This window comes from Lissotriton helveticus, chromosome 1_1 (assembly GCF_964261635.1).
Source record: "Lissotriton helveticus chromosome 1_1, aLisHel1.1, whole genome shotgun sequence".
In the NCBI taxonomy this organism is placed as follows: domain Eukaryota; kingdom Metazoa; phylum Chordata; class Amphibia; order Caudata; family Salamandridae; genus Lissotriton; species Lissotriton helveticus.
In genome coordinates, this window is record NC_136057.1 from 1,109,997,354 (window position 1) to 1,110,574,069 (window position 576,716).

The following is a 576,716-nucleotide window of genomic DNA, read 5'->3' on the forward strand; positions in this document are numbered from 1 at the left end:
GCCTCTTTGACAGCAGCACAGCTGTATGGTTAGGGTGGCTTTGTAGATTGCATACGGAATTCTGAATGAGCTTGATTTTTGATAGAGATTCTTAAGTGCGGTGTAAGAAACTCTTCATTTCAAGAATAGCGCTTTGGATGCTCTGAGATAAGTTGTCGGTTTGAAGACTCAGTACTTTAAGCTCCGTTTGGTTTGCAGATGATGTATGAATGGCGACCTCGGGTCCTGAGCTCTTTGTGATAGACAGCTCACCGTCCTCGTGAGTGGGACTAGCTTTAAACATCCCGCAGTTGTTACTCTTTTCACAGGAGTGACCGAAGGAACAACTCTACCAGGGAGGAGGGGAGTAGGGGGGAGGGGAGTAGGGGGGAGGGGAGTGGGGGGGGGGGGCGGCCATAGTGCCATCAGTGGGGTTCAGTGATACACTCTTGGTTATCTGGGAAACTGGTGCTGAGGGGGTGGTAGGTGTAGCTCTTTTAGTTGTTGCGGTTAGAAGCACAGGTTTGCTATGTTGTTTAGACGATGGGTTGACCATAGACCTGTTAGCTTTTTGGTGGTTGTAACCCTGAGTTATGTCGGCTGGGCAACACAATTGGAGGTATAGGGACAGACTTATCTTTAAGCATAAGTGTTAAGCATCTATTTTTGAGACATGGTTGATTGACCTCTAAGTGCTGTTGTTCGCTGTCCTGAGGCTCTAAATTCGTTGAAATGATCTTAGATAGCTGGGTTTCTTGTGCCGTCTTTGTGTCTGTTCTGGTGGGAAGAATGCTTGGCAGTGAAATGGAGTGCAGGCAGGTTTGAAGGATATATGGACTCCCTTCCCCTTTGCCACATACTCCAAGACAGATATAAATGACAAAGGATGATAGTAATGGCCGGTCACTGAGGGGCTTACTGCTGATCATTTGTTTTGAAAACAAAGCACTGCTATCAGGATGATGCTTTTTTTTAACCAGAGCATGAAGGATCAGTTACCCCCCCCCCCCAGTTTGAAAGCCCGTCCCCTAAAAGAAAGCAGAGAGCAGTGTCAGACTGGGACAGAAAATAGGCCAGGGCACCAAAATAAAAGGGCCCACATTAGAAAATAGATCACACAAAGAGACCCATGTTTGTAAACTGGGGCATTTTTCAATTTCTAAAGACTAGCTGGATAACTGTTTTGCAAGGTACGGGAGACTGCATTGACTTGAGCTTGCTTCAGGCAATGTTTATTTTCATTGTGAAAGCAACAGTAAACACCCCCCGGACCCCCACCTAAAACAAAACAGCCCACACACTGACCTGTCAGACTAGCCCATCGGGCACTGCCTTAATGCCTTGTAGGCCAGTCTAACCCTGAAAGGAAAGGGAGTAACGGCAGGGAAGAGAAAGGAGGAGCAAATCATTTCTATTTTGACTAAAAATGGAGGGATCCTCAAAAAGTTCTCTGTTAACGGGAGGGATGTTGGCTTTACCACTCAGCAGGGCCAGACTGCCCGTAGCGGGCATCAGGTGTTTTCCCGAGAGGCTGGAAGAGTGGCACTCCGGCTTACCAGGTTAGTCAGCTATTTAACACTTTCTTTCATGTAGTTGGTAGAGTTGCAGATGTGCATAGAAGAGGCCTTCCTAATGATGGCTTTATACACATTGCAGAGTTTCACACAGACAGCCTTCTGTTCTGGTGAATGTTGCCTGTTTGCTGAATGACTTCGGGCTGGTGAGCTCGTTGTTGTACCACAAGGTATTAGATCGCATTCTGCTAGAGTCATTGAGTGGAGCAAGAAGATCCAGAGCCAAAGAGTTCCAATTCGGAAAGAAATAGTGGAGTGCAGGTGACCCTCGTCCACGATCTAGAATGCACTGGAGGAGGTGCAGATTGATCAGCTCTTTTAACCATAAATGGTGACTGAGAAGTTACGTAAGAGAAGAGGGGCAGGCAACATCAGGGCTAGAGAACCTGGCCAAATCCTTCATTGTTCTGGGAGTAAGGCTTGAGAATGTAATGTTTGCTGATTGCGTGTGGGCTGTCCCTCTTACCCACAGACATTTCCCTAACCGGAACCTGCCTGGAGAAAACTGTTTATTCCAAGTTACCTCTGGCGGAGTTTGCCTGCACCCTGGCTTGAAGTTGGCCTTTGCAGGTTGTAGCAGTAGGTGATATATGTTGTGATTCATCTGACAGTATTGTTTAAGAATTTCCAAATAAAAGATGTGAAAACCAAACATTTCAATATAATAAAAGTTAAACAAAAACAAACGCTAGAAAACCACAAGTTAGAAAAAGTCTGAAAAAATGGAAAAAACATTTTAAATGGTTAAGTGAGAGGACTAGGGTAAGATTTGAGGTAAGAGTGTTGTAGGGACGAAAAGGTCCTGTGCGTTGTAAAAATGTGTACCCCCTACCCAGAGTGCCCGGTCTGTACTGTTGTAGGATCCCTGATGCTGACTTTGTCGTAGGCGAACATGGATCATGTGTGTACGCTGTGACATAGGCCTGTCTCACTGATCACGATCGACATCCATGATGCACTTTATGGTCATGACCTGGAAGGTTAGCAGCCTTTTCGACTGTGTCAAAAGGAATACAGTTCTCAGATATGCCAAGTGCTTGCCTTATGTTGCAGGAGGCGCACCTTAATCGAGCCCACTCTAATTTTGATATTTCCATCGGACCATTGTTGCCTCTGAAATTCACAAGTAGGTTTTAGCAGAGGAAAAAATCAAGTTATGCTGAACATCCAGTTTGTTTAATGTCTTTTCTGCCAAGGTGGCATGTGGATGAGGAAAATATTTATAGAGAAGGATGTCCTCGTTCAAATGGAAGTCAGATACTAATTTTGTAACAGGGTAAGTCTTCAAAACTAGCTTGTACTTATGAAATATCAAGAGTTGTTAGAAGGCACCAAGGGATTTCTCCTTCTGCAGGAAAGGGTTTGCATTTCACGTCTGTTCCTGGCTGATGTTATGGCCACCAAGAAAGACTTCTTCCATGTAAGAAGCATAAGGCCGACCTGACCAAGACTAGGTTCAGATCCAAAAATGCACAAAAGTGCCTGAGTGGTGGCAATATATGCATTCAAATTGGCAAAATGCATTGTTGGCTGTAGCTAAAGACTGATTCGGTATCTTCCACTGGCCACAAGTTTGCCAGGTGAAGCAAGAAAGACACAACATCGCTAAACAGGTTGACAATTTCCATTAGTACCCAGTTGGAGAAACCCAGCTATGAGTGCTTTTGTATGATTTCATGGAAGTTCCCAGGGCCTTCAAGTTATGAGAGGAGAGTTTTAGGGGTGCAACGTTTAGCTCTCTATGAACTCCAAATACTCAAGCAGCAAGATGGTAGTGTTTTGTGTAGCATGTTCCAATCCTCTTTAGAAAGGTTACCTTTTGTCCATGAGGAGCAGACATAGTCACTCTGATGCAAATGGGGCACACTCAATACATGTTTCGCAAGGCCAAGCCAGGGATCCTAGAATGAACACGTCTCCTGGGCGGTCTTCAATCTTCAGCAGGACCCAGAGTCAGGGCATTGAGCACAAGTAGAATCTTTAGACATCGCAGAACCCAAATCCGTAATTGGTGACAATTTTGTATAAGTTGTGGCTATTCCTCACTAAAAGTAGTCAAGAACAGTGGACATAGCACTGTTGGAAGAAGAAGAAAAACTAAAATACTTGTGGACGTCTGCCAACAGGCAGTTATACAAAACTGCTCAGAAGTGGATACGTCAAAACAATGAGCAGGCAACTGTGTGTTTGAAAGCAATTCTTCTAACTTTACCTTCTATAATAGTTATTACATTTATGTTTTACCGAATTTGTAGATTATTGGTCTGGGGGTGTTAAAAATAATTTTCGGTATGGCATCAGATCAGAAATATTCATTAGAAAAAATGGGTTGAAGTGAATAGCTGTATTCATGTAGACGTTAATCAATATCCTGATAATGGACAATACTTTGAATGAGAAAACACAGCTACATGGACACAAAAAACAGTATTGAAATCTCCCATTAAACACAATGTTGTGATACCAGCATTCTACAGCATAGGAACATTTATAGATTCACATACAAGTATCATTCTTCGTCGTTGACCTGACCGTTCTCTCTACTTTAAAATAGCAGTGAACAGTATTAAGGTGCCTGACAGGCCAGAGACTAATGCTTCTTTAGTTGTGCTTTCACCTCTTTGAAAAATATTTAAACTATATGCCAATAAGGGATGAAGGACAGAGCTGAATTTGTGTATATTCGTCGTTTTGTAGTTCCAATGTATTGAAGGAGTCTGTAATCCTGGATTAGTGCAACATGTTTTTTTATTATTGCAATTCTATGGGGTTTTAAGGTCTGGATCACAGTGTATACAGGAGACAACTTATACTTGCTTCGCCCCCTCTTGGCGTGCATGCCTGGGGCTTTCTCAAAGCTGACAGTATAGACCAAGTGTGAGATAAGTGTTAAAATAAATGTTTTCTAATTTTACAGTGAGAACATAAACAACATTAGATCACCACGAAAGGGTAGTAGTCATCTAAAACCAATTAGAAAGAAAAAAGGAGAGGCGGGGGAGTAAATCGGGAAGAGAAAGGGGGGCGGGGGGGGTGGAGACCATAATGAATGGCACACCTAAATGGCGATTGAAAATGATTATTTGTTGTACGTGCAGTGACCCAACCGAACAATTATATATACAGAAAACAAGAAAGATTGTTTAGACATTGTAAAGCATAATTATGATACAAGTAAATGCAGAGCAGATGAAAATTTGTTGATATTGAGATAGTGTTGTTGTATTCTGATATGTAGGGGTCTGGTAGTACTGCCAATGTATGGTTGATTGCAGGGACAGAGAATGAGACATATGGCAAATTTGCGATTGCAGTCAACCCATTCCGGGATTTTGATAACGCGGGCCAGAATTCAATGTAAGTTCCTGTACTTTATTTAGTCCCAATTTACAGATGAAAATTGGGACTAAATAAAGTACAAGAACTTAAGTTGAATTCTCTCCTCCTCCTGAAAATCGCAAATGGAGAATAATTTCAAGGGTGCAGGGGTGTCCAAAGGACACCCTGTTGCACCCCTGAAATATGCATGGGTGCACATGTGGCGCACATACATGCCCTAAGGGCATGTATGTGTGTCACATGGCACTGTGAAAAATGCACATTTCAGCATTTTTCAAAGAAATCGCAACTTACCACCAACTAGAAGTTGGTGGTAATTTGAGATTCCTTAAGGGCATTTTGCTAATTTTTTTGGCTTCATACATTGCATTTAAGGAATCGCAAAATTTGCAATTCCTTAAATGCAATTGCAAAATAAGGAATCGCAAATTTTGCGATTCCTTATTTTGCACCAGATTTTACTTCATACATATCATTTTGCTAATTCGCATTCGCAAAGGCCGAAATTCTGCGAATTTTGGCCTTTGCAAATGCGAATTTGCTTCATACATATGGCCCTAAATCAGCTCTGTCATTAATCTCTTCTTGAACTACGTTCTAATGAGTTTGGGGTATTCCATTTTCAAGGACAGCTGAAACTCTAATTCTACCCATTGATCATGGACAGGCACCCTCTTCGATATCTACTTCTGTTCTCCTTGATGCCAATAAGATGAATGCCTTGATTATTTTCCAATTACTGTTCATCTAAGTCTTTCTCGTCACACTCCTGAGAAGAGGCAGTCAACCTCCCAGAGACATGGTTTTCTAGCCCCAAAAATTGGAAGAAAATCTAAACATTTTCAAGAACAGCGGTAACATTATCGCCGCTTTAAGGGGCAGGAAACTGCCGCTAAAGCGGCGATAAGGGGCTTGATAATATGCCCATGTGAATTCCCATAGAAGCCCAGGTTTGCACACCAGAACCCAGGCTTCTATGGGATTTCACAAGGGCATTTTAGCAGACGTTTCCTGCTGCTAAAGCTGCAAAACTGTTATCGCCATTCTTGATAATATGGCCCTTAGTCTTTCTTCCTCTCCTCTTAAAGTCCTACATTTCTCCTTATATACATCTTTTACCTAAGCTTGGACCAATCATCCATCTTTAGGGATGGAGGGAGGGAAGTGGGCTGAGACGAGGAAGATTTGAATGAGGAGAAATTAAGATTACCAGTAAGTAATCCAGGCATTACCTCCACTACTGTCTTCCTCATTCCAGTCCACACAAATATGATTATGTTCCTAAGCTGATTAGAAGTGCACTTACAACATTGGCTGCTTACACAGAATTAGCTAATTATTTTTTTCAAGAAGGATTTAAACAGAACTAGTTTCTAATACTGTAGAACAAAAATATCTCGGAAATGAGATACATTTAGATGATAATGTTCTACAAGAGTATTTGAAATATCCTATATTGCAGCTCTAGAAATTTCTTGCAAAGGAACCCCCTGCCCGGGATGAATCTACATTTCTTTTAGATTATGCCTGGATTACATTTGGAATTTCATTTCCCAGTTTTCCATATATCTTGTATAAGCTTGGGAGATTAATAGATTTACCTAGCTACTAATCCCTTTCATAGGACCTCTAAATGAGACAAACACAATTCCGATGAACCAAAGTCTTTCATTTGCAGAAAATACATTGCGATAGCTCTGTTAACATTTAAGGTAAGTATGATCTACAATTTCTCCTTCTGGAAGAATCCATGCCGGATCTACTTGGAACCGGGAACACACCCCGGCCTGGTCTAAGAATTATCTTGACTTGGAGAATCTTTCAATAGATGATAATGGTTATAAAGGAATGCATCTTTCCCAGTTACCGTATATGCTATTCTGCTGCAAGAAAGACAGCCTGTCTTTTCCCAAAAATGTCTAAGAAGCCTAGAAACTAAGGAACTTATCTCACTGAAATTCCTCCATGGCTCCATAAACTACTTAAAGTGGCCCATTAAGTGTGTAGCGCCTACGTGGTAATCCTAATTAAATTACATCTCTAAGAAATCCAAAAATAAAAAAAGAATTCCAAGATTTTGTATATTTTTTTTGCACACCATGATTCAAAATGGTCCTGTGTTTAACTAAGAATAGTCTATTGCCACCTCTCTTGAATAACCTTGTTGTTGACAACCTACTGTGAGAAATTAGGTAACTGGTTGAACGAGTGAAACCCTACTCAAGCAGCAACCACATTTTTTGTCAGGGTGGTCATAAGCAATCCCAAATTAACCTATGCTTAACTCTGTGGTAGTTTGGTACACAAGCAGTCAGGCTTAACTTGGAGGCAATTTGTAAAGTAGTTCTGCAGCACTTCAAACAGTCCCACACCAATTAAGAACCATAGAGTAAAATGTAATAACTAATTGAAGATAATAAAAAAAACTCCAACCAGTAGAACCAGAGATATGCAACTTTTAAAACTTGAGAAAAGTTCAAAGCACCAATCCTGTTGTGCTTGACTGGGACAAAGTCACAAGTTGAGGCAAACCGCGATGGTGCACGGGCTAGATACAGGGACCTAGTAAGGCCTGCTGAAAAAAGTACTTTAAATCCTAGTTACGGAGTGATGTGGAGTTGTGCTTCAAGGGTGCTTTGCGCAGAGGCGGTACCTAGGAGCTGCAATGCAAGGTCCTGCTGAGGATTCTGTCTATGAGGGACATTCAATGCAAAGTTCTTTGTCGAAGAAGTGTTGCGCGCTGGCTGGTTCAGAATAACCTTCAGGGCTTGCGATGCAGAGTCAGATGCTGCGGTGGTTCCAGAAGGCTCGCTGTGGCGATGCAAGGTCCTGCGGCGGGATGCATTATTCCACAGTCCCGGTGCGGAGTTAGGTGAGGCGATGCAATGCGCAGCGTCTCAGGAAAGCGAAGCTTCGGATCTGCTGGCACCACAGGTGAATTGGCAGAGCACTTTCAGGCCTACTTTCAAGGGTCTAGGACTAGAGCAGCATCACATGGAGGGTCGGACTCACAGCAGGCAGAGTACGACCCTCCAGGTCTGGGTTCAAGATGCAGGTCCAATCCTCATTGAGGCAGGAGGGCAGCAGAGTGGAAGTCCTTCTTCAGAGTGTTCCACAGATCCAGATGTGTACACAAGAGTTAAGGTCTGAGATCCAATATTCATAACTGGTGACCCAGCTCCACCCCCTCATTAAGTCAGAGTGGCCCATCCTACCAACACCTAGCTTCCCTTTGTCTCATTGTCTGGGAGCAATACACAAAGATCAACTGCCAGCAACACCTAGTCATGTGACCTAGAAGCAGCCAGCAGGCACCAAATGGTTAGGATAAAAAAAAATGCCAACTTTCTAAAAGTAATAGTAACAAGGGGTTTGGTCCTAGGTGGCTGGACGGGGCCGTATTACACTAACGGCAAGAAGTGCCTAGCCATCACCTTTCAAATGCTGCTACATTAATTTAACAGACTATAAACCAACAATTCAATTGATATTGGCTTGAGGCATTTATTTGCTGCTCATTTCTATGTACTTTACTCCACATTTGAATCATGGGTCAGAGAAATTACATACGTTTCAGTCTATAACAAATTACACTTATTTATGCCACAGATCAAATAAAAACATACAAACTTTGTGGTGAAGTAGTGTGAATTAAAAAACAATATATGAACAAGTGACACAAAACAACAAATTATACAATCGTTATGTCGCAAGTTGACGCGTTTCGATTCCCGGGGTGGCTTATGGGATTCTCTTCAGGGCGTGGACTGGTTTATCTAAAAAACAGAGAGGGCATATGTTGAACCTGTGAAGGGGCTCTTCACTTCCAATTTACTCCAACTCCAAAATGTTTTATAAGTACCTGATCGATTTGAGTAAGCAATTCGCGTGTTGCAAGCAAAAAGATGCAGGTTAAAATGTAAGCATCACAACCTAAAATAAGAAGGGACCTACCATCAGTCACATGTTGGGTTTTAGTAGTTTTCATTAATTTATGGCTGGATGGAAAAAAGAAGGGGCACTTGCGCTAATCGGGTGAAACTTCTACCAATGCAGTAGTTATGCTTGTTGGCGGTAAATGGAAGCTTAGTTGAGCTTTCATAAGCTGATCTATGAATGCCCATGAGCGCCACGTCATTGAATTGCATATACGGTAATATGTGCTATGTTACTGTATATGCAATTCAATGAGGTGGCACGCAAAACCTGGTTTATTCAATAACTGTAGATGTGACTTCTAGATGTGGAGAAGAAAATCTAGTTCCTGTAGTCTGGAGCACACCTTCTGGTTATCTAATTCTGCCTTTGAAAAAGAGGAACTGGATATTAATGAATCATCTAGATATGAATACCTTCTAGATGTAAAGCTGCTTCAACAGGTGCTATTACCTTTGTGAAGATCCTTAGGGCAGATGACAGTCTGAGCAGTAACACCAGGAACTGGTTCTGATCGATCCTCTTCTACCACTAATCTCAGGAATTATGGATGTATTTATGTGTGTGGATATATGATTTAAAAGCACACATCCAGGAGCTCAATGGTTTTCATGATATATTCTGGGTATACATCCTGGATCATGGTTTGAAGTGAAAGGAGTTTGTATGGTATCAGTTTTAGATCTCTGTGCTGTCACTTTAGATCCAGAATTGGACAAAAGGAGCCATCTGATCCAGCGAAGAGAACCAGGATCGATCCGTCTGGTCATGGGTGTGAAAAACTGGCTTGTTATATGATGTTCACTAATGTAAGTGGGCAACTTGCACCAGTCCAGACAACCCTTATGGTGATTTAAGAGGTCTCAGACTACCTTAGAAAACTATCCAAGTCTTAACTGTGGAGAGCAGACTTCAGGCTTGGTCTTGAAGAAGAGTAAAGCAGCTTGTTGTACCAGAATGCAATCTTATAGTATAGATTAAATGAAAAGAGAGCCACACAGCAGCTATAAAAATATGTATTTATTATATAACACTACCTAGCACGTTATTCAATATCTCCCACAGGGAGATAGACACAAAGCACACAATACTTTTGCAAAGAAATCACAGTAAATAGCACTAACACACAGCGGGGACCAAGCCATATAATAAGAAAGTGGAATAACAATCATGACTCGAGTCAGGACAATTTGTTGAGAGGACGTAGAATTACTGGGACCCAAAGGAACCACCCAAGGTGAGTAGACAGGGACCCAACAGAGCACGTGTGCAGTGTATGAACACAACCGTGTGCTCCGTACAAGTCTATGTGCAAGTCGCAGTTGGAATTTTAAAGATTAAGGACCCTTCCCAATTGACCCTGAACAAACTTCGTGGAAGACAGAAGGTTGGAAAGCCACCCTACCTGTGGATATTGTGGTACCCAAGTTACCTATGCCAGAGAAGCTGGGTGCATAGGTGTGAAGTGGCGTCAGGCACCGCTGTCAGACCCAATGTAGGACTTCAGGAAAGTGCCGCTGCTGGAAGAAGAGAAAGTGTCAGGAGTAATCCAAATGAGGATTCTTGATGGAAAGTACATGAAAGTAGAGGGGACAGAGTCTGTGTCACTGGGAAGTGACCAGGAGCTCTTTAGACGAATGCCCACCGATGTTGGGTGCTTCAGGATGGATGTCGATGACCTTGATTCTGCAGCTGTAGGGACCAGGCGACGCTGAGGATGACCATGAGCTGATATGTGCTGTCCCACCAAAGATGTTGAGAGCTGAGGGAGTCAGTGTCCGGCAGGAGCACAAACAAACCTTGGCAAAAGCAACCCGCCCAGGAAGTCAAGAAAGTGTTTGGTTCGGACCAGCAAGATCCAGGAGACTCACCACTATCAGGGGAGCTCAAGGAAATCAAAAAGGGGACCCTCAAATAGAATATTATAACCTACAAATGGCAGTGGAGAGCCCTCCACTGTCGAAGAGAAGGGATAAGAGAGGTGAGGGTGTGGATACCTCCACCCGACTTAAACTATACTCACAATATTGTATCCAGACCCATAGAGGCCCTTAAAACTTCTAAAATCCTTACGTGGCGTATACAGCTCAATGCGGAAAGGAAGTAATTCCTTTTTGTTATTTAACCCTCACACACCCTGTTGGTGTCATGCTTCATCATCAGGTTCACCTAGACCCCTAAAAGTCAGGGTGGGCTTGACCGTATTTCATGGAGCTCTTAAGAGATGTAGGCCAGGGGGACTTAAAGATAAAAATTCTACTACAATCCCCAGGTATCCCTTTTATTCACGGGGATATAGTGGATGTTAAAAAAGATTTTTAAAAAGGGTCTTTTCTTCTTTAAGGAGGAGCTTCGCGGTCATCCAAGATGGTCACGTGAGCACAGAGCTCCCGGGACCCTCGCCACCCTTAGCAACTATCCTGAATTATATCCTGATTTCGAAGATGGGCTTTTGAAAACGCGCTTTGGCTAATCTCAAAACTTCTTCGAGAATTTTATTTGGACGTCGGGAACCACTGCTACATCGACTTCAATTTTTGCGGCCTGCCCCAGGACGTGGCCGGGGGCTCTCTTAGCCAGAAAGCCGTGGAGTAGTTGAATAACATCGGCCGAAGGGGTTTTCCCCCGGGCGGCCTCATCTCAACTTTCAGTTTCGTTTTCCTACTCCGGGCCTCGTTCGATTGGAGACCGGCTCAGATCTACCCCTGCTCCGGCTTGGCTTCGCCCCTCCGCAACTTGTTTCATTTGTGAGCATTTTGCCTTCAACTTATCTGGCACTTATTCCACTGTGGCTCACTTTTTCTGACTTTTGGCCTCGCCATAAACGGCCATTTTCACCAGGTCTCGGGGCCCCTTCGGGGCACCCTTTTCAATATGGCCACCAGACCTGACACAGAGAAGCGCAAGACTAAGACGCCTCTCCGAGGGGGACAGATTCAAACCAATGTTATGGATCGTTACACCCATCCTAAAAGATCCCCCGGTGGTACCGGCCGTACTCCTGAAGATCCGGGAGCTGAATCTGCCGCTTCTCCTGAACTCTCCCTACAGGGAGAACTTCAAACCTGGCTATTCGATAAATAATGAACCCCCTCCCCAAGCGCCTTGAGACCCTCTGGGTGAGTAGTGCGCTATATAAATTCTTGAACTTGAACTAGGATGTTATGAGTGCCATCGCCGGCATGAAGGCTTCGATGGGTCAGGAATACGAGGCCCTTGCCTCGAAGATCGACACGGTGGCCGTCGACGTCACTTTGATTAGAGCGGACCTGGCGAAAACTAATGAGAGGGTCAAGTCCTTGGATTTGAAGACCTCCAGCCTAACTACCGACGTCTCCGACATACAGACTGAAGTCGGCAACCTACGTTCCTCGAACGACTTGATGGCACACCGGCTTGAGGATTTTGAAAATAGGGCACGGCGTAATAATGTACGCATTATTGGAGTCCCTGAGAACCATGAACGTTCTTCGATTGATCTCCTGGTGGAAGATCTTGTTTTGAATCATCTCGCCCCCTCTGGGCTAAGCAAATTCTTCGCCGTTGAGCGAGCCCATCGAGTTCCGGGTGGAAAACCGAAACTGGGTGCCCCACCGAGACCTATCATTGCAAAACTTTTTCACTTTCGTGATAGAGACGCTATCCTGCAGGCCTCTCGGGTGGGCGGCCCGGTAAAGTTTGAGAATACGTCAGTTCACTTCTACCCGGATTTTACTCAGTTGGGTCAAAGGCAGAGAATGGGTTTTTAGGGTGTGAAACGGCGACTACGTGACTTGGGTCTTAAGTACGCCATGCTGTTTCTAACTAGACTTCGGATCGAATATGAGGATCGGACATTTTTCTTTGATCGCCCGGAGAGTGTCAGTGACTGGCTTGACTCTTTGCCTAAAAAGGATGATCGATCCGAGCACCCTGGCGGTGCCAAGGTGGTTTGCCGGTGCAGGAGTGACACTGTGGTTCCCGATGTCTGAACTTTTAATTCGTATTTCGGCTGAGTTTCATATTTGGGTCTTCTTATGTCCTGTCCTATATTGGTCCGGGTGGCGGGGGGGGGGGGGGTAAATTGGGACTCTTTCCTCCTCCTAGGTTTCTTTGTTTAGATTAGTTTAATGACTGGGCGACAGGCACACTGCAAGTTGGGGTGGCTATTGAGTCTCATGCAGGGGTGCAGGGTGGGGGGGTGTTGTAACGGGTTCAAGTTGGGGGTGGTTCGTTTTTTTTTTTTGCAAGGCATCGTATTGTATTCCTTATTGCTTCGATGGATGTGTTCTTTGTGGGGTGTGCTCTGCATTCTCTTCGGGAATGGGGGGTAGTGAGTTGAGTCTGCCGTCTTGGAATGTCAACGGGTTGGGGGACAGGATAAAACGAGGGGTTGTGCTGCAGTTTTTGAGACACCATTCTCCTGATTTTGTCCTTCTGCAAGAGACACACTTAATTGGTAACGCTTGTCAAGCCATGAATAGACAAGGCTATCGCTTGGTTGCTCATTCCGGATTTACTTCTGGCTCTAGGGGGGTGGGTATTCTGGTTCGGTCTTCCCTCCCCTTTGAGATTGATGACGTAATACTTGATGATAGGGGGCGCTACGCCGCACTCACTGGTAGATGGGAGGGGAAGACGCTCTCCATACTTACGATCTATGTCCCCCCTGGCCAGCAGACTCCCACCTTTGCTGATATTGAACGGGTTGTTCTAGGGCTTCCTGAAGGTCTTTTAATCCTGGGTGGGGACTTTAACTCTGTCGTCTCTGGTTCCTCGGATCGCTACCCTCCCAGAGATTTGGCTAGATCTCAGTTATGGACGAGTGGGTTTTTGGAAACTTTCGGGCTGGTGGATAGTTGGAGGTTGATGCAATTACAGAACACACATTAAATCCTGAGCTAAACAATACGACAAAGTTAAAGTCCAAGTATTAGATTCCAAGGTTTCAGATTCTTTTCAAATTTCTTGATTTATTTTCAATAGTGATGGAGTCCAATCTTCACCCATACAAAGAAAAGACAAACGCTGCCAACACGTGTTTCGTCTAGGTCGACAAGACCCAAGACTTCATCAGGGCATGTAAATCACAAAAGGAGCAATTCCGTAGTATTGATAACAGAAAAGTGTTGTTCCAAAGTCAGAAACACCTCGTATAGCGATTAATCAGGTCCTCCAAATGCGCAAGTATATCGAAAATGTCCAGTCCTTAAAAAATTGTTGTATCCAAATCGTCCAGGTACAAAGTTAGCATATATTCATATTACTCATCTTTATTCTTCAGGTGAAGGGATCCTGTCCTCCGAGTGCAGAGAAACGTTCCTATGTCAAGCGGCGTGCTGCTTGATGCATCCTGTGCAGTTACAATATACCTTCCATTCAGGAGCCCACGGGAGCCTCTCCAGGCTTGATTATCTCCTGATGCCAGCGGCCCAATCCTCCTCTATCGGTGAAATCCGACACCTTCCCAGGGGCATTTCAGATCATTCCCCCTTGTGGCTCTGTGTGGAAGCTGGGGTGTGCAGTGAGGGCAGGGTTGCTCCCATCAACCCCTGGTATCTCCGGAATCCTAAGATCCGCTCGGAGCTGATAAAATCTATTGATCATTACTTCCTTGATAATGTGGGATCTGTTTCATCATCTGTGTCATTGTGGGAGGCTTTCAAGACTGTTATCCGTGGACATTCTTTGTCGTTAATTACTGGTGCCAAGAAGGCCAAATGTGAGGAACTGGTACGCATTGAAGCTGATATAACTGTCATTGAGAGTGACCTCAAGGCGGGTGTCACCCGTGCTAAACTCCACTCCCTCAGCTTAAAACAATCTGATTATAAAGCCCTGGTGACCTATGCTGCTAAAGTAATCGACAGAGAGCAACAGGGTAGGCTGTATGATGTGGGTGACAAGGCTGGTAAATTGCTTGCGTGGCTTGATAAGAAGGAAAGAGCGAATCGTGTAGTTCCTGTGATTGAAAGGTCGGATGGAGTGTGTGTGACTAACCCGGCTGGGATCATTGACTGTTTTGTGGATCATTTCCATACTGTGTATTCTTCAGTTTGCGATAGGGACGAGGAGGATTCCCAGTTGTTATTGCGGGACATTGCATTGCCCTGTCTCTCTGATGTTGATAGGGATTTTATGGACGCACCCCTTATGACAGATGAAATAGCGATTGCCATCCGCTCCCTTCGCTCTGGTAAGGCTATGGGCCCCAATGGCTTGCCTATTGAATTGTACAAACTGCGGCCCGACAAAATGGCGCCCTATCTGAGAGATATGTTCCTTGAGGCGCTGAAATCTGGTTCCCTCCCCGCGGATCAGCGGCTGGCCTCTATCGTGGTAATACACAAGGAGGGTAAGCCGCGCGACCGTTGTGCCTCTTATAGGCCCATCTCCCGTTTAAACGCCGAACCCAACATTTTAGCCAAATTGTTAGCTAACCGCTTGGTTAAGGTGATCTGTGATTTGATCCATCCGGATCAATCCGGTTTTATCCCGCATCGCAATACTGCCCTTAATCTTCGGCGGCTTCATGGAGTTCTCACGAGAGCCGGGACCCTCTCTGAGCCGGCCATTTTGGCTTCCTTGGATGCCACTATGGCCTTTGATACTATCGAATGGCCTTATCTCTGGGCGGCTCTCACCAAATTTGGTTTTGGCCCTATATTCATTGCATGGGTGAAACTTCTTTATGAGAAGCCTCTGGCTCAGGTGGTGGTTAATGGGAAGGTAACTGGCATTTTTACTCTTGGACGGGGCACTCGGCAGGGCTGCCCGTTGTCTCCCTTGCTTTTTGCCCTTGCGCTCGAACCGCTGGCGGCGTCGATAAAGGGCATTAGGTGGACTCCTGACTTCGAGGATCGTATTTCACTTTATGCGGATGACATCCTTTTGTACCTCACATCCCCCCAGAAATCCCTGAATGTGCTTTTTGAAGGTTTAACTTCATTTGGGAAGAACTCAGGTCTTGTTATTAATTGGACGAAATCCTGTGTCTATGTGTTAGCAGGAGGGCTTCCTGTGCTGCCTCGCAGATTCCCGATCCAAGTCACCGAGTCAGGGTTCAAGTATTTGGGGATCTATATCTCCCTGGATCCTGTGGTTCGCTACGAGCGCAACCTGCTTCCCCCGCTCCAGCGACTGAAACTTGATGTCTCACGCTGGCGTCGGTTACTGCTGTCGCCGCTCGAGCGTGCTGCTCTTTTTAAGATGATGTCGCTGCCAAGATTTTTGTACGCACTCCAAAACTCCTTTGACCCTATTCCCTCCGGGTTTTTTCAGGAGGTGGAGAGCCTACAACGTCGTTTGTTTTGGGACGGACGCACGCGTATTGCTCTCCCCAAGCTTACGCTCCCTTGGTACGATGGGGGCATCGCTCTCCCAGACATCAAGCGTTACTATTGGGCCTCTCAATTGAGTTCGATTAACCATGCAACCTATGCACCGGGTCCTTCACCTGCTTTCGAGATGGATAAACACCTTTTACCGGGCGGGACTTATAGTAGGGTGCTTTACTCCATAGGGATTCGCAGGACGTTAACTGGGCCCACTAAGATTGCTGTGCGAGTTTGGCAAGATGCGAATGCGGCTTTGGGGTGGAGTGATAGATTGACTCGTGCGGCTCCGTTGTATGAGTCTGAACGATTGGGTTGCTTATGGAGAACGAAAGGTTTTGAGAAATGGGACTATGATTGGTATCAGCAGAGTGGGTGACCTTTGGACCAAGGGAAATGTTAAAACCTTCGAGGCGCTGAGGACAGAATATGAGCTCGGAGACAAGGAATTTTTCAGATATGTGCAGGTGCGCCATGCCCTGCTATCGGTTTTCACTGCTGGCACTGACGTCCCCGAGTCCTCTCCTCTCGAGGACCGTATATTGGACGGTTATGTCCCTGACAGCACGATTTCATTGATTTATAAAAAATTTATCAATAATCGGACTGATCTACTTGTGCGTCTCAGAGCGGTATGGACTGAAGATGGATTGGAATTAGATGACGAAGACTTGCAATCCGCGTTGTCGTCGCCCAAGGAGGTTGCTATTCCTGCCCGTCTTCGCTTTGTCCAACTGAAGATCCTTCACCGTATATATGTTACTGGTCCGAGTCTGGTGCGAATGGGCTATTCTCTGGATGGGTTGTGTAAACGTGGTTGCGGCATGCCTGGAACCTTCCTTCACATTCTTTGGGAGTGTTCGGCGGTGGCAGGGTTTTGGGCCCGAGTGCATGCGGTGATGGAAAGTGTTACCGGAGTGTCGTTGTTACCCGAAGCTGCTGAACGTGTGGGAGCCGAATGATTACACTGTTGCTCAAATCCGTTGGGCGACCCTTGGAACATGATAGCTAAGAGAGACATCACACAGTTGTGGGGTTCCCAGAGGTCGCCCACGATATTGGCATGGAATGAGGGCATGGATTGGTGCATGTTTAGGGAGAAAACGGTGTATCTGGCATGGGGTAAACCTAGGAAATGGAACAGGGTCTGTCTCAGTGTAATGCCTATCGTGGGAATATATGTACTCCCCCGCAGGACTTACTACTTGATGTTCCCTTGTCCCCTAAATGACGTTCCATGTACTGTTTAATGCTATGAGTGCTGCACTGTTTCCCCACCCCCCCCCCCCCCTCTCGACAGAATATAAGTGTATGATTTTTCCTGAATATTTGGAGTGACACTCTATGCGGACACAAGATCGCCAGTACTGTATCTAATGCCTTGATTTTTGTTGTTGTATTTTATTTATCAAAATAATTTTTTTTTTTTTAAAAAGGGTCTATTGGAGGTTAAGGTCCTATGATCCTAATAAACTGCCAACATGTTTCAGCCTGAAGTTCTGTGGCCAAAAATGGTCCTGGACTTTTGTCAGGGCACCGTAATTATTCCCTCCCTGGTGTTGACCAAAATTGGACCTATATATTAGTGTTGAAGGTACAGAAAGCTGTAACCTTCGTGACAATAATGACAATAAATGAATAACAATGGGGGAAATACTTATCTCCCTTCCTTCGAAAATGAGAAAATTCCGCCTGTATGGAGAACAAAAGAGTAGAAGACAAACAATTATGCATTACAATAATCCCAGTCCTGATGTACGATTGCACCCATCATGCATAGATGCTCACATTCCTTTGTTTCCACGATCAGTGACTTAGTGATCGAAAGGCAGAGCCAAGGTGGCTACATTGATCCCCATCTGCCCTTTTGGCAATGTGCGTAATCTAATAGCTAAAATAGTGCTTTCAAGTGTAGCTTACCTATTACAAGTACAGCATACACACTCAAACAACCCGTGAAAGAAGTACACATACAGATCAGCAGTGGTCATACGTCTAAATATTACGACATGCACCGTGTCGCTCTGTGTATCGATTGTGCCAACATTAATGTTCAAGTACTTTGTCAAGCCCTTACGCAATTAGAGTGAAAAATTATATCACTTGGATCACTGTAGGGGAGCCTTGTAGTCAAACGCTGTTGTGCGAAGTAAAAAATTAAAACACTCTGTGTTAGGACTCCCAATCTCAACATAAACTCAGAACATTACCTCTGCTTGTAGCTGTCTCAGTGTGATCGACTTACTACTCCAAAGGTCCTGCCCCGTGAAAAACCTATTCGGTATCTGTGTATCCCGGCATTTGCCCCGGACTGTCTTGTGTGCCCGTATAAGTAAGCCAGTCATTTCGTGTAGCCGCTGATAATGGGCGGCACGGGAGGAGAGTTCGTAGGAGGCATAATTTTCGGTGCGCGACCGGGAAACAAGTGCCGGTAACCCATGCAATCATGGGAAATGTAGTCACAAGTCTCATGCGTGTAGTTTATACACGCTGCTGAGACTGACTGCCTAGGAGTTGTGTGGAACTCTGGTCTGATCGGTTATAAACCCAATGTATCCGGTGATTGGAAATGGGGGGGCCCGCCAGTGGGTAAAAAATGGGCCAAATAAACTACCTTTAATGTTTGCAGTATAGAAAAAACCTTGTAATAAATCGTTGAAAATCACAATGACAGCGTTGGGAGTGCATACTCAAACCTATTTGTTACAGACTGAGTTCAACGTCACCCTATTTCTCAACAAGATTGTCAATTTAAAAAAAGATTGTTAATTTAAAAAAAGGAGAGAATCTCAATTTTAACTGCGGTTTCTCATTAAGGTAGTTGTATGTGTTGTACCCTGCAGAATTTATGTTCAGTGGGTATATAAAGTGCAGACAGTGATGGCTGTTGTCAACATATTCAGTTTCTGTTTAGGGCATTCCATGGAATTGAGTCATTTAATACCTGGCTGTCAGTACCCAATCTATAGACCCAACGTTGTTCTCTCTCAAGGAGTCTCTTAGTGATTTTGGGGCCCTCTTTCACCTTTTCAATTATTGTCCAGATTAGGTCTTTATCATTGTGTTTTCTCTCCAAGTAATGGGCTGTTCGTTTTGTAGCAGTGATTCCTCTTCTGATAGTGCTTCTATGCTCACCTATGCGGAGCTTCACTTTTCGCGTTGTCATTCTGACATATTTTGATCCACACGGACACGTGATCATTTAGACCACATTTGAAGTGTTGCAATTTGTGTGGTCTATTTGTTCCCAGTCGGATCGCATTCCCAAGTCAATACTCTTAGTGTGTTTGGTGAAAGGGCACACCACACAATTGCAGCAAGGAAAATGGTCCCTCATGGGCGGTTGGCTCCATAAAGTAAGCTGAGTATCCTGTGTGGGTTCCCAACTATCTTTATGGAACAACATGTGCCTTCTGCTTCTATTTCTCCTGAACGAGAACATGTTAATTTATTTGATGTCAGGATGCACCAGTTGTTCTTTATGATTTTTTTGATGTTATTCGAGGACGAATTGTGAGTGGTGACACAGATGAGTGCCGTTGTTTTTTTCCTTCACGCTAATTTCTAGCAATGCCTCCCGTGGTGTATTTTGTGATTTTTTTCTGGCTTGGTCAATCACCTTGCTTGGGTAGCCTTTCTCTTCCAGTTTTGGAGAATTTTTGCCTCTTCATTATAATCCTGCAAATTTGAGCATTTCCTCCGTATTCTTATATATTGTCGTATAGGGAGGTTCTCTCTCAAGGAACGGTGATGAGCACTATTAAAGTGCAGTAACCTGTTGTGGTCTGTAGGATTTTTGGATAACAAGCTTTCCAATCTTCCGTCCTTGGCCATGATATTGATGTCCAGGAATGAGATCATCCTGTTATTAAAGGAACTGGTGAGTTTAAGGAAGGGGTTGATGTTTTTAATCCAGGTCATGAAGTCTGTGGTGCTCTCCTGATCTCCATGCCAGATGACAAAAATATCATCTTATATACCTAAACCATTTCCTTATCTTGTTAGAGAAAGGATTGTTGGACCAGATGTGTACCTCCTCTACATACCCCATGTAGAGACAGGCAATACTCGGGGCAAAAGTACTGCCCATCGAAGTTCTGTGCACTTGCAGATACAGTTGATCCTCAAATCTGAAAAAGTTTTCCGTGAGGGTGATCCGCAAAAGGTCAATAATGAATTTCACCGGGGCCTCCCAGGGCCATTCTTCTCTTCTCAGTATAGTCTGTATGACTTGGATCCTTTCTTCTTGCAGTATGCTCGTATATAGAGCTTCAACGTCCAAGCACAGCATTGTTTTTTTTTGATGGATCGTATTCAACATCTACAAGTATGTTCAGAAGATGTTTAGTATCTGTTGTCAGAATTTCGTCAGTGAGGTTGACCATCAAATCTACTTTGAGCTCGGACCCGCCACTTGGTCCTTTGTTTGGCTTCTTGTGTTCATCCGTGTGTCCTCTTCCCATTGGACCCTTCTGGTTGTACGTTTTCCTCGTCTGCCTCTCCTCCCACCCCATCCTAAAATTGTTGGGTTTGGTTGGGCTGGTAGAAGGGCATTCCGTAGAACTGTGGTGGGCCTTGGAATGGCTGTTGGTTGTATGGATTTGGCCAAAGGAATGCTTGTGGAGGATACCACTGGTTGTGTCCTCCTCTTCTCGATCGTTGTGGTCTTTCTCTCCAGCTTTTATTGGAATTATCACTGGACCACTCGTCTTGGTCTGAATAAGCAGATCCTAAGTCGCTTCTGTTTGAAGACCCAGTATCACTGTCGGGTTGTGTGTTGTAATCATTCCGGATATACGGGTAATCTTTCTCATGCGAGAATTTCTTTAAATCCTTTTGGAGCTTGTTGAGTTTGCTCTGCATCAAAAAGTATTTATGTTCTCCAATCTCCTTATTCACCTCATCCAGTTTCTTTTTGAAGACTGTGATTTTTATTTGGGTGTTCAGTGCATCTTCACTTGTTTTTATGTTTATCAGAAGTGCTTCAGACAGGCGTTTCGCTGTATTGATTATTAGAATCAACCAGCCAGATACGAGCTGTCCCGCAGAGGATGCCGAGAGCCATGGGGTCGGTGTCAGGCGGAAGCACCAACAAGCCTTGGCCAAAACAACCCACACAGGAAGCCAAGAAAGTGTACGGTTCAGACCAGCAAGGTCCAGGAGACTCGTCACAATCAGGGGAGCCCAAGGAAATCAAAGGTGACCCTCAAATGGACCAACAGGCCAACAGCACAGGCGTCGCGAGAAGACCTCGAGCAGCTCACCAAAAGAGGCAGGCCACGATGCGGTGTGGCCAAAGATTCTGGTCACAGGAGGAGGTCGGTTTTGGGGCAACTTGGAGCTCTTCTTGCAAAGGTGTCAACAAACCTTTGCAACTGCAAAGGTGACGCGGTACCCAGGAGTTCAGTTGGCCTCAAACTTGGTCAGAGGGGAGAGCAGGCCTCGGGAGCTGAGGAAAACCACCAACTGAGTTGCAGAGCCCACGAAGTAGCTTGGGAACTGCAGACCAGCCATCTTTGTTGCAGTGCCTGTAAATGCAGGGGACTGACTCCTTCACTCCAAGAGAGATTACTTCGGTTGTCCTTAATGCTACACAGGCCATCAAAGGTTCCTGGAGGATGCACAGGCACAGACGATGCAGCAGACTGGAAGGGAGACGAAGTCAGGCCCAAACGAAGTCCAGAGTGCCCAGTCGGTCGAAGTGCAGTGGTTTCAATTCTGAATCTTGTCTATGACGTATCTAATGTCCTACAACCAGGTAAGCCCTTAAGTACCCACGGAAGACCGTTGGAAAGATTCAGGGAACCCTCCCAGGGGAGACTCTAGACAAGAGGGAGGTTACTCCCATGTCCTTTGTTAAGTTTCACACTAGAGCGGGAGTCAACAGCTCCCAGGACTGGTGTGAACTGGACTATGCACAGGGACACCAAATGTGCCCCTCCAGCAGGTTTTAGGCGCTAGGAAGTGCATCCACCCAGCCCTAACACACTAAATCCTGTCTGGTAGGTGATCACACCTCCCTTTGACAGGATGCCTATTGTTCTGCCTTCCCCTGCTCGAGCTTGGCTCAGCAGCAGGAGGGCAGAAATGTGTCTCTGGTTGGCAGCTATCATTTTGTGCTGTCCAGGACTAGAGGGCTGTACCGAGAACACCGAGAGCCCCACGAAGGGTGCTCCTGGTGGGTTACCGGTGTGGGGGTATGAATCAAACATGTTTGACACCAAACACTATAAGGTTTGTTGCAGCAGTTTTCGAGATGGTCATCACGTGGTCGCGTAATGCTCCTCTAAATTAGTATATGGCTGCTTCACAGACAACCCGGGAGAATGGATTGTAGGGGTGCCCTGCTCGTGCAAGGGCAGCCTCTCACTTAGAACCAAGCACCCTGCCATCAGAATTGTAAAGGCCTGCTATAGAGGTGACTTATAGCTTTTAAGTGCAGTGACCCCTAGATATAGTAAACCTTTATCTTTAGTAAGTGGTGCATGCACCGACTTACACAAGCTGCAATGACAGGCCCGTAGATCCATTCTGAATGGCCTCTCATGGGTGGTGTAACCCATGCTGCAGACCATGGGAGACCTCTGGGGTACCTATGCCCAAGGGTACCATATACTAGGGACTGATAGAGTACATAGCATAACAGTTTAGGGAGAAAGCAGATAGACTGGGTTCTGATTTGCAGGATCCCCCATCAGACTAATCAAAAAACAGCTTAGCACCAGGCCAAAAGTGGTGGTACACATGCAGAAGGATCCTACCTCCTACAGTGGGGTACTGGGACTATCGCCTCCTTTGTCAGAAAAGCCTAATACCTTTTAATATGGCCGGTGACTCTGCCTGATAATTCGGAATAAGGGTATTCCTGTAAAGTTTCTCCTGAAAGGTTTTGAAACTCTGTGTAATATCCATCTTTGCACAAAAATAGAACCCATACGTCCATTATGGTCTAAGTTGTGTGAAAGAGAAGAATCCTTCCACTGACTATTTTAGGACTTCAACTGTCAGGCCTTTTGATTCCATTGGTTTGGCTGGGATCTTCCTGGTTGCCCACCTCCCTGGGCCTCTGGCTCAGCCACAAAAGGGACGCTTGAATTCCTGCCCCATCTCCTGTAATTTTCGATCAATAATTATCCGTTTCCTTTTTTACTTTCTTACAGAAAGGAGCTGGTCAATATGGTGCTCCCTTCAGGTGTAACCACTGAAGGAAGGAACGTGGAGGCACCAAACAGGAGTGAAACTCTGGATCTTCCCCCACACAACTGGAAAAACATGGAGCATAGATACACAGTTCCCTGAGGACGCAACCTCGTCCTCCACTTGATAAAAAAATATTGTGTTTGTGTCCTGCAAACAGAACACATTTTTGCCAGAGAGAGTTAAAATACAGTCTTGATCAGGCATAAAGCTTACACATTTTGGAAGTAACTTAGTTACACATTTTTTTTATAGTATCTCTCAAGGAAGTATGTCTCTGCTTAAGACAGCCACAAAGGTGTATTGAAGGTGAAGGGTAGAGCTTAGTTTGGAGAGCAGTAAAGACGAAAAGCTTTGTTTTTCTTCCACTATTATGGATTTGGAGAGGATGTTTCTGGGAGGGTAACTGTCTCATTGTTATCAGGACTGCACAGAGGAAGACGGATGGGAAGGTAATGTTCTCTGAACTCACTCTCCCTAAAGGCCATTGTAGCTCATATTTCTACTGCACTATGGGGCCGATTCCGATTTGGGTCGAAAATCACTCCAACCGAGCCGGAGCCGGATCTGGAATGTTTTCCGACCAATCCGGACTCCTGCAGTCCGACCGAGCGAGTACGATGCGGCTGTATGCTGTCGGACTCGGTTCGGTCAGACTCCCATAGAAGTCATTGGGAGCCGGTCGTATGGCGCGTACATGGGCTCCTATTGACTGAATGTGTACGTTGCAGACAAGTGCGCCCCCTACAGTGGGTACGTGTCAGTGCCATCCGCACCGTACATGCCTGTGTTGGGGAGATCCATGGGGCTCCCCCTGTGTCCAAGCCGTAAGGCTGCGGGTAACAGGGGGTCCCTTGCGGACCCTCAAAGTCCAGCTCCGGGAGCTATTGTGAGCCGGAAGCTCCAACTCGATCTGGCTGTCCGAATCGCCCATCGTACTGGCTCAGTCAGAATTCGCCTCCATTCTCAGCTCTGTGATAGTGCTTTTATTACTGCTAAATTACTTCAACTTAACATGGCTTTGGCTGATCAAACCCTCTAGAACAGTGGTTCTTAACCCGTAATCCGAGGTCCCGGGGGTCCGCGAGACCTTCTCAGGGGGTGCGTGACTGTTTTCCAAATTTAAATAATATTACAATTAATAATGTATAAATAATAAAGTATACAAATACAGAATCCAAATTGAAAATGTGAAAACTTTTTCTATATCCGATTTTAAACTAAACACAATATTTAATTGTTTGAGCATTTGTTTGGTGTATACTTGTTTTTACATTTTTGTGAATTGTTTTTAGGTCCAAATCACTGAAATTGTTTAGGTGAGGGTTCCCAGCTTCTAGTAAAGACTCATTGTGGGTCCCTGGATTCCTGTAATAAGTCAGTGGGGGTCCAAAGAAGTCAGACAGTTAAGAACTATGAAGGATTTGAATCAACACCTTGGGCCCCTTAAGGCCAGAGTCCTTTCCATTTTGCTAAACTGGGGTTTGGCCCCCATCCCCAGATCACAGTAAAACTAGGGATACAGCTTGGGTTTTTCCAATCTCGATTAAAAAAAAATCAGGACAATGACCCATCAACCTGGATTTGTGCTAATTGAAAAAGCAAAATATAATTTTGTATAGTAACTCGTTAAGAGGGTTTTTCCAGTTATTTGAAGGAGAATTCATTACAACACTAGCTTACAAGATATCTATTTTCATATCACCGTACAGCAGGTGCCTACATGTCACTGCTGATGAGGATGTTCTCCCCCAGCCCCCTCATGTGATTTTGCAGCTTACAATGAGGCCAATATATGAACAACTGGACACAGTGGCTCCAGCCCACAGGCATCTCCACAGAATGCATGAGTGGAAAGATAGGCACGTACTTCAAGAGTTGCTGAAAAAAGACTTGTGGACTCTGCAGGAGGCAGTCCCATATATAATGTCTGAGAAGGGTGAGGACCATTCCATGGGATCTGCAAGCGTTCCTCCCAAGGATACAAGGCTCGTCAGTACCGCTCAGGACCAGAGGTTTCATCTACTCGAGAGCTTTTTTCCTCCCCCAAATCCTTCCACTGAGACAAAAAGTTCAGTGTCTTCACTGGACAGATGCTGATGCCTGAAGTTGTATATGGTAAAGACAAATGACTTAAGGCCCACAGATCAATTACTTGTGAATTGTAGTCAGCTAAGAAAGTCCATACCTTTACAAGCAGAACATGACCGCAATCGCCTTAGTTCACATCAGAGCCTACCAGCTTCCTTGAGCAGGTGACAGTTCATTCAATGTGAGTACTGGAAAGGACATTTTATGCAGGGGTACCACTTTAGTACATTTGCAGAGTGGCTAGATGGAAAAGCTGAGTCAATCACAAAATATTTCTGATTAGCAGCATAAGATGCAAGAGAATCAGCAATGAGGCAAGGAGTCCTTCACAATCTGTTTGAGTAAGGTGAGCCTGCTTTCACACATTCTGCTAAAGACTTTGCTGAACATTTTAATCTACTGTATTCTCTTTCGTTTCAAATGTGAATTTATGAACGAGTCAGTTCTGGAGAATAAAAAAGGGCCAGATGTAGGAAGGCTATTGCCGGTCGGTAACGGCCCGACCGGTAATAGCCTTTTCAGATGTAGGTGGTATATTTACCGATTCTGTAAATAACAAATCGGTATTTACCGATTCGGCAAATCATCATTTACCAATTCGGTTTTTACCGAAACGGTAAATGAGATGTAGGAAGCACTTTAAAGAGTGCTTTTGTGCTTTAGGGATTCGTTATTTACCACCAACTATTAGTTGGTGGTAAAAAAGGAATTCCTCTGTAAATGCAAATCTGTGCATTTACACCTGTGCCATGTGACAGACATACATGCCCTTAGGGCATGTATTTATGCCACATGTGCACACCAGCACTATTCAGGGGTGCAACAGGGTGTCAAAGTGACACCCTGCCACCCTTGACTCTTTTCCTTTTTTACCGAATTGGTATTTACTATTATTCCTATGGGCCTCCAGGCCCATAGGAATGAATGGCAATTACCAAATCGGTAAATACAGATTCAGTAAATACCAAATCTTAACGATTCGGTTTTTTTTACCGGCTTTTTATCTACATTGCATTTACAGATTCAAAAATACCAAATCGGTAAAATTCGGTATTTTCGAATCGGTAAATTACAATTACCTACATCTAGCCCTAAGTTCCTTATCAGTAACTACAGTTCTCCAGTTCAGAGGCTCGGCTTTTTTTTATCCCTTCGTACTTATGCTTCAAAATCGACGTGATTATGGTTCTATGTGTGCAGGTCAGAGAACATTCACGGCGTTGGCTTAAGTGCAGGTGAATTTTAATGAAGTGAAAGTGCTACTAAACGAACACTATTCAGTGGCCTTTCATGCACATTATACTGCTTGTACTGCTATTATCAAGCTTCCAATTCAATGACTTTATTAACACTAGAACAGTAGATGCAGGTAAGGAACCTGTTCATACTTTGTGCTACACGTCAGCTTTCTAGTATTAGGCACAAACCAGGGGAGAAATGGAACAATGTTGTGTAGCCCTATTTACATGCATGAGTTTTACTCTGCTCAGATACTGCGAAAATGCTACTGTTCTTAGACTATAGAGAGACTGCCCAATAGCAACCCTGAACATAAAACCATGTGGTAAAAAAGGCAAGAAAGGAATTCTAAATAAGATGGCCTTTGCTATAACAAATGGTTTCCTTAAAATGAGACACATATTTGGGTATTCTTAATTGATTGCTGTAGGTGGGTAAAAACATCAGTTGTAGTTATATAAAACATAGGCTTGGTGAGTTCACATTTCTTGTTATAACTAGGCACATCTGACAATCTAGTTCCACCATGCAACAAAATTCATGTAAAACAAAATATTACCAAAAACTTGTAAAGCATTAAACATTCTTGTCTAATGATGTACCAAACGTGAGAGTCCCGAAACATTTCACTTCCACATCTCGAAAAACACATTGTTTCATACCTTAAGAAATATATTTTTATTTAATATTATTTATATTGCACAGCTGATAAGTGAGATACAGAAACAGAGACGTACAACAGAATACCACAACAGTCTAAGCAGGTGCCGAAAACACAGATTCCTGAAGACCTCATAAGAAAGGCAATACAATTCAAAAGGTCATTCGATACAGTAAAAAATGACAAATGTTTCTTCCTAAACTTAATACTGACCATTTTTTGTATACATCTTATTTATCCTAAGAACCATCAGTAGTTAATACAAATAGTATAATCCCTTTACAATTACACTCTATTGGCATCAAAGCTTCCTGATCGGCCAGCTGAATGTCCTCCACTTTTCAACATTCTTTTATTATAAACCATCTACTAACTATGAGGCCCAAACCTTTTGAACCCACTGCCCACTCATTCATAAAACATCGCTAATGAAACATGGTCACCTAATGCGGCACGTTCCTAAAATTAAAATACAACTAAAAAGAGCTTTTCAGGTTGGCAGCATACAGTAGTAACAAAGCAATCGTCAAGTCAATAGGTCTAAAATAAAATTCCTCCCACAGCATACATGTAGTAAAAACAGTTAATTAACTTAACAAAAAAAATGCATGGCTACATTGATAAGGCATAAACGAACGTTTTTGTGTTACCACTTTCAACTTTCTGCAGAATCTGTCTGTTGCCTTTGAATAAGCCCCACAGTTCAGCCCTCATTGCCCCCTTTCTTCCCAAGATATCAGTCACTATCCCTACTCCAATATCTTGCTCTGTATGCTAGACTCTGACACTTTTTCTTCTTATTCACTCTTTTGTCTAGTTACAAAACTTCTACAAAGAGGAGTCTAAGAAGACGTAAGTGAAGTGATGTTAACAGCCTCTTAAGAATATATTAATATATATTGGGCCTTCCTGTTGCCCTCACCAACAGTAGCTAAATCAAAATTAATGAGACAAATAACATATGCAAAGTTCACCTCATAATTTATTAAATAAACCAGCTAACATTCAGAACCCTTGTGTGGAAAAAGTAGGTGCACCTTTATTGCCTCCATATCAGTCAAGAAGGTGGTGTTCTTAAACAAGTGTGCAGGATTACTTAAAATCTGGAAAAGCTACCACCTGTACGTTCATCTGAAGCATTGTCAGTTTGGTCTGAAGCATTCAGAACTGTGGTAGCACATCATTCCAGGTCAAAACAGAACTGTCAGAAACAAATCATTGCTATGAAGCCTTTCCTAAACAATGCAAAATGCACCATCCCACAGTGACAACAATTATTTACAAATGCAGAAATCTCAAGATATGTTATCCATGAGTGGCTGTCTCAGCAAATTCACCCCAAGATTAGACAGTATGATCCTTGTAGAGATCCCAGGGGCTCCAAAGGTACATCCAGGGATCTACATACCTTCGTCAATGCTATATTTCCTGATTCTACAATTAGGAAAAAACAAACAAGAATAGTTTTCATGGAAGAATAGCCACGAGAAAGCCCTACTCTCCTAATACAACTGCTGCATGGCTCAGGTTTACAAAACAGCATCTGAATGAACCACAAGAATTTTGGACACATTTTGTTAGGCCGTAAGTAACGCACGAGGACATGTTGGGGGAAAAACCAAAACATTTCTATCACCACAAGAACTTCATAGCAACTGCCAAGCATAGTGTTGGACAGGTGATTTGGGATTATTGTGCAGCCATAAGACCTGGATCCCTCACGGTCATTTAGTCCACCATGATTTCCTCTGTTTACCGGGGGATTCTAAAGGAAAAATGTGAACTTAGCTACCCAAGAGCTAAATCTTAGCCAAAAATGTGTGGTGGAACAAAACACTGATCCAAACCACACCAGTCAGTCTGCATATGAAGGGCTAAAAAAGAAAAGGTCAATCAAGGCAGTCTAGAACTCAACTCTTAGTTGCTGTGGAGGAACTTAAAGAGAGCTGCGCACAAGCATATGTTCTGAAACACCATTGAGCCCAAGCAGTTTTGTAAAGAAAGGGCAAGAATTCTTACCTCCTAATGGAAGAGAGCTGCTAAGGAGAACTATGTTACTTATTCACCAGGCTATACTTTCACAAAAGGCTACCAAATGTTTTTAATTTATTTAATAAATAATGATAAAGCAAAATCTGTGTGTTATTTGTCACATGATATTAGATTTGTCTACCCTTAGAACTAGATAAAGGTCAAGTATGACTTAGTATGTAAACCCAAAGAATCTTCAGGGGATATACTCTTTTTTTCACATTAGTGTACATCATAGCACAACAAAGTTGTTTTTTCAGCAATAACCCTTAATCCCAACCTTCACTTATGATAGTATAAGACATGCTAGGGAGTAGAGTGGCATTGACATATAGAGTTGGATGAGCTAGTCTTACATCAGAGTGATCAGTGCTGAGGAGCAACAATTGGAGATGACTTTGTTCCACTTTCTTGAATGCACAGGAGGACCACAGTGGTACCGGTATGTTCTATACTGTAGGGGTTCGTCATTGTGGGGTTGTTGTTGAATTACAAGGAATCCCATCACACACTGGGTAACTAAACACATCAGCGTTTGGAACCAGGTTCCTAGAGTTATTTCTCAGGTCTGGGCTATTTTCCCCAACTGCACATTTTGCGTTGTTTTTGACAGAGAAATGCTCGGTGGGGGCGGAAACTGAGAATGTGATTTTACAGTGTTACACTCAATTACTACTAGGGCAAAATAGGTGTTAATACTAAATCAAAATAAGGGCTGGTGCATAGTGGGGCCACTGTATGAAGGCAAAATACAGATATTGAAAATAAAAACGACTGCCACACAACTGTTTTTTTTTTTTGCTGCCACTCAATTCAAATGATCTTTTCTTATCTTCAAAACTTGATCTTTCCGAAAAGTAAGTATTCTGCTTATTGCTGGTTTCTAGGCAAATCCATTTTCTTGTTTAGATGCTGGAAATTTACCATTGTTTTCTCCCTTCCTTAATGAAGATTGACTTGTCTTAAACTGTGCAGTTTTAGCTGATGTTTGAGATTTGCTCACAGATTGTGGTAATCGCACCACAGCCAGCGGGGTGCGTACTGAAGCTGGTTTGTATTTTCCCGTCTCAGCAGCTCCCTTTCTACCAAAGGAATGCCTACTTTTATTGCTTTTCGGTTCCAGGTGATGTTTTTTAATCACTGGCTGTGTTTTTGTTGCTGAAGTCTGAACACCTAAAACACGTCCTTTAATTTTTCCAGGTGCATTTAAGGATTCCATGCCCAATTGCCTGATGGCTTGAGTTGTCTTTGGAATATGATCAGCTTTTAAGGCGGGTTTTGTAGACTGGAGGGTTTTCGCTGAAGGCTTAAGCTTCCTATTGCTACTCAAGGTCTCTGGTTTTGGAGGTATATGACGATGGGTTTTGATCTGTTTTTGAGTAGAGGAAAGATCTGATGGAGCTGAAGTTGGGTCTTTAGAGGTAGGTTCAGTCTTTTTAAGCACAGCATGACACCGTGGGATTGGATTTGATGGAGCGTCTTGGTGTACACAGTTAGATCGGATTGACTTTCCTCCGGTGATATGTTTGGAAGGTGTAAGTTTATGTTTCAAATCCGCTGTTGGAGTAGTAGTCTGTGAACCACTTGTCTTTGAACTGCTGTAATGAACAGTGTGCAGTAATGCAGGAGTAGAACTCTGTGAAGATTGTTTGATGTTATTATTTTGTTTAGGTGTATGAGGTGATGGCGCATGTTTTGTGGTCGGTTCTGAACGAGTGTGAACCTTATCAAGTGAGAAATGGTTTTTCCCAGCCTTCATATGCAAGGGAGAGTTTTGTGCAGGAGTTCCTAGTTTTTTTGATACCTTCCAGTGTGGTTCAAAATTCACAGGGGACCCTGCAGAAGAGAACCCCTCCATTTTATTTGGTACAAATCCTGGAGGTGTTGGATTGGATTTCGCAGGATTATCTCTTGCTTCTCTTTTTGATGCAACCGCAGGCGACTGATTCATACCTCGGGTACCATTCTGAACTGAAACAGGATTGGCCAGTTTTAAACCTTGTTTTTCTGAGAAATGAACAGCTGACAAAGGATCCATTACAGGGGTTTTTGGTGTTTTAACTGATGGAAGCAGGGTGTTATAATGTGAACCTCCTTTCTGGTACTGCATGATTTTCTGTTCCAAAGCTGTGAACTGCATTACTCGACAAGGATCATATTTAAAGAGGAAGCCTTGGAGGGTGTCCCAGCCTCCACCGACACGCACCATCACATGTTTGCCATGTAACATCTGTAAAAGAAACATATATTTATTTGTGTTGAAATGTATACTTATAGAAGCATTTTTTAGATAGCACATAATGGCCTCGGCTTCAAACATTGATCATTTTAGTAATATCTCAAATTTGGAGTTAATGACAATGAAATCCTTTTCAGAGACAGAACAGGAAGAAGATCCTTCTCCTACATCGCGGCCAAGACCTGCAACACAATCCCCCTCTGCATCAGACGATCCCCCACACTGGAAGCATTCAGGAAAGGCCTCAAGCCCTGGCTCTTCGGCTGAACCACCCCTACCCCCAGCGCCTTGGGACTCTCATGGGTGAGTAGTGCGATTTATAAATCTCTGATTATTGATTGATGAACCACTTACATATAATGAAAAAAAGAAATATCCAGAGGTTGTTAAAATACACCAGTTACTGGCCGAGTGTGCAAGTGCTAGGTACATAATGATGAAACCGCTTTGCCTCTGTGACAATGAGAAGTAGTAGGAAACAGTGACTCATGTTCGCCTAACTTCCTCCATTTAAAAATTTACTTGACTAGGGTTTCTTAGAATGGCAGTGTTTTTAAATATACAGTATATCTTGGCTGTCTTATTCATGCAATATTTTTGATAGAGACTTCTAACCACAGATTCCTCACCTCCAAATATTCAGCAGGTATCAGACTGGATCCAGAGAATCTCAAACAGTACCTCTGTGTGCTGGTAGGTGGCATCAAACAGCTCTGCTTCTGGAGTGATGTTGTGGTTCACATATAAGCGATTACATCAGTTCCTTTCTTTCTGCGCCAACAGTTTGGATCCGGAGAGCTACCTTGGTCATTTTTGTTTACCACTTTTTGTAAACTCTACTTATTTATTTATTTGAGCTTTGCTCATAGGGTGCTAGGTACATGTCCCCCAACACAGCCATGGGGTTTAAACCGTGCGAAAGAGGTCGCAGACACACACTTGGTTTGTCTATGGTACCTGGGGTTGGGCCATGACCCAAGGCCTGTCCCGGCTGCAAGTCTATAAATCTGAAAGCGATTTGTGAATGGGTGTTGAAGCTCCTTGCAGCGTGGTAGAAGGTGGCTTTGCGCCAATCCCAGACCCGCAGGAGATCACAATGCTATTCCTGGAGCCTTTACCACAGACGATAGTCTTCGTGGTCCAAGTCTTACTCCTTCAACTTGGGTAAGTGCAAGAAGCACAAGTAGAAGTCGAGGCATTCTTCAGCTTCCCTGTCCAAACACCATGCTTCTAGGCCCTACTCTTGAACATCACTGGCAGAGCCAACTTCCGGGCTCGCTCCATGCTACCTTGAGTTTCCTGGAGCCGGAGCAACACTCACTCCAACTTAAAGAATTTCATGACATCATGCACACCATCTTTGGGCCACTGACTCCCTCTGGTGCATCATTGGGCCCCATGGAGCAGAAAGGTGAACCTGCTGGGTACACCACCAGTAGGTCCACCCACAAAGCTAGCTAGGCTCTATGGACCTGTTGCTGGATCCAGACCGACCCCATCACAGGTGCCTCCTTCCATTCCAGTACCTTCCATTCTGTTGCCATCTCTGACAACGCGCCCATCATTATCCCCGACTTTGAACTGCAACTGTCCGTTGTCGTAACCAACGCAGTCCAGACACTACCTACCCCTGGACTTACTGCCCCTAGATCAACCCTACCTTCTTGAAGGGGGTGATGAGGAGAAAAGGTTTGGTGTTCTATAATAGAACCCTGAACCAGCAGAAAAATGGCATGAGGAGCAGGGTGATACCAGTTACTGGACACCTCACTGGACTCTGGCATGCTTTCCTCTTCAGGCCCTGTGTCAGAGAAAGGTGCATTCTTTGTCACTGATGTGCAGGACGGTAGAGGTTCTTGGCCTGCAATATTGATCAAGACCAACATCTTGAGGGAGGTGCTTCACCCAGGAGCAAAGCTATAACAAACACACCAGATATATCCTCTGGTGTTTCTATTTCTATGTAATGCTATTGGCTGTCGTTTGATTTATACCAATATGCTGTTTTATTTACACATTGTCACTTAACTGTGTTCGTTTATGGTCCTTCTGACTTGGGGTTCTGTTGATAAACTCTCTCTCCATATTCACTCGACCGTGTGTGACGTGTCTGTTGTATATATTTCTAATTGACTTTTGAAAATAAACTCAATTCGGATGAATCGAATAGAATACTGGTTGACTCTTAGCAATTTCCTGCCAAGGTTCAGTCATGGCAGAATATTTTTGTCAAGCTAAGTACTCTCCAATTTTTATTAACTTATACTGGATTACCCAGTTGTATTATATTGTTCTTCTAAACCATTTCCACGTGAACGTCTGTTACAAGTCTAAACTTGATGCCCATGGACATTTGGGTCGCTCTTGTTTCTCCAAACCATCCCAAACATGACTACGGAGGACAATCTCTCCTTGCTCCGTAAGGAAGTACAAGCTCTTCTGGCTGAAGGAGCCATCGAGAGGGTGCCTGCACCAGAAGTAGTGCATGGTTGTTATTCCCTCTACTTTCTGATGCTCTAAGAGGACGGAGGCCTCTTTCCTATATTAGATTTACGCCCTCTCAACTACTTTCTGAAAAAAGACAAATTTAAGATGTTCACATTGGCTCAGGTTCTGTCTGTGTTGGGCCCTGGAGACTGGATGGTAGCGCTGGACCTGCAGGCATCACTTGTGGTTTGCGATCGGCCACGAGTTTTTTCAGTTTACTGTACTCCCTTTCGACCTTACCAGTGCTACTTGGGTGTTCACGAAAGTGATAGCGGTGGCTGAAGCCCATCTGCAAAGGTCGGGGTTCCAGACCTCTCCTACCTCAACAACTGGCTGTGGAAGGTGACTTCGACCCAGGCAGTTGTCACCCATTTCCAGACTACGGCTCAACTCCTGCATTCACTGGTGTTCACTATCAATGTGCCGGAGTCACACCTAACCTCGTCTCAAACGCTCGCTTTTATCTGAGCCATTCTGGGAACAGTGCGATTCCTTGCCTATCCTCCGGAGCAGCCACTCCGGGATATTCAGGCAATCATTCAGACTTTTAAGCCTTTATCTTGGGGAGACAAACTCTGAGGCTGCTGGGTCTTATGGCCTACTACATGCTACTAGTTACGCCTGCCTAATGGCACATGTGGGCTCTTTAGTGGAACCTGAAGTCCCAGTAAATCTCTCCACCCTGTACCGGATATTGGCGGGGACTGCACAAGATCTGCAGTGGTGGCTGACGCACTACAGCTTGCCCAGCAGAAGACACCGCTCCCTTTCACACCTGTTGCTGACAGTGGTGACTAATGCATTACTTTTGGGTTGGAGCAGCCAACTGGGAAATGGTGAGATCAGAGATCTACGGTGGAGTCCCAGCTCCACATTAACCTTCTGGAGCTAATGGCGATTTGTTTGGCATTGTAAGCCTTCCTTACATCCACCCATCAAATGAGGGCTGGTTCAGGTGTTCACAGACACCACCACCACAATGTGGTATTGAAACAAACAGCGCAGGGTGGAATGGGGTCATGGACCTTGTACTCATTGAACACCAGGGTGGAAGAACTCAGCTATCGGTGCTATGTGGACCACGAGATCTCAAACGCGACTACAATCGGAGGTGGCACAAAACCTCTTCTAAACCTGGGAAAAACCTTGGCTCAGTCTGTTCACCCAAGAATGTGCAATGTCAGCAGTACTTTGCATAGGAGTTTCCAAAGTGGTTCTCGCTCTGAGACACATTTTGTCTCTAGTGCAATTCAGGACTCCTTTACGCCTTTCCACCAATACCGCTCCTGCCCTGAGTTCTCAAGACAAACAGGATAGACTGGGCCCAAATCACTCTTGTGGTTCCAGATTGAGCAAGGCTCGTTTAATATCCTGACCTCCTTAGGATAGGCATTGGTTCTCTGGTCAGGTTGCTCCTTCAGGAGGCTCTGCTGTTGCAGCAGAAGGGCAGGGTCTAGCACCCAAACCTGTGCACTCTCCACCTTCATGCATGGAGATTGCATGGCAGCAGCTGAATGTTTTCGATCTTCCTCCCAAGGTCTGTGACTTCATCTTGGCAGCCAGGCGTCTCTCCACTAAGTATGCCATTGGGATGGTCGTGACTTGGTGTTCTCACGCCAGGTGGACTCCCTTTCTGCACCTTTGTCAGAGCTGTTGTTGTCTCCTTTGTTTCTAGCCCAGTAAGGCCTTGCCCGTGGCATTGTTAAGGGTTACTTGTCGACCATTTCGGCTCTCCTGCTGCTGCCAGATCAACCCCCCCCTGTACAAGTCACCTGTTGTGACTCATTCTCTAAAAGGTTTGCAAAATGTTTTCCCTCCTATCTCTATTGTGAGGCCCCAATGGGGCCTAAATCTGGTCCTCATTTACTCCCCCTTTCAGCCCCTACACCGGTGTTTTTTGAAGCTCTTGACTATCAAACTGGTCTTTTTGGTGGGCATTCCATCGGCCAGAAGAATCAGCGAGTTCCAAGTTCTCTCAGTTCACCCTCAATACTACTAGCATTTCTCCGGACAAACTGGTTCTTTGGAGGTGTGCCTCTTTTCGGACTAAAGATGTCACCTATTTAATGTCGGCCTGAGCATTACCTACCTTTTTTCCCCTCTTCTCCACCCTACAAGGAGAAGGCGAGACTCCATTGCCTGGACCCAAAGAGAGTTCTTTTGTTCAACATTAATCATACTAAGGACCTTCAGATGGATGATCAGGTTTACTGGAGTGAAAAAGGGCAAAGCGCTGCCGAAGCAGACCATCTCTCAATGGCTTGTACTCTGCATTAGGATCTGCTGCGCATTAGCTGATAAGCAGCCTCCTGAAGGCTTGAGGGCCCATTTCACAAGGGCCTAGGCTGCCACTACTGCTTTGGCACACAAGGTACCTGTTCTGGAAATCTGCCATGCAGCTATGCAGGTATCGCTCCACACATTCAAGAAGCACTGCTGCTTGGACACTCCTGTCCGTCGAGACTGGGCATTTTGCAAGTTTCGTACTTTAGCATCCAAGATGTTGTTCACAGCAGAAGCATGACTGACTGGGTACCACTTGACATTGCCTCTTACACCCCATTATGTAGATCGGACTCAGAAATTACAATTCTGAGCAAAATATTGGCCACAAGATAGCTCTCAGGCCTGCTGAACAAGTGCATACACGCCAAATTTGGCTTTATTTTGGGCCGTAGCACCTCTCCTATCTTAAGAGGGTTGTTCTTTGATCATCAAGGAGGCCCCCACTCGCTGGCTAAACCTCACCCTTTAGACTTGTGATCTGGAGAAATCTTTTGGCATGCTGTTTAAGGCCCTAGAAAGAGTTGGAAGAAGGATGGGCAATCGTATCTCACTCCTTTTATGAAAAGTACACGACAAGAGTTAGACTGGCCAACTATAATTGGACACTTATAGAGCGGGCAAGGTCAAGAGACAAGTTTTGGCCTCTCCCTTTTTGGTATTGGCAATCTGCAATTAAATGACGTAGACCGGGACAAACACAGGTGATCCCATTGAAAGATGGAACACACTGATTTCAAAATATACCCATACCCTGGCCCAATAGTTTTTTCCGCACACATCGTATCAGGTTTATTTGGGGAGGGAAGAGAGCCAGAGTTAGTTGGGACACTTTGACACTCCCCTTTGACAGTGATGGACTCTGAGTACCAAATTTTCAGATTTATTACTTGGTTGTACAATGCAACTATGCACACTCTTGGTATCATCTAGATGCCCAAATTCCATATTTAAAGTTAGAGGTAGATCTGGTGTTCTCTGCTTCATTAACGACAATCCTACCCAAGGGACACATTACGCAGATTTTGTCCACATGACCTGGAACTGTGAGAAAATCAAGGGATTCAGGAGATCAGTATACGTAATCCTCTCTAACATGACACATTTGGACTTTCTCCCAAAACCTGAAGAAGCCCTAATGGGCTATGTCCGGATATATTCCTAAGACTCTACGCTGTTATACCTTAATTGCTCTGCTACTGGCTAAGCAAGAGATTGCATTGCATTGGGGAGATAAATTTACACCCACCACCACAGCATGGTTGAATAGTCTTGTTTACTGTAAAACTAATGGGGAATTGTTTGCATCTACGCTTCCAGCAACGTCAAGGCCCAAAGACATCTGGAACCCCTTGAAGGTTTACCTACAGGAACTTGGGTCCGCTGTTTCAACCCAGCCTCCGCCAGGGGTTGTTCCAACCGGGGTGAGCTGATTATGTCCTCCTATACAGTGTCTCACCCGGAAGGAAGTTAGGTAATTGAACATTAGAAGACTTCGCTATTACGCTTGTATATCCTTTGTCTTGTAAAATGATACCGGATCATAATGTCTCTTATTGCACAGTATATCCTATTGATTACTTGTTCTGTTCATTGTATGATGCCAATGTTGACACAATTCACAATGTGGTAAACTGTAGATGAAAAATGTTAGAGTAAAAAAAAAGAAAGATGGAACACACTGAGGTATACACGCACGTTAGGATCCTTCGACTTTGTTTTTTCAGGCTTATCAAGACCACTCATTGATCGTATGCTGTGATACTTCACGAGCTGACTGTTATTGTGATTACCCCTTTACGTTCATTCCAGGACCATGATGTATTATTCTTATGCCGGGTGAAACGAGCATGCAGTACTCACTATCTTTATATACGGAGGGACCCTCCGTTGAGCGTGCACAGACATACTAGGGCTATTACTTCGACCGCACGTGCAGGTTACAATTTCGATCAACCTTTGCGGTCTCATACGATCTTCGAGCACACTGTGCTGTAGTGCTTTTATATTAGTTCTGTTACATAGATGCACCGGCAGGGTATACGGTGAAAAGTCCTGCTTCCAGTAGGGGTTATACAGATTTATTGTTAGCTTTTCCCATACAGAGACAAGTATCCGTTTAAACAGCTCGCTTATTATATCCAGACCTGCGCAATTGCACCGATCTAAGAGATTATGATTTACAATCAGAAAATATGAAGATTAAATTCATTCAAAGAGGGTACCCTCGTCGCCTGGTTAGAGAGGCGTACAAGAGAGCGAGGTTTTATGACAGAGATGCCCTCCTAAATTCGAAACGAACGAAGACAGCCCCGAACTTGGTTTGTATAACCAAACATTCTACCTTAGATGGGACAATCAGGCAAATCATCAATTCTAATTGGCACCTATTGAACCTGAACAACACTCAACAAAAAATGTCCAAGCCTATGTATGCGCACAGGCGCAATAAAAACCTGAAGGATCAGATTGTCCGCTCTAGATTTTGTAAAAGTCCTGAAAATCCACCTTTTGTGCAAAGGTCCTTTGCAAAGAATAACCCGATAAAAGGCACATCGAGTTGTGGCTCATGTAAGTCATGCAAGAATATCCATCTTGGAGAAACAATGACCCTGAATAATGTCGAAATAAGAGCAAAAGACTTATGGACATGCAATACACAAAATGTGGTGTATCTCATTACATGTCCTTGTCACTTAGGGTATGTTGGCGAGACAGGAAGAGCAATAAAAACAAGGCTGACTGAACACAGGTCAGCAATAAAGACTAAAAAAGTAACAGCACCTTTAGTTAGTCATTTCTTGGATTTCGGACATTCTCCTGAAGAAATAAAATGGCGAATCCTAGAAAAAATACATTTACCAAATGACAGGGGAGGTGAAAAAATTAGGAAAAAACGAGAACTGTACTGGATTTTCACCCTTGACACATATGAACGTGGTCTGAACTTAAAATGGCCCTGGGCAAATGCTATTACATGATAAAATTGTCAAATAAAATAGAAGACCCCTACAGAACCGTGTGGTTTAATATACTAAAATACAAACTAAATCTCATTTTAGCAAAATGAATAATTGATCATCGAACCCCTAAACCTCTCTCACACAAAAGAATTTATGTTGTTAAGCAAGTGGGATGAGGCACTAACCTATGTATAAGGTGAAAAGTAAATCTGTAGCAGAATACTAAAAGACTTTTCATTCATTTTCGTTTTTCAAAAAAAACAGAACAGGTAAAGGGGATAATATAGCTTTAAATTGGGGTGGAGCTTTAGGGACGTGATGTCACGAAGGCACAGCATAAATACCAATTGAATTGCGGGTTGTTAATCCCTTCGTTTTTGTCAAGACAAGCCGCCCGCTGATTTGACCATTGCGTGAGAGAAAAAGAGCGCCAAAGAGGTAAGCACAAAAGAAACCCCCCCCTTGGCCCCTGTTTGCTAAGCGTAATAGCTTTATAATAGTTCATAGACTAATAAAACTATCGCTTAAATTCCCCAGAGACTCTGCCAAAGATTAGAGCCCTGGTAGAAGCACGCGCCGAGCAAAGCAAACTGCTGGTCTCCGCGGTTACAAAGGGGGAAACGAAGAGACCCGCCCGACGGCAGCCTCGCCTGCAAGAGCTAGATTCTGAACGGCGTTTCTTCTTAGTAAATAATCACAAAGGTATGAATGCACGTTGCTTTCCAAATTTACGAGGCATTTACAGGAGTTTGTTATAAAAGGAAAGTCAGAATAATCAAACGTGCTATTTATCTTCTTTTAATAGCCACATGGTAACGGTGTATTTGCTCGCGGGGAGCTGTAAACTTCCATCGGCACTACGCGTGTTAGTCCGTAAATCTGCACCGGCACCAGTCACTGCCCTTTAGCGTGTCGCCTTGAATATTTGGAAAACCTTTTTATACATGGTGAGACAGATATCATTTACAAAGCCTGATTAAACTTATCCCAGCAAAAACTTTATGCCACAACATAACGTTTAGTTCGTGCTGATTTATTTACAGCCTAGAAGAAATCTTCCGCTCAAAGAAAACCCATGAAAGAGTGAATACAGGCTAAGTGAGATGGGAGCAGTGAATCCCTAACGTTGAGGTATGTAATATAACACAAAGAGAAAATCAGGATAATTAGATGCCGACCTCTATCATGATAAGAGAACAAACTGGTTATTACTAAGGAATACAAATTATGTCCTTTCCAGGTTTTCACATGCCATTTTAAGAAAAATAGGTGCCTCACTTATCCTGTCCTAAACTGAAGAATTGACAGACGATCCGTTTAAATAGAAGTCTAACCAGGTAAAAGCATGGGAAATTTAATATTCTGGGAGTATAGGAATAGGTATACACAGACTGAAATTGAACATAATGTTGGCTAGAATAGGAGCGCAGAAATAGCAACATATAATGATATAGGTCACCAATTTATAGGCGTGTTCGGATTGAACTCCTTAATTTCATTGAAAAATATGATTGAACCTTTGTATCTCTGTAACCTTCAACTCTCTCTCTTATCTTGCTTCTTTATCTTAAATCTGGATCTCTTAAGATAGAAGGATGAAGAACTGACGTTCTATAATAAAATTAGAACAGGAATTTGAAAGAATGTTAACACTGAAACAATTGTATGTTATAGACAAAACAGAATATGATATAATCAAAATTGTCTAGGCCTGTTCACCTTAAGGTACCTCCATGAATAATACACCTTTCTTACACTATGCTATGTATAAAGCAATGTTATAAATATAATAATGAATTACACTAAATATCTCAATGTTAACTGAAGTGAATCAAAAAGCTGAAATGAAATGAATAATTGTTCTGGGATTTGCTATCGTTACCATGAATAGACAGAATGAGACTATAAACCATGACACTGTTTTGAGAAAAAATGAGAACTAATATTGTTCTGTTCTTCATAGATAAATTGGCTGAAATTATATTTGTCCTGAGGAAGACACCACGACGTGTCGAAACGCGTTGACTGACATACAACAGCCACAGCAACAATAGATAGGACATGTATCACTGTCCTCCTAATGTTTTTAATTTATGTTTTTTAATATAAAAGTATATCATTTTTTATCATCAATTCATCATGTTTAAATAATTACACTGTAAAAATGTATCCCTGTTTTATTAAAACATACTGTTTTTGATATCAATTTGATTGTTTGTGTTATGGTTTAAGTTCTCTACATTTGGTAACGGTGTTTTCAAGTACATAGCTAGTGTTTGGTCATACAGATAGCCTGGGTGTTTACCTTCACATTGTAAACTGTAGATGAAAAATGTTAGAGTAAAAAAAAAAGAGAGATGGAACACACTGAGGTATACACGCACGTTGGGATCCTTCGACTTTGTTTTTTCAGGCTTATCAAGACCACTCATTGATCGTATGCTGTGATACTTCACGAGCTGACTGTTATTGTGATTACCCCTTTTCGTTCATTCCAGGACCATGATGTATTATTCTTATGCCGGGTGAAACGAGCATGCAGTACTCACTATCTTTATATACGGAGGGACCCTCCGTTGAGCGTGCACAGACATACTAGGGCTATTACTTTGACCGCACGTGCAGGTTACAATTTCGATCAACCTTTGCGGTCTCATACGATCTTCGAGCACACTGTGCTGTAGTGCTCTTATATTAGTTCTGTTACATAGATGCACCGGCAGGGTATACGGTGAAAAGTCCTGCTTCCAGTAGGGGTTATACAGATTTATTGTTAGCTTTTCCCATACAGAGACAAGTATCCGTTTAAACAGCTGGCTTATTATATCCAGACCTGCTGATTTTTCTTCTACAGCTTTTCGGCCTTGAAAAAGTCCATAGGACGAAACACATGTTGGCTGCCAGTTTTTTTGGACTACATTGAGAAGCAGGAAATCAGAAAATAAAAAAAACAGAACATTTGGAAATACTTCTTGTGATTACTAATATGGTCATTGCCCTATAAACAGTATGGACTGATCTTTGTGTGCCTCTGCATCTGTGTACCTATTTGTATCTCTAGAGAGAAGCCTCTCACTAGAGTGTGTCTCCTCCTAGGTGGCAGGAGGATTATTCCCTGGAGAGCACCATACTACACTGTTCAACTTACTATACCATTATCCAGATGACCTTGTAGGTAGATGTGCATTCGCAAATAGGCATTGCCATCGTGTGTGCTTTTACATTTGTGAACCCACACTGAGAATTTGCCAACATGATGGATTCTGACTGTTTGTGAAAAATACTGAGATTTTCCCTATCAGCCACAATTACGGGTTTTGAGGACCACTCATTTCGGTGCATGGGCCAGGCTGCAGATATGTGAATTGCATGGTGGGGTGGAAGGCACATCCTAGAGAGGTAGACATTACCCTTAATTTACCCAAAAATATCCTCCAGAAATGTACATTGCCCATTGATTTATTAAACCAGCACAATGATAACGAATGAAAAGACGGCTGCAATTATTACCTGCCCATGAACCATCAATTCCCTTTTTCACGGACCTGTCCTATTCGGTGGTATTAATCAGCTGTGCTCTACAAACAGCAAATCCCCAAAAAAACATAATGCACCCCCAGTTAAACTCGGACATTAACACATGAGATCAATTAGCATTAGACTGGAGGTTGGGGCATAACCTTAACTGGTCAATGTTTATTCAATGCCATTCCATGGCTAATGAGATTCTGATAGCTGGCCTGTATCACAGCCATTGCTTGCAAACCCTTTTTCCTGCCACACTCCCTCCCTCAGCCTGAAGCAGGCTTCTAAGCCAATAAATGACAGGCCTAAATCTTATGAGGGAGTGTTTACTTTGCAGGGGTAGAGCGACTACTCATCCTGACCACCAGCCTCCTCGGGGATTTCCCTGAGTAGCCTAGTGATGGACTAGACCACTTAAAAAAACAAAAAAAATGTATATCTTTATATTTGTACAAGTTGTTTATGCTTACCCGTATGAAAATAATTTTATCCCCCAAACGGTAGCGTCCTTCAGATAAATACTCTATAGAAAACTGACTGGAGCAACTGCAAGGCAAATCATCTGCTATATGTTTAACCTTAGGAAAAAAGAAAAAATATGGTCAGAGTTATTTATTCACATTTTGTCAAACATTCCACTGAGTAGGAATTGTATGCATTCGTTGAAGTTAGGTTACATGGTTTCAGTACAGTAACCTTGCATTCACCTTTATCCTCTTACAGCAAAATAGCTAGTATTCCTCACAGTCCTTTCACTGCCCCATATCTTCACAATGCAGGCCATAATTAAAGAAGGATGGTTCCATTTGTGTAGAGAGCTTGGAAACATCCCACACACACTTCTACAAACACAGATACTTGTGTAATATCACCATTATGAAAGCGCTCTAGTGGCTTCATGTTGACCCCGCACGGATAGAAATGTAAATCTGCAAAATCTCAAACAGAAAAATGGCAGTTTGCACAGCAAGGATTAATTATGTGAATTGAAAGCACAATAATTTTAAATTAAAAAAGCTGTGATCTCGTACACCGACAATACAAGTACATAGTAATAAATAAGTAAAGGTAATTTTGCATTAACTTCCTCCTCAAAAAACCTTGCCTGCACCATTTAACTAAGACCAGGTACAATCTAATCTCCTTTCTCCCATTCTTTACTAGAGTCTTGAAAAAACGCTCAACATTTTCAGTACTGAATCTTTCATAGATTCACATGCTTGTATATTACCTGTCGTTGAGGTGGGAGTCCAACGGTAATTATAACTAGTAGTGTAAAACTATTTCATCAAGGTCTTTTATAATTGCATTTTCCTATAGGTTTGAGTGGCAATCCACATCGTTTTGTAAATGACCAAAGTCTGACCAATCAGAGCAGAGCCTCACACTCCCCTCCTTCACACCTCAGATTACTAACTGCACATTGAAAAAAAGGAGTCTCCCGGAGTTCTGCTCAGTTTTTCCCTCACAGACACTATCTTTGGTTAGTGAACTCTTCATTTTATTTTACCTTCCTTCCTCTCATCTGACATATTCTGGCAACATGTCAGATTGTTCAAAGAAGGGGTTATTTCGATCATGTAAGGAATGTGGGAAGATGAGGCTGGTCTCTGTTGAAACTCATAAAGGGTGCTTATACAGCCTGCACCCCCACCAAAAGCCCAAAGTCTGCAAATATTGCAGAACATTTTCAGCCAAGACCATAAATGATCAGGAGGCAAGGCTTTTACTATGGCTCCAAAAGAAAAATGTAAAAAGAATAATTGATGGACAGAATGCAGAACAATGTCATACATTCATTGATCTGGGACCAAATCCATAGTTTTTTTGCTCACCATTCCATTCCAGTTTGGACCCAGCCATATGCAAATCAGTCTTGACCCTGCGCCCAATGGGAACAGTGCAGCCCGAACTGCCATGGCAGGTCCTCCCTGGACTGCAAACAAGCATCCTAGGACCGGCTTAAAAAACTCTAGACTATCGAGATGACAAACCCTGCCCAAAGGATATCATAAAATAGATGAATCAAAAAAGATACCAATGAACCACCAAGAAATATCCAAAAAAAGGTGGAAAACAGAAGCCAGTCACGGAAAAGAATATTTCTCCAACACCTCAGGAGAAAAAGGGTCAAAAGTTGTCAGCTTCCGAGTACTCAACACCTTTTGAAAAAGCATTAGCCTTTGCAAATGTCAGAGAAACTGTCTCACTAAAATGGGGCAAATCATCCACGCAATTAACGACTCTGATAAAGGCAAAGATGTCTATGGCGATGAAACCCATGATAACAGTGTCTTCCACCTCATCTACGGTTTCATCGGTGAGACCATCGTCGACTAAGAGTCTGCCTCTACCTCCATCTACACACTGACGTCAACGCCACTTAATCTGACAGCGAAGACGACGTATATTCACCCCAAGTCTGTCTCGTTGTTCATCACATCGTCGACAGCCGTTGATGAACCAGTACTAAGGCCAGAATTGACGTCACCTAGCAAGGTGTCACCATAACCACCAGTGCACCTGCTTGAAATGGCGAATGCAGGTGATGAAGAGGATGATGATGGTTTGTTTGGGGACGCCATTAGTCCATCTCAACTTCATGTGAAATGCCAAGAATCAGATGACAATGATGAGCAAGAATCACAATATATGTATGGTAATTTCTCATTTAGAGACAGACTACAGCAAAGCAAAAACGTTGACGATTACGAGGATACCTTTGAGGTTCAACACTCACAGGAACCCACAATGCAAATACCAGGGGCACTAGTAAAGGACATTAGCATAATGCTGCAGGACTATCATAAAAGGTTTTCCTCTAAGGTGGACACACCTTCTAAACTAGAGGGGCCAGAGGTGACAAAAAAAACCCTATCTCACCAGCCCACTCCAAGGGCGCTACCTGCCAAGATACTCCACACACGATAATTAGAACAAATCGTTATCCGCGACGACTATGTGGATCAAGGGAAAATGACAATGAACCCTAAGAAGAGGAAATGCCGCAGGACTAAACAACTATTGCGGATGATGAATGGGACGACTTTGTTACCCCCATATCTGCTCCACCAACACCTTCAGGTGGTAGTTTGCCACCTGACGACTTTGAAGGGTACCATGCGCTATTAGAAAGAGCTGCAAAGCATTTTGACCTCCCAAATGATAGTGCAACAAATAGTGTGCTTCTTATATGACTTTAAAGAGTCCAACAAAAAGACAATACACTCGATTCCAATTGTGGACTACATTTAGAATGGGGGGGGGCTCAGGGCCATGAAAAGTCCTACCACAGTGATACCACAGATGGACAAAAAATATAAAGCCCCAGAAAACTTACCTGCCTGCTTGGTGAGTCACCCTAAACTGGTCTCCGCAGTATTACAGGCGGCACAGAGAAGATCAATAAATCCGGCTGCACCATGTTCAGCCCCCCTTGGCAAGGAGGACAGACGGCTGGACAATATTGGGAAAAGATTTTCAGCCATGGCAGCAATTACAATAAGTCTCCAGTGCCCTAGCCATCCTGAACAGGTATCATCAGCAAATGTAGTCAGATCTGGCTCAATTACTTAAGCCTCTGACAGAGGACAAAAAGCAGGAGGCAATAACAATTTTGCAAGAAGGCGAATGGATGTCATCGGAAATTATCGATACATCAATGGATGTGGCCCTCACATGTTTTAGACAGATGACAGGGGCAGCAGCCCTGAGGAGACAAGGGTGGATAAAGGCAACCTCCTTCCGACCAGAGGTGCAATCTAAAATATTGGACATGCCTTACAGTGGTTAAGCTTTATTTGGTACAAATGTTGATGAAGCGCTACAATGCATAAAAGCCGACACAGACACTGCCCGTACACTGGGAATACCTCAACAAAAGAGCTCATCATATCGAGGTTGTAGAGGACGAGGTCAATACTCCATTTGTGGTAGACACCAATCCTAAAGATACCAATCATACCATTAGCAAGCGCAGGGTTATCACCAACAGTACTCAAAGCAGTACAGACCTTCCCAGGCTTCAGCTGATGCCAGGCAAACAGAAAAAAGATGGGCTGCAGCCGCTACAAAAAGCCAAGATTCCAATAGAAAACAGTGGCAAAGTACCGCCGGTCACCTCAATGCCTCCACCTCCCTCGCATTTCAGAAACATTCTTCTCAACCGCTTCACAAATTGGACAGGTGGGTTCTGGATATCATAAAGTATGGTCACATCCTGGAGTTTATCCAGAACCCCTGTACCATCCACCTGTCAAAAGATCCCATCAATATCTTTGAATATTGAGAGAGGAAATTAGGTCCCTACTTACCAAGGGAGCAATATAAGTCCCACAACACTGTAGACACACAGGTTTCTACCGCAACTTTTTTCTCCTAAGGAAAATTAATGGAAAATGGAGATAGGTGTTACATCTCAGAATGCTCAACAAATATCTCAAGAATCCATCCTTTCAAATGATCATGATGCAGGACATCACTCACTTCTTGAACAAGGGAGATCACATGATATTAGATCACCTGGACACATTTCCATATCCCTATTCATGTGAGGCATAGAAGATATTTGAGGTTTGAGGTGGCAGGGAGACCTTATAAATTCAGGGTACTACCGTTAGAGCTAAAATCTCACCTAAGAATGTTTACCAAATGCATGTAGCCAGTAGCAGCCTATCTCAAATGGACTGAACATAAAATATTTTCATACTTAGATGATTGGCTGATAAAAGCACACTCATCAAAGGCTGCAAGAGATTCCTAAAGAACGTGCATGCAACTGTTCCAAGACCTGTGCCTTCACATAAACAAAGACAAATCCTGTATCATCCCACGGAAGAAGATAACATTTCTAGGAGCCATCATGGATACCACCTTCTGCAAGGTATACCCAACAGAATATAGAGTGGCAAAGATGATCACTAGGCTTCGCCTTGTCACAAAAAGGCCCATTTCAGTAATAACCTACAAATCTTTCCTGGGACTGATGTTGTCATGCATCCCTCTCATACCGAACTGCAGGTTGTCCATGAGACCGCTGTAGGAACAACTGGACAGACAATGAACGCAGAACATGGGCACTTTCAACATCGTTTGGATAACGCCGGAAATGGTGTGCGCAATGCGAAGGTGGACGAAAAAAGGAAACATCCCAATAGTGTCTACATTCATGATCAAGATCCCGAGTCTCATAATAATGACAATGGATGCCTCCATGGAGTGTTGGGGAGCACATCTCCAAGAACTGGAGGTCAGCGGAAAAAGGTCAACAAAAGAAAGACAGAGTCATATCAACCGTCTCAAACTGGAAGCAGCGGAGTTGAGACTCAAAGCTTTCCTACCAAGGTTACAGGGGTCTTAAGTCTTAATCTGCACCGGCAATATCACCACAATGTTTAACCTAAATAAGCAGGCTGATATGAGATCACACCCTCCATCCAAGGAGGAAGCACAACAAATATGGACCTGGAGCCTACAAAAGAAGATTTCCCTGAAGGCGGGACATGTTCAGGGCTCAGAAAACCAATGGCGGACAAACTAAGCAGGTCTATAAAGGAATGCTACAAGTGGGAGTTGTCAACAAACCAACTCAACAAGATCTTCTGCAGACCTGGTCGCAACTCCAAAAAACATGCTCAACTCAAATCAGTCCCAGGGTACTACTTCAGGACGATGGGCAGGTAATACCTGTAATCTCTAAATTTAGCAGCTTGGATCCTGAATACTATGAATTCCATCAGTTAGATATCCCTCAGCAATGCATAAAAATGTTAATGCAAAAGCTAAAGCAGAATATACAAACAAGTCATACAGAGCAAAATGGCAACGATTTTGTAACTGGTGCACAGCCAACAATTATCTTTCCACTTCAGAACCTACACTGCCCGACTTGTTAGTAAAATACAAGCATTTACAGTGCAGGAGCCTTATAAATACTTTAAAAAAGACAGTCATCCTGTGTATCAACCCCAGGAACCAATTGACTAAGACTTTTTTCCAGAATCCATTAAGTGCTGCGGAAAAAAAATATCACTCCACACCTTTCAAATCAGACCAACTTCTGTTTGCTTTTGCACCCCCAACAAAAGGCCAACCAGTTTCAAAAGCAACTATAGCGTGATTAGTATCCACAGCTATCACTTTCTGTCACGAAAAAGCGGAAAGACCGCTGGCATTCAAAGTGCAGGCGCACTCTACCAGAACTGTGGCAACAGCAGTTGCTTTGTTCACAGGAGTACCGCTGTTGCGACATATTCAGAGTGGCTACATGGTCTAACACACATTTGGTTCCCAAACATTATTGTCTAGATGCTGTTAACAATGATGCTGCAGTGGGCCAAGCAGTGCTTTGAAACCTTTTATCGCTAATATTTATTTAACACTATGTATTCAAAAACACCTACGTATATTACCCGCCTCCGTACCAGCTTCATTGAGCCAGTAATGTTCCTTTTTTACTGGTATACTGCTTGTTATTCTGATTCAAGCATGTGAATCTATAAAAGATTCAATACTGGAGAAAATACAAGTTACTTACCGGTACACTGTGGTTCTCCTGTATTGATATCTTTCTTAGATTCGGATGTGACTCATCTGCCTCCACTTCAGTTGTTCACCTCATTGGCATTTCTTACCTTGTAGCATGGGTGACTTTTCCACTCGTGCTTAGAAATCTAAAGTGTGAAGCCACTGCACAGGAGGGAAGGGTGAAATCTCTGTTCTGATTAGTCAGATTTTGGTCATGTACAAAACGATATGGATTACTAATCAATTCTATAGGAAAATGCAAGTATAATTGACCTAGATGAAAGACTTTTACACTACTAGTTATAGTTACTGTGAGACTCCCAGCTCGATGATGGGGAAGATGCATGTTTGTAATTCTATGAAAGATAAAAATACTGGAGAACCACAGTGTACAAGTAAGTAACTTGTTTTTTCTCATTCTATTTCTATTCACACTCTTTATTCTTCCAATTTTAATCTGGATTCCGTTCTTATCATTCAATGGAGAGAATTTCTCAAATTGCTTGTAGGTTTTATATGAATGACAAGTCTTAATATCTACCTGTACACTCCCAACCACCGTAGAAGCACATGGACAAAGTAGTCACACCAAACAGTCTAGGATTGTCTTTAGCAAGATTCAAGAGGAAAATATTCCTGAACATTGGAAGTCAAAATTTTGTTCAGCCTCATAAGTCTATATATGCTAGAGTTACCTCAAGCCAATGGGCTATGGAAACGAGCATTGGCAAAGCCAATAGGTTCTGCCTAAGCAAGATCTATTGGCTTTGTAAATGTTTTATGGGCATGTTGCACAGAAACATGTGCTGCTGTGCAACATGGCTTAACATAAGGAAAAAAAGGTGTTATGACGTAGCAAGTAATTTTTCTATTTACTTCAAGCTATGTTGTACACAGCACACGCTACTGTCCAACTCCACCACTCTGTTTATCTCTCACATAGAGATGGTTCTGAAAATGGAAAGCCTCCCAGTTGAATCAGTTGACTTCCCAGCAACCACCACTGTAAGCATGTTCACTTGCTTCACTTGTTTATTATAATCCTGAGGTGATTAACGCACTTTATGCTTTCACCGGTATACACTGAATAAAGGTAAAGAGAGAAAGAAGTGGCAGAAGAACACATTATAAACAAACAGAAGGGAGGGTACAGGAGGATGTTAACCAAGAAAGGAAAGAAGAGTGACAAAAGTATTGTTAAGTGGGAGAGATTGAGGAGCACTGAGAAAGAGGTTAGTAGAAAGAATAAGGAAATGAAAAGGCAGAAACTGTGAAGAAATCCATTTCAGACATCTTGCAGACCACAGGTTCAGTACAAGGTCGTGTAGCATAGTGGTTTAAAGTAAGTACTGCAGAGACTTGTGTGTGCCCTGCTGGCAGCAGAATATAATTCTGGTAAAAATGTTTTGAGCGTGCATGTAAGATGCAGGGCACTAGATTGAATTCTGTGCCTGCTGTAGAGATCACTGTAATTTGCATTTCAGAAACATACTTTGTTAACGGGGTTTGCATATAACAGAAGTCAAAGTGTCTAATCCCGGTTAGTGTTAGCCAGGTTAGTGTGTTCATATACTTTATACAGAGATAATTGTGCAAACTCCTTGCCACATGCTTGTTTTTTGGTACGAAAGGGACGTTGTTTAATGGATTTTGTCCCAGGCACAGCACAGAATCAGCCCCTTTGGCGGTCACTGACCAGCTGTCGGCCACGCAACGCTAGACGAGGGCAATACCTCGGCACTATTCTTACTTGATCTTAGTGTAGCCTTTGACACGGTCTCCCACAAGATTCTTCTTCAACACCTTAAGGAGATCGGGGTCAGAGGCGGGGCTTTGGCCTGGTTTTCTATCAGAACGCTCCTTTCAGGTACATGCCCCCCCCCCCCTACCAGTCTAGTAATTACCCTCTTAGCTGTAGTGTCCCGCAGGGCTCTGCTGTGAGCCCCACGTTGTTCAATGTGTATGTTCGCCCTCTGGTCCTCCTGGCTAAAGACCGTAACATCAAAATGGTATCTTACGCGGACAATACCCAGCTGGTATTCACCTTCTCCAGCAACCCTGCTCTGGACCAACTGAAATTCCATGCCAATGTTCTGGTCTTTGCAGACTGGATGGCAAACAACTATACAACTTAATTTGGCAAAGACGGAGATGCTCGTGGTTGGCCGGGACACTCACAAGTGGGACTACAAATGGTGGCCCACAAACTTGGGCACTCCTCCCACACCGAAAAACGCAGTTAAAGATCTAGGGGTTCTGATTGACACTGCCCTCTCATTCGAGCCTCATTAAAAAAAGGGGCCAGTACCTGCTTCAGTCTTCTGCGCGACTGAAACACCATTTTAGGATTCTTTGACACTGCCACCCGCCAACTGATAGTCCAATCAGTTGTCCAGTCGCGCCTGGATTACTGTAATGGTCTTCTGCTTGGCGTAAATAAAACAGTTATTGCAAGACTCCAACGGGTACAGAATGCAGCAGCACGCACGCGGTTTGCCCTTCCTAGGAAATGTCATACCTCCAATCTTCTTCATCGGCTACACTGTCTGTTAATCAAACAGAGTCCAGTTTAGCACCTTCTGCATCACACATAAGATTGTACATGACCAGGGCCCCCAAAGCCTGCAGGGACTTTGCACCCCTTATGTTCCTCTGCGTACATTGCGTTCCACTGATCTTCATCTCCTGTGCATCCCACGGGTCCGCCGGTGTAGAGCAGGGGGTCGCTTCTTTAAATCTCAGGCCCCCGTACTATGGAATTCCATCCCACTGGCTGCCCGCAGAACCCATGATCACTGGGCTTTCAGGAAACTGATCAAAACTTGGCTTTTCACTCCCAGCTAGTCACTTCTCCCCTGGTCACCTGTCCGCTAGCACTGGGACGCCATGTTGCTGGGGCAGCCATGCGCTCTATTAATTTCCCTAACATAACCTAACATAATAATCCTACAGCTGAAATTACTGTGTTACACTCTGAGACACAATAGCATTTCAACATCCAGCGGCTGGTAAAATAAATACCAGTGTGGACATATTAATTTTAAATAAATTGCATATGTTGAGTTGTGGGGCTTTAACAATGAATGCAATTAAAACAGCAGGCGAAAAAACAAATGGCGAAAGCTCAGAAAATAAAGATAGACACGGATTATAAAATACAGACATGCTTTAAGTAAACAGATCTCCTTAGCCGAGGCCTGCAGCTGCAGAGCTTGTACATCAGAGTCAAGAAGCAGCAAATTAAGCGGACTGATAAATACCTACACTCCGAAGCTGTGCATCACAACTGGGCAATTCCATAGACAGAGCTGTGGAAGTTGCAGTTTGGTGTCTTTATCGGTCTTCTACTCTTATCAATGCAATGAAAAACAAGCATTGGCATAGCCAATAGGTCTCGCCTTTAGGATCTTTTAAGCATTTAGCTAGAGCTATTGTCTTTCTTTTGCATTGTCACTTGGATGTGCACAACACATGCTTTAGGATTTCAAGGTCTATGTCAAGTACTACTCATGATTCATTTCCTATTACAACCAGGGACACGTGTAAGGCAGCAGTCTTTCCGTTGTTATCTATATTTTTGATTAAATGTGGCGCTTCGTGAAGAAAACTAGAGGGCGGTGTGGAAAAGAGCAGAAAGGAGAAAGGAGAGTGGTAAGGAACAAAAAGTATGTATAAAATAAAAAGATTGAGATAAATCTATGGAAGCCAATCGAGAGACAGGCTGGGTGAGGAAAGAGGATGGAGGAATACAAGAGGAGAGAGGGCAAGAGTACAGAGAGAGGAGGGGAAGTGACATGTTCAGCGCTTCCTGGGGCCGTCCTGGACATAGCAAAGCTCACAAGTTGCAGGCCGGATTCGTTTTAACTCTTTTCCAAGACGCTGTGTTCAGGCCGCTTCCATGGACTGTGTCCAGGCTCCGCCTCTGCCTGCCCTCGCAGGCGACAGCTGTGTCCCCCTCCTCCTTGTGGTTGGAGGGTAGGAGGAGTGGGCGAAAGGGTTTTGATCACGCTCACCAACTGACCAGGGGGGAAGGGAGGGCCCTCGGGGCAAGGAATGCCCTGTAGGAATGAGGGATCTGACTCCGAGACCTGCCCAGGGACAGTGTCTAGCCGGTGGCATAGTTCAGTCGGTTGACGTGTCAGCAGCAGAGATATGCATGTAACCTGCACGTCGTAGGTTTTTAATCGGACCAACACTACTCAGCGGGTTATCGTCCCGATCCGGAGCTCTGTGTGAACCTCAAGAGCTTCCGCCTCACTAGGGAGGACTGGCAGCTGCTGCAGAGCGGTGTATTTGGAAGTCACACCTTCCACACTCCCCTGGGGTACAGGCCCACAGAGCCGTCCATGCTCACCGCCACCAGTCACCCTCCCAGCCCCTCTCTGGACAGTCCATCTGCCACACGCCTACACCTGTTTCGCCTGTGCCCTGCTGGTGACCGGGCCATAAATTGTGTTCACAACTCTGCACCCGGTGGTGTTAATGTGCTCACACTGAGGGCCATATCAGAGAAGCCAGCACCAGGGGGGCCTGATGTTATCCCCATTCCCCAGCTGAACTTCAAACCACCCGAGAACGAAGAGTAGACAAACAAGCATCTGCAATGCAATAGTTCCGATTGCATTGCAAATACTTAAGTTTAAAACTGAGCACGGCGCCGCTTCATGGACACCACGCTTAGTTTCTTTATATATTTCTTAACTTTAACACTGAGCACGGTGTCCTTGAAGCAGGCGCTGCGCTCAGTGTTAAAGGAAAAAGAAATATAAATAAACTGAGCGCGCTGTCCGTGAAGCAGCGCTGCGCTCAGTTTCAAAGTTAAACAAGAATTACAGCCGTATTAGTGAGCTAACCTCCGCTGCTAACCTGTGTGCAATCTGAAAACTTATGGCTTTAGGAGTGGATATAAAGTCAATTTTACCTGCAATGTAATTTGCATTTATAAAAGCGCTGTCCACCTAGCCAGATGTTTTGGAAGACAAATGTCCTAAGCAAATTAAACAATTTTACAAAACCAAATATTATATAGAACGCAATGGAAACTATATAATTCTCCTGTCCAGCCGGACCAGGGATTTATTGTCAATGAATAACACAATAAACAAGAATGCAACAATTAGCCATAAAAGAAAGGGCACAATCCTGTGCCGTACTGAAAGGATAGAGATAGATAAAAAGAGAGAAAAAGATTCCACAGGCAAAAAGAAAACACAGAGCAACCTGGACACTAGTAATATCAGTGCGAAAAAGTGTTCTCCAGAATAGAACATACACAATATATACACAGTGGTTTGCATGTATGTCTACTAGTACAAGTCGACGACGTTTCGATCCATTTGCTCTAATGTAAAAGGATCACCCTCAGGACTAAGAATTCAATTTAATTTGCCTGAATTAAATCATACGCCTGTTTGGAAGAAAACAGGAGGGAAACAAAGAAAAGAAGTTTCTTTTTAGAGAATTAAATTGTTAAAAGTCAGCATTTCGGTCGCTTTTTAATTACATTTACAAAGTTCGGAAACGCAGTGAACATGCCGGTTATAGTGTGGATAGGTAATCATGAGGGTCGAAATTTCGATAGAGTCACATTATTCGAAAACATAGTGAACTGTCGAATATCATGCCGGTATTGTGCCATCGCGCCCACCATGTGTAAAGGTGCGGACTTAGTGTCTCATGATTCGCTATCAGATTCCGAATTGTGAGGGCAGTGTTTGTGAAACGTGCAGCAGAAAGATCGAGCTAGGTGACGAACTTATTAAAACAGCTTGCATGGAAGTGATAGTGGAGCGTGTATCTTAACGTCACTAGAGAGCGGTTGTGCTGTGATATTCTGGTGATTCACGTGGACGCGGGAAAAAGCTTACCTCGCTATGGAGGTTGGCAGTCAAGAGGCAATGCAGGCTAAGAAACGCGGATTGTTCGTAGTCACAATTCCGCTGTAAGTACGAGAAGGGTTTTAGCCACGGGGTGGGAGATCAATTATATTCTCAGCTGATGGTAAGGCTTCATTTTCACACTGAGTAAATTTCAGGCTGCATTAGATAGGTATGGGATTAACCTTCCATTGGAGCGGTTTCTGGATGCGAATTCCGCTAGCAAACTGAGAGGTAAAATAATACAATCAAAAAGGGGCTCTGAACGAGCGGAAGTGAACCTTACTCAAAATACACGGGTGAGAATTAATAGCGGGAGGTTCCTTACCAAGTTAGTTGATGATTGGAAACCTGTCAGTGGGTTTCAAGGCAAGGTCCGTGGCAATCCGACGGGGTGCACTCGCCGAGTGGTGAGCTTGTGAAGTTGCTCGTCGGCCATGTTAAAGGTCTAGGGTTAGTGGTCAGGTGATCCTGAATCTGAGTGACAGGCTGAGAGTGGAAGGGTATAACCACGGCGGACATCTTGGAATGGTTAGGGTTCTCATGCATTGTGTTAAAATGGGGACGTTTTTTAGAGAAACGGCGCAAGTGAGTGAAAAGTGTCCGTGACAAAGATTATTTTAAAACCATTTAGGAATTAACATTTACATATTCAGAGTCTGGCCGCTTATTAGGCGGTTATTCAAGTTCAGCGCCAGTTACATTCATGGTTTCTAGGCTACAGTAAGGTAGTCCAGTCCTCACTCCTGTTGAGACCTGTACGAATAGTGTCAAATTGAATTATACTTTTAAGTTCCTCCCGATTCAGAAGTTGTGCCAGGTTTCCACCTCTTTGTGGTAATTTGACGACCTTCAAGATTGTCCATCTGATATCGTCCTCAGTGTGGTTCATTTCCACAAAATGTTCAACCAATGGAGCGTTGGGAGTCCTGCATCTGATCCGACTTCTATGTTGACAGATGCGGGTCTTTGCTTTCTGCGTAGTCTGCCCCACATACATTTTTGGGCAAGGGCACAGTATCGTATAAATGACATTGTGAGTGTTACAGTTGGAAAAAGATTTCAGCTCCACATTGACACCATTATAGTCAAAATTTCGTGTCTCAATTGTATAGCCACAAACATTGCAACCACCACATTTAACGTGACCAAGCAGAGGGGGAAGATTCCAACTTGCTTCAAGCGTTGTTTTTGGGGCAGGAGCGGGAAGTGCTGCTCTGACCAGATGGTCCTTAAGGTTCTTGCTCTTCCTAAAGGCAAAAATGGGTCTCTCTAAATGGACGGGGCCTGCATTAATCGTCGGCCAGTGTTTCAGGATAGATTTTCTGATTTTGTTTGACACAGGCGAAAAGGTAGTGACACAGGCTATTCTTTCTGTTTGGTCACGAGGTGTTAATAAGGCCTCCCTAGGGCAATACCAAGCCCTTTTGGATGCATTCTTAACCAATCTCCTGGGGTACCCACGATTTTTTAGTTTGTTAGATAGAATGGTGGCCTCCCTGAAGTAGTCAGATTTGCATGAACAATTGCGTCTTATTCGCAAAAATTGCGAATAAGGCAAAGAATCTCTCAAAGCCCTGGGGTGATTGCTTCCGTAGCTCAAGAGCGTGTTACGCTCTGTAGGCTTTCTAAAGAGACGTGTGAGTAGTTCACCTTCTTTGTGGTAGATTGTGAGATCCAAGAATGCAATCTGTGCTTTATCATGTGAGAGTGTAAAGTGAAGGTCAGCACAGTTGTTATCCAGCCAGTGCAGGAACTGCTGCAATGTATCGATGTCCAAGTTCCAAATGAGGAAAATGTCATCGATATATCGCCGCCACAGCCCAATGCCCGAATAGAAAGGGTTAGAGTCTGATAGAATTGCATTAGTCTCAAGTGCGTCCATGAAAAGAATAGCCAGGTTGGGGGCAAAAATAGCCCCCATGGATGTCCCCTTTATCTGTTGGTAAAAGACATTGTTGAAGGTGAAGAAATTTTTTGTCAAGCATAACTCCAAGAGTTGGAGGATAAAGAGGGTTGGAATTTTTTGTGGTCGTGGGTCAAGTTTTTTCTGGATGACTAGTAGAGCAGCTATTTGAGGGATGTTAGTGTATAACGACTCTACATCTAGAGTACACAGTGTACTAATTGATGGGTCGAATGGGTAATGTTCAACTAGGTTCACCATAGCCATGGTGTCCCGGACATAGCAGGCAGTGCCTGGCACGAAGTCTTTTATAAAGAAATCAACAAAGGCACCTAATGGCTCAAGAACTGAGCCGCAGGCAGAGACAATAGGTCTACCTGGGGGGTTGCTGGTGCTCTTATGTACTTTAGGGAGAGTATATATGACAGGTAAGCGTGGAGATTTAACATTAAGGAAATTAAACTCCTTTTTGCTCAAGAACCCTTCAGCAACCGCCTCAGAAGTGATTCTGAGTATAGTATCCTGAAGGTCCTTGGTGGGGTTGCCTGCCAATCTTTGATAATGGTCGGTGTTCGCCAGTTGTCGTAAAATTTCGCCCTTGTAGGAGTCAATGTTTTGAAGGACAATTCAATCCGCGCTTGTCTGCACTTTTTATTACTAGCAAGGGGTTGTTTTTTAGTGTGCTTATGGCATCCTTTTCTTGGCGAGGAATATTATAAGGAATGAACAGTTTTTTCTTTTCCAATATTCGAAGATCATTTTTAACTAGTTTTTCAAAGGTCATTATCTCAGATGGGACCATACTGGAGGAGGGCAAAAATGTAGAAGGTGGACGAAAAGGTGTGCTTGGATGGCTAGATGGAGAGGGGTGGAGTTGGAAAAAGGCCTTAAGACGGACTAACCTAAAAAACCTTAAGAGTTCCGTCTGAAGGTCCATATAGTTAGGACGAATTGTAGGGACAAATGACAGCCCTTTCTTTAGCAGTTCAAGTTCAGAGTTTAGCAGGTTGTGAGATGAGCACGGTGCCGCTTCATGGACACCACGCTTAGTTTCTTTATATATTTCTTAACTTTAACACTGAGCACGGTGTCCTTGAAGCAGGCGCTGCACTCAGTGTTAAAGTAAAAAGAAATATAAATAAACTGAGCGCGCTGTCCGTGATGCAGCGCTGCGCTCAGTTTCAAAGTTAAACAAGGATTACAGCCGTATTAGTGAGCTAACCTCCGCTGCTAACCTGTGTGCAATCTGAAAACTTATGGCTTTAGGAGTGGATATAAAGTCAATTTTACCTGCAATGTAATTTGCATTTATAAAAGCGCTATCCACCTAGCCAGAGCACACCCCCTAACAGCACACTTTTGTGTATACAGGGAACGCTCGTCCCATGCGCTCAGGGAAACCAAGGAAGGAACAGGGTTAAGTATGGGTGCATGGTGGGAGGGTGACCAGCACAACCCCTTTGAAAAAAGCCCAAGCATCGTCAGGGGCTACTAAGAGAAACCCAAGCCCGACAATCTGGAAAAAGGTTTAAAAGAAGCATGTGCCATTTATAGCATAAACAATTAAACAAAATACACATTTAGTTATAGGCAGCGCATCGTCCTCTACTCTGGGGAATCAGGCAGGTTCATACAGGCGTGAAGGAGGGGCCGTGATGTCCACGAGTAGCCTCGCACTCAGAAAGAGGTGCTGTGTGCGATTAAATCAAAACATTTTTAAAATTGTGTGTAAGCCTGTTAGGTATCAGCATGTAGAACAAATCCTGTCGTTTATGCGTAAACACAATCACATTCTATGGAAGACCAATAAGGTGTACATATCCCAGGATTACTGCAAAGAGACTGTTGCTCTGAGGAGAAATTTCCTGGCCCTTCGCCCAAGGCTTCGACAGCTTGACTACCAATACGGCTTCGTGGGCCCTGCACGCTTTCGTGTAACAGTACAAGGAGTTCCCCAAGTATTTTCGGACCCTTTACATCTACAGAGATTTCTCGATGGCCCAGAGGAATCGAAAATGGACACTGCGGCAGCGCCAATCACACAGGGAAAGGACGATTAACTCTTGTTCCAAGCTTTGACCGTACTGTACGTACATGTTCATCCAAGTTCTCCGACGCCCAGCTTTTCAGCCTCTTGCAAGCCCGATCAGCTTGAAGGTTATGGTCCCTTGTCGTGACTAATTCTGTCTTGGAGAACGGTGGTCAACACCACAATCCATTTATACCCCTAGAAGCGTCATAACTGCTATTGTTTTCTTCATCTCAGGGTGGAGTTTTTATCTGGAGGAATGGTAGGACGATTTATTTCTTATTCACATGTTCCAGCATTCATATACTTACAGGGGCCCTTGTCATACGGTGTGCGCTGAATGGCTATAGTCTGGCCTTGAACTTCTTTTGGTAGGATGAAGAACTGCTGGCGCTACAGAATGCCTGCCACTGACATATGTTATGCATATGTTATGCTCAGGTGTTTAATTGTATGGTACTGTTAGGAACAACTGGTGTACCAATGTGATGCTTAACACAGTCATCTAACCGACACCTGAGTTCCGCAATAATGTGCGATCCCTATTATTGTCGTGAAAGAGCTTTACTGTTATAGTCTTCATCTTTGAAGGCTTACGATTTGTTCGAGACAGTTGGATCAGTGGATTATACATGTCACTCCAAATACGACTGGAACCTGGTCATCTGTTATATTCAGGTGGAGGCTATAAGACCTCGTTTCTGTATATAACGGGGTAGCTAGATAATGTTATTAGTAATGTGTTCCAACTTGAGATTCTATGTCTCAGACGAACTACTGACTGGTTTCGGTTGTTTACATAGTTTGATTCCGTAACACTGTTTTGCCTACACTAATGAGCAGGTTCCTAGTTTGTGCTACTGAGGAGGGCAACCAATGTGGTTGCTTCTCCCTGGTCGCCATGCTCCTAGTGCACTATTTGGGTGGGAGGGGTGGGTCGGGAATGGGGGGGGGGGTAGGGCTGGGTTTTTGTCCTTTTTGTTCTTTTAAGCGTGTTTCCCTTTGTGTCGTCTTCTCTCTTGTGTCTTTCCCCTCTCCTTCTGTCTTCTTGCAGCAACACACTACATGCCGGCACTGACGAGACTGTTTCGTGTATACAGCATACCCGTTCACACGATCCAGGGAGCCGAGGTCGCACCATTGAAAGAGTGTTAATGTTAGACAGATCTCACCATACACATATCATGTGGACTAATAGATCATTAACCTTCTCTTCTGATGGCTAAGGATAAGCAGACTATAAAAATAATATCGCTCAATGTCAAGGGTCTTAATCACCCAATTAAAAAGAGGAAAATCTTGGATTACTTATACAAACAGAAAGGTGATATTATAATGCTCCAAGAAACTAAAATAGACTCCTCGCAATTCAACTCCATTAAAAACAAGCTCTATAGCGAAGCGTTTGGGTCCGACGCCATGGGCAAAAAGAATGGGGTACTCACACTCATTGCGAAGCGAGCCAACATAGATGTTTTACAGAGTAGTGCAGACACTAAAGGTAGATGGGTTTCGACTAAATTATCTAAGGGTGGAAAGGAGTTCTATATAACAAATGTATATGCACCCAATAAGGATGATCAAGATTTTTGGAAAGAACTTAGCTCACACTTAGAATCGATCCCAGACAATGCAACACACATTCTGGGTGGTGACTTAAACCTACCTATGGACCCTCTCCTAGATAGAGACTCAAAATGTCAGTTCAGATCAACCAACTCACATAAAGCACTTCTCAATCTCTGTACCTGCTTTAACCTAGTCGATTCTTGGAGGCTGATGAACCAGACAGGTAGAGACTACACCTTCTTCTCCCCACCACATGGCTCATACTCACGTATAGATTACCTGCTCACATCGGCGCACTCAAAGGGGGATATTGAACACACATCTATAGAAGCTCAAGTGATCTCCGACCACTCATGCGTTACAATGACTCTGGCAATGCGCAAGACAGGTATGAAAACGACCTTGTGGAGATTCAATGATGTGGTATTAAAAAAAGAAGCACACAGAACTGCCATAGAAGCAGCAATCACTGACTACCTTAGCCACAACAAAAAAGGAGACACCACGGACCTCACAAGGTGGGAAGCGCTTAAAACAACGGTTAGAGGGGTAATAATTAAAATTCGTGCAGCCATGAACAAAGACGCGAACTCTACCCTGTCACGACTAGAAGACGAGATAAGTGCCCTAGATAAAAAACATATTATCCAAAGTTCCTTCGGTCCTCAATGAATAAAAAATACGAACATAATAAAATCATTAGTGAAAGAGCAGATGTCTGGCTTCAACATCATAAAAATGTTAGGTTGTGCCAAACTAACAAAGCGGGTAAAAGTCTTGCCGCCTATCTGAAATTTAAATTACAGCAATCAACTATCAAATGCATAGTAGACAAATTAGGCAAATCTCACTCAGATCCCAACAAAATAGCCGATTTATTTAAAGAATTCTACAACGAATTATACAGCAAAAACAAAGATATTGACAGCTCCAAGGTAAGGACATACCTCGATAAATGTGAACTCCCGGCTCTCTCAGCTCAAGATCAAGTCGCACTCAACCGCCTCATATCTGAATCAGAAATATTACAGGCCGTTAAGTCACTCAAAACAGGGAAAGCCCCGGGCCCGGACGGGTTCAGTGCTTCGTTGTACAAGAATTTCTCGAATGTTCTGACGGAACCACTCAAGGACCTATATGAACACTTCAGCACCAGTGGTCAGGTCCTTGGCACGCCGGCAGAAGCCATTATCGCGGTCCTGCAAAAGACGGGAAAGACCCGTCTGCTCCCAAGAATTATAGGCCTAGATCATTGATCAATCTTGACTGCAAGATCTACGCAGCGGTCTTGGCAAAAGGATCCAACTAGTCTTACCCCAGTTGATACACCCTTCACAAGTGGGATTCCTCAAAAATAGACTTTCGAGTGATAACACTAGAACCCTTGCGCACATTTTAGAGAGAGCTACAACGTCAGACTCCCCCACCGTGGCCGTGACCCTAGACGCCGAGAAGGCCTTTGATAAGGTTGACTGGGCCTACTTGGAAGACGCTCTACATAAATTTAATCTGGGCGCGAATTTCATACGCATGGCAATGGCCTTATACTCCAACCCCTCCGCGCGTGTTAGAGCCAGTGGATGCCTGTCGGACTCCTTTTCCTTGCAACAAGGTACGAGGCAAGGCTGTCCCCTTCCTCCGTCACTCTTTCTTCTGGCAATTGAGCCCTTCCTTTTCTCTCTAAGGAACAACGACCTAATTAAAGGTATAAACTTCAAAGGAACCGTAATCAAAATTTCGGCTTACGCTGATGATCTTCTGGTAGTGTCCGAAAAGGCGGACGAGGCCATACCGGCTTTGTTGTCCACTATTGCCGAATTCTCTGCAGTGTCCGGATATAAATTCAACAAGGATAAAACTGAAGTAAAACTGCTTAGTAACATCGGTGATAGGAGTGTCCTAGGTGATACAGGCCTTTGCTGGCAACAGAAGAGTTTTAAATACCTAGGGATTGATTTTGAGAAGGACTTAATTAGTACGCTTAAAATTAATGAAACCTCATTGTTTAAGAAAATATCCACACTTCTAGAAGGCTGGTCCCCGAAGTTTTTATCATGGTGGGGAAGGGTGGAGATCCTCAAAATGATGATTACGCCCCTTGTAAATTATTTAATCAGCATGTTGCCCATGTTGCTTTCGGATGATTTCCTTTCTAGGGTACATAAACTCTTCAATAATTTTATTTGGCAGGATAAGAAACCGAGAATTTCCCTGAAAAAACTTCAACTGCCAAAGGACAAAGGAGGGGTAGGTCTACCTAACTTTATAATATATATTTTCAACACTAAGCGGGCTCTACTGAGGCACTGCAAGGCTAAAACAAAATTCTCCAAATCAATCCTATCATCGTTTTGGTTTAACCCAGCTCTAAAGGATGATTGCGGACTTCTCTTTTGGGAGGACTGGGCTAAAAAGGGTTTGAATTTGGTGCAGGACATTTACGATGGTACTTCCCCGCTCCCTTTTGCCACCGTACAATCGCGATTTGATCTCCGACCGCTTGACTTTTACAAGTTCCTACACCTTAAAGCACTTGTCTCTGCCAGAGTCATTGTTCCGCAGCAACCCACTCTATGCACCAGGCTAGCTCACATTATGTCACAAGGCCACATGGTATAAAAAATTTATAAACTCATATCATCGTTACCACAGAAATCACATAGAAAGTGTGAGAGGGACTGGGAAAACGATAAATTCCTCCAACCTGACTTTTGATTGGGACAAGATTTATCTCACTCCTTTCTACAATAAAATATCACCGATACTATCGCAGACCAAACTTATGCTGATAAACAGATCCTACTGGACACCCGAGAAACTCTTTAAGCTCAAACTTCTGGACAGCCCCCTTTGCTGGAACTGCAAAACACACGTGGGTAACATGGCACATATGTTTTTTCACTGTCCGTTGATCCAAACATTCTGGGACAAGATCTTTGTCTACATCCATCACACCTTCCACTACCGTCCGCCCAGGGACTTCACATATATCCTGCTAGGTGTGATTGACCCGAATATCCCTAGGGAACATGACAGACACCTCCTGGACCTCATGCTCACACTGGCTTGCAAAATTATCCTGAGCAAGTGGAAGAGCGCTTCTGACGTCTTCTTTGCGCACTGGCAGGAATGGCTATCTTCCCTGAGGGGTGCGGACAATGACGTATTACGCTCATCCCCCTGGCAAAAGCCTCACTCCAAGCTCTGGAGTCTGCTCGACTCATTGGAACTCTGTTATGACCCACCTTAGGTGCACTGCCAAAGGACTCACTATGCCCCTATTGGGTCGCTGCTACTACACCGGGCAGTACTTCTGGTATGTATGACGTATGTTCGGACTCAAACAGTTTCTTCAAACCTTGTTGCTGCTACTCGATCTCTCCCCCTCTCTTCATCTAACCTCCTTCCCTCTTCTTTCCTTTTTGTCTTCTTTGTCTTCTTATTTATTTTCTCTCCATGACACTGAGATTGTATGCACGGATATCTGATACACTGCTTTCCCTGCTTTACAACTATATAGATCGATTGTGTATTTCCCACGGGTGTACTTTGTTATTAGCTTCTTATTACTTCCTACTGATTGCATTAACTGTATTTGTCCATGCATTACTCATCGTATATCTCATGCGAGCTATCTTTTGTATGATTGCCTTCTTTTTCTGTGTAATCTTATGTTCTTGAACCTTAATAAAAAAGATTTAAAATAAAATAAAAAAATAAACATTTTAAAAAGAAGCCGTTTGCATGCCGAGACGGTGTTAGTGCATCTCACTCATGTGCAAAGTAAGCAGCGATGAGGGAGGGGGCTGGGGGGTGATGGGTCAAGCTGCGATTCAGAGGGGGGGGAGAGACAGCATGTAACACCATAAAGCACAGAAATGTTATTATCTAACAATATTAGACATGCTGACTGCGGTGCAGTGCAGGGGTCAGATGAAGCGCGGCGCTCGCTGGAAGAAAAAGAAGGCTTGCTTTTGCAGAGTGCTAATGAAAAGAAACAAGGCTGCCATTTAAGTATGTAAATTATGAGACCAGATTTTTTTTTAATTAAGACAGCGCCCGCCTTCCAGGCGCTCGTGCAGCGTGGGAGGGAATGGGGAACGGAGCGTATTTAAAATTTAAAGCGCAATGCTCCGTTAAAAAAGCACGTTGGGCCTGCAGTGAGAGTAGCTCAGTAAGAGAAGAAAAAAGTGCTTAGCGGCTAATTAAGAGACACTGTCTCCCGCCGCAAGTAAAAGATCGCCCGGTGGGCGGGGCCAAAGGCAGACAGGGTGGCAACCAGGAGGGACTAAAAACTCTCCGGTACAATCAAAGAAGTATGTTTAGCATAAGTTATGAAGAGAAACGACGCACGCCAATGGAACTTTCAGGCGGAGCGGACACAGCACTTCTGGAACCGTATTGTTTCCAAGAAGCCCTCGCATGGCGAGAACTAAAAATGTGAGTAAATGTAGCAGCAAAGAACAGAAGAGTGAGGTTTTTTTCAGAAGACATCCTGAGAAGTGGAATCTGGTTTTTTTATGTGAATGGTGCCAGACACCAATTCATGCTACTTCAGACGTGTTTATTCAGTGATGTAATGTGTACGAAAAGACCCACAGTCGTCGAGGAGCTGCTTTTCCAAGCCAACAGTGTCTTAAATACACACAGTGAGGGCACTGAACATACACCAACCAATGATGCACTATTGGGGAATTGCAATTTGCACAAAAATATGCTCACAATGTGCTGTCCTTCTATAGTATTGGTATTTAGATAGTGCCTTATGAAAACATGCTAACAGAATTGGCTCCAGTCTTATCCTTTGAAAGGGAACCACGACCGACACAATTCCTAAAATATGAATTGCTCGGATATTGCATTTAGCACTGCATATAGAAAGAAATGTGAGAAGAGATGGCCGCGTTTGTTCACAAAGTTAACTTCAAGTAAGAACTATCTAACAAACCCGCCGCACACAAAACCAGCAATTTAGTGAATTTTTAAAACCCTTCCCACAAACTAAGAGACGGGAAGAAAAAATTGCTTGTTCAGGATCACACAACGTCTCTCAGTGGTGAAAGTGAATTACATTGCCAGGCTATTCTTGGTGCCATTAATTTCAATAGGAAACTAAATTAAATAAAAGGAATTATTTACATCCTTAGACGTAAACAATGAATACTGAGACCAGCCCAGATTGGCGGAAAGTTTACAGTTAGGAAATCGCAGCTGTAGGGCAACGTAACCAGCCATCAGTCTCCCCTAATCGTGCAGCGGAGCTTCTGTTAGTTCAACTCTGGAATGGAAGTTGCACTGCATCACCCTCCCCTTCCGTGTGCAACTGTGACCTCTTCGGGTTTGCACTTTGCACTCGCTCTGAGCACCGGGTGATCACTTACAAATGACCAGCACAAGATCTCGATGTGGGCACTCAGCCACCATAATCTTCTCTGACACAAGACAAGTCCGTTTTCCTGCTGCAGTGACAAATGTTACTAGTGAGGTCTATCACGTTAGACAATATTCATCAGAGATCTTGTGTTCAAATATATACCTTCTGAAATGTGTATACTCTGGTTTTTGTGTAGTTTTCAAAGAATGCAGGTTTCTGAATGAGGGCCGGGCGAATGAAACGAGAGCAAGTAACAAGGGAGAGAGGGAAGGGGAAGAGTATAGACCTCTGCAAATAAAACGTGCACTCTTATGGAGTGCTAGAGTAACGTTAAAAAAAGTACCTCTGCAAGCCAGAGGCCAGTGGAAGGACACTGACCGTGGACAGGAAACCCTACTTCATCCCTTCTCCAAAGAAGACAGGAAGGAACCAAGTGAAGGCAGAAGCAGGTGGTAGCAGGAGTGGCTGAACAATGAGAAGCATGGAAAGCTTTTTTTTTTAATTTACAAGAGATTTTGCAAGCGCTGTGCAGGCAAAACCTAAGAAGGGCAACACCTAATCAGTCACCCCCAGGGCTTAGAAGCTACGCAAATAGGTGACATCACATGACCATATCACAGCAACTTGAAAGGTCAGACCTGGTGTATTCTTACTCTTGAATGAAGAGTTTTGGCTGCAGGTGGCAGATTGTACATGAGGTTCAGAAAAGCTGCATGAGGCTCCAGATCGTCAGGACATATCTGTGAATGGCCTTCCACATAAATGAAGCGTAACAGCTTAAGTGCCTCAAAATCTTACCACTCTCTTTATCTCTTGTGTAGATATGGCTCTGAAAATGAAAACCCTTCCAGTAGAATCAGTTTACTTCTCAGCAAGCACCATCTATATAGTGAAATGGTAGGAGGGCATTGTGTATTATGTAAGCTTCTTCTGATGAGTACTTTGAACCATAGCTTCCTCACCCGAATCCTCCAAAATGCCAGGCTGGATCCAGAAATTCTCTACAGTGGCTCCTGGGCGTCCAAAGGCAGCACCACTGGCTTCCGTTGTAACTCTGTCCCACCGTCAGACATGACAACATGGAGCCACATAAGTGACTTCTCTGCAGGGATGTCATGCTTCAAAATAACAGGTTTTCAGCTGACAGATGTCAGTCATGGATCCGCACGACTACTTTTTTTGGTGCCTTGGCACCCGGCTTGATTTGAAGTCCCGAGACATATGCTCCCTGAAACACCCAAAGCCCATCAAGGAGCAAGATGCTAAATTATACATAGCTGAGCACAATAAACTGGATCAGTCCCACTTCAAGCATAGGCCTATTCACATTCCCATTAGCCATCTTTGGGTAAGTTCAAATTAAAGTCTAAAGACATATCAAAGAGAAAACATAAGAAGTTAAAGTGAGGCTCCTCACCTTCCTGATGTTGCTGCTGCAGGAATAGATCTCATAGTCAACACATTAAGGGCCCGACTCCGGTTTCAACACTTGACTCTGATCCATTTTTGGTTCTGGAGGAGATGTGCTTGAGTTCCCCAGGCTATTTTCGACTGACCTTCAGAGAGACCATGCTGTAGGTCTTCAGATTCCTCTAGTGTATCCTGACCTCATGTACCCGTCCGGCCTCCACCAGAGGGTCCAACAAGACAGACCCTGAACAAAGTAAAAAGCCCCCACATTTAGCACCAGGTCATGTTGTGACTTAATTTGTCGTAGGCTGTCAGTTGTTCCTTTGTTGTCACTCTTGGACCTTCTCTTTATCCCCCTCAGCTGAAGTGGGGCCTGAACTAGATTCCACCCAGACAACCAGGGCACACCCCTTGTCGCTATACAAAATCAACAAGGCCCAACTTCAGTTTGAGGTGGACTCCCTTTCCTCATAGCCAATACTTCAGGACAATGAAGACTCCTATTGGATCAGATTTTGTTGCTCTTTAAAGCCTTGAACATGTACCCCATAATGAAGACAATGATGAGGAGGAGGACCGCTTACTCATCACTTACTTCATCTCAACTCCAATGATGCAAATGCCAGTGGCCCGAACACTTTTTGAAGACAGACGTTAACTTGTCCCTAGCACTCCCACTGACAAAATAGCTTCTTTTGTGCTGGTGATTTGCAAGGATACAGATATGCCGGATCTGGAAATCCTCCTGGGGAAAACCAAAATGATTCTCCCACCACAGAGATATTGCAGCCTGGACCTTCAACACTAGAACCCACGGAGTAACTTAAGAAGGCTCTGATATAATGTCCAACTCTTGCTGACCGCACCAGTGAGACACCCTGTTGCGGGAGAAAGCAGGACTTCACCAGGGATCAGGTTTTCTTAATACAACATTTGACTCCTGAGAACTTTATAGTTCAGACTTCCATGTGCCAGGTTAAATTCGAAATCTTTCCTTACTGCTCCACCGGGCCTGGAATCAAAAATGAGAGATGCTAAGCTCAAGAGTTTTCCCATTAGGCAGTTTGCTGTTTCACTCTTTAAATGCTGTCTGTCTCCTGGGTTGCTATACCCACGACCTTTGGGACATGGCAAGTGAGATCCTAACTGCTTTGCCTGATGATCTTCGAGCACCCTTCACCCAGACACTGTAGGGTGACCAGAATGCAATGAAATATGTTTTGCACTATAGCTTGGATACCTCAGATGCAATTGCCTGGGCTTTGGACACCAGTGTTGGCATCACATGCCATGCTTGGATACACTCCACTGTGTTTCCTGGGATGTTTAAGCTTCTATGAGGAATATGCTCTTTGATGTGGCCAGGCTATCTGGGAAAAAAGTGGATTCTACACTTTAAGGATTACAGAGCTACAGCGCATTCTCTTGGGCTGCTTCCACCTGCTCACCAATTCTACTAGCGCTGTTGCTAGATTTGTGGATACATAAAGGGTCTTGCTATTGACAGAGGCAACAGTGCAACCAGTCCACAAGTCAAGTCAGCCTTTTCATGGCTTGAGGGGCTGGTAGGAAGTTAGAGGATAGGATTAACAGCAGCTACCACAGTCCTTATCAATGACTGGCACCTCCACCATGAAACCTTTTGAATTTCCCACCCAACAGTCATTTAGGAACGGGAGCGGTCGGGGTTCAATATCGCTGAACTCCAGCTGGAGTTCAATTACTCCACTACAATGAGTCCTTCAGATTGTTCATTTTGGTTGTGCCCTCCTTTTCTCCTCCCCATGATCCTACAATCTTTACTCAGCCGCTGGTGCATCATGCAACTGTGCCTTGTCAAGAAGTCCTAAAATTGCTAGTCATGGGCACAATCAAAGAAGTGCCTGATGCAAATAAAGACATGGGGTGCTTTTTCCAGGGCAGCAAAGGCCCCAAGAAGGGGATTGAGACCAGTTTTAGAGCTCAGACTCTTGAAGTTCAAATGTTAACGCTTATCCAAGTCCTGTTGGTCTTGGACACTGAGGACTTGATGGTGTCCTTGGACTTGGACATGTATTCCCATGTGACAGTCCTTCCGTCCCACAAGCGGCCTCTTTACTTTGTCATCCTGTCAGAACATTTTCAGTTCACCACCCTGCCCTTCGGCCTTACATTGACCCCTTGGATATTTACAAAGGTCGTGTAGTGGTTGTAGCCCATTCCCACAGGTTGAGGTTACAGCTGTTACTGTCTTTTGATGACTGGCTGGTCTAGGAGGAGTTGTCTCGGTTAGACTCGGAGCACCTACAGATGATGATGATGTCTTCCCTGGGATTCTCGATCGGTGAACCGAAATTCCACCTTCAGCCTGTGCAGAGAATTCCTTTTGTAGAAGCCATCCTGGTCATGATACCTTTGAAGATGTTTCTACCCCTGCATCGAGTCAGGGACCTTCAGGCTATGGTTCGGATGTTTCAGAGAAGAGCTTTTGCTTCAGTCCCAATGACTATGAGGCTTCTTCAGCTCCTGGCTTCATTCATCCTGCTGGTGCCTCAAGCCCACTGGCCTATGTAGGCCTTCCAGTGGAACCTTTGACTCTAACGGGCCCAGCACTAGGGGTGCCTTTCAGACAACATCCGCATAGTGGAGGCTCAGGTCCATGATGATTGATGGATACCAATCTGTCATGGGGCAGACCCCATGTATTACCCCATCCAGAGATCATAGTGTTGAGAGACGGATTATCTTTGGACAGGAAGGTCAACTAGACAATGAGTTGATCATGGGCCTCTGGTCAAGTTGCTCCATCAATCAACCTTCTGAAGCTGCAAGGCATTCAGCTAACCCTGGAAGCCTTCTTATCTTCCATCAGGGGTGAGGTAATCCAGGTACTGAATGACATCATGACTGCCATGTGGTATTGTAACAAGCAGGGTGACGTGGGGTCCTGACCTCTGTTTGGAGGCTCTGAGACTTTGGGAATGGCTTGAACTTTACTTTCTCTTAAGGCCAAGCCCCTAGCTGGATCACTCAACATAACGGCAGACAAACACAGCAGGTTCCTTCTGGCAAACCACGAGATTCAGGAGGGGAGTTGGTTCAGAACATCTTCAACCTAGTAGAACATACCTAGTAGAACATAAAGCTATATTCAGCTACTGCTGAATATAATCAGGGGATCCTTTTCAGGGGTCTCTATGAGAGGCATTCCACCTTCATTGGGTCTTCGGCATACTACACAAGTTTCTGTCTCTGGGATTGATCTCATGAGGCCTGAAAAACAGTCAAGAGAGACTGAGCACAGCTCTGAGGACTTGGAACTCCCAACGGGGGAGAAGGGGGCAGGCATTTAGATGGTATCCTACTTGATGTCTACAAACGGAAAGTTTCTGCTCTCATTTGTCACGTTGAGCTTGGGAATGTGGTGGAGGGAGTCGCCTGACTGCAGTGGCTCAAGACATATCAAGCCAACACTTCCTGCCCAGTTCAAGACAAAGTGATGAAGGCAAGGATGAGGAATTGTAACACCAAATATCCCTTTCATTCAAAGTACAATAATGTGGCAATGATGAAAGACAACTGTAGAGCAATTCAAGACGTTTTAAATAGGGCAGTTGGGTTATAAGTTTCCAGCTTTGTATGTTTATGCCTCCAGATAGCTGGCACAGCTTGTTTTCCAGGAACTACTTAATTGGTACAGTCTTGAAAAAGCTCCATGGCAGTATAACGTGTACTGGATGTTGCAGACAAAGAAGAGCTGTCTTCAAAATCAAAATTATCAATAGCAGCAATTGCAAATTCTTTTGTGGTCAAGTGTCCAGGAAGTGGTGTGCTGTTGTATTCACAAGATTTTACAGCATGAGCTGCTAACAAGTTCCTGCTGCGTATTATGTCATCATAACTTGTAGATACAACAAACCTATTCATTGAAGTGATTGGCTCTCTACTTGTGCACCTGTCATAGATTGCATGTGCAGTCGTCATGTCTAGCAGATTTTTCTTTTTGCCGTGATGTAATTCACAAAACATGATTTGGGAAAGACAGTACATTTGCACAGCATAAGCCTGTCAGTTCATGGGATTGTCTTCCACTTCTTCATTTATATCTTCAAAGCCATCATCAATGTTGTCGTCTTCTGTCCCGAACTCAAGAACTTTAGTTTGTAAGAGTTTTGCTTTGCCGATATTAAACAATGTTGTAATAAATGTTAAGACAACATCAGGCATGCTTGTTGACTACCATCAGGAGCTCTGGGCATCACAAATTTTGGCATTAAATCCAAAATGTAAATCTTTCAGGACATTTCCTAAAATGGTTCCTGCTGATTTTACTGCATCCTTTGATCTTATTTTGGCAGCAAGAACTTGAGGAGTCAAAACAGATGAGAACACTATAAGTGGCTCATTTTTTGTTGTTGAATGACACAAACAAATTCTATAGTTGATGCTGGGAGCTCGTTGTACATTCATATTTTCAAATGTATGCATCCATGCAATTCAGGTGGACATGCAAAGCTGCTGCAAATACATTCACCTCGCTGTTTAGATTAGCTACTCAGCTGAAACCTAAATCTTGGAAGAAATTAGCTGCAGATAAAAACATGTTTGCCTTTTGACACTCACATAGACATTGAAGATACTCTGCTTTCTGAATAGTTGTTGGAGGTCAACGAGGGGTAGCCATTGGTCTTCTAAGTGGATGGGTATTGGGTTTGATTGTCGTTGCTTTCTCAGAAGACTCAGATTCTTGTTGTGATTCACTGATTTCTGCTATTATTTTTACAATTTATTTCTGAGCTTTTTTTCATTGTTTACGTCCTACAGCTCTTGTTACAAAGATAAAATATTTGATCCTATTCACCCATCAGTTTCCAGCTGTTGTAAACTTCGTCTTCAAGAAATCTGAAGAAATCTGAAAGAGCTTCTATCACCACCACAGAACATCAAACAATTTAATTACAGAGGTACTCTCCCATGTAAAAATTGCGGGCACTGCAATAACATTATCAAAGGTACAAGCATTTCCCACTCCACTAAAGGAACACCTATTCGACTATACACCACTGCCACCTGTGACTCAAACAATTTGGTATATCTACTAAAATGTCCTTGTGGACTAACTTACGTTAGAAAAACTGAACGAAAACTTAAAGTGCGACTAACAGAACACAAGAGTAATATCAGGACCAAATCTGATAAATCACCCATTGCGGTACACTTTAATAATGAGAGACATAACATCAGTCAATTAAGATTTCTGGTATTGGAAGTGGTGAACATGAAGTAGCGGACAACAAAAAAAGACTGCTACAGAAAGAACTATTTTGGATAAAAAAAACTTGACTGTTGCCAACCCAAAGGTCTTAATGACCGCTTAGAATATAGTTGTTTTTGTAATCTATGTATCTGGGTACTGTTACTGTTTTTTGACCCATGCTTAACATTTTCTTAATATTTGCTTCTATGCATTGTATTTCTTATGTATGTTTTTTGTGGACACACACACACACCACGTCATTAATCAGATAAATTTCAGGGTATTCCCTGCCATCTATCATCTCGAGCACGTCCTTGCACCCGACGGACACACCACCGCTTTTCCTTCAGGTTCCTTTACTGTTTAGCACTGAGTTCACCGTTATAATATGGCGGGTTATTTTTTACGTTAAAACATTCTGTTTCCTCTGAAATTATGGCGCTCTCCACAGCCTTCTCTCTATGTCTTCGTAAACAAACGGCGCTTTCTTTAGTCCGTTCGCGCTGTTCACCGACTCCCGACGGATTGATATTCCTGGTGTTCGGCGCCGCAGTTCAACTTCGTTACCTGCTGGTCATTTCACTCTTGAGGTCACGCGACTAGAGTACAGGTAGGCGCTTTTTCAGTGCTCCATGTTAATTTCGGTTTACGCGTTCTTTTAAATTGCAGCATCTGTTTACACGCGTACTCCATTTTCTATTCTAGAAATGCCACCGTGTTGATCTTCCCTGACCGCGTTTTCGCAATGTTGTTTACTTGAGTTAAGATTTACGGAAGTTCATTTATCCCAGGCACTTTTTCACTGCCACAGTCCGTTGAACGCTCACATATCCACCTGAAATTAGCTGGCTTACTCGTTTCATCCGCCCATACCGTTTAACACTGAGGGTACTGTTCACTAAATCCGTAGTTTCACTTTTTAAAGTGGCACGCTCTGACCTTTATTTTCACAGCCATTCTAAACACGCTGTATCAACTCGCACCGGTTCGTATATCTTAACATGATTTACACTTTCAGTCACCAGTCTTATGTACATGAAAACTCTTATTTTTGTCATATTTCGTAAACATGTTAAATGTTCAAATACTTTTCTAGCTTGAAGGCTCCTTGCCTCGATCTTGATTATGCTCATTGCATTTGTAGGTAAATTATCCCCTGACGAAGAGTCTCACGACTCGAAATGCATTGGGACTATTGAAGGGATTAATCAACAGAATGCTGAAATTGGATATGCTTGGCTAATTTGAACATGTTCATTCATCAATGAGATGTATCATGAGGATGAATTATAATGACTAATAAATCCGGATGATCTTTGGAAGATTAAAGAGAAATTTATTTGTTGAATTTGTTTAAGGCCCGCCTGGACCGTCTAAGGGAGTGCAGCAGGGGGACACTAAGTACTTCTACTCAGTGCTATACACGTTGTAAACTTCGTCTTGCCATATTTCTGAAGCATTTCGAACTCTCCTCACTCCAGCCGCAGTTGATGTTAGCTTTTCTTTCGGATTAGTTTTGCATAGGACACATTTTTCTTTGTTGTAGAAGTCCTCGGATTTTGTAGTTAGTAACACTGTCAGGAAGTAAAGATCATCTGGTACCACCTGCTGCGCTCATGTTTGCTAATTTGAATCAACGGAAAACCTGAAACAAAAACAATATCAAAACAAATTACCAATATGATGGCTAAAACACATAATTATAGGGCTGCCGTTTCGGAAACTGGCGGAAGGGTTGCTCTGAGGAGTTCTTTTCTGTCTCTACAAGACTAGTTGACACCCAAACTATGTTTTGACAACAAAATGAAGTATATACGTCTCATGGTTTACGAAATATTACATCATCACTTCAACACATCCGCCATTTTTAAAAATGATGTCCAGAAAAATTAGTCCTGATCAGCAATGTCTAAACAAGCTAAATTACTTCTGTAATGATTCAAAAACACAAATAAAAAATGAAAATCTCTGGAGAACTATTTTTTTACGGAGGTATGTCATGGGAGAAGGACTACTACGGTAAAAAGCATAGCTGACAGTCTGAGGAAACCATATCTGGTATTACCTGCTTTCTGGCCAGGCCGTAATGACAAACAATTCTTGCAAAAGGTATTTGTTTCTTGAGAAAAGTCTGCTCTGAGAGTAATTTTGGATCCTTTGTAATTAAATATCCCATGATTCACATATATTATAGTGTGTTGATGTCTGATCAGACACGTTATAACCCATCTGGGGGTTGGTTGTAGGTTTCACTATCTTGATCTTATGTGATATGCTCTTTGAAACTCAAGAATCGGGTAAATCTATATTGTGGAGCTTCGGAATGAAATTCTCACAAAACTCTAGCATCTTCAAGACCTCTTCTTCTACAGTGAGTCCGAGGATACATACAATGTCTCTACAGCTTCATGGTTGCACACCTGACCTTTCATGAGGTGCAGCAATCCAATCCAAGATGGTGGCTACCAGACGATAATGCTACTACCCCAGTTCAAAAGCGGCAGGGCACAGGTACGTTTCTTAAGGAAGGGTCCCTTTCTTACTGCCGATGGCGGGATGCTTCGGGCTGTTTTGTGCACAGGCAGCAGCTTGCTGAGATATAAGCAATGAGCAGCACAAGCACTTCCCGCAGTGTGTTCCTATAGGTGGTTTCTGTAACCTCTGTGCTTTCCTACCTCGCCTATCTCTGTACTTACTGGGGGAGATTTCTTTAAGCCACAGGCCTCTCTCTTTACCTGACTGGTTGTCACATCAATCGAGGCCTGGAATCGCCACACCATTTTGAGCAATGAGTTTGACACATCGGACATGCATCTCCAGCTTCTCTTTTTTTCCAAATTTCGGAAACTTTACAAGATAAGGGGGAGCTATCCATTGGCAAGCTTAATTTGACACACCCAGAACTGCAGAGATTAGCGAAGGAGGTGTGGTGCACTTAAATCTCTCTCAGGCATCAGCCATGTGCATTGTGGTGTATCCCCGCCAGCTGCCCACACCTCTCTTTTTTGTCTCTATACATCTCATTAACTCACTGTTATCAACTAGCACTACATTCTTATCAATCAATCAGTAGATCTGTAGACCTATAGAGCGCTGCGCCACCTATGAGGGTTTCCAGGCATCTTTCTACAGAAGACTGACAAATTCTTTCCTTCCTCTTCTGATTACAGGACCTATTCTCTTCTCTCTGCTTAATGTTCTGCTCTTCAATCTTGGATGTACACCTGCTTTCTTCTGATAAGTTCCTGTACGATTGCAGTTCTCCTGTTTTTACTCTAAATCCCTTCTCTACATTCCCCTGATTAATTGCCGAACTTCAACTTTACTTTGCATTCACCTCATTCATTACATTACTGACAAACTATCACCACATTTCAAATCCTTCATTTTGTTAGCATGGTCAAAATCTGGAACAACCATAATGCATTCACAGACTGGCAGGTTTGTGAGGAATAAACAAAACATAAAACTCTTAATGAAAGAAGTTGCATCCACTTCTTTTCTCACTTCGTACAGAGACTTTTTGGGGAGAGATTACAGTAGAACAGGTCCCTGAACGAGGCTAATTCTGGTATAACCCGGCAAGTGACTGCTAGCCAGTGTTCTTGCAAATGCTCTAGTTCTCTCACAGCTACTCTTCTGGATTTTTTTTAAATGGCAATTTTTTAAAGATTTAAAATATGACTCAACTCTTTTCCCGGACAACGACACAAGCAACAGGATAAAGTAGTAACGACAATCACTACAGATTGACTGGTAGCCAGGGACAGAAGGGCAAATCGGCCAAAGCACTGGGAGTCCCAAAATGTTCAGAGTTCTTTTCCATCATCTTTTGAGTACTCCGCATTTTTATAGTTAAATGAGGGTAGGCTTCCCCTGCGTTAACACCTGTAGGCATCACAATTGAGCTATTGTACCTAGAAAAAGAACTCTGAAAACTCCTGTGAGAAGGCTGAAAATCCCAGTCAGTTTTTCCCAACTTAAACTTCCTCCACTGTACTAAAAGAAAGCACCTTGGAAGGAATGGAGAATTTCTGACTCTAGTGGCCCTGCAGGCACATACAAACCTAATCGATTTTGGTTTCCCAACACAAAAAGAGGGGAGAAGCAGAAGGATGGAGGAGGGCAAAGTCTACATCACCTGTGCCCATTACCTAAATAACACACTAAGGAACGTTAATAATGTAACTTAACACTACATATAGTGCCATTGAAGACATGGTTAAAAAGCTAATACAGGATTTGACATTAAATGTTTGCTAATGAACACCACATCAGATGGATACATGTAACCCTGAGAACTCAGCACAAAAAGTCTAATTCAGGTCAAGAACTGTGCGGAAAAGAAAAGTAAAAATCAAGGAGAGTTACAATGCACACACGCTTCCTATAAGAATTCTAGATAAGCAAATGAGGTTAACCACACTTAAAAACACACCAATACACACAACAGGACAACTGCATGCAGGTCCCTCAAACAATAGCTTCAAAGGACGAAGGATTTGTTTATGGGGTATTTGGACAGTAAACAATGCTGCACGGACACTGTAGAACATTACTCACTTCAGGGGTTTAGGACGCGGTGAGACAGCACTCGGAAGCTCACAACTTTGTGAGGTTACGAAATGGTAGAGGACAATGGCACTATGGATGAACACAAAGCTTCTCAGCTCTGCCACTAGAATGATGCCCATCAAGATCAGCTCGTGTAACTTTTTAGGTCTACACAATGCTAAAGAAAAATCAAATTTAGATATATGTCTGCAATAATCCTTAGGGAAAGTACGAGGCAGCTTCAAAGGGCAGTACAATATGAACTATACAGGAGCAAAGCGAAGGTCAAACAAGCAAAGACTGAAAAGTGGAGTTATGCACCAGGAATCCACCTTTAACACCTTAACTAATATATTTTGTACAATGCTAAATACAGGAAGATGTTTTTAATGGGAACAGAAGTGTGCACTGGTTAAGAGACGCTGCTGGGGGAGATAGGTATAATTTAAAAATAAAGAATTCTATATAATTAAACATGTTTGTACAAATGATGGCAATAAATATGAATGAGTAACCAGCTTATTTTAATCTGGTAAAACACAGACTTACCGCTTCATGCAATTCTCCATGATGACAAGGTGACTTACAGGCGCTGGATGGAACTACAGATCCTGACGAAATGAGTATTGATTCTTCAAATTCAATTTCATTCTCCAGTTTGACTAGAACAGGAGGTTCAACTCCATATCTTGAAAACAATCAAAGAGACAGATGCATATTTATATAAATAATGTTCAATTTAAATAAAAGATATGTAAGTGGTAGCCCGCTACCTACAACCTCTTATGTCAACTTTTATCCAGAAAATTAAGCAAGACTTTGTTAGACAGGCTCTTGGGTGCAGTTCAATTTCATCCCCATGTTTAAATCTAATAAAAAATTAACACATACACTCTAGTCCTCTAAGTTACCATAACTCTCCTATTAAATCATGTTCAATATTGTGTTGGATAACAGACTACCAAAGATACCGAGCATGAAAAATCTTGCATAATTTACATTTAAAAGACTACTCTAAACTCAATACAGAAGTACAACTTTGCTCTCAGTATAACATCAGAACTGTGTAAACGACTGTTTGTAAAAATCAATGTATTTATTATAAGAAAACCTACCAAACCTTGTAATTAAATACATTCTAAATATGGTTAACACGAGCAGGGGTAATATTCATGTTCATCATTAAATTCTGGGGAGGCTTGCACATACTCTAAATAGCAGCTCATTTATATTTATATTTGAGATAGAAAGAGTTACTATACTAAAAATACACACCTTGACACAATGCGACCAAGTTCCAGAAGACAAAGACAGACCTGCCTTGGGTCTTTGTGCAAAACTGAAAGCAAAAAATATACAAATCAGATCCAACACATTGTTGAAACAAAGTTACCTAGTCTTAACTATTCCTTTTATAAATTATAGGAAAATATACTGTTTCCGCTTAAAGCACCTGACAATAAATAAAAAGGAAGAAAACTATATACCTTCTTCCCAAATGTCAAAAAACACAACTCTGAATTTACTATAATACTATTACTATTATACCAACTCAGACCATTAATGTGTCACTTGCAACATAAAATGCATATTAATGCCACAGAGTTGTGTTTGGGACTCTACATTACAAAATAGGTCTACAGGTTAAGATGCACTTGATCTAGAATTCCCTTTTAAAAAAAAAAAAATTAATTAGGAGAAAATATAGGAATTTTGAAAACATAACGCACCACGATTAAGAAAAAAAAAATCTTTATTAGAAAATAGTTTAATTCCAGAGACGGCTTTCTAAGATCATTGTGGGGCTAGCATGTGGCAGAAAGATGCTTCTCTCTACAAATTGCTGGATTCAATATCACAAGTACAAGTTATGTTGCTCTAAAAGATGCTTCACATTTTCACTTCCACTAGAGACCTCAAGACAACTCTGAATGAAAAGTGTCAACTCTAAAATTATTACTACATTTGGTAAAATGTATGGGAGAAAAACACAATTAAACATTGGTGGTCTCTATCACTCACAAGCATCCTTCTCTAGTAATGATTTTCAGGTTGAAAGTCCCCCACTGACATTAGCCAGATTACAAATCATTCCCATTGAGTTATGCAGTATAACATTTAGAAATCACAGTTTGGTATGACCTAGATTCAGCATTTTTAGAATCCCTGCTGGTGCCTTGATTCTTTGCAAACCTTCTTTGCCGCACAGCAGTAGGCTGCGAAAATAATGCACAGGCACAGCAAACAAAGTGTGAACTGGACAACTGCGGTGGTCAGCTCCTTGCAATGCATCCCACTATCATAGCACACCTTGACTAAGAAATGTTGCTCATTCTGGACATCACATGGATGCAACAATAAAAAAATAAATATATGGGGCGGTGTCGACCAGAACCCAAGATGGCTGTGCTATTTTGGAATTCTTGACGATGACCCAAGTTCTCCAGCTGTATGCAACTGGTGGGTGCTCTGATGCCGCCAAGGTCAAGAAGAGGGTAGAGGAAACGGTGCATTTAGTTAAGGATGTGCCTCAGTGATGGAGAAGGTGGGTGTGCCTGTCATCACGCTAGCCAGCGACAGACTACTGTTGATGCAGCTGATTGCCGATATGTGGATGACAGGCCCGCAGGGCGCCGGGAGGAGATAGAGACTGTTCGACTGGGTCTATTGAGGGCATGGGTGGATGCGCCAGACCTGCTTAGCACTGTGGTGCAGCCAGGACCACAATGGCTCTCTGGAGGGTGTCCAGGGACTGCCTCAGCCAGTGAGGATAGCCAGGAGGATTGGCCTAACAATCGCTCAAACCAAGGCAGAATGGCGGGTGACCTCATTAGAGCCTGCTTTTCTGCCCGGGACGCTATAACTGGGAGATGTGATGCAGATCGTTTTGGCTGATGTTCTGGCCTTGAGCTACCTGGTACTAACTAGGGACTTGAAGAGAGCATGATGGAGAAGCAATGAAAGAAATAGGACTTTGATCCACAAGTTAAGGCAAAAAGTAAGGACAAGGGAGAGAACTTAGTGAAGGCAAGCAGGGAGAAAGAACTCATGCCTAAGTAACAAATTCTGCTGCACTCCATCAATGCAATGAAGGCTGGAATGATGGAAACATAAAATAATATTGAGAGAGCTGTGAGAATTTGTGAGGAGAAACTGTTGTGAATAAAAAATAGTGTGATCGGAGTAGAAAAAAAGAGTAAGAAGTGATAAGGATCATCTTGAAAGAAACGGAAAATGAAAGAGGTAGCAGCTGCTATAGAGAGCTTTCGAGCATTCAAAACTACTGTGATTGACACCTTTGTATTAATGCACTCTAAAAATGAACATCTGTAATACCTATGCGGGGACCCAGATTAGGTTTTTTGGAGATCCGGCACAGACACTGTTTGAACCCCTACAAGGAGTAATGTGTACAGTTATAGGAGACCTGCTAAATCTTGAGAATGACTTGAATGGTGGCCAGTACTATCAGACTACCATACGTAAAAGGGTAGAAACAATGTGAAAGCTGAGAGCACTGTGAAGACGTTCTACATAATGCGGAGAGGCAGAGTACAATTCGTAGACTGCTGTCAGGAGAGAGTAAAGCTTTTTCTCTCCAGACTTCAGCCTAAAGCCGCTCTCTAGTTTATGTTCTCACAAGGAGACTTCACAAAGGCGTTTGTGGACAACATAATAAATAAAAACCTAGAATATGAGACGGTGGCATATACCATGTAGTGTTTTGCACACTGTTTTGGAGGGCAAACCTAGCCCTAACTAGACCAGTGTGTCCTCCTCTGGGAGGGACGAAGGAGGAGGACAGGTTTTTGTCTACTTGACACTATTCATAATGCCACCTCCCTTTCCCCCAGGGCCGCTTGGACCTTTGTGACAGACGTGTTCTATTTTACTAAGAATGGTTTATACTATGTTCTCCCAAGCAGAACATTTTCTTTCTCTTGCAGTGGGGGGCATGTGGGACCGTGGATGATGCATGAATTGAGGATCTAATACTGTGATTTATATATGATGTTTGTAGGAGAGGCTATTCTATTTGTGCAATTGTGATTTTAATAAAATGATTGAAATCTAAAATAAAAAAAAATAGCCCATTTGTTCACCTCTTCTGCTGTACTCTATATACTGACTGCAGTCCATGGAAGATTGAGCTGACCTTTCAAGAATTGAAAATTGTGACACTGACCAGCAGCAGCAGATGTTTATGTCCATGATCATCTTAATAGGACTGCCAATTATACATCTGCAACACCATTTAGGATGGTTGTACATTCTTCTGCCATCCAGTGGCTGGGCTTGGCATAGTTCATTTATGCAAAAAGTAAAAATCGTGTGTTGACTAGAGACCTACTGCATGACTCATAATGACAATGTCAATGACCTGAAACCGACAGTGCACTACACAGGTGACACCATCTAGGCCAACACTACCAATAGGCCACAAATTACATTTAAAGAATTTTTGATGGTATCTCGGGGATTGCTGGCCAGCTTGTTGAAGGGCTTTAACTTTTGGATCTTGTGAAAGACAAGACAAACCCTAGCTAGTCGGCAGTGCTTAAAGGAGATAAGATCTCAAGACAGTGGAAACGAACAGGAACTGCAACGTAGCCCTTCACCAAAGGTGTTCTGCCAAAGCCAGAAATGGGCAGAAGAAACCGGTTCACACAAAAGGAAAACATGTCACTTTTGCTGTCTACATTTAAAGGGTAGGGCTCCCGCAAGGATTCACGCAAAGGTTAGACCCTTCGATAGGCAACACACATTCCACTCCTCTTCAGTATGCAGAAAAAATAGGGAGTGGGAAATATAAATAAAAGACATTGTCATTTACAATGCCAATAGCTTAAACTCTCACAAAAGCGAGAGCTATTGCATTGCAAATGCTTGTTGTGTAGTGCTACCAGTAGTGAGCCCTACCATGACTCTGGGACAGCTGACCCCAGATATCCTATCCTGCTCAGCTGGGCAGACGCTTGCAGTAACTACTCCAGTGTGTCTCGGCCCCAGGGCTAACCAAAAAATTGGCACAACAACCTTCCCACTTGCCAAATTGGAAAGCTTCTGTATGTATGACACAGAAGCCAAGCAACAAGTTATCTCCTTTTTAAAGATCTACAACTACGGGTGTAGGATCCAAAGCTCATCCCATGGAGCACGTCAGCGCCCCCCTCGCCGCCTCAAGATTGGTCTCCGTCCTGCCAGGCCAGGCACCGAGGGTGGCGACCCTGCTGCCGCCCAGGTAGACGGAGAATCTGTGGTCTTTGGTAAGTACACGTGCTCATTGTTTTATTTGTAAAACATTCCCAGATTGAGGGCCCACTGCCCCAACAGCGCTGAACATTTGGGAAAGCAGCTTCTATGAGCTGGGTAAGTAAGGCACTGTCTTGGTAAACACTAGAGTGATGTGGGCGTTCTTGGATTGTGCAGTGGGTGGTTATCAGAAAGGCTCTTCGAGACAAAGGACGACAAATATATGTTACAAGGTAGGGGGGGTTAGAGTAAATACAACGGCAATGTCAGCGCAAAAAACAGAAAAAATGCAAAGAAAATAGCAGAGTAAATACATAATCCTTTATTTCACGAAACTGATTTGTGATTTAAGCCCTTGGGGTGTGTTATCTGCAGGGAGCTGCGTAATTAAACTTAAGGGAAAGTTTTTGAAACATTACATGAAAGGAAATTCAAAATGATCAAATGCAGACTGTAGCAAAGTGCCTGCCCTCAAAGAATGAAATCAAGCGCTAAACTGTTGGTCTGTGGGTAACCGCATTGCACCACAAAACTAGGGCAAAAGGTGCGTGTTAGAAATGGGTTTTCTGGTTGACCAAGGCTTGCGCCAAAGCCAGTCAGAAACTACCTCTAGTCAGGGCAAGGGAGTAACACACTGATGGTAACCCCTGCTCACCCCCTTGGTAGCTTTGCACGAGCAGTTAGGCTCATCTCAGAGGCAATGTGTAAAGCATTTGCGCAAAACACACACACACAGCAGCAACACACTAGGCACACCACAAAAGAAACTCCACACAAGGTTATATAAAAAAATAGCCTTTTTATTGTTCATAGACACATTAGAAACATAATAACAGATTTACACTGCGCCCACGGGCAATATTCACAGAGGATTATATACATGTCCGGGCCAATCGAGCCATGGTCAGAACCATCACACAGATAGTAAAACACAAGTAATGAAACAACCAGTAACTACTGGTATAATAATGACCTCGGCATTATCACTAGCACAAACACATTATGCACTCTCATTGGGCCTAAATATCATAGCATGGCATTTACATTAGGCATCACATTAGTATAACCACATTATGCATAAATCACATTAGGCCCAAACACATTAGCCACCTCTGTAGGTATAAACATATTATACCTAAATCTCATTAATAGGGCACCTTATGAACTACTAGCAGGGTGCACACTGTACAGTGGAATTATGAAACATAGCCAGCAATACACCATAATACCACATTTCAACCAGGGCAAAAGCTGTAACCATCCTATCTAATTACAGCCCAGAAAGACACTGTAATCACCATATGGCACTGAGGTATAACATGGCATTTGCATTAGGCATAAAACACCATTATGCGTCAACCAGGAGTGCACCACAGTACACTCACCAGGTATCCAACCCCGACTTCTGGCCCACTGCCCTTACTCGGGCTCCAATGCCTCTTGCCCCAAAAATGTCAGGGTCCTCTTGGGGACCTTTCACAGTGCCCCCTGGCTGTTTCAGCCACGACCACAAAGTGTGCAAATGCGCTGGGGCATGGGGGGTATTCACCCCTCTTTTACTTAAAAAGAACTGGCCCCCACGTTGCAGCTACCCATCGCTCTCGCAGGGCAGCTGTGAACCAGCACAGGGCACTACGGGGCCCTCAGTAGGACCATAAGGGGCGGGCACCGACAATGTGCCCCGACACCACCCCCACCAAGTTAGAACTGGGCCCCACTCACCGGGCTCTCTGAGGAGAGCTCCGCTCCTTTGGCTGGCAGTCACTGTCCTTCACCCGGTGGGGCCGTCTCGTAGGCACCTCCGGTCTCCGTCTCTCGCAGGGCCGGTGCACGGGGCCTCCCCTCCTCCCCACGGGGAAGTCCCAGTTGTCCTCAGCACGCGGGGATCTTTCCGGTCACGGGAGCCCTGCCTCACGTAGACAACCTTTCTCCTGCCGGCTGCTTCTCTACAAAATAAAGCCCCACTCACCGGGGCTGCTCAGGGCTCCTCTCGCTGCTCACCAGGACATGCAGGCGGGGTAGGCTCCCGCCTCGGACTCCACCTGGTCGGCTCTCAGCTGCTGTCTCCTCTCGGGGCTTCTGATGGCATGCCGGGGTCCCGCCTCATTCCCCCAGCACGCTCTACGTCTTCTTTGTGGGTGGCTGGCCAAGACCCCAACCAGGTACAGTCGTCTGGCTTACGGGCCACGGCAGTGATTTCCCTTCTTGGCGAAGTGCAGGGTGGGCACCCGCCGTGAATAAGGCTCAAAGTGCGGGGTGGGCACCCACTCTCCACTAGAAACGCGGCAAGGTTTGGTAAAAATGCAGGGTGGGCTCCCGCCTCATCGGCACGATAGGGGAATCCCTTTGCTGGGGATTCCCTCAGCAGCAACGTGCAGCCGAGTGCTGCGACGTTCCAGCGCTCCTCTCTCAAGGGGAAATTAAGAAATAAAGCCCAGCGCCTATGATGCAGCCCAGCGCTGCATATGCCAGCTATTCCTCTCTGCTGGCAGGTTAGGCATGAAGCGCCGCTCCCCTGGCCTTGGGGAATCCAAATATAGCATTCTGGGGTGCGCAGAAAGTCCTTAAGGGTCATGGGGCATAGCTGGGCCCAGGGAGACCAGCACCCAGGGCCCTCCAGCAGGGAGGCAAGCTCCCATGGTGGTTCCTCCTGGGCCCCAGCAGCAGCAAGCCCCCTCCGTCAAGAACAATACACCAGAACAGGAACTCAAATTTCATGGGGTCACAGCCCCTATATTTATACACCATTTCCCTTTGTCTGCAGTGCATAGGACTTGGGGGAACCAGTTCCAACTGGTTCTGGAGCACTCTGTTTACCAGGCTCCTCTTCCCTATTGTTAGGTGGGGGCTCATCATCAGACACACCACAGGGGGCGGAGCTAGCATTCACTAGGGCAGGTACAATCCGATTCAGGGACTTCTCCTCCCACCTACTCCAAATGCAAATGTCCCATTCAGCCTAGAGCTGACTCACTCTGCCCCTGGAGCCACACACACCTCACAGCCCCTGTCACTCAAAAGCTAGACATGCAATTCACATTTGGCAGGCAGACACATATCACACAGAAATGCCAATTTCTAAAAGTGGCATTTCTAAAATAGTTATAATAAATCTGCGCCCACCATTGTGCAGCATTTATTCTCACCATTTTATACATACTAAACTCGACCACTCTGCTCCTCCCATACCATGAATTACCACTGACACCCACTGATCAGGAAATCCCTTATGCATTCCTATGTGAGGGCAGGCCAATCTCACCACACGTACCCAGAGAGTGCACGCACTTTACACTGGACCACAGTGCTAAAGTGCCCAGAGACCTAAAACCACCAACACCAGGTTACAGACCAGGCAAAAAGTTTAGGGCTGAACCTGCCAAAAAGGGCCAAGTCCAACAGTGCGGGAGGACCTAACCCATCCTTCCCCAGTGAAGAGTGGTTTGCGCCTGCTCGGGGTCACGGCCGACGAACTGTGTGAGCTACGTTTGCATTGCTCTTTTACCTACAATGTCTAGAAGCACACCGAAGCCATCAAAGCAGCAGGCTAGCGCTACCTGAAAACACCCAAATGGACAAGCACTGTACAGAAGCTATACAGAAGCCGCTAGCTACCGTGGTCGGACACGACGGAAGCCTCTGAGAGAAGGGGGTCTCAAGTGTGAGGCAAGGACACACAACACACGACGAGCAATAGATGACGGGTGAGTGGGGCCTAGGGGAGACAGCCTCTCAGAGAAGGGGGCTCGAGCGTGAGGCAAGGAAACAATGCAAGCATGAGAGCAACAGACGATGGGTGGGAGGGGCCTAAGGGAGACAGGGCGTGCACCAACCCACTTCCAAAGAGGCCCGACAGAAAACCAACAACAATAGATATCGCAAGCGAGCAGCGCATGCGCTGCAACGCAGGTGAGACCTAAAAAGGAGTATTTCGAAAAGAGTTTGACTTTGCCATTGGACAGCAACATTTTAAAGAGTATTAAACAGCTTCTCTTACTCATACCTAAGCTTAAAGTACAAGTTACTTATCTTCGGTAACGATGTATCTGGTAGAGACGTTGTCTAGCTGCAGATTCCTTAACTTAACTGAGTATCCCCAGGTGTCAGACTGGATCCGTAAAAATTTTTGCAGCAGCACCTATGTGCGCCGTGGGATGGCGCCACACCACCTCGCCCTGACATCGGCCACGGACGCAACGTCAGCGAGGTCATATAACTCCCTCCCGGCGCACTGACATCAGTTTTCCTCGGAGAAACTTTTCAGCGGCACAACGCAGAGCCACCAACAAAACTGTGAAAGTATGGGAACAGTGTGCGAAGGATGACAATCTGTAAAATAAATAAGTCGGATGGTGCAAAACATCATAATAAAAGACAGTATCAGACACGGTCTACACATAAGTGAAGAAGTAAAGGCAGAGCAAAGCTCTGAGAAAGAACCCCACAAAGCGATACGTGGACCCTTCCCAAAGGCTGAGTAAAAGGGAAGAATATCTCAACAGACAAAGGTAGACTGTTATTACCACATACAACTGTGCCGACCAAGAAGGACGAAGCACAGTAAGAACAGCAATCTACAGCGAGAAGGTATGAAAAGAATGGCACTTCCCCTACAGTAATGGAAGGCCGAAGCACACCCCAGCAGCTCCCCAAAGAAGATGACTATAGAGGAGACAAAAGCTCTGAGTCAATGGATAAGGTGGGAGGGAGGGAAGGCAACAGGAGAAGATGAAGAATCTCCTGATGAAGGTGAATCAAAAAGCACAATTTTACAGGAAAGAAGCCACTTGGAGGGAAGCAGGGGGCGCAACAATGTGAGCACCCTGGAAGAAAACCAATGGCAACTGAAAGGAGGCAAAGTGGAGTAGCCCACATGGCAAGGTCCTCGAAGAACGGGGAGGATGGGTGGCCATTAAGGAATCTGTGGCTAGACAACTTCTCTACCAGATACATCGTTACCGAAGGTAAGTAACTCGTACATCTGAGAGACATCTAGCCGCAGATTCCTTAATTTAGAATAGATACCACAGCCACACCCCAAGGGGGAGGTGGGTCTGCGACAAAATAACAGAAAGTGCCCGATGCACTGAGCTGGCAATAGAGTGACAGACTATGGGGAAGGCTGTGGCGGAACAACCAGACAGCAACCCAAGTAGCTCGGAAGAGCAAAAGACAGCGGTAGACACGGTATCACAAAACTGCCAGAATGGCACAACACCATACCTGTGTGAGTATGAGGTGTAGAAACTGCACTAGCCATATCCCATAACAGAAGAGAGAGCCACAATGAAGGGAGGAAGAAGGACTACACCCAGAGCTCAATGGCGCACTAAGTTAACACTAACCAAAGCTAGAAGACAACATGCAGAGATGTAACTAGAGCCTACCAGGATAGCCCACGCATGAGAGGCGGGAGAGGCAGCATCCAGAAAGCGAAGGGCAAGAGACAGGAACTGAGCAACGTTTCAGAACTACAGGCGGAAACAAAAGACACTCCAAGTGCACACCTAGTCATAATCACACTGAAGCGCGCTGATGCGGACCACCACTAAAACATGCAGAGAGCCAATAGCCACGGAAACAACAAGGTGGCATAGCCAAAATGAGCATGGGCCGCCCAACAAGGCAGCTCGAAGGACAAGGTGAGAACTCACCCACGAGAAACAGAGACACAGGCATAGAGTAGGGTGACACCCAAAGAAAAAGACAAATCCGAAGGGAGTGGCAGCAGAGGCACCGAAAGTGCCAATAGGAGCTGTGAAGAGGAACCCACATAACTGTTGAGAAGAACCTCAGATCTCCAGCCCACCTCCTCCGATTGGGAGGGGAAATGCACCCCCATGGAAGAGTGGGACTGAGTAGTACATGAGCTTCAAGAAAAGAATATCCTGAAGCGGGGAACCACCCCAGGAAGTGGAAAGCAAAGAACCCTTATTGCCGAAGATGCAGGAAAAGACACAGAAGTGCACTATAAACGCCGCTGTGCAGAACGAGGGCAAACTCAAGCACAAGCACTGAATTGCCCCTTGAAACAGAGATATAGGACCAGACCTCGCACAGCGAAGAGAGGCGGAGGTGTACAAAAAGTGATATATATTATCTACTGGCGGTCGCCAGTAGATAGTTATAGTTAGGACCTAGTTTCCATAGGAAAATCACAACATTTTATTCCCAATAACTTTGGCGCCAATTGACGAATCTTCGTGAAATTTTCAAAACTCGTGGCCTTCTACGGTCCGCTCCTATCTTGACAGTTTAGGGGTGATTCACCAAGCGGGGGCCGAGAAAAAAGGGGGGTCCCAAAACGTGTTTTCCCCATACAATTTCCCATAGGAAACTTTAGACATGGCTACAGCCCGAATTGCTGAATGGAATTACACCAAATTTGACAAAAAGGTAGCCCTTGGTTCAGAAAGATCCCTTTTGGTTAAATGATGTAAATCCGTTCAGTAGTTGCTGAGAAAAACAAAATTAAAAAAGTTTCGAGATCTATGGCTGCGGAGGATCCGCGCACCCTCCCGATCACGTGCTGTATGCTAATTGGCTGTCAACACTCCAAACCAGGAAGTGTTGGCAGCCATCTTGTGCCTCGGTTTTCAGTCAAACAACCGAGAAAAGGGGGCAGGGTAGAAACACCCTGACCCCCTAGGCCTGCTTAGGGGGTCCCACAAGGACCCCCGGGGCCCAAAATTAAAAAAAAAAATTTTAAATCAGCAAAATCTGCAGAGGATCCTCCCAAAACTTTTAAAAAACGAAGCGCGGGCTCCCGCATTTCGTTACTATTTAGCCCCCGGGTGGGCCAAATCCCGGGGGCAATATTTGTATTGTAATGGGGGCCCAACTAACTATAACGCCCCTGAAACCTATGGTTTTTTCAGGGAATATATATCTATCTCCAGCGAAGCAGAACGAAGGGGCCACACGGGGTTTTCACAAGAGAAGGTCTTTAATTGGAAAAGCGGATTTGGGCATAACGCATTTCGACAGAATTGTCTTCCTCAGATGCCGCCGCCACACTGAAAACAGCCCCACGTCTCAGTTTTTAAATCTGTCTGCAGTCCTCCCTTAATTAGAAGGTCACACCTCCCCTGTCATGTGCTCGTTCACCTGCTGCATTACGGTAAGTCCTACAGCTCCCTGAATGCATCTTCTCAGGCCGATTGTACGAGGGGAAGCATGATAAAATAAAATCCAAGTGGAAATAGTGTGCTAAAGATCAGGGCGTGCTTTCTTTTGTAAATAATTTCCTCTGGCCTCCGAGTCCCCGCAAACATTCCAACCTCAGTGGCACAGCTCAGCCGGGTCATGGGCTGACTTCAATGAACCCAGCCACCTTGTGAAGTCACGAGCTACCTACTGGCAGTGTCCCTTGCTTGGCCAGTGCTTAAAGAGGTGGGCTGGAGCAATCCGATACCTCGGGCGAAAAAACTAACTGCTTGCTCGCCCGTAGGTAGTTATAGTTAGGACCTAGTTTCCAAAGGAAGAACATTTTTTGTTTTGCTTATAACTTTGGCGTCGTTTGATGAATCTTCATGACATTTTCAAAACGAATTCTTTGTTGATATCAGCTCCTATGTTGAAAGTGGGGGCGATTCGTCAAGGGGGGCAGAGAAAAAAGGGGGGTCCCAAAACGTGTTTTCTCTATGTTAATTTCCATAGGAAACTTTAAACAAGGCTACAGGTCGAACGGGTGAACCGAATTACCCCAAATCTGGCAAGGAGAAGGGTCTTTGTCTAGAAAGCATGCTTTTGTTTATTTGGTGTAAATCCGTTCAGTAGTTTTTGAGAAATATTGAAATTTACAGATATCGATATTTGGGAATTCTGCCATCTGATTGGCTGCGAGCGGTTGCAACTAGGAAGTGTTGGCCGCCATTTTGTGATTCCGTTGAAGCGAGTAAAGGGAAAAAAGGGCGAAAAAAGTGGGAAACAGGAGGGGAGGAGCAGTGTAACCTCTGTTGCGCGTTGAGGGTGTTGTATAGAGGGGGTGCAAAGCAAAGTATTCACCCCTACCGGTGTGAAAGAGCTGGGCTACGGAAATTTAGTGAGGTATTGCGTACAGTCTGATGGGGTAAGGTGAGGTGGTGGGGACTCGGGAATTAAAGCGTGAGCCCAAACTGTGTGTCTTATGCTGTGAAGTCATGTGCCATGGCCTCTGCACTACAGCTGTGGAAGTAGTGTCAGCATGTGTTTATACCTACTAGGATGAACTACTGACCTGTACTGTACTGGTCTGAAAGTCCTGGGGTACAGAAAATATGTGAGGTACTGTCTAGAGTCTCATGCTGCTAAACTGAGCTGCTGCCAGACTCGGGGATGAAAGCGTGAGCACAAACTGTGTGTCATATGCTGTGAAGTCATGTGCTCTGGCTGCTGTGCCACATCGGTCCAAGTAGTGTCAGCATGTAGTTATACCTACTCGAAAGAACTTTTGTTTCGAACAGTGTAACTTGTGTATGGTGCATAGGGGGTGTTATATAGGGAGTGTGAAGGTAAATTTGCGAGTATCAAATGAATTTGGTATTTGTAAAGTGGAAAGCACTGAGTCCTATGGGTCTGATGGCGCCGGGGGCGTAAGTTGAGGTGCTGCTGGAGTTGGGGATAAAGCTGATGAACTACTGACCCTTTTTATGAACTTTTATATGCATGTGCCGTTAAATGTTCGAAAAAATGGTGCAAAATTATATTGTTAGGTTAAAAAAACATTTGGATGAACTTTTAACCTGCAGGTGTCGTAGAATGTTCCAGAAAGTGGGGTGATAAAATAGGTTGAACTAGTGACCTGTATGTGGCGCGGAATATTAAGTAGCTTTTCGCATGGAAAATTCGAAATTAACCAATGGAGATAAGTTTTGGAATGTCGATGAAGGAATTAAGTATTCTGATTTGTTCTTCACATGTATTTATGTGTGGAGCGACAGAGAAATTGTGCCATTACTGGTTCCATTCTTGATGAAATCAGGGCTTTAGATGTACTATGTGACAAAGAAAGAATTGTATGCGTGTGTGGCATTTGAAATCTGCATACCAACTACAAAGGTGAGTTAGAAATGAAGGTGTGTTATGTGTTCTGTAGTAGTGATTTAGTTTTTGAGGTGATGTTTGAAAGTATTTTTTATTTCAAAATAATAGTGTTAGTAAAGTGTGGTGTTTGATATTGGTTATAAAATATGCATAAAGTTTGACCTGTTGTTAAATAAGTACTTTATATATGTTTAGGAATTTATCACAAAGAAGAAGTGTAGTTTGTCATCTTTAAAGGACTGTATGGTTTTGAAAATGAGGTACAGCGTTAATTTGGGTTTGTAATGTATTCGGGCGAGATAAACAAAATGTCCCACGTTTGCAAATTATACTTTTTGTGGAAATAGTGAGGTGGGGGTGTGGTGGTAGGAGATGTATGTGTTATTAAAATTAAAAGCGATAAAACGAAACCCAGAAATGTTTCTGGGTTGCAGAGGTCTGGCCCGGGACCAGGGCTCAATGTCCGCGGACTCGACAATTCTCGCATTGGTGCCTACTCAAATCATGGGTCCCACTCTGCAACTCTGGGCAATAGCTTGCTTAATCTCCACAACGGCCCGGTGGCGCTGGGATGCCTGGTTCCACCTTTGGGGTGCCCAGTAGGGGGCATCTCACAGGGAAAACCAGGAAGGGTTCCACAGCGGTATACAGCGCCAGGATGCCCTGAGTAGGGCGGCAGTGCGCTTTACAAGTAATCCCACATTTACATTTACAGAAATGTTATGTGGGCAGGTTGTGCTCTTATTTTTGACACTGAGAGGTAGATTTGAATGTAAGTCGAGGTAGGTTGTTGTACTGTGAGGCCTTCTAGAGTGTTTGGAGATTACACGGAGAGGAGATGGAGATAGTGAAAGTGATACGTTCCTTTTATATGTACGCATAGTTTGAATCATTTGATGATAGGTTGAGATATAATATGAACATGGTTTCTAGTTTGCATTGGGGTAAAGTTAATAGTTTTCGTAGTTTCTGACTAGTGAATAATAAAAAGGTAGATATACTAAAATATATGGTAGTAAACGTATTAATAATTGACTGTTCTTATGGAATAGAAGTGGTTGGGGAGTGCTTCTTTAGAAGAGATGTTTTATAAATGTGTGGGAGATAGAAAAGAATTTAAAATGTGCGGTATATTTTCTGTATGACTTTGTTGACATTAGAGAACTACGTGTCATTATAAGTGATACTATTTGTTAGGCTGTGTGCCTGTGGTGGATATACGTAGATGTTGAAGTGGTCCGGGTTTACTGGTGCTCAGCTTCAATATCCCTTTTGAGACACTCGTCAATTTTTTCATTCCATTTAATGTCTTTAATATAGATACAGTAAAGGAACGGTATATCAAAAGTTAGGGAATTAGAACTTTGTTGACTCTCCCCATCCCCTGCTATACACTCTATAGAGTGTTTAAACGACTTTAGTAACATATAGATGTCTAGCTAGTAAAGGTGGTGTAGTTCGACTGGGCCAATTTATAAACCGTGCTATGGGATGGTTTATGTTTTACCCTCAAATTTGCATGTTTGAATACTTTTTGCTGATAAGTGTTCCGGCAGACACCTGTTAAAATTAATCCTGTGTATGGGTATAGTGGCGCTACTGGGAATGGTGGGGGTTTCTGTTTGATTTCGTACGGTTAAGCAAGGGCGGGGTGGGTGTGGGGGTGGTGGGTAGGTAGGTCATTAAAAAACAGAATTTGGTAACGTGCAGATCTCGAGCTACTAAAGGTGATGTAGTACCACTGAGAGCACTTATAAAGCGTACTCTGGTATGGTATATGTTTTACCAGAAAATTTGCATGTTTTAATACGTTTTGCTGATGAGCGTTTCGGGAGACATCTGTTGAAATTAAGCCTCTGTCTGGCTATAGTGGCACTTCTACGTTTGTTGGGGCTCTTTCTTTTATTGCGTAAAGTTAAGCAAGGGCCGGTGTGGAGGTGGTGTAGTGGTACTGCGACTATTTATAAACCGTGTTAAGGTATGGTGTATGTTTTAGTTGCAAAATTGCAGGTTTTAATAGCTTTTGCTGATGAGCGTTCCGGCAGACACCTGTTGACATTAAGTCTATGTATGGCTATAGTGGCGCTAACGGGAGTGCTGGGTTCGTTGTTTGATTTCGTAAGGTTAAGCAAGGGCAGCGGTGAGGGGTATGTTGCTTACTATAACACCCATATTTGTAACATGGACATGTGTAGGTAGTAAAGGTAATCTAGTGCCACTGGGCCCATTTAAAAAACGTGCTATGGGATGGTTTATGTTTTACCCGCCAATTTGCATGTTTGAATACTTTTTGTTGATAAGTGTTCTGGTACACACCGGTTACAATTAACCCTGTGTATGGGTATAGTGTCCCTACTTGGAATTGTGGGGGTTTGTGTTTGTATGGTTAAGCAAGGCAGGGGTGGGTGTGGGGGAGGTGGGTATGTTGGTCATTAAAACACGGAATTTAGTAACATGCAGATGTTGAGCTACTAAAGGTAATGTAGTACCACTGGGAGCACTTATAAAGCGCCCTATGGCATGGTATATGTTTTACCCGCAAACGTGCATGTTTTAATACGCTTTGCTGATGAGCGTCCCGGCAGATAGTTGTTGAAATTAAGTTCCTGTATTGCTATAGTGGCTCTAGTAGGTTTGCTGGGGCTCTTTCTTTGATTTTGTAAGGTGAAGGAAGGATGGGGAAGAGGGTGGTGTAGTGGCAGTGTGCCCATCTATAATTCGCTTTATGGTACGGTATATGTTTTACTGGCAAATTTCCATGTTTTAATACCTTTTGGTGATGAGTGTTCAAGCACACAGCTACACAAATTACACATTTCTGTGAATAACAAATCTTCATGCTGATAGACACTTTTGGACTGTGGTAGAAGGCTGCCAGCGTTGATGGCAAATTATGAAACTTGGTACCATTGTGGATTTCAACAGAAGCTTAGACTATTTCTTTGTTACTATGGTGTAGTCAGGGTTTTAAGTGGGGAAAAACTGGGGGGGGGCTCCAAAAGGGGGGGTGCAAACGTCTTAAAGGGGTGTGGGCTATGCAAGTAGGGGCTTGGTCTAAATCTAGATAAGTAGCATTGTGTGCTTTAGAAAATCCCCTCCAATTATGCTACTTTTGGAAAAAACATTCTTTAAAGGATTTCCCTTCCTTCTACAACATAGCTCTTCTAGCATGATGTGTCCAGTTCTCAGTAGTGAGCAAAATGATTATTCGTATATCGATGTGCATGCTGTCACTGCAGTGCAAAAAAAAATTGACTATGTTTGCGAGGGCCGAAAATAGAGCCCGATAGAGACCCGTTTGGAGGCTCCCTGAAAATAAGTGCCGGTCCTCAGACCCGGCCCAATTAAAGCCCAGCATCCATCCATCCTAAGCACTGCGCCATCCAAACATATTTTAATTGATGCATACATTCCTACTGTTATATATACATACATACATCTGTTCCTGCACTTATCTTAAGCATCTATGAGCCCACTCGTCTATGGTAAGCACTGTGCCAATCATGTGGCCATACGCCTATATATCCATAGATACATCTGTCCCAGACCAATCCTAATCATCTATCAGACCACCCGTCTATCCTAAGTACTGGTCCATTCATTCATTTATCCTTCCATACATACATTGATACATCCACCCATTTACCTATGCATTCATCCATCTGGCCATGCATCCACTCGTTCTTTATTCAACTATACGTTCTGATTTCCGTGCACCCTCCTGCCCCGATCCTAAATACGACATATTATACTCATCCACCCAGCCTCTTAAAGGGTCGAAAAGGTGGCGATAAGCATTGACATGCAGATGTTTCTTATAAATAACAACAAAGCTTTGAGTTGCTCTTTGTGGAGCATACTTCAGCACCCTTCTCTGGTGGTGTTTCAAACAAAGGTACAACTAGCGACAGAAATGTAAAGGAGCTTCTCAGTGTAAGACGTTCATTTTGAAACATAACATTTTGTGAAGTTGTATATAGGAACACTGCTTTAAAGTGGCAGTGGCTGACAGATACTGAATACCTGTACTTCTTACATTTGAGAAAGTATACCAGAGAGCTAATTTGGGGTGGTGAGAACCTGCAGTTCTATATTTCCATGTGAAGTACAGTATAGGAATATAAAAGTAATTGCAAAGCTTTTATCTTCATATTAAAGAGGGGGTGTGAGAACCAAGTGAGTCAGGCAAAGCGTGTGTTTTTGTCACACTAAAACAAGACAGTGTGTAAGGTCAGAGCAGGGTCGTGCTGGAGTTGCCTGCTTGTGGTTTTTTCCAGAGGCGTTTCCAGAAGTGCAACCAGAGCGAAATTTCAGGAGCCCAATTCTTTCAGCAATAGGCAGAGTGGGGATGTAGGGGCTGTAAAAAAGGGGTGAAAAAGAACAGTCTCATTTGCAAAAAAATGGTCTTTTGAAGACCTGTGAAGTACTCTGGTGCGGGTCTGTGTGTGCGCCCGCGAAGCTGTCTCAGAGAGTCCAGGGCAATGGGCGTTGCACGCCTGGTGGTCTGTCTGCTAATCACCCCACGATTATGTTGCTCCTGCGTTGTAAAGAGAGAAGGGAAATCCTGAGAGAAAATGGGTCTCTTTATAGGATTTCCCTTGTCCTACAATGCGAGTTATCTGGCATGATGTCTGCACTTCTCAGTAGTGAGCAATGTGCATGCTCTCAGTCTCACTATAGTGCAATAATTTTTTTTGTTGTAAACGGATCATCTTTGCGAGGCCCGAATATAAAGCCCCATAAAGACCCATTTCGAGGCCCCCAAAAATAAAGTGCTGGTGCTCAGACTCCCACAGACACCCCCCCCCCTCCCCCACACACTTAAAGTAGGGTGGTGGGGTGCGGCGGAGAGGTGAAAAGTACGAGATAGTGCAGTTACATATAAATTGTAAAGGTTATGTAAATAATTAAATAAATACTTGCTGTATGTTCTATGGCACTACTTGTCATCCTAGTGCTCCTCTGTTGTGCTCCATCACGTTGCAGCACTGGGTCTGAAAGTCGTTAGTAGAAGTTTTGGAATTGTATATTATTTTAATATAGTGAACAAATGTGAAAAATTATTGAATTTGTTTTTCAGGGAATTATTTCGTTTGGATTAAAATTTGGAAATGCCTAGAATAAGTGAAAAAAAAACAGAAGAAAAATATACATTTGACGAAAAGGAAAGATCTTGAATTTAAAAAAAAAATGTGAGTACTACAGAAACAGTTTGTTCTGCTAAAAGCAGAAGACAATTTTTGAAAAAAATATTGCGAACATTTATTGAGAAAAACCTCACACAAAGCAAAAAGAAGAATTTTTCAAGTAAGGTGAAGCAGACTTCAATTCCAAATACCAGGAAAAAGAAACATGATAAAGAAATAGTATCTGTTACTCGGAGACAAAAGCAATTTAAAGAAATTTGCCCCAGACTTTTTCGATCTAGAGTGATTCAGAATTTAATGAAGACATGCTGCAAATATAAAAGGAAAGTATTGCAATTCAAAGAGAAGCAGCGTATTGAAAGTATAGTGGATACTGCTTTCAATTTAAAACAGAAGGTATTCATTTTGATTTTGAACAGAATAAAACAATTGGATAAAATAGTCAAAGTGTTGAAAGACATAAGTAGAAAAAGACTTGTGAACAGAACCAACTTTTGCAATATGTTTAGTGGACATTGGAGACATACTTCTACTAGTGAGACTTTTTTTAAAGAGGAAAGTTACTTCCAGAAAAATAGGTTACAATTTGCTGTGGATACTGGAGGTCGTTCCTACGAAGTTCAGGATGGTTGTCCTCATCCAAAAGAGGAAATGGTTGGTAAAAGTGCAGAAGAGTTAATAGCTGAAGAAGTGCAAGGGAAACGTCCACAAGCTCCTGAGTATCAGTGGGGTTGTAGTAGAATTTGTAGTATTCAACAGGAATCCTTTGATATAATGTGAAATTTGCTACGAGAATATACACAGAAAAGTATTAAACAGAAGATTAAGTTGTTACGAGGACTAGAACCATGTAATGTAAGAAAATATACTGAGAAGTATGGGCATTCTCTGGCTTGTCTTTTAAGAAAAGTTCGCAAAAGTGTTTTTCATCACTTGAGGATGTTAGCAGTACACCATTCAGAAATGCGGATGTTTGTAAGGAAACTGTACTATGTAAAAAGTTATGCATTATGTTTAAGTGAACTGAACACATGTCTTTTATATGGTTCTTTATCAGATGTTCAAAAAAAGTGTGATATTGAAATGGGATATTTTGGATTCAGAAGAGCAGTCCATAAAAAGTAAAAGTTTGACAATTACAGATGTTGGAGGAGATGGAAACGTGATTAGCACTGATCAGTTTGAAGAAGAAATTCGAAAGTTTAATGTAGTGTGTTCTGAAATACCAAACTATGTTTGTGTTTGTTGTCAATGTACTCATTATAAAAGTCAAAGTAGGAATGTTGATTTGTATTTGAAAAGTGAAAAGGAGAACAATTGTAAGTGGGTAGAATTTGTAACGTACTTGTTTGTGGAAGGTCGTTTTGAGGTAGGTAGTTGGTCAACGTATATGTAAATATTGTTACAACAAATTAGAAGAGAACAAAAGGCCTTCTAGAGCAGTACATAATACGTTAGAATTAGTAGCTACTCCGGAGGAACTGTCAGAATTGAATACATATGAGTTTGTTGTAATTTAATCTGTTCTTCCTTTTCAAACTAATTCGGATGGCGCCTAAAACAGGTAAACTGCCACCAACAGTCTTGCAAAGAGGGCTGAAAGGAAGAGTGGTGCACTTACCTTTGGATTTTAAGAAAAATATTGAAACTATCGCAGGAGAGAAAGAAGAAAATGTGGCAGTAGTTATTATAGTAAATGATGAACCAACAAAGAGTCGGAAAATATGGCAAGAATTTGTGGACGTTAATAAAGTTGAAAAGGCTACCTTATATCTTATAGAGAACAACATGTATTACAAAAAATGTAAATGTGGATGAACAGGTAATAAGTTTAGAAGATGAATCTCAAATTTCAAGTGGTCAAATAGAGAAAGTGGATAAGTGTAGGACTGAAGAGATTTATGAACATTACACAATATGTCCTCTGCATTCAAAAGAATTAGTTGGAAGTAGTATGGAGTTATTTCAAATGAAAAAAGCACAGGGAACTCCAATGAGTGTATGGGAGAAAAGCTTGGAAGCTCGTTGTTTTCCACAGCTATTTCCTACTGGAGAAGGCAGACGATATGATGACCGACCTGTACGGATTCCAGCTTTAGAATATTGGTCAACAAGATTATATTCTGAAGATCCTAGATTTCGACAGTGCATTCCATACATATTTCACCTTTTGTTTGACAGTGATCTGTCTTCTCTGTCGTATGCAGTGAACCACATACCTAAAACTAGAGTTCATCAATCACTTCTTTCTGCCAATGAATTTGTGGAGAAAGTTCAAGAAACAGATGAAAATTTAGAAGCACAGTTAATCAATTTGATGTCATGTCAACGTGGAACAAATGAGTATTGGTATCGTCGTCATGGAGAACTCAAGTGTATGTTACGGAACTTAGGTAGACCAACATGGTTTGTCACACTTAGCTGTGCAGAGTATGCATGGGAAGATTTGCTTCAGTTTCTAAGAGAAGCGAATTCCAATACAAAAAACGTTGAAATAAAGACTCCTGGTGAACTGTGTTAATTGGGTCCTGTAAATGTGCGCAGATATTTTAATCATAGGTTTCAAGCTATGTTGTCTTTTATCTCAATAAAAAGAATCCACCTCTTGGAGAAGATACCGATTTCTTTTGGAGAAAGGAGTATCAAGCAAGAGGTGCACCTCATATACATATGCTACTATGGATCAAGGATGCACCTAAATTTGGAAATGATTCTGATGATATAGTATTGTCTTTCATCGAACAGTATGTGACATGTGAGATTCCAAGAGAAGGAGGAGATAGAAGCTTGAGATAGCAAGTTTTAAGTTTCCAAAGTCATCTTTGTGGAAAGTATTGCAGAAGAAAATGCAAGTCTAAAGGAAAGTTTTACACCAAATGTCGGTTTGGTTTTCCCCGTTCAGTCATTTCTAAAGGAAGAGTAAATTCTTTTTTTTCTTCTGTAAGATAAACAATAACTCGGAAATCTCCAAAGAATACCTACAACTTAAAAATAACAGAAGTGTCAAAGTATATCAATGACTACAATCCAGTCATTTAAAAAATGTGTATAGTGAACATGGACATCCAGTATGTTGCAGATAACTCAATTGCTGTTGCTAGTTATGTTACATCGTACATAACAAAATCAGAAAAAACAAAGATGAAACATATGTGGGAAGAACTTGCACAAGAGAAAAGCCTTAGCAAAACATTGTACTGCTTTACTTTGAAAATGCTTTCCCACCAAGAAATTGGATCCTATGAATGTTCAGACCGCTTGTGCTCTTCAAGTTTATATTCAAAATCACAAGGAATTATTTGGGTAAGTTTAGGGCTTGCCTGCAAACGAAATAGAGTGTTGAAAACATTGGAAGAAATTGAACAATTAGCAGCAAATGGGCCAGACAGTACAGACATTCTTAATACTAATATGTTGAACACATACTATCCGAAATGGAGTTGACATCTGGAACAGCTATGTCTGTATGAAGTACTTCAACATTACAGCTTCAAATGAATTGCTAAAAAGAATTTAAAAGAAGGAAAGTTTGCAGTAGTTGGATGTCATGGTTGTTTAGTAAAACATGCAAAGGGTAATCTTATAAACCACAAGAAACTTAGCTGTGAAACTCCAGATAAGCGAGGATTTTACTATTTAGCATTTCTGCAACTGTTTAAACCATGGTGTAGCAAAAGTGAATTACTTGGAGAGTTTGACTGCTACGAAGATTCTTTTAATGCATGTAAAGATAGCATTTGGTGTAATATTTTCCCTACATATTTAAAATATGTTGAATGATGAAGTTGAACAGGAAAAGACTATTACAGCTGAAATAGTCCATGAAAGTTCTCAAGATAGTCAAAGTAGTGGTCCATGTAGTCAAGATCCTCTTGGACAACCAATGCTGGAAAATGAAGCAGCGATTGCTATGCTTGAAGTCGAAATTGCAATGCAACAAGCACACAAATATTACATTGGGAAAGTTAGAAGAACAAGTAAATGTTGACCAGAAAGAAATATATGTGCAAGTGAGAGAACGGATAGAACATGGTTTGTTGCATGAAAAAAAAGAATGGTTGTTTTCATCTTTTAAACCTCTTCTGATGTACATCAGTGGTCAAGCTGGGAAAGGTAAAAGTTTTTTAATTAAAGTTTTGACCAGTTACCTTAAAAAAACTACTGGTTCACATTTATGTTGTGTGGTAACAGCTCCAACTGAATTAGCTGCACACAATGTTAAAGGAGTTACTTTGCATAGATTATTGATGTTACCAGTTGAGCATGATAATAAATTAGAATATCAGAAGTTGTCCGGTGAAGCTTCTTATGAAGTGTCAAGAGTGCTGAAGAAAATGAAACTTTTAATTATTGATGAGGTGAGCATGGTCTCAAACTTAATGCTTGCTTTTGTACACTTAAGAATACAACAGGTATTAAAACAGATTACGACGTTCTCTTTGGGGGAAAACATTTAATTGTATTTGGAGATCTGCTACAACTAACCCCTGTAAAAGGAGAACCAGTGTTTAAAACTATTCGACATGAAGACACTAAGAAATCTTTGGGAAGTATTGGAAATGTGAATCTGTGGTTACAGTTTGAATATAAAGAACTGACTCAGAATATGCGACAAGCAAGAGATGAAGATTATGCAAATATTCTAAAAGATGTAAGAATTGGTGTTCTAAGCAAACATGGTAAACAAGCTTTTCAAAGTCGTCTACTAAATAACTTGTTTACAAATGAAAACACACCAGCAGATGTACAAGAAAATTAAAGAAAAAAAGTCTATAGTTTACTTAATGCCTGCAGTGGAAGAGTGTTATACATTTAATAGAGAGCTTATGAAATTGGAAAATCAAGAAATAGTTCGTATTGAAGCTATTGATAAAATCGAGCATCAAGGAATAACAATTGTTCTTTCAGAAAAACTACAGACTAAATTGGATTCTTTGGAAAAGTCTGTATCAAAAACTGCTGGCTTAGAATTTTTTTTAGATGTATGTTTAAACTGTCGGGTCATTTTGAATCGTAATCTGAATGTAGAAGAAGGTTTAGTGAATGGAGCAATAGAAAAAGTTATTGATTTTGTGAAATATCAAAATAGAAATAGAATTGAATTCTTGAAAGTTAAATTTGATCAGATTACAGAGGTAAGACAGATTGCGCGTTCTGCTGCCCGTTTTATGCTTGTAAAAGACTTGTATGTTCGTAGAAAACAGTTCCCTTCTGTTTAGCATATGCAATAACTATTCATAAATCTCAAGGTTTAAGTGTCGATAATGCTTTGATAAATGTAGGAAGAAGTGTGTTTAAAGAGGGAATGGTATATGTTGCATTATCTCGTGTTAGAACGTTGTCTGTATTTAATTGATTTTGATGAGAACAAGGTTAGTGCTGATTCTAATTGTGTAAGAGAATATAATTGTTTGAGAAGGCTTTATGTTTCAAGTTTAGGTGAATACCCTATTTATGAGAAACGTGTTGTGTGTTCAAAAAGCAAACATGTTGAAGAATCAACTATGGTTGAAAAGCAGAGAAAAATCAAGAGAAAAAGAAAAAATGTAAAGAAGCAGAAAATACAAACAAGTGAGGATGTTGTTGGATACCAATTAGAAAATGCTTCTGGTGTCAACTGCTATGGTAATGTTATTCTAAACATTATATTTTATCTTGAAGATGTTTATGGTGAAATTATGGAAAGTCAAGAAAAAAGATTATGTTCGGCACTTTATAGTTTATTTCAAGAATTGAGAACTGATAGAAGTAAGATTCATTCTGCTTCTGGTATTCGCCAACTGTTAGATACATGTACTGGAACTTTAACGTTTAGTGCTAATACACAACAAGATGCACACGAATTTGATTTTTTTTTTTTAAACAATTTTTATTGCAGAGTTACAGACTTAACACTTTAACATTATGCACAGAGTATTTCCAATCTCATTCCCCACCATAATATTGTACACAGCCATTTAGCCCTCAACCCGGAGGTCGGGCGGCGGTACTCGTGGTCTTGTTGTACACCTAGGTGTGCTGGTTCGTGTAGGAAAAGGATGGTTCAGCCGCCCCCTGCCTTTTGTGTTTGTTCTCTCCTTCTCCCTCCACTCCTAGTATTGGTCGATGATTTATGTCAGTACTCTTGCTGTTCTGTGCTTACACCCCCCCCCCCCCTCGGTGTGTCTACGCCTATGTCTGGTGCTTGTGCATGTCGTGATAGTATAGGTCAACGGAGTGTTACGTACTTCCCTGTGTGTGCGTGTCTGGTACCAGCACTGGGTGAACCGTGAGTGTCAATGGAGTGGATGGGCCCTCAGTCTCCTCCCCCTCCTGTTCCTCTATTGTGTTGTCTCTCAGAGCCTGTATTAATGCTTCCCATGCCCTTGCCGCATCCAGCGCCTTCTCGTTTGAGCTTCGGCGGGCTAGTTGGTATTTGATCGTGCTCTCGGCTGTTGCCCACTTCAAGAATTCGTTCAGCCATCTCTTGCGTGTTGGCCTTGACTTCGATTTCCATCCCTTGGTCAGCTCCCGTTTAGCCAGGAGCAGGCCCATGTCTATGAATTTGCTGGTTAGTTTGTTTTTGCTTGTGTGTGGGAACCAATGTAGAAGAGTGACTTCATTGTCGTAATGCAGTTCCCTGTCTGTCACTGTGTTCAGTGTGTCACCTATCTCACTCCAATACTCCTGTATGTGAGGGCAACCCCGGAGCATATGGAGTAGATCCGCCTCCATTAGGCGGCATCTGGGGCAAGCTGCGTCAGTCACTCCAAAATATGTTGCTATTTTGCTCGGGGTTAAGTAGGCTCTGTGGAGGATGTACAGGTGGATGAGTTGGAAGCGCGCATTCCTGGTGCTTTTCCTAGCTCTGCGCACCAGTTGGGACCACGTTGTGTCGGGGATTTCCTTCTGCAGGTCTGCTTCCCACTTCGTTTTAAGTGATGTGAGGGGTTGAATATTTTCGGACGACAGTCGGGAGTAGAGGCACGTGACTGCCTTGAATGTCCCTGCCGCCATCATCGTGTATTGGCACGCCAGAGTTGTCTTTGGCTCGACCAGCCCCTCACCCCAGTGCGCTTGTATGGCTCGTACTACTGCTGCGTGTATTAAATAATCGCCCCTCGGAAGGTCGTACCGCTCCTGAAGAGTCTGAAATGGTACCAGTACTCCATCGTCGTAGAGATCTCCTATCATTTGTAAGCCTGCCTCTTCCCAGTCCCGCAATCCCGACCAGTCCCCCCCCATGCGGCAGCGCCGTCACCATACCCAGTGGGATTTCGGGCGCATACGGGTGCGCCGGCCCAGCTCGCTTCTGCGATCTGTTCCAGCACAATCGAAGCGTTCGTTCCTCTAGAGATAGTTCCCTGAGCACTAATTTCTGTTGTAGAGCAATGAATGCCAGAACATGGCGAGGTATCCCAATTTCCCTATCTTGTTCTGGACCTCGGTAGGCTCTCGCAACCTCTTGTGTAAAGTATTGTAGTTGGGCCACCAGGTAGTATAATTCAAAGTCCGGGACCGCCAGACCCCCCTCGTCTTTCGAGCGGGTCAGCGTCGCCAGTGCAATTCTACGCCTGCACGTTCCCCACAAGAAGGAGATCACTAATGACTTTAGCCGTTTAAAGGTTGCTCCGGGTATCCATATCGGGAGTGTCCGGAAAAAATATAACAGCCTTGGCAGGGCTATCATTTTCAGTAGTGATACTCGACCCGTCATGGACAGGGGCAGGGTGGCCCAAAAGGCCATACTGCTCTGCAAGGCTTCGATGCAGCGTCCGATATTGCCGTCTAGTAGGTCAGCAGGGTCACGGTATATGTGCACCCCTAGGTAGCTTAGGCAGTCAGGCTCCCATCTCAACATCGAGTGGGTTGGGGGACGTGCCTCCTCTCTCCTCAGGGGAAAGAGGCAAGTTTTCGTCCAGTTCACCCGTAATCCAGAGATGTCGCCAAAGCACGCTAACAGTCTCTCGGCTCCTTCTACTGCCTCCTCAGCATCCTCTAGGAAGAGGAGCAGGACGTCCGCGTACAAGGAGATAAAATGGCGGGTTCCCCCGGAGTCCAATCCGCTGTAGTGGTCGCCCCGTCTGGCCGTTGCCGCCAGGGGTTCCACCGAAAGCGCAAATAGTAGGGGGGAAAGTACGGACCCCTGTCTGGTGCCCCAGTTCACATCGTATCTGTCTGAGACCAAGGCTCCGACCCTCACTCTGGCTTTTGCCGACGCGTACAATACTTTTGTCCACTAAATGTATCCCTCTCCTAATCCAAAGATCCTCATTACTCTATAGAGGTAGTCCCATTCTAGGCTGTCGAATGCTTTTTCTATGTCGACCGCTAGCACCAGGGGGGTCCGTGCCTCGGGAGGAGGATTATCTATTAGATTGAGAAGTCTGCGTATGTTGTGTGTCGTGTTTCTCGTGGGTATGAATCCCGATTGATCTTTATGGACCAATCTGTTCATATGGGTCAACAACCTAGTGGCCAATATTGTACTTAGGATTTTATAATCCGTCGTCAGCATAGACAGTGGCCGGTAGGACGCTGGGTCTGCGCTGTCTCTCCGTGGCTTTAGGAGGGGTATCATTATGGCTTTGCGCATTGAGCAAGGAAGTCCGCCCGTTTCCTTGGCTTCATTATATATTATTCGAAGGCGTGGGGCCAGTTGATCAAGGTATTTGGCATAGAATTCAATGGGCAGCCCGTCCAGTCCCGGCGTTTTGTTACGCGCCATGCGTTTTACAGCTCCCTTTATTTCCGTCAAGTCTATCGGGCTACCCAAGGATTCAGCGTCTTCTCGAGTCAGTTGGGGCAAATGCAGGTCGGACAGGAAGGCGTCTGTTGCCGCGCCCTGATCCACCAACCTGCTCTGATATAGCCTTTCGTAATAGGAGCGGAAACAGTTCAGTTTATCCGGCTGCGTTTGGTGAGTGACGGCTCCACTCCCCTTGAGGGACATAATTGGCTTACTGTGTCGGCTGGGGTTCGCTAGCCAGGCCAGGAGTGTGCCGGTTTTATCCCCCTCCGCGAGGGTTCTCGTCAGGTATGCTTTGTAATCAAAGCTGCGGAGGCGCTCCACTTCTACTGCCACAGCCTCCCGCGCCTCACTGACTGTACCTTGTAGTTCAGGGTGATTGGGGCGCTCTCGCTCTGCGTTCCTCAGTTTCTGTTCAGCTTTGTCCAAATCATCTATCAGCGTCCTGCGCGCCCCCGCAAATTTGCCTATACAGTGTCCCCTCACCACTATCTTAAATGCATCCCATTCCATAGCCCTAGATGAGGCAGTATCTTCGTTCTCCACGAAGTACTGTGTGATCCTCTCTCCCAACGCCTCGCGGAAAGGTGGGTCATCTAGCGTGTCCGGCCTTAGCCGCCACGTCGGGATAAGTGTGGTTTCGTTCATCCAGTCTAGTGTTAGGAGGAGGGGGTTGTGATCGGAGATCGTTCGCGCTAGATATTCTGTTCGGGCCACCGTCGGGAGCACTGTTTGCGAGCACAGGAAGGCGTCTAGGCGGACATGGAGGTCATGAATGCTGGAGTAAAATGAGTAGTCTTGTTCCCCCGGGTGTTGTACCCGCCAAGCGTCCGATAAATCCCATTTTCCCTGCCAGTCTGCTCGGTGCTTCGCTAGCCTGTGCACTGGGGATGCCTGCAGTGGTGGGTGTGATCTGTCCAAAAGGGTGTCCACGATTGAGTTGAAGTCCCCCCCTATCAGCAATGGTCCAGTGAAGTAGCTGGCCAGTGTTTTTGAGAGTTTTGTAAAGTACGTCGCTTGATCTACATTCGGAGCATATACGCTAGTAAGTGCTATGTGTTGGCCCTTGAGCAGGCCCTCAACCGCTACATACCTCCCGTCTGGGTCCACAGTGTGCCTAGTGACCTGGAAGGGGACGCCCGCCCTTATCCAGATTAAAACCCCTCTAGCGAAGGCAGAGTGTGTTGTATAATAAAGGTGACCCCTCCATCTACGCTGTAGTGCCACTCCCTCCTTCCGTGTCAAGTGAGTTTCTTGTAGGAATGCTATGTGCACTCCCCTGCGGACTAAATAGGAGTGGATTTTGTGCCTCCTTGTCATCGTGTTCAACCCCAGCACATTCCAGGACACACATTTCAATGATCCCATATTAGCCATAGCCCCATTGCGTACGAATCAGTTCAAGCATGGTTGGCAACCAGACAATAGGTTTGACAACATTTCCATCCCCCCCAACAAATCCCACAAACCCCCCCCTTGAGACGTGCCCTGAGTTCCCCCAACTACTCCAGGCTCCCCCCCCCCCCAGAACAGGACCTAACTGCAACAAAGTAGTTCCCATCCAAACAGGTGAGCAATCGTGCTCTGAACTTCTACGTATCCGTGATTAGTATCACGGAAGCCTTATGGGCTCTGGGGAGCGTGAGCTAGTTACTGGTAGTTTTCGATGCCGTCTCCACAGACCCCTCCCGCCATATACAGCGCAACTTACGATACTTCAGTCTAACAGCGTCCTGCTCAGGTGTTCGTAGAGGCCAGCCATCGCCAGAAGACAAGTAGTTATGTTCGAAAAGTCAGCTCCCGATTATCACTTCCGACGTCTGTGGCGTGTTTCTCGGGCCTCCAGTTTTTCCCATTTCCGATAATTCAGTCTCCGAGCTCGATCTCCGTTCTTCCGAGCCCGAGTCTTTCTCCGATCGGAGCAGAGCTGATCCCGAAGCTTCTTTAACCGCTTGGAGTGCCGCCTTTCGTTCGTCTTCCGTTTGAGAGTGCGTCGGTTTCCTGGATCTCTGTCTCAGCCTCCGGAGTCTCCTCGATTTCCTCACCGGTTGAGTTTGACGCTCCTCCTCAGCCCTAAATCGTGCTCCATCTGTGCCTGCCTTGTAGGAGTCCCACCAGGTCCAGGCCTCCTCCGCTGTTGTAAAGAACTGAGCTTTTCCATCCATCACTATTCGGAGCCTGGCTGGGAACAGCAGAGAGTATTGGATGCCTTCCGTGCGTAGTTCTTTTTTGATGGAGAGGAAAGAGGCGTGCATTTTTTGCGTCTCAAACGTATAGTCCGGAAATAAGGTTACTTTGCTGTTGTCTACTTGGAATGGACCAGCTTCCCTGGCCCGTTGCAATAGCCAGTCTCTGTCTTTGTAGTGCAACAGCTTGATGACCACTGGGCGAGGAGGCAGCCCCGGTTTCGGGGGTCTGGATGGGACACGGTGTGCTCTTTCCAGAGTGAAGAAGGGGGAGAGGCCCTCCGGGGCCACCACCATTCTTAGCCAGTCATCTAGATAGCCCACCATGTCCGTACCTTCTTTTTTCTCTGGAAGGCCCACTAGGCGCACGTTGTTTCTGCGGCTGCGGTTTTCAGCATCCTCTGCCCGCCTCTCTAGAGCCTGAATGCGATCCAGTGCGTCGGTGAGTCGTCCCTCCATTGATTTCTATGCCTGCGCCAACACCGTTATGGCGTCCTCCGTCTCCTTGACTCTATCCGCCAGTTTTGCATGGTCTGCTCGAAGGAGTCCAAGACCCATTGAAACTTGAGCAATATCGTGGTGCAGGGCATCCTTCGTGGCTGCGATCGCTTGAAGAATTTTATCCTGCATTTGCTGCAGGTCTGTTGCTGGTGGAGGAGCTTCTTCCGTAGTTTCCGTAGTGGGGCTGGCATCTCCTCTCGCTCCTTTCGGTTTCCCCATTGCGGCGTGACAACGGGGGACCAGGGTAGCGGTGAGAGAAAGGTGCGTCTGGCGGTCTTGATGTGGTGCGTCAGTGGGGGTCCCCTGTGAGATTACCCGTAGGTATGGATCGAGTCTTCTGCCGCCTCAGGGTCAGCTGGTTTGCAGTGTTCGTTGCTGGGACCGGGCCTGCTCCGGTCTGTCTCACGGCTGTGCCGCTGTGCCGGGCCACCCACCGTTCTCCGCAGGGTCTCCCCCCCACCCCTCTGCCAGAAGTCCGATGCTCGAGGAGGCTCCTGGCACCAATCGGAGGTGTCTCCCAGTTCGTTTGTTTGGCCTCAGGGGTATCGTGATCGTCGGCTCTGTTGGGGCATTCGCGGGGGTCCTCCCGTCGGGTTGGGGGCCTCCGCGTGGGCCCCACTCAGTCGGGTTTCGCGTGGGCCGGCAACTCCGTGGATAATGCTCCCTTTAGGAAGACCGAGGGTGCAGGGCCCAGCACAGGCCTCCAGGTCCTCCGGTGATTTTGTTCACCCGCTCCTCAAGGTGCTCAACAGGCGTGGGCCTCAGTGAGGCCAGGGTGTCCAGGGCTCCAGCCGTGGGTCTCCTGCCCGCGGGGCGAGGGTCTGCTGGGTCGGCGCGTGCTCTCTCAAGGCCTGGGGGGCGGTCGCAAGGTCACCCTCGGTCGCCCCGTTTTACTAGCCCAGCGAAGGTGAAGTAGGTCTTCCTCGCTGTCTAGGCCGCAGTTGGAGGCCACAGTGGAGTCGGGGCTCCGATTCTTGTCCCCCGGGCAGCTCGGGGCCAACCCTCGATGACAGGGCCTGGCGCGCTCCCCCCGGCGGTATGGTCACCGGTCACACTCGGGTCGGATGAGCGTCTCCTGGGCTCCCCGTCACCAAGCACCCCCAGTGCCCTCCCGCGTTGGACAGAGCGCCTTAGTTCAGTCCCAGAGACGGGGTGAGAGCCGTTCTTTTAATTCGGGCAGCCAGAATATCCCCGGTTCGTTTCTCTTGCCTCCAGGGCTCCACTCGTCGGCTCCACCCCGCGGCCGTTGTCTGTTAGGCTCTGGGGGTCAGGTACTCACTCGGAAGTCCGGGCTCATCAGGGGCACCCGGTGGGACGGAGCAGCAGCTGGGGTCCTCCGGGCCCGTTTGGGCGTTCTCGTCTACTTCAGGGGTAGTAGGCCCCGTTGGCGCCGGGGCCTCGATTTCAGTCTCCCGGGCAGGGAGGAGTCGCGTCTGGGTCGGCGGGGCGCCGAGTTCCGTCCTCCGGCGGCGCCTCGCAGTTGAAGGAGGTTCGCAGGATTCCACCGTCTGGCAGCCGCTCCCGATCACACCCGGGCCACACTCCAGCCCCCGCAGTCGGGCTCCAGGATTCGCGCTATGGGTCCCGGTGTCCCATCAGTTACGGGGACACCGCCATCTTGCGCTTCGGTCCGCAGTGTCGTTTCGGACTCTCGCGCCTCTCTCGGTGCAGGAAACAGCACTCCCGCGGCACCGGAGCAGGCAGCAGTGTGTTGCTTGGGTTCATCCGGTTTTTCACGGGGTTCCGAGCTGTAAGAAGGATGATTTGGCGGATTACGGGCGGTGGGTGTGGGAGCCTCGTTAGGCTGCTACCATCTTCGTTGGCTGCTAGCCACGCCCCCCCCATGCACACGAATTTGATGGTTATGCTTGGAGTATTAGAAGATGAAGGAATTCAGATTGAGAATTTATTTGGACTTAGTTACAAATGAGAAAATAAATGTAAAGAGTGTTCATTAACTTCAAGCACAATAGTTGACAGAGAACGATTTCTATATTTAACAATACCGGAATGCAAATCTGTACCATTTTCCAAATTAGTAAAAGAAGCTGATCACAAGATGATGTGTTTTCGTTGTAAATCAACAATGCTATCTACATTATGCCTACAAAGATATGGAAAATATTTGATTATAATGCTGCAACGCTGTAGACCAAATGGAAGCAAAGTGGAAACCAAAATTAAAAATGTTGTTGATAGTCAAGTTCCTATTTCAGGAAGAACTTTTGCAACAGTTTCTATTGTTTACCATGCTGGAAGTACTACTATGAGTGGACATTATACCTATGATGGATGGAGTCACTGCAAGGATACACACTTGGAAATGAAACCGAGATTGCCTTATGAGTTACCCAACTCATACTTGATATTTTGGAAACAAAGATTTTAGATACACCATTCGGACTTGTGGGAAGGTGTAAAGATACTTTAAGGAATTTATACTGGATGGTTTCAAAGCGAAATTTGTGATACATTATTTGCCGTATTCGGAATATGTGCACAGAAACTACGAAGTAAAGGTAAGATTTGAAGATTGAAAATAGTATTGGATGTGTTATTCGTGTTGATTTTTTATTATATTTGTGAGAATTAGGGATTTTTTTTTTTAACTATCTAGTTGATTGTTTTTTATCCTCTGCTGTTTATGAAGAAACTATTCCGACATCACTGTGAATAGTGAAGTTAAGTAGTAGCTGATGACCGCAAAGGGAGAAAAATTGTTATCTGAGTGTTAAATTATTTTGTATTATTTAAAAAGTCATTGTTATTTGTGAAATGTATTACATTACATAGCACTTTTGCAGTTCATTTTATGTAGTTGAAAAGTTACAAAAAACAGTACTAATGACCAATACACAGTAGTAGTTTGATATTTAAAAAACTTTGAAATTCCCAGAAAAAAACATAGGTTTCAGGGACGTTATAGTTAGTTGGACATTTCACTCATACAAAACGATAGAAATTCGCCTGTTATAGTTTGTTGAGCTAACTATAACTTGCGCCCCCGCAATGCACTGCTGATGACTTTACATATTACATCATTTATGACATGGTCAGTGACATCACTGATGACAGCTCAAATGACATCACTAATGACATCATCCACGTGAAAATCTGATGCACCTCATCAGGCTCTAATATAACACTTGATACACCCACTCTAAAATACAGACTATAGTTTTCGAAACCATGAACACACCAATACCAGTTATTACATATCCACTCACTAATTCCGAGGTCTACACACACATCCATTCAATCACTCATACAGTCACTCATACATATAGTCAGCCATCAATACAGCATTAACATATCCAGTCACATATCTATACAGACACTCAGACACCGCCTCTCATTCATAGAGTTATTCACACACCTAGTCAGTAATGGAAATAATAAATCACACTTTCATTTACTCAATTGTACAGTTATACACATACCACCTCACTTATTTAAACATATACTAACACATACTTTCACTCTAATACAATAAGTAATACAAGCACACACTGATCCATACAGGCACTCTCACAATCACTCACTTTCACATAGTCATTTATACAGTACAACACTCACATATACTGCCTTTCACATATGCAGTTACTCACACATGCACCACTGAGGCATCCATCCACTCACCAACACACCCATACACACACTCACCCAGCCATACAGCCCTTCACAGATACAGACTTGAACACATATACCCAGTGAATTATCCAGTCACACATCTATGCACAGAGTCACACCCCCCACACAGACACTCAGGCACCCATACAGATACTCAGACAACCAATCAATAGCCAATATAGATCCTCATTTAGCTGCTAACCAAACCATGCAACCGCTTACACAGCAAACGACAACATAAACTGTGTGAATGTATGTATCAGTCGCTAACACATGCACTAAGTAAGACGCAATTAATCACTCAGTTATACAGTGTCACACACCTATTTAATTATCCATCCTGACTCTTATAAACCCATTTATGCTTCAATACACCTTGGCATATATATATAAAACATATTTATATTTTATAGAAACACATAGTCACTGGATGATGTCATCAGTGATGTCACTGACCATGTCATGAATGATGTAATATGTGACGACATCAGCAGTGCATTGCGGGGGCGAGTTCTAGCTAGCTCAACTAACTATAAACGGCGAATTTCTATAGTTTTGTATGAGTGAAATGTCCAACTAACGATAACGTCCCTGAAACATATGTTTTTTTCAGTGGATATATATATCTATATATATCTATATATATATATATATATATATGTATGTTTATGTATGTATATGTATATATATAGCAAAAGGGGCAAGCCAGGACCACCCAGCCACGGGTGCCGTAGGAGGATCCGACCTAGTGCACCCGTGGCAGGAGGTAGCTGCATTTTAAAGCGTATTGAAATACATTGAAAACCTCCAAAATAGGAAAATGAGGCATATATGCAAGGCTCAAGTAAGGCGAGACCCATGGCGTATAGGAGATAGCACCAAAAGACACAACATTAAACACCGTGCAACAGTGAGATAATGGTGTCAGTGGACGTAGAGAGCCCACAGGGACCTCCATGCCCGCCTGGCGCATAGCAGAGCTATTCAATAGCATATAGGTACCCCACTTGGAGTATAGCACACCCTCAAGAAAAACAGGGGAAACCTCTTAGGGTAAACCACAGGCAGAGGACAGAACACAAACAACCTGTGGAACACCACCACAGTAGGCTTACTGCCAGCCCAAAAACACATAGTGCAACTGGTGGATGCTAAATGAAAGGGTAACCACCCCAGAATATGACAAACTGAGACCTGCGAAGTACAGACCTATGGGTGAGGGCGAAAGCCCACAAGGAGGCGCTGAACATCAAACAAAAGGACCAAATCAAAGGTTAGGTCAACAAGGTGCTCCCGGATATTCTCCGGAAGACGCCATCCCGCAACCAAGCATGGCGCCGTAGGGCAACCGAACCAGCAATAGCTCGGCCTAAGGAATCTGCAGTATCCAGGGCCGAGCGGATTGTAAATTCCGCCAGATCACGGCCATCACAGAGAAGATGGAGGAGGTCAACACGAGCGCCCTCAGAAGTGGAAGATAGAAGAGACTCGGCAAAGGGCAGAAGTAGCCCGAGCCAAGACACACACTGTATTGAGTGAGTCAAGAGCTGCACTAGTGGAGGCGAAAATATTACGACCCCACGACTCTAGACATCTGGACTCCCGGGAGGGAGGAAGCAGCAGCTGAGGCAAGGAAGGGAAAGCAGCTCGCAGAACAAACCCCTGAACGTCTGGGTAAACAAATAAGCAAACTGGATCGTGTGGAGCAGGACGGTGGCGGTGCAAGATAGAGTGAGCCACCGCATCACCGGAAGCTGGCCGAGCCCAGGTGCCCAAAAGGGCATCATCAAGAGAAGCTTCGAAGGGCAGAAGCGGCTCTACATACCCTGACGTGTGGCGGAGGACATCCAGCAGAGGGTCAATAGGCAGGGGGAACTGAAGGTGGTTGCACACATAAAACACGGGCGGCCAAGGAGTCTACTCGTATGAAAGCTGCACCGGCCTCGGTAGCCCTCCAGGGAGGGGACAGCAACTCATCCGTGGGTGAGGGCAGGAAACTAAGCCTCCCACCCCAATGGGGTTGTCCAATGAACTGAGGATGAGACCAATGTCCAAAAGAAGGAAGTCCCATTGACGAATGAGGGTCCTGAGGAGGTGGGGAGTCCGCCAGTGCTACAAATTCCATAGGGGGGAGAGGCAAGGACAGATTTGGAGTCACCGGACGTTGAGGCGACGTTGAACTTCCCCCGGAAGCCTCGGGAGAGGAGTCAATAATCCGGCATCAAGGCGGCGCCAGTGCGACCTCTGTTGGCGCCAACCCTGCCCCGTCTGGCACCCACTTGGCCTCGTCCGGCGCAGACTCGACCTCAACCACAACAGGCTCTAGTTCCGAAGAAGGGAAAGAAGGGAACGGTGCCGGAGCTGGGGAGGCAAGCCTACAGCGTCGGACCGGCGCCGACTCAGCCTCAACAACAACAGGCTCGGACTCCGAAGTAAGGACTGGAGTCGGAGCCGGGAAGGCAAGTCTATGACGCCGAACCAGCGCCGACTCAGCCTCCCAACAGGTAGCCGCTTGTCCGGAAGGCCAAGGTGGGCTCGAAGCAAAGCTGCAAGCACCAGCAACCACCTGCGACGTCACAGTGAGCCCCACTGGAATATGCGGCGCGTTAGGGGTGTTATGGAACAAAGGGGGGACCCAGCCGGGCCGCACCCTGATGCCGCCATATTTCCATCATCCCTAGAGGCAAGGGGCTCAGTCGGCGCCGAGGGCGAACTCGCCGGAGAGTCTGCCGGATACCCGCACGTAGCACAGGCTCTGGGGACGCCCGAGGGAGAGGAGGGGACCCAAGGGAGGCCTGCAAGCCCACAGCATAGGCCTCCATTTGGGTCGGAGTCGCCCCCGCGACAGGATAAGGCGGATAGGGGAGGGACGACTCCCAGGGGCGCACGTCCAGAGATATCGGGAAACTTGTGCCCCCCACAACAGAAGGAAGGTAGGTCAAGGACCTCGGCAACATGCGCCGTGACTTACCCGGAAGGGGCAAACGACGCACCCGGGAACCGGACGGCGACTGACGCCGCAAATGGAACCCACTGCCGCTGGGACCTGCCGCCGAGGAGGCCGGAAGCCGTAACGACTCCGACCGGGACAGGCGAGCTGAAAGCAGCTTCATCCGGCGCTCCCACAGGGACTTCGGCTTCAGGTGGTGACAGGCGTCGCAATCAGTCGAGTCGTCGTGTTCACCCAGACACCACTTGCAGATAAGGTGTGGGTCAGTCGCAGACATTTGCAGCGAATATGAGGTACACGTTTTAAAGCCCGAAGGCATTGCACACTGTTCCTGATGTGAAGCGTCAAAAGGGGACTGAAAACAGGCCAGAGGAACGGCTTTCTCCGGATCCGCGTTGCACGCGGAAAAGTAGGAAACTGACGTCAGCGCGCCGGGAGGGACTTATATGACCTCACTGACGTCACGTCCGTGAACGACGTCAGGGCGGGGTCGTGTGCCGCCGTCCCCCGGCACGCAGAGGTGCTGCTACAAAAAAAATCCCGGATCCAGTCTGAGGTCTGGGGATATTCTAAGTTAAGGAATCTACGGCTAGATGTCTCTATTAGATATGTCCAATACCGACACAATGGTAGTCCGGTAGTCCTGATGAAATCATACAAACAAGGGGAGCAATTGTAGCGTGACATCGCAAGGGTCCTACATAGCATGTCTCAGAGGGAATCTGCATATAAAGTCATGACACAATGGTATTACACCCCTCACAGGTTGCATAAAATGTTCTAACAATAAGGAGCTATAGAGGGAAAGAAAGAAACAGGTTGCCCTCCTCTCAATGTACAACACAAACGCAAAGACCTGTCCATCCAAGGCTCCTCTTCTTGAGGGTATTCATATAAGTGGAGGCGGGGGTTCCATCACTCTTTTTCCCTACCACTCCTCACTTTTATCAGACGTAGTGTCCTTCCACTTTGCTGCCTAAATTTTATAAAACAAAATTTTTGAAAATGACAGTCAGTACCCACATACCCCCCTATACTGTCTACGACCGGTTTTAAAATGGCCCCTCCGAGGAATGCTTTTAAAAGATCAAGCAACCTGAAAGATAAACTGGTGCATTCCCGCTCTAAACCACTCCAGAAAGAAACCACCATCCCTCTCTGACATTACCCTTGTGGTACATGTTCAGTGTGTAATCTGACAAGAAAGGCTTTGGATGTGGTCTTGAATTCTGGAAAATATGGCATTTGACCCACTTTAGCAACTGTAACACAATGAATGTTGTTTACAGACTGATGTGCGAGTGTGGACTGCAATATATAGGGCTCACTACACGTAAAATCAAAGTGAGAGTACAGGAACATTTGAGTACCATTAAAGCAGGCAAACTTTCAACCAAACTGGTACAACACTGCAAAGAATATAAGCACTCCTTTACATGGGTAGTGTTAGAAAAAGTGGTTGGGGACCCTTACACTATAAGATAAGGTTTTGGCTACTAAAGAGTCACGTTGGATTTTCCAAGAAAAATGTGACCAAATTGGATTAAACAATTCTATTAAATGGAATAAAGTCAGAAGTTAACACACCATGTATGATCCATTTTTGAAAGGTCGAGTTTTGTTGGTGTCCGTGAGGTTGAAACCTTTTTATCAGTACGTATTGAGTAGTCCTTGTTAGTGCTTAAGGCTGTGATGTGAAGGGAAGCCCTAGCACACTACAGGAGAACGCATGATGAACGTATTGGAACAATAAAGTTTGTTGAGAGAACATCCCTTATCTAAAATGGGCACTGTGAGAGTTAATGATGTAAAGGGAGTCCTCAACATAATACAAGAGTTGGTTGTCGTGTGTTGAAGGTAAACCCCTATTTGAAAAGGGCAAACAGTAGGTGTACTCTATATAGGTGTTTTTAGTCTTCAAGATATTTATGTGGGTTCTGTAAAGAAACTATCAGATTTTTTACTAGAGCAGATTGCATAAGTCGTGAATTCCGGAAATGAGGGGTAAAAGAATTCGGACCATATTGGAAAAGGGGTTAAAGCTGCCGCAATGTTTTGAGCGCAAATAAGAGAGAAAACTCACAGCTTAGTAACCCTGGGGCATGTGTTTGAATGACACTCGGGTTGGGCTATGTGAATTCTAAGATGGCCACCACGGGTGAGATAACAGTCAAATGACATAATAATCGTGACGCGAGACGCAGCCGGTTGTGTGTTTTTAAACTGCAGCGTTTCTCCACCGGGAGCGAGGGATGATGGAACGTGCTCCTTGTTAATGAAGGCAGTAAGGCTGCTAGTGGTGCGTTTGAGGTTCAGAGTGAATTCTAGACATGACAAGGTTTGTTGGAAACGTTGAGGATCGCCTATTTAAAGGCAATGCCAAGATGTGATACTTATTGTTAAGGCGGTTAAGTTAAGACGTGCGGGCAGTTACTGCGATGATTAGGAAACGAAAAGATAGGGGTGTGAATAATCACCCGATTTTACTTTGTGTTTAGAATTTGTACTACAGTAGAGAACACGCCTAAAAGAGGAACTCACGTCTGGAGTTTATTTTAGTGCAGTCGAGTGGAGAGCTGGTACGAGTGACTCGGGCTCCTACATGGTAAAGATAATTACTGTCATTACCAACAGTGATATGTGTTGAATTCTGGGGAGTGAGAATTTTGTTTGAGTAACCAGGCCATGTTTGTTTTTGCATTTGACAGCCATTTTATAGAACGACACCAGTGTTCAAGATTGGTGAATGATGACCCTGCCCTGACGAAATTGTCTTGAAAGAATGTTGGCAATGAAACATGTTTGCTGAGTAATAAAGTGGTTTGCGCAAATGCAGCCGGTTTTAAATTTTGAATAAGTTCACAAGTGAAGATTAAAGTTGGTAATTGTGCTACTTACTTCAGTTTTATTTTCACAGGGTCTCGTCCTCGTGGTAGTCGTGAGGTACACATCTCAGTGGAATTATAATTTTTTGCACTCATTTTTGGGACACATCTTTATTTCAAGGCAAGGTGGGTACCAATGATGAGAAAAGTGAGCATAGCTGGTGAGTGCCAATCAGCAAGCTCAACTGGTGGTGCGCATGTGAGGTGCCATCTTGTCCTTTCAATTTTTTTTGTAACGGTAACACATAGATTGGGTAACCTGTGTTAGATACACTATTAAAGCTACAGCCCTATATATACATATAGGGGGTATGTGGGTACTGACTGTCTTTTGCAAAAATGTTGTTTATAAAATTCAGGCAGCAAAGTGGAAGGACACTACCTCTGATAAAAGTGAGAAGTAGTAGGGAAAAAGAGTGATGGAACCCCTGCCTCCACTTCTATGAATACCCTCAAGAAGAGGAGCCTTGGATGAACAGGTCTTTGCGTTTGTGTTGCATAATATGTTCCCCAATTCCTCCCCTGTTAACTGGCGTTGAACGAGAGCTACTGGGGAGTTCCTCCACATCTGGTGGCATTGCCAGTTACTGGCCACTTATTGGAAAGAGGTTCTTAGTCACATTAAACAGGTGATTGGCTACCCCCTACCTGAAACCCCGACTTAACTTATCCTAGGACTTAAACCTGCAAACCTTCTCGCCATGACATATAGAGACTGGCGCTTAATTTTACATATGCTTGGCGCAGCTAAACAAACAATAGCGTTATATTGGAAGAAGGCTGAAACACCCTCGGCGACTGTTTGGTTTACTCGTCTGTGGCATACTATGGCTATGGAGCTACTTACGGCGCGGCTCCAGTCCAGCAAGACTAAATTTACAAACACTTGGCAACCATTGATAGATTATTTCTGCAAACTTGATCACGCACACCTTCAGCCCTCGAGGCTTTGGGCCTTATACCTTTTTGAGGACAATATACTCCCCTCAGGATAGACACTAACAGGGATACTACGTAATCCCTCCTCTGCATGGGATTGGTCACATGTGTCACCATGACCTCCCTCGTGTTCCTCTCCCTACTTGGTTCTTCCATCCACAAGGGCTTTGTTACTTATTGTGAAACGTTGTACCCTCCCCGCTCTCTGTAATGTCTCTCTCCCCCCTTGGTTCGACAAAGCTTGCCCCATCTCATGTGTTAAATGGCTCTTCATCCAGAACACTGTCCCTCACTATGTCAAAGATTAGTGATGTGCATCTGTTTTGTACCCTTGCATTAACCTGTCGACATTTTTGAGACTCCAATGCTGTGTTTTTAACGTCTCCTCCCTTGCCCTCTCCGCCCTTCTCTTTCTCCCCCCTCTTCTTTTCTTTTTCTTCTTCCTTTTCTTGTTTCTTTTTCCCTGCCTCCCCACCCCCCATTTTGATGGTTGTATTGTATTGCTTTGTTCTACATTTTCAATAAAATAGATTTGAAAGACAATGTCCAATATCATGGGACTCCAAAGGGATCCAGACACTCTGCGTAATGCTTCTCTATTCAGAAAGTCAAAGAAAAAACGAAGATGGAAACTTCTACAAGACCTGAAGAAAAGCCATTGAGGACAGATTTGTTTTAGGAATGGATTAATTGTCATACAAAATGCACGTGCGCACTGGTGTCTCTATGTGGGGCGCAGCAAACACACTCAGAGTAGAGAACGAGCATCCCTAATATAAACAACAGGAATAATTTGACTTTCTGATTCCCAACACATTGGGCATCTCAAGATAGTAGGTAAGAAGGTATACATATAATGGTCCAAGTTCCAGTTTTAACAACGTTTACCAGTAATAGTCATTACCTGTTAATCAGCAATCCAAATGTTGTCACTGAAAAGAAAGCTGAACTGCATGGGCGTCATCTCCTCTTGCAAGTATTCAAAGCAGGCAGTGAAGCAAACTAAAAGCACTCCTAGATGTATGCGAAGCAGGCAAATCTTCTTAATGAGCTGTCAATTAACCCAGACTCACAGCACAATGGGACAGCTGCTAGTCCCAAGGCTCAGGCTGAACATATGGATGCATCAGCAACTCTGCCTCACTTGCTTTTTAACAATCCCGTTGAGCAGTGCAAAGGACATCAAACAAAGATAAACACGATGTGCTTTTCCAAATAGCTAGTGTCACCACCCCCACATGAGTGAATGGACCATCACCCTATGGTATTATCGCTATCTATCGGTGACTCTGAATGGTGTTCCTTGATTAACAAAACATCTAGTGTATGCCAAGATGAAAATCTTAATTGTGTGTATATATATATATATATACATCGAGAGGGAGAAAAATAAAAGACAATTAGGACTCCTTGACAACAAAAGATTAGATTATGGGAAAATACCTAAACCTTCAGATTCAAAAAGATAGGTCTCGTCAATGCCGACGTATCTGCACCAGCGAAGAAAGTTGGCGGTGTTGTCGCGAGCAAAGAATGATCCAGACGGGGCATTTTCCTTACATCGAACTTTTCTTGAAGGAAACAGCTAGCAGAAAAAAATAAACAAATAAGAACTTCAAAACAAAGTTAGGTTTTGGTTATTCTCTTGTATTACTGCTAAATTACTGTAAACAAAACTATTATGTGCATGCAGTACCTGTAAAAATTACATAGGGCCACTAGTTGGTGTGCTATACACATGCAAGGACAGATGTGCTCAATAGAGTTGAACGAGAGGCACTAAAATGCTCCTCTTCATCATGGCAGGTTAGCCGTGGGTAGGACAACCCACCAATCCGGTGCCTTTTACCAGAAAACTCTGAAGTGTTTACGTATATGTGACCAAAAAATATTCAGAATTAACACAAAGCGTAGGCCTATTGATGGCTGTCTTTGATTAGTCCTTCTGGAATACCAAACCCTAGTAACATGGAAGAAGCAAGTGACCTAATGTTCCACGTCAGAAACACCGCTCACTTGCACGGTCGGAGAGAGATTACAACTAATAATTCCCTTTTGCCCTGCTAGGTGGGAGAAATGGTAGATGGGACCGAATTTCTGCCCCACAGACCTTTCCGCTGGCTGGTCGAATGGATCAAAATATCTGGGCAGAAAGGGGGCAAAAGGACTCCTTCACAGACATAGGTTGCACGGCCCCTGTGAAGCCCTGGGAGCAGTGACTTTTCTCTGGACTTCATCTGCATATACTGAAGGCCAGTGATCTTCAAACATTTTAATGCCGCCCCCCACCCCCTGTGGAATAAAATCATCGGGCACCTCTCAGAACTTTTAATCTTTATTCTACTAAATTGTATGTATTAAAAGTATCCACAGTCTGTGGCTGGGGGTTTGGAAGAAAATTCTGAGTTCCTTCCGCTTTTGACACATACTCCCAGGTAGGATATAAATGACAAAAGATGCGAGTGATGGCCCATTGCAGAGCATAATGCTTCTTTTGGCCAGTGCCTGGAGCCCCCTGGAATCACCTGAGGCCACTCTAGGGGGGCTGCACACCAGTTTGAAGAACCTTGCTGTAGGCTCTCCAGGAGAAGCATAGAGGTGGCCCATTCACAGCCCAAGAGTAGACCAGTAAGAGGCCATACACCCTCCCAGTATATTCTGTCAAAGCCCATGAGTAAGGCTGGATTTTCATTCCCTGTTGCAGTGCCGGAGCAAGGTCTGATTTTTAATGGAATGTTCCACGCTGATAAGGCCTCATTCCCTTGTTCACTCCCTAGCCGGTGGATATAGGTGAACTTTCACCACCTGAGGGTTCCCATCAGAGGGAGGCACTACTCTTCACAGATGGCCTTCTCTGGGGTGGAAGCTCAAACCCCCTTCTACCCCTCTGGTGTTTAGGAGCGACAAGACCAGACATCTGCATAGGATTGACAGGTCTGCGATTCAGCGGCCATCTTTTTAAATGGATCAATCTCAGGTGAGTGTTATGTACAAATGTGCTTTGCAGAAAGGAGCGCTGGATACCTGGCTCCAAATGTAAAAGCGAAGTGGCGCTAGATGTGCGCACAGTGGTTCTCTTGGACAATGTATGCATATTTAATAGTATGTAAGCACAATGGCAAAATAAAACTGAGGTAGGATGCTGAAGGAGAGACGTGTCCCCATTTATTCAGGAGTATCCAGTCTTCAGCACGACCCATCATAACACACTGCGGCATTCTGCCACTTGCCAGATTGGGGCCCTCTCCCCTCACTATGCGCCAAGCTGGGTTCTACTGAGTAACCCCGTCCTTATTACTAATTTGGTTTGCAGGTCACCAAATCTGGAACAATACTGCTATGTGTCATCAGGTGTCCCCATTCCAAGGTTCTGAGGAGACCCCCCCCCCCCCATTGTTTAAGGGGTCGAAACGTCGTCGACTCATACTATAACAAACCTTTCCGGACTTTGCTAAATTGGAAGGAGGTTGTTGTAGGACATTGATAGCAGGATGAGTGCAGGCAGATGGACAATATTGAGGCTGCTGCGCGACAAGAGCAGCGAGGAGCCAGAGCAGAAAGGAACAGGGAGTTTAAAAGGCAAAAAAGTTGGGAAAGGCAGCAACACAATGGAATAGCTTTGAGGGGAGGGGAAAGAACCATTTAAGAACGGGAAGAGGATTTGAGAAGCATGTGGGATGTTTCAGGAACAGGACAACTTGATCATCTGCTTTTCTACTGGTCCCTTTCTGATGTTCGTGAGAGATGGGTCTGTGATTGACACACTGGCTGGGCAGTATCATTTAAATATTATACAAGGATGCTGGTGTCTTTTTTGGCATTGGACACCCACCCACCCTGCTGCTCTGACACATCTAAGGAGCAATAACCTGTTGCAATCTCGGATAGGGTAATGGAGAATTGATTGTAAAAGGTTCAAAATATTTTCTTTATTCCATGAGAATGGTATCAGATGGTTACATTTTATAAGAATTCCAGTAAAAAAGCTTGATTACAAGTGTTTTGCTCGGAGACCGGCTCTGATCCGGTACAATTCCTAGTGTACACTGAACTTACATACATAAACATATGTTATACTGTGAGTTTAGCACGTGGTCCGAAGCCATGCCTCTGATCTTCTGTAAAAACAACTAGTAGGTGAAGGAAGGAATGCTTGTGTTAATAATCTCAGCCACAGGCGATCGCTTGGGCCGCTCTACAGACCATTGTTTTTTATCCAATGTGTCATTCTGGACAGAGACTCCCCATATGCAAATCACTCTTGGTCCTGCCTAATTAGGAGCAGTCTAGTCCGAACTGCCAGGCCACGCCCCCTACAGGTGGGAACACAAGCAACCCAGACTGGGTTTGGTCTGATTAGGTCTCACCCGTGAGGTTCAGCTAAAGTCCTATGGCACAGTGTGCATGGGACCCATGTCTGGGCATACCCCTCACACTTAGACCATCTGCTGTAAAAAACAAGGTGATGGGCTGAATGCTTAAATTAATCTTGGCCACTAGCAATCATTCGGCGTCGCATTCCAGGACACCTTTTTCCACCCTTTGTGCCACTTTAGACAGAGACCCGCCTTATCCAAATCAGTCTTGACTCGGAAGGAGGACCAGTAGCATGTGGAACAGTTGCGTGTCTTCCAGTTCAGACAGGACCTGGCTTGGCACTAAGGGCCCGATGTAGGTAATCCCAGATTACCGATTCTTAAATACCGAATCATACCGATTCGGTATTTAAGAACAGGCAAATGGGATGTAGGTAATTTTTCTTAAATAATTACCGAATCGGTAAGTTTCGGTAATTACCGAATCTGGATTTACCGATTCGTTAATTGCCATTCATTCCTATGGGCCTGGTGGCCCATAGGAATGAGTGTCAATTACCGAATCGGTAAATACCGATTCGGTAAATGGGGGTAACATTGAAGGGTGGCAGGGTGGCACTTTGACACCCTGTTGCACCCCTCAAATGTGTATGGGTGCACATGTTGCAGACATATATGCCCTAAGGGCATATATGTCTGCAACATGGCACTGTTGGAAAAGCAAAAAAAATGCTTTTTCTAAGGTTTTCATTATTTATGCTTTTCTAAGGTTTCCATTATTTACCACCAACTTCTAGTTGGTGGTAAATAACGAATCCTAAGATAAGAAAATCACTTATTTGAGTGCTCCCTACATTTCAGATTCTGTAATTTACCGATTTGGTATTTTTAAGAATCGGTAATTTATCGAATTCTTAAATACCGATTCGGTAAATTACCGAATCTGAAATGAAGCTACCTACATATGAAAAGCCTAATTCCGGTCGGTAACGGCCGAAATTCGGTAATTTCGGCCGTTACCGACTGGAATTACGCTTCCTACATCTGGCCCCTAGTGTGCTGGACTGTTCTAATTGGAGCAGGATCAAGGCTGATAGCACATGACTGGGTCTAATCTGAAGTGACATGGTGGGCAAAGAAACAATGGACTTGGATGCAGCCCAAGTAATTACTAGTGGCTGCAATTAATTCAAGCATTCCACCCATTAGGTTTTTGTTGAATGTTGATTGTCTGGATGCACTAACAAAACACTACTCAACTAGAGGTACATAGTTACGTACTGTGTATCCAAAACCAATTAAACGCCTAAATGATGCCCAATTTCGTCATTTGTAACTTGAAAGGCTTGAATTCCATATTGCCCTTTGTGAATTATGTTTATTCATGTTGTGGTGCAGAGCAAGCACATACTGTTGTGATCTGTTATCACGCCCAACAGCAAAGAATGTTGTGCAGACAATTTGTAAGGCAAGGCTGCATAACTGAAGAACCCTGAAGTAGGAAAAGCGAAAAATTTATTAATTTAAATGGGTTTTCACAACCATTCCTTCCAGGAGAGTCCAGATGTCCGGTGAATCCCTTTAGTCACCTATTGGATGATGCTACACCATTACTGTGGCTTTAATTGACTTGTGTTTCCTTCCAATTGAAATGGTCTCCCATGGAAGGGATGGGGCTGGAATTTAATGAATAGCTGAAGCAAGCTGGCTAAAGAACTGCAGAAGAAGATCATATTTATTTTTTACACAAAGAAAACTGGTCCAGAAAAGTAATTTCTCATTTGGAAAACAAACCGATTTCTGAATGCCGAGCGAATCCACTCAGTGACACTGTAGTGTAGTTCCTATTATCCCAATAGGCTCTGCGCATTGGAATAATACCTCCAATAATATAGACCTAGACCAGACGTTAACTAGGTCTTCTACTGTCGATATTAGACTTAAAGTTTTGGGTTTGCCAGCTAGCTCAGAGTTCACTAGAAACTTTCTCGAATAGGCAAGGAGGAGTTGAACCTCCCTGGATAGACAAGAAGGGATTTAGTTTCTGACAACCATAGAACATGACAACTTTGCTCTCCCCTAATCAAGAGTGTATCTCTAGAGTCGTGTGAAAACAAAAGACAACTTATTTTACTCAGTCAGTACGTGCATTCTTAGTTTCACCAGATTGTAGAGAAAAGGAAGAGACGGGCGTGTTCAATAAAAGATGTTATTTATTGATCAGTCTCTTTTCTCGTACAAGCGAAATGAATCGATATTATTGCAATACTTATGGTTAAGTAAAGTGCATACAATAAAAGCAGAAGTATAAAATAATACTGTAAAAACATTTATATGGTTTCTAAGCCATATGGTGGTTTAAAATGGATAAAATAGATACATACACATATACATTCGACTAATCGTACTCAACTGGTGCTTCTGACTACGCCTACCCCAGTGTACCTGACCTAAGCCTAATACGTGGGCGGGGATAGAAAGTTGCAGTGTAAGTTAAGTTTGTTTTGCCAAGTGACTGATTCAAGAATTCTCTGCAAGGGGTTATTCAGTTCCGTACCTTGAATCTAGGATGATTGAGGGATGGTATCTCTCATCTTTGGTCTCGATATTCCAGGCTGCCTGCAAGGGCTGCTCGGAAGCGCCGGAGCTGGATTTCTCGGCAGGAGAAAGGCAGGACTCGTTCTCAGCGCGTCAGGAAGGCGGGGCAGCGTCAGTGGGCTTCGGCAAGTCTCGCTGCTCCGATCTCGTCACCACCGCGTGTGTTTGCTTAAGGCAATATCGGTAATATTTATACCTGTAAGGTGCCGAGATTGACGTAAGGATGGACATAGATACGTCAATAAGGATGTCATACGAGCTGGTCGTTAGCACATTCTTATGCTGAAGTTCTCGGTGAAATCAAAACAATGGTCGCAGGGTTTTTCCCAGGTTGTCATAGGTTTGATTTGTTTTGAGAACTCCGTATGCCTTATCAGGGGCTGGAGGAATATTGCTTTGCCTAATTAGATGGCAAGCGTTATGACCTAATCAGATAACGCGCTCCTGTGCCGTGGTCTGGCGTAATCAGATAACGGTTTCTGCATCATGGGATGGCTGCTAGTTAACTTCTTAACCAGAATAGGGTCAGGAATAGGGGGATCGATACAGAACCTATAGGAATACATCACAACACTAAACTGAAGAGTTTCCATTTTTTTATGGTGGGGGAGAGCGGAGTTGGAGAAAGCACAGGCAGCCATGATTTGCTACTGAAATGATACAAGGTTAGGAAAAATGCCCTCTGCTAAACTTTAAAATGCTATCCCTTTTTATAGTCCACAAAGGAGTCCACGGTCATGAGCAGTGCACGGTGGAGATGGAGTTCCGATTGAGCTGCTCATCACAATTGGCTAGTTTGTGTTTTTTAGGAATTGCATCGTTACCTTAACATACCATCAACTGACACTTTAGGAGAATTTCAATAAAAAAATAACAAACAATAGCTTGCCTTTAAGTAAAGAACCATTATTTCCTTTGATGATTTTTCAGAGAAACAAAATATACAAATTACACATTTTACCCTTAAAAATGTCACCAGGCCATGTACCCAACATGTTCTTATTATTTTGCTAATGTTTTATTCGCACACACAACCAAAACACAGCATTTTACAAATGTACAAGACGTATGAGTCATGGCTCAATAAATTCAAAGACAACACACTTTGCAAACTGATGCATCAACCGTTAAGATTGTCAGATGTAAGTATTTCTTTTTAGGCTGTAATTATTTCTTTCTAGGCCGTGCCTTGAGGTAAATGTAAATGTAAATGTAATTTGCACTTGTGTAGCGCCTATCACCCAGGGGTCTCTAAGCGCTGTACGAATACCGCTGTGGAACCCTTCCTGGCCTATTCGTGTGAGGTGTCCACTCCTGGGCACCCCCAAGTGAAGCCAGGCATCTTAGCGTTGTTAGGGCCGGTGTGGAGATTAAGCAAGCTATTGCCCAGAGTTGCAGAGTGGAACCCATGATTAGAGTAGGCACCGAGGCGAGAATTATCGGGTCCGAGGACATTGAGCACAAGACCCTGCCGCGACGGGGATTGAACCATGGTCCCGGGCCAGACCTCTGCCTCAGGGTCTGCCGCTCTAATCGGTGAGCCACACTTCGTACCCATATATCCAAAATCAATGGCCTTCATGTAACCCCCAAAACTCACAGATTGTGGCTGCGTGCAACTGCCTCTGCTTGTATGCCCCCAGAACCTCTTATGCACATCCTTCTAGTCTACACACCAGACTCAGGGTACATGGTGCAGCTCTGGGTCAGTCCCCTCACAAAATGGTGGTCAAAATCCAGTATCTATTTGCGGATCCCAATGAGCGACGGAAATTATTTCATCTTTTTATTTTTTTTTAAGACAGATCCAGCCCTTCTAATGTTTCTTCCTCAAGCAGTTTCAATTGCCATAGGACATGGGGTTTTGAACTGCCAGTAGCACTTGTGCCGTTTCATGAAGCTGCACAGCATTTTAGTCGCTTGAGGCATCCAACTAAATTTCTTCATTCCAAGATTTGCGCAGTTGGTCAAAGTTATTTGGGGCAAAATAAGTAGAACGTTTTCTATCACAAATAGGCCCTTTTTAGGTCTCGGCCTGATCCAGCAATTGCGCTGATCTCCGCCGAGACCTTTAGTGGGGCTCTGAAAATGCTACTCTGTTGGCGATCAGCTTGCTAGAACGCGCACAAGAGCACGCGCGCATGCGCGTTATAGCAAGCTGATCGCCGGCAAGGTAGCACTTGAGGTGATGCGCGTGCACCCACGCGCGTCACCACTCGCGTTTTTTTTTTTATTCTCGCAGGTTTTTTTCTGTTCTTTGCCGCCCGGCCGCGCGGCCAATGCTGGTTTGTTAAACACTCCACAAAAGTGCATGTGTTCCTGCGGTCTCCCCCAGGCACTGCTCTTTCACTCTCTGCTGCACCCAATGTTCTCTCTTCATGTGCTTCTTCCCACCGCTCCTCAGTGTTGTGTTTGCCCTCACGTGCTTCTCTCCAGTGTGCTTCCCTAACATCCACATTCCTTCGAGCCCTTTTGCCTCGCTCTCCCTCCCCCCCCCCCCCCCCCGGCACCCTGCGTGCTGCTTTTCACTGAGCAGCAGTCACATTTCTCGTTGAATGGCACGAGCATTCTTTATTGATTTTATACATGTCAAGCATTTCAACACTTGATGGTAAAAAGCAACCACCCATAAACAACAGAACAAACTGTATGAGGCATACCAGCTCGGTCATTGGTACAGTATTTTTGTGCCTTACCACATACCAGTAGATGGGCGGGCATGTGTCCTTACAAGGCGCTTCAGTGTAACTTCAGTGTAAAAATCTACTCCTCGCTACGGCCCCGGTGTTGCCTTTACTCCTCCCTATTTCCAAGCCCAGGATTCTCTAGTGAATTTACGAGACTGCATCCTCAGTCTGTGCTAGTCCATGGGCCACATATTTTCGCAAGTGTTCGGGGCAATCTTGGCCAGGGCCTGGTTCACCAGTTTTTCAGCCCTCCTGCATGAGTCCATACTGGACTCCAACTCACTCACCATGAGACCTGTAACACCAGGGCTTTAAGTGGGATAAAAAACTAGGGAGGCTCTCAAAGGGGCGTGGCCAATGTAATTAAGGGCATGGCTTACAAACACACAAGTAAAAATCTGTGCCTAGCATTGTGTGCCGCCCAAATTGTATTGTGCTGTTTCCGACATTGCATTCAGATATATGATACAAGAAACATCATACCTACAAGTCAGTACTATTGGGTTTGTCAATGGTTGTTAGTTGCCTAAGATAAATAAGCTGCAACTATGGCTTGTATATAAAATTGAAAATGCTTCCACTTAAACCCCTGGTGACACCATGTTGCTGCTCCTGAGTTTCAAAAAGAGAAGGGAAATCCAGAGAGAAAATTACTTTCTTTAAACGATTTCCCTTCCCTACAACGCTCACCTGGCAAGATGTCATGCCGTAACTTAACAAGTGAGAACGGAGCAGTGTGAGCAGGCGCACATTGATGTGTCTGCTGTCACTGCAGTAATGAAAGAAACGGACCGCTTGTGCCAGGGCACAAAACAGAGCCCGATAGAGACCCGTTTCGAGTCCCCTTTGAAAACCTGCCGGTGCTCAGCACCGGTGAGACCCAGCCCACTTTAAGCCCTGTGTAGCACTCCCACACTTTTGAATCAGGTCTCGCTGCACCACCATCAGGGCCAAATTGCAGAGAAGCGAATGGTTGTCTAGTGCCTGGTCTCCCCAGACCGTCAGGGCCAGCAGTTACAGGGTGATTTCAATTGCCATTTCAAACAAGCATTGGCATAGTCAATAGGTCTCACTTTTGGGACCTTATAAGTATTTAGTTATGCAGCACAGTATCCTTGGTGCAACAACAGCAACTGTTGCATGGCTAAACACTTACAAGGTCCCGAAGGCGAGACCTATTGGCTATGCCAATGCTTGTTGTGGTTTGATTTAAATCTGTTCAGCTCTGCTTAATGCTTTTGAGTTAAAAAAGAGGTGTCAAGTGGGCTGTGAAGGATTAACATTTTTTTTATTATACTTTGACAGTCGTATTCATGACTGGATTGAGAATATCAGTTTGAGAATCAATTTTGAATTGTGAAAACAAATCTGCATGGTGGAGATAGCCGATTTTTCCCAAATGATACTAACTTGTCACAAACCTTCGAGAAACACAGCAGTGTGATCTGATTGTTCTGGCACCACTTCATGATGCCAGCAGTTCAATAACAGTTCTCGAACCTGTGTCCCAAAAATAAATCATAGCAACCCATGTGGGTGCAGGTTGGGCATGCTTCAAGTACAGGAGGGCACATGGTACATTTTGTCTTTACATTAATGAAAAGGTAGGTTTCAATCAGCCTACCAAATCTGAGAACTCAAAAAACTGTTTTAGAATGTCTCAGAAAGCTGCAAAAAAATAAAAGAAACTGAAAAGATGATTGAATAGAAGGTCCTGTTTTTAGCGTCAGAACCTGTTGCACAAGACCAAAACTCATCTGCAACTAATGTCCGGGGTCAAGAGGCGAAGACCTGTGATGAGATGCTGTGAATGACCAAGGTCCGTTTACAGTGGACACTAGGGATTCAAAGACAGGATGCAAGGCTTAGCCAAAGACTACCTTCTGAATCTCAAGGATGCTGGCCATGATCAATTGTCATGAGCAGTGGGTTATGTGTCCATGAAAGCGAGGAGAAAGGTGCAGCCTTCGGCCCTGACTGGGAGGCCATGCCTGGTGCCTACATCCTGATGTGAATGGAATGTACTCAGTTGGCCACAAATGGCATTAGGATTTGCTTGAGGGCACAGCTGAAGGGCAGGCATTGCACCCAATGTTGCTGCACAGTAATAAGCCTCTAGAAAGGGGGTGCAGAGAGTGCCCAATATCCTGCAAACAGAGCCGGCCTGACATGGTAAAACCTATGTACAGTAGTCTGTAGGGGCATGTCAACTAGGTGTGAAGGGTAGTGAAAGATCACTCCCTGTGACAAAAACCTTTTAGCGCATGGCACAAGGCCATGAGCAGCAGGTTCTGTAGGCATAGAGAATGGGCGCTGAACAAATTTCATCAATGTTCTTAATATATAAATATACTGGTCTTTGTCTTATAAGTGTACATATAAACCTTTGTGCGCACATGTTAGAGGTGTTGGTGAATTCAGTTAGTTTGCTTGATGAGGTGATATTGTTATATTCCCAGGTTAGACCCATGCAGCGAAGCAGCTTATTTCTTACATTGTTCTATTTTTCAGCATTGACCTTTTGCACATATTTGTGTGCACAACAATGTTGGATTAGTTTTCCCGAAACAAAATGTTTTCATATCTAGCTTTGCACAACATTATCACAATGCCCTGATCATCATGTACAAGGTCTCTTCTCGCACTATGTACATGTCATCGCTATCATCAACTTTGGGGCGACAGGGCTATCTATATATCCATAACATCGCTAATCTATCCACACATCGCAAAGCTGCTTTCCATTATACAAGATGAGCATCCTGATAGATTGATAGAGGATGCACTTCAGCTGATACCCAGGGGCCCTGCATGCGAAGGCTTCACCACGCAAGGTCTGACATCTCGTGAGGGGTGTCCAGTTTGTGACCAAGACGAGGTCCTTCAAGCTCTCCCATCAAGTAATGGAGTTGGATCGTCCCTTGGGGGGATTCTTGGCTCTACACCTACACACACACTAGGTATGCTTAGAATAGGGGTTTGCATAGTAGGAATACGCTCAATTACAGCCTTGGGTTATACGCCTGTATATGTACACTGCTTTAGTACCATGGAAGAACTGGATTTACTATTTACGCTTCAGGTGCTTGCAATCACTTTTCTCTGCTTCTGTAGATTAATCATTGCAGCGCACGTATTTTATAGAAGAATAACGCTGGTTCAATAAACATATTGAAAACGTCCCAACTTATAGGGGAGGCGGGGGGGGGGGGCATATGGTGGCACTGTGAGCTTGCAGGTCCATCGACCAACATATCCTGCGGGGGTGTCCAGCATCAGTCTCGCTTCAATGGAAAAAAGGGGGCCCCTACAATGTACTGAGTTAGCTACTCGTAGGGAAAATAAACTATGTAGAGAAAAGATGTAGCAAACTCCAAGGGCATAAATAGACCCTAAATCAACATCTAATAATAATAAACCCTCCACAACATTCAAATAAGTATGTGCTGAAACAGAGATTTATACAAAAATTCTTAAATCTTTTTATTTTGGTTATAGTATATTTTCATGTTATTTTTGTCTTTTGTTTATAATTCTTTTACTTATTCATTTCATTTTTTACACTAAAAACATTTATATATGATAAATAATGTTCAAAAGCAGGGAAGAAAATTGTTATTTACAACTAGAAAAGTGCAAGGACAATGAGTGTAGACAGAAAAATTACATAACCACAATATCAAAAACAAAATACACCAGTGATATACGAGATATTCAGTCGTTGGAACAATTGAGGAAGGCAATGCGGTTGAATAGGACTACGCGCGTTTCGGCCCAAAGGCCTTCGTCAGGTGACCGTCATTCGTACATTACATATAAACAAAAAAAAGGTGATATAACCTAAACAGACAAAACAAAAACAGAAAATATATATAAATATATAAACAGCACATACGTACAAATCAATTTCAGTAATTTACAGTACAATTTCTGTTTCTGTATTAGAGGGTCTATAACATTTAGTATACAGATGCATATATATATATATACAGTGTTAGCATTTTAGTGCAACCACTCAATATCAATTATAACGAAACCATCTAATTATTTAATTTAAACATGCCAGGTTACCTTGTAGATGATCATTCTTTACTTTTAGCTATATTTAATATACTTTTGTTGAAAAGTCACATAAAGTTTAAACATTTTTATTTTACTCCTAACTGTGATAGCTTTTCTAAAGGGTTCACAGACCAACAGTTCCATATTAGAGACAGATGCTTCGAAAGAGAGAAATCAAGAAAACAAGATAACTCTAGATGTGAATAAAGTACCTAATAAATCAACCTATAGTTGCCCTTACTGAAGAATAAGGATACAACCATTTTTACTTACATCATAAATGTCACGTTGTGGAATCAACACAGAAAATTTGGTTCCTATGCCGACAGCTACTATTTCATTAGTATCGATTCTGATATGCTGAAAAATAGACATACGATCTTGTTTAGACACTAATGATTTACCATACACTATTAGACACTATCTTTGCTGCCCTACATTGGAGATGTACCTGATTTATTTCTGCAAAATGACTTTCAGCGCACTCAATCACGTGTTGAATTCAATGAATTAGGTCAATTGGCGTTAAAAACGTATCCATGGGGTCTTTGTTGAAGTAGCCTGACTCTAAATTAATAAGGGCAAAAAGGTTACTATTTGTATGTCACTGCACCCTTGTTTGTTTCATTTAGAGTCTGTTCACAATATATAGAGTTGGCTAACCAAGGGCCTATAGCAAATTTTTATTTTTATACCGCAATACCCTTCTTGTCAAATAAGGTCTATTCCGGACAAAAGTATACAAACAATTACAAGTTGCGGACCAAAAAAATGTCCTGGCGATATATATAATTTTAGCCCCACAATGGTCACAGTTATGACAGGGCGGTAATCGCACAAGAATTATAGGGGTATACACTTAGGATTTTGTATTTAAAGAGAGAAACACAACATACATATAAATGAAGCGTGTAATAATTCATCATAAATACGGCTGAGTAAACGCACGCATTGCACCCAAAAAGTCCCTTAAAGACACTTTTAAAGAGGGGAGTTCCTACCTCAAATATCCGACGATTATTATTTGTAACTTTCAGGGCAACATCCTATTTTTCTATTTGAATTCCAGCGAAAATGTCAAGTGCCGTAATCTATTTCTTTGTTGTAAATATGCTCTAAAAGATAGAAGGACACTATTGTACTAAACATGATAATAGTGTAGATAGCCTCTCTAATCGAATCTTTTACTGCCATTACCTTGACGCAGTAATGCGGGTACATATGCTGGATAGGAGTTCTTTGTTGTATATATGCTCTAAAAAATCAATAAAAAGAAAACACTATTGTACTAGGCATAATAATAGTGTAGGTAGCCTCTCTCATCGTATCCTTATATCCCATTACCTTAACGTGTTGATGTCAGTACATATGCCGGATAGAAGTTCACGTAGTTCAGGCTTCCCATAACCTGGACATAAAACAGATAGAATAGAATCACTCCTAATCCCTTATCTGAAGCTGAACTATTATAAATCCAAAGAGGTTCCACTTGGATTTAAAGCATACCTTCGTCTCTAGGATGTCGTGCGCTGGGTCGGGGGTTCTGATCGTTCGGTGCTTCTGATGTCCGTGATCTAAACGAATTGGGCGATTTCCGGCTATATATACACAATTGCGCGCTCTCATTAGCTCGCACTACGTGCCTGACAGCTGCTGCCAATTACAGATAGCGCGGCTTGATGACGTGTAACGGCCTAGTCTCGAGTCGCAGCAACCAAAACAAGATTGAAGACAGACTACTCAGGGGTTTGAGCTATAAATATTGAAACTACCGGAGCAGCTGAAGAAAAGACTTTCGTTCATCTTTATTTGATGATTACACGGAAAAAATGTTTTTGATTTAAATACAGATAATATCTGCAAGAAACTAACTAACAAAATTATAAACTCGTTTTATCACAGAAAAACGAATTGAAACAGATATTTTTATAACCAGACGGTATTTAATGTCTGAATGAAGCGACACATACACTCCATACAAACATTTAATCCGTGATGGACATTATCGTCACTAGTTCATAAGGTATGTAATATTACCCACCATACACATGACACCAGATCGTCAAACGAGTCACACAGTGACACTCAGTAATTTTAAGTACATGTCTATGTTTAAGGTCATACCCTGATACTATAATTAGAGGATCGCTTGCTGCCATGGAATTTCGGAATTCAGGCCCGATTTAAAAGTGTCCAGAGTGAAAATCCAAAACACTTCACGTTTGCGACGAATTTTGTCTATGTTAATGCCTGATTTTGCAACAATTTTTTCTAAGACTACCCACTGGATATCTTCAGGTTTGTGATCCTTGTCTAGATAATGCGACACTAGGGGGGCATTTAGCTTTCGTGTACGAATCGCTGATTTGTGTTCCGTGATTCTTGTACATACAGAACGTGAGGATTCACCAACATATCCTTTGTTGCATGGACAGATTAAAAGGTAAACAATGTTGGTAGTTTTACAATTTGTCATGGTCAACAAGGGAATAGTTATATTGTTGAAAGTGAATTCTGCAGTTTCAATTGTTAGTGGACAAATTTTACAGATTCCACACCTACGATTTCCTATCACTGGAGCCCCAGTGATAATATCTCTTTGGCTCTTGGCCTTCATAGTTGACATCCTGGATCTGACCACTATATCCTTAATATTTTTATTTTTCTTATAAGCAAAAAGAGGTTTGTTTATAATCTCCTTTCCGCTTCTGTTGACATTAAGGATATGCCAATTAGCATACAGAATTTGTTGGATTTGTTTATTCAACATGGAGTGCCTTGTTACGAATACTAAACTGGCATCCCGTTTGTCGTTGGTGCCTGTAAGGAGATGCTGACGATCATAATACTTGGCTCTTTTATAGGAGTCCCGTATCAATCTATGCGGATAACCGCGTTCTAGAAACTTCTCCTTCATTACAGTAGCCCTCTGGTCATAGTCAGTTAATCTGGTACAATTCCTCCTCAGTCTAAGAAATTGACTGAAGGGAATGCTATCTTTCTGTGACGAGGGGTGGTAACTACTGTAATGAAGGAGAGTGTTACGTGCTGTCGGTTTAGTAAAAAGGTCCATGATTAGCTTTCCTTCATGATGTTTAATATTCAAATCTAGGAACTCAATTTCTGAGTTACTCATTTTCTCCGTGAATTTTAAATTGGGATCACAGGCATTCAACCAAGATATAAAATCTTGTAGAACATCCTCATTATCGTCCCAAATGAAAATAATGTCATCAATAAAACGTGGCCAATAAAAAATTGATTCAAAAAAAGGTGCAACCTCATTAAAAATAAATTTTTCCTCAAATAAAGCCACATAAATGTTAGCGATTGTGGGTGCACACGAAGCGCCCATGCTGACTCCTCTGATTTGCTTATAGAGTTGCCCTGCAAATTCAAAAATGTTAATTTTCCAAAATAATTTGGAGACAGTCCAAAATAAATGACATATTACAGTCAATGTTGAAGGACTCAATGAACCACTTGGTGGCTTCCATCGCCCCTTCACAGGGAATATTGGAGTAAAGGCTCTCTACGTCCAGTGTTACCATCCACTGACGGTGAGCATTGAACGTGGTACCTTCAAACTGAGTAATTACATGTCTGGTATCTTTGATGTGTCCTAGAATTTTCTCTATGTGAGGACGCAAGATAGCATCTATGTACTTTGAGATGGGTTCTGTCACACTTCCGATGGTGGTAACTATCGGACGAAGGGGGGGATCATGTTCGTTCTTGTGAACTTTGGGGATCCCATATATACTAGCCATTTTTGGGTTTCCTATGTTCATGTAGTCATGCTCTTTCTGACAAATATCTCCATTACCTAAAGCTTTGGAAATTAATCTGGTGATCTTATTTTTGATGGTACTAGTTGGGTCTTTAGTAATTCTAGAGTAGAATTTTGTATCGCTAAGCATGTTTACCATTTTCTCGATATAGTTATTGGTATCAAAAATGGCAATTCCCCCTCCCTTATCACAACTTTTCACAATTATTTGAGTTGATTCTTTTAGTTGTAATAATGCATTGTGTTCATCAATAGAGATATTATAGGGGGTATGTGGTATATATTTGGTGATGTTTTGTAGTTTAGAGGTGACAATCTTTTCAAAAATTCCTATTTCCGGATCGACTTGATCCAGAGACGGTGTAAAAATCGATTTCGGTGACAAACCAGATCTATTAGGTTCTGGTAACTCGCATTCTTGATTGGAGAAAAAAATTTTAATTGTATTTTCCGAAAAAAACTTATCATGTCATTGAATAATTCGAACTTATTCAAACCAGAGTGGGGGACAAACGAGAGACCTCTCGAGAGTACTGCAAGAGTGGCTGAGTTAGTATTATGGCTACTCAAATTGAAAATAGGTATTGTATTCATTGTCTCCAATACCTTGCATTTCTCGTTTCTAGATATCTCTCCGTATTCTGTTGATTGTCCTGGAATTGGGGCTGATAGGGACCCTGAGGTTGATATGGTTGGTTCGATGGATATTGTTCTTGTGGTTGATATTGTTGGTTGTATTGGTATTGCTGTTGTGGCCGATATTGGGATCGATAATTCGTTCTCCAATTTCCTCTCGGTTGACGTCTCCCTAAAAAAGGTCTGTACCCTTGATTGGCTCTGAAACGATTTCCCCTCGGTTGAAAAGGTGGCATACTAGAGTTACTTCCTGAATCTGAGGAATTGGAAAAAGTGGAAATTTTTTTTGATCTTGAATCTGAATGGGTTGTATGTTCTAGGTCATTTTCGCTTACTTGGGCATAGAAATTATCTGCCAGGTATGGATATACTTTTTCCATACTAAAAAAGCGTAAATCTTTCTGTAATTTATCCATTTTGCGCTTAAACAGATAGTCACTATATGAATTGAGGTCCATCTCTACATCTTCTAGCTTTTTTTTAATATCTGTAATTATTGTAGAGTTTTTGATCTTATCCTCAAGATCTGCAATTTCTTTGGCTAGTTCATCTAGGACCTCTCTGACCGTTTCTACTATAAGCATCATGTGGTCCCTAGAACATCTATTAGAAATAAGGGACCAACGTTCAAGAAAATGCTTTAGGTGGATAAATAGACCAGGGATGTTTTTTATCTGGAGACCCTGCGGAATAACTCCTGCTTTAAGATAGTCTAGAATAAATCTTCCATGTAACTCAGTTCTTTTACTTTTCTTTTTGAGGGCCAATAGTTTTAGTAGGTCTTCACATTGCTCATTGTTTGATGTGTTTCTAGTATCAAAACTAGCCGAAGACCCTACCATAGAGGCAAATTCTTCGTCACTGAAGCCATGAGATTTTAGTGTGGCCATAATGAATGCGAGAAATAGAATTAGTGTCAGTAAAGCAATGATCACGTTTTATTGATGACATTATTTTCATTTGGGACGATAATGAGGATGTTCTACAAGATTTTATATCTTGGTTGAATGCCTGTGATCCCAATTTAAAATTCACGGAGAAAATGAGTAACTCAGAAATTGAGTTCCTAGATTTGAATATTAAACATCATGAAGGAAAGCTAATCATGGACCTTTTTACTAAACCGACAGCACGTAACACTCTCCTTCATTACAGTAGTTACCACCCCTCGTCACAGAAAGATAGCATTCCCTTCAGTCAATTTCTTAGACTGAGGAGGAATTGTACCAGATTAACTGACTATGACCAGAGGGCTACTGTAATGAAGGAGAAGTTTCTAGAACGCGGTTATCCGCATAGATTGATACGGGACTCCTATAAAAGAGCCAGGTATTATGATCGTCAGCATCTCCTTACAGGCACCAACGACAAACGGGATGCCAGTTTAGTATTCGTAACAAGGCACTCCATGTTGAATAAACAAATCCAACAAATTCTGTATGCTAATTGGCATATCCTTAATGTCAACAGAAGCGGAAAGGAGATTATAAACAAACCTCTTTTTGCTTATAATAAAAATAAAAATATTAAGGATATAGTGGTCAGATCCAGGATGTCAACTATGAAGGCCAAGAGCCAAAGAGATATTATCACTGGGGCTCCAGTGATAGGAAATCATAGGTGTGGAATCTGTAAAATTTGTCCACTAACAATTGAAACTGCAGAATTCACTTTCAACAATATAACTATTCCCTTGTTGACCATGACAAATTGTAAAACTACCAACATTGTTTACCTTTTAATCTGTCCATGCAACAAAGGATATGTTGGTGAATCCTCACGTTCTGTATGTACAAGAATCACGGAACACAAATCAGCGATTCGTACACGAAAGCTAAATGCCCCCCTAGTGTCGCATTATCTAGACAAGGATCACAAACCTGAAGATATCCAGTGGGTAGTCTTAGAAAAAATTGTGGCAAAATCAGGCATTAACATAGACAAAATTCGTCGCAAACGTGAAGTGTTTTGGATTTTCACTCTGGACACTTTTAAATCGGGCCTGAATTCCGAAATTCCATGGCAGCAAGCGATCCTCTAATTATAGTATCAGGGTATGACCTTAAACATAGACATGTACTTAAAATTACTGAGTGTCACTGTGTGACTCGTTTGACGATCTGGTGTCATGTGTATGGTGGGTAATATTACATACCTTATGAACTAGTGACGATAATGTCCATCACGGATTAAATGTTTGTATGGAGTGTATGTGTCGCTTCATTCAGACATTAAATACCGTCTGGTTATAAAAATATCTGTTTCAATTCGTTTTTCTGTGATAAAACGAGTTTATAATTTTGTTAGTTAGTTTCTTGCAGATATTATCTGTATTTAAATCAAAATCATTTTTTCCGTGTAATCATCAAATAAAGATGAACGAAAGTCTTTTCTTCAGCTGCTCCGGTAGTTTCAATATTTATAGCTCAAACCCCTGAGTAGTCTGTCTTCAATCTTGTTTTGGTTGCTGCGACTCGAGACTAGGCCGTTACACGTCATCAAGCCGCGCTATCTGTAATTGGCAGCAGCTGTCAGGCACGTAGTGCGAGCTAATGAGAGCACGCAATTGTGTATATATAGCCGGAAATCGCCCAATTCGTTTAGATCACGGACATCAGAAGCACCGAACGATCAGAACCCCCGACCCAGCGCACGACATCCTAGAGACGAAGGTATGCTTTAAATCCAAGTGGAACCTCTTTGGATTTATAATAGTTCAGCTTCAGATAAGGGATTAGGAGTGATTCTATTCTATCTGTTTTATGTCCAGGTTATGGGAAGCCTGAACTACGTGAACTTCTATCCGGCATATGTACTGACATCAACACGTTAAGGTAATGGGATATAAGGATACGATGAGAGAGGCTACCTACACTATTATTATGCCTAGTACAATAGTGTTTTCTTTTTATTGATTTTTTAGAGCATATATACAACAAAGAACTCCTATCCAGCATATGTACCCGCATTACTGCGTCAAGGTAATGGCAGTAAAAGATACGATTAGAGAGGCTATCTACACTATTATCATGTTTAGTACAATAGTGTCCTTCTATCTTTTAGAGCATATTTACAACAAAGAAATAGATTACGGCACTTGACATTTTCGCTGGAATTCGAATAGAAAAATAGGATGTTGCCCTGAAAGTTACAAATAATAATCGTCGGATATTTGAGGTAGGAACTCCCCTCTTTAAAAGTGTCTTTAAGGGACTTTTTGGGTGCAATGCGTGCGTTTACTCAGCCGTATTTATGATGAATTATTACACGCTTCATTTATATGTATGTTGTGTTTCTCTCTTTAAATACAAAATCCTAAGTGTATACCCCTATAATTCTTGTGCGATTACCGCCCTGTCATAACTGTGACCATTGTGGGGCTAAAATTATATATATCGCCAGGACATTTTTTTGGTCCGCAACTTGTAATTGTTTGTATACTTTTGTCCGGAATAGACCTTATTTGACAAGAAGGGTATTGCGGTATAAAAATAATAATTCGCTATAGGCCCTTGGTTAGCCAACTCTATATATTGTGAACAGACTCTAAATGAAACAAACAAGGGTGCAGTGACATACAAATAGTAACCTTTTTGCCCTTATTAATTTAGAGTCAGGCTACTTCAACAAAGACCCCATGGATACGTTTTTAACGCCAATTGACCTAATTCATTGAATTCAACACGTGATTGAGTGCGCTGAAAGTCATTTTGCAGAAATAAATCAGGTACATCTCCAATGTAGGGCAGCAAAGATAGTGTCTAATAGTGTATGGTAAATCATTAGTGTCTAAACAAGATCGTATGTCTATTTTTCAGCATATCAGAATCGATACTAATGAAATAGTAGCTGTCGGCATAGGAACCAAATTTTCTGTGTTGATTCCACAACGTGACATTTATGATGTAAGTAAAAATGGTTGTATCCTTATTCTTCAGTAAGGGCAACTATAGGTTGATTTAATAGGTACTTTATTCACATCTAGAGTTATCTTGTTTTCTTGATTTCTCTCTTTCGAAGCATCTGTCTCTAATATGGAACTGTTGGTCTGTGAACCCTTTAGAAAAGTTATCACAGTTAGGAGTAAAATAAAAATGTTTAAACTTTATGTGACTTTTCAACAAAAGTATATTAAATATAGCTAAAAGTAAAGAATGATCATCTACAAGGTAACCTGGCATGTTTAAATTAAATAATTAGATGGTTTCGTTATAATTGATATTGAGTGGTTGCACTAAAATGCTAACACTGTATATATATATATATGCATCTGTATACTAAATGTTATAGACCCTCTAATACAGAAACAGAAATTGTACTGTAAATTACTGAAATTGATTTGTACGTATGTGCTGTTTATATATTTATATATATTTTCTGTTTTTGTTTTGTCTGTTTAGGTTATATCACCTTTTTTTTGTTTATATGTAATGTACGAATGACGGTCACCTGACGAAGGCCTTTGGGCCGAAACGCGCGTAGTCCTATTCAACCGCATTGCCTTCATCAATTGTTCCAACGACTGAATATCTCGTATATCACTGGTGTATTTTGTTTTTGATATTGTGGTTATGTAATTTTTCTGTCTACACTCATTGTCCTTGCACTTTTCTAGTTGTAAATAACAATTTTCTTCCCTGCTTTTGAACATTATTTATCATATATAAATGTTTTTAGTGTAAAAAATGAAATGAATAAGTAAAAGAATTATAAACAAAAGACAAAAATAACATGAGAATATACTATAACCAAAATAAAAAGATTTAAGAATTTTTGTATAAATCACTGTTTCAGCACATACTTATTTGAATGTTGTGGAGGGTTTATTATTATTAGATGTTGATTTAGGGTCTATTTATGCCCTTGGAGTTTGCTACATCTTTTCTCTACACAGCATCAGTCTCGCACCAAGCCCCGAGGTAATGTTGTCCAAGCAAGATGCAGATTCTACGGATTAGTAATAACATTTTACAGCAATCATTTTTATATATTTTTTCCACTTGAATTGTTTTTGGAAACGGAAATAAATTAGGAACAGGTAAACAAAACTCACGAAATACACCCATTGGGGAGGCCAAAAACACAAAAAAACACAATGCAGAATATTGTGGCATTGATTTGACAATCTTGCAACACAATTACATATTTTGTGGCGATTATTTCAGTAAATCTTGTATTTCATCTTTTTAAATATTTTTATACACTTTATTGTTTTTGCAAATTTCAAAAAGAAAAATATCTAGGAAAGGATAAACAAATATTATGAAATGCATTAAACTAGGAAGTAGGGAAATGTACAAAAACATTATTAAGCCCCCAGGATTAAGTGTCGTGATCCTGTGTCTTCCAATGCAGAAACCACTTTCATTTTAGTATTTGCAATAACATGCAACAAGTGATGAACTGTGACTCCATAAAATGCATGTTTCTAGCATATCTTTTTGCTCTGCAAATGTGTCATGAATTAATGATAATCAAGCTTATGCAAAACCACTTTCAGGGACTGATTGTGTTAGAGGTGTGGCGCCGCGGCTAGGGCGATGACTCTAGAATCTGGGGATCACGGTTCGATCCCCGGCACTGGCGGCAGGTTAGCCCAGCACCATGTGACTCTGGGCAATAGCTTGCTTAATCTTCCCGACGGCCCCCAGCGCCTAGAGACCCTTACGGGTGATTGTGCGCTTTACAAATGTGGATTATTATTAGTTTAGACGTTATTTCAGGGATGTCAAACACTGTGCCCATTCCCCTTCATAATTCTATTATTTTATTTATTTTATTCACTTCCTTTTAGGCTCCTTTATTTTTCTCCTAGTGGAAAGTTCGAGGTTTATAAACACATGCAAGACAGGGTCCATTTTAGCTATAGGTTCTATTTTAGTTAGCCTGTCTGCACTTACAATCACAGTTAACATTTTTGTCATCTTTAGTAGAATTTATGAAAGTGGTATTCATGTCAAACACTCTTTAACCCTAATTGTTACACTATCTGGAGCCACAAGTCTATTACATCCTCTAGCTACATCTCAAGGTTATAGAAGTAGACACTTAAAGTAAACATGAGATAAAGAGGACTCAAATGATTAGGGGCTTTTTTTTACATGGGCGTAGTATATTGCATCACACTACTTTAGTCTGGTTAGATCTATTGTCTTAAAATCCCCTTTTGAGTCTGAAAACATAAGATAGCAATCCGTGGTCAAACTCCTATATAAACATCAGGAATGGACCACTGAGGGAGAGAGAAACTTCACCCAGGTCGCATATCCAAATGGCGTGTACCAGATTCAACCTTAACCGAAGAAGATTTCAGCGAGACTCTTCTGAGGCTCAGGCTGCAATGAGTGGTGATCGGGCGATGTTTATCCCTGAACAAACAGAATATCATTGCCCTCGAAATAGCTGGTAAGCTATTCCAAATAAACAACATAACTTCTTGGGTCAGGTATGCGCACTAAATCTGAAACTTGAGAAATAGATACATTATTTGCTGATTCTGCTAGAAATAGCATAGTATCTAAAGACAGCACAGTGAGTGTGCTAGGGCTACAAAATGTGGTAATGATGTTACAATTTTCCCTGTTATTTTCACTGTTCATTAAACACTTAACTGCTTCTAATTTTTATGTTTTGTGATATCACCATACAAAAGTTTGTCTACTAGATTCAGGCATTTTAAAATAACTATTTTAAAATAAATATGTTAGAATGCATACCCTGTTTCTGGAGATCCCGGAGTGTGTAAATGTTTATTGTTTAGATTACAACTGTGTCCCTGAAGCTTTATGGAACTGCTAGAAAACACTACACTCACAGCAATGCTGTGGGTTGTGTGTGGCTGCAGTTCAAATGTTATTTGTTCCACATTTTGGAGCACTGAACTAAGTACTTGCATTCGTGGGTTGGAAATCCAAAACCTGCAGACCTGGGGTAAAACCTATGATTAGACAGTGATTTCACATTTTTGAAACACACAACTGCATTAATTGCAGCATCTTTCAGCAAATTTACAAGTATCTGTTTCTCATCTTTTTGAGAACGCTCAAGGTGCGAATCACTACCTAAAACACCATCTGATGTGCCCTGCTGCCCACAATCTCCCCCCAAAAACCCATTTAATGCCCCCCTGCCTCTTCCTTCCTTCCAAAAGGCTATGATGATTTGAAACAGTGGGGCTGATGGTGAAAGTCTCCTGCATGGCTTGCAAAGCTGTGCATTCAATCAATGACAATGTTTTTCTAGCTAGCCCTGCATGTTCCTCAAATGCACACGACAATCATGCTACTCAACTAGAAATGCTGTGCCTATTTCCTTGCTGTTCGTCATCCAGACAGTAGTCAATTGCCCAGGGTCACGCAAAGTGGACCACCCTATCTGACTGATGGCATTTGCTACCCCATAGGCATGGGTTGTTTTGGTGATTTGTGCAGGGGGTGGGGGTTGCAGCAGGTTAACAGTCCAGGGTCACAGAAAATTGTATCTATTCCTATAGGTTGAAAATTCTCACAGGCACCATTTCTTGGAACACTTGGACACCGACGAAGCTTGCACATCAGTGCAGGAAAGGATATCTCACTAACTGTGTAATCTCTGCTTAGTTGCTACATTCCCTTCAAACTGAGCCAAAGACTATGAATTCTGTGTGAAGCCTTACTACTGTAACCTGATAAAATTCATAGCTGACCTACCTACATGAAGGTCTGAATTGCACCTGTTAGAAGGAGCCGACCTGATCACAAGACAGCCTATTCTGTAACTGTTGGGGGAGGGGATCAACATTAGCCTCTGACCAGGGACAAGAGGACCAGAAGGCGGTCCTCGCTCACACCCCACAGCATGGGATCTGGTGCTGCAGCAGGTTACCCTGGTTCTGGAATCATCCGAGACATTTCCCTCACTGTATGCATCTGCTAGTATCAACTCTTGAAGTATCAGTCTAGACATTAATCTTATGTTCATCTTCTACTGGGAAAGGTAAAGCAATTGCTCTGAGGACTTCTTTGTAGATCTTTATATTTAGATCTGATGATTGGTAAGATTATTGCCATTTTTTTTCAAATATTCACAGCTCTCTTCTAAATTGAGTGTTAACAGGCGTGAGTATTAGTCCAGCTGGCCCATAGTCTTCCATTATATTGAGTGGAAAGTTCTAAATTGAGGGTGCAGACATTTTTTGAGAAAAGTTCAAACAATACTCCAGTGTCCCCAAATCCTTTGGATTAGAATGGGTGTTGGAAGAAATTGTGTTACTAGTTGAGGTGGTAAGTACCTACCTCAAGTAATAATCACAATTCTTGTTAGGGTGAACCACTAAAGTCACTAAGTAAACCTGAGCTCAACCCCCTGGTAGCTCAGACATAGAGCAGACAGGCTTAACTTAGAGGCACTGTTTAAAGGATGTATGTACTATGAAAACAGTAAAAGTCAAAATGCAAAACAATAAAAATTCCAAAATGAACAAGCAAAATAAAGTACAATGTAATAAATAGAATGACACCAAAATGGCAAAAATCAATCAAAGGGAACCGAAAATATGAATTTTTGACCTTTTAGGTAGAAATAGTGCCAAGAAGTACAAAGTGCCAATGATAGCCAATAATCACCATAGTACAGGACCTAGATGCAATTTGATGCTGACCGCGATGGAGTGCAGGTCAGATACGCTAACCAGCTTTGTTCTGGGCAAAAAGATTTTGCCTTCTGACTTTAACCCTTTAAGTCCCAATCTACCAAAGCAGTACACTTCTAACACCCCCAGGACCTCAGAGGAGGCAATCAGAGACTCACAGGGTGTCAAGAAGAATTTATCCCAGAACCAGTTACCACAGACCAGCTAGGTAGTTGCTGGAAAGGTCTCTTGAAACTGGTTGTATCCGTGTAGCTTGAACAAGAACAAGAGATATGTCTGCACACACTGTTGGCGATAAACTCGCTGGGCCCAGAATGGATGCTGGGTCTGGGAAACCGATTGGGAAACCCATTATGAAGTTGCTGCATTCGGGGAGGGCGACTGAATTACTCCAGCAGTGTGGAACTGAGAATTTCATCCCTGGTTTTGAGATGGCCGCGTGTTGAATGCTGCAGTACATAATAGTAGGGGGAGTGAGGTTGGTGCTGTGAGCAACAATAATGTCCATAATGCTGTGAGGGCAGCGAATATTGAGAATAATGAGAACAAGAATGCATCTTCTACAATTATTGTTGAGGTCAGTCCTACTGGAGTTATCTCTAGAAACCTAATAACATTGAGGTCATGGCCGGGTCTATTGCTACCGCTGAGTTAGTAAACAAAAGTAATAATGCAGCGGATTCTGAATATGCTCAATCTTTGAACAGCTCCGATACAGAATGGTATAGTCCAGCTAAGGGGGGAAGAAAGAAACCAACGTAATATCCCTGTTGGCGGGAAGAACGCGAAAACTAAAAAACCCAAAATAGCCAAAACGACTAAAGGAGGGAAGGGTTGAGGCCGGGGTGTAAAGCCAACAGCTACTGACGCAGTAGGGCACGCTAAGGGGGCTAAGGTTAGATCCGGTATCAGCCAGCTGCGCAAGTGGGTATCCCAAAAAGCTAAATGAAAAATATTGTGAGACTATCCAATGCCAGTAGTACAGCAAATACTTCCACATAAATGCTAGAGAGGGAGGGAGATGGAGTTGGTAGGGAGCGGTAAGGATTATTTGAAGCCTCAGAAAAGTCATCATCAGATGCTGCCTGCTCTTTGTCAACATCTTTAGTTTTTTCCCCAGCCTTAAATCCTGCAGTATTGCCACCATCGGGAGTTGGGGCTATGGCTGGTCAACAAGAAGCAACGGATAACAAACCCTCTCTGGCTAGTATTATGCAAGCACTGAGTCCTCAGAGAACAGAAGCTCAGGAATATTATCAACAAGCTAATGCCGACAGCAGCGAATTCAAACAAGCATTGATGGAGGTAACATCTAAGGTCGGTCAGCTCTCTTCCGACATTACCGACTTACAACAACGAGTGGCTGCTGTAGAAAAGTCCAATACTTACACAGATAATTTGGCAAAGGCACATGACTTTCAAATGATGGCAATGCAATCGAAGATCTTGAAAATCATCAGAGGAGGCAAAATCTCCGTGTTTTTGGTATTCCAGAAGAAAGGGAGGGTAATGACCCACAGGCTTTTGTTGTGGATCTTTTTCAAAAAGCCCTCCCGGACCTTGTTGACTGGGATATGGACACTCAAGTCCAACAGGCACATAGATTGTAATTAACACTGTCAACCACTTACGGCGGCCAGTCTAAATCTAATTTTGCCAGGCCAACTCTTGTGTTTGTGTCAAGCTATATATTTCAAGGCACGCCTAACTGTGCTGGTTAAGGTGGACATTGTCTATTTTTGTGTGCTCCGACCTATGAAAGGCAACTATGGAAAAACGGAGGAAACTTCAACAACTGATGGACCCTTTCAAATCTGTCTGTTCACAAGTGTTTTACAGGAGCCAGCACGTCTCAAGATTTTAAAGGATAGTCTGCAACATTTTTTCTTTAACGAACAGGATGCCAAATAAGCGCTACTAAGATGGCAAGCAGTTGGCAAGGAGTGAACCTAAGTTTCGAAATAGCAAATATTGTTCTATAGGGGGCTACGGGATACAAGGTCATACATATTGACTGGAAAATTGGGTTATTACCTTTTTTTGTTTTTTGGTATAGGCAGGGGGGTTAGTGGGTGCTTGGGACTTTGTTGAGCATGGTGACTGGTGGGGGGAGTTCAGAACGGGCGTCTTCGATAAGCTATCATTCACTTTGGGACAGCAAAGAAGGGGGCGTTTCATTTTCACAAGTACTGGGGTGGGGGAGGGGAAGGAAAGGGAGAGAGGTTTGGGGGTATAAAAAGCCACAACATAGTTAAATTAAGTTTGGCAAAGAATCAAGGTGGGGAACACGCAAATATGATACTGATGACTAATGATTGGATCGGGCTAACAAGGTTATTTTAATGTTAGAATTTATTTGTATGTGCTGGAATGTAGCAGGACTTAATCAAACCGTTAAGCGACGACTGGTAGCAGAAGAGTTTTTAAACTGCACATTTTGGGGCTTGCAGAAACACATATTGCATATAAGGATAGAGCATTGCTAAAACAATTAGGATATGATGTTGTTGTATGTAAGAATGGGGATATCTCTATAGGGTTATGAAACGCTTCGGCCTTGGTGACGACTATATAAGATGGACCAAAGTGTTGTACACGTCCGCGGTGGCACGGGTCCGGATAGGCTCCCTAATATCGCACCAGTACCAGGTGCGCCGCGGTACTAGGCAGAAGCGCGGACGGGAAATTATTACAAGGGCCTAATCTACAGGGGAGTCCCACAGATTATTTCGCTGTATGCTGATGACCTCTTACTATTTCTAGAGGACGCCGACGAGGCGCTGGAGGGCGCAGAGAAACTCCTCGAATTGTTCGGTAAATTGTCAGGCCTGAAAGTCAATTGGTCTAAATCATGTTTATTTCCAATGCGTCAGGGAGAGGAGCGACCTGCCAATCGCCCACAACTTAACTGGGAACCTGCTTGTATGAAATATTTAGGAGTATACGTGTACCACAAGGCGGCAGACATGCTGGAGGGCAATGTGGGTCGCTGTATCAGGGCATTGAAGGGGAATATGTCCTTTTGGGCCACTCTTCCGCTCTCGGTGACAGGCCGCATCTCCCTGGTGAAAATGATAGCTCTGCCGCGTCTCCTTTACTACTTCCGCACACTGCCGTTGTGGATTCCTGGCTCTGTTTTCCAGCAGCTACGGTCAATGCTGATATCGTTCCTGGGGGGCACGGGCAGACGTCGCATAGCGTTGGCCACGCTGACCCGGCCTAAGGATGAGGGGGGCATGGCGGTCCCGGACTTCGAGTTCTACTACCTTGCGGCTCAATTACAAATCTTTACGCAGGAGGTGGCAAGGGTGTATCGAGGCCCTGAGCAAGAGAGACGGAGGTACCCCCCGACATGTGCTTGCATACATTGCTCTACAGCAGAAGCTCCTCCTCACAGACCTGTCCCTTGAGGAGCAGACGTTTAGGCTCTGCTGGAATCGAGCGAGGCGAAGAGCAGGAGTGCGTCGGATGTATGCACCCGAGATACCGCTTGGAATGGTGACGGCACTTCCACATGGCGGCGACTGGTCACGCTTGCAGGGGTGGGAAGACGCGGGGATACAAATGATAGGAGATCTATATGAAGATGGCGCATTGCTTCCATATCAGATATTGCAAGACAGATTCGATCTCCCGAGAGGTGATTACTTGATGCACGCTGCAGTGACCAGGGCCATGCAGGCGCACTGGGGGGGGGGGGGAAGGACTACGGGAGCCCACCACGTCCATGGCCTGCCAGTACACTATGATGGCAGCCGGCACATATAAGGCAGTGACGTGCCTTTACTCTAGAATGCTGCGGGAACCATTGCAACCTCGAGCAACACTGAAGGCCAAATGGGAACTAGACCTCTAAATGGAGATCCCCGACACAACGTGGGTGCAGCTGTTAAGGCGAGCTAGGAAGAGCACGAGGAACGCCCACTTCCAACTGATACATTTTTATATTCTTCACAGGGCCTACCTCACACCAGGGAAAATAGGGAAATATTTCGGGGTGGAAAACGCTGCATGCCCCAGATGTAACACAGCAGGGGCGGACTTAGGACACATGCTATGGGACTGCCCAAACTTACGAGACTATTGGCAAGAGATTGGCGAGACACTTAACGTAACGGATAGAGAATTACAATACACTAAGGCGGTAGGAGTGCTGCATTGGTTTCCGCACACACCCAAGAACAGGATCACGAGCAAGTTTATTGATATGGGTCTGATACTAGCTAAAAGGGAAATAACTTTCAAAAAGAGGGCCCACGCACAGGCGATGGTTCAATGAATGCCTCAAATGGTCGGCGAGCGAAAGCACACTCAGATACCAGTTGGCTCGCCGCAAGTCTGACGAGAGAGCACTAGAAGTGGCAGCGGCATGGGAGGCACTAGTACAAGCACTGCGAGGTACCACACAGAAGAAGGGAGATGAGCATTCCAATTCAGGAACTGAGGACCCTACTGACACACCAGGTGCACGTTCTTTGAACATTCCGAATTGCTCCTGATAGAGTTCACACACACACACTACCAGCGAGACTAGGCATTAGGGATGGGGGGGGGAGTTTGTGAGTGTTTTGAAGTTGGGGGGGAGGAGAGGTATAGAGGGAGAGGAGGGGTGAAAAATGCAAAAGCAGGCTGCAGTAAGACTTGCATGGGGAATTGACGAGGCTTGGGAGCCGCTGCGTGGGGTGATTCACAGTCTGACGCCGCCCGACCTCCGGGTTGTGGGCTTATTGGCCGTGTATACGATTCACCTGCTCAGGACCTAAGGATTAATAATGACCATGCAAGCCACCCAGAAATGTATAATGTATATATGATTTGGATCTGCAATAAAAACGGTTTTACAAAAAAAATAAAAAAATGATGTTGTATGTACATCACAAACGATTTCTATTCAAGAAGTGGCTATATTAAGATCTAGGAGAGGACCGGTTTGTGTTATTAGGTCACTTGCTGATTCCAAAGGTAGATGGGCAGTCTCTCAAATGATGATCTATGGGCAGATGTATACAGTTTGCATGGTACATGGGCCGAATACTAACTGTCCGGATGTTATATATCAACTAAGTAACGAGAATGGTCTGGTGAGATGATTGTTATGGGTGATTTGAATTGTATTTTGGACCTAAAAATTGATACTACAAATGCTAGTGCCCGTGTTAGAATGTGTAGGACTAGGGCTGCAATTGGAATTGCTTCACTTGCATCAGTAAGAAGATTCATGGAGGAGATTATTTGCAAACTTACCTGGCTATACTTTTTATTCATTTTCGCATAAACACTATTCTAGGATCAATATGATTTTTGCTAATAATACTATTTTAGAGAACGCTCTTGTGGCAGTATGCCCAAAAATTACATCCGATCACAACCCAGTTATGCTAACGGTTCAGTTGCAGTCAAGAGCTCACAGATCGATCAAGGATTTTACTTTTCCCAGACATCTCCTTAACAATCCAGATTATGTGGATTTTATGCGCAGGGTACTGGAGGATTACATAGATAATAACTTGGGCTCAACAGGTATAGCAACAGTATGGGACTGCTTAATAGCCTGCGTTAGAGGGGCAACGTTACAATATATTATCAAACAAAATAGGCAAGGTCATTGCCAGATGGAGCAGGAACAAAAGTCTCTTTGGAATTGGAGCTGCAGCATGCTACAGCTATTGTCACTCAAAATATGGATGAGCAATTGATTTACCGACAGGTAGTCGAGCCAAGGGCTAAATTAAAAAGAAGGCTGAGGGATAAAATTGCAAACAATTTTTAAAAGTATAGAGCCAAACAATATTAATACGGTGAAAGGGTAGGCAGACTGTTGGCTAATCAAATTGCAGACCAAAGGGCTAAATCAGAGGTCAAACAAATGATTGGCATAGATGGTCTGGTTTATACTCGGGACAGGGATATAGTAGAACAATTTAGGTTATTCTATACAGATTTGTATAGCGACCCAGCTGGCTTTGATTCACAAATCGCGGCAGACTATATACCAGATTCTACATTGCCAGTATTAGATTCAATGCTCTCTGAACTTATGCAAGAAGACATAAGTCTGAGGGAAGTTGAGGAAGCAGTTGATTCTTTGCCCATTGGCAAGGCAGTTGAAGAGGATAAGATACCGCTTGAATTTGATAAGATATTTAAAAATAAACTGGCCCGATTTATTTAGTATTATGTAACGCAATTATGCAAGGAGAAGAAGTTCCCCCTTCCTGGAATGTAACCAATATTGCTGTTTTCTCGAAAAAGGGGAAACCCATAGACGGTAAGAGTTCTTATCAGCCCATAGCGCTCATTAATGCTGATACAAAACTTTTCTCTAAAATCCTTGTATCAAGACTGGCTCCGGTGATACATCTATTAGTGTCAAAGCAACAACAAGGCTTTATTCCCAGAAGAGACACTGCAGCACATATTAATACGGTGATTGCTGCATTTGATGTTTCAGGTGAATTAGGTGTGCAGCTTGGGATGCTGATTTTGGACGCCGAGTAGGCCTTTGACCGAGTGACCTGGGTTACCTTATGGGTCTCAATGTCTTCTATGGGCCACGGTCAAAGGTTTATCTCGGCGGTACAGAAACTATATAAGAACCCAAAAGCTGCTATTAAGCTTAATGGGCATTCCTCTTTCTTATTTTCGGTCCAAAGGGGTATGCGGTAGGGGTGTCCGCTCTCCCTGTTATTGTTTTCTATTTACGTTAAGTCTTTTATCAAACATTTTTTACTGAATACTGATATCTCTCTAGTTAATTTAAATGGGTATACAACCGTTTCAACGCAACTTTTACAACAAACTTCTTTTACAACGCAACTTTTACAACGCAGGATCCATTCAAACGAATGTCTTTACAACGCATGTTTTTACATCGCAGGTACCTTTACAACGTATGCCATTACAACGTAAGTATTGGTAAGTATATAATTATATTAAAAAATGTATTTAATTATTTTTATAAAAATAAATAAATATTAATTATTTATTATATTTAAAAATAAAATATTTATTTAATTTTTTTATGTAATTCTATTACATTAAACGGCTAAGGCGCTCGACCTCGGAAACTGGGTTCGAGTCTCGGTAACGACGCCAAAAAACCCCTGTGATTCTGGGCAAATCACTTAATCTCCCCGTGCCTAAAATGAAAGTGTGTCATGTAACGTAACTGGTGCTATGTAAAGCGCTCTGATACTGATTCGGTTCGGTTCTAGTTCGCGCTATATAAAACTCAGCAAAAAAAAAAATATATATATATATATTTTTACCCCTACACTATCCAACACTTACCCTACTATTACACCCCCCTGGAGTTAGAATAGTATTTTTTACTCCTACACTATCCAGCACTTACCCTACTATTACACCCCCCTGGAGTTAGAATAGTAATTTTTACCCCTTCACTATCCAGCACTTACCCTACTATTTCACCCCCCTGGAGTTAGAATAGTCATTTATTTTTACCCCTACACTATCCAGCACTTACCCTACTATTACACCCCCCTGGAGTTAGAATAGTAATTTTTACCCCCCTGGAGTTAGAATAGTAATTTTTACCCCTACACTATCCAGCATTTACCCTACTATTACACCCCCCTGGAGTTAGAATAGTAATTTTTACCCCTACACTATCCAGCACTTACCCTACTATTACATCCATTATTTTAAAACACATACATTATTTAATACAAAATATATATATATTTATAAAAAATAAAAATTTAAGTAAAATTAAAATTAAATTAAAATATATTAATTTAAATTAATTACATTTAAAAAAAAATATATACTTACCAATACTTACGTTGTAATGGCATGCGTTGTAAAGGTACCTGCGATGTAAAAAAATGCGTTGTAAAGACATTCGTTGTAATGGATCCTGCGTTGTAAAAATTGCGTTGTAAAGGTAGGCGTTGTAAAAGTATGCGTCGTAACGTCATACATCCATTTAAATGGGATGGATCTAAAATTGACTGCTTACACGGACAATATTGCTGTTTTTTCGACAACACCAGTAAATGCTATAGGTGCAATCACTTCCGAAGCGCCGCGATTTGGCTACTTCTCTGGCTATAAATTAAATCTTAATAAGACACAGACTATATTAAACTTTCAACTCGAGAGGCGCCCAATTGCCTTAGGGGTCACAAATATGGCAGTCTATCTAGGAGTCTTTCCTTTTGTAGTCAAATTAAGGATATTATTGCATTAAATTATGAACCACTATTGACGAAGGTAGTGACAAAACTGCGCAGTTGGCATCGGTTACCCCTTAGTATATATGGGCGGTGCAACATTATCAAAATGAATGCTCTTCCTAAGTTTTTTTATTATTTCCGCACAATCTCATTGAAAGTCCCATTAACTTCTTTAAATGTTTGGATAGAGCTATCAGTAGTTTTGTCTGGGGATACCGGCCGGCCAGGAGAGCTATTCGCTATTTAAAACTACCATATAAGCAAGGCGGTTTCAAAGTCCCAGATTTTCGATTATACTTTTGGGCTGCATTTACTGGACAAATACAGAGCCTAATTAGTGAGCTTTTAAAGGACGATAGTTGGCTTCTCAACCAACTGGTTGAAGGTCAAAATATTGGGTTTCTATTGTACAAAACACTTGACCCAAACTATTACAAGTGAGTAAAATTCAAGGTAATTAGGGATGTTACTAACATCTGGCATGAAATACGAAAAATGTATGCAATATCGGACTTGCATTCATATGTTGTGGTGTGGGGGAACCCCATGTTCCCTGGTATATTTCATGACGGTATCGGGCAGGAATGGCTAGGTCAAGGCTTGATGCGGTTGGGTAAACTATATGACGGGCAGGGATTTAGATCTTTTACATCATTGAAAGAAGAATTTGATCTGTCGCATACTCACTTTTTTAAGAATCTACAGGTGAGGGACTACTTTATTCGCGGACGGGGGTTATCAGAGTTGAATAATCCATCTGAGATTTTGTCTATTTTTTTCAATGCTACCGGGCAGGAGGTTATAGGCAAAACCTACCAAAAGCTTATCGGTGTCGTAAGCGATGATGGTCTACAAATTGCTGCCAAATGTAGTCACATTTTTAATTGTAACATAACTGTAGAAGAGATACAGGAATCCTTAGAAACCATTGACTCAGCCACAACTTCAGTAAATCTGAAGCTACAGCAATATAGAACAATATTCATGCTTTATCACACTCCAAAGCGAATTTCAAAATGGGGTAACAATGTCACCACTGATAAATCATTTTGCCCGAAATGTCGAGAATATGCTGCAGATCTTAATCATATGTTGCTTCCATGTCCAACGTTGAAGGAATTATGGTCCAGTATAGCTCTTGTTCTATAGACCTAGTCTGGATATGATAACCTCTTTTTTTATCTCTGGGAAAGAGTTGATACTGGGAATATTTTTTGATTTGGGTCGTCTTACGAAACCTTTTGTTTCTATTGTCTCCGCCAGTGTACAACTGTGTGTTGCCCACTCTTAGATCCAAAGTACGAGTCCAAGTATTAATGAATTTTGGACACTGTTAAGGGAAATTTATAAAATGGAGATGGCATTAGTTAAAGCTCAAGGACATCGGTCCCGGCAAAGATTTAATAGGATATGGTCCTGTCTCCAATGGGATTAGGGATTTATTGTACTTTTTTTCTTGTTTTGTCTTTTATAATATGATCGTCTTCTTTCTTTTCTTCCATGTCTTTTTATGTGCCCTACCTATGTTTATGTTAACGAGTATCAAAGTGGTATATTTTTGGAGTCACTTTGTAAAGTATCTATGTTTGTGGCTTAAAAAAAACAATACAAAATAAAAATAAAAATATTGCATTTTCAAAAAGAGGCACACTGTCATTGGGGCCTGTCTTGCTGGGGAGACAAAGGAAGGTCCCTGTTCAAGTGTCAGTTAATATTTGCATCTGACAGGGAACACGTCTTTGAAGTGCACCCAAGTGTCATATGAAAAACCCCAGCAAACCGGTCAAGCAGAATGTGACATTTAAGCCCCACTCTGAATAATATGTCTGGTTCAGATGGGTCATCTTTGCCCATTCAGGTCAGCGTAATGTTTGCTCCTGGGAGTAAGTTTACACCTCATTAACACCTGTTCAGATGTAAATTACTGGCTGTCGGAAGTGAGAGAGCAAAATGCAGATTTAGCGTCCAGGGCAGGTCAAAGGTAACTTTCTAAAAATCATCTTTACAAATTATTTATTACAAATCAATCTTCACCAGTGAATTGGGCTTGTAATAAATATTTCAACAAGTCCACAAATGTAATTTTTAGCAGTTTCCTAGCCGGAGATAACACTTAATAAACTTAATATTGTATGCCAATGCTTTCCAATGGAACAGACAACTCTGCTAAGGGTGAAAATAGCTTTTAGGCCTTTTCACAGTAAGGACATGTTTAACAATAAACTTTTACACATTCTACTTTTAAATACCATAAACACTGCCTTACTGCAATATGGCCTACTTAGGTGCGAGTTATTCATATTTAAAAGGAACGTTTAGACCTGTCAAAAGGAGTTATTTTGCCAGGTCCAATTTACAGTTTAAACCTGCACAGCTGTGTTAGACATGGCAGGCCTGTGGTCAGGATTGCCTTGTCACTTCATTGGGTGGCACAATAGGAGCTGTAGCCCACTGGTGGCATTTAAATTGTCTACACTCTACTATATACTAGGAACTAATAGGTAAGTTAAGGATGCCAATTAGGGATATGTTAATCTCATCATATTGAAAGGGCGAGCACAGGAAATGACCGCTGGTTAGCAGGGGAAAGTGTACAAAATTCTACAGCCACCAAAAATACAGGGAAAAGCGAATACAATTGGGGTGACCCAGGAGAAGGAGCAACTTTCCAACAGTTGTACATTCAGTTTCTTTACCCTTAAATAGTGGAACAAGCTTCTCTCTCCATTTACCGGATGTCTGATTGCCATGTTTTATAACAACCTGAAATCCTGGGTCCTTAATCACACTATTAAATTTTGTTCATTCTTGTCAGCTACTCTTTTTCTAGGATAGTCCCCAGAAGCATATTGTGGTATCAACCACACTCGCCATAATCCATAAACATAAGTATTAAAAGTCTGCTAGAACACAGATATACTGCAGCCCTATTCATCTCTTAGAACATTTGTCCCGTCTTAGGCGCTTAGAATTTTATTTGAGGCAGCCTCCAGGTGTTTCAATTAATGTTAATATTCATTTACTGATTACACCTCGCGAATGATCTTCCATTGTCAGTCCTTGAGTGTGGAACCAATATAAAGAAAGAAAGGACAACAAATAATTAAATAGCGCTTTGAATAGTGCGAAAACTCAGCTAAGCAGCACCCATTGATCAATGTAAGGCAGTAGTAGAATCTCTAATAACAAACTACTGTTAATATTTCAAATATTTTAAATGTCTGTCATTGTCAACTCGGGAGTCCATTTTCGCTTTTTACATTCTGAGCATCGTAATAGACGCACACGCTATTACATTGATATAATGATCCGCATTGCTTTGGGTTTTTGATGGATCTTTTGATGAAGGTAAATTATATGAATCTGTTCCGGGGACTATTGACATTCACAGTGAGTTATCAAGGTACAAGGTCTCAGCCAGTTAAACATTGCGGATGCGAGGAGTTTGTGAACAGGTCGGTTATGGTTCTGAAGTCATGTTTCACTGTCTTTGCAACAATTAAAGACTGAGTATGGTCGACATCCGGTACACACGCTGTGCAACAGAAGTTGGATATCGTGGCGATGTATCATGCACTAAAGTGAGAATTGGGCGTAACGATAGAGTCTAGCATATTGTTGTCTCAGGGAGGACCGACATCTTCAGTCCTCTTATTTCATTGGTTCTTTGTTAGTAGATTTACGAGTTACCGCTTTTATTTTCACCGACTGTTTCATTGAGGATCAGTGGGTGTGAGACTACAGTTGGTTTTGGTTGCAAGCTAGGTTATTTGATATAATTTACGAGTTATTGGTCTTTCACTGTGGCAATCCCTAATAAGTGGTAATGGTTGTTTGCTGTTTTTATACAGGATGGGTAGATGCAAGTGGCAGACGTATAGGATACAGGTATGATTTCATGGCACATATCATACACACACAAACACTGGGTGTTAATTCTAATTTCAAGTACACCAGGTTAGCGAGCAATGGATATAGGTCATCATGTGATCGACTTTGAATATTATAATGAGCACTCATGTGATTTTGAACCCTTTTGGAAATCGAATGAATGTAATTATTTTGTTTTATACTTTCAGATTTTCCCCTGAGGAAGAGACTTTTTAGGTCCCGAAATGCATCGGGTATTATAATGAATGTTGCATGATTCAGTCAAAACAATATTGTTTATAATCATCTGTATGTAATGAACATTGTGCCTATTGATGTATTTATGTATTCATTTCACCGATGAGTGAAGTGGATATTTGTGTTCACATATGAGTTTCAACAATTTCTTTGAAAAATATAAATAAAAATATATGATTTTGAACATAAAGTGTTTATATCACGATGATAATCACCAAGTGAACAGTGCGCACCATACTCAAGACCCAGTACTTGTTATAAACCAAATGTCATTTTTGAATGGCATGATAAGCAGGCATGTTAAGCCATCCTGAGTGCACATCTGCATGTATTCTGGTATCCTGATTTTTAAATTTCTGGGCTTGGTGTCACTCTAATCTAGCATGTGCGCGTAGGCCTAGGCCTATCCCGGACTATATGAGACCCTGGACTTGTCTGAGACCTGGAGTGGCATGCCCTCATTTGAGACAAAGGACTACTGACCTTGCCTTTGGGTTTAGCATATAGCGTGATAGTGGCAGCATACTGTGAATTAAGAATCAGTAGTGTGACCAGGTGTTTTTTTCTTGATCACTGGACTAGAAGCTTACTGGTCCATTTCTGTAAAATTCTGCTTCTATGCGCTTACTCAATCCTGGCGCCAACATCTTGAGTGCATTTTTAGCATGCTGGTGTATGTGTGCATGTGTGTGGCCAGTGCAGTACATACTTGGTGCGTGTGAGTGAGCAACAGTAATGGAGGTCATTGGGATCCATTTTGAATGTCTGTGGCCTTGCCTTGCAGGATGAAGAGTGAGGACTTTGCTCCCAGACAGTGGAAGTGCATTACTCAAATTCCTGTAGCTAGAGGGAGGATACCTAGACACTGAAGGGTGGGGAGCAGAGACAGTGGTCCTTTAGATATTCTATGATGCCTTTTGACCAGCAAAGAGTTGCTGAATAGTCTTTCAGATTACTGCCATTTATTTGATGGCGGCAGTGGGAGGGCAGACTGTAGTGAAAGGAGAGGGAGCATTTAGATAAGGTTATTTTGTCCTTCCTTGATTACATCTTCAGGTGGACTGATGACAGCCAGTTGCAGAAACCTTTCACCTCTTTTGTCTATTGTTGTGGGTGCTTCAGAATGAAGATGCCCTTTCTGTGAGAAGTATCACGCTACACATAGGCTGTGTCTGGAGAACAGCCTAGAAAGAACACTTGAAAGAATCACCACATCAAATTGGTTCTGCAGCTTGAGAGTGAATCCACAACTTCTGTTTTTCAGTTGTGTATAAAAGTGGGATTACAACTTCTAGACTTTGTTATAGTTGACGATTCTCTATGATCAAGGAAGGGAGGGCTCCCCAGAGTACTTAGACGGCTGCCGTCTTCCAGAAAGCCAGTCTCCCAGAGGTGAGGGGACATCACCAGAAGTTTGAATCTCTTGCTGGAAAAGCTGTGTACCGGTTCTATGGTGCCTAGAACATGCCTATCTCCTGAGAGTGGGAATAAACCTGCCTACTCTGCAAGAGGAGAATCTATTCAGGAAGCAGTGAGGTGCAGCATGTCCACAGTGGCTGTAGGGCACCCTGAAGAAACATCACTGGAGAGCAACCCGGGAAAACACAGGTGTAAAAAGGATGCCTCAAAACACTCCCAAGAGTTTCAGGCAGAACCAGTGACCGATTGCCAATGCCCGGTCAGTGCTGTGTTTGTGTGTTGCTATCAGACCATGCTGGGCTGCATGCAAGAATCCTGATCAGCTCACAGCTACCCAGGTGTTTAAGATTATGTTGGGGGCTACACCTGTGTCCCCATCAGGTTTAGGATGGACTGCAACTGAAGACTGCGAGGGCCCATAAGAACTACACTTTACCAACCGTCCCAGCATACCACAACATCTCAGGACTGCCAATCTTCAGGCTACAGTAAAAAAGAAGCAAAGAAGGTACACTGCCAAAAGTGACCTTGCACCTGGTTGAAGGACAGCCACAAAAGCTGCCCATTACTTCTCCTCACTGTGTGAGGGCATGCCTATCGATTACAGGGTGGGTCGAAAACAACCCTGACACTACTAACTCATCCCATGAAGAAGTAAGTAACTGGATACTGAGCATACATTGCATTGGAGTGACTGAAATGCACCTGTGCTATATTCACACCATGTCTGTTACTAAAGGAGAAGGGGGCGAGGTACAAAGATCATAAGAAGAGGACCTGTGACAATGGAAACACAGAGGGGGCAGTTTGGGCACTGCACCTGCCCAATTAGAGCCCAGAGACACTCGTTCTGAATAGTGTAGTGTGTAGCACTGAGTGCATTCAGCTTGATTAAAGTACCTTCTTTCTTGCAAACATAAGCACTGGGCTGGACATTCACTTCATTTGGTCTGGTGATTGACTGTCGAGCTCAAGCGCCCCACAGCCTACCTCTTTGAAAAGCCTGTTACTGCTCACCCTCACTACCCTGAGAGTCAAGCGAAGAAAGGTTTGTATGCAGACTAGTTTTCAGAGCCACAGTAGGATGGGAAATCAGAGGCAAACTACCTCAAACCCCTTAGTTGAGGCCCAGTAGTCCTGGTTTGCAGCCTCTGAAAAAGAGTTGCATTGTTCCCAAGTGTGACACTTCTATATTTTTATGTTAAATAACAAAAATGTAAATAAATTCTATGTTAAATTCAAATATTATTTTTTTCCGAAGTTTAAATAAAATAAATAATTCCCACCTAAAGTAAAATAATTAAAATGTAATTATATTAGAAAATGTTACAATAATTTATAAATTCAAAAAGGCTGTTAAAATATTTTACGCGTTACTAATAAATGTTTTACTTTTCAATTTTTTTAACATTAAAATTTGTTACATTTGTAACTATTGTTAATAATGTAACATTTCTTTTAGAAGTGCAGTTAGTGAATAACAATGTGCTTGCTCTTTTGTGAGTCGGTGCATGTACTTCCCGAAACCCCTTCTTATTCCTCCCTAAACCCATCCCATTGATTAGGTTCTTTTTTCTTAGCCAATCCTTCCAGTCCTTCCCACATTTACTACTAGGTAGTAAACTTATATGTGTGAGGCTCTCCAGATAGAAGAGGTGGGCATTTACTCTCTTAGGTTTTCGAATAGCATTTTGTTGTATTTTAGCAGTACTACTGTAGTAATTCTAAATGTATTCAAAATTGCAGTTTGTGAATAGGTCCCTATATATCTGAATGAGCTTTTGTGTGTATTGCTAATAGTTTTTTCTCCCATATTTCTCAGAGTGTCCTGCATCACTGTAGAAGTGAAAACATCTGAACATGCGTGTTTCGATGATTGCAAACGGTCTGAAAAACAGTAATACTCTGATATGTACTCGAGGACATCACATTTTGTCTTATAACTCCAAAACTGCCAGCCATAAAACTTTGTTGACCATCTCTTCTGCCATTTTGCTGCAAGAAATGTCATTTTCTATTGGAACTCCCATTATATTAGCAAAAAACTTCTTTAAGACCCCATTATATTTTTTTAAGTACTTGTTTGATGAGCACCAAATTAGGCATTCCCTCCGATATCCTCCACATTTAGGTGCAGATTGGGCTTAGTTGTAAGGGTACAAGAATCTGATTTCCTGTAGTGTGCCCAACGCTCCGATTAGGTGACTGTGTTGGGGATATATATATAGATATAGATATATAGATATAAATTGTAGTGTAGTTTCTGTATCCCTGATAGGCTCTGCGCATTGGAATAATATACACTATAGTTTTGACATAGGGCTGAGGTCAGTATGTCTCGATTGAGTACATTAAACTTAATCACTTGTGTGTGCCAGCTAACTCAGAGGTCACTAGAAACTTCTCGAATGAACAAGAAGGGATTGCATATACATGACAACTTCGTTTCCCTTAGAATCGGGAAAAAAAGTCTCATAATCGTGGAAACAGTAGATAACAGTTTCACTCAGTCAATCGTGCATGCTTCATTTCTACAGAGTTTACACAGAAATAGGTAGATGGGCGTTTCAATAAAAAGGGTTTATTGAACAGTCTTATTTCTCGTGCAAGAGAAATGAACTGCTACAATCGTAAGACAGAATGCGAAGTATAATACGTACAGCAGTAGCATGGTTTGTAGCTATAACATATATTCATAAAAATACATACATAAATAACACAGGCTAAAATGTGAATACTCATCTGGTGTTTCTAGCTAGTTCTACCCCAGTGTACCTAACCTAAGTGTAGTACGAGGTAAGAAGTAGGTGCGTTTTTTCTAGAGTCTAGTTTAGCTATAGTTTAGATTGGTGTTGCCAAGATTTGCCAAAAGTCCCTCTAGGTTCTAGTCCGCTCCATACCTTAGAATGAGAGAGGTTGGAATCTCTTTCCGGGTCTCGATCTCTAACACCTCGCAAGAGGAGTCAGAAACACTGGAGCTGGATTCTCTGCGAGGAGGATGACAGCGTCTGGTCAGTGCGTCAGGCGGGGACTCGATCTCCTTCCGAACTTGCTGTGGGGAGCGGCGTAGCTATGCCATGCAAGTATACTGCTGGACCGTACTGTGGTTTGCCATGGCAAGTGAAGGTATATTTATACCTTGAAGGTGTTTAGGAATGCCAGTATTGACGTAAAAGTCGGGCAGCGGAATGTCATGAATGAACCCCTAAGGAATAGATGTACATGCATGATAAATGAGTTCTTGGAGAAATCAATAATCCAAGCAAGGAGAAGTCCTAAAGGCTAAAGACTCTGGTTTTTTCAAGAACTCGTAGTGACGTGGATGGACGGATGTAGGTGGCCATGCCTGTATTTGGTTAGCATGGATAATGCCTAAATAAGGGTAGGATTTCTATGCCTAAATATGGGCAATGTGAATTGTGCCTATATAAGGACATAAATCGGGAAACCTATATACGGTATCTAAATCGACACACAACACCCACTCCACTTTCTTATGAACTACATTACTAAATCCTAAACATGTTATACATATCTAAAATAGAGTTTCGCATGATTTGCTAAAACATGTCTAAAAACATATTTCTAAAAAATGTTTTTAAAAGTACTGCTATGCATAAAATGCAATGGTGCTATACCTTTTAAAGCAATGTAACATTCCAAGCATATGCTAAATGAATGAGCATACATATATATACACATGATGAAATGGCTCGTAAATAAAGAAGAAAAAGGTCCGAAACCATTTCATGCCAGATTACATAAATCAATTGTTGTTGACAAGGTGACATATTGTCTCTGGAATTCTATCGAAGAATTCTGTTCTCTATAAATAGTTCTACTATAAGCAGATTACTGTGCCAAAAATGAAAAATAAAAATTTGGAGAAAAAAAATTAATCATAGGAAAAATGTTCCAAAGTTAGTCCTTGTTTTAAAAAATGAAGGTCAAATTCAGAGTTTCTCAGTACACGGTGTGCCTTGATCAAAAGTCAGTGTATGGGGATGGAGAAAACATGAAATCTTCTAATCCTGTAGACAAAAAGTTGTCTACCGTTGTAGGTGAAAGTTGGATTGCCTCGTTTAGAAGACTAACCGCACATAGATGAGAAGCATTGCTTTCAGCATTGGTCGCATCAGCAATGATTTGTATCGGATGTTACCTGTGTGCCTGTTGTTTCCTCTCATACCTCAGCAGTAGCAATTTGCGTCTGTGAGATCTCAATGAATGCCGTCATGAGAATTGGTAGCTGCTGGGGACAACACAGAGCATGGGCGGTTACCAGATCCAGCAGAGTATCGATATCCGTAGGCATGACTGATGGGAGTGTTAGACAGATGTCTAGAACGCATTCTTCACTGCAAAGCAGGCAACGTAGAACAGGTAAGAGGAAATCTTGCCAGATTGGTCTGAATTACTGAAACCATGTGTGTATTTAATTCTCACAGACGAGGTAAACCTAAAATTTGGATGATGCGCTTACGACACTTCATCTCCAGTAGAGCTCTCTCTACGGTGGACTGGGTGTCGCTGGTGATTTGGCTTGCCATATCGTAGCAGTAGGAATAAAAATAGGATCCTTGAAACGAGTGCTAAAAGCAGCGGCAATCCGCCAAGCACAGAGGTCATGAAGTTAGGAATAATTCCTTGGACTGCTTGAAAATGTGCTAACAGTCCTGAACACACGTTCTTAAATACATGTATAATACCGCTCGCATCAGACATGTTTGAGATACGTTCCAACTTCCAAATTAATTTTACCATGTACGATCCACTCAATAGCTGGTTTTTCTGCTGCTTTGAATGGTACAGTTTCCAGTTTTTCAATGCTCAGCACCGTATAGTCTGCTCCCCTTAGTGCCAGTTTTTTCTGGTTATCAGTGAGATTGAATTCTGAAAACAGTGACGTAGTGTTGATTAAACGCCAAGGAACATTGCCAGAACCTCATACGGAGTGACACCCCCTAGAGATTAATGCGCGTTAATGCGTGTTGGACCCCATAAAGATGTTTGACCCACCCATCACCTGAACCTAATACCCCAGCTGTTGTAGACTGCTTTATATCCCGTTTTTTTCTTTCCACAACAAATTTCCCCTCAGGATGGAATGGAGAAGCATACTGCAATGCTACGCCCAAACTGGCCATGGCTTCTTTGTAAGCTCGAGAGCTAAACGCAGGGCCCTGGTCAGAGTGTAGTGTGCCAATTGCGTATGTGCCGATAAAGACTCGCAGATCTTTTATAACAGTTTGAGCGTCAGCCGAGCGCTGAGGCCACATCCATAGGAAGCCTGATTTAGTGTTTGTGGGACTGCATTCGTCCAAAGGAACGCCTGCACGTAGATAGACTACTTCTGTCTAACAATGGTGTCTGTACTGGGCTGGCTACATCGTAATCAGGTGTCTGGTGGCGTTCTGTACTGCGATCTCTATTGCAGTCTATGCAGTTATTGATGAAGATGTGAATCAGTGCATTCATCCCCGACCACCAGTACATCTCTTTTAAAGTTAATATTGTTTTACAGATCCCATGATGTATCAGACCCTCTACCAGATGTGCTTCATACATCAAAGCTGCCCTTCGTTCCATGTTAGGAATTACCCTATCCCCCACTACAGGGATTTGAGCAAACAGAACGCTGTTCGCATCTATTATATATGAGTATTTGAGTGGAAACGTTTTAGGTAATGCTGCACCGCTGCCTTTGCTTGAAGCATTGACAGCCAGTATTATTTCATTGTCTATTTTTGTTTTCAAACAAGTTATTGCAGCTACGGAAGCCGTTTGCACAGCCCCTTTCGCGGCTTCATCAGCCAATGAATTCCCTTCAACGCGAACCGCCATCACGTTAATGATTCAGAGTATCATGTGAGTGTTTTTTAGTCAGTTTCGTAACTGAACTACTCGTTCCCAAAGCGTTTCATGCTTGATTGTGCCACCTTTTGCATCTTTGAAACCATTGTGAAGCCAATTCTGTAACTATTCATTATATGATTGAACACAGTAAAAGGAATCGCACACTATGAGTGTGGGGATTTCGCGATCCGTATTTTCAAGTGCCATTATGAATGCTTGAAGTTCAGCTCGCTGAGCTGTACAATGTCCTTGAGATTGCGTTTTTAGGTCTCGGACCGACGGCTGGCTTGCCAGCCGGAAGTAGGAGAATTAATGTCTTTCAGTGTGTGCTTTTAACCCGCCTCTCTCTTCGTCTCTCCTCCATTGGCTGGCTTCCTAAACGGAGGCCAGCCATTAGAGGAGAGAGGCGTCCCTCGAAAGAAGCTCCGTCTCTTTCGGATTCGGGGGCGTGTTGGTGCTGTTCTTTCCACTTTTAAGCGCCGCCCCTTTTGAGGACGTCCAAACACGCCCCCGAATCCGAAAATTTTCGGAGCTTTGGGCCGCCATTTTGTTTTCTTGCAGTGCTCTGTGGATCAGCGGAGAAGGAGCGACTTTTTGCACCCCTTGGGAAGTAAGGGGAGAGGGACCACTGAGGCCTGGATGAGGGCGTGTTGGAGGTTGCCGGTAATATTGTGCCCACATCACAGCATTGCCGGTAATATTTTGCCCGCGTTACAGCATTGCCGGTAATATTGTGCCCGCGTTACAGTTTTGTTGTTGTTGTTGTTGTTCTCTTCTGTTGCACCGTCGCCTCTTAACCACGGAAGGTTGAGCCTTAGTTATAGTACCCATAAAAGAACCTAGAACAGTACTATATCAGCAGGATATTTAAAACCCCAGATTCCCGTATACCATTTAAACATCGAGCATCCACCTCTGTCACGTGATATGGGCGCCCCCTCTCCACGCCGATCACGTGATCGTCAGCTCCCTTGATTTCATGCATGGCTTTCTACACATGTGATCGTGCAAATTTTAAAAGCGGAGTCCACCCGCACCCCCTGAAATCAGCACCATCTCGGCCTCGGAGTCAGTCCACGTAGGAGGACCCGCCCTCCCCGCTGCGGGTCTCGGGCTCTGTAAGCGGAGATCGGACCCTTCCAACGTGGAGCCTGGTGAGCACGGTGATCGACAGGAGGCACAGTGAGTGGGGTGCGGGTCATGGGTTGGGCCTGGGGTGAGTCGGGCGGCACGGCTTGGTCTTACTCTTGGATGCCTCGGTACAGCTACGTGGCGGTGTCCGGCGAGGTCGGGGCTGTCTGATTGCCCCGGGCGCAGGTGTGCGGCGTGCTCTCTGCCTGCTTTACATGTCAAGTTCTATCACTGCACTTTTCTTTCCAAAGAAAACTGCAATTATGATAGGAAGTCAAGTTGGCACAGAATACTTATAACAGACCTGCGTCCGTCTTAAAACTTGCGTGTGAAACTGTCTGATTCCTCATCTACTTTCCCATGTCTAAGGGTTCTTGAGCTGCCGGAAATGTGAGCCAATGGGAGGACTTGGATAGTGGGCAGAGAGACCTGGATCAGTGTGGATAGCAGGACCAACTGAAAATCAATGGAAACGTGTGGAAACCTTGGAGCAGGAGTAAAAATACATATGACCATAACAAGAGATTGGGCGATGAGGGGTGCATGGGAGAAAAGGATTCTAGAGCGTTCGGGTGTGAAGAGGTGCAGCAGTGGGTGGACATGTATCTCCACTCGCCTCTCCCCCTTCCCTCTGCCCTCCTCCGTCGCGCTCTCGCCTCCCCCCCCCCTCTGCTGCAGCCCTCCTCCGTCGCTCTCCCGGGCCCCCACCCCTCCCTCCCTCTCCAGCGGGGCCATGCTGCCTCTGCTTGTTTTTATTGCAATTGGTGAGTACGATCAACCGTGGGTGGCTATTTTTAATGCTATGTGGTGTGTGCATATATACAGTTAGAATAGCAAAAGCCACGTAAAATCGGATAGAATGTTGTTCATTCAGGTGTCGGAACAACCAATGCTACTTTACTATTGAATAAAGCACGCTGAACCGCCAGCCTGACCCACATGTGTTAAATTCTTCATTTATACAGTGGTTGTCATTCGGTGAAAATGGTGTTTGACTTTTCATTACTATAGATTTGGTATATTCGGGGAAAATTGACTTTTAGGTCATGCGCTAAAGTGCTTTGCTATTACTTGCGTGTTTCTTTAATTTCTGCCAGCACAAAGTGTCGAAACAGGAGTATGTATGGTCTGTGTCCGACAGGCGCATTTTTGGTGCTGCGATAACACCCCTCCCCTGGGTGGGCGGAGGTGTGCTGCAGATCTTTTGTCAAAGTTTATTGGCGCAGAAGCATTTGTACCAGGGAGGACATTGTTTAATAGGCAGCGACCATTTCGCTGTGAAGGCGACTCGTGTGTCTTGTTCTGCTGAATGAAAGGGTAGGGTGCTGAGGAGTATCCGACCGGCTGAGGGGGGTGGTCCGTGAGCAAGCCTCGGAAGGCACCCATCGAGGCTCCTTAGTTGGTAATGCCACACAAGGGAGTTGCATGATATTGTACTGCTGAACTTTGAAGGATGGTGTACTACTGTACATTCATATTGCCTATACATGACTGGTTTGTGAGATGACATCATCAATGACATCACTGACGTAGCAAGCACACTTGCCCTGCACAGAGTCAGATGACTGGTTGCTGCAGTTCTACTGACGAACAACCCTTGCTCTGGCAAACATTAAAGGCAGAGGTAAGGCCGCAGTACCACTGTCCACGTGTTGATGAGGACAAAGGAAGCTTCAGTTTACTGACAGTCCTCCACATCCTCACAGGCATTCAAAGCAGTGGTGTGGCTGGAGTACCATTATCAACATGCAGATGTTGACCCTCCCAATGTGTGGCCATGAAAGGCTGGTGTAGTTACACTTCACTTGAGGCACCCCTTCCTACACACTAAATGTAGTTGTATGGCTGCAGTGCCGTTTACATCGGATGCCCCTACAGATGACGCAAGTGTATATACGTGGCTGCTGTAGTTCTGCGGCTCTTAATTCATAGATCCAATCATAGACACGAAGTGCAGTTGTTGCCCTGCAGTACCAGTCAACATAGACAATCTACACGGGAATGATAGTGGTTGCTGCAGTTACACTGATAAGTAATAACTACTACTTATTGCAGTCGTATCATGTAGTAAAGAATGCTCTATTCTTCTCTTATTGCATATATTTGTATGTAAAAGGGCTTTTTTTGGGGGGGCCTCAGTGGCATCAGGTGATGACGCAAGCCAAGCCGTTGAAGTTGTTTGCAAGGGAAACAGTGCACTTGGAGCTTTTAGTCGTTTTACATTAAGGATTCTAACCAAAAGCCCATTTTTAGTGACGTTAAGGGATTTTCTTTATCTAATTTGGTTACTTGCCGATCTTAGAAGACTACCTTTAGTCCTGATTTTTTTTTTTAAGTTTCTTTTTTGGGTGAGTTCTGATTTACTTCATTGCCCACTCAGCAGAGCTCTGGTTCCCCTTACTCTCAATCTCTAGCATAAACCTAGAGACCACAGGGCATGTCATTTGGATAAGCTATGCAGGTTCTGGGCAAAGGGCACTGGGTGTATCCTACAGTCATGTCTCGCACCCTCTCCGCTTGACCCCATGGCATGCTTTCCTCTAGTGGGCAGTCTTCAGCTGTGCCCTCCAGGCTTCATGTAAAAAGCATGCCTTCATCATACCAAATAAGAAATGTCTGGTGGACCAAGCTTTAAATCAGTTCAAATTTGTGTTAAAAATGATCCATTCAGCAGTTTTTATATGTGGGACCAAAAATTCCTGTGGAAATCTGAATGGGTAACAAGGCACATATAAGCACTGCAAAAGCATAAAATAAGTTGTCATCGCCACCCTGTTTGTGCCGTTTTTATCGCCTCTGCCACCCTGTTTGTGCAGTTTTTATTGCCTCTGCCACCCTGTTTGTGCCGTTTTTATTGCCTCTGCCACCCTGTTTGCGCTCGTTTTTCTTGCCTTCTGCCCCCTGATTGCACTTGTTTTTCTTACCTTCTGCCCCCTGATTGCACTCGTTTTTCTTGCCTTCTGCCCCCTGATTGCACTAGTTTTTCTTGCCTCTGCTCCCCTGATTGTGCCATTTTTCTTGCCTCTGCTCCCCTAATTGTGCCATTTTTCTTGCCTCTGCCCCCTGATTGCACTCGTTTTTCTTGCCTTCTGCCCCCTGATTGCACTAGTTTTTTCTTCCTCTGCTCCCCTGATTGTGCCACTTTTCTTGCCTCTGCTCCCCTAATTGTGCCATTTTTCTTGCCTCTGCCCCCCTGATTGTGCCATTTTTCTTGCCTTCTGCCCCCTGATTGCACTCGTTTTTCTTGCCTTCTGCCCCCTGATTGCACTAGTTTTTCTTGTTTTCTCTGTTACTCAAGAGTGCATCTTCTGTGGCCCTCCACTGCCTGAGAGAGCAGAGGGTAGGGGGGCAAGCCCGTGCCTTGGCCATCCTTAGCTACCCCGTGTGTGCTGACAGAGATGGGCGGTTGTCCTGCATAGAGGGATTTTTTGAGAAACGTTGTGTTTACGTGAATTTAAAAGACTTGCCGGGAATAGGACTATTGATTTGGGGGCATGATGAGCATTGAGCAGGCTAGGGTTTAATACCTATTATTAAGCCCTACATTATTAGTCATATTACACAGAATGTTTTAGTAGATGTCTGACAGCCCGCGTGGGCCCACCGGACTTTTGTCCAGATCCTGTTTCCTCTGCTTCGCAAGCCATGGTGGAGTTGGTAAACGACCTCCTGCAGCTGCAGGTCGTGGGTGCGTGGAGGGACCTGATGACCAGCGACCAGCTGCGGGCCGCCACCATTGCTGCTCAACACCGTGGAGGAAGGGGCCTTCGTGCTGGCGACAATAGTCCCGGAGAACACCAGACAACCACTGTGAGTACCACTTCCGTCCCCTTTTAGAGTCACACAGCACGACGGAGGGCACAAGCACACTCCTGCCTGGCAAAACTTAAACTGCACATTTACTGATGAACTAAAAAGCACCAGCTTTGTAATTTTTGTGAAAAATCTATATTGTGTAGGTAGCAATAGCGTTTATTGGTCCCACAAATGAAGCAAAACGTTTCTTTTGGGGGTCTAAAGAACGTTATCAAACCTCTTCCAAGTAGAATTCGTCCCTAAAGCACTACAGCTGAATGAGTTAAGTGAAACCCTCAACACATTCTTTAACTCACTTATGCAGTGATCAGCTAACACATACACACTGCATTTATGTTGTCTCTGTGCGTGGCTCTGTACGTGCGTGGCTCTGTGTGTGTGCGCACGCGACTGTGCGCGTGACTGTGTGCACGCGCGCGTGACTGTGCGCGCGTGACTGTGTGCGCGTGACTGTGTGCACGCGCGGCTGTGTGCACGCGCGGCTGTGTGCACGCGCGGCTGTGTGCGTGCGCGCGGCTGTGTGCGTGCGCGCGGCTGTGTGCGTGCGCGCGGCTGTGTGCGTGCGCGCGGCTGTGTGCGTGCGCGCGACTGTGTGCGCGCACGTGGCTGTGTGTGCGCGCGCGTGGCTGTGTGTGCGCGCGCGTGGCTGTGTGTGCGCGCGCGTGGCTGTGTGTGCGCGCGCGTGGCTGTGTGTGCGCGCGCGTGGCTGTGTGTGTGTGCGTGGCTCCGTGTGTGTGCGTGGCTCTGTGTGTGTGGCTCCGTGTGTGTATGGCTCTGTGTGTGTATGGCTCTGTGTGTGTATGGCTCTGTGTGTGTATGGCTCTGGGTGTGTATGGCTCTGGGTGTGTATGGCTCTGGGTGTGTATGGCTCTGGGTGTGTATGGCTCTGGGTGTGTATGGCTCTGGGTGTGTATGGCTCTGGGTGTGTATGTCTGTGTGTGTGTGTGCGTGGCTCTGTCTTTGTGTGTGTGCGTGGCTCTGTCTTTGTGTGTGTGCGTGGCTCTGTCTTTGTGTGTGTGCGTGGCTCTGTCTTTGTGTGTGTGCGTGGCTCTGTCTTTGTGTGTGTGCGTGGCTCTGTCTTTGTGTGTGTGCGTGGCTCTGTCTTTGTGTGTGTGCGTGGCTCTGTCTTTGTGTGTGTGCGTGGCTCTGTCTTTGTGTGTGTGCGTGGCTCTGTCTTTGTGTGTGTGCGTGGCTCTGTCTTTGTGTGTGTGCGTGGCTCTGTCTTTGTGTGTGTGCGTGGCTCTGTCTTTGTGTGTGTGCGTGGCTCTGTCTTTGTGTGTGTGCGTGGCTCTGTCTTTGTGTGTGTGCGTGGCTCTGTCTTTGTGTGTGTGCGTGGCTCTGTCTTTGTGTGTGTGCGTGGCTCTGTCTTTGTGTGTGTGCGTGGCTCTGTCTTTGTGTGTGTGCGTGGCTCTGTCTTTGTGTGTGTGCGTGGCTCTGTCTTTGTGTGTGTGCGTGGCTCTGTGTGTGTGTGCGTGGCTCTGTGTGTGTGCGCGTGTGGCTCTGTGTGGATAGCTTTTTTGGTAGGTGGCTCTATGTGTGGGTGGCTCTGTCTGTGTGTGTGGGTGGCTTTGTGTGTGTGGCTCTGTGTGGGTGTAAATGCAATAGGTCATGCATTTGCGAGCGATTAACCTATTGGCATTGTAAATGACAATGCAATTTATTTAACGATTAAGCTATTGGCAATGTAAATGACAATGCCATTTAAGATTTAAAAAAAATAAAAAACTAATGTCATGAGCAGTGCCAATAGCTCTACCTTTAATAATGCCGAGACCATTGCATTGTAAATGCTTGTTGTGACCATAGGTCTTAATTTGCCATCGCGCATAGGACTTTTAACGATCGCGCATGCTGCACTATAAGCTAGTTTACCCCCCCTCCCGTAGCGGGTTGTGCAGAACTGTCAGTATAAATTATACATTCGTACTGGTTGAGAGGGAGAATTTCAGAAGGCAGAGGACATTCGTGTTCGTATTGCAGGAATGCTTGAGTTTTCAAATAAGGATCAAAAACATATTCAACATCAGTTGCAGCAAGTGAATGAACCCTTTGTATCCATCTTGGATGTAAAGCTTTTGCATTCAGAATGCTAGCTTTTGTAACTGCCTCTAAGGCTGGTACAGGAGTTACGAGCATAATGCGTTTCACCAGTGCTAGGGCTCTTTCCTTTGCTGCAGCGGTTTGAACTGCTGTCAGAATTTTTTCTGTTGATGTAATTTTAATTTCTGCTTGTGCGTACAAATGTGATTTGTATGCAATTGGTATTGTTTCACCTTCGTTAAAAGTTAAGTAGGTGAATCCGCATTGACCCGGAATGATTCGGATCACTAAGTTGCGTACGTTTACACGCGTTTGTAAGTGTTTTGTTACTAACATATCAGCCTGAAGTGAACGCAGGATATCGGTGTGTTCCTGTGTCGAATGTGTGATTTTAAAATCAGGTTCGATTAATTCGTAGAGAGGTTTAACCCTTTCTGCAAAGTTTAGAATGTATGTTCTTCCAAAATTCAGGAAACCTAGAATCGATGTAGGTGTTTCAGCGTTTTTGGAGGTTGGAGCAGCGCACACTTTTCTAAAAAGTTGGCTGCCAGGATTTTGCCTTCACTTGATAGTTCATATCCTAGGAATAGGACGTTGAGATGGGCAATTCTTGATTTTTTTAAATTGAATTTATAACCCTCAGAGGTGAAACCCAGTATAATGGTGTTCACCCTGTTCAAGTGCCTGTACAGGTCATCGTCTGTCAGATAGATATCATCGACATATGACAATGCCTCGTCATCACACCTTTGTAGTAACTCTGTTACCCTTGCTGAGAATAGCCCCGGGCTATTCTTTAATCCCTGTGGGAGTCGACAAAATTGATGCTATCCATCCTACATGATTTTTATATAATGCTGGGGCTTGGACAACTGCCCATTTCCTGGCACAAGTATATTTTAAATGTACTCGAACATGGTTGGAGAAGGCTGGCATAATGAGGTCTTCGCCGTGTGGGCACTCACTGACAAATTCTGGTGGCCAGTCCTGTTCTGCTAGAAGTATATCATAACCTTTTGAAAGTCGCTCCCAAAAGAGTGCCTTCTCTGTTCTTGGTATGTCTCCCTCTATCCGGAGTGTTATTTCATATAACCTATGTGGAGAACTAACCCTTGTGTCTGCAGTCTCAATTTGAATGTCTTCATTCAAGTCGAATGTCTCCAGAAGTCCCTTCAGATTCTGCCGAGCTATTTTTATATCTGCTGCACTGTACAGCATTGTCTAAGCCCATTCTCCGTTCTTGAGTTGTGTTCTCAGAATCCTCGGCATGTCTGATCTTCAGACCTGCTACCTTCTTTTTTGTGAATTGAGGTTTTGGTTTGTTTTTCTTAACGTGTTGTTCATCTTTCGACTTCACTTGTTCTTCCTTGTGGTCTGACCGTCCTCTTCTTTCGTATGTCTGTGACAATATCAGAAAGGTACGAGAGGACATGTATCAGTATCTTGATACCGATCAGGTTTTCTCAAAATATCCCTATTCCATAGGTTGAACCTCCTTTCAGAGGGCTTCTTTTGAGGAGACCTACCTCGGGATTGAGAACGTTTCTCTTTTGAATGTTGTTTATTATTTTCCCACCTCTTTTTAGAAGAGGTAGGATTATATTTAAGTGAGTCATTTTCAGAACTCTGACAGTTGTGGTTTAACTGGTTTCCCACCCACACCGTCTCTGCCTAATTCTTCATAGGATTTTTCAATTATTCTGGCTAGTGATTGTTGTTCTGTTACATCAAATTCCTTTAATTTCTGGCGGATTGCCACTGATGCTGCTTCTCCTTTATTATTAGATAATATTATTGTTGAGACCTGGTTGAAATTTTTCAGTAACTTCATACCTAAATTCAGCGCAGGCTCTGTCCCGTATTCGTTTTGAATCTGTTTCAAGATATCAGGCATTACAGCCATAGACGGAACACCATGTGTTTTAGTGTAGATAGCAGCAATGACTGTATCCCAAGTGGTGCAGTCTTCCATATGTGGTGTTATTCCCATTGGTAAATAGATTGTTAGAATTCTATGTTTTTCATAAGGGTTAGTTTTAGGAAATACTTCTTCAATTGGAGTCATTTTTTGAACTATCCAGAACGGAATTTGTTCACGTTTTGCGGGTAATTTACCCATGACTGCGTGTAAAGTCTGTGGAGTGCTTTTTAGTGTATTCCCATGGTGAGAGGTTTGTTTTGGAATAGCAATTGGAGGTTGGACTGTGAAAGTCCGCATGACATATTGGACCAATTGTCTGTAGATTTTGATTAACTCTTTGAGTTGAGCAAGTAATTCTACTGCTGTCATGTCTTCAATTTCAGGATGAGGTGAGTAACCTGCTAAAACCGGCCATGTTGCTCTAGTCTACGTAGTGGACCGAGCCTGGTAATGTGATTTAAATGTTTTAGGGGATGTATGACGTTATAACGCATACTTTTACTCCGCAGACCATTACAACGCGACTTTTACTCCGCATACCGTTACAACGCATAGCGCCTTGGGGCGCTGGATAGTGGTAAGTATAATTTACTATTCTAACTCCAGTCCCCGTGGACCCTAGGGAAGGTGTTGGATAGTAAATTATACTTATTCCCTATCCTAGAGCGCCCCCCAGCGCAATGCGTTGTAATGGTATGCGGAGTAATGGTCGCGTTGTAATGGGTCTGCGGAGTAAAAGATCCGTTGTAACGGGTGTATACCGTTTTAGGGCACCTTTCAACCATATTAAAGATAGTCCCTTATGGCGACACCCATGAGGATGTCCTTCCCTCTGAAATTTTTGGGGGGCGTCACTGGTTAGATATATCAGATTTATTTTTGCTCGGACTCCTCCAGTCAAAAAAAGAGGTCGACGCGTTTAGGCCATTATAACTTGGGCCTCTTAACGACACTGGAAGTAGAGGAACATAATTCCTGACGGCACAGACTATCAACTTCTCCTACCAGGAACTGTATACAAATTCCACTATGGACGCACCATGTCAATGACTACCCAGTGCGGTGGGGTTGAGTTAGTTAAAACCCGTGCTCCGATCAAGTGCGGGGAATCACTTCTTTCTAAAACCTCCTCGCGGTCAATCGTCTCTTGAATCAGGATAGCCAATCTCATGGGCCAGTACCATTTTTGAATCTGAGAAGTAAAACAGAGAAAATTTAAATGGAGGAGGCTTGGGGTTTGAAAATATAAATGTCTAAAACTATAACTATCTACTGGCGACCACCAGTAGGAGGGAAATCTATATATATATATATCGAATTCTTCAAATGCCACAATGGAGAGCACACACAGAAGCTTGGATCAAGCAACTTTTATTCTGAGGACATAGGTGAGTTCAGTCTTCAATCTCAAATTGAAAATATTAGGCCAAACGTGTTTCAGACATAAAGTAGTTCTTGTTCACTGGCACTTATAACAGAAGACGGCAAACTCTTGTGAAACACCAGCCTAATGTCTCATAGTCCTTTAGTGTAGTTCCTATATTCCGAATAGGCTCTGCGCATTGAAATAATATATCCTGCAGCTTAGATGTAGGACTTAAGTCAACTAGGTCTCCGCCGAATATATTAGACTTAATTGTGAGTGCCAGCTAGCTCAGAGGTCACTAGAAACGTTCTCGAAAATACAAGAAGGGATTAGTCTCGGACAACCATATAACATGACAACTTTGTTTCCCCAGAATGAAACGTATCTCTAGAGTCGCGGAAACAATAGACGGCTATTTCACTCAGTCAGATGTGCAAGCTTCGTTTCACCAGAGTTGCTTAGAAATAGAGAAACGGGCGTTTTCAATAAAAGTATTTATTGAACAGTCTTATTTCTTAAGCATAAGAAATGCACTGCTACAATTGAAATGCTAGTTAAGAAGTACAATGCATATAATACGAATAGTATTATAAAATAGTACTGTAAGAGCATGATATGGTTTCTAAGCCATAAACCTAGATACATAAAATACATACAGTGATAAAATAGTGACTAAAAGTACTCAACAGGTGCTTCTAAAGTACGCCTACCCCGGTGTACCTAATCTAAGTCTAGTACGAGGGAGGAGTAAGTGTGGTGTAGCTTAAGTCTAGGTATTTTCTGCCAAGAATCTGTTCCAAGAATTCTCTAAGGGTCTGATCAGCTCCGTACCTTGGTTATAGAATGATAGAGGTCTTGTATCTCTCTGTCAGGACTCGATCTCCCAGCAAGCCGCAAGGGTAGCCTTGAAACACCGGTGCTGGATTTCTCAGCAAGAGAAAAGACAGCGTCTTCTCAGTGCGTCAGTTGGAGGGTCAGCTTCCTTCGGCACTTGCAGCAGCAGGGCGTCGGGCAAGTAGTTAGTCGATCTGCTCCTAAATCACCGTGTGTTTGACAGGGCAAATGTAGGCATATTTATACTTTGAAGGTGCCGAGTTTGACGTAAGATTGGACATAATATCGTCGCTAGTGCCTCAGTTCCTTGAAAACTCCAGGAGTTCTTGGATAAATTAGTATTCAAGCAGGGGGAAGTCCCTGACTGCTGACAGCTGGTTTTTCCAAGAAGTCGTTGTGGATTCTCGGAATTTAGTGTAAGTAGCCATGCCGTATTTGGGCTGCACAGGCTAAGACTAAATAAGGCAATGATTCCTATGCCTATATAAGGATTGGGTGAATTATACCTATATATGGGCATGAATCGGGAAAATTACACTAGGGTCCTAGATTCCCACATAACACCCACTCCACGATTTATAAGTTTAATAACACCTAAGCACTGAACATATATAAAGCAAAGTGTTCACAATCCCACCCCAAAATACAAAAATGGATTTGAATAGGCTTGTTCACATGAAATGAGTATATACTGTATGCAAAAGTTATAGGCGTCACCTGAAATCAAGCATAAATCATGAGCATATATTCTCTCATTAAATAAAACAAAAGTACATTCATCAATTGATACCTGAAATCCGTCCCATAGCATAAGCTTTCTAACTGTGTTTGTTTTCGAGGTTGAAGCCAAATATTGTCATTTTAGGAAGTTCAAACACGAAATCTTGTTCTCTAAGAATAGTTTTACTTTAAGCAGATTACTCCGTGCCAAAACTCTATTATGGAAAAAGTTCAAATTAGTGGATTGTTTTGAAAAAAATGAAGGCCGAATTGCAGAGTTCAGGGAACGCTGTGTGAAATAATCAAAAGTTATTCTCAGGAGTGTCAGGAGAAAACATCAGATTATCTAGGCTTGCAAAGAAACCGTCTACCGTGGTAGGTGAAAGTGGAACCACTACAGTTAGCAGATCAAAAGTGCAGAAGTGTGGATCATCGACTTCAGCGTTTGATGCATTAGCAATGTCCGTAGTAGATGGTACCTGTATGCCTGTAGTTTCTCGTATCTCACCCTCAGTTAGACTTGCCGGTAAGACCTCAATGAATGCCGTCATCAGAATTGGCAGCCGTTGGGGGCAACACGATGCATGAGCCGTTACTGGACCTAGCAAAGCGTCAACATCCGATGGCAGTACTGATGGAAGTGTAAGACAAATGTCTAACACACATTCCTGTCCGCAAAGCAGGCATCGAAGAACAGGTAAGATGCAATCTTGCCAGATTGGTCTGAACGATAGAAACCACGTTGTGTTCAGATCTCTTAAACGAGCCAAGCCAAGAATCTGTGAAATCCTTTCATGATATCTCATTGCAAGGAGGCATTGTTCCATGGTAGGTTCGGTGTTGCTGGTGACCGGACTTGCCATATCGGAGCAGAAGGAATACAAATAGAATTCCTGCTACTAGTCCCAAGATGAGAGGCAGGCCTCCTAACACAGAGTGCACGAAATTTGGAAAAATGCAGAGGACTGCTTCAAATGGTGTTAACAGTCCCGAAAAAATCATCTTAAATACATGTGCGATGCCGCTGGTATCAGACATGTTTAAGATTGGACTTAACATTTCTGCGAAATGTACTGGGCAGTTTGTTGATAATAATGCATGTATCTCTGCAGAAGACCTTGCTACTTGCAGATCATAAGTTTCTCTAGACGAGGTCAGTGGCACATTCTCCCTTCCTGTCTCACTTTTTGGATACAATACTTGCATACAACAAGTGACCGTAGATGACACAGTTATCAGATAACTTTTTCCTGGCAACATGCCACAACAGCTGTGATCGTTGAGCATAACATAGCTGCCATTGGATAGCTGCCTGAAAATCTGTACTATCGCTGTGGAGGGCGAACCGTGCAGGTGGCAAGAGAGGTTATTTGTAGAACCGTCGCAGGTTCCGTGCAAATGTATCCCCTGGCACAAAAGTGTACCACTCAGTGAGTTTTTACAATTCTTACCACTAAGGAATACTTCATTGCCCCCATTCCAACATCTGTGTGTGTATGGTAAAACCCAGGTCGACTTAATGTATTCTTTACCCAACCTTTCATACAGGCCCACTGGTATATGCTCCAGACAATACTGAAACAGGAAAGATGTCACTGGTATCGTAATGGTGCCATGAATAATCCATTCAATGACAGGTTTCTCAGAAACTGTTAATTGTAATCTTTCGAGTTTTTTAATGCTCATCACCGTATAGTCTGCTCCTCTTTGTGCCAAAGAGATTTCTTTATCTGTAAGGTTAAATACAGCAAACAATGACGTGGTATTGATTAGATGCCATGGCACCTAGCCTGAACGCACATTTTGCAACGTCCAGCCTAGCAGCATGATAGAACGTAATTGAGACTGGCCATGTTGTAACATTAACAAGTCTTGTTCTATGATGTCAATGGCAGATGACACGATACTGTCCAAAGAATAAATTCTGGAGGACAGAGTTGTTAACCCATTGTCCACTACAGAGAGGCTTTTTTCTAAATTTATACTATCAATTTCTTGTATTCTTTCTGCAGTTTCCATTTGTATCACTTTCCATATTTTGTTGTATGCCGCATATACTCCTGCGTATATGAAACGTGTTTGCCGTGGTTTGCGAGGCCCCATTAAGAAATCTCGCAAATCATTGCTTTCTTTAAGTAAAGAGAAGTGTTGTTTGATTTCTGGAAGTGTAGGTTTCTGAAGCCACTCAAGGCACAGCTTCCCTACACCTTAAGTTGTTACTATCCCTGGATGTTGTCTCTGGGAATATCTTGGATCTGGCCTATGCACTGTGAACCCTTGTGTCTTGATCAGGAATCTATCTTGACAGTTATTTGTGTCTGTGGGCCAGATTAACCATTTTTTCCAATCAGGATTTGTTCTGTTTTAAAATATAGGGTACGTCTACCTCCTCTTCTGTAGCATTATGACTGTCAGATGTGGGTTTAGGTATAGACGGTTTATTTAAATCTTTTATCTTAGCTAGGCCAAGACAAGAAGTTTGTTGAACAGTGTCATTTAAAAACATAATTTGTTCTGGGATGATGCAGGCTCTGAATAAGGCTTCTTTAACTTGTACCTGCCAATCTTTAGTGCCCCAGATTGTTTTCGTCTCAATGTTGTCTTTCCAAAAGTTAAAACCTAATGCAGACAATTGAGCATAAAAGTTTGCAGAATAAATTTGTTTAGTATTGGTCAACATTGTTTTCATGCCTGTCTTATTTATATATTTAAAATAAAACGTTTCTGGATTGGGAACATTAAACCCTGAGAAGTACAAAAACTTTTCTTGAAATGTTTTATAGCTGCCTTTCGGTGGATAGGACAATGTTCCCATTGATTGTAGTGAAACACATTTCTAGGGCTTGCAGATTTATGCAAATAATGGTGACCATAATGATTAAAACAATACATTTGTTCATAATCTGATGACCCTTCTAAGTAGTCATGTTCTGTAAATTTAGCTGACATTTCTAAATCTTTCATCATGTTGTTAACAGTTTTAAAGTCCCAATCATCAGAAAATGTACTGGGTGCGACAAAATCACTCAAAGAAACCTTAAACTGATGTGAAATCTTCAATAATTCCACCGGACCATAGATGTCATAATCAGTTCTGTCCCATGCTATACCCCCAGGTATAGGAACGGCTGTGATGTTTACTGCTGACAGGCCTCTTCTTTCACGATGAGATGATTTGTCTCAGGACCAAGTTGATTTTCTTACTTGCTGTCTCCATAGTACTATATTTTCCATCAATCATCCTTCCCAAGCCTAACACTTGTACGAGCCAGAGCAGGAGGAAAAATACACCTAATCCAATCCAAAATTCAACCCATGGTGAAACCAGATATGTTTTTTCTAGTAGATGAAGGAGTTCTGTTGCTTTTTTCTTGAAGTTTGTTTTTGCTGGCTCATCTTCAGGTTCACTGGGATCCTCAGAAAAGTCATCGAAGTTGATAAAGTAGCCAGAAGCAGTTCTGTCAATTGTTGGGATCGCATCAGGATTACTTGAAATCACTGGAGCTATTTCTTGTTTCGTCATGTTTGTATAGTCAGATGTCACATCATTGTAGACAGGCGTGTCTTGAACTGTTATTTGGGTTTCCAGAGGTACAAGTTCCATGGCTTTGTTGCATAGTCCTTCTTTTCTTACTGCAGGTTTATCAAAGGTGATAAGTCTTTCAGTTTGAACCTCTTGGATTGTCGCAAGATTTGGTTGTCTGCTACTTCTCGGGAGTCCACTGGGCCTACTCCTTATTATCGTCCACATGATTGTGGTTTGACCAGGTCGATGGATACAACTCTGTTCTCCCTTTTACCAGCAAGGGGCAGTAGTACTACTGATCTTGTTCCTTGGATTGCCAAGACAGGTACTGCTTTTCTGTAAGAAGGCCCAAATTCTCTCTGACCAGATCCCCAATCTTTGGAATCCAGACAGGCCTTGCTGGGACAGGTAGGTTTGTCTTCAGTGGGCGTTTGCTTCTGTATTGTATTACTCAGACTTCTTCTTGTTTCATTTAAGTCCTGCAAAACAGTCAAACGATCTTTGACATCAAAGGGTTTTTGTTCCACCACTGAAGTCTGACAATCGAGGTCTTTGATTATCATTCTAGTACCAAACATTAGTTCATATGGAGTGACTCCACCCAGAGAATTTCTTGGCAGATTGTTACGACTAAGTTGGACACTTAGATGTTTGACCCACCCATCACCCGAACCTAATACCTTAGCTGTTATGGATTGCTTTATGGCACGGTTTTTTCTTTCCACTACCGCATTACTCTCAGGATGGAAGGGACTAGAATACCGCAATGCAACGCCCAAGCTAGCCACGGCCGCCTTGTAAGCTCGAGATCTAAACGCAGGACCCTGGTCAGAATGTAGCGTGCCAATTGCGTATGTGCCGAGAAAGACTCGCAAATCCTTTATAACAGTTCTGGCGTCAGCCGAGCGCTGGGGCCACATCCAAATAAATCTTGTGCAGGAATCCACTGCGACCATGATATATTTATAGTTACCATCCCTTTGTAAGGGACCACAGTGGTCCAGATAAACACACGCTAATGGTTTATCTGAAATCAAAAGGGGCGTCTGTGCAGGTCGCTTCACTGTAGAAACATTAATTTTTTGGCAGATTTCACATTCTAGAACATAGTTCCTAGTTTGTTTCCTCATGCGAGGCCCCCAATATCTCTGTTTTAATAAAGATACTGTGGCGGAAATGCCTGCGTGTGCAGATGCCAGTCCTTCATGTGCTGCTAAGATCAGTCCTAACCTATGTTCCATGTTTGGAATTGCCCTATCCCCCACTCCAGGGATTTGAGCAAAAGGAACATTATTCGCATCAGTTATATATGAGTACTTTATTGGAAAGCCTTTCGGGAGTGTCTTACCACTGCCTTTAACTGAAGCAGTGACAGCTTTTATTATGTCGCTGTCTATTTTTGTTTTTGACCGAGTATTCGCAGCTACGGAAGCCGTTTGCACAGCTGCCTTCACGGCTTCATTAGCCAATGAATTCCCTGCAACGTGAACGCCATCACGCTGATGACTCAGTGTATGAATCATGTGAGTCTTTTGTAGTTCTTTCTGTAATAGAACTACTTGTTCCCAAAGCGTTTTATGCTTAATTGTGCCACCTTTTGCGTCTTTGAAACCGTTTTGAACCCAGTTCTGTAGATACTCATTTTAAGACTGGACGCAGTAATACGAATCGCACACTATTAGTGTGAGGAATTCGCGATCTGTATATTCAAGCGCCATCTTGAAAGCCTGTAGTTCAGCTCGCTGTGCTGTACAGTCTCCGAGTGATTGAGTTTTTGGGACCATAGGTCTGAATTTACCTTCGCGCCAACGCCCTTTAACGATCACGCACGCAGCACTATAAGCTTGTTTACCCCCAATTGCAGGCTGTGCTGATCCGTATGTATATATTATACAGCCGTAATGTTCCAGAGGCAGAATTTCAGTCGGCAGAGGACATTCGTATTCGTATTGTAGGAATTCTTGTGTCTTCAAATAGTGGTCAAAAACGTATTCAACGTGTGTTGCAGCAAGAGAGTTAACCCATTGTATCCATCTCGGATGTAAAGCTTTAGCATTTGGAATGCTCGCTTTCGTCACTGCCTCTAAGGCAGGTACAGGTGTAACGATCATTATGCTTTTACCCTGCACAAGAGCTCTATCTTTTGCTACTGCAGTTTGAACCGCTGTCAGAATTTTTTCTGTTGAAGTGAATTTCATTTCAGCTTGTGTGTACAAGTGTGATTTGAATGCAGTTGGTACCTTTTCACCTTCATTAAAGGTCAGGTATGTGAATCCGCATTTCCCTGGGATGACACGGATCACGAGATTGCGCGCATTGTTGCGTGTATCTAATTGTGTTTTTGCTAACATGTCTGTTTGTACTGAACGCAAAATTTGTGTATGTTTCTGAGTCCAATTTGTTGGTTTGAAATCAGGTTTGATTAGTTCGTAGAGAGGTTTAACCCTTTCTGCTTAATTTAGAACATAAGTTCTTCCAAAATTTAGGAAGCCTAGAATTGGCTGTAAGTTTTTCAGCGTCTTTGGAGGTTGGAGCAGCGCACATTTCTCAAGAAAGTTTTCTGCCAGGATTTTGCCTTCACTTGACAACTCATATCCTAAGAATAGGACGTTGAGGTGGGCAATTCGTGATTTCTTAAAATTGAATTTGTATCCTTCAGAAGCAAACCTAAGTATTATGGTGTTCACTCTTTTCAAGTGCACGTCCAAATCATCATCTGTAAGATAGATGTCATCGACATAAGATAATGCCTCATCATCGTACATTTGTAGTATTTCTGTTACTCTGGCTGAAAATAACCCTGGACTATTCTTGAATCCCTGGGGGAGACGGCAACATTGTCGTTGTGTCCCCATAATTGAGGAAGCGGTCAAATGCCTGCTTTCAGGTGCAATGTTTTGACAGAAAAACCCATTTGAAATGTCTAATGTGGTTTTATATTTTTTGCGCACAATGTTATTCATCAGTGCTGCACTATGTGAATTTTGTACTGCAAATGTTTTGCAACAAGAGTTTAGGTGTCTGTAATCCAAAACTAGACAATATGAATTGTCTGGCTTGGAGACAGGAAACAAAGGATCGTTCATAGATGAGGTGCATGTTTCAATTACCCCTTGAAATTCAAGTTGATCTAAGATCTCCCTGACTTGTTTTTTAGCTTCTTGCTTGACTGGATACTGCCTTTGAGCAGTAGGTTGATTTTTTAACTGGAGTTTGTGGTGAGGAGAATCATCCTCATCCCATCCTATGTGATTTTTATATAATGCTGGAGTTTAAGCTACTGCCCATTTCCAGGTATATGCATATTTTTTTATGAATTGGAATGTGATTTGAGAAGGCTGGCATAATCATCACTTCGCCGTGTGGGCACTCCCTAACAAATGCAGGTGGCCAGTCTCTTTCAGCTAGAAGTATGTCATAACCTTTGGAAAGCTTGTCCTAAAAGAGAGCTTTTATTTTTATAGTTATGTCCCCCTCCATCTGGAGTGTTACTTCATATAACTTGTGGGGTACACTAACCCTGGTGTCGGCAGTTTCAACCTGAATGCATTCATTCAAGTCCACTGTCTCCAGATGATCCATCAGGATCTTGCGAGCTATGGTCACTTCTGCTGCGCTGTCTAACATTGTCTGACCCCATTCCCATTCTTGAGTGGTGTCCTCAGAATCCTCGGCATGTCTGATTTTTATGCTTGCTACCTTCTTTTTGGAAAATTGAGCTTTTTTACTTTGGTGAACGGGTTCTTTGTCTTTGGACTTGACGCGTTCTTCTTTGTGTTCTGACCGTCCTCTTCTTTCCGATTTCTGCGAAGAAGTCTGAAAAGATCGAGAGGGACGTGTGTCATTATCTTGATATCTATCAGGTTTTCTTAAAGTATCCCTATTTCTAAGGTTATACCTTTTTCCAGAGGGCTCTCGTTGAGGAGACCATCCCCCCGTTCAGGAGACCTAACTCTCCTTTGGGGAGACCTTCCTCTCGACTGAGAAGCTTCTCTCTAAGAAGTGTCGGTTTACGGTTTTCCCACTTCTTTTTAGGAGTAGTGAGATCATTTTTTATAAAACTTTTTTCAGGATTCTCGGTTAGTTGTGGATTTAGTGGTTTCCCCACCCAAACTATCTCTACCTAGTTCTTCATAGGATTTTTCAATAATTCTGGCAAGCTCAAATGGTTGCTCAGTAATGTCGGTTTCTTTTCATTTCTGGTGGATTGCCACTGATGCTGCTTCACCGTTAATGTTGGCTAATAGTATAGCCGAGACCTGTTTGAAATCTTTCAGTAATTTCATACCTAAATTTAAGGCCGGTTCTGGACCGTATTCATTTTGAATCTGTTTTAGAACGTCTGGTATTACCGCCATGGACGAACACCATGTGTTTTAGTGTAGATTGAAGCAAAGACTGTACCCCAAGTGTCACAGTCCTCTATGTGTGGTGCAATCCCCATCGGTAAACAGATTGTCAAAATTCTGTGTTTCTCATGAGGTGTACTTTCAGGAAATACTGCCTCTATTAGAGTAATTTTTTGTGCTAATTTGTTCTCGTTTTGCTGGAAGTTTACCAATGACTGACTGTATAGTCTGTGGTATAATTGTATTTGTGTTCCCCTGGTGAGGGGTGTGCTGTGGAATTCTTACAGCTGGTTGGACTGTTAATGTCCGCATGACATATTGAACCAATTGTCTATGTATTTTAAGTAACTGTTTTAGCTGAGCTAACAATTCTGCATCTGACATCCTTTCAATGTCTGGATGTGGTGTATAGCTGGTTAGTAAAGGCCATGTAGCTCCTGGTCTACCTAGTGGACTGAGCCTGGTAATGTGATTTTGATGTTGTAGGGCACCTTTAATCCAGAGCTGATGCTCTTGGTAAGTTAATGGAACTTCAATATTCTCGAAAGGAACGTATTCCGCTGGAGGTTCCTCTGCTTTGTAGTAGTGGAACTCACGTGTTCCCGCATTTGCTGCTGGAAACTGAATCCATGAATAGAATACCTCTGTCTGCCGATATTCATGTGCCTCTATGACAAAGATTACTCTGCCACCTCTTGCTGATACTCCATTATTTATCAGTTTGTAAGTTATACTTTTTCTTACATTTACCGGGAGCAGTATAGCATCTGTGTCATTTTCTAAGAAGCAGCGTCATCTAAGACCGCTTGAGCTGCTGCTGCAGCTAATTCCGTTTCACTATCACTATCCGGCATTTTAGTCGGCTAAGAGTTTTGCAGAACAAGTTTCAAGGAAACAAAGATTAGGTGCACAATATTTGGGAACACTGTATCCTTCAACGTTGTAAAACCAAAAACTAATACATAGGATTTTCCGTCCTACTCAGTTTTGGCGGATATTATCCTTTCACCCACTCCAGGCGTCTTTTGGAGTTTTTACGGGAAAAAGTGGTCTGTGTGAAAAGCACGACTGAGTTACTCTAGTATCTAGCGTTAAATTATCGCCTTACCAAACGTTGGCCGCCATGTAGTGTAGTTCCTATATTCCCAATAGGCGCTGCGCATTGGAATAATATATCCTGCAGCTTAGACGTAGGACTTAAGTCAACTAGGTCTCTGCCGAATATATTAGACTTAATTGTGAGTGCCAGCTAGCTCAGAGGTCACTAGAAACTTTCTCGAAAATACAAGAAGGGATTAGTCTCTGACCACCATATAACATGACAACTTTGTTTCCCCAGAATGAAACGTATCTCTAGAGTCGCGGAAACAATAGACGGCTATTTCACTCAGTCAGATGTGCATGCTTCGTTTCACCAGAGTTGCTTAGAAATAGAGAGACGGGCGTTTTCAATAAAAGTATTTATTGAACAGTCTTATTTCTTAAGCATAAGAAATGCACTGCTACAATTGAACTGCTAGTTAAGAAGTACAATGCATATAATACGAATAGTATTATAAAATAGTACTGTAAGAGCATGATATGGTTTCTAAGCAATAAACCTCGAATACATAAAATGCATAAAATACATACAGGGATAAAATAGTGGCTAAAAGTACTCAACTGGTGCTTCTAAAGTACGCCCACCCCGGTGTACCTAACCTAAGTCTAGTACGAAGGAGGAGTAAGTGTGGTGTAGCTTAAGTCTAGTAATTGTCAGCCAAGAATCTGTTCCAAGAATTCTCTAAGGGTCTAATCAGCTCCGTACCTTGGTTTTAGAATGATACATGTCTTGTATCTCTCTCTCTCAGGACTCGATCTCCCAGCAACCCGCAAGGGTAGCCTGAAAACACCGGAGTTGGATTTCTCAGCAAGAGAAAAGACAGCGTCTTCTCAGTGCGTCAGTTGGAGGGTCGGCTTCCTTCGGCACTTGCAGCAGCAGGGCGTCGGGCAAGTAGTTAGTCGATCTGCTCCTAAATCACCGTGTGTTTGACAGGGCAAATGTAGGCATATTTATACTTTGAAGGTGCCGAGTTTGACGTAAGATTGGACATAATATCGTCACTAGTGCCTCAGTTCCTTGAAAACTCCAGGAGTTCTTGGATAAATTAGTATTCAAGCAGGGGGAAATCCCTGACTGCTGAAGGCTGGTTTTTCAAAGAAATCGTTGTAGATTCTCATAGTTTAGTGGAAGTAGCCATGCCGTATTTGGGCTGCACAGGCTAAGACTAAATAAGGCAATGATTCCTATGCCTATATAAGGATTGGGTGAATGATACCTATATATGGGCATGAATCGGGAAAATTACACTAGGGTCCTAGATTCCCACATAACAGTCCCGCACCAATGGGCATACAATGGGCGTATGCATTCTTGCATTCCGGTCATTGCAGTTCACGTAGGATATGACCCCAGTGGGTGCCGTCATAACATCTGTTTAATTAAATCTTACCCCAGTGGGCTAATTTGAGTTGAGGGCATTGAAAACAACCAAATAAAAGCACTCAGAAGCCGGCTCGCCTTCCCCAGTGTCTCGGTTGTCCCAGACGCCGTAGGTCCGCAAAGTACTGCAGCAGGGCATCTTTGCAACTAGGGGAGCAGCTACAAATCCACCAACAAAATTTCCCTTGGATGAAGACGCCACACACAGCGAGTTTGTCACCTTTTATTCTGAGGACATAGGTGAGTTCAGTCTTCAATCGCAAATCACAAATTTGAGGCCAAACGCGTTTCAGACATGAAGTAGTCCTTGTTCACTGGCACTTGTAACAGAAGACGGCAAACTCTTGTGAATCACCTACGTAATGTCTTATAGTCCTGCCTCAGTGGGCGTACAATTGGCGTGTGCATTCTTGCATTCTGGTTATAGCAGTTCTCGTAAGATATTACCCCAGTGGGTGCAGTCATAACGTCTGAGGTAATATCTTACGGGAACTGCAATGACCAGAATGCAAGTTTGCCATCCTCTGTTACAAGTGCCAGTGAACAATATTGATACTTGTACATTGCTCTCCATATTCAAAGTAGTGTCCAATTTTGTTTGCATAGATTTTTGCCAATTTTAATTTTCTGATGTACTTATACAAATCAATGCGTACCTGAGTATAATCGAAATGTGCTTCTGGGCAAAATGACAGCCCTTTATTTAATACCATCTCTTCCTCTTTGGATAAGTCATATTTGGAAAGGTTGACAATTAGATTCGATTTAGCTGCTTTCTGTTCCGAAGGGGGTACTGTCTTTTTTCGTTATGACCTTCTGGTTTTCCTTGTGTTTCTGAGGGAGTTGGTATTGGATTGCCCCGGCCTCGACCTAAAGCTCTTCCTCGGCCACCCCCCTTCCCATTGATTTTTCTAAATTCTTCAGTCTGATTTCCTCTAAAAAAAATCAACCTTTTGACGCTTTCCCTTGCGAGTTCACGGTCACTGACATCTGATTCGCTTGTACTGTACACTGTGTTACTCATTTGTGTGGGGTAGTTCCTTTTCAAAATGTCATAACGTCTTGCGAAGGTTAGTATCCTACCATGGAGATAGTCTTGTTCGTCACGCTTGAACTTCCGTTCTTGAATTTCTTGTTCGTATACTTCCACTCTTGCCTCCATTTCTTTCCGCAATTTCACAAGTTCCTCTTGATTTTTTTCCTGAGTTAGACTTACTTCCATATCCTTGATTTTTTGCGTTATATCACTGATATCGATTTTAGCGTGTTTAATCAGACTACGCATCATATTCATGGAGCATTCTGTGTTATTCTCAACCCAATCATCCAAAAGTTCTACTTTGGTTTCAGGGTGCGTGGGCATGGTGAAAATTCTTAGCCCTCGTGGAATATGTTTGACTTCAATGTAATTTTCGAGAGCGATAACTTCCCAGCTCTTGTTAATTTCCTTTTTATACAGCCTTTCTAGCTGATTCATTAGTTGTTTCAGTGTATTTCCTGTCTCTTTTGAAATTGCACTCGCCTGTGTGATACTTTGTTGACGTTCCCAAGACTTTCAAAAGCGCTTTCACCCCCAAAGGTAAAAGCGCTTTTGAAAAGAGTAAATACAGGAAATGGAAGCTCGAGTTGCAAAGCGAGCTTCAAAGGCATCGACGATGTTCCAGTCTTTGTCCTGAGAGCGTGCTTCTAAGACTTTGTGTGAGAATTATATATATATATATATATATATATATATATATATATATATATATATATATATATATATATATATATATATATATATATATATATATATATAGATTCCAACCGGAAAGTTGATGCGGCGCTTCCACACCAAACCCAGTGCGCAGACACAGATGAATAAATCCACAGCCAGACTTTCTTAGGATATTTCTTCGTCCTTTATTGCATATAAAGTGCAGAGGTGCAACACACTGCCAAACAGACGCGTTTCGGGCGTGAACGCCCTTGCTCACTGTCAGCGGGTAAGCGGTACATGAATCATTTAAATACATTGGTTAATTGATTGAACGCGCCAAAAATCCCCTACAGTTGCATTGAACTAAAAAGAGGACTGAGGCAGAAACCCAATTGCATTGTACGTAATTAATAGTACGGCCATTTTACAACGGAGCCAAGTTGGAAGTTTTGCATGACATTGATTGGTGATAACATGCATTCAGAGGTCTTCCCATAATTCCAGGGATTGTGGTATAGCTTTTAACAGCTAGAGCAAGGAATTCTTTTTATAAAGTGCAAATACTTAGCAGCCATTAGTATAAGCATACTACAAGTGCAAATACGCAAAATTGCTGACTGTGCAAATACATAACATATTAACTGTACAAATACGTTAATTTACACAATAAAACATTGAATATATATACAATATAAAGTGCAAATGCTCAGCAGCCATTTTTGTGCAAACATTATAAGTCCAAATACGCAAAGTTATTCAACTGTACAAATACGCAATACTTTGATTGTGCAAATACATTAACTGGCAAATAATGTCATCTCATATATACACAATGCTAAAATCAAGACCTTGCGTTTCAATAACTCATATCACATTTTATCCACAACATATGGGCAACGTTGAAAGATTCCATTGTATGTCATAACTTCATCACATGGAAAATCCTGATGACTGTTATTGAGCTCTTGAGAATGGGTTTCCACTGTTATAATAAATGGTCAATGTTTCGGCGCGTATAGTATATATCCAATTCAAATAATGCACTGTTCTACCGCTAGAAAAGATACAGAAAAATAACCAGAAGGTGAGGGAGTGCTGGGATGTCCTCCTTACATCGAAAGGAAGACATCAGGATGTGAAGGGAAAAAATTCCAAACTTAAACTGTTTCAGTGAATTAAAATATGTAAATACATAAGGTTACATCTATGTCCACATATCAAAAAGATTGACAGATATCATTACATGCATAACTACGGCCCATAATTCTTGACCTAAATCATCATCTATAGTGTCATATATTCATAAATAGAGATAAGTAGTCATGCATGGCGCCTATGGTGTGTGTGGAACGTAAGTAATACACTGACATACAGCTGCTGATAGAAATGCAATGCTCAGGAAATGTTAAACAACATAATTAACAGATTGCCCGTGGGGTTTAAACCTTGGTGACTGTACGGCCATTATTTACAAAAAGGTACTCAGATCTTCCCCCATATTCAAACCTCCCGGGATCTTGGTGTTGAGGCGAACTATATATAGGGACTCCATCTGCCTTAATCGTTTTTCATAATCGCCACCTTTCTTACTGGTCCTTACCGCATCTATTACAAAATAACTTAGATGGGAAAGATTTCGATTATGGAATTGATCAAAATGGCGAGCTACTGGGTAACTTTTATCACAGTTCACTATCGCTCTCAGGTGTTGTAGGATACGTTGGTGCACTGGCAATTTCGTGCTACCAACGTACCTCAAATTGCACGAACACGTGAGAACATAGACTGCTAACTCAGTTTTACAATTGAAATGGGCTCTTATATTGATTGGTTTGTCGTCAAATGGCGTCGTATACGATTTGGTGTTGGTACCGAATTTGCACGCCCTACATGATATACAACGGAAGAAGCCCTTCCGTGGTGACAACCAATCTGCCTTGTTAGCTGTTTCAGGGGAACTGGAGACTAAAGCATTTCTCATGCTGTAGGCTCGCCTGTATGTTATTTCAGGTTTATTGGGCATTATCTGTTTCAAAATGGGGTCTGTAAGAATAACTGACCACTGTTTCCTGACCAATTTGGAAATTTGGTTGGCCTGTCGGCTGAAGCCGGTAATCAATCTAATGGTGTTACTATTGCCATCTAAGTTGTCAACCATAGATGTGGCGTCTCTGGGGGCCTGCAGAAGTTTGGATCTGTCCAATTTATTAGCATTGTTCATTGCCAATCTAAGGGCACTGGGTTTGTAACCCCTAGCTTCCATCCTTTCCATAGCTTCCAATTGGTGGAGGTTCCTTTGCTCTAATGAACTACACGTTCTGTGTATTCTAAGGAACTCCCCATAAGGGATAGAACTGATAGTGTGTCCCGGATGGAAACTTTGAGCGTGCAGAATAGTGTTACCTGCTGTGCTTTTCCTATACAGGCCTGTTGTTATGGCACCATTAACTATACTGACTTGAACGTCAAGAAAGCTAATGTTGGTCTCACTTATGTCTGCGCTAAATATGAGGTTGGAGTCATTGATGTTAATGGCATTGACAAAATTATTTGCTTCTTCCTTGCTCCCACGCCAAATGATGAAAATATCATCAATGTATCGCATGTACTTGATAATATTTTCCTGCCAAATGGTCGAATATTGCGTCTTCAGGACATGCTCCTCCCACCAACCCACGTGGAGCCCCGCGTAGGTCGGAGAGAAACATGCCCCCATAGCGACCCCTCTTAACTGCCTGAACATTTTGTCGTCAAACAGAAAGACATTATTATTGAGGCACAATTCAACCATGGTTAACAACATTGCGTTATGTTTGTGGAGTTCTACTGGTCTTTTGCTGAGGAAATACCTTAAAGCCTTCAAACCGTCTTGATGGGATATACTGGTATAAAGGCAGGCAATGTCCATGGTAATCAGTAGAAAGTCTGCAGACCATTCACATTGTTCCAAATTTCTCAAAAAGTCTGTACTGTCTCTAATGTATGCTGGTAAAGTGGTCACAAAGTCTTGCAAATAATGATCAATGTACTTTGACGTATTCTCAAACAAGCTGTGGATGGCTGATACTATTGGTCTCCCAGGTACTGGTCTTACCCCCTTGTGGACCTTTGGAATAAAGTATAAGTTCGGTATAACAGGATGTTCTTTATACAGATATTTCATTTCTTCCTTAGTAAGAAGACCATCCCGTTTCCATCCATTATATATATATATATAACGATCCTGTCGGAACAGCCGCCACGTCTTCAATCACGCGCTGCCGCCAGCAAACAGGACACAGACCCAGTATCGGTGCTTTAGATATTTATTTCCCCAAAAGTCAAAGACGCGTTTCGCAGCTTGACGCCGCTTGTTCACTCGACAAATTTTGTGGATTTGGGAAACATTTTTAAAGTGGCAGTGCATGATTAAGGTGAGTCACGTGATTACCATTCTCTATAGCAATGGAGAAAATACTATTGCGTACTTCCTTTTCAATATTGTGTGCAAATGTTTTACATTTTTAACATTGTTCATGTGCAAAATCGCAATAAATAAGTACATGTGTATAAGTAAAATACTGTATAACATTTTAACCCTAAAGAGTGCCTTTTGCCAGGAAAAAGTCCGTTTTGGAATTACTCTACTTCCAAATCACAGTCTATATTACACGTAGTGAAATACTAATATATTGCCCATTACAAATGCCTAATGTTTACAAATCACAATGGTTTGTGCATTTGTCAGAGTATAATATGGCACACCCCTTGCACTTTTGCAAGTTAGGTTATGTCCATTGCTTTTTTGCTGTTTGCATTAGTTTATATTCTAATATTCTACATATACAAATACATATACATACATATATATGTATATATCTCTCCACCCTTCTGGATCCCGTGGCCTGTCAGAAGGTGGTGCGCTGAACCGGCGACCCGGCCGGTGTATAAATCACACAAAGTTCAGGAAATGAAGTGCACGCACAGGAGGTACTACAGAGTGCAGGTTTATAAGTTCAGTAACACGTTTAAACAGACAAGCTGTCTTGATCTCACCATATATATATCCTACTGGATAGGTAGTTATAGTTAGGACCTAATTTCAATAGGAAAAGTGTTTTTGATTTGCCAATATCTTTGGCGTCGTTTGACGAATTTTCGCAAAATTTTCAAAATGAATGGGACAGTCAGTTCAGCTGCTGTGTTGAACGTTTCGGGGTGATTTATCAAGCGGGGGCCGAGAGGAAGGGAGGGTCCCAAAACGCGTTTTCTCATGTCAATTTCCATAGGAAACTTTACACAAGTCTACAGCCTGAACTGCTGAAAGGAAATACAACAAATTTGGCTAAAAGGTATCTCTTGGTTCAGAAAGCACTCTTTTTGTTAAATTGTGTAAATACAAATCAAATTTCAAAAGCTTTATTCAACAGAATGTCATAAAAGCAAGAAACATACAACACAACACAAACATTATAAATAATACATATCGAATACAGTTATTAAATCTACATTACTGTCGTTTACAGAATAACATTTTTTTAAATCATTTTAAATCAGTTAAAATAATACCTAAAATGGTGGTTGTTCTTTTTGAAACATCTTAAAGTTCATTAGCTAACATCTAGTGGCTATAAAGTGCGAGTGCGTATAATCCAGGCCCACCTTAAGAATTTAGCTACAGCAAATGCTATACAGGGTGAGCAATCTGACTCCAATATCCTTAGGGTCTCAATATACTTCCGGGTGCCCAAGTTAATACAAGTTGGTTTTAGCCACTTACGACGAGGGATGGCATAAAGGGGACATACAAACAATATATGAGCTATGGTCTCAACCAAATCTTTACAATTGAGGCATTTGTCATCCCTAGTTAATGCCCATTTGTAAGTAAAAGCCTTTACAGGGAAGGTCCCAATTCTGAATTGAAAATACAATTTACGGTCAAGCGGACCCTCTATGATGTCCCAGTAAGCCTCACAAAATGGACGCAATTTAAGTTCAAGGAAACGGCCGGTTAGGTTGGTATTTACACTATTTCTCTGAGAAGTTGTCCAGACCATTTCCCAATACTTTTCTTTTAGATGTTTTTTAGGTGGGAACCTTAATGTGTCTGGATCTTCCCATAAAAGGCCGAGTTCCAACTTTTTTAGCAGTGCCCTTATCTCTTTGAGCCATGGAATAGTGTGGAAGCGATCTGCTTGATTATGTCCTTTAACGCATGGGCATAGTGAACTAATTCAGGAGTAGTCCAGATTTGTCTCCAATACAGTAATGGCCGTAACCGTGCTAGGTCCTCAATGTTTGAGCGGAACGGTAGGAGTACTTTGGGGAACACCAACTAGACAGAGTAGAAATTTGTTCTCCGCCTTAACTAGTTGGTTCAAATGGGTAAATCCCCCGAGTTCTGAACCACACAAAGTGGCACTTATAACCTTCATATTATAGACCTCCAAGGCAGGTGTGATTGGCTTGGTAAAGGATGCTTTGTGTTTGGAGGATAGGGCACCTGCAAGCTGATGGAATTTTAATACAGCCATGTCTGTGTGACCTTTCCAACCCATATTACTCTGGAGAGAAATTCCTAAATACGTGAATGCCTCTACCTGCTCTAATGGAGTTCCATTTAAATAGATTTTACCTTTAAAGGTTTTCCGCTGATTCAGGGACATGAACTTGGTTTTTGAGGTGTTTATCTCAAGTCCACGCAGTTGGCAAAATTCCCCAAAAGCATTCACAGCCTTCTGGAGCCCACATGGAGTCCGGGAGACAATCAGTGTGTCGTCCGCGAACATGAGGACAGGTACGTGGGCCCCGGCTAAAACGGGGGCATCAGTGGGGGAACGGCTAAGATGGTCCACAATACCGTTGATGTATAATGAGAACAGCATGGGGGCCAAAACACACACCTGCCGAACACCACGCTCGACAGGGAATGAATCGGTCACCTCACCCTGTGCCCCCCATCTGATTCTAGTGTAATTGTTCTCATGTAGGCGGACGAGAAGGGTCAACAGTTCCGGGGAGATCCCTGTATCAGCGAAGACCCTCCAGAGTTTGGAACGGGGGACTAAGTCGAAGGCCGATTTCAAGTCTACAAAGACCGCATAAAGTGACCCATTAGTTAGAGCAACATTCCTCCAATAAAGTGCTATGAAATAAAAGACCTGGTCAATTGAGCTGGTACATGGTCGAAAGCCGGCCTGATATGGGGACAAAATATTATGTTCTTCTATCCATATTTGCAATTTATTTTGCACTAGACGACCTATAAGTTTTTGGGCTGAGTCTATAAGACTAATAGGTCTATAACTACTAGGTAGGGATTTGTCCCCCTTTTTAAAAACCGGAATTATTTCAGTACCTTTCCATGAAAATGGGATTATAGCACCCCTGGCCACCGAGTTTGCTAGCATCACAAAGTACTGACACCAAGACAATCTATCACTTAAAAACACGTCAGCCGGGATACCGTCCATGCCTGGAGCTCTGCCCCCAATCACGCAGTCTAGCGCTATGCTAACATCTTTGACTGTGAAAAGCTGGCTTTGGTAAAAAAATAGTGGGGGGTAGCGGACACTCATCCTCAGCTGGGTTACAAGCATATTGTAGTCTGAAAAATCTACCCATTGTTCTTTTGCAACATTATTTTGGGGAGGTTCAGCTACACCTCCTCTATCCCACTTAATGATGTTCCAAAATTGTTTGGGATCCTTTGCTTCACAGGCCGATTTCAGATCACGCCACAGATCCTCATCCCACTCCTTTTTTGCAACTTTCTGTGCAGGCCTATATATCTTCCTTTCCTCTCTCACCTTAAGTGGATTCCTAGATCTTATTTCTGTACTCAAGTTTCGGCGGGCTAATTTACAAGCATTATTATACCACCTAACCATGGGTGGCTTTTTGTTTCCCTTGGCCGGTTTCATAATCTTCTTGAGAAAAAATGGATATGTGCCTCAAGCATTATTTGGGGAAAGTCTGGACTGCTGGTGTGTAAGTTAAGGTTAACCAGTTCATTAACAACCATATTTTTGAGGACCTTCAATTTCTCAGGGTTCTCAATGAATTTACCCCATTTGATGTGACGCATGTTATTAGAGGCAACAATATCTAAAGTATCTATCCCTTGCCTAGGGGCTGGTTCTCTGATCTCCTTATATGCTTGAAATGTCGTACAAAGTGGGTTATGATCACTTTCCACCCTAGGTTTAACATCATGTCTATCAGACAATGCCATACTCCTATGTCCACCAAAATATAATCTATACGGCTGATATGCCTACCGTTATCAAAGGTGTTCTCACCCTGCCGGTCAGACGGGGTTCTCCCATTTACTGCTCTAAGCCCTCTTGCTAGGCACAAAGCCTTGAGTTGTATGGCTACAGCTGACCATCTCCTTACAGTAGGTAATTCAAGCTGAGGAACTCCCCATTTACTGTCCTCATCCGCAGCAAGGATCTGGTCCTCTTGACCAAGTGGTTCAAAGGTTGTGTTAAAATCACCACCTACAATAATAAACAACTGTATTGGGAGGGCCTCAAGTTGGGAATCAAGAGCAGCAATTATCTCGGATGTTTGTCCCCCTACCGTCCCCCTAGCATAGATATTAAAAATAGCCACCCCATGGCTACTTGGCCAGGTAATTTTGACTATCAGAATATCGTTTGATGGAGAACTGATTTGCTGCACCTTAGATCGTAAGGATTGGCGGTCCCAGATTATCAAACCCCCTGTTGGTCGACCTTTGGATTTTTTAGTGGCGGGGACATGAAAGTTAAGGAACCCCAAGCGGAAAGCTGGAGCCATCGACCAAGATTCCTGAAAAAGGATAATGTCATGCTGGTCAATGAACTTACACCATTCTGGGTATATTATTTTATTACCAATTCCAGCGAGGTTCCATGAGAGAAAGGACAGCCCAGCTTTGTGTTGGGAGGTAGAAGATATCTCCTGTGAGCTCTCAACTCCTAGGGTCTCGCCCTCAATCGCTAGTTGATTTTCTATACTAGTAGTCATAATGGTCGGACGCTAGTGGGAACCCACCTGTTTCAAGGCGATCACACTCCCTAATAGAGTTTGGGAAAGTTACTTGTGTAAATACGTTCAGTAGTTCCGGAGACATTTAAATATTTCTCAGATATACAAGGCCGTGGAGAATCCGGGAACCCTCCCGATCTCAAGCCTGTGAGCTGATTGGCTGCAACACTTCAAACTAGGCTTCAAACTAGGATGACAAGAAAAAAACGTAAAATAAAACGTAAACAAGAAAAGGGGGAGGGTAGAAACACCCTGTACCACCGGGCCTGCACAGGGACACCCAGGGCCAAAAAAAGCAGTTTTTCAAATCAAATTTGGCGTGATTCGTATTGAATCAGCGAATCTGGTCAAAAATGTTTTTAAAAATGATGCGCAGACTCCCATGCTTCGTTTTCTTTAAGCCCCCGGGTGGGCCAGGTCCAGGGGACAATGTTTAAAATTGATGCGGAGACAGCCACATCCCCAGGGCTTATCCATTCAATGAGTGGGAGGGCTAGGAGGCAGAACATACTACACATGCTGTTATTTCACGCGCACACCAAAAAAAATACACTTCCTGACAGACCAGGGTGCCAAATCACGTTCGAGTTCAAGACCTCTGACCAGCCGCAACAACAGCAGCGCTGAACGTGCTTATTCTGTTTAGTTTTTCAGTCACCTTCAATTGTGTCTCTACGCAGGCATTTCTGAAGAGTGTGGAACGCCGCCATCTGGCGGGTGCATGCGACGCATGAAGAAATGCAACTAAGAACGCTCAAAAGGCTCTGCTGCCAATGAGCACACACGCAACCATGGCGAAGATTGGCTTAGAATTCTTTCAGCATTGTGGCGTCACTTGGGTACGTAACGTCAGCCCAATGAGGCCAGAAGGCTACAAAAGTTGTCTCAAAGTTATTTATTTAACAAGCATTGTCAAAAGCAGACAGGGCGGGAGACACAAGACATGCGGCCGAGTGGTGCTAATGACCCGTGAAAGACAGATGGCGGCTGCGTGCGTCCACGCTTGCATGAACGCAAGCGCTAGGCCAGCCAATAGCACGTTGCAGAGAGGTGTAAAAAGGGGCGTGGCCTCAGACCACCTCTCTGCGACACAGCTCTGTGAAGCATACTGGAGGTACCTCGTGGGCTAATTGGCCCCCAGGGACCCCCAGTGTTCAAGGGAAATGAATTCCCCAACTTACAACGCGCCACGGGGCACGTTTGCAGAGTGATGCACGGAGGGGACGGGGCCTCTGGCGCAATGCAGTTTTTTCCACTTTTTTAGAAGGGGGGGCTGTGTGGCCCCCTTCTTTTCCTATTTTTGGGCCCTGGGGACCCCCATCCCCCAGGGCCTGACCCCTATTTTCTTAAATTTTAAAAATACTGAAAGGGGGCCTCGTGGCCCCCCCTCCTGGGGCCATTATCGGCCCTGGGACCCAATCCCCGGGGAATGGCCAGTATTTCATTTAATTTTTAATATTTGCAGGGGGGCCGCCTCCTCAGGCTATTCAGGGCCCGGGGACCCCATCCCCAAAGTTATTGGGAAAACAAAAAACGCTATTCCTATGGAAACTAGGTCCTAACTATAACTACCTACTGGCGACCGCCAGTAGGTAATAACATTCTTAAACTTTCTTAGAAACACTCGCAGTCACTGGATGATGTCAGCATCGATGTCAGCATCGATGTCATTTGAGATGTCTTCAGTGATGTAACTGATCCGGTCATGAGTGATGTAACATGTGACGTCATCAGCACTGCATTGCAGGGCGCGAGTCATAGTTAACTCAGCTAACTGTAACGGCGGAATGTCTCTGGTTTTGTACGAGTGAAATGTCAGCCTAACTATAACGTCCCTGTAACCTGTGTTTCTTTCCGTGAATTTCTCAGGTTTTTTAAATGCTATAACATCCCTGAAACCTGTGGTTTTTGCAGTGAATATATATATATATATATATATATATATATATATATATATATATATATATATATATATATATATATGTTAGGTGAATTTGTCAGTGACAACATTAACGTTTTGAACTAGAAAAAAGTCAAAAGTTATAGTTAGCAGCGCTAACTGTAACTTGTGCCCCCACCATGCACTGCTTATGACATATCACTCAAGACATGTTCTATGACATCATTTCTGACATCACTGATGACATCTCAAATGGCATAATTGATGACATCACTGAATTAATCACCAATGACATCATCCAATGTGTGTGTTAGTTTTCTTTATACTTTACAAAGTGGTGGGTATCTACTATATTACTTTTCTACCTAATTTTGTATAGTTTGTGGCCAGATGATCAGTATAAGTGTTTACAACACACATGTGCTCCATAGCTGTGTAGAGGTATTGAACGGAGTATAAATATTTGTATTGAACAGTAACTATGTGCGAGTTACAGTTGACTTGAGTTCATTATTTTACACACAAGTTTTTTGTTACCACAGAAAAGGTTTCCATCAAGGCAGATTCTACGAACTACATACTAAGTATTGTAAGAAGCCTCAAATCATTAGACAGAATCGTCTCAGCATGACAGTTTCTACTCAACAGAGACTGTGCATCAGGTACTAACCTACGTACATGTGCTTGTTTTGCTTATGAAGACGGGCTATTTTTAATGTTTTTACCACAGTATGAAGGCTGCTGGTAGTATGATCTTTAACACATTCAGACCTCGTTTATTGTTTATTTTAAGTTAAAGTTTTGCATAGAGTGTACACAGCTCATATTAGATACTTTTTAATTGTCAGTGGTGTATTTCTCATGAGGGTTTCACTGTCTGTAAACAGTGTGGAACAGAGTAAACTCTCTTCCTAGAGTAAACAGTGTTAACAGGCTGGCGCTTGCTGAGAGCGCTCTGGGCAGTCAGACCGAATAATCCACCATCATCCTGCCCACAGAGACTCCAGAGAAACATCCTGGCATCGGATGAAACCTACTACAGGCGGGTCGGTCAGTGAGGCTCGCCGGGCTGTGGTGACCTTCATTTGGTGGTAGAGGCCCCAAGCTGTGTGGGCTCACAGGAGGCCTGGGCAGAGGAGACTGCCCTGGTCGAGGTTGCCGTCCAGGACCTGATTGCCACAGTAGACAGAGTTTTGGCCCGTCGCTCCCATTGTGCGAGCTGCTACCCTGAGTGAGCTTACACCCTTGACTGGTGTAAAAAGAGGCTCGAGACCAGCGTGGGTCACCCTGCGCCTTCGGGGGAACCCAGGAAAGCGATCTGCCATGGCAAGGGGACATGGCCACAGTGCTACTGGTGAAGGCCTGCTGGTGCAGTTTGTTGACGGCCCACGACCAGGGATCAAAATGCTGCAGATCTCAACCGGGACCGCGGCCATTGAACCGGGACCTGGCGTGGCAGAAGGAAACACAGGCCGCAATAAGGTAGGCCCGTCTGAGTGGGACCCGGATAGTGCCCAGTGGAGCACTTCACTACGGGACAAAGAGGGCATACCTACAAGTTGTTAGACAGGGGAGGGCCAATGTACAGTCACTGAGACAATGGGGCCATTGAAGCCGGCGCTGAAGCCTAGCTGAGACATGGCATATAGTAGAGCCCCGCGGCCGCAGTCCAGACCTCAATGGGAGAAGTGGTATCACAAAAAGGGGAACCTCTCAACGTGCAAGATCTCATTAGGGGGGCTGCGTAGAGGTCTATCCTAGTGCAGCAGAAGCGGCCGGGCCAGGCCCCGGTGCAGTTTGTGGCCCAGGTTCGGTCAGGTTTTCCACTCCAGATTTGCTCGAGGTTCCTGGGGCACAACTATTCTCATCCATCATATAGTTCCCTATAGGCCCACAAAGGTATGGGCAGACCCGGGCGGGAGGTATACCATATTAACTGGGCTGCTGCACGGACAGTCACTCACAATAGGCAGTATGTACGCAGACCCTCCTCTTGTGGCCAATGGCATTTGCTGACAGGATCATATGGCTTTGGGTGGGGTGGGGGGGGGGGAGAATTCCCAGCGGGGCTAAAGAGATAGGGGGGATTGGACTGATGTGATTGCACCGGGCAAGGACAGATGGTGTGCGATTGGTCCTGTGCAGTCCAGCGGCGATTCCAAGCTGTGCCTGCTGACGTCTTCGTGGTGTGGACGGAAACATGGAGGGCCTATCATCGGGGAGAGCCAGGCTACATCTTCTCAGTTGTCCATGGGTCTTTTTCTAGTTTGGACTACCTGTTCATCCCCGGCACCTACATCTACCGGGTCTAGAGGGATCCTCTCATGTGGACACACACTACACATCGGTCCCCATTGGCCCCGGTTCAGATGGCGCATGTCACCTTGGCACTTGAAGGGCCCGGAGTATAGGTCGATGCTACGCCAATCACTATGAATTACCTTTCCTTCAAGAGGTATCTGCTCCCTCGGAAGTGGTACTATGGGAAGCTATAAAATCCACATTATGTCGGACCGACATTAGTTCTTGCACAGAAGAGCGGTGCCGTAAACTGGCAAAGTGGCAGAATTGGAAGCCCAGATACAGGTCCTAGAGGGAAGGCCAGGAGAGGCGGTGGGGCGCAGGCCAGGCTCAGGCTACACTTAACCCAAACACAGCTACAGCAGTTACTTTTAGATGAGGCTCAGATGGCTTGGCAGGTGGTGCAAAATCGGATATACCAATGGGGTGACAAATCTAGTAAAATGGTCCACCGTCTCTGTCAGATCACACTGAGTCCAGCACCTGTGTACAAGATGTGACTAATGAGCTACGCTCCGGCCCTAGGGAGGTAGCACAAATATATGCGGAATACTATAGGACCCTTTATGCTCGACGAGAAGTACTGACCCACTACCAAATTGTTGGTATTATACACACCATTCCTCCCAAGCCTGTGTCAGACTCTGTACTTAAGCAACTGGAGGAGCCAGTCACAATGAAGGGGCACTGGCGAGCCTTCACCTAGGTCATGCCAGTGGGCCAAATGGGTCCCCATGCGAATTCTTGAAGGCTCACATGCCTCAGCTAAAGACGCACTTGCTGAAGGCACTACATGTGGAGAAGCGTGGCTCAGTGGTTAGAGGCGGCAGACCCGGAAGCTGAGATCGGCCGAGGACCAGGGTTCGCTTCCCCGACTCGGCGGGTCTCGGGCTCAAAATTCCACGGACTCGACAATTCTCGCTCCGGTGCCTACTCGACTCACAGGGTCACACTCTGCGACTCTGGGCAATAGCTTGCTTAATCTCCACTACGGCCCCTCGCGGCGGGATGCCTGGCTTTCACCTTGTGGCTACCCTGCCGGGGTATCTCACAGGGGAATACCAGGACGGGTTCCCTAAGCAAGCGCCTTGAGACCCCTGGGTGATTTGTGCGCTATATAAATCGAAATACATTTACATTTACATTTACATGAGGCTGTTGACCGGCCGATTTTTCCACCGGATTGGTGGAACACCGAAATAGTGGTATTCCACAAGCCAGGTCACCCCCTGAGGACTCCTCCTCATATAGACCGACATCATTATTGAATGTTGAAGAAGTGAAAAGAGTACTCGCCGATGGCCTCCTACAACAAATACCGGACTTGGTTATTCCGGACCAAGCCGGCTTCATGCCTTGAAGGTCTACCCATCTTAATATGAGGCGGGTCCATAACACCTTTGCTAGGGTGTCAGACCTGGGGAACCCGGCAGCTCTCCCGCTCACCGATATGGATAAAGCCTTCTATTCAATCAGTTGGGAATACTTTTTTAACCTTCTGCAGGTCCTCAACCTTGGCCCACGCTTCCTCGCTTGTATTAGTCTTCTATACACGGACTTGTCAACGTCCGTTCGTGTTGCGGGTGAAGTATATGATCCTTTTCCTGTACGCAGAGGCACCAGACAGGGGTGCCCGCTGTTCCCCCTACCATTTGCTCTGGCGATCGAGCTGTTAGCCGCATGGGTGAGGCAGGACCCCCTGGTGCACGGGTTTGACTAGATATCAAACAGAATTTCCCTACATGTAGACTTCCTGTTTTTCCTTACAGACACAGCGTTCTCTGGTCCATGGATTTTGTAGATCTTGCGTGTCATTCTGGAGACCTCAAGGTTATACATGAATCCGATGAAATCAGTGATATTCCCGGTTTGCAGTATCCAGGGCAGATTGTCATGGGCTTCACAGTTGACCTGGGCTGTTGAGTGCTTTCAATATCTGGGGGTCTATGTCTCTCCAGACCAGACTATCTCATGGGTGCACAACATAGGTCCCTTGCTGTCTCGTGTCCGAGACCAAGTGAAAACTTGGTCCCTTCTGCCCTTTTCGCTGCTGGGCAGTTATGCTATCTTCAAAATGGTGTCATTACCACAGCTGCTTTATAAGTTGTAAAAGCACCCATATAGCATCCCAGATTCATGGTCCTGAAGCAGTCCTCATCCATTTCCTGGGGGGTATTATCCACACAGTCGCAGTCGGGCAGGAATTGAGCATTTGCCTCCGGCCACCAGAGTGGTTATTCGGATGTGGCGGTAGACTACTCGTCGCATGGGTGGGGGGGCATGGGGAAGATTGACAAGGGTGACCCCGTTATGGTATGGGACTGTCCTGCGGCAGGTCGTAGTGTTACCGGGGTTCCAAGAATGGGATCTCATCGGCTTGTCCACACTGGGAGATGTCATGCAAGGGATGATACTGAAGACCTTCCAAAGCCTGCAAGAGGAATACCAACTACTCCGCAGTCAGTTCTATAAGTACCTGCAGTTCCGACATGCTCTAGCCCTCCATAGTCAGAGCTTATCAGATATGCTAAAGTTTGGTCTTTTGGAGGGCAGGTTGCTACTGGGGGACATTGGCCCACATAATATTCGATAGCTATAGCAGACTTTGGTGACACACATCGCTACCACTTTGCAGACACTGCGGGCGGCGTGGGAGGGAGGCATCAAAGACCTCAATGATGACGACTGGGCTGAGGTCCTAGCAGCCCCTCGGGGCGCTGCAATCTCATCAGGGTATCGCCTCATCCAATTTAAATACCTACATAGAGTCTACTACACTAGATACTGTTAATGGCGGATGGGTGTGATACCCTCTCCTGCATGTCTTCGATGTAATGCCGAAGAGGGCACCTTTTTACAGATGGTGTGGAGTTGAACTGAAGCGATTTTGGCATGGGGTGACCTTGTGTCTGACTTGGGTACTAGCATGGGAGATCCCTCTTGAGCCCAAACTAGTCCTTCTTCGTAGCATGGAGGATATTGGAGGGAATCAATATACACATCATCTCTTGTTTCTGGGGCTAGCGTTGGCCAAGCGTGATATCGCCCATCACTGAAGGGCGAAGTCACCACCCTTGGTGGATGGTTGGAAGGCTGCCACGGACAGGTGCATCGGGATAGAGGTTGCGGTATTCCACCCCAAGCTTGGGAAAATCTGGAGGCGATGGGTAGATTACCGAAGTATTCTGCTACCCCCTGTTCAACCCGCCGACGCCACTGTCGAGGGGGAGACACGGAGATAGTAACGGTCTAACATTGTGGGAAGATAAGATATCATGGGTATCATTACTGACCGTGGTTCAGGGGGGTGGTGTCCTTTCTGTGCATGTTTTGTGGGGATATGTTACACTGGGTTCATTGAGGCCTGCTGTGTTGTTGATGATACATTTATGTGATGGCCTCCCAGGCCTAGATGAGCTCCAAACTTCAATAACATTTGTTTAAAAAAGGTTTTTTTAAATGCCAACAGTACACGCTTTTCTACTCATATCCACTTCACTTCTCAATGTAGGTTCAGAGACTTCCAGGGGTTTTATAATGGTAAAGACTGCCCATAGTAGGACAGTCTTTGCAAAGTGCATCCTTCACTTCCACGAGTGCAATCCCTGTGCAGTTCCTGTAACCAGGAGCTTATTTCTCCTTGTCTGCTGCCCTGATCGGTCTCTGACCTTTTATGCACACAAGAGGCATGTGAACTCGCATAGAAGCCCGCCCGTTTGGCGCCGCCCCACACACTAGCAGTGTGCACGGTCTTCTCGCCATTTACCCACTATGATGGACAGCTCACTCAAGGGACCCCTGCACCCTTCGGCGCGATAGCATAATAATAGTAACACACACATGGTCACTGGAGACAACTCTTCTGGCACTTTACGCAGCTGTAGTGTAGGAAAAGCACTATACATTTAAAAATCCGCGAGTTCGCGGATTTATCCGCGAACTCGTGGATTTTTTTGGCGATTTCGGGCAAATTTGCGGATCGCAGATCCACAAAATTCGCCCATACTTAATTAAAATGCGTATAAATATTTATTTTGACATTTTCCGTAATCTGTGGATCCAACCGCTGTGCTCAGCGCGACTCCCCTCTCCTATGGAACCTTGACGCAACTCATCAGAGGCCCTGCCACCTTTGTCCACGACAACGCAAACGTGCTCCTGGCACACTACTGGTTGGGGGATGAAGTCCCTTTGGATGCTGAGGGCCCTTGGGGGCCAAGAACCCCTCCTGTTACCTCCAGTTATTCCTACATAGCGGAATTGTGGAGAGCTTGTCAGAGGCCCAGCCCGCTTTCTCCACCACTCTGCAAACGCAGCTCCTGGTGCACTACTGGTTGAGGGATGAAGCCCCTGGGATGCTGAGGGTCCTAGGCGGCCAAGAACCCCTCCTGGTACCTCCAGTTAGTCCCACATAGCAGAAATATCTGGGAGTTCGGAGGCCCTACCCCCTTTCTCCACCCATCTGCAAACACACCTCCTGGTGCACTACTAGTTTGGGGATTAAGTCCCCTTGAATGCTGAGGGGGCCAAGAACCCCTCCTGTTACCACCAGTACATCAGACACAGCAGGATTGCAGGGATTTTGTCAGAGGCCCTGTCCGCTTTGTCCAGCACTCTGCAAACACTCCTTCGAGTGCACTTATGTTTGGGGGATGAAGTCCCCAAGAGTACAGAGGATCATTGGGTGTTAAGAGCCCCTCCTGTTACCACTATTAAGTCCTACACAGCGGGATAGCTGAGAGCTCATCGGAGTCCCTGCCCCCTTTATCCACCCACTCACAGACCCATACAGCTACTCATACCCACTCACATACCAATAAAAGCCACGCACAAACCCATACAGCCACTCACAAACCCACTCACATACCACTCAGACACCCAGTCACATACCCATATAGCTACTCCCATACGCACCCACTGACCTATACAGCCACTCACACACCCACTCTGAAAATTTAGAGATTACAGTTAGTAAATACAATTTAAAAAACCTTAAAAAGCAAAGGTTACAGGAACTTTATAGCTAGGAAATAGAATTTTAAAAACATTATGCGCATTCCAATTCTAGCTTCAATTTATTTGTAAACTCATGATAATGTCTAAAACAATAATAGTTGTACAAGATTTTATACATATTTCAATTACAGCTTTGATATATTTGTAAATCCATGACAAGGGCAATAGAATGACCAGCTGAACATCAGGTAAAAAACAGCAACCAACTGTTTTCCTCATGATGTCCAGCTGGTCATTTTACTCTAATGTTATATGATATGTCATCAATGAGATCATCAACAAAATCATCTGACATATCATGAGAGATATCATATGTGAGGACATAAGCAGTGGGTGATGGGGTAAGAGTACAGTTACTTCACATAACCGTAACTGGCGAATTTCAGTAATTCTTAGGTTTTGTTTAGTATGCATACGTTTATTTTAACTGTGTTTTTTCAGTGAATTTCTGAGTGTTTTTTTTATTTTAAACCCGTCGTTTAGGTGTTGTAACCAAAGTTAACCATAACTTCACATTAACCTTTAGCTGTTTCAGTAAAAAGTTAGTTTGTTTTTTGTTCTATTGCACATTCATATTTCGCTGCACCCAATTCAACACCCCTTGGGTATGTCCTTTGGCTGTTTACAGTGGGAGTTGTCCTTCATCCTTGCACAGCGGGGTTGACCTTTAGCGGTGCACATTTCCTACAGGCTTGCTTTGCTAAGTCTTTGGATTCCACACTAAGGTGAATCTTATAGTAAAATGTGCTAATGCCTCTGAATGCTTAGCAGTGTGCTCAGCAGATTTGCTGCATGGGATCCACAATAAAAAGGCTCCAGTAACTACAGACTACTACCCTCTGAACTGGAGCAGGTATGTGGGGCGTTGTAATAGACAACACTTAGCAGCACCAGAAAATGATGCTGCAAACCATAGAGTTCCACACTAATAAATTAGGTATGTGTGATGAACAATGTGTGTATTGTTTTAATCTTGGAAATATTCTTAATCAATGAGAAAGGTTTTGTGTGTAATGATTTGGAGACAAGGGTGAGAGGAATCAAGTGAGGTCCTTTATCTATACCCTGCAGGAATAAGACGTAGGATTCTACACACCACCACATTTCTATAAACATAATACAAGTAAGGGTATAGGAAAAAAACAATGTCTGTTTTCCTTTTCTCTACAGAGGCAAGACCCATTTGTGAGAGCTGTGCAAATCTACAGTGTGTGACACCAAAAAAAGAGAGAGGGGGTTTGTGAAGTGGCCCCTAAAGTTGGTTGGGCACCATTGCCCCTTCAATATTCCTTTCAATCTGAATTATAATTTCATAAACCAAGTCTTACTTATATGCCCATCCGGAGTTTCTACTGGAATGTAGTTATTAGTCTCTTTTGTGTTCAAGTGGGGCTTGAAATTTGAGAGAGCAAATGATTTTCACTGCACTGCTTAGGACTGCCAAGGCCAATTCTCTTGTCATAAAGAGAAAAAAAAAATCGGTGTCATCCTCTTGAATTACGTCTTCTTTAGGTCGAGCCTAAGCAGCGCATGTGCGGTCTCTTATGACATGCTGTATGTTTTCAAAGGGCATTCAGCATGCCCATCGCTTTCACTGGCTCCTTCCTCTGCCTTTCAAAATTTCCTTTGGTTTCTTTGGGGTATAGTGTATATTTGTCCTGCCTTTTGGCCCTGGAGACTGGCCCTGTTACATGGATCAGTTCACTTCTGGTCATTTATGTTAGTTTGGTTTGGGCACACTACTTTTTCTTTTGCGTTGGCTCCCTTTTTAGGATGGTTCTGTTTATTAGCTTTCCAAATGCGATCACCCACTTCCCTTTCCGCTCTCACCTCGCCTCAGCGCTGCTGACTTGTGATAGGAGCTGCTCCAGTAAAGTGCTGTTTCAATAACATACACACTCATTTTATCGTTCTTATAAAAAACAGTATTACAAAACCTGCTGGCAGGCTTATTCAAGTTAACAGGAGATATAACTACAGATGCCACTGGAGCAACTCTAGCCGCTCCACATCATAACATTTCGAGCTGGCGTAAATCTGAAATAAACCGCCACAGAATAAAATAGGAATGCAAATCCATGGTGCTCCCAAGGAAATCAACAAGACTAGCATTGCCTCTTGAACAGGTACATAGAAACCGCCTCTAGCTGGAGGGTGTAAAGTTTCCTTGTTGCAGCGTTGCATTCCTTTCAGTGAATGTGCAGTGTTTAGGGGAGAGCAGGCGCTTTGAAAGAGTTTTCTGCTCAGCTCTGGATTTTCCCTTAAGTGTCCCTCTTACCCCATCAGTGGTGTAACTGCTCACGGCTCTCAGTCTCTGCTTTTGTGCACCGTGTGGGAGATGTTTGCTACCATGTGGAGCACTTTCCTCCCCTGCTTCCTCCCTTATGTTAACTTCTTCTCCTTCGGTCCGGCCCGGGGGACTTTGTGCACACTAATCCGAAAACCCTTTGGGGGCAGGGTCGCAGACAACAGCATGAGTGTTTGCTGTTTCTTAATTTCCCTGTGCCTACCAAGAAAAATAAATATGTCCTGGAGTAATGTAACTGGTGCTTGTGGGAAGCGCTCCAAACCTTTGGGTACAGTTTACCCATAGTTTGGTGCTTTGGAATAACAGTGCCGGCCTAACAAACACAGTTGCAGTATGCGTTTACTCTGGCTACCATACAAACTCTTTGTCCGCATAATCTGGGTGCAGTACTATGTTATGGTGTCCTGTAGTGCTGTGCGTGCACACTACCTGCAGTATTAGTGCCATTATTGTATTTTTCTATGCCCATACACTCTGGCTGCATCACTATTACAGTGTACCTACTCTGGTTATAGTAGGAGCGTGGTAGCAGACATGTGTGGCCCCACGGTTTGCTTTTTACTGCTTCCTGGCGTGGCGGGTACGAAGCGGCAGAGGGGTGGCGTGTCATTTCTTGTGTATGAGCATTATGCTGTTCCCTGGTTCCTTGTTTCCTGTAAAGGTAAACCACCAATTCCAATTAGGTTTAATCTAAAGGCTTTCATTCTATTAAAAATATATCGCTATGTGTGGCAAATTAATCTTTACAATATTTGTCATAGTAATGTCTTTTGTTTTTTCATACTCTCACTTGAACGCACACGCCTAGTTTTATTTTGGACATATACCAAACAAGGAATCCCCAATACTTATCAGTGGGTGATAATGCAGAGCCCTTGGCCTTTCTCTTCACTTAACCTTAACGTTGTAGTGTAGCATAGGAAGCTGTATGTGCAAGCACATGTTTGAGATGTTGTTCAAAGCGTAAAACACAACAGCATGCTTTGTATACCTTTAGACCTCTGCTAACTACAAGGCATGTAATTGGTGCATTCAAGCTAAATGACTAAAAACCCCTGCTCAATGAAACCCCATTAGGATCGAAGGTAAATAATCGACTGGTTCACCAAAATTATATTTTCGATACATTGGGAGCCATAATTTAGGAAGACATTTAGAAAGGCAGTCTTTTTGCATTGATTTAATTCAATGTATTATAAGAAGGCTGCGTTTCCATTAATCACTTATACTGTTTTGTTTGGCAATTTAGAAACTCACTAGATGGGATTGCTTTTCAGCAGCTAAACACCCTACTCTCCAGGCAAATGATATGTCCTAAGTTAATATGTAGCACTTGGGATATATTTTTTGATGTAAACACTAGTTCAGATAAATTGACGCCTAAGGACTTGTCCTCCAATTTGCAGCATCCTATTTGTGTTGGGCTGCTCGGATGGACTTGAGTCTAGTATGATAAAGTACATCCTCTTTAGGCAGACCCAAAAATAACACTAAATATTTACTGTAAAATAAATTTAAGAGCCACTGAGTGCTGCAAGGCCAAAGGAATGGGCGCTATATAAATATCCACAGTATAAAATAACGTTAACTGGTGGACAGGTCTAAACACATATAAGGTCCAAAACGCGAGACTCATTGGCTATGCCAATGCTGGTTTATAAATGGTTTTTTTGTCCTGATCCAATGCCATCCCTTTTCCCTTACTGATACACTTCTCACCTTTCTGGCGCCATGAATGGGCAATCCTATATATATTGGATGATCAGGGTCTAAACACTCCTATGCTACTGCAAACATAGTTAGGAGGAGCAATGAAGCATAATCAAGAAGAGGAGTTAAACAGAAGCAAGAATGAACTTTGGGGGGAGGAGCTACGCCAGGAACCAAGATGGCCGCGTAAGCTCCCGGCTCCACCGATCTCCGCCAGTTGCTCATAAATCCTGCTATTTATCCTGATTTCTCACCGGACTCCCGTGTGGCTTAAGTGTCGCTGAGCCTAAAGCTGCAATCCCGAGCTTTCTATCATCTCGAATGGTGAAGCTACGCCGTGTTTTCATTCTCGGCCTAACCCAGCGTGGAAGCCGGGGCCTTGATTTCTGACCCATCCGGGTTGGAGTTGATCAACATCGGACGCAGGACCTGGGCTGTGTCCGGTTTCGAGGGTGGAGAATATCCTGCCTGGTTCGGATTGTGGTATTGTGACCGGGTTGATACCGAGTGTACGGCGGCCAGAAGCATCGATAGCTGTGGGCGGGGGTCTGTCGCCCGAAGACCCTGCTGACCCCCGGGGTCAACGGATTTGGATCCTCGCAGTCGGCGATGGTGTTCGGATTGCGAGCTTAACGTATACACGCCGTTACCGTCTATGCAGTCTGTGCCTGTGGCCCCGGAGTAGTCGACCTCCGGGGCTCATAGATTTGATTTGTTGCCGCGAGAGGAGATGGAACGGGCGGAATGTACGCCATCACTGCAGACCGTAATGGCCGCCATCGGGACGTTACACTCGCAAGTCACTGCCATCTTCCATAAAATGATCGCAACAGCTGGATATTTGTGCTTGGGACCGGACCACGACCCTTTGCCAGATTTGGAACACGCTGTGTTACCCGCGAATCTGATCCCGCCTGAGACAGAGGGCCCCGTACGGAAACCAGATCTGATGTGTTTTGTCGGCTCCCGACCTACAGCCTACGAACTTGATACTTCCGAACACTCAGCATTCTCAGTGGTGTTACCGCCCGAGCGGGACATAGTTGATCATATACTCCTGGACAACGCCCTCAGTACCTATCGGATTGATTTATTGCTCTTCCCCTCCCAGTTGGTTCCGGTACATCCTAGTGACTCACTGTTGATGGACAGATATCCTTGTTTGATTCCGGGACTTCGAGAACTAACACTGTGGTATCGACTTAACTGTAATGGTTTTGATTCGGTAGAACGCTTTGATTCTTCGTTCAAGATGGCGGCTCGAGCAGAGAGAGTTCGTACGAAAGATCGCAGGGGCCAGGGATGAGTTCTATTGTCTGGGTTTTGTCTAAAGACTCTATTTGAAACGGGACTTGCAGCTTGTAATGTGGCGGGAGTCGGGCGGTTTTTGTAACCTTCCCCGGTATGTTTGGCTTATAATTGTCGCCTACATAATGTTTTGATTATACTTAGGGGCGATTTGCTTCTGGCCGGGGATACGGGAGACCGGGAGCCTGTATGATCGCTCCTCCTCCACTTTTTCCTTCATTTAGGTCTTTAGTTTCTGGGCGACAGGCACGCTGCTAGTGGGGTTAGGCCGTAGCCATTGCAGGGGTGCAGGGTGGGGGGAATTGGGGGGGGGATTTGTTTTGTCTTTGTTTTAGTTCTATGGTCTTTTTCTTTCCTTTCCCCTTATACGAGAGGTGTTTGTTTATCCTGATTTGACCCTTTCCACATTTCTGGGTGTCTACTCTTGTCTTAATAATCCTGAGTTGTGGGTGGACGGACATTGATGTTTTCAGCTAACGGGGTTGATGATTATACAGATTTTTTTTTACGTACCTATCAATGTTGACATTTCATACACCTTGCTTGATTTTGTCGTAGTTGTCTATACACCTGCTCACCATTGAACAGTATCTTATTGTATGATGCCCGCTATGTATACTATTCCTCTCGTTTTTCTCTATTAATAAAAAGAAATATAAAAAAAAAAAAAGGATGAACTTTGGGGACTGGGGAAAGCCACTGGGTTTGACCCTCATAAAGGAAGGTCAGGGCGTGGCTATGATGGCGGCCTGAGAAGACGTGGAATCGTTCGGCTCCCCGGCCCTGAACCCCGTTAAGCCCATTTCCCTGCATAAAACCCCCGAAAACGGAGAGTAGCTTACCTCGCTGAGTCGAGGTCTCTGGCGCAGCACCTTTGCTGGAGGACGATAGCGGCGCCAGCCCCAGGAATTGTGGTGAAATGGCGGCCGGCCACTGAGGGGGTTATCAATGCTTCTTGCTGCGGGAGCTCTGTAGCGGGTCGGCGGCGGGACACGGAGCGACCAGTGAGGAGGCCGGGACCCGGTGCAGGAGGGTGGATTCCCGGCGGGTCCCTGGCAGTGGTGTGAGTGCGGCCGGTGGCGGAGGTGGCTGAGGCCTGCAAGTGTGCCCTCGGGGAAACGCGAAAATTGAGCCCCTGGTCTTGGGGCCTGCACGGAGTGGAAGAGCTGAGCTCCGCCAGCGCTCCGGTGGGAGGCCGGAGCAGCGGGAAACGGTGCTTTCCCTACCTGGCGCTGGTCCCCAGTGGGCGTCTACCAGTAGCTCTGCAGGGGTCCCATATTGCGGTGCCGTGGACAGTGCAGGCGGCAACCGCGAAAATTGAGCCCCATGCTTGGGGCCTACACGGACCGGCCTGCCAACCCAGCGCTGCACGTGGGAGAGTCGTGACCTGCCCGGCGCCCTCACCGGCCCACACCTAGGGAGCAAACTGCCCAACAACCTGCACCAACTCGTGGAGACAGGCTGGTGCCCAGGAGGTGAGGAGGGGCACGGAGGGAGCGGAGGTGCCTGACTGCGAGCTGCGACCGGCCCTCGCGTGGCGCTGAGCCTACGGGGGCATCTGTTGGGCACAGGTGGCTGGCGGCACGGGCGCACATCCAGAGGGCCCAACTGGAGGACACTGGTGTCCAGAGAGTGCAGATTGGAGTTCGCCAGTGTTCCCCTGCACGCTGCCACCGGGGTGCTAGAGCCGAGTGGGCCGCAGTGTGGCTGGAGGGGTGCAGCGGACAACGACTGGAGCGCGAGAGGTGAGGCAGCTCCCACGCAGAGTGTTCCCCCCACTGGAGTTGGGGGCAGAGGGGGTCAGGGCCCTGCTGCACGAGTCGCTAGTCGATCCGGAGGGGCTCGAGCACACCCCGAGTTCCCTGGGCGCCCCCTGAGGTGCACTTTGCCACAGCGGACCCCACCCGGACGGGCGGGCCCACTGAGTCCCCCGGGGCCAGAGGGAACAGTGCCTCATGGCCAACACCGGACGCAGAGGGGGCCGCACCATCACGGACATGCTGGCCAAAAGCACCCCTAAAGCGGAGAAGGGCCAATCACCCCCGACGGCACCGACCGGCACCCCGGGGTAGGAGGATGGAGGGGCCCCTATCTCAAAAGCCTTCCTGGAGTCTCTTTTTAAATCTCTACGGGAGGACTTTCAGACATTGAAACAAGACTTGGCCGGGGAACAGCGCAAACTTCGCCGGGATGTGGACGGTTTGGGGGAAAGAGTGGCGACGGTGGTGGAAGCGGACCTCACTCGGAGCGAAGAAGTGGGACATCTGCAGCAAGAGGTCATCCGCCTCCGGGAGCAACAAGTAGACCTCCAGGCACACGCGGAAGACCTCGAGAACTGCTCTCGGAGAAACAACATACGGGTCCGAGGAGTGCCATCCAAAGCGGAGGGGAACAGTGTCATATGCTACCTGCAGGGTTTGTTCAGGGAAATCCTAGGCGAACCCGCCGAATTTGACATCCGCATTGACAGGGCGCATAGGGTTGGCCTGGCACGCCGTGCGCCTGCCCCCCTGCCTGACATCCTGGCCTTTCTACCTGACTTTCCCCTGAAAGAAAGCATCTTGAAGGAAGCCCGCCAGAAACAGCCACTCCAATTTCAGGGCTACCCTGTGGCCTTATTCCAAGCCCTCTCGGCTATCACTCTGCACAAAAGGAAAGCCTTCCCGGTGGCCACGGCGTTCTTACGCGACAACGGTGTTCCCTACTCTTGGGGCCACCCCTTTAGGTTAATTTTTAAATGGAAAGGAGCCCTGCAACAGCTTTGCTCGCTCCGGGACACTTGCACCTTGCTGGGAATCGACTTTGAGGAGGACTCGCAAACGGTAACTACATCACCGCAACAGACGCAGGAGAGATCTTCTCCATCCTCAAGGGGCGGATGGCAAAGAGTAGAGCGACAACACTCCCCAAAGGTGGGACTGAAACTGGACCCGGTGACAATGGCTCTGGAGCAGGCGGCGGCCATACAGGAAGTGGTCAAGGACACGACGGCACTGGACTGATGAAGCACCAACGGGGATTTTCCTTTCTTCGTACAGCGTCTACGCGGGTGGGGGGGAGGGGCAGGGGTGCCAACTGGGTCGCCACTGCCACACGTTCCTCCACACTGAGTTACTACGGTCCTGGACTGTGTTTAGAGAGGCCTGGGACTATGGTTTGTACTTGGGGATTCCTAGTTGGGATTAGGGAGGGTGGGAGGTGGGGGGACAGAGTTTGGTGGAGATTTGGGGCAGGGGGAGAGTTTCGGGGTTGGTTGAGGGGTGGGGGAGGACGAGGGTGGGAACCAGTGTGCCGAGGGGACCTAGTGGGTTGCGGGGGTAGGCGCTCACACACGCGAACATACGGCCTATCACTAACTTCACATAGCAAAGTAGGCCCACTGATCGTGTGATGACTGACACCATCTTGAAGACCTTGACACTAAATGTGAAGGGCTTGAACAACCCCGTTAAGCGCAGGGCAGTACTATCTTACCAAGAAAATTCGGGGGCAGAGATTTGTTTACTTCAAGAAACTCACCTACTTACGAAAGATTGGTATGAGGTCCCGCATATTCCCGCACCAATTCTTCTCCTCTACGCCGAAGAAGAAAGCAGGGGTTGCGATTTTAGTGTCTAAACACTTTCAGGGGCAGATCAAGGGGAGGGTGGGTGAGATTAAGGGCAGATTGTTAGCCTATAGCATAATGGTGGGGGCCCAGCAGCTGACCGTGGGGTCTTTATACGCACCAAACACAGGGCAAGAGCCATTTCTACGAAATGCGATTTCTGAGTCTCTGCGCTCTTCAGATCCCCTTCTGCTTCTTGGGGGCGATTAACTTAGTTATGGATACTGACATGGACAGGTCTGGGCATAGATACGGGGGCGCGGGCGCTATCTCGGGGGCAGGCAAGGACTGGCTGCAGCAAAGGGGGCTGGTGGACATATGGAGGGCTAAACACCCCGGGGCATCACAATATACCTTCTACTCACATGTACACCACACCTATGCCAGGCTGGATCACTTCATCGGGTCTTCGGAACTAGAGGCCCGGGTGGCAGGCGTATGCATCGTTCCGGCGGCTATCTCAGATCATGCCGCGGTGGAGCTCACACTCACAGTCCCCAAGATTAGAAGACCCGAGGAGCCAAGATGGCGACCTGAACGGACGTGTGGTCGCTCGGCTCCACCGGCCCTGAAGACCCGCGCCTACATCCTGCCTGTAATCCTGGGGTTTCTTTCGCCCGACATACGCGGGACACGGAGCTGATCCTGACGGTGTCCCTCTGACCTCTCAGCCCGCCCGGAGTCTCGAGCTCTGGGAGGATCGTCTTTGCCCCGGACCTCCGCCCGCTCCCTGGAGCCTGCCGGACCTCGCAAGTCTCGAAGAGATACTCTGTTGCGGTGGCTGCCTGTACTGAAGGAGTGTTTTCGCCCGTCTACAGCCTGGCCCGTGCCCTGCGCTCACTGTCCTGCCGAGATCGCACGGAGCAGCTCCGGCACGCATATGTGAGGGCTCGCACGGATTCCTTTGTTTGTGGCCGCCATGATGCCGGTCTGCTTTCTTCTCAGCTGCGCTGATTGCCGGTGAGCTCGAACTGCCCTGGCTGCCCGCCGCACCATCGGTTGCCCCTTGCTTATGCAGCGCACGGGAGGGGGTGTAGAGTGTTGTAGGGCAAACATCCACTTCCCTGTCGGGGACTGTGACCCCCGTCTCTCCCCCCTCCCAACACCCCGTGGACTGCTGCTAAGATGGCGATGCCTGATCACCAACGGGGTGGAGATGGCGCTGGGACCTCTTCCTGGGGTGGCACGTGTGCATTGGTACGGGGGACCGTGTTTGAGCCCTCCACTGAGGCTGGAGAACCTCGAGTATCGCAGCCGGACTGCACCTACAGGGAGGTGTTGAATATCCTGACTGAGGTACGGTCGGAGATGCGGCGTACCTATGCTGTGCTGTTTGAGAAACTTGAGGCATGTATCCCTGCTGAGAGCCGACCGCAAGGGGTTCACTCCCGACAGGACCCAGGTCTGACTTTGTTGCAGCTTGCCAGCCCCTCGCTACCTCCTGTTACTATTGTGTCAACCGATGGAACGAATGCTGGAGCCTTTGAAGATTTGTTGCCGCTCGTCGACACTGCTGTTGCAACAGTGTTTCCCCTTTGTTCTTCGACTGGCAGTCTGCCTCGTGTACCGACCTGGCTGCGCAGTGCATCGCTAGCCTGTTCTCCTGCCCTGTCCCCTGCTCCTTCCTTGACTAGTTCCGTCTCGTCGTTCAGTGACTTTTGTCATCTATACGCTCTGGAAGTACATTTTGTTGTTGGACTACTATCTACGGGGGACAGGCGATGCTCCCTCAACGATGGTGCGCCTCCCCCATCCTCGAGGCGGCCATGTTTTCACGTCGAGGCGGACTGCAGTGAACTGCCAAGTTGGTTGGGTTCCAAAGTGCCTCCTAGATCGGGCCAGGGCTAGACGATCCCCTGATCGCATTCATATACTGGCGGGTGGAGGCTAAGACAGACTTGATATGTGTGTGGGACACTGGGTATTCTTTGCTGTCTCTCCCCAATGATTATATCTCGGATGAAGTTCTCTGGTAATTGATATTGGGGTGTAGGATGTTTAATGGGTCGGCGGTATCCGAGCGTGTACAATCGGTACAGGGTTGGGCGGGTTCCTGGTTGTGTCACTGTCTTGCCGGGTGGGGATTGGGGTTAGAATGTGGTACGTACTGGCTGCTTGGCTTATATTTACGATGTAGATTGTTTTCCCCCGTCTGTCTCTATTATAGTTCGTGGTTGTTTTGCTTTCCAATCAAGGCATCCTTCGGGTGTTGCGACCTTTGTCAATGGCACAGTCGGCGTCATACTCTGGCTACCCTGATTTATTGCTGGATATCGGCTCCGCCACGTTTCTCTGGTTCCTGTTGGCTGGTCCTGGAAGCTTATTGTGACATGGGGGTTATTTGTATAGGGTAGCGTCCATCTTGCTCTCCTTTGTCTGCACTCTCATTACGGCGGCCATCTTGTCCCTTTGTCCTGACTGGGGAGGGCTTTTGCTGGGCGTCATAGTGTAGTGGTCGCTCGCGACCGGTTTAAAGATGGAGGTCTCCGGGGCTTCACTCTTGTTGGACTACTGTTATGTTTCGTACTGTGCCTCCTCTCTAGCGAATGTAGTGGTCGTAGCTCCCCACATCTGTTCTTCTACTGTTGCTCATTCTGGTGATTTCGCACGTGGGGTGTAACTGGGTGTATCCTGCTATGGCCCATATGGACGGGGTGATCATTCAAGTACTGGCTCGGGGTCCGGGGTGCATCTGTTTCAATTCTTCATTTGGTGGTGAATTTTTTGATATTATTGCTTCACTCGATGCTGGGGGCTATACATGGCTGGGGGACCGAGAGTTTGTTAATGTTGGGGCTCCTCCTCCCCCGTTTCCTTTCTTTTCGGGAGTGATAGACTAGCTTGTTCTTTTCTTCCTCCCGATGCTTCAAGTGTGATAGCTTTCTTTTCTTATCTTTTCTTCTTCTTTTCTATTCTTTCTCTGTATTTCGGGTTTCTTTACTGGGCGACAGGCACTTTGCCGGGGGGGGGGGGGGTAGGCCGTAGCCTCCGGATTGTTGCAGGGTGGGGGGGTAGATTTAATTTTCCTTTTTAGTTTCTATGGGCCTTATTTTTCTAATTTCTGCGCTTTCTTGTTCTGGTTTCTGTTCTGGGTCTGCATTAGAGGTTAGTAGGGAGTGGGTGGCGCTGAGGGTAGTACGTAACTGTGGACTGCAGCTCTTATTGTTTTGTATGGTACTGCCATATTGACGGGGTGTTCTTCCTAATGTTGTTCAAATTGATGCTGCCTGCTCATGTTTGTGTAACTAATGTCTGGACTCAGATCTTCTTGATTTTATTCTTCACTGATTTATATTTCTTCACAACTTTAAAAATTTAACCTTCAATACTCCTTTTCCTTGGCGACATGACTATTCAATGCAACTGCTACTGATTGCTGCTATCTTGCCTGATGCCGCTGTGGGACCGCGTTGCTCGCACCTGTGCTTAAAGTTTCGTGGCCGGCCTGATGGTTGTAGGCCCGTATTTGTTCTCTCTTTTGTGCACAATAAAGGTTTAAAAAAAAAAAAAAAAGATTAGAAGACCCCCAGGCGGGTGGAGATTGTGAGAGTCCCTCCTGCAGCAAACGGACGTAGTCCAGCAGATCCGCCAGTGTATCACAGATTATTTAACTACCAACGATAACCCCGAGACGCCGGTCACTGCATTGTGGGGGGCCCTGAAGGCGGTGGTGCGCGGGGAGCTCATTGCGATCGCAGCGGCGGAGTCCAAGGACCGTAAGGTAAAACGCGAGGCTCTAACTGCTCAGGTCCTGGAGCTGGAGAGGGTTCATAGTCGTACAGGGGCTCCCAGGATCTGGAAGCAGCTTAAGACAGTCAGAGCACAGTTGGTAGGCCTAGACACAGACAGAGCGGAATACGCCACCCTTCGCCTCCACCACACGTATTATGTAGGGGGGAATAAGACAGGCCGGTTCTTGGCCAGTGCATTGAAAGCGAAGGTCCAGAGCTCGAAAATTCAGACCCTGCGTGACGGGAATGGTGTCGAACTTTGGGAGGAGGCGCAGATTGCGGAGGGATTCCGTGATTACTATGCCTCGCTTTACCGCCGCCCCGGTAGCTGACGCCGCTGTCTACTTAGAGGGCGTCACCACTACCGTGCTATCTTCAATGAATGCAGACTCCCTTGATGCTCCCATCCGCCTTGTTGAAGTGACGGCAGCCATTTCCAGACTCAGACCTCTAAAATCACTGGGCCCAGACGGCTACTCTGCTGGGTTTTACAAAGCCTACTGCTCGCTACTCGCCCCTGACCCTCACTAAACTTTTTAACTCTTTTCAAGGCCCAGGTTCTATCCCACCGGACATGCTGGCAGCAGAGATCATGGTTTTGCCAAAGCCGGGGAAGGAGGCAACACAATGCTCGGCATTCCGGCCCATTTCTCTACTTAACGTAGACCTAAAGCTCTTTACCGGCATTTTGGCTGCGAGACTTGGGCCATGCCTACCCGGGATTATCGAGCCAGATCAATCGGGCTTTGTACCGGGTCGGCAATGCAGCGACAATACTAAGAGAATTCTCCACCTGATCGACAAGACCCACTTCCAGCAGTCCGACTCTGCTCTATTGGCGATCAATGCTGAAATAGCATTTGATCGTGTCGATTGGGGGTTCCTGCAGAAGGTCCTGGTGCATTTCCGGGTGGGTGAGCGCTTTCAGGCATGGATTGCGAGTTGCTTTCATCGCCCCCTGGCGTGGGTCCTCTTGTGTGGCCTGCGCTCTAGTCCCTTTGAGATCCAGCGCGGCACACGGCAGGGGTGCCCCCTCTCGCCTCTCCTGTTCGAGCTATATGTTGAGCCGCTGGCACAAAGAGTGCGTGATAACCCCAACATTCAAGGCGTCCCGTTCAGTGGGGAATCTTATGTTATAGGCTTATACGCCGATGATATCCTGGCTGCTCTTGATCGACCGGAGAGTTCCGTACCCGCATTTCTGGCAGAAGTGGAGGCATTCAGAGGTGTCCGGCCTCCGGATGAACAGAGGGAAATCATTGCTTCTACCAATGGGCAGGAATGCTCGCCTACCGCCTGGCGCACCCGCGTACAGAGGGAGATCTACAGACACGCACACAGCTTCCGTACCTGGGTATCACCCTCACCCCGTCCACAGAGAACACAGTTGCCCTCAACTATACCAACCTCTCGTCCCAGATCCATAAGGACTTGGCACGCTGGTCAAAGCAGCCGCTCTCCCTGCTAGGGCGTATTGCGGCGGTGAAAATGTCGGCCCTTCCCAAGATCTTATACATTTTTCAGACTGTCCCAGTGACCCACCGGCCGGGACTATCTCGAACCTACAAGCCGCGCTCCAGCAATTTATATGGGAGGGGAAGCGAACGCGCCAACATAAAAGATTGGCGCATCGAGAGATGGAGGAGGGAGGCCTAGGGATCCCCAATCTTAAGCAATATTTCCAAGCTGCACAACTGCGCTATTCAGTTGAATGGCACAGACCGAAATTGGAGAAGAGATGGCTCTTCCAAGATAGGGCCATGGCCCAAACAGCGCTATGGAAGATACCGTTCCTTCGCCGTATTCACAGACCACGTTACATCCAGAACTCACCCATCACTCGCACCATTCTGAGGGTATGGGACATAGTCGTGGTCCCACGGGGCCTCACAACCTTCCCTTCCCCGCTTACTCCCCTCTGGGACAACCCGGAGTTCCCACCTGGCACCGGCCCCCACGCTTTCCCACAATGGCGCAGCTCCACCTGTAGATCAGCTGGGCACCTCTTCGATTTGCAAGGCATTATCCCTATTTCGGAACTTTCACGGGGTACTGCATCTCTTCACCACAGCTGTTTCAATACTTTCAGCTCCGACACTGGCTTACACAACCAGAAACTGCCCCACTGGTTGGCAGACGCCTGACTGACTTTGAACGGTGGATGGTTATGAAGGAGTCAGATAAGGGGCTTATCACAGATATATATAAGATGCTCACACCGCCCCCCCCCTCAACCCCCCCACCGAGTCAGGGCGAGCCGCAGGGCAAAAACGTTGGGAGGCGGAACTGGGGAGACGGTTGTCATCTCAGGAGTGGCGCTTAATCTATCGCAGGGCCAATCACACAACGCGTAATGCAGAGGGCAGAGAGACGGCGGTGAAGCTGGCCACATATTGGTACCTTACACCGGTGAGACTTAACAGGGGCAACCCAACACGTAGCGCATCCTGTTGGCGGGGCTGTGGGGAACAGGGTACCCTGACGCACTTGCTCTGGGAGTGTAGAGAAGTAAGGGAATACTGGACGACTGTGCTCAACGATATCGACAATACATTTGACACAGAGATCCCGCGCTTCCCGGCCTACACCATCCTAGGCCTTCCAAACGCGCTCACTTTCCCCTTGACATCGATAAGAGGGCGCCAGATGGGTATCGCCATGCAAGCAGCCTCCCAACATATCCTATTACTATGGGGACTACCACTAGAACTACTCACACTGGGTGGTTGCATAAGATATGGTTCACACTGGGAATGGAGCGCATCCAGACCACGCTCACACAATCAACGGCGACATTCCAGAAAGTATGGCTACCACTGCTTACCCTTCTCTCTAAGGAATTCAACGAAATCAAATGCCCTAGATATTGCCGCCTGCTACGCTTGACAGAGGCTACACTTGAACATCCTGAGGCTGCAGATGGGACACGATAAGAGTGCAGAGTGTACTAGGATCCGTACTCCGATAGGCCGGCACACTGGTTGGGGAGGGGGAAGGTTGGGGAAGGGGGGGTTCGTTTGGTTCTTCCTGTTATGGATATTTTTGATCGGCAGGCTATATGTGGATTTTTCTTTCTCATTAATATTCGAAGGTCCGTGCACCTTGAAAGCTTTTTAGCTACCATGATTGATACGATTGTCCGGACTGCACTTTCCTCCCTCGGTAGACCTTCCTATTGCATTGTATTGCCTGTGATTTATACTGAAACTAATACAATAAATTTAAACAAAAAAAGGAAGGTCAGATTCACAATAGACGAAGGCCAAGGCCATGTACAGTTAGATCTGGTTCCTTGATAATGGTGGTTGTTGCCCACACTGCCACATGATCAGAGTAATCTTTTCTCAAAAGGAGGTGGTCAAATTGCTGGCTTATTTGAAAACCAAAAAAAGGCCAATGGATCTAAAATGATTAACTCCAAACAAACAACCAGATTACAATTTCAGTTTGATGACTTTAGAGTCTAATGGACAGATTTACACTAAAACAAAATTAAGATTTTTAGGTGGACCAACTATTTATTACACTAAAACAAAAACAAGATTTTTAGGTGGACTAACTATTGTCCACATTTGGTGTGAAACCTTCCAGCATTTTTTGGAACACAAGTGTGCACATTTTCCAGGGAAATGTGAATGGGAGTCAGGTTTTTCGATGCCCTTTAGAAATGTTGCCCCTCCCGCATTAATCTGCATGAATATTTCCAAGATCAGATTTATGCACACAGTATTCCTTTGAGGGAGTGTTACAAAGGTTTGTTTATCTGGTCAAAGATATTGCAATTATCAAAAAAATTCTCCTATCTACTAATCATCTCTGATCTCCACAGAACTTATTCTCACGTACTCTAACATATTACGAACATACACACACAGCATTATTGTGAGGATTTATCACATTTGCTCCAAGGTTGGACTTGTAAACAATGGCTTTTCAAGGAATTCTGAACCAAAGTCTCAGGGGTAGGGTCGAAGGGGACCTCCAATCAACAGCCTGAAATAAGGACATTTTATAGCAGAAATAATAAAACCTGAAAAACAAACAATTTGATCACAAAACATGAAGAACAAATCATTTACATAATTACTACAATGAATAGTTATATTTTAGACTTCAAAGAGTGCTAAATTAGCCATTATAAAACACCACTCTGTCTTATACTAGATCAGAGGTTCAGAAAATAGCTTACCTTGAGATCCTCCAATTCACATCTTCCAATTAGATTTTCAATGGCATAGGTTAACTTGCAAAGAATTACGCCATTATCAAGTTCATGCATAAACTTCTCTGCTTTAATTCCTAGACCTACAGAAGCAAAAGTTTTTGTTCAGTTAAATGGTTTAACATTTTTTAAAACAATTTGTATTAGCGTTTAACAACAAGTAGATACTGTACAGAACTGAAACAGTGCTTAGTGTTCTACAATATTTAGATGTAGTCTAACATAGGACCTTTTACCTGTTAACTGGTCTACTAGATTAAGATAAGCAGTTGCAGGATCATGTACTGACTAGACAGTATGACAGGTAAACATGTCTCATCCGAAAGTCCTATGAAGTTGATTTAGACTGCTGGTAAGGAGATTAACCAACTAAAACAACATTGATAGGTCGGGTGTATGATCAGGAGAAAGTAACAGTGTCTAATTTGAGCCATGTAGGATTTTATGGCAAGACAGGAGGCTAGCATTACGCATTAACCTTGTATTGCCACTTCAAAGCAGCCTTTAAAGAGACTCAAATAGAACTTTAACAACTGCATAATAGAATAGAACTCTGCAGTCCAATAAATGATCCCCATCAGCCACCTCCTTCCTCTTGTGTTTGCTGTTTCAGAGCAGATAAGTATAGATGTTTAACATTATTTCTACTAATGGTGTGTGTTTCATTGTATGATACTACTGAGAGTTCTAAAAAGTTTTCTCTGGAGCAAAGTCCCGCATACAGTGTTGGCCTTTTTGCCCTATCAGGTTTCACGTAGAGTGCAAAAGCAGGCAGCCATCTTTAATACACACTCCACTTAGAGCTTCTATTTTTGGATGGAGATTGGGCATATGTACGCTGCTATTGCAAGTGAAGTGAGACAAATGTCGGGAATTCATTCCCGTGCTCAGTAGAGAATGTTTAAAACTATAAGAAATGTTACAAGGAATGTATATTATTTTTAAGTGACAGGATAAGTTTTAAAAATTACGGGGCGTGGCCAACCATCATGGCCAATCGGACGTGAATCTGTTCGGCTGCGCTCCAGGCCCCAGGCAATAAGCAGTTACAGTGCTTGTTATTCTGTCTATTCAGGACCAAATGGAGCTAATGGAGCAGGTTAATGAACAATATTTTGTTCAGGCTTGTGAAGCCAAACTTCCATAATGTTTAATAAAAACTAATATGTTTGCTGCATGTTATTAAATCAACCTAGAATAAACTGTGCAACATGAACACATGGGACTAACATTATGCTTATTTGTGCAAAATGCAAAAAGAAATATTACAATAATTATTGTCTATTGTCTTTGTCATACACTAACTGCTGCTCTAAAAAATAATAGCATGTGCTTTTAAATGTGCTTTTGTTTTGTCTTTTCTGTGACAAATGTATATGCTGCTCAAATGTGCTTTTGCTAGATAACATAATTAATGGGTTAACATTTAGCAAAGGGAGTAGATAACAGAACAAATGTCAATTCTTTAATTAATTGATGTTTTATGTTTGTTTAAATAATAGTTTTCCAAACGAAGCTTAGAGTTGGCTGCAGAAAAATAATGCATTTTAAAAAGTGACGCAAGAAAAAGTGGCGCAGAAAATTGATGCTTTCTGAAAAAGAGGCCTGCTGATGTAAAGCCACAAGAGAAAACTTATTTTGAAAAAGATGAGAAGCCTATAAACTTTTATTGTGAAAAGTTTTGCAAAGAACTGCCAAAGGCGACTGTGTGGAGAGGTTTGCTATTGTGCCACGGGAAGCTAAGAACGGACAGGCTCAAGGTTGGGAGGAAGAGCCACGGCATTTTTGTGCATTACATGAACATCTTTGCTACAAAATGTAGCAGCCTAAGGAAGTGTCGCCAGGACTCTGTGCATGAACAATGGGTTAGTGAAAAAGCCCGGACAAGAGGTGGAAGATGTCACAATTTACTGTGGCATGAGGTGGTTGAGCCAATGGGGAGCCAGAATTCAGCTGTTGGAATGTGAAAATAGTTAGTTTAGCCTTAGTTTTAGGGTATAAGAATTGGCTCAAGGAGCAGACATTTGCCTACGCTTCTTGATTCCAGAGGGTCGTGTTCTGCTGATGGACGAACGCACGTAAGGACAGGAGACTTTAATAAAGACTTTGTTTTCAGGCGATGAGAGTAGTAACAGGGAATTAGTTAGGGTTTGGAAATGCTCATTTTCACTTATTTCTATTAATGAATAATATTTCTTGAATTAAGCTCTCTTTATAAATGCTGAATAAACCTTTCTTTATGACATTTTCTAATACATGTTTAATAAAGTTCCAAAACCTAAGTTTTCATGAATGTTTGAATAAACTTACTAAGTAACAAGCTGGTCTTGATTATTGTGGATATTTTAAACAACATATATAGATCTAATCGCCTCATGATTCAGTCGCTCTGTTGTTGATATGGGCCTGGTATTATATGGTACGTTTAGTGGTAGTAGGTAGAATCATTTATGCAAAATTTTGGTAGGAGCGCTGGATCAAATTACTTGGTAGCAGCGTACGGTTTATATGTTGTTTTTGACATACATGCTACATACATGATACATATATTTTGGTATATTCATAGGATCAATGTTTAACATATGTTGAGTTCTTGATTTTGTCAGATTGTTATATGTAGTTGTAAGGGTTTTTCCAGCAGTGTGAAAAATTCCTGGTTTGCCATGGCAAGAGTAGTGTGACGCTGTTAGTTATCAGGACGCTGTTATCAGGTTACACAGTTCATTTGTTTTGCTTCAAAGGGTGATATCGTCGCATATCATTTGTGTTGCGGACGTACAACACAAGTTTAGGGTTCTAGGTGTGTTGAATAAAATGTATATATGATGGTGAGGATTGTCTAAGAAATTTGAACTTTGAGTATAGGGACTATGAGCCCGTTCTAAAACTCACTGTGAAAAGAGTAATAGAATTTATCTAAGCTTGTGTGAAGGGTAAGAAACGTCGTTTTCTTATTGGCAAAAGAGGTTTTCTTCTAAGGTTAGAGTCCTAAGGCAGAAAATAAGTATGCATGAGTAGGGATTTCTTCAGTATATAAGTATGTGTAAATGTGATAGAAATAGCGTCATCTATTTCAAATGAATGCAATTCTGAATGTCTGAAAAATACTGTCCTTTATAGAGAAGCAGGCAAATGGTTCGTTTTATGTAGTTACTAATGTTGAAAAACAATTGTGAAGCGTTTTGAAGCCTTCGGGTAAAGTCTGCGCTATTAAAATTGTATAAACAAGTGTTGTGAGCTCATTTTGTAAAGGAGAGGCTGTTTCCAGGAACGGAGCTCAATTTCCAAAGGAGGGGCTGTTTTGGAGCGCGAGGGGAGAAAGAGAGACTGCAGCGGCAGTGTACGTCACTGCAGCTGCGCTGTGAATGGCTGATAGTGTTACAGCAACGCGCGGGAGGACAGGGGGTCTTTGGTCGGATGGGTTTTGCCATCATAAATCTAGTAGAATTGTCACGGCAGCTGCTCTGTTCTGTGTTTAACAAGACGAGCGTTGCAGCATTAAAAAGGTTGATTTGTGTGATGAGATGAAACTCATGGCTGATTGACTCTTGTAAGAAGACGGAGGATTCTGAGATTTGTTGCCTTTTGCATCGAGTTAAGATGTTGCGGTGTAATTGAATAGAGGATTTCAAGCTTTTCCCTTAGTTGACCTTCCATTGAAAGTGCGCAAAATAACCTTATAGACGCCCCGTTACTTTTAGGTGTTTCTGCCTCTGTTTATTAAATTGTTTTCATTTGGTGCTTTTAGCCAGCTCACTTTTTCTGCCTTTTAAAATAAAAATCGAGCATTTAAGCAAGAGAGACGTTCTGTTGATTAGGGCAGGAAGATCTGTTAAATAGTGCAAAATCAAACATCACCTGACTTTGTTGAATAATTAATAACGCGTAGTGGTTAGCAGATGCTGTAAGGCCAATAAAGTGAACGTATTTTTTATTGTGATTCATTTAATAAAGGTGAATATTTAAAAACATGGATAATTATTATCTAAAGAAAGAGAAAATGTTTTTTGGTATCAGAAAATGAAAAATGTATTTAAACATGATGTAAAGGTTGTTGCTACATGTGAGAGCAAATTAATGAATAAACAGGCGAATAATGAAGTAACTAGTAAGCATAATGAAGATACTGATAATAAAGATTGTACTTTTAAAGGACATATATTTTGAAAGAACACCATCTCCCCCAAAAGAAATACATTTTAATGAAAATTCAATTCCCAAATTAACAAATGAAAATTATAAATATGAGAAAGTAGAAATTATTGATCAGTGTAGAAATGGTAATGTGTCTACAGACCAAGGCAGAAGTTCAAGTTCGAGCAAAACTCTAGAACAGATTAATGTAACCTCAAGAGTTTCAGTTCAAATTAATAGAATCCCAGCTCAGATACCTATAACAGAAAGGTATGATGAAATGCCTAGTACTTCTGGAATTAATATTCCTGGTCATGTAAATTCTACAAATGATTTAATTGAACAGTTAACCAGAAACATGGAAGCAGTGACAGTTCCTGTGATAATTGGACCTGTTCTCCCAGTGCTTAGAAAAGATGAAACTAGTTCCACAGCTTTAACGGTCCCATCAAATTCTAGAATTCAAAATTTTGCTGAAAAACGTTATTCTAATGCATCTGAAAGTCAGCCAGTAATGATTCCAACTCAGCAAGAGAGAGTAATGACTCCAGCTCCAGCTAGTGAGGACTCTGATGTTGACCTGATTGATTTGACACAGCCTGATTAGTACAAATTACTGGATGTTGCAAAATTAAAGGTTGTTTTAGAAGAATTAATAAATGGTACAATCAGTACAGACAGACTAAAAACATATCAGGATGATGAATTGTTATTTCTTTGCAAAAGCATTACTTGGAAAACAAAAAATAAGTATGATGCTGTTGAAGAAATAGCTTTTGATTTAGAAATTGATTTGAGTAAACAAAAACTGTTTCAAAAAAATTACAGAATGGATTTCACTGAAAGGGACATTGAAAGCTTGAACAATACAGATAGAATTGCCCATATAAAAGATTTAATTTGGACTTTGAGAAAATGGGGTAATCTGAATAAATGGAAAACAAAATGGATGAATAAAAAGGAGAAGGAAAAAGCAAATTTAGCTTTTTGTAAGAGAGTGTAAAAATTCGCCCAGAAATATCATTAAGAATGAATCATCGTATCCACAGATGCAAAATGAGATAATTGAGCTGAATCAACAGCTACAAATACAGCGACAGGTGGTGATTCAGCAGAATGAGATACCTCCACCGCCATTTCCAAATTATGTTAGTGAGCAGATAGACAATACAGATACAGGATTCAGTGGAGACCAGGAAAACAGACCACAAAGAATCAATGTACTCCCAGTATCTTGGAATGAATCTGATGATCTTTCAAGTGAAAATATCAAAGAAATAGATATAACTGATCATCAGATTAAAACAAACTTGACAAATGACCATGAGTGTCAGGATGTATTAGATTTTTACACAAAGCCCAGACAAGACATTAAGGATGTTCCTTTACCAGAATCTGACTATGTGCTATTTGTGAATGGTTCATATTTGAGAACAGATGATGGTATGTTGAGTGCAGCTTATTCAATATGTGCGATTGCAGAAGTGATTGAAGCCTCTTGTCTCAAAGGAGTTCGTTCAGCTCAAGTAACGGAATTAATTGCTTTGATTCGTGCATGTGAGATGGGTGAAGGACTGAAAATTACCATAATAACTGATAGTGAATATGGATATAACATAATGCATGACTATGATCAGCTATGGTTACAAAGAGATTTTTTAAACTCTATAGAATCACCTATAAGAAATGCTATTTTGATTAAGAGGTTGATAGATGGAATTGAGCTTCTTGACCAAATAGCAGTGGTGAAATGTGTTGTAAATGGAGAGAAAAAATGATTATGTCTCAAAAGGCAATGCATATGCAGGTACCAGTGCTAAATTCTGTGCTCAGGAGAGGGTTGCAATTAATCGGGAGAAATTTAATGAACATGTTTCAAGCATTCTCATATTAATCTTTGTATTTCAGACATGGCAAGAATTAAAACAATTACAAGATAAGGCAGATGATGAGGAGAAAATTGAATGGCTGAGACGGGGCTGTAAACAAAGAGAAGGTGATAAGATTTGGGTTTATAAAGATGACAGATTGGTCATGCCAAACAGCATCATTTCAGATATGGCTCGAATGTACCATGGGGAGGGTCATGTAGATCGAGATGACATAATGAAAATGTTCAGAAAGACATGGTACAATCCAAAGTTCAGATTAGTTACGGAGTCACTCTGTCAAAGATGTCTGACATGCCAGAAATACAATCTAGGTCAAAAGACAATTGAGAGTTTGGAAACAATAGGCCGGGAGGGTGGTCCATTTATTTTATTTATTTATTTATTTATTATTTAATTTTATTAAGCGCTACAGCTACCCAAAAAGGGTTTCCCGGCGCTGAACAGGCAGGTTCTATTAAATCTCCGTTTCAACTGCAAAAGAGTTACTGATTAAAGAGCCAAGTTTTAGTAGCTCTGAGAAACTTCACAAAATTCGTTTCAGTTCTGTTAGACGGGGACCCTGAGGGTCGGCCGGATACCGAGGGAGAGATCCCCGAGGGGGACCGTCTCCGTCGATCGTACAGACAAGTACCCTCCCTCCCCACAAACAGGCACCACACCAAGTCGAGTTCAAGGCTTTATATAAGGTTCTTAAGGCAAGGATATCAGCGATACAGGATAACTTGGACCCGGGGGTCCTCTCACTTCTAGTCTCTGTAGGGAAAGGGGGTAGCGGGACAGTCTTAGTACCGGATCGGTACAGGTGGTGGTAAAAGGCGAGCTCACAATCCTCGAGCTGGAGGGTCTGTGGATCGGGCCGCGGCAGCGCCAGCAGGCCAAGGTGATAGTCTCATAAAGCAGAGGGCCGCGGCAGCGCCAGCAGGCCAAGATGGTTTCACGAGGCAGAGGGCCGCGGCAGCGCCAGCAGGCCAAGACGATGGTTTCACGAGGCAGAGGGCCGCGGCAGCGCCAGCAGGCCAAGATGGTTTCACGAGGCAGAGGGCCGCGGCAGCGCCAGCAGGCCAAGACGATGGTTTCACGAGGCAGAGGGCCGCGGCAGCGCCAGCAGGCCAAGACGATGGTTTCACGAGGCAGAGGGCCGCGGCAGCGCCAGCAGGCCAAGACGATGGTTTCACGAGGCAGAGGGCCGCGGCAGCGCCAGCAGGCCAAGTCACGGATGAGTTCTTCTCGGGTCTCTCGACTCCAGGATACAACTGCCTTCCTGGTCTGGTCCTGCCCCAGTTATAGGTCTGGTCCCCTTTGATGTCCGGACCCTCGCGCCTGGGGGCCGGGAGGTCCGGGATGAGGGAGTCCAGACACCCAGCAGGGGGGTGGAGCCAGCGCCCAGGCGGCCTGGGGTGATCGACACCTGGCGGAGGAGAGCCGTTGACGATTCCTTCTCCCATTGACTCGCCAAGTGGTCACTCTGCCTCCTGGGGGGAGGTTGGTGCCTCGATGTCGGGCCCGGCCGGGCCCAGGGTGAGGGTCGAGTTGAGGCCACGCGGCCTCGTGCTGCAGTGCCCCAAGATGGCGGCCGGGTCGATGTCGTGGGGTAGATGGTGACCCGGGCCAGCTGGGTCCGGAGCTGGTGTCTTGTAGTGGAGGGATTGCAGGGTACTTCGGGTGGTCGTTGGTGGACTCTGGCTGGGGATGCAGGGAGAGCCAGGGTCCTGGTCCCATTGCGGGGAGGGGGTACAGCTCGAACATGCGGCCTGTCCAACATGCGTCCCCCCCAGCTGAAGGCGGGGAGAGTCAGCCATCTTCCTGGGGACTCTCCTCGCTGAGGCGGAAAAAGCGTGACAGGCCGTCGGCGTTGGCGTGGTCCTGGCCTGGACGATGTTCCACCGTGAAGTCCATCCCCTGCAGGGAGATGGACCAGCGCAACAGCTTCGGGTTCTCCCCCCGCATTTGCATCAGCCATTGCAGGGGTCGGTGGTCTGTTTGCACCCGGAAGTGGGTGCCGAAGAGGTATGGCCGGAGCTTCTTGAGTGCCCAGACTACGGCGAAGGCCTCCCTCTCAATGGTGCTCCAGCGCTGTTCTCGGGGCAAGAGGCGTCTGCTGATGAAGACCACCGGATGGTCGACCCCTTCGGCGTTGAGTTGGGAGAGGACGGCCCCCACACCATGATCGGAGGCGTCCGTCTGCACAATGAATTCCCGGCTGTAGTCGGGAGCCTGGAGCACGGGGGCCGTGCACATGGCGGTCTTTAGCTTCTCGAAGGCTGATTGGCAGCCCGGGGTCCAGTTGACGGTTTTGGGGCTCTTTTTGGAGGTGAGCTCTGTGAGGGGCCCCACGATGCTGCCATAGTCCTTCACGAACCGCCGGTAGTATCCGGTGAGCCCCAGGAAGGCCCGGACCTCCGTTTGGCTCGTAGGGGGTTGCCAGGCCTGGATGGCAGCAATCTTGAGTTGGAGAGGGGCCACCAGCCCGCTTCCCACTTGGTGTCCCAGGTAGGTCACGGACCCTTGGCCAACTTGGCACTTGCTGGCCTTGATGGTGAGCCCGGCTTGCTGGAGGGCGAGTAGAACCTCCCGCAGGTGGCGGAGGTGGTCGGTCCACTGGTGGCTGTACACAGCAATGTCGTCCAGGTAGGCGGCGCTGAAGTCTTCCAGGCCCGCCAGTACCTGGTTTACCAGCCGTTGGAACGTTGCCGGGGCGTTTTTCATGCCGAAGGGCATGACTTTAAAGTGGTAGTGCCCGTCTGGGGTAGAGAAGGCGGATCGTTCTTGGGCCCTAGGGGTGAGGCCGATCTGCCAGTAGCCCGCTGTTAAGTCGAAGATGCTCAGGTAGCGGGCGGCCCCCATCCGGTCAATTAGCTCGTCTGCCCGGGGGATGGGATGAGCGTCGGTCCGGGTAACTGCATTCAGCCCTCGATAGTCCACGCAGAACCGGAGCTCAGGGGCAACACCCGGGGCAGCTGCCTTGGGAACCAGGACGACTGGGCTCGCCCAGGGACTGTCTGAGGGTTCGATCACTCCTAGGGTCAGCATCTTGGACACCTCGGTCTGGATGCAGGCTCGTACCCGGTCTGGTACGCGGTATGCTCGGTGTCGAATAGGAGGGCTGTCCCCGGTGTCCACATCGTGGAGGCACCAGGGGGTGACTCCGGGGGTGAGGGAGAACAGGGAGGCGAACTGCCTCAGGAGCGTTTGGCAGTCTTGGCGTTGCTCCGGGGACAGGGCCTCGGAGAGCTGGACCCCTTCCACTGAGCCATCCTGCTCGAAGGCCCTCAGTAAGTCCGGAAGGGGTTCGGAGTCTTCTTCTGTCCCAGTATCGGTAGCCATTAGGAGGCTGAGTTCGGATCGCACAAAATGGGGTTTGAGCCTGTTGGCATGGAGGACCCGTAGGGGGTTCCGGGCAGTCTCCATGTCGATTAAATAGGTGACGGGCCCCTTGCGTTCGATTACCTTGAAGGGCCCGGACCATCTGTCTTGGAGGGCACAGGGCTCAACCGGGGACATCACCCAGACCTGTTGTCCAGGTTCGAACTCAATGGAGGACGTGTGCTGATCGTACCACCTCTTCATGTCCTCCTGACTGGCCTCGAGGTTGGCTTTGGCGGTGTCTCGGAACCGCCGGGTCTGGTTGCGGAGAGCCAGGAGATACCGGTAGATGTCCGGGGGAGTTTTCTGGGGAGGCTGCTCCCAACCTTCCTTGACTAGGCTGAGGGGGCCCCGGACGGGGTGTCCGTACAGTAGTTCAAAGGGCCTGAAGCCGAGGGACTTCTGCGGGACCTCCCGATAGGCAAACAGGAGGCATGGCAGCAGTACGTCCCACTGGCGTCGAAGGGGTTCTTCTAGACCCATAATCATCCCCTTGAGGGTGCGGTTGAATCTCTCGACCAGTCCGTTTCCTTGCGGGTGATAGGGGGTCGTGAATTTGTAGGTGACCCCGCATTGCTGCCAGAGGGACTTCATATATCTGGAGATAAAGTTCGTGCCCCTGTCACTGACGACCTCCCGGGGGAACCCCACCCGGGAGAAGATCCCCATCAGGGCCCGGCCCACCACGGGGGCCGTCACAGTCCGAAGAGGGATGGCCTCGGGATAGCGGGTGGCGTGGTCTACCAGGACCAGGATGAACCGGTGTCCTTGGGCTGTTCGAGGGTCGAGGGGCCCCACAATGTCTATTCCCACTCGTTCAAACGGGGTGGTGACGACAGGAAAGGGTTGTAATGGTGCTTTGATTTTTCGGCCACTTTTTCCGCTGGCCTGGCAGGTGGGGCAGGCCTTGCAGTGGTTGGTGACATCCTTCCGCATGTGGGGCCAGAAAAAATGGGTCACCAGGCGGTCGTAGGTTTTATCCTGCCCCAGGTGTCCGGCAAGGGGGACATCGTGGGCTAAGTTCAGGAGGAAGTCTCGGAAGCGAAGGGGCACCACCAGCACCCGACTGGCCCCTAGTTCTGCAATTTTCTGCTCGCTGTAGAGCAGGTCTTGGTCCCAGTAGATCCAGTGGGCCCCCGAGGTATCCCCGGTGCTCTGGGCCAGGGCTTGCTGCCGGAGTCCTTCGAGAGAAGGACAGGTTTGTTGCTCGGCCCGGAATTGTTCCTGCGTGGGGCCTCCCTCCTGCCGCCATTGTGCCAGGTCAGGGACGTCCCGAAGCTGGTCGGGTCCTTCTTCGGTTTGGGTCAAGGGAATGGCTTCTGGGGCGGCCTCCTCTGGGATGAGCGCGGGAGGAGGTTCTGGCCACTCGGGCTCTTCTGGGCTGGGGACCGCGCGGGCGGTCATGGACCGGGTCGTGACGCAGACCCATTCGGGGAGGCCAAGCATCCCCAGGTGCTCCCTCCGTTCGACAGCTGCCCAGGGAGAGCTTTCAAGGTCGTTTCCTAGGAGGCAGTCCACGGGGGCATCATCGCGGACAGTTACTTTTAACATCCCTGTTACTCCTCCCCACTCGAAAGGGACGCAGGCCATGTGGCATAGGCTTTCGGAGTTGTCGGCTGATCGAACAGGGCAAAGAATGTTCGGCAAGATTTGGTCTGGAGTGACGAGGTGGCGTCGGACCGCCGTTACACTGGCCCCGGTGTCGCGGAGGGCTTCCGCCCGGCGGCCATTGATGTTGACCCATTGACCGTACTTCTGTGTGTTGGCGGGAAGGGGGGCCCGCGGAATCATGTCTCTCTCCCCTAAGCAGACCAGTGCCATGGCGGCGGGTGCCCATTCAGAGGGATCGGTCTCGTACTCCTCTTGGTCTTCCGGGATTATTTCTTCCCCTAGGGCCGCCGCTGCAACTTGGCGGGGAGTAGTGTTCGGATTCTTTGGGCAGTTGGGATCACTGGCGTAGTGGCCGGGTCGCTGGCACCTGTGGCACGTAATGTTGGCCCGGAAACCGGCCCGGACGGCAGGGCTTCCCCGGCCAACCGGGGTCGAGGGGTTTCTGGGGGGTGACGAGGGGCCGGGGTCTCTCCCCCGACCCTGACTTCCTCCTCCCCCTCGGGGGCGATACGATCTGGATACTTCGCTGGGTGCGCTCCGGCCAACTCGGGTGCTTTCCCACCGGTCGGCTTCGGCAGCGAGTTGTCGAGGGTCGGTTAGCTTGCTGTCCAGGAGGTGTTGCCGGAGCTCCACGAAGCAGTTGTTCGACAGGTGTTCCCATACGATAAGGTCAAAGAGTTGGTCGTAGGTGGTTACTTTGTTGCCCTTGATCCACCCCTCGAAGGCTCGGCTAAAAAAGTTCACGTACTCCACCCAAGTTGTACCCGGAATCCGTTTGCAGTCGCGGAACCGTTGGCGGTACATCTCAGGTGTGAGCCCGTATCGAGTGAGGAGGGCGGCATTCATGTGGTCGTAGGAGGTCATCAGCTGGTCCGGGAGTTGCAGCAGGGCGTCCCGCCCTTCGTTGACAAACCTCCCCCATAATCCGGCTCCCCAATCGCTTCGGGGAATCCGGTGGGAGGTCATTGCCACCTCATAGGCTTTAAACCACTGCTGGATATCATCGTTCTTGTGGTATTCCCGGATGACATCTTTGGGGATGTGAACCTTGGGTTCGGTCGAGGCAGACGGGGTCGGTCGTTCGGGGAGCCCGAGGTCTTTATTCTGTTTCTGAATCTCCAGTGCTTTGAGATTGCGCTCATGTTCGTATTCTAGTCTCTTTTCCTCTAGCTCCCTCTGTCTTTGCTTGTCTTCCCGCTCTTCCCTGAGTCGTAAGTGTTCCAGGGTTATTTTTTGTTCTGCCAGCTTGAGTTCCCCATCCAAGCGAAGTCGGGCAAGTTCTAATTCGTGGAGTCTGGTTTTTTCTCTTTCTCGGATCTCTTCCAGGGAGAGATCCGTTCTTTCTTTAGTTGGTGCGGGGCTCGTTTCGGTTGTTTGTGTTCGGGGTACGGCCGTACCCGTTTCTGCCCAAGCTTCTAGGGCTCGTTTGAAGTCTTCCTTTGTGCTAAGACCTGTGGTTGGAAGTCCAAGTTCTATGCAATATTGCTTCAGTTCCCGGTGGTTGTAGTCTTCCAATTTTTCCATCTGAAATTTTTCCGTTGTTCCGCTCTCTATTGACATGGTTGTTGTGTGTGGTGGGGCGAGTGACTTTCTGTACGATTATGCGTAGGTTCGGATCCCGTCGCTGGCCACCAATGTTAGACGGGGACCCTGAGGGTCGGCCGGATACCGAGGGAGAGATCCCCGAGGGGGACCGTCTCCGTCGATCGTACAGACAAGTACCCTCCCTCCCCACAAACAGGCACCACACCAAGTCGAGTTCAAGGCTTTATATAAGGTTCTTAAGGCAAGGATATCAGCGATACAGGATAACTTGGACCCGGGGGTCCTCTCACTTCTAGTCTCTGTAGGGAAAGGGGGTAGCGGGACAGTCTTAGTACCGGATCGGTACAGGTGGTGGTAAAAGGCGAGCTCACAATCCTCGAGCTGGAGGGTCTGTGGATCGGGCCGCGGCAGCGCCAGCAGGCCAAGGTGATAGTCTCATAAAGCAGAGGGCCGCGGCAGCGCCAGCAGGCCAAGATGGTTTCACGAGGCAGAGGGCCGCGGCAGCGCCAGCAGGCCAAGACGATGGTTTCACGAGGCAGAGGGCCGCGGCAGCGCCAGCAGGCCAAGATGGTTTCACGAGGCAGAGGGCCGCGGCAGCGCCAGCAGGCCAAGACGATGGTTTCACGAGGCAGAGGGCCGCGGCAGCGCCAGCAGGCCAAGACGATGGTTTCACGAGGCAGAGGGCCGCGGCAGCGCCAGCAGGCCAAGACGATGGTTTCACGAGGCAGAGGGCCGCGGCAGCGCCAGCAGGCCAAGTCACGGATGAGTTCTTCTCGGGTCTCTCGACTCCAGGATACAACTGCCTTCCTGGTCTGGTCCTGCCCCAGTTATAGGTCTGGTCCCCTTTGATGTCCGGACCCTCGCGCCTGGGGGCCGGGAGGTCCGGGATGAGGGAGTCCAGACACCCAGCAGGGGGGTGGAGCCAGCGCCCAGGCGGCCTGGGGTGATCGACACCTGGCGGAGGAGAGCCGTTGACGATTCCTTCTCCCATTGACTCGCCAAGTGGTCACTCTGCCTCCTGGGGGGAGGTTGGTGCCTCGATGTCGGGCCCGGCCGGGCCCAGGGTGAGGGTCGAGTTGAGGCCACGCGGCCTCGTGCTGCAGTGCCCCAAGATGGCGGCCGGGTCGATGTCGTGGGGTAGATGGTGACCCGGGCCAGCTGGGTCCGGAGCTGGTGTCTTGTAGTGGAGGGATTGCAGGGTACTTCGGGTGGTCGTTGGTGGACTCTGGCTGGGGATGCAGGGAGAGCCAGGGTCCTGGTCCCATTGCGGGGAGGGGGTACAGCTCGAACATGCGGCCTGTCCAACAAGTTCGTATGTGAAATGGCAGGTAATTCCACAAAGTGGGACCAAGCAGATCAAAAGATCTTCCTCCCATTCTGGTTAACCTAATTTTAGGCACTACAAAATAGGCCAAATGGGCAGATCTCAGATTCCGGGAGGGTACATGAATGTGAACAAGGGACTTAAGGTAAAGGGGGGCTAAGTCAGCCTTGATTTTAAACATGTAGGTCAGTGTCTTAAATTTAATACGGCTATCTATTTTGAGCCAATGAAGACTACGCAAAGGACCTGAAATATGGCTAGAGCGAGGTAGTTTTCACAACAATCTAGCTGCTGCATTTTGTACTAATTGCAATCGCCCTATTACATCTTTCTTTGCCTCTAAGAAAAGAATGTTTCCGTAGTCTAACCGTGAGGTTATGAGCGCATGGACTACTGATTTTTGAGAGTCTTCAGGCAACATCCACAAAAAAAATTTTTGCCAACGTAAAATGACAAAACATGTGGCCGAGACCTTGTTGACTTGGTTTTGCATTGTCAAAGTTTTATCAATCACGAAGCCTAGATTACGTACATGATCAGATGGACAGGGGAGCAAGCCCATTTCCGTGGGCCAATGTTTCGAAGACCATAAGTCATGATGTCGGCCCAATATTAACACCTCAGTTTTATCGCCATTAAGCTTTAAAAAATTGAGATTCATCCAGTCAGCAATTCTCCTCAACCCTAGCTGCAGGCGAGATGGCGAGTCCTGAGCAGTGTTAGAGAGAGAAAATGCGATCTGGGAATCGTCGGCGTAAGTGAAAAGTGTGAGGCCTTCCTGTTCTGCTATAAAAGATAATGGACTAACATAAAGATTAAAAAGAAGTGGGCTCAAAACAGAGCCTTGGGGTACACCGTAAGGAGACATATGTTGTTTAGAGGTTGCAGAGTTAGAGAAAATTTGAAATGTACGTTTCTCAAGAAATGAGCTCAGCCAACCCAAAGCTGGCCCACCTATGCCCACGTCAACTAATGTTTTTATAAGGATGGAATGTGAAATGGTGTCGAAAGTGGCACTGAGATCCATTTACAAGTATTCAAATAGATTTCGTTGAAATGCCCCAACATAACAAACTGAGATATGTCCTAGTTATCATTTGTTTATTTTCAAAATGGGTAGAAGCTTTTCCAACAAGAAAGAATGACAAAATGACTGTGGCAAAGTTGCTTTGCGTGAATTCATTCCACGTTATGGCTTTCCAGTGACTGTAGAAACAAACAATGGAACACGAATTGAAAATGAATTAATGCAGTTGGTTTGTGAAGTATTTGGTATTGAACAAAAAATACATTGTGCATACAGACCGGAAGTATTAGGAGATGTTGAACAAGTAAGTAGCTCTATTAAGAATAGACTTACAAAAATGTGTGAAACAACAGGTATGAAGTGGACAGAAGCAATGCCACTTGTATTGAGAATTCTAAGAAACATATCTGACAAGACAGGTTTGAGCCCTCAAGAAAAATTGATGGGAAGGATCATGAGGCAAGCTTTTATTCCAGCAAACAAGTTGTTAAGTATAAATGACAGTGTTATCTTAGACTATTGCAGAAACTTATCTGATGTGGTAACTACTGTATTCAATCAAGTGGGAACTGAAGTGATCTCAAAGGAGAGAGAACAAGGACATGATTTGATCCCAGGTGATTGGGTTAAAACAAAAGTGTACAGAAGGAGAAATTATTTAGTACTTAAATGGCGGAAAGCAAAACAAATAATTCTGGTAACAACAAATATCGTAAAGTGCAAAGGTATGAAAAGATGGATACATGTTAGTCATACTTTGCGTGTACCACAACTAGAAAATCAAGATGAAGAAGATACTACAGATGATTCAGATTCTGAAGAAGAAGATTATGAAGAAAATCCAGAACTTGAAGATCGACAAGAAAGTCGACATCTGGAAAATGCTGATGTGAATGAAACATCAAATGAGAAAATAGTAATAGAAGATTTTGAAGATGAGAAAACTGAAATTTTGCTACATCAAGTAGCAGAAGAAATTCAAGAACAAGATGAAGAATCTGATCAAGAGATTCAAGAACAAGATCAGGAGAATATCGAAAAGCAGATTGAAAACTCTGGAAATAAGAACAAAAATTCTGAAACTGGGAAGTTAGAAGTAATTCCAGAAGAAGAAGACGAATTACCAAGTACCAGCTATAAGGATGATGTTCCAAACAGAGAAGTAAAACTGCTGATTAGAGAAGATCCTGAATCAAAGAAGAAAACTGAAATAATGAAATTATTCAGCAGCAAAAGAAAATCAGCTTAAGACACAGAGTCTGAAACTAGTGACAATGATGATTATGTAAATAAGCCGAGAAAGAGAACTTGGAAAATTGAAAGTAAATTGACAGAACACAAGAAAAAAATAATTAATAAAAGAGATGAGAATATGATATACAAACTGGTAAATAAAGAAGATAGTCAAATAATAGGAGTTAAAAGTCTAGAATACAAGTTGGTGAATAAAAATGAAGAACAAGTGAATGAAATTTCAAGTCAAAGCAAAGAAGAGCTAAATGAAAAGTTCCAAATAGAAGGAAAAATTGAAGTGTTAAATAGAAGAAAACAAATGAGAGTGGTAAAAACAAATCAGAAAAATAAGTCATCAAGGCAGTCCATTATAATATTTCCACCTGTAATTGAAAGATTAATTGACTAGGTCGAAGAAATGTTGTGAGTTGACTAGGTCGAAGAAACTATGTTTTAGTTGGAAAAAGAAACTTTGTTGTATGACCTAGGTCGAAGAAAACATGTTTTAGAATTTGAAAACTTAAAAAAAATAAAAAGAGGGGGTTTATATTAATTTTTCAAAATTAAATTTTTTTTGTTTTGTTTTTTAGGTGGGAGAATACTCAGATTAATATTTGTTTTGTTGGTGCAAGTCAAAATGTAGATACCTATAAATTTATTGGGGGTTTGGGATTAAAGGTGGAAAGGATCCAATTTAGCTAAATAAAGAAAGGGAAAAGGAAATAGAATTAGAAGCATTTTGTAGAACTCAATATGAGAGTTGCAGAAATATAGATGAATTTAGGGTTTAAATACTAATCCTGAGTAAGCCTGAAACATGATCAATAGATAAAATTTGTGAAATTTTTGGGTGGTGTTTGGTGATTTTAAAATCACCAGATGAGGGAGTTGATGGAGCAGGTTAATGAACAATATTTTGTTCAGGCTTGTGAAGCCAAACTTCCATAATGTTTAATAAAAACTAATATGTTTGCTGCATGTTATTAAATCAACCTAGAATAAACTGTGCAACATGAACACATGGAACTAACATTATGCTTATTTTTGCAAAATGCAAAAAGAAATAATACAATAATTATTGTCTATTGTCTTTGTCATACACTAACTGCTGCTCTCAAAAATAATAGCATGTGCTTTTAAATGTGCTTTTGTTTTGTCTTTTCTGTGACAAATGTATATGCTGCTTAAATGTGCTTTTGCTAGGTAACATAATTAATGGGTTAACATTTAGCAAAGGGGGTGGATAACAGAACAAATGTCAATTCTTTAATTAATTGATGTTTTATGTTTGTTTAAATTATAGTTTTCCAAGTGAAGCTTAGAGTTGGCTGCAGAAAAATAATGCATTTTAAAAAGTGACGCAAGAAAAAGTGGCGCAGAAAATTGACGCTTTCTGAAAAAGAGGCCTGCTGATGTAAAGCCACAAGAGAAAACTTATTTTGAAAAAGATGAGAAGCCTATAAACTTTTATTGTGAAAAGTTCTGCAAAGAACTGCCAAAGGTGACTCTGTGGAGAGGTTTGCTATTGTGCCACGGGAAGCTCAGAACGGACAGGCTCATGGTTGGGAGGAAGAGCCGCGCCATTTTTGTGCATTACATGAACATCTTTGCTACAAAATGTAGCAGCCTAAGGAAGTGTCGCCAGGACTCTGTGCATGAACAATGGGTTAGTGAAAAAGCCCGGACATGAGGTGGAAGATGTCACAATTTACTGTGGCATGAGGTGGTTCAGCCAATGGGGAGCCAAAATTCAGCTGTTGGAATGTGAAAATAGTTAGTTCAGCCTTAGTTTTAGGGTATAAGAATTGGCTCAAGGAGCAGACATTTGCCTACGCTTCTTGATTCCAGAGGGTCGTGTTCTGCTGATGGACGAACGCACGTAAGGACAGGAGACTTTAATAAAGACTTTGTTTTCAGGCGATGAGAGTAGTAACAGGGAATTAGTTAGGGTTTGGAAATGCTCATGTTCACTTATTTCTATTAATGAATAATATTTCTTGAATTAAGCTCTCTTTATAAATGCTGAATAAACCTTTCTTTATGACATTTTCTAATACATGTTTAATAAAGTTCCAAAACCTAAGTTTTCATGAATATGTTTGAATAAACTTACTAAATAACAAGCTGGTCTTGATTATTGTGGATAGTTTAAACAACATATATAGATCTAATCGCCTCATGATTCAGTCGCTCTGTTGTTGATATGGGCCTGGTATTATATGGTAAGTTTAGTGGTAGTAGGTAGAATCATTTATGCAAAATTTTGGTAGGAGCGCTGGATCAGAGCCCTAGATACGAGGTGCCATGGGGGTTCCGGTGTTTCACGTTTGTAGCCAGGGGATAGCTGGTTGAGACCCGAGAGGCTCGCAACGCAGTGAGAAACTCAAGATGGCGACCCCCCCACCAAGTGGCGTAACAGAGGCTGCTGGCGGCGCTCTCACCGGGACTAGAGGCAAATCAAGTGCGGCCCGCAACCTTTAATTTATGGGCCTGCGTCTGTCTGGCCAAGGGAAGTTGGCAGTGGTGAAGCAGAACCGCAACCCGGGTCTGCTGGGCCTGCAGGGGCATTCCGCCCCCTTGAGATGCTGCGAGGAGGAGTGCGGCCGCCTCATCTGCCTCCAAGTGAGGGGCTCGGGTTGACTGGCTAGAAGTGAGGCACCGCAGGATTTCCCCGCAATAGCGGTCGCCCAAAGGTTGGGAAGCCCAGGGGCTTGCTGGATTGACGGGCAGGTTCCAATTACTAATGCCTGACTCCAAGATGGCGTTGGTCAGGCACTATATTCATCGATGGGCAAATGGCTGAAGCTGAGGCCATGTGGAAATGACTAGCAGTAGGGCGACAGATTGGGAGAAGCAGCCCACATGCAACTTCTATAGGCCTAGGAGGCGGATCCTGTGAGCAGATGAGCGTTGGCAATGTGTTGAGCCTCCTAAGCAGTCTGGTGAGAGCCCCCTACCGTAGCCCACTCACGCTGTGGTGCAAAACGTGGAGGCCCTCCGAAGAGTGCTATATCGAATTGGCGCCTGTTAAGCTGGTAGGCAGCCCCTGCACTGACAGGCGCCCTCTTCCCTATGCCACCGAAGAAGGCTGTTGGCAACAAGGTCTCTAGCTACTTCACCCCCTCTGGCGCCGGGGTGGACAAGGAGGGAGACAGGCAAGATGGAGGCAGCATTGGCCCTCACACGTGAGGATCTATTGGCGTCACGAAGGGACTTCAAGAAAGAGCTGAGGGAGGACCTAAAGGCAGATATAGGTGCCTCCTTGGACGCATTCAGGCAGAAATGGGGGTGAAGCTGGTGGCACTACAGGCGGATGTGGAATCGGTTGGAGCCCATGTGCTAGACCTCGAAACGAAATGCCAAGAACTGGAAGACCGTCTGGGACCCCTGGAGAATAGCTCTGCCGAAATGCACAATCAACTACATGCCACAGCGCTCCAGTGCGAAGATCTTGAAAATCACTCCCATAGGGACAATATACGGGGCTGGAGGAGGGCTGTGAGGGACCAGGCTTGGAGTCGTTCATGGTGGATCTCTTCTCCACAGTCTTGGGAGAGGAAATCACGGAGGTTAAGCTGGAGCAGGTACACAGAGTTTGGCGTGACTACAGGGAGATAACAGACGGCCCAGAGACGTTCTTGCTAAATTAAGCACATTTAAAGTAAAGGAAATGGTTCTTCAGAAGGCGAGAGACAGAGACAAGATCACAGTCCAAGGCGCGTCTTGCTCCTTCTTTCAGGACGTGGCCCAAGCTACACTGACACATAGGCAGCAGTTCCGTCCGATTATTGAAGCCCTGAGAGAACGTCAAATAAAATACAGGTGGGCCTACCCCTTCGGTATAGCCTTCCTGCTGGACAACTAACAACTTCACTGCACAGAAATAGCAGGAGCTGCTGACTTGCCTGATCTCAAGATCGCCACAGAGTCAGGCGATAACCTCGATGGACGAAAACATGGTTCAACCGACGGAGCGGCGGGCCTCGGGGCCTTGGCAGACACTTGGAAGAGGCGGCATAAAGACAAAGGGTTGCCCCCTGTGGATACCTTAGACGTTTGCTTCATTCCAAACCCAATTCACCCCAGGGGTCTAACATGACTGGTGCTATTGTACGCCGGCGCAGAAACCGGCGGACCCAGAGGATACTCCCCCACCTTATTTGGCGAACGAGGAGCTGAGACTCTAATAGGGAAATGTTCTCAATATACGCTGCGTTGTAATAGTTATGCTTGGCCCTAAGTTAGATGGTGAAGATGCGATAGGTGACAAGCGCCTTATAAGGTATGTAATTACAAAAAGGGGGTGGTGATGGACAGAGTATCTGAGTTAATCAGAACACTCCTACCCAGTCACCAGATCAGGGCTTGATCCATCACCGTTTTTTAGCTCACTGCACCATCCCAGTTCAGAACCTGGCTATATGCAAATTAGTCTGTCCCTGGCCCAGTGCATCATGGGAACAGGGCAGACCAAACTACCAAGCCAATTCTTCCAATGCCCTGATCTGTTGACTGGGTAGGAGTGTTCTGATTAACTCAGATACTCTGTCCATCACCACCCCCTTTTTGAAATATTTTGGCCACCATAAGTGTGCAAGGGTATGCTCAGATGTGAGTCCCTTGCTCACTGCACCATCAGGATTCAAGCAAGCCGGGCCGAAGACGGCTGTAAAGCCAGAAACCGGTCCCCGGAAGCTTGTTTCCTTTCCAGTAAAGAATTGGCTTGGTAGTTTGGTCTGCCCTGTTCCCATGATGCACTGGGCCAGGGACAGACTAATTTGCATATAGCCAGGTTCTGAACTGGGATGGTGCAGTGAGCTAAAAAACGGTGATGGATCAAGCCCTGATCTGTTGACTGGGTAGGAGTGTTCTGATTAACTCAGATACTCTGTCCATCACCACCCTCCTTTTTGAATTATAAGGTATGTAAGCAGGGATCTGGGAGCGGCAGTGGGCTTACCTCCGGAACTATTCAAAGTGGAACTCTCATTTGGAATGGGGCTCCGCTCAGCTCACGGTTACTGTTTGTATTTGTTGTTACATGTTTTTTTTGTTATGATGTCCAATGAGTCACCGGTTACGCCGGAGTCACGGGGGTGTGGTGGGGATGGTGGAGGGGTTGTCCGCAACAAGGCATATATTGGCTGTCCCAATGGGAGATGCCTGCTGTTTAATGTTAAATGGAGGTTAATTGCATGACATGGAATATTAAAGGGGCTTAACTCCCCCAACAAGAGGCAGTGCCTTATGGAAAGACCTAGCAGATCATCACTCCAAGAAAGCAGCCCTACAGGAAACCCAACTGAAAAAAAGTGAAGAACAGCGCCTGAAACAAAGCTTAACCTCTAATTCTTCGATGCTCGTCCAACACAAAGCAGAATGGGGTTGCTCTACTTTTCCACTCCTCGGTCCACTTTCACCTGCATGCCACCAAAACTGACAAAACAGGGAGATTCCTGATGGTCAGGAGAGACTTGAGGGGAAGACCATGTACTGGAACCACAGTTTATGCACCCAACACAGGGCAACTGGACTTTTTCCATACATTTCTAAAGAGATTGGAGGGGTTCGTCTGGGGAGACATCATTCTGCTAGGCGACTTTAATTTAATACGGGACCTGCTGGGGGGGCGTGGCTAGCAGCCAACGATGGCGGCAGCATAGAGGAGTAGCTCCGCGGTCCAGGCGGCCTCTCCAACAATCCTGTACTCCATCCGCTGAACATTTAGCCCCAGAAGGAGGAACCCTGAGCCCGGAACCGAGCGGTGCCGACAGGTACAAGTGCTGTGGCTGTCCGACGGTCGGGAACCGACATACACCCAGGTGACGGGGAGGCCTCTGCAACACAGCGCAACCGGGGTCTGCCTTCACACTCCGGTCTGCCAGGAAGCGCGACTGCCCCGGGGAGCCCGCACCGGAAGTGCCCGCTGCATGCCATCTCGGCGGACGGGCGCCGGCTCGCGGGGTGAGTGCGGGATAAACCGGGAGCGGACGCGGCCAAACGCCGCTTGGATAGAGCCGGGTGGGTGCTGCTTCACTCCCCTATGACCTGAGGCCGCCCGGTGAGAAGCCACCAGAGATTGACCAGCGGCGACGTGCCGCCATATTGCGGAGGGTCTGCGCTGCACCGTTAAACCCGGCCAGAATCCGGACCTCACCCACCCCACCACAGACAGCGGCCACCCGCTCTCCGCCTCACTGTCCACGCGTGCTGCGGAGCCGTCCCTGCTGGTTGGCCTGGGGTGAGGCAATTATTGCTACAACGCCCGACATTGCAGGACTCGGAGCCCCACACGATACGGGCACGTCCCTCACCTGGGCCCCATTGCTCTCCACCACGCCACCTGCTGAGCGGTACCGGCGCCTGGGAGACCCCAAGAAACCGGCTCCCGCCCCCTTGCCTGAGGGGGGGGAATAAAGCGACAGCAAGTACCAGGGGTGCGTGAACTTGGCCCCGTCCGTCATTCTCCTCCCCGCACTCCCGGCAGGGCATCGTGAAACGGGGTAACGGTCCCCCCACCAGAAGACTCCCAGGCCAGCAACTGCACCCCCGGCCTGCCACGAACTTAACCTGCAACACCGGCGGACAAAATACGCCGCAGAAGGGGCAAACGCGGTCCCCTGTCGCTGGCTTGCCCAGGGGACGCGGATACTAGCGACATGGCGGGGAGAGGCCTGAAAAGTGGGCCTACACAGACTCGCATAGACCGATATGCCTGCGACAGGCCTGCAGTGTCCCCGACGGCCGGGAAGGAGGCGGCTGGTAGATCCGTAGAGGTACAGGGGACCAAAAAGGCGACTCTGGATGACGTGATGCAGGCCCTGGCACATCTACAAACGACGGTGGGCACGATATCCACGGACATTACGCTGATCAGGGCTGATTTCCACAAGATGTCGGAAAAAGTTGGCGCCATGGAATTGGTAACGAAATCCTTGGTGGAGGATGTCTCAGAACTCCAACTGGCGGTCGAAAAGCTGGTAACGGACAATAAGGTGCTACGTGAAAAGCTCGACGACCAGGAGGGGCGCTCCAGGCGGAACAACATCCGCATACTCGGCGTGCCGGAGACGGAGGGGGTGAGAGCCATGGATTTATACGTGGAGGGCCTAATCACCAAAGAACTGCGACCTAAGGGGCTATCCGCCTTCTTCTTGGTGGAGAGGGCGCACCGTGTGCCGGGAGGCCAACCGAAACCTGGAGCGGCTCCGAGACCCATTGTAGCCCGGCTGTTCAACTTCCGGGACAGAGACATCACTCTGCAGGCGGCCCGAATGTCCCCTCCGATAAAAATCCAAAACTCTACGGTGGCATTCTTCCCTGACTACACGGCGGAGGTGGCCCGCAGACGCCGGACCTTCTTCGAGGTCAAGAAAGAACTCAGGGCGAGAGAGATCCCATACTCCATGCTCTTCCCCGCAAGATTGCGAGTGGTCGCCGAAAACAAGACCTGGTTCTTCGACAACCCGGAATCCGCAAGGGACTGGTTGGACCGCTGGAGGACGAACGCTCACCCTCGACGGACACAACGGCAGCAGAAGGATCGCACGATCGGTAGCCTCCCGGCTTCCCAGACTTCGAGAGGTAATGGAGTGAGCGAGGGGTCACCCCACAGCGAGGCCGAGGGTGAGGACCACAACGCTGAACAATGATTTCCGGCCTGGGGACAGTTTTTTTGGACTTACTATACGGAACACCTGAGGCACGCTACTGGACACTGGGCGAGGGGCCTCCGGGGAGAAGATTGAGAGACCGCTGACCTCGGAGACTCCTTCACCCCAGCGCGCAAGTACACTGGTTGGGTTTGGGGTAATGCACTCTGCTAAGTTGGGGAGGCGGGCAGGTTCGTGTCCGAATAGCAGGGAAGCAGGGAGGGGGGTAGTTGGGAGAGGGGGGATGTTTACTTTTATGACTGGTTTGGTTCTACAGGTTTTTGACTTGGCTCAACACTATACGTCGCACCACGACGTGTACAATGCACGGCACGACATGACCCGATGGGGTGCTCACACTGAAGCCCCTGTTGCTGCCCCGTGGGTGCCTCCTCTGCTGACACAGGGTGGCGCCTCCTTTGAGCGATGGGCTCACCTTCACGAGAGTGCCTCACGCAGGGGGCGACACGGCATACACCCGAAGGTACTGGAGGGATACATACACACCCCACTGCCATGGCCAGAATAGATGATCCCGTTCAGACGGCCCCACTACATATTATGTCGTGGAACGTCAGAGGGTTGGGCGATAAGATCAAACGAGGCCTGGTTCTTCAGGGAATTAAGAGGGCGGGTCCTGCCCTGGTCCTGCTGCAGGAGACGCACATGATGGGCACTACTACAAGGGCCATGGATAGGCGGGGGTACCACATGGTTACACATGCAGAATTCACTCCGGGGTCACGTGGCACGGGCATACTAATGCACAAGTCCTCGCGGTACATCATCACTTCCACCAAAACAGACGATCAGGGCCGCTTCGCAGCAGTGTCCGGCCAATGGGAGGGCAGAGCTTTGTCGGTGGTGTCGGTTTACATCCCCCCAGCACTTCATGCAGTGGCACTGCCCGACCTTGGTAAGTTCCTCTTAGAACTCCCGGATGGGGACTTGATCATAGGGGGGGATTTCAACGCAGTACTTCACGACACACATGATAGATTCCCCGGACGCTCGCACTCACCTGGCACCAACAAACTTGGGGGGTTTCTGGAGGCACAGGGCCTGGTGGATGTCTGGCGCACACTACACCCGGGACAATTACAATACACCTACTACTCTGCAACACATAACAGCCTGTCCAGAATCGATCACTTCCTCATGTTGGGGTCCGGTTGTCTCACTATCGAAGACACACAAATAAAGCCACGGGGTGTCTCCGATCACTCGCCTATCACCCTGACTCTGTCCAGCCATACGGCCACCCGTAGGAGGCTATACCCGATCTATCCGGGTTACTTCAAGGTCCCGGCTATTCGTAAAGACCTACAGAAAGCTACCAAACACTATTTTGAAGAGAATCATGCATCGGTGGGCTCGCCCTCCATACTCTGGGAGGCCTACAAGGCTGTCTTTAGGGGGCAGGCGATAGCTGCGATCTCGCACTACAAGAAACAACAGGGAGAGGTGACGTCTGAGTTGGAACTACAGCTTGATGCTGCCAACGCAGCCCATATGGCAGATCCCTCCTGTACTAACCTCCACTCCCTGCAGTTGCGTCAACGGCTTCTCATGGATCATGTGCGACGCCTGACTAAGGCGGACATTGCGGCCACCAAACACAGGGTGTACGACATCGGGGACAAGGCCAGTAAACTCCTGGCGTGGCTGGATAGAAAGCAGGGAGGCAGCAGGAACATACTACAACTTACGGATACACTCGGGAGGGTACACGCTCGACCGGAAGACATAGTAGATGTGCTAGCCGATCACTTCAGTGGGGTGTATACACCGGAGGTGATTGTCACGGAGGAGGACGCTCGAGAGGCCCTGAGCCACGTGGCATTGCCCAAATTGACTGACGATGCAATGAGGGAATTGGATTCCGACATAACTGCGGAGGAGATTCAATTGGCAATTGGCGCTATCCATCCGGGCAAGGCTCTGGGCCCCAATGGGATACCCATCGAGTGGTTCAAAACAATGTCTGAGTCCCTGGGTCCGCCCCTCTTGCGGATGTACGTGGACAGTAGGGAGTGCGGCACACTACCACCAGACCAGCGGATGGCAACCATTGTGGCCATACCGAAACCGGGTAAACCACTTAACGAATGCACATCCTATAGGCCTATCTCACTATTGAACCCCGAAGTTAAAATTCTGGCGAAACTGCTGGCGAACAGGCTCATGCCCCACTTGGGACAGTTGATCCATCCGGATCAATCTGGGTTCATGCCTCGCAGAAGTACAGCCCTGAACCTTCGCAGGGTGCAGGGCGTCATGGCGAGAATCCCGCTTCTGACGGAACCGGCAGCCATCCTGTCCCTAGACGCCAAGATGGCGTTCGATATGGTGGAGTGGAATTACCTCTTCGCGGTCCTCTCCTCTATGGGGTTCGGTCCGAACTTTCTTGCCTGGATCCGGCTGTTATACAAGGATCCGATTGCACGTGTAGTGGCGAACGGCCACATATCACGAGAAATTCAACTGAGGCGGGGAACCCGACAGGGATGCCCTCTCTCACCCATCCTGTTCGCATTGGTTTTAGAGCCTCTCGCGGTTACGGTGCGGACTACACCGTTGCTGAAGGGCATTAAGTGGGATTCGAGCTGGGAGGACAGAGTGTCATTGTATGCTGATGACATGTTAATCTATCTTACTGACCTGGATAGCAGCATCCCCAACCTTTTAGCCATCTGCACCTCCCATGGCCACGTATCTGGCTACACTATTAATTGGTCGAAATCAATCATCTACTCTCTTAAGGGTCCTCTCCCGACATTACCAGACGCATGCCCGCTGGAAGTAGCGCTCACGTCCTTCAAGTACCTGGGACTACACATCACCCGGGACGCGGCAGACTTCTCTGCTCGCAATCTACAGCCTCCTCTCCTCCGACTGCGAAGTGATGTACGACACTGGCAGACGCTCCCACTGACGTTATTGGGCAGAGCAGCTTTGTTCAAAATGATGGCACTACCACGCTTTCTATATGTCCTCGAAAACGCCCCAACACTTATCCCCCCCAGCTACTTTCAGAAGGTGACAGCACTGATGTCGGGTTTACTGTGGGGAAATCGGCCAGCGAGAATTGCACACGCCAAACTTAATAGGAGCTGGTACGACGGTGGGATTGCACTGCCTAATATGCAGTTGTACTACTGGGCGTCGCAACTCAAAATTCTCAACAAATGGATATACGTACCACAGGATGACCCAGCCTTTAAGGCGGACCGGGCCCAGCTGGGCTCTAACAGCATGTTGGCTCCTCTGTACCACAAGGGCATTGCGGCGAAACTGTTGGGGCCCACCAAACACACGGTACAACTATGGTATAAAGCACAATCGAAACTACACTGGGCGGGGGTAATCACAAAACTAACACCATTGTGGGACACTAAAGCACTGGGCCATCTGAGGCGTACTAAGGGATTCGATCAGTGGGACGCCATTGGGATATCGACTGTGGGGGACATGTGGTCCAGGGAGGGGGTGATCCCATTCCTTTCCCTCCAACAACAATATGAATTAAGGGACACGGAAAGATTCAGATACATACAAATCAGACACGCACTCATGGCAGCGATCCCGCCTGACACCACGCCTCCGGAGTCCTCCCCGTTGGAAGACCGCCTACTCACGGACTGTGTGCTGGAGGGTGCAACTTCCCATACCTACCGGAAACTGCTTAATAACTTACCTGAGCCACTAGGTAAACTTAAGGGCAAATGGGTGGAAGACCTTGGGGATTTCGATGACTCCGAATGGAATGCAGCTCTGTCGTCCCCGCGTGAAGCCGGTATTTCGGCTAGGTTCCGCCTCATACAACTGAAAGTCCTTCATAGAATCTACTATACTCGGGTGGCGTTGCACAAACTGCAGAGGGCGGACGACCCACTCTGTCTGCGGAGATGCGGGGGGGAGGGCACGCTCTTGCATACACTTTGGGGCTGCACGTACATATCGAGCTATTGGCGGCGGGTGCTCCGTACCATCGCACAGACACTGAATTCAAATGTACCTCAAAATCCCAGGGTGTGCTTGCTGAATGTCTGGGGTCCTACCGATTTGACACACTATGGTAAACTGTGGGTTACGATAGGCTGCATGGTGGCCAAACGCGACATTGCGCAAAAGTGGGGTGTGGCTGAGCTACCCACGCTGGCGCAATGGCTCAGGAACATGGACACGCTCATGATAACGGAAAGGGCAGTGTATAAGACGAGGGATAATCCTCGTAGGTGGAATGGAGTTTGGCTGCCTTGGAACTCCTACAGAGGGGACATCTGTGAGCCTTTGCCAGAGAATGATAGTGAGAGCTCTGATGACGACACTGACACAGACTAATTATGGGGGAGGGAATCATGTTACAGGCGAGGGGCCTGCCCAGATTGCATGGTGTTGGGGGCAGTTGTAGGGGGGTGGGCACACTAGAGGGTGGCGGGGGGTGATGTACACGGATTCTACATTTGCCAGCAGCCACGTGCCTCGGTACTCAATGACTATGAATATGTCGGTCAATGTTGAGCCATATGTTTAGTTCCTCGTTTTGTTGTTTCAAAATACAAAATGCAAGCGAAAGTTATGTATGGAAAAATGAAATTGTTTCTCGGAATGTTCTTAATGCCCCATATACTGACTGTAACATGTGACCAGAATGGTCTGCAGCTCCTGAATGTTTACATCACTGTACTGAATACCGTTTCTGGCCTTCCCATTTGGAGGCATTTCTATGTAACATTATCGTACAATGCTAATAAAGTCTTGCTCTTCAAAAAAAAAAAAAAAAAATATGGGACCTGCTGCTCGATACAAAATACCCGCACAGATCATCAGGCGGGATTTTCAGCAAATCGTTCGAGGCTTCCATGCAACCCCTGGGTCTGATACACGCTTGGAGAGGCTTTCACCCTATGACCCAAGACTACTCATTTTATTCCCACTCCTATAGAACTTACTCTGGGATAGATCATATTTTTATCAGTCAATCGCTTTATTACAAGATTTCTGGAACCCACTTTCATCCGATTTGTCTATTGACCATGCCTCACTCAAGATAGTAGTTAATTGGCCAGCCCCACGCTCAAAGCATATTAGGTGGTACTTTCCCAATTTCCTAAACAGAGACAGACTTCTTAGAGATAAGCTAAGGGGGGTGTTTAAAGAATATTTCAACTTGAACGATTCCACAGTTACGTCACATGCAAACAACTGGGATGCCTTTAAGGCAGTTATAAGAGACAAATGCATCGCCTTAGCCACCATGCTTAAAAACCAGCAGAATGGGGAGAGACTGTTACTGGAGGGGGAACTAAAGGGGGCTAAAAAAGCACATAAGGAGGGCCCGTCGGCGCAGACCCTGCGGAATGCTACATCACTGAAGGGGAAGCTGGAGGTCATCTATCCCAACAGGGCAGAAAAGACCATTTTACGTTTGAAGGCTCAGGGTTACAAAGGGGGCAATAAAATAGGCACGCTGTTGGCCCGTCAGCTCAGGGCGAAACATGAAAAAGAATATGTCAAGCAAATAGTGGATGAAGCTGGTGTCTCCCATACCGGTTTAGATGGCATCTCCCATACCAGTGAAGAAGGTAAGGTGGATGCCTTCAGGGACTTTTACTGCACCCTTTATACTGCAGACGCTCTTTTCCGGCAAGACCAAGTGGGATACCTCGAGGCCCTGAACCTCCAGAAGGTTTCCCCCACTATCAATGAGGAACTCAGCAGACCTATCTCAATAGAGGAGGTTCAAAAGGCGATAGATACACTGAAACTGAGGAAAGCCCCCGGTCCCGAAGAGCTAAACGCCCAATTTTATTGCACATTTTCACACAAGGTCACTCATCACTTAGCGAACCTCTTCAATCACATAGCTGCCACGCAACAGGCATCGGCCACTTTGGGAGAAGCTCTAATCACTATAATTCCTAAAACAGGGAAGGACCCCAATTTGTGTGCCTCATATAGGCCTATAGACATTCTAAAGTTAGGTGCCAACCTTTACTCTAATATACTGGCCAGCCGCCTAGAAAATTTAATAACCACACAAATTCATTCCGACCAATCAGGGTTTATCAAGGGGCGCCAAACCCATGATAACCTAAGTAGAATCCTACACAATAGAAAAAGTGTAGAAAAAGCATATCCCGGCAGCCCTCCTATCATTAGACGCCGAGAAGGCTTTTGACCTACCCAGACGGGCTTCTGAGCTTCTCTGACAGTTACTGAAGAGCTAAAATCCACACTTGATGACGGTCGGTCTGCCGCCATCCTATTGCTAGATCTCAGTGCCACTTTTGACACTGTGGGTCATGCTATTTCAAAAGTGAGATAGGGGGAAGTGGGAATTCAGGGAAAAGCCTTGGAGTGGTTTGCCTCCTTCCTGGATAATAGATATTTCCAGTTGATGGAAGGGGACTGCGCTTCAGATCACCGCCCTACCAATTCTGGCGTCCCGAAGGGTCCGTCCCTCAGTCTGACTTTGTTCAATGTTTATGTCCGTCAGTTGGCTGAGCTGGTATAGGAATTTGAATATTAGTGGTGTCATACCAATTAGTAGGGTCCTTTTCTAATGGCTCTGAATCTAGTAACAATCAACTACCTATCTGTCTGGAGAAAGTGGGGAGTTGGATGTCCAACAGCTGTCTTAAGCTGAAAGGGGGGAAAACGGAGTTCATGTTGCTCGGAGATCCAGGTATCCACTCACCTCTGATACATTGGCCCAAATGTATGGGAGATCCTCCTGTCGCCAAATTCGTAATAAAAAACCTTGGTATTTGGCTGGAGGACTCCCTAACACTGGACTGTCAATCCAGGAAACTTTCGGGGATATATTTTGCCTTGCTCAAAATGGTAAGGAAAATCATTAATGTAATCCCTGAGCAGCTGAGGAAAATGGTGATACAATCCCTCCTCATCTCACGTTTGGACTATGGAAACTCCTGGGTTCACCTAAATATGTCATTAGGAGGCTGGAAGCGGTATAGAATGCGGCCGCTAGACTCTTGTTTAAGATCCCCAACCGCATCTCTGCTAGGGAAGCACTTAAACAGCTCCACTGGCTACACATTGAGGCTAAAGTTAAGTTTAAAACTCTTTGCATCGCTCAAAGCTATTAACAATTATGGGACCGGAAAAACTGAGGAACCTAATCTCCAGGTACATTCCTTCTAGACAGCTCAGATCCGGCCAGCAACAGCTCCTCAAAACTACCAGAGGTAAAAGAGCCAAATGGGGAGGTAGATCTATCACCCATCTGGTACCTACGTTGTGGAATGCCCTCACACTGGAAATTCGTGCTGCCCCAAACAAACTAGCTTTCAGGAAGAATTTGAAAACCTGTCTTTTCCCACAATAATTAGGCAATGACTTAGCTTGTTCCCTGTCAGAGTACTTTTTAGCGCTGGGAAGCCCTTGGGCAGCCATACGCTCTATAAATCCAATAAATAGAAATAAATAGAAATAGACTGGTCCTTCTTAAAATAGACGCTGAGTCGATTTGGGTTTGGTGATATCTTTATAGGAATAGTACAGACAAACTATCATTCGCCCAGATCTCGAGTCTTGGTGAATGGGGTGGCCTTGGATTCCTTCCAGCTTTCGTGGGGGGTGAAGCAGGGTTGTCCCCTCTCCCCCCTGCTTTTTGACCTCTGTATTGAGCCACTAGCGGAGCGGGTAAGGGCTAACCCAAACATCCAAGGAGTAGCATTCAGCATGTAGGAGCATAACATTTCCCTATTTGTGGACGGTGCCCTGCTCCCCATTATCGATCCGCTGTTCTCACTACCGGCTATCCAGGCTGAACTCACCCTCTTTGAAAAGGCCCCGGGATTCAAAGTAAAACTATCTAAATCTTTTCTGCTCAATAGGATGCTGTCCCGGGAAATTATGGTTGGGATTGTGGAGACTTCTCCTTTTTGTAGTGTACGTGAAGAAATCACCTACCTGGGCATCAAAATTAGCCCGAAACTAACAGACCTATAAAGCTAACTTCCCTCCCCTGTTGCGACAGCTTAAATGTGACTTTAACAGATGGGGTCGGCATCCCTCTCATGCATTGGCAGAAATAATGCTGTCAAGATGAATGTTCTTCCCCGGCTACTTTATCTTTTCCAGGGCCTTCATATCTCAGTCGAGAGGAAACTTTATGGAACTAAAAAACGAAATTCTTCTGGCAGGGACGAAGGGCTTGCTTATCCCAACAACTACTCACTAGACCGCGCCTGGAGGGGCGGTCTGGCCCTCTCAGACTTCTTGGGGTATTACAGAGCGGCCCAACTACGGGTGCTGACGGAGTGGTCCCTTAAAGCCTCTGAGAAACATTGGCTCCATACAGAGCGGCAAATAGCGGGCAGAACTAAATGGGGCCTGCCATGGGAATAGAAACAGGATAGGTCGCCTAATGGCTAGCTTAGTACAGCCACTACCCTTCAGGTGTAGGACAGCCTCCCTAGGAACCTGCCTCTGACAACATTTCCATCTCCCTACACCCCCATCCACCCTCATGATATCCGATCTTTTTAATTTCAAATTTATTTTATTGATTTCAAGAGCAACGGTAGACACTACAGTGCGATGGAAGCACATCAGGCATGATAGGCAATCAAAACAGATAGGTACACAGTTTCTGTTAAGCAAATAGATGGCCAGTTGTATTTGACATAACAAAGGTTTAGTGCCTGGACTGCAAATGTCCCCTGTAGTGAGGCGATGAAATTGTAGGAGCGAAAACCATAACCAAAATTCCCACCCAATCCCCCATCCCCCCTCCCCACCCCACCAAGTGTGCCAAACATGTGAAACAAACATAGCTACATTTGTGTAGTAGATGATGCAATCACCCAGATGGTCACGAGGAGTCATGTGTGGTCGCTGTGAGTCGTAATAAGCGAAGGTACTTAGGGCACATGATCTCATTAAATTCTTTGGACAGGAGGGAAAGCAGAGGGAGCCATACCTTCTGGTAAGCAGCCGTGGAGTGTGTGAGCGTGGCGTGGATACGTTCCATTCCCAAGGTGAACCATATTTTATGCAGCCAACCTGTGTGAGTGGGCCTGGTGTTGGAGCCCCAGAGGGACAGAACGTATTGTGTTGCGGCTTGCATGGCGATCCCTATCTGGCGACCTCTGGGAGATTTTAGGGGGAAGGTGATTGCATTAGGTAGGCCTAAAATGGTATAAGCTGGGAATCTAGGGATTTCAGTATCAAATGTAGAATCAATGTCATCTAGGACTGTCTTCCAATATTCCTGGATTTCACGGCACTCCCAGAGGAGGTGAGTTAAGGTGCCCCTTTCCCCGCAGCCCCTCCAGCATAGCGCGCTACGTGTAGGGTTACCTTTATTGAGCCGGACTGGGGTGAGGTGCCAGTACATGGCCAACTCCGTCGCCGCCTCCCTACCTGCGATGTTGCGAGTGGTGTGAGAGGCTCTATAATACACAAAACTCCATTCCTTGGGTGATAGGGCCCTCCCCAGTTCTGCCTCCCATTGCTTTTGGCCTGCTGTCCTGCCTGAAGGGGCGGGGGGTGTAAGCATTTTGTAGAGGTCTGTGATAAGATGTCTGTCCGAGTCCTTCGTCACCAGCCATTTCTCAAAGGTCGCCATGGGCCTGCCAACTAGGGGGCGATGTCTGGATGTGTGAGCCAGTGCCTAAGATGGAAGTACTGAAATAAGTGGGGAGAGACAATGTCATAGCCCTGGATTATGTCCGCTAGGGTGAAGAAGCCCTGCAGGTCGAAGAGGTGGCCGGGGGGGAGGCAGCTGATGCCGCACCATTGCGGAATTGCATGAGGAGCATTGCCCGGTGGGAAGTCCGAGTTGTCCAGGATAGGGGTAAGTGGAGAGGGGAAGGTAGTAAGCCCTTTCTTGACCGCAACCGCATTCCAGACCTGCATGACAGTACGAGAAATAGGGGATCGTAGGAGGTAGCGCGGTCGGTGCTGTCGAGGAAGGAACGGAATTTTCCAGAGGGATGTACGGGCCATCGCTCTGTCCTGAAATAACCAGCGTTTCTCGGATTCCGGTCTGAACCACTCCACCAGATATCGAAGTTGTACAGCTTGGAAGTATTGTAAAAGGTTGGGGACACCGAGACCCCCCTCGTCCGCATTCCTATATGCTAGTCGTTTATGTAGGCGCGCTCGCTTGCCCTCCCAGATGAAATGATGGAAGGCAGTCTGTAGGTTCGCGATGGTGCCAGCTGGGGGAGCACCGGAAGGGTCTGGAAGATGTACAGAATTTTAGGCAGAGCGGACATCTTCACCGCTGCGACACGTCCCAGCAGGGAGAGGGGCTGCTTGGACCAGCGTGCGAGATCGGACCGGATTTGGGAGGAGAGGGGCGCGTAGTTAAGAGTCAGCGTAGATTCCGTGGATGAGGTAAGTGTGACACCCAAGTATGGGAGGTGTGCGGTCGATGATAATCCTCCCCCATAAGCAGGTGGAGGTGCCTGTGTCTGGGCGTTTCTGCCCAAAGGCAGTATGAGGGATTTCCCCTTGTTGATTTTGAAACCGGAGACGACTCCAAAGGATTCAAACTCTGCCAGGAAGGCGGGGACAGAGAGGTCCGGACGATCCAGAGCAGCTATGATATCGTCAGCGTAGAGGCCGATCACATTAGGTTCCCGGCCAAAGGTCATGCCCTGGATGGCAGGGTTGTCGCGGATCTTTTGCGCAAGGGGCTCTACGTATAGGGCAAACAGAAGGGGCGAGAGAGGGCACCCCTGCCTCGTGCCACGTTGGATCTCAAAAGGGTCCGAGCGTAGACCATCTATGCGGACTCGAGCTTGAGGGCGGTGGTAGCAGCTCGCGATCCAGGCCTGAAAGCGATCTCCTATCCGAAAGCGCCGCAGGACCTGTTGAAGGTAAGTCCAGTCAACCCGGTCGAACGCTTTCTCCGCGTCGACAGCCAGCAACACAGAATCCGAGTTCAGGAAATGGGCCTTATCAATCAAATGAAGTATTCGTTTAGTGTTATCGCTGCATTGGCGATTCGGAACAAAGCCCGATTGGTCGGGTTCCAAGATCCAGGGCATACATGGACCAAGATCCGCCGCTAGGACCCCCGTAAAGATTTTCAAGTCCAGGTTAAGTAGGGATATAGGCCGGAACGAGGAGCAGCATGTGGGTTTTTTACCCGGTTTGGGCAGCACTACTATCTCGGCTGCTAGCATATCTGGGGGGATGGAGCTCGGGCCCTCTAAAGGGGTTGAAAAGCCGGGTGAGAACCGGGGCTAACAGCTGGCTGAAGCCGGCTGAAAAGCCGTCAGGCCCTGGGGATTTAAGAGGGCGGAGGCGAGAGATAGCAGCAAGTACTTCATCCAAGCGGATAGAGGCGTCTAGGGTATCCGCACTGTCCTGAGACAACTCCGTGACCCTTGCCGATTCCAAGTAGGTATGAACATCCTCCGACGAGACAGAGTCGGCCTTATATAGAGTGGCATAGAATGTCCTAAATGCCTCCGCAACCTGGGCCTCACCAGTGATATCCAGACCAGAGTCGTCCGTGAGGCTGGTAATTTTGGAATGTTGGGTCTTCGCCTTGAGGGCGCTAGCAAGTAAGTGGCCCGTTTTATTCCCCCCAATGTAATAGGAGTGACGGAGGCGCAGAGCGGCGAATTCCGCTCGATCGTATCTAGGCTGGCTAATTGGGCTCTAGCGGCCTTCGGCTATCTCCAAACGCGCGGGGCGCCAGTGCGACTATGGACCCTCTCCAGGTCAGAGAACTGAGCAGTGAGGTCGTCCCTTTTTGTTTTGCGGTCCTTGGCCTCTGCCGCTGCAATTGCGATAAGCTTGCCGCGAGCCACCGCTTTCAAGGCCCCCCAGAGGCCAGACACTGAAGTCCCAGGGGTATCATTAATAGCCAGGTAGTCAGTGAGGCACGTGTGAAGTTACTTGGTGACCTCCGGCCGGTGTAAGAGGGTTTCACGCAGCCGCCATGCCCCAGGGGGGCGGGTGGACTTGGGAACCTGAAGTATTAGCTCCACTGCATCGTGATCAGCCAGTGCCGCTGGGACAATGCTGACGTCTCTGAGAGTGGCGAGTAGTTCAGAAGAACCCAAATAGTGGTCTAACCTGGCATATGTGCGATGGACGTGGGAGTAAAACGTGAAGTGTGATGTGTTGGGATGAGCGGCCCTCCATAGATCCACTAGGTCCCTTTCGTGTAACCAATCTTTACCGGCGGCAGTTATGGCGCCAGTGTCCCTGTATCGATGACCTGACCTGTCCATATTTGTGTCCATCACTAGATTGAGGTCCCCCCCAATGAGCAGGAGAGAGGTAGGGGGTTGAAGTGACTCGGAAATGGCGCTTTTTAAAAAGGCTTCCTGTCCTGAGTTCGGGGCGTATACGGAGACAATCGTGAAGCGTTGGCCCTCCAATAAGAAGGTGTGTGCTAACAGCCTGCCTTTAATCGCCCCCATCTTATCACCCACGCTACCGCGGAAGCGCTTGGAGACCAAAATAGCCACCCCTGCCTTTTTTGTAGGGAGCGAGGAAAAAAACTGCTGGGGAAAGGCACGCAAGCGCATCCTATGCCAGTCTTTAGGTAAGAGATGGGTTTCTTGTAATAAACATATGTCAGCCCCGGAGTTCTCCAGGTATGAGATCACAGCCCTCTGTTTAATCGGGTTATTCAAGCCCTTCACATTAAGGGTTAATACCTTCAAACTAGACTCCATCATAGAAAATCAAACGATCCACAAGCTATAGAAGTACAATTCCCCTGGTGGAGCTGATGACGACTTGAAGAGCATTTCAGTCTCACAGAACCCCCTGGCACACTGGGTCCCTCCCGCAGTCCCGCTCCCAATCCCCCTGTCCCAACCACGCCCCCCCAAACATCCCCGCACCAACTGACACCCACCCCCCCACCGAGGACCTACCCCCCACCCCAACTGTGGACGCCCCCCCCGGTACCCTCCGCCCCCCCCTCCTCCGCCACCCCAACACCAACTGGAACCCCAACGTCATCATAGTCCTGGGCCTATCCAAACACAGTTCAGGCCCACAGAGTCTCCGTGTGGAGGAGTGTGTGGCAGCGGCAACCCCGTTGGTCCCCCCGTCCCCTCCTGACCTTCTGATCCTGAAGCAGATGAACCCCCATACACAGTTGCCGCCAAGACCGATGCTCCAGGGCACTGTACGTAGCCCACGGGATCATTCCGATGTCCCTGTGTCTCTGGATACCTCTTGGACGGCTGCTGCCTGCTCCTGCGCCATCAGTTGAGGATCTGGTTTCAGGGACCGCTTGGGTCCATTCCGGCGTTTTACTCGTTGCCAGCCATATCCGATCTTTTTAAGAGGGGAGAACTACTTACCTTCACAGAATGTGTACAGCAGTTTAGGGTTCCACCCACAGAAGACTATCACTACTTACAGCTCAAGTATTCGGTGCAACAGCCTCAGATGCGGTCGGCCACAACTAGAGACCTGCTCCCAATTGAGAAGTTTGTATAGTCAAGTATTACTACTAGAAACTGCATTTCATTTTATACTCCTATTCAGGCGGTGGGCCCCTAGTCGACCCCATGGCATAGTAGATTTTGGGACGCTATCCTTACCGCCCCCCTAGGGGAGAAGCAATGGGGTTCCCTGTTTAGAGGCATTACTAAATACAATTGCTCTATGTTCTTAAGAGAAGCCCACTATAAAATCGTGTATGAATGGTACCTCCATCCCTAGAAACTACACAAACAATTCCCTAACACTTCAGACAAATGTTGGAGGGGCTGTGGACTTTTGAGAGACTTCTGTCATACTTTGTGGGACTGCCCCTCCATACAGCCATCTTTGGAAAGAAATACTTTCTCAAATAAAATGGATTCTAGGCTACCCAATCCCAGGCACCATTTAGCACACTTTCCTCAGGACCACAGTCTCAAATGCCAAACACGAGGGGATCGGTCCCTAATGTGGCTATGCCTGGGAGCAGCCAAAATGGCAATAGCTGCAGCCTGGAAGAGATCATAAGCCCCCTCCCTCACGCAATGGCACGCTAGACTATGGCGGGCCCTGGCCCTCGTAGGAATTACGGACATAGTAGAAGACACAAGGAAGGGGTTTGACTATATCTGGACTCCTTTGGATAGGATACACATCGGAAGGTCTACCCCTGTTCACTTATGGCCCTAGACTGCGAGCCCTCCACCTCTTTCAGGTATGATAGACCAGATATTATCTCCGATTACACGTGCAGTTGAGTTCTCCCGAATTCCAGGATACCCCTGGCGGGGTCGCCACATGGCCATAGAAGATGCATTATGTGAGGTTCGGGGACATGTCGGACGCATGGGGTAGTGGCCACCCCTGGATACCCCCAGTCTCCGACTAAACTCTTCCTAATATAGAACACCATGATATGGTTTTAATGTTACTGTTCTGTTTTGTCTTGAAGTTACACGCCCTATAATAGGGCTCAAGTACTAGTCGCAGGCACATCCTGTAAATATGCAAACCCTGTATAGTTGGCCTTGCACTGTCTGGATTAACATAATAGGGATATGATTGATGGGAACCAAGTTATGCTGAGACCTTGTGAATATGCTGTGTATTTCTGGCGAGATCTGTAACTCTTGGCTTACGAAATGTGCTCAATACAGTTATATTTACTGTGTTTTAAAATCAAAAAGATTTTGAAATAAAATCTTAGAGTTGGTTACAGATTAAAGATTTCGAATTTTTATCTGGGAGACACTATTATGGGTACGAGGGCTTTTTTCTAAAGGAAATATCTGAACTAACACTGTCGCTAGCTAATGGTTTTATCAGTGGAGCAGTGCTGACAGTTTCAGTCAGTTGATGAGGAGGAGTTTTCACAAGGAGTTTATAAGGGTTTGAAGTAGGATTTGTTTGTACTTTTCTACACGTTTTTGAAGTACAGATTAAAATTGTACTTGTTGGTAAGGGTTAGTATATGTAGGTTACGGTGTACATTTATTGGTTAGGTTAAAAATACATTTGTATATTAGGTTAAGTATGTGTGGTATATGTCTTCTATTTCCTTTGTAGTTCTTTTATCATTCTTTAGTTATGTAGTTCTTTTACATCATTTAGATTCCTGGCTATGTAATTTAGAATGCTATTGTTTTGAGTCTAGGTTCTACTTCAGAGAAGCGGTTGGAGCTGATCTGAAGAGATGTCTAGACTCTAGCACCAGTGGGTCTTATACTACTTATTGAATAAAAATAAGTTTAAACCTATTTACAGCCTCCTCCCGCTCTTTACAATGGCGACGAGGGTGGGATGTTCTACAAAAAGACAATATCAGAGTCAAGGCAGGCAATGTAAAAGAAATTATTGCAAAGGAATTGTGGGAGTTAGTACAGGAGTCAGTGAGAGTGGCGTTAAAAGATAACAGAAAGGCAAATAGCAAGGAGGAGGATGAATCCATCTCCATATCAGAAGGAGAAGATGGGATTATAAAAGGCCAAGGGGGTAAATGTTCATGGAAAAGGAAACACTTGAATGTGCCAAGTGAACAGAGGCTCACATGGAGTGGGTGTCCCAAGCGACATACAGGTAACCCTGCGTATGATAATGATGAAGTAGATGAGTGCATCTTGGAATTGGATTACAAGGATGCATGTGATAAGTACCCAGAGTAAAGAAGTATCAAAAACACTGTGGCTGATCCTCTAGGTGAGAAGTTATTTGATTCAAGAGAGATTCAACATCCTCATGGATTGGAATGGTGGCCCCTGCCTTATGCAGCAAAATATATCGAAAAATGGATACGGAAGCCTTTGGAAAGAGAGGAACTTAGGCTTATGAGGGCAGAATATTCACGCCCTAAGTTAGGTGAGAAACAGAAGCGAACACCTAATTTGGACCCTGAACTGATCACGTACCTATTTAAATTAGATCGGGACTATATAGAAGGGATAGAACACTCACTGAAACAATGTGAGGACAAATTGTCAGATGTATTGGGTCCTCTAGCAAGGATATTTCATTTAGTTAAGGCGTCATAAGTTAAAGGTTCAAACCCGGATATTAACTTACTGAGGGGTGGTGCCAGCGCAAAATTTGCTTTCTAGGGAATGTAAATGCTGGGCTAATCTCAGAAAAACAGAAAGGCGGGTATTTAGCTAGGAAGTAATTTAGTGAGAAAGTGAAAGGTTTCCTTTATGGGGAAGGAATGGTAAAAAGTTTGTGAAAGGATGTACAAACTTTCACCGCCCTGGATAAGGCACATTATTAGATGAGGAGAGTTTTTACTGTACAGAATCATTTATATGGTAAGTCTGGGAGGAAAGCGCAACTTCTCTGCTGTACCTGTTCTTAAGTCCCAGTATGCAGGAAGAGGTTCATAAAGAGGAGCTCAAGGACCAAGTAGTGGAGGATTCTATCTTCAACGAAGAAGAGCCAACAGAGCAATGGCATCATGAGGAAGAGTGCAATCAACTTAGTTTACTATGGGCCAGATGTAGGAAGCCAAATCGCGATCGCAAACCCCGAAATTCGCAGAATTTCCACGTTTGCGATCGCAATTCAGCCTTGCAACATGTAGGGACAGAAATACTGAATCGCTAAATAAAGAATCGCTAAAAATAAAGGAAAACAGTTAGCGATTCTTTATTTAGCGACTATGCCACACCGACTCACTATTTTGCGAGTCGCTAGATAAGGAATTGCAAAATCAACTCGCAAACCAATGTACATAATATCGCAAATACCGATTATTTGAAAAATCGCCAATTTGGAGTCGCAAATTAACACTGACTCAAAGCAGGTGGTAACCAGGTGCACTGCATATAAACAGCCCCAGAATGCATCTGCGTGAACACAATGGTGGCCCTCTATGTCATTGTAAGGCAGATGCGGATGCAAGCTGCAGCACTGAGGATCTGGAGACAACAGGAACACATATACAGATTGCACATCACACTATTCCAACTCAGAGAGGCAAAAATCCATGAGAGGTACATGCTTCACCCCACCACCATCCTAGACCTGATACGGGACCTGCACCCAGTCCTGGAGCACCAGACACGAAGGGCGCACACAATACCTCCAGATGTACAAGTCCTCTGTTGCCTGCACCTACTAGCATCCGGCAGTTACCAGGGGGCAATAGCTGTGGCTGGTGGTGTCTCACAGAGTTGCCGGTCACACTTTTTCAACACATTCCTGGATGCCATGATGCAAAGAATGCACCACTACATCTTGTTTCCCAGCACACAGGTGGAACAGCATAAGACAAAGATGGAGTTTTAGGAGAAGGCCCAGTTCCCACATGCAATAGGGTGCATTGACGGGACACATATATCGATCTGCCCCCCTCTGCTACGGAGTACATCTACCGTAACCGCAAATCAACACATTCAATCAACGTACAGGTCATATGTGATGCCTCTCACATAATTACCGACAACTTTGCTAAATTTCCTGGTAGCACGCATGATTCCTACATCTTCAGGAACAGTGGGATCTACACCCATCTTGCTGGGGGTGAATTTGGAGAAGGTTGCCTGCTAGGTAAATCTATGTGACACACCCTGAAGTATACCTTTGATGTATCTATTGCTGACTGTGAATAATCTTTCTTCGTTTAACACTTAGGTGATCGTGCATATGCGGTGCGTACATTTATCCTGACTCCATACCTCAACCCATCTACCCAAAGTAAAAGGATATTTAATGTTGCCCATAAATGTAAGCGGATTGTGGTGGAGGGTACATTTCTACTCCTGAAAAGCAGGTTCCGCTGCCTCCACAAAAGTGGAGGTCCAAGGCAGTACCGGGCTCTGATGTGCTGAAAAATAATAGCTACATGTGCTATGCTGCATACCTTGGCCACAAAGAAGGGAACACCAGTGGAACTCACAGAATCAGAGTATGAGGGTGAGAATTGTCCACAGCACAGCGCAGCAGGTGTTGCAGCAGCACCAGATGGGAGACACAGATGGGCTAAGATCACACACAACTATTTAATAAGTAAGTAATGAGACAAAGCAAGTAACTGCAATTGTGGTACAGTGTTTTATTGACCTTCAGTCAGACAATAGGACAGCACACCGCCGCACCATGAAGGCCTGACAGTGCCTCCACAACTCCAGCATGGCAAAGATACTCTCCATGCAAATTTCCAAATCCCATCATTTGGTCAAATGGGTAACTGCACCCATCTCCCAATGTCAGGTGATGCCTGGTATTATTTTCTGCGCCCACGCCTAGCACTGCTGCGTTCACTAGGCACACTGTCCTCTCTAGAGGTCTGTCCTGCGGCTAGTCCGTGCCTTCGACTGCGCCTCCTGGACTCTTGTATTGGGGAAGTGATACTGCTGCGGCTTGTTGCTTCCTCACTTTCCACCCCATCCTCCGATCCTGTGGCATCGATTTGTGTGGTCTGGAGCACTTCCAAGGCACTGGTGACTGTGCCCAACCCCCTTGAGACGTCACGGCTGCAGTTGGCCATCTCTAACTGCATGGTCACAGAGCGCCTGCTAAGTACAGAGGTGGCAGTGCATAGCCGGTTCACTGCCTTCGTGTACCCATCCATTCTCTGTCTGTCCCAGCGCCTTGCCCCACGTTCGTTGTCCATTTTGCTGCACAACAGTCTTACGGCCTCTGCCATGTCCCGCAAGCCATCAGCCACAGTGTTGTTAAGGCAGTATATGCCCTCCTTCATATACCTCATGTTTTTGTTAATGGCCACCATCTGGCGTTGCATTGACCACATTGTTTTACCTTGCAGCCGCTGCACCTTCAACATCTTCCCCTCCAGACCCGCAAAAACACTGGACTCCTCTCCCTGTGCATCAGGACTGTGTGCCCTTGGTCGGCGGCTACGGGCACCTGTGTGGCCAGGCTCCGTGGGGGACTGTGTTCCTAGTGTCTGTTCAGACTCTTCCTGCATGGACTGTTGGGTTCCCATGCTCTCCTCCTCTGACCCCTCCATCTCCTGGAGGCTACCCACTGTATATCTCCTGGCTCTCGGAGGTGGTGTAACCTCAGCAGGTGACAGGGCATCCTCATCCTGGGTGTTGGGCTCCCTGGGTGCCTCTTCTGTCTCCCCTTCTGCAGCCTGGAGTGCTGGGTCACCTGTGGATACAGTATGTCCATTTACTCACTTGTCTAGCAGCATTAGCGTTTCTATAAATTTCATGACTGCTTATCAAAAACGTACTGTCCCCCGCTTGCTTATTTACTGATGTGTGTGACATGTATCTGGGTTCAGTGGACTATATGTTATGCTATGTGTTAACTGAGACTACATCTCCCATGATGCATTACTGGTTTTTGGCAAATCATGGACTGGAGAGGGATTCATAATGGGTAATTGGGGATTGTGGTTATTGGGGGGCGGGGGCACAGCATGCTGTGCATGCATCTTACCTTGTCTGTTGGCTCCTCTGGCTGAGCTGTCAGCGTCTCCGATGCCACGGACGCTCTCCGGCTGGAGGGTGGACTCCACCAATTGTTCCAAGGGAGTTGGTACAGGCACAGTAGATGTCCTGCCACCAGCCTGCTTGGCTTGTTTGAGCCTGTTAGCCACCCTCTCCTTGGCACGTTTGCGTAGGTCGTACCAGCGCTTCTTAAGTTAGTCTTTCAAGCGCTGGGTGACGCCGATGGAATTGATTTTTTCCTGGATCACAAGCCATATTTTTCTTTTTTGTGATTCTTGAACGTGCAAGTATTTTTTGCTGAAGAGCTGGTCGTGATCCTTCACCACCTCTTCAATTAGTACCTCCAACTCCCTCTCACTAAATTTGTGTTTTCTCTTCCTCTCTCCGGTCTCCTTTCCCTTCTCCTGTGTGTCCATGATTGTTTTGGGGGTCTGCAAGGTGGTTGCTGTGCAGCTCCTGGGTTTTTGGTTCTGCTCCCTGCCTCTCCCACAGCTTCAGGCTCAGTGTAACTGCATGTATCAGCCCACTTCCTGGTTGTGAGGTCATCAGGATGCACCGGATTGACTGATTCACTAATGACCGATTTTTTGAAATAGCGAATTCACTAATACCGATTCGGTAATGCGAAACCGCTAACACCGATTTGGAAATGCGAAATCAGTATTTTTTTTACCGATTATTACCGAATCGCTATCTTGTAGTGATTTTTTATCTACATAGGACTTTGCAAGTTCTTAATAGCGATTCGGTAAAAATTGCTATTACGAACTCGCAATTTGGGTTTTACCTACATCTGGCCCTATGCGCAGTAATACTAGTTTTATTCATATAAAGGTAGGCGTAAGGTTGAGAATGCATGTGAAAGAATGGAAATTGATCACAAGCAACGCATTGTATCATTCACAATCAAAGGCTACCAGATAAAGTTTGAATCCACTCCTTGGCATATTCAAGAACGAAGGGAACTGTTCTTCAGTGTAGAGCTACAGAAAGCGGAGAGTTGCAAAATAGTTAGAGAAAGGTGCAATAAAAAAGGTACACAACGAAGAAGTAGGTTTTGTAAGTACTTTGTCTGCAGTGGAGAAGGACAAAGGATGACGACCAGTGATAAACCTAAGGAATCAGAACTTTTTTGTGACGTACAGACATTCAAGATGGAAGGAATCCATCTACTCAGGGATGTGTTGTTGGAAGGAAATTGGTTATTAAAAATGGATCTGAAAGATTCTTATATCACTGTTCCAATGGCAGTGCACAGCCAAAGGTTTTTACAGCTCAGATGGAAAGGACAGCTATTTGAATGTTTAAGCCTTCTGTTTGGGTTAGCCTCGGCCCATGGTGTTTTTTACAAAGGTAATGATGTCAGTTGTGGGTTAATTAAGAGAAAGAGGAGTTCGTCTGATAAGTTATTAGACAATATTTTGATCATGAGTCAGTGTTCAGTGGTATTAACCTCATAGTTAAACATGGTAAAAGAATTTTTAGAATCTTTAGGTTTTGTAATAAGTATGGGCAAGTCAATTTCAGTCTTGAAATTTGGGGATTTGTAGTAGACGCAGTCAAGGCTCAACTTCTTTTACAAGTAAATAAAATTATGAAGATTATGAAGGATGTGAGAATGGTTTTGAGAAAGGAGACAGTCAAATTGAGAGACATAGCCAGTGATAGGACTTTTATCTTCTTCAATCCAGTGTGTCCAGGTCGGTTACATTACAGGGCCTTGCAGAGAATGAAGGAGTTGAATTTTTCTAAAGGGCTTTAGTATGAAAACATGGGGAAGATTTCAGTAGTGGCAAGGAAGGAGTTCGAATCGTAGCTAGAGAACTTACAGGCTTGGAACGGGTGAGCAATTTTTGGACTGAAACCAAATTTTGCATTGGAAACAGGTGCAAGTAATCTAGTATGGGGAACTATGTGTTTGAATCAGGAAACAGGTGGTGTTTGGAGTCAGAGAAAAAGAGGATCATATCAATTGCTTTGAGATGAGAGAAGGATTTTTTGCTATGCAGAGTTACAGATCACATATCCAGGGAGCTTCAGTTTTTATTAACGATGGACAACGTAAAGCAGTGGGAAGAGGAGAAGAGGGGAAGGGAATAAAAAAAAGAAATGGAGGACTCCTATCTCCGGACGCTATTACGGGAACAGATAACGCAGAGCGACCCCTCTTTGATTGTAGGAGGGGATTTTTACTCAGTGTGGGACCCTGCGCTGGGCCGTAGTGAAGCCTCCTCGAACGGATCGGGTGCCATGTCCTCTGCACTTCGGAAACAGATAACGGATCATGGCCTCATAGATTTTTGGCGATACCACTCCCCCGAGGTGCGTGACTACTAGTACTACTCGCATATTGACTATTTATTCATATCGAACGCCCTCAGGGGAGACGTTGGCGGCAGCCCTGTCTGACATCTCGATCTCTGTCCATGCTCACGTTGAGCTTCTCCTGCAGGATGCGGCCACTTGCCCCATCCGCCAGCCGCGGTGGCGCCTGCCGCCGCATATTCTGCGGGATTCAGCCAATGTGGAGTCTATACGGACCGCCATTGACTCTTACTTTGCGAGCAATGACCTCCCCGAGACCCCATTCCCTGTGGTGTGGGATGCCTTTAAGGCGACGATCCGAGGCCACATCACGTACATTGTGATAGCTCGGTCGCGGGAGGTTCGCAGACTGGAGGATAGCCTCTCCGCAGATATCAAGAAGTTGGAGGTGCAGGATTGGGAGCGCCCTTCCCTCGCAACCCGGCGGAAACTTGCAAACCTTAGTGGTCAACTCCGATGTCTGCAAACTAATAAAGCTGAACGTTCCCTGCTTGCCTTGAAACAACGGTACTTCAAGGGGAGTGGGAAGGGGGAAACAAAGTGGGTAGGTTATTAGCGAGGCCCACATTGCCAACATCCAATTATCTGATGGAGGGTGGGTCACTGCGGAGCGAGCGAAATGCGAGGCCTTTAAGGCCTACTATACCGCCCTCTATGAGGCAGACATGCCCTCTCAAGCTTATATCGATGAGGTATTGAACCAATGCCCCTGGACCCCAATACATCCACACTATGCTAAACAACTGGAGGGTCTTCTTTTGGCAGAGGAACTGACCGCGGCACTGAAAGATCTCCCCCTTGGAAAGACGCCAGGACCGGATGGCTTGCCGGTGGCCTTTTATCGTATGTTCATATCGCAGCTCCCGCCCTACCTGCTGCCACTATATAATTCCTTCTTGGACTCGGAGGGGCCATCACCTTCCATGGGTATGGCAGAAATAGCTCTTATCCCAAAACCGGGAAAGGATCCCACGCTATGTGACTCTTACCGTCCCATAGCATTACTAAACACTGACCTCAAACTTTACACTAAAATGTTAGTTAAACCCTTGGATCCTCACATGCCTGGCCTTGTGGAGCCAGATCAGGTTGGCTTCATCCGCAACAGTCAGGGGGCAGATAACGTGCGAAGAATTGCGCATGTAGTAGGAAAAGCACACCATTGGAATATACCTGCTTGCCTTCTATCGCTTGACGCGGAGAAGGCTTTTGACCGGGTGGACTGGGGTTTTCTTTGCGCAGTACTGCACAAGGTCGGTCTTGGGCACATTATGATTTCTAGGATCATGGCACTTTATCTCTCCCCTCAAGCGCTGGTCCGTGTTAACGGGCAGCTCACAGATCCCTTCTACATACACAGGGGTACACGGCAGGGCTTCCCCCGTCGCCTCTCCTATTTGCCCTGGTAGCGGAGCCCTTGGCGTAGATGATTAGGCAAAGCTAGGACATCCACGGCCTCACTTTCGGAGGTCGACAGAATAAAGTAGCGTTATTTGCGGATGATCTCTTTCTCACATTGACGCACCCACGTACCTCTCTCCCGGCGACCCACGCTCTCCTGCAGACCTTTGAAAGGGCATTCGGCCTCAAAATTAATCATGACAAACCTTGGGCTTTAAACCTCACGATCCTGAAAGAGGAGCTCCCAGTCTTGAAAACACTGGCTCCTTATCGATGGACAGCGGACCATATTGATTATCTAGGCCTCCAGCTGACCCCTTCCATGGACACGTGATCTCAGGTAAATTGGCATGAATGCAAGAAAGCCATCCAGGAGGACCTGCGGAGGTGGAAACCTCTGACTATCTCTTGGCTCGGTAGGCTTCACGCTGTCAAAATTTCTCCCAAAAATGTTATACTTGTTTCAATGTCTTCCCACCCCCTATACCACAACAACAGATACTGGATCTCCAAAAAGATCACCAAGTTTATTTGGGGTGGTCATCGACCGCGGTTCTCTCACAAGATCCTCATGTTACCAGGAAATCGAGGGAGACTAGCATGCCCTAATCTCTTGGACTATTACTGGGCTTCACACCATCGTATTGTCTCGGAATGGACAACCACTATAAGCGAAAAGGTATGGTACCATATGGATAGGATGGTAAAGGGGCGTACTATCTGGGATCTTACATGGCTCCTCCGGGCGGCACACTTCGCAGTGCTTACATGGCAGTGCCTACCAAAACGGTCCTTGATATCTGAGAAAAAATAGCCGTACGTAAGGGGCTGACGACTTTCCCTTCCCCCTCATACACCCATAGCGGACAACCCGCTCTTCCCCCCCGGCCTGCCACATGCAAGCATTTGCTAAATGGCTACAGGGAGGGTGCAGAGTGATTGGAGACATGTTTGAGGGAGGACTCTTGAAGACGTTTGCCCAGAGCAGAGAAGAATTTCATCTCTTGTCAGAAGCGGGCCTACAGTATGCCCAGTTGCGGCACTGGGTATCGTCACCCGCACTGTTGCAAGCGGCTACTCGGCCATACACCCCCTTTGAGTGGCTGGTCCGCTCCTTTGATGATTCGAAGGGCCTTATATCTCGGACATACCAGATCCTACAACACCCTCCTGCGCTGACTGTGCACCCATATCAACGTCAATGGCACCTGATGTCGGGAACGGAAATCACAGCTGGACAGTGGAACCATTTATTGCGAGATATTCCTAGGGTCTATCGCAGCATCCCACAGAGGGAAAATGCATATAACATTATGACACAATGGTACTACTCGCCCGTCCGGCTACACAAACTGTTCCCTACCACGTCCCCCTTGTTTTGGAGATGTTCGAATGCATCTGGAGACTTCATTCACATTTGGTGGGCCTGCCCGCTCCCGACACCTGCTCTGGAAGGAAGTCCTTAGTCATATTAAGGAGGTGTTGGGTTTACCCTGCCTGAATCCACAGCCACGATCCTCCTGGGCCTCAAACGTGAAACCTTGAAAGCACTCACTCGCAGCGTCTGGACTATAGCTTTACACTTGCTTGGGGCGGCTAAGCAACTCATAGCGCTCTATTGGAAAAAAAACAGAGGCACCCCCGATTGCCGCTTGGTTTGTGCGACTGTGGCACGTTATAACTATAGAACTTTTCACTGCGCGACTGCAATTGCGAGACACTCGCTTTAACACTGTCTGGTGTCCCCTGGTTCAATATCTCTGTAAAATAGAATATGCGTGATATTTACCTGCCAAGCTTATAACACTGAGACTCTTTGAGGATGCCCTATTCCCGCCAAATCCCGATAAGCTTCTTGCATGCCTAGATGGGTCATAATCACCCACCCCTTTTCACAACCATTAAGGCTCCAATTGCTCCGCAGGCTAGCCATTGTCGCGGGTTACCTCTGGTCTGTTCACTCGTCTATCCAGGTAGCTGTTTCTTTTTCACTTCTCTCCTTTCCTCTTTTCTCTCTGCTCTGTTTCTGTCCGTCTACCGCTATCCACTTTGTAGGGGCTTCTATCTCAAGTTAATAACGTTACTGGGTTTTTTGTGATTTTTTTAATGGGTCCTGAAATATTACGCAGCCTGTAACTATTAACATATGTACTAGTGCACACAGCCAGCCCACCAAGGGTTGTAGGTGACATGCTGTGTCATCATTAGTTCCCTGTTGCCTTTGCCTACACTGAGAAGCATTTGATATTGTCGCGACCGGCCCTAAATGGGTTGTGGGCTTATCGCTGTGTATACATGGACCTGAGTTGTATTATTCCTTTTTGTCTTCAGTTTTTAGAAAACAGAAAATAGAAACAAAAGATTTCAAACAAAAAAAGGAATGTAAAAGGGGTGGAAGAGAAAGGAAAGGGAATGGAATGGAAGGTAAAGGAAAGGGGAGAAATGAACAGAAGAGAATGGAAGAGATGGGAAGAAAAGTGCAAGAGTTGGGCAATGAAGAGTAGAAGAGAGGGCTGGTGAGATGGGGAGGAAAGGGAGGCATTGGATGCCACAGTTTGGCAAACTAGATTGGAGCTCCTGTCTTTTGGTTGGTTGGTTGTAAGCTTTTATTCGATAAAACAGATATCTTATAAGCAAATTACATACGGTAAAAAATATTCCAAACATCCAGGTAGTCTATGTATACATCATAAAAGGTTAAGAACGGGTGTACTCCTGAATAAATTAGCTAAGAAACAATTAAACAGAGCTCCTGTCTTTGTAAATGGAAGCAGAGTTAACAATGGAGCCCACCTTGAACGTAAAACTGTTAATTGGTGTGTGGAGTTTCTGCTAAAGGAGCAGTGGCCCTTTACCAAATATTATTTTGGGAGCTATGCACACTGCTTTAAAGGTGATATTTCTACTCGGAGGAAGACCGTGTAGGGTCAGGCCAGGCGTGATACAAGTCCTCTTTGCAATTTTAAGAGCTTGTCTGGTGGCCACACATATCCATCGATCAATTGCTTGTAGGCTTTGCCCAATGGTAAGATTCAAGAGAAGACATACCTGCCTGCCTGCAATCAATTTCATTACGCTATTTAAAATCAAGAAATCTGTAGGAATGTGGAGAGTAAAAAACGAGTTGTAGTTCAACCTTAATATTTTAATCCCATCACGAAGCTAGCCGGAGATCGCATAGAGTCCCTCTCTAACGTGGGCTTAAAGCAGGAACTAGACAGTTTCAGTATCTGAAGATGTGAGTGACACTAGGGGAGGTGGCATAGCCGTCATATACCGAACGCTATACTCCTGTTCTTTTATGAAGGAAAACATTAAGGGGTGTGAAAGCGCTAGTTTTAAAATCACTACGGGCCCCCGCTTTTCCCTCTCCGGTCTTTACATCTACCGACCTCCGGGACCCACCTCTAAGTTCATTGAGGAACTCCTAGAGGTAGCTCATGCCCTAGTAGTGAACTCGCCTAATTTCACTATATTGGGAGATCTCAATCTCCACTTCGATTCCGTTTTGGACCCCACCATCAGAAATCTTCTGGCGGATTTTACAGCCTTACAGTTAAATTCACTTATTCATACCACTACGCATTCTGCGGGTCATTTACTTGACCCAGTCTTTACAAATATCCCAGAGGCCAGGGGTGACCCACCCAAGCCCATGGGATGGACTGACCATTTTCTTATTAGATTTACGATAATGGTAAGAAAACCGCCCAATAAAGAAGTGCTTACCTCTTGTCTTAAGAGACCATGGCATAAACTACAAACGGATGACCTCTTCACCACTCTTGGAGAATTTCATCACAAAGCCACTAAGGATATCAACACGTCCTATGCTGCTTTTCAGGACTGGATTATCAAAGGACTCGACACCCTTATACCAGCTAAATGGACTAAAGGACTCAGCTCCCCCTCTAACCCATGGTATAATGAAAATCTGAAACTCATGCGGAAAGAGTGCAAAGTAGCTGAACGTAATTGGAGAAAGGAGTACAAAGACAGGTATAAAGTTCTTTACCTGTCCAAATTAAAATTCTATCACAAAGCTATAGGCGCTGCGCGCGCGTCGTTCTACGCAAAAGAAATCAACTCCAGCACCAATCCCACAAAAAACATTTTTAAATTGGTGCAAAAACTTCAAAATTGCGGCAATCCAGCCTCCTGCATCACCTCTACACAGCAGTGTGAGGATCTCGCCACTTTCTTTATAGATAAGGTGAGGAAAATCTATAGTGCCTTCTCACAGGACGTTCCCGACCTCACTAACCCCCCTAATCCATCTATCAAGGGCACTAGGCTGTCACTCCTACCTGAAATTTCCCATGACGACCTAGCCAAACTGTAGAAAGGTTAAATCCGGCTCTCCTTCAGATCCCATGAGACCGACTCAATTTCTTGAGTCTTTGGACTTTTTCCTCCCTTCCTTGGCCTCGCTACTCAATCTCTCCTTCTCCTCGGCTGTGGTCCCAACTTGCTGGAAACAAGCATGGGTCACCCCTATTATTAAAAAGCCGACCTTGGACCCCACAAAACTGGAAAATTTTAGGCCCATCTCGCTGCTTCCCTGGGTCTCTAAGCTAGCAGAAGCTCACGTGAATAATGTCCTGTCCCACCATATGGTCCAAAACAACATCTTGGACCCATCTCAGAATGGGTTCAGGCCAGGTCACAGTACTGAGTCCGCCTTTTTGTCCACAACCGAACACCTCCGGAAGATATTAGATGCCGGTCAGAGTGCTGCGCAGATTCTGCTTGATCTCAGCGCAGCCTTTGACACAGTTTCCCACAACATCTTGCTTAAACGCCTGGAGGCTATAGGGATTAGTGACCTCGCCCTTGACTGGTTTCGCTCTTTCTTGAAGGACAGATCCTTCCGAGTCTCTGCTCCTCCGTTTATTTCCCGGTCTCATCCCATCGGCCAAGGAGTTCCTCAGGGCTCTGCACTCAGCCCATCCCTTTTTAACCTTTATGTGCAGCCTCTCTCGGCTGTGGCCAGAGAGTGGGACCTCACGCTGGTGTCGTACGCTGACGACACTCAGCTGGTCATCACTCTCACTGATGGCCCCTCAATTTCGGCCACGAGATTTAGGGATGGCCTGGCTGCAGTTGCCCAGTGGATGACGGGCAACTGCCTACAGCTGAACGCAGGGAAAACGGAGGTGCTGTTCCTCGGAAAAAAACTCCAGTTATTGGAGTGATCACTGGTGGCCTTCTTTGCTGGGCCCCATCCCATCACCGAAAACTCTGGTGAAAAACTTGGGTGTATGGTTGGACTCCTCACTTAGTTTTCAAACCCACACAAAGAAGGTGGCTGCCACTTGTGTGGGTTTGTTGAGGAGCCTCAACCCAATACTCGTTTTTTTTTATCCCAAAACGCGCCAGCTTATAATCCAATCCATCATTCTATCTCGGTTGGATTACGCCAGTGTCCTATTCTTAGGCGCCAATAAAGCAGAGATAGCACGGCTGCAACGGGTACAGAATTCAGCGGCTAGGGCCGTAGTGGGCCTTCCCCGGAGGTGCTCCGCCAGAGGCACTATCCAAAGATTACACTGGCTCCCTATTAAATCTAGAATCCAATTCAAGACCCTCACCATTGCCTTTAAAATTCTCAAAACTGAATGTCCTGAACTTCTACGCCCGCTTTTAGTACCCTACATCCCTCAACGCAATCTGCGTTCCTTAGGTCAACATCTGGCGGCTGTTCCTCGAACGAAACTTTGTTGTGTTGGGGGCCGCTCCTTCAGAGTTCTGGGGGCAAAACTTTGGAATTCCCTGCCATCGAACATTCGCTGCCTGAATAACTGGTCTGCCTTCCGGAAGGCAATCAAAACTTATCTGTTCCCACGGTTTTAGGCTATTTTTCTCTTCCTCCCTTTTCCACCCAGCGGGTATTTTATGGTTTTTAGCGCCAGGACGCCTCGTTGCTGGGGCAGCTGTTCGCGCTTAATCAAATTCATAACATAACATAACATAACATACAGTCAAGAAACAATTTGAGTATAACATGGTGAGAGTGCTTTCTGCCCTGAAGGCCTCGGTGGCCTTAATGGTAGTGTATTGTCTCTTCTCAGCAGTACTCTAGGCGACTGAGTTCCTGCACTTCTGCATTACCATTTCAAGCACTTTACAGCATGATTGATCTCTGACATCACAGTAGGTGTATGTGATAGGGATGTTTCAAGATACAGGTAGTGCTCTGGAGTAACAAAATGATACATAATGGCGAAGCAGGGAGGGAGCTCTGATGTCACAAGACTAGTATGACGTGGAAATTGACATCACAAGACAGGGCAGTAGACAGATTTCACAAAAGACCAGTTATGTAGCTGCTATGTCACAAAATTCAGGTGGAGACAACGTGTTGCTCTCACAATAGCCATGTGGCACATAAACATTGATGTTACAAGTGACAAGCAAAAAAATGCACTGCTATTTCAAAAGTGTGTGCAAAATTGAGGGAGTGGGAATAGAATTATTCATGTATTACATTGTTTGTGAAAAAGGAGCAGAATATTCAAGAAGAAACTTTTGTGTTTTATGAATTTCTCAGTTTATGTACCTTCTTTAATTTTTCTGAGACATTTATCACTAAGCAGATGTCTTTCAAACATTTTTAAAAAAGGGAAACATACACCAAAGAACATTAATATTTAGAACATTCAGAATGTGTTTTATATTTGAGTTGCATAAGTAAGTACTGGGGCTTTGTAAGCACTACTTGTAGTTTACGGCACTATCTCATTTAAATGTCTCATCAACTTAACAAGAAAATACTTTATGAAGAAACCTATATGATAAAGACAAGGAAACTCTATGGATTCCCCACACAGTTTGTGGGTACTGTGGTATCTGGTTTCCCTTATGTAGGGTGGTTGCACTGGTAATTGTTGCCAAGGACCTGGAGGAAGTTCTGGAATGTATAACTGGCAGTTATCCAGATGGAGTTGAGCTGGACATAGAGAAGTCGTGCCTGCCTACTCTTCTATAATAAATACTTCTGACTTACCGGAGCGTCCTGTCGTCGTTGGAAGGGACGCCTGTGGTGACATACTTCCTCATGCCTCAAGCATGAGGGCACGCGTGTAGAATGAGAGTAGAATGTGGGGACTGATTACGTGGGAGGTCAAGACAGGTACGGGAGAAGCTGGTTGGAGATTCAAGCACCTGTTGTTCATACAGTGCCAGGTCTATGCAATAAAATACTTCAAATACGTTCCTGGGTTGAGATTCATTCTTACAGAAATGGTGACGAGTGGGAACTACGCTGGCACAGTGTGCCCATGCGTATGAATAAGGCAGAAACTGAAGTGGAGTCGACTGACCCGTGGTGCTAGTAGAAGACGAGGACCCTTCCTGAAGCGGAGTCATCTAGAAGTAAGACCAGCAACTACACAAACAAGTCCTCATATAAGATGAGGTAAATGTAAAGTTGTTCAGATTTACCACTTCATTGTTGTGGCAGTTGGTCCAGGCAGCGCGTGGCAAGGAGTGCGCGAGACAGGCAGCGCTCGAGGCGAAGCTAGGAATTCTCGAGCCAAGGCGCAGGCTGAAAGACGCTGTGCTGAAGGTGCGTGCGGCTGGCGTCCATTCCTGAGGCTAGTGCAGAGGTGATTATTCTCGTCATCGCGTCTACGCACACTGGAGCCACGCATAGCGGCCATATTTTGGGAATAAATACAGTGATGTTAGCGATGGACACACTTTAACCATGCCTGTCAGCCATAGTTTACGCAGCGCAGGCAAGCTTTCGAAAAGAAAAAGTTTATTTATATTAAATTCTGCGCTGCCTAGTACAAGAATTATCAGCAATAGGCACGCTTCAACCAGAGCCTGTCAGCTATTGTTTACACAGCGACAGGCACGCTTCTGAAAAGTAAGAGAGAATTTACATCGAGTCCTAAGGCAGTAAAAAAAAAAACAAGCGCGGCACGCGGCCGCGAAAGTTAAAGCGACGCGCAGCGTTTACCTTACGGGAGCGAACAGATGCGGTCGCGATAATTGCACACAGATGACACCGCTGTTCGCTCCCGCAAGGTAAATGCTCTACGTGCACGAGTACTCATTGGAAACAGTGCAGTACATGCACGAGTTTACAAAAAAGTACAGAGTGATTCCAAAAGGTCACTCCAAAGAAGCACTTGCGCGCTGCATAGGCAAGACCAAAAAATGGCAAAGCAATGAAAAACGATGCTAAATATTGGCTCTTTGATGCATGCCTTCGTCCCTGATAATGACATTAAAAGAAAATAATCAATGTCCACCTCCATTTGTTACAGTAAGTAATCATTGGTCTTCAAAGGAGCAGCTAAGTAAAGTCTCTAACACAGAAGAGTGGAATAAGAAAAGACTACATTTATAAAATGTAGGTTTTTACATCATTATTAAGGTTTTATGTGTGATAAGTGATCCAGATTCACCACATGAAGGCTGGAATAGACTAGTTAGTATCATTGACAATACTACGAGGTGGAAGTGATGCTATTCACTTGCTCTTAATAGTGCAGGCATTAAACATTGAGTAAACCACTTGCAGCACAATAGATTGGGATCTAATGTCAGGTTATCCTACCGAAACAATACAGAGTACCAGGCAGGATGGAAGCATCAAGACAGGGAAGCAAATGAAACCCTAACACCCTAACACCCTAACACCTTGACAGTGAATCCTTAATGTGAACATAACATTCTAAGTGGACAGATTAGATAGCAATGGAACATTTTTATTGTAGATTTTATCGAAGGTATGAAAGTACAAACCTAGCCAAGATGCAAATGTGAACACCAACAGAATACAAAGCCAATATATTATGATTACCGTTTCCAGTAACAGCTCAGGACAATAAATGTGGATGGATAGAGAAAACGTGCAAAACAGTATCACAGCAGAGAGAGGCAGAAGCTGAAGTGGATACAATCTACGTTGGTAGTCTATGATGGTGTAAATATCGTGAAGAGGTAGCTACTGAGAACGTTCCTGAATTCCACTTCATGCTTTCAAAACTACAATCCCATCAGTGAAAACTGACAAGTGCCCCTGATCTTCTGTTCTCAAAGATAGACTAGGGCTAAGTAGAAGCCTCTTCACTTTCCTATACTACAGGCTTGTAGGCCAAGCTTACACTGATATATCCACAAAAAGGTGCACAGTTACTGTGGAGGCCTACTCTAGAAAATTCCAATTACACAGCCACTCATTTCTGCCAGATCAAAGCCATCTGTTGTGTTTTAAAACTACATTAATTTCAAAGACCAATCTAGTTAAAATACATTCTAATAAACTGATTTGAGGTTACATTAAGATGTGTAAAGAATGGATAAAGCTCACCAAGTAGGTCAGATAGCCAAATGGCCAAATCTTCTTGCATCGGGATAAGTGTGGCTTCATGTCGTACAGACAACCATTGATCATACTGATAAACATCTGCCAGTCCAGGTCCGTGCCTTGGTGTCAGAGGATTACGTGGACTTGCTACATCATCTTCAAGCAGCACCTAGACACGATGCAGAAAAACATAACACTTACAATGTAGCTATATTTTCATAGCGGTGCTGAAGTCCTAGCTGTTTATGAAGCATCTTGTGACATAGAGCTGGATTTGACACAAGTATGTGGGTACCAAATCTTACAGGATATTTAGACATATTTCCCCGATTACTCTGTGGAAAAGTTAATTCTTAGAATCAGGTTGGCCTTCTACGGCGACAACTGCACAGCATGAACCTCAAGACAAATATTTTAGAAGACACAACATCAGAACATGGAGGAACCAACACTAAGCGCAGGTCCCTTTCTCAATATTAAGAAAAGTTTCTATTGGTATTTTTGTAAGACATCGCAGTTGAAATGATCTAACAGCAGGAATTTAGTATGCGCAGTTAACATGTAAAATCAAGTTGTGGATTTATTAATCATCAAATTCACAAAGCTCAAAGTGAAGGTTTCCATAAATATGATGTGGCTCAATCCATACTCTCATGAAGTAAACAATACCGTCTTTAATTCTACCATCTCCTCTGGGATATTTAATTCTACCATCTCCTCTGGGATATTCCTTAATGCAATTATTTTCTTGTTTGTAGAAAAACAAGTTACTTACCTTTGGTAATGGTCTTTCTGGTGGATCCACTATGTAACTACAGATTTCTCATCCAAGCAATATCCTTATGTGCCAGACTAGATCTGGAAACTGTGACAGCAGATCTCCTGCACACCGGTGTGGAAGCCCGTTGACTTTGTTCTGTACCGAAATGACTAACGAAGTCACATATAAACGCCACCCCTGTGCACAGACGTGGAGCCCAAAAACAAGTGAGAGTACCAGTGTACAGATCTCTAGCTTGAGACTTTATATGGGAAAAGAGACCATTCCACACAACAAGGAGGCAGGAAGGCAGTGAGGAATCTTCAGTTAGACAAATTATCTACCTAAAGGTACTGAATGCAAGTAACCTGTTTTTTGATGGATGCTTTTAACCATAGATTCCTCACCCTGTGGCTCAATAACACAGCAGAAACATCTAAGGAGGAAGGTCTGTGGAATGGGCTCATTCCAAAAAGTCCAGCATGACCAAATGGGTGACATAACTTTCCTGTCAGACTGGCTGTGAAGGCAGTAGTTCTTTGTGTATGTGTGTATGGACACCCACATAGCGGTCTGACATATGTTGAGAACTGGCACTCTGTGTGGCAAAGCAGTATTAGCAGCTTTGGTCCTGGAGACACAGACATGGTAGCAGGCTTGGTCCTAGTGGGAATGTGCCCTCCATCCTTCTGGAGGCTGTTCTTGGCCAGAGACTATGCAACATTACACAGTCCTTTTCTGCACAGCTGTGCCTTTTTTTGCTCTAGAATGTCCAACGAGGTGCTCATCTTCCACCTGAAGGTCTTTGATGTGATCGATATAAAAGCTCCAGGCTATCTAGGGGTCCAGTTGATGAAGTCTCTCCTTCTCTTTTGAGGAGTTACGCGGAGCAAAGAATGGCGGGAGGGTGATGGACTCTGCCCAAGTCTTCAACACCAGTTTGCCAAGGGAAAAGGTGGTGTGGATCTGCACAGAGAGAGCCTGAATTTCACTCATGTAACAAACTGAAGTAATCGCAACAAGGAACACAGCCATCAGAGTCAGAAGATGCAATGAGCAGCTGTGCATTGGCTCGAAGGGAGTATACGTGATGAAAGTCAGGACCACAATGGGATCCCACTGTGGCATCACAAAAGGGTTTAGCAGGAAACATATGTGTTAAACCTTTTCAAAACCTCAGCACTAAAGGTGATTTAAACTTAGAGAGGTGGTCCAGCAAATACAAAATGGCTGAGAAAGCTCACAAATTATCTTTAATAGTACCCACTGCAAGTTCTTGCACAGCAAGAGACAAATTAAAAAATAAGACGTCTAACAGTTTTGGCTTGTAATGGGTCTGTCCTGCTGACACCACACAAAGCCACAAATTTGTCCCATTGCACAGTGTAAATTGTTTTTGTAGCAGGTTGCTGTGAAACAAGGATAACATCCACAACCTCAGATGGAAGATTGAATGCAGTCTACTGCAGCCGCTCAATCTCAACACAGAGTTGTACAATGTGTAGGCCTGGGTTCCGAACCCTGCCCTACTGCTGCAACAGAAGATTCTCTAGAAACAAAAGCTTGATCTGGGACAGATACTCATGCCCAAAAGTTCCACATGTCACACTCTCTTGGCCCAAGGCAGAGCCACTAGAATGACTTGTGCCCGGTTGTTTCGGATCTTTGTAAGAACTCTGGGCAGGAGAGGCAGAGACGCAAAGAAGTCCTGTGTTCCAATCTATCATGAATGCATCTCATAGCTTGAGCGTTCTTGGGAAACCCAATGATGTTTTGATTCTGCACATTCACGTTGGTGGTGAAAAGATCCAGACAGGGTTCTCTCAATTGTCAGAGGATGCCAAGTGCCACGTCGGGGTGCAACCACCATTCCTGATGCACAGACGCAATCCGCTGAGCTCATCCACCCTGGTGTTCAAAGAGCACACCACGTGGTTCATGGCCAGGGAAATGCCCTGTTGTCCCAGTCAACTCCAGAGGTGAAAGGCCTCTTGGCACAGAAAATATGACCCCCACACCACTTTGCTTGTTTCAGGTGCACATATAGAGGTAGTGTCTGTGAGGAGCTGCATCAGCATACCTTTGATGGAAGATAAGAAGGCCATCAATGCCAGGCAAATGGCCCATAACTCCAACAGGTTCAAGTGGAATTGGTTTTACGCCAGAGTTCAGTTTCCTTTGAATGCCATCTCTCCAAGATGACCTCCTCAACCCAGCCCTGACTCATCCATCACTACCGTCAGCTTTGGGTAGGAAAAGGGTCTGACGCTGTTCCAATTGCCATTGAGCATTCACCACTGCAGATTTTTTAAAGTCTATTCCAAACTCTGGATAAAATCTGACAGATTCCCTTGGTTCTGGCTCACTGAAACTTCTCTTCCACGAATAAAAGGCCAAGAGGTCAAAAAGCTGAGCCACTCTCACTCAGGCTGAAACAGCGGGATCCTAGATCGAATGTCCTGGAATCATTGCACACTGCACTGTATTCTAGATGGCTGCAGTGAAGGGGAGCCTTTGTGAAAGAGTCAGGTGCGACTTTGACATGTTGATTGTGAACCCCAACGATGTTAGGAGGTACGTTGTCATCTGGCGTTGGCCTATGACTGACTGGCTAGCTCACCTTCAACAGCCAGTCATAAAGGTAGGGAAAAACAGGTATCCCCCAACCTCAGAAGGTGATCCAAGACCACCGTCATCACTTCTGTGAACACCTGAGGGGCATTAATGCGACCAAAGGCGAGCGGGGCAAATTGAAAATCCGTCAGTCTACGTTTAAAGGCAGATAACGTCTGTAAGACTGCAGGATGGTATATGAAAATATTTGTCCTGTAAATCCAGGGCTACCATAGTGGAAGTTAGAATGCGACCTCATGTGCAAGGCCTGCACCCTCTCTCTGGCCCCTTTGGACAACAGAGCCTGCACCTCTTGCAGCCAGGTGTCCTCTGAAAGTCGCTCTGATGTGTGTAAAAGATGTGCAGGTCAGTAATGAATGTCGCATTGCTCCGTAAATCAGGTTTTAAGGTATTTATTTCAGCAGGCCTAACTTGGTCCCTGTATCCAGACTGCACTCCATCATAGATGGACTGAACTTGTGCCTTTGTCCCAGCCTGGCATGACCAAATAACCACAGCTGGTGCTTCTAGGCCCTATTCTCACTTAAATCTTTACAATTTCTTATCTCCGGAATAACTGATTGGATTTTTGTTGTTTTGATCTCAAATAATGTGGGAATGTTCTTGTGTTGTGTTTTCACTTTATTACTGTTTGAAGCACTGCATAAATACTTTACACATTGCCTCTAAATTAAGCCTTACTGCTTTGTGCCAAGCTACCAGAGGGTTAAGCACAGGTTAATTCATAGTTTGCTTGTGTTTCACCCTCAGAGAGATTATGGTTACTGCTTGAGTAGGGTTTCATTCCCCTCAACCAGGAACCCAATTTCCAACAGCGTAACGCATGCAGACCTGTCACAGACATTTCTTTGTGACAGCTCTGGTATCCTTTAACTCCTCTAGTTTTTGGACGGGACAGAGTACCCATGCACACTCTTGAGAATTTGTGAAGAAAAATGTTGTCAAACTGAGGAGGAGAGGGGGAGCGAAGTTCTGGATCTGCATTTGAAAGTGTCTAAAGAAAGGAACTGATGTCGGCGTGCAGGGGTGACACATATGAAGCTCAGTGTACCTCTTCGGGAATGATTGCACCACCTATTAGTGTGTATTGGCACTGCTGCATAAAAGTTTCCAAATCCAGTCTGGCTTATGGAGATGTTCTAAAAGTGAGAATCAGCAGTTAGAAGTAACCATCAAAAAATCATTCAATCATACAAATTGTAAAGCACGCTACTCACCCGGTAGTGGGGGGGTGGGGGGGGGGGAGGGGGGAGAGAGTGGGGGGGTTGCAGCTAGTGGTCGAAGAGCCAGGTCTTGAGTAGTCTCCTGAAGGCCGGGAGGTCTGTGGTCTGTCGTAGGTGTAGGGGGAGAGTGTTCCAGGTCACAGCGGCACGGTGGGAGAAGGATCTGCCCCCGGAGATGGCTCTGTGGATGCGCGGGACGGCGGCCAGGGATAGGTCGGCGGAGAAGAGCCTCCTGTTGGGTACGTATAGGGAGAGTCTGCTGTTGAGGTAGGCTGGGCCGGTCTTGTGGAGTGCTTTGTGTGCGTGTATCATGAGTTTGAAAGTGATTCTTTTGTCGACGGGGAGCCAGTGCATGTCTCTCGGGTGCGGGGTGATGTGGTCTCTGCGTGGGACGTCTAGGACCAGGCGTGCGGAGGCGTTCTGGATTCTTTGGAGTCTGCTGATGAATTTGGACGGGGCTCTGGCGTAGAGGGCGTTTCCGTAGTCGAGTCGGCTGCTGATGAGGGCGTGGGTGACTGTTTTCCGCGTGTTAGTTGGGATCCATCTGTAGATCTTGCGGAGCATACGGAGGGTGTGGAAGCATGAAGAGGAGACTGCGTTGACTTGGTTGGTCAAGCGGAGCTTGGAGTCGAGGATGACCCCCAGGTTGCATGCGTGGTTGGTTGGTGCCGGGGGGGTTTCCAGGGATTGAGGCCGACAGGAGTCGTCCCACGCCGAGGGGTTGGGCCCGAGGATGAGGATCTCCCTCTTATCAGTGTTCAGCTTGAGTCGGCTTGCCTCCATCCAGTCGGCGACAGCCTTCATACCCAGGTGCAGGTTGGATTTGGCGGTGAGGGGGTCCTTGGTGAGGGAGAGGATCAGCTGGGTGTCGTCGGCATAGGAGATTATGTTGAGGTCGTGTAGTCTGGCGATGCGAACGAGGGGAGCCATGTAGACGTTGAACAGCGTCGGGCTGAGGGAGGATCCCTGCGGGACGCCGCAGATGGTTTTGGTGGTTCCGGATAATAATAATGAGGCTACTCCTGACTCTCCCTCTCCAATGTCATATTGTGGTCTCTACTTCTAGGAATTCTAGTTTACTAAATGTCTTGTACTATCCTCATATTATTTTGCCATTTAAGGCACTGACTCCGTTGTTATAGAAAATATGGTTACTACATTCACCACTGTCATGTGCTGTGCACTTTTCCTGCTTTTTGAACCCTTACCTAATTCATCTACCCATATATTCATAATCAATTATGCATATATTTCAAAGTTATATGTTTTGTTTGCAGTTTCATGTACATAAATTCACAAAATGGTTCTTTGGTATAATCGTATAGCACTTCAATAGTTCATACGACATATAATCCTGCAAAAGGATTTATAAAAATGCAAATGTGCAAGAGTTTACATATTTATTTTCACATCTTACATCACGAGTCGCAAGGTTCATTTTTCACATAAAAATGTGGGAATCATACTGTTGGGAATCAATGTATAATATCGATACATGGGCTTTTTAGTGGAGAGAGAAACTTCCGAATTTTAAGGGTGCAAAGTCACAAATAGTGTGCTTGAAAGCCGTGCACTTATGCGGGCTAGAGCTATCGGTCTGCTTCCCAGGAACAATACGTCATAACAACGACAGAGATTAGCCTCACTATTCCATACAAGGCTGCAGACTAAGAAAACATCTACTAACAAGCATTGGAAATGCAATAGGTCTCGTCTTTGATTAAGTTAAAGCCATTTGCTTTGCTAATGGTATTGTATAGCAAAGCAATGGCTTTAACTTAATGAAAGACGAGACCTATTGCATTTTTAATGCTGGTTTATGTGCTGTAACTGCTTTATGTAGCCTTTGCGCTTCCAGGCTAGCTTCATTTACATGTAATTGCAGGCCCATTTGCGGCCCCCTGGGAACCAATCCACGGCCTCCCAGGGGGACGCGCCCCACAGTTTGAAGACCTCAGTGTAGTGGCTGGCACAAAGAGCGCTACAGTCCACTATTGACATTTAAGTTGCAGGACCTGGGTACACTTTGTACCAAGTAAAAGGGACATGTAGGTAAATTAAATGAGCCAATAAGGTGCATACCAATTTCCTCATGCTTGAAAGAGGGGCGAACAAAGCAAACACAAGGAGATGATGGACGGAGCTCTGAAACTTTTCAGACACTCACCCCCAGTCACAGATCTGGGTTGAATCCATAATCGTTCTTTAGCTCACTTCTCCACCCCAGTTCCGACACAGCTATATGCTAATCAGTCTTGACCCTGTGCCTTATGGGAACAGTCCAGACCGAATTGCCAAGCCATGTCTTCGCTGGACCGGAAACAAGCATCCTGGCACCAGATCAATATGTGCAGTGGGAGTGGAAGGGTGTGTTGACATGCTCATCCACTGCAGTTGTATGTACTTCAAGCCTGGAACCGCACAATGAGTACTACATCCCAGTTTGTATGATGGGGTATGTATTCATGCATAAACTTGAACCTCCCTTCTCCCACAGCTCTACCCCGGCCGGTGTGGCTGGCCCAAGTCTGTTTTTGAAATAGCAGGTGGGTGTATATTGAAGAAGATGCTCAGAGAAGCTGAGTTTTGTGGAGAGTTTTATCCTGTCCCCCCGTATAGGGCCCCTTTGGGCGTAGCTAATTGTAATCACAACCAATGTACCACTGTGAAGGCCCACAGTTATATAGTGTATAGGCAGTATACCCTTTATGTGGGCATGTGGCGGCCTCTCTTCCACTGACATTTTAATGAAGCACACACATCCATCCTCTACCTTTCTGATCACTAAGTACCTCTATTGACAGAATATGCAAAGGTACATTAGAAAAGGAGTGTCCCTTGGGTACCAAGTAAGCCTGGCCAGATTAAACCTACACAGAAGTGCCACTAAGGACCATCTATCAGTAATGCTCTCCTTTTAGAAATATGCACCATAGTAAATATGTGCACCTACACAACTGTATGTGCATCGTTATATGATTCTTGGGGAAACGCTACATGTTAATTCTCAATTTTTGTTCTTTTGATAATCAATCACCAATTGTATTAGACATTTTGATTTTTGCAGCTGAAATCAAATAAATCATATTGCAAGAACACAGTAACACTTTTCAACATTTTGTCTTGTGCCTACCAATATCGCTTCGGGCACTAACAGTAGTTTGTGCCCGAATGGGATTAAAACTCCGACAGTAGTTGGGATACAAGACTTCAGCGAATCCCTTCATTACTGTCCATGAAAAAAACCTGAGCTCAGCAAACAGTACAGGAGCTCAGCAAACAGTACAGAGGATACTACTCCAAAACAGCATAAACCGACAGGCGTCCTTTTGTTCGCTGCAGTGCCTGGGACTGAATTCTTTTAAAAGCTGTGAGAGATGCTATATTTTAAATTTGCACTCGTGTGTTAAACCTAAATTACTCATTTTATCAAGCTTTTGTTTGGAGTGTTTTAATGATGTGCTTCCAAGAACCTGATGTAGGAGGCTATTTCAGCACAAGATTCATATGAAAACAAATGTTTTCTGTGTATAAAATGTGTACTTTTATTTTAAGATCTTATGTTATTTTATAGATAATTTGCATTTCGGTTTTAACCTTAAATTAATAATTTCACTGTTGTTCATTTTACAACCTTGAATATTTTTGAGTATGTGTTGCTGGGTAAACTCTTTTAAAGTCGTTTTTTTCAAGAACAACAAAAAACTACGGTAGCTCTTCGATTTCTGCATCTTTTTCTCAAGTTTTCATGCCCTGTGCGTTGGAGTGGCAATAACAGAACACATTAATCTAAATATTGCCTTATTAGAGGTGGGCGAGCCGCTGAAAGCTCGCACTCAGCTCGAGCCAGAAGCTAGGCTCTTGCTTGGAGCAGCTGTGGCTTAGTGACCACAAAAGCAGTATCTGTTGTGAAACACTAGTCTGAGGGCAAGGTTCGTGGTATGTGAAACTGCCAAAAGCAACATGTGGATTCTGCCTGTCATCCAAATGCTAGCCTCCTCTTCCAATAATTAAGGAAAAAGCAATATCTATTGATGTCTGAAAGAGATACCCATCAAGTGGCTGAATTGCACAGAGTGAAACTGGACAATCTGGGTTAAATCCTGGCTTCCAGGTTGACCAAATTGTATGATCCTGTACACATACTTAGTCACCGAACCTCCTTTTTCTTTATCACATATCAGAGCAACTTCAAATGTGAGAGTTCAGGATGTGCGCTGTACAAAAACCAACTTGCTTCTTGGTTCACTAATAGCATTGTCGTCACAGCGAGGCACAAGTGTTTCACAGTAGAACTTCAAAACGATCACTTTTACTAAATACTTCTCGTTGCAGAGATACAATATGATGTTCTACATACATTAGCAGACCAGATTCAGGTGGGAGACTCCTGATTTTGTAAAGCCAAAACAGCTTTATTTGACCTGTCATCCCCCCCCCCCCAAAAAAAAATTGCCTCTGCTTCCATATAACTCGATGAGGAAAATACATTCTACTGATTTGTTTTTCAAACTCTCCCTCTTTTTAGCTTGAAAATGTTGACATAAATAGTATTAAGGTGAAATGCCTCCGTATGTTAAAGAAATATGCTTTCTTGAATTTCGAAGACACGTCATCAAATTTTAACATGATGATTGTTGTCTGATATTCAAGCCAAATATGTTTGGGGCATGGCTTGTGCACGGGCTCTTAAAGGTCGGGTCTTCCGTTTATTTGCTGGCTTGCCCACCTCAACAACTTACTCTGTAAAGGCTTGATATATAAAGACATTTTGCGGTTGCCAAGCCTCCAGTTTGCAAAATGACAGGGTTTTTAGCTGCAAAATACTTGTTTCCCTAGTTGCAAAAGCGCTTTTAAGTATCGCAAAAATCTGAAAAGTATGCTGAATCAGCACCCCTTAAATTATTTGTCTCATAAATGCACTACATAGAGAAAGCAATATGGTCTGGGGGTTAGGGGTTGTGCTGTAACCACTTTCTTAATGCTTTAGTAAGGACAAAGGTGCATGTTTTGCCTGCCTCTCTTCCTCATTGTAATTTCCAGGATCCTTCCCATTGACTTTCCATGTATGTTTGTTTTCAGTTTTTTTCCCCCAGAAGACCTTTCAAATTATTTTCTCTATCTAGCTCTTATCCATTGTTCTTGCTCCTCTATTTTCACACACACAAAAAGTTTTGCAAAAGAAAATTGGTTTGGCTTTAATAAGCTAAGTTGCTTATACGTAGGCATTCACAAACTCGGTTTCCAGGTGTTAGCACATTAAAACTAGATCTGTTGACGTTGCAAATTCTTGTTTTTTCATGAATTGTAACAGCTTTACGTTTTAGTTTACCTGCATCTACTAACAAGCATTTGCAATGCAATAGGTCTCGCATTAGGAAAGTTTGAGATATTGGTATTGTAAATTACAATTTTTTTATTTTGGGTTGGTTTTGAAAATAGCGAAATGAATAGCTTTGTCATTTACAATGCCAATAGTTATAACTTTCGCAAATGTGACACCTATAGCATTTGTAATGCAATAGGTGTTGTATTTACGTGACTTAGACTTAGATGTATTGATATTACAAATAACAATGGCTTTTAATTTCTTTTAATACTTAAATAAAAGTTATTGGAATTTATAATGGCAATAGCTTAAACTTTTGTAAATAACTTTTGTGAAGATTATATTCAGTGTATTTTATTGTGACGAAAATCCAAGAACAGAACTGAAATATTAACATCATTTTGTGACACTTGTCATAAAGCTTGAAACATTGAGAGAACATATTTTAACCATTTGTTGTTGAATGGATGCAGATAGTGATGCTGTGGCTACAGATAGTGATGCTGTGGCGACAGATAGTGATGCTGTGGCGACAGATAGTGATGCTGTGGCGACAGATAGTGATGCTGTGGCGACAGATAGTGATGCTGTGGCGACAGAGAGTGATGCTGTGGCGACAGAGAGTGATGCTGTCGCGACAGAGAGTGATGCTGCGGCAACAGATAGATAGATAGATAGATACCCCGTAGCATTTTAAAAGGACCACATGTCTAATATCCCATCACAGGCCTTTTATTAAGGCTAGCCCCCACTGCAGTACAGATACAGCAGAGGGGCACGCTGTTGCAGTGTAATCAGTTATTGTGGGGATAGAGCCAAAGGGGCCTAATCTTGTAATATAATAGCAGTAATGTGATGGATAGAGTTAAGGGGCACGGTGGTGCTATATGATAACATCGATAGCGGGGATAGAGCAGAGGAGCACAGTGTTTTGTTATGTGATAATAGTACTGGCGAGGATACAGCTAAGGAGCACGATGTGGTAGGGTGATAGCAGTAATGACGGAGATACTGCAGAGGGCACAGTGTTTTGTTTTGTGATAGTAGTAATGTTAAGGATATAGCGAAGGGCTACAGTGTTGTAGTGCGAGTACAGTGATGGCGGGGATAGAGAGGAACATGGTGTTTTGTGGTGTGATAATAGTAATAGCGAGAATACAGCGGAGGGGCACGGTATTGCACTTTGATAGCAGTGATGGTGGAGATGAAGCAGTAGAGCATGGTGTTGCAATATTAGCAGTGATGGCAGACATAGAGCGAATGAGCACAGTGTTGTACTGTGACATTAGTGATGGCAAAGATTCAGCACAGGGCCCATTGTGGTAGTGCGTTAGCAGCTATTGCAAGGGTAGAGCAATATTTCTAAACATGATACAACATGAATATATAAGCATTTACACAATTTCACAATACGTTTGTGCAGTTTTTATTTGGTTCACTCTATTGCCACACGAGTCTGTTAGCAGTACCTTTTACATCATTCTTTGCAATATAAGCTGAGTATCTCTGACAAAAGGGGGCTTTGGAAGATGGGGGGAGCCGCTAGTGTCTTTGGTTTGCTTGCGCAACGCGGTGGGGTTAGGCATATGGAACTAGTGGGCGGTGGTCTCCTTGGGGACTATGTGCAGGAGAGAGATAGATATTGTGCGGACAGCTGCAGAGTTTGTTGATGATCTCAATGCACAGAGAAGGCGCGCCTTGAATCACAGTGCAGTTTCCCAGTGGATTCCCCGTGGATTCCCAGTCTGTCTTTAATCCGGGAGATGGATCTTTCTCTGGCGGTGCCGCAGTATGAAAAAATCCTTACTGCAGCCCTGGATGAACTGGCACCTGCTCGGTCCTTCTACTCAGCCAGGAAAGGACGGGAAGTAAGGAGGCAGGAGCGTCTATGGCATGCTAGTTGGGACCAAATAGACAGGGAAGCCCATAAAACCCTGCTAAAAAGATATAAGCTGGAAGTTATCAGGACCAAACAAGATTACTTTACGGCCCTCACAGCTTCTCTTTCATCTCCCAAAGAGCTTTTCAGGATTGTGGACTCTCTCACATCTCTTCAGGTCCCAGATCCCGTAATTTCATCTCAGGAGCTCTGCAACGACATAGCTCTCTTCTTCCAGTCCAAAATATCGGACATCTATACTGCCCTGGAGTCACAGAGACTATCAACTGCTGAGCCACTGGCTACTATGGTCCCGGAGGTTTCCCTGGCAGAGCTCTCTTTGGCCGGATGTCTGGAATCCTTTCCTCCTCTCTCTTTACAAGATCTAGAGACGCTGCTTGACAAAACTAAGTCTGGGTCTCCGCTTGATCCTTGCCCTCTTAAGGTCCTGAAGCAGTGTAGAGGATCTCTCTTACCCCCTTTGGTTGACATCATGAATAGGGTAATGAGGGAGGGTGTCTTTCCCCAGCAGTGGAAAAATGCTGTGGTGAAACCACTGCTTAAGAAACCCTCCCTTGATCCAGGGGTATTAAAGAACTTTCGCCCCATCTCACTGCTCCCGGCGCCCGCGAAGATGTTAGAGGCCTACCTTAATAGGCACCTCGCTGTCTTTGTGGAGAGTTCGGGCTGTTTGGATCCGTCCCAGCATGGGTTTAGGAGGGAACACAGCACCGAGTCTGCCCTCACCCTGGTGCTCGATTCCATCTGTACGAGCGTGGATGGGGGTCGGACCTCCCTCCTGATCCTTCTGGACCTCACGGCTGCCTTAGATACCCTTTCTCCCCTGGTTTTAACATCTCGTTTGGGTGAGATTGGGGTTCGGGGGGCAGCCCTGGGGCTCCTTTCCTCTTTTCTCGAATACAGAGAGCAGAGGGTAATGCTGGGAAAATTCCTATCTCCATCCCTGTCTGTGCAATGTGGGGTCCCTCAGGGGTCGGCGCTCAGTCCCACCCTTTTTAACATCTATGTGACCCCACTTGCCAGACTTATTAGATCTTTTGGGATGGAGGTAGTTTCCTATGCGGACGACACCCAGATCCTCGTGTCTCTCTCCCAATCAACCGAGCTGACAGCCTCCAATTTTAGATCCTGTATGGAGGCTGTCGGCCAGTGGATGATTCACAATTCACTGAAATTGAATGGGGAGAAGACCGAGGTGATGGTGTTTGGCGGAAAGGAAGAGATCTGGTCTATGGACTGGTGGCCTGACTCATTGGGTGCCTGCCCAAAACCTACATCCCTGGCTAAAAACCTCGGGGTCATGATCGATCCCATCCTTGGTATGTGCCAACAGGTCAATAGGACTGTATCTACCTGTTGGGGAATCATCCACATACTAAGAAAAATTAGGCACTACCTTTCCTGCCAGGCAAGAAGGCAACTTGCTGTCGCCCTTCTGGGCTCCCTATTGGATTACTGCAATGCGCTGTATGCTGGATTGAACAAGAGCCAGCTACAGCGCTTGCAGGTGGTCCAGAACGCGGCAGCCAGATTTGTCCTTGATCTACCCCGTTGTTCCTCGGCCAGGAAGCAGCTTCACTGGCTTCCGATCAAGGAGCGGACAGTCTTTAAGTCCATGTGTATGGTCTACAAGGCTTTGGCGAAAAGTAGCCCTATGGGTATCGGATCCATCTTGTCTTACTATAACCCTGGCAGGAATCTTCGCTCCTCTAATCAACTGCTTCTCTGTGTCCCGCGTATTCGGAAAGCCGGGTGGGAGGGCTTTTTCCCATCTGGCTCCTAAATGGTGGAATGATCTTCCGATAGAATTAAGGTCCCTTCCCTCCCTACAGACTTTCAGATCTGCTCTTAAAACACGTCTTTTTGTACAAGCATATGAGTAGCTTGGCCCTGCATTTTGATCTTTTTGGTAGGCGCCTTGATACCTTTGGGTTTAGTCTGCGCGGTATAAGTTGCAAAATAAATAAATAAATAAATAAATAGTTTGAGGGACACTAAAAGCAGTAGCAATACCGACAACACTGGAAATGTGCTAAATGTATTAATAAGTACACAAAATGCGAGTATCTGTAAATGTTGTTGCCGAGTTATGTGGCAATTTATAAATGCTTACACAATTTCACTGTAAGCCTGTGTAGTTTGTATTTACCACTCCTTGCAATATTAGCTGAGTATCAGTGGCAGAAAGGGCTTTGGAACATGCGCCAGTGAGACGGCCGCTCATGCCTTCACAACAAAACAGGAAAGCAAGAAGCTAATTAACGCGACATGCCGCCAGCTAACCACATGCTGTGTAACACTGGATGCTACCCCGTGTTTATGAGTGTGTTCACAAGTTAACCAAGAAGAGTGGCGAGGTGAGATGCAGTCGTGCTGCCTGTGCCCTTAATGTGCGCACAGACAGTACATAACACTTCGAATAAGGGCACGTGGCAGATGAAAACTCCGCCGGTCCTGGGAGGCTTGCGTTCTGTCAGCCACATGCTGGAATAATTGCAGAGGACGTTCTTGGTGCACAGGCGTTTTTGTAGGAGGCTTTCGGGGAAGAATGGTCGTGATCACAAGGGTGGGGTTGGGAACAATAGGTATTAAATGCCTCCAGGGGCAGGGCTGACATTGCAGCAAGATATTGCAATTTGGAAGCATGAAGGGCAGTTCTATACCGAGTTGTGGAGGGTTTGCCCCGCAGAAGCAGGTGAGGATGTGCAGACTGGGGGAGGGGCAGGAAAAGAGGGCTGCTAGGAGCCATCTGCACTGCTGGCTGGGGCTCATGGAATCCGATAGCTGTGGGCAGGAAGTCCAGGCAGCAAATAGATTGAAACTCCAGGCAGGATATGTTGCGTGGGCACCCCTAATAGGGTGAGGGGCTTTGCCCGCAGTAACACGAGTTGTGAAGGGTGCATGCGTGGAGGGCCCCAGCGATGTTGCTGCGTGTATAAATAAAGCACAGTAAGCAGGCAGCGTGTTCATATTAGCGGTAAAAAGCTGCGCCTGCTTTGTGTAGATATTGCAAGTCATCCCGTGCATTTAAAATAAAAAAGGCTAAACGGGCACAGACGCTGGCGGCTTTAATTTAAAAAGCGCCACTTTAATGTACTCTGAGCTGCCAATGTATGCATCTTCAGAAGGAGACTTTGACTTCTAAGGAACTGTTAGAACGTGTAGTTGTAACACATGTGCGTCCTTTCATTTTAGTGGAACTGCTAGATGGAGGCGCCTGGCACTATGGATCAATGGGATAATGTTTGAGGAGCTTTACAGTCACGCTCTAAGATAAAAACAGACTTGATGTATAGTGGGGTCGAATGGGTAACCTACAGCTTCTGTCTGCTGTTTGCAGTGAGAATCTCCAATCTAAACAAAGGCCGCCTCGCTCTCCCGGCACCGGCTCGCACACAAGGAAGGGGCAGGGCTGAGCCGGGGCTGCGTGCATGTGTGAACCGAGAAGAATGTCTGTAGCCAAGGACAATAATACAATAAGGGGGGCAAGGGTGGGAAAATGTTTAATGACCTTGCATTGTTGCAGTCCCTATAACTAAGTAACAAACAATGTGCAACAATGGGTCAACACAAGAGTGCAGCAAACTATGTGACTATGTGTAGAAAAGGGGCACCATTCCTGAATCCCAAGTATCCTTGGTGAAAAAGTGTTCCCATCAGATACCCGTCCTGTACCGCCCTACATCACTTGGGATCCTTCACCCGAAGGAAGTGGAAAAAACCACTTAGGATTAGGTAGAGTGTGACCTAATCAGAGTTTGAAGGGATATGAAGTGTGTGGGTTTGAACTTAGTGAAGGTATCAGGGGGTACAAAGAATTAACATAAAGCAGTGCATGAAGTGCTCAATGTGGCAACTAGAAGTGAAAGAATTAATATTGGGTTGTGGGAGTGGAAAATAGAGTTTAATAGAGTCCTACCCACACCCAAGGTTAAAAAAACAGTGCAAGTAGTGGTAACAAATAACTACTCAGATTGTAACTAGGTCGACATGTTTCTGCAGTTAGAGTTGGTTCAAAGGATACCAGTCTGCTTCATCAGGACCTTCTTATTATTAAAGTGCAACTGCTGTTATCAAAATATATAAGTGTGTAAAAAAGGATCATATCACCTGCAAGCGCCAGTGGATATGGTCCAATCAAAATAGGCAATGGACAAACACACATAGAGAAAAATACACACAGTTATTCAAGAATGCTGCAAAACACAGAGATATGCTCGTGAAGTATTTGTATGCCAAGTAGTTCATGGTCAGTATTTGTAATGTCAATCAAATGTATGGGCCAGGTGCATACAAAAAAAAAGGAAGGAAAACATGTTTTCCTTTTTTTTTGTTTCACATCTAATAGAGCGGTGCTCCATTTGTACCTGAGCTGTTGCCGGGTGAGGTGGAGAGCGCATTCCCCAGAACTTGGGTGAGTGAAATAACTAGATTCAAGCCCAGGATGTATGCACCTGGCCCATACATTTGATTGACATTACAAATACTGACCATGAACTACTTGGCATACAAATACTTCACGAGCATATCTCTGTGTTTTGCAGCATTCTTGAATAACTGTGTGTATTTTTCTCTATGTGTGTTTGTCCATTGCCTATTTTGATTGGACCATATCCACTGGCGCTTGCAGGTGATATGATCCTTTTTTACACACTTATATATTTTGATAACAGCAGTTGCACTTTAATAATAAGAAGGTCCTGATGAAGCAGACTGGTATCCTTTGAACCAACTCTAACTGCAGAAACATGTCGACCTAGTTACAATCTGAGTAGTTATTTGTTACCACTACTTGCACTGTTTTTTTAACCTTGGGTGTGGGTAGGACTCTATTAAACTCTATTTTCCACTCCCACAACCCAATATTAATTCTTTCACTTCTAGTTGCCACATTGAGCACTTCATGCACTGCTTTATGTTAATTCTTTGTACCCCCTGATACCTTCACTAAGTTCAAACCCACACACTTCATATCCCTTCAAACTCTGATTAGGTCACACTCTACCTAATCCTAAGTGGTTTTTTCCACTTCCTTCGGGTGAAGGATCCCAAGTGATGTAGGGCGGTACAGGACGGGTATCTGATGGGAACACTTTTTCACCAAGGATACTTGGGATTCAGGAATGGTGCCCCTTTTCTACACATAGTCACATAGTTTGCTGCACTCTTGTGTTGACCTGTAGCCAAGGACAGCCAAACCGCACTTGGAGAGGCCAGAGACATAGATAAACTACAGTGATGCAAAGTTCCAGAGACTCGCAATAGAATCTTCAAAAAAAAAACAGTCTCCATTTCAGAGTGAGAGCTACGACACCAGACAAATGGGGTCCCTTTAAGTAACGCCACCTGGTGAGGTATAGGATGCTTGTAAACTCAATTAAGCGCAGCCACGCGGCTGCGAAACTGAAAGTGATGAAAATCAAGCTTTTAAATGTGACCCAAAACAGATGGCACAGTGCGTGCCTCTGCACGTAACCACAAGGTCTAGGATATAGGCGCCAACATTCTAAGAAAAGGTCGGACAAAAAGCCGCCTTTGGCCAATCGCGTGCGAAAGCCACACACAAATGCCAATGAAATGTCACTACTTCGAGCAAGAGCTTGCTCGAAGTCCAGAGTGATTCCAAAAGGACGATTCCTTTTGCAGCACATGCACTGCTCTATGCTCGTCCTAAAAAAAAGACATAAACATCCTTTAACTTTAGAGCAAGTGAAACAAGGAAGATCAAAGAGATGGAACCAAAAAAAAAATGCGAGTGAGTCATGGCCTGGCGGCCAAAGTGAAGTGAATAATTAAGGGAGGAGAAATGCCAGAGCCCGGCCGAGCGCACGCTGGGGGAGCCTTTGAAGTCATGGGGAGGGAAGCCTGTGGGAGGCTGATGCAGGGGGGATTAGAAATGCTTGTCACAAAAGTGAAGTGAATAATTAGGGGAGGGAGTCTGATGCCTTTCATGTTGGGAAATGCTCGTGCTTGTTAGGTCACGTGATTCACGTGAACTGTTAGAAATCCGCCTGTTAGGAATTTTCTGGTTTAGCAGTAATAGGTTTGAGTAAACTCGACCTAAAAAGCAATTCAGGTTTTGAAAAAGCCGAGTTTACGATTAATGTAACCACCACATAAATATCTGGCTGTAGAAAACACAATGTAACTCTTTCACATATTTTTTTTAACCAAAATCATACACTATTTTGCTGTGTTTCAAACATATTACTAGCTAGGGTTATGAAAGTCAATCCAGTGACTGTAAGGAAAAATAGTAAACTTCTACTTAACCTTGACTTGCACATTTTAAGGATTCTTCTGATGGTTGAGTTATTTTTTTATTTGTATTTCTTTTCTTTATATATCTATCTAGATGGATATTTTCCGATCAGTGCATAAACATGACGTGCAGCCAAATCGTCAGAGGTGCTCGTAAAATACTTGCGCCCTGGCGTGAATAAATCAAACGTTGCTTCTGCAAAATTAAGGTCACAGAACGGCACTCGTGTAGTGTTGCGATGTTTATTCATCATTGCAGAACGAAAAACATGTACAGCGTCAGACGAGTTTGGGCTTCCTATAAAAGCTTTGGAAGCCGAAACGTGTATGTAGTAACGTTGGATATATATATAAAATTCCTGTTGCCAATCACAGGATTATGGCAAAAAACAGGAAATGGATCTGATGAGTGTAGGCTGTAGGCATAAGTGTAGAGGACTATTATGGGGCTCATTATGTGTCTCATCGTAATCCAGTTGTGGACTGAATCTGTAGTTTTATAGAGGAAACACCCACACCTGGTACTTTCCCCATTACATTGTGCCAGAAAATATCAGTGTATAGAATGAGGGAATAACTGAAGAAAAACCCATTCCAAAGACCACTACTGGACCACTAATTCATTCTAAGGATCAAAAAGGTGGCTCAGCCCCTCACTCCATGCTTACCGTACTAGTGATGGTAATTACTAGGTGAAGGCTTTATGACAAAATTACTACAATACCCGTATTAAGGGGCTCATTGCCATTAGTTTCCCAAGAGCTGTGAGTTAAGAACAAGCTCTAGCAACAGACTGTAGAAAAAAAATATACTAATGAAGAGTATGGGGCACCCCACCACTGATTATTAATATCCACCCAAGATCTGAAGGAACACATATAGCAATGGATATTTGCTACATTTTCGTGTCCATAGAAATGTGGGGATGTGTGGGATGTGGGAAATGTCCTGTCCCCTTATTAATGCAAAAAGAACAATTGATGGACAGAATGCAGAACAATGTCATACATTCACCCCAGGTCTGAGATTTGGGCCTAAATCCATCGTTTTTGTGCTCCCGATGCCATTCCAGTTTGAACACAGCCATTTGCAAATCAGTCTTGACACTGCGCCCAATGGAAACAGTCCAGCCCAAACTGCCAGGCAGGTCCTCCCTGGACTGGAAACAAGCATCCCCTTATTAAGCCATTGGAAAATGTTCTGGCCTAGTTGTTTCACTGAACATTCGCCTGTGGTTTTTTTGACTCGACTTAAACATTGGTCATTGTTATTGGTGTCAGAGAAAGATATTGCGGCAACAGGCGTGATGAAATATTCTTCCATTGGCCTCTTCGGTGTAGCATAACAGATATTAGCTACAAGCCTATAGCCAAAGTTACCTAAACCATGTGTTTTGAATCAGTACATTCTAAAACAACCAAAAGAGATGTATGATTTCGAACTTCAAGGTGAATCACTGAAACAGCATCAATTAACCTAACATTTTCCACTACTTGAATATTCTATTCTACTTTCTTTTTACATGAATCTAGTGATACCCAGAAATATATTATAGTTTGTTCACTGATTACTTTACCTACATTTGCTCTGCATTTAAGGTGTGTGTGTTATTTTAAATGCAGTTACACGAAGGAGCAACAAAAGTGTGCAGAATAGTTTTGTTTTTTTCGGCCATATTTTTGACCCCACTTCCATTGCACTCAGGAGGATCCCAGTTCCCATGCATTGCAATGAAATTCGACTGCTGTGTGTACTGCTCACATTCCTGTGTGTTCTGTCACTTCTACAAGTCAGCCATTGGGAAGGGCAGGCCTTTAAGGTTTAGTACATGTTTTGGAGTCTATTGTTTCCCTAAACATGTGTCATTTGCCTTTCCGCCGCTACCCCACTGCACGTTACCTGATTTTATGATCGCCAGCAGGGCCCTGCTGCCAGACAGCTTCCCAGCATCGCGTGCCTGCGGCAAAAAACGCATCGCTCGCCTCTGCTCTCTTTAATTCCATGTAGGATAAGGAAGCCTTTGACGTATTAGGCAAACGTAATTGGCCCCTCCGTTTTAAGCCCTAGCTGTATACACGCATTCTTGCATTTGGATGCAAAACCTTTGTGTTTCGGCGGGAGGCTTGTTGAACTATAGCAATGGCCGACTTTAAAATCCTAAACAGTCTCCAGTGCTAAATGCACTACTGAGTTTTTTTAATTTCAAATTTTGCTTTCAACCACTCGTTTCGCTGTTTTTTCATTGAGCTCACGTGATTGTTTTTATATAGTTCTCTTTTCATTCTGCTTTGCAATGCATTAGAAAGTCTTTATTTGCACGTTTATGTTTTCTCATTAAACGGGGCAAATTTTAAGAATATAAAAGAGATGTATCACAGACCAGAGTAAATGCGGGCATCAGTTTGAGAAAGTGAAGAACTGCCCCATAGGTGGCGCTGTTGTATTTCCTGGCAGAGACGCCTTCTCTTCTTGGTGCGGATTTCAGAACGAGCGGCTGCGGTGGAGGGTTTGGCTTTTGAAGCAACTGAGATGAAACAAAACCCCACAATAAATGGAACTCTTTAAGGGCTGTGTACGTGCAGAATCGTCACAGGAACCAGTTTCAAAACAATTTGAAACATGCAGATAGCGCTATGTGATTGTCTAAACGATCACAATCAACAGCCAGCGTTTTCAATGGGACTTCGATAGAAGTGCATAAACAAGCACGGTCCGCTTTCACTCCCCTGCGTCGCAAAACGAATTCTTCTCTTTATGGGGCCATGTGTTTGAAACACATGGACCCATAAAGATAAGAAACCTTTTGCGACGGGAGGTAGTCAAGTGAGCCCGTCCAAGTGGGACGGCTCAAAAAGAGAAAAGAACACATCAGAAAGAGCTCTTTCCCAATGGCTGGCCACCGTTTAGCATAAACGGTGACGCCGGCGAATGGTAAAGAAGGGCGGGGGCTTAAAGCTGGTGCCTGAAAGCTCCTCAATATCATTAAATCTCACCAGCGAGACTGCGCATGTGCGCAGCCCACGCAACAGAAACCTAAAAATGAGCAAAAGGTGTGTGAACTAAAGGCCATCAAAGAAGCGTGCTATTATGGTATTTGGTACTATTGTAGATATTATCTAGTGGGTTACGGGATTGGCGGGGGTCAAACAAGGATTAATTCCATCATTGATTTGATTTAATAACTGCTATCAAATTTGTTGCAGTTTAAAAAAAAAAAATCAGGTATTGCATTTAGCATTTTCACCCTTATTTCTATATATGCAATAACACTCATTCTTAAGATCTAAACTAAAACTGGGCTGTGATACTTAATAAAGACGTTTTAAATATATAGTTTGGATTTCTTGGGTATGGAGCATTATATCCAGATAAGGTGGGGCACACTAGTGGGGCACAGATAGTTTGTCTTCCCAGCTCAAGTTGGCCCAAACCTGCTCTTGCCAAAGGACTTTGGGAGGTCTACTGGACTGTATTTATAGGTTGAACCTTTAAAAATGTATCAGGGCGCTCAAATCAAGAGCTGGTTTTTTCTGATTATCTTTAAGGGCCACACACACATGTGCACCACATTCGATTGAATTTTAAATCTTATTTGTAATCTGTGTTAAAAGACTGGCTGTACAGAAAAGGGCAAATTTTAGAGGTATGTGAACACAATATCTGATGTGGTGAGGGTTCACCGAATCATGGAGCGAAGTTACAGCGAGTACCACTTATCCTCTGGAAATATGTTACTCATTCATGGAGTTTGAGCCGGTAGACCAAGGCACTAGGTTCTTTACCACATAAAAGTCTGCATTAATTACTGCAAATTACTTGGACACCACATATGGAACTATATTTGCTAGTATATATTCTACTATGTTTGACACGCACCCTTTAGCTGTATTACTGGATGTTTTAAAACAAATACAAAATGAATGTGTGCCTTTGGTGGTTATTTTGCACATGAAGTTGATGGGTAACTTTGAAACGGTCTCTTCGATAGTTCTTATTAAAGATGGAGAGAGGTGGTTTTGTTAGCCATCTGTTAGCATCTGACAGCTGTTCCAGTACAAGATAATGAGTGTAATCTACCTAAAATTATTTCCGATGGAAATAAATCAATAGGTTGAGATATCTTCAGTTTCGGAGAACGGAAACAAAGAAAATGAATAAAGTTCAACAGAAAACCAGTCTTGTCTCATCCACAGAAGAAGCTGAGAAGGGGTGGTTATAGTTTGAGCGGCTGAGGAAAAATTTAAAATCTGGATCAGTATACTGGGGGTAATTTTTTGCAGGATTCTCGAGACTATAGATGTACCAAAAGAGAAGAAAGGAGCAGAAAAATTAAGTACTGTAGAAAGGATAAGTACCTAAGACAAAAGAGTGAAAAGTGACAATTGCTTTACATTGAACTCAGTGTAAAGTAGACTGAAAGCTCATTAACGAAAGAAAGTGATTGATTTAACTAAGAAAAATAAATATGTCTCAGACACTGAGCACTTTTTTGGAACAGGGCATGGGCATTAGCGCTTGTGGATGATGAACCGTAAAGCAATGATCCCTAATGGATGAGAACTATACATGCACTTGGTGCAATGGGACTCAATGCAAAATTCTAATGAAATAACATTTGAGCGTCATCCCACACTCAGAACATAGGAACTTCTACAGTGTCAACTGCTATCCTACAAACTCCACATATATTACTCATATATGAGTAAAGGAGCATGTCTGATAAAGACAACTCTGTACAACCTGTAGCTGGTACTAAACTAAAATATTTGCCAGTATGTGCTAGAGAGCAGGAAGTCTTTCAATGCAACGTGAAGATGCTCGGTACTCACACTAAAACTGTAGGAGATTCCACTGCACTGCACTTGCTGAGATTCATGTCCTCTTACTTGCCCTTGAGAAGGTTAACCTTAATTTAGTACCTACACCCATTGTGTCAGATTCAGCATTCTCTGCAAAGGGATTTCATGTAGATTTACTGCATTGTCACCTGTTAGAAATTGGGTTTCTGGTTGGCAGAGGTACGCACCCTATGCAAACGGGAACCACAATCCTAGTCAGGGACAGTAAGCCACACACTTAAATTAACTTGTGCTCACCCTCTGGTAGCTTGGCGCAGAGCAGTCTGGTTTAAAATAAGAGGCAATGGGTAAAATATTTGTGCACACTTAGATGCAGTAACACAGTCAAAACACCACAAAAAAGACTTCACAATGGCAATGAAAAATAGTAGACTCTTTACTGTCATCTCAACAAAAAGAGGGTGATCAGAGGAAAAATCTTAGAAGGGTTCGTCCTCATACTGATATGTACCAAAAACAAAGGCACCCATCTGCTTTAGATGAACTAACCCTCCACGCTTTTCCTATATACCTCTCACCCACCAGTGTTACCCCTTGGTAGCATGCTTCATTATAGGGTTCACCCGGTCTGCTGCGGAACGAGACGTGCTACGACATACAAATTACATGGGAGCATTATAGTTAAAAATACCTGCCTAGTAGGTACGTGCTATTTTAATCTGACCTCCAGGCAGTGTGGTTACAAAACGGTTGAAAAAGGTAGTAAGTATAGGTGATAATGTACCCGCCTTTCCAATAGCCTACAGTTTTCTTCAGGACCACCCCTTTTGTAGTGATAAATAGCTGCACACACTTTGAATGCTAATGATGTAATAGTAGGCCACCTACTTGGCATTACTGCTTGGCAATCTGTAATATATAATGGGAGAGTTTGCCTGCTAAAATCTTGGCAGTTTACAGAATCAAATCAAACACACTGCTTATACATTGTAATATTGAGCGTGTTGCATATGCTTATCAATCAAAACACCTCATTGTGAAAAGTCTGGTGAAGTACAATATATCATTGGTCGAGGTGAGCACATCTAGTGAAACCAATGATCCTGTGACACACAACACAGAGGACAATACACATTTAAAAACTCAAAACGCACATAAAGAAGGCTAAATTTGTGCATTATGGGTACTCTTGTGGAGAGGGGAGCTTGTAGTCACACTACGTAGTAAAAAAGGGGAGAGAGATATATTGGTGAGTCAAGATTGTTCCATGTGAGGAAACATCGAAGCGGTAATTGTTGCGGCTATGCCGTACTTACTATGCCAAGCGTCACCTCGGTGCAATGGCCTATGTATACCAATCCGGGGCCCAAATCTTACCATCCTCTTCCCTCTACGGGGATCAAATACTGAATGCCAGTGAGAAGAGCGTGTTGGCACAGAGTACTTGCTGGTCTGGTGAAAAACTAGACCGCTATTCCAGATTCAAGATGGCGGCTATGAATGGTACGACTTCCGTGTTCCTTAGTGTACAGGGGACGTGGGAATGGCCTGGGTGTAGGTGGTGTGAAGTTTGAGTAAAAAAAATGTTAGGTACTTTTTTAAGGGCATGAACAATTATTAAAGAAGGAAGAAATATAACAGGAAAATTAGAAATTAGCAGGTGCAGTGGCATTATTATCTTTGCAGTTTGGTTATCGTTGTTGCCACTAGATCCAACAGTTTCAACTCCAGCTCTAGTAACATTTGTGACTATCGAGGAAGGCAGGGCAACAGAAGGGCACATGGTCAGGTTATGGAAAAGGGAGCGGATGGGGCCCATATAATGGCCCATCAATGTGCCCAATGACATACTATTATTACCCACCACCACTCCAGATGCATCCGTCTGAATTTGATCAAAGAGAACCCCTAAATGGCCCTTACCGCACATGTCTCCATAGTCAACACAGGCTTTTTTTATGGGCAGTCAAAAGCTGCACAGGAGGCAAAACAAAGAGGAGGAATCAAGTCCAGTGGGCCCCCATACAAGAACAGGTCAGGGAGACCACCAGGAGTATGACGAAGGATGCACAACCAGGCCTGATCAACTGGCCTGCCTAGTGGTTAACCTTACTGAACAGAGACTCTCAACCCCACAGACACAGGTGCTAGCGAAAGGTCTAGGTTTCGTACAGACGGCTGACTTGGACAAGTTCAAACTCAGCTGTGAGGTCAACAAATTCATTAGGAAGATCAAACGAAGGGCCTTTTTTAATGTAAACCTATAGAAAACGACACAAATGGTGACACTGGATTCAAAGCGAAGTCCATGTTCACTTCGCCTGCCAGGGCAGTCTCAGTCGAGACACTCACGTTCAAGAAGGCAGTTCTGAAGGAAATAAGGGAAATTGATCCCAGTAGGTTGACAATTTTCCACAACATGACTAGGGAGAATGAAGCAGCTATTAAAGAACTGGTCAATGACAGAAACATAGTGATCAAACCAGCAGGCAAGGGGGGAGCCATCGTCATACAGTCGACAGAGGCATATCGGAGGGAATGTCTCAGGATTCTCATGGACCCAAAGGAATTACAAATGGCTGTCCACAGACCCAACTAATTTCCTTAGTTCAAAAATATGTAGTATGATTGAACAGGCCTTAGCCCACAATTGGATATCACAAAAAGAGGGGGATTTTCTAGCAAAACCCTCATCACTCCTCATTTTTACACTATTCCAAAGGTCCATAAGAACTTGGAGAACCCGAACGGCCAACTTAAATTGTCTGGGATAGGTTCCATTCTGGAACCATTATCCAGATTTGTGGATGCCTCCCTCAGACCTCTAGTCCAGAACACAAGCACGTACCTCAAAGACACCCAAGACTTACTACGCCTATTAAGGGACACCCTTTTTGATCCAGATACTCTTATGGGTCTGGACATTGAGAATCTGTATACTAGCCTCCCACATACTGAAACCTTGAACATAATTGAAGACGTTCTCTTTAAAGTGGATTGAGAGTACCAAACATCTAGAAATATGTATGTATGTATGTATTGCGATTTATATAGCGCACGTATCACCCGAAGGCATCAAGGCGCTTGCCTTGGGAACCCGTCCTGGTATTCCCCTGTGAGATAACCCCAGCAGGGTATCCACAAGGTGAAAGCCAGGCATCCCGCCGCGAGGGGCCGTAGTGGAGATTAAGCAAGCTATTGCCCAGAGTCGCAGAGTGTGAACCCGTGAGTCGAGTAGGCACCGGAACGAGAATTATCGAGTCCGTGGAATTTTTGAGCCCAAGACCCGGCGAGGCGGGGAATTGAACCCTGGTCCAGGACCGATCTCATCTTCCGGGTCTGCCGCCTCTAACCCCTGAGCCACACTTCTCCACTAATATAGTAATAGCGTGTTGTAAATGGACCTTAACTAACAATTTCTTTGAGTTTGAAGGGACACTCTACTTACAAAAGCTCGGACCAGCATGGCCAGCACTTTTGCACCGAGCATTGCCGGCCTGTATGTCCACCATTTGAAAGTACACAAGACCCTATGCCTTCAGAACTCCTACCAAAAACACATACAACTGTGGAAGAGGCATATTGGAGATGTTTAGGTCGTATGGGAAGGTAATGAAGCTACAACTAAAGGTTTTCTGGGATGGCTGAATACACAAAACACATTTTTGAAATTTACCTACACCACAAGCAATAAAGAACTGGTATTATTCTACCTCAATATAATATCTGACCAAGGCATGCTCAGGACAACGACACATGAGAAACTAACAACAAAAATTACAGATTTCATCCTCACCACCTTAAAGAAAACCTCCCTTTTGGCCAATTTCTCAGACTGAGCAGGAACTGCATTGAATTGAGGGACTACAAACACAAGCAGAATGTTTGGCTAGATAATATCCTCCCAGATTAGTGACAGAAGCAATGAAAAGGGCACCAAATAACAACAGAGAGGCCCTACTGGACCATGTTGCCCAAAAAGAAAAAGTGGAGAGACCCATTTGCATTACGACGTTCAACAGTCTCAGATCAAGTGAGCAAGATCATAAATAAACATGGGTGTATTTTAAATAGTGGCCCTCTGAATTTCCCCAACACCCATGTTCTCTCATACACTAGGGCAAAGTGTCAAGGAAATCCTAGTACATACAATCCCCTGCAAACCTACAACAAATAGGGAGAGGGGAGAGGGGTTGGCTTAACGGCTAAGGTGCTCAACCTCGGACCTGGGGATCTGTGTTCGAGTCTCGGTAACGACCCCAAAAACCTCCTGTGATTCTGGGCAAATCACTTAATCTCCCCGTGCCTAAAACAATGAAACACTAGGTTCACTTAGGACCACAAAAAAGATTTGGTTGGCCAACTCTGTAGCTATGGTCCACCATCTATAATGATGACACAAACATAAAAAATCTTATGTGAAACTGATATACACTCAACACACAGGTCCCTTTCAGGAGGGGTGGATCAACCCCTATTAACCAAAGGGCAACAATAATAATGCACCTGTTAATTTCTCATTTTCCTATTAATTTTTCCGGTTACATTTCTTTCCTTCTTTAATAATCTTTCTTGTCCTTACATATTTTTCTTTAAAAACTCCAAAAGTGCGTAGAAACACCTCCTAAACCCGGACAAAACCCACGTCGTCTATACACTAATGGAACGCGGAAGTGGTTTTATTCATAGCTGCCATCTTGAATCTGGACACGTGCCCTACTTTTTTAGCATAGCAGTGAGGACGGTGTGCCCATACGCGCTGCTCACCAACATTCAGTATTTGATTCCCATAGGGGGAAAGAGGATGGTAAAGTTCGAGCCCCAGGTTGGTATACATAGGTCACTGCACCGAGGTGATGCTTTGGCATTGTAAGTACAGCATAGCCTCAACAACTACCGTTTCGATGTTTCCTCACACTGAAGAATTTTCCCACGCCCCTTTTTTTTTTACTAAATAGAGTGCGACTGCAAGCTCCTCTATCCACCTGAAGTCCATGATGCAAGACATCTGCATTATTTATGTAGGGTTTTTTTTGTTTCTAAATGTGTACTGTGCTCTGTGTTGTGTGTTACAAGGATCATTGGTTTCACTAGATATGTTAACCTCAACCAATGATATATTGTAAATCTGCATACTGCCAAGATTTTGACAGGCTAACTCTCCCATTATATATTACAGATTACTAAGCAGTAACAACAAGTAAGTGCTGTACATTAATATCATTAGCATTCAGATTATGTGCAGCTATTAATCACTATAAAAGGAGTGGTATCAGGGAGTTACATCCTTCGTCCTCAAGAAAAGACATGGGGATTGGCTTGAAACATGCAAACCATTAGAAAGGCAGGTACATTATCACCTATATGTTCAACCTTTTTCCCATCTTTGTTAACCATACCGCCTAGAGGTCAGATTAAAATGAAAATAGCACTAACATACTAGGCAGGTATTTTTAAGACCCCCCCCCCACTCCTATTTTCATTATTTAGAATAGATCTAGTACTCCTATGTAATTTGTAGGTCGTAGAATGCCCCATTCTGCAGAGGAACGGGATGAATCTGATGAAGAATGCCACCAAGCCGCAACCCTGGTTAGTGAGGGTTATATTATAAGAAAACAACGCGTTTTCATTGTCGTGTGGAAGGTTAGTTCATCTTCACTGTTTTAAACAAGAGCAAAAAGATACAAATCCAAATATAGATACTCAAGTTATGCAATTTAAAAGTATATAGGTAAACAGAGTGCTTTACCAGCACTCACGATCATCCAGTTACTGGCGGTCATATTAGCACTGGAGAAGCGACCCAAATTCAAGTAGTGAATTTTCGTTATTACTTCCTTGCAATATTGTTACCAAAACAATGCTCAAGGCGGCACTTAGAAGTAAAAAGCAGTCCCATGGGTCCCAAGGGACTGGTGCAATTGGGTAATTTCAGCCACCCACAAGAGCACAGGTCTACCCTCTACACCTTAACCCCTACCTTACCAAATCACCATTATGGTGGGTGGTTATCAAATAAAAACACTACCTTATCAAATATATTTCATTGTCTTAAAAGCTATCAATAAAACCTCCTGCAAGTAGCTCTTCAAAAATGTTACTCACTATTGCCATCACAACCTACACTCATGCAGTTAAAACTTAATTATTATCAAATCTCACAGACACATCAGGTTTCCAATCTTTTAGGTTATTAAGATTCTCCAAAGGAACTTGTTTCCTGTTTACATGTTCAATCTCCTCCCTCATTAATGCACTCAGATGTCACCACCTCACACTAGAATGCCATACTGGCTAACTACTTCCTGAAAATTCACCATATGCGACCACCATCAATGCAGCAAAACTGAATAATGAAAATATGTGTGTGTGTGTGTATATCCTATCATATGTTTGTGGTCCTGGTCTGCCAAATGTTTATGCTTTTTTGATAGACACAGAAGAAGGAGTGAGAAACTTAGACTGTGCACTTTCACCTGAAGGCCTCATGGTGCTAGTACTGGGAGAACAGGGACACAGACAGGAAAAAAAGGAACAACAAATAAGTCTTCAGGGCAAAAAATAAAATGGTTCTCAAGCATATGAAAAAAAAAAGAGCAAATAATTCAAAATGTGTGGTGCCGCCACAAAAAAAAAGCGCTCTTTCCCTATTGCAGGTTTTTTATTTTTTTTAATGTGAACCACTAGATGCAAAAGTACACCCACATGTAATCATCTGAAGGAGTATGCCACTGAAACCTGGAAGAGAAACACTGTGGTCTTGACTTGTAGAAAGTATGAGTAACTCCAATGAATAGTAGGCACAACTTTGAAATGAATTTGTTTCATTAGTCTGAGCCAATGAAGAGTCTTAGGAACATCAGCCACATGGTTAGAGATCGGCAGGCCTGCCACCAACCTCACTTCCATACTTAGCAGCATCTATAATTTGCTACTACTGCCCTTGGGCATGCCAACATAGCAAATAGTGACACTACCCGGACCAGGATAAGCTATAGGCCAGATCCTTTTTAGTTCCCTTATTTGAAAGAAACATGAACAGACCATTATGTTTATCAGGGGCTACAGTGATGTTTTTATTCAGACAAAATCACAAAGTATTTGACTTGATCATCAGGACAGACACACAATACCCCACTCTACTGGTCAAAAAGCGGATTTCCACAGACCACCTTCAACAACAATTAACACCTCAGTTATCTAGACATTACATCTTTAAAATGTTTCTAGTCATCCATGCTTGTAACACCAAGAGGTAGGACTGGATTTTCACTCCGAGCTCTCCAACTAGACTATTTAAACAAAACAAAAAACTAAAATCAGTTGCACCAGATATTAAATAGGATACAACTTCTATCCAATGAAATCGAATGAAACCACCAGGAGGATATAAGTATATAGAGAGAATCCCTGCAGGACTCCATGATTAACTAGAGTGGAGGCAGATGAAAGGATGTCATGGTCACATATTGGGAACTTCTGGAGACAAGGAGGAAAACTAATAAAGGGCAGCCCTCTGAAAGCTAACTGCTGTTTGACTAAACTAACCTCTTCCACTCCACAGTGTCAAAAGCAGTGGTCCAATCTAAAAGGATCAGACCTGAGGGTGCCTCCTTATCGAGACCTCTCATATAATCATCCAGCATTGAGGCCAAGGAGGTCTCTATTCCTAGCCAAAGAAGGAACCCCATCTGGGGAAGGACTAACAGTTCGCTCACCTCCAGATGAGCGAACAACCAATGAGCTTTAAACACTTCAGCTATTTTAGCAATAGCGGGCCAGAGGGTATTAAGCTGATCAACGCCATTGCTCACACTCTACCACTCCCTACAATGTATCCCCTGTTCTCAAGAGTTTCTACTGGGTTACACCTCCCCTTCCGCCTTTTACAAAATGATTCTAACTCAGCTATTACCTGAAAAATACACTTGTATGCACATTCATTTAAGGCGACTCTTAAAATATTCCAGCACAACTTCATGTGTAGTGTGACATTTGCACTATGTCCAGTTCTTATCCCAAAGGTAAAATCAGTCCAGTGGCTTTCAGTAAGTTGCTCATACCAACTAGCTATAGTGGGAGGTATGTTCTTCTGCAGTATTATAGATACTATAAGCTGTACGATTACCAATGAAAATAATGAATCTTCCGCAGCCATTCTTTTGCCCAACAAAGCCAATTAGCCACATAGTTCACACCGTTTTTTTAAAGACACCTTCCCAAAAACAATGCAAGGAACGGCATTTCGACAACATGTGTGCTAAATTACCATTTATTCCCCACACTTCAGATACCTGGTCTTCTCAACAAAACCCTATCAATCTTCTTAGGGGTTAAGTATGTTAAAAACAGCATACTGAAGTGCTGCAAGTGCAAGTCACCCGGGAACAAGACTGGAGGCATATAGTTAAGAAACTGACGGCCGTATTTAAAGTATGGCGGATAGGATACACAGTGACATACGTTTAATTTGTCCGATCTGCTGTATTACAAGTGGATTACAGTCTATGGCGTTTTTAATAGGGTGGGCAGGATATCCACCACGTTTTGACAGAGTACTCGTTGATCAACCTCTAAAACAGTCCCACCTGTTTTTTTTTCTGTGTCAAAGTAGAATCAAGATCTGAAGAATACTTACTACACTTGCAAATCATATTACTCCAGCTATCTTCAGAAATACAAACTAAAAGGTCATAATGGACTTGACTACTCCCAGCCCCAAAAACATATATAGCTTGATGCTAATGTATCTTTTAGTTACACACTACTGTTGATAAAAGAGTAAGTGATGAGCCAATCTGTATGTAGATAAAGAAATTGCTTTAGGTAAGACATACCTATATTATAGTTCAGTGAAACTCACAAACCCACTGAACATACCACTCAACCCAACACCAGAATGCCCATGTGTGCTCAGCAGTTTGGTTTCATTAATGAATACATAGAAATATCTGTACAGTTCTATTATGCAATTTGTTATTTTTTAGGAAATATTTGCACATTCCACATTTTGTTACTCGCAAGCAAATGCTGGCATTAGACTTACCTTAACAACTTTGTTCATTGTAGTGAAACTCATTCAAAATAGCTTCTTTTCTGCAAACAAGCATAATGTATATGTTAGTTCAATGTCATGCAATTAAATTGGATTCTGTAAACTAAAAAGCACACTGCTTAAATGAGTATACATTCTGGTCCGACTCAAAAAGGCATTTTGGAGTACGTAAGGTAGTACTCCAGCAATACTACGTCACGCACATCTAAGAGCAATTCAGAAACCTGCCGCAAGGGATCTCCACCTCTGCCTCTCCAATCTTTTCTTTGTCTAGATCTCTGCCCAAGTGGTGGACATTTCCACGCAAGTAGGTATACATTTTAGTAATACATGTGCGGCAATCAAGGGTGAGGAGTGGGAAAATAGAGAAGCATTACAACAAAAGGAGAGGGGTCTAAGAAATGTAAAGTACAGGTTTAGGGGGAGACAGCCTAATTAAAAACACCCAGCCATATAAGAGTAAGACAAATGCAAATAATAAAATACACTTATAATGCTATCATAGTCCATATAGTGACAAAGTAGGCCTAAATTTAACTTCAGCCTTGTAGCAAGTCTAGCATCACACATGATCAACCACAAGTATTGTATCTGACTCATCAAAAACAATGGAGGGAGGCTGTAATGCTAACACCTATAAGGAAATAATGTAAAATAAGGTAAATTAATTTTAAATTTAAATATATATAAATTTTTCAAGTTAAAAAAAGCTTAAGTATAATTATTGCTAAGTTACATATTTTAATTTAATGATACACCTAAATATAAATTACATTTTTACTTTAAAAAGTCTAGAAATGATTAAAAATAATTAAAACATAACTTACAACAAGGTTGCTAGAAATAAAATAAATCCAATAATGCTAATGAGGGTGGGCGAGTTAAATTTTAACCATTGGTCAAAATGTATTATTTTAAAAATGAAGTATCTTGCTTTAAGTGGATATAGGTTAATATTGCGTGTTTAAAATGAACATTTTTATTTTACATTACACTAGTTTTATTTATTTATTTTATACTAAAAAATAATGAACTGTATTAAATGTCCCTTTATATTCCTAACTGGAGATCTCTTCCTAGATGGTGCAAAGCTCCACAAACAAGTAAAAAGTTATTGTTAGTAACATTACATTTATAAATAAAGTCACAGGAGGCTCACCCCCACATTTTAGAGGGTTAAAAGATCTTAAGTCTACATCTAGGTATAAATCTCCACTTTGAAACAAATATTAAAAAGTGGAGATTTGCACCTAGGAGATCTATACAAACTTAACTTTGTGAGTTAGGTCCTTGAAGTCCATTTCCGTCTCAGTGGTTTCTCGTTTGCCTCCCATTTGTCAAGTAGTTCCTACAAATCTATATAGGATCTGCACGTTTAGACAACAAACTAAGCGGTTGGTGTCCAGACTGATTCCAGACACCCCCAAATGATATGTTAGTGTGTAGACCAGCTAGCTCACAGTGCCACTAAAAGCTCCACAACCTTACCAAGGAGCGAATAGTTTCTGGCAACTATTGAACATGACAACCCAGACCCCTCAGGGATCGTGGAAACAGTGCAGTACTTTTCACTCAGTCACTCGTGTTCACTTCTTCTCAGAGAGAGATACAGAATAAATGAAGGGGACGTTTTCAATAAGCATTAATTGAACCAGCGTCATTCTCGTGTAAAATCCGTGTGCTACGACAACCATTTCTTTTTTTTTTGTAAATATATTTTTATTGCAGGAAACAAATATATTCACATGATAGACACCTGTTCGATGGTTCATATCAAAGTCTGCAGCAGTGGTAAAACATCTATACACGGCCATTCAGCCCACAACCCGGAGGTCGGGCGGCATTTGCATCTGATCCTTAGGACATGGCTCCGCGTTCTATCAGTGTAAAACAGGTGAAAATGAATAGGTCTCTTCTGCTTTTCCAAACAACCCAAAGAAACACCCTTCTCCTCCCAAACAGTCGTACCCCCCAGAGGAGTAGGTCTCAAGTCCCAATATTATAGTTCTCCGGTACTTGACGGAAGCGAATGGCGCTCCTCTTCCCTCTTTCCACCTCCCCCCTCCCAACCCGTCATCGGTAATTTAGTACACGGTCAAAGAGCGTGTGGTATGAGAGTGAGTCCTTCCTATTGGGAATATCTCGCCAATATTATGCTATTGGGGCCTAGGCAGTTCCTCAGCTATACTATCAGAGTCAGTATGTGTGTCATGGTTGCGCAGGGCCTGCACCAATGTCTCCCAAGCCTGCGCCGCCTCCAGAGCTCGCTCGTCCCGCCGCCGCCTCGCCTGCTGGTATCTCAACGTGCTCTCACTCCCTGCCCACTTGAGAAGTTCATTGCGCCATTTGGTGCCCGTTGGACCAACCCGCGCCTTCCAATGTCTGGTGATTTCCCGTTTAGCAAGGAGCAACCCTAAGTCGATAAACTTACTAGAAATTTTATTTTTGGGGGTATGTGGGAACCAGTGTAGAATTCCCACTGCCGCATCTATCTGCAAGTATCTTCCAGTTACTTCGGATAGCGTGTCTCCTACAAACAACCAGTAGGAGGTCAGCACGGAGCAGGACCATAGCATGTGAATGAGGTCCGCTCCGAGCGTCCTGCATCTAGGGCAGGCTGCCGTCTCCGAGGCGAAATATTTCTGTAGTTTCTCCGGGGTCAGATAGGCTCTATGCAATATATAGAAGTGGACCAATTGGAATCGAGCACTGCGCGTGCCCTTCCACGCTCGACGCAACAGCTGGGCCCACACGGTCTCCGGGATATCCTTCCCTATGTCAGTTTCCCAACGGGTCTTGAGCACCACCAGGGGGGTCAATCTCTCATTAATCAACCCGGAATACAGGCATGACACTGCCCTAACCGTTCCCGCAGACATCATGACGTACCGACACGCCGCTGACAGCTGAGGTTCCTCATGACCAGTTTTCCAGTGCGCCTGGATTGCCCTTGTGACCGCCGCGTGGAGCAAAAAATCGCCCCGGGGAACGTCGTAGCGGTCCAGAAGTGCCTGAAAAGGTAGTAACGTCCCGTCCTCATAGAGGTCTCCCAGGAGCTCTATACCCTCCTCCTCCCAAACTCGCAGTCGCGACCAGTCACCGCCATGGGGCAATGCAGTGAGCATTCCCAGCGGGATCTCCGGGGCATAAGGCCGCGCCATTCCCAGTCTGCGGTGCACTCGGTTCCAGCACGACCGTATGGTGCGTTCCTCCTGGGTGAGGTCCTTCAAATCAAGCCTCTGTTGCAGTGCGATATATAATAAGACATGTCTGGGTATGCCACAGCCCTGCGTCTCTTCCGGGCCACGAAACTCCCGCGCTACCTCTTGGGTATAGGTCTGCAATTGGGCAGCCAAATAGTACGTTTCAAAGTCGGGTACCGCCAACCCCCCTTCCATCTTCGGTCTCAGCAGGGTCTTGAGCGCAACTCTGCGGCGGCCCGAGCCCCATAGGAACGCCACGATCATAGAGTCCAGATTCTGAAAGCTAGATCGAGGGATCCAGATCGGAAGTGTCCGGAAGTAGTATAAAAGGCAGGGGAGCGCCACCATCTTCAGCAGCGCTATCCGTCCCGCCACCGAAAGGGGTAGGGTGGACCAAAAGGACAGGCTACCTTTTAACGCCCGGACGCTTCTGGAGATGTTGCCCTCGAGGGTGTCAGCAGGGTGATGGTAAACGTGCACCCTTAGGTACTTAAAACAAACAGGCTCCCATCTGATCTCCTTGTGAGTGTCCGGCTGAGGTCTATCTCTGCGGACCGGGAACAGGCAAGTTTTAGCCCAGTTTACACGGAGCCCTGACACCTCACCGAAAGCTGTGAGCACTGCATCAGCTCCGGTTAGGGCCGTCCCAGCGTCCTCGAGGAAAAGCAGTAGGTCGTCAGGATATAGGGAAATGTACTGGTGTCCCGACAAGGACTGCAATCCCCTGTAATGGGCCCCTGTACGGATCGATATAGCCAGCGGTTCCACTGCAAGGGCGAATAACAGCGGGGACAGCGAGCAGCCTTGTCTCGTGCCCCGTTCTACGGGGTAGCGCTGAGAAACCAGCGGGCCCGATTTAACCCTAGCCACCGCCGAGGCATATAGTACCGTGGTCCATCGCAGGAACCCCTCTCCCAGGCCAAACCGCTCAAGCACCTTGCGGAGGTATATCCCCTCCAGGCTGTCGAAGGCCTTCTCTAGGTCAATCGAGAGGATCATGGGATCGGGAGTATCTGCGTAATCTCCCTCCAACAGGCGAAACAAACGGCGGATGTTCATTGTAGTGTTACGCTTGGGAATGAAGCCCGCCTGGTCGACATGTACTAGAGAGCCCATATGATCCAGCAGTCGTGCGGCTAATATGCTGCTCAAGATCTTGTAGTCGACTGTGAGCATTGATAGTGGCCTGTAGGACGCTGGCTCTACGCCCTCCCGATCGGGTTTGAGCAGGGGTATCACCAGGGCCTCCCGCATCGAGCCCGGTAAGCGCCCCAAGGTCCTCGCTTCCTTGTAAACCCTCAGGAGCTTGGGGGCCAGGAGTTCTATGTAGGTGGAGTAAAACTCCACTGGGAGTCCGTCAAGGCCCGGCGTTTTATTTCGCGCCATCTTTTTTATGGCACTTCGGATCTCCCCCAGTTCCACATCACGCCCCAATGCCTTCGCCTGTGCAGGATCCAGAGTGGGGATCGGTAGATCGCGCAGGAAAACGTCAGTCCGAGTAGCGTCTGGCGGCAGCCGACTGCGTTATAGCAGCTTATAGTAACGCCAAAAACAGTCAAGGATCTCGGGTTGAGTATAGATCTCCTTGCCCTCCGCAGTGCGCATGGCCACAGTGGGCGAGGTACGTCTCATCGGGTTGGCAAGACAAGCCAGCAGCGCTCCCGATTTGTCACCCTCAGCAAGTGATCTAGTCAAGTAAGCCTTGTGGTCATAGCTTCGCAGCCGCTCGACCTCCACGGCCTCCGCCTCCCTTGCCGCCAAGGTCTGTTGTTGGAGCTCCGGGCGGCCAGGGCGGGTAACTTCCAGTTCACGGAGTGCCCGATCAGCCTTAGCTAGATCCTCCAGCATAACCCGATGCACCCCAACTCTCTGCGTTATGCAATAGCCTCTAACCACAACCTTAAAGGCGTCCCATTCCGTAGCCCTCTCACCTGTCGTGCCCTCATTCGTCTCAAAATATCTCGTGATCTTGTCTTCCAGGTCACTGCGGAACACCAGGTCTTCTAGCAGCTCGGGACGCAGTTTCCAGGTCGGCACACAGGGGGTGCTCTGAAGCCACCGGAAATCAACCAATAGCGGGTTGTGGTCGGAGATAGTCCTCGTCAGGTACTCAGATCGCACAGCTGAAGAAGCTAATTCTCTCGACCCCAGCAGGCCATCCAACCGCACATGCAACTCGTGCATGCCGGAAAAATGTGAGTAGTCTCGGGTGTGTGGGTGCTGGGCTTGCCAGATATCCGTCAGTCCCCACTTGGTCTGCCAGTCCGTCCTGCCCTTGGCCACCCGATGGGTCGGGGAGTCCAGGAGGGGCGGGTGGGATCTATCAAGGTTAATGTCTACCACCGAATTGAAGTCGCCCCCCAATAGGAGGGGTCCCGACAAATAGTGGGCCAGGGAGCCCGATAGCGTAGTCGAGTTCGAGTTTGAAAATCCTTTTTTCGATCACATGATCATAAAAGATATACATGACATCATAAAACAGTTCATTTACAATTTAAGAACGGATTAAATAACAGTAGTGATCATGGTTAGTTATATGATTGAGGTATGCCAGAAATCGAGACTATACTAACTCACCAAGTCTCTTGATATAGCGTTTACGGGCATACCACATTGAAGTTAAAAATTTAGATAGTGCAAATACCAGAGTTGGGGCCAAATCAATCTTTAAAACTCTATAGGCAGGCAAGAAAGTTCTGAATCCCATGTTTTTAAGTAAAGGAACGAGCCAGTACTTCCTGCTCCTCTCATAGGCTGGACAGAAAAAATCACATGTACATCGTTCTCTTTTACATGGGGACACGCAGGGCAATTTTCTGTAGAGGAGTGGGAAGACCATGTTGCTGTGAAAGATGCCAAAGGGAGAGTCCCATATCTCCATTGAAGGAATAGTTTCCTAGTTATTGCCGGAGTCATGGCATCTAGGACACTTTCCAGTTGGTAGGAGTCTTTAATTTTTATGAACTGATTGGTTAGAGATCCGTCTCGGATGCCATCGATGGATTGTAAGAGCATTTGGTCATAGTAGGCTCTCGATAGTACTTTTCTGGAGATCCTATTACTTGTGTTAACCGGATCTGACCATAGTTCAGGGAATCCTATTGCCTCAAAAGTACTCTTGATGTAATTTAGCCACGGGGTTCTTGTGGCATTCGGCAATGTTAGGAATTCCTGTAGCTCCGCTCTGTAAATACAGAGATCTGGGCTACTCCATAGGCGTCTCCAGAATGCAAGGGGTTTGAACCCCAACTCCTCCGTTATGGGCCGGAGGCCCAGATCCAACCTTAAAGGGAGAATTGGAGTGCTCAATGGAAGAGCAGTAATCTGCCTCAGGAACTTGTTCTCAGTGGTGAGTATTTTTAGTGATGGGATATGGCCCCAGAGTTCGCCCCCATAAATAACACCTCCCCGGGCCTGTGCCTTGTAAATTTGAATAACGGGGGTAAGCGGCCGATAGGGTGATTTATTCGCTAATCTCATAATACCACCCGCCAACTGTGCCAGTTTGATATTTGCCTTTAATTGGTGGGGTAGCCACGTTAGATTCTCATTGAGCGTAATCCCCAGGTATTCGATGGTGTGGACCCGTTCCAGTTGGACTGTGCCTAGGGTGGGTGGTGGGCGGTTGAGGGGCTTGGGGTTAAGAATCATGAATTTGGTTTTCTGCGGGTTGATTTTGAGTCCCCTATCCGTACAGAACTCCAGAAAACCATTCAAGACTCGTATGCCCATCAGGGATTTAGACAGCAGCAGGGTGTCATCTGCAAACATAATTGCAGGCACCCTGCTGCCGGTCAATTTTGGGGCATCAGTATTGGGAATCCTATCCAAATGCGCGATTACCCCGTTCACAAAGAGGCAGAACAGGGTCGGTGCAAGCACACAACCCTGCCTTACCCCTCTGGAAACGGGGAACCTTCCTGTTAGTTTGCCGCCTCTACCGCACCTAACCCTCGCATAGTTGTTATGGTGCAGTCTCATAAGGATTTCCAAAATGTCTCCCGGGACATTCATCTCCTCCATAACCTGCCATAATTTCGCTCTTGGGACCAAATCGAAGGCGGCACGTAAGTCCACAAACACTGTGTACACAGTGCCGCCCTCAATTAGTGCTGTTTTCCAATACAATAGGTTGAGCCTAAAAATTTGGTCGGTTGTGGACACCCCTTGCCTAAATCCCGCCTGGTAAGGAGTCAAGATCTCCATCTCATCGATCCAGTTCTGTACCCTGTCCAGGATCAGTCTCCCAAAAAGCTTTTGGGATACGTCGATAAGACTGATCGGGCGATAATTGGATGGGAGCAGAGGGGATCCTTTTTAAAGATAGGAACCACCTCTGCCCCCAGCCAAGTATCGGGGACCTCCATCCCCCCCAAGACCGCATTAAATATCAATGTGAGGTAGGGGGCCCATATCCCAGATTCTTGTTTAAACAGGTCACCGGGTACCCCATCAAGGCCTGGGGCTTTCCCTGTTGATAACCCAGCCAAGGCTATCCTCACCTCTTTTTCGGTAATTTGGTCCCCTTTAAAGTCTGATGCTGCCCTGTTGGGTGATGTGGTCAATGCCCCCTCCTCAATTGAGTACAGAGACTGAAAATGATTCTGCCATATGCTAGGCGCTATGTTAGGTTCAATAGCTGGGGATGAATCCTCCGTTCCATTGGCCACTATACGCCAGAATTTACTAGAATCTCTGATGGTAAGTGATCTTACTAGTTCCTCCCAGTATTGTTGGTCCCACTCAGCCCTGGCATTCAGTAGGAGTTTCCTATAGGCCCTTCTCCAGGATTGAATTTCTTCCCTACTTTTGTGGTCCTTTATTGCGGATAGCAGATTAGTTTTTGCATCCCTGCATGTAGCATTGTACCATGTCCTCTTAGTTGTTCGGCCGGTTTTCCCTCCTTGTTTTGAAAAAAGGTCCAGCTCCAAGGTACTAATTAAATCTACATGAATCTGACCCAGCTTTTCCTTGTTACCCTCTTCTTCTATTTTCACCCCAGTGGAGAATGCGCTCTCTAGGAGTGGGGTAATTCTGGCATACAACTTTGGTAGCTTATTAGTACTAGTAACCAGTTCCTCCCACCTTACTCTTCTCCGGTTATTTTCCAAGAGCAGGCCTGACTTATTGTTACTCGGACCGGGGGCTATATCCTCTTTTGCTGGCAAGACATATTCGAGCTCTAGGGCGTTGTGGTCACTGTCCCATCTCTCAGTGACCTTGAAATCAATGATTTGTGACCACAGCGGTAATTTAACAAGAATATAATCGAGTCTCGATTCGCTGCCTGGTTTGTTGTAAGTATGTTTACTAGGCATGTCTGATTTACAACGCCCATTGCAGGCCCTTAAACCTTGATTTAAAGTAAGGGCAGTTATCTGCAGGGCGAGGGGAGTCCAGGCTCTGGGTGGCGGGGCCACCGTGGCCGGAATTAGCCATCGCGAGTCTTCTTCAAAGGAGGATCCATCACGAAGTCCTGGTAGTGGTTCAAAGTGCGAGTTTAAGTCAGCACCCACTATGTAGTGGAGTTCGCCTGGAATACTAACTAGGAAAGCCGAGAGCTCCTCTATAGTGGTGAATTCTTGTGATGTGGGTACAGGTCTCGAATACACATTAACTACCACCAGTTTCATGGAGTTTGGCCACTCAAGGAGGACAGCTAAGATGTCAACAGAGCCTGTCGCCATACATCTAGCCTGGCAGCCCAAATCTGAAGCTACCCAAGTTGCCAACCCTCCTGACGGTCTGCCCCATCCCCCCCACTTGGCTGGTTTAGAGAATACGGCATAACCTTGTGGTATGAGTTCTTCTCTAGCCCAGGTCTCCTGGAAGAGGCATACGCTCTTTGAATTTATAAAGGAGACCCACTCCTGATTATCAATTTTATTGGCCAACCCAGCAATATTCCATGAAATCATTGTCATGGATGATGGTTTGCTGGTAGGTGACCCTGTATTTGGGGCCTTGGAACCATTATTCTCATGGTTGGCCAACGGGAGAGGCGGCAGTTTCCCCTGACCCAGAGCGTGGTTGGAATTAGTCTTGAATATATCCACTAGGGGAAGCTCTGATGTGTGGTATGGTGTTGGTCCCCTATATGCTTCTGTGGATTGCAGTCTTTCTAGGGATGTACTCCTCCCTGTCCCAATAGTTGGAGAGGACTCTCTTCCCTGTGAGTTGGATTGTCAATCAACCATTTCCAGACTACTGTATCTGTTGTAGGTTGGGAAATGGGCTGGGTAGTGCATTCTGTGTGGCCCTGGAACTCCTCTCCTAATTCCACCCCGCCCCCCCTCCTCCCAACTTTGTGCTCCCATCCAACCTCCTCCCCGTATGGTAAAAAGTGATCGGGAACTCTGAGTTTCTGGTAGTGTGGATCCCTTCTCTCCCTACGACAGCTACCCCAGTCGTCCAACATTTCCTGATGTTGCCCCCATCTCTGATCCTCTGAGTTATATAAGTTTGAAGGGTAGAAGAACGAGAGCGGGAGGACTTGGATGTTAGTACCTTGATCATCGGAGGGCCATGTGGAAATGTAGGAGGCTGTGTTTGGCTCTCTAAAAGTAACCAAAACACAGTCTCCACTGATTGATTTTCTAGAATATCCCACCCACGGGGCCCGCCTGACCATGATTATGTCACTAGTTATGCCTTGTGGAAGCGGTCTATTTACAGACAGCCAACTAATGACTTTATTTTTGAGAGAGGGGATTGATTCTTGTGTCGTCGGTTTTAGTTCAGGGACCCCTGTCAAGATCAGAGTATAAGGGGACGCCTCTGGTGGGAGATTCACAGGTTTCGATTTGCGGGGAATGGTGGGTTTCTTCCCAGAGAGAGTTAATTCAATTTGAGGTGTAGTTTGCATTGTAACAGGGTCTTTGGGTGGGGGAGCAATAGTGGGAGTAGGAATCGTGGACTGCTGGATCTTTTGAGGGGCGATACTTGTGTTAGGGTTAGGCAGAGATTTGGGGGTCTTGTTTTGAGGTACTGTTGGTTGTGGATCCCGATTGACTATAGCCGGGGCCTTTTTGTTTAAGATTGTTGTGGACTCAATTCCTTTTGTACATTTTAAATCTGTGGCCCCCTTAGCTCCTTTCGATTCAAGTTTCATTGGATCTGCTAGTTGGACAGTGGACTTTTCTATATTGACCAACCTAGCTTCGATCTTGATCAAGCGAGCTTCAAGGGGACTCAATAAGGACCTAAAAAGTGCGCCTATATCAGCCAGTGTGATATCATCACTAGAGTCTTCCACTGCGAAGTTATTTAAATCAGCAGATTTCGCTGTATGTGTGGGGGCCAAAGGTGAAATTGTTATACTAGGGATGTTCTGGTTGATATCGATGTTGGTGCCATTGGTAGCATTACCCTTTAATGGATTAGATTTTAGGGCTTTTATCCTACTTCCTTCCTTGTTTGGGCCCCCCTTTCTCTTTTTTTGAATTGCACCTTCCCTAGTGCCCCTAGTTAGGTCAGAGCTAGTCTCTTTATCGTTAACAATGGCTATATTTGGGTCAAGGGTCGGGGCGGGATTACTGGTGAATTGTGGGGTGTTTGGGCTTTAGGCAGAGCCATTAGGCTCATATCATCGAGGTCGCTGGGAACCTCTAATGTAATATCTGGGTTGGTGGTTAATTCGCTAGATAACTGGTTTACCCCCCTATCCCTCGATACATTGTTTGTAGGTTCTAGTCTCCCCTCTGGAGTTCTAGCTTGAGCCATTGGCCCCAATGAGGATCTCCTAACCCAATCTATTTCCTGAGAGATTCTTCTCTCCAAGACCTCTATTTCCTCGATCAAAAGTGATCCAGCTTTGTCAAAATAATTGTCGATGGTGCCTTTAGCGGCTCCAGCCGCAGCCAAGGAAGATTTACTCCTGGTTTCCCTGGTACACATCGTTTCTTTCTTTAGCTGAAATTTGCGGGCAGTGGGTGTGGATCCGGCCCGTCCTCTACTGTCCTCGAACGGCCTCAAACGGCCCGCTCTTTGCCCGGTCTTCGCCCCGAGCTCCGTCCCGCGTGCGTCCCGCTGAGCGAGGCGGCTATGGTATTTTTATCCTCCCAGGCGGGGGGCGTTGCCGCTGCGGGAAGAGGCTGCAGGTGTGGAGATCGCCTCGCAGTCCCACAGCGGTGTGGGCGGAGTGGGCGGGTCCGGGGTCCAGCAGCAGCCGAGGAGCGGGTGCCGCGACCGGGGAGCAAAGGAACACAATCCAACGCTGTTTCTGCACACGACGATGAGCCCAGTCAGGTCAGCCTCAGCCCCAAACTCTGAGTAGCACTCGAGCAGCAGGTGCTCCGAAAGTTTATGCGATATCCAGGCGGGGGGGCGTTGCCGCTGCGGGAAGAGGCTTCAGGTGTGGAGATCGCCTCGCAGTCCCGCAGCGGTGTGGGCGGAGTGGGCGGGTCCGGGGTCCAGCAGCAGCCGAGGAGCGGCTGCCGCGACCGGGGAGCAAAGGATCACAATCCATCGCTGTTTCTGCACACGACGATGAGCCCAGTCAGGTCAGCCTCAGCCCCAAACTCTGAGTAGCACTCGAGCAGCAGGTGCTCCGAAAGTTTATGCGATATCCAGGCGGGGGGGCGTTGCCGCTGCGGGAAGAGGCTGCAGGTGTGGAGATCGCCTCGCAGTCCCGCAGCGGTGTGGGCGGAGTGGGCGGTTCCGGGGTCCAGCAGCAGCCGAGGAGCGGGTGCCGCGACCGGGGAGCAAAGGAACACAATCCAACGCTGTTTCTGCACACGATGATGAGCCCAGTCAGGTCAGCCTCAGCCCCAAACTCTGAGTAGCCGTAGTCAGAAAGGCGAGCTGGTCCGTGTTAGGCGCGTAAATGCAGCAAATATTCACATCTCTTCCCCCTAGCTTTCCAGCAAGTTCTACGTACCTCCCCTCCGGGTCCACAATGTGACTATCTACCTGTAAGGGTACCCCAGCTCTAATCCATATCAGCGCGCCCCTAGCATAAGCTGAATACGTGGTGTTGTACACCTGCCCTCGCCATCTACGCTGTAGCGCTATTCCCTCAGACTTGGTGAGGTGTGTTTCCTGCAGTAGTGCAATCTGTACGCCTCTGCGCACTAGGTAAGCGTGAACTTTATGTTGTCTGGACATGGAGTGCAGACCCCGCACATTCCAAGTGATGCATTTCAGAGTCGACAGGTCAGCCATTGTCCCATGTTATGTTCTCCAGTCTCTCCAAACACAGCTCAAGCATAGGTAAGCACCCAGGTAAATCCATACCGATGACGAGTCCCCCCATAACAACAATAAAACAACCCTCAAACATGAATCCCTTTCCACCCCCCCAGAACAGGTTCTAAATAGTGCCATCTAGTTCCCATCCAAACTGCACCCTCAAAAAAAAACCCTTGTACTAACCTGACGGTAGCCACCGCAGGTGTGCCTTAAGGGCAATATGGGGGCCGAACGTCAATGGGGGGTCCCCGCACTGCAATGCTACAATGCGATTGAGCCCTAGGACATTAGGGCCCAAACAGGGCACCACCGCAACCCTTCACACAGTCAGTTACCTAACAGTTCCCCTCATGAACCCTACCTCCCCCATTCACCCGTCCACCCCTACCCCCCAACCAGAGCCGGCTCACCCGATACCTTCATTGTTCATCAAGTAGGCCCTCTGCCGTCTCCGGAGTGACCACTGGGAGTGTCACGCTGTCCGATTCAGATCCCTCCGTGTCCGAGTGGCCCCCACTTTCGCCAGGTTCCGAGAGTGCAGTCCCACGGTCCCTCTGGGGGCCAGAGATAGTAGAGACCATCTCCAGCGCGCCTCGTCGCTCCGCCTCAGTTTCCACCGTCGAGGGTCGAGTAGTCCTGCCTCTGCGATGTCGGAACCTCTTAGGTTTCCGCTGTAGATTGCTCTCCATCGTGGACTGGGAAGAGGTCCCAAAACCATCTTTGCCAGCCCTGTACAATTCAAGCCAGCCACACGCGTCGTCCGGGGTATCAAAGAACTAGGTTGAATCGTCCAGGATGATGCGGAGTCGTGCCGGAAAAAGTAGGGAGTATTGGATGCCCTCAGCACATAGTTCTCATTTAATAGCCAGGAAGGAGGATCGACGTCTTTGCGTCTCGTACGTATAATCCGGAAAAATGTTCACTCGGCTGTTCTCCACCTGGTAAGGTCCCTTCTGCCTGGCGGCCTGCAGCAGGAAGTCCCTGTCGCGGAAATGAAGCAGCCGCGCCACCACCGGTCGGGGGGGCCGGCCCTGCAACGGCGGTTTGGCCGGCACTCTGCGCTCGTTCCAGGGTATAGAGGGGGGACAGCCCCTCCGGCGCCACCGCCGTCCGTAGCCAATCCGCTAGATACGCCACCATGTCCTCACCTTCAATTTTTTCTGGAAGGCCAACTATTCGAATGTTATTTCTCCGATTGCGCCCTTCCACATCCTCCGCCCGCTTCTCCAGGGCTTCTATTCGGGACAGGGCGTCCTTCACTGTGGCGTCCAAGTTTTTCGGCGCCGGTTCCAGGTGTCTCATGGAGCTCTCCACCTCTTTCACCCTGTCCGAGAGCTTACCATGGTCTGCTCTGAGCAATCCCAAGCCCGTCGCAACTTGAGCAATGTCTTCTCGGAGGGCCGATCTAGTCTCAGTGATCGCCAGCAGGATTTTGTCGAGCTGCTGTTGAAGGTGTGGGGTCCCTGGTCCTTCCGGGTGTAGGCGCTCCTCGTTATCAGGCGGCTCCACATCAGAGGCAGTCTGGGCGCTTCCTTTAGGTCCCCTTGGCTTGCCCTTAGCGTTCAGGGCCCTCGGCAGGGGGTCCCAGCGGGAGCTGGGGATGGTCAAGCCGGGCGTTCCCGCCGATGCGGTGCGACAGTAGGAAGTGGCGTTGTTGTATAGCTCCTATATATCCTTATATCGTGTTAAGTTAGCATAGGTACATTTGAGATTTAAACGCCATTTTTCCTTTCTTGCAACTTCTGCACACGACCCTTAATTGTTGACTTAGCTTTCAACCTAGTGGTTTGCCGTGGTGTATGTGAGAATAATATGTTATTGCTCTGATATCAGTCTTGTTTAATAAACCCTGTCTGCACGGAGAGTGCTGAAGTTTCAGGAGCAACACGATATGGAATTGTTATGAGGTCTGATCTCCACGCTTTCATAGTCATAACACAAGTGCAGCCTTTGCCAACTTGGGCTTGAGGCGGGATTGATATTGCTTTGCACGAGAATCGTTAACACACTTGATGCGGTGCACATGCAGAGAGAGCTGGTGTATGCTGATGTGATTCCTTCATGCTAGGACACTAAGGTATGGGCCCGCCCTAAAACAACCCAAAGAGACCTTCTTAGCTAATAATATAATATATGTGTTAGGGAGGGTGAGATATAAGTGTTGTTAACTCTTATTCATTACAGCATGTTAACATGCTGTCACCATTCGCTTTTTATGTCTTAGTAACTATGCTGATAATTTTGCTACTGATAATAAGTATACTTGTATTATCAAAGATACTGCGCCTGAGAAGACGGCATTAGTAAATAAACATTTCAAATGCACATGTGTCTTCTTTACTCCATGTTCTGGTTTGTAATGATAATATAACAAAAGAGTGTTCATGAGTCCCACGTACCCTGAGGTACTGTAAGTTCATGTTCTGGTTTGTCTAAACATTGGGTGTTTGATATGTCCAATGAGACACTGTAGCTAGCTCGGTAAGGGGTGAGTTGGTTGCTAAGGTAAGTTTTGGGACATCCTAATTTGCCGAGGTTCCACTCCTCTGTGCACAGTTCTGTGTGAGTACAGAAACCCTGCAACATGGCGCCCAACGGTTTCGGTGGTCTTATATCATGACACTCGAGTAGTTTATCGTTCATGCCTTAACCCCTTCACGTCCGTTTCCGGAAAACGGGGTGTTGGTGAAACCTACCTATTTTTTGAAATAGGTCTTTATTCAAGCTTGATTCTTACTTAAACGGTTTCTTTGAATTACTACCCAGTTGTGCTACAAAGTATTCTTTGTGTTTTCTTGTTTCCGATTCTGTGATGGCGGCTGCGGTGGCTATTGCACAGCATAGTCGCGTAGCGGTACGCAACCATCTTCAGACGTACCAGGTCCCAGTAGATGGGATGGCTGTGATTTTCGTGGTAAGTGCAGATCCGGCGTTTCCTTACGAGTTGTTTTACTCTTGGGTTACGTTTCCGGCTGTGGACGCTAATTCTGGTTTGTACCACTCCTACACCGCCTCGGATGTCCCGGCTGAATATACGCCATACAGGGCATTGGAAATACCTATTGATCATTGGCAGCATCGAGTTTGGTTTGATGGCGCCCTCCCCCACTCTTTGTCCCGTGCGAGGTTAGGTCCACTCTCAATTCCAGGTACTAATTGGCCTGCATTGGGTGGCTTTACCCCGCACCCGAATCACGGGGCTTGTACCCTGGCAGAAATTCGCAGGCTACATGTAGTTTCCATTTCCGTGATTCGTGCTTTAGTGCAATACATTGGTCGACATCTTCCTGGTGGTCCCCAGGGGGGTGCGGCCGCTCCCATGGAACGAGGCGGAATGCGTCTCAATCCAGTGATGGTAAATTCGGTTTTTGGTGCGCGTCCTGTTGACAACGATGACTTCCCATTCTGGCTAGCAGAGAAGTTTGATCAACTGGAGGCGGTTTTTCCGAATTCTACTCCTGCTGATAAACATAGAATGTTGACGATTACTCTACCGAAGGATATTACTCCTGAACTTGCTGACTGTGAAAGCTGGGGAAAAACTTTTGCGGCAGTTTATACGAGGTGCTTCGGCACCCCGTCTATGAATGCCCTGCCTGAAATCATTAGACGTGTTCAGAATGATCACGGTCCAGAGGCAGCTGTGGAATTGGGTATGCGCCTGTGTGGTTCTTTTGAGATTGTAAGTGATCTCATTCTCTCCAATGTTAAAGGAGATGCAGTTAACTTTCAGGTGTCGAATGCTTTGGCTGCTCTGCCCGATGCCGACAAACCCCGCCAGTTAGCAAAGATTGTAGTGGCCGCTTATAAAACTATTGGCCGCACAAGTAGAGGTCTGAAATATTTTCCAGTGAAGGATAAAAAACAACCTCAGGGACAATCTGCAGTGACAGATGCCCAGCCCAAGTCCAAGAAATCGAATTGGCCTAAAAAACAGACACAGGGGAAGCAGACAATGCAGACTCAGGGTACTTTTCCTGCAATACAAGCTCCTGCGCCATCCGAAAAAGTTTATGATTTGCGCGACCGCGCGATGATTAAATCACCTGATCGTTTTCAGGGTTCTGATCAACGCTCTCCTCGTTCCTTTCAGGACACATCGGCCCCGAAGACCGGTGGAGGAGGAGGGGGTGGACGTGGACGTGGTGGCCAACAAGGACGTGGTCAGTCCCGCCAGACGGACGGCGCAGTGAAGCAGGAGGATTCTACGCCTAGGCGTCCGCAGTTTGCGAAAAAGAAAGTCGCAGCCTTAACAGCGCATCGATATGCCACAGATAGTGAGAACGCGGCTTCGGAATCTGACGTGGGCTCTGACCTTGCTGGACAGCGCGGCGGAGATAACCATAGTCAGAGAGGCGCTGCGTCCACTACTGAGGGTGACAGCGACTGATGTCTACGTTGTGATAGAAACAGCGGATACGAGACTTGCTCCCCCTGAAAGACTATATGAAATTGTCCTGTTAATTGAAGGTGACATACAGCGTACCGTTAAAGGTGTATTTTGGGAGAATCTGTCTTCTACATATGATATTTTACTTTCGGAGGCTGACTGGCCCCCACCTTTTGTGCTCGCGGCGCCGCGAGGGGAGGAGGTGATCCTACCCAGTTTCGCGAACACTGTCTCGAAAGAGCATGCGCAGCATTTTGCAGAAGAGTGGGCTCGGGCTCTCGCGCCGGCTCTGTACCGTAACCAATGTGGTTGGGATAAATTGTCGCCTTGCCACGAAATTCCGTTGCGGTCTCAGCCGCAGCCTCAACCTCAATATCCCATTCGGCGTGAAGCGAAATCTTCCGTCGCGGAAATCCTTGAACAATTGGAATATCAGGGAGTTATTGAAACGTGTGTGTCACCGATGAATAATCCCCTTTTTACTGTGAACAAACCTGACGGATCATATCGTTTGGTTTTGGATTACCGGCATTTAAACTCGCATTGCCGTAACTGTGCAGTACAGAATACCCACGGCTCTGCCCTAGTGGACAGTCTCGTGCGTAAGCGTTTCAAGACAACGCTTGACATATCCAATGGTTTTTATGCCCACAGATTGGACAGCTTTAGCTCCCAATGGACCAGTTTTACAAGCGCTGGAGTCCAAAAGCAATTCCGGCGTCTTCCAATGGGCTACAAGAATAGTCCTGGTATATTTACCGCTCGAATTGTCTCTATTCTGGAGGCACTCGACCCTGATGCTTTTTCGTATGTGGATGACATATATCTCACAGACGACGATATTTGGGAGCATCTGTGTCGTGTAAATTCTCTTGTTTGCAACTTCGCAGACATGGGTTACAAATTCAACTTTGCAAAATCGCACATTGCTGAACACACAGTGTTGTTTTTGGGCTATGAGCTCAACAATGAAGGTAGAGGTTTGGCTCCTCACTTCTTGGAGAAGTGCGCACAATTGCGCGCACCAACAACACTGAAAAAATTACAATCCTTACTGGGCTTTTTGAATTTCGGCAGAACTTACATTCCGGAATATGCCCAGCGTATCAAGCCTTTGTATGCTTTGATACAACCAACTTTCTCTAAATCATGCTGGCTGCCTGAGCATTCAGCCATTTTGCAATCCTTGCAGGCTGATCTGCTCGCTTCTAAATATTTACTGACTCGTGATAACCACACCAACCTGGTCATAAGGATAATTCCTGGGACGGTGGGTTTCACGTACCTCACTTTTAATGAAGGTGACACGGTACCTATTGCTTACAAGTCACACTTGTACACTTCGGCTGAGATGCGGTTTCCCACAGTGGAAAAGGTTTTAACTGCTGTACAGATGGCAATTCTAAAAGAACGTGCTCTGTCACAGGGGAAGCGCATGCTAGTGGTAACACCCTGTCCTCATTTAGAGGCAGTCACGAAAGCCAGTGTACCAAATTCAAAGGCTTTGCACCCTCGGTGGATTCAGTGGGCTGCGTCATTGTCATCCGCGGATGTCATGTTTATTTTTGACGCTTCCTTACGGTCGCAGGAGTACTTGCAGTATGAATTCGTTCATCCTGCTCCTCTGGCGATGCGACCTTTGGAGGACTTCCATTGCATCATTTACACTGATGGGTCGGCGCAGGTTGCGCATGGCTCTAAACATGCCTACGTTTCCGCATGCGCCATTGTGGTCGGTGCTATGTTGAATGATGAGTTCATTTCCAGGGAGGTTCACACGTTGCCCCTGGGCGATTGCACCGCACAATTGGCAGAGCTTCGTGCTCTCTTACTAGCTTTGGAGTACGCAGATCCAAGTGTTACTACTCTAATTGTAAGTGATTCTTACTACTGTGTCCAGTCTTACAATGAAAACTTGTTCTTTTGGATTCAAAATGATTTTCATGATTCCAAGGGTAGCACAATAAAACATAAAATGATCTGGGTTCGAGTGGCAGAGCTTAAGGCTATGTTGCCACTCGTTTATGTGATTCATACTCTCGGTCATCAGCGCGTGGGAGTACACGCTGTTGGCAACTCGCTTGCTGATGAAGCGGCGAAATCAGCAGTATCTACATACTTAGTTGCAGCAGTTACTAGGTCTAAAACCAAGATTGATAGCGACATCTTGGCAGCGATTGCTGCCTCTGAGAAGGGAAGTAAACATCCTGCGGGATTCCCTTCGAAGTATAAATACCACTTAAGTCCCGAAAAGGTTCCTTTTGTGACAATTCCTGATGTTGGGGAACGGCTGATTCCCAACTCGGATCGCAGAGCAGACTTGATTACAGCGGCTCATGAAGGTGTGGCGTCTGCGCATGCGGGCGTCTCGGCCACTGTAACTCAATTACAATTACGTTTCTGGTGGCGGGGACTGTACAAACAGACGCGTGATTATGTCCTTCTTTGTGACATATGCCAGCAGATTAAACCTTCGACTGCTACGCGTCCGCCTCAGACTCAGTTGTACATTTCTAATAAACCGCTAGGCTGTGTTTATTTAGATCACTGCGGTCCATTTTCATCTGATACTGCGTATAAATACATCTTAGTAGCAGTTGACTCATGCACACGCTTTGTGTGGGTATGGCCACATCGCAGCGCTGATTCACGGACTGTCATTAGAGATTTGCGTATCTTTATAGGGATTTTTGCCTGTGGTACCTTCCATTCGGATCAGGGTCCGGCTTTCGCCTCTAAGGCGTATAAGGATGCCATGACTTCGATGGGGGTCCAAGTCAAGTTTTCGTCACCCTACAGACCTGAGGGTAATAGTGTAGTTGAACGAATGAACCGTGATTTAAAGCAATCTTTGACAGCCCGAGTTATAGGCACTGGCAGAAACTGGCTGGCTCACCTCTATGGCGTGCAGCGTGCTCTTAATAATCTCCCTAGAAGGTCTCTGGGTGGGCGGACCCCATACGAAATGCTCTTTGGCATCAAGATGTACGTCCCTGACCTTGACGGTCTAGACTCTGTGGTTCGCGCCACTTCCTTTGACGCAGATGAACATTGCACTGTTTTACAGAATCTACAAAAGACCAGAGACACTCTTGCAAAGGAACATTTGCCCTCCACATCGGATGATGCGTTGCAGATCCCGGTAGTTGGCTGGCTACCCCAAGTTGGAGAACTGGTTCGAGAGAAGATCGACAACAAGAAAGAGTTTGGTCCCTCCTATCGAGCTCCGGTCCCAGTGCTTGGAGTGAAGGGCACAAGAACAGTCATTTTACCACCACTTCCAGGTCGTAAGGAAACTAGGTTTATTTCTATTGACAATGTCAAGATACACAGAGTGGCCGATTCTTCTTAGCATGACACCAGCTGTTTCCTGTCCTTCCATTGTGAGAAATTCAATTATGCCCACTGCTTCTAATAATGAACCTGAGGTGGCCATCGAATTACCTGCTGTTTCCAGTCCATTATTGAATAATTTACCAGGAACTAACCTTGATGAGACAGACTATACATACCCCACTGATTTGTCCATGCCTGACCTGCAAGCTCGTTTAGCCACGGAATCCAGATTTTCATTTGACTCTGCTTCCCTTGCCTCGAAAAAACCCTCTAAATTTGCAGTATATGCTAGCCTGTTTAAAAAACATTTTTTGATACCTCCTTGGATATACATTTGGCTGGTCCTTTTTTCAGTTTACCTTTTTATGTCAATTGGTTTTGTGTTTTATTTTTTTCGGATTATGAATGGACACTATGTCGAGGAGAGAACTTGCATTACTCATTTAAATGGAACATTGGCCCCACTTTCCTCTTCACATTCTACACACAGATTAAAAAGAGACTTGACTTTGGTTAACATCACAGCATGGCCTGTTCTGGATGGAATCGCGTGGGATGCAGTTCGTTTTCAGATTCATGGTCCAACGGAAGTCGTTAATGTTCCTAATGTACTGAGAGTTAATATGGGGGATGTAGTGAAACAAAACATTCGTTCTGATGATTGGGATGTTAATGCTGTGGAAAGTTTGTTTTCTGATTTGAAATACTATGCTGCTTTTGATGCTGAGGATTTATATTTAGAATCTGCTAATTATGGTGAATTGTTCTGTTACCAACATTATGGCAATCACTTCTTACACAAGACATCTTCCCGAAGGGATGCGGTTAATTTTACTCAGTGGGAACATTGCCCAGCACCTACACAAGGGAGTTCAGAAACGTTTCTTAAAAAGTATACTTATTTCACTGACTTTAATCAGTCCAATCCCGAGTCCTTTTATTTTAAATTTCAAAAACAGCCACTGTCCAAGGTTCGACTTACAAATACAAAATTGTTGTATTCGAAGGCCTTCCTAGATCAATTAGTTACTGGGGGGTATGAGTTATGGAAGGATACCATAGACCTTAAATCAGTTTGGGGCTCAAGGGCCTGGCAGGTACGAGGCACTGAGGCTTTGCACCGTGCATGTCTCATCCCAAATCATATGTGGTTTTTAAATGAAACCATTTCCCAGACCACATGCTTTGGATTGGCTACATCTAAAAGGTTAAACACCCCGTCTTTCCCGGAGTTGGAGGAATATGAGAATTGGAGTAATTTTACTAAATTGTCCATTAGAGATATACAGGCTCTGCTTCTGAATTCCTCCTTTAACATTTCCAGTATGAATCCCAAGGGTTGGCTGCTTTGGCACCGTAGTGCTGATTCTTGCCAAAAAAGATTTTTAAATATAACTGACGGTTTTAAGACTGTTAGATCTGATCCCCGTTTTGATTTGAGTCATACTGTCACCTCTTACTCTGTGGGCAAGTTGTGTCAAGCTTGGCTGAAACATTCAACTTTACCTGCGGTTAAGTATCACCTTTCCAAACTGAATGCAGACGTGGATTTGAATGATTTCATTAAGGGCCCAGCTAGTGGCAGGTCGAAACGTTGGTTATATGGGGTTTACAATGAAATTTGGAAACTCTCACAGATTGAGGCTGCTTCACGTCTTAGGGCTATTGATCAGGCGAATCTTGAGAAAGTGCTTGCAGTTGTTGACAATAGCATTAACGTGCTTTCCTCTAGAATTTACACATTAGATAATATTGTGTCGTCTGTTGTTGATATTGTGCATGATGAAGTATCTGTATTATACCATGGTCAAAATCAATTACGTTCAATCATGCAGTTTGCATGGACACTTCAGACTCTGAAAATGGGTAAAGTTCCCTGGGGATACATGAATGTTTCTTCTTTATTTGCACCGTTTAATTTGACAGACAAACAACGCTTGCTTTCAATGCGTGATGCTTCCTTTTCTATGCTACATATTGAAAGGTTGGAATCTTTACCTTTTTCTGTGGCAGAAGCCACTGCTGCTACGTGGCTTATCCACGGTTTAATAACGCTGCCTTTTGCTTTATATAAGTTTTCAAATTGTATGAAATATGTGCCAATAGGTCGTTTTGAACCCTTAGGTAGCGGTTTTCTTCATGAGGTCTGGTCACTCCCATACACATACAGATGTTTCAAGGATGAACAAGAAGTTTATCTAACAGGGGATGAGTGTACTGAGACGCCGGATCATTCTTTAATGTGCAGACACATACAGTTACACGGTTCATGTAACAAGGACCGACCGAATATGGCTTGCGTTTTACAGGGCACGCCAGTTCCTGCTATCATCCCCACGTTCAAATTGTTAGAGAATGGTAGTTATTTAATGCTCAATAATGAAAACTGTTGTGGTTTAATTAAAGGTATAGCTTTCATAGTAACAGTTAGTGAGCGAGTTATTTGCTGCAGAAATGTGCTTTATCCTCCCACACGTGAACATAGGGAGTCTTCCATTTGGCCACAGATACCGACCTTGGGAGCAGAATTCAGCGGCATGGCTAGAATAAGAGCTCTATTGTCCCAGAAAGAGGTGGCCTTGAGCTCGGCCCGTGAAACTTTCGTGCTTCACATTGCTAACACCCGTACGGAGGTTCAGGCTCTTTTAAACACTGATTTGCCCTTGCATTTCGGAGCCATGGTCCGTTCTATCTTTAACGCATCCTCCACAACGGGCCTAGCACATTTTTTTAAAGTTGTTAGCGGTGGTCTCGTGACTTCCTTTGAGAAGATTTTGGGAGTCATCCCTGCTTTCTTCCATTCTATTTTTTCATCCTTATTTGGAGGGTTCCCGTTTTTACTTGCTTTAGCGGCTGGCGCATTGGTGGTTTTCTGCCTTTTTAAATATGGATGCCCTTCCTGTGCAAGACCACGCACAGCTACTACTGACGCGGTTTCGCAACCGCATGCTTGATTACTATGGCACACTGCCGTTAGCGACTCTAAGCACGGCGTTTGGATTATCTTTTCGGTTCTCCTATTTCACCTGTGTCCAGCCTGTATTTCGCTGTCTGACCTGTGATTTCCTTTGGGCCATTGATTTGTGTCTCTGCGGACCAGTATCTTCTGACGTCGATTTTGATCAACTGATGAGTCCTATCATTGCTCACGAGTTGGTTTGTTCTGACGAAAGGATTATGGCCTTGGCGGTGGCACATGGACTAATGGGTCCCTGGGATGTGTTGTCGGCAGCGCAAAATTTCTTGGAACTAAGTTTTCTTGAGAACCCACCGAGCTGTCCTCTGATGGTTATAGAGGATCCGGTGCTGGAAGATCACGTATGTTCCTTTCATCTTTTAAATTGGATGGCTGAACTGTTTTCTGATGAGGACAGTGACTTCCTCCTGGAGGCTGTTGCAGCTTACTTTTCATATACGGTCTTATCATAGACACTGCCTCAAATTGACATGCTGATTGATAGCATTTCCTTGATTTTATTGACTTTTGGTCAAGACATTTTATTTTTCCTTGCCTATTGGCTTGAGCCACATTATATTTGTGGGCTATTTTTTTAGCATTAATTTTTATAATTGAATCTTTATTCATGCTCGTTTATAAATGGATTCTGCTCTCATGTGATGGCACTTCTGTTACCTTATTTAGTCCGTTCTCGGATCATGGGGGGGTGTTGTATAGCTCCTATATATCCTTATATCGTGTTAAGTTAGCATAGGTACATTTGAGATTTAAACGCCATTTTTCCTTTCTTGCAACTTCTGCACACGACCCTTAATTGTTGACTTAGCTTTCAACCTAGTGGTTTGCCGTGGTGTATGTGAGAATAATATGTTATTGCTCTGATATCAGTCTTGTTTAATAAACCCTGTCTGCACGGAGAGTGCTGAAGTTTCAGGAGCAACACGATATGGAATTGTTATGAGGTCTGATCTCCACGCTTTCATAGTCATAACACAAGTGCAGCCTTTGCCAACTTGGGCTTGAGGCGGGATTGATATTGCTTTGCACGAGAATCGTTAACACACTTGCGGTGCACATGCAGAGAGAGCTGGTGTATGCTGATGTGATTCCTTCATGCTAGGACACTAAGGTATGGGCCCGCCCTAAAACAACCCAAAGAGACCTTCTTAGCTAATAATATAATATATGTGTTAGGGAGGGTGAGATATAAGTGTTGTTAACTCTTATTCATTACAGCATGTTAACATGCTGTCACCATTCGCTTTTTATGTCTTAGTAACTATGCTGATAATTTTGCTACTGATAATAAGTATACTTGTATTATCAAAGATACTGCGCCTGAGAAGACGGCATTAGTAAATAAACATTTCAAATGCACATGTGTCTTCTTTACTCCATGTTCTGGTTTGTAATGATAATATAACGAAAGAGTGTTCATGAGTCCCACGTACCCTGAGGTACTGTAAGTTCATGTTCTGGTTTGTCTAAACATTGGGTGTTTGATATGTCCAATGAGACACTGTAGCTAGCTCGGTAAGGGGTGAGTTGGTTGCTAAGGTAAGTTTTGGGACATCCTAATTTGCCGAGGTTCCACTCCTCTGTGCACAGTTCTGTGTGAGTACAGAAACCCTGCAACAGCGTCGCTATCCGGTCTTCCACTCTTCGGCTACCAGCAGGCCTCCGAGGAAAGCGGGCCCTTGGTCGACGGTCGAGAGGAGCGTCCGTCGACAGGCTGGTCCGGGCCCTCAGGGCAGAGTGCGACGGCGGGCTCCGCTGGAGGAACGCGGCGTAGGCGGTCTAGTTGCACCTCCACTCGCAGCTCACAGGGCAGACGTAGGCCTCCAGCCCAGGCAGGGGGGGTCCAGGACAGGCGTGGATAAAGTACGGGGGGCAGTGGGTCCCCGAGGAGCCCCCGCTCCCTTCACCAGCAGCCGGCACCCAGTCAAAGCACCGCGGTGCTGCGCGCGGTGTTCCTCCAACGGGAGGGGGGCGCTCCAAAGCTCCCCTCAGCGTCATGGGTCAGGTCCGCTCACCCAGCAAGCCAGGAGCTAGGGTGGCGGGCGGCCGCAGCAAACTCCGCCGCGCGGCAAGGATCGTTCCTCCTCACCCCTCCCCCACTCGGCTCCTCGGCAGTGAGCGGCGGCAATGGTCCGGGGCCTCCTACGGTCAGCCGCTGGGCGTCTCCGGGCCCCTAGGGGTCGTCAGGGGTCGAGCGGTATCGGTGGCTCCCTAATAGGGGAGGGAGCAACCGCCTCGTCAGGGACGCCGGGGGTACCGGCCGCACCAGTGTCCCCGGTAGTCTCCAGGGTTTTCAAGGCGAAGCGGGCGCCATCTTGGCTTCCGCTTCGCAGACTCCTCAATCCTTCGGCTCTCGGCCTCAGAGCCCGCCACGGACCCCCAGCGTCGCCGAGCGGTGCATGGGCCACAGGGGTCTCCTCCGCGGGGTTCGGGACGCCCTGGGTGCCCCAGGAACAGGATAACAGATGGCTCGATCGCGGAGCCGAGCCACTAGGCGACCTCAGCCATCGGCGCTCAAGCCACGCCCCCAGTGCTACGACAACCATTACACAGAAATATATTATATATCCAAAAACACCGTTCACCAGCCACCGCTCCTCGTTGTTGCGGGTGCGTCCTCTGCGCGCGGTGAAAGCGCCAATTAATTCCACAACTCTCGTCTCTCAATCCAAAAGAAACGTTTCCAAAAGAGTGCACTCCTGAGCCAGTGACGAAGGTGGCAACGCTGAAACGCGTCTTTCAATTTTTGCTGTAAAACGGCTTAATAAATTGTATCTTTCGCTTCGAAAATCATATATGGCTCAGGAGTGCACTCTTTTGGAAACGTTTCTTTTGGATTGAGAGACGAGAGTTGTGGAATATATATATATATATATCTCTATATCTATATCTATATCTATATCTATATCTATATCTATATATATATATATATATATATCCACATATCCACCCGCCTGGTTCCTGCCGTCTGCTTGCGCACTCAGTTGTGGGTGCTTGGAACGCGATGACAGTATTGCGTACAATCTCCACGCTTGTACAAATAAACACCAGCACTCCCGGGGGGTAAATCCTCAGTTCGGATTTAATGGCACAAAATAAGTTAACAAACGTGTTTCAGCAGTACATCTTCGTCAGTGTCGAGAAAGAGCAAACCCCATTACCTGGTGGGAGAGAAGGAATAACCCCGTCTTGGTCTCCAGTTAGACACCCAGCAAGTATGTGTGCTGGAGTTTCTGCAAGTAGGGACTCCAGCGTCTTGTGTCAGCATGAAAGCTTCTCCTCTGATTTGCCCAGCGAACATGTAGTGCTTATATACCCAAAAGGTACCCTCCGGGGTTCTACCTAGATGTGTGACGATACTGTGGGCCTGTCGTACAAGGATGATGATAGCTGTGACTTTTATACAAAGTTATTATACAGATAATGGTGATCCTGGTGTGATACTTAGAATCCTCATGCATAATAAATAAGGCTAGTTTTTGAAGAAAACTCCAATACATTTATTCAGCACATAACTAGGCAAAAGGTCAGGTACATTGGGGCTCATAACACATTCTACTGATTTCATGTTCCAATTCCATGCCCTCTTTGCTCTCTTGCATGCTTCTCTTCTGGAATTATTCATTCTGTTTCCTTACTATCACCCGTCATCCCCCTCTAGGCCTCTCTCTTTCTGTCTTGTTCAGTACGTGTTATATTTTTCTGTCTCAGCCACTCACTCTGGCTGTACTACGTTACAAGAATTTTACAACTTGTGGACAAAAAGTATTTTTGCTATGTGCGACTAGGATTGTGGCTACCACTGCATGTGTCTGAGTTTTTCAATATTCGTCATCATTGTGGCAAGAGGCTTGCTTAGACTTGTCAAAAGCTACAGAAAATGGTTTAACAAAATGGCCATGATAGAAACTGGGCACCCGTGCAGGCACAGTACTATAGTGCACGGAAATACATTACAGATTGTGGCAGTGGCTTCTGGTGAATTTAACATCGAGAGAATAAGGTGTGCAGTATCATAAGCGTGTACACAGAACCGCAAACGCACGTGGAATAGCACAAATATGCTTGAAATTGCTTAACTATGTTGAGTAACAATTATGTGTTCAGAAGATCACCTTGACTGTAAAACGTCCAGACATGGTAAACATACCTCAAGGTCAAACAAGAGCTCGTAACAAGGACTCAAGCAATACACTTTCACATCAGGTTTCCTTTGTAGCCACAGAAAAGTGATACAGAGTACTAGCAACAAAAACAGGGTCAAGCAGACAAGGCTGTAATACACAACCTGCTTTACGTCCAATGAAATCAACAGCATGTGCTGAATCAAAACATAATGTGAGTTGCAGCCTACATGTGCCCCAGATTGCAGATTGCAGTGAGCAGAGTCCAGGGAGTGGTAAGGAGACAGACTAGTGCTGTCTCTTCCCAAGACAAAAAGTTGTTTAAAAAACGATTTTCATTTTCTGTGTTTACTGTCTATGCCTGTGGCTGTTACAGTTAAAAATTGTAGTTTTAGCCTGCCTGTAATTGCATATTTTATCACCCGTGTTGTGTTTTAAATGTGTGGTTTTCCCTCCCCATGATTGCTTTCATTTAGTGTGTTGAATTGTGGGGTTTGCAGTCCAACCTCTATAGTTTGTCCCTCTCATTCCTTGGTGACAAATCTGTTTTCCCTCCAAATTTCTCCTTTGCTCTGTGCTTAGGCCTGTGTGCTCAAACAGTGCACCCCCAGCCACCATTTTGTGCTCACAAGCCAGTGAGGCCAGCCCCCCTGCCTCCCCCCCCCCCCCAGCAACAGGGATTTTCCTACATCAGAGGGTGCTTCTGTGAGCTGCTTAAACTGTATTTACTGGTGCCTGTGCACTTCGTTTTTTGGCCAGCAGGGGAGTAAAGCTTTATTCAAACAGTATTTTTAGATTTCGAGTTAGTGAAGCCTTTACCTGTTGAAGTCCAAAGTTGTGGATTGAGCCTGTCTGTCTCCTAGGAGATTCTGAACAGGAACAAGCTGCTTCCAACTCCCTGGCCAGCAAACCTTGTCTGAGTTTGCTGGGACCTTATATGGTGTGCTATTGGTTGGCACATGTGTACTCTGATTGATGGTTGTATCTGGTGTTTCTATTGGGTTAGGGTTAATGTCCTCATTGGTTGGGTATTTGAGGCTTCTGATGGGTTTCTCGGTCTGTGATTCAATCATTGCAGGGTTGGGACTAGGGCTAGGGTTAGGATTTCTATTGGAAGTAGTGACTAGGGTTTCCTATGTTATTGGTTGTTGGGAGTAGGGTGGGACTAGTGCTAGGGTTAGACCTTTAATTGGAAGTAGCTATTTAGGGCTTCTGGTGTGATTGGTTGTTGGACTAGTTGTGGGACTAAGAGTAGGGTTAGGCTTACTATTGGAAGTAGGGACTAGGTCTACCTGTACCATTGGCTGCTTGGACTTGTGTTGGGACTAGTGGTAGGGCTAAGGCCTTTATTGGATGTTGAGATCAGGGTTTTTTGAACTGATTGGGCCCTTGGACTAGGGCTAAGATTGGCTGTAAGGTCCTGGTCTCCTATTGGTTCTAGATGTTAGGGCTAGTGTTGTGATTGGATAGTGTTAGGGCTAGGGTTCCCATTGGCTGAAGGGGTCACCTGATTACTAGGGCTACAAGAAAGGCCAGGCTTAGGGCGTCTCTGCCCGGGCGTCGAGGCTACGGGTGGAGAGGACAAGGGTAGTTGCCTGTTTGGGCCTGTTAAGGGCGGAGAGGACAAGGGTAGTTGCCTGTTTGGGCCTGTTAAGGGCGGAGAGGACAAGGATAGTTGCCTGTTTGGGCCTGTTTGAGACTGGTCGGGACTAGGGTCAGAAATGCTGCCCTCGGACTCCTTCCCTCCAAAACTCCTTTTTACTCATCCAAAAGCCTCTTCCTACTGCTAAGACTTATAAAAAATAAAAAAAATCCTTCACTCTTTTATCCCTCCACTATCCTTTTCCAATCAAAATTAACAGACTAACATGTTCACTTCTCAAATTCCATATTCCATATTCAACTATACTAATAACTGAATAAACATATCTACTACTCAAATTACTTCATATTTATACTATACTAATTTTCAACACTAATCCTTTATGGGTTCCGGAGTGGCGTGCTACTCGCCAGAAAAGCGCTTCAACACCCATCAGGGGTAACAAGTGCTATATGAATGCAAATCTTTCTAACCCTTTTATCCATCCGCTATCCTTCTCACTCCAAGTAACAGACTAATATCCACCACTGAAATTACCTCATATTTCACCATATTAATTCACCACTAATCCTTTATTGGCTCCCTGAATAGCATGCGTCAACATGCGAGCGATAAATAAATACAAACCTTTGTCCTACTCTATCCTTCTGCTATCATTCCAAATCCAAATAACTGACTAACCTATCTACCTACTTAAAATGTACTTGCATGTTTCACTATACTAATTCAACACTAATCCTCTGTGGGTCCCGGAGTAGCGTGCTACCCGCCGAAAAAGCGCTTTGACGCCTCGTCAGGGGTAGTAAGCGCTATATAAATGCAATTACAATACAATACAACAATCAATGTGACACGGACCAACAAAAACAAAACCGTATTTTCGAGACCTACCACTATAGAATTGTTTTTTAAATGAGTTACATGGTTTTTGAAATATCTTAGGTCAGACGTCCACAGGTCAGGACAACTGATTATAGAAAGGACAGATTGAACAGCCAACTTTTTAGGCTCCGGTTAAAAGCACTCTCGTCTTTGGTGGAGAGGGAGGGTGTTCCAGCTGGAGATGGAGAAAACGGAGATCGAAGTGCCGGCCCATTTCTTCCTCCTGGTTCTTGGCACAGCAGCGAACATGCCATCAGAGGATCGCAGAGTTCTCGTTGGTAGATAGTGCGTGAATCTGTTGGCCAGATAGCAGGGACTGGGAGCCAATACCAGCCCTTTGAAGTGCATTCTTTCACAGATTGGCAACCAGTGTCAATTCTTGAAGTGCAAGCGAACATGGTCATGTTTCCGGAGGTTGAGGAGAAGTAGGGAAGTGACATTCTGCACCAACTGAAGTCTTTTGAGTAAGTATGCTGGGATGCCCCAGTCCAGTGCACTGGCATGATCCAGCCATGAGGTTATTAGCACATGGATATCTGCTTTCTGGCAGGGTGAGGGAAGCAAGAATAAAACCTTTTTTTTTTTTAGAGATCTATTAAGTCTGAAACATGCACCTACCACACTGTCTTCCTGGGGACGAAAGGATAGTGAATTATCAAATTTTACCCCAGTTTACGTGTGACTGTAACCCGGGTGGGGGGAGAATGAGCGGAGCTGGGCCAGAAAGTGACACCCCATGATGCAGGGGGGATGCCAAAGACTAATATTTCGGTCTTACTGGAGTTGCATTGCAGATTGTTCTGGCCTATCCACAGAAATACCACGGAAAGCCATGCCGCAAATCTTTCCTGTATGTTGGGAGTGTTATTATCTCACTTGAGAAGAATTTGCGTGTCGTCAGTGTAGGACACAATCTGTACCGCATATGATTCTATCAGAGTTGCTAGAAGAGACATACACATTAAATAACATAGGAGTCAGGGCAGAGCCCTGAGGGACGCCAAATCTTAAAGATATGGGGTCAGATGTGAAAGGTGCCTCTCAAATGGACTGATTTCTGCCGATAGAAAAGACCCTAACCAAACCAAGGCGGCACCACCTATCCCAATGTTACTTAGTCGCTGCAGAAAAATGGGATCGGAAACTGAACGCCGCCAATAGATTGAAAAGCAGGAGGGCCTCCTGTTTCCCCTGGTGTAGTGCTAGCTTGATGGTATTGGACACTTCAACCAGAGTTGTTTCCATACTGTCCTTTGAATGGACAGTGGTAGTGAGCTAGGTGAAACGGCGCCACTCAGAAAAATCGCACATATATTAGTTTCAATAGATCCTGAATTCCGGACGGTGCTGTAAGGTGAGGAGAACCAACAACCTCACCCAGAATTGTCCTTCTCGCACTCGAGAGTCATGGTTGTGGGCTATGTTTTTTTTTTGTTTGTTTTTTTTAAACCTTTATTTATCTTATACATAGTACACAGCGTCTGCCTACAACCACTACGGGCCGGCCGCTATGACAATCAACAACATTCCAGGTCGTCGTGCTAGTCGGAAAAGCTAAAAATAAGAGCGCCACGGTATATTAGCAGCAGACATAAGAAGAATAACGTAGGTTTCATTTTATAAATTTAAAGAGGTGTCATTAACGTTTCACAATGTCGAGAGCACAAGCATCAGTGCAACGAACAGGTAAACCAGCAGTCTATCAGTGTCTTGCAACTCACCCCCAGCCCTTCCTAATCACGAAACCAACCCAATAAAGGATAACAAGGAGCGGACCCCCCAGCACAGAATAATCGTAATGTTGACCAGGGTTACGGCAATGATGTAGAGTAGGGAGAGCCACCATACCAATGGAATACAAAAAGTCAAAGAAGCAAGTCAATTGTAGCAGCAACGACAGGGCAAGCAAAAGCAAGCCGGAGTCCAGTTTCGCAGTTCGACAATGCAAAGGTACCCCACCAGGACAAAAGATCGAATCCATCGTAGCGGGAGCAAACAGCGGTCCACCATAGTTCCCAATTGTCCGGGAAGGAGCAGATCTCGGCGTCGTGTGCAAGTCCTCGAAGTCCGGGCGGTGAGAAAGCGGAGGTTCAAAAGCCACCGGCCCATCAAACGGCCGAAGAACAGCGACAGCAACTCCTGGCGCAGCCGAAGGGGGCAAAGCAATGGAGGCATCAGGACGATAGGGGTGCATGAAAGAGCGACGACCCAAAATGGCGGCGGGCCGCATGGGGTCGGTAGAAGCACCGGGGGCCAAGACAGCGTACAAGGACATCAAGGCGTCCAGGACATCTCCGAGCGTGAGCGCACGAGCACACGCCCAGGCCTCCGCGCAATCCGGCCAGCAAGGTTCGTCGGTGCAGAGCGGATCACCCCCCATGTTGTTGGTAGCCATTTTGTGAGTTTCGCCGCCCCGCACTCCACCGCGGGCCCCGAAACAGTTCCCAAATGTAGGACTTTACAGACCTCCGGAGGCTCCCAACAACGGCCCCACCGGCACAGAACGGGCCGGCACTCAATGGGGGGGGGGGCCCCTCCGAACAGTGGCGGGCCCACAAGCGAGAGCCAGGCGCGGGGTCCAGGGCTGCCGGACAGAACAAAGGCGAAGGGACCCCATCACACAGTCAGCCCCCGACACATCTCGTCCCCCTCCAGCCGCACGGTCCACAAATCGGGGCCGGTTCAGGATCGCCGGGGCATACACACAACGGCTCCCACCAGTGGCTCACTCTCGCGGCCGGGGCCGGCAATCTCAGCACCGCCGGTCGGGTCCCACAGGCGAGGTCCCGGTCTCGAGCGCCCGGAGGCCCCAATCCCACCGAGGGCACAGCTGCGGACCCACAGCACGCAGGAGCCTCCGGACCAGACGGTGAGCAAGAGTGGGTCGCCAAAGTCCAAAATCTGCAGTGAAGTATCGTCGCAGTACAGGATATATTGCAGGATATTCGAGGTTGGCCGGAGGGCCGACGGAGCCGAGCTAAAAGGCGGCCATTACGCTCGCGAGCTAGGCTCCTCTCGTTGTGGGCTATGTTGATGACGGAGCTGTCCTTACGAGCTTGTGGATTGGTCAGACGGAGACCGTTCCTGAATGAAGAACCGATTTTAACACAGAAGACAGATATTTTACCGACTATGGGGTGGAATTATCACCACATAAGAAAGGAATATACTAAAGATTGTAGAGCCCTGAGAATGTCGCAGGACGATTTCCCAGTGTATGCGACGAAACGCGTGTCGGCTGAAGAGAAACTACAAGAACAAAGAAAGAAAAACAAGAAGCTCAAAATACTGTGTTAATATTTATGCATACAATGTGTAGATAAATGTTTTGAAACACTACAGACGTGTGCTGAAGATTTCCTTTGTGGTTTCCATTCTGTGTCCAGGGCAGAAGCCTGACTGAGAGGGGTGTAGCAGCGTATTTGTGTCCAATATTTGAACAGCTGGATGTCAATCGACTTCTCCAGAATTTTGGAGAAGGCTGGTAATAATGAAATAGGCCTATAGTTGGCCAGGATGGGTTTGTCTGCAATGGACTTTTTCCAAAAGTGGAATAAGCTTACCTTTTTGCCAGCAGCTGGAAACAGTGGCTTAAAGTAGGGAGGAATTTAAGAGGGAGTTAAGGGTGGGATCAGTTGCTACATGAATGGCCGTGAGAATATGAGGCGGGCATATAATATGATAGCACTTTTGGACACCTCGGAGGCTACCATTTATTATTGTGCTTATCTGAGGTTTGGACTACTGAACTAGTAATGTCTGGGAATGCCCCAGTAAACCTTTTACGCAGAATGCAAGAGCACAGAAGCATGAGCCAGTCTTCAGTTTAGTACAAGGAAAACTGACTTCCATCATTACAATTCTGGCTCCCGTGCTTTGGTTGCTTATCAACACGTGAGTAAACACTAGAGATGTGTGCATTTTCCAAAGAGGGTTTTAATTATTTCAGTCACCTTTCCTAAAATTCAACTGCCGTCACTCACCTGAAAACTTGTGCTTTCAGTCTACAAGTTAAGAGCATTGCTCTTTGCAAAACCTTATTTGGGCAGGAACCCCAGGTGTGAAACCTCTTCTATTTAATGAGCTAGGCACTGCAAAAATATCCAGCCTTTAGAGAAAGACTTCAGGCATGAATGTTTCAAATAGCGGCATAAGAAGTATATATGCTGTGTATGCAAACGACACAACATATACTCAAACAAACAACATTTACTCCATATACCACAGGTAAACCAGTTGTGCAACCCCAACTCCCACAATTTATACTTATGCAGTGTCAAAAGTGACAATGCGTACACTATCTAATATGCAAAGCAGGAAAACTGCTGTGCCCAACATACTCTACTAGTACCAGTGTTACCTCCACATACCCCTAGCACCCATTAGATTCTCTCTCTCTCTCTCTCTCTCTCTCTCTCTCTCTCTCTCTCTCTCTCACTGGTCCTTCACTATATACCCTTGGAACCCATTTGCCAAATCTATCATCCATAGTCTTTCCTTACACTACACTCCTCATACGCCTGCATCTTCTACACATACTCTTTCTACCCATATGCTCTCAGAAGAAATTACTGCCTTCCGTGTACCCCTTGCAAATGATTCTGCTACAAATTCCCACTTCTCTGATATTTTGCGGTCTCACGTCCTCCATATGATGCCATTTACTTCCCATATCTCTGCCTCTCCGTTCTCACAGTCCTGACTAGACAGTGCGTTGAAGTGGTGGGTGTGGAAGAAAAAGGAGACCAATACATACCATATAAATCAAAACCAGAAGAAATAGGACACGTAGAAGAGGACTCCCTGGTATTTGTCGCTCATTAAGAACGTTATAAATTAAATTAAGATTAATATAAGTTGACTCATAAAAAGTGAGAATAGGGAATCAGTGAACCTGAGTGCCATCAAATAGGGTTTCCTGAACCTGGGACTTTGTATACAAAGGAACAGTCTTTGGACACTTCATGTAGGGCCATTTTCAAAAAGTGTGACACAATGACACAAATGATAGAACTAACTTGTTCACTGAAAAGAAAAGAAAAAAACCCAACAGTTTTAAAAAGCTGAGGAAACACTCCCAAATAAAGTTAAAAGCGCATGGTGTTATAATAAAAGTTAATGCCAGAACTGAAAAAACAATGACATAAAAAACAGTACAATATGAAAAAAAGATATATGCAAGCAACAACAATACAGTGAAATATGCCTCAACGTAAATGTTTGGTGGAGTGCAAGTCCATCATAAAAGACTAAACACAAAGTCATTAACAACATTTTAAAATAAAAAAATATTAAATGACCCTTCAAACGTATACATCGCCTATATTTTTCTAATCAAGACTTAAAAAATATACAGTGCTATTAACGAGTCCACGCACGAGAATTATTTCTAGGGTATTCAACACTCGGATTAACCAAAACAGACCTACCAGCATGGCGGGAGTGTTGTCCGCATGCACCTCTTCGCTGGAGTTTGCTTGAAGTTCTTCAGGCCGAGTTGGGACCACCAGCTACCCCCAAAGCACGCTGCTACTGTACACTGACGAAATAATGCACAGCCTCTGCTAATACGGAGGGAAAGCTTCAAAAACGCCCTTTGTGCCCAATGAACAAAGTCATCTTGTGTGGAGAGGATTCCGTGACCTATTCCGAGAAGGAGAAAAAAATGCAGCGGACCAGCCAGTAAACAAGTTGCTCTCATTAAAATTACAATTCATACATGATCGCACCAGTTCTGATAGACTCAGCCTTCAGCACGATAACAAAAGAAAGATTTATTGGCAGGGGATTCACAAAACATGAATGCAACAAGTTCACAAGGCAGCTTTTGTGAGAATTTCGTGCATCTGTCATGACGAAGGATGCCTGAAATGTTTTGCTTCAATTAAGAGTCGAGTGGCTGCGTGGAGAAGCATATGTACAGTGTAAAAGCCCCATTACCCTTTGTTATTATCGAAAGCCTCAACAAGACGCCATGGTGGCAGGCATGTTAATTCATATTAAACCAGAACTAGCAGATGTCGTCAGGAATTCCCTGGAAATGCTGACTGAACTTGTGTTATGTAATGGGTGCCCTGGGAAGGGAATAGATCATCGCAAACACAGAAGGAAAAAAAAGTTAGAAATACTATTCTGGGTATGTTCGGGGGAGGCCAGCATAGGCCTAGGAGCCAGAGGCACGAGAGATTTTCAGGATAAAACTGCTGACAGGGTGTATGAGATCAACAGCGATAGATTGTATATAAATGTATCTCATGTGCATATGCTAACAATGTGGTACTGGACCATGGGCGAGCGCAGGGGGGGGGGGGTGCAAGGAGGGGCGCTTGCCCCCTCCCTGGAGCGACCCTCCTTGCCACCCAATCTGGACATCCTGGACCTATTGTAAACACCTATGAAAGTGATATCTCAGCAGACATTACAAAATCTTTCAACTTTTATCCTGTCGTCTCTAAAGACAGGAATATTTTGAATGTCCTCATAAAATTGGTGTCCAACGTTGGTTGCGAGACCCTTGCCCGATTTTCAAGATAACCATAACTATTTAAATGATATATACATTTATATCGTATGGACATCTTGAGTACCTGGTACGCGTGCAGCCCCCATGGGCCAACGCTGTACACACGAAATGAACACAATGCACAACCACGTGCACAAATCACTCCGAGATGCTGCGGATGTGTAGAAGGTAGTGAGGATATAGGAGTGAAATATCTCCATGATCGAAAACACATTCTGAAATGCTTCAAATAAGGAGGCTCTGTCCTGTTACTAAGCATTATTTTGTTTAAACCATATGGGATAATTAAATGAGGTATGGAACATAGAAAATTAGTTAATGTATTTTTTTTGTGGAAAAATAAATAAATGTGCTTTGTGATTGAGGTAACTGGAGGAGGATGGTGCAAAGCGTAAGTACCCCTCTGCCCCCTAGTCATACAAGCAAACTGCTATCCCATGGATATTCCAAAAGTGTCACCCAGAAATGAACTTTTCCTTTAAGGTGTCATGCTAGTACATATATAAAGATATCCCGCCAATCTTCATCCCGCCGGCGTCTTAGTAGAGGAAACAATAGAAAATGTAGAACAAAATACAGATGCATTCAATGATTTTCTGGTGCAGAGTACAGCTCAGTAGCTGCCTACCCATTACGGGAATGACCCCAAGTCATGGCCACGAAACGCCCATGCATTCATGCACAAAATAAAATCTCAATTCCTAACCTCAAATGAACTCCTGTATGTATTTGTGAAATGTCCATCCTTTCCTGCCTTACAGTTCACCCCCATTAATATTGACAACTTTGTTGTATTCATTCATATTCCTAAATAAAGCCCCAACGTTTGTATCCAACAAAATGCACCTCCACATGGCATTTCCCACTGATTGTATGTTATTCCACGTACAACTGCATTAAGGGCACCAAACTAACGATCAATAAATGCCAAATCAAGGTCAGTTTACATTGTATGTTACCACTGCCTCAACAATACTACATCGCCATACATCTACCTCAATTTTTTCACATGGTTATGTTTTTTTAAATTGTAATTGTAACCTTCTTTTAAATTAAAGGATATGCTATTATCCTTAACTCTTAGACATAAAACGTAAATTATATTTATTTACATGTATTTTAACCTGAATCACAGCCCTATCAACTAACCTTAATCGAGTGTACTTATATTATTTATCCTTATCCTACCTTTGAATTAACACTTAGCATTTGTAATTGTATTTTCCATTTTACTTTCATATCCTTCATCTAACCCTAACATTAGATATTTATTAAAATTCAATAAATAAATCTATCAATATTAATAAAATATCTTCAATGTACGCCTTAATCTAAATGTTTGCCTTACTTTGGAATAAAAATTAAATATAATCACTCAAAATGTTTTGTAAACGGAAGCTTTGTATCTTGTGGTGTGGGAGTAGAGGAAACCACTTCAATCGCCCCTCCCCTTTTTAAGTCATTTGCATTCTTTTAAATAAGTTGATCGTAAACTATGATATTATTTTAACAACCCCTTAACCTTCATTTAATTGCAGTAGTTTTCCCAGTCTTTAATGCCGTTGATGTAGTCATTTGATACAAAGAAGGCGGCGAGCCTTACAACAGTATTGTGCATCTCGATTGTTTCCTCTCACTGGATTCTGGATGCCAGAAAAGTAATAGGAATTAACAGGCTGCTATGTTCAGTTACACCTGGCTTAACTAGCTCTGGACCATTAGTGGTTAAACCTGCTCTGAAGCTCAAGGAACACGCGGGAACACAATTACACACCTGAAATATAGAGAAGTAGGTGGAAAAGGATGATCTTTTGTTAATATTTAGGCGCTTTGCTCTTTTTTAACACATGTGGCAGGATACCCTCCCGAGTGAGATGCACAATTTGCACGCACCAATCATACCATGTGCACCCTGGATTCTCGAATGACATTCACCAGCTATGTCTTTGACAGATTCTCCGCATACTTTTTCACCTGAGATCAGTTTGTTCATATGGGCACCTCCAGGTCTCAAAAGATCACTCCCACCTGAAGAGTCCCCTGACATCTCCAACCTCGGCCTGGAGTCCCTTGGTGATCTATACTTAGATAATAATATCAAGATTCACTAATATGCTGATAATGCACAACTCTACTTGAATGTCTTCCCTGCTTCAGACATCCATTGCCTCAATTACTGCATGCCCATCATCCAGACCAGGATATACAGTGCCTATCTGAAGCTGAACCCAACCAAGACAGAATTCCTGTTATTGGTCAGAGAAAACTAAAAAGAGAGAGTAAAAGCCTTGACGTCTTTGAACCCCAAACTTTCACCCAAAGCCAGGTTCTTTGGATTCACCCTGGACTTCACCATCAGGTGAAAAAAGAGATAGCCTGATACTACCTTTCTAGAAAAGCAACTTTGGAATGGCTGTTGAAGGCTTCATATTCTCGCAAAGGGATGATGCTAAAACTTAGCTCCATGATTTCCCAGATTTCACACTGGCTCCACTTACATTAATCTTTCACACTGCAGTAGTCTCCTCCTGTGCCTTAAGAAATGTGATCATAGCAACCGTATCAAATCGACCTTATGATGGAATTTCCTTAGCTCCACTTGCCAACCTGCACCATCTTCGACAAATATTGGCATGGTGAATTGGTCTCACCTAGGAGGCCTTTGTCAATGTTCCTCAGCCATGTTGTACAGCAGCACAGCCGCATGGATGAACATAAAAAAAATTAAAAATAAAAAAAATAAAAAGCAGCACTGGCAACTGTGTAACCTTTTTTTTTTAACTTTCAGTCGTGTTGCTGTACAACATGGCTGCACAAACCCATTGACAAAGCCAATAGTTCTCTTGTAGGTGAGGCAAATTAACTTTACCATTTTTTCTGAACTGGCTCCTGTTGGATCTAGAAAACAATGTTGTTCCTTTACTGAGCCGTCAGTACCCTGAAATCCCTGCTTGCCACTGTTTTACTCTATATTTTGGCATAGCGAACAAAGCAGTGGTTTGCGATCCAAAGTGCGTGCATTTTTATAATTTTGTTTGGGCAGGAAAGTGGGCCCATATTGTAGAAAATCGTGTGAACAAACAATACAAGAGGATCAGAACACAGTGCGTTTGTGGACAGGTAACCAGTGTGGTTGGTTCGGATAAGATGAAAAACTCTCACATTTTATGCGGTGAAAATCAGACCTAAGGAGACATTTTGGTTCACTTGTCACTTCCACATGTCCTTCTTAGGAAGCCAAAGATAGATTGAGTTAAAGAAATCAATACAGAAGTAAACTTAAGTTTTTGAAAAACAAACTTTACCTGGTATATGCAGAATAATCTAATAACCAGACGTGAAAATACTAGGGCTGGGCGTAGTTTGCGTAGTAGTGCTTCGCGAAGCTACGCAAAGTGCAATTCGCAAGCTAGGCGTACTGCGTAGTACCCTGTTTGCACTGTGCAAGATGCCGTTTTCAATGATTGCACAGTGCGGACAAGCATCCGGCACTTTGCAATCATTGAAAACAGCATTACAAATGGGGGTGGGGTCGCACACTACTCACACACCAGCGGGATCGCCCCTAAGGACTGTGGTAAGTGTAGTTCGTGTTCTGCGATGCATCTTCTTTCGATTCTCTGCTATCTTCGCTATCTTCGCCATCCCTGGACACGTGTTTCGGGGTATTTACCCCTCATCAGCAGGGATTAGGCTGTGTTCTGGGGTTGCCGGTGGCTGCCAAATATTGCCAGGTTTAGTACCACTCAGGCGCGCAGGTGCGGGGTCCCAGGCTCGTCAGCCAACTGCTCGAGGGAGCTTTAACATTACAAATGGGGGTGGGGTCGCACACTACTCACACACCAGCGGGATCGCCCCTAAGGACTGTGGTAAGTATAGTTCGTGTTCCGCGATGCATCTTCTTTCGATTCGCTGCTATCTTCGCCATCCCTGGACACGTGTTTCGGGGTATTTACCCCCTCATCAGCAGGGATTAGGCCGTGTTCTGGGGTTGCCGGTGATGCTGATGAGGGGTAAATACCCCGAAACACGTGTCCAGGGATGGCGAAGATAGCAGAGAATCGAAAGAAGATGCATCGCCGAACACTAACTACACTTACCACAGTCCTTAGGGGCGATCCCGCTGGTGTGCGAGTAGTGTGCGACCCCACCCCCATTTGTAATGTTGAAGCTCCCTCGAGCAGTTGGCTGACGAGCCTGGGACCCCGCACCTGAGTGGTACTAAACCTGGCAATATTTGGCAGCCACCGGCAACCCCAGAACACGGCCTAATCCCTGCTGATGAGGGATAAATACCCCAAAACACGTGTCCAGGGATGGCGAAGATAGCAGAGAATCGAAAGAAGATGCATCGCGGAACACTAACTACACTTACCACTGTCCTTAGGGGCGATCCCGCTGGTGTGTGAGTAGTGTGCGACCCCACCCCCATTTGTAATGTTGAAGCTCCCTCGAGCAGTTGGCTGACGAGCCTGGGACCCCGCACCTGCGTGCCTGAGTGGTACTAAACCTGGCAATATTTGCCAGCCACCGGCAACCCCAGAACACGGCCTAATCCCTGCTGATGAGGGGTAAATACCCCGAAACACGTGTCCAGGGATGGCGAAGATAGCAGAGAATCGAAAGAAGATACATCGCGGAACACTAACTACACTTACCACAGTCCTTAGGGGCGATCCCGCTGGTGTGTGAGTAGTGTGCGACCCCACCCCCATTTGTATTGTTGAAGCTCCCTCGAGCAGTTGGCTGACGAGCCTGGGACCCCGCACCTGCGTGCCTGAGTGGTACTAACCCTGGCAATATTTGGCAGCCACCGGCAACCCCAGAACACGGCCTAATCCCTGCTGATGAGGGGTAAATACCCCGAAACACGTGTCCAGGGATGGCGAAGATAGCAGATAATCGAAAGAAGATGCATCGCGGAACACTAACTACACTTACCACAGTCCTTAGGGGCGATACCGCTGGTGTGTGAGTAGTGTGCGACCCCACCCCCATTTGTAATGTTGAAGCTCCCTCGAGCAGTTGGCTGACGAGCCTGGGACCCCGCACCTGCGTGCCTGAGTGGTACTAAACCTGGCAATATTTGGCAGCCACCGGCAACCCCAGAACACGGCCTAATCCCTGCTGATGAGGGGTAAATACCCCGAAACACCTGTCCAGGGATGGCGAAGATAGCGAAGATAGCAGAGAATCGAAAGAAGATGCATCGCGGAACAGTAACTACACTTACCACAGTCCTTAGGGGCGATCCCGCTGGTGTGTGAGTAGTGTGCGACCCCACCCCCATTTGTAATGTTGAAGCTCCCTCGAGCAGTTGGCTGACGAGCCTGGGACCCCGCACCTGCGTGCCGGAGTGGTATTAAACCTGGCAATATTTGGCAGCCACCGGCAACCCCAGAACACGGCCTAATCCCTGCTGATGAGGGGTAAATACCCCAAAACACGTGTCCAGGGATGGCGAAGATAGCGAAGATAGCAGAGAATCGAAAGAAGATGCATCGCGGAACACTAACTACACTTACCACAGTCCTTAGGGGCGATCCCGCTGGTGTGTGAGTAGTGTGCGACCCCACCCCCATTTGTAATGTTGAAGCTCCCTCGAGCAGTTGGCTGACGAGCCTGGGACCCCGCACCTGCGTGCCTGAGTGGTACTAAACCTGGCAATATTTGGCAGCCACCGGTAACCCCAGAACACGGCCTAAGCTCTGCTGATGATGGGTAAATACCCCGAAACACGTGTCCAGGGATGGCGAAGATAGCGAAGATAGCAGAGAATCGAAAGAAGATGCATCGGGGAACACTAACTACACTTACCACAGTCCTTAGGGGCGATCCCGCTGGTGTGTGAGCAGTGTGCGATCCCACCCCCATTTGTAATGTTGAAGCTCCCTCGAGCAGTTGGCCGACGAGCCTGGGACCCCGCACCTGCGTGCCTGAGTGGTACTAAACCTGGCAATATTTGGCAGCCACCGGCAACCCCAGAACACGGCCTAATCCCTGCTGATGAGGGGTAAATACCCCGAAACACGTGACCAGGGATGGCGAAGATAGCAGAGAATCGAAAGAAGATGCATCGCGGAACACTAACTACACTTACCACAGTCCTTAGGGGCGATCCCGCTGGTGTGTGAGTAGTGTGCGACCCCACCCCCATTCGTAATGTTGAAGCTCCCTCGAGCAGTTGGCTGACGAGCCTGGGACCCCGCACATGCGCGCCTGAGTGGTACTAAACCTGGCAATATTTGGCAGCCACCGGCAACCCCAGAACACGGCCTAATCCCTGCTGATGAGGGGTAAATACCCGAAACACGTGTCCAGGGATGGCGAAGATAGCGAAGATAGCAGAGAATCGAAAGAAGATGCATCGCGGAACAGTAACTACACTTACCACAGTCCTTAGGGGCGATCCCGCTGGTGTGTGAGTAGTGTGCAACCCCACCCCCATTTGTAATGTTGAAGCTCCCTCGAGCAGTTGGCTGACGAGCCTGGGACCCCGCACCTGCGTGCCTGAGTGGTACTGAACCTGGCAATATTTGGCAGCCACCGGCAACCCCAGAACACGGCCTAATCCCTGCTGATGAGGGGTAAATACCCCGAAACACGTGTCCAGGGATGGCGAAGATAGCAGAGAATCGAAAGAAGATGCATCGCGGAACACTAACTACACTTACCTCAGTCCTTAGGGGCGATCCCGCTGGTGTGTGAGTAGTGTGCGACCCCACCCCCATTTGTAATGTTGAAGCTCCCTCGAGCAGTTGGCTGACGAGCCTGGGACCCCGCACCTGCGTGCCTGAGTGGTACTAAACCTGGCAATATTTGGCAGCCACCGGCAACCCCAGAACACGGCCTAATCCCTGCTGATGAGGGGTAAATACCCCGAAACACGTGTCCAGGGATGGCGAAGATAGCGAAGATAGCAGAGAATCGAAAGAAGATGCATCGCGGAACACTAACTACACTTACTACAGTCCTTAGGGGCGATCCCGCTGGTGTGTGAGTAGTGTGCGACCCCACCCCCATTTGTAATATTGAAAACGGCATCTTGCACAGTGCGAGCTGTCGTTTTCTGCCGCTAGAGTAGATTTTTACTCTAGCGGCAGCTTTCTCAACGCAGACTGGTAGTTTCTCATCGTGAGCTGTCGCGAGCATACTCGAACACTTGCAATGAGAAACCTGACCTCCCCACGTTGAGAATCTCGCCGGGAGGTTTATTGTCCACGCTCGTGATCAGCAACTTGATGTTGCTGATTGCGAACGAGAAAAAAGTCTTGCATGGATGTAATTTTGCTTGCTCGCGGTCGCCAACTTGACGTTGAGGAACGCGAGGAAGCAAAAATGACTGCTGCGCTACGCTACGCATGTTTGCACTGTGCTACGTGCAGTTCGCATAGTGCGAAGTGGCGCAAACTACGCGAGCGTAGCGTAGTGCTTTGCCCAGGCCTAGAAAATACTCCTATTGTGTTCTATGTTGTTTAGCTATGCAAGCAAAATTACTACAAGTATACATGGTAAATGAAAACATAACACAAATCATACGTGGCCGTACTTATTAACACAGAGGATGAAACTCTCCTGTTCACCATTAATCAAAAACGAAATTGAATCAGCATGGCTTTTAAAATGGATGTCGCATATCACCATCCATAACTGTATATTCCAAATGAATTTGTTTCTAATAGACCAGCAAAAACTGTGTTTATCCACATGCTGCAGATATCCATGTTACCTGAATTTCATAATACATCAACTCATCATTGTATACACTTAATTAAAAAGTGTACCACTTCCTTGTTACAGCACACCTAAATGAATAAAATATGTGCAGATTTTTGAGTTTGATTAACAAAGGTTCTGGGTCTCAGCGTTTCTGCTACAGTCACAGATTTTCTGCTCTTTTTAAAGCAGAATCCGACTTATACTGGGGCCTTGGGCCTACGAGCTTAACCTCAAAAGCTTCCAAGATCTAACAACATGTAAGTGAATACCACTTTTTCCACTGAAGCCAAAGTGAAAGCTTGCTTACCACATTAGATGCCGAGGAAATATGGAAATAAACGTTCTCTCTTTTTTACTAAAGCGTCTGTTTTAGTTGTACATAAATTATTAATAAGTCCCAAAGGGGAGAGGTGTGGCGCCGCGGCCAGGGCGACTGACGCTGGAATCTGGGGACCACGGTTCGATCCCCGGCTCCGGCGGCAGGTTAGCCCAGCACCATGTGACTCTGGGCAATAGCTCGCTTAATCTTCCCGACGGCCCCCAGCGCCTAGAGACCCTTACGGGTTATTGTGCGCTTTACAAATGTGGACTTTACTTTACTTTACTTAATGAGCTATCTTTTCTTTCGATTCAAACGTTTAAGACCCCAGTGGAATGTATATTTACTGTTTAGAAGATACGCAAGACGACAAGGGAAACACCCACTCCTATTTAAATTGAGAAATCGCGCTTTAGTGGTGCCACAGAGAAGGCTCTCGACCACCCACTGTGGTACCTGAAAGAAGCTCTAAGCGGAGAACTACACCCCTTCACACAGCCTTTATATTCTCTGGAGCCAGAGTTGCCGTCTATGTGGACCAACAAAACGTATCGCATCGAAAGGCCGGAAGAGATTGACCTTCCACTAAATAGATCCCTCCAAGTCCTAATATCATTGGAGATACAAGAGCACAAATCTGCCGCGGAGCTTCATTATATAACAATGGATAACTTTTGGAAAGTATTATTTTGTAACTTTCTCATCTGCAAATAGTGCATGCAGATAAATTGATATTTAAGACCTGCACAATTTGAGAAACAAAACATTTCCTAAAAATGTGTCAGCCGCCCGGAAATGGACCAAGATATGGACAGCATGGAATACGTAATATATGTGAGCCAATCCCTGATTTTGATTAAGATAGTACGGATGATGAATCTGGGGATGTGTGAAGGAACTATGCCAAGTAGACTGCCTAATGTTCCACTTAATGTCAGCCAGCATGCTGTTAGACTTAACGAGGATGTGTTTAAATGGTTTTGTAGACTAACTGTATAATGTGAATATGTACATTCTGATACTCTTGCCGATGTTTTGACCGAAAATAATAAAACAGATTAAAAAAAAAAAAGTGTCAGCCGGGTAAATGACAGCAAAAGCTCTCTCTCTCTTTATCCAGTTAAATGCACTACGATTTCCGGGATAACACGGCTTGTCAAAACCAGTTGGCAGACTGAACTATTTTCATCCAACTGCAGTGTCACTGGAGTACAGGGAAATAACATTTACTACAGAAACATGGCAGTTGGAACAAACTTTTGGTGCGAGGATATCATTCTGAGAGTCAACTTATAGTGCTGGGAGGTCATACTGGGAATTAGCCTTACATTAAGAGGGGGTGTGCGTTCTTTGATGTATTTAATTTGCTGCCACAATATTTTAATAGCCTTCTTATGACAGTTTTATTCAGTTAGTGGTTGGTGTTCGATGCCTTTGCCAGTCAAGAGGAGACAGAATTAACCACTAATGGACTCTGTATGTTCATTTGTTTTGCTTGCAGTCATGGTAAGATGGGGTTAGAGGTACATTTTTTGTTCATAAAGTAAAGAAAGGTATGCACGTGGGCTTTCTTAAACATGCAACAAAAATACTAGTGTTTTCTGCAGGTTCCACTGCAATAGCAATTTGTCAAAGTACAGACAGGAACACACCTAAGCAGACCTCAAAGCCTTATCTCTCGCAGATCTCACGAACGTACTCAACTCTACCAAATGCCCTTCATATGAAATTGATGGTTTTTCCGTGTCCTCCATCAAAGCTCTCGGTGGATACTCTCACCCAAACACACCATTGCCAATGCCTCATTCATCCAAGGCATCTTCTCAGAATCCCTCGACACCAGATCTTTCCATTCCTAAGGAAACCTACACTACATCATGATGGCCTCACTTACTACCAGCACATTACTCGCCTGCCATTGATCTGCAAGATCATTGAAAAAGCAGTCTGTGTTCAACTACAAGTCCACATCTATGATAGCCATCTCCTGCTAGTGACGAGCAATGGGGTTTCAGATCACGATGCAGCACAGAGACCATTACCGTACACATCGTAGACGCTACTGACCATGGATGACACTGCCTTCTGATATTGCGGCATCTCTCAGATGCTGCTGACAGTCAACCATCTCAACCACTTATAGGCACCTTGCAGTCTCAAATGGAATTTAACAGCAATATATTTCACTGGTTCTCCTCCTATCTTTCCAAATGACACTGGTTTGTTCACATGGGCACCTCCAGACCCCAAAAGATCCTCACCACCTGCAGAGTCCCCCAGGGTTCCAAAAGGTCTCCTGTCAACTCCAACCTCTACATGGAGCCGCTTGATGCTCTACTCACTCACAGATAACAGCATTTTGATTTGCAAATATGCAGAATCTACACAATTCACCCTGGACACCAACCTCACCCTCAAGGAACACACTGCGAACAAAACAAAAAAACAAAGATGGCCTAGCACCAGTTCTCTCATCTGAAGAAAGTGAAGCAGTTTCTTCTAGAAAGCGACTTCAGAACTGCTGCTCAAGCCCTTATACGCTCACATGTGGATGCAGTGACGCCTGCTCCCTGGCGCACCTGAAGGGCATCCTATACTTGCACCACATCTCACCCAGCGCCTGACTAAATATGTTCACATCACCCCATACTGATGGAACTCCATTGGCTCTCCATGCCAACCCGTACCATCTTCAATATCAGCTGAATCATTTACAAAGCCATAACTATTAGCAACCCTGCTTATCTTACAGACAAGCTCACCAAAACAAAACAACAAAAACAAGGCGGCAGGCCTTTTCCATCTACGCTCCGAAAATTTGGAGCAAAATCCCCATATCCATCAGGACTGCCCTAATGTTGCTCCAGTTTAAGAAAGAGTTGAAGACTCACCTCTTTAAAGACCACCACAACCCAGTACTTTAACTGTCCAAACCCCAGCTACATCCCCTAAGACTTGTTGACTGTATGCTTGTTTTTGACCTTGCACAGTGCTGTACTGAATTTTGGTAAGGATTGTGCAATAGAAACACATATATATATGATTCACCAAACGCCCACTCGATTGTTCAGAGGGCACACACAACCTGCCTGCCAGCCGGCATCAATTATTCCAACTCGCTCTCAAGTTCCGGTAAGTATCAACTGCCGACGCGTTTCGAGGCTTGCTGCCTCTTCTTCATGGGCATTTTCACAACTAGCAACACGGACTCGCTTTTCTCAATTAAGACAATTTATTGGTTTCCTTGGTGGCCCCCTAGTGGGCCTGTCTCCGCAAGGTGTCCTGGGACATGTAGTCCTACAAGCGAGTTAACAGTCTCCCCTCAGTGGGTGTGTCGCTGTTTGATTATACGAAATATTACAATCCTTTCAGTAAGGTCCAAAACTTGTTGAGGGCGAGTTCATTAAGGAAAGGCCTGCTGTACTGTATACGGGAAGGACACAGTTTCGCCCACAGCCTCTCGCATTTCATGCTTGGTTGAGATGGTGCTCCTCTGCGCGGTCTGAGCCACCGCGCTTAAAATGATTCACCAAACGCCCACTCGATTGTTCTTGAGAGCGAGTTGGAATAATTGATGCCGGCTGGCAGGCAAGTTGTGTGTTATGTTATGTGTTATGTTATCATAAGCTTATAAAGCGCCTTATCACCCAGGGGTATCTAAGCGCTATCAGCGGACACACAACACCAGTGAAGTACACAGCCACCCGATCAGAGAGGCCCCCAAGCTTCTAGGAAAAGCACAGTTTTCAGATTCTTCCTGAAGGGGAGAAGATTGGTTTCTTTCCTAAGGCTAGCTGGAAGATGGTTCCAAGCCTGAGGAACAGTGTTAGAGAAAGCTCTGCCACCCTTAGATGCGAGGTTAAACCGGGTGCAGACCAGATTACATGCCTCAGCAGATCGCAAGGTCCTACTTGGCACGTAGGTGGTAAGTCGTTCCTTGATATAATTTGGAGCCGAGCCATACATGGCCTTATGTACGATACAAAGGCTCTTAAATTTTGCTCTTTGGGCAATTGGCAACCAATGAAGCTCCTGTAGTAGGGGCGTGGCCCGAGTTCGCCTGGGTTTATTAAAAATGAGTCTGGCGGCATCATTCATTACAACTTGTAGCCTATCTAGAAGATGTTTTGGTAGGCCATAGTATAAAGAGTTCCCGTAGTCCAGGCGTGCCAGTATCAGGGCAGAAACTGCCAGCCTAAGGGTAGAAAATGATAACAAAAAGGATAATTTCCGAAGCTGGCGCAATAGGCTGACGCATATGCCCACCACCGCCGACACCTGCTGGATCATGGACAGTAGGGCATCAATTCTGATGCCCAAACTTTTTACTGCCACTGCTGGTTCTGGGAGAGGTCCCAGTTCCGCCGGCCAGAACAGATCACTCCAAGGGCGTGTAGCTGTCGTGACTGCCAGGACTTCGGTTTTCTTCGGATTGATTTTCGAAAAATTATCCGACATCCAGTTGATGGTAAACTTGAGAATGTCATGCATCCTCAAGTGAGCTATAGATGAGTGCTCAATCTGGATCAAGATTTGAGTTTCGTCGGCTTAATTATAGACCCTGCAGTCCAGCCGGTTCAGTGCGGCTATCAGCGGCTGTAGATAGATATTAAAGAGCAGGGGTGAGAGGGCTGACCCCTGGGGTACACCACAGGTCAGCTTGGCTGGTTCGGATACTAGATCCGCTAGTTGGACTCGCTGTGATCGATCTCCAAGGAAAGAAGTCAACCAGGCCAAGACCGTGCCCTGTATCCCTAGGTCCTTAATCCACGATAGTAGTTGGCTATGAGTAACGGTATCAAACGCCGCGGATAAGTACAGAAGGACCAGGGCACACAGAGTTTTTTTGTCAGCCTTCAATCTCAAGTCATCCAGCACGGAAAGCATGACTAATTCCGTGCTGTGATGAGCTCTAAATCCAGCCTGATTGGGCTCAAGCAGGTGATTGCTTTCGAGGAAGTGGGTAAGAAAATGTAGAACATGTTGCTCCAGAATTTTCGCCAGAAAAGGCAGTTGGGAAATAGGCCTAAAATTCTTTAAAACTTTTGGGTCAGCGCCTGATTTCTTTAGGAGCGGGACCACCCGTGCTTCCTTAAAATTAGAAGGAACAGATCCCGACTTCAAGGACCGGTTTAGAAGGGTGAGGACTTTATCCTCCATTCCAGGCCATCCTAGCTTAAAAATTTTGGGAGGGCAGGGATCCGCTGGAGAGCCAGATTTCACCCGACCCATTATGGTGGCCAAGGATTCCTTGGTGAGGGCGGGCAGTTGAGTCAAAAGGTCCATTGTGGGCCTAGGGGGTGTAGAAGGAGGCTCAATGGAACATGGAAGATTTAGGGTGTGAGTGATTTCAGTGATTATATCCTTAATCTTATCCATGAAAAAGATTTGAAAATCTTGACAGTCCTTCTGATTAAAGGTCGGGTTTGGCCCTTTAACCGTTCGCAGATCATTTAAAACTTTAAACACTTCTTTCTGAGAATTAACTGCCTCCGAAATTGTTGCCTCAAAAAATTCAGCCTTTCTCTGACGGATGGCTTTTTTGTATATTGCGAACTGCAGTATGTAAGCAGCACGTGCACAGGGCAAGCGGGACTTATGCGTTGGCGAAGGACTTGTTTTTGTTCCCTAAGGGTGTTGTTAAACCATTTTGCTCCCTTGCCCTTATCGATCAATCTGATTTTATGGGCTGGAGCTACTACCTCAATGGCCTCCTTCAGTATGGATAGTAGGGCGTCACTTTCAGCTTCCAGGTCATCCAACTTAGAGGGGTAATCAGACTGTAATAGAATAGTTGTCAGGTCTGAAGCCTTGACCTTATTCCAACTATGCACCATTTTCCAGTCTTTTTTAACTTTCTGATGTCGTGTAAGAAGAGGGTACTGGCCTTCAATTAAATAGTGGTCCAACCAGGAACATGGAGAGACTGCTAACGGGGCTATAGGTGGAAGAGACGACCAAACCAAGTCCAGAGTATGGCCTTTCTCGTGTGTAGGCTCCCTCACCCACTGAGTAAGTCCCAGAGATACCAAAGCCTCTTCAAAATGTTTGGTCTGGCCATCCTTTGGGATAATTTCCCAATGAAAGTTAAAATCCCCGAGCACGACCAAACCTTTGTAGCGGGTGCAGAGGTCATGCACCAGTTTCAGAAAGGGTTCCATGAACCTACTGGTTGTAGTAGGTGGACGGTATACTAAAAGAAAAACCACGCAATCTGTAGGAGAGCAGAATTTCACCCCAAGTATATCCGCACCTTCAATGCACTCTGAGCAAAGTGTTTCAGTTTTTAGGGTTTCTCTAAACAGAAAGGCGACGCCTCCCCCCCTGTTGTTATCCAATCGATTGGCATAAATAGTGTTAAAGCTAGATGGCAAAGTTGCCACTAGATCTGGCATAGATGAATCATTAAGCCAGGATTCAGTAATACACAGCAGGTCCAAGTTATCATCAAGTAAAAGAGAAAACCTCAAGATGGTGCCTTTGTAGAGAGCGGGTATTAAGCAAAGAAAACCTGCACCCTTGATCGCTCTCCTGCTTTAGAGGGATATCAGGTAATAAGATTGGGGTTGGAGTTACATTCGTAGAAGTCGCATGGTGTCTCAGTAGCCCCTCCTGCGCGAGTGTAAACTTCACGTTTTCGGGTAGCAAGTAGGGAGCAGATTTCCAATCTAATAAGGACTGTTGTGAATATATCAGAGGAGGACCAGGGGTTCCGGCCCCGGGGCCCGGCCTAGCGCGGACGGGCGCAGACGGGCGAGCCTTTGGCGCGCCCGCGGCATGCGCGCGTCTGCTGCGCGACGGCGCCGCCATTCCCTGATGTAGTGTTCACACGGGAAGGCCCGCCTGCCCCGTCCCCGGAAGTGCGTCACTCCGAGGGAAGACCCAGCTATAGGTCAAGAAGCCCTCCACTCAATCGGCACAGGCCGTGATGGAACGGGGCTGATGACCACAGTAATGACGTAAGCAGCGCACACACACAATGAATGCCAAATGAAAGTTTAGATGACAGTTTTTAAAATAACGAGCTCTGAGTGCTTTTAGAAAGATAGCAGCGACTGTGCAAAGAATCGTGTGTGCCCTCTGAACAATCGAGTGGGTGTTTGGTGAATTATATATATATATATATATATATTATATATTATATATATATATATATATATATATATATATATATATATATATATATATATATATATATATAATAATCGATTACCCAGTGATGGTCGCCGCTGGGCAGTTATAGTTAGGACAACGTTTCCATAGGAAATTGATTTTATGGCTTGCTACTAACTTTAGCACAGTTTGACTAATCTTCACAAAAATTTCCCCAAAAAAATCTCATCAAACTCAGTTCCTTCCTGGAATGGCTTGAGGCCCTCAAGTAGGAGCAAAGAAAACAAGCATTTACAATGCAACGGTTTCGCCTTTGCCAAAGTTAGAGCTATTGGCATTGTAAATGACAATATTTTTATTTATGTGTTGGTTTTGAAAACAGATAAATAAATGGCATTGTCATTTACATTGCCAACAGCTTAATGTCTTGCAAATGTAAGACCTATTGTACCCTACTGGATTTCACTGAAGAAATTCAGAGTCTGGTCTGCAGGTGTCACGTGACAGATGCCCAATTGACAGCTGAGGGGGTTAAATCGTGCTGGGGTGGCACATTAAGGCAACGCTTGCTGAAAGCACTACACTACCCTACTGGAGTGTCAGTCTTTTTGGACATGGTCCACTCACTCATCTTGAAACAGGAAGCTCGCCACCAGTTCCACAAAAAATACCGTCATTAAATCTTTCCTTTTTAAGGGTTGGACATTTCAGTTGGCGTCTGCTCTCAGTCACGCTCGTCTTGTCGCCCATTGTCAATCACGCGCCTCTCTGTGCCTGGCTGTCAAGTGCCGGCGCCATCCTAGTGCGCATCTTCAGTCAGCCACGGTGTGCTAGCCAACCGAACTGCATTATGGGATGGCATGGTGGGTTAAAGAACCTGTTTTACAAACATGTGTCCGTGCTTGTGAGGAGGTAGTGCACCTGTTGAGGGAGAGAGAGTGTGTTTGCATATGTGCGTGCATGCATGTGTGTGTGTGAATAAGCACTTCCAAGATTTAGTGGGACTAGAGTTTTTATCTACAAATCATTGTTTTCAGCTGTGTTCTAATGGAATCAAAGCAACACTACACCCCCCATAATGCATAGTGTGATCACATAAAAGTACAGAACTGGAAAGAGTGTCCATAATGGCCAGCAAGACGGGTTTCACCCTAAGAAGGATGTGCTTCAGTCTCCAGTGCCACGGGCGAGTGGAAACACACACTGTGCTGGTGGAGAAGTAGAAGAAGTACAAGTGTCCATAGAAGAGAAGTAGAGGGGATGCACTCTCCATTCCCTATGCACTCTCCACTCCCTATGCACTCTCCACTCTCCACTCCGTATGCACTATCCACTCCCTATGCACTCTCCACTCCCTACGCACTTCTCCACTCTCCACTCCCTACGCACTCTCCACTCCCTACGCACTCTCCACTCTGCACTCCCTATGCACTCTCCACTCTGCACTCCCTATGCACTCTCCACTCCCTATGCACTCTCCACTCTCCACTCCCTATGCACTCTCCACTCCCTATGCACTCTCCACTCCCTATGCACTCTCCACTCCCTATGCACTCTCCACTCCCTATGCACTCTACACTCTCCACTCCCTATCCACTCTGCACTCCCTACGCACTCCCTACGCACTCTCCACGCTGCACTCCCTATGCACTCTCCACTCCCTATGCACTCTCCACTCTCCACTCCCTATGCACTCTCCACTCCCTATGCACTCTCCACTCTCCACTCCCTATGCACTCTCCACTCTGCACTCTGCACTCTCTATGCACTCTCCACTCTCCACTCCCTATGCACTCTCCACTCTGCACTCCCTATGCACTCTCCACTCCCTATGCACTCTCCACTCCCTATGCACTCTCCACTCCCTATGCACTCTCCACTCCCTATGCACTCTCCACTCTCCACTCCCTATGCACTCTCCACTCTCCACTCCCTATGCACTCTCCACTCTCCACTCCCTATGCACTCTCCACTCCCTATGCACTCTCCACTCCCTATGCACTCTCCACTCCCTATGCACTCTCCACTCCCTATGCACTCTCCACTCCCTATGCACTCCCTATGCACTCTCCACTCCCTATGCACTCTCCACTCCCTATGCACTCTCCACTCCCTATGCACTCTCCACTCCCTATGCACTCTCCACTCCCTATGCACTCTCCACTCTGCACTCCCTATGCACTCTACACTCCCTATGCACTCTCCACTCTGCACTCCCTATGCACTCTACACTCCCTATGCACTCTACACTCTCCACTCCCTATCCACTCTGCACTCCCTACGCACTCCCTACGCACTCTCCACGCTGCACTCCCTATGCACTCTCCACTCCCTATGCACTCTCCACTCTCCACTCCCTATGCACTCTCCACTCTGCACTCTGCACTCTCTATGCACTCTCCACTCTCCACTCCCTATGCACTCTCCACTCTGCACTCCCTATGCACTCTCCACTCCCTATGCACTCTCCACTCCCTATGCACTCTCCACTCCCTATGCACTCTCCACTCCCTATGCACTCTCCACTCCCTATGCACTCTCCACTCCCTATGCACTCTCCACTCCCTATGCACTCTCCACTCCCTATGCACTCTCCACTCTCCACTCTCTATGCACTCTGCACTCTCCACTCCCTATGCATTCTGCACTCTCTACTCCCTATGCACTCTCCACTCTGCACTCCCTATGCACTCTCCACTCCCTATGCACTCTCCACTCTGCACTCCCTATGCACTCTGCACTCCCTATGCACTCTCCACTCCCTATGCACTCTCCACTCTCCACTCCCTATGCACTCTCCACTCCCTATGCACTCTCCACTCTCCACTCCCTATGCACTCTCCACTCTCTGTGCACTCTGCACTCCCTATGCACTCTCCACTCCCTATGCACTCTCCACTCCCTATGCACTCTGCACTCTCCACTCCCTATGCACTCTGCACTCTCCACTCCCTATGCACTCTCCACTCTGCACTCCCTATGCACTCTCCACTCCCTATGCACTCTCCACTCCCTATGCACTCTCCACTCCCTATGCACTCTCCACTCCCTATGCACTCTCCACTCCCTATGCACTCTCCACTCCCTATGCACTCTCCACTCCCTATGCACTCTGCACTCCCTATGCACTCTGCACTCTCCACTCCCTATGCACTCTGCACTCTCCACTCCCTATGCACTCTGCACTCTCCACTCCCTATGCACTCTGCACTCTCCACTCCCTATGCACTCTGCACTCTCCACTCCCTATGCACTCTGCACTCTCCACTCCCTATGCACTCTGCACTCTCCACTCCCTATGCACTCTGCACTCTCCACTCCCTATGCACTCTGCACTCTCCACTCCCTATGCACTCTGCACTCTCCACTCCCTATGCACTCTCCACTCTGCACTCCCTATGCACTCTGCACTTCCTATGCACTCTCCACTCTGCATTCCCTATGCACTCTCCACTCCCTATGCACTCTGCACTCCCTATGCACTCTGCACTCCCTATGCACTCTCCACTCCCTATGCACTCTCCACTCTCCACTCCCTATGCACTCTCCACTCTCTGTGCACTCTGCACTCCCTATGCACTCTCCACTCCCTATGCACTCTCCACTCCCTATGCACTCTGCACTCTCCACTCCCTATGCACTCTGCACTCTCCACTCCCTATGCACTCTGCACTCTCCACTCCCTATGCACTCTCCACTCTGCACTCCCTATGCACTCTCCACTCCCTATGCACTCTCCACTCTGCACTCCCTATGCACTCTCCACTCCCTATGCACTCTCCACTCCCTATGCACTCTCCACTCCCTATGCACTCTGCACTCTCCACTCCCTATGCACTCTGCACTCTCCACTCCCTATGCACTCTGCACTCTCCACTCCCTATGCACTCTGCACTCTCCACTCCCTATGCACTCTCCACTCTCCACTCCCTATGCACTCTCCACTCCCTATGCACTCTCCACTCTGCACTTCCTATGCACTCTCCACTCTGCATTCCCTATGCACTCTGCACTCCCTATGCACTCTCCACTCCCTATGCACTCTCCACTCCCTATGCACTCTCCACTCCCTATGCACTCTCCACTCCCTATGCACTCTCCACTCCCTATGCACTCTCCACTCCCTATGCACTCTCCACTCCCTATGCACTCTCCACTCCCTATGCACTCTGCACTCTCCACTCCCTATGCACTCTGCACTCTCCACTCCCTATGCACTCTCCACTCTGCACTCCCTATGCACTCTCCACTCCCTATGCACTCTCCACTCTGCACTTCCTATGCACTCTCCACTCTGCATTCCCTATGCACTCTGCACTCCCTATGCACTCTCCACTCCCTATGCACTCTCCACTCCCTATGCACTCTCCACTCCCTATGCACTCTCCACTCCCTATGCACTCTCCACTCCCTATGCACTCTCCACTCCCTATGCACTCTCCACTCCCTATGCACTCTCCACTCTCCACTCCCTATGCACTCTCCACTCTCCACTCCCTATGCACTCTCCACTCTCCACTCCCTATGCACTCTCCACTCTCCACTCCCTATGCACTCTCCACTCTCCACTCCCTATGCACTCTCCACTCCCTATGCACTCTCCACTCCCTATGCACTCTCCACTCCCTATGCACTCTCCACTCCCTATGCACTCTCCACTCCCTATGCACTCTCCACTCCCTATGCACTCTGCACTCCCTATGCACTCTGCACTCTCCACTCCCTATGCACTCTGCACTCTCCACTCCCTATGCACTCTGCACTCTCCACTCCCTATGCACTCTGCACTCTCCACTCCCTATGCACTATCCACTCCCCACTCTGCACTCCCTATGCACTCTGCACTCCCTATGCACTCTCCACTCCCTATGCACTCTCCACTCCCTATGCACTCTCCACTCCCTATGCACTCTCCACTCCCTATGCACTCTCCACTCCCTATGCACTCTGCACTCTCCACTCCCTATGCACTCTGCACTCTCCACTCCCTATGCACTCTCCACTCTCTATGCACTCTCCACTCTCCACTCCCTATGCACTCTCCACTCCCTATGCACTCTGCACTCTCCACTCCCTATGCACTCTCCACTCTGCACTCTCCATGCACTCTGCACTCCCTATGCACTCTCCACTCTGCACTCTCTATGCACTCTGCACTCCCTATGTACTCTCCACTCTTCACTCTCTATGCACTCTGCACTCCCTATGCACTCTCCACTCTCTATGCACTCTCCACTCCCTATGCACTCTCCACTCCCCACTCTGCATAGGGAGTGGAGAGTGCATAGGGAGTGCAGAGTGGGGAGTGGAGAGTGCATAGGGAGTGGAGAGTGCATAGTGCATAGGGAGTGGAGAGTGCATAGGGAGTGGAGAGTGCATAGGGAGTGGAGAGTGGAGAGTGCATAGGGAGTGGAGAGTGCATAGGGAGTGCACTCTCCACTCCCTGTGCACTCTCCACTCCCTCGAGCTGCACTCCCTATGCACTCTCCACTCCCTATGCACTCTCCACTCTCCACTCCCTATGCACTCTCCACTCCCTATGCACTCTCCACTCCATATGCACTCTCCACTCCCTATGCACTCTCCACTCCCTATGCACTCTCCACTCCCTATGCACTCTCCACTCCCTATGCACTCTGCACTCCCTATGCACTCTGCACTCCCTATGCACTCTGCACTCTCCACTCCCTATGCACTCTGCACTCTCCACTCCCTATGCACTCTGCACTCTCCACTCCCTGTGCAGGCTCTCCACTCCCTATGCAGGCTCTCCACTCCCTATGCACTCTGCACTCTCCACTCCCTATGCACTCTGCACTCTCCACTCCCTATGCACTCTGCACTCTCCACTCCCTATGCACTCTGCACTCTCCACTCCCTATGCACTCTGCACTCTCCACTCCCCACTCTGCACTCCCTATGCACTCTGCAGTCCCTATGCACTCTCCACTCCCTATGCACTCTCCACTCCCTATGCACTCTCCACTCTCCACTCCCTATGCACTCTGCACTCTCCACTCCCTATGCACTCTCCACTCCCTATGCACTCTGCACTCTCCACTCCCTATGCACTCTCCACTCCCTATGCACTCTGCACTCCCTATGCACTCTGCACTCTCCACTCCCTATGCACTCTCCACTCTGCACTCTCCATGCACTCTCCACTCCCTATGCACTCTCCACTCTGCACTCTCTATGCACTCTGCACTCCCTATGTACTCTCCACTCTTCACTCTCTATGCACTCTGCACTCCCTATGCACTCTCCACTCCCTATGCACTCTCCACTCCCTATGCACTCTCCACTCCCTATGCACTCTCCACTCCCTATGCACTCTCCACTCCCTATGCACTCTCCACTCTCTATGCACTCTGCACTCCCTATGCACTCTGCACTCCCTATGCACTCTCCACTCCCTATGCACTCTCCACTCCCTATGCACTCTGCACTCTCCACTCCCTATGCACTCTCCATGCACTCTGCACTCCCTATGCACTCTCCACTCTGCACTCTCTATTCACCCTGCACTCCCTATGCACTCTCCACTCTGCACTCTCTATGCACTCTGCACTCCCTATGTACTCTCCACTCTTCACTCTCTATGCACTCTGCACTCCCTATGCACTCTCCACTCCCTATGCACTCTCCACTCCCTATGCACTCTCCACTCCCTATGCACTCTACACTCTCCACTCCCTATCCACTCTGCACTCCCTACGCACTCCCTACGCACTCTCCACGCTGCACTCCCTATGCACTCTCCACTCCCTATGCACTCTCCACTCTCCACTCCCTATGCACTCTCCACTCCCTATGCACTCTCCACTCTCCACTCCCTATGCACTCTCCACTCTGCACTCTGCACTCTCTATGCACTCTCCACTCTCCACTCCCTATGCACTCTCCACTCTGCACTCCCTATGCACTCTCCACTCCCTATGCACTCTCCACTCCCTATGCACTCTCCACTCCCTATGCACTCTCCACTCCCTATGCACTCTCCACTCTCCACTCCCTATGCACTCTCCACTCTCCACTCCCTATGCACTCTCCACTCTCCACTCCCTATGCACTCTCCACTCCCTATGCACTCTCCACTCCCTATGCACTCTCCACTCCCTATGCACTCTCCACTCCCTATGCACTCTCCACTCCCTATGCACTCCCTATGCACTCTCCACTCCCTATGCACTCTCCACTCCCTATGCACTCTCCACTCCCTATGCACTCTCCACTCCCTATGCACTCTCCACTCCCTATGCACTCTCCACTCTGCACTCCCTATGCACTCTACACTCCCTATGCACTCTCCACTCTGCACTCCCTATGCACTCTACACTCCCTATGCACTCTACACTCTCCACTCCCTATCCACTCTGCACTCCCTACGCACTCCCTACGCACTCTCCACGCTGCACTCCCTATGCACTCTCCACTCCCTATGCACTCTCCACTCTCCACTCCCTATGCACTCTCCACTCTGCACTCTGCACTCTCTATGCACTCTCCACTCTCCACTCCCTATGCACTCTCCACTCTGCACTCCCTATGCACTCTCCACTCCCTATGCACTCTCCACTCCCTATGCACTCTCCACTCCCTATGCACTCTCCACTCCCTATGCACTCTCCACTCCCTATGCACTCTCCACTCCCTATGCACTCTCCACTCCCTATGCACTCTCCACTCCCTATGCACTCTCCACTCTCCACTCTCTATGCACTCTGCACTCTCCACTCCCTATGCATTCTGCACTCTCTACTCCCTATGCACTCTCCACTCTGCACTCCCTATGCACTCTCCACTCCCTATGCACTCTCCACTCTGCACTCCCTATGCACTCTGCACTCCCTATGCACTCTCCACTCCCTATGCACTCTCCACTCTCCACTCCCTATGCACTCTCCACTCCCTATGCACTCTCCACTCTCCACTCCCTATGCACTCTCCACTCTCTGTGCACTCTGCACTCCCTATGCACTCTCCACTCCCTATGCACTCTCCACTCCCTATGCACTCTGCACTCTCCACTCCCTATGCACTCTGCACTCTCCACTCCCTATGCACTCTCCACTCTGCACTCCCTATGCACTCTCCACTCCCTATGCACTCTCCACTCCCTATGCACTCTCCACTCCCTATGCACTCTCCACTCCCTATGCACTCTCCACTCCCTATGCACTCTCCACTCCCTATGCACTCTCCACTCCCTATGCACTCTGCACTCCCTATGCACTCTGCACTCTCCACTCCCTATGCACTCTGCACTCTCCACTCCCTATGCACTCTGCACTCTCCACTCCCTATGCACTCTGCACTCTCCACTCCCTATGCACTCTGCACTCTCCACTCCCTATGCACTCTGCACTCTCCACTCCCTATGCACTCTGCACTCTCCACTCCCTATGCACTCTGCACTCTCCACTCCCTATGCACTCTGCACTCTCCACTCCCTATGCACTCTGCACTCTCCACTCCCTATGCACTCTCCACTCTGCACTCCCTATGCACTCTGCACTTCCTATGCACTCTCCACTCTGCATTCCCTATGCACTCTCCACTCCCTATGCACTCTGCACTCCCTATGCACTCTGCACTCCCTATGCACTCTCCACTCCCTATGCACTCTCCACTCTCCACTCCCTATGCACTCTCCACTCTCTGTGCACTCTGCACTCCCTATGCACTCTCCACTCCCTATGCACTCTCCACTCCCTATGCACTCTGCACTCTCCACTCCCTATGCACTCTGCACTCTCCACTCCCTATGCACTCTGCACTCTCCACTCCCTATGCACTCTCCACTCTGCACTCCCTATGCACTCTCCACTCCCTATGCACTCTCCACTCTGCACTCCCTATGCACTCTCCACTCCCTATGCACTCTCCACTCCCTATGCACTCTCCACTCCCTATGCACTCTGCACTCTCCACTCCCTATGCACTCTGCACTCTCCACTCCCTATGCACTCTGCACTCTCCACTCCCTATGCACTCTGCACTCTCCACTCCCTATGCACTCTCCACTCTCCACTCCCTATGCACTCTCCACTCCCTATGCACTCTCCACTCTGCACTTCCTATGCACTCTCCACTCTGCATTCCCTATGCACTCTGCACTCCCTATGCACTCTCCACTCCCTATGCACTCTCCACTCCCTATGCACTCTCCACTCCCTATGCACTCTCCACTCCCTATGCACTCTCCACTCCCTATGCACTCTCCACTCCCTATGCACTCTCCACTCCCTATGCACTCTCCACTCCCTATGCACTCTGCACTCTCCACTCCCTATGCACTCTGCACTCTCCACTCCCTATGCACTCTCCACTCTGCACTCCCTATGCACTCTCCACTCCCTATGCACTCTCCACTCTGCACTTCCTATGCACTCTCCACTCTGCATTCCCTATGCACTCTGCACTCCCTATGCACTCTCCACTCCCTATGCACTCTCCACTCCCTATGCACTCTCCACTCCCTATGCACTCTCCACTCCCTATGCACTCTCCACTCCCTATGCACTCTCCACTCCCTATGCACTCTCCACTCCCTATGCACTCTCCACTCTCCACTCCCTATGCACTCTCCACTCTCCACTCCCTATGCACTCTCCACTCTCCACTCCCTATGCACTCTCCACTCTCCACTCCCTATGCACTCTCCACTCTCCACTCCCTATGCACTCTCCACTCCCTATGCACTCTCCACTCCCTATGCACTCTCCACTCCCTATGCACTCTCCACTCCCTATGCACTCTCCACTCCCTATGCACTCTCCACTCCCTATGCACTCTCCACTCCCTATGCACTCTGCACTCCCTATGCACTCTGCACTCTCCACTCCCTATGCACTCTGCACTCTCCACTCCCTATGCACTCTGCACTCTCCACTCCCTATGCACTCTGCACTCTCCACTCCCTATGCACTATCCACTCCCCACTCTGCACTCCCTATGCACTCTGCACTCCCTATGCACTCTCCACTCCCTATGCACTCTCCACTCCCTATGCACTCTCCACTCCCTATGCACTCTCCACTCCCTATGCACTCTCCACTCCCTATGCACTCTGCACTCTCCACTCCCTATGCACTCTGCACTCTCCACTCCCTATGCACTCTCCACTCTCTATGCACTCTCCACTCTCCACTCCCTATGCACTCTCCACTCCCTATGCACTCTGCACTCTCCACTCCCTATGCACTCTCCACTCTGCACTCTCCATGCACTCTGCACTCCCTATGCACTCTCCACTCTGCACTCTCTATGCACTCTGCACTCCCTATGTACTCTCCACTCTTCACTCTCTATGCACTCTGCACTCCCTATGCACTCTCCACTCTCTATGCACTCTCCACTCCCTATGCACTCTCCACTCCCCACTCTGCATAGGGAGTGGAGAGTGCATAGGGAGTGCAGAGTGGGGAGTGGAGAGTGCATAGGGAGTGGAGAGTGCATAGTGCATAGGGAGTGGAGAGTGCATAGGGAGTGGAGAGTGCATAGGGAGTGGAGAGTGGAGAGTGCATAGGGAGTGGAGAGTGCATAGGGAGTGCACTCTCCACTCCCTGTGCACTCTCCACTCCCTCGAGCTGCACTCCCTATGCACTCTCCACTCCCTATGCACTCTCCACTCTCCACTCCCTATGCACTCTCCACTCCCTATGCACTCTCCACTCCATATGCACTCTCCACTCCCTATGCACTCTCCACTCCCTATGCACTCTCCACTCCCTATGCACTCTCCACTCCCTATGCACTCTGCACTCCCTATGCACTCTGCACTCCCTATGCACTCTGCACTCTCCACTCCCTATGCACTCTGCACTCTCCACTCCCTATGCACTCTGCACTCTCCACTCCCTGTGCAGGCTCTCCACTCCCTATGCAGGCTCTCCACTCCCTATGCACTCTGCACTCTCCACTCCCTATGCACTCTGCACTCTCCACTCCCTATGCACTCTGCACTCTCCACTCCCTATGCACTCTGCACTCTCCACTCCCTATGCACTCTGCACTCTCCACTCCCCACTCTGCACTCCCTATGCACTCTGCAGTCCCTATGCACTCTCCACTCCCTATGCACTCTCCACTCCCTATGCACTCTCCACTCTCCACTCCCTATGCACTCTGCACTCTCCACTCCCTATGCACTCTCCACTCCCTATGCACTCTGCACTCTCCACTCCCTATGCACTCTCCACTCCCTATGCACTCTGCACTCCCTATGCACTCTGCACTCTCCACTCCCTATGCACTCTCCACTCTGCACTCTCCATGCACTCTCCACTCCCTATGCACTCTCCACTCTGCACTCTCTATGCACTCTGCACTCCCTATGTACTCTCCACTCTTCACTCTCTATGCACTCTGCACTCCCTATGCACTCTCCACTCCCTATGCACTCTCCACTCCCTATGCACTCTCCACTCCCTATGCACTCTCCACTCCCTATGCACTCTCCACTCCCTATGCACTCTCCACTCTCTATGCACTCTGCACTCCCTATGCACTCTGCACTCCCTATGCACTCTCCACTCCCTATGCACTCTCCACTCCCTATGCACTCTGCACTCTCCACTCCCTATGCACTCTCCATGCACTCTGCACTCCCTATGCACTCTCCACTCTGCACTCTCTATTCACCCTGCACTCCCTATGCACTCTCCACTCTGCACTCTCTATGCACTCTGCACTCCCTATGTACTCTCCACTCTTCACTCTCTATGCACTCTGCACTCCCTATGCACTCTCCACTCCCTATGCACTCTCCACTCCCTATGCACTCTCCACTCTCTATGCACTCTGCACTCCCTATGCACTCTGCACTCCCTATGCACTCTGCACTCCCTATGCACTCTCCACTCCCTATGCACTATGCACTCTCCACTCCCTATGCACTCTCCACTCCCCACTCTGCATAGGGAGTGGAGAGTGCATAGGGAGTGCAGAGTGGGGAGTGGAGAGTGCATAGGGAGTGGAGAGTGCATAGTGCATAGGGAGTGGAGAGTGCATAGGGAGTGGAGAGTGCATAGGGAGTGGAGAGTGGAGAGTGGAGAGTGCATAGGGAGTGGAGAGTGCATAGGGAGTGCACTCTCCACTCCCTATGCACTCTCCACTCCCTCGAGTTGCACTCCCTATGCACTCTCCACTCCCTATGCACTCTCCACTCCCTATGCACTCTCCACTCCCTATGCACTCCCTATGCACTCTCCACTCCCTATGCACTCTCCACTCCCTATGCACTCTCCACTCTCCACTCCCTATGCACTCTGCACTCTCCACTCCCTATGCACTCTGCACTCTCCACTCCCTATGCACTCTCCACTCTGCACTCCCTATGCACTCTCCACTCCCTATGCACTTTCCACTCTGCACTCCCTATGCACTCTCCACTCTGCACTCCCTATGCACTCTCCACTCTGCACTCCCTATGCACTCTCCACTCCCTATGCACTCTCCACTCCCTATGCACTCTGCACTCTCCACTCCCTATGCACTCTGCACTCTCCACTCCCTATGCACTCTGCACTCTCCACTCCCTATGCACTCTCCACTCTGCACTCCCTATGCACTCTCCACTCCCTATGCACTCTCCACTCTGCACTTCCTATGCACTCTCCACTCTGCATTCCCTATGCACTCTGCACTCCCTATGCACTCTCCACTCCCTATGCACTCTCCACTCCCTATGCACTCTCCACTCCCTATGCACTCTCCACTCCCTATGCACTCTCCACTCCCTATGCACTCTCCACTCCCTATGCACTCTCCACTCCCTATGCACTCTCCACTCCCTATGCACTCTCCACTCTCCACTCCCTATGCACTCTCCACTCTCCACTCCCTATGCACTCTCCACTCCCTATGCACTCTCCACTCCCTATGCACTCTGCACTCCCTATGCACTCTGCACTCTCCACTCCCTATGCACTCTGCACTCTCCACTCCCTATGCACTCTGCACTCTCCACTCCCTATGCACTCTGCACTCTCCACTCCCTATGCACTCTGCACTCTCCACTCCCTATGCACTCTGCACTCTCCACTCCCTATGCACTCTGCACTCTCCACTCCCTATGCACTCTGCACTCTCCACTCCCTATGCACTCTGCACTCTCCACTCCCTATGCACTCTCCACTCCCTATGCACTCTCCACTCCCTATGCACTCTCCACTCCCTATGCACTCTCCACTCCCTATGCACTCTCCACTCTGCATTCCCTATGCACTCTGCACTCCCTATGCACTCTCCACTCCCTATGCACTCTCCACTCCCTATGCACTCTCCACTCCCTATGCACTCCCTATGCACTCTCCACTCCCTATGCACTCTCCACTCCCTATGCACTCTCCACTCCCTATGCACTCTCCACTCCCTATGCACTCTCCACTCCCTATGCACTCTCCACTCCCTATGCACTCTCCACTCCCTATGCACTCTCCACTCCCTATGCACTCTCCACTCTCCACTCCCTATGCACTCTGCACTCTCCACTCCCTATGCACTCTGCACTCTCCACTCCCTATGCACTATCCACTCCCCACTCTGCACTCCCTATGCACTCTGCAGTCCCTATGCACTCTCCACTCCCTATGCACTCTCCACTCCCTATGCACTCTCCACTCCCTATGCACTCTCCACTCCCTATGCACTCTCCACTCCCTATGCACTCTCTACTCCCTATGCACTCTCCACTCCCTATGCACTCTGCACTCTCCACTCCCTATGCACTCTGCACTCTCCACTCCCTATGCACTCTCCACTCTCTATGCACTCTCCACTCTCTATGCACTCTCCACTCTCCACTCCCTATGCACTCTCCACTCCCTATGCACTCTCCACTCCCTATGCACTCTGCACTCCCTATGCACTCTGCACTCTCCACTCCCTATGCACTCTGCACTCTCCACTCCCTATGCACTCTGCACTCTCCACTCCCTATGCACTATCCACTCCCCACTCTGCACTCCCTATGCACTCTGCAGTCCCTATGCACTCTCCACTCCCTATGCACTCTCCCCTCCCTATGCACTCTCCACTCCCTATGCACTCTCCACTCCCTATGCACTCTCCACTCCCTATGCACTCTCCACTCCCTATGCACTCTGCACTCTCCACTCCCTATGCACTCCCCACTCTCTATGCACTCTCCACTCTCCACTCCCTATGCACTCTCCACTCCCTATGCACTCTGCACTCTCCACTCCCTATGCACTCTCCACTCTGCACTCTCCATGCACTCTGCACTCCCTATGCACTCTCCACTCTGCACTCTCTATGCACTCTGCACTCCCTATGTACTCTCCACTCTTCACTCTCTATGCACTCTGCACTCCCTATGCACTCTCCACTCTCCACTCCCTATGCACTCTCCACTCCCTATGCACTCTCCACTCCCTATGCACTCTCCACTCCCCACTCTGCATAGGGAGTGGAGAGTACATAGGGAGTGCAGAGTGGGGAGTGGAGAGTGCATAGGGAGTGGAGAGTGCATAGTGCATAGGGAGTGGAGAGTGCATAGGGAGTGGAGAGTGCATAGGGAGTGGAGAGTGCATAGGGAGTGGAGAGTGGAGAGTGCATAGGGAGTGGAGAGTGCATAGGGAGTGCACTCTCCACTCCCTATGCACTCTCCACTCCCTCGAGCTGCACTCCCTATGCACTCTCCACTCCCTATGCACTCTCCACTCCCTATGCACTCTCCACTCTCCACTCCCTATGCACTCTCCACTCCCTATGCACTCTCCACTCCCTATGCACTCTCCACTCCCTATGCACTCTCCACTCCCTATGCACTCCCTATGCACTCTCCACTCCCTATGCACTCTCCACTCCCTATGCACTCTCCACTCCCTATGCAATCTCCACTCCCTATGCACTCTGCACTCCCTATGCACTCTGCACTCTCCACTCCCTATGCACTCTGCACTCTCCACTCCCTATGCACTCTCCACTCCCCACTCTGCACTCCCTATGCACTCTGCAGTCCCTATGCACTCTCCACTCCCTATGCACTCTCCACTCCCTATGCACTCTGCACTCTCCACTCCCTATGCACTCTCCACTCCCTATGCACTCTGCACTCTCCACTCCCTATGCACTCTCCACTCCCTATGCACTCTCCACTCTCCACTCCCTATGCACTCTCCACTCCCTATGCACTCTGCACTCTCCACTCCCTATGCACTCTCCACTCTGCACTCTCCATGCACTCTGCACTCCCTATGCACTCTCCACTCTGCACTCTCTATGCACTCTGCACTCCCTATGTACTCTCCTCTCTTCACTCTCTATGCACTCTGCACTCCCTATGCACTCTCCACTCTCCACTCCCTATGCACTCTCCACTCCCTATGCACTCTCCACTCCCTATGCACTCTCCACTCCCTATGCACTCTCCACTCCCTATGCACTCTGCACTCCCTATGCATTCTGCACTCTCCACTCCCTATGCACTCTCCATGCACTCTGCACTCCCTATGCACTCTCCACTCTGCACTCTCTATGCACCCTGCACTCCCTATGCACTCTCCACTCTGCACTCTCTATGCACTCTGCACTCCCTATGTACTCTCCACTCTTCACTCTCTATGCACTCTGCACTCCATATGCACTCTCCACTCTCCACTCCCTATGCACTCTCCACTCTCCACTCCCTATGCACTCTCCACTCTCTATGCACTCTGCACTCCCTATGCACTCTCCACTCCCTATGCACTCTCCACTCCCTATGCACTCTCTACTCCCTATGCACTCTCCACTCCCTATGCACTCTGCACTCTCCACTCCCTATGCACTCTGCACTCTCCACTCCCTATGCACTCTCCACTCTCTATGCACTCTCCACTCTCCACTCCCTATGCACTCTCCACTCCCTATGCACTCTCCACTCCCTATGCACTCTGCACTCCCTATGCACTCTGCACTCTCCACTCCCTATGCACTCTGCACTCTCCACTCCCTATGCACTCTGCACTCTCCACTCCCTATGCACTATCCACTCCCCACTCTGCACTCCCTATGCACTCTGCAGTCCCTATGCACTCTCCACTCCCTATGCACTCTCCCCTCCCTATGCACTCTCCACTCCCTATGCACTCTCCACTCCCTATGCACTCTCCACTCCCTATGCACTCTCCACTCCCTATGCACTCTGCACTCTCCACTCCCTATGCACTCCCCACTCTCTATGCACTCTCCACTCTCCACTCCCTATGCACTCTCCACTCCCTATGCACTCTGCACTCTCCACTCCCTATGCACTCTCCACTCTGCACTCTCCATGCACTCTGCACTCCCTATGCACTCTCCACTCTGCACTCTCTATGCACTCTGCACTCCCTATGTACTCTCCACTCTTCACTCTCTATGCACTCTGCACTCCCTATGCACTCTCCACTCTCCACTCCCTATGCACTCTCCACTCCCTATGCACTCTCCACTCCCTATGCACTCTCCACTCCCCACTCTGCATAGGGAGTGGAGAGTACATAGGGAGTGCAGAGTGGGGAGTGGAGAGTGCATAGGGAGTGGAGAGTGCATAGTGCATAGGGAGTGGAGAGTGCATAGGGAGTGGAGAGTGCATAGGGAGTGGAGAGTGCATAGGGAGTGGAGAGTGGAGAGTGCATAGGGAGTGGAGAGTGCATAGGGAGTGCACTCTCCACTCCCTATGCACTCTCCACTCCCTCGAGCTGCACTCCCTATGCACTCTCCACTCCCTATGCACTCTCCACTCCCTATGCACTCTCCACTCTCCACTCCCTATGCACTCTCCACTCCCTATGCACTCTCCACTCCCTATGCACTCTCCACTCCCTATGCACTCTCCACTCCCTATGCACTCCCTATGCACTCTCCACTCCCTATGCACTCTCCACTCCCTATGCACTCTCCACTCCCTATGCAATCTCCACTCCCTATGCACTCTGCACTCCCTATGCACTCTGCACTCTCCACTCCCTATGCACTCTGCACTCTCCACTCCCTATGCACTCTCCACTCCCCACTCTGCACTCCCTATGCACTCTGCAGTCCCTATGCACTCTCCACTCCCTATGCACTCTCCACTCCCTATGCACTCTGCACTCTCCACTCCCTATGCACTCTCCACTCCCTATGCACTCTGCACTCTCCACTCCCTATGCACTCTCCACTCCCTATGCACTCTCCACTCTCCACTCCCTATGCACTCTCCACTCCCTATGCACTCTGCACTCTCCACTCCCTATGCACTCTCCACTCTGCACTCTCCATGCACTCTGCACTCCCTATGCACTCTCCACTCTGCACTCTCTATGCACTCTGCACTCCCTATGTACTCTCCTCTCTTCACTCTCTATGCACTCTGCACTCCCTATGCACTCTCCACTCTCCACTCCCTATGCACTCTCCACTCCCTATGCACTCTCCACTCCCTATGCACTCTCCACTCCCTATGCACTCTGCACTCCCTATGCATTCTGCACTCTCCACTCCCTATGCACTCTCCATGCACTCTGCACTCCCTATGCACTCTCCACTCTGCACTCTCTATGCACCCTGCACTCCCTATGCACTCTCCACTCTGCACTCTCTATGCACTCTGCACTCCCTATGTACTCTCCACTCTTCACTCTCTATGCACTCTGCACTCCATATGCACTCTCCACTCTCCACTCCCTATGCACTCTCCACTCTCCACTCCCTATGCACTCTCCACTCTCTATGCACTCTGCACTCCCTATGCACTCTCCACTCCCTATGCACTCTCCACTCCCTATGCACTATGCACTCTCCACTCCCTATGCACTCTCCACTCCCCACTCTGCATAGGGAGTGGAGAGTGCATAGGGAGTGCAGAGTGGGGAGTGGAGAGTGCATAGGGAGTGGAGAGTGCATAGTGCATAGGGAGTGCATAGTGCATAGGGAGTGGAGAGTGCATAGGGAGTGGAGAGTGCATAGGGAGTGGAGAGTGGAGAGTGGAGAGTGCATAGGGAGTGGAGAGTGCATAGGGAGTGCACTCTCCACTCCCTAGAGTTGCACTCCCTATGCACTCTCCACTCCCTATGCACTCTCCACTCCCTATGCACTCTCCACTCCCTATGCACTCTCCACTCTGCACTCCCTATGCACTCTCCACTCCCTATGCACTCTCCACTCCCTATGCACTCTCCACTCCCTATGCACTCTCCACTCTCCACTCCCTATGCACTCACCACTCCCTCGAGCTGCACTCCCTATGCACTCTCCACTCCCTATGCACTCTCCCCTCCCTATGCACTCTCCACTCCCTATGCACTCTCCACTCCCTATGCACTCTCCACTCCCTATGCACTCTCCACTCCCTATGAACTCTCCACTCCCTATGCACTCTGCACTCTCCACTCCCTATGCACTCTCCACTCCCTATGCACTCTCCACTCTCCACTCCACTCCCTATGCACTTTGCACTCCCTATGCACTCTTCACTCTCCACTCCCTATGCACTCTTCACTCCCTATGCACTCTTCACTCCCTATGCACTCTTCACTCCCTATGCACTCTTCACTCCCTATGCACTCTTCACTCCCTATGCACTCTTCACTCCCTATGCACTCTGCACTTTCCACCCCCTATGCACTCTCCACTCTCCACTCCCTATGCACTCTCCACTCCCTATGCACTCTCCACTCTGCACTCCCTATGCACTCCCTATGCACTCTCCACTCTCTATGCACTCTCCACTCTGCACTCCCTATGCACTCCCCACTCTGCACTCCCTATGCACTCTGCACGCCCTATGCACTCTGCACGCCCTATGCACTCTCCACTCCCTATGCACTCTCCACTCCCTATGCACTCTGCACTCCCTATGCACTCTGCACTCCCTATGCACTCTGCACTCCCTATGCACTCTGCACTCCCTATGCACACTCCACTCCCTATGCACTCTGCACTCTCCACTCTCCACTCCCTATGCACTCTCCACTCTGCACTCTCCATGCACTCTGCACTCCCTATGCACTCTCTATGCACTCTCCACTCTGCACTCTCCATGCACTCTGCACTCTCTATGCACTCTCCACTCCCTATGCACTCTCCACTCCCTATGCACTCTCCACTCCCTATGCACTCTCCACTCCCTATGCACTCTCCACTCTCCACTCCCTATGCACTCTCCACTCCCTATCCACTCTGCACTCCCTATCCACCCTGCACTCCCTATCCACCCTGCACTCCCTATCCACTCTGCACTCCCTATCCACTCTGCACTCCCTATCCACTCTGCACTCCCTACCCATTTGCTGTTAATCACCTTTGCAGCACGTACTTTATGGCCTCTGATGCTCTTCAGCGCTTTGCAGTGCGGTTAGGATATGAAGCGCTATATAAATTCAACTGTAATGCATTACGAAAAATGCCAAACCATGAAAAAACTCCCTGTTGCAAATCTTATGAGCAGTTTTACAAGTGTCTCACGAGGGGCACGAGATGCTTAGCCCATACAAGTCTATTTAGGCCGTTTGGGTACTGGACACCCGCAGTTTTAAGGACATTATTAAAACGGACTGTAAAGTCGAACTGAAAGAATGAAAAGTTATGCATGCTGCAACAAAGGGGATCAGCCGAGCAATTTCACATCAGACAAACCACTGCGGAGTCCTCACTACAAATAAAGGGGCAAAAACTACTTTTAGCGCCCATGCACTTGATGAACAGCCAGATCGTGGCCTGTGTCTTCATCATGTATTTTTAACCAATGTACACTGAATTCACGTGCTCCACCACTAAAAAACAAGCACTCACCTGGGCTTCCTCGCATGGAATGACCAAAACAAACACAGAAGGAAAAAAAACGAAACTCCGCCCACCGCTGCGATGACGACATCGCAGAGGCGGAGAGGGAAAAAATCGCGGGAACGCCCCCGAATCTGGTCCGGCCTTGACGGACAGATCCGGCTCCCAATGGCTAGCCTCCATTTATGGAGCTAGCTAATGGGAGGTGGGGGACGTTCCGATAGCCAATATGGTAAACAAAAGATTTCACCTGCGCGAACTGCTTGCGCAGATCGCCAGGTCGAAACCTAAAAAGGGGGAAGGGGTCCCCCAAAACGCATTTTCTTCATGCAGTTTTCCATAGGAAAATAAACAGCGATTTGGGAAAAACTGCTGAATGGAATTAGACCAAATTTGGCAAGATCTATAGTCAGAAAGTGTGCTTTTTTAATTTGGTGTAAATCCATTCAGTCGTTTTTGAGAAATTAAGGCTCAAAGTTTATGTAAATTTCCCGCTGCAGTGCAATCTGATTTGCTGCCCTCAACTTGAATGAAAAGTTGCAGCCACCATTTTAAGGACTAGGAAACTTGTCCCGGTGTCCTTGGAAATAACAAAAAAAAACAACAACAAAAGACATATAAGGGGAAAAGTAGTGGTACCCGGAACCCCCGGGGGTCAAACAAAAACATATTTGTGATCCACCATGACCCTTAGACATGACCCCCATCCATGTAAATTCACAGGGGAATTGCAGATCCATTGTATCACATTAAAAAAATAAAAAGGAATGGAGGGGTTGCCAGTGTGACTGTCCAACCCAACACTGCACCTTTGTCCACAGGGAGGGGTTGAATGCATGGCAATGGGTTTGTATTGTAAGGCATGGTAATAATCTATTCGTATAAGTTACAAAAGCCCTAGAAATTCACACAAAAACCAAAGGTTAAAGTGATGTTATAATTAGGTATGATAAAAATGCACTGTTTATGACCTCACATATTACATAACTCATGACGTTCTATGACATCATCACTGATGACATCTGAAATTAAATCATTGATGGCAACGGCGCAAGTTATAATTACTTTAGTTAACTAACTGGTGAATTTCAGGGTTTTGTTTTTTTTGTTTAAAATGCCAAGTTAAAACGGACATTTTCACCTAACCATAACGTCTTGTTAACCTTTGTGTTTGTTCAGTGAATTTCCAATGTTTATTAAGCTGTCATTACCATAACTAAGAAAAGAGAGAGTTTTCCCAACTCAACCCAGAAAGGACCGGGAAATAGCACAGTAAAAAAGAAAAAGTTCCTTTCTGTGTGTTTTTAGAATCTTGTATATGAATTAACTAGAAATAACCATTTGTTTTTAGACCTGTTTCGTAAAAGAAGCCCTATGTAAAGATGTGAACATACCATAAGCATGTATGTGTCTTAGTAATCATTTATTTTATATTAAAACAGACTTAAAATAAATACATATTTGTTTCTCAAACAATTAAAAGTTTTTGATTACATCCATTATTTACAATAACATTGCATACAATTACATATTCCACAATATACAACTATTGAAACATTTTGCCTTCTAATTTTGTACATAAAAATAGTCCATGTGTCGACGCGTTTCGGTGCTTCGTTTATTTAGGTGCACCTTCCTCAGGACCGAATCATTTAAAAACAAAGAATCTTCTTACTAAAAAAGATACATACAATTAATATCATTACACAATTTTTGGTCATTATTCACATTCTAGCGGGCTGATCAAATTTAAGGTCATAAACAGGTCTTACTTCTTATAGAGTTTGATATTATGGGTACCAGATGAGTATCCCTGGGATCACATTAGACGAAGAACATCAGTTTCAATTGTCTATGTCATCGGAAATTCTGTATAAAAATATTGCTCAGTTTTAGTCATAAAATTTATCATTTTATTTTAATAATAAGACTATAGAGCCAGATATACACTTACTGGATGCATGGGTAGCCGTGCTTTATTATGATTTGCACCGGTAATAGGACTCTCAGGCTTTATCAATTTCCACCTTTGCTAGCAGGGGGGTATTATGCCACCTCCGTCATGTCCTAATTGGATCCCTCTTAGTGGCCTTTGTTGGATCCTCTGTGCCTGGATCATAAAATAGATAATATCATCACGGTAGTATCTACTCCTCATGGTTACAATTGTAAAATTACAGTTCCCTTTGTTTTTACAATATTAGATATAGTCAGCAATGACAGGAGTATATGTCATGCTTCTATATATTTCTACAGGTCTTTAATTATCTCAAAATTTATAAATAATCCGATCAGTAACCCTTATTTTGTTCCTGGGTTCTACCAAGATAGCCGTATCTCATTGTGCTATACCGATCCTGTTACATGAATTAATTCAAACGAAACGGCATATATCTTACCGCTATTCGTTTTCCAAGTTATACTAGTCTCGATGTCTGTCATTCAGGGTTACTGCTCAAAAAGATTTTATTGGCACGAAAATTACCACACCAAGTTGTTAAAAGCGGGGAATATATCGCAGGTGTCTAATTCTCAAACATTTTAGAGCCTCCCCATCAAGACCGCGGGTATAACAAATTGTCTACATTATCTAAAAGTACTCGCGAGTGGTTCTCAACCCCCGTACTCGGTACAAGCTCGCTAGTCCTATTTCCCCTACCTTTAAAACGTAAAGCAGCGGTTCCCCGTCCCGGTCTCACTGGTTCCCGGAGCACGATGAACTGCTTCGGACCCACCGCGTTTATATACCCTTTCAGCCTCTCAATCATTTAGTTAATGGGAAACAGGTGACTGTTCCATATCGTGTTTCCTTTTGTTGACGCCATCTTAGTAGTTTACTGTGGTAGTTTTGACCGTGTATTTTCATTCAAAGACGGACTAGGGCATCAGGTTTAACAGAAAGCTCGATAAGGCTTTTCAAATTGGTAGAGTTATACTGTTACGTGTCTAGTTAAATAACATGAGAATAGGACCCTAGCTTCATCAAATCTCGCCAAGCTTATTAATATAAATATATAATAGTCGGGTGTTATTTATGTAGAAAACCGCCGCCATGTTTGTAGTTTTCACTCGAACTATAATCCCATGTTTCCTATTTTCTATATTGGTACGCCTTGCTTTGTGCTGACAAATCGTATTTTGGCCATAAAGAGATAATGACATTTAAAACATGTAATGCCACAGCGTTTCTATTCATGAGACTTCTCTAATCATATCAACAGACCCGCATAATCGTGTGCGCATTTTATAACAGTTCTTTCATTCATTTTCATCGAGAACTAATTTATGATTACATTCAGTTAAGCAGAATACTCTGCAATTTATAGCAAAATATTCACTTGTAATCCTCCACAATATTCATTTATAACGTGGTTCGAGTACTGCACAAACCAAAACAATATTTGAGTAAACAAATATAGATCTATATATATGTTCCATCAAGATATGCAGTCACATGATCTAGTTTGGTATACACAACAGTTGTTTTTCTCTCTCACTTTTTACAACACATGGAAATACATGTCATGTTTTTTCACCCATTATATCACATTTTATATATATTTCTAAAGAACTTATTCAAACATATTATTATTCCTTTGCATCAGTGTTTCGTTATCCCTCTCGGTAACTGACATTTGGGTCCTTTTCTTCTATAAAGTTATGACCTTTTTCTATACAGTATCAATTTTATACAATTAAACATAATACAGTGTTAGACGGGGACCCTGAGGGTCGGCCGGATACCGAGGGAGAGATCCCCGAGGGGGACCGTCTCTGGCGATCGTACAGACAAGTTACCTCCCTCCCCACAAACAGGCACCACACCAAGTCGAGTTCAAGGCTTTATATAAGGTTCTTAAGGCAAGGATATCAGCGATACAGGAGATCTTGGACCCGGGGGTCCTCTCACTTCTAGTCTCTGTAGGGAAAGGGGGTAGCGGGACAGTCTTGGTACCGGATCGGTACAGGTAGTGGTAACAGGCGAGCTCACAATCCTCGAGCTGGAGTGTCTGGGGATCGGGCCGCGGCAGCGCCAGCAGGCCAAGGTGATAGTCTCTTAAAGCAGAGGGCCGCGGCAGCGCCAGTAGGCCAAGACGATGGTTTCACGAGGCAGGGGCCGCGGCAGCGCCAGCAGGCCAAGACGATGGTTTCACGAGGCAGAGGGCCGCGGCAGCGCCAGCAGGCCAAGACGATGGTTTCACGAGGCAGAGGGCCGCGGCAGCGCCAGCAGGCCAAGACGATGGTTTCACGAGGCAGAGGGCCGCGGCAGCGCCAGCAGGCCAAGACGATGGTTTCACGAGGCAGAGGGCCGCGGCAGCGCCAGCAGGCCAAGACGATGGTTTCACGAGGCAGAGGGCCGCGGCAGCGCCAGCAGGCCAAGACGATGGTTTCACGAGGCAGAGGGCCGCGGCAGCGCCAGCAGGCCAAGACGATGGTTTCACGAGGCAGAGGGCCGCGGCAGCGCCAGCAGGCCAAGACGATGGTTTCACGAGGCAGAGGGCCGCGGCAGCGCCAGCAGGCCAAGTCACGGATGAGTTCTTCTCGGGTCTCTCGACTCCAGGATACAACTGGTTTCCTGGTCTGGTCCTGCCCCAGTTATAGGTCTGGTCCCCTTTGATGTCCGGACCCTCGCGCCTGGGGGGCCGGGAGGTCCGGAATGAGGGAGTCCAGACACCCAGCATGGGGGTGGAGCCAGCGCCCAGGCGGCCGGGGGTGATCGACACCTGGCGGAGGAGAGCCGTTGACGATTCCTTTCTCCCATTGACTCGCCAAGTGGTCACTCTGCCTCCCGGGGGGAGGTTGGTGCCTCGATGTCGGGCCCGGCCGGGCCCAGGGTGAGGGTCGAGTTGAGGCCACGCGGCCTCGTGCTGTAGTGGCCCAAGATGGCGGCTGGGCCGAGGCCGTGGTGTGGATGGTGACCCGGGCCAGCTGGGTTCGGAGCTGGTGTCTTGTGGGTGAGGAATTGCAGTGTACTTCGGGTGGTCGTCGGGGACTCTGGCTGGGGGATGCAGGGGGAGCCAGGGTCCAGGTCCCATTGCGGGGAGGGGGCAGCCCGACCATGCGGCCTGTCCAACATGCGTCCCCCCCAGCTGAAGGCGGGGAGAGTCAGCCATCTTCCTGGGGACTCTCCTCGCTGAGGCGGAAAAAGCGTGACAGGCCGTCGGCGTTGGCGTGGTCCTGGCCTGGACGATGTTCCACCGTGAAGTCCATCCCCTGCAGGGAGATGGACCAGCGCAACAGCTTCGGGTTCTCCCCCCGCATTTGCATCAGCCATTGCAGGGGTCGGTGGTCTGTTTGCACCCGGAAGTGGGTGCCGAAGAGGTATGGCCGGAGCTTCTTGAGTGCCCAGACTACGGCGAAGGCCTCCCTCTCAATGGTGCTCCAGCGCTGTTCTCGGGGCAAGAGGCGTCTGCTGATGAAGACCACCGGATGGTCGACCCCTTCGGCGTTGAGTGGGGAGAGGACGGCCCCCACACCATGATCGGAGGCGTCCGTTTGCACAAGGAATTCCCGGCTGTAGTCGGGAGCCTGGAGCACGGGGGCCGTGCACATGGCGGTCTTTAGCTTCTCGAAGGCTGATTGGCAGTCCGGGGTCCAGTTGACGGTTTTGGGGCTCTTTTTGGAGGTGAGCTCTGTGAGGGGCCCCACGATGCTGCCATAGTCCTTCACGAACCGCCGGTAGTATCCGGTGAGCCCCAGGAAGGCCCGGACCTCCGTTTGGCTCGTCGGGGGTTGCCAGGCCTGGATGGCAGCAATCTTGAGTTGGAGAGGGGCCACCAGCCCGCTTCCCACTTGGTGTCCCAGGTAGGTCACGGACCCTTGGCCAACTTGGCACTTGCTGGCCTTGATGGTGAGCCCTGCTTGCTGGAGGGCGTGTAGAACCTCCCGCAGGTGGCGGAGGTGGTCGGTCCACTGGTGGCTGTACACAGCAATGTCGTCCAGGTAGGCGGCGCTGAAGTCTTCCAGGCCCGCCAGTACCTGGTTTACCAGCCGTTGGAACGTTGCCGGGGCGTTTTTCATGCCGAAGGGCATGACTTTAAAGTGGTAGTGCCCGTCTGGGGTAGAGAAGGCGGATCGTTCTTGGGCCCTAGGGGTGAGGCCGATCTGCCAGTAGCCCGCTGTTAGGTCGAAGATGCTCAGGTAGCGGGCGGCCCCCATCCGGTCAATTAGCTCGTCTGCCCGGGGGATGGGATGAGCGTCGGTCCGGGTAACTGCATTCAGCCCTCGATAGTCCACGCAGAACCGGAGCTCAGGGGCAACGCCCGGGGCAGCTGCCTTGGGAACCAGGACGACTGGGCTCGCCCAGGGACTGTCTGAGGGTTCGATCACTCCTAGGGTCAGCATCTTGGACACCTCGGTCTGGATGCAGGCTCGTACCCGGTCTGGTACGCGGTATGCCCGGTGTCGAATAGGAGGGCTGTCCCCGGTGTCCACATCGTGGAGGCACCAGGGGGTGACTCCGGGGGTGAGGGAGAACAGGGAGGCGAACTGCCTCAGGAGCGTTTGGCAGTCTTGGCGTTGCTCCGGGGACAGGGCCTCGGAGAGCTGGACCCCTTCCACCGAGCCATCCTGCTCGAGGGCCCTCAGTAAGTCCGGAAGGGGTTCGGAGTCTTCTTCTGTCCCAGTATCGGTAGCCATCAGGAGGCTGAGTTCGGATCGCACAAAATGGGGTTTGAGCCTGTTGGCATGGAGGACCCGTAGGGGGTTCCGGGCAGAGAAGATCCCCATCAGGGCCCGGCCCACCACGGGGGCCGTCACAGTCCGAAGGGGGATGGCTTCGGGATAGCGGGTGGCGTGGTCTACCAGGACCAGGATGAACCGGTGTCCTTGGGCTGTTCGAGGGTCGAGGGGCCCCACAATGTCTATTCCCACTCGTTCAAACGGGGTGGTGACGACAGGAAAGGGTTGTAATGGTGCTTTGATTTTTCGGCCACTTTTTCCGCTGGCCTGGCAGGTGGGGCAGGCCTTGCAGTGGTTGGTGACATCCTTCCGCATGTGGGGCCAGAAAAAATGGGTCACCAGGCGGTCGTAGGTTTTATCCTGCCCCAGGTGTCCGGCAAGGGGGACATCGTGGGCTAAGTTCAGGAGGAAGTCTCGGAAGCGAAGGGGCACCACCAGCACCCGACTGGCCCCTAGTTCTGCAACTTTCTGCTCGCTGTAGAGCAGGTCTTGGTCCCAGTAGATCCAGTGGGCCCCCGAGGTATCCCCGGCGCTCTGGGCCAGGGCTTGCTGCCGGAGTCCTTCGAGAGAGGGACAGGTTTTCTGTTCGGCCCGGAATTGTTCCTGCGTGGGGCCTCCCTCCTGCCGCCATTGTGCCAGGTCAGGGACGTCCCGAAGCTGGTCGGATCCTTCCTCGGTTTGGGTCAATGGACTGGCTTCTGGGGCGGCCTCCTCGGGGATGAGCGCGGGAGGAGGTTCTGGCCACTCGGGCTCTTCTGGGCTGGGGACCGCGCGGGCGGTCATGGACCGGGTCGTGACGCAGACCCATTCGGGGAGGCCAAGCATCCCCAGGTGCTCCCTCCGTTCGACAGCTGCCCAGGGAGAGCTTTCAAGGTCGTTTCCTAGGAGGCAGTCCACGGGGGCATCATCGCGGACAGTTACTTTTAACATCCCTGTTACTCCCCCCCACTCGAAGGGGACGCAGGCCATGTGGCATAGGCTTTCGGAATTGTCGGCTGATCGGACAGGGCAAAGAATGTTCGGCAAGATTTGGTCTGGAGTGACGAGGTGGCGTCGGACCGCCGTTACACTGGCCCCGGTGTCGCGGAGGGCTTCCGCCCGGTGGCCATTAATGTTGACCCATTGACCGTACTTCTGTGTGTTGGCGGGAAGGGGGCCCCGCGGAATCATGTCTCTCTCCCCTAAGCAGACCAGTGCCATGGCGGCGGGTGCCCATTCAGAGGGATCGGTCTCGTACTCTTCCTGGTCTTCCGGGATTAGTTCTTCCCCTAGGGCCGCCGCTGCAACTTGGCGGGGGGTAGTGTTCGGGTTCTTTGGGCAATTGGGATCACTGGCGTAGTGGCCGGGTCGCTGGCACCTGTGGCACGTAATGTTGGCCCGGAAACCGGCCCGGACGGCAGGGCTTCCTCGGCCAACCGGGGTCGAGGGGTTTCTGGGGGGTGACGAGGGGCCGGTGTCTCTCCCCCGACCCTGACTTCCTCCTCCCCCTCGGGGGCGATACGGTCTGGATAATTCGCTGGGTGCGTTCCTGCCAACTCGGGTGCTTTCCCACCGGTCGGCTTCGACGGCTAGTTGTCGAGGGTCGGTTAGCTTACTGTCCAGGAGGTGTTGCCGGAGCTCCACGAAGCAGTTGTTCGACAGGTGCTCCCATACGATAAGGTCAAAGAGTTGTTCGTAGGTGGTTACTTTGTTGCCCTTGATCCACCCCTCGAAGGCTCGGCTAAAAAAGTTCACGTACTCCACCCAAGTTGTACCCGGAATCCGTTTGCAGTCGCGGAACCGTTGGCGGTACATCTCCGGTGTGAGCCCGTATCGAGTGAGGAGGGCGGCCTTCATGTGGTCGTAGGAGGTCATCAGCTGGTCCGGGAGTTGTAGCAGGGCGTCCCGCCCTTCGTTGACAAACCTCCCCCATAAACCGGCCCCCCAATCGCTTCGGGGAATCCGGTGGGAGGTCATTGCCACCTCATAGGCTTTAAACCACTGCTGTATATCATCGTTCTTGTGGTATTCCCGGATGACATCTTTGGGGATGTGAACCTTGGGTTCGGTCGAGGCAGACGGGGTCGGTCGTTCGGGGAGCCCGAGGTCTTTATTCTGTTTCTGGACCTCCAGTGCTTTGAGATTGCGCTCATGTTCGTACTCTAGTCTCTTTTCCTCTAGCTCCCTCTGTCTTTGCTTGTCTTCCCGCTCTTCCCTGAGCCGTAAGTGTTCCAGGGTTATTTTTTGTTCTGCCAGCTTGAGTTCCCCATCCAAGCGAAGTCGGGCAAGTTCTAATTCGTGGAGTCTGGTTTTTTCTCTTTCTCGGATCTCTTCCAGGGAGAGATCCGCTCTTTCTTTAGTTGGTGCGGGGCTCGTCTCGGTTGTTTGTGTTCGGGGTACGGCCGTACCCGTTTCCGCCCAAGCTTCTAGGGCTCGTTTGAAGTCTTCCTTTGTGCTAAGACCTGTGGTTGGAAGTCCAAGTTCTATGCAATATTGCTTCAGTTCCCGGTGGTTGTAGTCTTCCAATTTTTCCATCTGAAATTTCTCCGTTGTTCCGCTCTCTATTGACATGGTTGTTGTGTGTGGTGGGGCGAGTGACTTTCTGTACGATTATGCGTAGGTTCGGATCCCGTCGCTGGCCACCAATGTTAGACGGGGACCCTGAGGGTCGGCCGGATACCGAGGGAGAGATCCCCGAGGGGGACCGTCTCCGGCGATCGTACAGACAAGTTACCTCCCTCCCCACAAACAGGCACCACACCAAGTCGAGTTCAAGGCTTTATATAAGGTTCTTAAGGCAAGGATATCAGCGATACAGGAGATCTTGGACCCGGGGGTCCTCTCACTTCTAGTCTCTGTAGGGAAAGGGGGTAGCGGGACAGTCTTGGTACCGGATCGGTACAGGTAGTGGTAACAGGCGAGCTCACAATCCTCGAGCTGGAGTGTCTGGGGATCGGGCCGCGGCAGCGCCAGCAGGCCAAGGTGATAGTCTCTTAAAGCAGAGGGCCGCGGCAGCGCCAGTAGGCCAAGACGATGGTTTCACGAGGCAGGGGCCGCGGCAGCGCCAGCAGGCCAAGACGATGGTTTCACGAGGCAGAGGGCCGCGGCAGCGCCAGCAGGCCAAGACGATGGTTTCACGAGGCAGAGGGCCGCGGCAGCGCCAGCAGGCCAAGACGATGGTTTCACGAGGCAGAGGGCCGCGGCAGCGCCAGCAGGCCAAGACGATGGTTTCACGAGGCAGAGGGCCGCGGCAGCGCCAGCAGGCCAAGACGATGGTTTCACGAGGCAGAGGGCCGCGGCAGCGCCAGCAGGCCAAGACGATGGTTTCACGAGGCAGAGGGCCGCGGCAGCGCCAGCAGGCCAAGACGATGGTTTCACGAGGCAGAGGGCCGCGGCAGCGCCAGCAGGCCAAGACGATGGTTTCACGAGGCAGAGGGCCGCGGCAGCGCCAGCAGGCCAAGTCACGGATGAGTTCTTCTCGGGTCTCTCGACTCCAGGATACAACTGGTTTCCTGGTCTGGTCCTGCCCCAGTTATAGGTCTGGTCCCCTTTGATGTCCGGACCCTCGCGCCTGGGGGGCCGGGAGGTCCGGAATGAGGGAGTCCAGACACCCAGCATGGGGGTGGAGCCAGCGCCCAGGCGGCCGGGGGTGATCGACACCTGGCGGAGGAGAGCCGTTGACGATTCCTTTCTCCCATTGACTCGCCAAGTGGTCACTCTGCCTCCCGGGGGGAGGTTGGTGCCTCGATGTCGGGCCCGGCCGGGCCCAGGGTGAGGGTCGAGTTGAGGCCACGCGGCCTCGTGCTGTAGTGGCCCAAGATGGCGGCTGGGCCGAGGCCGTGGTGTGGATGGTGACCCGGGCCAGCTGGGTTCGGAGCTGGTGTCTTGTGGGTGAGGAATTGCAGTGTACTTCGGGTGGTCGTCGGGGACTCTGGCTGGGGGATGCAGGGGGAGCCAGGGTCCAGGTCCCATTGCGGGGAGGGGGCAGCCCGACCATGCGGCCTGTCCAACATACAGCATACTAAAACATAATAGTGCATTACCCACATGTCTTATGTGTAATTTTACCATTAACTTAATCACGTCTCTTAGGATGGTTTTAACACAAAGTATCTATACAGATTGATTTATCTAATAATCCTTTCCCACTCTTCTCTGCAGTTTAGCCCATGAGTGTATGTTCTGAATTTGGACATAAAAAACTGCTCTCTCTGTTTACGTCTTTTTTCAGAATCACCCCCTCTTTGGGATATCTTGATTTCCTCTAAAATAAACCACCTAAGTTCGTCCACTTTGTGATTTTCCGCCATCCAATGTTCTACCAATGGGGCGGTTTTTTTGTGATTCTTTAGAGATGATCTATGCTCAGTTAAGCGCAATCGCATCTCTCGGCCAGTTTCACCGACGTAGCCTTTTTGGCAAGGGCACATTAGAAGGTATACAACATTGGACGTTCTACAATTCACATGTTCGTTCCTCCAATGTGAAATACCCCTTAAATCAATTCTGTCTGTCTTCACAATTGAATTACAATGAGTACATGTGCCACATGGTAAATTGCCACGGATCGGTCTCCCTTGATCAATGCTCAGCTGCTGACCCATTTTAGGTTCCCTATATGACTGAACCAAACAATTACGAATTGTTTTGTTCCGCCTATATGAGAAAATGGGTTTTGGTAATGGGTTCTCCCCTATTTTGTTCAAAATAGACCAGTTTTTATTGATAAGGTTTTTCAGTTTAAAACTCATACCTTTATAATCAGATACCATCAAGATCCCTGGATCTTGTTGCTGTCCCTTGGATTTTTGTTCAAACAAGATTTCCCTGTTCTGGTATTTAGCTCTTTTGTAGCTTTCCCTGATCAGTCTTTTTGGGTAGCCCCTCTCTAGTAGTTTGTCTTTTAGATTTTTAGCATGTTTCTCAAATGTATTCTTATCTGTGCAATTGCGTAGAATTCTAATGAATTGGCTATAGGGGATTCCATCCTTCTGACATTTTGGATGGTAGCTGGTGTGATGGAGCAACGTATTTCTGTCAGATGGCTTCACAAATAACTCAACACACAGTTTTCTTTCCACTGCCTTGATCTTAATATCCTAGAAGTCAACTGCCACTTGACTCTTGTTAGCTGTAAATTTTAAGTTCAAGTCCCCACAGTTTAACCATTCAAGGAATGCATTTAAATCGTTTTCACATCCTTCCCAGATAAAAAACACGTAGTCTATAAATCTAGACCAGTGTTTGATGTTCTCAAAGAAGGGACTGACTTCATTATAAATATGTTGTTTTTCAAAATTTCCTACATATAGGCAAGCTAAGCTGGGAGCACATGTGGCTCCCATGCTCGTGCCTTTGATTTGACAAAACAAGTCTTTATTGAATAAAAAAATGTTGTTCATCAGAACAATTTCAATGCATTCGAGAATAAAAGTATTTTGAGCCGAGAGATCACCCACCTCATTGCTTAGAATGTCACCCATCATGGTAATAGTGTCCTGCTGTGGTATGTTTGTGTACAAGGACTCAATGTCCAAGCACACTAACCACTGGGTTTCCTCATTAAAATCAATGCCTTCCACTTTTGAAATCATGTTCATGGTATCTTTTATATAAGATGGTAATTTTTCTACCAACGGACGGATAAAATGATCCGCATATTTACTTAACGGCTCTGTGATGGAATCTATTCCAGAGACAATGGGCCGCATGGGGGGATCCATCATGTTCTTGTGGACTTTTGGCAGTCCGTATAGAGCAGGTATTTTAGGATGATCATTTACCAAAAATCTAAATTCATCCTCACATATGATCAAGTCTTCCTTTGCTAAAGTGACCACATCTCTCTCACTTTCTTTTTTAGTCTATTCCATTCTCCTAGATTGGAATTCCGATAATGTTGTTTATGACCAAGCAGGGACTGCATCTTAGTGTTGTAATCGTTGGTGTTAAGGATTACAACACTTCCTCCCTTATCTCCGGGTTTTATTGTTAATTCCTCACAATTGGAGAGATTTTTTAAAGCATCCCTTTCTCCCCTTGACAGATTATTTTGAGTCCAATGCTTCTCTTCCAATAATTTTTCTAAACCTATAGATACTACTTTTTCAAAAGTGTCAACTTCTTGACTGACCATTGAGATGTTGGGATTCCAGGTAGAAGGGGGTTTGAGGCCAGATTTGTTATCGGAAGGCCTATTTACTTTATTTTCAAAGAATTTCTTAATTCTAATATTGCGGAAAAAGTCCCGTACATCCTTCTCCATGGAATATCTACATCCAGAGGTGCTTGGGGCAAAGCCCAAACCTTTTTCTAATACTGCAACTTCTTCCCTGGTAAGTACTTTATCCGACAGGTTTATTATTTTTGCTTTTCTATCTAATCCCAGTCCTTCTGACTGCGGGTTCTCATATAGGGCCTTCTCATTATCCCTTCCTTTTGACGGTAGCCCTGACGGCCCCTCCCCCGCGTCCTGAAACCACGGGTCTGTCTCCTTTGTTGACCTAAAAAAACCTGATAATCGTGGAAGTCTTCAGAGGTCCCTTCTTTATGATCATTTCGTTTTGTATTTTCTTGTACCCTCTCAGTCTCTGATTCACTGGTGTTATATGAAGTATCAGAGAATGTTACATTCTTTTTAAAATATCTATTCCTATTATATTTATACGGACGATTGTTGTATTCACTGGGCGCTGGCTGATCATAGTAATTCATCTGCAAGTATGGATATACCAGTTCAGATATAAAGTTGGCTATATCTTTTCTCAACTTATTTGATTTTTTGTTTATCATATATTCTTGGTATCCACTGATATCTTCCTTTATCTCTGCTAGTTTCTTTATAGCGTCATCAAGGGCTGTAGATTCATTAAGCTCTTTCTCTAGCGTTTCTATCTCATCTGGTTCTATTACTATGATCTCTTGTGCAGTTTCAATTATAAGCAACATCCAGTCGCGACTGCATCGATTAGTGTCCAATTCTCTTTAAATTTTTCATTTTTGACAAATAGCCCTGGTTCATTGCTGATTTGTAAACCTTTGGGAATGATCCCCTTTTTGCAATACTGAATAATAAATTCTGAATGTAATGCAGTGCGAATCATTTTTTTATTTAGATTCCACAGTTTATTCCACTTATCATCCCCTTTTGATAGGGTCACTGTGTTTATGGTTTTAGAAGAACCACCTATGATTTTTTTTAAATTGGTCTTCTGAAAACCCAAAGGTACGTAATGTATCCATGTTGTTACTAGCAACTCTCCAGCTACAGGAGCTGTGAAATGACTAAGAAAAGAGAGTTTTCCCAACTCAACCCAGAAAGGACCGGGAAATAGCACAGTAAAAAAGAAAAAGTTCCTTTCTGTGTGTTTTTATTGGCGCGAAACAAATATGTATTTATTTTAAGTCTGTTTTAATATAAAATAAATGATTACTAAGACACATACATGCTTATGGTATGTTCACATCGGGCTTCTTATAAATACGAAACAGGTCTAAAAACAAATGGTTATTTCTAGTTAATTCATATACAAGATTCTAAAAACACACAGAAAGGAACTTTTTCTTTTTTACTACATTACCATAACTAACTATTAAGTCATGCTGGTCCATACATACAAAAATCAGATAATACAAGGCTGGGTAAAGTCATGTGCTGTAACGTCCTACAGGATACTACCACACGTAGTAAAATCAATGCATCGTAATGCTCGCAGAGTAAAGACCCTTGTTGTAATGTCTAATATTCCTTTTGTCTGTCTAAGACTACTGCTTCAAGAAGGCTGATGACAGCCATTTGCACAGATCTCACACTTCATCGTGTCCATGTTGTGACTCCTCCTACTTGAAGCCAGACCCATTTCTACCTGCTGCGAGAGCCATCACCCTGCACAAAAGCCTGAGAATTACACTTGAAAGATAATCAACCTAAACCGGTTCTGATGCCTTAGTGTTTGGATCCACACCTAGTCTGATAAATGTGTATAAAGGTGGGACCCAAACCAACCCTCTTTATTCTAGTCCCAAGTTCTTCTTGACCAAGGAAGGGAGTACTCCACAGCGTTCTAGAAGAGTAGCTGTGTAACCACGGTTGATGTCTTACCAACAGTGATGCTCAAAAAGGTATGGGATGGGCACAATATCTGAAGTCTGCACGTTTTTCTGAAAGAGTGGATGATCTGCATGAAATGCCTAGAAACCCAACTATCTACTGGGAGAGGGAAGGCGCATGCCTGGCCCTGCAAGAGGAGAGGTTGTTCACAAGGCGAATGCAGCTTATTCCCTGCATGAGGAGCAACCAGGGAAAGTGGACTATCCCACAGAGTAAAGCAAGGAACCTGTGCTACAAAAGGGTCCCTCGTCTATCTGAGCAATTCTTGAGTGAGATTCATTAAGAGTTTTCGAGATCAAGTACCACAGTGTCACTGCCTGCCTGGCAATCTGATGTGGACTTGAGAGACTGATGCTGCTGCCGTCGATATTGGGAAATGAAGTCAAGTCGCCGCCAAAAGGAGTAGCCCTGATTGGCCTATAGGCTGCAACGGCTGAATTTGAGCACCAGTGAAGAAAACTAGTGCTGTTACGCAGATCTCCTCACTGACTTCACCAGTAATCAAGGACCCAGAGCGAGGCTGACACTGTAGCCCCCTCAGGAGAGGAGCCACAGCCAAGAGGTCAGGAGCACAGACCGCATCTGCCACAAATCTAGAACAGCAACGATAACCAGCAGGTAAATGTGGGGCTTAGTTACACACAAGAGTATCCTATAGCCCAACTCTCTTCAAGATAGCATGAATGGAGGATAAGGCTTGCTCAGGAATCCATATTCTGCTTTTCAGACCCTCACCCCACTCTATTAGTGGCATGCTTGATCTCCAGGTCTCATCTTGGTCTCTAAAAACCCGGATGGACTCAAACGTGTTCCGAGGAGCACTTTGTATAATACCTGACTGGGTCTATAATTAACTACCTTAGGTTTCCCTTTATTGTTGGTGCCCAAAGTATGGTTAAAAAGTGTGATAATGGGGTGCACAAGGGTATTTTATCTTCCCTACACCCTCTTACATTCGGTTGAGATATTTCAGCCCCTATGTCACAGGCCACTGGGCATTCAGGACTTTCGTTGAGACAGGTCCTTACCCTGTCTGGGGAATGTACACTGAAAAGACTATCCCCTAAATGTCAGTCGACACATGTTAGCAGACAATACAACATACATAAATGCAGGCCTACTTGCTTCAGTACAGGAAACACATATTAGTACTCATGGAATCGTCTAGGGTGCTGGTCCATATATAGTAAAGAGAAAGTGGCACGCCATTGTAATCTCACTTGTGCCAGTCATTCACTTAAATGTAAGCCCTGCTGCAATCCTGGCTGCAATGCAGTGCTTGGACTGCACCTGGGACAAGAGACTACAGAGCACAGGTGAGTCTGCCAAGTATGCTTAAGACTTTTGCTGAAGTAAATGCTAGTGGTAAAAGACATTGGACTGAGAGGCACATTTATCCAGTGAGAAATGTTGATGCCATCATCTGCACTTGTAGTTAATCGATGCCTAATCCGTAGAATGTTGGGGCTGTAGTTATGGAATCCTGACCACAACATGGAGAGAGGATAAGGGGGAAACAGTGGGGAGTACAGCCTTAGTTGACTGTTGAGTTCTGATTTCTTGTCCCCCTCACTACCACTCTGAGAAGGATTTGTCTGCTCACCCTCGCTAGCCTGACAGTCGAGTTAAGAAAGTGTGTACTTTGCAGGAAAGCGCCCTTTTTGGAAGGTTCTCCCCCACTTTTTCCTCCAATGCTGATCGTTATGACTCTGATAGTGCACTGGAGCCTGCTGCCCAGGCCCCAGTGTCAGTACTCTCTCCTTAAAACTAGTATGTGCCCTTATAACTCCCTAGTATATGGTACCAGTGGTACCCAGGGCATGGGTGGTAAAGGGGTTTCCAGGACTTGCTGCACTATTTGTGCCACCCTGAGTGACCCAAGTAAACTACTGACAGCAGTACTACTACCGCAGACTGAATGAGCAGTGCAAACTGCTCAAACTCGTATTTGCCCTCACCATGTGTCGCAACATCAATGCACTATCTTTAGTACATATTAGTCACCCCTGAAGGAGGTCTCAAAGCCCAGGAGGCAGGGTACCTTATATCAGAGGTGTGAACATGTAAGTGCAAGCTTATATGTCCCTACAGTGCCTTTCATCATTGAAGGACATTATAAATGATAGACTGTCCATAGGATAACATGGGCGGGCACCCTGACAAACCCAAGGTAACCAGTTTCATTACGATACCGCCTAAATATGTCATGTTTGGTATCAAAAAACATGCCTTGTCCCCCCTGAACGAATCTCATGCCAGGAATGATGTGGCATACACCCAGGTGGCTACCTTAGAGTTCGCCCACCTTGGTGCCCCAGATTTCCTGTGCTTTGGCTGGCAGCACGTGCTTGCTGCCGCCAAGACAGGATTCTGACCTCCTGCCAGGCTGTGTGACCACTCCCAGGAGTCAGGAACAAAGGCTTGTGCAGGAAGGAGGCCACACCTCCTCCCTCACAGGATGGCTAGTGAAGCGGCACATCAAGGCGATGAGCTTCAAAGGCTACACCACCTCTGATATGCATCCAGGTTAACTCCCCACAGAGGAACAGCCACCACCCTACCCCCAGGCACATTTGCACCCAGGCAGGCAGAAATATTAGTCAGGAGGCATACACCCCCAGAAGGTTAGCCACACCTCTAGGATGGGCTACCTGGTCTGTATAGCTGAGGAATACTTCTGCGATTCTTAAAAGAGGTACAAATAGTGGGTTCTGAGTAGAAAAATTAACCGACACCCCCGGATGTGGTGACTTCAGGGTCAGATTAGCCGCTAGGGCTAGTAGCCCATTGCCCACTTGCACCCACACTCCTAAAGTCTCTAAATCTAGGATTTAAGGACTACCCCTGACACCAGAACCTCAGTTCTGAATGGTCTGCATCAAAGAGGACACAAGAAGAGGCCCATGTCCACGACAACAAGACTTGAATTTGAATTTAAAAATACTTGTAGAGCGCACGTACACTGAATCAGTTTCATGGCGCTAGTGAGGTCCCTAGGAGGAAACAAAGAAGAGAACTAAGTGCCAAAAGCCTGCTGAAATAATAATGTTTTTAGTGACTTCCGAAACTCCATATAGGAGGAGGAGAGTCTTAATGGTAAGGGGAGGTCATTCCAAAAAGTGGGTGCAAGTACAGCAAACTTCTGCCCCCCTGCCCGCTTCTTTTTAAAACGGGGCGTGGTTAGTAAGGCCAGGCTCGAAGAGCGAAGGTCTCTAAGGGGAACGTAAGGAGAGATTGCCGAATTGATGAAGGCAGGGGCAGTACCCGCTCTTGCTTGATAAGTTAGACACCCTAATTTGAACTTGGCTCGTTGTTTTACAGGGAGCCAATGAAGGCTCCTGAGCAGTGGGGTCGAATGATGGGACCTAGATAAGCCAAAGACCAGTCGAGCAGCCTGATTTTGTATCAACTGCAGCCGCTGTAGGGCGTAAGCAGGGGCTCCATTATAAATAATGTTGCCATAGTCAATCTTTGACATGACCATGGCCATTAAGATACGTTTTAATGCAGAGGCAGAGAAAAACCTGGCAACCTTCCGGATCACTCCAAGTGTAAAGAAACAGGAAGAAACCACCGAATTAATATGTGAATGAAGTGTTAATTGATTATTAAGCATAATCCCAAGTGTTTTAACTGAACAAGAAGGGAGAGGGGGGGACCCAAGTGAAGGGGGCCAAAAGGAAGGGGACCAGGGGTTGGCAGCACCGCCCGTCATCACAAGTTCTGTTTTATCCGGATTAAGTTTTAACTGATTGATGTTCATCCAGTCTCGGATAAATAGCATGACGGACTGGAAACTGCCAACTCCTGAGGGGGAAGAAAGATCAAAAATGAGTTGTAGATCATCTGCATAATTGTATACAGTGACCTCCATATTCTGTAAAGCAAACACCAGTGGAAAGATATAAAGATTAAATAATAAAGGAGAAAGAGCAGATCCCTGGGGAACACCACAGTTGACATTGCGCTGAGGAGCCGAAAAGGTGCCTAGGTGAACTGTCTGAGTGCGATTCATCAGGAAAGACTCGACCCAGGCTAGTGCCAACCCCCCTATCCCCGCCGCCCTGACACGTGATAACAGGATGTCATGGTCCACAGTGTCAAAGGCGGCGGATAAGTCTAATAAGACCAATATTTTGGGGGTGTTGGCGTCGAGTCCTTCCCTAAGTTGGACCATGACCGAGAACACCACCTTCTCGGTTGAGTGTCGTGGTCGGAAGCCAGCTTGACATGGGGCCAGGTAATTACTGTCCTCAATAAAGGAGCTAAACACCTGGGAAACATGCGCCTCAGCCACCTTTCCCAGGTAAGGAAGCAGGGATATAGGACGATAATTAATTGGGGAGGAGGGATCAGCCCCAGGCTTCTTTAGTATAGGAATGATAGTGGCAGAATTAAATACAGTAGGAACTAGGCCTTTAGAGAAAGTATCATTTATCACAGTAAGGGCAGGGACAGGACAGGCCAAAAACACCTGAGCCAGAATGCGGGCCGGACACGCATCGGACGGAGACCCCGATTTTATACGCTTAAGAAGCGGGGACAAAGATTCACTGGTTAACTCAGGAATAAAAGTAATGGACTGGGTGTTTTGTGGCGAAGAACAATCTAAAAAAGGATTTGACGGAGACGGGATATGTGCTTTTATTTGTGCAACTTTGTCAATAAAAAACTCATTCAATGAGTTGCACAATGACTGGGAGGGAATAATCGCGGGTGAGGGCCTATCTGACATAGCTAACTCATGGACTGTTGCAAAGATTTCGCGAGGCTGGCATTCTGCTGTCAGTATGCGTTGTGAGAAAAAAAACTTTCTTGGCCTCTTGGATGGCTATTTTATACTCTGAAAGTAAGGTGGTATATTTAATTTTACTGACCGAGCAGTATTTTGACCTCCAAGCCCGTTCTGCTTGACGGACCGCTAGTTTAAGTACCTTCAGAGCAGGAGTAAACCACTTGTTGGCATGGTGATGGTGGTTAATGGTGACCTTCTTCAAAGGGGCCTTTTCATCGCAGAGATGGATTAACCAACTGTCCAAAGTGGCCAGCTGAAGTTGAGAGGGTGTATCAATAAGATCAGGGCAGGTGGCAATTAATGAATCGCAGAATGCGGGGATATCAACACGACTCCAACTCCTAGCCCATAAGGTTTTAGAGCTACGAGGAGAATTTCGCAAGTGCAGGTCCAAGGAAAAGGACAGTAAATGATGGTCGGACCATATGCAGGGGGCAATGGACAAATTGGCAGTGGGTAAATTGAGGGTCCATATTTGGTCTAGGATGTGTCCCCGGGTATGTGTAGGGGCTTGGACGTGCTGGGTAAAATTTAGACTCGATAGCAGTGAGGTAAATTCCTTGGAAGTAGTGTCTTCAGCGGGGTCGCTGGGCCAGAAGTTAAAATCACCAAGCACAAGTACAGTGGCGTTGTTAACCACCAGAGGGGCCAGCAGCTCCTGAAACGCAAGAATAAACTGAGAGGGGGTTTGGGGAGGACGATAGACCAACACACAGGTTACAGGGGATTTAGATGAAACAGAGCGTGCAACCAAACAGTCCGCCAACGGTAAAGGGGGAGATGTCAGTATTTGAAACCTGAGGTTATCACGGAAAATTAAGGCCACCCCACCCCCCGTTTTGCCATCAGGGCGGTCAGCTCGTAAAATAGAGTAAGAGGGGGGAAGAGCCGCCAAAACACTGGGTTGGGAATCAGGGCGATACCATGTCTCAGTTAGGCACAATATGTCAGGGCTGTCGCTGTCAAGGAGGTTAAATATCTCCTGCTGGTGTGCGACTGCCGATCTGGTGTTTAATAAAATAATGGAGGTGCCTGGGTTCGGGGAATTACTAGGGAGTGAGGGCTGGGGTTTAATAACCTCCAGTAAAGGTGGGGGACAAATGATGCCTAGGGTCAAGATATGTGAGGCGGTTGTTGGGTCAATGGGGTAGCTCTTACGTAAGGATAACAAATACCTGGAAGAGTATATCAAGGGGGATCGGCCATGGTGGCAGGCCCCGGGTCCCGTGCGGTCACGGACGGGCACAGACGGGCTTTCCTTTGGCGCGCCTCCGTCGCGCCCGCTGCGCCCGTCCGCTGCGCTCCCGGAAGCACATTGCCTTTTGTATCCTGTCCCACCCGAGCACTGGACCGCTAACTCCGGCCAGGCTCGTGGGACTGCCCCTCCCAAGATGGCGGCCACCCTCTACTCTCTCGGCACCAGGCCGGTGAGGGACTACACTAAGCAAAAGAAGGCTACTCTGTCCCTGCAGCAACTCCCCTGGAACTGTCTGATAGAGACTCATCCTAGACTATCTATTGGTTTCCACCGACAGTCACCCCCATGGAAACTTGAACCACCCTCAGACTCCCCTGGACTAGCAGCACTAGTCCCCTGCAAACTGCGGGGAAAACGATGTTCCAGATCCAATGAATCGATGGACATCTTGAGGGACTGCCCAAGTCCACATGGTCTAGTACATTGTGGGAACTGTAGTCTTGCCTTCCATGAAGTTACAGGCAGCTATCATGTTCCCCGGGACCACAAAACATTGAAGTTACTTTCTGTTCCGCTTACCGCTGCCAAGGCTTGTTGGTCGCCAATCTGGCAACCGACCCCTGTATTCGACTCTGCACCTAGAGGGAACTCCATCCAATGTTCATTCAACATCAACAGCTTCCCTTTTTGTTGTGTTTTTGCATCATTTTCTCCCCGCAGCACCATTTCAGCAGTAACATCAGCTCTCCGGCAGCTCCTGCTCAGTACCAGGGACGTCTAGGAAAACATTGCTCCCGGATTCCACAGGCCAGGTACAATTTAACTGACTGTTGCGGCTTGGTCCTGGGACCCGCATCACCTTTACCTGACAGGGTCCCACGCAACTCAGCCTGCAACTGGCCGACTGCCACTAGTGGTTTTTCCCTTTGACCGCAATGATAACGTTTCACGGTATTATTTTGGACTGATTTTATTATGCTTAAAACATCTATAAACTCTGGTTATATGTATGCTATGCCATTCCTTTTGGTGTCTATATTAAGATTAAAATCTGGTTTATCGTTTATAAATTGGTGTCGGATTTCTTTAGAGTTGCGTCAATTATCATTCATGTTGGTATTCTGAAATGCTTAACACATGCTTCTCTAGTAAAGCCTGATGGCTCTTTGCCACAATTCGAGGACTGGCCTAACAATATATTAGAGTCCGAAGACCATCCTTGGGGTTTGTGAGAGTATTACATGGTAAAACCTAACAAGCATTACCCCATAATACTCCCACCTTCCTACATACTTGTCGAAGTTTGCAGAGCCACCGCAGGATAGGCCCCAGGATGCCAGTGGCAAACTACCTCAGCCACCACAGCTGGGGCCTAGTATACCCTTTCGACCCAGTAACCTCCTCAGAGTCTGGCATAACAACAAAAAATACCTACTAAATGCTAACAACCACCCTGCCTTAAACAATTTGCTATAGGCACACATCATGAAGTTTCCATTAAAGGCAAAAAGAACAATTGATGGACAGAACAATATCATACATTCACCCCAGTACAGAGATCTGGGCCTAAAGCCATGTTTTTTGGCCCCTCATGCCATTCCAGTTTGAACCCAGCCAACTGGGGTGGCGTGGTGAGCAAAAGAATGATGGATTAAACCCAGATCCTTGTGACTGGGGGTGAATGTTTACATTGTTCAGCATTCCGTCCATCAGTTATTTCGTTTCCATTAAAGGCACACTTTTTTTAAACATGCTCAAAACTATTCTCTACTTCAATTATTTTTCGCAAGCATAAAAAGTATTACCATCCAATAACAACCAACACTATAGCACTAATAGCCCACATATACATCTTTCAAACTGTAAGAACTCTTTTAGTACACCTATACAGTGCTCTACTAAAAATACCCACACTTTCATAACCCTTTCCCATCACTTTTCAAAAACTTACCCAATCTTTTTAAAATGTTTTTCTACTCATTAAGCAATCCACACCAGTTTATATACCAAGTTACATAAAGTGGTCAAAATAAAAACATGCTTTGTCTGCAACAACCGTACCTATAGCATTTAAGAATTCCTAAAGCAAAATAAATTACTACCCAAACCAGTTAGCTTTTTTAATTTTCTTTAATTTCTTTGCGAATCATCATAAACCACACTTATGTGCCTACAAAACAACAGCAGCCTTGATCATCTGCATGGGAGTCACAGTGGCACATTTGAGTGTCCTTACTGAACTCCATAAAGACATTAGTTTCAGATGCACTACTCTACATCTGCATTTTATGTCGAACTTGCGCAATTACCGACTTGCATTTTCTCCTTTATAAACAGATGAAGTGAGAGGCAGTATTACCTGCACCTCATCTATCCATTATTCTGATTGTCTAAACCTAAACCTGATTTGTTTTATGTTTTTCGTACTTGCAACCTGTATCCAGCATACTCTTTCACTTTTTAGCTGCTACGCAGGGTTCTGAGAGTTCATTTTCTATTCTAACATCCCTAAAAAAGAAAACATTTGGACCACACATTCTTGCACGTAAACTCAAAATGGCTTAGCTAGTGTTAGAGGAAGCTACTGAGAAACAGTGGGGACTCAACCCTTGACCAATGACCACCACTCAGCTCAAAAAATAGAATTACCACACAATTTCATTCACTGTCAGAAAGCACTGTTTCATCAACATCATTAGTTCGAACTGCATAGCAGTTTGAACAAATAGATCTGCTATGCTGTATTTTGCTGTGAGTACCTTTTAAATTCAAGTTAATTACTTACAAAAACCAACTTCATGTTCTGACTCCACTGCACAACACTCTTCTGTGAGGGTACAGGTTACCTCTGCTAATGCAGTCTCTTCAAAAAATAGACCATACTTCAAGCTTACATGATGTGGTAGATCGAGTTCCTGATTCATTTTCGGATTTTCTTTCTAGTACAGTGTAGGTTGGATGGATTCCCCATGCACTCAGATGCCCAACTGTCACCAAACACTTCCCTAACAAAAAGCAGAACTTGTTGGATTTTTCCAATGCTTGCTGTTACTGTGTACATGGTTGTAGCTGAAGTGCCTTATAATTAAGAATAAATAAACGCCATCAACACCTACCCCATGCACCACACTAGACGTTGCCCCAGTGTGGCCAATAGCCGGACACTAGGGTCATTCTTTGTGGCAGTGAAGACACCACCAAGCTTGAAGCCACTACTTTAAAACAGTCTTTACTGAGCTGTCACCAAAAGGGTCTAATGTGTTATTTACAAGGGTACTAATGCTCCACTCCCTGCAGATATCTTTTTTCAGGGCATATTCTACCTGTTGCAGCTCTCTTTTAAAGTTCTCATTTTATATCAGGCAATTCTCTATCTCCCTGTGCACATATGTTCTTCCTCACAGAGACCTGGTTCAACAATACCTCTCACTCTATGTTTGATCTCAAATTACCCACAGGCTATATTTAGGAATGACAGAATTGACAAAGTTTGGGGGAGGTGTTGCAGTCATCTTTAGAAACACCCTTCAATTTAAGGCTTTTCCTATCAGCTCCTTCCACACTTTTGAATGCCTATCTCTTGAGCTTCAATTACACCACCGCTCACCCCTCAGGTTTCATGCCATCTACCGCCCGCCTTGTAGTGTCCCTTCGTTTATGGAGGAACTCACTGACTTTATCAGCAACCAATACTCGCAAAGTGACAATCAGACCTTTGAGGGTGACTTCAATCTCCACTGGGGCTTACCGCAAGACTCTTCTGCGAATTTGCTGGCCACCTTCCTCTCTGCAAACGATCTTATCCAACACTGCACAGAATCAACACACTCTAAGGGCTCAATCCTGGACCTTGTTATTTCTAAAGCAGGCATGCTTTCTATCGCTACTTCTATTCATGTAGACTGGTCTGACCACCTCCTCATCCCATTCTCTCTCCACCTATCACACTCTATAACTCTTGGCCAACCTAAGAGGGCTACCTCCTGGTTCTGTGACGCTAAAAATATTGACGTTGGTTCCCTCTGTGAATCAGCTTTGTTATCCCTTCCAAGGCTAGACCCGAACCTAGATGTTGACGAACTTACCTCCCAATGCCTCACAGTCCTTGCAGTCGAAATCAATAACGTCGCTCCTCTCCAAAGCAAAAAAGAAAAGGCCCACTCCCTCAGCACCTTGGTTCAACAAATCCCTCTACGAAGAAAGGAAGCAACAAAGATTCCTGGAGAAACAATGGAGGCAAGCACCCTCCACCGATAATTTGGCCACGCTTCGTTCAGCAAGATCCAAGTACCACCAGCACATATTCCTTGGGAAAGCGTTGCACTTCAGAACACTCCTTGACTCAGCCAAAAATAGACTCAAAAAACTATTCGATCTCATCAGGAATCCAAACTGTCCTCCCCCAACCTCCAAGTTGGAGGATTCTACAAAGAAAGCAGCGGATTTCGCTATATTCTTTCACGAAAAAGTGAAATCACTTGTGGATCAGGTCGCTCATCCTACCCCTCCAGAGGAGCGCAAATCCTTAGCCATTTGGCAGAACTTTGACCCCATCTCTGAAGATGCCCTTCTCAATTGCATCCTCGAAACAAAGCCCTCCAACCATTCTCTTGACCTCATCCCTAATGCCATTGCCATTGACTTCTATACCCATTTTCTTTCCTATTGGACCACTCTGGTCAACCTTTCCCTCTGTCAAGGCTCCCTTCCAGTCTCCTTCAAAACTGGGCAGGTCATCCCTCTGCTTAAAAAACCCACTGCTGATGCGAATGACCTCAACAACTTCCGCCCCATCACTAACCTACCCTTTCTTGCGAAGATCACAGAAAGATGTGTAGTGAAACTAGTCTCTCGTCATATCAAGGACAATGATCTTCTTGACAATTGTCAGTCCGGCTTCATCCAAAACTGTGGCACTGAAACAGCTCTGCTGCAAGTGATTGATGACGCGCTGCGGATACTCGATTCGGGGGGGTCCTGTCTTTTAATTCTCCTTGACCTTTCAGCAGCCTTTGACACGGTCAGTCACAACACTCTCCAACAGAGAATGGGCATAGAGGGCACTGTGCTTAAATGGTTTACTTTCCTTCCTCTCTGATAGATCCCAAATGATCAAAATAGCGAACAGTCTTTCATCTCCTTTGGCTGTAGGTCAAGGTGTTCCTCAAGGCTCTATACTTTCACCCATATTGTTCAATCTCTATTTAGAACCACTGGGAAATCTCCTAAGTAAATCCGGGATCCACTATCATCTCTATGCAGATGACACTCAAATCTATCTCAAGGTTGCCTCCACTCACGATCTCGCCATCCTAAGCTCTACTCTCGAATCCATTCAAAACTGGATGTCAACTCATCAACTGATTCTGAATCCCTCCAAAACTGAATTCCTCCTCCTCACTTTCTCCTCCCCCGGTTCAATCATGGATGGATCATATAAATCTACTTAACAATAAACCCATCACTGTCGACAGCGCAATATCCCTTGGTGTCATACTCGACAAAAAAACTTAATCTAATCTCCCACATCAATTCCATTGCAAAGTCTGCTCGATACGAACTGCGCCTTCTTTGGGGAATTCGTCACTTCTTCCCGGAGCAAGACCTTAAAACCCTGGTCCAATTGCTGGTCCTCTTCAGTCTGGACTACTGCAATTCTCTTCTTACTGGCCTCCCCAAATCCCACCGGTCCCCCCTTAAATCTGTTCTCCATTCAGCAGCTCGTTTCATTTATGGGGCCAAAAGAAGCGACCACATCACACCCATGTTATCCACCCTCCGCTGGCTTCCCATCGAGGCTAGAGCTATCTACAAGACTGCCTGTATCACCCACAAAGCCTTGCACTCCTCCTCTCCTCGCTACCTGGCGAATAAACTGAAACTCTCTTGAGGCTCTAGACCAGCGTTTCCCAAACTGTGGTCCGCGGACCCCCAGGGGTCCGTGGCACATTCCCAGGGGGTCCCCAGGCAGCAGTTTGAAAAGCACTGCAAAGTTCCTGGTAAAACTAGCAGTTTTCGAGCAACAATAAAAGTGTCATGAAAATGCCAGTGATTAATGCATCTGCTGGAGAGAGTTGAGAGTTTTGTTCAGTGGCAGCTTTGACTTATCTAATGTAGCACAGAGTGTTAATATACCTACTTCAAAGAATGTGTACCATGCATTTTTTTTAAAAACAGTATTTTATGTGCATAGGTCAGTGGGTTACTGCTTTTGTCACAGATATTCTTTTGTTACTGTGCAATTCATAAGGGACTATTGTAATCTAGCACAGTGACCTATAAACTCTCATCAAAGAGGTACTTGCAAACTGCATTGCCAAAGTTAGTAACTTTTTTCCCAGTCTCTAATTATTCGGATGCTGCTAAAAAGGTTTATTTGGGTGGAAATACATTTTTATTGTTAAAGTCAATGCTAACCACTGTGTTATATTCTGAATCCTGAGTTTGTGCTTCACCAGACCAAGCACTCTTTAAAAATGCCAACCAGTATGAATGACATGTGAATAAAACACCCTGTAGTCCCCTTTGCCTTTTGTAACATTTTCTAAATGCTGATTTTCACGTATGATTCATTGTCTCTATATGTGTGTGAAGTAAAGTGCTTTGACATCCTACAATGGCATGAGAGATGCTATAAAACAAAGTAAATACATATGACAGATGGGCTATGTTGGCCCTGTTGGAGGGTGATAATAAGGGAATCATAGAAGAACTCCAACAAAAATTGTTGTATCCTGGTGTATAGTTAGGTCTTCATTTACTATTTTTTAAAAGCTAATACAATTCATTGTATAATGATAAATGTTTTGTAGACTGCACCATTGTTTCCTACATTTTGTTTGGGGCGAGCCTCCCAGAGCCCCCTTTGTAGTGGTGAGGCTCCCTCACTGCACTTGGTGTGCACCATATAGGGACTGGTCTGAGAACATTTGCCAGGGCTGCTTTGGGTTTCCAGTCTGGCCCTGGCAGGAGCAGGAACCTCGTACTGCAAAATAAAAGCAACCATTCAAAAGTTAGTCTTGGAGATGCAGCACCCCCTGCCCATTAAAATGTTTTTTGCAATTTCTTTCAAAATAGAATATTAAGGGGATATTTACAAAAGAATTGGCAGAGTATGTCGTTAGCCTCCTTGGCTTAAAGACATGCTCCGCAGAAACGCAGGGCTGCACCAAATGTACATGAATATGGTGCAGCCCTGCGTTTCCCCCTGCACTGGCGCTACACTTAGCAGTGTTGTGCCAATGCAGCCACCCTTGCACCATAGTGCAAGGGTGTCTGCGTGCAGGGGAAGATTGTTTATGTGCAGGAAGTTCCCACTTCCTGCACATGAACAATTTTGAAATGCTGTTTTGTCACTTCTATGTGTGCTGCCTAATGCAGCACACATAGAAGTTACCAAATTAATGTTTTTAAAGATTGTTTATGTGCCAAAAGGGTCACCTTCCTTCACATAAACAATCCAAGGTGTTTTGCTTTTTCCTTAGGAAAAAGCAAAATCGAGTGAAATAACGTATTTCTCCTTGTTTCGCCAAGTTAAGACCTGGTTTTCCATGGTCTTAATCTTGGTGCTGCCTCCTATTTACGCTGCCCTCGTTAATAGAGGGCAGCGTCAAAATCAATAGGTGTTGGGGTGAAAGACCCACTGCAACTCCCACTGCCCACCCCTTTCACAATAAGCATTGTGTGAAAGGGGGGCTTATTTACAAGGCAGCGCTAAGCCACATTAAGTGGCTTAAAGCTGCCGTGTAAATAAGGCGAAGCCCCTATCGCCACGGGAACATCACAAAAATTGACGTTCCCATGGTGATAGGGGCTTGTAAATATGCCCATAAAATCCTTAGTAATTTGAGTATTTGTTTTGTATGCACACTTGTGTTTATTTATTTTTAATTAGTTATAATGTTTGAAAATTAAATCCTACAAATTGCTTGGGGGTCCCCGGCTTCCAGTGGTGACTCAATAGGGGTCCTCCGCAGTCAAAAGTTTGGGAACCACTGCTCTAGACCATCACGTAATGCGGAAAATGTACTGCTTGAACCTCCCACTTTCAAGAAGGAAAGATCGATGGCCCAATCCTTTTCAGGCAACACGGTAAGAATCTGGAACTCACTTCTGCCTCAGCTCCGGACCACCACCTCCTCTCAGGCCTTCAAAACTGACCTCAAAGTTCTCCTCCTTCAAAGACACCTCCAAATTTAATTCACGCCATCTCTATTATCTGAAGGAAGACCTTACATTATAGAATATTCTATTCTCCATGACTATGGAAGTGTCTTCCCAGTGTGTTCTTGTGGTCGGAGTGTCTGCCATTTATTGCAGTATTATCCTTCTACCTGTGTTTGGTACTCTTTTGAAACCTGCACACGTCACTTTTCTCTTGTAACACACTGTTTGCTACCTCTTACATTTTGTTTGCTTTAGATACTTGCACAAGTGCCACCATTGCCTACGTAACGTTGTTCTTGTGTTTGAATGTCTGCCATTTATTGCAGTATTATACCTCTACTGGTACTTTGTACGCTTTTGTAACTTGCACACATGTCACTTTTTCCTCCTGTAATGTACCGTTTGCTACCTCTTGTATTTCGTTTGCTCACAATTGTCACTTTTGCCTCATGTAACTTAACGTTTGCTTTTGTAATTTGTTCACTTGTAATTTTCTGTGAAGCGCTCCGACACCTCCGGGTAAAGTCTGCGCTATATAAAAACGCATAAATAAATAAATAAACTCAGATCTAGCTCCCAGGATGCCTCACCCTTGGAGCTCTCACGCAAAGCACATCAATCTTGCAGAATTGTTTCTCATGGATGCGTCCACATCTCTTCTGGCCTCTCTCTCCGTGGCACCTCACATCCTCTGCAGCTGTTTCCCTTTTGGAACAAAACTTCCTGAAGCTTTCTCTCCCATTGCACTTCACCCACTGCACCTCTCTCCCCCAAAACACATAATTGCTTGCAACAAACCCCGCCTCCGGGGACATTCTAGCCTGCAGCTTTCTCTACCAAGGCACCTCATAATTGCAGTTCTCTAGCTCTGCATGTATCACACTCCTCCACTGACAACATCGCCTACAGCTTTCTCCCACACCAGCCCCTCCACCCTCCCTCAAGGGCACATTACTGTCGCAGAACGACCCCCCCCCCACCCAATCCTATCAATGATGTTAGCGCTCTCGTGGCATATCCACCTTGCACAACCCTCTCCCACTATTTAGCACAACAGTGCATATTTAGTTCCAAAGACGTCTTTTGCAAATTGCTTCCATGGCACATCGCAATTCCTAAGAATCTCATTCCTACTACATATGTGGACTTTTCTCCATTGGCACTTATCAAGCTCTAGCTGCCAATCTCTGCATCAACAGGCGATGACGTAACTTTGCTATCCCTGCCTCTAGTTCCTATGTGCCACGACACTTCACTTATGTCCCCAGGCCCCCATGTACACGTGATCCTCCATTCATATGTTTAAATCCAGTGCCCCTCCCTTGCTTCAGTTTAGATCAGATGAACTACACCCACGGCCACCTCCTTAAAAAAAACGTCCTGCCTTTCTTTAAGCAACCCTTCTTACAGCCCACTCTGATTTGTGGCAAAATACTCCCAATTCCAATTGTACCCTATATCGCCCACAAAACTCCCGACCCAGGACAGTGTCTGAAAAAACGAAAATCTAACACACTCCAAAAGCACTGCCTTCGTGGGACGTTGCTTGTTCAATTCTCTGCGAGTTTCGTGCCCCAGCTGAGAGCGATAAGCATGCAGACTGCTGTTTCTTACTGATAGTGTCAGGGACGGCGCTGGTTTGTGAGTGCGAGGCAGTGATCCTGAAGCATAGGCTTGCTGCAGACAGTAATTACTGTTTTTCAGTTCAGAAAGATTTTATTGATAATCATAAAATTGAAGACGTACAGAGTAAGGATAAATAAGCACAAGGATAATGATACAATAAATAGTGTAACATACTTACTGTTTTGATATTGCGTGCTACTCCTCTGCTCTCTCGGGGTGGGTGATACTTCCAGATGTAGCCCGCCCCTCACCTGTTGCCATGCGGGCTCTGATCAGCTGTTTGCTTGTCCTAAGCAACTCTTCGGATGCCCCGCCGCTCATCCCCGGGATCCACTCATTTGCTCCACACTTCAGCGCAGTTCGAAAAAGCCAATCAGGAGGGCGCTGTGGGTGGAGCTGCCATGCTTTGCCTGGAGGCTCTCAGCAGTGAAACGACAGTTGTCACCCCGCAGCAGCTGCAGTGTGGATCTTTCTGTCGGCCATTTCGGAGGGTGAATATACAGGGTCCAGAGCGGCAGAAGCCCTATAATGGGGTATACAAGTTCACAGTTGAATTTAGTAAACTGATTGAATAATCATATACTTTGATATACAAAAATAAAGCGCGGAAATCTTGGACCAATTCTACAGAATGAATCATCTTATTTTCCAGTACTCGCTCGTTTAATATTTCCCTTCCAAAACAAGAAAACATCAAAATAATATTTTGTTAAAACGATTTGCGATTTTGTATAGACACCCTTATGCTCCGTTTCTTATAACAGTTACATTTCATTACAAAGATGGCCGCCACTATTTTTATACACCTCTCATTCTAGTCCTCCTACTGTGTATATCACAACACTTGCTGACTGTCAATCGGAGCGCAGGTCACTGAAAAGTGCCCCAGCTTTGGGATAATGTCCTGCGAGTGTTGCCAGATTCGACTACATTACGCACAATTGGACTATATTTTTCCTGGTTGTGCGGTAACATTTTGATTTGTGCTAGTTGCCAGATTATAAATATATTTACAGCGCTCCATTGAAGAAGTATTGTTAAAGTGCTTTATAAGACACATATTTACTTGGCATCCTGCTGCACACTGGCGTAGCTAGGGAGGTGAGGGGCGGCCTGCCCCAGGTGGCACTATTTTGCGGCTGGTGGCACTATTTTGCGGGTGGCCGAGCGGCTCTGGTGGCCCGTTGCGGCGGCCTTTATCATTTATTTGGGGACATTCACTGACAGTAGTGTCAGTGAGTGTCCCTAAATAAATTATAAAGGCCGCCGCAGTGTGCCACCAGTGCCGCGCGCGCAGCCCAGTTTGAAAATGAAAGCGCACACCTGACCTGCTTGCATATAACTGCCGCGCCAGTGTGCCTGCAGTGCTGCCAATTGCCGCCAGGACGTCCTGCGTTTGTGTTTGCTTGTCTCAGGGCCGTCAATCGTTGTATGACTAAATAACGATTGCCAAAACAACGAATGTCTCTTTAATGCTGTCAATATCACGAATGGGTCATTAGCACGCTTGCCTTCAGAATGGTTACTTTTACCCCGCACGTGCCTTTCACACGCATGCCTTTACAACGATCACACGGCCCTCCTCATTCTCTTTATCACTCCCTGGCCTCTCTCCCTCACACCGACCCTCTTCATTCTCTTAATCACTCCCTGGCCTCCATCCCTCACACCGGCCCTCCTCATTCTCATCATCACACCCTGGCCTCTCTCCCTCACACCCTTCTCATTCTCTTCACCACTCCCTGGCATCTCTCCCTCACACCGGCCCTCCTCATTCTCTTCATCACTCCCTGACCTCTTCCCTCACACCAACCCTCCTCATTCTTTTAATCACTGCCTGGCCTCTATCCCTCACACATCCCTCCTCATTCTCTTCATCACTCCCTGGCCTCTATCCCTCACACAGCCCTCCTCATTCTCTTCACCACTCCCTGGCCTCTATCCCTCACACAGCCCCCCTCATTCTCTTCATCACTCCCTGGCCTCTCTCCCTCACGCCGGCCCTCCTCATTCTCTTCATCACTCCCTGGCCTCTCTCCCTCACATCCTCCTCATTCTCTTCATCACTCCCTGGCCTCCCTCCCTCACACCAGCCCTCCTCATTCTTTTAATCACTCCCTGGCCCCTATCCCTCACACCGACCCTCCTCATTCTTTTTATCACTCCCTGGCCTCTATCCCTCACACCGACCCTCCTCATTCTTTTCATCACTCCCAGGCCTCTATCCTTCACACCGACCCTCCTCATTCTTTTCATCACTCCCTGGCCTCTATCCCTCACACCAAGCCTCCTCATTCTTTTCATCACTCCCTGGTCTCGCTCCCTCACACCGGCCTTCTTCATTCTTTTCATCACTCCCTGGCCTCTCTCCCTCACACCTGCCCTCCTCATTCTTTTCATCACTCCCTGGCCTCTTTCCATCACACCCTCCTCATTCTCTTCATCACGCCCTGGCCTCGCTCCCTCACACCTGCCCTCTTCATTCTCTTCATCACTCCATGGCCTCTCTCCCTCACACCCTCTTCATCCTCTTCATCACTCCCTGGCCTCTCTCCCTCACACCAGGCCTCCTCATTCTTTACATCACTCCCTGGCCTATCTCCCTCACACCGACCCTCCTCATTCTCTTCATCACTCCCTGGTCTCTCTCCCTCACACCGGCCTTCTTCATGCTCTTCATTACTCCCTGGCCTCTCTCCCTCACACCATCCTCATTCTCTTCATCACTCCCTGGCCTCTCTCCCTCATACCGGCCCTCCTCATTCTCTTCATCACTCCCTGGCCTCTATCCCTCACACAGCCCTCCTCATTGTCTTTATCACTCCCTGGCCTCTCTCCCTTACCCCCACCTCATCCTCCATCACTCCCTGGCCTCTCTCCCTCACACCGGCCCTCCTCATTCTCTTCATCACTCCCTGGCCTCTCTCCCTCACACTGGCCCTCCTCATTCTCTTTATCACTCCGTGGCCTCTCTCCCTTACCCCCACCTCATCCTCCATCACTCCCTGGCCTCTCTCCCTCACACCGGCCCTCCTCATTCTCTTCATCACTCCCTGGCCTCTCTCCCTCACACCGGCCTTCTTCATTCTTTTCATCACTCCCTGGCCTCTCTCCCTCACACCTGCCCTCCTCATTCTTTTCATCACCCCCTGGCCTCTTTCCATCACACCCTCCTCATTCTCTTCATCACGCCCTGGCCTCGCTCCCTCACACCTGCCCTCCTCATTCTCTTCATCACTCCATGGCCTCTCTCCCTCACACCCTCTTCATCCTCTTCATCACACCCTGGCCTCTCCCCCTCACACCAGGCCTCCTCATTCTTTACATCACTCCCTGGCCTATCTCCCTCACACCGACCCTCCTCATTCTCTTCATCACTCCCTGGTCTCTCTCCCTCACACCGGCCTTCTTCATGCTCTTCATTACTCCTTGGCCTCTCTCCCTCACACAATCCTCATTCTCTTCATCACTCCCTGGCCTCTCTCCCTCATACCGGCCCTCCTCATTCTCTTCATCACTCCCTGGCCTCTATCCCTCACACAGCCCTCCTCATTGTCTTTATCACTCCCTGGCTTCTCTCCCTTACCCCCACCTCATCCTCCATCACTCCCTGGCCTCTCTCCCTCACACCGGCCCTCCTCATTCTCTTCATCACTCCCTGGCCTCTCTCCCTCACACTGGCCCTCCTCATTCTCTTTATCACTCTGTGGCCTCTCTCCCTTACCCCACCTCATCCTCCATCACTCCCTGGCCTCTCTCCCTCACACCGGCCCTCCTTATTCTCTTCATCACTCCCTGGCCTCTCTCCCTCACAACGACCCTCCTCATCCTCTTCATCACTCCCTGGCCTATCTCCCTCACACCGGGCCTCCTCATTCTTTTCATCACTCCTTGGTCTCTCTCCCTCACACCGGCCCTCCTCATTCTCTTCATCACTCCCTGGCCTCTCTCCCTCACACCGGCCCTCCTCATTCTCTTCATCACTCCCTGGCCTCTCTCCCTCACACTGGCCCTCCTCATTTTCTTCATTACTCCCTGGCCTCTCTCCCTCACACTGGCCCTCCTCATTCTCTTTATCACTCCCTGGCCTCTCTCCCTCACACCCTCCTCATCCTCTTCATCACTCGATGGGCTCTCTCCCTCACACCGGGCCTCCTCATTCTCTTCATCACTCCCTGGCCTATCTCCCTCACACCGGGCCTCCTCATTCTCTTCATCACTCCCTGGCCTCTCTCCCTCACACACTCCTCATTCTCTTCATCACTCCCTGGCCTCTCTCCCTCACACCCTCCTCATCCTCTTCATCACTCCCTAGCCTCTCTACCTCACACCGGCCCTCCACATTCTCTTCATCACTCCCTGGCCTATCTCCCTCACACTGGCCCTCCTCATTCTCTTCCTCTCTCGCCTGTTGGTCCCCCCAAAGTATGTGCATCCGCAGTCCCTCTACCAATTTGCCTGCCTCTACTCCTTCATTACCTCCCGCTGCTCTCTGACACAAGCCTGTCCATGTTATTGCATGTTCTCTTTTCTTCCTACATCACGTCCTCTTCCATGAGGTCCCCTCCCTGTCAGGAGTGTGTCTTGCTGTGCATTGCCCTCCCAGGTTCTTTCGTGTCCTCCGTCCCCACCTCTCTTCCTTTGCAATGGCAGTGCTGGGCGCTTTGCTGGATGCTGCAGCAGAAGTGAACCAACCCTGCCATAGAGACCTTGGCTCTGGCTGCCACCACCGTGGAGTGCTTCTGGAGGCTGAATGAGGTAACTATTAGCGGCGATAATATGTGTCTCTCAGACCTCTTTCAAGTGCTCGCCGTCCTTTCCCCCCAGCACCCTTCCTCCCAGGGGCGGAAACTGAGGGATAGCCCCAGGCGCCACAAGCTCTAGCTACGCCTCTCTTGCAGCAATAACAATTCCAATGCATTCCCCGCCTGCTTGAGGCTGTCCCTGCCCCTCCTTCCTTAAAGTAGCAATATTGGGCTACTTTGGGCTACTTTTTGATTGGCTTTGGGCTATAGAAAGCTTAAAAAATCTGACAACACTGTGCTCTACTGTACTCTTTACTGGCCCAGGGCTGTAATGTGCTGGATTGAGGCCCTAACATAGGTGTGCAGTTTCAGAGGCACAAATCCTTCGTGCCACAAAAACAGGCAGGCCCTTTCACCTACATTAGCCCTCCCCTTACATTAACACGCAACAGAGGCTGTCCCTTATCTGACGTGTGCTCTGGGTGCAGAAGACTGTCCATCCTAAACATACCAAACGGTCCATCCTAAATACATACAGTGACTAACCTAAGTCACAACGAGTTCTTAGAAACAGACTCTTAAGCTCTTGGGCTTAACCATAACAGAGGATTATTGATTTCTCCAAGAACTCAGTAAATATGCATGAACCACTATTCCCTAAGGGTTCATTCCTGACGTCTTCTTCTGACTGACTTTACGTCAGTACTAACATTCCAAGGTACCTATCAGGTATAAATATATCTCCCTTTGCCCAAGCAAACCAGAGGGGACCAAGACTTCCATGCCAACACTCTGACCAGAGACGCTGCAACCTGCATCATGCCGCAGCTCCAGCTGGCAGACATCCATCCACCCATCCTGGGGTTTCCAGCTCGAGATCAGGATGAAGTCCCACTAAGGTAATGGGGTTAGACTAAATCCTAGGGGGATTCTTGGCTCTCTAAGATCTACACACATGCTGGATAGGTACATATAATAAGGCATCATAGGGGTATTGGCTTTATCTTAATGCATTCTGTATTTCATGTATGTGCTCATTACTATTGCAAAATGGTAAAACTATACAATGCCTTTTTTTAAACTGCACTGCTGGCCATATTTCTCTGGTACTGTCCAACAGTTGTCGCACCAGTACTAGAATAACAACTTTGCGATACATTTTTTGTAAACACACCCAACTGTTTCCTCTATGTACTTCTCAGAGATGAGTGACTGAATGAAAAGTAGTATATTGTTTCCATGATCCTGAGGGATCAGGGTTTTATGTTATGTGGTTGCCAGAGTCTATTCCCTTCTTGTTGTCAAGAAGTTTCTAGTGGCCTCTGAGCTAGCTGGTACACAGTAATTAAGTTTAATATACGCAATAGGGGCATACCGACCTCAGTCCTATGCCAAACCTATAGTGTATGTTATTCCAATGCGCATAACCTATCAGGGAAATAGGAACTACACTGCAGGGCGGCACCAACTTTCTATGCTGTATCGTTTCCGTGACTGTGGAGACACTTTATTAGGAAGCGATTCATCGGTTTCTATGCATTCGTTTGTGCCTGTAATGCAGCTGTTGGTTTTTTGGTTGTTTAGCAAAGGGGTAGCAATGTCTTCTAGGGAGGGTAAAAGAAGATTACGTGCTCCCTACTATCTGAAGGATTACACGCTGCAATAAGGTTGTGTTTGTTTTCCTTTTAGACCAATTTTATTTTTGTTAATTTTGTTTTTGTTTTATTGTGTTAGAGGGGAAGATATGTTGTATTCCATTTCTATGGTTACTCTGCTTAGTTCTAATTAGCACGAGAATGTATTAAGGGTTCCAGCTGAGGGTTTGAGGTTTTGTCAGTTGCTAGAAGACCTCCTATGTAGGCTGGCGTGCTGGGTTGATGCTGCATACTTCTGCAGAATAAAGATACAGAAACCTATACAATTATCTCCTGGATTTATTCAAGAGCCACAGTACAGTACATTTTGAATACAGTTTTTCCATGTGTATATACGACATGACAATATGTTCCTTTTGCGCGTTTCTGATAACTGCTATATTTTTGGGATGTATGTCAGTACAACGCGATCTTTTAGATCGCGGTACTTTACAACGTGTTTTCTACAACACAAGTCGTTACAACGACTTGCGTTGGAGGGCGCGGATTGAGGATTATTATAATTTTATATTCCAACACCAGCCCACGTAACAGTAGGGAAGGTGTTGGAATATAAAATTACAATATTCCTTAACCAACAGCGCCATCCAGCGCAAGTCGTAGTAACGACTTGCGTTGTAATAGCGGCGTGATAAAGGTAGTGCGCTGTAAACACCGCGTTGTAAACAATGTTTCCCATATTTTTTGATTCAGTGTTTGTTTCCTACTTCCCCCTTTTTTTTTTTACAGAACGAATAAAAAGTGGCAGATCTTTTTGAGTGCGGTACGATGGGTGGAAAATTGAATTTCTTCTGCATCATTTTCATTACAAACCGGGGGGGGGGGCATGGCTGTATTTGCCTGTTAGAGACATATAGAATGCCAACAAATATATGTATAACTGTCCTTGTCATTGCATCATCCCTAGTGTAAATCAAACGTGTATCTTCCATCGAACTGCAGACTAAACTAAAGTACCAAGTGCCTGTAGCTGCACATGAGATATTTAAATAGGAAGTTGTATTCTCTTTTCTGTTGAGTAAATGTACACAAATACTTAATGTGTGTTTAATTCTTTAACTTGGTCTGCCATATGTCACTTCAGCAGCTTCAGACCACTGATGGATGGGATTATGGCAGACACCCAGTGGTGGCTCCTCTGCTAAGGCGCAGCAGCATCGCCCCACTGCTTTCAGAGCAGTGTAAAAGGAAAAATAAAATGATAATAGAAGTTAATATCATTTTTTTTTTAGTATCAGCCAGGTTAGGGCGGGGCTGGGCTCCTGTGACATTGGGTAGGAGGATTGGTTGCTGCACTCTAAAGTGCACATGACGGTTTGGCCGGCCGTCTTGGCCCAGCAAAACAGTCATGTGCACTTTGCATGTCACTACCAGGCTGCAATATACAGCCTTGTGGTGAACGTGCACCGGCTCTCTGTGCCCCTTCTGAGCGCCGAACCATGTTGCTCACCCCAATTGTAACGCTGAAATGCAGCGTTGTGATTAGCTTAGGGGAGCCAGGGTCCTTCCTGTTTCCTGTTCGCACAGAAGCCAGGAAGAGGATGGAGGAGAGACGGCGTGCTGAGGTAAGTGAATTTTAATTTTTCTTTATTTTTTTTCCCTACTCACCCCGCCACCCTGATCTGTACCGGCCACCACTGGTGATACCAAGCAACTGTACACACCTCATGGCTGTCAACCTCTTGATTCTAAAATGGGGGCAAAGAGTGGGCCCATTAACATGAATGAAGAGCGAACACTTACTGGAGGATAAAGCAGATTATACATTCCAAGAACAACAGGAACCAAGACTTGTTTCACCAGAAAATCTGTATGTCAAAATTGTACGACAATGAATGGCAAAATATTGGCACCACTTGGCCCACTCCCTACAGCTACTCGGAGTCACGGAATATTGGAGAACAAATCCACCACAACAGGCATTGAAGACCGTAATTAAGCAAAGTGTTCGGCTTTGGTCTTTCCAATCTGACAGGGCAAAATTATCCCAAAGAAAACATGCATGGGCCGTTGGCTCCGATTATATACCGGGGGTTGAGTCATCCTACTTTTGGAAGGTTAAGTTAATGGCCCTATGGCTAGGCGAGTGGCCTTTTTTAAAGTATTTTCCACAATGGCGGTGCCTCCGTCTCAATATCAAATGATGGGAATGCAGCTACTTCTCTGAAAGCTTGGAGCACATAGCCTGCACATGCCCAGCTCTGCAAAATAACAGAAGTACTCTATTGCGAGCGGAGTGGAACAAACTAGGAGCTCGCACATGCCGTCAGGCCATAAAACCAGCTATGAACCAAGAAAATACAAAGCTGAACATTCGGTTCACCAAATTTGTCATCAGAGCTACTAAAGTGCTGGGGAAAGAGAAGGCAGCAATTCCTCCGCCGGTTGGCCTTGCCATTTCTTTGTAATAAAAACTCTAGCGGCCCTTTCGCTAGGCCTACATGGACACTGTTTCAGCATTTTTTTAAAACTAGCTGTCATATTTATTTGTCCCCCTTTCTAGATTTTCTTAAAATCATTCCGTGACTGTTAAGTTATTCAGCGAGCCTGATCCGTAAAAGACAAATGGATATTCGGACAATTTTTAATTTCAACTCACTTTTATTGCAAGATTATCACACAGTGCTTGCACTAACCAGGGTTCTTTTTTGTTTCATTTTAAATCTTTGTATATGTATTCATGAGTCATATGGTTTTAACATTTTGTTATGGCTTTTAGTAATCAAACAAATTTGAATTTGATTAAAAAAATGGCAAAATACAAGAATTTAAGGCAAATCAGTTAACACAAAAGGAGAACTAAATGCATCTTTTTATATGAGAAATGGGAGAGGCATTTTATAAATTGGAATAGGACTAGACATGTCCAATTACATGTCCCTATCAGTACACTGTCAATCAATCAATCAGACAGGATTTGTCAAGCTCAGCTAATCACCCGTGAGGATCTCCAGGCAATGTGAACCTTCTGGTGGAGGGGGTTCAGTTGAACAGCCAGTCCTTTCCTGAATTCGAGGAGAGTGGCTGAGGTTCGGAGGTACATGGGGAAGTCGTTCCAGGACTTTGCCGCAAGGTAGGAGAAGTAGTGACCACCTCTGTTGCTCCGGGTGATCCGTGGGGCGGGTTCACAAGGGTGGGAGAGTGAAGCAGAGCGCAGGTGTCTGGAGGATTGATGGAAGTTCATGCAGTGGTTGGTGTTTGCTGGTCTTTGGTTGTGACCTTGAATTAGCACTTTCTGAGTGGGCAGTCAGTGTAGCTTCCCTTGAGGGGGGGTGATGTGAGTTCATCTGGGGAGGTCCAGGATGAATCTGGCACTGAGATCTGAATGGTCTGTAGACTTTTCAGGAGGTGTGCAGTGATTTCTACGTAGAGTGTGTTGTCTTAGTCGAGCCGGCTGATGACTAGGGCTTGACTGCATTTCTTTTTGTTTCGACAGGGAGCCATTTGAAGATTGTATGGAGCATGCAAAGTGTGAGGAAGCATGTTGATGTGGTTTTCTTTTATTTGTGTTGCAATTTTTGATTCAGTAAAGAAAAGTTATACAGCATTGGTGAATGCCATCCAACATCCACATGTGGTAACTCTGTACAGTAATAGACAGGGTGACGTGGTACATTGTACTGAGAAGGGAAGGGGGGTAGGTGAGTAGTCGCAGGAGATAGGGTAGGAGGCAATATCCAAGAAAAACTGAGAGATAGTAAGAGATACTGAAGCCCAATATTGGCAACCCAATAGGTCAGTGTGGGGGGCCCATTTCCCTGACATGAGTCTGGCACTTAGATGTCATATGAAGTGAGGACTATCGGGTCTAGGGCTCTCGAGTGGAAGTGTGTTGTGCTGAGAGCACTGGGTGGGGGCATCCCCTATATTGAGGGGTGATGGGACAATGGGATGGGTTGCCAGGGGTTGGGTGTTGCAGGCAGCGAGTTGAGCAGGGGCCAGGGTCATGTTGAAGAAAAAAGAAAAGGACCCCTCCGCCATTGGTGCAGGTGATTCTCCCATGCATTGTTGGGAGGGTGGGTGATTCCTTGGCAGAAGATGGGGCTAGTGGGGCTGAGGCAACATCTGTTACCCTTGGTGAGGTGGGAAGGGTCCTTTTGTTTACTGGGCTTGTGTGTCCATAGGAAGGGGGTGAGAGGGGAGTGATTAGAGGAGGGTATAGGGGAAAGAAGAAGGAAAGTGGGTTGGGGCGAGGGGAGAGAAGGCCATGAGAGGGGCTAAGGGGGATGGGGTGTGGAACACACAGGGGGAGGGAGGGAAGTTTGGGAAGGGGGAGGAGAAAGACAAGAATGCGTGGGGTGGGGTTAAGGAGGGGAGGCTGACACCATCATTACACAGGTAGCAAGGGTGGTGTAGGAAAAAGGAGGTAGAGGGACAGTAAGCATTCCGTGGTACAGCAGTAGTCAGTTGTACGATTCAATTCAGTTTGATGTGATTTAAGGGGGTGTAGTACCTGGGACAGGGTGTCTGTCAATAGTCTGATCACGGAGAAAGGGTGCCAACGTCTGTAGAAATAACTCAGTCTGGTCCTTCAAATTGTAAATTCCGCATTCGTGTGAAGCAGTTTGAATCATTGCCAGCCACCAGGCCTCCTGCGATGGAGGTATGGGCAACCTCCACTGGCAGAGAATACATATCTTGGCTGTGGCCAATGCTGTGTGAAGGAGGCGGCGCTGCGGGTGGGAGAGTGTTGCTGAGTTCCCTACATCATGGAGGAGGATAACTAAGGAGGTAAGAGATAGGTGTATTTGCATTGAGGCACCCAAGACTGTTCCGATATACAACCAGAAGGGTTTGATCGAAGGACATTCACAGATGATGTGCTATACCCCAAAGTGTATTGGTGCATCACCCGCAGTTTGTGTGGGGGAGAAGTCCTCCTCTGTTCAATTTCGTCAGTGTCCAGTTCCAGTTGTGTAGAGCCTTGAAAAGGCAGAATTCAAGTGGGCTTCTCTCGTGCCCTTGTCCAGAGCTCCTAGGATGTCTGCCCATTCATCTTCCCCATAGGAGACCTGCAGGTGAGTTTGTCATTTGCTGCAAAGAGTTCGCGAAAGGGGTTGTGAGAAACTGTGGGATGAGACTGTGTCGTATAATCCTGACATTACACTTTTGTGGCACCCCCACACATTTAAATAAGACACTATAGGCGAGGGCTGTAGGGAACAAGGGTGAGGGCCCAAGCAATGCCTTAGGCATTGCTGCAATTGCATGTGGCGCCAGGTTTGTCATGGGTGGAGGCCGAATTCCTCTCTCAGCTGGTCGAACGGTTTAAGATCTCCAGAAAGCAGGAGCTTATCTAAGGTGTGAAAACCTGCTTTTCACCATTGAATCCAAGACGGGGTCCAACCGTCAATACGTATACCATCGCTGCACCATTGGAACGCCTTTTCATGTAATCGTGGGTCTACCCCGAATAGGTGGTGTGCGCGTAGCCAGGCCTTGTGCATAGCGTGTAGCACAGGGTGCGAAGTGCCTGATTGATGGGTGCGGCCCCCGTACAGAATAGAGAGTCCTGTGCAAGCAGAGATTATTTCCCGCTCGATGTGGACCCATTGCGGGGGGTCTGGGTCACTAGTAGTACATATGACAATTGAGAGTACTGAAGGGCAAGGGCGTAATGCTCTACCGACGGAAGGCCCAGACCAACGCATGAACGGAGTGCCATTAGTTTGGTTGAGGCTAGACGGTGTTTCGAAGATCCCCACACAAAGTATCAAATTTGGGAATCAATGAGGCGCAGCATGGACAGAAGCACCTGGATGGGGAGCATCCCAAGCTACTATGTGAAGGGCGGCAACGTAACCATCCGTACTGCCTGCACCCCGCCCCACATGGTGAACCCCAAGTTAGACCATTTTTGAAAGTCTTGTTTCATCTGGACTATTAATGAGCCCATGTTGTCCGAAACCATCCCCTTAGTGCCCCTGTTCACCATTCTCCCAAGGTATTTGAGGCATGGGGGCTGCCAGCGGAAGGGGTATCCATATATGGCCGCTTTGGTGGTGTCGACCGAGATTTGGGAGGTCTTCGCTCTTGTCCCAATTTACTTTATAGCCAGATAGGATCTAGAAGTCATCAATGACACCTAGCAGGGCTGGGAGGGATCGGTTAAGATTGGTTTAAATAAACAGGACGTCATCTGCATAGAGATAGATCTTAGAGTGACCGGTTATGAGTGGGATACCCACTATGCTGGCAGAGTTGCGGATGGTAGGAGCTAGGGTTTCTATAGCCAAGAGGAAAAGGAGTGGTGAGAGAGGGCACCCCTGGCGAATGCACCTCCGAATTAAAAAAGGGTCGGATAGGAATCCCCACAGTTAACCTGGACAGTCATATAGCAACTGCACCTTGGCAATAAATTGCTCTCCCAAGCCAAAGTGTTCCTTTTTTTTTTTTTTAAATTTTTTTTTATTAAAGTATTTTGCAGTTATATACAAGGCACGGCTTCATTAATACAGAAAGAACGAGGGAAAAAGTATATACAAAACATTCAAAGCCCAAACTAAAGACCAATCAATAAATCATCAACAGGCGAGGTAGATATTACAACAAGCAAATTTGAACACAAAAATAGCATAAATTGGGGCATAGTGTACTTTCATGTTGTGTAACATTGATATTGTAATTACACCGAATTATTATTTCCTTATCTTTAGGCAAGCCTATATTTCATACAATTATTCCTCCTTCCATCGTGTTATGGGATCCCATATTATCTTACCTAACTTCCTTCCTCTTTTTCCCTTCCTTGCATATATCTCTTTCTCCACTTTATGTGTTATTAGTAACTTAGCCAACCATTTGTGAAAGGTAGGCGGTACAGGATCTATCCATGCAGAGGCTATACATAATCTCATAATAGACATAGCGACAAACAAAAATTCCCTCCCACAAAAAGGCCGTACATCCTCAACATTGACTCCTAGTAGAATAGTTCCAGGGGTTAATACAATTTCGCTTTCTAAAATTTTGTTTATAAAACATTCGATTTCTTTTTTAAATAAATCTAGACGGGGGCATAGAGCAAATACATGTTGTAAATCAGCATCCGAACTTCCACACCTATAGCACGTAATGCCCGCTAAACCTCCCCATTGTGCTATTTTAGCCGGTGTATAATACAAATGATAGAGTGTTTTGTAGTGTTGAGCCTGTAATGGTGCTGAACATAGTAATGAATTCCCCTTTTCTAAGGAGATACCAAAACTTTCAGAGCTGATTTTAAGATTATCCTTCCATTTTTCGCTCCATTTTTGGTGGTCGTCTTGTTTTACTTTAATCAGTTCAGCATATAATCTTTTGATTGTGCAATCCTGCCCCCTTTGAATAATTTCCATAATAGCGTTACGCCTAAATCCCAAATCGCCACCTTTTTTATTCAGGAGAAAACTCCTAATTTGGAGATATTTGAAAAATTGCCTAGTTTCTAAATTGAATCTGTCTTGTAGATCTTTAAATCGGAGAACACCCTGATCCCCCTTTATATCTCCAATAGTTCTGATTCCCCTGTTTTCCCACTCTGCAATTATAGGTCCCGAAAAGATATCTTGTGGGAGGGTTGGATTGTGTAACAGTCTTGTGTATGAATTATATTTTCCTAGACCAATTTTTTTAGCAAAACTTTTCCAAATTTCAAATGCTGCCATTATTGTCTTAAACTTTGTCCTCTTATAATAACTAGCCTCTGTAAATTTCAGGAGAACATCCTTCGCTTCCATTCCCAAGGTTAATCCAAAGATTGCTAATGATCCGAATTTACTCCACTCCTCTAATCCACGGCACTGTTCACCTCCCATTAAACCAGTCATGTTCTGTAAAGCCGCCGCACAATAATAAGATTTTCTTTCTCTCGGCAATGTCATATATCTAAGAGCCCTTCTCGTTTTCCCTTTTGCCCAGATAAATCTATTTAGTATACTCTCAAGTTTTTTAAATATTTTGCTATCAAAAAATAGCGGTATTGCCCTAAATAAATATAAAATTTTTGGAAGAATGATCATTTTTACTATATTAGACCTTCCCACTATTGACAGGTGCAAATTATCCCATCTATCCAAGTCTTTCTCCACTTTCTTGATTAAAGGGGTAATATTCCTTTCCACTAAGATATCCAGATCTGACATTATGATAACCCCTAAATACATGCCTTCTTGCACCACTCGGTTATCTAAACATGGGGTATATGAGTTTTTTATTATCTGTGTTTTTGATGTATTTAATTTATATCCCGATATCTTTCCAAATTTCAACGCCTCAAGTTCAAGATGTTCTATGGTTTCAGATGGATTTGGAGAAATAACAGCAATGTCATCTGCATAGGCTAAGATTTTACACTGCCCAATGACTGTTGTTACCGGAGTTATCATCTCAGATGCCTCTATTCTGCATATAAATGGGTCGATATATATGGCAAACAATAAAGGTGAGCAAGGGCACCCCTGTCTAGTCCCTCTTTTTATATGGAATTGACCTGTGTTTCCACCATTCACTCGTAGAGTCCCTACTGGTTCTAAGTAAAGAGTTTGTAAAGCTTTAATAAAGCCTTGTTTAATTCCTGTTCTAGCTAAAGCATACCAGAGGTAGCCCCAGGAGACCCGATCGAATGCTTTTTCTGCATCAAGTAACATCACTGCAATCGGGTCTCCTGTGACTGACGATACATCAAATAACGTTATTGCTTTCCGTGTATGGTGTGTGGTGCCTCTCCCTGGTATAAAACCGTGTTGGCAACTACTGACAATTTTATCTATAACTTTTGCCAACCTTGATGCCAATGCTTTAGAGAAGACTTTTACGTCCGCATTAAGTAGAGTTATAGGCCTATACGAGCCTGGTTCTTCCGGATTTTTACCTTTTTTTAGTATTACAACCACCTCTGCACCCCCCCATGATTTAGGTGCTGTTTTGCCCAACTGTGCTCCTTGCATCACCTTTATCATTTCTTCTCTCAGACAATCCCAAAATACTTTATAGAATTCTATAGGTATCTGATCAGGGCCTGCTGCTTTACCAGAAGGTAGGTTCCATATTGCCTCCTTAATTTCTTCTAACTGCAGCTCTCCCTCTAACCCATCTGCTTCCTCTTCCTCTATTAGGTCTATAGGAGTCTCTCGGAGATACTCCATCATTTCTTCATTGTCTTTTATAGGATCACGACCCTGTAATTCGTCGTCGTATAACTTCTCGTAAAATATCCTAAAGATTTCTCTTATTTTATTCGAGTCTGAATGAACCGTACCCGAAGTATCCCTAATTTCCCTCACTATGCCTGCAGCTTCTTGTTGCCGTGTTCGAGTAGCCAGTATCCTGCCTACTGACTCGCTCAACTCATAGCACTTCTCTCTTTTAGTATTATAAATTTTCGCTGCCTTACTAGCAATTTCGCCCTCTGCCTCACCTTTAGCTTTGACTAACTCTACCCAAGCTTTTTCCAGATCCCGCCCCGACACCACGCTGTTTTCTAAGCTTTCTTCTGCCATCAGAACCTTCAGAGCTAATTCTGAGTTCCTCAACTGGGTTTGTTTCCTTTTATAAGAATTATAACTCTTTGTTTCCCCTCGTATTCCAGCTTTAAAGGTATCCCAAACCACTCCCATTTCTGCTGTATCTCTATTAAAGGAAAAAAAATCAATAATCCATTTATTCATGTGTTCTATATACTTTTCATCTTTCAATAACTCTCTTTCAAAGGTCCAGTTTGTATGCTGTCTAGTACTTGTTTTTGTTATTATAGTGAGTACTAGAGGGTTATGGTCGCTAAGGATCCGTGGCAGCCTTTCGATCTTTGAGTTAGAAATATTAGTACTTGAAATAAAAAAATAATCTAATCTTGCACATGTTTGATGCGGAGCAGAATAGTATGTGTAACCTTTATTATCCATTCTCTTTTTCCCCCATACATCTGAGAGAGCATTGTTTAACACCAGGCTGTGTATTGCCTGAAATACTTTTTTTTTCCTGCCGTTATACTTTCCAAAAGAACCCAGTCCTAATCCGTCTGCTCCATTAATATTAAAATCGCCTCCCAGTATGATTTTTGGTGCCCATGTTGCTAACTCAACATCTAAAAATTGAAAAATATCAGGGTCGTCCTCTGTTGAGCCATATACATTTACCAATGTTATCCACTCTCCATCAATAAAACACTCAACCATAGCCCATCTTCCCCATTTGTCTTGTGCTTTCTTTCTGGTTAAGATATTATTATTCCTAGCTAGGATAGCTACCCCTCTTTTTTTAACCCCTTGACTCGAGTGAGCTAGGACCTTAAATCCTAACTGCGACAGAGCGTAAGCTTGTGATATCATAATATGAGTTTCCTGAATGTATGCAAAGTCCAGATTCATTTGTTTCAACATTAATGCTATTTTCGCTCTTTTTTGGGGCTCATTTAGCCCACAAACATTCCAAGTTACAACTCTAACCCCCATTATCCTCATTCTCAAGTCTCCTTTCCCTCCTACCCTCTCTTCTATAAGTTATCCATTTGGTAATCCAAAATTTCATTATCACTAGCTTAGCGTTGTTTATTGCGTTGCATCCTTTACTTTTTCTCAGCCCCACCTGTTCCCTTTGACTAGAAAATGTCTTTTTTAAACTCCCTCTCTCTATTATTTGTCGTGCCGTGCCCTGTTCCCCCTGTGCTTCCCACCCCGCACCCCCTTCCCTTTCCCCTCCCTCCCCACCCTTTCCCTTACTGGCAAATAGGTCAATCCTGACCTATATGTGACAGCCGCGTCCTCCCAGGGGAGTTTCCCCCAGCCACTCCCCATGCTGCAACATTTTGAAAATATAATCACATTTACTCAAAAAAGGACAAAAAAGGCTCAGTTATCTCTTTGTGATAGAAGCTACTTGTTTTATACTCTCTGTGCGATCCAATTGTCCATTTCGGTCCCTATGTCTTCTCTCTTCTCGAAGATAAGTCAGGTATTCTTGTGCAACAATTTCAGAAAAGAAGATTCTGAACTGCCCATTGAGGCCCACTTTGAGGCGGGAAGGAAACAGCAAGTAGACTTCGCAGCCTAAGTTCTGAAATGGTACTATAAGTTGCCGCATCCGCCATCTTCTCTCAACTGTTGTATGACAAAAGTCTGGACGGGCAAAGAAAGTGATGTCTTTATATGTGCGTTTCTTCGTAGGTTTAACTTTCATTATCACTTCCTCCCTTAACAAATAGTTTCCTACATAAACAAGAATTGCCCTCGATCTTACGCCCGCATTGCCTTTTTTCTGTACAAGGGGGAAACGGTGCGCTCGTTGCACTTCCTTATCCCAATCCCATGCACCCATCTCTGGGAACGCACCTTTCAATAGTTCTACGACAAAGGCTCTTGTATCTCCCCCTTCTTTGCCTTCTTCCACTCCTAGCAGTCTTATATTATTTCTCCTCTGGCGATTTTCAAAATCTTCCAGCTTCCATAATATGTCAGATTCAGTTTTTCCCTGGGTCTGCCTAAATTCCTGAAACTCTGCCATCTCATCCTCCATTTTGCCAGTTCTCTGTTCTACCTCTGACAGTCTGCCTGTTACTTCAGAGTACATGTCCTGGAAGGTATGGAGAGATTTCTGTATTTTTTTGTTAGCCCGCTTGGCTCTTTGACTTTCCTGCCGTGCTTCTCCTTGTATTTGTTTCATTGTTGCAAGTAAAATGTCAAATTTGTCCTTGTACGGGTCAACTTCAGCCCCCTCGAGTATGTTAGATATTTCTTTTTGCGGCATCTTTCCCTTCTTGCTCCTGCTCTTACTCTCACTCTTATTATTGCTTACTAGAATTCTTCCTCTAGATTTACCCCTAACCTTATGAGTCTTACCTTTAATTTTAGATTTCAAATTACTTTCCTCTTTCGTCTTTTTTGAGCATAAAGAGTCAGCCTCAGACTCTTGGGCATCACTCATTGAAGAATCTTCCAGTTCTACAGAAGAAGTGGGTGATGATTCCGACCCCTCTCCCTCCTCATCCTCGTCCTCCTCCTCCTCCTCCAGCAACTCACTATAGTCACTATCCTCGCTGTACAATGGGCTTTTAAACAGAGATACAGTTTTTATTTCGCTCTTGCTTCTGTCCTTATCCTTATTCTTAGGAATTGCTCCTTGATTAGGTAATGGTGCATTCTTAACTCCAGACTCTGTAACTACTATTGCTACTTGTGGGTTAACTATGTTAATGCCATTCAGTCCTTCTTCGGCACTAATAGTAGCAGCAGCACATGTATCTGCACCTGCATCTCCACCTTTTGCAGCTTTTGCAGTTTCGGGCACCAATATAGATTCTTTTACATTTTTGGTCAAACCATCATTCATTTCCATGGCCGTAATTTTAGGTAATATGCCTATCTCATGAATATCCGTGATCATTACAATTTGTATACTTTTCTCTCCATTTCTCTCGCTGTCACTGACTTCCAAAATACCATTATCGTTATTGCCCCTTTTTGGTTCCATTCCGTTGCTAGCACTATGTGCGCTATCTACGCTATCTGCGCACGGGTGCCCTTCACCCCCAGTACCTGGCGTTGCAGTACTCGCTATGCCTGTGTCTCCAATTCCAGCACCTCCTCCTTCCTCACGAGGGTTCGCATCCACTTTCTTTGCCTCTGCGAGTTTGGCCCCGCCCCCACCAGGCTCTCCGCCCACACCAGGCTCTCCGCCTACTAAAGCCTCCTGGGACAGACGCTCTGTAACCTCCGTCAGAGCAGGGCGCACAGGCATATCCTCTGCCTCTGTGAGCGCCGCTCCAGACTCTTGAGTTCCTTCCCTCTCCTCACTCACTGTACCCTTCGCAGACTCTAGTTGCTCTTCCGATTCTGCCTCTGTTCCATGCCTTGCAAGCACCGGAGTCGCCACTGTTGCTCCAACCGTTGCTCCGACTTCTAGCATTTGCATTTGCTGGGGCAGTGAGCCAGCCCCAACGCCATCGGTTATAACAGAGCTGCATCCTTGCCCCCTCTGCGCCAGATCCGCTCCTGCTCCCGTCTCACAGCTCGATGCAGCTGACTCCATTTCAGCACTCTTCAGACTCTTCAGACCTTTTGCTGTTGCTGTTGATAATGAAGATGAAGATGAAGAGGGTGATGACCCCCTTGCCTGGAATGACTCGAAGATCAGAGGCTGGCGCAGAATTGCTTCCGTCGCAAGATCCAGAACAGGTAAATCCTTGCGTCGCTCCTCTCTCCTCTTCTGACTAGCCAGAAGGCGCTCCTCTTCACGTTTTTTAGCTGCCTCTCTCCGAGTCTGAGCCCTTTGCTGTGCCTTTGTTCTCAGCTTCGATGTCAGTGTGTCAGGGTCGCTAAGTGTTTCCAACTCCTCTTGCTTCCGCTTCTGCTTCTGGGTAGTCTTCAGCACCTTAGGGGCCATGACACATTTAAAAGCCCTCCAAATCGCTTGGCACGATGTTAACCTCTCTTTGACATCTGATAACGCATTAAATAGTGCTTTAGACAGTACAGCCCGCCAACTGCCTCTCGGTGCGCTTGATATGCTCGATGTGTTTGGCGAACTCCACTCTAGCTTCCAGCTGCACCATGTGAGTGTCTCTGCCTCCTCTGCCACAACCAACAAAACAGTTGTATATTCCATATATATTTCCACGGAGTATAGCCCATCCAAGGAGTCCCCCGGCCTCTCGTAGATCAGTTGCTAAGGCTCTTAATCAAAACTGAGCCATACCAGTATGGGTTGAGCACAAAGTAGCCGTAGTTGCAGGAGAATGGCCGGGTGCAGCTACCCCCTACGGACTGTCGGCAGCCATCTTGCTTGAGCCAAAGTGTTCCATTGTAACAAACAAGTAGTCCCATTCAAAGCGTCGATCGCTTTTTCGGCGTCAGGGGACAGAGCCAACGTGTCTGTCGGGAGGTCCTTGACCCTCCAGAGGGTATGTGACAGGATGTGAAAATGGTTTCTGGAAGTATGGCCTGGCACAAAGCCTACCTACGTTTGGTGGATCAGAGAAGGGAGAACCTTACTCAGACATGCTGCTAGAACGCTGGCCAGGATTTTAATGTCGGACATTTGGTAGGGAAATGGGCCTGTAACTGTCACACAGTAGAGGGTTTCTCCCAGGTTTGGGTAAGACTGCAATCACCGCCTTATTGGATAGGGGTCCCAGCGAGGTCCTCCGCTCTGCCTCCCGGTAGGAGGCGTGCAAGGTTTCGACTGTGTCTTCTCCAGACTATCTGTAAAATTCTGCGGGAAAGCATTCCTCCCAGGGGGCTTTGTGATAGGGCAGTTTAGATATAGTGAGTGCTATCACTTCTTTACTGATTTCCCCCTCTAGGAGCTCCCTGCCTTTTTCTGAGAGACAGGGGAGGTCTACACCTCCCAGGAAGGCGTCCACACGATACGCGCTGGCTGATTCTCCTAGAGTGTACAGTGCCTTGTAAAACGAGATAGACTCGCTCACAATGTCCTGGGGGTGCGTAAGGACCTCACCACCTGCCAAATTTATGGCAGGGATGGCCATGGCGGCCTCTTGTTGCCATAGTTGGGCCTCCAGCACTCGATCAGCCTTTTCCCCCTGCTGGTAGTTTCGCCCCGCCAGGCATTGCTGAGTGTACTCGGCCGTAGAGGGGAAAAGACCGTTAAGGGCCATCTGGGCTTGTTCTAGGAGTCTGTGGTGATGCAAGATGGGGTGGTTAGAGTAGAGGCTGGTGTAAGAAATAAAATCCCTCTCCAGTTCTTTCTGACTGGTAATTGCTGTTTATTAGCCACTGCTGCATCTTTCAAAAGTTGGCCTCTAATATTAGCTTTCGCGTTGGCCCAAAGTACTCTATTGGAATCCACTGAGTTGTTATTTTCTAAGAGATACACGGAGATGTGAGTTTTCAGTTGGATTTGCCTTCAGGTTAGCAGTATCACTGTATGTTCATGCAGCATGGTTTGCGTCCTCGGGCGGCCAGCCCCACCTCAAGGGACAATAGAACCGGAGAATGATCGGATAATGCCGCCTCTAGTAGTCGAGACTCCCGAAAGAGAGCAACCATTTTCTGAGGGATAAGAAAGTAGTCCAGCCTGGAAATCATGCTGTGGACCGGGGAGACAAAGGTATACTCTCTGTCTGTTGGGTGATTAAAGCGCCAGTCATATAGCTCATCAGGGGCCTCATCAGGGGACTGTCCGTGTCATTTCCTGTGTCTAAGGGTCCTGTTCTTTCCAGTACGGGTCTCGTGCAGGGTTCCAGTCCCCATGGATAATATATTGCGAGGCTCCTATCGCCATTAGTAATCGATTCAAATTGAGGATGAAAGACTGCTTCGCCCCAGTCGGTGCGAAGATCGATCCTTGCATGAGGAGCTATCCCAGAGGCACAGTTTGCAAATTCATATCTGCCATCGGGGTCCGACCATGTCTTTATTACAGTGACGGGCAGAGATTCACAGATAAGGATCGCAACTCTGCATTTGCGGGAAGGCCCGCTGTCGGGGTTGTCTTTCCTGCTATATTGCTGTGTATCACCATAAATACCAGTCTCAACTTAATTTGTCAGACTCCAAGGCATCTAAATGTGTCTCATGTCTATGCTTTTGGACTGGAGGTAAGACAATACTACTTTTTTAGGTTTCGCCTGGTGTTTACTGTGCAAGCAGTATCGCACAGGCGAAATCTTATGTTTTTCAGTACGGGGCTTTCACCCGCCTCTCCCTTCCATTGGCTAGCTCCATAAATGGAGGCTAGCCATTGGAAGAGAGATCTGTCCGCAATTGTCGGAGCAGATTCGTGGGCGTTCCGGTGATTTTTTCGCTCTCCGCCTCTTTGTGAACGTCATTGCGGCGGTGGGCGGTTCTTTTTTTTTTTTATTGGGGGGACGGCATGTTTTGATCATTTCATCGTGGCTTCTCCGTGTACCGTTGTGTCTTCCTACCCCGTGTTTCTCTAGCTGTATTGTTTTAGCTGTGTTTCCCGTTAAGCCCTATTGCTCCAAGCCAAGACCTGCAGTATTTCCGGTATCTGTGGCCTTGCAGCCGAGTTAGTTTAATGTTTGCTTCTGGCTTATTTCACACTCCACAGGTTGTTCCCCTGTTGCTGTGGTTGGCGCTAGTTTTTGGAAGCACGGTGCACCATGCCTTTCGTTTTTCTACGATTGTCTGTAGTGTACCAATGTTTGCCATCAGCAAAAGACGATTGAGAGCTCACTGGTGGCATCACGGCCCCCTCCCGTGTTCCTCGCCTCCGCCTCTTAAGCGGCCCCTGTTCAGGCATCCTTGGAGGCGGCGGCTGCAGTGAAATGAGTTTTTAATTAAACCCGGGGGGTGTGCTGCCGTTCTCAGCTCTGGAATGGGGCCGCTGAGAGAACTGATCGCGGGGGCGCCTTGTACCCGATGGTGTTCTGAGCTGGAGCTCTCGGAGTACCCCCAGCTGGGCACGCGCCTTCTGTTCGCACGTTTCCCGCGCTGCCCATTCTATTTGTTATTAGCGAGGGTAGATTGATCTCACTGGGATATTTTTATTAGCGTCGATGAGTGTTTTCTGTAAGTGACGTGACTGTGAGAGCCGTGGGGGGCCGGGCTGAGTGCTTCAGATTGCGGTCAGGCCCGGATCTGTTGTAGGTATCGCAGCGAGACTGGATGGGGTTTTACTCTTGTGTTGACTTTCTTGGAGGCATTTGGCTTGGAGCTGCTGCTGTCCAGGTCGATGTTATCCCAGTGGACGAAGTGGGCGGGATCTAAGGGGCATGGCCTGCCCAACCTTATTTCATTATGTTCCTCGACCTCTACTTTTTTAGGTTTTGCCTGGCATGTGTGCGTGAGCTCCTCACCCCCTCCCCCCTTGTTGCTTGTGTGCCTGAGCTCCTCACCCTCCCCCCTCGTTGCTTGTGTGCGTGAGCTCCTCACCCCGCTCGTTGCTTGTGTGTGTGAGCTCCTCACCCTCCCCCCTCGTTGCTTGTGTGCGTGAGCTCATCACCCTCCCCCCTCGTTGCTTGTGTGCGTGAGCTCCTCACCCTCCCCCCCTCGTTGCTTGTGTGCGTGAGCTCCTCACCCTCCCCCTCGTTGCTTGTGTGCGTGAGCTCCTCACCCTCCCCCCTCGTTGCTTGTGTGGGTGAGCTCCTCACCCTCCCCCCTCGTTGCTAGTGTGCGTGAGCTCCTCACCCTCCCCCCCTCGTTGCTTGTGTGCGTGAGCTCCTCACCCTCCCCCCCTCGTTGCTTGTGTGCGTGAGCTCCTCACCCCCTCCCCCCTCGTTGCTAATGTGCGTGAGCTCCTCATCCCTCCCCCTGGTTGCTTGTGTGCGTGAGCTCCTCACCCCCTCCCCCCACTGTATTTGGGTGCTAATCTGGTACAAATACGGAGTGTCTTTTGCAGACTCTGCTGTTTATGTGGTAAAATGGCAACATAATACTGGCGCAGTGTTCCGCTGAATGTCCTATCTTGCTCCATTATTTTGCCACATGTCACATAATTTTGTCCTCTATTCGTGGATGATACCTTTATATATGCATACATTCTCTGACATGTAATGAAACAGGAGGAGCTTTACTGTATTGATTAGTTGCAGTTGCAGTTGATTAGTTGCAGGACATAAGACCTTAGCCGGTCTATTGCTGAAAAAAACAGGCACACTTTTAGCTATCGTGTGCCTCAGCTGTCCGACACTATCTCGTGTCCCTTCAGTGATATGATAGGACGAAAAAAAAGAAATGTGCTTTACTTGTATACCAACCCCATTTTTTTTACACGTCAAGAAGGTTTTTAAAGCATCTCGCCTCTTGGTCAAGTTGATATTTTATAACATTTGAGAGCCCTAGTTTATAAAATATGTTAACTCCTCACCAAATTAACATTTTGTTGCTTTTTGCTCAACAAATATTACAGATCTTATTTGGCACATTTTATATATATTTACGGGTTCTAACTGTACCGTTTTCATGAAAGTATTATCTCCTTTTGAGGAAATACTAATGACATTTGACCTGTTTGTAAAAAATGCTTAAAATGTGATTTTTTTGTTTGTTTCTAAGGGCCCCTATTTCTGTAGAGACTAGATTGCCGACTAAGGTGGAAATTGTGATAAGTCAAGGATGACCCAGCTTAGTTGAGGGAAATCCGTGAGAATAAGCTACTGGTCTCCAGGTGGCAAAGCCAGAGATGTAGCCATTAGTGCATATATCCTCCTTTGTCTAAAGCTTTTAGCAACATAATCAAGATGCATTATTTGTAATGTCTCCTGTTAGTGCAGAACCTAAACACTGCAGCCCTCTCTTCTGACATTTCTGCCCCCTCATTAATCGATCTAAATCAGTCAAGTCGCCAACTCAAGCAACGCCTTGCGAACTATGTATGGTCACAGTTATTATGGGTTTTGCATACAAACAAGTTACACTGCCTATTTATCTCTGCAAATATTCTTTTGCTGCGGTGCTCCATCTAAATTAGAAAGAAGGGACAGCGGTGCCAACATCTTGGTACCTTTAACTCTGCTCATATCTTCCCCTGCTCCTTAAAACAAACTCCCAGGATAACAAGCAATGCAATAGGTCTCGCATTGGGAAAGTTTGAGCTATTGGTATTGTAAATGACACATTTTTTATTTATGTGTTGGTTTCGAAAATAGGGAAATTAATAGCTTTGTCATTTACAATGCCAATAGTTATAACTTTCGCAAATGTGACACCTACAGCCTTTGTAATGCAATATGTGTTGTATTTACGTGACTTAGATGTATTGATATTACAATTAGCAATTGCTTTTGTTTTTTTTAAATAATTAATACTTAAATAAAAGTTATTGTAATTTATAATGGCAATAGCTTAAACTTTTGTAAATAACTTTTGTGAAGATTATGTTCAATGTATTTTATTGTGACGAAAATCCAAGAACAGAAGTGAAATATTAACATTTTTTTGTGACATTTGTAATAAAGCTTGAAACATTGAGAGAACATATTTGAACCAGTTGTTGAATGGTTGCACAGATTGATGCTGTGGTGGCGATGAGTGATGCTGTGGTAACGCATAGTGAGGTTGTGGTGCCCCTGAGTGATGCTGTGGTGGTGCTGAGTGATGCTGTGGTGATACGATAGACACACAAATAAAAATGCTGTCATTTACAATGCCAATAGCTCTAACTTTGGCAAAGGCGAAACCGTTGCATTGTAAATGCTTGTTTCTTTTGATGTCCTTAGACAGCTGGGTGGAGACCAAGCACAGGCCTAAAAGGCCTGAAAGAACGTCCAGCCAGTACTCTCCATCCAAAACTGGCGCTCGTGATTGGTTATGCAAGTCAACTGGGCCTGTGCTGTGGGAAAGAGGAAGATTGTGTCTGGATTGAGGAGCGCAGTCAGGTAAGTGGCATTTTTTCTTTTTTTTTTAATGCATGTTTTGTGTGTAGTGTAGTATGTTTTGTGTTCTCAGCAGCTGTATGCCCACCTCACCACTCCTGATAGCTGGCAGCCGCCACTGGATGTTTAGGCAAAATATTGAGTTTAAAATATCGGGAGAAATATATATCAGAAATTACATATCATGATATACAAATAACATGTTGCACAAATATTGGTGATAACAATATCGATTTTAATAGTTTTAAAGAATATCGATGTTTTAAATATTGTTTCAGTTATATAGTTGTTAAAAATATTGTTGTTATAATTTTAACGTATTTTAGTTAATATATACATTTTATGTGTTACTATTGTTTATATAAATGTTATGCATTTTAAAGCTTGTAACTTTAAGTGATTTAGATTATTTTATTTAATTATTAGTAATAATTTATAGTGTTGTACCGGATTATTGTATTTGTAGGAGGATAGGGTGGGAAGTCAATTAGGTAATAATTAATTATGAATTGTTTACTACATTTTATTTAATTATATGATTGATGTTTAGTATGTAAATTATGTAAGGAGTTATTGATATTGTGGAGAAGTGTGGCTCACTGGTTAGAGGAGGCAGACCTGGAAGCAGAGGTCAGCCCGGGACCAGGGTTCAATTCCCGGCTCGGCGGGGTCTTGAGTCCTAAAAATGTCCATGGACTCGACAATTCTCGCTCCGGTGCCTACTCGATTCACGGGTTCACACTCTGCGACTCTGGGCAATAGCTTGCTTAATCTCCACAACGGCCCCTCGCGGCGGGATGCCTGGCTTTCACCTTGCGGATACCCTGCCAGGGTTATCTCACTGGGGAATACCAGGACGGGTTCCCTAAGCAAGCGCTTAGAAACCGCTTGGTGATTTGCGCTATATAAATTCCTGTACATTTACATTTACATTTACATTTACATTGTAGGCTGTTAAGTTTGTAGGGGTATCGATTGGGAAATTAAGTAAGTAATGATTAACAATTAATTAATAACTGTTAATTATTTAATTGATTTTACGTATCTAAAATATGAAATACTGATTTTTTTCTTTCTTATATTTTCAGTAGCAGGATGCTAGGTTTGTAGGAGTCTATGGTGGGAAGTTAATTAAGCAACAATTAACAATTAATTGTACCGTAATTTAATTGATTCTTAAATATCTAAATTGTGAAATACTGATTTATTTCACTTATATTTTAGTTGTAAGCTGCTAGGTTTGTAGGGGTATAGATGGAAAATTAAGTACGGTAAAATTAATTATGAATTATTATTTGTAAATTAATTGTATAATTGAATTTTAAATATGTAAATTATGGAATACCTATTTATTTTACTTATGGTGTAGTTGCAGACTGGTAGGTTTGTAGGGATCTAAGATGGGAGGTTAATTAATTGTTAATTAACAATTATTTAACTATTTAATTGATTTTAAATATGTAAATTATGAAGTACTTATTTATTTTACTTAGGTTTTATATTAGGTCTGCTAGGTTTGTAGGGGTCTAGGGTGAGAAGTTTTATTATATTTCACATGTTGGCTGATAGTTCTGTAGGGGTTATATGAGAAGTTAATTACTAATTGAATATTATTATTTATTAATTGATAATTATTTTATTTGATAGTAATTATGTTACTTGATTGTTTTGGGGTTTTAATACATTTTATATATATTTACATATAATTTATGTTAATTAATAATGTTTATATTGAGTTTAATATGTTTTCTACATTCATGGGGTTACTTATATATGTAATGTGGTTGTCATAAATTACTTTTCCCGACTCTTACTTAGACTGCAGTAGGGATAGTAACATTAACCTTGTTGCAGTTCAACACTTTCCCTAAAGTTGTGCTGTTTTGAGTGGGAATAGTAAATTTTACCCCTCCGAAATCCAACACTCTCCCTGCTGTTGCACAGACTGGAGAGTAAATAGTACATTTTACCCCTCCGTAATCCAACACTTTCCATACTGTTGCGCTGTTTAGAGTAAGAATAGTAAACTTTTACCAAAAGTTATTGTGGAGAAGTGTGGCTCACTGGTTAGAGGAGGCAGACCTGGAAGCAGAGGTCAGCCCGGGACCAGGGTTCAATTCCCGGCTCGGCGGGGTCTTGAGTCCTAAAAATATCCATGGACTCGACAATTCTCGCTCCGGTGCCTACTCGATTCACGGGTTCACACTCTGCGACTCTGGGCAATAGCTTGCTTAATCTCCACAACGGCCCCTCGCGGCGGGATGCCTGGCTTTCACCTTGCGGATACCCTGCCAGGGTTATCTCACTGGGGAATACCAGGACGGGTTCCCTAAGCAAGCGCTTAGAAACCGCTTGGTGATTTGCGCTATATAAATTCCTGTACATTTACATTTACATTTACATTTACATTGTAGGCTGTTAAGTTTGTAGGGGTATCGATTGGGAAATTAAGTAAGTAATGATTAACAATTAATTAATAACTGTTAATTATTATTATTTTTTTTTTAAACTCAATTTGGGGGGGCGCATTTTATTTATTTTTTTTAAATGTCTTTATTCAAATTTCCCCCCCCCCCCCTTTTTTCTGTTACAACCAGTACATTTTAATCGTTACAAAGAGTTTTTTAAACCGGGTACAGATTTGTGTTTTAGAAAGTTATACGATTACAAATACTCACATTACAAATGAATAGAATATATCATGGATCATTCATTACCATCTTATAGGCTATACATATTTCGCCAATAATACCAAAGAAGCAAAGGAAACATACTTTTAACTCTTTCCACTCTTCCATTGATCAATGGGGAACCATATCCTGTCCCCCAAGGCTCTTGCCTTTCTGCCTTTTCTATCATATATTGCCCTCTCTAGATTATATGCAGATAGTAATCTTGCCATCCAGATCTGAAACGACGGTGCTGATTTCTCTTTCCAAGCTTTTGCGACAATTATCCTGAAAACTGCTGTGACCATAAATAAAAATTCTGGATGTATGATATTTTCTCCTAAACTTATGCCCAATATTATCAGTTCGTCGGTTAGTTTAGTTTTTATTCCCAGCGACTTTTCCAAAAACTCCTCTATTGCCAGTTTTAAGGTGTAAAGTTGCGGACATTGTGCAAACATGTGTGTGATATTAGCACCTGTTGAATTGCATCGTGGGCATGTTATTCCGGTGAGTCCCCCCCATTGGGCAATTCTGGCAGGCGTGTGATATAATGAATAGACTGTTTTATAGTGTTGGGTTTGAAGTGTGGCTGAGCACAAAATGGTTCGACCAAGGTCTAAGGAGGTTTGTAAATCTTCTGGGCGGGCTCTTACTTGTTCACTCCATTTATTACTGAATTTCTCTCTATCATCTGTTTTGTAGACCTGTAGCTCTGCGTACAACTGCCTAATTGAACACGAAAAGCTGCTTCCCAGATAGTCCATTATCCTGCAGTTTGTCATTCCCCCTATTCCCCCAACTTTTGTGTGAAAATAGCTCCTCACTTGTAAAAATTTAAAGAAGCTATTCCCAACTATTTTATACCTGTGCTGTAAGTCTTGGAACATTAAGAATCCTCCTCCTGAGTCCATTAAATCCCCCAATTTCTTGATCCCTTTTTCATCCCACTCTTTCATAGCTGTGTCTTTAAAAATTTCTGGTGGAAGGTCGTTATTTACATAGAGCCTCAAATATCTGTTGTACCTTCCCAATCCCAATTTTTTCTTTATTGCCCTCCAAACTTTATATATTGCACTCAGAGTCTTAAATCTTGTGTGTTTGAAGTATGCATAGTCCACAGTTGTAACTAAGGCGTTCTCTGCCGCCTTTCCCAAAAGTGCTTCATAAACATTCGCTGGACCCCTTCTATCCTCCTGTTGAACACTTCCACCTAATAACTCTTTAGAATATTGTAGAGCTGTTGCCCAATAGTAAAACTTAAAATCAGGTGCCCCCCAACCTCCCCTCTCTCGTGGTAATGTCAAAAAACGGTATGCTCTACGTGTCTTCCCCTGTGCCCAAATTAGTTTATTTACTGTTGATTCTATTCTGTTGAACCATATGCCTTCAATGAATAATGGGATCGCTCTGAATAGGTATAGAAACTTCGGAAAAGTAACCATTTTAATAAAATTAATATGCCCCATAAGAGTCAGGTGTAGGTTATTAACCCTCTCCATATTGCTTTTAACCTTTCCTATCAGGGGTTCCAAGTTTATCTCCACTAGCTTTTCTAAGTCTGCAGTCACCCTAACCCCCAAATATTTTGTGTCTGAAACTACTCTTACATCTGCAAATGTAGTGTATCTGTTCTGTACTACTTGTGTTTTTCCCCTGTTTATTAGGTACCCAGACACCTCACCAAATTTCCTTGCCTCTTGTTCTATTTCAATCAATGATTCCTCTGGTGTCGGTGTTATAACAGCCACATCATCTGCATAGGCAAATAATTTATACTCTTTCTCATGCAGTGTAACTGGGGTAATCCTCCTATTTTGTGTGAGCCTTCTTAAGTAGGGATCTAGATATATCGCAAATAATAAGGGTGAAGCTGGGCATCCCTGCCTAGTCCCCCTTCTGATCTGTACCGCATTAGAATAGGATCTATTGATACGTATCCTAGCACTAGGGTGTTTGTAGAGTGCCTGTATTGCGGTTATATATCCTCTACCTAAACCAGCCCACTCCATAGCTTTCCATAAGTATGCCCAAGAGACCCTGTCAAAGGCCTTCTCGGCATCCAGAAAAATAGCCGCGACAGGGTCTCCTGCGACCTCTACTGCGTCCAGAATAGTGATCAACTGTCTAGTGTGTTCCGTAGTTCCTTTGCCAGGTATGAAGCCATGTTGTGTAGGGGAGACCACTCTTTCTATTACCTTGCTCAGTCTATTGGCCAATGCTTTGGAGAATATTTTTGCATCAGCGTTGAGCAGTGTGATCGGCCTGTAAGAGCCTGGTTCGGTGGGGGGCTTATCTTTTTTCAGGATCACTATTATATCCGCGCCCGCCCAAGACTGAGGGACTATTCTACCCCCTTGCGCCAAGCAGCAGATTGCCCATATATCCTTAGCTAGCACATCCCAAAAAGTTTTATAAAATTCTACCGGGATCTGATCTTGGCCAGTTGCTTTACCGGATGGTAAGCTGAATATCGCATCTCTTATCTCCTGGACTGTTAGTTGTGTGTCTAACTTGTCCCTTTCTTCCGTATTCAACCCATCCTGTGTACTTTGCATGAGGTATTCCAAACTTTCCGCCTCTATCCTTTCGTTATTTATATCATGTCCATATAGCGCCTCATAAAACTTTCTGAATACCTCCTGTATCTCCTCCACTTTCTTGACAATTATGCCAGTACAGTCCTTAATTTCTTTAATCTCACCCGCTGCTAGCGTTTGCCTGGTTCTAACTGCGAGCAAGTGTCCAGCCCTCTCATTAAATTCATAACATTTCTCCTTATTTGCTAGGTACTTCCTTGCTGTTTTCTGTGCCAGAGTAACCCCCGTTTCTGATTTCTGCACTTCTATCGTCACTAGGATCTGATCAATGGGGTCTTGCCTGCCTATTGCATCTAATAGCATTTTTTCCAAGCCCATCAGAGTTCTGATATCCTCTTCCACCTTCTCCTTTTCCTTTTTACTTCTTGCTAGAGTGTAGCTTAGTGTCTCTCCCCTCACTCCTGCTTTAAAGCTGTCCCACACCATGTCTGCTGAAGCTGAATACCTATTCATATCCCAAAATTGGGTTATCCACTCTTGCATTCTTATGATGTACTCCTCCTCCTTCAACAGACCTCTCTCAAACGTCCATGTCGAATTTATTCTTTCTGTCTTTTGGGACACTGCTAAACTTAAAACCAGCGGGTTGTGATCTGACATTATTCTGGGGAGACATTCTATTTTAGCACTGCTAACTAGTGAGCTAGAGATAAAGAAATAATCCAGTCTGGCTACTGTTTGATGTGGCGCTGAATAAAAAGTGATGCCTGAACCTAGAGGGTTAAATTCCAGCCACATGTCCACCAGTGCATTATGATGAGCAAGGTTTTGTACTGCCTTGTACACCTTCTTTTTCCTCCCTTGATATCCCCCCCCCCTACCTATTAAACCGTTCAATCCATTAATATTAAAATCCCCGCAACAGATCACAGGCTCTGGCCACAATGCTAATTCGCTATCAATGAATTCAAATAATTCAGGTTCATCTTCATTTGAACCATACAACGAGGACAGTGTACATCTTCCTGCGGCAGTTTCTATGTCTAGCATTACCCATCTCCCTTCATGATCCTCTTTTTTCTTTTTAATTTTAACAACACCTTTTCTGGCCAGAACTGCTACTCCCTTGTTTCTCCCCTCCTGTCCTGTTCTAGCAAGAACCTCAAGGCCCATCTGATCAAACAAAAATTTATCTTCAGCTGCTACATGTGTTTCCTGTAGGCAAGTTATGTCAATTCTCCAATATCGCAGCAGCGCAGAAAGCTTCTGTCTTTTCTCCTTATTGTTTAAACCACAGATATTAATCGTCATTATCCTAACTGCCATGATTTTAGTTTTGCTTTTACCAACACTTCCGCTACTATTTTATCTTCATCTGTACATTTTCTTTCTACTTCCTTGCAAACTTTACAAATCTGTACCATTTTACACCTCCACCTTTCACCAGTGTTTTCTTCCCTACCCCCTCCCCTCCCCTTTAACCCCCCCCGCCCCAACTGCTGCCCCACCCCCCCTGTGACAGGCAAATAGGTCACTCCTGACCTATGCGTGTCCACTTAGCGTCGCAGTGTCGCTCCCCCTCTCCTCCCCTCTTATCTAATACTATTCTTATCCATCAGCCTCGGTAGTTGATCCAACATTTCTGCTTTCATAAATTTGGGCACATTCTGCCCCTTTTCTTGCCTATTTCCTTCTGGCTCCCCCTTGTTCTTTTAACTCTGTCAGAAATTCCCCCGCTTTTATCTCAGAGAAAAACATTCTTGTGCGTCCCGCTGAAATAACCTTTAACTTTGCTGGGAACATTAGATAGGCCTCTGCTCCTTGTGTCTGAAATGCAGTGATCAACTGTCTAAGCTTCCAACGCCTTTCCACAGTTACGTGACAAAAGTCAGGTCTAGCAAAGAAAGTTATTGTGGAGAAGTGTGGCTCACTGGTTAGAGGAGGCAGACCTGGAAGCAGAGGTCAGCCCGGGACCAGGGTTCAATTCCCGGCTCGGCGGGGTCTTGAGTCCTAAAAATGTCCATGGACTCGACAATTCTCGCTCCGGTGCCTACTCGATTCACGGGTTCACACTCTGCGACTCTGGGCAATAGCTTGCTTAATCTCCACAACGGCCCCTCGCGGCGGGATGCCTGGCTTTCACCTTGCGGATACCCTGCCAGGGTTATCTCACTGGGGAATACCAGGACGGGTTCCCTAAGCAAGCGCTTAGAAACCGCTTGGTGATTTGCGCTATATAAATTCCTGTACATTTACATTTACATTTACATTTACATTGTAGGCTGTTAAGTTTGTAGGGGTATCGATTGGGAAATTAAGTAAGTAATGATTAACAATTAATTAATAACTGTTAATTATTTAATTGATTTTACGTATCTAAAATATGAAATACTGATTTTTTTCTTTCTTATATTTTCAGTAGCAGGATGCTAGGTTTGTAGGAGTCTATGGTGGGAAGTTAATTAAGCAACAATTAACAATTAATTGTACCGTAATTTAATTGATTCTTAAATATCTAAATTGTGAAATACTGATTTATTTCACTTATATTTTAGTTGTAAGCTGCTAGGTTTGTAGGGGTATAGATGGAAAATTAAGTACGGTAAAATTAATTATGAATTATTATTTGTAAATTAATTGTATAATTGAATTTTAAATATGTAAATTATGGAATACCTATTTATTTTACTTATGGTGTAGTTGCAGACTGGTAGGTTTGTAGGGATCTAAGATGGGAGGTTAATTAATTGTTAATTAACAATTATTTAACTATTTAATTGATTTTAAATATGTAAATTATGAAGTACTTATTTATTTTACTTAGGTTTTATATTAGGTCTGCTAGGTTTGTAGGGGTCTAGGGTGAGAAGTTTTATTATATTTCACATGTTGGCTGATAGTTCTGTAGGGGTTATATGAGAAGTTAATTACTAATTGAATATTATTATTTATTAATTGATAATTATTTTATTTGATAGTAATTATGTTACTTGATTGTTTTGGGGTTTTAATACATTTTATATATATTTACATATAATTTATGTTAATTAATAATGTTTATATTGAGTTTAATATGTTTTCTACATTCATGGGGTTACTTATATATGTAATGTGGTTGTCATAAATTACTTTTCCCGACTCTTACTTAGACTGCAGTAGGGATAGTAACATTAACCTTGTTGCAGTTCAACACTTTCCCTAAAGTTGTGCTGTTTTGAGTGGGAATAGTAAATTTTACCCCTCCGAAATCCAACACTCTCCCTGCTGTTGCACAGACTGGAGAGTAAATAGTACATTTTACCCCTCCGTAATCCAACACTTTCCCTACTGTTGCGCTGTTTAGAGTAAGAATAGTAAACTTTTACCCCTCCAAAATACAACAGTTTCCCTACTGTTGTGTTGTTTGAAGTGGGAATAGTAAATGTAACCTCTCTGAAGTCCAACGCTTTGCCCTACAGTTGCACAGATTGGAGTGGGAATAGTAGATCTTAGCCCTCCGAAGTCAAACACTTTCCCTACTGTTGCACTGTTTGGAGTAGGACTAATAAATTTAACCACTCCAAATTCGTACATTTTCCCTGCTGTTACACAGACTGGAGAGGCAACAACAAACTTTACTCCTCTAAAGTCCAACACGTTTCCTACTGTTGCGCTGTTTGGCGTGGGAATCATAAATGTAACCCCTCCGAAATCCAGTGCTTTCCCTGGTGTTGCACAGACTGGAGTGAGAATAGTAAATGTTACCTCCCTGAATTCCAACTACTGTTGTGCTGTTTGGAGTGGGAATAATAAATGTAACCCCTCTAAAGCCCAACACTTTCCCTTCTATTGCACAAAATGGAGAGTCAGTAGTAAATTTCAACCATTCGAAGTCCAACACTTTCCCTACTGTTGCTTATACTGGAGTGGGAATATTCAGTATCCTGTATCAAGGGGATTCAACAGTTATCTAGAACAAGACTTGGCGAACTCTGAATATGATACTAGAAATATAAATAGGACTCCCGGTTTTATGGTATTAATTTTTTTAACATTTCTGTCTATATACATTCATATTTATTTTTTGCCCATCTTACAAAGACTTGACGAACTCTGAATATGATACTAGAAATATAAACAAAGGCAAGAATTGAATAATACTAAAAATAAGAAACGTAGGGTACAAATTAATTATGAGGATGGGTTTCTAAGGGCGAATTATATATTTCTTTTCCTTTAGATTGAGATACTATATTCAACATATAGATTTTTGGTGAAGGAAACATATAAATGACCCGCTTAAAACACATGGGAAAGTGTGAATTGGCATTGGCATTCTATCAGACGTTTCAAGTTATCCAAGAGGTAAATTACTTAAAAAAATATATGACTTCTTATCCATTAGGGAGATGTACTGGTAACGTATAAAGCTAAATTTAAAGTAGACTGACAGAGAAGAGGATAGGCAATAGAGTCCCCTAGGTTACGAAGAGTGTTGTATAATGACTTAGGATTTTATGTTGTGTTTATTGTGTAAAATTGTGCAATTGTAAAAAGGAAATACCATTCCTTATGAGGATAGATCACTACAGTAGTCCTTTACATGTTGTGTGTATTCTGTATATAGCTTGCTGATTATGCATATATAAAAACTAGTGTCACTAAGAGGTTATAGTAACAGGATATGATGTCTATAACTCTGAGGGAGTTGTTCTTTTTGTAAAAACATTTATTTTATTTATTTTTTATTTTATTGAATTTGTATTGCGCTCAGCTACCCATAAAGGGTTTCCCGGCGCCAGGGACAGCCTAAAGAAGAAAGATAGGTAGTTGCTGAAACAGAAAAAGCAGAAAACATTGACCAACTAAAACAGAAAAGTTTTTAGCTTTTTGCGAAAAGCAAGAAGATTGGTCTCCGTTTTGAGCGTCAGCGGAAGAGCATTCCACATCTTCGGCCCCAAATGGGCAAAAGAGCGGCCTCCCATTTTTGTCAAGCGAATTCTAGGAATTACAAAATTGGCTTGATTTGATGACCTAAGGGGACGATTTGGCTGGTATGGCCGAACAAGATTGTGCAAGTATGTGGGAGCGGAACCCTGACGGATTTTAAACATAAGGCACAAAGTTTTAAAAGCCACACGGTCAGCAATTTTTAACCAATGAAGGTCACATAGGGCTTGTGTTGCAGACATTCTGCGTGGAACATTGCACAAAAGGCGGGCAGCTGAGTTCTGCACAACCTGGAGTATATTCATTGTAGCTCTATCAGCTCCCAGATAGAGCACATTGCCGTAGTCGATACGGGACATTACAAGAGCCTGGACAACAGTTCGACGAGTGGACTCAGGCAGCATCCATAGGATCTTCTGCAACCAGCGTAGAGTATTAAAGCAGATTGCAGCGACCTTAGTTGCCTGTTGACGCATCGAGAGTTTCTCGTCGATTAGAAAGCCGAGGTTACGAACAACTGGCACGGGGGTAGGCAGTGGACCCATGTCACTGGGCCAGTGTCTAGAACCCCACAGATCTTTATGTTTGCCAAGTACGATAACCTCGGTCTTATCACTATTGAGTTTTAGCAGGTTAACCTGCATCCAGGCTGCAACCCGAGAAAGGCCGATTTTAAGGGCAGAGGTGTCCTGAGACCTACTGTTAGACAGGGAGAACACGATCTGCGTATCGTCTGCGTAGGAGTAAATAGACAGACCGGCGTCCTCTACAATCGTAGCAAGGGGTCTGATGTAAATATTGAACAACAAAGGGCTCAATATAGACCCCTGCGGAACGCCGTAAGCAGATGAACAGATCGCCGATTCAGCTTTGGTTGAAAATACTTGAAGGTACGCTCATTAAGAAATGAAGCCACCCAGGCAAGCGCAGATCCTGCAACACCAAGGGAGTGAAGGGACTCTAGAAGAATGGAATGCGACACAGTATCAAAAGCCGCGCTTAAATCCAATAGTATGAGCGCAAAGGTCTCACCACTATCAATACCGTGTCGGAGTCGCTCAGTCACCCCCAGGAGTGCGGATTCGGTGGAATAATTGGCGCGAAAGCCTGATCGGGATGGATGAAGATATCCCGTATTTTCAACAAATTCGTTTAGCTGAAGGTTGACATGACATTCTAGTATCTTAGAACAAGCTGGCAGCAGGGATATAGGCCTGAAGTTGGCCAGGTTAGTAATGTCCATACCAGATTTCTTCTGTAGGGGAACGACCATGGCGTGTTTCCATTCCTGTTCCACCCGAGATTCACTGAGAGAGATGTTAAGTAACCTCATTAGGAATCCACGTGGTTCAAGGTCAAGTTGTTTCAATATCCTCATAGGGACAGGGTCCCGAGGAGATCCTGACCTGATGCTTTTTAGGCACGACAGGAAGGAAACATCATCAAATAATTTCCAGTTGTGCAGAAACTCAGTGGGAGGGACAGAGACATTACAGCAAGAGCCAGATAAGGAGGGATCAATAGGGGGTGGAAGGGAAATTAAGGATTGGTGAATGTCTTGAACCTTCGATATAAAAAAGTCCGCAATAGCATTACAATGTTTACCATCTAAAGCCGGCAACACAGGAACAGTGTCAGCACCTGTAAGTTTATTAACAGTAGCAAAAAGAGTCCGAGGACAATTTTGCACTGAGGTGATAGTAGAGGTAATGTAAGCTGCCTTGACCCGTTTACAGTTGGCATGATAAGCTTTTAGCTCATCCTTGTAAATCAGTTTAGAGGGAATGGAATAGAATCTTCTCCACTTCCTCTCCAAGGCTTTACATTTAGCACGTTGGATTTTTAACTCATCCGAGTACCAAGGTGCTGGGGGACGCAAGGATCGAAATTTACTGCCAGAACAGGGGGCATGCACAGATACTGCATCTGTTAGCCACCTGATAATAGGGGCGTTCAGATTCTGCTCAGTATTATTGAGAGAAGGAATAGTGTTCGTCAGATGCAGATTAAAAGTGGCTATATCGATTTTGTCCCATCGATAAGAGGGTTTTGTTTTGCTATACATAAACATTGGCTGTATAAAGACCGGGCGGTAATACAAAGTGTACGGCATAATGATCGGACCACACCAGCGGACGTGCCAGATGAGAGCAATGAAATGGAAGAGTGGAAATAACTGGGTCCAAAAGGTGACCGGCAATATGAGTAGCTCCAGTATTGCAGAGTTTGAGATTAAAAACCTCTAAATCAGAAAGAAGAGATTTTGTAAGGGAATTATTAACATCATCTAGATGAATATTTAAATCACCAAGTATGGTGAAATTATTTGATTTCAGGAGTATTGCTGATAGACAATCAACAAGTAAGGGAATCCAAGAAGCAGCATTCCCCGGGGGCCGATAGATTAGCAGACCCGAAAGTGTCAGACGGGGATTAATCGTGAGTTTAAACAATGCAGCTTCACTACCTGGAAGATGTAGTGCCTCCAGTTTGCATTGGTAGGTGGATTTAAAGATAATGGCAATTCCACCCCCTTTACCTGAGGGTCTATCCTGATGTAGCATAACATAGTTATATGGAATAGCAGTGGCGATATCCGGACCTGAGCTGGCATGAATCCAGGTCTCGGTCAGGAATAAAACATCAGGGGATTCCTCGATTATGAAATCATGGATGTTTAGATTATTCTTAGGGAGCGATCTACAGTTTAAGCTCCAAAAATGGAGCGGGCGGGAGGGGAGGTACCACCCTTCGTAGGCTTCCGTTTCCCCCTACAGTGCTTAGTATACTGTTGGGTTTTAGAGAGCTGCATTTTGCCAGTAGTAAAACCGCAGCCGGGGCATAAAAAGTAGTGGCATGGCAGAGTGCAGGTAGCGCAATGAGAGGAGGCAGAAGGTCGCAGTAAATAGAGTGCCGCGAATGAATAATAGACGCGACCGCCCCGAGTTAACGTACCTGAAGTCACGTTGGCAGTGGACAGCCCGTCCTGCAGCCCGTCCTCAGCGCGGACGGGCGCAGACGGGCAGGACTCAGGCACGACTCCGGCTAAGCGAGGGCGACCCATCTGCGTGTCCCGCTGCGCGGTAGAGAAGAGCTTTAAATAGGCACTCCAGGCCCAGCTCGGTCACGAGGGCGTTCCAAAATGGCGCCCGTAGTTGTAATGGTGATCCCAAACTAAGATGGCCCCCAAGCAGGGCAAACCCCGGGACCCGGACTCGCCAAAAACGGCGATGCGCTTTCCTTTATATGCGGTGTGAGGGAGGGAGAGATGTTGAGCCCAGCCTGACCCCGCCTAAAAACAGGGGAAAACGAAAATTAATAACAAAGCAAATATCGAGAAAGGTAAGTTTAAAAATGAGGTAGCGCTAGCAACAGCGCGAGCGCAAAGCAGCAGTACCTATCAGGGCAGAAATGAAGGAGTAATCGCCTTAAATAGGCACTCCAGGCCCAGCTCGGTCACGAGGGCGTTCCAAAATGGCGCCCGTAGTTGTAATGGTGATCCCAAACTAAGATGGCCCCCAAGCAGGGCAAACCCCGGGACCCGGACTCGCCAAAAACGGCGATGCGCTTTCCTTTATATGCGGTGTGAGGGAGGGAGAGATGTTGAGCCCAGCCTGACCCCGCCTAAAAACAGGGGAAAACGAAAATTAATAACAAAGCAAATATCGAGAAAGGTAAGTTTAAAAATGAGGTAGCGCTAGCAACAGCGCGAGCGCAAAGCAGCAGTACCTATCAGGGCAGAAATGAAGGAGTAATCGCCTTAAATAGGCACTCCAGGCCCAGCTCGGTCACGAGGGCGTTCCAAAATGGCGCCCGTAGTTGTAATGGTGATCCCAAACTAAGATGGCCCCCAAGCAGGGCAAACCCCGGGACCCGGACTCGCCAAAAACGGCGATGCGCTTTCCTTTATATGCGGTGTGAGGGAGGGAGAGATGTTGAGCCCAGCCTGACCCCGCCTAAAAACAGGGGAAAACGAAAATTAATAACAAAGCAAATATCGAGAAAGGTAAGTTTAAAAATGAGGTAGCGCTAGCAACAGCGCGAGCGCAAAGCAGCAGTACCTATCAGGGCAGAAATTAAGGAGTAATCGCCTTAAATAGGCACTCCAGGCCCAGCTCGGTCACGAGGGCGTTCCAAAATGGCGCCCGTAGTTGTAATGGTGATCCCAAACTAAGATGGCCCCCAAGCAGGGCAAACCCCGGGACCCGGACTCGCCAAAAACGGCGATGCGCTTTCCTTTATATGCGGTGTGAGGGAGGGAGAGATGTTGAGCCCAGCCTGACCCCGCCTAAAAACAGGGGAAAACGAAAATTAATAACAAAGCAAATATCGAGAAAGGTAAGTTTAAAAATGAGGTAGCGCTAGCAACAGCGCGAGCGCATAGCAGCAGTACCTATCAGGGCAGAAATGAAGGAGTAATCGCCTTAAATAGGCACTCCAGGCCCAGCTCGGTCACGAGGGCGTTCCAAAATGGCGCCCGTAGTTGTAATGGTGATCCCAAACTAAGATGGCCCCCAAGCAGGGCAAACCCCGGGACCCGGACTCGCCAAAAACTGCGATGCGCTTTCCTTTATATGCGGTGTGAGGGAGGGAGAGATGTTGAGCCCAGCCTGACCCCGCCTAAAAACAGGGGAAAACGAAAATTAATAACAAAGCAAATATCGAGAAAGGTAAGTTTAAAAATGAGGTAGCGCTAGCAACAGCGCGAGCGCAAAGCAGCAGTACCTATCAGGCTATTTGGATAGATTGTTTGTATAAACACTGAAATGTTATCTCTACGTTTGAATAGCCCTGATGAAGCGCCAGTGAGCGCGAACACGTGTTGGCTATAGTGCTGTAGAACTAGCGCAACGAAAAGAATGAAAGAATTATTGAAGAACAAAAAATACAAGATTCATTATTAATGTTTGATTGCCCGTAAATGTGTCAGTAATATTGTTGATGTGTTAGAAAATGACTATACTGGTGGGGACCAGTCACTGAAACCAAAGCTCTGGGCAATGTTCCTGCTACCCAAAGAATAATATATATATATATATATATATATATATATATATATATATACACTGAAAAACTATAGGTTTGAGGGACGTTATAGTTAGAAATTAGCATTTAAAAAACCTGAGAAATTCACGGAAAAAAACATAGGTTTCAGGGACGTTATAGTTAGTTGGACATTTCACTCGTATAAAACCAGAGAAATTCGTCTGTTATAGTTAGTAGCGCTAACTATAACTCGCGCCCCGCAATGCACTGCTGATGACGTCACATATTACATCACTCATGACATGCTCAGTGACATCACTCATGACATCTCAAATGACCCCAAGGGCCCCCCTCCCCAGGTCGATATCCAAAACACCAGGTTGCCCTGCTTAGGTTGCCCTGCATGGAAACCCCAACACAGATGGAAATTCTCCTTCATTTATTGTAGGCAGCAAACACAGCGCATTTACCCCTCCAACAGAAGCGCCATACGCATTTCGGGCTCCATGCCCTTGATCACTGGCTACATGCTCAAAAGTCCCAGTAGCTGTGTGGACTAACTACTTGACCCAGAAAGCATTGCTGCAAGAAGTCCCAACAGGGCGGGGCAGAATGGTATTTAGTCCACATAGCTACTGGGACTATTGAGCATGTAGCCAGTGATCAAGGGCATGGAAGATGTCATTTGATGTGTGCATAAGATTAGGTTGTAATGCGATCTTTGTACTGGCTGGTCAGAATTAACTAAGCTCCACTTGCCATAATATGGATTTGAATATTAGGATCGAGTGTTAAAAGATTTTTTCTTGAATCGGATCATGATCTAATATGCTAAGATTTTTACAATCATGTTTTCAGCCACATGATTTTTGTAAAATCAATAGCTCATACAGAGCTGCATAAATTGTATCCATGAATTTTCACCATGCACATGCATAATGTATTGCCTTACACAGATGGATTTATACTGTTTTAAAGGTTTTTCCTTTCTAAGATGGCACTTATGGGCTTTGAAAGTAACAGTCCTTTAACTATTTCCATGGAAATTGTGAACTGGAAACATTTGTATTTAGTTAATTTAAAAATGTGGTTTACCATCTGTGTTTACAGTGGTAAAATGCACAAAGCCGAAACGCGTCCTGTTCTGTTTGTTTTCTCTGTGAAGTAAACTAACCGAGATTCATCCCCGGATTGAGTGCGGTCTCTTCACTTCCTTGGGTTCCCAGATCCCTGTTTTCCTTTCAGGGAGTAGTCACACATTAGGTCATGCACGAGAAAAAACACACTCTTTGCATCTCAAGTGCCCATGCTAAATTCTGGTATTACCATCTGTCCTTGTTCAGACATGAAACAAATTGTCTTAAAAAAAAAACTTCTTAACAATGTGCGGTATATTTATTGTATTTATACTGTTAACTTGCATATTTCTTAAGCACATGGTTAATGATTTTCTGTTCCGATTTCATATTGTGCAATTTGGCTGCTATGTCTGTTTTCCATATTGGTTATGCACTTAGCACTTTAAATTTGGGGAGGACTCGGAGGCACGTCATGTGACAAGGCCTGCAAAGGCTGAAACGCATCATGGCAGTACAGCGCACTAACGAATAAAGAAAAAATTGCACAAAGCAGGTGGAGTCCATTCCTGTTGCTGGTGCCAATGTTCAGGGAATCGTATAGAACAAATGATTTGTTGTTTATATATATATATATATATATATATATATATATATATATATATATATATATATATATATATATACATACATTACCTACTGGCGGTCGCCAGTAGGTATATATAGTTAGGATTTTTTCCCTATGGGATTTTTGAAAATTCTATGTCTAATAACTTTGGCGTTTGTAGACGGAATTGGCTGAAATTTTCAGGAAAATGGAACATTTTGTTTCTGAGCAGCCCCTGAAAATTTGGGGGGGTTTCGTCAAGGGGGGGCCGAGAAAAAAGGGGGGTCCCAAAACGTGTTTTTAACATTGAGTTTTCCATAGGGCGGTTGGCCTCACTTTTAGCCCGAACGGCTGAATGGATTTGCACGAAACTTGGCAAAATTGTAGGGACTGGTAGCCCGATGTGCCTTTTGTAGGTCTCAATATATGTGCTACAGTGGATTTTGAGAAATTAACGTTCAAAAAAAGATATATATCTAGAGCCGCGCCTGGAGCGCTCCCCGGTACGCGTACCGGGGAGCGCTCCAGGCTCGCCACGCGACTTGCGCACGGCAAGCTGATTGGTTCTCGGGTGTCTGTAAACATTCGAAACAGTCCGCAGGGGCCGCCATCTTGTGTCTCGGTAGGATTGAGACACAAGAGGTGGCAAAAATCAAAGGGGGAAATGAGCAAGAGGGGGCAGGGTACACACCCCCTGACCCCCTAGGTTTCATGTGGGGGCCATAAAAGGCTCCCGCGGGTGAAAATTTTTTTTTTTACAAAATTCGATTTTCGCGGGGGTGAGCGCCCGGTACGCGCACCGGGGAGCGTACGGGGGAGCGTACCATGGAGATTAAAAATGACAGACTTTTAAAAAAATAAAGCTTCTTTTTAAAAATTGGAGGTAGTTCTGAAAAGAACTTTTTTTTTCATTTTGTTGTTTTATATATATTTTTTTGTTTTTGTTGTTTTATATTTTTTTAGACTTTTTAAAACAATTTTATATTTTTTTTGGATTTTTTTCAAGGGAAAAACAAAAACACGGATTCCAAAACTGCTCAACAGGAGCAAAAAAAATTGAAAATTTAGGGACTGGAAGAGCAGCGGTGTTGCTGTTTCTTTAGGGCAATCAGTTCAACACTCTGCTCCCCATAGCAGAGCAGTTCGTCACACTCTGTGCACAAAAATTTGATGCCCGCAAACACCGGCTGAATGTTAGGGATCATTCTTCCACGGGGTGGTCCCGAAGGTGTTGCTCCACCAGTGGAGGTGCTGCCGCCATCTGTGGGTACATTCCGTGCCAGCTCTCTGACACTCTCCCTGGCAAAGTTGTTAGGGTGTCTTCTTTTCACATGCCGGATCAAATTAGCATTCCCAAAACTATATATTTTCAGATGATTGCCTCTGGATAAACTACTCCCACATATTTTGCATGTTACTTTGGGAGCGTTGACTTTTTTCTGTCCTTCTGGGATTTCGTAAAATTTCCAGATGAAATGGGTTTTTTTCTTTTGCTGAGGAGGGTCCTCATCTAAAAATCCCTCTGAATCACTGCTGGATGACTCTCTTGCAGCCATTGCTGGAGATCAGAAAAGTAGGAGATAGAGTAGACACAACAGCTCTTGCTCTCTCCAAGTACAAAGTAATAGTGAGAGAAATGGGTGGGTTTCACACAATTTGGAAAAAAAAAAGTTCTGAACCAATGAAAAGTGTTATTTTAAAGTCACATGGTTTGACGCGCTTACGCTACGCGCCCCGGGGCGCGTCGCGGGCGTGTATTGTAAGCGCATCGGGGCGCTTACGTTGCGCGATCGTATGCGCTTCCGGGTGCGCTTACGCGGTGCCTCATAAGACGCATCTCGCGGCTACGCGATACGTGTCTTATGACGCAAGGCGTGGCGGCTACGCGATACGTCACGATGTTGTTTTCGTTCTCGGCAATAGCGCTTCCGGGACGCGCATTAGTACGCACCCCGGGGCGCGCCGCAAGATTGCGCTTACCCGCCGCAAGATTGCGCTCACCTGTCCGCGCCCCGGGAGCGCACTAAAAATAATATTAAAAATAAAAATAAAAAAATTATAAAATATAAAATTAGATTTAAAATGTATTATTTTTATAAAGATTTGCTATTAAAAAACCTATGAAATTCACTGAAAAAACCATAGGTTATAGACCATATATAGTTAGGAATTAGCATTTACAAAACCTTGAAAATTCACTGAAAAAACCATAGGTTATAGACCATATATAGTTAGGAATTAGCATTTAAAAAACCTTATTTTACTCACACAAAACCATTGAAATTCCATATATAGTTAGTTGCACTAACTATATATCGCGCACCCGCAATCCACTGCTGATGATGTCACATATTACATCATTCATGACATGGTCAGTGACATCACTGATGACATCACTGATGACATCTCAAATGACATCACTGATGACATCACTGATGACAACATCCAGTGACTGTATGTTTCTGTAAAGTTAAAATATGTCTTACATATTGAAGAATGAGTGGATGTAGAAGTGTCTGGATGAAGGATTTAGTAGGTGCATGACTGACTGTATGAGTGAGTGATTAAATGTGTCTCACTGAGTGCATGGGTTAGTGACTAAACTGTCTTAATTTGTGCATCATTATGTCTATTGTTCTGTAAACTGTTGCATGTGTTGATCAATAGCTATATGAGTAACTATATGGGTTATTGATTGATTGTCCAAGTATTTGTATGGGAGACTGAGTGTGTGTGTGGCTGGCTGGGAGGTGTGTGACTCTGTGCAGATCAATGTGTACTTATATCAATGATTGTATAACAAGGTAAGTATGTGTTAGTATATGTTTGAAAATATAAGGTGCTCTATGTTTAACTGTATAGACAAGAAAATGGAAGTGTGATTGATTCTTTACAGGACTGACTAGGTGTGTGAGTAACTCCATGGATGAGTGGCAGAGTGTGAGTGTCTGTATAGGTGTATGAGTGCATATGATAGTGTTGTAAAGATGAGTGATTGTATGTATGAATGATTGTATGGGTGAATGAGTGAATGTGTGTGTAGACGTAGGAATCAGTGAGTACATATGTAGTAACTAGTATTGGTGTGTCAATGGTTTCAAAAATTATACTCTGTATTTAACACTGGGTGAAACAGAGGTTATATTAAAATATGAGGAGATGCATTGTATTGTCACATGAATGATATCATCAGTGATGTGGTCATTGATGTCAAATGAGATGTCATCAGTGATGTCATCAGTGATGTCATTTGAGATGTCATCAGTGATGTCATCAGTGATGTCACTGACCATGTCATGAATGATGTAATATGTGACATCATCAGCAGTGGATTGCGGGTGCGCGATATATAGTTAGTGCAACTAACTATATATGGAATTTCAATGGTTTTGTGTGAGTAAAATAAGGTTTTTTAAATGCTAATTCCTAACTATATATGGTCTATAACCTATGGTTTTTTCAGTGAATATATATATATATATATATATGTGTGTGTGTGTGTGTGTGTTTTTTCTTTTTTTGAGAAATGTTTGGCACTAGTTCCTAGATCCCTGCTTTCCTTTCAGGGATTAGTCACACATTAGGTTATGCGCTGAGGAAAACACACTCTTTGCATCTTAAGTGCCCACACAATTTTTTTTTATTATTATCCGTCCTTGTTCAGACACGAAACAAATTGTATTCAACTTTAATAGAAGTACCATTTGAAGTACATCATATGCTTGATCACAAAATTCTCTTCACATAGTAGTGGTACAGAACAGCCAGCTAGTGCCCCACCCCTCGGTAATGAAGAGCTCCGTAGTACACCGTGATGCCGGAAGGACGCCGCCTGCAGCACCGCAGAGGCAGAGAACCAGAGACGAAGACGCCCCGGCACTGCCACAGAGAGGTAAGATTGATGTTAAGTCTCACAGCAGGGAGACAAAAAAGAACAGGAGGTGGTGGCGGTGGGCGTTGTTTTTATAGGCTGGGGGTGGGTCTGGGGTGAGGCGGAGTAACTCACTTGTTAAGAAGGAAGGCGAGGGAGGGATGGAAGGTAATGACTTTTATAAAATGGCTGTGAAGCACATTATTCATTAGGGTAATATTCTTAAATGATAAACAACAAACATGTGTCCAATACTCTGTTCATTCCATATACAATTTTTCCATGTTATTCCCAGGGATTTTTCAACAATAACTGTGAAGTACAATGTTTGGAGGAACAAGAATATTTTTCTTCAATAATAAATAATGTGACAGTGTTTAATCTGACAGACAATTCAAATCATTATTTGATGCGAGCTCTGCAGATGACAAATTTAAAAGGGAGAATTTTTTTCCATTTGAGATAGTTACATTTATAGATAGATAAATGTTCTAAAAATAAAGTGCAAAGTGCAATATTTAATTTAACCCTGAGTATCTGTGTAAATTACATACAAAAAGTGACAGTGCAATTCCTTTAACATTTAAATATAAGTACAAACACATAATTTATATATTTTAAGATATATTTATAAAAATTAAATAAACTGTTCATTGTTTTGCTCAGAGGCTGCTATGTCTTCCAATGTACAAACTGATGTATTTGTATAGAAGAGCAAAAAAGGATACAGTTGGTAAAATATATATATATATATATATCAAAAAGATGTATTATAACATTAGTATTACATTGGATGTTAGCAGGCCCAGGTGGCAATATAAATGACCGTGAGATTTAATTAATAGGTTACGGTAATGAGAGATGCAGGTCAAGAGCTAAAGTGCTAAGTGCGATTTGCTTATTTCAAGCGATAGGAATAGCAAGAAGAGAAGAGAAAGGAGAAGAAATGTGTGGAGAATGATTAGATCCTATATGCAGGTGTTGGAGAAAGGTAGTTAAAAGGTTTAACTGTCTAGCACTATTGACTTCTTAGCACTGCTTTTGCATTTATTCTTTAAAAAGTTCATATCTCAACTTCTACTGATTGGGTTTTTGTTGTTTCAATCTTATTTTATTCATTAAAATATAATCCATATTTTAACCATGTATGGGGTCTCTTTTGTGGTGTTTGTGTGTTACACAAATGCTTTATACGTTGCCTCTGTAGATAAGCCTGCCAGCTCTGCGCCAAGCTACCAGAGGTTATCTTTAGTGTATTTCTAGGTAACCCTGACTAGAGTGGTGGGTTCTGCCTGGCTTGGGCGCATACCATAGCCAACCAGAAATCCCATTTCTAACAACTGTCTAGAAACAAAGCATAAGCAGGATAATTCAACAGGGTTCCCTGATACATCTTGCCTCCTAATCAGCCCATTTTTGTTTTAACTGATGCCCCGGGTGGGTGTAACTACCTGTGCTATAGTCATATCTTACTCTGGGCATTCCAAGCTCAGTCTATACACTGTACGGACTGTTGCAAAGTAGACAACTCCACACTAATGTATACATATTAGGTGAATGACATACAATTGTTTGGGAGGGGTACTGCGATTAAGGTTATATTTGCAAGTATGTACATTCTGTATTGTATTGCTTACTGTTTAATCCATACTGCATACGATGTAAGATTATACGACTTTCCTTTTTTTATCTCATCCTCATGTATGCGTATGTAAATGGCAATTTTAAAAACTGCAATAAAGTTCATGAAAAAAAAGCGGGATAATTCAACAATCACCCATAGGGCTCTATGAAAAGCATTAGGGAAGCTAGAACAATTACTAATGTGTGACATGGGGAAGAAATTATTATACGTTAACCAGTTTTATCATGTGAAAAGAGACAAGACGGACAGTCTCTTAACTTACAGTCTCAAATAGGCCCTCACAAGAAATCACATTCATAAAATTAAAGACGTGCATGGCTTTCTGCACTCTGACACCAAGAGTATCTGAAATTGCTTTATGGACTACTGCCAATCTCGCTTTACTGAAGAGCATCCGTTATCAGATGCGCAGGCAGACTTTTGGGGTACATTTTGAGAGGCTGACTGCTCTCGTTTGGGTGAAGCAATCTGTAGGAAGGTGGCTCTGTATATACTATACCAAAGTAAGGTATAGTGTGCACAGTCCAGTGGATCCCCAGATGTTTTACAGAGGCTAAAGTAGATAATACTAAATGCTCTCTTTTGTGGCAGTGTGGTTAAGCAGTTAGGCTTATCATAGGGCTGTGTTAAGCATTTGTTGTACGCTGTCAGGCAAGAAATGGTTACACACACTCAATGACTAAATCCAAGACCAATTGTTTGTAAAAATATTACTTTTTGTATGTTTATTACTTAAAACCAAAGACACTCTGTTGCAGTAAAAATACATTCTGTAAAATCACAGTTTTTAAGTATAGAAAGTGGACACAGTGCATTTCTCAAACAGTTCAATGTTGTAATTTCACAGGAAAGTACACAGCTTACAATTCCAGTCTTCGGGTTTTAGGACCAAGACTGGGCAAGGGTCAGGTATATGAAGAGACCGCATTGGTGCGGCTGAGTGCAGAGGTCAAATTCGGTCACTACGTCCCAATGTTAATCAATGGACATGGGAGGCACGCCAAGAAGTGCCGTTTGCAGGGAGGTAAAATTGGAGTTGAAGGGTCACTCTCCAGGAGTTAGGACCAGCACTGAGGGGGGGGGGGCACAAGGCACACCAAACACAAACCCTCTGTGGCACAGAGCCTACCGGGAGCAGAGTGCCAACATAGTTTCGTGCGCCCAGTACAAAGCAAAAAAGACTGCAAATGTCGAGCAAAGATTGCAGGCTTGTACCAGGTAGCTGGATGAAGGGAGCCGGTGGCATCGGAGGTAAGTTGGGTTGTTGAAGGGCACTTGGGCACCGGTGGTCGGGCTCCCCAAGGCCTAGAGGCTGCGGGTGCAGGGGTGTTCTTTGATGTCGTAAGATCCTTACCTGAGCCGTTCGCTGTTAAGAGGTCCTTCATGTTGAGGCTGCAGGCGTAATTGTGGAAACTAGGAGTCATCCCTCTGGGGTCTACTCGAGCTCAGGACCACTGGGGAACCTTCTTAGGACAGGCTGGCCACTTCAACTCGGGCAGGAGGCATCAGGTGCAGAGATAAGTCTGGTGGTCTGGTTATGCGGTCCATCAGGGCACTTGAACTCTTCTTGATGGTTTCTTTATGGACAGGTCCGCTGTCCTCAAGAGTTTTTGGTCTTTAGGGAAGGCATGGTTGTGGAGGTCACTGGGCCTGCAGGATGAGACACTTTTTGGCGCAGGTTTCTTCGAGAGCTTTAGACAGACTGGTAAGGCTGGGGCCAAGTCAGTTGTTATTTAGAGTCTTCACTGCTGCACAGCTCTTCAGTCCTTCTTCTTCTTTAGGTCTTCAGGAATCTGAGGATAAAGGTTCAGGGGTGCTCCTAAATACTCAATATAGGGGCATTGCAGGTACTGGCAGGTAGTAGCCAATGGGCTACTTACCTTTAGGGCAGTGGTTCCCAAACTTTTTTGACCCGTGGCTCCCTTCACCTAATTGGCAGTTGGCTGTGGCTCCACACCATTTTCTTACCGGTGGGCAGGTGGGGGAGGATGTAAGCCCGACCTCAGGAGTACTTCCTGTTGTCTTCCTTAAATTAATTGGGATGCAATGAAGGTGTAATAATCATATTTATAACAAAATAAAATAACAGTTGTTTAATAAAAACTCGTTAAGTGTGAAACGATACAAGATTAATATGCAAATATGTTTCCATGGGTCTGGCACATGAAGCTAAAAAGGTCTGATCAGCTCGCTCAGTGATGTTAGTTTACATTTTTGCAGGTCACTCTTGCACTTTCTGGCCTCAGAATTTGTCTTTGTTTCAGTTTCATCAGATGATCTCCGTTGAAGCCCTGGGTATGAACTGCTAGAAATGTGTGGCTTGTCTCTGCTTGCTCAGCTTATGCAAAGTTGTGGTGTTGGGGATCCCCTTGTCTCTCCTCTCTGATTTATAGATATATGTATTTTTCCTTATAAACACTCTGCTTATGGCATTTTGGGAAAACAGTATCCAAATAATCTTATACAGAGATTAAAAACAGAAAACATACAATCAGCAAGACAATCATATGCCAAGGTGTGAAAATATGCTACAGAGTCTCTTGTTATCAGACATTCATTTCCAGGTGAGGCAAAATATGCTGCTTCTTTAATTGATATCCAATACCCAGAGTTTTAAAGGATGGCATGGAAGCATTTGCAACACAAAACAGTGGCTTCGACCAGGCATATTAATTCAGTAAAAATGGTAGATCTATCTATTTATCTATCTATCTACTTACTTACCTACCTATCTACCTACCTATCTATCTACCTATCTGTCCATCCTTCTATCTGGAAGCTCGAAAGAGTGGAGTCAATAAATAATCTGGGCTTGCACCTCAAAAAATGGGGCATCCATTCTGATCACCCAGCATTCCAGAAAGGCACCAGGTACGCTTTGAAATTCTGTAAAGTACTGCAAAGAATGAACAGCCCCAAAGCATCAGCGACCTGGAGGCCATTAATAGCAAGCTTATGCCAACTTTGATTTATTTTATTTATTTATTTGAAAAGTTTTATATAGCGCTGGCTAGACCCGGAGGTATCAGATAATAAAAGATAATTAGTACGTAGGCCAGACCAATTCCTGTTGGCTTGGGAGACAGACCATTGTGGTGCGGATATCGAGACCCTCTGAAAATCATGTTAGGTCTATGCCAGCCTTCCATTCTCTCTTGACTCCGGCGGTCTCTTCGACCCTGGCGGACTGGTGGGTGTAGTCTCCGAAGTTAACGCACTATTTAAAGAATGTACTGTGTCAACTCTATTACCTGGAGTCTCGAATATTTATCCTTTTGATTTTTGGACCAGATTTTCACGGCATGTTGACTCCCTTTGTACACTCGACCCACTGAGTACTCAGATCTTCTTGAAATGCCTCGCTGACTCGACTTTGACCATAAAATATCGTGAGGTTGTTCATTTACCGCTCTCTTGTTCCAGCCTTGTTGGGAGCCGCCTAATTTTTGATTTCTGATATGCCTCTTCTTGCCCAGAACTAATTATTGGGACCCAATTTTACTAACCTGGATTTCTTGAAGATCATGTTTTCCCTATGTATTTTGATGAATTGCGCTCTGATGAAGGAATTCCCCATTTTGGCACTGTTCCGAAACACGCGTCGGCGCTTCTTTTGTCTGGTTGATGAGAGTTTAGAGTTGGTTGAGTCAGTATGGATGTATTGGTTTGTGAGTGAGCTAGTGACCGGTAGAATGAGTGAGTGATGTAAGTGCCATTTTTTACTGTTCTTCATGTTTCTGGGCTTATGTTACATGATTTATATGTAATTCTCATCTAATGAAGTTTTGCTCTATGCACACATGTTATATATATTTTTCTATGAATTCAAATGACAATAAAATAATTTAAATATATTTAGCTGTTCTGTGGGCATTCGCTATTATTGGAACTGCCTGGTCCTTTACATTACTGGGAACCACCCTTTCATGTTGTTATATATACAGACTAATGACTAACAAAAGCTTGATTGCTATGTCAAATTGTCAGTGTAAGCATTATCACAGATGAGTACCCCATGGTTTTTGGTGTCACTTCTTAGTTACATGCAATAGTTTAGGTGCCAGTTTTCCACAAATGCCAATCTAGGTTGGAAGGCCCAAGTGATGCTACTGTAGGTCATCAGACCTGGGCCTGCTTGAATCCTCTCCTTTCTAACCCGGACTTAAGCACTCTCCCTTTATGCCAGCCATTTGATTGTCTGACTAGTGAAAAGCAGAGAGGAGTATCATTCGTCCCATTTCAGTTAGCCTTGCCCTGGAGTTTGATGCATTTTAGCTAGAGGCAACTCTGAGTAATGAACAAATCCCAAATACAAATAAACAATGAAGGGTGCACTAGGAGGCATTAGGGTCCCTGCATGCAATCACTGTTGCAGAGCAATCTAGTGAAAATAAATGTTATTTATCCAAATTGTATGCAATTTTGTGCCTGTTTTGTAGAACTCTAGTTTCCTCTCTGAATTTGCAACCCTTCGACGAGTTTTCTCTGCACGTTTGGGACAAATCTATTTGGGTTGGCTCCACAGAGGTTGCTCTCAATGCAGACAAGCTTAGAAGGCCCAGTCGCGGTTGCTCAAGGTCATACGATTTAGCTCCCTCAAAACCCTCCAACTATCTTCTGTGTCTGTAGCTACATACATATGCCGGATGGGCCTCATATTTGGCATTATTCCATGCTCTATCAGGAAAAATCTAAAATGCACTTGCCTTCATACTGCTCCCATTAGTATGCAGTTACATGTCTGAAAACATGCTCACATCCTATTGCTTGGCCCCCATTTGCTGAAGACTGCACCTTAAGAAAGATGATGTCTGTTCACACACAATATCGGAGACATCAGAGATGTCAGCTCTATGAAACAGACGTAAGTACCACATCTGGGCATATTGTCACAGCTCCGGAACTACATCCATTGAGGTCATGTCTACGTGAATTACCACAGTGCTATGCATTGTCCTTCATATGGCTGCACTGTAGGAAAACACTGCCAGCTATTTCCACTGTAGGAAGTGCTGAGGTTTAGAGATCAAACAAAAACAAACAAGGAGAGTAGGGTCAAAGGGAAAAGGTTTTAAGACCTACTACTGGTTCACTTCCCCAGCAATATCACATGAATAACAAGCAAGAACCTAGGAGGCCTATAGGCCAAGCGAATTGCTGGCAACACTGGCAAGTCTATCTCTATGTCAGTGGGTGCTGCAATCACCGTATAGCAATGTCTGAAAGATAAAGAGAGAGCGAGAGATGCATATATGAGAAAAGAGAGTGGTGATGTCTAAGATTCAATTGGAAAAACTGGTCAAACCAGATCCAAAGGATATAAATAATGATAGTAGGGAGGCCTCCCCCAAGCCTCAGGCGAGTTTGGTGGCACCGACGGAGAGCGCGGGGCCTCGTATACCTGGGCACGGTCCAGGTGAGGTGAGGTCCAGTCCCCTGTCATGTTGGATCACGTTGAGCGTCCACTGACAAGGAGGATGAGTATATAACTGTAGGTACAGGTTGTATCGTTCCTACTATCATTATTTATATCCTTTTTTCACTGATTAGACAGAAGTATTATTTCTTTCACATACACATAACAGTAGCAACTATTTTAGAGCAGTGGCCCTGATGAAAGCCAAGGGACGTGTTGCCCGGTAGGCAGAAACATGTTGGCCCGAATCACGACAGTCATTTGTTCCATACTGTCGTTTGCGCTGTTCCTGTTTTGTAATTAGGGGATGTGCCTGGTTCCTATTAAAGTGTTTGTTTAGACATATCACCCTATTTTACACTCACCACTTTATTGTATGTTGCACTGTATTTTCACCACTTTTCACTAACCATCATAAATTGACCGACAATTGGAGGTTTAAATCTCACTGTGGACCGAATCCAGTACTTACTACTTACTGTGGGGCATGAGGTCTAGATGATCGAAGGACCCGCCAGGTCACAGTGTGGACGGCCAAATGATAGGACCGATCACTTGGTTTGTTTGATGGTTATCCACAAATAATGTGTACTGGATCTGGTTTGACCAGTTTTTCCAATTGAATCTTAGACATCACCACTCTCTTTTCTCATACATGCTTCTCTCGCTCTCTCTTTATCTTTCAGATATTGTTATACGGTGACTGCAGCACCCACTGACATAGAGATAGATTTGCCAGTGTTGCCAGCAATTCGCTTGGCCTATAGCCCTCCTAGGTTCTTGCTTGTTATTCACAAGGTTTAGAGATCGCCTGTTGAAAAAATGGAGCACGTTACAAATCAGCACCAACTGCCCTTTTATCTTACCGTACGTGGGAAGAGGGTCCTACGGCAGAAGACTGCAAGTTGCAGAGGACGGCGGGCACAGAAGATGGTGGGCGGCAGAAGATGGCACAAGTAACTTCCCCTCCAACAGCCAGAGCTGCGTATGGCAATTGTATGCCAGTAATGGAGACTACCTGTAAAACGCACGTTCGATGCGTATACGTACGCACGTATGGCGGCAATGGCAGCAGTGCGTCCTTGGGACAAACCATGTCCCCGGTTTTTGCAGGTGCGACGTATTTTGGCGGAGGCTGCTTCACTTTTCCCCACTGTGGTTGCGGCGCCCCTGGCTCCTCATTACGGCGCACCGGGATTACGCGGTGCACAGTTTGGGAACCATGGCTTCAGGGTGACTGCACCCTTTGTTTGTCCATTCCCTTTGGGGAGGGGGCATACCGCTAATCCTATTGGCTAAAAAACTCACAACCAAAATAGAGGATTTTCAAAGGAAGGGGTCACTGCAGCTCAGGTCTCTTGGCTGAGAGGGGACACACCTCTTCTGTTTATTAATTTTCCAGCCGACCTTGCCACCAAAAGTGGGGCTTTGTTAGGGAGGCAGTCCTCTCCACTAGCTGGAGAGGCCCTGGCTAGCATTAAAAAGGAAGGGAAACCTTTGACTCTCATTGCCCTTGATTGCTATTCCTGCTAGGGGGTAGATGTGCAGCATGTTCTCCCAGCGCAGGCATTGTTTCTAACCCACAAGAGCACAAGGCTCCCACCTTATGGGATCAAAAATATGTCTGGAAGTGGCAAGCTAGTGCAGAGCATTCAGCTACACACTAGCGGTTGGGTAGGTTTTCAGGGGACACGTCTGAGGTGCCCTCTGAGTGTACTTATTATTGAATTCAACACTGGCATCAGTGTTGGCTCATTAATCTGAGATGCTTTGTACCATACATTTTGGGATTCTGTGATGCCATCATGGAGCTGTGGAACTTGTATTGACAAGCTGCCAGCCCATGTACTTGGTATGGCTTTACTATGCACTTATAATGTCTAAGAATGACTTATGCACTATTGGGGTATATCTGCTCATGCAGTTATGCCCTCACCAGAGTTATAGTGCACCCTATTTTCTTTTCTATCACAAGAATTCAGAATTGTAATTATCTTAGGATATTGTTGTCATCTGATTTAAAATTAGCTCTTGGTCCAGAGAGCTGGTAAGATGGAGGGTGCAATAGAGACAATCTTTTGATTTTCTAAGAAATTAGTCCATAAACCTATTAAAGAGTTACTTGCATAAATAGATCACAATGTGTCCCAGAGGACACATGGGGCAGGAGTCTGGTGATGCACACTGTCCTTTATTGCAGGAAATAGAGAACAAGTTCCTGGGAAGGTTATTAGCTATCCCAACGAGTACATCCAGTCTAATTACTCATTTGGAATCTGGCCTCTCCTATTTAGATATAGTCTCAGTTACACCTTTACTCTTGTGGTTGAATGTATGGTGTTCCCCATTTACCACGCTCTCATAAGAGATTGTTGAGGACTGTGTAAAATTAGATCATGCATCTTCTAACCCCTGGTTGATTTAAGTTTAAAAGTCTTTTACTGACCTGGAACTAACAAATTTTTTTCTGTCCCCAAATTAACTCAATGGCAATGTTACAAGCATTTGCAATGCAATAGGTCTCAGTTTTGTGAGAGTTTAAGCTATTGGCATTTAAATGACAATGCCTTTTATTTATCTGTTTTGATAATTAACACATAAATAAAAGGCATTGTCATTTACTATGCCAATAGCTCAAACTCTTGTAAATGCAAGAACTATTTCACTTCAAAGAATCGTCTGACATTGTCCTGGGCTGCTAGCAAAGTGTAGGCGCGCATGGCGCACTGAATGTTGCAGGAAAGCATGTCATGCCTGCAGTAGGAGAAACACATTAAAGGAAATAGTGTTTACAGAACAAATAAGACCTACCGTGTAACAACATAAGTAAAAGGACCAGTCCTCATTGGAGGTTACAAATGAAGACAAGGCGGTACTAAGGAGGGAATAACAAGCCTATTAACGAATCAGAAGCCAGCACTTACGAAGGACAATGACACAAGCCAATGGAAAATATGGGGGGGGAGTAGGCGGGGCTTCAAGTCCATTCTCGAATACAGCATGACTCACAGAGCAGTGAATGCGCTGCCCATGCTCGACCTAAAAATTAGGTCGCATACATGGGCATACTGTCAGATGGCTCCATATGCCAGAGCTGCTGTGTTTTCTAGTTCCCCGGAGGATGTGTGTTTTTTAACTCTGGTCTGACAGCCTAGCTGACTGCAGATCTATCATTGTCAATGATTTAAAATACATGAAGATTACTTTGGCTCTGCCCAGACGACTATTTTTCTTTTCACCTCATGCTATATTATCAGCCTAAGATATTTTTATGCCTCCTGTGAAGGCACAAGGCATTATTTTACATATCAAAAGTATAACATACGTTGCATACTAAAATCAATCATGTTTTAGTCAGGAAATGCATCACGCAAAAATAGACATATATGTTTTTGACACACAGCCTTAAAGGCACACAACCCACCTACTTTACAACAATACACGCATTGCCAATGCAAATAGCTTAAATGTGGCAACACATCGAAATATAAGCATACACAAATGCAGTTTGCATTCATCAGCACATTAAAGTCAGACATGTTGAGTTTGCCAATGCTTGTTTACACTTAGAATAGGCTGCTCATCGCACCTGGAAAAATGAAAAACGCTTATATAATGGTGTCCTGTATTGGGCTTTTGACCCAGGACCCACAGAAACTTCGAACACCCAACCTAAAAAAGTGCACTGGAGGGATACAATCAACTCTGCACCTGCACTTCAATGCTAAGGCTGCGTTACCCTGCGTCTTTCTACATCATTTCTGCTGCATGCATCTGTTGTGCTGCACCACTGTCATCTGCACACCTGCACGCCTCTGTGGGCAAGATAACAGCACACAAGTGACAGCAAGGACAAACAGTAAAAAAACAGAAGTAGGTGGTGCAAATAGTTTTTGCCATTTTACATACTGAAACAACAATTTTAACGCATTGACCCACCTTACACAAGACTGATATGCTGACTGAAAATAAAAAGTAACAAATTCTTTGAAAAGGCAAACACTTAGAACACTTGTAACATTTAGTGGCCTAAATACGGGCTACTAGTGTCTGCGTAGCACAAAGCGCCCAGACCCTTGTGATGAAGACAGAAGCCATCACGAGGTGTCCCATGCATAGTCCGGTTCAAACCAGTGCTGGGGCACTCCAGCTCCAGCTCCAGCTCTGGCGCGAAACTGGACAAAGGGAAAGGGGTGTAACCACCCCCTTCCCTGGTCCCACCTATAGGAGGGACCTGGCAGGTAATCCAGCTCCTAAATTTGGTATATAGGTAGGAGCTGAGTCCCAAGACTTTAGATGTATCCTGACTGAAACTTGAAATGAAACTCTGGACCTTTGACGTTCTACCTGAAGATAGAAGACTGAAGAATCTCCCTTGTGGTCAAGGAGTGACCACCCTGTACAAGCAGGCACCATCAAGCGATCAATGGTTTGCTTTGTTGACGCTCCTGCCGGAGCCCGAGCACAGAGCCTGACAAGACCCAGACTTCCAGACTTCCCTTAGCCCGGTGGTTCCCAAACTGTGCGCCGCCAAAACCAACTAAGGGCGCCACGATCGCTGATGCTGATCATTGTTCATTATTAGGTACATCAGCCTCTGAAATGCAGACAGGTTGCGCAGCGCCTGCCGACCGCTAGGTGGTGCACTTGCTGCCTCGTAGCGTAGTAGGAATTGATCCGAAGAAACACTTGAGAGAATGGAAGTAGCTAGCAATCAAGTCGGCCATACATCATCCACCCTGGCCTTTAGCCTGCCTGGATCAGGGCTGCATTAGGATCATTAACACCTGCCCGGGGGCCGAGATAAACAGAGTGAGTCATCTCACTGCAAGAAGGGGGAGGGCAGCGGAGGGAAATACGGGGAGATAAATGCCAGTCTGCCATTGAAGCCGCTTGACATCATCTGGAGGGAAATATATGTAAAACCACCTTTCATCAAACCATTACTCATTCCAGGCCGAGCAGCAGTGCGCAGGATCTATACTTTCTAATTTTAAGACGCATTTAAACTTCAAGTTTATGAAGTTCAAGAATTCTTACATATAGGCATGGCCATATAAATTATGCAATCTCACGGCCTTTGCGTTTTCTGCATAACTATGAATTTGATGCATTTGTCACGCAACCTGTCATCTCGTGCAACCCCTGCTGAGTTTAACACAACTTGTTTCTAGCTCAACCGGATTAAATGTTACTATAAACTCAGCAATATGTGTTGCTGTTACTATAAACTCGATTCAGAAAAGGGGGTGGTGATGAACAGAGTGTCTGAATTAAGCAGACCACTCTTACCCAGTCCAAAGATCAGGGCTTGATCCATCACCGTTATTTAGCTCACTGCCCCATCCCAGCTCAGAACCTGGCTATATGCAAATTAGTCTGTCCCTGGCCCAGTGCATCATGGGAACAGGGCAGACCAAACTACCAAGCCAATTCTTCACCAGAAAGGAGACAAGCTTCCGGGGACCGGTTTCTGCCATTTCAGGCGTCGTCGGCCCGGCTTGCTTGAATCCTGATGGAGCAGTGAGCAAGGGACTCATGTCTGAGTATACCCTTCCACGCTTATGGTGGACAAAATGATTCAGAAAAGGGGGTGGTGATGAACAGAGTGTCTGAATTAAGCAGACCACTCTTACCCAGTCCAAAGATCAGGGCTTGATCCATCACCGTTATTTAGCTCACTGCCCCATCCCAGCTCAGAACCAGGCTATATGCAAATTAGTCTGTCCCTGGCCCAGTGCATCATGGGAACAGGGCAGACCAAACTACCAAGCCAATTCTTCACCAGAAAGGAGACAAGCTTCCGGGGACCGGTTTCTGCCATTTCAGGCGTCGTCGGCCCGGCTTGCTTGAATCCTGATGGAGCAGTGAGCAAGGGACTCATGTCTGAGTATACCCTTCCACGCTTATGGTGGACAAAATGATTCAGAAAAGGGGGTGGTGATGAACAGAGTGTCTGAATTAAGTAGACCACTCTTACCCAGTCCAAAGATCAGGGCTTGATCCATCACCGTTATTTAGCTCACTGCCCCATCCCAGCTCAGAACCTGGCTATATGCAAATTAGTCTGTCCCTGGCCCAGTGCATCATGGGAACAGGGCAGACCAAACTACCAAGCCAATTCTTCACCAGAAAGGAGACAAGCTTCCGGGGACCGGTTTCTGCCATTTCAGGCGTCGTCGGCCCGGCTTGCTTGAATCCTGATGGAGCAGTGAGCAAGGGACTCATGTCTGAGTATACCCTTCCACGCTTATGGTGGACAAAATGATTCAGAAAGGGGGTGGTGATGAACAGAGTGTCTGAATTAAGCAGACCACTCTTACCCAGTCCAAAGATCAGGGCTTGATCCATCACCGTTATTTAGCTCACTGCCCCATCCCAGCTCAGAACCTGGCTATATGCAAATTAGTCTGTCCCTGGCCCAGTGCATCATGGGAACAGGGCAGACCAAACTACCAAGCCAATTCTTCACCAGAAAGGAGACAAGCTTCCGGGGACCGGTTTCTGTCATTTCAGGCGTCGTCGGCCCGGCTTGCTTGAATCCTGATGGAGCAAGGGACTCATGTCTGAGTATACCCTTCCACGCTTATGGTGGACAAAATGATTCAGAAAAGGGGGTGGTGATGAACAGAGTGTCTGAATTAAGCAGACCACTCTTACCCAGTCCAAAGATCAGGGCTTGATCCATCACCGTTATTTAGCTCACTGCCCCATCCCAGCTCAGAACCTGGCTATATGCAAATTAGTCTGTCCCTGGCCCAGTGCATCATGGGAACAGGGCAGACCAAACTACCAAGCCAATTCTTCACCAGAAAGGAGACAAGCTTCCGGGGACCGGTTTCTGCCATTTCAGGCGTCGTCGGCCCGGCTTGCTTGAATCCTGATGGAAAGTGAGCAAGGGACTCATGTCTGAGTATACCCTTCCACGCTTATGGTGGACAAAATGATTCAGAAAAGGGGGGTGGTGATGAACAGAGTGTCTGAATTAAGCAGACCACTCTTACCCAGTCCAAAGATCAGGGCTTGATCCATCACCGTTATTTAGCTCACTGCCCCATCCCAGCTCAGAACCTGGCTATATGCAAATTAGTCTGTCCCTGGCCCAGTGCATCATGGGAACAGGGCAGACCAAACTACCAAGCCAATTCTTCACCAGAAAGGAGACAAGCTTCCGGGGACCGGTTTCTGCCATTTCAGGCGTCGTCGGCCCGGCTTGCTTGAATCCTGATGGAGCAGTGAGCAAGGGACTCATGTCTGAGTATACCCTTCCACGCTTATGGTGGACAAAATGATTCAGAAAAGGGGGTGGTGATGAACAGAGTGTCTGAATTAAGCAGACCACTCTTACCCAGTCCAAAGATCAGGGCTTGATCCATCACCGTTATTTAGCTCACTGCCCCATCCCAGCTCAGAACCTGGCTATATGCAAATTAGTCTGTCCCTGGCCCAGTGCATCATGGGAACAGGGCAGACCAAACTACCAAGCCAATTCTTCACCAGAAAGGAGACAAGCTTCCGGGGACCGGTTTCTGTCATTTCAGGCGTCGTCGGCCAGGCTTGCTTGAATCCTGATGGAGCAAGGGACTCATGTCTGAGTATACCCTTCCACGCTTATGGTGGACAAAATGATTCAGAAAAGGGGGTGGTGATGAACAGAGTGTCTGAATTAAGCAGACCACTCTTACCCAGTCCAAAGATCAGGGCTTGATCCATCACCGTTATTTAGCTCACTGCCCCATCCCAGCTCAGAACCTGGCTATATGCAAATTAGTCTGTCCCTGGCCCAGTGCATCATGGGAACAGGGCAGACCAAACTACCAAGCCAATTCTTCACCAGAAAGGAGACAAGCTTCCAGGGACCGGTTTCTGCCATTTCAGGCGTCGTCGGCCCGGCTTGCTTGAATCCTGATGGAGCAGTGAGCAAGGGACTCATGTCTGAGTATACCCTTCCACGCTTATGGTGGACAAAATGATTCAGAAAGGGGGTGGTGATGAACAGAGTGTCTGAATTAAGCAGACCACTCTTACCCAGTCCAAAGATCAGGGCTTGATCCATCACCGTTATTTAGCTCACTGCCCCATCCCAGCTCAGAACCTGGCTATATGCAAATTAGTCTGTCCCTGGCCCAGTGCATCATGGGAACAGGGCAGACCAAACTACCAAGCCAATTCTTCACCAGAAAGGAGACAAGCTTCCGGGGACCGGTTTCTGCCATTTCAGGCGTCGTCGGCCCGGCTTGCTTGAATCCTGATGGAGCAGTGAGCAGGAGCAGTGAGCAAGGGACTCATGTCTGAGTATACCCTTCCACGCTTATGGTGGACAAAATGATTCAGAAAAGGGGGTGGTGATGAACAGAGTGCCTGAATTAAGCAGACCACTCTTACCCAGTCCAAAGATAAGGGCTTGATCCATCACCGTTTTTTAGCTCACTGCACCATCCCAGCTCAGAACTTGGCTATATGCAAATTAGTCTGTTCCTGTCCCAGTGCATGATGGGAACAGGGCAAACCAAACTACCAAGCCAATTCTTATACTGGGAAGGAAACCAGCTTCCGGGGACCGGTTTCTGCCATTTCAGGCGTCGTCGGCCCGGCTTGCTTGAATCCTGATGGTGCAATGAGCAAGGGACTCACATCTGAGTATACCCTTCCACGCTTATGGTGGACAAAATGATTCAGAAAAGGGGGTGGTGATGAACATGGCAGAAACCGGTCCCCGGAAGCTGGTTTCCTTCCCAGTATAAGAATTGGCTTGGTAGTTTGGTTTGCCCTGTTCCCATCATGCACTGGAACAGGAACAGACTAATTTGCATATAGCCAAGTTCTGAGCTGGGATGGTGCAGTGAGCTAAAAAACGGTGATGGATCAAGCCCTGATCTTTGGACTGGGTAAGAGTGGTCTGCTTAATTCAGGCACTCTGTTCATCACCACCCCCTTTTCTGAATCATTTTGTCCACCATAAGCGTGGAAGGGTATACTCAGATGTGAGTCCCTTGCTCATTGCACCATCAGGATTCAAGCAAGCCGGGCCGACGACGCCTGAAATGGCAGAAACCGGTCCCCGGAAGCTGGTTTCCTTCCCAGTATAAGAATTAGCTTGGTAGTTTGGTTTGCCCTGTTCCCATCATGCACTGGGACAGGAACAGACTAATTTGCATATAGCCAAGTTCTGAGCTGGGATGGTGCAGTGAGCTAAAAAACGGTGATGGATCAAGCCCTGATCTTTGGACTGGGTAAGAGTGGTCTGCTTAATTCAGGCACTCTGTTCATCACCACCCCCTTTTCTGAATCATTTTGTCCACCATAAGCGTGGAAGGGTATACTCAGATGTGAGTCCCTTGCTCATTGCACCATCAGGATTCAAGCAAGCCGGGCCGACGACGCCTGAAATGGCAGAAACCGGTCCCCGGAAGCTGGTTTCCTTCCCAGTATAAGAATTGGCTTGGTAGTTTGGTTTGCCCTGTTCCCATCATGCACTGGGACAGGAACAGACTAATTTGCATATAGCCAAGTTCTGAGCTGGGATGGTGCAGTGAGCTAAAAAACGGTGATGGATCAAGCCCTTATCTTTGGACTGGGTAAGAGTGGTCTGCTTAATTCAGGCACTCTGTTCATCACCACCCCCTTTTCTGAATCATTTTGTCCACCATAAGCGTGGAAGGGTATACTCAGATGTGAGTCCCTTGCTCATTGCACCATCAGGATTCAAGCAAGCCGGGCCGACGACGCCTGAAAAGGCAGAAACCGGTCCCCGGAAGCTGGTTTCCTTCCCAGTATAAGAATTGGCTTGGCAGTTTGGTTTGCCCTGTTCCCATCATGCACTGGGACAGGAACAGACTAATTTGCATATAGCCAAGTTCTGAGCTGGGATGGTGCAGTGAGCTAAAAAACGGTGATGGATCAAGCCCTGATCTTTGGACTGGGTAAGAGTGGTCTGCTTAATTCAGGCACTCTGTTCATCACCACCCCCTTTTCTGAATCGTTACTATAAACTCAGCAATAAGTGTTGCTGAGCAGTTGAAGGACCTTTGGAAATGTTGACTGGTCATCTTTAGTTTGCTTGCTGTATTTTGGTGTCAAATTGGTACTAATAAGGTGAAACCTTTGCCCAGATAGCGCTAACATGCAAAGAGAACAAAAAGGCCTTGTTGGGGGTTGTGTGCAATATATAAATACAATTATAATTATGATTACATGTTAGTGTCATAATTTTTCATGACTATAGAAATACACGGTAGCAGACGTTGCCCTCATTGAGAGTGTTTTCAGTTTGTTTAAGCAGCTGCTGAACAATCCCCACGTGAGGACAGCAGGACAGGAAACGGTTCAGTATTTTGGTATTTTTTATGAGCACAGGCCACTGGAATTGACATCTCGTCTCATAGGTCGTACCCAAGTCGTTGGCACAAGGACATTAATAATGATTGTATTTTCAAAAAAGAATCGTGGTCCACAGTGTCCAAATCCTACAGTGATAGATCTTCTAATTTATTTATGTTTCTGTCCATTTTTTCCAGTATTTATGAAGAAAAAAAGATTGGGGATGCATAGCCCCCACGTTACCATCTGATACCTTCACTGTTTGACTTTCTTAGCACTGAATACGATCCTTTGTAATTCCAATCCAGTCGCTCTCCTTCATGACAACAGTACTCCATAATGTGGCTATTGCTGATGTTTTGCTGCTAACTACAGTGGTTTGAATAGGCAGACAGTATTTAACAGCACTAACTTCCTTAATTGGAGATATAGCACCAGCAGTACTCTGAATGCCTTGGCATTCTTTTGATTGGTTTTAGTACATGAATCCATGGGTACAAAAATAGGCTTTGTCTTTCTTGACATGATTAGAGCTTCCTTTACTACTGGAATTGAACTGGACATATGTAAGCCATCTGAGTGGACTTCATGCCCAAATGAACCTCAGTGGTAGGTTACTGACCTGGCATAATGTAAAAGGAAAATTGCAAAGCGAACAGGCCTTTGCAACTCCTCATTGTATACTATACGGACCACTAACTAGCAGATGTAAGGAACTATACCAGTGGTTTCCAAACTGTGCCCACGGCCCACCAGTGCCGCTGGATTCAGCTGGAAGTGTCCAGCATCAGTTTAATCGCAAACAGATACAGCCACTGTATGGCTAGAGGGCGCACAAATATTGTGAAAAGTGAGAGTAGACATATCTTTGCATTGCATGCACTATTCTCCCTACCTTCATTCCAATTATTTTCAGGGATTAAACTGTAAGTGCTACCAAGGCCGGGATTACACGCACACACAAACAAAAAATGTAATGGGGAGCTGCGGTCAATAGCCAATTGATCAAGGGAGCCGTAGGGCAAAAAAGTTTGGGAACCACTACCTTAGCCCGATCCACAGCCACAACAAAGCTGAGACCCGTGGAGGCGACGAGAGACGTGGGACCGGCCATCTTGGAAAGCCAGCGAATTGCTTTCCGTGCAACTTCTGAGGCACCCTCAAAGTTGTGCATTGGGGATTGAGAAGCCCCAGCCCCGAGCACCAACTGCACAGAAGATCAGCCCTGTACACTCCACGAGTTCTGCGTGGGGCCCTTCTGCATTTTCCTGCTCGACGCGTCTGTCCGGTCACTTGCCCGTTGGCTAGTGGCCTCTGTGACGACGAACTTACAAATTTACACTGCTGGTCTGGTTGCTCCAGACTGGTCCCTGCTTCCCTAAAAAGGAAAAACCCATCAGACCTTGCTGGTCTGATCCAGAAGCCATCTTCGATTCCTGCGTGGGTTGCCTTTGCCAAGGCTTGTTGACTCCAATCCGGAAGCCGACACCGCAGACAGCGAGAGCCTTTGTGGGACAGTCCGTATCCAGCTCCTGGTCATCGTTGACACCTCCAGGTCCATGTGGCTGCAGAGACAAGCTTCACGACATCACCTGATTGCTTCACGACATCGCCTGGTTCCGTCCTGGTTCCATCCTGGTCACTGGCTAGTGACCCAGACTCTGTCCCCTCTGCTTTCAGGTACTCTTCATCCTCGATCCGCCCTTGGATCCAACCGGACACTTCCCTCCTGGTCGCTTGCAGCATCTTTCTTCACGGCTCCATAGGATTCAGCGACGAAACCCGACACACTTTGACATCTATGCACCCGCTTCCTGTGGGTGAGGTAACGCGAGTATTTCGGTACTCCTGTGGGTATTGACTATCCTAGTGTCCAAGTTTCAAGTAGCTTTCTCCTTGTCCATTTGGAAGTGCCCTAAAAGAACTAGTTTCCAATTCTTTCGTTCCCATTCTAACTCTATGGTAACTCGCGTTTGTGTAAAGGCACTGCACACGCATCCCGTGGGCCTCCTGCTCCCTATCATTTGGTAGTACAGTGTAGCCCCAGCGATTCTCCAGGCCCTAGGCCTATCATTTGTTCGTGACGTGGTTCTTATACTACTGTTTTAGTATATGGTTTTACGTGCCCCTAGGGCCATACTGTATTTTGTGCAACTTATTGTATGATAATTGAGTATCTTGATATGTGCTTGTGCCTCTGACCTCATGAAGAGTTCAGAGGGTTGTGTTAGTAATAAATACATATATTTTTTTTTTATATAACCTGTGTGGTGTCCTTTCATTTGGCATTAAAGGGGTTACATATGGTAAAACGGCTGGCTTCACATGCCCTCTTGAGTTTAGCCTAAGACTGCTTTGTCCATGCTACCACTAGGATAGCTGGTCTATAAGGTTGACTTTCCAACCATCACCATAAGGGTTGTTTGGACTGATACAGGGTGCCCACTAGAATAGTGAACATCACATATCAGGCCAACTTCTCACACATATGCTCTCCCTATTGTAAATTGATGTATGGATTAGTGACTCTATGATTGGCTGATTTGGTTTACTTGTCAGACCCTATGACAGTGCACTAAAGTGTTCAGGGCTCGTAAACCAAATGCTGCTGGTGGGCTTGCAGCACTGGTTGTGCCACCCACAGAAGCAGCCTGTAAAGGTGTGTCTCAGGTCTGCCATTGCAGAGCCTGTGTGCAGTCTGGTACTGCCATGTTGACTGGGCAAGTGGACCCACTTGCCATTCCCTAAACCTTCCCTTTTCTTCATATCAGACACCCCTATGGTAGGCCCAAGGTCAGGGTGCATTGTAAGTATGAGGCAGGACAAGTCCTGATGTGTGTGGCATGTCCTAATAGTGAATCACAGCCATTTTCGATTTTCACTATTGCAAGGCTAACTGTTCTCCATAGGCCAGAATGGGCAGTTTGATTATTACATCTTATAATCCTAACTGACTCAGGGAACATGGTAGAAATTCGAGTTCAGTATGCCTGAACTCAGAATGATAAAATACATATTTTAGTGAAGTTGTTTTTAACATCCTGTGTTTGAAAATACTACTTTTAGAAAGTAGGTATTTCCTTGCCTAACTAACCAAGCCTGCCTCTGCTAGGTTGTGTATTCCTTGTCTGGAGTTTGAGTGACAGGGGCTGGGGGATTCCAGGAGACAGGGTGAGTCAGCCCAGTGCTGAATAGAGAGATCTACATCTAGATGGGTAGGAGGGATGAGTTGCACCTGGGACCTGAATAGGGCTGTGCCTTCTCTCCACAATGCTGGCTCCACCTCCTGTGGTGGGCCTGTTGTCTCTGCCCTGCACTGTGAAAGGAAAGAAGGAATCATGTCAACAAAGTGCTCCAGGACTGACCAGAACTGGTTTGAACTAGGCAATGCCTCTCTGCCTTCAGAGAACAAAGAGAAAAGTAGTATAAATATTGGGACCCAGATGCAATAACTTTAGATCACTTTGGGAAACGGGAAGAAACCTTTGCTGAGGAGAGGAACCGGAAGAAACTGAGGAGAGACTGTCCCTAAGCTGAAGTGCTGCTTGGGGGATTGGCCCACAGCATCGAAGAAGCGTGTCGCCGCCACAGCCGCTGCCATCGCATCACTGAACAAGGGTGTTGCCGCTGCAGCTGTCGCATTGAGCCACAGCGTCTCGCATCATCGGAGGAGAGTTTCGCCGCCAAAGCGGCCGTCGTCGCATCACATAACAAGGGTGTCGCCGTTGCAGCTGTCGCATCGAGTCAAGACATCTTGCAACATCGGAGGACCATGTCGCATCAAGAAGAAGACGACATCTTTGTTTCTTTGCACCGGATCTTCAACGCATTACCGTCGTTGCGTGTAAGGGACTACCACATCACCTGCCCTGCAACACTTTTGTTGCCTTGCATTACGCATCCAAAGGTACATTGACTCAAAGTGTCGCATTTTAAGATCTAAAGAGAACTAAGCTAATTCTACCATTTTAAGTACCGTATTGTGGATTTTTGTCGTTTGTGGTCTTGTGTTAAATCTTTATAAAGAACACTTATTTTTAATAATCAGCTTGTGTGGTGTCCATCTGTAGTGCTGTCTCTTGATTACTGTATGTGTTCACAAATGCTTTACACACTGTCACTGAGATAAGCCTGTCTGCTCGTGCCAAGCTACCGAGGGGGAGAGCAGGGGTTATTTTAGGAGTGTATCCCCTTACCCTGACTAGACGTAAGAGTCCCTATTTGTCACAGGTACCTACCTATGCCAACTAGAGACCCCCAAATCTAACACCCATCATTTAATCCTTCCCCTTTGAGACATTGTTTCCTTTATTCGCTATGCCTCTGTGTTTTTCCTTTTATTAAAAAGAAAGAAAATCCAAGAGAGGCCAGAGGTGGGGGAGGATCACCCTGCAGATTGCCCGGGGAGCTGCATGTCTGCATGGAAAGTCTTTGCGACTGACATCTCCATCTAGGCCCTCAGTTATAATTGAAAAGGCGTGTTTTGCAGAGGTGGGCTAGTTGAGGGCATTTAGTTTGAAGGCCCCTTGGGGGAGAGAGAGAAAACAAAATCGCTGTTTGCAGTGCCAGACATTAGCAAAACAAAAGTGCTGGGAGGGGATAAAAAAGACAATTAAGGCAAAATTCTACCCATCCCCAGAAAAAAAAAATTACTGGATGCCCTCCCATTGCTTTTAACTTTAATCCATTTTATCAACAAGTTTAGGAGTGCTGCTCTAATTGTCTTAAAGAGTGTGGAGCTATACGAGAAACATGCCCAATGTTCCTTATTTAGAAAATGAAAGTGTATGCCTAGACAAATGCGCCTGGGAAAATACCACATGAGAGCGAATGCTAGGGCTGAGATAACTGTAGGCTAATCCTTTGCCCCGGAGGCGTTTGGAAAGCCTTGAGCAAGTATTCTTTTTTTTTTTTGTCTGTCTCGCTTTCTTTCCCTTTCTTCGTTTACAGACGGGTTATTTTTATTCTCTTTTATGCCCTTTCTTCCTCTCACAACAGCCTCAGTTTTAAGGGCACCGTAAAAAAAAGTTAAACGGAGACGAAGTACTGAGGTTTTGTTGTGTTTAAGAGGGGACGCGCGGCTGCTGCTCTCTGTCTTCAACCAGTGCTGGTAAAACCAAGGTTGTTGTGAGACGAAGAAAGGGCCTAAAAGATATGGTTTGCACTCTGCACATTCATGCCAGGATGCTGCTCGCCTGGCTCTTGCAGGGGGTGACTAAGGCTGAGGGAGGAGGAATGAGGACGCGTTCGCCCCTGCCATTGTGTGAAAGTGAAAGATCGCATGTTGCACTGAAATCTACAAAAATGTTTGCAAAGCCATAGGTCTCGCATTTAAATGTGAGAACTATGGCATTGGAAAGAAGTGGCTGCCATTGTCCCAGCTGCTTGAAAACAGAAAGCGTGCACGGCGCACTGAATGTAAGCAAAGTGCGTCGTGCCTGCAGTAAGAGAAACTCAATAAAGAAAATAGTGCTTGCAAGACTAAATAACACGTACTGTGTAACAACTGAAGTAAAAGGGCCAGTCGCCATGTGTGGTTTCAAATGAAGACAAGGCGGTACAAAGGAAGGAGTAACAAGCTTATTTACGAATCAGAAGCCAGCCTTTATGAAGGGCAATGACACAAGCCAATGACAAATATGGGTGGAGAGTGGGCGGGGCATCTATTCCATACTCCATTACAATAAGTCTTGCAGAGCAGCGCATGCATGCTGACTCTAGGCTCGGCCTAAAAATGAGTTAAAAACTGATTTTTTTCAATACAGATCCCAGATGAGACTTTTTTTTTCATTTCACAAAAGACATGTGCATACAATAAACAAAACATAGAAGTCAATGATGGGTACAATACAAATGGCGACCGGCTGTGTAAATAAACAGAAATAAATGCCTGAGCGATAATAGAATCTAGGGAAACAAAATGGAAATTAGGGATAAGCAGGAGAAGAAAAAAAGCATGACAACAATCTTATACATTGCATAGGTAGTATCAGCACAAGTACATTGCATAGGTAGTATCAACACAAGTGTAGTGACCAGATGAGACTTTTTAATCAATGTTCCTCAGTAACAATAGCGCTACTTAGATTTTAAACAAGAAGAGTGCGTCAAAAGAATACCTTCTTTGGGTCACTAACTTTGAACACAGATTTTATCTAACTCGATTTAGATGGGGTGCGGTCCATTTCCTGGTAGCCCACCCTTAGGGTTCATGGTTTCACATATTACCGCCCTGTCCCTACAATGGTACCATTAAACAAACACTTGCCGATTTTCTGTTCTTCTACAAGTTTTATATTCAACACCGAATCCTTCATTTACATCCAGTTCTGCCCTCATTTGTGATAGATCTTATAGTATTTGTTTGTCTCGTTTATCATGCCTCGATTCTAAACTGTGTTATTTGGCTATTAGAAGTTTTACCTGTGGAACTTATACATTAGGAAATAAATTAGCTAAGTATCATGACAATTATTAATAATAATAAGTAATATGTGTTCCCTCTATGTTCCTTTATTTGCTGGTTATTTGTACATGTTGCTGGTTATTTGTACATGTAGATCTCAATTACCGACCATTGCAGTTGTAATATTTATTTTATTTTAAAATATCTTTATGGAGTTTTATTAATTATTTAGCTCCAATGTATTTGTATGTTTGGCTTGTTCATAACTTTTATGGCCTTGGGCCGAATAAAGCTATACTGACTGACTGACTGTGCTGGGGCTAGAGGGGGTAGACCTAGTTCTTGAGGGCACGTGTCTGTGATGTCAGTTGGCAAGATTCCAACAATGAGTATTTCGGCTTTCTGACCCTTCAATTTAAGGCATTTCAAGGTAAGTTCCCCTCATCTAGTAATAGATGTGTTTTAGGCATTTTGGGGCCGAATCCGATTTGGTACAATCCCGTACGAATAGCCGTACGGAGCATTTTTCCTGTACGAATCGCATCCTCGAACGTCCCCGTACGTACGATGTAGTAAGATGCGTACCCAAAGCAGTTCTTCGTCAGAATTGTACCAAAGCCCGTACGACTCAATAATCCGTAAAAATGGGTTCGGAACACGCAGTACGCGATGTCCGTACGGATCGTAGCAACATTTTCCGACCCAGCAAGTACATTTCGTCTAGTCAGCACTCCGTACGAGTCTTTTTCTACGGGAGCTCAAAACGTCCGGAAAAGCAGAATTCGACTCGAAATGCGTACAAAACGGACCCCCCGGGTACGGTGCATACACCCCATGATCGTAGGGGTACGGTTTGTACACCCCATGATTGCAGGGGTACGGTTCGTACACCCCATGATCGTAGAGGTACGATGCGTACACCCCATGATCGTAGGGGTACGGTTCGTACACCCCATGATTGCAGGGGTACGGTTCGTACACCCCATGATCGTAGGGGTACGGTTCGTACATTCCATGATCGTAGGGGTATGGTTCATACACCCCATGATCGTAAGGGTACGGTTCATACACCCCATGATTGCAGGGGTGTGGTGCCTATGTGATTGTGTGTCTCGCCGTACGAATTGCTCATACGCGACGTTTACCGTACGAATCGCGTACTCATTCCCCGGTCCGTATTGTACTTGGCGGGTCGTACGGCATAGTTACGATTCGTACGGTTCACTGTGAGGGTCCATGTCATACGGATTTACCCTTGCTTTTCGTACGGTTCGCAAAGATTCAGACGTATTTTTTTCCTCCGGATCGTACTACGCGATTCGTACGGATTTGTACGATTCGTACCGAAAGGGCTACGAATTCGAATCGTCGTACGGATTAGTTTCCCGAATAGGAATCGAACCCTTTGTGTTACTGTTTGGATTGAGGTCTTGTCAGTTTACATGTAGAGCTGAATTTGATCTGCGTGCATTTGGAATTGAAAGCTTTAGAGGGAGATAATGCATACATTTGGAATCGGATGCTCGAGAGGAAGTTCCTCTGTGCCATTAGCCTCATACAAATGTGAAAGAGTAGAGGTGACAGAGATGAGTAGTGAGGGACAATAGATGTTTTTGTTGGTGAGGTTCAGATACCCATATTCATGCATTGGTTTTGGACTCAGAGGAATGACGAGCGCCATTGCAGTTCTTTTACTGGCTATGCCTTTATGCTACATCTATGACATTTTTTCAATTTAACACATTTTCCTGACTGAACCCAATGTTTCAATCAATACTCATCTAGTTGTCGGCCATATCTTTCAAAAATCTTAAACATTTAGGGGCCCATTAGGATGGCGGGCGGATTGCCCCCGCCAGGCTGGCGGTAGCCACCAGCGGCCTGGTGGGGGCAATCTGCCCGCCATCCTCACCTAAATGCCCCCCCGCCATATTAGTATGGCGGGGGGACCGCAGCAGACGGAAAGACCGTACGCCGCTTTTCTGCCCCGGTCGCCTTGCGACCGGGGCGGAAAAGGTCCCCCTGCGGTCCCCCGGAGTGAAGGAGAGGTGGGGGTGCACACGGTGGGTACCTGATGCATTTACAAAGCAGCAGGCACCACGCGGTGCCTGCCGCTTTGTTAATGCAAATGCATTCGTGCATTTTTAGCATTGCAATGCTAAAAATGCAGGATGCACCTGCCACAGTGGCGGGCGCATCCTAATACCCCCCACGGGACTCCCGCCCTTATGGCGGGCGGTCCCAATGACCGATAGGATGGTGGGCGGACTAAGTCCACCCGCCATCCTAATGAACCCCTTAATGTCTAAGTAGCCTCCATCTTCCAATCCATTCCACCCTCCTCATCCCCTTACAGCTGTCTTGCTACGCCTTTCCTACTTTCACGTCTTCTCAGCTTTTTTTTAGATGTTGGACAAGCATAAACAGCACGATGTGCCAGGCATGTTCTTACACAGTTTTAATCTTCTATTGTGCTTCCCTTGTCCATGTGCTGCCTTGACACGTAATGCAGACATCTGACCACTGAGAAATCTCAAATGGTCTGTCATTAGAAGTACCTCTGAAACACACAGTTTCAAGTGCAGCATTTCTCATGCCCTACTAAATGAGGCATTTACTGCTTACTCTGCTACTAAACGTTTCTCAAAAAATAACCTGCTCATTTCAGTTGTGATATTGATAGCCCCTGGATGAATGTCATCTCTGCTACACTTACAAATGGGCACAGTCTCTTCTTTGTAACATTTATCCCTGTCAACCAAGTTGAGAGTCAAAAAGTGTTGTTTCTTACTCTCTTCACTTTTACACAAGGGGGTCGATTCCGATCCGGTAAAAAGCGCTCCGAATTGCTGTTCGGAGCGTTTTTCCCCGTACGAATCGCACCTGTAGGCGTCCCCGTACGATTCAGCAAGTACGATCACAAATTAAAGCGTCACTCCGTACGACTCGTAAAAAAGACCGTACAAATCGGAAATCCATATGAATTGCAGTCGGCTGACGCACCACGCAGCGTCCGTACGTAAATAGACCGCGCCTTCCGAACCAGGAAGTACGATCCGTGTTGAACACACTCCGTACGGCTCTTTTGCTACGAGAGCTCTAAACTACCGTAAACCCACACTCCGGCAAAACCGGCACCCGGTACACGACAAGCAGGACATGAACGCCATCGTCCGTCTCATCCCTATCCTGTACGCCCACCACCTCGTACTTAGAAACCGACGACGGCGCAGAAGGTGAGTACAACGAACTCCAACATACCTGTACGTGTTGCCACACGGGCACATCTCCATTGCACGACTGTCATGTCTGGGTACGTTGCACCACACACTCCCGCACTTCACCAGTGTAATACGGAGACGTACCGCACCTACGTCATCGACTTCGGGGTACGGTACGTCACCGCACAACACCAATGTAATACGGAGACGTACCGCACCTATGTCATCGACTTCGGGGTACGGTACGTCACCGCACTCCACCAGTGTTATACGTGCCGCATGTACGTCATCCAGCTCGGGGTACGGTACGTCACCGCACTCCACCAGTGTAATACGGAGACGTACCGCACCTACGTCATCGACTTCGGGGTACGGTACGTCACCGCACTCCACCAGTGTTATACGTGCCGCATGTACGTCATCCAGCTCGGGGTACGGTACGTCACCGCACTCCACCAGTGTAATACGGAGACGTACCGCACCTACGTCATCGACTTCGGGGTACGGTACGTCACCGCACAACACCAGTGTAATACGGAGACGTACCGCACCTACGTCATCGACTTCGGGGTACGGTACGTCACCGCACTCCACCAGTGTTATACGTGCCGCATGTACGTCATCCAGCTCGGGGTACGGTACGTCACCGCACTCCACCAGTGTAATACGGAGACGTACCGCACCTACGTCATCGACTTCGGGGTACGGTACGTCACCGCACTCCACCAGTGTTATACGTGCCGCATGTACGTCATCCAGCTCGGGGTACGGTACGTCACCGCACAACACCAGTGTAATACGGAGACGTACCGCACCTACGTCATCGACCTCGGGGTACGGTACGTCACCGCACAACACCAGTGTAATACGGAGACGTACCGCACCTACGTCATCGACTTCGGGGTACGGTACATCACCGCACTCCACCAGTGTTATACGTGCCGCATGTACGTCATCCAGCTCGGGGTACGGTACGTCACCGCACAACACCAGTGTAATACGGAGACGTACCGCACCTACGTCATCGACCACGGGGTACGGAACGTCACCGCACATCAGTAGAGCAATACGGTGACATGGCGAACCTACGTCATCAACCACGGGGTATGGTAAGTCACCGCACATCACCAGTGCAATAGACGTATGGGACATATGACTGCTATATCAACGTTTGTCTAACTGGTGTAAAGTAAACACATCCACCACTTCCCACCACTGCCCAGCATCAGAGTGCCCACCACTGGCCAGCATCAGAGTGCCCACCACTTCCCACCACTGCCCAGCATCAGAGTGCCCACCACTGGCCAGCATCAGAGTGCCCACCACTGCCCAGCATCAGAGTGCCCACCACTTCCCAGCATCAGAGTGCCCACCACTGCCCAGCATCAGAGTGCCCACCACTTCCCACCACTGCCCAGCATCAGAGTGCCCACCACTGCCCAGCATCAGAGTGCCCACCACTTCCCACCACTGCCCAGCATCAGAGTGCCCACCACTGCCCAGCATCAGAGTGCCCACCACTTCCCAGCATCAGAGTGCCCACCACTGCCCAGCATCAGAGTGCCCACCACTTCCCACCACTGCCCAGCATCAGAGTGCCCACCACTTCCCATCATCAGAGTGCCCACCACTGCCCAGCATCAGAGTGCCCACCACTGCCCAGCATCAGAGTGCCCACCACTTCCCACCACTGCCCAGCATCAGAGTGCCCACCACTGCCCAGCATCAGAGTGCCCACCACTTCCCAGCATCAGAGTGCCCACCACTGCCCAGCATCAGAGTGCCCACCACTTCCCACCACTGCCCAGCATCAGAGTGCCCACCACTGCCCAGCATCAGAGTGCCCACCACTTCCCACCACTGCCCAGCATCAGAGTGCCCACCACTGCCCAGCATCAGAGTGCCCACCACTTCCCAGCATCAGAGTGCCCACCACTGCCCAGCATCAGAGTGCCCACCACTTCCCACCACTGCCCAGCATCAGAGTGCCCACCACTTCCCATCATCAGAGTGCCCACCACTGCCCAGCATCAGAGTGCCCACCACTTCCCAGCATCAGAGTGCCCACCACTGCCCAGCATCAGAGTGCCCACCACTTCCCAGCATCAGAGTGCCCACCACTTTCCAGCATCAGAGTGCCCACCACTGCCCAGCATCAGAGTGCCCACCACTGCCCAGCATCAGAGTGCCCACCACTGCCCAGCATCAGAGTGCCCACCACTGCCCAGCATCAGAGTGCCCACCACTTCCCCGCATCAGAGTGCCCACCACTGCCCAGCTCGTACATCAAAAACATACCATTGTCAACCTCATTACCCTCAGGAGATAGACACATTTTAGCAGACCTAAATGTGAACATCACACCAGCTCCCAGGCACCCAGCAGTCACAGACATCATCACACAAACTACAAATCTGAAAAGGAAAAAATTAGCTTTATTCAGCGGAATCACAAAAGAAAAGCAAATGAGAGTCCTCGCTCATTAAAGGCCAATGGCCAGTCCAATAGAGTCTCTGCAACAGTTTGTGCCTCCATGGGTGTCATCTCACCCAAACCTGCCTGCACATGGCGTTTAATCAGCTGTGCTGACTGCGGGGGCACCATCTGTGGAATCCTCCGGCACCGCATGGACAGGAGAGGGAAGGACAGGTGGAGTGGGTGCAGGTGTAGTGGATTCATCCACACTGGTTGGGGCATTGCCGAAAGTAGATTCAAAAACCTGGCTGCACACCTCAGCCAGGGCGGAAAAACTACCACCTGAACCCGGGGACACATTGGGGGTGGAGGTACAGGGCTGTGAGTCTGTCCTACTGGGTGTGTGGATGCGTGTGTGAGGTGTCTCCCCTCTCCCTGTGGGTGTGCCTACTTGCCCTTGAGACTGTGTGCGTGGAGCTTTGAGCTTCTTATGCTGTGTGTGTGCGCTGGGTGTGTCTGACCTGTGGCGTGTGCGTGTATGCTGTGTAGGTATGTGAGAGGCAGAGGTGGATGGCTCTGAAGGAGGGGGGGGGACAGATGCTGCTGGGTGTAGAGAGGTGCCGTCAGTGTTGATTCAATGGCAGCCACACTCCGACGCAGATCAGACATGGCTGATGACATGCCCTCCATGAACAACACCACCTGTGTCATCAGTTGTGTATGTCCATGGAGGACAGACAGCATGGATGTCTGACCTACTGCAATCTGCCGGAGTAGGTCCACAGTCTCAGCACTGAGGGCAACAGGGGACACAGGGGCAGGGGCTGCGGTGCCGGGAACAAAGGAGACACGGGGGCTAGCACGGACCCTAGGCACACCAAGGACTGGGAGGTTGGAGATGGGACTGGAGGAGGGGAGGGCAGCCAAAGATGAATGAGTGACCATTGCTGCATATTCCCCCCCCCCCCCTCCTGAGAGTCTGTCTCGGATTCGTCGGCATGGTAAGATGTGTCAGTCACATGTCGTCCGGCCTGCAGACTCTCCTCACACTCTGTGCCACTGCCTCCCTCTGACACCTCAAAGCAGGTGGCACTGTCGGTGTGTCCCTCCGCCTGGTCCGCGCCTGTGTCTCCTCCAGATTCAGATGATGATGCTGTGAGCAAGGAGAAGAATGAAAACATATCAGTCACCTGTACACATCAGACATATCAGCTGCAAATCATTTGGCCTCATTCCTCAACATGGCATGCATCATGAGTCACATGACACAGAACTCTGCATAATGACAATTCTACTTGTGGACAAATGTCAGAGACACAACGCTCAATGTAAGGTAGGAGACAAGGTATAGGCAAGGAAAATACTTGTATGAGAGACACAATCATGATCCACTGCCTGACAACAGGATAGCTGATGATGCATAACAGTTCATTAGCCAACCCTGCCACCCAAATCAAGACCTGGTCATGTTTGATTCGCTTTGACTCTGTGCCACATTAGAAAAGTCCTGGGCGAACTGCCATGTGATGCCATCCTGGGACCTGAAACAAGTCTTCCATCACCTCACACTGCCATCACCGCTTTGTACATCCAAAGTCACATTGTGTGGCAGACCATCAATACTATGTACAAAGAACATGCAACAGATGTTGAGAATATGCACACACGCACTGCCCAGTGTGAGTATGCAGAAGCCCAAAATATAGCACATGTACATTGTGCACCTGTAGCTAACACAACATAATTAGAAAGTGTACCATGGACAAAGGCCACTGAGGCTGACTTGTGCATAAAACACTTGTTGAGACTCAAGAACAGTGCCACAATATGAAGAAGGGCAGACATAGTGCACATGTGGTGCTACATTTAAGGTACGAACAGGTGTCACATACCCCCCTACAACATGATGATGTGCAAAGGAAGATGCAATCTGAGACACTGCACCATAGGAGTACATGTCAAAAACAAGCATTAGCCAAAGCAAACCTCTAATGTGGAGTAGGGCAAGGCATGTAAAGAAGCAGCTGCTGACAGAGGGACAATCAAATTCCAATGCATGAACTGCCTGTCTGACCACACCACTCAAACTATGGGAGTGTGACCATGCCTTTGAGCTCTTCAGGTACCATTTCACACACACATGACTACAAACAGACATGTACCTACCCCCTTCGTGCTGCAGTCCCTCCTGCAACTGCCTATGGAGGTCTGGGAACACCACCTCCAGGACCCGGAGCATGTTGGGGGTGAGGTGGCGGCTGCCGCCATGCCGGCGTGGAGCTTCCAGCTTCAGCTGGACTCGGGCGATGCGGCGGCTCCAGCACCGGATGTCCTGCCACCTCTTCTTTATGTTTCGAAGCCTCCTGCGAGGCCCCCCCTCTCTCCGGACAGCCCTGGCGATGTCCACCCAGATTTCACCCTTCTCATAGGCAGATACCTGTCACAAATGTAAAGTTACAGAACATCAGTATACCTGGTGCATGTTCCCAAGGCACCCATATGTGCACAAAATACATGAGGACAACAGGGCATCGTATGCCACACACATTTGCATCATTGTCCAGGAGTATGTGGCCTGTGTGCAAACACAACTGCTTTGCATGACATTGAAATTCTACAGATGACATGAGGGCTGCAAAACACTCTTTGAGCATGGCACTCACTGAACAATATATGCTATATCTGGGTGCAATGCAGCACGTGACATGCTGTCACACACCACACTACAACAAATAACTCTCTTGTAACAACACTGTGCACCCTGGCACTCACTCACAACAACATTGCATCTATCCACTATTACTACACAGTGGCTATGATGTCACACACACAACAGGTGCACACTCCAAGGTATTGCACACATCACTCACCTGATCCTCTGGTCTCCCATACAGCTTGCTGAAGTTTGGCAGGAGGGCATCCAGCAGGGCCTTGTTCTCACCATCAGTGAATGCAGGTGCCCTCTCCATGTTCAGCTAATCAGGGTCCAGAGGATTCAGAGACAGCAGCTGTGGTTAGCACACCAATGTTGTGCAGGCAAGTGCCCTCCCACAGCCACATGCTGCCTTATATCTGTGCTGCAGAGGGTCTGTGAGTCCAAGGAGTAGTGTGTGATAGGCCACCATAATTTGCATCCTATGTTCCATCCAATCACATCACACCTAAGCCCATGACACACATATGCATGGTTTGAAAATAGAGCCAGAGCTGAACAACAACTTTCGCAACATTGTATACTTTTTCCTAACTGATTCTTCCAGGACACCTGTAGGAGTTTAAAAAAACTCCGTATCTATGACAACCTGGTTGCATTTTGAACAGTACACTGTTCCCCTAGTTGTTCCCTATGCATTTTTTAAAATTCACACCCAAGTACGGTGACATTGCCATTGCCAATGCTACACATTGAATGGTGTAACGATGCGTACACACGCACGTACCATTGTGGTACGCTTAGCTCGCGTAGAGCCGAAATGCGATAGGGAAACGAGGCCGACACATGCACGTACCATTGGGGTACGCTTAGCTCGCGTAGAGCCCAAATGCGATAGGGAAACGATGCGTACACACGCACGTACCATTGTGGTACGCTTAGGTCGCGTAGAGCCGAAATGCGATAGGGAAACAATGGTACACACGCACGTACCATTGGGGTACGCTTAGCTCGCGTAGAGCCGAAATGCGATAGGGAAACGATGCGTACACACGCACATACCATTGTGGTACGCTTAGGTCGCGTAGAGCCGAAATGCGATAGGGAAACGATGGTACACACGCACGTACCATTGGGGTACGCTTAGCTCGCGTAGAGCCGAAATGCGATAGGGAAACGATTGTACACACGCACGTACCATTGGGGTACGCTTAGCTCGCGTAGAGCCGAAATGCAATAGGGAAACAATGGTACACACGCACGTACCATTGGGGTACGCTTAGCTCGCGTAGAGCCGAAATGCGATAGGGAAACGATGCGTACACACGCACGTACCATTGTGGTACGCTTAGGTCGCGTAGAGCCGAAATGCGATAGGGAAACGATGGTACACACGCACGTACCATTGGGGTACGCTTAGCTCGCGTAGAGCCGAAATGCGATAGGGAAACGAGGCCGACACATGCACGTACCATTGGGGTACGCTTAGCTCGCGTAGAGCCGAAATGCGATAGGGAAACGATGAGTACACACGCACGTACCATTGGGGTACATTGCGTCAGACATGGTCAAGTGAACGATTGTGTAGGCTGCGTCCCTGTCCAACTTCATGTCACCATTGGGAGAGTTACACCAGGAAATCACACAGCAGGGATGTAGTCTACACTCATGTCAACGATGTGGATGCATACATCAGCATGGCACACATACATCAGTATGTGCCAGGTGTGGCAGACATTGAAGAAGCACAGGGATTGTGACCCTGTGCCTCAGTTGATGTGAGAATAGCTTGCACAACATGTCATCAATCATGATGCACATGTGCATCACATGCATTCAACAATTTCAACCCGATTAACGTCAGCAACATGTAGCGAGGCACATGAACACTCGAATGGCCCACAATTCAGTACAGGGAACTGGCACATGATGACAGGAACATGCCCACTGTCACAGAGGTGTCATAGCCGCACAGCATGACCCTGTGTGACCACGTCATGTGTGTGCCATGTGCTACATTGTGCATGCTGTTAGCATATGCCATGAACAGGTCAGTAACGTATTACTCACCTCAGAATATCCCCACATGTCATCCTGGACATGGCAATTTCCGTAATTCCGTACACTTGTGTGTTGGTGTGTAAATCCTCTGGCTCTGCAAGTATCCTTGGCGTTGTGTGTGCCCTGATGACGTTATCTGAGTAGTCATATGTCACCTCTGCGTGCACACGTCAGGTCCTCTGTTTGTTTCTCAACACCAGCGCAGGTCCGGTCTAAGTTAAAGCTTACACATTTTGTACCCTAAATCATTGTACTAACACTTCTGAGCATTTATCTTTTATTGTCATACTCAAGACCGTGCCAATAGGGATGTCACTTACAAAGCCTGTGAGGAATGAAAAAGCCTCATGTTGGTGAGTGACCCTCACCGTCTGTGTCTCCACGGTTTTCACGTCAGGCACAACAACAAGAGCTGCTCCAATTGCGGGGACCAGACATATGAATCCAGGTGTGATTTGTCCCACAAGCCACTCAGACTCCAGCAGTTGGCACAGCACCACAATAGCTCATGGTTGGGATGTAGGACGAGTGCATGTGTGTGGGTGTGGAGACATGTGAGCCCCTTATTAGTACATCATTCCCCAGGCCAAACTCGTCAGGTAAACAAAAGAAGTCAGAGATGTGTAATTGCATTAACAAATAACCACGATGCAAGTGCAATGCTGCATGGGATTAGGGTGACAGCGACCACACGGCTCCATCAGAATTGCAGCCGTCGTAGCCAGCACCACGACCTACGGTCCCAGCCCTGCATGTGACACAGGAGGAGTAAGTGCACTTCCTCATGTCCATGATGTCCCTCACCCCGCCCACTGACTCAGCATCAGCTTCTGGCCCACCGTACCCGTCTGGGGGCAGTAGCGCCTCTGTTGATATGCTGAGTGACGGGCGCAGGCGGTGCATACGTCCCAGAACCGCTGTGACAGACATGATCGGAATGTTCATCCTGGTCCCCGCTGGTTCAACTCACAACCTCACTGCCAGATCTCCCCCAGGTGTCAGCCGTGGCGCCATTCTGGGGTGGTGCTGGCCCCGATACCACACACTGTACGGCTCCGCTGTGGTAACTGTGTGGCAGAACACCGCTCTTAATGCTGCATGGGAATGTAAACATCAATGAGCTGGCCACACCTCATTACAATTGGCGCTAATGAGTATTGGGAGGGTCATGAAGACCCACTGGCACGTGAGTGTCAGTCCCAAGACCACAGGACAGGTGGACTGGGGGATGCGAGTGTTGTGGACACCTAGCCAGACACTGGTGATGTCTCAACTCAAAAGATGTATTTGGATGATTGGGCAACGTACAGTGTAGTGTTTATGTGGGCGGTTGGAACCATGGCCCTTCATCTCCCTGTTGCTGCGGTGAGGACCAACTTGTCACTCAGGTCCTTCAACTACACTAACGCTACGCTGAGCCTCTGCAGGCCTATCTTGATGAAAGTACTGTATGTATATTGGCAAGCATGTACAGCCACGCAGCATGTTTGTCTGTAGATAGGCACGTTGTCAGACCCCCACTGCCCTACCCGGACTGACCATGTTCCCTGTCCTACCACCCCATCCCAGGAAGCATCTGCATCCAGGCCTCAAAACCACAGAACACATTCCCGTTAGCTACGCTGTAGAGGGTATCCAAGAGGTACAGGCACTACGCAAAGATGTCATCATCCTCCCTGACTCTGGGAGTGATGTTTAGCTACTTGACATCCATCTTTGCCTGCTACCCACACTCTCTGTGGGATATGTTTGTGTAACAGCTGCCAGTGTATGCGTTGTAGGTACGGGCAAAACGTGGCCACGCCCTTGTCGCATGCCAATCTACAACACTGGTTTTGTTCCGGTGTGGCCTGGATAGCCACCACTCACTGGTCAGATCGATGGCACCCAGGGAGGCTAATTAGTCCTAAGCTATGTATGTATTGAAATGTGACACTTTGCTACTGCCTACTGTTCCTTACAGATATTGGTTTACAAAAGGTAAGTAACTAGTCCTTGAAAGTTCTGTGCATCTGCTGTAGGAGCATCTATGTTGTGTCCTTGCTGTGATGGCAGGGTGACTAATGTACACACACCATGCCACGTGTGTTAATGACCCGTTCACATGTGTGATGGCATCACAGACCATCAGTGACAAATGTACTTATCATGCTGTATGATGATGGTCATGTAATTGTAACTGAAAGTACACACCGCAACATGACTAAGGCTGAACAGTGCAAATGATGGCACATGTGGTGTGTGTGTGTATTGCAGTCAGCCGTCTGGATGTGCAGACAACCTCCTACTGACATTGACATGACGTGTCTCACTGACATGATACATTGTCATGCTCACTAAGACCTTTCCATCTGATCGTTTGTATGCATGTCACATCCATTCCACACACTACAGGTATTTTCCTTCTCCACAGAGGAGTGTGTGGGAGCTGGCATCAGTGTGTATCCGACGCCACACTCCAAATTGTCTACATTATTTGAAGCAGTGTTGCTTGTGCCATGTACATTGTTATAGTCTTAGTCAGACAGTTGAAGACATTTCCTTAAAATTGTGTCTTGCAGGGCACCCCCTCTGGAAAGGCCGTTGCCTGACTTGGAAGCCATGAGGGAGCGCAACTGCATCCGTCGATATCGGTTCGGCAGGCAGTTGATCAAGGACCTGACGGGCAGGCTTGAGGCTCACCTACAACCACGCCACAGGTATCCAACTGCACTGACACCCAAGGTAAAGGTGATGGCAGCCCTCCATTTCTTTGCCACAGGTACGTTCCAATTTACCATAGCTGATGTGGGAGGGATGTCTCAGACCATGTTTAGCCGGGTATTGGGTGATGTTTTGGGAGCAATGTTGCTCCACCTTGATGAATTCATTATATTCCCTACTCCAAAAGAGTTGACAGATGTCAAGGGGGAATTCTATGCCCTGGGCCCCATGCCACATGTAATTGGTGCAATTGATGGTATACATGTTACTCTTGTCCCACCACAGGCTCAGGAGCAAGCGTATCGCAACAAGAAACACTACCACTCGATAAATGCCCTGGTGGTGTGTCTTGCCAACATGATTATCTCACATGTTTGTGCACGTTATCCAGGATCGTGCCACGATGCTTTCATCATGAGGCGTAGCAGGGTACCACAGATGATGCTGCAGCTGCACAACCACCGGGCATGTCTAGTTGGTGAGTATACACTGTGAGCTCTGTATGTCAGTATGTCACAACTTCATGATCTGCATCATATGATTCACTCTTGTACATGATGTCAAATTGCAGGAGACGCTGGATATCCAAACATGCCGTGGCTAATGACTCCGCTACGCAACCCCAGGACAGCTGCAGACCAGCGTTACAACAATGCTCATGTGAAGACCAGGCAGGTGATCGAACGGACCTTTGGACTCCTGAAGAGCCGGTTCAGGTGCCTGGACAAGACAGGCGGAGCCCTCCAATACAGCCCACGCAAGGTGTGTGACATCTTCACCGTGTGCTGCATGCTACACAACATGGCAGTGGAGAAGGCTGTGCCACTCTACCTGGATCCTGATGAGCTGGAACATCCGCCGTTGAGGATGAAGGCCTTGGCCAGGATGCCAGTGACGAGGAGGGTGAAGATGATATCCGCGGTCACCTCATCCGCAACTTCTTTTCATGATGGGGAGTCATTTCATCTTTTATGTAAAAGATGGACTATAGAGTTGCATGGGTAGCATGCTGTGTATGCAACAGACTGTAAGCAAGATCACTTGGATGTGTGTTGTGCTGTGTCACATGTTCAGTTGTAATGCTACACACATACGTGCTATGTGTGCACTTGGAATGTACAGGTGTCATACTACATCTGGCTATACAACAGACATTGACAAAATGACATTATACAGAACTTGACCCCTTGTGTGCCACTCTCATCCACAGCTCGCCCTGCCTGTTGTCCGTTGGGGTACATCGTGGTCATCCTGCTACTGCTCATTATGATTGCAACGTCAGCCACATCAACGGAGCATGCTTGGACATGTGGAGAAGTCAATTTGGGTAAGGACTCATATGAGGCTGTTTAGCGTTGGTATGTGTAGAAACGTGTGGTACATGTTCATGTGCATGTAGTGTCACCTTGCATACATGCTACTCCATTATGTACCTTATGACATGTATGGCCACTCCCATGACAGGATAGTCACCCCTTCTGTCATCTGTTGTACTTTGATACTCTGGTGAATGCATCAATGTGTGTAGACATTGCCACAGCAACATTGCACATACCATGGCATGACATTGTGTCAGAGGTCACAACCACGGACTCTGTGGGGGATTGCAGCCTCACTGTGTGCATTAGAATGTGACTGGATCCTCACCTCCAGCTTCCTCATCATATGTGATACTAACAGCTGTAGTGGATTTGCTCAAGTTAGCCTACATGGCCCTTATGGCTAACCAATATCAGATACAGACTTTAGAATTAGCGGTAGTTGGATTTCCATATGTTTCCATTTGTTACTGAGGTCCACCTCATCTGTGCCTGGGAATGTGTTTATACTACATAGATCTTTTTGCATGGGTGCTCACTTGTGAGCGTTACACATGACTCTAATGGATGACAGACTGTCCCAGTTTTTATGTGTCTGTGTCACAGCATCGTATCTCATGTGATGGCATGATTAATCATCATTATTTTTCACCAGTCAGTACACTTCACAGGTGTGACTGGTACAGTGTAGCTAATGAGGTTTTTGAAGTGTCTGTGACATGAGAATGTTGTCCTAATGCTTATTTGCCTCTGTTTCAGGTCTCCCTCCCAGCAGTTCCCATCCTCTCCTTCCCTCGCCTGATCACCCTTTTGTGTCTGTTGTTTGTACTCAGACCAATGGGCTATTTGGAGGTGGAACCCTTAGAGCATCACACCACTTTGATGAAGAAAGGTACGGCCAGTCGTTGACAGCCTTGTAGGTATTCGTAATGCGGCATTACAGGTGACATCATGATTAGTGTAAATTGGACTTATTGACAATGCACATGTATGTTTGTGAAAGCTCCATGGGCTCACAATGTAAATTATCATGTTGTGCATGACGTCTGACTCCTACAGAATATAGTGCCTGCTTGGGGCTCAACACACATGTCCGTCTAATGTGCACATATACTATTTTGAACGTAGTTACCTCATGCTTGTTATGTGTGTAACTGTATATTGACCACACGCATGGGGTGGGTGAAGGCTAGAATACTATGTTGTGTGTGAGGTAGATGTCTTTGTTGGTGCAGTTTGGATTTGAACACACTAGCTCTTGTATACACCTGCTGACGCTGTGTGTCTTGTGCCCCACTTGACCGTAAGGGCCCTGATCCAGTGACTGTGATGTGTGGTGATTACTGTGCCATTTTGTTGTCAGTGATCCTGAGTGAGGCAGACACTCCTGCCTTCACATCCACATGTCACTTTGTGCATTGCGGGTGCCCTTGTGTTATGTGTTTGTTTAGCAATTAGTCACACCCCTCCTGCCGTCATGTCTTCACTCATTGCTGCAGCTGCATACACAGCCACCATGCAGCGCACACTATCCAGGAACACAGACACCTACAGGATGACCCTCCTTCCATCCATTAATAGAGCATGCTCCTGCCACCCTACACACAGACAACACCAGACATTCACCCTCGTGCTATAAAAATGCTTTGTACTCAGCCATAGCTGCTGCTATGCATGTGTGTGCAACACATACGGGCACGACTATGCAGATTCACATGACATTGGGTCTACGTACCACCAGGTCATGTGCCGTGTCCAACACACACACACACCTTACATAGGCACAATATTGTACAGTGTTAGCTTGTCAACACCACTAGATCAGAAAACTGTTAGCTTACAGTCACGTGCCAGAACACAACATGCTCACACCACTTCAACATTGCTGTCACAGTCAGTCAAGTTGGCACATGGGACACACACCATGACCCTGTCTCTTGGGTGTGGTGTGATTTGGCCGTTCAGGGGTAGGTATTTGTCTGATGTGTGTCGTTGTTCTGTATGGGTTGCTCCCATTACAGTAGTATAGTACTTGTAGCTCCATAGGGGTAGGTCACCTAATCAGGTGTGCTTGTCTAGAGTGCTCCAGCCCATTGCCCACAGTCTGTCCTGCCACCGTTATCCTGTGCGGCATTAATCACATACACAGTAATGCATCATGCTGATGGTAGCTCACATACCTGAGGACACAGTTGTAGGTACTCCCTAAATGGACTACTACTTTTGTGACACTGACATGTACTCCTCAAAGTGACTCTCCTGGGCCTGCCTGTGCTAGCAGTATTGGGATTGAATCCCCCCTCCAGCATTGACTGTCCCACACAGGTGTGTCTTACCATCCATGTATGTAGTTTGTGGAAATTTCTGACCAATGTGTGTCCTCACTCAGATTCTGATCCAAGTGTGTGGATGACTGCTGTTTGTTGTATACCTTGCATTTTTGACATTTGCAGACACATATACATGTATGCTGTTTCAAAGATTACTCATCAAATGCGTATGATGTTTAGATTATTTATTGGGTGATCTTGTGCATGAAACGTGAATAGGTGCTGTACAGAAAGGGGTGGAATCCAAAATTCACAGCTGGAGATGAGATGCCTTACAGTTTCAGTCAACAGAGTCCAGGCCACAGTGCCTGACATCATTGGGCAGACTGTGACCAGCAAGTCCATGTGGGAGAGTCTCATAGGGGATGCTGTTGCACCCAGGGGCAATATGCCAGGTCCAGTGTCCTGGGAGAAGTCCATGGGCCACAGGCCCTCAACGTCTTCGCCGTGGACGACCCACCTTCCTTGGGGGACCCTCATGTGCAGGCATGGACGGTGCATGGGACGCTACGTCAGAGGGTTCCTCCTCCTCCTCCCTCTCCTCCCTCCCTGTGGCTGGTGTTGCACTTTGCCGTGATGTTGCTGGCCTTGTGACACAGGGAGGGGGCTGCATGTTGGCAGCCATCTGACGTAGCACATGGAAAATGTCCCTATGCACCATCAAGAGCTGAGCCTGGTGTGCCTCCACCCGTCCATAATGCAGGTCTTGCCTGGCTATTTGCTCTGCCTGCTGTTCTCTGAGCTGGTTGAGGGTCTCCGCAAGCTGGCTTACCTCCATGGTGTCCCGCCGGTATGCCTCAAGGATGTTAGTGAGTTCAGCCATACCGGTCCCTGCAGCTGACTGGCCAGATTCTCGCCTCCGCCTTGCGCCACTCCCACCACCCTGACCCACATGAGCACGGCCTGCGCTTGTGGGCACATCCGATCGACGGTCCCCCCGAGTGCTGGGAGGGTGGAGGTTGTCACCAACCTCAGGGGCGCCCGACAAAGGGTGTCCCTCATTTTCAGACTGGCTCTCTTGTGAATCATGGGCAGGGCTCTGACCTGTCTGCTGGGATGTGGTGGGAATAGGTCCGGTGGTTGGCAGAGATGTAGCTGGTACAGTTGCTGCAGGGGTTTGGGATCCAGAGGAGCCAGGTTGGTTGGGGTCATCCACAGTGCGTTGAGGGACGGCGCTGCCGGTGGGGTCTGGGTCCTGCTGAGCCTGGGACTGGGATCCTTGGCCCCCCTGGCTGGGGGGGGTAGATCCGCCCGTTGCCCTGTGTGTGGGAGAGACAGACACTGTTAAGGCAATATCAAGTGACATGTGGTTTGGTTATCCATTATCAGCATCACTGTTCCACAAGCTATACATTGTTGACATTGTACAGTTGTGTATTTAGTGGTAGAAAAAACAATTGTACGATGGGGTATTTACATTCTTCCAATCTCTTGACAATGACTGACACAGCCATTGCTGTGTCTTGTGTTGCCGGCACCACACGTGTAAAGCATTGGTAAGTTTCACGCAACATCCTGGATACGGTGAAAATTCTTATGTGTGCGTCAAGCATGCACAGAGTTTGGGTGCAGCATGTTGATGTAAGAGACAGAGCATCATTATTTAGCATGTCAGCTACTACTTTGGATGTCTTTTGCTGTTCCATGCTGGCCAAACAATGCCAACACCGCTGGACCTGTACACCCACTTCTAGATCATGGCTTTAGAACTTGGCACTTCTCTAAGACGCATCACCTTGTCAATACCCATGTCCATGTTGGTACTTATGTGCATCCACAAAGGTAATGAGATGGGGCACGTGCTTTTTTTAGAGAGGCACAATGGACTGGAGCTTCTGTTATGTGCATGTATGAGTTGTATGCATATTCATATGAGTACGTGTTTTGTTGTGGTACATGGCAATTGGGACAGTGTTGCAATACAACGCCTGTCCCCCGGGGATGAGTTTCTGTAAGGGGTGTGTACAACAGGCCATGCTATTACTTTGTTTGTGAATTGCAAGCGTCCATTGTTCATGATTTGGCTGTCCCCTCATGTGGCATGCTGCCATAATCGTGGATTTGTGTTGGTGCACAGGATGTGTGACCTTGTCCTGGTGTTTGTGTTTGCAATGAGCACAGGAGGGACTTGTGCTGCCTACACCTGTGCCCATTGTGTACTACACAGCTTTCTGAGATGTGTGTCCTGACACAGTACAGTGTTGACAGCAAATGGTGGGTGTCTTACAGGCACATAGCAGATGTTTGCTGGTACTTGTGAGACATCCCTTAACATTCTGCTCTATGGAGTTTGTGAGGCCTGTGCAGTGCTTGTGTGCAACTGTGTGTGTGCCCCAGGGATGTGCGTTGAGGTGACAGAGGGACGAACACTGACTGATGGAGACAGAGGGAGAGTGAGAGGGAGACAGAGGGAGATAGAGGGCAACAGAGGGCAACCGAGGGAGAGGGCGACAGAGACAGAGGGCGACAGAGACAGAGGGAGACAGAGACAGAGGCCGACAGAGGGAGAGGGAGACAGAGACAGAGGGAGACAGAGGGAGAGGGCAACCGAGGGAGAGGGCAGCAACAGAGACAGAGGGAGACAGAGGGAGAGGGCGACAGAGGGAGAGGGCGACAGAGACAGAGGGAGACAGAGACAGAGGCCGACAGAGGGAGAGGGAGACAGAGGGAGACAGAGACAGAGACAGAGGCCGACAGAGGGAGAGGGAGACAGAGACAGAGGGAGACAGAGGGAGAGGGCGACAGAGGGAGAGGGCGACAGAGACAGAGGGAGACAGAGACAGAGGCCGACAGAGGGAGAGGGAGACAGAGACAGAGGGAGACAGAGGGAGAGGGCAACCGAGGGAGAGGGCGACAGAGACAGAGGGAGACAGAGACAGAGGCCGACAGAGGGAGAGGGCGACTGAGGGAGAGGGAGACAGAGACAGAGGGAGACAGAGGGAGAGGGCAACCGAGGGAGAGGGAGACAGAGGGAGAGAGAGACAGAGGGAGACAGAGACAGAGGCCGACAGAGGGAGAGGGAGACAGAGACAGAGGGAGACAGAGACAGAGGCCGACAGAGGGAGAGGGAGACAGAGACAGAGGGAGAGGGCGACAGAGGGAGAGGGCGACAGAGGGAGAGGGCGACAGAGACAGAGGCCGACAGAGGGAGAGGGAGACAGAGACAGAGGGAGACAGAGGGAGAGGGCAACCGAGGGAGAGGGCGACAGAGACAGAGGGAGACAGAGACAGAGGCCGACAGAGGGAGAGGGCGACTGAGGGAGAGGGAGACAGAGACAGAGGGAGACAGAGGGAGAGGGCAACCGAGGGAGAGGGAGACAGAGGGAGACAGAGGGAGAGGGAGACAGAGGGAGACAGAGGGAGAGGGCGACTGAGGGAGAGGGAGACAGAGACAGAGGGAGACAGAGGGAGAGGGAGACAGAGGGAGAGGGCGAGACAGGGATGGAGACAGGTAGATAGTGCTTGCTCTCTTGCTACACTGCCTTACTTTGTCACAAAATGATGCATCTCTGTAAGGTGTGTCAGCAAATAGTAAATATTTAGAAGCTGTGGTGTAGTATCTTGTGTGATATTTACCTATCCCTGTGCATTGGTCATTATGCTTGTGTGTGTCCCTGGGACATATGGCATGAGAGCAGCCTCTTACCCTACACATTGCACCCTATGTGCCTCCCCCTTGCAACTACCACCATTTGGTAGTGTACTGCTTGGAGTCATGGCCACCCACCCCATGCTGCTGGGCACTGTTGTTAGTCTACCCATGTAACTTGTGTTTTTTGTTCACTCACCAGACTCAATGGCTCCTTCTATTCCATGTACTCCCACCGCTGGCAGTAGGACCATGACCTTCTCCTCCTAGGGCTGGTATACAGGAGGTCTGCGGGGACCACCGCCTCCAGTGTGGTGTGCAGAGGCGTAATACTGTGCCATCTTCTTCTTCACCATCCTCCGCAGATCGTACCACCTGGCCTGGCATTCATCCCTGGTGCGCCTGATGGGTGCAACAGCATTGACCCGGTCTACGATCCTCTCCCACAGGCGTGTTCTTTCTGCCAGGCTGGTCTGTCTGACCAATGCGCCAAACAGCTGCGGCTCGACTCTGATGACTTCATCTGTAAGTATCTCCATCTCCGGGTTAGTGAATTTTGGATTCTTGTGTGTGGTCATGGTGTGTAGTGTATGTGATTGAGGGGTTGATGGTGTGTATGAATGAGGGTGTTTGGGTCAGAATGTGAAGGGGGTGGTGTGGGTGTAGATGAGATAGGGTGTATGTGTGAAGGTATGTGTCTGCAATAGTTTTTGTGCTCTCAGTTTCCTCGCAAGAATGGGTATGTTGCAAAGGATGATGGGTTATATGTGTGGTCCCTTTTATTGGTCAAATGGTGGGTGTGGCTTAATTTGAATTGTTGGGGTGGGTGTTATATGGGGTGGGTGTTGGTGTTGTCCTCTGTTTGGCTGTGACCAGGACATTGATTGTCAAAGGTGTGTACACAGGAGACATGTTCAGTGTGGTAGTGCGACTCGTTAGCAAGGTCCTTGTGGTCGTTTTGGTGTTGGCGTTATGTGTGCGTGCGGTACTTGTGCGTGCGTTTGAGTAGTACGGGCCGTTGGCGGGGGGGGTTCGCGTAGGCTTGGCCGAGGGGTGTGCGTGTGGTACTTGTGCGTGCGTTTGAGTAGTACGGGCCGTTGACGGGTGGGGGTGTTCGCGTACGCTTGTTGGGGGGGTGCGTGTCGTACTTGTGCGTGCGAGTGAGTAGTACGGGCCGTTGGCGGGTGGGGGGGTTCGCGTAGGCTTGGCCGAGGGGTGTGCGTGTCGTACTTGTGCGTGCGAGTGAGTAGTACGGGCCGTTGGCGGGTGGGGGTGTTCGCGTACGCTTGTTGGGGGGGTGCGTGTCGTACTTGTGCGTGCGAGTGAGTGGTACGGGCCGTTGGCGGGTGGGGGTGTTCGCGTACGCTTGTTGGGGGGGTGCGTGTCGTACTTGTGCGTGCGAGTGAGTGGTACGGGCCGTTGGCGGGTGGGGGTGTTCGCGTACGCTTGTTGGGGGGTGCGTGTCGTACTTGTGCGTGCGAGTGAGTAGTACGGGCCGTTGGCAGGTGGGGGTGTTCGCGTACGCTTGTTGGGGGGGTGCGTGTCGTACTTGTGTGTGCGAGTGAGTGGTACGGGCCGTTGGCGGGTGGGGGTGTTCGCGTACGCTTGTTGGGGGGGGTGCGTGTCGTACTTGTGCGTGCGAGTGAGTGGTACGGGCCGTTGGCGGGTGGGGGTGTTCGCGTACGCTTGTTGGGGGGGGGTGCGTGTCGTACTTGTGCGTGCGAGTGAGTGGTACGGGCCGTTGGCGGGTGGGGGTGTTCGCGTACGCTTGTTGGGGGGTGCGTGTCGTACTTGTGCGTGCGAGTGAGTGGTACGGGCCGTTGGCGGGTGGGGGTGTTCGCGTACGCTTGTTGGGGGGGGTGCGTGTCGTACTTGTGCGTGCGAGTGAGTGGTACGGGCCGTTGGCGGGTCGGGGTGTTTGCGTACGCTTGTTGGGGGGGGTGCGTGTCGTACTTGTGCGTGCGAGTGAGTGGTACGGGCGGTTGGCGGGTGGGGGTGTTCGCGTACGCTTGTTGGGGGGGGTGCGTGTTGTACTTGTGCGTGCGAGTGAGTAGTACGGGCCGTTGGCGGGGGGGTTCGCGTACGCTTGTTGGGGGGGGTGTGCGTGTCGTACTTGTGCGTGCGAGTGAGTAGTACGGGCCGTTGGCGGGTGGGGGTGTTCGCGTACGCTTGTTGGGGGGGGTGCGTGTCGTACTTGTGCGTGCGAGTGAGTGGTACGGGCCGTTGGCGGGTGGGGGTGTTCGTGTACGCTTGTTGGGGGGGTGGGTGTCGTACTTGTGCGTGCGAGTGAGTGGTACGGCCGTTGGCGGGTGGGGGTGTTCGCGTACGCTTGTTGGGGGGGGATGCGTGTCGTACTTGTGCGTGCGAGTGAGTGGTACGGGCCGTTGGCGGGTGGGGGTGTTCGCGTACGCTTGTTGGGGGGGTGCGTGTCGTACTTGTGCGTGCGAGTGAGTGGTACGGGCCGTTGGCGGGTGGGGGTGTTCGCGTACGCTTGTTGGGGGGGGGTGCGTGTCGTACTTGTGCGTGCGAGTGAGTGGTACGGGCCGTTGGCGGGTGGGGGTGTTCGCGTACGCTTGTTGGGGGGGTGCGTGTCGTACTTGTGCGTGCGAGTGAGTGGTACGGGCCGTTGGCGGGTGGGGGTGTTCGCGTACGCTTGTTGGGGGGGGTGCGTGTTGTACTTGTGCGTGCGAGTGAGTAGTACGGGCCGTTGGCGGGGGGGGGTTCGCGTACGCTTGTTGGGGGGGGTGTGCGTGTCGTACTTGTGCGTGGGAGTGAGTAGTACGGGCCGTTGGCGGGTGGGGGTGTTTGCGTACGCTTGTTGGGGGGGGTGCGTGTCGTACTTGTGCGTGCGAGTGAGTAGTACGGGCCGTTGCCGGGTGGGGGTGTTCGCGTACGCTTGTTGGGGGGGGGTGCGTGTCGTACTTGTGCGTGCGAGTGAGTGGTACGGGCCGTTGGCGGGTGGGGGTGTTCGTGTACGCTTGTTGGGGGGGTGCGTGTCGTACTTGTGCGTGCGAGTGAGTGGTACGGGCCGTTGGCGGGTGGGGGTGTTCGCGTACGCTTGTTGGGGGGGGTGCGTGTCGTACTTGTGTGTGCGAGTGAGTGGTACGGGCCGTTGGCGGGTGGGGGTGTTCGCGTACGCTTGTTGGGGGGGGTGCGTGTCGTACTTGTGCATGCGAGTGAGTAGTACGGGCCGTTGGCGGGGGGGGGTTCGCGTAGGCTTGGCCGAGGGGTGTGCGTGTAGTATGTATTGGTGGAGCTTACAGTGAGGCGAATGTCCCGTACGAATCAATGTTGAAGCGTGAATACTTTGGCCCGTACGTATTTCGCTCAGGCCTTTCGTTCCGAATCGGAATAGTGAGTTTGTACGGACTGATAACGAATCGTACGGTGGTCTGCACGAGGCTTATTCGTACGGGTAAACGAATGTCATTCGTACGGGTCGTAGCAAATCGTACGGAAATCAACGGAAACGGATCGGAATTCGCAGGTCGGACGGTAGTTTCCCATTCGTACGGAATCAGCTACGAATACGATTCGTACGGCGGATTATTTTACCGGATCGGAATCGACGCCAAAGTGTCTCATCTACCAGCTGAAGCTTGTAATTCTTTCCGGTTTGGGTCTCCTGACAGTCCTAAGTCATACAAAGATTACAGCACCTCTCTAACATGTAGCCAAGTCATTCCTATGTACCTTTCTTCTCCTCTCCAGTATCCATTATATTCTAGTAGACACATCATGTAAATTCAGTCTTAATCTTCCTTTGCTTCCATTCTCCATTTCATCAACTATTCAGACCATTCTATATCTTCTAATACCAGTCCTTAGACTTGTTCCCAGGGTCTTTTCAAGGTGGGGCTCGCATAGCTTCAAGTTTTACCTTGTAACAACTATCACTGGGCTTCTGCTGCCTTACGGTTCCCACATTTCTAAGATATGTCTTAATTTCCCGTAGCTACTGGCATGTTTGGAAACTTTTACTTCCTAGGGGATCCTCTTTCATTTCTATAAACCTTAAAGGCATTCTGTATTTCGTTGCTGAGTAGATCATCTGATCTGATTTATGATTTTTCTTCCATTCCTTCCATTTCTTTTAATTTTTTTTAAAGACCTTTATTTTTGGAAACATACAGTACACAGCGTTCTGCTTACAACCCATCCGGGCCAGCCGCACATTATCAAATGCGCAGCACATGCATGGAATGAACACAGCCACAAGGCCGACAACCCGGGGGTCCGGCGGCGTTTAAGTGGTTGACTCCGAAGTTTATAATCATGTGAACATTCAGCAATGCAATAATACACAGTGAAAATAGTGAGTGTAAGTCTGTAGGTCTTCTTTTTCTCTTTTTCATTCACATGCAAACTCAGAAACACAGTGCTATGTCAGCGCTCATCAGTGTCATTCTGTAAGTCGTGGTCCGCTATAACACTTGTAGGTCACTTAAAGGATGATAAGCTAGCACATTCCCTAGAAGGGTGCGGGACAGCATTAAGGAGGGACGATTTGGCATAGCACCATAAGCGTGTCGGTCATTGGGTGAGTATATATCATGTTTGGCCTGCTGGGGATGTCCGGCATCCGTAGTCGTATCCGGGTAGGATCACCTCGGCCCTGACAGGTGTACTCAAAGACCCCAAGACGCAGCATGTATGAGAAGCAGTAGTGAAGGGTGTGGTCCAGAGGTGTGGGGGACCAAGAGGTCGATAACATTTATAACAGTAACTCGGGAAATACAAGTGAGAGGGAGAAGGGGAGTGGGGTGGAGGTAGCCATGTGTTAGGGGGGGGTGGCGTCAATATGTCAGTAGCTATTCAGCGGGCGGGGTAGCTCGGGGTGCGCAGCAGGGGGCGCGCCTGTGTGCCAGGCTCATAAGGGGGGGCTCCCAGCGTTAGAGTATGGCAGTTGTAACAGGATAGTATTTATCTGTACGCAGTCGGTGGTAAGACCCCTGGTTATGGCAGTGGGAGTGGGGACATGGGTGTGGAAGAGACTACACATTTCTTCCATTCCTTCCATCATATAATTTTCTTCTCCAGTCTTGAGTGTGGGTTTTTGCCAGATCAGCTAACGCTCAACATCTTTCTGTAGACACCTAGCCCCACATCTCCACAACCCCAGCTTCTGTGTAAGCCCCAGTGGCATATTAAAGGCAATCAGCAGTTTAGCGCCTGTCTCCACTCACATAGGTTTATCTGAGCCCTCCTCTCATGTTTAGCTATCTAGCCCGGTAGGCAGACAAAATATCGATTTTTAAATATCGACATAAAATAATGTTGATGTTTAAATATCGAAGGGACAGAATATTGAAGGTAAGTAATATCAATTTTGTTAATATCGATGTTAGTAATATAGATGTTACTAATATCGATGTTAATAATATCTATGTTACTAATATCGATTTTATATGATTTTTATGTATATTATTATGTATTTAATATGTATTTTTTTGTGTAATTTAAGTAAATTTTGTATTTTAGTACCGTAGCGGGTTGTGGGTTTATAGGGGAATAGGGTGGGAAGTAATTTATTTACACTAAATTAATTATTCATTTTTAAGAAATATAAATTAATTTTAATAATTGGTAATTCATTTTTATTAATTGGTAATTCAATTTAATGCATTGATTAATTGATAATTATGTTCTGTGGTGGGTTATAGGTCTATAGGGGAATAGGGTGGGAAGTAATTTAATTGTAATTAAGTAATATTTAATTTTAATTAATTGATTTGGTTAATTATGTTATTGTTAATTATTTATTAATTGGTAATTAATTTTTATTAATTGGTAATTAATTTTTATTAATTGATGAATTGATAATTATGTTCTTTAGCGGGTTATGGGTTTATAGGGGAGTAGGGTGGGAAGTAATTTAAATGTAATTAAGTAATAGTTTATTTTAATTAATTATTTTTGTTAATTATATTATTGTTAATTATTAATTTGTAATTAATTATTAATTGGTATTTATTATTAATTTATTTTTACTTAATTATTTATTGGTAATTATGTTTTTAATAATTATGTATTGGTATTTGTAAATAGTTTATATTTATTTAATAATTAATTGTTTTTAATATTTTAAAATATTAATTTATTTAGAAGTATGTTATTTTTAACTTCTACGCTATCCAACACTTTTCCTACTGTTGCACTCTCTGAAGTGGGAATAGTAATTTTTACCCCTACGCTATCCAACACTTTCCCTACTGTTGCACTCTCTGGAGTGGGAATAGTAATTTTTACCCCTACGCTATCCAACACTTTCCCTACTGTTGCACTCTCTGGAGTTGGAATAGTAATTTTTACCCCTACGCTATACAACACTTTCCCTACGGTTGCACTCTCTGGAGTGGGAATAGTAATTTTTACCCCTGCGCTAGCCAACACTTTCCCCACTGTTGCACTCTCTGGAGTTGGAATAGTAATTTTTACCCCTACGCCATCTAACACTTTCCCTACTGTTGCACTCCCTGGAGTTGGGATAGTAATTTTTACCCTTACGCTATCCAACACTTTCTCTACTGTTGCACTCTTTGGAGTGGGAATAATAATTTTTACCCCTACGCTATCCAACATTTACTTACTTTTTTTAATGTATTTTACATTTGTATTAATTTTTATTTATATTATTATTTTATGTGTATAGATGTATTTGTCATTTATAATATTTTTATTTATTTATACGTTATTAAAATAATTGTTTTAAGTTATTATTAAGGAAGTATATATTATGTATTATATGTATATGTTTAATTATTTTTTTCATTAAATTATGTATATTATTTATCAATTTTAAATATTATAACCTATTTTTAACTATGTTTATTACATTTATAAGTATTATTTAATTTATTTTACATATATTTTTTTTATTTAACGCTATCCAACAATTTCCCTACTGTTGCACTCTCTGGAGTTGGAATAGTATTTTTTACCCCTACGCTATCCAACACTTTCCCTACTGTTGCACTCTCTGGAGTGGGAATTGTCATTTTTACCCCTACGCTATCCAACACTTTCCCTACTGTTGCACTCTCTGGAGTGGGAATAGTAATTTTTACCCCTACACTATCCAACACTTTCCCTACTATTGCACTCTCTGGAGTTGGAATAGTAATTTTTACCCTTATGCTATCCAACACTTTCCCTACTGTTGCACTCTCTGGAGTTGGAATAGTAATTTTTACCCTTATGCCATCCAACACTTTCCCTACTGTTGCACTCTCTGGAGTTGGAATAGTAATTTTTACCCCTACGCTATCCAACACTTTCCCTACGGTTGCACTCTCTGGAGTGGGAATAGTAATTTTTACCCCTGCGCTAGCCAACACTTTCCCCACTGTTGCACTCTCTGGAGTTGGAATAGTAATTTTTACCCCTACGCCATCTAACACTTTCCCTACTGTTGCACTCCCTGGAGTTGGGATAGTAATTTTTACCCTTACGCTATCCAACACTTTCTCTACTGTTGCACTCTTTGGAGTGGGAATAGTAATTTTTACCCCTACGCTATCCAACATTTACTTACTTTTTTTAATGTATTTTACATTTGTATTAATTTTTATTTATATTATTATTTTATGTGTATAGATGTATTTGTCATTTATAATATTTTTATTTATTTATAAGTTATTAAAATAATTGTTTTAAGTTATTATTAAGGAAGTATATATTATGTATTATATGTATATGTTTAGTTATTTTTTTCATTAAATTATGTATATTATTTATCAATTTTAAATATTATAACCTATTTTTAACTATGTTTATTACATTTATAAGTATTATTTAATTTATTTTACATATATTTTTTTTATTTAACGCTATCCAACAATTTCCCTACTGTTGCACTCTCTGGAGTTGGAATAGTATTTTTTACCCCTACGCTATCCAACACTTTCCCTACTGTTGCACTCTCTGGAGTGGGAATTGTCATTTTTACCCCTACGCTATCCAACACTTTCCCTACTGTTGCACTCTCTGGAGTGGGAATAGTAATTTTTACCCCTACACTATCCAACACTTTCCCTACTATTGCACTCTCTGGAGTTGGAATAGTAATTTTTACCCTTATGCTATCCAACACTTTCCCTACTGTTGCACTCTCTGGAGTTGGAATAGTAATTTTTACCCTTATGCCATCCAACACTTTCCCTACTGTTGCACTCTTTGGAGTGGGAATAGTAATGTTTACCCCTACGCTATCCAACATTTACTTACTTTTTTAATTTGTTTTACATTTTTATAAATTTGTAGTTATATTATTTTATGTGTATAGATGTATTTGTAATTTATAATCTATTTATTTATTTATAAGTTATTAAAATAATGTTTAAAAGTTATTATTAAGGAAGTATATAGTATGTATTATATGTATATGTTTAAATTTTTTGTTTAATTAAATTATGTATATTATTTATTAATGTTAAATATTATAACATATTTTAACTATGTTTGTTACATTAACAAGTATTATTTAATTTATTTTACATATTTTTTATTTAAAAAAATAGATATTTTTTAATTACGATATTTTTGACATCGATATCTTTTTTCGATATTTTTGTACTTACCTTGTTGGAGATAGGATGTCGATATTGTTGTAATCAATATTTTTGTTGCGGTATTTTTGTAGGCCGATATTTTGTATATTGACATTTTGTCAGACATTCATCTAGCCCGATGGGACCCATGAACATGATTCTAGACTGGATGTTAACGTTCCACCTACCACCGAAGTGCCTTATAGGTGCATTAGATATATTATAGCATTTTTCTGCCCACAAAAAATTCCAGAAGCACTTACCAAGCTCTCTACAGTATACTTCAAGAAAACCATGGGGATTGAGTAACAAAAAAAAACTATTGCAGTTGAGGCCAGTTACCCCTTTTCTTTCATACCCATTGTCCTCTGAAAGGAACCGATAGTGACTGTACCATCAATTGCAGATTCTCTTCCATGTGTGTCACTAGATGACACATGTTAGACTCGTATCACCTTGCCGCCTTTGCATCTTATCTATGCCAGCCAATTTATTTGTATTCACAATTTCAAAGAAATGATTCTATCTTTGTCTGCCATCTTCAGTGAGTCTCTCAATGGCAGCAGCATTTCTATTGTGTGCCAGTGAAGCTCGTTTCATGGCAGTCCACCTGAGATGTCTTTAATTTTCATTACCGTATCGCGGGGAGGCTCCGTTAATAATTTGGTATACAATTTGTATTTAGAATATTAAATGCTCCTATATCACTAATGAAACCCAAAAGCATCTCTGTGTGATGAAATAAGTACAACAAAGGACAACCAGAGTTAAAAGCAATAATGGATATTGCTTAAGCATATACTAATGCAGTGCTGGATAAAAGATAAAATAGCAGACAAAGGCCAGTTTAAAGGAAAAAGCTGCAACCAACGATATAATAGAGTAGCATGGTTTTCATTTTTTTTTATGGCAAATTATTGAAGAATTGTCCAATCATAAGTTGTTGACAGAGAATTCCACATCCTCGTGGTTATACATGAAACTGGCTGCTTCATAGCTCTAGACTGCGAACATCTTGCAACCTCCAAACTCAAAACTTGGAAGTAAAGAGAAAAGGTGCTGCCAGGTTGAGCACACTCTGCACCTGTGTAAAATCGGGCAAACGCTCCTTTGCACTGTTTTTGGAGTATGTGCCACAGGGGACAGAACAAAAAGCTTTTGCTAATTTTACACTACATAATCATTTTTCCATAAAGCCAATAATATGAAAAAACAGACGGATAATCTTTGTTAAAAAAACTTAACAGGACTCTGTCTATGCTGCCTTCTTAATAAGAAACGGAGCAAGGTGATTTTGTCCCCCAACTTTATCTTTCCAGTTTTTAGAGAGGAGGAAACTGTATTTTTCTATTTTACAATGTGTACAAACAAAAAAAGACCTTTTCATACTGCTCCATGTTTGTGCCAATGCAAAAAGGGTACGTAAACGTTGAGTATAAAAAAAACAAAAACGGGACTCTTATGTGCACATAATTAATATCAATATAGATACCATCAATGAATGCATAATTAATGATTTCTATTGCTGAAGCATTGCTGAAATCGATCTGTTGTGTGAATGCCTGTCCGCATGTGGGTGTTTTTTCAACAATAGGCAGTGAGCACATTCATAGGGTTGAATCGGAAGCTCGAGGTCTAATTAGTTGTGTAATTCGATTTTCATTATGCGTGAACAAGCTCCCCACCTCCAGTTGCTAGTAACATAATGTTATGTAGATGATTAAAATATGCAGCACGCCAGCAGATGCCAGGGAGCTCAGATAGGCACTATTGTGCTGGATGTTACATTAATTATGCATCTATACCCGGGGGAATCTTAAACTCCGCTCTCTGTTTGTGGACTGCTTGATTACACTAGTACTGTGCCAACTTCACATCATGCTACAGAGTCCACTGGTGAACCTGTCACTGCTTCTCCTTGCTGGGGCATCAGGGAGGACATGAGAGAGATGCCCATCAGCCGGGCTCCCAAGTAGCATGGGCATAGGGCATTGGCATGGGGGCATTTGCAAAATGTATGTGCATTGCGGCGCAAGGACGTGGGTTCCATCGGTGCAGCAGGTGCAGTGGCACCAGCACCCAGAGTTCTGAGGGGCCACGGAACCCCGAATAGTGATGTATTTCACAGCTCGAACAGCAGCCACGGGGCCCATATCCTTCCTTGTGCTAGGGCCCGCGACACGCTGGGGACGCCACTGTTGCTGCATAGTGCAGCTGCACACGTGCAGCAGTGACGAGTCCACTTCTTGCTGCTGGGGCTGCTTGCAAAGTGTTCCCACTAAGGCCCTGGAAGGCACGAAAGGGACTTTTTCCAACTGCCACACAAAGGCTCCAGCAAATTGTTTTTTTGTTCTACTTGTAAAGGAGTCCTTAAATCCTCATATGTTTGACCGGTGTTAAAGGCTGCTGTGCGGCTAAAGAAGAATGACTAAAAGTCCTGGATTTGGCGGACACTCCCGCGTTTTAAAGTACATACATGCTCAGGTTTTGGAGACAGGGACGGTGAGCGTGGACCTTACACTGCAGCGTATGCTCAGCGGCCCTCGCTGCTTGTGCAGTCTGGCCTCATTCACGCAGAACCGCAGGTTTTAATGAGGGGCGAATCAGCGTCCGCTGCATCACCAACCAGCCCCCGAGGTTCGGACAGCAGGGCCGGACAGGCCTTTTATCCCACGGACAAATCCCTGGTGGGCGGGAGAGCTTGGAGACCGGATTTGAAAGCCACGAGCCGCTGGTGCCTCGGTGTCCCTTTCCCAGCCCAGCTCCCCGGATAGCAGCAGGGGCAGGGACCCTTCAAGAGGGAGGGAGGGAGGGGCACGATAGAGAGAAAGTGATCGCAGAGGAGGAGAGAGAATGGATTGATGGATAGAGAGAGGCTGCAAGGGGCTGAAGGGAGCCGGGCAGATTTGGCCATTTTTACCAGAGCAGCTTTTGGTTCCCCAGTCCAGCCGTGTATAGCAGCATTGGGAGGTGGGAGTATTTTCTCTACACACCGAGTCGGGAAAGGGTCTCTGGAAATAGTTATTATGCGTCTCCCCACCACCTGCATCTTGCAGAAGCACCGATTCAAGCTTTGCCAGTTCTCTTTCTCATTTGCTTTCTGACCGTTCTGTTGCAATTTCACTTTTTCAGTTCTGTTTTGTAATTATATTTTCACATGAAAACTTTCAGATGTGACAATACAGTCAGTACAGTTTTAGGTAAACACTGTTCAGTACACAACAATTACGCTTCAGAACCCTGAAGGAATGGCTTGTTACATCAGTGCACATAGAAGAATTTAAGCAGTGTTGCACAAATGTGTTTTCAGGACATTGTGAACCAGAAACTTTGTAGCAGTTCCTGAGAAACATTGTGACTCTGCACTGTGAAAGAATGCACAAATAATGCGCATGGACTGGATGTTTTCAAGAACTGTGCTGTAGGAAAAAGGAAAACAAGCAACAGAGTATTTGAGCACAGTAGTATGGGCAAACTCTAGCAGTGCAAACCACAGCCGAGTTCCAGGTCAATCCGCCTGCGGATTATTCATGCGAAAAACAAAAAAATAAAGGATAACAAGTGGTCACAGTAAGAAGCACAGAACATATATTATTATGTGGACATTATGTTGATGTCCACATTGCTCCAGCATGTAAAACACCGAATGCCATGACTGTTCTCACATTGCTCTTGTATGTAAGTACATATTAAAGTACCAATATCCACATTGTTCCCAGTGTGTTAAAACACACTTTGTCATGTAGGTATCAATATTGTCCTGAGCTTGTAAAGCTTTATTACAATGCCAGTAAGAAGCATTGAGCAATGAAGACAAAGTTTCACAGCAGTCCAGTAATCCGCATCGTCCCCAGCATGTAGCGCACCATTGCCAAGCCAAAACTTCAGCATTAAAAGCACCGTCGCCATGTGTGTAATATACTCTGACTCTCCAAACGTGAAGCACCATCTTTGACATGAGATAGTACATCTTATAAATAAGAGTTTCCTCTGGTTACATTCCTAGCCTCCTTTTCCAAGAAGCAGGTGACCTCTGCCGAAGACAGTAGCCAAAAACAAGCCAATGGGCACATTGGCCGCTACTTGCAAATGTACCTCATTCTTTCTCCAGACTAAGGCCAGAAAAGTTGTTTTTTTAGATTGTTAGCTCCATTTCTATTGTCTCTTCAAGTTGCTCAACCAAGAGAAGCTCACACCCTAGTTTGAGTAAGAATCCCCTTTGACACTGATTTTCCCTGTACACTTACACTTTATGGCAGCCCAGTGGTTTTTCCCTTTTCTTGGAATTCTAACCTGTTCCTCCAATCTTCTGGGGTGACACATTCCTTTTGAGTTTTCCTCCATTGAGCAACAGAATAACACAACGAAAATTCGAAGGAGGAGCAGGGAACAGGGATTTAGTGCTGTCTTACTGATGTTGGAGTTAAATGCATGAAAACACAGCAATGACCACCCCCCATCATAACTAACGGTGAAACATGCAACTAAAATAGATTATGATTTCCGGTTTTGATGGACATTGTATTTGATATCTAATTAGAGAAGCTTAGTTTTTTTTTTCTGAAAGCTTTTATTGAGTGGGTTAAATTTTGACTTATAACTATTGCATTAAAGAGGTCTGTCTGAAAGGGCCCTCCTTCTCCTCTGACTGCCTGAAATCCAACCAGCTCGTGCAGTTCTCCTAAGACAAAGTTGCCACGGTGGCCCCCGGTTAAGGCTCTCTCTTCTGGTCTAGTGCCCTACAGTATAAGCAATTGCAATACATGGTTTATTGAATCCCATGTCTTTTAAGTATAGATGCAGCAAACGCACTCTTGCTTAACCAGCATAGATATCATTTTAGCACACAATAATCTCAAACCAACCCACTTCCTATGCAACGTAAAGAACAAGGATCTTGTGGAATGTGACATCACTACCCACCCCTTTGTTTTACACCACATTCAAGTGGTGAACTCAGATATACCGGAAAAATCTCTTTTTTTCCCCGTCACAATTATTATTGACTTTTCTATCTTAATGGAGTCTGCATTGCACAGTGAACCATCTCAACATTAAACCGCCGGCTTCTGCACAATATTCGGCACCACTCATTCGACAATACAATTTACATGACCCACTGCTAAAGCGCATTTTAAGTTGGCAGCTGACCTCATTGACAGCAAGCTACAAGTCCTTAAACTGGTGTGCTTTCAATATAACACAGGTGGACACCACCGCTATGTACACACAGGTTATCCGCAATCAATCTTCATTTAGAACGTGAGCACCAGTGTATTATCATAACATCTCACACCCATACATAGACACTAGCCGCAGGCTGAAATTTTGGGCAATAAAACCCTGCATTAATGGAGTAACTACAGAACCACACAAACATTCATTAACGCCACCTGCAAGAGCTCAGGTGTTGTCTCAGTCAACAAGGCCTCAGCAGTGTTGTGGAAACCACGTCATCATTATCAGGGTCAGCCCAGTCTGTTTTACCTCAAGAACGTTTTTCTTTTGTTTGGTTCTTGTTTGGACAGATTTAGGTGGATGGACTAGAAAATCCTAGTAATTTTAGTATGGCAGGTAGTCTTTATTTGAAGATGACCTACGCATGGCCACTGTTTTAGATTGCCACAAATGGGAAAATATTGCAACTATCTGCGGTTCTAACAGCTCCACTTTGTGATACATCCAGCTCAGGTGTCAAATTCAGGCTGCCCGGGGTCCACGAAGGAGACCCGCTAAGAGGGCGGCCGCCTTATTGCCACAAGAGGGCACAGGAGGCAGCCTCCCAGTGTTTGGGACCCTAAGGGGTCCAGTGTGCCGCGTCTCTTCCGGGTAGAGGGGGCGGGGGTGAGGTATATATACCTCTCCCACCCACTGGGCGCCCTCTTTGCCCACTACCCGCATAATAAACCTGCAGCAGTTTTCTCCACAAAAAAGGTGTCTTGTCCGGTTATTGCTCTAGGAGAATGCTGTATGGGGGGGTGGTGAGTGTTGCCGATATTGGCACTATGCTCGAATCCCGGCTATCTGCGCTCGAGAGTAGCTCTCTGGGTCTAGTTAAGGATTTTTTGACACTTCTGTACACGAGTGCCCACAGCTGGGAAGCGGGTGACAGTTGCAATGACCCAGAGAACAATAAAACACAGCACTGGCTTTCCTTCACCCCATTTTCAGGTCTCGCTGAACCAACAGGCATGCGTTGTTCTGCGAGAGTATAGTAGGCGAAACAAACTCTTGAAACCAGCGAGGATTGTCCCCAATGCATGTGAGGTACTCAAGCACGACACTTCCCCAGTGCGCGCTTGGCCTCACTTCTCAATCACACCCCATATGGTGTTCTCTCCCACTCGCTCGCACATCAAAGGCTGCTCCCGCCCCCTGCTTCACACTTCAAAGAAATGCACACCCGCCCCTGCAATGCCGAGAGCATTTCCCGGCCGGCCGCTTTTAATTTCATTTCGCAAGCAGTTCCCCCTCCTCCCTCTCCTGACTTGCTCCTGCCTCCCACACCAATCCCACGTCGAGGCTGCTTCCACTCTCCCGCTGCCCCGTCAGAGCACTTCAATTGCTTGCATTTTTTATTTAGATGGTCGGCGGTTCTAATCTGTAATAAAAAGAGTGACTCTGTGCTTGATTTGAGTGAAAGGCAGCATGGAGGCTGTACCAAGCTTGGAGTGATGTACTTTTCTTTCTATCTTTTTCGTGTGTATGTGTGTTGATATAAAAAATGTTACACAGTGGCTATAGCCACTGTTATGTGTTCTTTTAGTGATTTCATATAGCACAAACTAAAACAGAAGGCATTAGAGCGCGTTACCTGAGCACCAGTTTCATTACATTAGGACACTTTCATTTTTTAGGTCTCGTCTATCCCACAACACCACTCAACGCCACAACACCACTCAGCGCACAGCATCCCTCAACGCCACAGTATCACTCAACGCAACAGCATTACTCAGCACCACCACAGCACCACTCAGCACCACCACAGCACCACTCCGCACCACCACATTATCACTCAGCACCACCACATTATCACTCAGCACCACCACAGCACCACTCAGAACCACAACAGCATCACTCAGCACCACCACAACACCACTCAGCACCACCACAGCACCACTCAGCACCACCACAGCACCACTCAGCACCACCACAGCATCACTCAGCACCACCACAGCACCACTCAGCACCACCACAGCATCACTCAGCGCCACCCCAGCATCACTTAGCACCACCACAGCACCACTCAGCACCACAACAGCACCACTCAGCACCACAACACCATCACTCAGCACCACCACAGCATCACTCAGCACCACCACAGCACCACTCACCACCACCACAGCACCACTCAGCACCACCACAGCATCACTCAGCACCACCACAGCACCACTCAGCACCACCACAGCATCACTCAGCGCCACCCCAGCATCACTTAGCACCACCAGAGCACCACTCAGCACCACCACAGCACCACTCAGCACCATCACAGCATCACTCAGCGCCACCCCAGCATCACTCAGCGCCACCACAGCACCACTCAGCATCACCACATCATCACTCAGCACCACCACAGCACCACTCAGCACCACCACAGCATCACTCAGCGCAACCCCAGCATCACTCAGCGCAACCCCAGCATTACTCAGCGCAACCCCAGCATCACTCAGCGCCACCTCATTATCACTCAGCACCACCACAAGACCACTCAGCACCACCACAGCACCACTCAGCACCACCACATTATCACTCAGCACCACCACAGCACCTCTCAGCACCACCACAGCTCCACTCAGCACCACCACAGCACCACTCAGCACCACCACATTATCACTCAGCACCACCCCAGCATAACTCAGCACCACTACAGCACCACTCAGCACCACCACAGCACCACTCAGCACAACCAAAGCACCACTCAGCACCACCACAGCACCACTCAGTACCACCACAGCATCACTCAGCACCACCACAGCACCACTCAGCACCACCACAGCATCACTCAGAGCCACCCCAGCATCACTCAGCACCACCACAGCACCACTCAGCACCACCACAGCATCACTCAGCGCCACCCCAGCATCACTCAGCACCACCACATTATCACTCAGCACCACCACAGCACCACTCAGCACCACAACATCACTCAGCACCACCCCAGAATCACTCAGCACCACCACAGCACCACTCAGCACCACCACAGCACCACTCAGCACCATCACAGCATCACTCAGCGCCACCACAGCATCACTCAGCACCACCACAGCACCACTCAGCACCACCACAGCATCACTCAGCGCCACCACATCATCACTCATTACCACCACAGCACCACTCAGCACCACCACAGCATCACTCAGCGCAACCCCAGCATCACTCAGCGCAACCTCAGCATTACTCAGCTCAATCCCAGCATCACTCAGCGCCACCACATTATCACTCAGCACCACCACAACACCGCTCAGCACCACCACAGCACCACTCAGCACCACCATATTATCACTCAGCACCACCACAGCACCACTCAGCACCACCACATCACCACTCAGCACCACCACATTATCACTCAGCACCACCACAGCACCACTCAGCACCACCACAGCACCACTCAGCACCACCACAGCACCACTCAGCACCATCACAGCTCCACTCAGCACCACCACAGCACCACTCAGCACCACCACATTATCACTCAGCACCACCCCAGCATCACTCAGCACCACTACAGCACCACTCAGCACCACCACAGCACCACTCAGCACCACCACAGCATTACTCAGCGCCACCCCAGCATCACTCAGCACAACCAAAGCACCACCACAGCACCACTCAGCACCACCACAGCATCACTCAGCACCACCACAGCACCACTCAGCACTACCACAGCATCACTCAGTGTTAGGAGAAGGGCCAACTTCCACGGGAGCGAAGACAAATCCCCACACCTCCAAGACACAGCAGCAGGAATGCGCTAACAAGGTAGACCACACTCCTATCTGTTGTATCCTAAAAGTATGAGGGAATTTACCCAAGGAGTGTCCACCACTCTCCTCATATGTGGGGTAACAGAAGAGTAGAAAAGGCGTCTCCGGGGGGGGTGGTCCAGGCTAGGAAACAAAGATCAAGTTAGGAATAGACACAATCCCTATGCTTACATGAAACACCATAAAACATTGACAAGTGCGATCACTCATGGATCTTACCCCAAGTGTAGATCGGGCCGGCGTCAACGATGAGTCCAGGCAATCAGGGAGGGGTCCAAACAGGACTCACGAAGGACTCAACACACCTCTGACGCAAAGCAAATGGTAAGGGTAGGTGAGGTGAACTGGCCGGCTGACTAAAGAGGACCAGGCCAGCGGAGCAGTAACACAAAAACACCAGACAAAACACACAAAAACAGAAAAGGAGTGAGGGGCACCGACCGGCTGCACAGGGGGCGAATACAGCGGAGCAGCACCCACTCAGGAGGTGAGACACCCGGCCCCTAGGAGGATAGGGCGGAGCGCTCACTCTCAAGAGGAAAAAACCACTAAAGCAAAGGGGCAAACCAAAGAGGTAACAGTGGTAGCAAAACCAGTATAAAGCAGAGAGTGAACCGATTACGCCCGCAAAATGCGTGAGGAATAGCAGGGCGTCGCGTTCACGGAAAACGAAGCGGCAAAGAATACCGCTTTCACAACCAGACACCACACACACACTCACAGGGCAGAAAAGTGAGTAGCAGAGGGTCAGGAGAATCAGGTATCAGGCGACTAGAAGACAGAGCCCAGCAGAGCTCTAGACGGCAGCAAAGCAACTCGAACAGGAACCAGGAAGTGGGAAGGGGGCGTGGTCACAGCAAGTAAGCCAAGCAATGATGGGAGGGCCCAGCTCCTCCTTATCCCACTTAGGGAGCGTCAGGAAAGTACGGATTTTGACGCTAAGGGTTCAACTGAAAATGCACGAACCAGAATGAAGCACACTTGCCAATGTTAATTCCTAACACTCAGCACCACCACAGCACCACTCAGCACCACCACAGCATCACTCAGCGCCACCACATCATCACTCAGCACCACCACAGCACCACTCAGCACCACCACAGCATCACTCAGCGCAACCCCAGCATCACTCAGCGCAACCTTACTCAGCTCAACCCCAGCATCACTCAGCGCCACCACATTATCACTCAGCACCACCACAACACCGCTCAGCACCACCACAGCACCACTCAGCACCACCACATTATCACTCAGCACCACCACAGCACCACTCAGCACCATCACAGCATCACTCAGCGCCACCACAGCATCACTCAGCACCACCACAGCACCACTCAGCACCACCACAGCACCACTCAGCACCACCACATTATCACTCAGCGCCACCCCAGCATCACTCAGCACCACCACAGCACCACTCAGCACCACCACAGCATCACTCAGCGCAACCCCAGCATCACTCAGCGCCACCACAGCATCACTCAGCACCACCACATTATCACTCAGCACCACCACAGCACCACTCAGCACCACCACAGCATCACCACAGCATCACTCAGCACCACCACATTATCACTCAGCACCACCACAGCACCACTCAGCACCACCACAGCATCACTCAGCGCCACCCCAGCATCACTCAGCACCACTCAGCACCACCACAGCACCACTCAGCACCACCACAGCACCACCACAGAACCCCTCAGCACCACCACAGCATCACTCAGCGCCACCCCAGCATCACTCAGCACCACCACAGCACCACTCAACACCACCACAGCATCACTAAGCGCCACACCAGCATCACTCAGCACCACCACAGCACCACTCAGCACCACCACAGCATCACTCAGCGCCACCCCAGCATCACTCAGCACAACCAAAGCACCACTCAGCACCACCACAGCACCACTCAGCACCACCACAGCATCACTCAGCACCACCACAGCACCACTCAGTACCACTACAGCATCACTCAGCGCCACCCCAGCATCACTCAGCACCAACACAGCCCACTCAGCACCACCACAGCATCACTCAGCACCACCCCAGCATCACTCAGCACCACCACATTATCAATCAGCACCACCACAGCACCACTCAGCACCACCACAACATCACTCAGCACCACCACAGCACCACCACAGCATCACTTAGCACCACCACAGCTCCACCACAGCATCACTCAGCACCACCACAGCACCACTCAGCACCACCACAGCACCACTCAGCACCACCACAGCATCACTCAGCGCCACCACAACATCACTCAGCACCACCACAGCATCACTCAGCGCCACCACAGCATCACTCAGCGCAACCTCAGCATTACTCAGCCCAACCACAGCATCACTCAGCGCCACCACATTATCACTCAGCACCACCACAACACCGCTCAGCACCACCACAGCACCACTCAGCACCACCACATTATCACTCAGCACCACCACAGCACCACTCAGCACCACCACAGCACCACTCAGCACCACCACATTATCACTCAGCACCACCACAGCACCACTCAGCACCACCACAGCACCACTCAGCACCACCACAGCACCACTCAGCACCACCACAGCACCACTCAGCACCATCACAGCATCACTCAGCGCCACCACAGCATCACTCAGCACCACCACAGCACCACTCAGCACCACCACAGCACCACTCAGCACCACCACATTATCACTCAGCGCCACCCCAGCATCACTCAGCACCACCACAGCACCACTCAGCACCACCACAGCATCACTCAGCACAACCCCAGCATCACTCAGTGCCACCACAGCATCACTCAGCACCACCACATTATCACTCAGCACCACCACAGCACCACTCAGTACCACCACAGCATCACCACAGCATCACTCAGCACCACCACATTATCACTCAGCACCACCACAGCACCACTCAGCACCACCACAGCATCACTCAGCGCCACCCCAGCATCACTCAGCACCATTCAGCACCACCACAACACCACTCAGCACCACCACAGCACCACTCAGCACCACCACAGAACCACTCAGCACCACCACAGCATCACTCAGCGCCACCCTAGCATCACTCAGCACCACCACAGCACCACTCAACACCACCACAGCATCACTAAGCGCCACACCAGCATCACTCAGCACCATCGCAGCACCACTCAGCACCACCACAGCATCACTCAGCGCCACCCCAGCATCACTCAGCACAACCAAAGCACCACTCAGCACCACCACAGCACCACTCAGCACCACCACAGCATCACTCAGCACCACCACAGCACCACTCAGCACCACTACAGCATCACTCAGCGCCACCCCAGCATCACTCAGCACCAACACAGCACCACTCAGCACCACCACAGCATCACTCAGCACCACCCCAGCATCACTCAGCACCACCACAGCACCACTCAGCACCACCACAGCATCACTCAGCACCACCACAGCACCACCACAGCATCACTCAGCACCACCACAGCACCACTCAGCACCACCACAGCACCACTCAGCACCACCACAGCACCACTCAGCACCACCACAGCATCACTCAGCGCCACCACAACATCACTCCGCACCATCACAGCATCAATCTTTGCAACCATTTAACAACAACTGGCTCAAATATGTTCTCTCAATGTTTCGAGCTTTATTTCAAATGTCACAAAAAGAGGTTAATATTTCACTTCTGTTCCTGGATTTTGGTCACAATAAAATACACTGAACATAATCTTCACAAAAGTTATTTACAAAAGTTTAAGCTATTGCCATTATAAATTACACTCACTTTCATTTAAGTATTAATAATTTTTAAAAATTAAAAGCCATTGTTATTTGTAATATCAATACATCCAAGTCACGTAAATACAAAACATGTTGCATTACAAATGCTATAGGTGTCACATTTGCGAAAGTTATAACTATTGGCATTGTAAATGACAAAGCTATTAATTTAGCTATTTTCAAAACCAACACATAAATAAAAAAATTGTCATTTACAAGACCAATAGCTCAAACTTTTTAATAATGCGAGACCTATTGTATTGCAAATGCTTGTTATTTCATATTTATCTGGCAGACTAATTTCCTTCTCTGCTGCTCATCACAGTTGATGTTATTCCAATCTCAGAGAAGCTCACTGGAATTCAGCAGCTGGACCTGGTAACCAAATGTGAGTATTTATGGATGGTGTGTAGTCCCTGCTACTCTCACAGAACCTACATTAAAGAACAATTTGGGAACACCATGATCCCAGCGAACATCACGAGGTTCAAGGGAAAGCATATTTTATTCCCCTAGTGTAGATGATTAATGCTAAAGCAGTGGGATTCCCCTTTGTGGCCCAAATATAGTTGTTCGATTATGCTTAAAGAATTGCTGAAAATATGTGTGTTCTGCGTTGGGGGCCCAAAAGAATTATAGGTGCAGTAAGGCTACAGGCGTCTTAGGTGCAAGTCCAGGGCAAACTTTGTAAGCTAGCGTTAGGTTATTAAGCAGGGAACTAGTTAACTGCATCGTGCGGCGCTGGAGAGGAGCAAATCTATCAATATTGCAGCAGGTGCAGTGAAGCCTGGGCTCCGGGGCCCGAGAGGCCCACTATACTCCAATGATTCAATTAGAACTGTTTTTATTACTAAATCAGAGCATGGGGGATCATTTTCCATGCTTGCATTAAGATCCATTGAATATTTGCTGCGCCACAGATCCTCGTGCTTTAATGGTCAAACTCAATGCCGGCGATAGGGATGGGTTGCGTGGGCAACTGCCCAGTGCCTCCAAATCAGCATACCAGCATGGGGCCCCCACAATTGCAACACACCACAGGTCCTCATGTACCACTGTCGATCCAATTGAAAGAAAGGTCTCTCTTTGCAATTGGGCTCATGGGAGGAGGCTCCCCTCCCTGGGCCTCTCACGGATGGTATGGGAAGGCCTAGGGGAGGGGGACACTTCCTCTTGTCCCAGTTGCAAGGAGACACATTTTGCACGTTTGCCCCGCAATTAGGCCTCCAGCCCAGTTGCCTATTCAGAGACACTGCGGACGCCCTTTGTCTAGCAGTGTAAAGTTTTACCTCTCAGCCCCCAAGCAATTCTCCCACCTTAAGCCCGATATGAGCTGTAAAAGAGGTGCTTGTAGGAGACTGAGAGGAGGACCTGCAGCCCAGCAGAAGGTTCCACAAAGTAGCGTATGGAGTGAATGGTTCACTTTGCAAATTAAAAGGGCCTCGCACATTACCCTTCACCCGGGGCCCCAAAAATCCAAGAACCGGCCCTGGTCAGACGAAGTCCTGTTTGATACACCGAGGGGCACAGGAGTGGAAAATGACAAGCTGCACGCTTTACCCATGCGTTACCGATGTACAACACTGATGTAAGCAATGCTGATGATGCTTCTGATGCTCATGGGGAGAATGCAATTTATTGTGACAATTTTGAACAGTTTTAAGTTGATGATGACAAGTACCTGCCACACCACTGCAAGAAACTTTAAGTACGAGTCGTTTCCCGTTCCCTCTCGCCATTACCCACTGACTGCGCTGTTTTTTTATGGGGCGTTGTGTGGTTTTTCTGCACGTTCTGTGTGAGTAAACATACCTCATGTACCTGCTGGGCACATGTTTTCATTGTGGCTTTTATTCTCGGTCACAGTGTCTCCTTAAAGTGATTAGGTTCATTAATTTGACAAATAATTAATAGTATTTTCCATTTCTTCATTGTTTTTTAAGGTATTGCTCACATTAATCTATTCATTATATTTTGACATTTATAGGTGCCAATTTATGAAGAATGCGTTAGCAAATGTATTGTCATGTTAACGTGCATTTCATTGCTTATTTTTAGGTCGAGTCTAGCAGCAGCTAGCATATGCTGCTCGCCCTACAAAACTGCTGTAGTAGAGCATGGGAGAGAAGCCGCGCCCACTCTGTCCTCCCATATTTTTCATTGGCTTGTTTCATTGTCTTTCGTAAATGGTGCCTTCGGATTCGTTAATAGGCTTGTTAGTCCCTCCTTAGTACGGCCTTGTCTTCTTTTGTAACCTCCCATTGCGACTGGCCCCTTTACTTCGGTTGTTTCACGGGACTTGTTATTTAGTCTGTAAGCACTATTTACTTTATTGTGTTTCTCTTACTGCAGACCGGACATGCCCTGCTTCAGTTGAAACCGCTTGTGTTTTTTAAGCAGCACAGCCGCCCCGTAACATGGGCGCCTGCTCTCAATCACTTTAAACCGGCATTATCTTGTGTCTGTTTCAAGCCCCCAAGTAAAATGGTTTTAGAAATGATTAGCTCATTAAGTCGTGTGAATTCCAGGTAGCACATTATCCTGTGCTAATGGGCTGAAGCTGACAACAGCCCATCTGTGTTACGTGTCATCTGTACTAAAGCCACCTGACAGGTTGTTTTCAAAAGCCTGTTTTATTAACAACCCCACCACCACCAATGCCACCACCACCTCCACCAATACCACCACCACCAATACCATCACCACCAATACCTCCTCCACCAATGCTACCACCATCGCCAATACCACCACCAATACCACCACCAACACCACCACCATCAACACCACCAATACCACTACCACCATCACTACGATCATTACCACTGAGGTTCTGTGAATTCTGAACCCATGGGTTCCATTTTGTGTATTGCAGCCATTTTGTGGTTGCCCTCACATAGGCCATGATTGTGGCTAAAACTAGTCTTTTGAGGACATGTACACCTTAGCTCGAGTTCATGCTGACTCCTGTTTGACCTGAGTGAACTGACCCTGTTGCCTGAAGCTGACCTTGTTAAACCAGTTCCTGCCTTTTAGCTGATCAAGATTGAGGATCAAAGCACAGGACATTGTAGAGTTTGGTATGCACACACACACCCCTTATCCTGCTTCTTGTCTCTTTTCTGTTCCTTCTTTTATGGTTTGATTATGATATGGGTTGTGGTCCTTTTATTATGGGTTTGTCCGGCTTGTCTAAAGAAGAATGTTGGGTTTGTTCAATGATTGATTATGGGCCGGACAACTGTAAAATGGGTTTGTCGTTTGGCAGACCTTGCATGTCCATGTTAGGCATTTTTTGCATGCTTGCAAAAGCTAGGGCTGCCCCTTACTTGTATGCTGAAGTTTGTAACCCTAAGCATATAAAAGGCCTCTGTTTTCTGTATTCCTCAGACTACCTCATTCAGTTGCTACGGCTTCTGTGTGACGTGGCCTCACATATTAAATTTAATAAAGATGTCTTTTCATATTTTCAGCTTCTGTGCCAAGTTCTTTTTTTATTGGTAAGTATTCCCTGAGAATGAAGATTACAGTTCTTCACCACCACCACCAATATCACCACTAATACCATTATCAATATCACCACCACTAATACCAACAATACCTTCACCACCACCAACACCACCACCACCAATGCCATCACTACCAATACCACCACCAATACCACCACCACCAATACCACCATCAATACCACCTTCACCACCATCAGTACCACCACCAATACCACTACCACCACAAATACCACTACAACCACCACCACTAATACCGCCACCACCAATACCACCACCACCACAATCTGACAAGCGGTGGAGAAGGCCCTTTATTGCAATGCAATAGGTCTCGCATTTGAGAGACTTTAAGCTATTAGTATTGTACATGACAGTACCTTTTATTTATGTTTTAAAACCCAAGACATAAATAAAAGGCATTGTCATTTACAATGCCAATAGCTCAAACTTGCGTGAATGCGAGACATATTGTATTGCAAATGCTTATTTACTGTTGTCACCCATCTGAGGCTGTAATCGGTCCCATGGCTGCGTGGTCAGGGCTCTGTGGGTTTGTGTGTTTAGTCTGGCAAATGAGTCCCTTCATTGTGGGGTCAATATTTTGCACACTTTCTCAATTGACTGGCACATTTTCACTTAGAAAAAGCCTTGCTCATGTAGTGTGGGGAATGAAATGAAGAAACATGAGGACGCAAAACCGAATAGATAGCCAGCCATGGATGGTGTAGTGAAGAGCAAAGAGACAGGCTGTGTTGCAGAATGGTTCTAATTATCCCATCCGTAGCATAGCAAGGATGCCATGGGCCTCTGTACATGCAAGGAAAATTGCCTTTTTGACTGGTATTGGGGTGGTAAAATACAGCATTGTCTGAGTTCAATAGGCCCAGGGGCAGCTTCTCCACTATGGCGGAGGAGCGTTGACCCACTGCTGGAAGCAGCAGATCAGAACGTAAAAAAATTATAATAAAGCAATTAATAAAACTGCCTTATTATCATTGTATTTTACCTGTAGGAGCAAGAGCCGTCAGCTGAGTCTTGGGGGCACGGGCCATTAGCAGCAGGAGTGGGGGACACAATCTACTGCTGTCAGTGTGCATGTTGGTTTGGTCGGCCTTCTCCGCACAGCCAAACCGACATGCGTACTGACATCTCCCCAACTCGAGTTGCATTGCTGGGTGGAGAGAACAGCAGGCACAGGCTTTCAGTCCCCTTTGGAGTGTAAGACAAGCCCCCCAGGCCAATCCTAGCGCTTCTTGAGAAGCGCTGGATTTGGCTGTAGAGGGATGTATGACGTTACGACGCATACTTTTACAACGCCTACCTTTACAACGCAATTTTTACAACGCAGGATCCATTACAACGAATGTCTTTACAACGCATTTTTTTACATCGCAGGTACCTTTACAACGCATGCCATTACAACGTAAGTATTGGTAAGTATATAATTTTTTTTAAATGTAATTATTTTAAATTAATATATTTTAATTAATTTAATTTTAATTTTACTTAAATTTTAATTTTTTATAAATATATATATATTTTATTAAATCATTTATGTAAATTTTACACAGAAAAACGGGTTGAGGCAAAGAAAATGCACCTGCTTTCACCTGTGACTTGAAAGTAGTGGGGATGGTGCTTGGGAATCCAAGGAACACAACCCTTTCTGTTCCTTCAAGGGCAGAGCCCAAAAATTGCAATGACCAATATGGAATCAGCACCCATCCAAGAATGTTTTTCTTAAATAATTTCAAAGGTCCATAACATATGCCAAAGTATATAGTCCTGTAAAAATAAGTCCGGATTTCAGTGAAGTTTACTTTTTCCAAAGTTCTTTATTGTGATAATACAAAGTCAGGAAAAATCCAAGATCACATATGGATTCTCTTCTTAGCCGACGCGTTTCGTCTCACACATTGAGACTTCTTCAGGGCTAAGGGTAAAACATAAAACAATTACATACTAATTCACATCTATACAAAAACTTAGGTTAAAAACATGGGGTAAGCCGTAAGGTATCTCAGCTTTTTATGTTTGCTAAATACATCCAAGTTGGTGGACATAATCAATCGGGAGAGTTCTTGACTGATTGTTTTAATTCTTAAGGAAAACGGCAGAACAGAAGGAAGCACTGTTCTTCACATACTTCAAAAATATCAATTATTTTGGTGCTTGTATGCACCCTTTCCTGACACTAACAGAATCATGTAAACATATAATAATCAAAATAACATAAAAGAAATATCATCAAACATTAGTAAATTCATACCTCAAATATCGGGTGATAGTCAACAACAAATACACCTTGGTAATATTTCTTGAATGCAGCAAGATAAACTAAGTTCAAAAAAGACACATGATATCACATTAATTCTGACAAAATAGTTTGTTAAAAGTCTACTTCATCACATTAAGACTTATTCCTTATTGATACCCTCCAAACCTAAATTTCTAGAGATTAACAATTAAGCATGTTTGTAGGCTTTAGATTTTATTGATATGTCTTATTGACTTTTTATAAAAGTTTCTATATGATGCCAAACTTAGTATGCATGAATCTCATTCTTTTGGGCTCCTTATTTTCTTCAAGAAAGACATACATTTATTACCTTTATATTATGATGAAAAACTCGCAAGGTTGTAAATCATATAGGTTCAGTTATCCCTGTCTTTAGTCTGTTTGGGCCTGTGATTGCTGCGAATAAATGAAATATTGTATTATCCGCAATGAATATATATGCAAATTACCAGGAATGAGATTATAAACTCAAAAACCAAGGATTTGTATGTTATTGATGAAAGAATACCTGTTTTTTCGTGCTCGGTCTGGTTATACTGTAAATTGGAAGTAAAATGACAAAAGAGAAAGAGAAATTCAATGACTTGGTCTGTGTTTCTATTTCTCCACATATAAACAAATCTTTTCACTTGTTTGACCTGGCTTTGTCTCTGCAAAGTTCCCTTGTGCCAGTTACTCAGAGTTCTATATTCTAGTTTTTAAATCTTACTAGCTATTGGCCTCAACATATCATGATGGAAATATTGTTTTATAGTTTAGCAAATCTGTGTGTATATAACGACAATCCCATTGAATATATAGAAAATGTTATAACATACATAAACCATCCCTAATATTTGCATGCACTACCCTCAACAGATGAAAAGTGGTGTAAGACTGCCCATCCTGGTAATGGAATGTAGCCAAATTGGAGTCAAAGGAAACTGAAATCACTAGGTGAAAGTTTAGGGTGCTCTTAATGAAGTTAATGGTGAGTGGACATATAAATCAGTGTCACTATTGTAAACATCTTGAATTTAGTACTTATACCGCCTACTTTTAAAATACTATAGAATCTCTTTTTAGTAATGATGGATTTGAAAAGCAAAATCAAACTATTAAGGGGCCAAAAGTTCTAAGAAGAAACCTATCTATTGACTTACCGGAGAAAGGCATGGTGGCCAGCTCAGAGTAACGTCTCACACGCAGGGCAGCATCTCAATGGGATGTCTCAGCCCTTCTTGTTTATATACCCCATGCTTTCCTTAATTGGATGCACCTGGGTTGAATATGCAAGCCGAGGGTCGCTATAGTTTGCCATGTTGTGCATCAAAACAAAAAGACGGCGGCCATCTTATAACGTCTAAAAAACAGTACCAACAAGTGTGTACCTAATGTTGACACTTGCTTTGTAAGAATAGAAAAGGGCCCAGAAGTTATTTAAATGTAAAACGTATTTGCCAAGATCAGAAAATTAATTATTCTAACATAAATCTAAAAAATATAGTAACATCGTATTTTTTGAATTTTATATAATTTTAACATTTAAAATAGGCTGCAGTTTAATTGTGCATACGATCGATGTAGAAATTAAAGAGATACCATTTAAATCCTTGGAAGTCTCAGATCATATATGTGAAAACCGGGTGGCACTAACATTTGCCATCTTATGCATCAAGGAGACGGCGGCCATCTTGTGATGTCTAAAATCAGTTACATTGGATATGTACCATTATTTACACGTGCTTTATGAAAATAACCGATGGCCCAAATGTTATTTTAAGTTTCAAAGATACAGGGCATTTATTTGTAAATAATTGTTCTAACATCGATCTAAAATAAAAGTTCGTAATTTTTTAAGATTTTCTATAATTCTAGAATTTAAAATAAGCTAATATTAGATTGTGAATATGAATAATATAGAAATTTTTACAAGAGATTTCATTTTAATCTAGGGAAATCTTGGGTCATATTTGTGCAAATTATTGCTATCTAGTCAAAGAACTTGTATATACAAAGTTTTGGCGTTCTAAAACGGCAGCCATGTTTCAGTGTGGTTTTCGCTCAAGTATCAAGGCTAAATGTATACATGCCTGTTACAATAATAATGATAAGAAGATAATTTTATCTAGAATAAAAAAAAGGGGTATGCACTGTATTCTGTTAAATATTTTCGCGAAAAAAAAAAAAATGATATAGAAGAAACTTTTTTAGATGATGATGGCATCCTATATTTTTTATCATGAAAAATTGAGATCGAGAGTTCTATTTACTACATGTTCAATGTTCCTAATTCGTTGGAGGACTTTCGCGATAGCCTCCGTTTTTCGTTATCCTAAAGGGGGAAATAGCGAGTATGGCATGGTTGGTTCTTTTTATAAAACGGCGGCCATCTTAGAATGTCATTATCGTCTGGTTGGTCTTAAAAGTCAATAAGACTAGATACATAGAAAAGTAAACACTTTATGTGTACCTAGTAGATTTGGAAAACAAAATTGATTATATTGAGAATAAATAAGTGTAAATAATTCAAGTAGAATTGGGTTACATCTGGTTTGTGCTGTTTCCTATTTCCATTATTGGTTTCTCAGAATTATATAAAATGTCTCTCGAGAAAATCCTATTTGAAAAGTGAAGGTATTGCATACATCACAGTTTATAGGCGTTATAAATCTAAGCATGGGCCAGGTAAACCTTCCAAATTACATCCTTAGTAATCAAAATAGAAAATGTTACACTGGAGTGTTCCTATCCAGAGCTGTTCATCCTGGAGAAAAGAGAATTAATTGTCAGAGAGTCAATGGGACTTGTAAGCCTTATAGAAAATGATGGAATTCAGAATTTTGGTTGAGTCCCTGTTGTAGACTCCTCAAGCGACAAATCCATTTACATTCCAGTTGTCTGAGGGCAAGTTCCCTATTTCCTCCTCTTACTCCTGCCCTTAAATGATCAATTGCATGAAATTCGATATTTCTCTCTTTTGGATGTTCTTTAGAGATATGGATTGCCATTGGATACTTTGTGTCCACATTGGTGATCGCTCTAACATGTTCCTGTATACGAGTCTTTAGGCAACGAATGCTACTACCAACATACGTTTGACCACAAGCACATAGTATTACATATACCGTGAATGTGGTATTGCAATTAATGAATTCTCTGATCTCATAATTTTTTGAGCCATTGTATGCAAAATTATTGATCTTATTTATTCCAAACTTGCATACTGAGCATCCACCACATGTGAAGAATCCTTTGGGTTTTTCAGGGAACCAATTGGACTTTTTTTGGGTAGTCCTTACATAGCTGTGGCACAACTTATCTTTCAAGGTTGTTCCTCTTTTATAGACAATCTTAGGTTTTGCAGAAACAATGTCATCTGGAATGCTTCCTGCCTTTAAAAGAAACCAATTCTTGCGCAGTATACTGTACAAGTGACTGCTGTAAGAGTTGTACTTGGTTATGAAGGGCACATGTGAAGAATATGTTTTGTTAGTATTTTGTTTTTTGTTTCTGCAATGTATCAGCGTGGAAGACCTATCTAAGGTAAGTGCTCGTATTTCAGCTTTATCCAAGCATGCCGAATCATAACCTCTTCGCTGAAAGTTGTGTTTGATTTGTTCCAAATTTCTATTGAAATCACAATCTCTACTGCAATTTCGTCTAGCGCGTACCATCTCCCCATAAGGTATGGCTTTTATGGTTGATTGAGGATGAGCGCTCTTGGCGTGCAAAAAGCTGTTGCATGCAGTTGGCTTTTTGAAAACATCACTATGGGTTTTTCCATCTAGGGCAAACAATCTTAAATCTAAAAAATCTATTTCTTCAGCTGAATATTTGATGGTTAATTTTAAATTGAAGTCATTTATATTGAGGTAATCAAAGTAGGCCAATAGACTCACTACTGTTCCATTCCATATCATAATGACATCGTCTATATAACGGGCATAGAATATAATTTGGTCACACCAATTTTTGGCTTTTGGACCCCAGACATGCTCAACCTCGAACAACCCCATAAAGAGGTTGGCGTAGGATGGGGCAAATCGGGAGCCCATTGCCGTGCCACGTTTTTGTATAAACCATTCGTCATTGCTTAGAAATGCATTGTTCATCAAAATTAATTCCGTCATTTCTAACAGCATAAAAGTATGTTCTAGTTTGTCACAATCTCTCTTGAACAGGAAGTGTTTTAAAGCCCGCACGCCTTGCCTCTGTTTGATACATGTATATAGGCTTTCAACATCCATCGTTACAAACAGTAATTGGGGATCCTGCCATGTAAAGTCTTCTAGTTTGGACAGTAAATCTCCACTATCCTTTAAATAGGATGGGAGGTTCTGTACATGGGGTTTGATGTAAAAGTCAACAAACTCTGAAAGATGCTCAGTTGGACCCCATTGCCTGAAATGATAGGTCTACCGGGAGGGAACGTACCTCCCTTGTGGATCTTTGGCAGAATGTACAGGCATGGGAATCTGGAATTATGTGCCTGTAAATATCGGTATTCATTGTTTGATAGTAGACATGATTCATGCCATTCATACAATTTGCCATTGATCAAAGTCTCAATTTGGGCAGTGGGGTTAGAATTCAATTTTTGATAACATTCTAAATTAGACAATTGCCTATTGATTTCACATTGGTAATCTTTCTTATTCATAAGAACAATACTTCCCCCCTTGTCCGCCTCTTTGATAACCAGTTCATCATCTTGCCTTAAAGTATTCAGTAAAGTCCAGTCATATTTTGACATATTGGTTTGATGTTTACATTTGTGATTTTTCAGATGACTGTCCTCTAAATTATACAGATCTAACGTTACTTTATTGTGGAACTCATCAATTACAGAGTCCTTGGACTGGGGGGGTATGAATTTTGATTTATTCCGTAATCCACTGTCTTCACTACAGTTCTCATAAATGCCAAGCAAGTTCGTAAATTCAATAACATTCCCAATTTCATCACCATCATAGATGGTAGCCAGCATATGTGAATGATGTACATCACTGATGCTAGGTAAAGTAACATTAGGTGTAAGATTTGACACTGGAGTCACCTGTGGATGTTCAGCAAAGAATTTCTTTATTTTCAATTTTCTCGTGAATTTAAAAAGATCCACATGTAAGTCATCAAAATCACATTTGTTAGTAGGACAGAAGTTTAATCCTTTACACAATACATTTCTCTCATCATCTGTTAGGACCCTGGCTGACAGATTCACAACACTAATGTCTTTCACACAAGCGCTGGATTCTAGCAAAGGGTTTGTACCTTCAACTGGTCTCTCAATTTTTTGTTCTGTTCCCTTGCTTTTGTGCCTGCTCTGGTATTTTGTGCCACCCCGCCTGGTTCTTGGTTTTGATTTTTCCGATTGCCTAGGCGGTATCTTTGCATTTCTTCTAAAAAAGCAGAAGAAGCATTTTCTACATTCATAGTACTAGTACCCTCTCCAGGATCGGTTTCTACTGAAGACAAAGAGGCATTACTCGAAGTCATGCTTACATTGTCCTTTTCACTTTTATCTTGAGATTTTCTGACTATTTCATCATACTTTCGAGCAAAAGTGAAAATGCGTCCCTTTTTGTAGTCGCCATCATCTCTACGTATTTTCCTCGGTTTCTTTTCTTTTAAGTAAAGTTGATAACTATTTAACTCTTTCTTGAGAATTTCATTATTTTTTTGTATTACGTCTTTAAGACTAGACTCATTAATTTCTTTTTCCAACTTTACAATTTCTTCCCTGATCTTTGCTACCTTCCTTTCAGCATTAGTAATTAGAATAGTCATCATTTTATAAGAGGCACCATGTAGGCCTTCCTCCCAATCAGTCAATAAATCTTTATCCAAATCCTCAAAGCTGGGGAAGATCATTATTCTTAACCCCCGGGGAATACGTCTGTTCTCAATATACTTTTTTAGGGTGGCCCCATCCCACCACTTTGCAAACTCGGATTTCTTTAATTTCTCTAAACGTGTGAACTTGGATTTAAGCCCTTCATTGCTACCTGTGCCTTTATCTTGTAACACTGACTTGTCTTTGGTGGTATTGCCAAATAAATCATCAAACATTTGTTCACGATTGTCATTGAAATCCATAATCAAATACAATTTTACAATCAATATCAGTATAGCCTAGAATAAGCAGTGCAAAATGCCCAAAATTTAACAAATTTTACACAGAAAAACGGGTTGAGGCAAAGAAAATGCACCTGCTTTCACCTGTGACTTGAAAGTAGTGGGGATGGTGCTTGGGAATCCAAGGAACACAACCCTTTCTGTTCCTTCAAGGGCAGAGCCCAAAAATTGCAATGACCAATATGGAATCAGCAGCCATCCAAGAATGTTTTTCTTAAATAATTTCAAAGGTCCATAACATATGCCAAAGTATATAGTCTTGTAAAAATAAGTCCGTATTTCAGTGAAGTTTACTTTTTCCAAAGTTCTTTATTGTGATAATACAAAGTCAGGAAAAATCCAAGATCACATATGGATTCTCTTCTTAGCCGACGCGTTTCGTCTCACACCTTGGGACTTCTTCAGGGCTAAGGCTAAAACATAAAACAATTACATACTAATTCACATCTATACAAAAACATCGGTTAAAAACATGGGGTAAGCCGTAAGGTATCTCAGCTTTTTATGTTTGCTAAATAAATCCAAGTTGGTGGACATAATCAATCGGGAGAGTTCTTGACTGATTGTTTTAATTCTTAAGGAATAAGGAATAAGTCTTAATGTGATGAAGTAGATTTTTAACAAACTATTTTGTCAGAATTAATGTGATATCATGTGTCTTTTTTGAACTTTTTATCTTGCTGCATTCAAGAAATATTACCAAGGTGTATTTGTTGTTGACTATCACCCGATATTTGAGGTATGAATTTACTAATGTTTGATGATATTTCTTTTATGTTATTTTGATTATTATATGTTTACATGATTCTGTTAGTGTCAGGAAAGGGTGCATACAAGCACCAAAATAATTGATATTTTTGAAGTATGTGAAGAACAGTGCTTCCTTCTGTTCTGCCGTTTTCCTTAAGAATTAAAACAATCAGTCAAGAACTCTCCCGATTGATTATGTCCACCAACTTGGATTTATTTAGCAAACATAAAAAGCTGAGATACCTTACGGCTTACCCCATGTTTTTAACCTATGTTTTTGTATAGATGTGAATTAGTATGTAATTGTTTTATGTTTTACCCTTAGCCCTGAAGAAGTCGAGACGAAACGCGTCGGCTAAGAAGAGAATCCATATGTGATCTTGGATTTTTCCTGACTTTGTATTATCACAATAAAGAACTTTGGAAAAAGTAAACTTCACTGAAATCCGGACTTATTTTTACAAGACTATATACTTTGGCATATGTTATGGACCTTTGAAATTATTTAAGAAAAACATTCTTGGATGGGTGCTGATTCCATATTGGTCATTTAAATAATTTATGTGTTTTAAAATAATGGGTGTAATAGTAGGGTAAGTGCTGGATAGTGTAGGGGTAAAAATGACTATTCTAACTCCAGGGGGGTGAAATAGTAGGGTAAGTGCTGGATAGTGTAGGGGTAAAAATTACTATTCTAACTCCAGGGGGGTGTAATAGTAGGGTAAGTGTTGGATAGTGTAGGGGTAAAAATATGAATTAATAATAGAATTTCATATATTTTTTTAAAATAAATAATATTTTATTTTTAAATATAATAATTAATTAATATTTATTTATTTTTATAAAAATAATTAAATACAATTTTTAATATAAATATATACTTACCAATACTTACGTTGTAATGGCATGCGTTGTAAAGGTACCTGCGATGTTAAAACATGCGTTGTAAAGACATTCGTTGTAATGGATCCTGCGTTGTAAAAGTTGCATTGTAAAAGAAGTTTGTTGTAAAAGTTGCATTGAAACGGTTGTATACCTCTGTAGAGGAGTCTGGGAGCCTGTGCTCATGGAGACTGCAGTTCCTCCAGGAGAGTATCACAGAGGCGGCCGGCAACATGAAGGTAAGTGTACTTTTAGTATTATTTTCCATTGTTTCCCCCCCTATGCTGCCCCTGCGTGCCCTCCCCCCATTCCTATGGGCAGCAGCCGCCACTGAATAGGCTCCTCATGGCTCTGAGCCCTGATTCCACTTCACCTGCTGCACCAATGGTAGCTACGCCCTTGTATTCATCACAGAAATTTGGCAGGCTACAAACAGAATTAAGATATGCTCATGACCTCACCCATGATGAATCACAAAACATCACAAATGAAATGGATAATATCACAGGTGGCATTACAAATCATCTTTAACATTGGCATATTAGAAGCCATTAGAATACATCTATTTTTTTTTTTTGTGTCCTCATTTGCCTTATCCCCACAACAAAAAAAAAGAGGTAACCTCCCTCTTTCTTTACCTGTCCTGGTGTTCTCGTTGTTTACTGCCCACAACCAAAGACACTCACTTACTCGGGGGAGGCACGTGGGAAAAATAATTTTTACTCCATCTAGGTTATCACAAAACCTGTCGGACAGTATAACCGGGAGACCCTTTAAGGAAGTCCGAGGAGCAATACAGGCATAATCATAGGACCTGAGGGGGAAAAAAAAACCCCGACTCCTACTGCCTATTTCTCAACAGGTCCCAAAATGCCAATTTGTTTTTATTACAAGATCTGGCCAAGTCAACTTTGGAGACTTCATACAGTGAAGACAGCCATTCTGAATGCGTCGGTGCTGCTGGTTCTGTCCAATACTTGCATATTTGCCTCCTTGCCAGAAGCATTGCGTAGAAAAGCAGTGATTTTGCTGGGCCAACAATATTATCGTCCAGGCCGAAGATTATAATCTGTAAGCTGATAATCAAAGGGGTTCCCAAGATTGATTCCATAGATGTTCTTACTTTATCCCAAAACTCAGATAAAAAGGGGCATGTCTTTAAACATATGTGTGTCTGATGCTTCTGGGAAACCACATTTGTTGCAGACTTTCCCGGGCTGGAATTTCGAGAGTTTAAGGGGGTAGAGGTATGCTCTATGGGCTGTGAAAATGTGATTACGCCTAAGCCAAGCGGGTTTGACTATTCTATAGAGAGTATTAAATGATTCCCTCCACAGCAAGCCACACTGTTTATTCAGCTGTGCTCCCCATAGTTCATCAGCCAATGTAAATTCACCATCAACTTCCTCTGCTATGGCCCAATACCATAATGAAATCTCTCTTCTCCCTCTAGGTTTTACTACCAGTTGATCTTCTAGATTGCTATCTTTCCCAAGGGGAACCTTGCTTTTAAGCTGTGAGTGGAACCAGCTATTTAATTGGAGATATTTAAACTTAGATAAGCCGGGACCCACAACCTCACGAAGATCCTCCCAAGAAAGCCAGACTGGCCCATTTAACAAGTCTCCCCACGTCAAAAGCCCAGACTCTCTCAGCGGAATATTCAGAGAGTCACGGAGACATGCAGGAGTGCCCGGGGAATCCCATAGTGGTGCCCTTTTTGAGAAATAGCCCAGCCCGGTTCTCCTTCTGATATCCGACCAGCTTCTGGCTACTGACTGTAAGGTCTTCAATTTAATCTTTAAAAAAAATGTTTGGTCTCCAAATTTAAACAAGAAACCAGATTCTGACAAGTCGGATCCCCTTAACATAGCCCAATACATTGCTCCCACAGCAGTGTCAGGTGACATTTTCAGCAGCATTCGAGAGTGGGTCAGCTGGAATGCCCAAGCATAATACTGCAAATCTGGTAATGCCAAGCCCCCCTTCTCCCTCTTCCGCCTAAGTTTCTTCCAGGCTAACCTAGTTGCTCTGTGCTTCCAGATAAATGAGTTTATTATACTTTGACATTTAGCTAATTGTTTTATATCAAAAGCAAGTGGTATTGAATTAAAAAGAAATGTTATCTTGGGGAGGATGGACATTTTAACCAAGTTGATCCTTCCCAAGATTGTTAGAGGGAGATGCAGCCATGAGTTGAGATGTTTTTGACATTGTTTAAAGATGCGCTTAAGGTTGACTTCCGGGATATCTTCTAGCTTCTGAGCTATTGTTATACCAAGATACCTCATATTAGTGACAATGTCATGATGTGGGGTCTCCATATTCCAGGACATTAACTCGGACTTGTTAGCGTTGATTTCATACCCCGATATTGCCCCGAATTCCTCTGCCCGTGTAACGATACTGGAAAAGGCTGTATCAAGGTCAGCTGTAAAAACCAATATATCATCCGCAAACAGGGCCTCCTTCCTCTCCCACTCTCCACATTTAAACGGGACGATGTTAAAATCCTCTCTAAGTGCCTGTGCAAATGGCTCTATATAAAGGTTAAACAGGAGACGGGAGAGGGGGCAACCCTGTCGGGTGCCTCTCGTAATCGCAAAAGAGTCAGTCAAAATACCATTAACAAGTAGTCTGGCCATAGAGGCTTTATACAGCAAATCAATGACATTACGAAAGCCTTTTCCTATGTTAAATTTATTTAACACCGCCAAAAGATATCGCCAATAGACCCGATCAAACGCATTAGTTGCGTCCAATGTTAAAACCGCCAATGGGAGGGAAAAGGCAGAAGCGATATCAATAGCACCTATTAAGTCATAGGTAAGATCTGCCAATTGGCGCCCTTGAATAAAGTTACCACAAAAAGTTCCCTGTGTTTTGTAGCAGCCTTAGATTACTGAGGGAAATAGTCCCTGTGGGGTTTCTACAAAGAATGTTTTTGAGGGGCAAACTCATCAATGAACCAATAAACCAATAGACCAATCACAGTAAGCAACAAAATTTCACTGTGTTAAAATAATAAGCATGTACGAATAGATAAAAAAATCAATTAGTGATTTATTTCAGCCTCCCAAATGGGTTACAATCTAGAATAAATTAAAATTATGTTAAAAAACCTTTTTTTGAAAAAGGTTAACCATACAATATATATTACACTGTAAAATTTATCAAAACAAATCCATATGCAAAACAAGTCGACGCGGCGTTTCGGTGTCTACTCAATCCTTACACCTTCATCAGGACAAACATATGTAATTCAGAATATCTACAAATTAAATAATAAAAGTTTAGTAACATTTCTTGTTTGGTAGTTTCGTCATCACAGTTTGCTTACTCTTTATACATACGTTATAGCCCCCTAATGGTATCTATTACCATGGATTAATTCTCAACAAAAGCCTAAGCAATTTTGGTTACCCCACTGTTCCACAATTACTCGCTATGTTATAAATAGTGAGAGAAGTCTGATACCTGCAGTTTGATTACAGAATTGAGTTTTAGTCACTCTCTTCAGTTTTTACTGGCTTGGCGTAGACTGGCTTGTGATGATTCAGTCACGCTTGGAAGCTATAAAGAGTATAAAATGATAGATTATAGCCCCAGAATTATTTAAGTGACTCAGTTTTAATGACTTCGTCATTCGCTATGAGCCTTTTACCTTTTAAGTATGCCTCAACGTTTTCGCATTGCACGGAGGAACCACCGTGTATCAGTAGGATCTCCTAGGTCTGGTGATATGATTGATGTCCTGTGAGAATAAATAGATAACATTCCTTAGGTGTTGTCGGAATGTTAGAGGCACGAAGGGTGTTTTAGTACAAGGGGGTCAGATAGGTATTACGTTGTTGGGAGAGCTTATAATCCCTCTGCATTTTACTTACCAACTTAAAATGGTTGGATTTGCCGGTGTGCTTTTTGAATTTATGCACCTCCACTTGGCAGTTTCAGTTCAAGGATATCTACAAGAACAAAGTTTATTTCGGCCTGATTAGTCTAACGTTAATTTACCGAAATTGGCTTGCACTTGTAGTCTTCTCTAAGCACTCTATTTGTATTGTTGCTTATTCTTAGATAAATTATACTTAAGCGTCATGTACATTGGACTTATCTCATGTTTTCACAAGGGATATTTCTGGCAGTTACCCCCGTCATAGTCTAATGAGGATACAATACTTCCTCACATTTTTAGTTTCTACTTCCTGATCGGCATGTCTGTCTTGGCCTGACACAGTTATTTTATAAAAAACCACACTTGAAATTAGGGATCAACTTTCTAGGGGTTTAAAATGTCAATTGTGTTTAAGGTTAGGGGCTCCTATTCTCACTGGGGGCATAACACCACCCTTTCTTATTGCTGTTGAGAATACAGTCCTGTCTAAACACATACCTGTGAGTTACAGACCGGCCTCCCTGTTCCTCCGTGCAGTCGCCTTCGTGTCGATGCAAAGGGTAAACCCACACTCCCGGCACAGCATTTTATGCTTGCTCTACTTGTCTTGACCCAGAAGTAAAGCTCGGCGTTTTTTCTTCTTTAACTATTTTTAGCCACTACTACCGATATCTTGCCTTTCAGTTATTATTTGGGTATTATGACCCTTAGTTCACATGCCATGTGTTTATAAGAAAATTGGGCTACCTTATTTTATTGTGGTTCGCCGGCCGTCAACCCGGAAGTGTTTCTCGGGTAGCCTCGGGGATGATTTTATGTGCCCGCTGTGTAGGACAAGATACCACCCATCTATTCGCACATTACTTTACAAGTCCCGCTATCGGGTTTTCAAAGCTTATTTACTTTCTAATTGTTAATGTTTCTATCGACAGTTATCGCGGCCATTTTGGATTGGGACAAAAGTGGGGGGGAGAGAAAAGGGACTAAGATCGTCACATGGGTTATTTCCAGACGAGTTGATCATTGGTTCTCTCATCTTACAATAGACAACATATTCCAATATATTCATTCGCCCTGGTTATATGTTAAAGCACAGATGCACACCTTACAAGACTATCATCAAACATGAGTCAAGACATATATAAACAATATAAAAAGATAACAAAATAAGAAAGGAGTGCAAACAGTTTTTTAGCGTAGGATAATTTTCACAGTGTCCATTCTACTCCATGAACTATTACGTTTTTTGCATGCCTCAAATTTGTGCACTGAAAATTCACCCTGTTTATACATATTTATACGTGCATGCATTGCATCTCAATTAACATCAATCAAAGTTTATAATGCAGTGACACAGTCAAGCACTTGGTTGTCTATGAATAAAACCATCTCTACTGTCCCAAATAAAAGGGAACACGATCTCCCATAACGACATAAATCATAAAATCAAAAGCTTTATGAATTGTAGGACCAAGAACGCGATTTATATGATCAGATGTCCATGTGACAAAGTCTACATCGGAGAGACAGCCAGGGAGATCAGGACACGAATAACGGAACACAAATCCGCAATTCGCACCAAGAAAAAAACTGCCCCCCTGGTGGAACACTGGCTTACCCAGAACCACAGTGTCGAAGACTTAAAATGGTGTGGAGTGGAAGCCATCACTCATAATAGAAGAGGCGGTGACAACACCACCAAAAGAAAGAAAAGGGAACAATTTTATATGTCCTTGTTTAATACCTTTAGAACCGGTTTGAACAATAGAGAGGAGTGGGAGAGACTTATTTTATAAACAGAGACTCGTGCATTAAACATAACTGGCTAGACAAAACATGAAACGGTAGCCCACTATGGTTGGATCACTACGGGGGCCCTTCTGATATTGGCTTATGCACACACTAAGCAAATTATGAGATGAACAATGCTTAATAACACATTTGTATCTAATATAAGTTCTGCCAAATGACCATCAATATACTGACTACCAGAAGTCCCTTACATTGTTGGGACCAAACAGTCACCTAATGTAATATTTAAGGGTGGACCCCTTTTTCCTTGCACTGTGTTCGATAACTCCGGTATATACATATGGAATGTATTACTCAATAAGATAACCTAAATGGTACAGTAGAGATGGTTTTATTCATAGACAACCAAGTGCTTGACTGTGTCACTGCATTATAAACTTTGATTGATGTTAATTGAGATGCAATGCATGCACGTATAAATATGTATAAACAGGGTGAATTTTCAGTGCACAAATTTGAGGCATGCAAAAAACGTAATAGTTCATGGAGTAGAATGGACACTGTGAAAATGATCCTACGCTAAAAAACTGTTTGCACTCCTTTCTTATTTTGTTATCTTTTTATATTGTTTATATATGTCTTGACTCATGTTTGATGATAGTCTTGTAAGGTGTGCATCTGTGCTTTAACATATAACCAGGGCGAATGAATATATTGGAATATGTTGTCTATTGTAAGATGAGAAAACCAATGATCAACTCGTCTGGAAATAACCCATGTGACGATCTTAGTCCCTTTTCTCTCTCCCCCCCCTTTTGTCCCAATCCAAAATGGCCGCGATAACTGTCGATAGAAACATTAACAATTAGAAAGTAAATAAGCTTTGAAAACCCGATAGCGGGACTTGTAAAGTAATGTGCGAATAGATGGGTGGTATCTTGTCCTACACAGCGGGCACATAAAATCATCCCCGAGGCTACCCGAGAAACACTTCCGGGTTGACGGCCGGCGAACCACGATAAAATAAGGTAGCCCAATTTTCTTATAAACACATGGCATGTGAACTAAGGGTCATAATACCCAAATAATAACTGAAAGGCAAGATATCGGTAGTAGTGGCTAAAAATAGTTAAAGAAGAAAAAACGCCGAGCTTTACTTCCGGGTCAAGACAAGTAGAGCAAGCATAAAATGCTGTGCCGGGAGTGTGGGTTTACCCTTTGCATCGACACGAAGGCGAATGCACGGAGGAACAGGGAGGCCGGTCTGTAACTCACAGGTATGTGTTTAGACAGGACTGTATTCTCAACAGCAATAAGAAAGGGTGGTGTTATGCCCCCAGTGAGAATAGGAGCCCCTAACCTTAAACACAATTGACATTTTAAACCCCTAGAAAGTTGATCCCTAATTTCAAGTGTGGTTTTTTATAAAATAACTGTGTCAGGCCAAGACAGACATGCCGATCAGGAAGTAGAAACTAAAAATGTGAGGAAGTATTGTATCCTCGTTAGACTATGACGGGGGTAACTGCCAGAAATATCCCTTGTGAAAACATGAGATAAGTCCAATGTACATGACGCTTAAGTATAATTTATCTAAGAATAAGCAACAATACAAATAGAGTGCTTAGAGAAGACTACAAGTGCAAGCAAATTTCGGTAAATTAACGTTAGACTAATCAGGCCGAAATAAACTTTGTTCTTGTAGATATCCTTGAACTGAAACTGCCAAGTGGAGGTGCATAAATTCAAAAAGCACACCGGCAAATCCAACCATTTTAAGTTGGTAAGTAAAATGCAGAGGGATTATAAGCTCTCCCAACAACGTAATACCTATCTGACCCCCTTGTACTAAAACACCCTTCGTGCCTCTAACATTCCGACAACACCTAAGGAATGTTATCTATTTATTCTCACAGGACATCAATCATATCACCAGACCTAGGAGATCCTACTGATACACGGTGGTTCCTCCGTGCAATGCGAAAACGTTGAGGCATACTTAAAAGGTAAAAGGCCCATAGCGAATGACGAAGTCATTAAAACTGAGTCACTTAAATAATTCTGGGGCTATAATCTATCATTTTATACTCTTTATAGCTTCCAAGCGTGACTGAATCATCACAAGCCAGTCTACGCCAAGCCAATAAAAACTGAAGAGAGTGACTAAAACTCAATTCTGTAATCAAACTGCAGGTATCAGACTTCTCTCACTATTTATAACATAGTGAGTAATTGTGGAACAGTGGGGTAACCAAAATTGCTTAGGCTTTTGTTGAGAATTAATCCATGGTAATAGATACCATTAGGGGGCTATAACGTATGTATAAAGAGTAAGCAAACTGTGATGACGAAACTACCAAACAAGAAATGTTACTAAACTTTTATTATTTAATTTGTAGATATTCTGAATTACATATGTTTGTCCTGATGAAGGTGTAAGGATTGAGTAGACACCGAAACGCCGCGTCGACTTGTTTTGCATATGGATTTGTTTTGATAAATTTTACAGTGTAATATATATTGTATGGTTAACCTTTTTCAAAAAAAGGTTTTTTAACATAATTTAAATTTATTCTAGATTGTAACCCATTTGGGAGGCTGAAATAAATCACTAATTGATTTTTTTATCTATTCGTACATGCTTATTATTTTAACACAGTGACATTTTGTTGCTTACTGTGATTGGTCTATTGGTTTATTGGTTCATTGATGAGTTTGCCCCTCAAAAACATTCTTTGTAGAAACCCCACAGGGACTATTTCCCTCAGTAATCTAAGGCTGCTACAAAACACAGGGAACTTTTTGTGGTAATTCTAATTCCCCCTCCCTGACATCCGTCACTAGGGGATCCTCCATTTGTTTGAGCCTTTCTACGCACAGCTTGTTAGCTGGGAGGTCTATTCTTCCATTATTGATATGGTATAAAAGCGTTCCTAATTGATAATGGACGCTTTCAAAACTTATGGTTTCTCAGAGGAGGAATTTAATAAAATCGTAAATGGAACTTCGAAAAACTTTACATCAGTCACTAGCACTAACAATGACGATGAAAAATGGCGGGAGCTCTGGAACAACAAAAAGAAATTGGTTCGGACAGAGCTACACGCAGACTTTCTTATTGATTATCTTAAGAAAGGTATAATACCTAATGGCTTACAAATCAAGAACGAACCAGGAGTCTTCATACGCCATCCAAAATTTATAGAGAATTGGACCCTGATTGCCAATAGGTGCAGCAGGGACTGGATGTTGCTTATAATTGAAACCGCGAATACCATCCTGATAGTTGAAAGAAAAGAAATAGACGACCTAGAAGCAAAACTAGACAGTAATGCATATGAAGATGCAAAGAAAAAACTTGAGGAAATCCAAAGAGACGTGACAGGATATAGGGACTTCCTGTATGGGAAAAAATTAACTAAATTAAATAAAGACATAGCCAACTACAATACAGAGGCAGTCGACCCTTACACACAAAAAGACTTTTTTGAGCGCCCCAGAGAGAATTTTTCTAATAGGAACAATTGGCAACAACCGCGTAGAACATATCCTAAAAAAAGAGTAGGATTTAGTGAGTCCTCATACACGAGCACAGACTCTGAAAATGAATCAAGGATGGACAAAAACAAAACAGGAGAAGCTAGCTCCACTCCAACCCGTGAATCCTTACCTTTTTTAGGACAACGGGGGCGAGGGAATTACCAACAGAGAGGAAGTGGGAGAGGGAAGTTTTACCCTCAACCTCAACAGCAGAGGAGATACTATACACGGAGTCAACCCAAGTGGGATTAAACCAGAAAGCGGCCATAATAAATCTGTCAGACATCACCCTAACTACAGCAGAAAAACAAGTTTTAGAAAAAGGATTAGGATTTGCTATTAATACAAATATAGATAAGTACAACTTGGAAAGAGACCTTCAAGGGTTCTTTAGGAAAATAAGACTCCATGAGTTCTTTAAAGATAAACCTCCAAGAGAAGGCCCTAGTAATAAATCCGGACTGAAACCGAAGTCAGACTGGACCCCAAATATAAGCATGGTAAACAAACAAGTAGATCTTTTTGAAAGAGCTGTAGAGAGCAACATCACTGACCTATTAACTCATAAGATGAAAGGCCCGGGCAACATGAACAGGGAAGAGAGATTAGCTCTAAAAAATTTGGAAAGTAATCAAAACCTGACGATCAAACCAGGTGATAAGGGAGGAAGCATCGTCCTCATGCAAACAGAGAAATATAACGATAAAATGATGCTCCTCTTAAATAATTCTGAACATTATTGTAAATCCAATAGGTCAGAGTGGGAGGCATTGATAAATAGGGTAAACACCCTCCTTAACTATGCGAAGGAAGATGAAATCATCTGTGTGGATGAATACAAATTTCTTAAAAATGAGACTCCAGTCATCCCTGCCCTATATGGGCTACCAAAAGTACACAAGAGTATAACCAATCCCCCCATGCGGCCCATAGTGTCCAGCATTAACTCTATAACTGAGCCCTTAAGCAAATACATTGACAGGTTTCTCCAACCAATCGTTAAGAACCAAAAAGCCTACATAAAGGACACCACCCATATGATTGACAAAATAGAAGGTACACCCTACAATCCCTCAACCCAGTGGTTGGTGACTTTAGATATAGAGGCCCTCTATACAAATATCCCACAAGATGATACTATCAAAATGTTAGAGGGCCTACTAAAAATCGGGGATGAGGACCTAAATGATCATTCAACCTTCATCATAGAATGCGCGGAAATCATTTTAAAGAATAATATTTTTTTATTTAAAAATAATTTCTTTAAGCAAATCAAAGGGACCAGCATGGGCGCAACCTGTGCGCCGAGTCTGGCCTGTCTCTACGTGGCAGCCTTCGAAGAGAAACATATATACAATGACATGGCACCCTTCTGTGAAAACGTAACATGTTGGTCGCGATATATCGACGACATTTTTTTCATTTGGAGCGGTACGGAGGAGACACTTATTGAATTCATCACATGGTTAAACCTAGGCGATCAAAATCTGAGATTTACCTCAAATTACAATAGAAAGACCATTGAATTTCTCGATATCAAGATCAGAGTAGAAAACGAAGTCCTTGGAGTAGATCTCTACACAAAACCGTCCGATAGAAACACCCTTTTGCATTATAAAAGCAATCACCCTAGGAGCCAAAAGGATAATATTCCTTTTGGACAATTTTTAAGAATAAGACGCAATTGCAGCAACATCAAGGACTTCGAGAAACATGCCAGTACTCTATCGGAAAAACTTAAGGAACGAGGATACCCCAGGGGTTTAATTAAAAAGGCGTATAAACGCGCAAAATATTATAACAGAGAAGCGCTGTTTGAAAAAGACAAACAGATGCCTGACAAAGCGAAAGACCAACTAATCTTCGTGACTAACTACAGTATGGCCAGTAACAAAATAAAGAACATCATCAATCGTAATTGGTCCCTTCTTAATGACAGACAGGGAGTAAAAATTCCAAAACCAATGTTTAGCTTCCGCAGAAATAAAACCATAAGGAATTGCTTGGTACATACTTTCCCAGAGAACAAATTGGAAACCCACACAACTATTCAAAGAACACCGCTACCAACTGGCAATTTTGCCTGCAATATGTGCTCCAACTGTGAGTCCCAAATAAAAGGGAACACGATCTCCCATAACGACATAAATCATAAAATCAAAAGCTTTATGAATTGTAGGACCAAGAACGCGATTTATATGATCAGATGTCCATGTGACAAAGTCTACATCGGAGAGACAGCCAGGGAGATCAGGACACGAATAACGGAACACAAATCCGCAATTCGCACCAAGAAAAAAACTGCCCCCCTGGTGGAACACTGGCTTACCCAGAACCACAGTGTCGAAGACTTAAAATGGTGTGGAGTGGAAGCCATCACTCATAATAGAAGAGGCGGTGACAACACCACCAAAAGAAAGAAAAGGGAACAATTTTATATGTCCTTGTTTAATTCCTTTAGAACCGGTTTGAACAATAGAGAGGAGTGGGAGAGACTTATTTTATAAACAGAGACTCGTGCATTAAACATAACTGGCTAGACAAAACATGAAACGGTAGCCCACTATGGTTGGATCACTACAGGGGCCCTTCTGATATTGGCCTATGCACACACTAAGCAAATTATGAGATGAACAATGCTTAATAACACATTTGTATCTAATATAAGTTCTGCCAAATGACCATCAATATACTGACTACCAGAAGTCCCTTACATTGTTGGGACCAAACAGTCACCTAATGTAATATTTAAGGGTGGACCCCTTTTTCCTTGCACTGTGTTCGATAACTCCGGTATATACATATGGAATGTATTACTCAATAAGATAACCTAAATGGTACAGTAGAGATGGTTTTATTCATAGACAACCAAGTGCTTGACTGTGTCACTGCATTATAAACTTTGATTGATGTTAATTGAGATGCAATGCATGCACGTATAAATATGTATAAACAGGGTGAATTTTCAGTGCACAAATTTGAGGCATGCAAAAAACGTAATAGTTCATGGAGTAGAATGGACACTGTGAAAATTATCCTACGCTAAAAAACTGTTTGCACTCCTTTCTTATTTTGTTATCTTTTTATATTGTTTATATATGTCTTGACTCATGTTTGATGATAGTCTTGTAAGGTGTGCATCTGTGCTTTAACATATAACCAGGGCGAATGAATATATTGGAATATGTTGTCTATTGTAAGATGAGAGAACCAATGATCAACTCGTCTGGAAATAACCCATGTGACGATCTTAGTCCCTTTTCTCTCCCCCCCCCCCTTTTGTCCCAATCCAAAATGGCTGCGATAACTGTCGATAGAAACATTAACAATTAGAAAGTAAATAAGCTTTGAAAACCCGATAGCGGGACTTGTAAAGTAATGTGCGAATAGATGGGTGGTATCTTGTCCTACACAGCGGGCACATAAAATCATCCCCGAGGCTACCCGAGAAACACTTCCGGGTTGACGGCCGGCGAACCACGATAAAATAAGGTAGCCCAATTTTCTTATAAACACATGGCATGTGAACTAAGGGTCATAATACCCAAATAATAACTGAAAGGCAAGATATCGGTAGTAGTGGCTAAAAATAGTTAAAGAAGAAAAAACGCCGAGCTTTACTTCCGGGTCAAGACAAGTAGAGCAAGCATAAAATGCTGTGCCGGGAGTGTGGGTTTACCCTTTGCATCGACACGAAGGCGAATGCACGGAGGAACAGGGAGGCCGGTCTGTAACTCACAGGTATGTGTTTAGACAGGACTGTATTCTCAACAGCAATAAGAAAGGGTGGTGTTATGCCCCCAGTGAGAATAGGAGCCCCTAACCTTAAACACAATTGACATTTTAAACCCCTAGAAAGTTGATCCCTAATTTCAAGTGTGGTTTTTTATAAAATAACTGTGTCAGGCCAAGACAGACATGCCAATCAGGAAGTAGAAACTAAAAATGTGAGGAAGTATTGTATCCTCATTAGACTATGACGGGGGTAACTGCCAGAAATATCCCTTGTGAAAACATGAGATAAGTCCAATGTACATGACGCTTAAGTATAATTTATCTAAGAATAAGCAACAATACAAATAGAGTGCTTAGAGAAGACTACAAGTGCAAGCAAATTTCGGTAAATTAACGTTAGACTAATCAGGCCGAAATAAACTTTGTTCTTGTAGATATCCTTGAACTGAAACTGCCAAGTGGAGGTGCATAAATTCAAAAAGCACACCGGCAAATCCAACCATTTTAAGTTGGTAAGTAAAATGCAGAGGGATTATAAGCTCTCCCAACAATTTAATACCTATCTGACCCCCTTGTACTAAAACACCCTTCGTGCCTCTAACATTCCGACAACACCTAAGGAATGTTATCTATTTATTCTCACAGGACATCAATCATATCACCAGACCTAGGAGATCCTACTGATACACGGTGGTTCCTCCGTGCAATGCGAAAACGTTGAGGCATACTTAAAAGGTAAAAGGCCCATAGCGAATGACGAAGTCATTAAAACTGAGTCACTTAAATAATTCTGGGGCTATAATCTATCATTTTATACTCTTTATAGCTTCCAAGCGTGACTGAATCATCACAAGCCAGTCTACGCCAAGCCAATAAAAACTGAAGAGAGTGACTAAAACTCAATTCTGTAATCAAACTGCAGGTATCAGACTTCTCTCACTATTTATAACATAGCGAGTAATTGTGGAACAGTGGGGTAACCAAAATTGCTTAGGCTTTTGTTGAGAATTAATCCATGGTAATAGATACCATTAGGGGGCTATAACGTATGTATAAAGAGTAAGCAAACTGTGATGACGAAACTACCAAACAAGAAATGTTACTAAACTTTTATTATTTAATTTGTAGATATTCTGAATTACATATGTTTGTCCTGATGAAGGTGTAAGGATTGAGTAGACACCGAAACGCCGCATCGACTTGTTTTGCATATGGATTTGTTTTGATAAATTTTACAGTGTAATATATATTGTATGGTTAACCTTTTTCAAAAAAAGGTTTTTTAACATAATTTTAATTTATTCTAGATTGTAACACATTTGGGAGGCTGAAATAAATCACTCATTGATTTTTTTATCTATTCGTACATGCTTATTATTTTAACACAGTGAAATTTTGTTGCTTACTGTGATTGGTCTATTGGTTTATTGGTTCATTGATGAGTTTGCCCCTCAAAAACATTCTTTGTAGAAACCCCACAGGGACTATTTCCCTCAGTAATCTAAGGCTGCTACAAAACACAGGGAACTTTTTGTGGTAATTCTAATTCCCCCTCCCTGACATCCGTCACTAGGGGATCCTCCATTTGTTTGAGCCTTTCTACGCACAGCTTGTTAGCTGGGAGGTCTATTCTTCCATTATTGATATGGTATAAAAGCGTTCCTAATTGATAATGGACGCTTTCAAAACTTATGGTTTCTCAGAGGAGGAATTTAATAAAATCGTAAATGGAACTTCGAAAAACTTTACATCAGTCACTAGCACTAACAATGACGATGAAAAATGGCGGGAGCTCTGGAACAACAAAAAGAAATTGGTTCGGACAGAGCTACACGCAGACTTTCTTATTGATTATCTTAAGAAAGGTATAATACCTAATGGCTTACAAATCAAGAACGAACCAGGAGTCTTCATACGCCATCCAAAATTTATAGAGAATTGGACCCTGATTGCCAATAGGTGCAGCAGGGACTGGATGTTGCTTATAATTGAAACCGCGAATACCATCCTGATAGTTGAAAGAAAAGAAATAGACGACCTAGAAGCAAAACTAGACAGTAATGCATATGAAGATGCAAAGAAAAAACTTGAGGAAATCCAAAGAGACGTGACAGGATATAGGGACTTCCTGTATGGGAAAAAATTAACTAAATTAAATAAAGACATAGCCAACTACAATACAGAGGCAGTCTACCCTTACACACAAAAAGACTTTTTTGAGCGCCCCAGAGAGAATTTTTCTAATAGGAACAATTGGCAACAACCGCGTAGAACATATCCTAAAAAAAGAGTAGGATTTAGTGAGTCCTCATACACGAGCACAGACTCTGAAAATGAATCAAGGATGGACAAAAACAAAACAGGAGAAGCTAGCTCCACTCCAACCCGTGAATCCTTACCTTTTTTAGGACAACGGGGGCGAGGGAATTACCAACAGAGAGGAAGTGGGAGAGGGAAGTTTTACCCTCAACCTCAACAGCAGAGGAGATACTATACACGGAGTCAACCCAAGTGGGATTAAACCAGAAAGCGGCCATCATAAATCTGTCAGACATCACCCTAACTACAGCAGAAAAACAAGTTTTAGAAAAAGGATTAGGATTTGCTATTAATACAAATATAGATAAGTACAACTTGGAAAGAGACCTTCAAGGGTTCTTTAGGAAAATAAGACTCCATGAGTTCTTTAAAGATAAACCTCCAAGAGAAGGCCCTAGTAATAAATCCGGACTGAAACCGAAATCAGACTGGACCCCAAATATAAGCATGGTAAACAAACAAGTAGATCTTTTTGAAAGAGCTGTAGAGAGCAACATCACTGACCTATTAACTCATAAGATGAAAGGCCCGGGCAACATGAACAGGGAAGAGAGATTAGCTCTAAAAAATTTGGAAAGTAATCAAAACCTGACGATCAAACCAGGTGATAAGGGAGGAAGCATCGTCCTCATGCAAACAGAGAAATATAACGATAAAATGATGCTCCTCTTAAATAATTCTGAACATTATTGTAAATCCAATAGGTCAGAGTGGGAGGCATTGATAAATAGGGTAAACACCCTCCTTAACTATGCGAAGGAAGATGAAATCATCTGTGTGGATGAATACAAATTTCTTAAAAATGAGACTCCAGTCATCCCTGCCCTATATGGGCTACCAAAAGTACACAAGAGTATAACCAATCCCCCCATGCGGCCCATAGTGTCCAGCATTAACTCTATAACTGAGCCCTTAAGCAAATACATTGACAGGTTTCTCCAACCAATCGTTAAGAACCAAAAAGCCTACATAAAGGACACCACCCATATGATTGACAAAATAGAAGGTACACCCTACAATCCCTCAACCCAGTGGTTGGCGACTTTAGATATATAGGCCCTCTATACAAATATCCCACAAGATGATACTATCACTAAATGTTAGAGGGCCTACTAAAAATCGGGGATGAGGACCTAAATGATCATTCAACCTTCATCATAGAATGCGCGGAAATCATTTTAAAGAATAATATTTTTTTATTTAAAAATAATTTCTTTAAGCAAATCAAAGGGACCAGCATGGGCGCAACCTGTGCGCCGAGTCTGGCCTGTCTCTACGTGGCAGCCTTCGAAGAGAAACATATATACAATGACATGGCACCCTTCTGTGAAAACGTAACATGTTGGTCGCGATATATCGACGACATTTTTTTCATTTGGAGCGGTACGGAGGAGACACTTATTGAATTCATCACATGGTTAAACCTAGGCGATCAAAATCTGAGATTTACCTCAAATTACAATAGAAAGACCATTGAATTTCTCGATATCAAGATCAGAGTAGAAAACGAAGTCCTTGGAGTAGATCTCTACACAAAACCGTCCGATAGAAACACCCTTTTGCATTATAAAAGCAATCACCCTAGGAGCCAAAAGGATAATATTCCTTTTGGACAATTTTTAAGAATAAGACGCAATTGCAGCAACATCAAGGACTTCGAGAAACATGCCAGTACTCTATCGGAAAAACTTAAGGAACGAGGATACCCCAGGGGTTTAATTAAAAAGGCGTATAAACGCGCAAAATATTATAACAGAGAAGCGCTGTTTGAAAAAGACAAACAGATGCCTGACAAAGCGAAAGACCAACTAATCTTCGTGACTAACTACAGTATGGCCAGTAACAAAATAAAGAACATCATCAATCGTAATTGGTCCCTTCTTAATGACAGACAGGGAGTAAAAATTCCAAAACCAATGTTTAGCTTCCGCAGAAATAAAACCATAAGGAATTGCTTGGTACATACTTTCCCAGAGAACAAATTGGAAACCCACACAACTATTCAAAGAACACCGCTACCAACTGGCAATTTTGCCTGCAATATGTGCTCCAACTGTGAGTCCCAAATAAAAGGGAACACGATCTCCCATAACGACATAAATCATAAAATCAAAAGCTTTATGAATTGTAGGACCAAGAACGCGATTTATATGATCAGATGTCCATGTGACAAAGTCTACATCGGAGAGACAGCCAGGGAGATCAGGACACGAATAACGGAACACAAATCCGCAATTCGCACCAAGAAAAAAACTGCCCCCCTGGTGGAACACTGGCTTACCCAGAACCACAGTGTCGAAGACTTAAAATGGTGTGGAGTGGAAGCCATCACTCATAATAGAAGAGGCGGTGACAACACCACCAAAAGAAAGAAAAGGGAACAATTTTATATGTCCTTGTTTAATTCCTTTAGAACCGGTTTGAACAATAGAGAGGAGTGGGAGAGACTTATTTTATAAACAGAGACTCGTGCATTAAACATAACTGGCTAGACAAAACATGAAACGGTAGCCCACTATGGTTGGATCACTACGGGGGCCCTTCTGATATTGGCCTATGCACACACTAAGCAAATTATGAGATGAACAATGCTTAATAACACATTTGTATCTAATATAAGTTCTGCCAAATGACCATCAATATACTGACTACCAGAAGTCCCTTACATTGTTGGGACCAAACAGTCACCTAATGTAATATTTAAGGGTGGACCCCTTTTTCCTTGCACTGTGTTCGATAACTCCGGTATATACATATGGAATGTATTACTCAATAAGATAACCTAAATGGTACAGTAGAGATGGTTTTATTCATAGACAACCAAGTGCTTGACTGTGTCACTGCATTATAAACTTTGATTGATGTTAATTGAGATGCAATGCATGCACGTATAAATATGTATAAACAGGGTGAATTTTCAGTGCACAAATTTGAGGCATGCAAAAAACATAATAGTTCATGGAGTAGAATGGACACTGTGAAAATTATCCTACGCTAAAAAACTGTTTGCACTCCTTTCTTATTTTGTTATCTTTTTATATTGTTTATATATGTCTTGACTCATGTTTGATGATAGTCTTGTAAGGTGTGCATCTGTGCTTTAACATATAACCAGGGCGAATGAATATATTGGAATATGTTGTCTATTGTAAGATGAGAGAACCAATGATCAACTCGTCTGGAAATAACCCATGTGACGATCTTAGTCCCTTTTCTCTCCCCCCCCCCTTTTGTCCCAATCCAAAATGGCTGCGATAACTGTCGATAGAAACATTAACAATTAGAAAGTAAATAAGCTTTGAAAACCCGATAGCGGGACTTGTAAAGTAATGTGCGAATAGATGGGTGGTATCTTGTCCTACACAGCGGGCACATAAAATCATCCCCGAGGCTACCCGAGAAACACTTCCGGGTTGACGGCCGGCGAACCACGATAAAATAAGGTAGCCCAATTTTCTTATAAACACATGGCATGTGAACTAAGGGTCATAATACCCAAATAATAACTGAAAGGCAAGATATCGGTAGTAGTGGCTAAAAATAGTTAAAGAAGAAAAAACGCCGAGCTTTACTTCCGGGTCAAGACAAGTAGAGCAAGCATAAAATGCTGTGCCGGGAGTGTGGGTTTACCCTTTGCATCGACACGAAGGCGAATGCACGGAGGAACAGGGAGGCCGGTCTGTAACTCACAGGTATGTGTTTAGACAGGACTGTATTCTCAACAGCAATAAGAAAGGGTGGTGTTATGCCCCCAGTGAGAATAGGAGCCCCTAACCTTAAACACAATTGACATTTTAAACCCCTAGAAAGTTGATCCCTAATTTCAAGTGTGGTTTTTTATAAAATAACTGTGTCAGGCCAAGACAGACATGCCGATCAGGAAGTAGAAACTAAAAATGTGAGGAAGTATTGTATCCTCATTAGACTATGACGGGGGTAACTGCCAGAAATATCCCTTGTGAAAACATGAGATAAGTCCAATGTACATGACGCTTAAGTATAATTTATCTAAGAATAAGCAACAATACAAATAGATTGCTTAGAGAAGACTACAAGTGCAAGCAAATTTCGGTAAATTAACGTTAGACTAATCAGGCCGAAATAAACTTTGTTCTTGTAGATATCCTTGAACTGAAACTGCCAAGTGGAGGTGCATAAATTCAAAAAGCACACCGGCAAATCCAACCATTTTAAGTTGGTAAGTAAAATGCAGAGGGATTATAAGCTCTCCCAACAACGTAATACCTATCTGACCCCCTTGTACTAAAACACCCTTCGTGCCTCTAACATTCCGACAACACCTAAGGAATGTTATCTATTTATTCTCACAGGACATCAATCATATCACCAGACCTAGGAGATCCTACTGATACACGGTGGTTCCTCCGTGCAATGCGAAAACGTTGAGGCATACTTAAAAGGTAAAAGGCCCATAGCGAATGACGAAGTCATTAAAACTGAGTCACTTAAATAATTCTGGGGCTATAATCTATCATTTTATACTCTTTATAGCTTCCAAGCGTGACTGAATCATCACAAGCCAGTCTACGCCAAGCCAATAAAAACTGAAGAGAGTGACTAAAACTCAATTCTGTAATCAAACTGCAGGTATCAGACTTCTCTCACTATTTATAACATAGCGAGTAATTGTGGAACAGTGGGGTAACCAAAATTGCTTAGGCTTTTGTTGAGAATTAATCCATGGTAATAGATACCATTAGGGGGCTATAACGTATGTATAAAGAGTAAGCAAACTGTGATGACGAAACTACCAAACAAGAAATGTTACTAAACTTTTATTATTTAATTTGTAGATATTCTGAATTACATATGTTTGTCCTGATGAAGGTGTAAGGATTGAGTAGACACCGAAACGCCGCGTCGACTTGTTTTGCATATGGATTTGTTTTGATAAATTTTACAGTGTAATATATATTGTATGGTTAACCTTTTTCAAAAAAAGGTTTTTTAACATAATTTTAATTTATTCTAGATTGTAACCCATTTGGGAGGCTGAAATAAATCACTAATTGATTTTTTTATCTATTCGTACATGCTTATTATTTTAACACAGTGAAATTTTGTTGCTTACTGTGATTGGTCTATTGGTTTATTGGTTCATTGATGAGTTTGCCCCTCAAAAACATTCTTTGTAGAAACCCCACAGGGACTATTTCCCTCAGTAATCTAAGGCTGCTACAAAACACAGGGAACTTTTTGTGGTAATTCTAATTCCCCCTCCCTGACATCCGTCACTAGGGGATCCTCCATTTGTTTGAGCCCTTGAATAAAGCCCTTTTGATCTTCGTGAATAATATTACCCACTACTGCCCCCAATCTTTTTGAGAGTATTGAGGCAAATAATTTATAGTCACTATTTAAAAGTGAAATAGGGCGGTATGAGCCACAATCTGTTGGAGCTTTCCCAGGTTTTAAAATTAAGACAACAGTGGCATCACTCCAAGAGCGAGGGGGAGGATTGCCTATCACAAGAATGTTATTAAAAAGCTTCACCAAGGGGTGTGGCTTGAACGGCGATGTGAGCGGACGTGCTCTTGTGGAGCTCCCGCCGCCGCTGGCCAAATCATAAGCTATTACTGCGGTTCATGGGGTGCCTGACCTCTCCCCTCTGTGCCCTTGAGGGCGGAAAACTGTACCTGTGCATCCGCGAGCTGGGTTTAAGCAGTGGTGGCCTGAGAGACGTGCAGAGCGGACGGCTGATTCAGCGTGGACGGAGCCCGCCATTCCGCCATTTTGGTGCCCTGCAGCGGAGACCAGATAATGGCTGAAGGGGAGACGCGGCGAGCGGTGACAGACGTCCGCCTGCCCCCCTGACCCCCGCAGGGTGGTGGGGGTGCCTAGCTTGGTTGCCCGTGGAGCGGCGTGACGCGAAGGACTGTTGGTCGTGACTTCCTGGCCGGCCGGGCGCCCAGCGGGAATGGAGCCCGCCATCCTACAGCCCCGAGGCGGAGGCTAGCTGCCCGCTGCTTGAGCGGGGGACAGAACACCAGGCAGCTCCCTCCCCGGCTCTACTGTGCACCGGTGAGATGGGGAAACGCTGTGGCTGGGGAACAGTGGGAAGCTCGCTGCGTGCGGTGCCCTGGGGGCACTGGCTGAAGCGGACGGCGCCCGCCATCTTAGCAACCGGTGTGTCTGGCGTGCAGGGTGACGACGACGGAGGGCAGCGGAGTGCGGCTCGTCCTGACCGCGATCTGGTGCTGGCCCTCATCTGTAGCCCTCCACCGCCCTGGTGCTGCCCCCCACCTGTGGCCCTCTGCCCGCATCGGAGCGGACCTGGACTGGACGGGAGCCCCCCAGCAACGCACACGGCAAGAAGGTGGAGGCGGAGCGCAGAGGCCCGGGGGTGAGAGGCGTCCACTGCACTGGTGCCTCGGTGCAGTTACGGTGCGTGGGGATCCTCCGGGGGTGGACCCTGGAGTGAGAGCTTACTGCGGGACCAGAGTGAAGAGAGTGCCCTACAACTGACCGGGTTGCCTCCAGGTACCTCTGCTCAGTGGGTTTAGACCGGCCTGGACTGCTGTGGGGGAGTGTGGGGGCTCACTGTTGTTCTGCTGCTGCGGGAGCTGAGTGATCTGGCCCTTGGGCCCTCGGGTGGCCGGGGTGTTGACCGGCTCCCTGTACTCCGCGCTAGGGTGCTGTCCCTGTGAGCCTCCCCCCCCCTGCTACTACTTGTGCTTGCTGTCTGGTGCTGTGGGATCACAAAAGGGTGGCGGACATTGGCCTACGGAAGATCCCTCCGGTCGCAAGGAAAGATGACGCGCACTAATAAAGGCGTCAGGGCCGATCCAGTGGCGGCCCCTAAGGATAACACTGTGGTGGCCATGTGGGGCAAGACGGGGGCGCCGGCAGCCGGGGAGGGCCCGTCTGGAGGGGCTGCGGACTCCCCGCCGGTTACCCAGGCGTTTATGGCCGCCTTTATGACTGACCTTAAAGCTGAGATAGGCTCCTTGAGATCTGAGGTGCACTCTTGCGTTACCGAGCTTAAGAGAGAGGTCACGGAGTTGGGAGACCGAGTTGATGGCCTGGAGAACACCATGGACACGTGCACGGAAGACCAGGAACATCTGTGGCAGCGCCTGACAGCCTTGGAGGAACAAAACATTGAGCTCGGAATCAAGCTGGAAGATTTGGAAAACAGAGGTCGACGCAACAACCTCCGTATCCGTGGTGTGCCACTTGGAGAAGAGGAGAAGGACGTGATGGACTATGTAGCGCAGCTTCTCCATGAGGTCCGAGGAGATGAGGACGTATCGCCCCCCACCCTGGATCGGGCGCATCGAGTGGCGGCCCCGGCGGGGAGATCGGGCCTCCTACCGGACATCCTCACCAGGGTGCACTTTTTTGTAGAGAAAGAGGAGATCTGGAAGTGTGCGCTAGACAAGCCTGACCTCCAGTACAAGGGCCACAAGATTCAAATCTTTCAGGACTTGGCGCCGAATATGTTGAAGCGCAGACGTGCCTTCCGCCTGGTGACGGAGCTTGAACATTCCCTACCAGTGGGGCCACCCCTTCGCACTTATTTTCCAGTGGGAGGGTAAGCGCAGAGCTTTGAGATCCTACAACGAGGCGGCGCGGCTTCTTCGTATTTCATCCTCTCCCCCGGAGAGCCCTTCTCGACCTTCGTCCCGCAAGAGAACACCGACTGGGCCTGACTGGACCTCGGTGCCGATGCGGCGGCGCACTCCACCTGCTGCGGAGCCCACGCACAGCCAAGCTAAACAGGACATTATTGCCCACATTCGCGCTCTTGAAGAGACCGTAGCTGCCTCCGAGGGGCATTCTTCCACGCCGCGCCCTCCAACGCCTTGATGATGGAGCTCAGTAAGCTGCCTTCTTCCTGATATACTGTTCTCATGTCTCTTTCTGTTGACCTGAGGTCGGGTGGCGGGGAGGGGGGTCTAACGTGCCCCTGGTTCCTGCACACTGGGCCTGGGGCGGTGGGGGTTCTGTACATCCTGGTGAGTTATGTTGGCCAGGCCCCCTTTAAACTGCCCCCTGGGGAGTGGCATCCCGAAGAGCGTTCGAACCTGCGGGTGTAGGATGCTCTATCCTGGGGACAGAGGACTCTGGCCCTGTTGGCCGCGTTTATCTGGTTCGTACATCCAGCCTATCCGGCTGTCTGGTTCTTATTTTCTGTTTCTCGCTCCATTTCTCTTCCTTTCTCTCTTCCTTCTTGCTTCTTTTTTCTTCTATGCAGGACCTGGGAGGGGGCGGAGGGTGGCGGGTGGGGGGGGAGTGGGAGGATTCTTGTCTGGGGTGTGTGGATGGTGTGCAGATTGGTGAGGATGGCCCTGAGAGCGACTTCTGATGGTACCTGTCATGGCTGGTAGTGTGAATGGCCCCCTAAAGATCCTGTCCCTTAATGTTAAGGGCCTTAACTCGCCTAATAAGCGCAGGCAGATCTGGCACTACCTTCTGCGACATGACCCAGACATAGTCTTCATTCAGGAGACCCACCTCTTGCAGGCTGACGCTGGGCGCATGGCCCATCCTAGATACCCTCTCCAGTACTGGGCGGCGGCGGATACGAAAACTGCAGGGGTGGCGATTTTGTGCAAGGCTGGCATCAGGCGGGGGGAGGACAGGCCCTTTCGGGGTGGTGATGGCCGTTTTCTCAAGGTGACTGTTGAGGTGGGGCTTCGCCGGCTGACGTTGTGTAATGTGTATGCCCCCATTCAGGCGCAGGACCGTTACCTCCGGAACCTCTTGCGAGAGCAGGTACCTCAGGGTAGTCCCTCGCTAATCCTTGGAGGTGATTTTAATATGGTATGGTGTCCAAAGACCGACCGGAGTGAGGGCTCCTTCCATGGGGCTGGGGCGATGTCCCTGGCGCTTCGCAAACAGATTGGCGATCTAGGGTTGTTTGATGCGTGGCGGTATTTTTCCCCGGACAAACGAGAGTACTCCTTTTATTCGAGCGCTCATCGTCCTTATTCGCGCATCGATTGTTTGTTCCTATCCCATGACCTTCTTAGGGATGTAGTGGAAGTGGAGATGTCTGATATATCAATCTCGGACCATGCACATGTGGGACTGATCTTTCGGGATCCGTGGGACTGTCCCCCTCGAGAGCGGAAATGGTATCTGCCGCCACACATCCTTCGTGATGCGGCGAACGTCGAAGACATTCGTACCGCCATTACCTCCTACTTTGAGACCAACGACCTGCCCGAGACGCCTTTTCCGGTGGTCTGGGACGCCTTTAAGGCCACGATACGGGGTCATATTACATCCCTTGTGATCGCAAGGGCCCGGGAAGGGAGGGCGGTGGAGGATGGCTTGGTGAGGGACCTGAAGGTGGCGGAGGCCCAGGATCAGGATGGCTCTACCTTAAAGTCGAGACGCCATCTGGCGAATCTCCGGGGCCAATTATGTTTGCTGCGTACGAATAGAGCCGAGGGCTCCCTTTTGGCTTTGAAACAACTACATTTCAATGGAGGGGATAAGGTTGGGAAGCTATTAGCCAGGAGATTGAGGGTCAAGACGGGCAAGTCCCATATAGCGAATGTGGTGCTTCCTGATGGATCTAAGGCAACGGCGGCTAGGGATAAACTGCAGGCGTTCCGGGAGTATTACGCTTCGCTTTACACTGCGGACCCGCCACCTCCTGCCTTGGTGGAGGAGATCCTGGAGCAGTACAGCGGGACAACGTTGAACCCCCATACGGCTGGGCTTCTGGAGGAGTCGATAACGCAAGAAGAGATAATCTCGGCTCTTAGTGAGCTCAGTATGGGGAAGACACCGGGTCCCGATGGACTGCCGCTGTCCTTCTATCGCCTGTTCCAGACTCAGCTGGGTCCCCACCTTCTTCGGCTCTTCAATTCTTTCGCTGACGGACAAGGCCCCTCTCCGGATATGGGAATGGCGAAAATAGCTTTAATGCCGAAGCCTGGGAAAGATCCCACCCTTTGCTCGTCATACCGCCCGATAGCGCTCCTGAATACTGATTTTAAAATTTACACCAAGGTGCTGGCTAAGCGGCTGGACCCCCATATGCCCGACCTGGTCGACCCAGATCAGGTGGGCTTTATCCGGGGCCGCCAAGGGGCTGACAACGTGCGAAAGATTGCACATTTGGTGGGGAAGGCACGACATTGGCAGATCCCTGCCTGCCTCCTCTCGTTGGACGCTGAGAAGGCGTTTGACCGGGTCGACTGGTCATTCCTCCCTGCGGTCCTCTGCAGGATGGGACTGGGTCCGAAGATGTTTGATGTTTGGTGGTTTTTGTATAGCGCACATACACTCCAGAATCTGGTCACCAGAATCATGGCGCCTTACACTGCACCGAGGGCTAGGATCCGTGTGAACGGGCAGTTGTCGGACCCGATCAGCATCAGGAGAGGGACCAGGCAGGGCTGCCCTCTCTCGCCCTTACTGTTTGCCCTAGCGATAGAGCCACTGGCAGACATGATTCGGCACGATCCGGCCATCCACGGCGTCCCGATGGGTGGGCAAGCCCATAAAGTGGCGCTCTATGCAGACGATCTCATCCTCACTCTCACGGAGCCCCGACATTCTTTGCCGGCACTCCACGCCACGCTCTGCACCTTTGAACTTGCTTCTGGTTTGAAAATTAACCACAGTAAGTCTTGGGTGCTTAACCTTACCATTCCTCCGTCTGCTGTTACCCCGCTAGAGCAGTTATGTCCATACCAGTGGACCGATCGTCATATCCGGTACTTAGGCTTGCACCTGACCCCTTCACTGGATGACTGGTCGGCCCTTAATTGGAAAGAATGTCGCAGATCGGTCCTTGACGACCTGCGGAGATGGAAGTCACTTATCCCTTCATGGTTGGGAAGGCTCAACGCAATCAAAATGTCTATTCTGCCCAAACTCCTTTACCTATTCCAGTGTCTTCCTACCTCTATCCCCTTACAAAATATACGAGCCTTGCAGAAAGACTGCACCAATTTCATATGGGGGGGTAAGCGGCCCCGCTTTTCACAAGCACTCCTTATGGCTCCGAGAGATCGTGGAGGGCTGGCGTGCCCTAACTTTGTGGATTAATATTGGGCTGCTCACCTGCGATTTGTGGTTGAGTGGGGCACCAGGGAGAGTGAAAAAGGGTGGCTCCACATGGACAGAGCTGTAACCGGTCGCACCATCTGGGACCTAGCGTGGATGCATAAAGCAGGGCGGTCTCCGAGCGCATATCTGGCGGTGCCCACAAAGACAGTGTTGGAAATATGGAACAGGATAGCAGTACGTAAAGGTCTCACATCGTTCCCCTCCCCGCATAGCCCTATTGAGGGCAATCCGTGGTTTCCACCGGCGTATCGTACTAGAGCCTTTCATAGTTGGCCGCAGGGAGACTGCAGAGTCCTTACGGATCTCTTCGACGGAGGCACCTTTAAATCTTTTGCCCACTGTAAGGAGGAAATCCGGCTTCCACTTGAGACCGAGCTGCAATATCTTCAATTACGCCACTGGGCCTTGACGGATGCGGTATACCCTGGGGCTACTCGGGACTTTACTCCATTCGAGCGCCTGGCTCGTTCCTGCGCCAACACGAAGGGCTTGATCTCCAAGATATACCAGATACTGCAACACCCTCGGTCACCACCCTCGCAGACATATCAGTCACGATGGCATGCGACGCTAGGGGCCGATATCGCACCGACGCAGTGGCTTCATTAATGGAGGGATATCCCTAAAGTGTATCACAGCATACCGCAACAGGAAAATGCGTATAAAGTAATGACGCAGTGGTACTACACGCCTCAGCGCTTACATAAAATGTTTCCATCCTCCTCTCCCGGTTGCTGGAGGTGCCAACATGTGCCTGGGGATTTCCTACACATTTGGTGGACCTGCCCCATGATCGCTACCTTCTGGAAGGAGGTCTTGAGCCACATAAAGGGGGTCCTGGGGTTCCCTTTGCCTGATGCCGCCAGTACAATGTTGCTAGGAATCAAACCTGCGAATTTGCTTGCTCTGACCCGCAGTGACTGGACCATGTCGCTACAAATGCTAGGTGCTGCCAGGCAACTTATTGCCCTGTACTGGAAGAAGCCGGAGGCGCCTCCTATTGCTGCATGGTTTGGGAGACTCTGGCACGTCATCACTATGGAGCTGCTCTCCGCGAGATTGCAAGCTCGCAAAACACGCTTTAGGGAGGTATGGCAGCCTTGGTGACTTATCTGTGCAAAACCGAACATGCGCGAAACATGCCTCCTAGGTGGCAGGCGCTGCGTTTAGTGGATGATGCTGTGCTCCCCTTTACTCCGCGCAGACTCATGGAGTGATGGTTCTGAAGCCCGCGATGTGCCTAGTGACGTGTACCTTTGCTGTTGCTCCTCTCTGGGTTCTTTCTCCCCCCTCTTTCCGAATTTCTTTTCTCTGACCTTTCCTCTACTCTCTCTCTCCACTGTCCCTGTAGTTCTGTTGCCTTCCTATAGGCTCCTGGTTGTACGTTGGACCGCTAGGGTCCGGTAGTTTTATTGGTTCTGATCTCTGGTCTGCACCCGGCCCTAAGGGCTCGGTACCATGCATGGTGATCTTTAGGCATGGTGACAGCTAGCGCTATTCTTTGACGCGGCCGGCCCGACTGGGTTGTAGGCAGAACGCTGTGTGTAAGATTGATGAGGCCACAGGCTATACAAGCACTGTATGTTATTGAATTTTGTTTCCCTGACGCGGCCGGCCCCCTAGGGGTTGTAGCTTATCGCTGTGTACATGTCACCTATTTTTTCTGCGTACTCCCTCTTTGGGGGTGAAATAAAAACAGACGTTGAACATAAAAAAGCTTCACCAACACTGGAACAATAGACTTGAAGAGTGCCCAATATAGTTCTCCTGGGAGGCCGTCTGGGCCAGACGCCTTTCCAGATTTGGAGAAGTTGATTGCATCTCTGACTTCCTTTTCGGTAATTTCTTTGTCTAAGCCTACCTGTTGTTCGTTAGTAAGGCTCGGTAGACAGATCTTTTCAAGCCATCTCTTCCTGCTCTCGGGATCCTCAATGGTATCGTTAGTATATATTGCTTGAAAGAAATCCCGAAATGCCGACCCGATATCTGATTTAGATGAACGCGGCAAAGCCTCCCCTTCCACCTTAATCTGCTTGATGTGGTTTCGTGCCTGGTCAGATTTAATTTTCCATGCCAGTATCTTGCCGGCACACTCCCCGAACTCAAAATTGGAGATTTTGCTCGCTTGCCATCTGCGAGCGATTCTCTCATGGAGAGTGGTCTCTAATTGATTTTTAAGAGAGGCTAGCTCTTGCAAGTCTATCTCTGCAATTATCCCTGGTTGAATGTTTAGATTTGATTGTAGTCTAGCCATATCTTCTTCCAACCTCTTGACAGCATTGTTCAATTCCTTTTTCCTGAAAGAAGCTCGATTAGTGATACAGCCTCTCCAGAAAGCTTTCAGGGTATACCACACTACTGATACGTTAGCTGTATCTAGGTTAGTGTCAAGGAACTGGGTGGTCTCGAGAGCAAGATAGTTTATCTCTTCCTCTATTAATAAAATAGTACGGTCAAAAGACCACGACCTAGATTGTTGTTTTTGTATAAAGGAAAGGCTAAAAACTAGTGCCGAGTGGTCTGATAGATGAGAAGGGAGGTACTCAATATTTTTAACCAGGTCGTTTAGAGAATAACTAAATAGCGCATAGTCGATCCTAGATTTATGATAGTATTTTAAATTAATGAATGAAACCCCCAATTGGTCGCCTAGTACAGTGCAGTCCTTGCAGAGATGTAAAATAACAAAAGCCATTTATCACTCCAGGCACAATATTACAGCTTTGAATTGGTAAATTACCAACTTAAGCCAACCTGAAATGAGTAAAAGCAACTCATAACACAGTTTTTCGCTCTAATTAGAGCTCTTCAGAGAGGTATAGCTTTGTCCAGACACAAGCTGTAATATTGTGCCTGGAGTGATAAATGGCTTTTGTTATTTTATAGCTCGGCAAGGACTGCACTGTACTAGTCCTATGCTTAAAGACTTTGCTGTTTAAATGGCAAACGACTTTGTCATTTTCTATCTCGGTGTGGATAGCACTGTGCTAATCCTATGCTTAAAAACTTTGATAGAAAAACAGACATTTGAGGTGAGCAGATCTAGAGTGTCGCTGGTGTTGAGAGTTCTCTAACAGGAGCTGCTTTCCACCTAAACTGAGACCTACCCAGAGTTCTCTCCTTCTTTTTTGTATATATATATATATATATATATATATTTATATATATATATATATATTAGGTAGTTATAGTTAGGATTGGCTACCATAGGAAATCCGCAACATTCTATTGGTAATAACTCTGGCGCCGGTTGAGGAATTTGTGTGTAATTTTCCAAAATGTTGGCCAGCTCCGCTCCGCTCCTTCCCTGGAAGTTTCGGGGGGATTCGTGAAGTGGGGGCTGAGAAAAAAGGGGGGTCCCAAAACGTGTTTTTCCCATGTAATTTCCATAGGACGGTCTGACAAGTCTACAGCCTGAACCGCTGAATGGAATTATGCCAAACTTGGCAAAATTGTAGGGACTGGTACGTCGATGTGCCTTTGTTATATTTGGTGAAAATTGCTCCAGTGTTTTTTTTGAAAACACATATATATCTATAGGCGTGCTCCGAGCGGCGCTACGGGAGTGCGCGAGCGGAAAGCTGATTGGCTGTCGGGTGTCTGTCAACATTCTAAACAGTCCGGAGAGTCCGCCATCTTGTGTCTCGGTAGAATCGAGACACAAGAGGTGAAAAAGAAAGGGGAAATAATTAAAAGGGGGCAAGGTAGATAACCCCTGACCCCCTAGGTTTTCTGAGGGGGGCCTAGAAGGACCATGAAGGGCAAAAAAAACTTTTTTTTTGTTGTATTTTTCGCGGGGTAAGCGCTGGGTGCGTTCCCAGGTGCGTTCTCCGGTACGCGCACCCTGAGCGCACCACGGGGAAAAACAGTGTAAAAAAATAGAGTAAAAAACATAAAGTAGAGTGTTTAGAGGTAGGTTAGCTCTGAAAAGAGCTGTTGTGTTATGTGGGTGTTTTTTGTACCTACAAGTAGGTACCAATGCAGAGTCTTATATTCAAGAGGAAAACTCTATTCCCCTCATCTGTAAAATGCACACTATCTCTCCTATACATGCCTTGCATGTTGTAACGCAAGTTGTTGTGGTAAAAGTTTCCTTGCTTTCTCAATCTGTGGACAAAATTGGTTGGACCAGTTCCATTTTTGCCTTTGGCATATATTAGAAAATACCAAGGCAGTTTTTGGAAAAAGTGACATCAATTGCCCAAAGATGTCCTTTAAAAGCATTTCCAGACCTACCCCAGTCAAAGTGCCTAAGTCATTTCCACCACAGTGCACAATTATAAGGTCAGGGTGTGGTAAATGCATAAAGGATTTTATCAATGGTATCAATTCGTGACTCCTCAATCTCTCTGTCCAATCCACATTTGGTAAATCAAGGTTGTAAATACCTCTGTTAGCTGCGTAATATTGACTCCAGTGGACATAGCTATGACCCACAAACCAGACTTTTGGCATTTTGAAGGTAGATGTGCTTCTAGTCAGATGAGTTGTGGAAATGAAATGGCAGTTTGATTATGAAAAACAGTGGTTGAGAATCAGTGCAGTTGAATAACCAGCAATGATTGGAGCTTTCTTAAAAATCTCCACAGAAAATTAGGGTGCATGCTTTTTTTTTTGTAAGAAGTCATTTCAACGGTTGAGAAAAAGTCATTTAAAGAAACATTGCATTTCATTAGCTAGTAGATTGAGAGGTCAAACAGCCTTGATGGATTCTTAGTATGATGAAGTTGTGAACTGTGTGCTGGTTTAAGAGGGAGTTACCATGGTTACTTGGTGAATGAGCACTGGGGGGATGGGTGAATGTTATGTGAGTTTCAAAGTCTTGAAATGTACAACCAATTAAAATGTGCAGTTTGGTTTTGGATTTATGTGGGAACAATTTTAATTGGTTAGGTACAAGAATATGGGTCTGAAAGGAGAAAGAATCTATGCCATTATTCTCTGGCTCAAGTGAAGGAAGCATTATTCAGAGATTCTGCTTAAGAATATCTGTTGACTGTGACTGACACTGTTTTACATCTTCCAAAGCATTTTTAAAGGTGAGTAATGATCCTTTTAAAAAAGAAAGAGAGCTTAAAGATTTTTGACAAGTATCACAGTGAGTGTCTGTGTGAATTAAGGAATTATATTTTTACCTTTTTCCATAATGTTAGCTGTGTGTTTATAAGGTAGACTTCTTTTTAAATTGTTTTTTATGCTTGGATTCAATGCTGGTTTAGAAATTGTGTAATGGGTTCATTGGACTTGTAAATATGCTCCTTTTTTTGAAGCGCCTTGTGCAACCTTTAATATGGGTGGAAGCAGTGAATGTATGGAGAGGGATAGGAATAGCAGATAGAAAACCATATGAAATGGTGTGGGAGATGCATAAAGTATTTCAGTAATGGTATCAATTGAGATGGAATATAACATAAAGAGGGGCATATATACAAGACTCTTGCGCAATGTTTGACATGAGTGCAAGCAGAAAATGCATGCAGAGTAATAAAATTGGCACCCAGACAAGAATATGAAATTCCGTGAGAGATGTTTAAAGGGTTTTTTATGGCATAAATTGAGATAGAATATACAAAAAAAGAGAGGCATATTTACAAGCCGCTTGTGCAATGTTTGACATTAATGCTGGTACAGAAATAGTGTATTGGTTTCATTGGCATATTTACAAGCCGCGTGCGCAATCTTTGACATTAATGCTGGTACAGAGATAGTGTATTGGTTTCATTGGCATATTTACAAGCCGCGTGCGCAATGTTTGACATTAATGCTGGTACAGAGATAGTGTATTGGTTTCATTGGCATATTTACAAGCCGCGTGCGCAATGTTTGACATTAATGCTGGTACAGAGATAGTGTATTGGTTTCATTGGCATATTTACAAGCCGCGTGCGCAATGTTTGACATTAATGCTGGTACAGAGATAGTGTAATGGTTTCATTGGCATATTTACAAGCCGCGTGCACAATGTTTGACATTAATGCTAGTACAGAGATAGTGTAATGGTTTCATTAGCATATTTACTATCATCTGCCTACTGAAATACTTTATGCATCTCCCACACCATTTCATATGGTTTTCTATCTGCTATTGCTATCCCTCTCCATGCATTCACTGCTTCCACCCATGTTAAAGGTTGCACAAGGCGCTTCAAAAAAAGGAGCATATTTACAAGTCCAATGGAACCATTACACAATTTCTAAACCAGCATTGAATCCAAGCATAAAAAACAATTTAAAAAGAAGTCTACCTTATAAAGTCACAGTGATGGGTGAATCAAGCTTCAGTCACAGTGTGATCTTAGGCACATGATCAGGATGTTAGATATAATGTACCATGTCTGTCTCTGCCAACAGTATGTGTGACTCTGCCTAAGATCACAGTGATGGGTGAATTAAGCTTCAGTCACAGTGTGATCTTAGGCACATGATCAGAATGTTACATATAATGTACCATGTCTGTCTCTGACAACAGTATGTGTGACTCTGCCTAAGATCACAGTGATGGGTGAATCAAGCTTTAGTCACAGTGTGATTTTAGGCACATGATCAGAATGTTAGATATAATGTACCGTGTCTGTTTCTGCCAAAAATATGTGTGACTCTGCCTAAGATCAGAGTGATGGGTGAATCAAGCTTCAGTCACAGTGTGATCTTAGGCACATGATCAGAATGTTAGATATAATGTACCATGTCTGTCTCTGCCAACAGTATGTGTGACTGTGCCTAAGATCACAGTGATGGGTGAATCAAGCTTCAGTCACAGTGTGATCTTAGGCACATGATCAGAATGTTAGATATAATGTACCATGTCTGTCTCTGCCAACAGTATGTGTGACTCTGCCTAAGATCACAGTGATGGTTGAATCAAGCTTCAGTCACAGTGTGATCTTAGGCACATGATCAGAATGTTAGATATCATGTACCATGTCTGTCTCTGCCAACAGTATGTTTGACTCTGCCTAAGATTACAATGATGGGTGAATCAAGCTTCACTCACAGTGTGATCTTAGGCAGATTAATAGGATTTTAGATATAATGTACCATGCATGTCTCTGCCAACAGTATGTGTGAGTCTGCCTAAGATCACAGTGATGGGTGAATGAAGCTTCAGTCACAGTGTGATCTTAGGCACATGTCCACGATATTATATGTAATCTACCATCTCTGTCTCTGCAAGCAGTATGTGTGTCTCTGCTCATATTATTTCACTGTATCTACAGGCCAAAAACAGGGCACCTATATATAAACAAGACATAACATTAATTAGTAAATAATTTTTGACACAAAGCAAAGCATATGTAATGTAAATGAGCCTTTTGTTGTATACTAGTGTTTATATTGCTTACTTATTGTAATTGATATGTAATATGTTTGTAGTGGTCTATAATATGTTATTTTTTGTTTACCACAGATTATAATCATCTATACAAACAAACAAAAAGATGCCTTCTAAAGCAAGAAGAGAAAACATTTATAAAAGAAAATTAAGGTCTAAGGAAAAAGAAAATCAAGAACCAACCAAAATAAAATCTTCAGAGAAAAAGAAAAATGCTCCTGGTAAGCAAACAAATTTTTTTCTCAGGAACTTATTGAAATGTGAAGAAAAAAAAAGTTTTTTTAGAAAGAACAATAAAACACCTGTAATTTTCAAAGAAGACAGGATGTCCTTCTAAAAATGTTAGACCTGTACAAGGAGATGATATTTTGCATACCAAAAGAAGAAGCAAGCAATTTACTGAAATTCGTAGACGAATGTTTTACAACAGAATAGTATCAAATTTATTAAAAAATGTAAAGAGGTATAAAATAAAGACCGCTTTTTACAAGAAAAAAAAATAGTTAAGATTGTGGATGAAGCATTTAAAGTGAAAAATAAATTGTTTAGTTTAGTAATGAATAGAATTTCTACACTTGATAAGGTAATCAATGTGTTCAAAACAAAATGTAAGTGGAGGAGAGTAATTAATCGAACTAATTTCTGTGATGTTTTTTCTGGAGAATGGAAGCGTAGTTCAAGTTCTGAGCCATTTTTTAATGAAGAAAGTTACTTTCAGGATAATGATTTGGTGCATGCAGTTGACACCAGTGGTTGAGCATATGAAGTGAAGGACTGTTGTCCGGTTGAAAAAGAAGAGATTGTGCCTAGAAATACAGAAGAAGTGTTACCTGATGACGTTTTAGGGAGATGTCCTAAGGCTCCAGTGTATACATGGAATTGTAGTAGTATTTGTAGTGTCCAACAGGAATCAATTGATTTGTTTTCGCACTTTCTTACGGACATATACTAAGAAAAGTGTGAAACAAAAAATGAAAATTTTACAAGAGTTAGATCCTTGTAGAGTGAGAGAAAAAACAGGTTTGCAAGGGCATTCACTGGCTTGTCTTTCAAGAAAAGTATGTCAGAGTGTTTTTCACCATTTTAGGATGTTAGCAGTGCATCATAATAAAGTGAGGAAATTAGTGAGAAGGTTGTACTATGCAAAAAGTCCAGCACTTAAACTAAAAACAGTTAAACAGTGCTCTTTTGCATGGAACTGAATTAGACGTCAAAAACATTTGTGATGAAATTGAGTTTTGTTACTTTGGTGAAAAAGAGGTCAGTGCAGAAATTGATACAGTAATAGAAGGTAATGTAGAAGAGAATGTAGAGATTTTAAGTACAGAAAAATTTGAAAATGAAATTATAAAGTTTAAGGTCAATTCAAGTGAAAGGCCTAATTTTTCTTGTGTTTGTTGTCGACGAACTCATTATAAGCATCAGACTAGATTAGTTGATTTATATGTAAAAAGCGAAAAGATAAATAGTAATGAGTGGAAGGATTTTGCAACTTATTTGTTGGTTGAAAATTGTTTTGATTTGGGCTCTGATCAACGTATTTGTACATATTGCTATAATAAATTAAATGAAAACAGAATGCCTGCTAGAGCTGTTCATAATAATATGGAGTGGTAGACATTCCTTCTGAATTGATGGATTTAAATACCTATGAGTCTATTCTGATTCAATGTGTGCATCCTTTTCAGGCTATTGTTCGCATGGAGCCTAAGACAGGGAAATTGCCTTCTTCAGATTTACAGAGAGGATTGAATGGAAGAGTTGTTTATTTGCCTCTAGATTTTAAGAAAATTATTGATACAATAGGTGTCGAAAAAGTAGAAGAGGAACCTCTGGTTATTCTAGTTAATGGTGTTCCGACAAAAAGTAAGAAAATCTAGCAGGAATTAGTAGATGTTAGGAAAGTCAAAAAGGCAACGTTGTATTTGGTAAAAAATAATCAGTACTATAAAAATGTGTATGTGGGAGAAGAGGAAACAACTGTACAAGACGACACTGATGTCTCTGCTGGGCAAATAGAAAAAGTTGATGTCTCTAGAAGTGAAGAAATTTATGAACATTATAGTGTTCATCCATTGCATTCCAAAGAAGTAATGGGGAAGGCTATTGACTTGTTTCAGATGAAAAAAGCCGAAGGAAGTCCCATTAGTGTATGGGAAGAAAGTTTGGAAGCTCGTTGTTTTCCACAGTTATTTCCAACAGGTGAAGGTGGACGATATGACGACCGACCTGTTCAAATTCCTGCATCTGAATACCGGACTTCAAGATTATATGCAGAAGATCCAAGGTTTCGTCAATGCATTCCATATTTGTTCCATCTACTGTTTGAGAGTGACTTGTCTGGACTTTCCTGTGCAGTAAACCATATACTGAAAAGTGGAGCACATCTACAAAATGTTTCGGCAAGGGATTTTATGGATAAAGTGAAACTGCAAGACAGTGTTTTGGAATCTCAGCTAATTAATCTCATGGCATGTCAGCGTGGTACTAACGAGTATTGGTACCGTCGTCATGGGGAATTGAAATGTATGCTAAGAAACTTAGGAACTCCTACATGGTTCCTCACTCTTAGCTGTGCTGAGTATGCTTGGGAAGATTTACTTGAGTTTCTACGAGAGGCAAATAAAAATATTGAAAATATTGAATACAAGACACCTGGAGAACTGTGCTCTTTGGATCCAGTTAATGTATTCAGGTATTTCAATCATAGGTTTGAAGCTATGATGTCTTTTATTACCAGCAAAAAAAATCCTCCGCTTGGAGAGGTGTTGGATTTCTTTTGGAGAAAGGAGTATCAAGCAAGAGGTGCTCCTTATATACATATGCTGCTATGGATTAAAGATGCACCTAAATTTGGAACAGATTCAGATGAGAAAGTGATGAGTTTCATTGAGCAGAATTCTACATGTGCTGTTCCGAAAAGTACAGAAGAAAACAATTTAAGACACCAAGTTTTACGCTTTCAAAGCCATCGTTGTGGGAAATACTGTCGTCGAAAATACAAATCCAAGGACAAGTTCTACACGAAATGTCGTTTTGCATTTCCACGTCCAGTAACATTGAAAGGAAGAGTCAACAATTTTATGTCTTCTTTGCGACATACTGTGACAAGGAAATCCCCAAAAATACATACAACCTAAGAAGAAATGAGGAATCCAAATTCATAAATGACTACAACCCAGTCATTTTGTCCATGTGGAATGCTAACATAGATATTCAATATGTGGCTGACAACTCTATTGCTGTGGCTCGATATGTGACGTCTTACATCACAAAATCAGAAAAGACGGAACTGAAGGAAATGTGGGAGGAAATTTCACTTGACAAGAGTCTAAGCAAGAAATTATACAGTTACAGTCTGAAGATGTTGTCGCATCGAGAAATTGGAGCATATGAATGTTCTGATCGGTTGTCATCAGCAAGTCTATATGCCAAATCTAGAACCATCATTTAGGTGAGTCTAGGTCTTGCTGCAACACGAAACCGAGTTTTGAAATCCGTACAAGAAATAGAGTATTTGGCGGAGAAAGAACCGGACAGTACAGATATTTTGAAAACAAACATGTTGGATACATACTATCCAAATAGAAGTACTCACCTTGAGAACGCTTGTCTCTATGAAGTTCTGCAAACCTATATTTTTAAAAAGAACGTCACAGAAGACATCAATAAAGGTGTATATGCTTTAATTGGTTGTGAAGGCTGTCTAGTAAAACAAAGAAAAGGCCATTTGATTAATCATCGAAAATTGAGTTGTGATTCTCCAGACAAAAGGGAATTTTATTACTTAGCTCTTTTGCAACTCTTTAAGCCTTGGCGTAGAGAAGAGGAACTACTTGGAGACTTTCTTACTTATGAAGATTCGTTCAATGCAACCAAGGATACAATAGAATGTCCTGTTTTTTCAAATTATCTGCAAATGTTGAACGAGGAAATACAGCAAGAAGCTACAATTGCAGCAGAGATTGCTATAGACAGTTCTCAAGATAGTCAGAGTTCTGCTTCATTGAGTCAGGATCCACTAGGAGGACCAATTATACAAAATGAAGCTGCCACTGCCATGGATGAAGTTGAAAGAGCCATGGAAAAAGCTCAGGAGGATGGAGTTGACTTAGAAGATTTGGAAAAGAACTAAACGTTGAGCAGGGACAAATATATGACGAAGTCGCAGAACACATTGAGCATGGTTTATCTCATGAGAAAAAAGAGTGCTCATGTACATCATTTGTACCTGTCCAACTATATGTGAGTGGAGAAGCAGGAACTGGGAAAAGTTTCCTGATTAAAGTGATTGCAACATATTTGCAGAAAACAACGGAGTCATCGCTCTCTTGTGTTGTTACTGCTCCAACTGGGTTGGCAGCACACAACATTAAAGGGATTACTTTACATCGCTTATTGATGCTGCCAGTGGAGCATGATAACAAATTACAATACCACAAGCTATCTGGAGAAGCTTGTTGTGAAGTTTCAAGAGTCCTAAAGAAAATGAAACTTCTTATCATTGATGAAGTAAGCATGGTATCAAATGTAATGCTTGCTTTTGTGCATTTAAGAATGCAAGAAATTCTTAAAACACACTATGATGTGGTATTTGGAGGCAAACACATCATTGTTTTTGGAGATCTACTGCAACTAACTCCAGTGAAAGGACAGCCAGTGTTTAAAATGCTTACACATGAAGATACCAGGAAGTGCTTAGGAAGCATTGGAAATGTTAACATATGGTTAAATTTAAAATATGCAGAACTGCTTCAAAATATGCGACAGGCAAAGGATGAAGATTATAAAAATATTCTACAAGATGTAAGAATTGGAAAACTAACTGAGCATGGCAAAGAAGCTTTACATGGACGATGAATTTCAAATTTGTTTCCGAATGAAAATATTCTCCCAGAGAATATTTTTAAGAAAATTCCTGAAAACAAATTTGTCATATTCTTGATGCCAACTCTGCAAGAATGTTCAATCTTCAACAACAAAATGCAAAGTTGGAAAATCAAGAGATTGTGAAACTGGAAGCTATTGATAAAATAGAACATGAAGGAGCAACTATTGTTTTGTCTGAAAAGTTGAAATT

General features: G+C 45.3%; 1 protein-coding gene across 1 annotated transcript; it reads right to left on the minus strand.

Annotated features, from left to right (window-relative positions):
- Positions 1-30,096: 30,096 nt before the first annotated feature.
- On the minus strand, positions 30,097-413,040 carry GAS2L3 (growth arrest specific 2 like 3). Its single transcript, XM_078678704.1, has 10 exons — positions 412,907-413,040; positions 346,174-346,387; positions 311,032-311,081; positions 279,080-279,245; positions 222,869-222,984; positions 120,023-120,164; positions 78,612-78,675; positions 77,886-78,024; positions 43,328-43,435; positions 30,097-31,590 (listed from the first exon to the last, which is right to left on the minus strand). Exons 3-10 carry the CDS (start codon positions 311,062-311,064, stop codon positions 30,244-30,246), a joined length of 2,115 nt encoding a protein of 704 aa, XP_078534830.1. The 5' UTR covers positions 311,065-311,081; positions 346,174-346,387; positions 412,907-413,040; the 3' UTR covers positions 30,097-30,243.
- Positions 413,041-576,716: the final 163,676 nt, after the last annotated feature.

Coding starts and splice junctions, on each gene's coding strand:
- GAS2L3 (XM_078678704.1), bottom strand. CDS start 311,064: ATGAGTTTCACTACAATGAACAAAGTTGTTAAG. Junction 222,985..279,079: donor TTGGCTATCTGACCTACTTG/GTGAGCTTTATC, acceptor TTGCTTCTGTAG/GTCTAGGAATTAAAGCAGAG. Junction 43,436..77,885: donor ATGGAGAATTGCATGAAGCG/GTAAGTCTGTGT, acceptor TTTTTTCCTAAG/GTTAAACATATAGCAGATGA.